The 576,716-nt window shown below is 43.4% G+C and overlaps 2 protein-coding genes across 3 annotated transcripts in view; both read left to right on the forward strand.

The window, feature by feature from the left end:
- The first annotated feature begins 5,307 nt into the window (after positions 1–5,307).
- GLI3 (GLI family zinc finger 3) lies at positions 5,308–330,445 on the forward strand. Its single transcript, XM_084857806.1, has 16 exons — positions 5,308–5,888; positions 33,579–33,741; positions 113,676–113,918; positions 135,287–135,319; positions 171,758–171,863; positions 204,887–205,092; positions 212,974–213,117; positions 223,503–223,704; positions 256,954–257,164; positions 258,871–258,987; positions 260,350–260,490; positions 312,411–312,560; positions 313,806–313,970; positions 317,641–317,931; positions 323,925–324,252; positions 327,122–330,445. The coding sequence occupies exons 2-16, from the start codon at positions 33,618–33,620 to the stop codon at positions 329,392–329,394; spliced, it is 4,734 nt and encodes a 1,577-aa protein (XP_084713932.1). The 5' UTR covers positions 5,308–5,888; positions 33,579–33,617; the 3' UTR covers positions 329,395–330,445.
- A 234,316-nt stretch (positions 330,446–564,761) lies between these two features.
- The window catches only part of INHBA (inhibin subunit beta A), a 20,413-nt gene continuing 8,458 nt past the window's right edge, over positions 564,762–576,716 (forward strand). Inside the window, exons 1-2 of one of the 2 annotated variants that reach the window (XM_084857809.1) lie at positions 564,762–564,867; positions 567,100–567,670. In XM_084857809.1, the coding sequence (XP_084713935.1) occupies positions 567,283–567,670 (388 nt within the window). In that variant the 5' untranslated portion in view covers positions 564,762–564,867; positions 567,100–567,282. Of the gene's footprint in view, positions 564,868–566,815; positions 567,671–576,716 lie in introns of those variants that run through there. The other variant, XM_084857808.1, reaches the window with a different exon arrangement.

Consider the following 576,716-nt stretch of genomic DNA (forward strand, 5'->3'; position numbering starts at 1 on the left):
CCAGGAGAGGCTGTAGCCAGTGAATGAGCCAAACCTAGTAAAAGGCACTTTGAGCCGCCATGGCCACTTGGGCCTCCAGTGACAGTGATGGATCTAGAAGTACCCCCAGACTATGAACTGATCTTTCAGAGAGAGTGCAACCCCGTGCAAAACAGACAATGAGCCTATCTCCTGGACCCAGGAACCATTCACCCGCAGGGCTTCCATCTTGTCAGGATTCCATTTCAGTTTATTGGCCCGCATCCAGCCCATGTTCTTATGTTCAAGCCAGCAGAGCGGTCAAAATTGGACAGAGAAGCGTGTGTGGTAAAGGAGGAGATATATACCAAATCCTATGCTCCCTCAGCTCCTGATCCTGCCCATAATTGCCATTGCATTATGATGACTTTGGAAACTGTGTAGGCAAACACCCAATGGAGTGCAAAGAACCACTGCCCTTTCTCCACCCAACCGAACCCACTGCAATGGAGCACAGGATTCAGATTAACTGCACCAAATCACAGTGCACCAACAGCAGTATAAAAACGTCTGACAGGGAGACTGTAACTCAAATGATAGAGTGTGCAGCATCAGGCTATATCTCTGTGGCCTCATGTCATGCCCAATTAGAGTGCACAAAGGGGAACGCTGGTGATAGGAGTCATAAAGGGTGCATCACACAAAAAGGGAAGAATGTGCACAAACAGCCTAATCCCTGAGCACACATAGGAAGAGAACTTTGCAAACACTTACCTTTTCAGAACCCTTACAGATACCCCCCTTGTGGAACAACAACCAGCAATACCCCACTCCACTGCTACAACTGGGGATTCAAGGACAATGCACCCAACACAGATAAGCAAGGGAAGGGGGAATCCATACTACACAGTATAAGTGTTGGCAAATGACTCCCATGTCTCCCTGCTTCCCTTTGCTATATGTGAAAATGGTGTTTTGCCTAAATTGATTTGCTGAAACAACCCTTCTTCCCCAACAGCTCGGAACAGTGTCTCTCATGCAAGAGACGCAAAGGCAAGCTCACACTCTTACATGTAAGTAAGGTTTCTTTGATGAATGCCGGAGCCCTGGTGGGGTAACTGGTTGGCAGCCCCATCCATGTGTTGTTCCTTTCAGAACCCAGTCTATCTATGCTGTGACAGGAAGAAAAGGGAAATCATCATTTGGAAAATAATTGATGATATTATTATTATTATTATTATTATTTCTTAGACACCTTTCTCAGAAAAAGACGCAAGGCATCTTACAATAAAATTTAAAACATACAAACATTTAAAACTGCTAAAACCAGTTAGCGATAAAATATCATGGTAGAACTATTCATTATGAATGAAACATGGGTTCCCAAACTCTGTGTTGCCCTTATCATGCTCACGAGCGGGTGGGGATATTTTCAGGGAAGAATTGCCAGATGGAAGCGGGATGCTTAACCCTTCAGCTGCTTGCCAGTCCTCTCACACACATTATTTTACAGTATGTTTTTCTCCAGCCAGGCCCATACCCAGAAACATGACAATATATTTTGCATTTTTATTCCTGATTTTAAAATGGGTGCAGAGGTCAAGCTGATGTTCACACCTGAAACATAAAATTGTGTCCTGAACATGTTTACCACATTTCATTCTGCTGTCTCTCAGTTTCATGACAGTTAGCAGAAGTATTACAAACACATGGAATTCTGCACAGGCCAAAGACTTCATTTCACTCAGCAAGTTACACCACCTTGGTTCTAAATCAGCATCAGGCATGAGGAAAAGGGAGAAGAGAAACTAATTTTGGAACAGACTCTGTGGAGTATTCTGTGAAATGCAGCTTTTATTTGTGATAGGCCAAATTAAAAAAAATAGAACATCCCCTAGCGCTGGGTGGGACAGCAAAGTTAGGAGGCAATAGTTAATCAGCTCTAGGTACGCTATTTTTTGATGATAAACTGTGTGTGTTTAAATTTTAAGTAATGGAAATAATGACATGAACTTTTTGGAACAGACATGAAAGATTCTTAGGAAGGTTTTTACTTCAACAGAGTTGCCTGTTTTCATTTGTTTTGCTGAAGGGCCTACAATGTTCTAAGCTTCTACTAAATATTCATTGTCAAGGTGATGAAACATTTATACTATGTTTTAGTTGGCAAAAGTCATTCTCTCTCCATTTGTGTGTGTGTGTGTGTGTGTGCGCTTATTGGCCTTACCTGTTCAGCCAGAAACCACCAGAAAGCCTTGTTTAGTTTCTTTTATCAAGATGTTCATATTTGTAATCTTGATCTGCCCAAGGTCTTTTCTTATTCTTGTCACTTAAATAAAAATCAAGTCTGATTCTACTAGATTCTGGTAGAATCTGGAGAAAGGCATACTTAAATTTCTCTAAAATAAAAAAATACAATAGCTAAACTATGGTAGAAACCACATGATAAAATATGCAGGAGTCCCCAACCTTTTTGGGTCAACTTGGAATTGTGAGAGTGTGTTCTGGATGCTCTTACAGAATGGCTGCCATAGAGGGATGCCCATTCATAAAATGGCTGTCATGATGGGTATAGCTGGTCACAAAACATTAATTTCCCAGAAGGCAAACTGGTGAGACTAAAAGAAAGTAACTTGCCCAAGACCTTAAGTACAAGGCGGGGTGTGTGTGTGTCTGAGTTCCAAAACTTAAATCACTCTTTCGAACCCAAATGAAAATGGCACTGGAGGGAAGCACTTTGCATTGCAGCATGCCAGCCTCCCAGTTTGTTTATATATGAAATAAAAATAAAAATCAGAAGGGGCAGGGAGCATAGCAGGTACCAAGAGAGGTGCCTACAGGCACATTGGTGCCCATGGGCACCACAATGGAGAGCCCATTGATGAGGCAACCCTGCTAAGGGGCACTGCCTCAGCCTGGGAATTCTAGGTATACTGTCTTGCGCTCCCTGGTGGAAAGCATTTATATGTTTACTGTGGTTTTGATTTTTGTCTTACCTACTGTACTTCAAGATCATAACTGAAATACAAACGAGATCTTGGCCAATTGAATGTGTGGCATATAGTTGCTTAAGCTGAAAGCAAGTTTGTTTTCAACGTTTGAATTTAATCAGCTGATTAGATTGGAAGTTAAAGCAGATTTGGTATGTAATATTTATTTAGATGCTGAAACTGTAAAAGAGTTCAATGGAGCTTTCCATAGACAAGAATATATTTTCATCTGTCAGTGCCTAGTGATATAGACAGTGGCTGTGCCTGACTTGAGAGGAGCCTGGGCAAAATGCACTCTAGGAACCCCTCATGCCATCATGTTTGCTTTCCAGCTGCTGCCCCACTTTCTCCCCCCACCCCCGGTGCTCCACTGCCCTCCCCCATTCCCTTGGCACCCTCATTACTCCACTCTCCTTCCTCCCAGCTTACAATGCAGCAGCAGGAAGTGCCCCCCTTTCCTTTTTAAACATTTACAGTGCAGTCCTAAGCATGTCTGCTTATACATAAACCCTGTTGTGTTCAAAGGGGCTTACTCCCAGGTAAGCGTGGACAGGATTGCAACCTTAGTCAGGCAAGCATGCTGTGCAGCAGAATGCCTACTGCCAAGGCTCTATCCATGTCTACCATCTTCATTTGCCCAGAGGCGCTCTGGGGAAATTAAGATGGTGGGTTTGTCTGGAACCTTGGGAGCAGCCACTTTGCTGTACAGCACACCTGCTTCAGAAAATGTTAAAAAAGAAATGGAAAAAAGGATGCTGTGTGGCATCAGGCATCAGCCCCAGCATGTGGCTGCCTATGCCAGATGCTGTGCTTGCTTCGGCCGCCGCTACCCCATATCATCTGCCAACCCCATCTCCTTTGGGGGTTGCATGGCCCTGGATCTGTGCCCCAAAGTTCAGCCCTACCAGAGCCCACTGGATACAGATTGTCACAATAATTATTTTTTCCCCTTCATTAATTGTTAAGTTGCAAAAATTTAATATTTTCATAGAGAAGTTGACTATCAGGGAGAAGACAAGGCTAGAGCTGTCCTTTTTACCATCTAGGACTTTAGCCTTATCCCTGACATGCTGCTTTTCTATGTGCAGGGGATTTGTTATATTCACATTAAATTGTGTCCCCCCTCCTCCACCTGTTGTGTCTGAAGTGACACAACCCAGAAACAGGTTTGACTCCTCCACTGCTGTTTGTGAGAACATCAGGGTTGCTGGGGAAGGATCATAGTTCAGTCGTTCATCCTTGCAACCCATACAGAAGGCCCAAGATTCAATCCCTGGCATCTCCAGTTAGAAGGATCAGGTAACAGGTGATGGATAAGACTTCTGCCTGAGGCGTTCGAGAACTACTGCCAGAGTACGCAATGCTGGGCTAGATGGGCTAATAGTTTGGCCTGGTAGAAGGCAGCTTCCTATGTGCTTTAACTTCGGCTGAAGCAGTACACAACCTGGCACATGAGTGCAGTACAGCTTGATATTTGGTGGGTGGGTAGCCCATTTGGGTGCATATAGGTGCGTGTTGCCTATGCCCTCTCCCTAAAATAGTGTTGCACATGCTATGCTGCCCAGGCCACACACACACAAAATTCTTGGTACAGCTTAGACCTATGGTTATTTCTGTGTGAAGAAGAAATAGTTCCAGAGTTCGCTGCTTGTACTGCCCTTGTCTTCTTACCTCCAGACCTTTCTTAAGTCATCAAAGTGCTATGGGAGATGAGAGCGCCAGACAGTGTCTTTTAAAAGTAACAGAAGAGGCTGCCTCAAGAGAACAGAAGAAGAGCCCTGCTGGATCAGACCAAGGGTCCATCTAGTCCAGCATTCTGCTCACACAGTGGCCAGCCAGCTGTCGACCAGGAACCCGCAAGCAGGGCATGGCTGAAAGTGCCAAACCCCAAACAGATCCCAAAGATTAAAAAGCGCAGCATTTTTAATTTGGCTACCTATATCATGAAAAAATGTCTGAAAGGACATGCGAAGGTGAAGCGAGAATGTCAAGCCGCACACCCACGATCTGTCTGAAACCACAGCCAGCTTGTTTTATGCGTGTTGTGTTTCCACATCTGGGGCTGACAGGCTTGAAAACAAGTGTGGTAGAGGGAAAAGTAGACCGATGAGCCACCTAAGTTATTTTAGGTGGCTCATCTGAACGAGCTTCGTGTGTGTGTGTGTGTGTGTGTGTGTGTGTGTGTGAAGTCTGTGAGAGACAAAGTTGGGGCAGCCTACAGTTACCCGAGGGAGAAGTTGGCGCCTGAGGGAAGGAAGAGGGGAACGTCTGAGAGGAGCACCTCGCGTCCCTCCCTGTTCCTCCCAACTATGGGAGTGGCTTCTTATGGAAGTCTTGGGCGGGGAGGAAAAGTGTGGAGGGAGAAAGAGAAGAGTGTCGGTGTGGGGGGAGCTGCAATAGCGAGCTGGTCCCAGCCCTTCCCTTCTCCCTCTTTTCATCCCTGGGGCGAGAACCCGCTGGAAGGCCCACATCGCCTATCACTTTCGGATTCCCGCCATTCCGCCCACATTCACCCTCCCGCCTCCCCCCGCCCCTTTAAATGAAAGTGCTCTCCAAGCGGCTAAAGGCGTGGGGTCTCCCTGCAAGCAGAGAGGAGGCTGTGAAGCAAGGCAGGAGATCGAGAAAAGTAACAGAGGGGGAGATATTCCTTTTTCTCTCCCCCCCATCTCTCTCCCCCCCCCCGCCGCACGTGGAGACGGGCACACACAGAATAAAGTTGAGCGAGCGACAACTCCAGCGGTGGGGTCGGGAGCAGCAAAATCGCGCTCTGCTTTTCTCCTGCCTGGTAGATCTTCTCCCCTCCCCTAAAGGCGAGAGGAGGAGGAAGAGAGGCGAGGAGGGTGGTGGAGGAGCAGGACAGCCCTGCAACATCTGTGAAACTTGGACGGGAGGCGGCGGAGGCGGCAAAGGAAGCAGCATAAGGGGCAACTTTTCGAACACGTGAGTAGGAGCGTTGAATGTTTTCTATGGATTGAAAGAGAGCCAGAGAAAGGAAAAAGGGATGAGAAAAAAAGAAAAAGAAAAAAAAAGCACGCCGACACAACCGCTCGGGGGATCCAGGAGGAGGAAGTGGTCGCAGTCGATTGTTTTTCTTGAGTGCAAGTTTTGATTTGCGAAATCAGCCTGGTCGTTTTCTTCCTTCCTTCCTTCGCTTTCTTGTTGTTGTTGAACCGAATCAGAGAAATGTCACTCAGGGCTAAGTGAGTCAGAAGGGATCGGATTACAGGATCCCTGGAACTGATGTAAGATCTTGGGGGAGAAAAGAGAGGAATCGACACACACACACACAGACAAAACGAGAGGGCGAGCGAGCGCTCTTTCTGTGTATGTGTGTGTGTGTAAGAAAGGCAGAAATATAAAACACCCCCCCCCCCAGACATACACACCCCGGGCCCTCCTGCTCCTGTCCCTCCCCCTGCCATCGCTCCCTCCCTCCCTCCCCTCTCGCCCTCCCTCCAAAACAGAAGCAAAATGCCCTCATTCATCCTCGGGGATCGGTGCTGTTAAGAGTTGGCCGCAGGGGAGCAAGCGACCGCATTGTGTGCAGCCACGGGCGTGCGGGTGGGGCCCCCGATCTTTTCCTATGGGAAGTTTGGGGCGCCTCCGGACCCCAGCAGAAGTGGCGGCTGCAGCAGCAGGTACGTAGTCCTGAGGGGTGTGCGTGTGTGTAAAAAGTTCTTTGTCTAACTTGCAGCACGCCGGCTTCCAAAAGAGCCAGAGTGGATTTGTTTTTGTTTTTGCGGGAGGGAGGGAGAGAGAAGAGCTTCTATTCTATGCTTGATCTCTCTCTTAGAGGATGGGGAGGCCAGGAGGGCGAAGAATTAAGGACCTCAAGTGGCTTGCAGCTCTTTTGGAAGTGAAATCTGAGGCTGCGATCCCGGCCACACTTACTCGGGAGTCAGTCCCATGCCCTTGAACTCAATGGAACTTACTTTTAAGTAAACATATTGGGCCAGATCGGGCTGCGGAAGGCAAAACGTGCGGGACATTTAACCACCTAGTCCAACTATTTCGCTCTCCCTCAACTTGCAGTGTCTGCTCAGCTACACTCCGAGAGGATTTGGAGGCTTAAAGTCTCACAGTTCAGTTGAACCGCACATTTTGCAGGCTTGCAGCAGCTGCTTGGCCTCTTCCATGGGAGGGAGGGGGGAGGAGAGAGGGGAAAATAGCGCTTATTTTCTTGCCAGCAGTTTCTGTGGTGGCTGGAAGTTTGCCACATCTGGAAGGGTGGAAGCAAGTGATCGGATGTGGTACTGTATACAACCTTTTGCTATTATTTGTAGTGGTAGGAAGGATGACTTGTCTCTTTTGAGTTGGATTCGTTTTCTTGAAAGATCTTGGGAAATGGAGTGAAGCTCCTAGGTCAAAATAGTGGAAGTTTTGTCTTTAACTTTAAAAACTTTCATGCCATTAACTGTTCCTGTTGCAATAGGAGGAAAGGTTCCTGTGGCAGCTTCATGGTTGGTTAGTTGATTTTGGCATGAACTTTTGTAGGCAGGAGCCTACTTCATCAGATGGTTGCATTTCTATTGTTAGCTGAAACTTTTGTATTATTCTGCCAAGGTGCAAACGAAAAGCTCCTTGGATTTGAGTGTTTTTCTGTTATCCAGATTTCTTTCTTTCCCTTGGTTTTTGGCTGTCTCTTCCAAACTTAATTCTCTGGATGGTGAGGACTACATGACTGGACAGCTATATGAATCGCACCCAACAGTTAACTTTCTCAAACTTGGGAAGAGGGGGAGAGGGAGCTTGGAAAAAGAGGCAGAGTAAATAGTTGCAGACAAAGCAATTTGGATTAGACTCTTGGGCAAGTAAGCGCATCAAAAGAACCTTAAAAGGCTTCAGGAAAGTATTTGTTTTGTTATGTTAGTGTAGCTCTTCAGAGTTTGGGTTGTTCACAGTTGCAGCTTTTCTAACTGAGAGGCTGCGAATTGGGCATTGTCCTTTGCAAACACCATGTGGGAAAAAAGGTAAAAAAAAGCCAACCCTCCTACCTCCAATTATTTGAATCCTCTGGTGTATCATGTTGATTCCATCCTTTGGGTCTGGTGTTTGTGGCCTTCTGCCAGTTTATATGTAGAGATATTTATGTAAAACATTTTCTAGCTGCTCTTTGCCAGCTGTTCCACATTTTCCAGCTGCCACTTCAGTTTGAAATGATGGGCCGTTTGCATCCCAGCCTAACGGAGCCTTTTTTGAAACCCAAGGTATAGGTGGCTATCCATTTTGGCAAGTCAACATGAAGAGCCCTATTAAACAAGTCAGCAGGGCCTAGTTTGGCATACCATGATAACTCACCTCTTTTTTCTGTGGATATTAAACTTTAAATAATAATAATTCAGGCCTTGTTCATCTTGATGTTTGAACCTGCAATTTGAATTTCATTTGCATGGGTCACAGGAAAACTCAGCTGTTTCCAAACCTTTTGAAATACATGGTTCATTAAATTACCATCTGTTTTTTTAAGAGCAAGGAATTCAGGGTCTCTTTTTCTGGTCCACATTATGCTAAAGCACCAACACAAGAACTTACTTGGATCCAGTGAACTCTAAAGAACAACCAACCTTATTTTTGAGGGGGTCAGAGTAGGAAGGAGAGAAAGAATTGTGTCCCCCCACCCCATTTAAAGGTTAAAATCCACCATAAGTAGCCTTTAACTGTTTGGAGTATTTATGTGGTTCTGTTCTTAATTTGGAAACGTGCCTTGGTGATTGATACCTATACTTGATTCCTTTAGGCTCTTTATTAAAAATTAATTGGGATCTGACAGTTTATTAGTTGCATATCTCAAGTATTATTTTGAGAGGAGAAGAATGCAACGTTTAAAATGTAAAATATTCTGAAGATTTGTGAAATACTTCCTTAACGCTTTACTCTAGCTGAGTTGAGCTTGTCTGCAAAAACTAACCACGAATGACTTCAACAGTGTAAACTCTATAAAGTATTTCAAGAATTTATTTATGAGATATTGGTTGCAACATACTAGTACATGACTTTTAGATGGTTATTTTGCAGCCTAATTTAAAATAAACATTTCTGTAACATTGAATTGACTGTTTGGAGGCTGCTACTTTTTTGTTAAATAATACAGCTTCCATTCTCTGCATGTTTGGTCAGAAGTAAGTCCTACTGAGATCAATGGGATTTACTACAGATGGAGCAAGTATGTGTGAAGATTACAGCTTATGTGATTATTAGAGTGTGTTCCTAAGACACACTTACCAGGAAATAAGTTCCAATGAAATTAGTGGAATAGGATTTTCTTTGGAATAAGTATGTTTTGGAGCAGGGTGATGGGAATCTAATGAGTAACACAAATATGATGGGTTAGTGGATGTAATTCTTAAAAGAAAAACAATTAAAGCTAGAGAGTAAGTAGCACTGTGTGTGTGTGTGTGTGTGTGCGCGCGTGCATGCATAATTTAAGTTGCATCACTGAACATGCTCATCAATATAACATAGTTTGCTAAAGCATTTATCTGTGTAAGAAATACTAAATCGAAGATGTCGCATGTAATCTTGACAAAAATTATTCAAAACTTGTATAATAGCCAAGAAGTCTGTAGAAAAGTCAAGTCTTTTGAAATGAAAATGGTTTATAGTTCTGTTCCATGCATCTTGTATTATTTTTAAAGGAATTGAATTTTTTGATCAAATGTATTTATAAAGAGGCAGAATTTTCTCTGTACAAAATATTGATCAAACTCAACTTCCATTGCAAGCAAAACAATCGAAGCACTTGCTTCAAATGCTAAAAAGTTTTAAATTTGTTTGGCTACTTTTCCATTGATTCTAGTGGAGCAAGGAGACTTTCTTTGCTTTACTTACTAATTATCTGTTAATGGCACTTTTAAGAGTACAAAAGTTGTTTTACAATTCTATTATTTCTCTTTTTCTTATTTCCAATCATTTGTACACATCACAGTCTTGTTCTGCACTCTGCAAGGGTGTTATTTGATATTAGAAGGTATTTCAGAAAACTTTCCTACGATTTCCCATCTGAGTAAACCATCTGATGCTTATTAAACATGGGGATCCTTTCTTGTAAGGGGGAGGCCTGAGAATTATGAAAGGAAACGGTTTAATGGCCATTGTTGCATGCACTCCAGCATGAGGAGACAGTAATGTTCTAAGAAGAAGCAGACTCGAAGCAAGAGTGAATCAATGAGTCATGAAATCCTCAGGAAGACCTTAGTAATGGAATGTTAATGCTTTTAGACTATAGTAGATTATCTCAAAAGTCAGAGTTTTCTACTATATGCAATTGTGGTAAATCCTGTGATCTAAAGATATACTTTGAAGAAGGCTTTCCTATGGCTGGCCCTTATATTCTGCAGTTTATTTGATTTGTTTTGAAGAAGTCAAGCCATATTTTGTCTGATCAGTTGCAGTAAGGAATTAAGATGCTAAAATCACCCTGGGAATCTTGTGGTGTTGTTTTTACAAAAGGCTCAGCTCTAATAATGATTTCAAGCAGCCTTTTAATAAAAGTATTTCTAAAGCACACACCTTCAACCTTTCTTCATTTACCTTCTCTGTTCTGCTGCCTTTCTACATCGTAATTTATTTGTTCTAGCTTTAAATAGCAAAAAACAAATAGAGACAGTATTAACAACAAAAAATGGGGGCACACTATAAAACTTTTTTCAAGTTCTTTCTGTGTATTTTCCTCATCTTTACTTTTATTTGATAGATCTGTGAAATAGAGCTGTAGACTGGCAAAGACTTTAAATGAAATTTCACACTTTGATGATTTTTTTCAACTTTGATATATTGACAGCAAAAGGAGCTGCAGAGCTTTTATATAACTTGAGCAGTAACGCCAAGCAGCAGTCAAACGTCTCTCTGCATTTGTGTTTAACTGCAGAAGAAAAACATGTCCATGGGCAGTTGAGGTTCTTATCAACTCCCTAATCCCAGATCCCAGCGAACCTTGAGGGCATGCCTCAGATCTTGCTGAAATCATTGTAGACTCTCTCACAGTTTGCAGATTAAATATGCTATGTGTTCCTGCCTCCAACAACAGTTTTATGAGCTTACTAAGCTTCCTGTTTTAAGATCTCCTTTTTTTCTGAAGTTTTTAGGAGCTGCTAAAGGCAATGCTGTCTGGTCTAAGTGGCTCTTGTTAATTTAGAGACACTTCAGATATTTTATTCTGTCTGTAAAAATAGCCCAAATTGTTATTTTTAAATTGGAAGGCTATTTACACTGAAGGAGTAGCAGCAAAAAAAAAAAAAAAAAAAAGCATTCCTTTAGAAGGGAGATACTGTTGTCCTTGGGCATTGATGGGGGTGGGGGTGCGCGCAGCATTGTAAAGTTCTTACATGGAACTTGATTTATTTGATAATGGTGAGTAGTCCATCTGAAAATGAAACTTCTTCTGTTGGAATTTCAGCAGTTAAGCAAAATCTCAGTACTTTGTTATTCACTGGTTGTTTAATGGGTCTTGAAAAATGTAAATCTTCTGCCCCTCCTTGCCAAAAAAGACTGGTTCACCACCAGGAGCAGAAAAAGTAAATTGTAATCGTTCACGCAGTTTGAAACTGAGGATATTTTTCCAACCCCCATCAGGAAGGAGCAATTTTGTCTGTCCTTTCAGTTTTGGATTTTTGTTTTCCCATAGCTGGTGAACAGTTAACTCCCAAATTTCATTCCTGCAATCGTGTTTATGTATTTAGCGCAAAAGTGGTTTGTTAAAAGAAGGAAAATACCTATATCATTGTTCAACAACATGTGTCAAGTTATTCCCAAGGGAAGTTGAGCCAATTTTGTGCTTAAAGGTTATTCAGTGAATGAAATTGTGAAAGCCCATTTGTCAAGGCACTGCATGGTTTCTCTAAGTTTTCAGCCCCCAAATTCATTGTCTTCCTGGCCCAGTCATTAGTCATCAGTGTATTAGTGATGCCTTCAGGCATTGCTGCCTAGCACTTCTTCTTCACACCACTATAGCTCTAAAAATGTACTCTGCCGACTTGTAGAATTACCGCTCTGATTTCCACTTGGCTAGGTTTTGAGGTAAGTCTCCTCCCTGCCTTCTAGCTCAATCTCTAAGCTCCTGTGTTCTTTCAAAGTCTGCCTTCTACAGAGATTGTAGAAGGATTGGAGGAGTGTGTGCACGCGTGTGGAGAGGCGGGAAGGGTTAGGGTTTTTCTTAAGGACTTTTTTGGCTTCATCCTGTGGGTTTGTTATGGTATGAACAATACATAATCATTTAACCAACCTTAAACTGCAAATAAATTGCTGAAATGAGGCATGCTATACCATTTTTAAAAAAAAGAGTTTTGTATTGTTAATATGTTATTCTGGTGTGATTGCTTGTGTTCAGAGTTAGCCTTGGTAGTAAAATAATATTAGTTTTTAATTAACCTACACAGTTTCTAAGTAAGTTTTCTCCAGTACTGTACGTGTTTACTCAAAAGTAAGTCACACTCGGTGCATGGAGACATCCTGAGACGTGTGCTTAAGACTGCAGCCCTTCTGTGCTCTTGCTTGGAAGTAAGTCTCATTGAAATCTGTGAGACTTAATTCAAAGTAAAAGGGTTTATTTAATCTGCAATATGATGCATCCTAACGTGGTCAGTAATTAACTTGGCCATGGTAGGTTAGTGTGGCCTGGGGTGACATTTTCCAATTTGTAAGATTCTCTGAAAATGTTTTATTCTTAGAATGAGGAGAGTTTTGTGATTCTTGAAGAATGGATTTGAAGATAATTTCTATTGCAGCAAAGCAGAGTAATTCTGTCACTTCTTCTTTTCTACTCCAACAATTCAAAAAGAAAACAACAATACCCGCCCTCCCCCCCCCCCCGTTGTAAAATGTTCTGATACCTGTTTTACAGCAAGACAAGTGTAAAGCCTGCAATGAAGTTACAGCGCTGGAAGGGAAGAACTTCATAAAGTGTATATTTTTACAATTGAAGTTATTCTTGGTGCATAAAGTTTGTAATGCTCTTTACTAGAAAGGTGAAAAACATCTGGCTTTGCTTAGAATGTGAAACCATGTTCCATCTTTAACCGAAGTACGTTGAGCAGGCAAGACGGAATTCCAGGAGTTGAACCCCATGACTCTGATGTGCTCTTCCAAGAAGTCTTTGCTTAACCGATGGATGGATAAAAGGTGGGGCACAGGAGTCTGTGATTTACATATGCTAAATCAGACTGAGGGGCCCATGCAAGCAGTAGTAATGTCGTGGCAGCATGCCAGAGACTATTGTATGTTAACTGTATTCTTCATTGAGCTCTGTTGCGTGACACTGATAGATTTAAATTTCAGTGTAATTGGAATTGATGCCATAAAGCAATACATCAGTGAGAATGGAAAATATGCCACAAGAAATACTTTGTGCCACTGGGATTCAGCACTTAGCAATACAAGGGAGTGGATCTCTGTGGCTGCTTAAAGGTATAGTGGCTCTTTGTTGGATGAACAAATGAAACCAGGATCCAAACCAAAAAACACTGCTGTTGTTTGTAGTTTATTTATTATTCTGTTGTGGTGAGAGAAAGGACCTCTCTTACCGCTACCCCTTTTTGTCCAAAAAACTCCCCACAAGCATTTCCAGCACTAATCACACTTCCGGCTGGGGAAGTTAAGGCTTGTTATCAGCACAAGAGATGCTGATTGTCCTCTTCTGGACATATTCTTATCCTTTTGAATGACCACAATTATTAAAGGGCTGTTTCTGCATTTCTCTTGGCACACGCTTGGCATGAGCTTATGTTTTATAAGGGGAATGTGAATGGTGATTTTTTAGAATTTAGAATGTACCTCATCCATGATTTTGCTCACTAAAATATAGGGTGGCTCTTTTCCTCCCTACATAAATGCTTATGGCAAATTTTTTCTTCTCTCCCCTTCTTTCTCCTCACATTATGGAATTTATAAACATAGCGAAACAGGATAGCTTTGGATGAGTTCTGTGCGATACTTCAGGTGGTATCTGATGATCTAGATGGGAGAAAAACAGGGTGGGTTTTTTTTTTTGCATGCTCTCATAACTAACAACACATGAGAGATCAGAAAAGTGAATATCTCCTCTCCTGCATCTTTGGTTAGATACAAAATTTATGAATACATGGACAGTTGTTCTGTGCTCTACTTGACTTGAATGTAATGAAAGGAAATATGGGGGTGGAAGAAGGAATTCAAAAGGAGCCCAGAGGATGTCTAATTCAAGTTTGGCATGGAATTCCTGAAGCTGATCTTGCTGTGCAATCTTCAATGATATTTTATGGACAGGACACTTCAGACTATGCAGATTGCACTCATACATCCAAATCTAAAAATACATTTTCAAGCAAGTAGTTTTAATGGCATGCCAGGATACCAAGCTCTCAAACAGCTTTTGAATTTTAGTTCCAGATGCTTACTACCTCACCTAATTTGCTGTGATACAAATGCTGATCCTGCATCTTTGTGAGCATGCTTGATTAGCTCAGTGGAAGCCATTTCTCTGTTTAACAAGAGAAATGATCCAAGCTGGGGATTTTTTTTCTTTCTAGATGTCATCTTCAGGTTCATAGGTGTTCTGATCAAATTCTCAGGCTTTGGTTATTCTCAGAATGTGAGACAACTGGATGACCAAATATCTGGGATTTGTCCAGCTCTGGAATTAGCACATTTTTTAAAAATTAAAATATTTATAAATCGCCTTTCTGCCCTATCTGGGTCCCCAGGTCTACATAACAAACATTAAAACAGCCTACAGTAAACAACCTGAACTATCTTTAAAACATTCCAGATATTTTTCAGTAATAATGATTGAGTTATTGGAGAAGATCCTTCAACCTTTACTACATATCTCTTAATGCTGGGTAACAACTGGGCAGATCTGGGTCTCCAATCGGAAGCTGCAATACCATTTTATTTTAGGGCAGTGTTTCAGCTCTTGAAATAATAGGACAAAATTCCCAGAATTAACTGGCTAATAATCAGTCTTTCAATTCTATTGCTGTGGAAGTAGAGCAAATACAGAAGTGTGGAGTAGACTATAAAATCAGACAAAGAGACTTCTCCAAAAGCAGATGCTGCTTTGAGCTGTCAAACTTCTAAACAGCCACTTCTCGGGTTGCCTGTGGTAAGATCTGCTACCAGGTGACCAAGTCAGGAAGATCTACAAAAGCACCTCTCCCCTTTGAGGCCATGAATGTGTACGTAGGCGTGCTAACACTTAAGAGCTTATTTGCAAAATAGCATTTGAGCATTCATTCATTGTAATTAGGTTGCAAATATCCAGGTAGATGATTCTATTCCTGGGGACGGGGAAGCTAGCCCCTTACACTTGATCAATTGTTCATGGTACTTCATTGAATATTTTCTTTTACTCCGGCTTCCTAATCTTGAGATTGATAGTTGTAATTGCTTTTCCTAATTGGCCTTGTTGGGAATCCTGTGTTGCCGCACCTAGATTTGCCCATTCTGGGTTTGCAAACTCACCACTAATCAAAATACATGACTTTGTTATCAGTTATTATTTATTTAATGGATATCCTATCTTTCTGCCAAAGAATGGCACTCAGTCACCTCATTGGTGGCATATTATAAACTGCATGAAAATGAACTGGTGAAAGAAGCAAAGTGGTTGAAAAGCTACCTACAATTTTATCATAAGAATTGCCTTGCGGATCAGGAAAGCCCATCTAGTACAGCATTTTCTTTGCCACTGTAGCCAGTGTTACCACATGCGCTCCTCTAGACAGGTGTACAAGCTTACACGTGTTCTCATGTGTAACATGTCACATTCATGACAACAGGGTGTCTTGGCAGAAGGAGACCCAATGACTGTCTCTGTCTGTCTGTCTGTCTGTCTGTCTCTCTCACACACGCACACACACACGTCTTCAATAATGGGGGAAGTTGTTAAGCACAATCAAGAATTTTAAGATATGTACTCATTAATTGGATGATCAAGGGTGCTTAGACAAGGTTTTCTTTAAATGACCACCTCCAATGTTGTCAGTGTAGTGCTTTGCAATCTCCACACCACTCTCAAAAAACCAGTGAGATAAGTAATTGTTATTCCCAGGGTAGTGAGAGAACCTAGAAAATGATTACTTGAACAAGGATACCCAGTTATTTTATATCTGAGCAGGGATTTGAACCTGCTGTTCAGTCTAGCTCTGGGGGCATTTCATACATTACATGGAGGCAAAGTCAGGCTTGTCACAGAATGTACACTCAGTAGGGAGATGCAGCCAGTTACAGCTCCCTTACTCCTGAACCTATATAATACCTATGTATATTGGTTGCATTAATTCTTTACAAGTTTAGGTAAATGCTTAAAAACCTTAAAAAATATATGTCTGCCCTAATGTAAGATTTTTCTTTTGTGGGAGTGTAGAAGAAAAATATACATTCCATGAAGGAATGTGTATGGAGAATGCTTTGTCAGAGGTAGAGTTTGGGGGAAAGATCCATCGACTGGAGTTGGCAGGAATCATTCCTGTGGGGGAAAAGTGTTAGGCTGGCATTATCCCTAGGGATCATTCATAAAATATGTTGGTCAACAAGGAAGGGGATTAGCAAAATTATGACAACTTGTGAAAACAAAGGACAAGAGCTGACATGTTGACATTCAGTTGACATGTGATGTCGTTCTCGAATGTGCTTTGTGAGGGCTTATAGCTCAGTGGCAGAATGCATGCTTTGCATGTATTCATTCATTTGCTACATTTTTGACCCATTGTTCCTCTAAGGATCTTAATGTAGCATATGTTCTGTCTCCACTCATTTTATCTTCACAACGACTCTGTGAGGTAGATCAGGCTGAGAGGTAGTGACTGGCCCAAGGTTAGCCAGTGAGGATTACACTGAGCAGGGGATTTGAACCCAGGTCTCCCTGACCCTAATCCAGCTGGCTCACTTTAGAAGGTTCCGAGTCCAATCCTCATCCTCTCTAGTTAAAGTATCTCAAGTTGTAGGGCTGGGAAAGAGCTCTACCTGGAACCCTGGAGAGTCACTGCAACTTCGAGTAGATAATATTGAACTAAATGGACCAGTGGTCTGACTGTGGCCTGGTTTGCATGTCACTATGACCAAGACTTTAAACAAATTCTGGGTTGTAATCATGGCAGTGTGCTGATGTGCAATGTTCAGTTGTTCCCGCTGCAAGCGAGAGTGGCTCAGCAAGCAAGCAATGCGCCGTCCCTGAGTAGTTTGCTATGACGTGCAAACCAGGAACTCTGGCTTGTCTCTCCCCCGACGTGCCAGAGTTCCTGGTCCCCCCATCATTGCAAATGGAGCATCCCTGGCTTGTTTAGCTGCTTCTGCTCACGGTGGGAGTGACTAAGCAGCACAAGCTGAGCATGCTTCCTCGTTCATGAAAACCCCAGGTTTAAGAAAAACCCCTAGGTTGTTGTTATGTGTGATCCAGACCACTGTAAGGCAGCTTCATACTTGTTTTCTTCTCTAGCATAAGGGGTTACTCGGTGTGTCAATCATTTTACTTTGATATATTTTGTTTTGTTTGTTTGACCTTCCATCTCTGCTATCCTTATGTCCTATTTTCTTTCTGTGTCTCTGCTTCTTTCTGTATTTGGATCCCCTTCCCCAGCACTCTACTTTCTGAATATAAATTACAACTGCCTCTCTCATTCGCTGGCTTGTATACACACAAACATATGCTTACCTCCATGGCCATACTGAGAAGAGTACAAAATCTAAAAAGGACGAATTGCTAAAGTCTGCTTTGGGGCAGTGTAAAAAATGTTTCTTGTTACTTATTTTCAATAAAACTTTATTCTTTCACCTGGTAAATAGAGTCATACTTGACTCACCTTTAAGTGTATATATGCTTGTGTGTGTGATATATCCAACATGTTTTCCTTGAAGAGAGGGGGAAAGTTTGTGCCTAAGTGGTAAATTGTGACTAGCAAGGTAGCAGAGAGTTAAAAAAAATGTTGTGTTTTATGAACAAGCCTTTGGCTCTTAGGAAATTTTGTCACTACAGATTTGCATGAATCATTATTAAACATTTCTGAGGGCTTTGGGTTTTAAACATACCCAACACAAGCTTGTATGAATCTAAATAAAATAGCTCTCATATTAAATTGTCTTGTGTATATCTTGAATGGATCTGACCAAGATGGAGCTTTCTTTATCCTTGAATATTCCCAAGGAATGGAGTAACACATTTTGATACGACTGATAAAAGGCCCTTTATGCTTGAAAGAAACTTTAAATTTCTGATTGTTCTACATGCTACCCCTTGTATTTTTTCACTTTTACACGGTTTTGCTCTGTTGAGACAGATCCCCAAAGATTGCCTCCAGTAGCGCAGATCAAAGCGGTGCATATGAACACCCTAAATACCCAGAGTCATTTCTGAAAAAATTAAACGTCCTGTGTTTGCTTGCACACTGATCAGGGCACTCTGGATGCTGATAGCAATCAGCATAAACTTTCCCTACTGCTGATGTAATGATGATGAATGCTGCTGCACTGTTACTTCAGACAGCTCTTCTCAGTGGATGCAAGCCACTTGTTAATGAATGGAATACAATTCCAGCAGCATCAAATAGAAACAGGAATAGGATTTTGAAAGAAAGCAATCAGTTAAAAGAGCAAAGACAATAAGCCAGCAGATGCAGAAAACCGTTTGTGTTTCAGAAGGAAAAAAATGACAGCATTTTGCACTTCGTACCTTGGAAACCTTATAGGTTCCCCAGGGGCTAGATTTGGTGTAGGCTTAGAGGTCACCCAGCGTGCTCACATTTTTGTGCACTCCAGATTTCAGAATACTTCGGGTCAGGCTCATCCTTGCTGGTCCACACAGCTGGTGGGAAGCAGCGTGGGCTGTACAGGCCACACAGTTCACTTTTCCTGTTCACTGAGGGTGTCAAGAAAAAGATAGTCGCCCTTCCTTGCACTCCTACTTGTGTTGTATAGTACTGTAGTGGGTGCACCAGAAGCCATGGTTTGAATGGAACTGACATGACTAGGAACGTTTGCATGCATTATTAGGACGTGCTGAAAAAGGACAGGGGGTTTCATGTACTTTCAAGCCAGGACCAGATGCTTGTATGTTGTTACTTTTAAATTAAAGCCTGGACACTCATGAGGCTGAATTTTGTGCCCAATACCAGTGTAACCATGGAATTACAGAATGTGCAGAATCCTATGTATAACATGCATCAGCTTGGATTGTGCCTTTGAGACAATAGCAAGACGCTGCAGATGATGGAAAACTGGTGTAATGTGCTCCTAATGGCCCACCCCAGCCAGGAACTCAGCTGTCTGTTACTGAAAACATCTGAACAGTCATCAAAGGGAGCCCCATGCGGAATGGATCTAGCCCTAAAATTACGAAGAGACAGCATCTGATATTTATATTAAAACATATGTGCTGCTTTTTAGTCTAAAAAGGCCCAGAAAGCAACTTATACAGGAGCAAAAATTAAATTTAAAAAACATCAACAAAAAACAAACAGCGTAAAAAGAGGCATACAATTTCAGGAATAAAACAGTTCAGTCAGTGGAACAGATCATCCAGTGTTCAAACCCCATCAAAACAGAATGGTCTTAACTGGCAGGAATCAGGCTAAATGGGCTTCCTGGGGAAGGGAGTTCCAACGTCTGGGTGCAAAAGCTGAAAATGCCCTGCCCCATGTTCCCACCATTCCCATCTCAGATGGAGATGTGATGCAGAACAGAGCCTTCTTTGTTGATTTTAATGGGTGGGCAGGGTCATGTGGGAGCAAACAGTCCTTTGGATAACCCAAGCCCAGACTGTTTAAAGCTGTGAAGGTGGTAACCAGTAATTTCAGTTGGGCTTGGAAACAAATTGGGAGGCAATGTAGATCGACTAATATCAGAATAAAATGTTTTGCGTGTCAGGCTCCTAACATCACCTTGGCAGGAGCATCCTGCACTAGCTATAGTTTCCAAGTACTCTACAAAGGCAGTCTGATGTACAACATATTGCAGTACTCTAACCTGAATGTGTGGCAGTGGTCAAACCTGCCTTCTCCGGGCAGCTGGTGCACCAGCCTGAGCTGTCTCAAAGCACTCCTGGCCACAGATGAAACCTGATCATCCAGGGGTAGAGTTGGGTTCAGAAGCACTCCTAAGTTGCAGTTACGATGCTTCAGATGGAATGCTACCCCATGCGGAACAGACTGAATAGCAAGTCCTGGATTGGCTTTTGTTACTGACCCAAAGCATCTCTGTCTTGTTTGAATTAAGTCCAGGGACTGCTGCCTCTCACCAGATAGACTTGGCTATAATACTGCTTGGTATTCCAGGTTAAGAACCAGTTCAGCTGTTACTGCAGGTGGTCATTCTCCACATATGTACAAGTCATGTGAGCATTATAATGTCAGAAGAGTTAACTCAAGTAAGATGGTTGCCCTCTTCTGTGAACACAAGGGAACTGTGACTTGCGGTTTCCCTTTTCCCAGAAGGGAAAGAGTTAGTCTGCATGAGTCAAGACTGCACTGGCTTTAAGATTCTGGTCCCAAGAAATGGAACTGACCTAGGTGCTTTGGTTTTTGTTTTGTGTATTTACTACATTTCTATACTGCCTCCAGCCAAAGAACCCAAGTTGGCTTACACTGTAATGTTTCAGACTGGTGAGGACTCCTGTCCTTCTCCAGAGTTCGGAGGTGGGTGGTACTGGCTTCTGACCTTGTGCTGAATTTTGGAGATAACATGGAAATCAGCAAAACACAATGTATCTGGGATAGTTCTGGGATGAGACTTCATCTCCCCTTCTTTATCTAGCCTGGAGCCAGGGAAGAGGAATGAGCTTACTCCCATGAGCAGCTCCAAGTGCCTCAGCAATGTCACAGACAGGACCCCGCCTCCCTCCATAGGGTCGAGGCAGTGGTGAGCACAGATTTTGGCTGGCTACCAAGGTCAGTGAACATTTGTGGACCCCGTAAAGTACAATTTATAGGTGCATGCAGAGGGAAAAGCCTCAGCAGAAGTTATTACTATACTAATGTAACAAAGAGTATTTTAGGGCACAATCCTATGCATGTTTAGACAGAAAAAAGTCCTACAATTCCCAGCATGCCCCAGCCAGCATGGCTGGCTGGAGAGATGCTGAGAGTTGTAGGACCTTTTTCTGTCTAAATATGCATAGGATTGCACCTTTAGAGTTATTTATTACCAATGTGTTCATTCAAATGAATCTTTTTACTTCCCTTCTTCAGTGAGTGTGCACCAACAACAACTTGTTCGTATCACCATTCCAATTTAACTGTAAATTGGTGCAAGCTTGCATTTTAATGTTTTGAAAAGCAGGGGTGCACCTGCAAGCAGGTTGCTGGCCTGGGAGGGATTAGCTTGAAAGTGAGGCTCAGATTAGTTTGTTGAATGGGCTCAAGCCTGCGGGAAAATTGCAAAAGAATCAGGCATAGTTGAATGGAAAAAGACCATGACTGTTTGCTTTCACAGAGGAATGTTTATCCCTGTATTTTACCTATGAAAGTTCAGGGCTGTGTGTTTTTTCTCTTGGCTGCGGTCATCATTCTTATGTATATGCAGGCAGGGGTAGTAACTTAAGAAACTAGCTTTCCAGTGTTTGAAAGCAAGGTTGAAATATGCACATGTGGCACTCACTGAAAGGAGATGCTTGGGAAGATACCACTGACCTAAATTTCAAATTAAAAGTGAAAACGTAAGCAGTGTAATCACCATCATCCTGCAAAACTTGTTACATTATGTATTAATGAGAATAAAAATAATCTTTGCTTTGGGTTCCTTAATTATAATTGCTGTTATGCAAATAATAATTGCATATAATTACAGAAGCTTAACAAAAACCAGAAGGGGATTACTACTACTGACATTTAAGGGAAGGATAGTTCAAAGTATGGTTTATTCCTGTGTGATCCAATGATTCTTATTTGCCATGGTCAGTTAGCTTTTCTGGTACCTGCCTTTGCTACACTGCCCCTCTTTTTGACCCTCTTTTGCCTTTTGGAAAGGTATTCAGGATTCCTGAATATTTTTTTGTTAGAGTGAGTTGCCTGCCTGCCCGCCCTCTGTTCCGCCTTGGGTTTCTAGAAGTTAGATCTCTGAGCTGGGTCTAGAGTAGGGATGGCGGAGAATTTCTCCACGAATCTCTGGGAGGCCGAATGCGAACGCATTCGGCCCCCCGAAATTGGCGGTGAAATTCTCCACCGGCCCCCCGCCCCCCCGGGATGGAACTTACCTCCTGCGAATGTCCCTCTTGGCGGGGGGTCCTGGCGGCATTTTGGCGGGGGCGGCGGCCGGTCTTCTGACTGGCTGCCGCCGCCACCATTGCAAAATAAAAAAGGAAAGTAAAAACAAAACAAAACACACCCGTGATAGGCTACGTAACAATTTACGTAGCCTATCACGGCTAGATTTCCAAAGTCAGCCATGATAGGCTACGTAAATCGTCACGTAGCCTATCACGGGTGACTTTGGGAAAAAAAAAACGCGTACGCAAATAGCGTTCCCTTATTTTCGCCGTAGTCTACGTAAATCTTTACGTAGACTAGATGTGCCAAACTAAGGAACGCAAATGGCGGCGCCCCATGGGCGCCGCCATTTGCGTACGCGCTTTTTTTTTTTTTTTCAAGGTCACCCGTGATAGGCTACGTGACGATTTACATAGCCTATCACGGCTGACTTTGGAAATCTAGCCGTGATAGGCTACGTAAATCGTTACGTAGCCTATCACGGGGGGGTGTGTGTGTTTTTTTACGTTACTTTTTTTTTCCGCGGCCGGGTAGACGGGGCGCTCCTCCCCGGCCTGAATTTCGGCGGCGGGGCGGGGCGCCTCCCCCCCCTCGCCTGAACTTCGGGGGGAGAAGTGAAGCGCCTCCCCCCCACTGCGAAGCAAGCTGCGGGACCAGGTAAGTCCCTTTCGTCCATCCCTAGTCTAGAGATGTAAAATTTGTGGAGATTTTTAAGCAATGGGGGAAATGTATTTTCTGCCATTTCGGGGGGAAAACCTGAACGGGTGAGAAAATGGTAAAATATGCAATAATTACATCCTTATTAAACATACTGCTTTAACTATATAAAAACACATAATTTATAACTTATCTGATAAAATTGTACTAGTTGACGTATTTGTAAAATATACAGAGCAATTTTATTTAATTTTTTTTGGGCTCCTTTTTGAGTAAAACCCCTCCAAAGCCAGCTTACATAAAAGAAACCTGTGCATATTTATTCAGAAGTAAGATCTACCCTGGTCAGTGGAGCTTACACCCAGGTGAGTATGCATCATATTGCAGCTTCAAAAGTATAAATTCCGTAGGCCTCAATCCTAAATACTCTTACTAGGGTGTATAACACTAACTGAATATATGTTTCTTAGTTTTTGCCATCTGGGAAGTAGGGGAAAAAGTTCCAAATAGAAACTGCAACGTTTGTAGTAAACACAAGAAAGTGTGTTATTTAGACAAAAATAGTCTCATACAGTAACAATATTAAGGACTAGCAGCATTTGGATATCGAGATAAACTTTATAACAACATTGAAAACCTTAAACTCTTCAATAGTGTATTATTCAGTGCTGTAGATTGTCTTACACAAACATTTGAATGAATAAAACCTTGTCTAAACAAGCATTTCACTGATTCCAAAAGAGAAAGTATTACATAGGAGGGCTTTTTTCAGCATTCCCCCAAATTTCCAATTTTCCCACTGAAAAAATTTCCTTAGGAAAAAATGGGAGAGGGTTTGTTTTTCCCCAAAGTTTTTGGTCCCCCCTCCCCATGCCTTCATATTTCTAGTTGGGAATAGAGGAGAGGGCAGATGCTTCCTGTCACTAGTGTATCTTAGTGCATGGTATCTTGGTTCTTGAGCACTACGTCTGCCAATGGAACTGGTGAAATTCATCTTGGTAACATATAATAGAATACTTAAGTTTGTGCAGTATGCCTTTGTTGAAAAGATACCCTCCCTCCCTGTTTTTCAAGTAGCATAAGAGAGGATCCTTCAGCATGTGTAAGAATGGACTGGGGCAGTGTTAAGGCAGCGACCATTGGTGTGAGAACAGATGTTAAAAGTAAATAAGAGAGTTCATCTTCTCAGCTATGACACATTGGGAGGATATGCATCCACTTGGCTTTAGGGTAAGAAAGCATATGGTTGCTGTGGTTGTTTAGCATCCGTGGCACTCTTGCATGGAACAGTGTCTGGCATTCATGCCTTAGAGGAAGTTTTTGGCAGAATACTCCATGAGACCCCTTTCCTTGGGAGTGGTCATGCTGGCTCGGTTCACATGATCACTGTGGTGTCATTTGCCTAGTTACCCATCTGGGTGCGGCTTGTGTCATCTGAAGCCAGGCGACATGGCTTGTTTGAGGGGGAAACAACTCTCCACTAACCCAACAACATGGCATGGGTTATTTGAGGGTTGTTTCCCCTCAAACAAGCCATGCCACCTGGGTTCGGACGATATGACAAGGCACAGCACACACTGGCACATGCTGCGGCTTAAACAAGCCACTGTGGCTTGTTTAAGCTTCAGTGACCATGTGAGTTGGGCCATTCTGTTTGCCTAAATGATTTCCAGAGTTGAGGCCAATATATACTGTTTTGGAAAATCAGTGGATCATCTGAGTAACCATGCATAGGATTGGGCTGATTGTGTAAATGGAATAAACAAAGTTTCCTTGGATTTTCCACCTTTTGTCCCCAAACCTTGGTTACATAAAGCTTTCAAAGTGTACAAAAGTGTACAAATGATACAACCCTCTCTGTATCATTTTCAGGGGCTGAAGGGGCTGTTGTGGGGAGGACGGGGCAGGGATGTCTTCTGCCTACCCAGTTGCACACGCATAAATCTGGATTCAACTTGATGTGTATATGAGACCTTTAAAACCTTACATTGCTCCCTAGCCTGCTCCTCATGCATATTCTTTACCCCTTTCTACCTTTGTCTTTATTCAGACTTTCTAAATTCTTTGAAGTCTAGAAATGAGCATCAGAATGTATTCAGCAATCCAAGTAACTTCATTGTATCTTTCCATAATTAATTCTGAACATAGAATTTGGGTTCCCTGCCTGAGTGCAAGGATGTCAAGCTGTGCATAGCCATTTCTCCCACCAGCACTTATGGTCCTCTCGACTGGTTGAAAAACACCTCCCTGCCATTTAGTTGGGTGAATAAAACAGCAGTAAAGCTGTGAATGAAAGAGAGGGATGTAGAGGTGGTATTTTGCTTGCCAGTTATCTCTAAAATTAATTTTTTTCTGAAAGGTGGTTTTTTTCCACGGGGCCTTAGCTCAGTGGTAGAGCACATGTTTTGCATGCAGACGGTCAGTTCAGTTTCTGACATCTCCAGATAAGGCTGGAAAGACTTCTGCCTGAAATCCCGAAGAGCTACTGCCAGTCAGTATTGCCAGTCCTGCGATAGATGAACCAGTGGGCTCACTCAGAATAAGGCAGCTTCTGATGTTCCTATGGTATGCAAGGCCCTTGTTTGAAAGATTGTGGTGACGAGAGCCAAATACACTGTGGGGCATGTCGTAAGTTGAACTAAAAATATCTAAAAATATGCTAAAAACTTAGCTTAATTTATCAAATCATTTAATGAAAAAATAATAAATTTAAAATAAGTGCCAGATGCTCAACTGATTGTCAATCATCCCAGTGCCTTTTTGCTTATTGGCAGAAATCTTGGAAGCCCGGAACAGCTTGACTTTGTGTTGAGGAACAGATTAAACTGTGATCTGCACGGTTCTCCATGTGCCTAATTATAATGGCTAGAGACTTTTTGTCTTCCAAAAGTAATGCTAAAAATTCAGGGAAACCACTGCAATACCTCAGGGTGAGGGAGCGGGGTGTCACCGTGGCTACATCCACGAGAATATATAACCTCTGAAACTCCAATAGTTAAAAGGATATCTGTTATTTTCTGCACTTTTTTGCTGTGTTAAAGTATCATATAGGCAAACTTACGGAAGTTGACAAAAGCTGGTGCCCTACAGAAGGATGCTGTTCTTAAAAGAGAAAATGAATGGTAATTAATAGCGGAATACATAGTGAGAACATTCATGTGATACAACCTTTGCGGGGCTGTGCCATTTCTGACTGTAGGTGGTGGAATCTCATGCATAAATGATCATGCTTTAAAAAAAAACACAACAAAAACAATTCCCTGCATAAACAAAATTAGCAGAAGACTAGGCTAAAACTTCTCCATTGGAAACAAACTTTGAATATACCGATTTCTTTTCATATGGGAGATTATTGAAATATACAATCTCTCACCTGCAGTCTGAAATGGTATGAAGCAGCAAAAGCTACATCATGAGACTGTTTTGGGTGTCAAGCAGGGGTGGAGAACTGGTGGCCCTCCAGATGTTTTGGCCTACAACTCCCATCAGCCCTAGTCAGTATAGCTAATGGTGAGGGGTCATGGGTGTTGTAGGTCAAAACTTCTGGAGAGCCTCAAGTTGCCCACCCTGCTCTAAGGTTTGAACTGTTCTCTTAGGCAAACTGAAAAAAGACACATACAAAAGAAAGTAGTTGAGAGATTCCAGCATTGGTCCTAACTCCAGTCTACACAATCCCTTCGAAAGGGTACTGCCTTGTACAATAGATAAGATAATATAAGAACGGACAGACTTTAAAAATTTCATACATCTCCACACATCGCTTCTTTTTAAGGGGAATATAGGTAAGCCATTTTATAAGGTAAACTTTCCAATTTCTTGATGCTCAAAAACTACATGCCGTGGAGGAGCTCCAGTCATAGAATTGGGTGGTTTGATGGTAGAGTCAGGTTTTGTCTATAATAGGCAACTGTCTACTTGCATCAGAAACTACTTGTAGCAAATCAGCTGCAAGATTACTGTTGGTGGTATCTTTCTAATATGGAAAAGGTGGCATAAGAGTCTGAGTGCATGTCTACATTAAAAATGTAAACCAGTTCATTCTCCGAACCAAACAGCCCTAGAAATTGTAGTTCTGTGAAAGGAATGGAAGTTACAAAAAACTTCACAATGCCATAGTGTCCATGATTTGGGGAAAACCATGACAGTTAAATCAGTTTCAAAGCAGTTTCTACCCACTTCAGATGTGGTCCTGTGCACACATCTTGCAAAGCTCATGGTACCACCTTTGGCTTCCAAGGGCCTCAAAACTGCCCTGACCATTCCCACATTATGCAGATGTGTGAAAGAAAAGGCCAGTCAGCAAACTGAAGAAGGGTGGCTGTAGAAACAGAGATGATCTGAGTCAACAAGCAGGAAAGGTTCCCAGCATGCAAAGTATCCAGTGCTGCTTCTTCGTGGTCTCTGTGCATCACACATATGGGCTCTGTGCCTGTGTAGAGCCTCGATTCAGGAAACTTCTAAAGCTGAGAAAGTTTTGGTGGGAACCCTCCCCCACCGTCCCATTGCACATGTCGGGATGGGTTCCCACCTATTCTCTCAGTTCTTCGACCGCCAACTGTGCTTCCTTGTCGGGAATTTTGTCCATTATAGGACTGTGTTGGATATTCTGCTGAGGTTTTTATTCTATCTGTATCTCTTCTTCCTGTGGTTATTTCACTCTATGAGTTTATTTTGTGTTGGATTCTGTTTTAATTTTCAAGAGGAGAGCGATCTTCGATCACGCATTGCTCACCTCAAGGCATATGGCCTTGAAGGCACCCTTTCAGAAGTGCTCGGAGTGTGGGAGTAAGTTGCTGCTCCCTTTGTCTTTTTTCCCTAGGAGAAGGACATGTGGTAGAGGTGTGCCCACTCTGACAGGGTTTCTCAAAGCAGGCCCACAGAAACCGAGCAGACAGACTTCGCGCAGAGCTTTGGAAAAGGGCGTTGGCTGCTGCTGAGGCCCTCAAAGCTCCAACGGCACAGGCACCTGCCTCTTCAAAAGATTGACGCGTGCCCCAAACTGAAGAGAGAGAGAGTCCAAATTGCCACTGCTGCATAGGGGAGACTGGTTTGCATCCATTGACCTCAAAGACACGTATTTCCATATAGCAATCAAAAAGTCAAGTCAATGTTACCTTCGCATCGCCATTGGAATGTGGGCGTACCAGTTTCGGGTTCTTCCATTCGTTCTCTCGACAGCACCAAGAGTCTTTACGAAGTGCATGGCAGTGGTATGCACTTAACCTCCGGCTGCAGGGAGTCGCTTTTTTTCCTTACATCGACACCTTGCTACTAGTGGTGCCAACGTGATGGAGCCTCCTTCGTTCAGTGTCACTTACCCACGATCTTCTGGATGCCCTCGGGCTCTACGTGAATGTCCAAAAAAACTTGCATGGCACCGACCCCAAACATCCTGGTTATAGGCACGCTTCTGGATTCACATCAAGGTCACACTTTCCTCCCATGGGATCGAGCAGATGCGCTGGCGACCTTAGTGAGCCAAACTCTTAACTTCAATACTGTTACCGCTTTCACGGTTCAGAGACTCTTAGGATTAATGGTGGCTATGACTGCGATGGTTCTGTTTGCCTGCCTTTGGATGAGGAACTTCTAATTATGGTTCACCAGAGTCTCAGACCCCACAGGGGATGTACGATGTACTTGCCTGAGGCTCCCTGAGAGGATAAGATAGTCTCTCGGTTGGTGGACGTCCCCACTTCACCTTCTTCCAGGAGTGCCTTTCCACTATCCGTCTCCTTCAAGATCAGTAACAACAGAAGAATCCCTAAGGAGGTGGGGAGCTCATTGTGGATCTCTCAAAGTACAGGGCCTCTGGATGGGATTGGAAAAGGGCAAGCACATAAACTTCCTTGAGTTGCTTGCGGTGCAGAAAGCACTGAGGGCTTTCGAACTAGAGGTCCGGGGCAGGTTCATACAAGTGGCATCCGACAGCACAACCGTTGTTTATTATTTGAACCAACAAGGGGGAACAAAGTTGGCTCTGTTGGTGAGGCTGACTCTGAACATATTTGAATGGTGTATTGCAGGGGAAAATTTCCCTTAACTAGTAGTTCATGTTGCTGGATCCAGCAACGTTATAGCAGATCAGCTAAGTTGGTCTTTTCGGGCTTCAAACGAGTGGCAGCTCCATCCCGAAGTTGTCCACAACCTGTTCAGCAGATGGGGAGTGCCTCTGGTAGACCTGTTTGCAACAGAGGAAACATTGCAAGAACAGAGGTATGCAAGAACTATTGCAGCAGAGCGGAAATAGTTATAGCCTCCTTGGGGGATGCCTTCCTCCTGAGCTGGAATGAAGGGTTGTACTTCCTCTTCCCACCATTTCCACAGTTAACTCGGGTGCTGTCAAATATATTGGACGTGAACACAGAGTGCATAATCATCACTGTGTGGTGGCCAAGGCAGGGGTGGACACCAGTAGCATTGACTCCCAGTGAGGCCAGATCTCTTGTCCCAGTGAGACGGACGCATTCGACATCCCTATCTCCAAACACTGCGCTTAATGGCATGGAGACTCTGAAGTCGCTAGGTGTGCTATAGGTCACAGAGCCACTTCGTGCAGTCTTAGAGGCAGCTAGGAAGCCAGTGACTAGACGTTCTTATGCCCTTAAATGGGCGAAGTTCTCTACCTTTGCAAATGCAATAGGGTAGACCCAGTTAACTGTTTGCTTCATCAGGTTCTGCAGTTTTTGTTGTCCTTATGTGACAAAAGACTTCTATTCTCATCTATAAAGGTTTATCTGGCAGCAATTTCAGCTTCGCTTGCTCCAGTAGGGTTTTTTACTGTTCTTTCACACCCTCATACTCAACAGTTTCTTCACAGAGTGAAGAATCTCCGACCACTGGTTAAACCGCCTCTAATGAGGTGGAGCTTATCAGTAAGTAGTCCTTCAGGCTCTAGCGGTTAAGCCTTTTGAACTCCTAGCAACAGTTGATTCTTGTTTATTGTCTTGGAAGGTGGGCCTTTTTAGTAGCGGTGATGTCTGCCCGTCGGGCTAGTGAGTTAGCAGCCCTTACTGTGTACAATCCTTATGTGGTCTTCCACAAGGATAAAGTTGTGCTTCGCCCAGATCTGCAGTTTTTACCAAAAGTGTTTCCTACTTTTCATGTTAACCAGGACATTATCTTGCCTGCATTTTTTCAGTCCCCCAAATCGGAGCTAGAATCTAGATTGAATGCCTTGGACATTCAGAGGGCATTGGATTTCTATAGGTCCAGGATTGACGTTTTTCGAAAGTCCCCTAGACTTTTTCTGTGCTATGGGGGCAACAAAAAGGGTCTACCGATACCATCCCAGAGACTAGCCTCTAGGGTGGTTCAAACAATTACCCTCGCTTATCAGCTTTCAAAGCTGGATTTCGGTAAGATGACACAAGCCATGATGATGTCGATGGCGTTTGAAAGGGGTGTCTCTATTCCGGAGTTATGCCGTGCTGTGACGTGGTCAACACTGTCAACGTTTGTGCGCTGTTATTGTCTAGATGTCAGGTCTCGAGCTCCTTTGGTCATGCTGTTCTATCTTCAATACTTCATTAGAACACCTACCCACCTTCCGGTAAGTGAGCTTGCTACTTGCCCATATGTGTGATGCACAGAGACCACGAAGAAAGAGGACAGGTTGCCTACCTGTAACTGTGGTTCTTTGAGTGGTCATCTGTGCATTCACACAACCCGCCCACCATCCGCACTTTGGTGTTCATGATATTATTTGTGTCTGATACCGAGGTGATTGTTCATTGTACTCGCTTTGTTTATGAGGCCACATTTGGCTCTCATTGAACTGAGGGAATAGGCGGGAACCCGTCCACCCATGTGCAATGGGATGGTGGGAGAGGGTTCCTGCCAAAGCTTTCTCAGCTTTAGAAGTTTCCCACATCAAGGCTCTGTGCAGGCGCAGAGCCCATATGTGTGAATGCTCAGATGACCACTCGAAGAACCACAGTTACAGGTAAGCAACCTGTCCATCCATCTTATTTGCTGTACAGTATGTGGAGGAGGAGGAAGTGACTTGCCTTGACCAAACCAAACCAATGATGCCGTTTGCTGACGGTATTTTTTAAAGGAGTAGCTGCTGTGGTGGTGGTGTGGGATGGGTAGGGTGTAATTTCCAGGTTTTTTTTTTCTTCAGGTGCCAAAAGGTTTATAGCCATCACTGACGTTAGTTTATATATATTACTGGTTACAAGCCCAGTAGATGCCAAGTCTTACTTAGATGTAGATTACTTGAATAGATTGTCATGTGTTGAGTTAGGTTATACACCAGAAATGTTTGTGTCTTTTCTTGGATCATTGTGCCATCAATACACAGCAGCACAGAGAATTCTACATGTGAGTCTCTTTGGGGGCACAATCCTAGCTGGCTGGGGTATGTTGGGAGTTGTAGGACTTTTTCTCTCTAAACATACATAGGATTGTGCCATTAGTTTATATAGTGCGGATGCAACAACTCTAGAAAGAAGGTGGAACAATGCAATGGTGCAATCCTATGCATGTTTAGACAGAAAAAAATTCCGGCAACTCCCAAAAAAGTCCTACAACTCCCACCATGCTCCAACCAGCATGGCTAGCTGTGGCATGCTGGGAGTTGTAGGACTTTTTTCTATCTAAACATGCATAGGATTGTGTCCTAAAAGAGATAAAATGGAAGAATGGTGAGTACTAACAACCCCAAAACTAGATGGTGAGACACAGGACAACGATTCCTGTTCCCTTTGGGGATTTCCATTTTAGGGTTGTTTAGAGAAAGAGATCCTACTGTTACTAGTGATCACTCCTCATTCCCACCCCTTTTCTCTCTAGTTTTTCACAGGTGTGATACTCTAATAACCCTTTCTTAGAATTACATTTATAAAACAAACAAAATGAACTGTTTACGTGATCAGCCTTGAAGATATAATTCATTGTGGTGTAGCTGGACTGATGTAAATGTCGAAGTTTAAATATTTGGATTTACAGTCAAATGGATGATCAGTTCAGCTTCAGCAATATAGTTCCAAGCTAGGGGGAGATGGGTGGAAAGGAAGAGCTGGTGTTTTGCTAGATGCCTTTTATATTATTCACAGTTGAGGGGGGGATAACCAAATTTCTTGTAAAAGCTTAAGTTCCTTCCATGCCACTTGGAAGTAGCTCCCTTTGATTTACGTTATTTGTTTCCATTTAATGCATTCAAAGATATCAGCCTTAGGAATTAGAGGAGACAAAGAGCTAGAGAGTCAGTGTAGCGTAGTGGATAGAGTGCTGGATTTGGGCTAGGGAGGTGGTGGGCTCTCCCACACTGGAGGCATTCAAGACGAGGCTGGACAGCCATATGTCAGGAATGCTCTGACATGGATTCCTGCTTTGAGCAGGGAGTTGGACTCGATGGTCTTGTGGGCTCCTTCCAACCCTACTGTTCTATGATTCTATGACATCTAGGTTTGAATCCTTGGCCAAACATCTTGTGGATTTTGTCTAGGCCAGGGCAACTTGTGGCCCTCCAGATTGGCTGATGGGAGTTGTAGGCCAAGGCATCTGGAGGGTCACAAGTTGCCCTGGTTAATGCCAGTAGTCTTTAACTGCTGGGTCACAGCGTGAGCTAAGATGGGTCATGACAGCAGCACTTCCACCATACAAATGTAGGGTGAAAAATTAAGAGCCCCCCCCATACATGTTTGGGTTAAAAGTGGGTCATGAGCCTGAAGAGGTTGAAGACTACTGGTTAGACCAGGGAAGGGGAACTTCTGGCCTGTGGAGCCTTCCAGTCCGGCCCTTTGAAAAATTGCCCCCCTGCTGTATTTAGGCATTGAAAATGTCTCCATTAGTGCCAGTAGAGGTTTTTTGAAAGCCTAATTGCAGTGTGGGAGGGAGAGAGGGTGTGTGTGTGAGACAGAGGGAGAGAGAACACACTGTTTATGTGTTTGAATGGTGTGAATGGTGTGTGTGTGTGTGTGTGTGTGTGTGTGTGTCTGGATAAGCATGTGGGGGCTGCATGCCAGTGGTGGGGGTGGCCCTGCCCCCTTCTGTCATGTAGTCCTCAGGCAAAAAAGGTTTCCCAACCCTGATCGTAAGGCAGGGGACAAACTGAGTAAGTAAAGGAGTGAAATAAATTAAGCTCACTTGGTGAAATAGTGCTAGTCCAGGGGTGCAGAACTTCAGGCCCAGTGGGCAAATCCAGCCCTCCTGAAGCCCCAATCTGGCCCTCAAGGATTCCCCAGATGGTCATGTCCCCTTTCCCGGTTTTTGTGTAGTGATTTCCCCATTCCAAAAGGTTAGAATGGGGAAAAACTGCTTAGTTACAGGCAGTAAGAGCTTTAGGGTGCAATCCTATGCATGTCTAGACAAAAAAAAGTCCCATAACTCCCAGGATTCCCCAGCCAGCATGGCTAGCTGGATCATGCTGGGAGTTCCACTAATTTTTCTGTCTAAACAGGCAGGGGACTGCACCCTTAAGCTAAAATACACTGGTATTTTGCCTGCTCCCCTTTGCCTTTGACCCCATCCATAACTGAAATGCGGCTCTCCAAGAGCTCCTCTGAAATGGAATTTGGCCCTCAGACTGAAAGAGGTTCTGCACTCCTGTGCTAATCTCATTCTCAGCCAAACTTCCCACACTGAGCGGTTGTCTTAAGGTCTTAGCAGGAAGGATGGGAGACAATAAATTTAAGTTGATTTGATGAGCTTTGTGAGATGGCCTAGAGATTGCTAGTGCCAATATGCACCATGCTCTTCTTTGGGTGAGAAGTGTGGTAGTGGTGTTGTCTGGACTTTTTTCTTGCCTTTTTGTGTGTCTCTGTGTGTGGAGGTTTTATGGGTCTATTGTTTTATTCAGGTATTAGTGTGAAGAGAGCTGAAGTAATGAGAAGTCATCATGGAAGCCCAGTCCCATAGCTCTACCACGGGTGAGAAGAAAAAAGTTGAGAATTCCATAGTGAAATCCTCCGCTCGGACAGATGTCAGTGAGAAAGCTGTTGCCTCCAGCACAACATCCAATGGTGAGTAACAGCAGGGATTTACTGGCAGCCAAACCTGCAGTAATTTAATGTGTGCGCATTCCATGTGAATTGAGCTTTTGCACCTGGATTCAGCGTTTGTTCTGAGGAAAAACTAAAGCTAGAAAGTAAGTAAGCAAGAAGTGGGGGGGGGGAAGAGAAGAGAGGAATGGGAGTGTGTGTGAGTGTGATATAATGAGCCCTGTTCTGGCATCAAACCTTGTCTTTTTCTTCCAAATTATCCAATTTGAGTTGTAAATAGTGATGTTATTTATTATGGGAAGTTCCTGTTGTGGCATTTTGGAAAATAATCGTGATTAGCCTGGAAAGTATTCAAAACACTTTGCATTTTACCATGGAAATTGCTTACCCTAGTTAGATAATTGGTTACTACAAAAGAGACAAAAGTAGCCTTGTCAAAAATTAATGACAGGGTTTTCTTTTCTTCTTTAAAAATAAACTTGTCCATTATAAACATCTTCTCTCCTGAATGGACTCCTCCTGGATTTCTTTAGCCATTCAAGACAAAACAGTTAGCTTACAAAGAGAACATGCTCATTTTAAGAAATGCAAACATGTAGTTTTTAGAAGTTGACTTGGTTCCCTCCAGAGTGCCTTTGCTTGCTTGGTAATTTGACATGCACACTGTCTAAGCTTCCACCTATTCGTTCCCCCCTTTCCGGCTTAATTTAGAAAGACTGAGGTAATTGTTCAAAGCCCCTGTTGTAGTCCATTGAACCACCTTTGTTTCACAAAATAGCCAAAAAATCTGAACCTATGATTTCTGTCTGAGGTAGTTTAAGATGTAGTTTTAGAAATAAATGTAGCAACTTTTTTTCTAAAGAAGATAAGAGGAAAGGTCACTCCCTGTTCTGTTGTCCTAGGGTTTTCCTGTGGGCTCCTATCAGATCTCTGCATTCTATTTAAATCCTTCAAAGATAAATTGGGTGTCTCCTGTCATTTGGAATATGCCATATTCTCCTCCTTCTATGTGGAGTCGTACAACAGTATATCTAACATTAAAGCTTGGATCAAGACTAAACCTGCAATCCGATACATACTTACCTGGGAATAAGTTCCATTGAACTCTGTTGGACTTACTTCCCAGTAAACCTGCATAGGATTGCAGTGTAAGTTAGTCATGCTTTAATCCCATTGAAATCGGTTGAACAAATTAGTCATTACTAATTTAAGTTCCATTGATTTCAATTGGGCTAAAGCATGACTAACTTAATCTGGATATAACCCTAACCAGTGTGGTGTAGTGGTGAGAGTGTTGGGCTGGGAGCCGGGAGATCCAGGTTCTAGTCCCCACTCGGCCATGGAAGCTCACTGGGTGACTTCGGGCCAGTCACAGACTCTCAGCCCAGCCTACCTCACAGGGTTGTTGTGAGGATTAAATGGAGAGGAGGAGGATCATGTAAGCTGCCTTGGGTTCCTTGCAAGAGGGAAAAAGGCGGGATTTAAATGCAACAAATAAATAATAAATAAATAACCAGGTGTTTCACTTACAACATCAATAGCAGCGTCATGGAACCTGGAAGACTAACATGTTTATTGTAGCATACTTTTATTGGCCAGGGCCAACAGTTGCAAATATAGTATCAAGGTGTGCAAGCAAGAGCGTGTTTCCTTCCACTGATAATTGTAAACGTCTACTCTTCTGGGCATATTTGCTTGAATTTCATTTACGTCAGATAAACTTTCTGGCAAATGGCTGCAGTCCAGGGACCTGTGCATGCAGTGGACAACCACTGACGCCAATTATAGAAGTGGCTCAATGCAAACGTATGGGTGTCTTTACAGCTGTGTGGGAGCCCTCTTGGATTGCCTTCCTTGATCACGCCTCCATGTGTTTAGGGATGAGAAGCCAGTTATGCTCCTTAGACATCCCACCTCTTACATTTTCCTTACATCTTCATGGCCACCAGAGGGGTAGCAGGTGTTTGTGGCTAATTCTTAACAATTCTTGGCATGTACACAGTGCTTTTTGAGTGTTCAAAGTACTTTATGTACATAATCTCCATAATCTTTATGATAACTCTGCAAGATAGGTCAGTTAGATATTACTGATAGGGATGGTGTTGTTACCTGAGACACATATTATGTTCGTGGTCGAAGTGAGATTTGAACCAGGGAGTCTTAGTTTCTACACCATGTTCACACAGTGTGTTAAGTCCATGTTCTAGTAGCCTGCAGTATCAGGTTGATATATTAGAGGCTGGTAAACGAGGATGGGGCATTTACTGCCAACCTTACAAATGGGTTTGCACAGTCAGAAATAAAGAGATTTGGCAGGTAGGCCCTTAAAACGAGGGCCAATTCACATGGTGCTTTTTATTTAAGGTAAAGTCATCATAGAAGGATTTTACCCTGTCCGTTTCATGCAATGAATATTTCTTAGGCATGCGCCCACATACAGAGACAGCTGGTGTTTATCATGTTGGAGATCCTGTTAGCTGTCAAGCCTTTCCCCAGTTCAGCCCGCCCACTTCTCAGGCATGTGGTCCCCATGTGTTTGCATACAGGAGTCCTCCTTTCAGACACCAAAGAAGAGGCAGGGTATATATCCTGTGATAATGGGGGGACCACTTTTTTCTGTAACATGTGAAACAGTCCCTAGTAATATGAGAAAGGTACCTGTCGGAGTGGGGAACAGAAGAACGGTTTCCAGATTGAGCCCTTTCATTCACCTTTCATACACATTCACAGTAAAATCCTATAGGTATCTCCTCAGAAGTAAGCCTCATTATGTTCAATGGGATTTCCCCCCCAGTAGGTGTGTAGAGGATTGCAGCTTTGAAATATGCATCTTAACTCCTTAGCAAGTGTAACTTAATAGTTATTTAAGTTGTTGGTTGGGATCCTAAGAAATGTCAAACTATTTTTAGGAGCCCAGTCTACATGGCAAACTGCTTTTGAAATGGAGGAAGTTTTACAATCAGTTTGTGATATAGCATGTCGGTTCTTAAAAGACAAAAGTAAAAGATACTGCAAGGGTTGTGCAAGACCTTTAGCCGGTCTTTGGATCTTGGCCAAATATACTTATTTTGATTTACAGAAACTAAAGTTTGGAGTTGCTGGTTATAAATTTCCCTTAGGAATATAATTTTGTACATATTGGCCAAAAATCTCATATAGCAGCATGCCTGAAGGCATACGTAAAGGTCCTAGTGGGTGTACTCAGCTCCAGTTATGTCAGACACCTGTGTAATCAGGAATGTGGTTAACAGCTATATTAATTACCTTTGGGGAGGTGTGAATTTAAATTCATTAATGCATATATAGTAGCCCCAGACTCTCAGAGGAAAAATGATTTATACAAGTAAAACACTAATATAAAAGTGTTGGAAACGTAATTTGAATTAACCCGCACAATGTGTACTCTTTTTCCTGCAGCAAGGCAGAAATGTCATGCCAGTTTTGGGACTTACCCCAGCTTCAAACAAATGAAGAAGTTAATCAGATGATAGTATTTGTAAATAAAAAAATATGTCAAAGTATTTATTTATTTATTATACTTCTTGGCTGCCTTTCAGGGCAGAAGCCCTCCGAAGGCGGCTTATAGCAATAAAATACATAGTTCTAGCAGCCAGCATTGCATTTTGAGGTGGGTGAAACAACCTCATTTTCCCCTGGTTCAGAATAGCGTTGAGCTGCACATATTTCTTATATGGGGGAGCAATTCCTACTGGCTGTGATTAGACTGGGCAGTCAGACACCTGGGATTATATAATGGCAGAGTGGGCCCCCCAAATATGTAGGTAGAACACAACCCAAAGTAAAGCACATACTTAAATCCCTTCCGCTGAAATCAAAGGGATCTAAAAGTGTTTTGCTGATGTGTGCCCATAGTTTGCTCCCCATAGTTGATGAATAGGGTAACAAGCTTTAATCGGTGGGCAGAACAATCCTAATGTGGTGTTGGTGTGGGGGGAAGAATCTGTAGTAGTTGCTTCTCCACATCCAGAGCCCTGCTGGCTTGCTGCATCCTGGGAGGGAAGTGTGCGCGTGTGTGTTGTGTAGGGGGGATGGCTTCTTTTTTCTTTTAACCTTTTTTTCCTCCTTCCTTTGACTCCAATGGGAGGGAAATTACTACCCCAACTTCAGGGGCATTTCTTGGTTCTGGGCCCAATTCTGGAGAATGTCAGGTGAGGAGGCTTAGGATCCTGCAGATCCATTGCCTCCCAGAGACACTCCTGGAATGCCCCCTTTCTAGCCTTGCTGGGTACAGCAACAGCAGTGGAACTTCCTGCTGTTGCACTGGGAAGGTTTCCGGCAGGCACAGATGGATGTCTGCAGCATCCTATGGCTTCTTGGATCTTGCCCCAGAGAACATAGGATTGCTCCCTTAATTTGTGGATAACTAAACGCTATAGTTGAACCCTGGGTACCTATTCTAACTGGTGGGACTTTGGGATGAGGGCATACCAGTTCATTTGTTTTTGATGTGTTACTCTATTGTTGTTGTTCAGTCGTTCAGTCATGTCCGACTCTTCGTGACCCCATGGACCATAGCACGCCAGGCCTTCCTGTCCTGCGCTCTCTCCCGGAGCGTGCTCAAAGATGGTTTTACTCTCTAACTGTGAGCACAGCTTTTGTTTATTAATTGTCCATCATCCCTTTGCATATATTGCAAAAAAAAAGATGTATATTGTGGTTTTGATTTTATGCACATTTATTTACATTTAATAAATTTGCAATCCTATTGTTCCCAGACAGTGTCTGGGGAGCCCTAGGATCCTGCCAATCTCTTTCTCCATGGCTGTAGACAGAGCTGCAGCTGCAGAGGAGGAGATCTGATCATGGATCTTCCCCTTTCAGCCACCGTGGAACTTTCTGTGATGGCTCATTTTCCAAGGTCACTGCTGCTGGTAGATCTGCTCTACCACTCCACGCTGGATTCCTTTGTTTTCCTCATATAGGATCCCGTAAGGTAGCCTTCCTCAACCTTGTGCCTTCCAGATGTTTTGGACTCCAACTCCCAGCTTTCCTTATCATTGGCTTTGCTGGCTTTGGCTGATGGGAGCTGAAGACCAAATCATCTGGATGTTGCCTTGTTGGGGAAGGCTGCTGTGCCATCAGAGTTTTGGTGTTTGGAAGCCAGAGTAGGACAGAGTGTTACCTTATGGGAACTGCTGTTACATGAACAAGGTCCCTCCTTTTATATTTTCACAATGCTCTGAAATGAAATTTCTGTCTTGCAGTGTGATTCTTTTCTGTAATATTGGCGTTGTTACTAATGGGTGATTTTTGCTAACTGATAAAATACACCTTATGCAAACGTATAGGGCTTTTTTGTGTTTTGTTCAAACAAACAAACAAACAAACAAATTGTAGCTATTTACTGGAAAGTAAATGTTGGTCACCCGAAATGTTTCTGATTTCTGTTTCATAGATTTAAAAAAAACAAAGAAACAAGGTAAGGTTGTTCTGAATGTGCTAAATAACTATTGGTGTGTTTGCCAAATAAGTCCCTGCATGCATCTTTCAGCCATACCTGCATCACCTCATAAACCTGTCTGGATTTTTAAACAGTGTTCTTCTTCTCTGGACAGAGCACATTCATTAGCAGAGTTTGCAGGGTAATATATTACTTGAGCGGCAGCTGTCCAATGGCTCCACTACTTTCTGAAAAGGCATGACTGGTGAAACAGGTTGAAATCCTCATAGGGTCTTATGCAGAACTTCTAACCATGCAGGGAAAATGTCCTCTTTTTTCAAAGGTAGCATTTCGAGCTATTTGAAGGGATGAGATGGCTGCTAGCTTAGATGGCATGAAAAAGGATTACACACATTTATGGAGGATTGGTGTATCAATGGCTATTAGCCATTACAGTTAAATGGAACCCCAGTGTTCAGAGGCACTATGACCCAAAGCACACATTACTGTTTTTCCAGAGGAAGTGCAGAGACCCAGATGGGGAACCTAGCGTGGGATTAGGGCATCTTTATATTGCACCTGCAATTTATATTAATGATCCATCCTTCCTTTGGCCAGAGCTCGCTGCTGGCACCCAGACCGAACTGCTGTCTGGCATTTCTCAACTTGTTCTGGGTTTGAATCTGGACACCAAACAGCTCCTGCACCAATCTCCCAAACAGCTCTTTAAATTCCCAAGAGGATCATCCTTAGGGATAACTGATAAGAGCATACCTCTCTGAAACATTTGAGAGCATGGGCAGCCCTCGAGATCGCAGCCAGTATGAGCAGTAGTCAGGTGAATGAGATTCTGTGAGTAATGAGTATCCTGAGTGTGTGCGTTTCTCATCCACATAAACCTTTTAATACCCTGGAGTTCCAGTTTCCCAAAAATCTGTGTACGCCAAATGTTATGCCCTTATAGAATATTGGCATTGCACTTGGCTAACCACAAACTAACCTCTAGGGTTAAAAAAGCACTGGAAGTGTTCAGAAGCTGCCAACATTTCCATTATAAAATCTTAATTTCAGCTCCTCAGCCATTAAAATCTGCTCCAGGCTGAAACTTGTATAAAAGAATGAATGCTGGCATTGGTTAGAAGTTTGAAAACACGCACACACAAATTTGTCATTTTTTCATTAAAAAATAATAATGAAAGCATGCTTACATTTTTTTTAAGTCACCCCTAGTGATAGTGGCAAGACATTAAAGCTCCCTTATTGAAATTTGAAAGAATGTTTGCAGATTAGTGTTCTTGCTCATGTTTACTTGTTTTTTGCTTTTTAATTTTAAAAATTTCCAGCTGGAAGAATGTTTGGGACTAGGGAGTGTCCCAAGAAAAATATTATTGGAGACTCCCATGAACACAAATCTTGTTGCTTTAAGTTAGATGGAGGGGAAAGTGTGCTTATTTTGAGATTTAATAGCCTGGTTTCTCAGACCTGTTTGCATGTATAGCAAGCTACGCACCTGGTACTAAGGGGCAAATATTGCCATGCTTGACAGATATCTTGATGGCATGGACACAGAGGTTGTCGACTGGTGAATGGGACTGATGTGAGAGAGGGGAGGAAGGGGCCAAGGAAAAGAAGGGTAGGGCATAGTCAGCTAGAAAGGAAAGTCAGGGCTGCCCTTTACTTGGGATGGGTCATAAATCCATTTGGTTTGCATTTCAGTGTGAACTTGCCAAATTTGCAGTTCCCAAAATTGTACATGAATCAGAATGCAGTTAGACATTGAAATACATACATTCGTGATGCTGTTTGAAAAAAGAAAGCATACAAAAATACATACCTTTTGAAAACAGTGTGTTTTCAATTTCAATTTACAATTTACAATTTCAAAATTGTATATATTTGGAAAAACATGTACAACAATGCTTTCTTCCATGGAAGAATCACTTGGAAAAATGCATATATTTGAAAATGTGTGCATAAAAATGTGTACATTAGAAAAAATGCATACAATGCATTGTGCATTTTGAAAAAGGGGCACAAAAACAAGTTTAATTTTTTGTGCAGACTAAAAACAAAATTGCAATTGGATGTGGAAAATGGACGGAATGAACTTAGCAGTGAGAAAGTGAGAACCTCAGTGAAGTAGAGCTTGATCATTTTACCCATTCCTTGTCTTCACCGTCTTTCCCCCTCCCCCTGCTTGGCTACAACCCATCTTTATTATCATGTTTTCCTACACATTGCTTTTTATGTAATCATATTTATTTTATCTGTGTTTTCATATTTATTGGTGCAACGTTTGGCCACAGGTTCAATGATCTGTTATGCCTATTTTCATAATACGCAAAGTACTCACTTTCCTTAATATTACCACAAATGGGAGCAAGGGTCACAGGCTTACAACCCCACTTTACAAACCGGAATTTTTAAAACATTTTTTCATAGTGAGAACCTTCCTTGTGACCCAGCAAAACTTTTTTTCATCATTGCTGTCATGATGAAATGATGTTTTTCTCATATCTATAGGGCAGAGCATGTGGCTCAGTGGTAGAGCACATGCTTTGCACGCAGAAGGCTCCAGGTTCAATCCCTGGCATCTCCAGGTAGGGCTGTAAAAATTCCTGCTTGAAATCCTGGATATAGTCAGTGTTTGACAATACAGGGCTTGATGGTCTGACACTGATACAATGATATTGACAATGACGTTGATATGAGGCAGCTTCCTGTGTCCCTACCTTCTTACCATTTTGTGCATTTTGCCGCAAAACTTACTAATTTAGACAAGATAGAGGTTGATAAACTAACACCACATTTACAGGGTTCTAGATGAACCATAACAGCACATCACCAGTGTGACATTTCCGGGGAATTAGCTAAGAAAAACCTGATTCTTGTTGGCACGTTGCACAAAAACAAATCAGAAATTTCACCAGCATTCCTTGCCCACCAGTCCAGACACGTGAACAGCAGCATTTGTGGGTTTCAAAACAATCTGACACTTGTTAGATATGAACCAAAGAAATGACCGTGATTCTTTTCTCTTCAGTGCATAAAGATGTAACAATCTCAGACAACAAATCCAAACCTGCAGTCATTCATTATTATAACAAGAGTAAAGCTGGCATAGAAACTGGTGACCAGATAGCCCTCGCATTTCCAAACACATTAATTATTATAAACATTCATATGCTGCCCCATAACAGAAAGTTATCTGAGCAGCTTACAGTAAATATAAAAGCAGACGATGGCTGATGGTGTTTTTTCAAATATAGCAAACATTGCTCTTTTAAATTAGTGAAAAGAAACAAATGCATCTGTGTAATCTCGGATGAGAATTCTCTTTTAATTCAAGATCTTGTTCTCTGTACATGCGTTTTTGCGCAATATCAAACTGCATTTGGGAGCTGTAATCTGGAATCTCATAATGCGTCATGACATCATGCGTCACCACATTATGTACCCTTCCTGATTGGTTATTTCCTTGTGGCCCTTCTATGTAATGTTTACTTGCCATTGTTGATCGGTATATGAAGGGGATCTCTCTCTCTCTCTCTCTCTCTCTCTCTCTCTCTCTCTCTCTCTGGAAGTGCATAAAACCTATGTGGCTGTTCCTTCAAATGTGATTGATCTGTACTAGAAAGAGTTCCAATGGCAACCTTTCCCTAAAGGGTTAAAGGGACACCATCACCTTGTAACAGTCTTTGTATGTTTCCCATGCATTGTGCTTCTTTGCCCAAGCATTGAAAGCTTTTAAAGAAAAATTAGCACAGCTGCACCCATATTCTCCAGTTCTGATTGGGGAAATGCTGCCTCTCTCCCCAGTTAAAATGTTGCAAACTCTAGGTATTATCTGAGAACCTCTTCAGTTGTTTGACAGACAAGTACTTCTTTTCATTTGGGTATGTTTTGTCTAGATTTTGACCCATGAACTCATTCTAGCGTAATCTGATATTCCTTATTATCCTATTATTCTGCCTTAAAGGAAGAAAAAAGAAAGAAAGAAGGATAATTATAAACATATGTAGGTTGTGGCCTTTGACTACCTTTATCGGAATCAGATAGTTATTGGGAACATATTTTAATGTGATAGAAAGCAGAAATTGCTATCTTAATGATGAAGTAATTTGAAACCAAGCCTGATAGATGAATAAAGGAGAGGAAGATCATTTGTACATTTTGGTCTTTTAAGTAGAGAAGCCATGTTGAGGGGTGGATGAAAACATTAGCAAAGCTTTGCTTCACAGAAAACACATTTCCTGTCCTTTGCTTATATTCTTACAATTCTTGCTTTTAAGCACACTGCAGGATAGGTATTAACCACATTACTCATTTTTGAGGGGCTCCTAGTTGAAGTAAGGTATTTGGTGGCCTGGTGAGATGTCAGAGTTCAAAGGAGGTTGCTAGTTATCAAATATTTTCCTGTGGTGTTGATGGGTCTAAATCAACTATAGTCCTGTAGTTACTAGGGCCCAGACCAGGCATTTGTCTGCATATGAACAGCCTACACGTAACAGTTTACATGTGGTGGACAAGGGGCTAGGCTTTAGCATCAGACTTGCATGCCACTGCACAGAGGAAGTCACATTGGGCATCGTGAATATGGATGTACATGCAGTCGATCCTTTTCCTCTCCAAAAGAAATGGCAGGAATGTGTAAATTAGGTGCATTTTGTCTGCATTTCCCTTGGTGCATGTATGCTCTTGGATTCCTGAGCAGGGGGTTGGACTCGATGGCCTTGTAGGCCCCTTCCAACCCTACTATTCTATGATTCTATCTATGATTCTATGGCTGCATCACACATTCTGTTTAGCGTAGGGGGTGTGTACACAATCTTGAGGCCTGCATCTTTGTCAGCATTGCTAATGTACGTATATTGACTTTCGGAACTTGAGGTGTTCTAGGCCTGAGCCAGACATGCATGAGGCTTTTGCTGAAAATGGCAGCAGCATGTCTAGTTCTCCCTCTGCATCTCACCTACCTCCTGACATCGTGCATTTGCTAGTAGCAGGCAGTGATGTGGAAAAACAAGCACTCTGGTGTCAGGATGCAGATAAGTTTGTACTAGATATTATTGATGTGGATGGAAGTACTAGGGGGTAGGGTTTTTTGGGGGTGGTAAGGCAACTATGTATATCATAACTTCTAGTTCTAGCCTTATTATCTGAGTGAGATAGTATGATGGTTCTCCCCCCCCCCCCCCAAGCATTCTGGATCATACGAATTGTATAATTTGTTTTAAAATTTTCCAGATTCTGTAGAGGTAGTTCATGCTTTGGACTTGCTCATTACCTTACTAGGCAACAGTGTTTCACTTAATATAATGTAATGTTCACTCTGTGAAATGGTCATAGTTATGGAGGAGACCAAGTAGAAGTTTGAGTGCATAGTACTTCAAATCTAGTGTGAGTATGGGTTGTCCTGCATCATTCAGGCTCTGACCTTCAGTATATAATGTAAAATGATACACATTCCTTGGCATTGGTGCAATTGTGATTGAAACTTGGAGGATGAGGCCCCTTTTACTTGCATGTGAGACAATGGGACATCTGCTTCATTCCCAAGAGGACACTGAGGAACCACTGAGTCACTCCTCATCCACTCAGCAAGCTATTCCTAAATTATTAGAATCCTTCTTCCTGGCCTTGAACAGCAAGTATTAAAGGGCATCACCCTCAAATATGGGAATATTTCCAGGAGTAGGAGTAGCTTAGTGGATATTGAAATAGCATATCCAAGCCAGCATATGCTAGCAGTAGGGTTGCCTCCATAACAGTGACTAAGAGCAGGCCTAGTAGAGAATGCTGCTGTGCAGATTTTGAGGAGAGCATTAGAGGCCCCTGGCAAAGCTGCAGCTGTTGTTTACAGTTTTGCTCTTTATGACAACCATAAACCAAGTTTGGAAATTCCAAGACTCCAAAATTCTGTGAGAATTTTGGCTTTTCTGTAACAAGGTTGTTGTCACCAACTGCAGTTCCAGTGACTTTGTAATGCTTTACCAACGGGATCGGCTTCCATTCAGCAATGATCCCAGGCGAAGCCAACTCAGAAGAGTGAGGATTTCTTAATGATCTTTCACCACTGCATCACCAAGATAGCAAAGCTTTATTTTGGCCTTGTTATAGGGAGTAATATGGCAATAATATAATTGTCAGTCGAATAGGCTGTTGCTGTTAAAAGCATCAGCGAGCTGAAAATTTAGCATTATGCATTCTCTCCTCTCACAAAGGTAGTTTGTAGCTGGCTGCTCATAGGAACATAAGCTCTTTGAACTGTTTGTGGGCCAAGTTCTGACAGCTTTTGGCTCTGTAATTGTACAGACTTGTTCAACAAGTTAATTGGTGAATACTTGTTAAACTGCTTAATGGTGCTATAACTGGCATGCAACTTTTATTAGTTGCTCTCTAATAAAAGATGTATTAGAGGTATTCTGTATTTTTTTTTCTGTTCAAGGCTATTTACAGAATTGTTCCATCATTTTGTATAATACCGGAAGGATGTAAATCAAGCATGACAAATTGTATTGCCCATAACCCATTCAAATCCATTGATTGGGCTTCAGCACTCTTGTCTCTATGCTGGGTTTTCAGCCATTGTGTTTTGATATCGGCAGTTCTGCCATGTAAGGTTAATCACTGTTCTGCTCACTTTACAAATGGGAAATTGGATCAGGGACTTGCTCAAGGCCACACTGAAACTGGCAGAATTAGGATCTGAACCCAGATACAGGTCAAGGTCTCTATCCACACATACTTATTGGCTGGATTCATACAGGATCCCACGCTAGCAACTGTCTGAACTGCTCTACATTTTAAGTAGCACCTTTGCCAGACATGCGGATTTACTTCTTAATCAAGTAGCCACTTCTGTGTAATTCTCCACTGTACCACTATCTAGACCTTTAAGAGAAGATGTGAAATTTGTCCACAGTAGAGTGGTGTGTGTGTGTGTGTGTGTATGTACGTGCACGCGTGACCAGAACAGAGGAGGCAATAAAGATAGACATATATAAGGTTAGTTCATTCATTATGCTGAGTAGCTTATTTAGTGCCTGGCTGTTATACTAAACAAACTTGGGGGCGCTCCCTTGTCACATGACAGTTGATTTAGTGGCAGTCTTCTCTGTTGTCAGGAAATGTGAGGAAATTACTAGACTACCCAGCATGTGTATCAGAATATCTGTATTCTCTCTGTGGGCAAGGGTTTTGAAAAAAAAGCAGGAGTTTGTCGTATGGCCTAGAGAGGCAAGCTGTGGATCCCCTGGCTAAGGTGGCTAAGGTGGTTTAAGACCTTTAGCTCCTTTAAGCCAGCATTGCAAGAGAGGGTGTGGTGCATACAAGCATACATGCAAATCAGAGTTGCTATGATGTTGGACCCAGATCCAGTCATTCTTAAAGTAGACTCACTGAAATTAACAGGACAAATAAGTAATGACTAACTTGGGTCCCATTGGTTTCAATGGATTGACTCTGTTGTTCAGTCGTTAAGTCGTGTCCGACTCTTCATGACCCCATGGACCATAGCACGGCAGGCCTTCCTGTCCTCCACTCTCTCCCAGAGTGTGCTCAAGTTCATATTCATTGCATCAGTGATGCTATCTAGCCATTTCATCCTCTGCCGTCCTCTTCTCCTTTTGCCTTCAATCTTTCCCAGCATCAGGGTCTTTTCCAGAGAGTTTTCTCTTCACATTAGGTGGCCAAAATATTGGAGCTTCAGCTTCAGTATCTGTCCTTCCAATGAGCAGTCAGGGTTGATTTCCTTTAGGATTGACTGATTTGACCTCCTTGCAGTCTTGAAGACTTGTAAGAGTCTTCTCCAGCACCACAGTTCAAAAGCATCGATTCTTCGGCGCTCAGCCTTCCTTATAGTCCAGCTCTCACAGCCATACGTTGCTACTGGGAAAACCATAGCTTTGATTAGACGGACCTTTGTCGGCAAGGTGATGTCTCTGCTTCTTACTATGCTGTCTAGGTTGGCCATAGCTTTCCTCCCAAGGAGCAAGCGTCTTTCAATTTCATGGCTACAGTCACCGTCTGCAGTGATTTTGGAGCCCAAGAAAATAAAATCTGTCACTGCTTCCATTTCTTCCCCTTCTATATGCCAGGAAGTGATGGGGCCAGATGCCATGATCTTAGTTTTTTTAATGTTGAGTTTCAGATTTAGTCATACCTAGAGTCGATCCCCCCTTCATGGATCACTGCCTTGTTGTGGTGAAGGGGCTTGTGTAACTCAGTGAAGCCATAAGCTATGCTGTGCAGGGCCACCCAAGATGGACAGGCCATGGTGGAGAGTTCTGACAAAATGTGGTCCACTGGAGAAGGAAATGGCAACCCACTCCAGTATTCTTGCCAAGAAAACCCCATGGAACGTATCACAAGGCTAAAAGATATGACGCCGGAAGATGAGCCTCTCAGGTCGGAAGTTGTCCAATATACTACTGGGGAAGAGCAGAGGGAGTTTCCAAGTAGCACCAGAAAGAGTGAAGCAGCTGGGCCAAAGCCGAAAGGACATTCAGCTGTGGATGTGTCTGGTGGTGAAAAGAAAATCCGATGCTGTAAAGAACAATAGGATCGACTCTAGGTATGACTAAATCTGGATCCAACCCGTGGTCTTGTCTCCCACAACTTACGTCTGGCTTCCTCCACTTTGGTATTGGTCAGATAATTTAACATTGATTCATTACTGTGTCTTAACCCCTTCCCCAGCTGAGTTATCTGCCCTTTTCGTTTTTTAAAAAAGAGTCAAAGGTACATTTGTTCAATTAAATGCACATTCTCCCCCTCCCCACCCCCTAAAAAATAAAAGCAGAATCAGTTTTAAAAAATGTTGAAAAACTGCTTCATGGAAAAAGAGGTTAGAAACCTGCTGGAAACATCAGCACAATTTACAGCCAGCTTGTGCTGTAAATACACAGAGAGCCAGTTTCCCCTGACCTCAACTGGGGAGTGAAGAGTGAACATCTAAAGGAATGTGGTGAATGCCCTTCTGTAGCAAGCTCACTGCTCAGGAGAGGGCTGATAGCTTCATGGTAGAGCACAGAAGGTCCCAAGTTCAATCCCTGGCATGTCACATAAAAAAAAAAGATCAAGGTGATGGAAAAGCCCTCTGCCTGAAAACCTGGAATAGAGCTGCCCCGGGGGGTGGGGTGGGGGCAGGTTGTCAACTGGGGCAGTTGATTTTGGCTCTGGCCCTGCCTCATTGCTCACCAGAATTCTTGGTATTTTATTCAATTTTTTCATTAAAAACTGCATTACAGTGTGAGATGATACTGAATTTCAACATGTAATTGTGATGTAATGTGACCCGTCTCAGACCACGATGAAGAAAGTATTTACATAGTTGTCTGTGGAACAGAATAGATACTCATTTGAGGCCGAAGTGGTTGTTTAAAGCATTAATGTGTATACAGTCTGGTAAAGAAATATATTATTTGTACATAACTGTGTGGATCCTTGTAGGGAGCAGCAATAGGGCCTCCAACGTTCATTCATTTCATTTCATTTCATTCCATTTCATTTCTATACCTCCCAATAGCCAAACATCACACCTGCCCCACAAACTCTCTTGGTGGCCTTGCCCTGAAGAGCCACTGTGAGGCAGAGTAGATAATACTGGAATAGGTGGATAAACAACCTGGCGCAGTATGATCCTGTGCTCAAATTATATAGTTCTGTAAGCACCCATAGAGTAGCAGAATATTTTCAGCGCAATCCGAAAACTATTTAGAAGCAGCTAGTCCTGCTGATTTCAGTGGGTCTTGCTTCTTTGAAACTATGCCTAGGTTTGCAGCCAAAATGTGTTGGACGAGGAATGATAAGCTTTTATTATCACTATACTTATTTTGACATCGGAGAGAAACTTACTTTTGTTTATACTCTGGTCAGAACTTTTGAAACATGACAACTCAGACCATGACCAAGATTTTACTTCACGTTTGTTATGTTTTGAAAACTTTACCCTTTACATATGGATAACATTTTCAAGACACACTCTTAGACAAGCATACATGAAAGCGTAGACTTTAAAAAGGATTGTATTGAGGGAGTTGTTTTTAAAAAAAATGGATGTGCATTGTGAGGGGTTGTGCAGGGTAGAAAAAATGTTGCAAATTGAATTGATTGACACCAGTGAAGTTTGCATTTTCCTTCCAGAGCAACCAGTGTAATTTTAACTTTGCAAGACCATGTGGCTATTCTAAAATTTCTCTCTTTCTCTTTTCCTTGCACGAAGTATTGTACAAAAGTGTGTGTCTCTGTCCACATGAGCCCTTCTGTTTTTCCCCCTTTCCTGTCCCTCTTCCTCCTTTCCTCTCATGTACATGCTTTCTCTCTCTCTCCCTCTCTCTCTTTGCAGAAAGTTGAGTTCCATCCCAATTATTAAATCTTTGGAGACCATTCCCACATGGTTCTGTAAATGGTAGCTTCATCCTGAGTTCTTTCATCTCTTTTCCTGCTCTCCTGGCTTGACAGTTGAAAAGGTCTGACTGCGCCACACAATGGTTTGATTGGTTTCTCTAGGGGAGGCTTTTCCCTGCCTCATCATTCGCCAGGCAGGTGGACCAGAAAGTCTCTTGATTCTTTTGTTGCCTCTCAAAGTCCGAGGTCTTTGACTGAATAAATCCTCCGTCATGGGATAATTTTCTAAAAGAAGACTGAAAGATGTGAGAAAAAAAGCCTCACTACTTGGGTGCTGAATTAATGAAATAACTGGCCCTTGGAGTTTGCAATTGAAAAATCACCAGGAATGCAATGGGTGGAGACAGACTTCAGAATGTGAGTCTGTTACTCCCCCCCCCCACCGCCAATAAAGTAGGAGAGCTTTAAGTGCTCTGACTAAATATGTTGGCTTGTCTAGCATCCTTTGGATTTATTTGCATTTGTCACCATGTTTTCATGGGAAACCAGGGCAGAATAAAAGTAGTTCTGGTGCAAGGCCTAGTTAGTCATTAGATTATAACAAGTGGATGGAAAAGGCTTCCATGTGACAGAACTAGGGTTGAGTTAACACAGGGTGAAAAGTAATTTACAGATAGGCTGTCCTCAGCCATCTTTGTAGCCTCTGATAAGGTTTCATTTCAGAATGGATAGGCGACATTTCCACTTACGGGCCCATTCTGCGACACCTGTGATAACAGCTTTTGGATCCTAATTGAAATTGGTTTCAAAATGGATTTTCACTTTTCTCTGTCTGTGGAAAATATTGAATGGATTCAGAGCTGCCACAGAGAATCCCAGACCTTGGAAAATGGAGCAGGAAGCTGGGATCATCTTTCATAACAGTGTCGATTAGATGACAGTCTTGTTATCTGTCTTATTAATGAAATCATTGATCACCTGATGAGGGAGATAATAAACGGCAGTTTGCTGCCATTCAAGAAACGCAATTAGATTCATTAAAAAATATTGGGGGTGGGTTGGTGGGTGAGTAGAGAAAGCCAGAGAATAAAGCTTAGAAGACTTGAGATCTATTTACATTCCCCCCCGCCCCCCCCGGTGAGGATAGTTTTGAAATCCTGACTCTTAGATTGTAAAATGTGCAGGCTGTCCTTAAAAGCTTTCAAAGCATAAAGTTGAGGTAAAGGTTTAAAAAAAAATAAAAATTAGAACTGTGTTGTAAATAATGCTGTATCACCACAGAGTAATAACGGATGGGGAAATCCGAGGCAAATCCTGGACAAGGTATCTTTCTGTCACTACAGTGGAAGTACAAACATTAATTGTCACCCTATGTTGAACTATAAGGATAGTTGTTGTTTGTGGTGAATCTAAATTAATGAGTACAATTCCTTTATAAGTGTTAGGCCTAGTTCTTACTGAGATGGTAAAGCTGTGTCTGGGCTGCAGGGGTTCTGACAATGCTTGGGGCTCACATGACTGAATGCTCCACTATACAAGAAAACTCCTGGCACATAGAAAACTAGAATACTAGCCTGCCAGTTCCTCTTCCTTCTTCCTGACATGCTAGTATTCCATGTGCAGGCTCATTATTTTTTTTGTATGGAAGATTATTCAGTCATACTAGCTCCATCCTGGAGTTTGAAATCATACAGTCCAGACACATGTTTATCTCCTCAGTGAGAACTAGGTTTTAGATCAGCCTTCTCTAACCTGACACGCTCCAGATGCATTGGACTACAAGTCCCATCACTGCGAGCCATTTGGCATGCTTACTGGGAATGATGAAAATTGTAGTCCAACATATCTGGAAGGCACCGGGGAAGACTGCTTTATATACTGACCTGTTTCGCAGTTCATGCGTAGCCACGGTGGGGTGTCACCATGAGTGGTTGCAGGTGCCATAGCATGACGTGGGCTTTTCTGTTGTGGGTTGTTTTTCACAAACAAGCCACCCCGAGAACCCAAGTAAGTAGGGTTGTTTAGGGTAGCTTGCTGTGATGTTCAAACCCAGCAGAGTTGCTTCGGTGTGGGTTGTTTAGAAGGGCAAGAGAGCTGCCTGGCCAGAGTGGTGAAAAGCCCTGCCAGCTGCTCCTCTCCATCTCACTAATGATATCCTTCTCTTGAAATGTTAGTAGTCAGTTTACTCCTCCACTTCATCACCTCCCTAGACAGCAACACCACCACCCCGCTTTGGGCGGATTTGTGCAAATTGAACATTATTTCCCCACCACCACCTTTGGGGAGATTTGCACAAATTGAATGTTTTTTTTTTCTTCCACCTTCGGAGAGATTTATTAAAATTTGTAATTTGTTCCTCACCTTCAGGGAGGTTATTTATTTTCATCTGCGGGGAGATTTGCGCATATTTAATGGTATTTTTTTCACCTTCTGGGAGATATGCGGAAATCTAACTTTTTAAACTTTTAGGGAGATTTGTGCACCGAAGGTAAAAAAAAGAAGAAGTTAAATATGCACAAATCTTCCTGAAGGTAAAAAAAAAAAATCTACAAAAAGACCTCTACTCTACTAATGAGTATGCACTCATTAGTGGAGTATGCTGCTGAGGTTGTGCTGCCCATGAGAAATGTGCTGGCAGCAGGCGGGAGGACTAAGGGGGAAACGAGCCATCTGTTGGGAGTAACTTGGGTTAGTGAGAGAATAACCAGCCCACCGTAGCTTATTTCTAGGGTGGCTTATTGTGATGGCCTACTGAAGGATAATGTTATTTATGTAAACAGAAGTGGGAATTTTGTGTTTTCAGTGATCCAGAGAGCCCCTATAGTGGCATATAGAAATTTATATATGTACACCAAACTTCTTGCTTCTCCCTCCAAAGCCGTTCCTTGCATTGTGTTAGATGATATTCTGAGTTTTACAGGAGGCTTGTCAGGAAAGGCAGATGCTGCCTTTGTAAGGAGAAGGCTCCTCTGGGGCCCTGCTGCATACACAAGGCTTGGTGCACAGCTCTTTACACCCACAATGCAATCCACTTTTGTAATACACAGGGTTCAAGCAGAGGGTTATCTCCAGTGTTGAACTAGTGGAAAAATGACAAGCATTGGTATTGTTCTGCTAGCAGTTGTACAACCACTAGCAGAACAACTAGGACAAGCAACACCGACCCTAATGAAGTCATAATGGGACAGTTTATGTGATCAAACAGCCCACCTTGGGTTGTTAAAGCCACAGTGTGTGCTGGTGTGTGCCGGCCAACATTTTCCATATTCAGCCCCCAACCTGGCCACCGTGGGTTATGTGAGGGTTGTTTAGCCCTCACATAACCCTACAACAGACCATGGGTTATGCGAGGGTTGTTTAACCCTCACATAACCCACTGAGGCTGGGTTCAGATGCAGCGACAACCACCGGCTGGGAGTTGAATACGCAAAATACCCACTGGCATATGCCATGGCTCACCATGGCTTAAACAATCCATGGTGGGCTGTTTCGATCGTGTGAATGGCTTGTGGAACAGCCTGTGCAATGCATTGCAGGGCTGTTTGCACAAGTGGAATCAACGTATTGGATTTGATACTTGCACACAGACGGAAGAGCGGTTTCTGCAAGTGGTAGAAGCTTTGTGCTAACAGAATGCCACCATTGGATAGAGAAAGATGGAAAGATGAATAGAAAGACAAAAGCACAGCAAACATCAAAGAGTGAATGTCAAATCCATCATTTAAAAAAAAAAGATAAAAGGATTCTAGAGTATTTAGGTAACAATATAGGGTATTTTGCATGCATATTCTTTAGGTTGAAATCTGTATGCTAGTGGGTGGGAACGTGTGGCCTTCAGATGTTGGTGGACTGCAACTCCCATCAGCTCTAGCCAGCACAACCAGTGGTGATGGATGATGAGAGTTGCAGTTCAGCAACATCTGGAGGGACATACATTCCTCATCCCTGTTGTATACCTTTTTGAAGCAGTAATATTACTTAATGACCACCTAGTGATGTCTTCTGTTTCACTATGAATTGAACCCTAGGAGGAGGAAATACACCTCACTGAAAGCATGGGTCAATTCATCTCTCATTCTGAGCTTGCAAGAGGAGATGTGATCAAAGGCTTTAATGATGTCACTGATTGACTGATTAGGAACAGAAGCTGATAATTTTACAAGCCTACCTTTTCCTTATCACCTCAAATCAATTAGGGTTTAGTTTTCAACCATTGTCTAAAACTGAATCAGCAATTGACTGAGGGATTTTAAAGAAATGTTTCCCATTGAACTATATAGATACCAATTAAAAAATGTGCGAAGTATAACTCTTTAGTTTTGGTCATTCTTGGAAGTATACCTAGAAGTACCAGTTGGCTGCTTTCAAACTCGCCTGACAGCTTTTGACTATACATCATTTTTTTCTTAAGTTCAGTGTCAATATTAAGTAATAAGCAGTTCCATATTTGCTCATATTTAAACATATGAAACATATGTTAATGTTATAAACATATGTGCTCATATCAACATATGAAAATAGATGGCTGTGTTGTTTGTCTGAGGGAAGGCAGCACCTACTTTCAGTTTAAAGTGTATGCCAGGATTTAAGGTTTATAAGGACAAGATGCTAAAACCTCCGGACCAGCCACTGTCCCACATTTATTTATGTATGTAATATATTTGTACCCCACTTCCCATCCAAGAGACTCTCACAAGGTATTTAACAATAAATTTAATCATAAAATTCATACAAGATAAAAACGGAAATATAAATTAACAGTATTTAAAACATTCCTTAAAGATACACACACAAACAGCAGAAGGCCAGGGACTTTCAACAACAGAGGGCCAAAAGACCTAAAATAAAGAGATTTTAATCTATTTCTGAGTAATCAGGAGGGAGCTAGCAACAGTGGTTTAACGTGTGTGTGGAGGTGGAGTTTCACAGCTCGGATTCCACTCCTAAAAAGACCCTGGACCTTGTAGATGTCAACTTTACCTCAGCTAGAGCAGGCTCTTGAAGCAGAGCCTTACTGGAAGATCTCAGTGCTGGAAGAGATTTGTAAAGGAGGAAATGCTCTCTAGGTCAACCTAATCCCAAGCCATGTAGGACTTTAAAGGTAAACACCTGGAAACAAATCGGCAGCGAGTGGAGTTCTCTTGATGATTGGCAACAGTAAACTCAAGTTGTGTTGTAGTACCATTATACTATGGTTGAGTTTGGGCATTTCTTCATAAGTGGATCATGGTTTTAAAATTGTATCTCCTCTTGGTTACAATGAGAGGGAATCTTCCTATTCCAGCTCTAGGCTGGCTTAGGAGAGGGGCCATCTTGCACCTGCCCTACCCCTCGGATGCCACATTTTGGGGTCTTGTGTTGCTGTCGTTGGTGGAAGAACCACAGTAGCTTTCTGCCCGTGGGCACACTGTGGGCCTCCGCTTTGGTGGAGGCTGGAGGAGGCCCACCTCAACCAAATCCTGACCCCCTTTGGAAATCAAGATGGTGTGGGGGTGAAGGCACTCCCAGTGATTGCAGCGACATGTCCTGCTCTCAGTCACTGTTTGTACATTGTGGACCACGGAGATCAGTCCAAAAAATTGGCTGTCATCTGATTAAAGAATATTAGTTGCTTAATCCTAGGAGTTTTAGTTGATTTAATCAATTGATCAAATGTGCATAAATTGTCGTAAGTGAAAGCAGTATTTCTGAAGTGAAAATCATAGTTCCTATGTTTCGAAATGATGTATGCATGTGTTGTAGCAGGCATTGCCTTGGAAGAGGCATTCCTTCCTGTGTTGAGGGAGAATGATTTTTTTTTAAGGTGGTGCTTGCTAACTGCAGTTTTTATAAGTACTTTTATTCAACATAATTTTTAAAAAAGCAAATTTGCTACCGGATTGACTGGAGCCCTTCTTTTCACTTAATCAAAACTTATTTTTTTTATCAATTCATCTAACCAATTAATAGATTAAAACTGCAATCCTGTGCATGTCTACTCAGAAGCAAGATCTGTTGAGTTCAATGGGATTTACTCTCATGGGCATGGGATTGTAGCCTAAAGGTAGCAGGCCTAGTAAAACAGATTAACTTTGTTGTGGTCCGCTAGAGACAAGACTAGAGCAATTTTTTAGTGTAGCTCATTGACATAAGAATAAAAATAAATTGCTCACTAATTTGGCTTGTCAGTGTTAAAACATTTATGTTGGTATAACATCCTGACAGTGCTTTTCCTGCAATTCCATTACAGATCTTTTATTTATTCATATGAAAAAATTATAAGCCAATTTCCCACCCCAAAAGGTCCTATAAGCAGTGTAGAAAAAAGCAATAAGAATAGAATAAAATTTAACAAAACACATATTAAGCAAGAAGCAAATTAGTTCATCTGATAAACTCCAGAATATCTCATTATTTGACATTATGTGCATGCAGTGTGATCTTAAGCATGTTTACCCAGAAGTAACTCCCACTGAGTTCAATGGGGATTTACTCCCACATAATTGTATTTAGGATTACAATGTTAGAAATGTTAATATTACTTGATTGGACTTCCCAGTACAATTGTGTATGTGCCCTATGGACATTTGATAGCACTCTTCTCTCCCCCACCCTGCTTGCTATGCTGTTTCCCTCTCTCTCTTTTTACTGTTGTACATTTCACACCAGGTGGTGACAAGTCTTGTGATTGCAGTAGAAGCCATTGAAAGAAAATAGTGGGGTTTTCCCCTCCCTCTTCCCTTTTAATGCTGGCCCATGAACAATTGGATTAGATGCACCTAGAGTTGGGATTGATTGCATCGTGAATGGGAAATTAGAACATCTGAAAGATTCCTTTTTAGATGGAACAGCAGCACAAGAAGGAAAAGTTGGAGGGAAACCAGAGAAGAACTATAAGTTGCTATTAAAGTTACTTCCTATGGTTTACCATTGGCTGTCAAAGAAAATTGCCCTGGGCTTGTTTATAGCTAATTCTCTCTGTAGAAAACTTCAATTTGTAGACTGGCCTCTGTGTGGGATTAATAACTCTGTTTATAGATAGGGATGAGTATGTAAAGATAACAGAAAATGCAAATAACACTCTTTTGTTAAACTTCTGAAGCAATTATGAATACAACGTGGCTGATTGATTGCAGAGAACTTTTTTGGGGTAGAATTTAGATCCCCCTTTTCATTATAAGTTTTAGTAGTATATTAAAGAGTCCCATAATAGAACAAAATAGATGGTACAGTTGATATAACTTACTTGCCCATCAGTTAAGTTCAGATTGTGAAAGAACAGTAAACCTCATGTGGAGGAAATGTTTAAATATGGTTCAGTAAAAAGTTTAAACAATGTACTCCAAACAAATACTAGTTCGATTAACACTGAATTTAAAATCCTTCAGATTCCCTCCACCTTCGAATTCTAAGTTAGTGCTACCTCAGATATTTCATTTTTAAAAGAGGTACACCTAAAAATATAAAGGATGAATTCAACAAAGCATGTGCTTGCAAACACATATATTGTACAGGCATGTTTCCTAGGGATGTTCAGGAAAAGCCATGGTTAACTGTTGAATGTACACTCTAGGAAAACCAGGTTTGTGAAATGGCCCTTAGAGAAATGGGAAATCTGCGTCTTCTGGAACTCGTTTGTAACTTCTGATGTGCACTAGATATAGTCCAGATATAGTTATTGTGAGTTATCATGAAACAGCAGCAACTTATATCCAAATAGATTAATGTGTTTAAAGTTGTTCCATTGATTTTACATTTTAATATTGTATCAAAAAAAGTAAATTTTAATGTACTGTTACAATGTTGTCATTCATCAGCCGTCATTCCAGTGCCTTTGCGCTCTTTAGGCAGAATACTTTACCTCTTACTGAGCAATTGGATAGAATACTTCCTGCATATTTGTCCTGATATCTCTGTTATGTAAAAGGGCCAGAGATGAATTTTTTGGGGGGAAATATGAATAGTATAAATACAGGGTGGGATCTGGAATATTCCTGGAAGCCTAAGTCTCTGTATGCCTCCCTGTGGCTATAGCCCTGGATGCATTTCGTGTTAGGCTACATGTGCTGAAGCAGGAGAAGAGGGAGGAGCATTGTGTATCCATCCCAGATGCTAACTATGCTTCCCTCCAACAGGATTTTGCCTGGGCATAGGGCAGGTCTGAAACAGACGTGTGCTGCCGTTCATACCTTGCTTTTCCTTTATCAGGCAGTTTATCTTTCATTGTGCATTGAAAACCAGTTCATGTAAAACAGGGACATTCAAAAAACAGCTTTTCTATGTGACCCCCTGTAAGTGCCCTTGGAGATTTGAGTTCTTTGGAGTATAATTAAATCCTGTTCTGGGACGGATCTTGGAGCAGAACTGCAGCAGGCAGTGGGGCAGGGGATAGAAGGGAATGTCTCCCATGTGGCTGTGATGAATTCTAGGAATTAGAGCTTAACATTCTGAGTAGATCGCATCCAAGCAGGGGAGATGCTGTACCTTCCTAACAGCAGTGTTCATTTGTCTTTTCACAGTCATCATTCGTTTTTCATTAACATAAAAGGGGATAGGAAATGACCAAATTAAAGTTCAAATATGAATGTGCACAAATTGTTTTATTTGTGGCATCTTACTGTGTTGTTTATGAATTGCTGTTGCATCTTGGTTTATAAGTAGCACATCTTCTCTATTGAAACAATATGTCTTATCCTCTGCAATTTGTGTCCCCCTTTTGCGATGATAATAAACAAGACTTCAAAAACATGCCTTCCCATTCCCCAGGGAGTAAGCAGGATTCCTAGTGAGTATTACTATGAAAACTGAAAAGCAGAAAGGAACCTGTTCCTTTTATTTACACCTTGATATTTAGATTTCCCAGAAAATCTAGTAAAGACAACTTGATATTTTCCTTGTATGAAAAGTGAGTTGAAAAATATAAGCCAGGGCTTTAAGAAGAGTGAGAACATGAGGGCATGAGGGCAAAAAGAAGATGGCCCATGTAACTTGAGACAGAAATGGAAATGTCGCTATTCAGATGAACTAGCGACATTGATTTAAACAAACAACTGCAGAATGAGAATTAGAAAAGCATTGCTGTTACTTTTGGATCCCCCCCCCCCCGTGTACCAGTATGACTACCTGCAAGATTTGATTATTTAAAACCCAAGCCTTTTAATTACAGGGTAAATGTGCCAGCCCCACCCCCACTGTATTCTTTGGGCTCAGGGCCCTAGATATGATCCATCCTGGGCTCAAAATAAAGAGATACAGCTATGTGTTGGCTCTGGTGACAAAAAGGTGGGACAAGCCCTCTGGTGGAACTGTAGAGAACCATTCTGGTAGTACGATACGATACTTTATTGCTTAAAGCCGTAGGCTCCACAATGTACATTAAAAAAAGAGAGAGAGGGAGAAAGAAAAAAGCAGTACAGTACAGTCACATATTCATAAATCCATACATCCAACAGAATCATCCTTAGTAGGCTGTTTGGGCTTTGGCAGGTATTTTCCTTGTTGCCAAGGCAAATTTTGCTACCTGGGCAGTGGTAAAAGCATCAGTGCCAGAAAGAAGGACACATATCTGTTCTAAAGGTGTTTTATTTAAGAGGCTATGGAAAATAATGGCAAGAAATGTTTGCCTAGGATGGCCATAGAGAGGGCATCTTAGTAAGTAATGAGAGACATCCTCAACCTCCCCAGACCCGCAGATACAGTGTCTCTGATGGACTGGGGTATTGTCAAATCTTCCCTCCAAGAAGGTAGAGGGCATGCATTGTAGACGCAATTCTGTAAATGATTTCTGTAAGTGAGGCACAGTCAGAGTTGTAAAGTAACTCTCCAGACAAAATGACGTCTTATATAATGGGTATAATAAGGCATTTGTGAGATTGTAACCAAATCCATCCACTTAGAATAAAGGTAATTTTTTTCTTTAAGCCTCTGCTTTACTCTGTCAGAAGCAAAAGAAGGAAAGGACTCAGTATCAATTCCATAAACTTGCAATATAGGTCTGGTCAGGTTTACCCAAGACTTTTGGGATGGGGTCTGAAGTTGCTCTTGAAAGCATTTTTTTGGAAGGCGGGAATCACTCATATGGGTCAGCCTGAGCCAATACAAAGTGAGAGCAGCGTGAATAGATGTTTTAACTGAAATGAATCCCACTTCTACCCTTAGAAGGGCCCCAGCTATACTCCGGGGGACAGTTAAGAGAGATCTCATAAAAGAGTTCTGAACCACCTCAAAAATAGAGGCATTCGTGTATCCCCATACCTCTGCCCCATACGTCAGTTGTAAAACTACCTTCTTCTGAAATATCTCAACTGCAGTGGCAACCAAGCTTCCCCCTTGTGATTTAGAGAACTGAAGGAGAGATTGAGTAGACTGGGATGATTTCAGCTTAATTACATCTAGATGTTGTCTCCACAAAAGTCGGGCATTGAAATTAAGACCCAAATACCTAAGTTGTTCATTTGTTCAATGGATTCATTGTTCAACTTCCACATATGTGTTTTCCTTTTCTTCCCAAATACTACAATTTTACTCTTAGCATAGTTAATAGACAAATACTCTCTTGTGCAAAACGTACTCAACTTTCTCAAGAGCCTTTGCGTACCAATTAATGTAGTGGAAATCATTGCGATGTCATCCGCATATAGGAGGACTGAGGGTTTAACATCCTGAATAGAAGCTGGGAAGCATTCCAAATCGCTCAGTTCTTGTACAATGCTATTAATATAGAAGTTAAAAAGAAAAGGGGCCAATAGACATCCCTGATGCACTCCTTTATCAGTTGGGATGCTTTCTGATCATTCAATCCATTCACCCCAAGCCTACTCTAAGTGTAATGTCAGAGTAGAGCATTTGGATTAAAAGGAACAGCCTTCTATCAATGTTTGTGGCAGATAGCTTTTGCCACAAACAATCTCTATCTACAAGGTCAAAGGCTGAACTAAAATCCACAAAAGTAACAAATAATTATTTTCTATCGTGCTGAGAATATTTCTGTATTAGGTGATGAAGAAGAAAACACTGGTCTGTTGTAGATTTCCGTGTTGCAGACCTGGCCTGTTCTTTAGCTAAAATCAAATTTTTGGCTGCCGATGACTCTAATTTGTGTAAAAGATATTTACTATATAATTTTGAAACAACATTAAGCAGACTGATTGGTTTAAAATTATTTGGGTCTGCTTTAGAGCCTCTCTTGTGAATAGGAACAACAATGCTCACTTCCCAGCCCTGCGGGATTTTTCCACATTGGTTTATATAAGTAAACATTTTAGCAAGAATTGGGCACCACCAAGTAGAATTAGATCTAAACAATTCACCAGGAAGCATATCCTCTCCAGGGGCCTTTTTAGGAGGCAGGGAGGCAATCAAATCATGCACTTCATCCCAGGCTACTGGTTCCCAATCAGGGCAGGAAGACAAAGTCAAAGAATCCCTGCCATGAAGGGGATCAGATGAAGTCCCAACAAAACATTGTCTATAACAAGGCTGAAAAGTGAGCTTGCCACTGTGAGGAAGTAATTTGATTATCAATAGAGCCATGATGTCTCCTTGTCCCTTTTGTCACTAACATCCAGAATCTGGTTGAAACTCTTTCTAGAATTGCCAGCCCTAGCTCCATCCAGGATTGTCGTAAATACTCGTTCTTTTTCTGGTGCAGGAGATTTTTATACTCTTTGCGCAAGCTGATGTAAAATTTTCTAAGGAGTCTTCTTGCCTCAATATCCTGATTGCTCCTGCCAACCTACGTTTCTGGGCAGTGCACCGTTTATCAAACCAGCCTTGACTAGTGTGCAGGCCTGGAAAAGGAGCTTTAGTAGTGACCACAAATGGTCTAAGTTCTTTTATTATTTTCCCATAAGTTCCTAGGGGGTCCAAGGAGGTAAAAAAATTCCTCTCTCAAAGATAACATCTTGGGGGTCACTAGAAATAAGTTTATTTCTGCAGCTTCCCATTCCAATGCAGCCTTTTTTCTCCCTGGGTTATTAGATTATTTGCAGAAGCAAAAACGGGGGGACTTTTCCAGTTGGTAATGAAAGAGACATGTGAATTGGCATGTGATCACTCTCTGGTCTAGTAAGGACTTTGAAATTGTTGAAGAAGAATAGAGCCGATTGTGAGAGGATCATAAAATCTATCACACTCCTGCCCCTTGGGGCAATATATGTATATAAGTTCGAGTCTGGGTCTGTCCCATTACATATATGTAAGTGAAACTTAACAAGAGCAAAGAGGAATTGACCAGCTATATTAAGCCCCAAATCCTTAGAATTTTTAGTAGGGAGAGAAGCCAGATCTTCTGAAGTAAGTCCCATTTTCTCACCCATTTTACAGTTGTTTTGTCCTATTCTAGCATTGATATCACCTGCTATCAAGATTTTTGGGTCAGTCTGTATTTCAAATAAGGTGGAGAGGGCCTGATCAAGTTAATTCCATATGGAGGTACCTTCATACTTTGAATTCTGTGGGGGAGAATATACATTTACTAAAAAAAATAATTAGACCTGGAGGCCAATCCACCTGAAGAATTAAGATGTTATTGCTATCGCTTACATCAAGCTGTAAAAAATTTGGGTTACTATCCACTGAAACCATAGTTGCTAGGCTGCCCCGGGCATGGCCTCTACTATCTGATTTGCTAGCTGATTGGGTATACACAAGGTATCCTGGAAAGGTGGGAACAGTCATAGTGGTAACCCAGGTTTCTTGAACAAAAAGAACTTCAAATTGAGTCGAAAATTTTTAAAATTCTCATCTACCGCTTGGAGGCCCATCCTGCAACATTCCAGGAAAGTAATGTAATAGAAATAGCAGTGCCAGCCTGTGAAGAGGAAGATAGTCAACATGGACCAGCCCGCTTAATGCTAACAGCGGCTTGTTTATGGAATCCTGTTCCTTCAGATGTAATTCCGCTATCCCTATCTCCACATGGCCTGTCTGGCTGGAGTCTGAGAGGGTGAAGTTGACCGCCATTCACATGCAAATTCTAGCCCTATGAAGTGTCCATCAGCTATACATAGGGATGGTGGAGAATTCTGCCACTGATCTCAGTGAGGCCGAATGCCAGTGCACTCGGCCCCCGAAACCCATGGCGGAACGAAGCCCTCCGCCCCCCCCATGAAAGGCACACGAAACGGAGCACTCACCTGCTGCCGTTCGCGCTGCTCTGTGAATGGCGTCTGCGTCTGCGGCCACCATTCGCTTCACCATTTTAGCTGTGATAGGCTACGTAAATACTTACGTAGCCTATCATGGCTAACGCAGGGACGCCATTTGCAAAAAAGGGAATGCAAATGGCGGCCGCCGTAGCTGCCGCCATTTGCGTTCCCCCCTTTTTTTTGCCGTGATAGGCTACGTAAATATTTACGTAGCCTATCATGGCAAAAAAAAGGGACGCAAATGGCGGTGGCTACGGCAGCCGCCATTTGTGACTCTGTGCAGCCCAGCAGCGGCCGGATGTCGCTGTGGGCTGTCCCGGCCGGCGGCTCCTCGGAGTTGCCGCGGAGTGGAGCCAGCCCTCAAGGATTTCAGGGGGAGAGACGGAGCGCCTCCCTCCCCACCACGGATGTATGAAAGGAAACAGGTAAGTCGTTTCGGTACATCCCTAGCTATACAGTTCTGTGCTTCATGGTGCATAGTTTGAAGGTGGGGAGGGACAGTGGCCCTATTTTTCAGAGGATGCGCAGGAAGATGGAGTACTAAATTTATTTCTGCTGTAACTTTTTGAAGTTTGGTTTGAAAGAATCCCAGCTCAGTTAAATTTGATTTTCCTAAAGAGGTGAACTTGAGAGGCTCGATAGCAGAAATTGGCAAGGAGGATGGTGTCAGGCAGTGCTGCAGTTTGCTCATCTGCAGCCTTTTTCTCCAAGGAGTTTAAATTAGATGGTTTCAGTGATCCTGTGTGGCTGATGTCATCTGATTATAGAGCTGGAACCTGAAGAGGCTTTTGTGAAGGGTCCAAAGCAGGGTGGCCTTCAGCTAATCTTTTCAACAGTACATGGAGCCTGGTAATGATTGACTGTTGTTCCGTTACTGCCGTCATAGAATGCATCAATTAAAGCTTCTTCAGGTATCACATAAATAAATGTTTGTTCAGTTGGAGGGAATTCTTCACCAGAGTCTATATCATATTGGCTCTTAGTCCAGTGGGCCATACAGAGAGGGTTACTACCATTCTGGTAGTAATTATGAAGCCCCTTGTTTTGGCTGGTTGTCCCTCTTCATGTATTACTCTCACAGAGGGCTCTCACATAGAGGACGTGGACCTTGGGGCTTGGGGCTAAAAGGTTTACCCATCCCTGTCCTAAAAGTTCCTGTGCTCTTTACGTTAATGTTCAGTAAGGTAAAATCCTTCTTCTATGTCAGGAAAGGACAGAGAGCCAACCTATATAGTAATAGTGAATTCATTCTCTGAGTATGGAACTTACGTAGCCAAAACAGCACCATTTTTGCACAAGAGGGAAGTGTCAGCAGAGTTGATGAAATCCCAAGGCTTGCAGAAGCACACACAAACACAAGATATTTATGAAAAAATCCCTAAGAGAATGGGGAGATCCAAAAACAGCTCAATGGACAGCATGCTCAGTGTCAGGGCCCAGCTTCGGTACTGCAGTGGGCCTTGTAGGTTATAGCCAGGATTTGATTAGAAGTAGCCTGGAAGGGCTTGGGCCTATTCAGTTTCTGGAATGTCCGAAACTTATCTCTGTCAGTGTTCTCAGAGCAGAGCCAGGGGGAGTCACCCAACTCCCTGTCCACCCGCTGGTGTGGCCTTGGCAGGCAGGGAGGTGGGAAGCTGTCCGTGAGAACATGACAGAGCTTAGGTGGGGTTTGCAGAAGGGTTGCCCAGGTTGAAGCATCACTGCTGGAGGGCTGAGCAGTGCCACCCTGTTTAGACAGGGGCCTTGCTGAAAGGCTAAAGGCCCGTGTCTGTCAAGGGATCTGGAGGGGGTGTCCTACAGTCATGCCTTCCCTTTTAAGCTTATGCAAAGGTGAAGAGCCTTTGCTAGGAACATCATTGTCTTCATTGCCCAAAGCCTTCTCAGTTTGGATCCATCATCTTTTGGAGGCACTCTGCACATGGACTCGAACTTTGAATTGTTAAGGACTTGCCATGAAAAGTACTGTGAGGCTTTTCATAGACTTGAACTCTCATTGCTGTGGATTGTGTGTCTGTGTTTGTAGTCAGCTCAGTGTATGGCAGGCTGGGTTTGATCTACAACTTTTGGACTTCCCTCTGCCAGAATCCATGCAGCGTGGAGTTGCCAGTGCGAAAGCGGTGGCCTGGTACTCCTTGCATGTGTGGGTATGCCCTTGTCTTGATCTTGATAGGCCTTGACCATGTAGCCTAGAGTTATCAACAAAAGATTCAGAGTTGGACTCTGTATGGGTGTGGGTTGTTAGGCCTTTCAAGAAGTTATCCACTGATTGCCTGATGGAGTCATTCCAGGAATCATTCCCTTTCCATGTTTGGGGTTGGAGCCCTGAGAAAGGATTGTCTGGGGGAGGTACCCAGGAATCCAGAGTCCCTTCCCTTGTGTTCTGAACCATGGAGATGGCAACGGAGAAACCATGTTGAGGATCAGTAGTAGTGTTTCGCTTTGGACTATACTGGAAGTACATAGAGCCTATAGCTACTGACCATCAGCTATATGATTTCTGAAGAGTGTAACCATTAAGCTTTTGCCGTGGGATTCCCTGCAATAAAGAAATCTCACTGATTTCGGTGTCCAGTGTCAGATTACCTGAGCGTCTGTGCTGGGGGGATTGGGAAACCTGACACTCAGTGGGCATGGAATACTGACTCACTGGGCCAGTTCACATGATCACCTCAGTCCACCTTGGTTTATTTAAGCCACGGTGGGTTGTGGTATATGCCGGTGGTCATTTTGAGTATTCAGCCCTTGACTGGGGGTTGCCATGGTTTGTCATGTTGTCTGAATTTGGGCAGCAGGGGTTGTTTGAGGGTTAAACAGCCATCAAATAACCCATAGCCTGTTGTAGGGTTATTTGAGGGTTGCTTAACCCTGAGACAAATCATGCCGCCTGGGTTCGGATGACGCAACAAAGCATGGCAACCTCGCGCCAGGGGCTGAATATTCAAAATGCCCGCCGGTGTCGGCTCCTGCCAGCTGACCACAGCTGGTGGCGATAAATTATTGGCTGATAACGGTAGTAAACCTGTCTGAGGCTGGGGGAGCAAAAAGTGGCTGTAGCAAGGAATATTTTACCCGTGCAGTGAATCCAAAGCATTGAGGGAAAGAGAAGTCCGTTGTCCAGTCCAAAACACCCAAGGGAACACGAGCAAGGCAGTGGGCCAGGTCTGAGGTTGGGGCTGAGGTCCGGCGTGCGATACAATGTTGCTCTTCAGCAGTCTTGCCTTCCACTTTTAGCGGCCATGACTTGAGGCAGCTGCATCCAATAAGTCCTCCTGCCTCTGAGAGCCCCTCTGTCTTAATCGGACAGAGGCTCACCTACGCTGCTCCCGGACATGCAGCTGCCTTTGCTCTGCGGGGGTCGGTGGCATTTCACCCTCCAAATCCTCTGGGGGGACTGCGGCTGGGCATGGAACATCCACAGGGGGCTTTGGGGCTTGGGTTCCTTCTGTACTGGTCCCTTCCCCTGGGTCCAGAGCCTTTCCATTCCCCTTCATCCTCAGAGGAGTCTGAGGGAGGCATGACAACTGGCATATGCCATGGTGGACTGCAGTAATCGTGAGAACCCAGTCACTGTTGGGAGGTGGGAATGGAATGAAATATCCTAGAAAGGACATGGTTGACTGGCTGGAATCTTGAACAGGAGCACTACACACTACAAAATTTTGTTGCAACTCCCGCTGGTTCAGTCTAATTCTACCTGGTGCTTTGCATGTTTACACAAATGAAAGTCCTTCTTACTTCATCTGGACTTACTCTCAGGTAAAGGTGTATAGGATTGCATACTGGTGTAGATTTTACTTGATCTTAAACTCTGAAAGATGCTTCTGCAGTTACCTCCGAGATACAAAGAACAAGCTCCATGTGATGTTTCTGCTGTTGGGGTGTAGCATTTCAACCGCAGATGTGGGTTCAAAGGTTTGAATGCTGTTGTCCTGCTTAAAGTGCTTAGTAACCAGCATGTAAAGGAAAAGGTAAGGCCAAGACCGCCTTAGGGGTGTTATACTCAAGGGATAAATGTCAAAGGCATAGGGGCTACAGTTTCATGAGCATCCTCAGAATGTTCTGACAAATTCTCCAGTGAGCCTCTGTGTGACAGTGCTATTAATTGAGGACCTATATGATAATGCCATAATACTTTCTTTAGCATCCTTAACCCCAAATCCCTCAGATGCTTAATAGTCAGCTTGAATATTTTCACGTTTGAGACTATATTGCTAATATTCCAAGCTACAAGACAACTGTCCTCAACGGAAATAGTCCTAGGGGCTTCACAGGGTCCTATGAAGGGCAGCATTATGTTTATCTTTTAAAATGCCTGTTAACCTAACTAAACTGCAGCAAATTCTGGTGCAGTCTGTTCAAGATGAAAATGGGTTGACTATCGGGATGAATACTTCCAGTGGTGCCATCAGGGCAGGACTTCGGGGTAGACATCCTTAGTCCCACGCAGCAGAATAAGCTGGGAGCCCCCCAAGCACAGTAGGGTTGGCTTACTGCATTCTGAAGTAAGTGGAGTAATATGTATTGCCATCTAAAGAGAGCCCCACTCCCCCATAAGACCATTAACTCCAGAGTCTAACATTTCCTAACTATACTACTAAATACACCAGCTAGTTTTTTATGTATTACTTTAGAGAGCTTCGGCTATTGGGAGGTATAGAAATGAAATAAATAAATGCTTTGAAGGAAACTTTAAATACCGACTGTGGTATTTTACACACACACACACACACACACACACACTCACACACACGAGAATGCGTTTGTTAGGAAGGAGCCAGGAATCTTTTCCCATCGCTGCTGCTTTTGACCCCAAAGTTCAGTCATTTTGGTGTACATCAGCTGCTGGACACCAGCTTCTTCATAGCCTCTCATGAGTGGCAGGGGCAATTGTGGGGTGAGAAGAAGGACAGGTGGGGATAATTTCATTCTGTCCTGTGAAATAATATTTGCTTTAGTCATTGTGAAAAGTATAGCATCTTTAAAAATGTTTATTTTGAAAAGTGCTGTGAATCTGCCTCTATGAAAAGAAGCTGGAATAACATAAGCCAGTTTTAGAAGAGCTTTCAAATGGCTTTTGGTCATGCATTCTCACAACACATCTCTAACAATTCCCAAGCGGTGTGCTGGATATTCCTCCTCTTCTTCTTAGCCATCAGTCCAGTAAGGCCACTGGTGTTAACTAACACTGGTGAATAGTGATAGTATTTTTCATGAGTTTGGATGAGCGGGTGGGGGAAACCTGTTTCAGATTAGATCCTGTTCGGGGATTTTTGTTATAAATTAATTGCTGTTGTTCACTCGAGAACTGCCATATATGTAAGTAGAAAAAGCAGAAGCGGCTTGCATGCTATGGTGCATGAATTGACTATTGCGACATCAGGAAGCCTTTTGACTGGTTAAAAATATTTTATGTATTCCATGTCATTTAGTCTGGATACTTCGGGTCCTTTGCTTTATAAATGGACCCAACTGTACAGTACTCGTGAAGTATTTATCACTTCATAATGCAAGTGGAGGGATTGCATGTTTTTGAATGTCCTCCATGTAAACAGCTCCCTGCATCTAGAAGACTATCCTATCGGGGAGAAGCCTATATTGGAACTTTTTATACTGACATTTGTTGTTGTTGTTCAGTCGTGTCCGACTCTTCGTGACCCCATGGACCATAGCACGCCAGGCCTTCCTGTCCTGCGCACTCTCCCGGAGTGTGCTCAGGGTCATATTCATTGCATCGGTGATGCTATCTAGCCATCTCATCCTCTGCCGTCCCCTTCTCGTTTTGCCTTCAGTCTTTCCCAGCATCAGGGTCATTTCCAGAGAGTTTTCTCTTCGCATTAGGTGGCCAAAATATTGGAGCTTCAGCTTCAGTATCTGTCCTTCCAATGAGCATTCAGAGTTGATTTCCTTTAGTATAGACTGATTTGACCTCCTTGCAGTCCAGGGGACTCGTAAGAGTCTTCTCTAGCACCACAGTTCGAAAGCATCAATTCTTCGGCGCTCAGCCTTTCTTATAGTCCAGCTCTCACAGCCATACATTACTACTGGGAAAACCATAGCTTTGATTAGATGGACCTTTGTTGGCAAGGTGATGTCTCTGCTTCTTACTATGCTGTCTAGGTTTGCCATAGCTTTCCTCCCAAGGAGCAAGCGTCTTTTAATTTCATGGCTACAGTCACCGTCTGCGGTGATCTTGGAGCCCAAGAAAGTAAAATCTGTCACTGCTTCCATTTCTTCCCCTTCTATATCCTGACATACCAGCTTCCCAAAGGAGGAGGCCACTTTGCAGTCACTTGCTTCTTTAAAATATTACATTCTCCATGGAACTGGAATGGAAAATAAGCCTTTTAATGGCAGATGGAAAACCTAACTCTTTATTTTAATTGCAGCTGAACGTGTTGATTGTCATTTTGGTGATATTGGGTTGTGTGTGTGTGTTTTTACAATGTTAATAAATATTATGAATGTTTGGCTTCATTTCAGTAATTTTTTCTGCAAATGCTTTGGAGTAGAGGAAAAGACTGTGGCTTCCAGTTTCGATACTTTTGTAGTCCACATGTACTAAGTACCATCTAAGAATCCTTTTGTGTTTAGTGATTGGAAAGTGTTGATTGTTATCTCAAGGGCTTGCCTTTATCTCCCCCTGATTATGCATGGGGTGAGAATTAGTAGCCTCTGGTGATGCATAATGGAGTGATTAGATAATTCAAACAATATGGCTTATTCAAACACTTTATAAACATAGAGAGGAGCCAATGATTTTTGTTTCCCTTGGCAGATTCCCCCCACCCACCCCAACCAGCCATTCTTTATCATTGTAATGGGGCTTTATTTGTGCTATTTGTGTAGCAGTATCTGAATACAGATTCTCCTCTCCAGGTTTGACACCAGGTGGAACTAATACACACACAGACACAAACCCTGGTTTGCTAGCGCATAAGTACTTAGGGTGGAATGCTGGCATCATGATGCTCAACCATTGGCCAAACTAAACATGCTAAATGTGTGTCTGGCTACTGCCAGAAACAATAACTGCATATTTAGCTCCTGCACATTTAGCATAAATTCTAGTTTGGCTCCATCCCCATATGGCAGCAACATTATGTTAGCGTTATAGATAGTCATCACATGCAGAGGAAAACTGGATTTCTGCATCTTTAACAGTTCTGTAAAAGAGTGAAAGCTTGGCAGGTGCAGCTTGATAAAACTTGATTTTTTTCCTGACTTCTACAGGGAAGTATTAAAGGTTATAGGAGCTCTCTTGTTTCTCTTTTGTGTCTTGTCGCCCACATCATAAAAAAAATACTCCAGTACAAATGTTTAGAATTTGGGTGCCAAATATACCTCTACTTTTCCATGGAGAAATATAATAACATGCTACAATGTAGGCTAAAGGAGTTTCTTAAAGACAACAATCAATCTGGTTTTCCTCTTTGATATAGTAAAACAATATATTTTCTTTAAATTTTGATGTAAAAAAGACAAGTTGATATAAACCAAACCACAAACCTACTCATTTATAGTGTACACTTATATTGGACATTTCCTCTAAGGAGCTTAGAGCAGTCTTCATCTGAGGACAGTCAGAACTCACAAGATCGTTATGACCCAACCTGAGGTCGATCTCACTCTGGGTACCAGCATGATTTTCTGTTTTCTTTCAAAAACGTGATGTGCACGTGTGTGTGTGTGTGTGTGTGTGTGAGAGAATGAGAGAGAGAGAGAGAGAGAAAAGGATTTGGTGCGGGGAGAGACAGGCATATATTCTATTTAAATGTAGAGTTTTAAGGCTCTTAATTAGGTGGGGTATCTTTTTCAATGGAATGTTAATAAGCTTTTGTATAACACCTTGGTTCCAAGATATATATTAATACTCTTGTGTATTGAACTCACTTCGGTGCCAGGGTTAAGGATTTCCTTTAACTCACTTCCCAAAGACTGGTTTGTTTTTACTAGTAGAAATAAGCTAATGTTCTTTAGATTACCTATATGCAGCTTATAGATGAATGCTGAACACACGTGGCTCTGTATGATTATAATATTTTATTTGTAAGATGAAAATATCTTTAGCAGCGCTTAGCAGACAACATATTTCTTCAAGCTGATGTTGACCATTCTGGATCTTTCACTTTGCTGTTTTGATAAAAGGTTAATTAAAGGTCATTATTAAAAACAATTTAATCCTCAGGATGGCTGATCATAGTTAACATCCAATACAAAATAGTAAAACAACTATCCAAACATAATAAAAACAATTAACAACTCTTCTTCACACAGTGCATAGTTAAACTATGGAATCCACTACCTCGAGATGTAGTGATGGCCACCAGTTTGGATGGCATTAAAAGGGGGTTAGATAAATACCTGAAGGAGAAGGCTATCAGTGGCTACTAGTCCTGATGGCTATGCGCTACCTCCAGACTCTAGTACCGGGGCAGTAAGCTTATGTACATCAGTTGCTGGGGAACATGGGCAGCAGGGTGCTCTTGCACTTGTGTCCTGCTTGTGGGTTCCTGGTCGACAGCTGGTTGGCCACTGTGTGACTGGAATGCTGGACTAGATGGACCCTTGGTCTGATCCAGCAGGGCTCTTCTTATGTTCTTAACACCTCAAAACATCAGAACTGTCAATACCAGTCAGAAATACAGAACAAAACCAGATTAATCACAGAGCCCCCAAACGATACCACTTTGGCCAACTGCCTAAAAGACAGGAGGGAAGGAGCAAAGGGCATATCCCTAGGGAGGGAGCTCCACATCTTTGGCACCACTGTTAAGAAGGTCTTATCTCATGTAGCAACCCACCATACTTCAGATGGAGAGGGCACATGGAGCAGAGCTTCCAAGAAATATCTTAATGCGCAAGGAAGTTTGTATGGGAGAAGGTAGCTCTTCATGTATCTCAGATCCAGACTGCTTAGGGCTTTAAAGGTCAGTATCAGCACTTTGAATTGTACCCAGGAGACAATTGGGAGGCAATGTAATTAATGTAAAGTTAATAAATGTGGCCAGTGGTGTAGTGGGAACCGGGGCTCACAGGGAAGCAGAGTTGGCACATTTTTATTAGCAGAGACAGTGTCATCTCTCTGTCTGTGTGTCTGTCTCCCCCCCGCCCCGATTTCCCTGTTCCCTCTGAGCTTAGCTTCAACCCTTACAGTAGGTGAGGCAGTGGGGAGGGGGAATCAATTTCCTCAGCAACAAAATATTGTCCCTTGTTGTAATGTAATGTATTTGGGGGTGGCTTGATCTTGAATGGGCAATTAAAATCCATGAGCTTTACAAAAGACCTGCACCTGGTGGAGATGAAAACTTCTAGAACTGGTTTGTTGATATGAATCGACACAGCAGCCTGCAGTTTTAGACTCTCCTTGGGAGAATGGTTATGGAGAGCGTCATGATGAGTGCCTGAACTTCAAACCTTTCCACTAGGCTACTGCTGGTGGCTACATTCTGTTCTAGTAGCACATTCGAAATGTAGAGTATGTTCAAATAGTTCAGTCTGGGTGTGAACAATCCTTGGGTTACTGTGACCAGCTTGTTCTTCTCCAGAAGTAGCCATAGCGTAAGCTCCTAAAATGCACTCTTGCCACCTGAGGAACAAGAAACTGCTCAGAATCCAAGAGTACACCAAAGCTGTAGGCCTGAGTCTTACGGGAGAGTGCAACATTCTTCATCCCTATTCTGTGGTGAGCCAAACACTCAATCGTCAAAACTAACATTTTGTCTGAATTAAATTTTAATTTGTTTGTCCCCGTTGGCCCTGTTTGGATGCAAGGACAACACAGGGATTTTTAAATCTTGGGTTGTCGGGAATGAGCCAGCATGCTGGCTCCCGCTGCCTGATTGCTCCCACTGGGACTAAAACCCCCAGGGATACAGTGTCCCTGGCTTGTTTAGCAATGACCCAGTTTGCATGATCAAAACAAGCCATGGTGGCTTGTTTTAATCCCCAGCACATGCCATGATGACTTGCTTTAATCCCTGGCACATGCCGGTGCGTTCCAGGTGCCATTTCCCATCGTGTTGTCTGAACTTGGGTGCCATGTCTTCTTTTAGGGGATTGGTAGCTTATTTGATAGTGTGAACTGACTCATTGTATGCAGATTGGAAACTCTGGGTTGTTGGGGGAGAGACAACCCAGAGTTGGAACCTGGGGCAAAGTGAGCAGCAAGAACACAGAAAGTTGGCAGCACAAGTGATGGCCTGGGGAGAATCTAGGAAGGAGAAAGGCCAAAGGAGGAATCAGAATTAGGAACGAACCAGAATAAAAGAAGCCACTGGAAAAACCACCTACACCACACCGAAGCAACAACTATCAAAGAGTGGAGGAGGCTAGTAGGCATGCCGTTTTTATGAAACTCGCAAATATTTACAATTCCTCCCTTAAAGCATTGGACAACCCGTAGTAAAACATACCCTATGATTAGAAAGTGGACCTGTCATTTAACTCCCCCCCCTTCATCAATGTTTAAGATAAATGAAACCAAAAGATGCTATTTGAAGACAGAGATCTGGTTCACACGTAATGCCAATTCATGGGTTGTTTAACCCATGAATTGGAGGGGGTGTGAACAAGGGAGCAAGTGTGCATCCTCCCATATATACTCATCCCTTCCATTTTCAACTAACTTCAGTCAACAACCCAGGACCATCCTACTCCTGGGTTATTTGATGTGATGTGCAAACCCAGGGCCCTGGGTTGTTGTAAAATTAAACAACCCATAATTTAACCCAACAACACAACATAGATGATTGGTGGGTTCAAGTCTGGCGTTCCTGGGTTGTTAATTAAAGCTGATTCAAAACGGAAGTGGCAAGCACGTGTGAATCAGCACACTCATTCTGGCCCCGACAAGTCATGGTTTAAACAACCCATAAGTTGTTGTTATGTGTGAACTGATCCATTATATCTGTGTTTAAGGAGATCTCATTTATATCTATGAGGAGACAAAAAGTCTCATGTGGGTCCAGCTTGGGTTTGGGTTGCTTTGGAGGGAAGTCCACTTTGCCTCAGGAACCACTAGAAATGGTCCGAAGGGGACCGATTCAGCTTGGCTTTGGCTGAATCTGATGCACATCCCTAATATATAGTGATTGATTTTCAACATGTATTGCTTGCTAATTATTTATAATTAAATTAATAATGTAATAATTTATTGATCTAAATTATATATAAGTGTCCCTTCTCCTCTTGTATAATAGAATTATACATAGCATGTATAATATATTTTGTATTATATTGGTTTTGACTTTGTTATAAATTCTTAAATTTCAAATAAAAAAACTGGGTTAATTAAAAAGAAAAGTAAAAAGGAAAGAAAAGAAAGAAATCTACTTTCCACCAAGAATCGTTGCTCCTGCACAACCAAGCTCCCGAATACCATCCTAGCAAAGCGATCCAGAAGTATACCATAGTTAGGCATATGAAAAGCTGTTGAGAGATCCAGGAGAACCAAAAAGAATGCAGAATCCCATCCACTTCCTGGCATAGGTCATCAACTAGGGTGACAAAGATAGCCTCCATCCTATAATGAGAGCAGAAGCTAGACTGAAAGTGATCTAGACAGCTTCATCCAGGAGCTTCTGGAGCTGTGAGACTGCTCTAAGAACGTCTCCAGATATGGAAGGTTGGAGACCAGTTGAAAATTGTCTAAAATTAGCTGGATCAAGTGATGATTCTTTAGAAGTACCCTCCCATGGCCTCCTTTAAGGGAGGTATTTGATTCTTTCCAGACGAAGGCATGTAATACCTCCATAACCACAACCAGTTAGGATAGAGATGTAAAATTGAATTTTTTTTTTCTGGATTTTTTTGGGGGGAGGGGGGATTGGAAATTTTGGAAAAATCGAAAACTAAGCAATACTTATTTTTGATAGTGGTCTTTACAGATCTAAAGTCACTTTGTTGCTTTAAGAGAGCCTTCCCCAACCACATGCCCTCCAGATATTTTGGACTTCAGCTCCTATCAGCCTCAGGTAGTATGGCCAATGGTCAGGAATACTGGGCACTGTAGTCCAAAACATCTGGAGGGCACCAGGTTGGGGAGGGCTGCTTTAAGAACATAATGCAGCCCCTCTGTTCCTAAAGTTATTTTATGTATGACTTAGATTGCTCACAAAATTATGATTATATTTTAAAACTTTTACAAGTACACTCAGTTAGTAAATTTGTAATTATCATTGGAATAGATGAGAAGTATATTAAATGACTGCTACAGCATCAGAAACGCAGGACTTGAACAAAATCTAAGCTTTCAAGAATGCACATTTACTGTCAAGAATGCACAATGGTGACTCTTCTCAAGTGTTGGGAAACGAAGATTAAATGTCTATCAGTAAAATATACTTTAGATCAATAATTTTAATAAGGAATTAAAGAACTAACTATGCTGGGAATCTTACAGAGAGGATTTAAAAATATTTTTCCTCATGGCTTCATTATTTCCAGACATTTTACATGTGTAGTCTTTCAATAAAAGTGTTCCTTTATAGAATATAGTTTTACATAGTTTTTAGAAATCATTTTGGGGGGAGTAAAGGCTGAGTAACTATATAAATACTTCCTCTTAAATTCTAAAAGAAAATATTTCATAATCCAAAGCTCTTCAATTTTTTCAATGTTTTGGGAAAAATGGACCCCCCCCCCATTTTTCCAGCTTTTTTTCTAGGCCTTCACACCTCTCTATCAGGGATCGAGGGAGCTAATGATAGGGCTTACTTTTGCAAAGATCTTGGCCCTATCTTCAGGTTTGTTTGTTTATTTTATAAATGTATAAACCACTTAAAGGAATTTACTGAAGTGGTGTACAACACAAAAACAGAGTTACAAGCATAATGAAATACAATGTAAAAGTAGTAATATGTCAATTTCAACATATACATATCTAAAAGAGCAGCATACTTGATCTCCCCCCCCCCCCCCCGCTTGAAAAGCTTGGGTGAAAAGAAACATTTTTAGTGTGGGCCTAAAGCTCATGATCATTGGCGCATGCCTTAATTCTAGAGACAGATTATTCCAGAGGGCAGGGGCTGCCAGATGAATACAGGGGGCCACCAAAAGGGCCTCCTCAAATGACTCAAGGGAGTGGGCAGGAGTGAAAGGGACAAGGCGGTCTCTCGAATAACCTGGTCCTAAGTTGTTTAGGACCTTGTACGCTAGTACAAGGAGCCGCTGTGGTGTAGTGGCTAAACTGCTGGACTGGGAGCTGGGAGATCTGGGTTCTAGTCCCCGCTTGGCCATGGAAGCTCACGGGGTGACTTTCGGCCAGTCACAGACTCCCAGCTCAACCTACCTCACAGGGTGGTTGTTGTGAGGATAAAATGGAGAGGAGGAGGATTATGTACCACGCCTTGAGTCCTTAAGGAAGAAAAAAGGTGGGATATAAATGTAAGAAATAATAATACTAACACCTTAAACTTGGCCCGGTAGCATATGGGCAGCCAGTGCAGCTCTTTCAGCAGAGATGTTAATATGTTGGTAATAGGTTCTTCTGCGCAGCAACTGGGCCACCACATTTTACACCAACTGCAGCTTCCGGACCAATCTCAGGGCAGCCCCACATAGAGCGTGTTACAATATTCCAATCTTGCATAAGATCTAATTGCCTTTTATTAAATGTAGCCTCTTTGGATGTCTATATACTTAATTTTTACCCCTAAAGTAAATTAGTTCCTTTCCTTGTTCCATTATTTTAAGATTAGGTTTTTTGGCTAAAATTTAAGGTACTCTTCCAATCTTAGGCCAGGAGTAGGGCCAAAGTAGATGGGACAGGGGGATCCATGATAGGGGCGCCAGCATTTTTTAAAACTTAAAGTCACTGTGGGGGATATATAGGGAGATCATGGTGCTGGAAGAAGTTTTTTTAAAGTTTTTTTTACCCATCACTGTTTTCCTGATCTAAATCCCCACTGCCTGCAGCTGTTTGAATTGTATCTTTATGTTTCCCCTCTGGGGCAAATGACAGCTTTGGCTGGGGAAGGGGATTATTATATTGGGAAAACTGTGTGTGTGTGTGTGTGTGTGTGTGTGTAAAAGTGTAAGGATTAATGTTGACCTAATTCTTCCCCTCCCCGTGGCTGCATTTAAACTTTGAAAAAGCTGTGGACGATCTGGTCATAGCCCTTTTGCCTAGTTTTGCCCTTGTAGCAGTAAAACCTGAAGGTAGCCGTTGATGCAGATATCGTCGTTACACTAAATTCCTGGTTAATGAGACCATCACCCTGATCCTCAGAAATAACTCAGAGGTCAGTCCATTGGGGACTTCCTTTCTGGCAAGTATGCTTAGGATTTCAGCTCACGTGCAAATATTCTGTAGCTGAATCAGTATTAAGGTTTGGTTCCTCAAACCACTCCGAGGATTGCCTGCTGATTTCACTGGTTCTGCTCCTGTGCCCTTAACAGCAATAGAGCAGGTGAAGCTTTTAGCAAAAAATAATCTCCACGGCAGGAAACACTTTAGATGCATGGCTAGTGTGTGTCAGGGTGTACGGTGGCCAGATGCAAAAGAGGACATTGTCATGCAAGCTACCTCTGCTGAAATTCCCTCCCCTCTTGTGCATCTGACTACCCTAGAATTATGCTGCTTTTTAGGCATTTGGCCCCTATCAGTTCTCTAGGGTACAGAGGCACAGCTGGTCCTGGCTGGGTGCTTGGCGAGTTTATGGCATTGCTTGCAGTTGGGAAAGGTGTTGGTTCTTGCCTTGCTGTGATAGGAAGGCAGAGGGCTGCGGAGTCACTGCAAGGCAAAATTTGACAGTGCCGTATTAGATTGATCAATACTCTGCCTCAGTATAAGGCAGCTTCTCAGCCTACAAGAGAAGCCAGTGTGCCAGTGTGGTGATCTGGTGTGGTGTAGTGGTTAGAATGTTGGACTGGTTCTTGAGAGATCCGGGTTCTAGTTCTCACTCAGCCATAAGCTCACTGGGTGACTTTGGGCCAGTCACTGACTTCTAGCCTAACCTGCTGAGGATCATGTAAGCCATCTTGGGTTCGTTTCAAGATGAAAAAAAGTTGGATTATAAATGTAATCATTAATAAATGAATAAATAAATGAATAATAAGTACAGTCATCTGCATGCAAAGTAGGTGCTCAGCCACTGAAATGGACTTTCTGACTTTCTGTGTACTCCCTTCCCCTCAGTACCCCCTTTGCTCTGCTCTGATTTCCGTAGCAGCATCCAGGCCCACACAGCTTTTCATAACGTAGCCGATTTGTCCCACTACAGTGTATGAATTTGTTTCATGATAGTGCTTGCCCAGAAGGGCTTTTTGTCTACTGATATGGAACATTGATGAAGATACCATAGGAAACTGCTGCTCTTTTAAATGTTTGGTGCCGTGGGGAGGAAAGCCAGGGCACTCTTCCAGCTTCCTCTGGTACTGCTGCATATTTCTCCTGCTGATGTTTAATAAGTTTGTGGTTAGCATACAAGGAAGTTTTGTTAAGACTGCCCTCAATAATTTACCTGGCCTGACCTCAAGAGTGGCTGGCTGAGCTATCACAGTCCTGCTTCTAATGGAGAATCTTGCAGTCGAAGGCCACAAACAAAACTCCAACCTCTGTAGCCAAATTCAGCTGGGGAAAGGAGGTTGGAAGTTGGGAAGAGATGGCCACTTTTCTGGGTTACAGACAGTATCTGTGGGAGCAGGACAGAAAAGGATATTAAAAATGCAACAAATTGGAAAAACCATGAAAACCCATGAAAGTATTACTTTCCTGTTCTCTATCTTTAAGAGAACAGGAAAGTAATACTTGGGACAGAGTACAAATGCACAAGAGTATTAGAAGAAAATTTGGGAGGGCCAAGCTATAAAAAATGAGACAAAAGAATAATCATTGGGACATAAATAAAGGAACGTTAGAAGTTGTATTAAAGAAGGTTGGCTATGTGATGGAATATAAAAAGAAACTAATATAATATGATTTGAAAAATATAGAAACATTAAGGGAAGTATTAGATTGTACAATTTATGTTTTAAAACGAATGATGGGATGTACTTAATTTTGATTTGGTTTGTATCTTTCTTTCCTTTTCTGGCAGCTGATTGATCCTTCCTTCCTTCCTTCTTCTTTTGTGGGTGGTGGAGGGGGAGGGATGTTTGTTCATGTGTTTGTTTTGTAAATTTATTATTATTATTTTTTTTTTTAAATCACAGCTGGGTGATGGGGAGCAAGAATCTAGACTGATTCTCCCAAGTTTCATTAGGTGCCCCTCTTCCTCAGAGGGACCTAGGGCAAAGCTTCTTCCCACTTTCCACAAGCCTTCCTTGTAAGCTGAACTGTCATGCTCAGGATGTGGCAGTGTGCTGAGTCATGAACATATACCTTGCTGGATTGGAGCAAAAATCTGTCTAGTCCAGTATTCTGTTTCCAACAGGGGGCAGCCAGATGCTTCTGGAAAACTTTCAAACAAGGCATGGTAACTGTCCTCTTGTTCGTCCTCAGCATCTGGTATTCAGAGACACACACTGCCTCTGATCATGTAAGTTCTGTTCAGCAAATAGCCATTGATAGATCTGTAAAAGCCATAACTGCATCTTGTGGCAATGATGTCGGATAGTTAATTGTTCACAACTTATTTTTTAATTTGTTTTCAGGAAGCAGATGAAAAGAACCAAACCTTTCTTCTGTCCGTCCTATATAACAGTGTTTTTAAAAAATCAAGTGACAATCCATGTTTCCCGCAATATCAACAATTATGCATAATGTGCTTATTTGGCATATTTTCAAATATGTATATTATTTTTGTCAAAGTTGATAACATAGTACACATGTTAACATAAACTTTTGTGTTTTGTGTGAAGAAGTGCTTTCTTGTATTGTCTCGAACTTACTGCCAATCAGCTTCTTTGGGTGACTAGTATTATGAAAGAGAGAGAAGAATTGCTCTCTGCTCTCTCCACCGCATTCGTAGTGCGATGAGCTGCTGCTGCTGCTTCAGCACTAAGTCTCACAAACTGGACTGGAGGTCCATTAAGTGTCCTCTCCTCAGAGGGTCTGTTGCAGCATTGCGTAGGGGTGACCCAGAAACAGTACAGATGGATTTAAAGCGGCTGATGTGGGAAAGACTAGAATGACTAGATGCAAAGGACTAGATGCAAAGGACACCTGTTTCTGTAATAGCTGTGTAGATCTGGGGATTTCAGCAGGTGCAGCTTTTCTGACCCTACATGACAAACTACAGCTCCCACAATTCTTCCACCGAAGTATTAGTACAGGAGGTAGGAAGTATGGAAGCTTAGAGCAAAGGTTTCTGGGAGTTTTGTGAACTTCACAGGCAGTAGCTATAGTTTCACCTCTTGTTCACTGAGCTGTGCCTGATTTTCTGTCTGGTTACCCTTGGAAAGATACAACCAGCATGTATGTAGATGGCTGGAATTCAACAAGGTACAGAAAAAAAGCTTTGCTCTGCAGAATACTGTAAGCTGCTAAGGAGAACTAGGTAGGTACTAGAGAGGAAAATATAAAGGATTCCATTTTGGATCTTCTCCTTAATTATTTACAGTTTCCACAGCCCTTAATAAGAGTAATCGGTATTGTTTGAAAGAAGATAAGATGATGAATGGATGCCTCAGCCTTCTTAGTTGAAAATAAATAACAGAATTATAAAAATGTCTTCGTGCTTAATGATCAACATACCTGTTGACACAGGTCTTCAAGACATGCCAATATACACAAACCACTCTAAGTCTGTTAATCGGAAAGGATCATTGCTTTAAACGATAGACACTACATGCCATAGCACATGGTATATGCGGATGTTTATAGGCTAAAGACTGTTATTCGTACAGCTCAAAATTCTGTTGAAAAAAATAGTAAACCTTGTATCCTAGATTTATAATTGCATATCTTGTTGCTCCAAAAAATCCCTTGCTCTCAGACAGAATGTTAAGATGTTTGTTTTCCATGCACAGCAAACTTCGTTTTTAATCCATGAAAGATTTGCTTGGTGATAGTGGGTTTCTGAAAACGGTTAACAGCATCTGTAAGTCTTTTTCTTAGTTTCTGTAAGTCTGATTATCAATCTCAAAATTTTGCCTAAAATAAAATATGTGATATATATGGTTTTTAAAAAAATAAAAATGGTTTTACTACACACTTGCTGGGAAGTCCTAAACAAATGATGTAAAATGTTCAGTCTTTGTGCGAGGTCAGATATTAAAGGAACTGCAGATATTAAAGGAACTGGTTGGTGTACATATTGTTGCATGCAGATTGCCTCCTAGAAGCGTGCTGCCAGAAAACCTCCCTCACCAACCCAAGATTTTCCAAAACACACGGAAGGGGAAGTCCCACGTGTGTGTGGTTTGGTCCATTTTCAAATAAACATTTTTGGTTGGGTCGGAACCCCCCCCCGCCCCATTTTCCAGTACGAGACGTGAATACGGAAGCAAACACTTTGTCTTGGGTGTGGTTTGGCTTGTTCTGTGTTGGTGTGCTAGTGTATTATGAAGAAACTTATGTCCTGAGTTTTGATTGTTATACATAAAAAATCCAATTTTCAGACTTTTCTTGCAATCAGGATGTCTTTGACTATGTGTGTACCAAATTACAATTTTCCAGCTGCTGCAGAAGTACCTTAAGAATGTTGATACTCTCATGTCAGAGTCAGCTAGTCCAAGCATCTTTATATAACTTACCGTATGCTCATAGTTATACAACGTACATGTTCACATATTCCATATATATATAAAATAGTAATGTATCTGATATAGAGATGTGAAGGCCTGGAAAAAAAACAGAAACAATTGAGGTGGGGGGAGAAAAAAACCCAATCTGTTTTTTCCCCATTTTTTGCCAGGGATTTTTGGAAAATATGGGGGGATTTCTTTTTCCTGAATTTTACTTTGTTTTCCCAGGCTATTTTCCCTCCAAGCCTTCACGTCTCTAATCTGGTACAATGTACTTTGTTTGTTAGTTTGTTTTATTATTCCAATTTATATCCCACCTCTCTCTACAATATCCACAACAATTTACCATCTTATAAATGCTTGCTTTGGAAAACTACTATACTTGCTTTATTTTCTCTTGGCAAGGAATTTACAAAGTTTCTGAAGATATGGAACACCAGCACAGATGTTAAATAAGAAGCAAAAGGCAAACCAATAAAGTTGTGTTGGGTTATAGCAGATATATTTCAAGCATTTCATGCAAACAGAGATTATTCTGAATGGTGCTGTCTTACCTTGCCGTATGTTAATAGCTACCATGAACCTGCTTATGTTCTTGCTGAAGAGGCATCTGAGTGCTGAGTAATCAACATGTACCAGATGTTTAACAGTCCAAACAAGTTGTATCAAAATGTATTAAGTAAACATTTGGGTTGGGATAAAGTAACGCTGTTGATTTGTTTAACAGTTGTGGAATAGCTGGCATAAATTGTTGATTGTTTTGACATCCTATTGATCCGCTGCACCGAGTTCAGTGAAATTAAGGAATCAAGAGGGGTTGGGCCATGTGATGACTGCTGATTTCAGTTAAAGATTTAGGCTGCAATTCGATACCCACCTGCCCGGGAGTAAGCCCCATTTAATTCAGTGGGCTTACTTCATTCATTTTCATTCATTTGTTATATTTCTATACCGCCCTGTAGCTGAAGCGTCTGAGTAGAAATACATAGGATTGCGCTGTTAAGCATATCTTGATCTCTCTCCCTTTGAAATCAGTTGGACTTAAATGTATTCACCTTTGGCTGGATCATGTCCAGTGTTTCTTGTAATATATTTAATGAGTTGTGTGGGGATAGAATAGCAATAGGGGTGGTAAAAGCCCTTAGTGCTTTTAGTAGGATTTCATTTTTATACCTTTAAAATAGGTCATGAAGTTTCGCTTGTTTGAGTACTATTGGTCAGGGAGTAAGGTGGAGTTTGCTAGCAAAAGTGAGTTTCAAGGCACATAATTTTATATGACACTGATTTCTGACAGAAAAAAAACCATTTACAGTGAAGAAGGAATGGAAAAAGTAACAAGCAGAAAATTAACGGAGTATATAACAGAGTGTATCAGAAGCAGATGTATGGGTGGAATTTATGAGACCGTGCATTCTGTTCAAACAAATTAAATACCTTTACAGTGGAGACCTATGCGTGTTTATTTAGACATCTTACTGTGTTCATTTGGATATTCCCAGGTAAGTGTGCTTAGAATTCCATTCTTAAAGTGCAATCGTACACGTGTCTACTCAAGAATTATCCCACTGATTTCAGTGAGGCTTACTCTCCAGGGAATTTTGTGCAAGAGCAGCATTTACAGTTTGGAGGTCCCCCCCTCCAAAGGGATGTGTTTATACCCTAATGCTTTTTGTGGGCAATTGGTATCAAAATGACATGCAGCATAGAGGTTACCATAGTTAAGAAACTTTTTCAGAAGGCTTAGTGCAGTGTTTCTTCTAGAAGGGGAGTGATTCATTCTCCATGCCCACCCACCCCTGCTATGGATTTTCTGGCAATTTGTATGACAATGGCATATGTCATAAGGGCATCCCTAGGCAAGAAACCTGCAAAATTTCAGAAGGATAGGTGCAAGGGCTAGGGAGTTATGATGAATGAACAACAGTTAATGACTTTTTTTTTTGTCTGCTCAATTGGAACCAAGGTCAGAGAAAGTGCAGTAGGATAGGGGTGGATGATGGATATGGAGTACACAGTGGCAGAAGAAGAAGGACTTGAGTATCCAGCATTTTTCAAGTGAGCACCCCGTGCTATACCCTCCCAGGACTCCACCAAGCCTCTTTTAACATTTCTGCTCCTGGGCGAAAGAACTAGCAAAAAGCACTTGAACAGTGGACCAGTCTTGCAATAGATTACTTCAACATACTTGCCCCAAAGCACTGGGATTGGAGAGTCCTGGTAAAACCATTCACTGTGATCAGAAGCTAGAGCTGCCAGTCAGAAAACAACACCCCCCTTTCCATCTCCCTCCTTAGGTGTTTTTCTTACATAGAGAACTTGGGGAGAAATGCATCAAGGTTTGGAGACACACTATTTCTCTGTGTCCCTCTCAATCTTGAATCTTCAGGAGTGTTCCGATTTAGATTTGGTCTGCTTCAGAGGAGCCCTGGTTTGATTCAGACACCTCCTGAATCTGTCCAAATCAGCCTGATTTGGTTCTGGATTCAGGATTTTGCCAAATCCAATGCACACCCTTAGTACCTATCTTGCTCTGGACCAGGACTTTAATAAACACCACAGACTTTATCAGAGATAAAAATAAAAAGTGCTGAAGTCAGTACTTATGACTTGTTAAAGTGGGGCTCTGATATGTGTGCATAGAGAGTTGGATCCAGAGTTGACCTTCCACAAGTGGAAGGAGTCTTTTGTCAGCTTTGTGTCCTTTGTCCCAAAGGAGTCTTTGTCCCATGAAATACATTGAATAGAATTCAGTTGGATTAAAAAGATGTCCTTCCACTTGTGCAAGAGTTTGCAATTGGATCTCCCTGGTATACTGTGCGTCTGTGTCTGGGGAACTTCTGTGTGCAATGGGGATACATAGCTCTCAGAGCTTTCCCCAACAGTGGTCCCTGCTGCTCTGTGCCACTCAGAATCCCCATGAGTCTCTCCAAGTGACTGGATCAGGTCTATTATGTGTAAGTAAGCTCCATAGGAGTCATTAGATCTTAATTCCAAGAAATCAGATTATGATCACAATATATGGCTGGGTTCACACACCACAACAATCCACACTCAAGGCTGAGTATGGGTTGAGTGTGGGTTGTCATTGAACTGTGGGTTGTTGTTGAAACGTGGGTTACTGTGTTGTGTGAACCCAGCTGTGCTAACAAACTATGGTTTATTAACCACAAATAACCCACGAAGAGAACCCATGGTTTGTTGTCGGGTTGTAAACTATATGGGATGTTCGTGGTTAGCAAATCATAGTTTACACAACACAGCTGGGTTCACACAACACAGTAACCCACAGTTCAGTGACACTCAATACTGAGTTTGGGTTGTTGTGTTGTGTGAACCCAGCCTATGTGTATTGTTCCCTCTTTGTAAGTTCTCATTGATCTATTCATTTTAAACTGACATTTGGAAAAATGGCTGTGTTTAGTGATTATGTGTTCTGAATGATGATGACCCATTTTTTCCCAATGGCATATATAAACAAACATGCAAAAGGAAGCACTGCTTAGGGAAAAAACAGATCATGTATACCCAGCCCTATAGAGAGAGCATTTATAATCTTATTTAAGTAGGGGCCTGCTCTGTGATTTCCCAGAAGAGCTTTCTTAACTGTCCCCTCATCTTCTCATCTTCGCCTTCCCCCACCCCTCATACCTCCAGAATCCTTAGTTGACATGAGTTTTGAAATTCTTCCGGCCTCGCTTATCAGTCCATGGCAAATAGAGTTTTCACAACATTTAAGATGGAGGATTCTGATAACATAAATTTAAAAATACATAAGCATTCTTGAGCTATAAATATCAAAGCCTGGACTGCTGGTTGTTTGCATCCTTATTTTTAAAAAAATGTATACTGTTGTTGCACCTTGCCATAATCCACTGTTAGAAAACTGAAACTGAATTGAGATGCAAATGTCTCCTCCTCCACTTTTTTCTTTTTCTTTTTTAAAAGAGAATCTAAAAATCAAACGTAGGTAGGTGGAATGTGGCAAGGAAAGCCAGTGATTTCAAAAAGAATCAAGAGTCAAGAATCAAATTGAATCTGTCTTGAAAAGCTTGGGGTCTTTTCACTTGCCTTTTATTTTGTGTTCAGCTTCTGGGTGCAAATTCAGAGTGGTAATGATCAGGACAATGTCTATTCTGCACTTTAAATATAATCTGCAAAGAGTTATGCAGGCACTGAGCTACCCCCCTGACTACTAGAAATTGTACGAAGAAATTGTTCGTCTTTTTTTTTTCTTTTTTAAAGAGGAAAGCTGAAATTCTGAACTTGCTGAATTTGGTGGCCAGTGTTGCATTACATGTTTGACTTAGTAGAGCCCATTTTCATGTAAAGGAGTTTAGAACTGTGACTTTAGGCTGCAATCCTAACAGCACTTGCCTGGGAGTAATCCCCACTGAACATAGTAGGACTTATTTCTGTGTAAGCATGCATGAGATTGATTGCATGAGATTGTGGTATAAGACTTTCAACTATTTTTTTGACCTGTTGTGGAGCAACAGCAAAATTGGTAAGCATTGACTGTTGCTGGAGAGCAAAGTTCTGCTGCCATTTTGTGTATCCCATTATGGGGTGCCTTGGCTCAAAAAGTTTAATTTTGTCTGGGAAAGTGAGCTAGAATAGGTCTACGTAACTAGGGAAAATCAAGCCTGAAAGTTTCCCACAGAAAACCACTATTGACATGGACAAGGGAGTGTCCCCTTCCACTATTCAGACAGTGTGGGACTTCCTGAGATTGTTAATGCCCCTCCTTCTTACTCCCTTTTCAATTGGCTATAGAGAGCACTGAGATTATATGTAGATTTCCCCAAACGTGCTTCCTTTTGTTAAACAATCATTTATTTTGGGTTCACATGGAAATGGCATTCCAGGGCTACCACACTTCTTTTTTGAGTCTTTTACCACCCTAGTCTATAACTGCCTTGGAACACCGGAATTCTCTGAGCATGCTTATCCCCTTGAATTCAGCAAGCCTCAGTTTCCCATTCCCAAAGTATGTGAATCCTTTTCCTCAGGTCTTGGCTGGGTGGCCATCCTTGCATCCATGGATCATGTACCCTTCCCCTTCAGACAGATCATAAGGAAGCGTTGCAGTTCCAACTACAGCCTCCCCCTTTCTCTCCCTCCGCAAGCCAAGTTAACAATTAATTTGCTTTATTGTTACACTTTTCCAATAAAAGTCCTATTTTCTGGGAAAGCTCTAATCTTCTCGCTGTTTCTCTGAGTAACTCACATGGGCACTCTGCTACCTTGACTAAATGATTCCAGTTATACACACTTGGTTCCTTGTGTTTTGGTTAGAGTGCTGGTTTCTAGGCCAGGAGCCTGTCCTCTGACAGGACAGAGCCAGAGTTGCAGTGGGAAACTGTCCCCTTAGCACATTTGAGCTGGAAGGGCTTTTTCCCTGAACATGGAAAAGTAGTCTGTAAAAGTGTTTAGAAATGGATGTTCTAACAAGTGACTTATTTTTACTACTGAGGAAAATTGCCTAGGAGTTAGCAGTACCATTTTCCCCTGGAAGTTGAATTAGCACCCAATATGTTCCAATTTAATGTTATTTTCCAAGTATTTGGAAGTGGGACAAATTCTAGGAGACAAAGTACTCTAGTCCAGATTTGTATATGCTGATTAGAAGTTTCATACTAACTGGTACTCTTAAATGTTCAGAATGTAAACAGGTAAGATATTGGTGTGAAGCTGAGAGCTGGCTCATGATTTCAGTGAGGCAATGAAAGAAGGAAGGGATTTAGCCTCTGCTTCTTTCCCCATTTTCCACATGAAATTACATGCAGGACACTCACATAAATCTCTCTCCACAGTGAAATCTGCGTGCTCCAGGAGCCACCTCACAGATCTTTCCTCAGAGGACATTTGTGATACCCAGAACCCCACTTTACAACAGAAGTCATTCTTTCTTTGACTGTTATTAAGCAGATCTTACTTCAGAGAGAAGTGAATACAGCATTTTGAAAGCTGAAGGCAAACGCCAATGTTTTAATGGTGCTTCAGATTGCACCGTTTTCACCTCTTTGGCCCTGCCAGGCTATGTAACATTGGGCAGGGGAACTAATAATAGAGTGTTTTCCCCTTTGCCCTGTATCTTTTTATTTATTTGGTACTGAGTGCTCTTGTACTCCCTGAGCATTGCAAAGCCCCCCCCCCCATATCTTCACAGTTGAGTGGCTAAGTTCACAGCTATCAGTGAAAGCTCTGCTCTGGAGAGCCTGAATATGTTGACACAAGCGTGTCATGGTTTTGGAGGGACGTTCACGTGTATATTTATCCCTTTTGCTAAACAGTGACTCTTCCAAGCCATGGCAAAAGATGAATGACGGACATGAGTGTGTTCATTTGCATCACTTTACCATTAGGATTCTGTGGCTAAGTTAATAGTGCTATGTTAGCATTGGTCTAATTTCATTAATGATACTACTGTCATTAAGCTGAAGCACGTGGAACTGAAATAATTACATCTTTCTTCCCTGTTTCCCTTGCCTCCCTCCCTCCTTTCCCCACTGTGAAACTTTAGATAGCAAGCTCCTTGGGGCAGGAACTTGTTGTCTTGTTACTCTGTAAAACACCATGCACATAGAGAGCACTATATAAATAAGAAACAATCATAATAATTGATAATGATTATAAATCACCAAAAATCGCTATTTGTGATTTAGGAAAATCAGGTAGTGTGATTAGTCGGGGATCAGAAGATATGCTCAAGTTGCACACTGTGAAGCAGTAGTTACTATCCTGCCACAAAGCAGTTGGAAACGACTCCACACTTGTTCATAAGAAGAACCCTGCTGGACCAGTCCTAAGGCATATCTGTGGTCAACCAGATGCATGTGGGAAGCCCAGAAGCAGGTCAAGAGCTCAACAGCACTCTCCCAGTCATGTTCTCCAGCAACGGATGTTTTAGCTATAGCCGTATATGACTTCAAGTACGAGAGGCAGTCTGCCTCTTCAGAATGCTCATTCAGCTGAAAGCAACTTCAGTGAGTCTGATCGGGAGAGGTCTAAGTGTTTGCTCTGCTTTGTAATTGATAGGAAGGTCTTCTCAGCTTCCTTTGCCCAGAATTTCCTTACCCTGCTGGGAAGCTCCACACTTTTGGCTGCAGCTGCACACTGCAACAAACACAGGGCCTCTTTAAGTAACTTTGATGACCAGAAAATGATTTAAGGGACTGTGGAAGAGTCAAAACGAATGAGGTACACATGTCACAATACCCAGATTTTTTTTTAATGTCAGATGGACAGAAATTAATTTGGTAAGATTTCATTGTATTTTGAGGAACTGGGAAGTTTTTATTCTTTACTTTCAGTCAAACACAGGGTTGCTGAAAGTGTTAGATTTTTTAGGGCACAATCCTATTGGATAGGCGGCTGCCTCCGAACTCGGAGGCGACCGCCTATCCAAAGCAAGGCAGGAGAAGCATGGGGGTGGGGGGAATCATTCCCTCCATGCCTCTCCTGCCCTGCTTTTTCTGCTAGACAGCCATTTTCAGCTGTCTAGCCGCGGGGGTGGGGGCGAGCGGGAGAGAGGCTGCTGTACAACACATAGGGTGTGTCATGCAGGCAGATCCACTCTCCCCGCCCCAGAACGCCCCCAGCCCCACCCCTTTTCAGCCCCTCTGCGCTCCTCTTCCGAGCACGGAGGATGAGGCTACTTTGCGCTGCTTCTGAGGCAGCGTGGACATGGGGGGAGGTCGGTTCTCCGGGACCCGACCTTGGAGTGCGGGCTCCGAAGTCAGTTCCTGGAAAATAGCATATCCTGTGGCCGTCTTGCTGCTGTCTAGTGGCCATAGGATTGCTCCCTTAAAGTATGGTTTCAGGAGGTCAGCATGGACTTGTGTTGCATTTTGCCCAGCGCTATAGAAGGTATAGTGCAGAAATGACAACAGAGAAGCCCCAAAGAAGATTTATGTTTTCTATGGGCTTCAAATAAAATTAAAGTAAATGTTGCTAGAAATGAAATAACCCAAAGTAATCACCAATTTCACTGAGAACAAACTTAAACCTCAGTAAGGTAGATGCCACTTTCCTTACAAAGCTGCAGAAGTAATTCATTCAGGTGAAAAACTGAGAAGCTGTATTCTTCAACAATTCCTTTCTGCCTATCTTCTAGACTTTGCTTTGCAATACAGGAAAGTAGCAAGAGACAAGCAGTTTAAAAAGCTGCCCTCAGGCGTTTTAAAGCCTGTGGTGGGATATAAATTGAATATAAATAAGTAGTTACAAAAACTGAAACCAAGAGAACTATGCAAGGCTCTGGTAAAACGTAATGATTAAGCGCTCTAAGGACCAAACTACAAGTTACATTAAATGTGTCTCCACGTTTGTGTGTGTGCACTTCTTGAAACAACAGCTGCAAAGTGCCCAGATTTCAGTTGAGAGTGTGTTGCAGGTGTTTTGTTTTGTTTTAAACCTCTTCCCCCCTGCACTACAATCCCAGCAAATAACCCTCTTCTCCCCCAGAGCAAATAGCTTCAGAGGGGATTTTCACTGGAACCCTGGTGTGGTGTATAGAGGACTCATTCTGTGCTCCTGATATGGATTGGAGGCCCCCTGAAGATGCACACATGCAAATGTGGAGATCCTTTTAATGTAACTTGTACTTTGACCCCAAAAGACAGACTTGCGAGGATCCGAGCAACCGAGCAAGCGTTGCAAGGTTTACAGCAGCCTTCTCAAACCTGGTGCCCTCCAGATGTTTTGGACGACAGCTCCCAGCATTCCTGACCATTGGCCATGTTGCCTGGAGCTGATGGAAGTTGAAATCCAAGACATCTGGAGGATACCAAGTTGGGGAAGGCTAGTTTACAGTGCAGCAGTGAAACAACTGGGTTGGGCTTACTGGTGATAATAAATACATATTGCAAAATGTAATGATAATGTGTTTATCAGTATAGTTTAAAAGCGTACATCAAAACAATAAGAGAGAATACAGTGTTGTTGTGCTGTAAAAGCCTAACCATAGCAAAGGTAACCAATGCCGAATAAACTTTCAAGACTACTATAGTTCCTTGCCATCCTCAAAAATAGTTGCTTATAGTGGAGCCTTTGGCCCCCTTGCAGTTTATTTACTGTCATAACATGTACTTATCTTGGCTGGTACATGTATCAGATGAGGTGTGGCAAGACCTATAAACTGGTGAGTTTTTAAAGGCCCAATCCTATTGGGATAGTGCTCAGAGGCGGGCGCCTATCCAATGCAGGGTGGGCGGAGCATGGAGGGGATCCTCTCCTCTGCTCTCCAGCTGCCCTGCATTTGTGGCTAAACAGCTGATTTTGGCTGTCTAGCTGGGGACTTCGGAGCAGGAGGGAGAGGCTGTGTGGCACACAAGAAGCATCATAACGACAATTCTGCGGTCTTCTGCCCTCCCTGCCCCTGGCTGTATTCTGTATATTGGCCATATACAAATGTTTGTTTATTTTTTGTCATACCTTTTATAAGCTAAGCTATATTTTATAAACTCCTTTGTACTAGATCACTGAGGAAGACTTCATGTCTAAATGCATTTCATTTATTTGGTATTGGTTACCTTTGGTATGGTTAGGCTTTTATAGCACAACAACACTGTATTCTCTCATAGTTTGATGTATACTTTTAAACTTTACTGATAAAAACTTTATCATTAGATTTTGTAGTCTATATTTATTATCACCAGTAAGCCCAACCCAGTTGTTTCACTGCTATATTACTTAAGGTTGAGGGATATTTCCTGTTTGTTTGGTCCGCTTTCTAGTTTTCAGTGCAGTCCTATTTTACTTGTAAATAAGTTCCAGAGGTAAATCTGCATAGAATAACAGCTTGCATAACATGGCAAAATTACCATTCAGGGCCAGTACTAGTAAAAGTACAGTCTTATTTCTATAAATTTTTCCATGGGTCCTCTGGAAAGCTATAATCTTACAAGTACTGCTGTTCCATGGCTAAAGAGATAGGAACAGAAGCTCAAGCTGGCACCAAATCAGAATAACAGGAATGGCTTAAGGGTTTTTTTTTTTTTGTCCAGAACCCAATAAAAGAAACAGAAAACATGTCATATATTGTCAAGTTTTGGTTGAAAGTTTAGTCGTTTGAGTAGTTTGATGCTCTGACTTGGATTCCTGCATTGAACAGGGAGTTGGACTCACTATTCTATGATTCTATGATTCTATGAGTATATCGTCAATCAGTACAGAGGCAGAAAAAATCTTATAATATTTTATGCAAAATTTCTCCTTGTCTCTTTTTTGGTGAATGTTAGGTCAAAGACAGCCTAATGTTGCCCCTTCCAAAAACTCCTTCCAAAAATGAATGAGAATGAGATCGCTCCCAAGTGCCCTCTCCTACTGAGCAGAGCCCATATGGCTCCTTGGTATACACCTGAGCTGAGAGTAGTGAGGGCAGTGGGAAGATGGCTGGCCCGCAGGTGCTGAGTCAGATCAAACATGAGTGAGAGTCCATTGTCGGGCCTACTCTGTGGTAGTGATGGAGGTGAAGAAACAGTTCTTCTCTGACATTGCATCCTCTCAGTGTCATCCCGCAGGGCTTTCCTGGTTGGGGTGGGTTGTTTGAAACCTGGCCTGGGGAGAGATGTAGTAGAAACCTGTATAGCATGCTGTGACACATTTACATAAGAACATAAGAAGAGCCATGCTGGATCGGACCAAGGGTCCATCTAGTCCAGCATTCCATTCACACTGTGGCCAACCAGCTGTCGCCCAGGAACCTACAAGCAGGACATGAGTGCAAGAATACCCTCTTGCCCATGTTCCTCAGCAACTGGTGTACATAAGCTCATTGATGATGATGGCACAGAGCCATCATCAGGACTAGTAGCCATTGATATCTTTCTCCTTTAGGTATTTATCTAACCCTCTTTTAAAGCCATCCAAATTGGTGGCCATCACAAGATCTTGAGGTAGCAATTTCCATAGTTTTAACTATGTGCTGTGTGAAGAGGTACTTCCTTTTATCTGTCCTGAATCTCCCACCAATCAACTTCATGGGATGACCCCAGGTTTTAGTATTTTGAGAGAGGAAGTCTCCCTGTCCACATTCTCCATACCATGCAAAATTTTGAACACCTCTATCATGTCTCCCATTACCCTTCTTTCGTCCAAGCTAAACAAGCCCAGCTGTTGTAACCTTCCCTCATAAGGGAGATGCTCCAACCCCCTGACCATTTTAGGGTGCAATCCTATGGGGATAGGCAGCCGCTTCCGAACTTGGAGGCGACCGCCTATCCAATGCAGGGCAGGAGAAGCATGGAGGGGATTGTCCCCTCCATGATTCAGCCGCCCTGCATTTGTGGCTAGACAGCCAATTTTGGCTGTCTAGCTGCGGGAAGGTGGAGCAGGGGAAGCAGCTACTGGACAACACATAGGATGTGTCGTACTGGCATTTCTGCCTTCCCTGCTCCAAAACGCCCCCCAGAATGCCCTGTTTTTGCTGCTCCATGCTCCCCTTCTGAGCGCAGAGTGTGGGGCCGTTCCGAGCTGCCTGCGATGCAGCCCGGGAGGGGAGGGAAGGTTGGTTCTCAGGGAACCGACCTCGGAGCGTGGGCTCCAAGGTCGGTTCCCAGAAACCAACATATCCTTTGGCCGTCTAGCCGCTGACTAGCGGCCATTGGATTGCTCCTTCCGTTGCCCTTTCCTGCACTTTTTCCATCTTGTAAGACACTTTCAGGGTGTTGCCCATATGTATCAGGATTTAGACTCCACAATTAGTCCAGTGTTCAGAAGAGTTGTCCAGAGCACCATCTCGTCCAGTTTTGTTGGATGAGTTTCATTATTGGAGTCTGAGCATGTGGACAAGGTTTATGGTTGAGTTTGGTCAACCACACTTAATACTCGACTTTTTTGGCTTGTTAAATCTATTTAATCCGTCTGGGAGGGTCCATCTGGGTCCAGGAGGTTTTAAATGCATCACTGAGAGAATAAGTTCTAACTTCTTTAAAAGAAAGTATGATTAGGCCAGAAGAAACCTAGACTGGCCCCAGTTGACATTAACAACCATAGGCCAGTGGCTAACATTATTATCCTGGGCAAAATGATGGAGAGTGGTAACCAGGCAACACCAGTCACTCTTGGATCAATTTGATTATCCAGATCCATTTCATTTGGTTTTCTTTTTTTTATAAATATATTTATTTATTTATTTTATCTTTATAAATTAAATAAACAATACCAAAAATACCAGCAACCTGATCAATACTACAGTTTCCCAGCAATACAATAATCTAACGAGGACACCACAATAACAAAAAGAAAAGGAAAAGGAAAAAAAAAAGGAAAAGGAAGTAGAGAAAAAGAAAATAAATTCCTTTCCCTTCCCTTCTCTTCCCTTCCCTCTCTCCCTCCCCTTTAAAGGATTAAACTTAAAAGATTAAGTATTAAACTCCAATACCCCCAGCCTCCGATGCCATTCTGTTTTAAAAAGTATATCTATTACCTTAACAATCTTACAGTTTAATAAACAACCTTACATTTCAATATTGTATCATCAATCATATATCAAAGAAACAGGTCTACAGTTCATTCCCAGTAGCCTATATTCTTCTTCTTCTTCTTCTTCATAATAATAATAATAATAATAATAATAATGAAGAAATATAGCGTTATCTTCTCTATATATAAAAGTCAAAAATTGTGTGTGGGTTTGTGTGTTTGTGGCTGGCTGCAGGGCCGTCTGTAACTCAGGGAATAAGGGGGAGCTGCCCTGGGCCTAACCACACTGCAGGGGCCACTGAAACCGCCATTTGGGCCCTACAGTTGCTGCCCTTTTTACTTCACATTCTCACTTGCCAGAGTGTATGACAGGAGTCGCTGCGTTAGATTATTACTTTGTTTATACTTTCCCTTACTAACAAGTACACGCTCTCAATCATGTTACAGGCCAGGTTTCTGATTTCAGCTACCAGTCATCCTATTGGCCATCTTTCATTCTATTGGTCTCTCTCCCATTCACTCTGACTTCCTTCACCTTGGATTGGCTGGGTGCCGTTTGTTCCCTCCCCTTTACTCATGGTTTCTTTTCTGACTGTGGAGAGCATTTAGTTTCTCTCCCCTGTCCCTGCAATACTGGCAACCAAGGAAGCCTCTGTTGAACATTTTAATAGTGGTTTGAGATTCAGTGTGGATTATATTGTAGTAGTGGTTACAGATTCAGTCTCTTGCATTTTTAGTAGTGTTTTTTATTCAATCTGCTCATTATAATTGTTGTACTTTTTTAATCAAGTCTGGTGGATTCAACATGACTCCAAAAAAACGGAAACACATTCGACAAGTTTCTCCGAAAGCAAAGATATCAAAACTACTTCCTAATATTTAACTTTAGGTCCATAGTTGTTGGCACCGTCGCCATCATGTCGCCCATCATGCTGCTCAGGAATCTCCATGTTCTTCCCACGTACAGTTATAACTTCCAGAATTAGTTTGTAACAATAAGCAAAAATTGTGTTGTGTCCTCTTTATAAGATTTTTAAAAAAATAATAAATAAACAAAAAATCTCAATTTTCCTTTTCACCTTTCTTATGGAGCCTTTCTGAGAAGCGTAAACTTACTTTAATGTGTTTCTAACAAATAGTACCTATGACAAAATTACATCCTGGGCAACGCTGGGTATATCAGCTACTATAATAATAAAACTTAAAATAAACCTTCATCAATCAGTAATGTATTTTATACTAGATATATAAATGCATATGAACAATACACCCGCAAACAATAAATTTAAATACAGCATATTGTATCTATTTTGAAATAAAAATTAAAAAAAAGTAAGAGCAAAAAGAAAAGCAAGACAAGAAGAAAGATAAAAGAGAATAAACAGATATATGTATTATCATTTATCTTCTGACCTGACCTGGATCATGTAGACTAAACACAAACGGTTAACAAAGCTTGTTTAAAGATTCCAGTTCATGGGGTTGCAACAGAAATCTCACTCATTTTTATGTTTGGCCATGCCTCCGCCATTTCATGATTTAGAAACTTCTTCATCTGACCTTCAGACACAATACACAGTGTAGCAGGATATTTTAAGTAATATTGTAAGTTCATTTGTTTTGCCATATTTTTTGCTTTGATAAATTGCCTTCTTTTATTCACCACCTCTTTGATGTAGTCTGGAAATAACATAACTCTATCTTGTTTTCAGGAATGGCTTCCACCCTGTCTTGCCCAACGCAGGATATATTCTTCATGGAGACTTTTGAAAATTCGACTATGATCATATAGTTAGTCCCTTTAGCATTTGGCACACGAAATGCCTGCTCAGTCTCAAGTAAATAATCAGATGGGATAGGGAGTATCTCATGCAAAAGTTTATCCACAAAAATAGGCAATTTTACATCATTAGACAGATTTTTAATCCCAATAATACATACATTGGATCTTCGTGTGAAGGCCTCCAGTTGAGAAATTCTGTCAGAGACATTTTTAAAACAAACTTGTGTCATAGTTTCATTCCCTGCCACTCGGTCTTCTAGCTCGTTAATTTTCGTCTCCATTTTTTGCCATGACACATTAATTAGATGCACAGCTCCTTGCATTTCATTTGGGTTTCAAGCCTGGTTTTGGGACAGTAACTGCCTTGATCGCCTTATGGGATGCCCTTTGTCAAGAGAAAGTCAGGGGGAGTGTGACACTGTTGATTCTCCTGGACTTCTCAGAGGCATCCACCACGGCATACTTATGGATAGGCTGTCTGGATTGGGTGTTTGAGGCACCACTTGGTGGTGTTTCAGTCCTACTGGAATGGCCATTTCTAGAAGGTGGTGCTGGGATTACTGCTTGACTTCTTGGTAGTTGTGCTTTGGGCTTCTGCAGGGTTGTATTCTTTCACCCATGCTGTTTAACATCTACATGAAACTTCTGAGAGAGGTAATCTGGAGATTTGGTCTGAAGTAGTACCAGCATGTGGACGTCACCCAGCTTTCTCTCTCATTTTCAACAGATACAGGTGAGGCTTAAGTGTAGCAATGGATTGGATGAGGGCAAACAACTGAAACTCCATCCAGACAAGACAGAGGTATTATTGGTTGGTAGTTTATCCACTTGGGTGAATGGTGCTCAGCCTGTTCTTGATGGGGTTGTATTCCCCCTAAAAGATCAGGTTTGCAGCTTGGGGGTGTTTATTGATATAGCTCTGTCCTTATAGCCTCAAGTGACCTCTGTGGTTTGAAGCACCCTTTATCAGCTTCGGTTGATATGCCAGTTGCAACTATACCTGGATGGAGATAGGTTGGCCACAATTACTCATGTAATCTCCTCTTCAGACATTGCACATGGAGCTGCCTTCAAAAATGGTTTGGACGTGCAGTCCAAAATAGGGCTGCTAGACTACTAACTGGGCAGTTTGACCATATTATGCATGTGCTTTGTTAGCTGCATTGGCTCCTAGTTTCTTTCTGGGCCCAATTTAAAGTGCTCATTTTAATCTTTAAAGCCCTAAACCACCTGGGATCAGGTTACCTGAAAGACTGTCTTCTCCCACGTGTATCTACCTGACTTCAAGATCTTCCTCAGAGGCCTGACTCTGAATGCTCCTGACAGATCAAGTAAAGTAGGTAACTACTAGGGCGAGGGCCTTTTTGGTAGAGGCACCACAGCTGTGGAACAGCTTTCCCAGAGAGGTTTGCCTGGCACCATCCCTGTGGTCTTTTCAACACCAGTTGAAGACTTTTGGTTCACCAAGGACTTTTAAAATAATTCATGTAGTCTGGGCCTCTCAGTTTTAAAATATGTATGTTAATTTTGGGGTGCTGTGATTTTTGTTATGTTGCTTTTGATTTTATCACTTTATGTTTTATTTTGTATTTACATTATTTTCTTGGGTAGTATCCAGTGGTGTCTCAGCTCTAGCACTAATGATGAGAGAGCTTTGGGTATTGGGTGGTATAGAAATGTAATAAATACATTACAATAAATCAATAAAAAAATGTTGCGCTAACATAAGCCATTTGCGCAATGTAACTAGAGCAATGGGAAAAAGCTGCAGTTTGCCACCAAAATTCTTAGAATGTTTACTTTGCTGCTCTAGGTCTTGTTCACTGTTTCAAGGCTTTCCCTGTCTTTTAAATTTGGTTCATAATTATATTTTATATTGTAAGCCCTTACATTTCAGTAAATGAAAACATGATTTGCATACAGAAGCATCCCCCCCCCCCCCAAATCAAAAAGCTTTATTACTGAATCATTCAAGTACTGTATACATCCAACTGAACATTAAGATTCTGGCTTGATGACCCCACAGGAAATATATTCAGACTGAAAGTTAAAGCTATAATTCAACTTCTTCAAAAACTTTTTCCTAGGAGATTACATGTTTTATCCCTAATTACAAGCTGTGTGTGTCAGCCCATTCATCCCCAGATGTGCATTGCATATAATTTTTTGTGACTCATAATACTCTGAAAGATTGATAGAACAACTTGAAATTACCTTTAATTAATAAACCATGACTATGATTAAAAATAAGTTCAAATGCCCATTATTATGTCTCCTGTTGCCTGAAATTTTTTGGGTTCTTTTTCACCCAGGACTAAAGCTGGGCTCTTTTATCAACATGTATTTTTGAAGGCATGGCTAAGAGTGGTGGATGGTTATGAGTCTGTAAAAGTCCATAGTGATCACCTGCATTCACTATGTTGGGCCAGGTTGGAGCCAAGTACCCTTTATTAAATCACAATTATTTTGGTATGGAACAAAGTAACATTAACTGCAGAAGAAAAACAATTCAATTTATCTAGGCTATTATTTTTCATATATTGTGGGTGTCTTCTAGATAAAACTGCACCACCTAATTTTTAGGGCTCATATATGTATTGACTATGATCTAGAGATGTGTGTGTTTGCTACATCTGTGTCTATACCTGAGTTTTCCCCATCAGGGTCCTTTTCATCAACTGTTGAACTAAATTCCAAAATTGCTTAATTCCCCCTAGGTTAATCAGTTTGAAGATTTGGTATGAGAGCTGTTTACAATCGAAATGATTAAACAAACAAACAAACACACACACACACACACACACACACCGCATTTCCAGGTGATTTGTGTCTGTCAAGAAAACCTAAGAAAATAGCAATATAAAAAAAACACATGTTTGATCTCTGATGCGTTTTAAGGGAAAGGTTTTTCAAAGGCATGTAAACTTTACAAATAAAACAGCTGGATTGTCTGAAACACTGCCTGATATCCACTCAAAGATGAGGGTTGCAGTAGTCTGAAAAGCTCTGGGGAAGTGGACTCAACCACCTCTCTTTTCCTGACATTTCACCTCTAAATCTTTAACTGTAACATGGTACAGTTTCTGTGTTGGAATGCTACATCCATATGGGTCTCTGCATTCATAAATATCTTCCTTAAGCTTGCCCTCAGCCCTCAGCTCAGATTTTGGTGCCCTTTAAATGATACGCTAGTGCCATGGGAGGCGTTTTTCTGCGCGTTAATTAGGGATGGCGGAGAATTTCTCCCCGAAACTTCGGGGGGCCGAGCGCCAACATGTTCGGCCCCCCGAACAAGTTTCAGGGAGAAATTCTCCGCCTCCCCGCCCTCCGCACCCCTCCCCCGGGACGGGACTTACCTTTGCCGAATGTCCCTCCCGGCGGCGGGTCCAGCCGGCAGTTCGGTGGGTGTTCGTGTGGGGCGGGAGCGGCAGCCGGTCTTTTGACCGGCTGCCGCCGCCGCTGCCATTGCAATAAAAAAAAAAAAAAACGCCCCCGTGATAGGCTACGTGACGATTAACATAGCCTATCACAGCTAGATCTGCAAAGTCAGCCGTGATAGGCTATGTAAATCGTCACGTAGCCTATCATGGGTGACTTAAAAAAAAAAAAAAGCGCGTACGGAAAATGGCGGCCCCCATAGGGAGCCGCCATTCCCGTTCCTTATTTGGTCGCCGTAGTCTACGTAAAGATTTACGTAGACTACAGCGACCAAATAAGGAACGCGAATGGCAGCTCCCTATGGGGGCCACCATTTGCGTACGCGCTTTTTTTTTTTTTAAAGTCACCCGTGATAGGCTACGTGACGATTAACGTAGCCTATCACGGCTGACTTTGCAGATCTAGCCGTGATAGGCTACGTTAATTGTCATGTAGCCTATCACGGGGGCGTTTTTTTTTTAATTTTGAGTTCGCGGCCGGGCGAGGCGAGGCACCTCCTCCCCGGCCTGAATTTCAACATTTAAAGGCCTGCAACCACATGGGCATGTTTGATCGCATGGATATTTTCCATGATACGCTATCGTTGTGAGCTGAACCTACAGAACAGGGCTTCTTGTGGATCTAGTGTAATGTTTAAAGGGCTCCTTTTCAGTAGTGACCCTTTTCCTCCCTCAGCCATGTCAACAATGGTTGTTGGTGTCTCCTTGGACTATTTCAGGTTGATACTGACCGAGTTCGCACAATATGCTATCCCACACTCAGTGGTGGAATGTGGGTTGTTGAACTGTGGGTTCGCATGTTGTCTGAACCCAGGACATTTTCCGCAGGGTGGCTTGTTACCCATGCAGCGTGGCTTATTTTTCTTGAAGAAGCCATCTTGAGGACCCATGGTTTGTTGAGAACCCATGTTTTGTGGTTGTTTTAATTGATTGCTGGAAGTAGTTAAAACTTTGATTAGTAATTTATTTAATGTGTAATTATTGACTTTGTTTATATTATTGTGTTGTATGTTTTGGGGTTAATTGGAATGCACTCTGGTATAGAGTGCAATATAAATTTTATTATTATTATTAACAAGCCACACTGCATGATTAACAAGCCATCCTGTGGAAAATGTCCTGAGTTCAGACAACAGGCTGACCCACATTCAACATCAACCCACACTCAGCCACTGAGTGTGGGTTAGCATGTTATGCGAACAGCCCTAATATATGATATATTATAACTGACATGCTCTCCAGCATGGTTAAAAATTATCATTATTTCTCATGTGGGTTTCATTCATTGCATTATGCACAAATGATGTAATGAAGTCATCAGCCCAATTCAGATAATAGCGGTTGTTCTCTGGGCATACAATAAACACATACAGCAGGTACTCTTCTGTAAACAGGTCTGTTGTATAATGGATTTACCGGGTCACAAAACAGCATGTGAATTATCCCTTAATTTGCTGGAGTGAGGAAGGAACTATAGTAGCACCCTATTTGTCAGAGGCATTTTGCTTCCTTGATCATAGCTATTACACTTAGCTACATGTTTTGAAGGAAACACAGGATTCCTAATCTTGTGCTTCCCTTGCATTGTCAGTGCAGGGCTGGAGGGACATTTACAAGGGAGAATTAGTGGGTGGGAAGGAGGACTTAACCCCACCCCACCCCCATCTGCTGATTCACCCTGCAAATGTTTTATATATTGTTGCTGTCACCCATGCTCCAAACCTGAAGATTAATCTGACTACGGAATAATCTTGGGTGGGTTTGCAAGGGAGAATTGGTAGGAAGCCTTAAGCCTCCCTCCTTCCTACATGCTGATTTCCCCTTCAAGTCCACCCCACTGCATTCATGCTGTATTGGCAAATGTGGGTTTGGGAATAAGTGTTGGCTAAGATATCAGATATGTTGTTTTGCCCTCAGAGTGGCGCTTAAGACTTAACAGCAACTCTGCTAGGGAGGTTTGGCTAAGAGATCATTATTTGCTCATGGCCATTTCGTGAGAGAGAGTTCTCTTCGCTTAACCCTGGATATTACGCAATGCTGTGGGGTCATAGCAAATTCCCACCTTCTGTTTTTGTTTTGTTTTTTGCATCCTTCAAAGTGTGTGTACAGATGCACTCATGTAATTGCTCATATGGAACATTATTAGACAACAAACACCTGAGCTCACAATCTTAAGAGATGAAAATAAATAGGCATAGAATAGTTGCAAATATTAGTATTGGAACAACCAAGGACAAATTGAAGTGTTGAGTAATATAGCAAAGTGCCCCAATACATAAATACCCCCACTTGGCATGTACTTTGTGTGCATTATATTTTGTTTTTACAATACTAGGTGATCCTCTTTGGTACTTTGAAAGCTATATTTTGTGGATGTCTTGGCACAACGGGACCACACCAGAGAAATCTGCTTTGCATTTTCTAAATGCAAAGTAAGCCTGTTACCCACAGATAGGCATAAACACAGTATTTAGATGGATGAGAAATTTTTAACTGACCTGGGAATTTATTGTAGCTCCTTTGATGTGACTTAATTAGCCCACGCAAAATAAGCAGTGACTAACTGTCTGACAACAGAAGGAACTCCATAACACATTTAGATTCTTAAATCACAATTTTAGCTTTCTTGCTGCTTTGTAGGAAACACTCTTTAAAAATATTTTGAGACAATGATCAGAAAGTATGTTTCCATTTTCCCCCACTGGTGAGCATACTTCTCCAGCTTTAGCTTAGTTGCCCTTTTGGGAGGAAGGGGTTAGGATATGAAGAGAGCTTACTATTTAGTGAAATAATAAGTTTAGGATTTTCCACACTGAACCCTGTACCAGAAACCTGGATACTAGTGTTTAGACTTTTTCTAGTACCATACCTTTCTAGAAACATTACTTTCAGAAACCCCACAGCTGTTTAGGGGGCAAAACGAGGCATGAAGGTATCAGCCCTGTCTAGTTGATCATCTTAAGTTTTCTGCCATCTTCCGTGGTCAGATTGTTGGGCATATTAGCTGAAGAGGGTTTTTTAGTGGTTCTTTTGGCAATGGGGTGGAAGTACCTTCAAGGATCCATAATGTATTGGGTGTCCTGTGCTAGACCTTTACAGGATGTATCATGACTAAGATTTAGTATTTAGTGTGGAATTTGGCAGCCTAAGAATCACTCTTTAATTTAAATGCATGCTCATGGCTGCAGAGAAAAGTTTGAAAGTGAGTTGTCTGTTGAAGTTTCAGGACCAAACAGATCATTTGAGCAGGGTTTCAGTGGCTGCAAGAGACCCTCTTATTAAATCTCTATGGCCTTCCTTCCTACACCCATTCCTTTCTTTCTTCTGCACTTCTAATCCGTACTCCAAAATATCATATGCTTAATCTTGGAAGCCAGTATATAGTTGCATAGATTTTTTCCCCAGTTTCAGAGAAAGGGCCATTTTGCACATTACATTTTTGACATGTAATATAAAGATAAGAAGTTCAGGTAAGAACAGAAGAGCTGTGCTGGGTCAAACCAAAGGGCTGTCTAGTCCAGCATTCTGTTCTCACAGTGGCCAAACAGATGCCTATGGGAAGCCCACAAGCAGGACATGATCACAATAGCTCATGTTCCCCAGCAACTGATCTTGAGAGGCATACCGCCTCTGATACTGAAGAAAATACATAGCCATAATGACTAGTAGCCATTGATACCTTTATCCTCCATGAAGTTGTCTAATCCTCTTTTAAAAGTATCCAAGTTAGTGGCCATCATTACATCTTGTAATAGAGAAATCCCGTAGTTTAATTATGTACTGTGTGACGAAGTACTTCCTCACCTGTCTTGAATCTCCCACTGTTCACCTTCATTGGATGATCCTAGATTCTGGTATTATGAGAAATGTTTCTCCAGACCATGTGTGGTTTTTATACATCATTATCATCCCCCCCACACCTTTACTCACCTTTTTTCTACATGAAAGAGCCCCAAACATTATAACCTTGCCACTTAGGGGAGTTGATCCAGCCCCTTGATCATTTGGGGTTCTCTTTTCTGCAATTTACCTGAGTCCCTCTTTAAACATTGGTGTTACTTTGGCCACTTTCCAGGACTCCGGTACAGAGGGCATTCTTAGGGTCATGTTTATTTTTTTGTTAGAAGGTCAGCAGTTTCACATTTGCGTTCTTTAAGAACTCTCAGGTAGATACTATCTGGACCTGGTGATTTCTTTGTTTTCAGTTTGTCAGTAAGGTCTAAGGGGCTCATCACACGAGGCTGAAATCCTGCATCTTACTGTGGCTTTCTGCTTCTGGATGCTTTGTGGGATTAAGCTTGGCTCCTTTACATGGGAGGACACGTGCTTTGAATCAAGGACTTCCTTTCTTGGGAAGTTCTATATGTTTCATTTTACAGCCACTAGATGGTGCTGTGATTATAGCGCAATTGCATCATTATTCACAGCCAATAGATCAAATTAACGGCCCTTATTGCGTTATCTCCAATCTTTGAAAAAGCTGGATAAAGGTCATAAACCCTGGAGGTTGACTTGCAAACTTTATCATGTAAAGGACTCTCAAACTTCCATGAGCAACCAATCCTGATTGCATGATAAAAGCCATGTAGAGAAGTTCTAAAACTTCATCTCTTGTCACCACTATTTGTCTCAGTTCCTTCCTGAAAATATCAGTTCAGGCATGGTTATCTGCCCTCCATGAAGACATGTCCAAATAATTCATTTAGCTTTTCCACAGTCTCCTTATCCTCCTTTGGTACTCCTTTAACTCCCTTGTTGTCCAATGGTACAGCCGCTTCCCTGTCTGCTTTTGATGTATTAAAAGAATTTTTATTGTTGGTCTTAATATTATTAGTGATAGATGCCTCGAAATCCTTTTTTGCATCCCTTATTGTCTGTTTGCACTTGTTTTGTGCAGCACTGTTTTTCATTTTGTTCTTATTTGGGCAACACTTCCATTTTCTGAAGGAAGTCTTATTTTCTCTAATAGCTTCCTTGATCCTGCTTGTTAACCATATTGGTGACCTCTTGGACTTGTATGTAAGGTGCTTGAAGTATACCTAACCAGTGTAAAATGTGAATGTGACAAACATGTATGTCATGCAGATACTCTCATCATGCAGCCATAATTGATGCGTCTTACTGATAATTGTACGTTCAGTGAGAAACCTAGATTTGCCTCTGTCTAATGTGTGAAATACCCCTTAGGGTTCCTTGCGGTTTGTGATGGTTATTTATACTAGCATTTACCCCCCCAAAGAAGAGGCTAAAAGTGAAACATGTCAGTGATCTTGGATTTTGAATCAAGGTCTGGTATTTGGTTTGCTCCTTCCTTCCTCTAATGCTACTTGAAACCAGAGTACCAAAGATGGTTAGTCTGCCTCAGCTGGTTAGACTCTCTCAATCTTTCTTTCTCTTTCTCTTTCTCTTTCTCTTTCTCTTTCTCTCTTTCTCTCTCTCTCTGTCTCTCACACACACACACACACACACACACACACACAGTGGCTATTGTGAAATGACTCAAACTCCAGATGGGTAACCTCAAGGTATAAAAGGGACAACTTTTTCTCTTCCACAGCCACCCTGGGCTGGATAAGAACAGGTCTAGATGCCCCTGTTCTTCTCAGCTGTTTTAGCTTTTTGTGAGCAAGAAAATAAGAAGGGTTGGACGAGGAGGTTGTCACAGCTGCATGCTGAACTGAGGCACAGTCCTTGTGCACTTGGCAGGAGGGCGGAGTATAGCTCTTACTTTCTTTGTAGGAGATGAGCATTCAGTGATTAGAATGTGAAACTTTTTCCACTATTGAAAATAACTATTTCTGTGCTTCCCAATATTATGAAGAGAAAACTTCACTGAGAAGGGTTTTTCCACAAGATATCTCTTTAAACTTCACCCCAATCCTAAATACAGTATCGAGAAGTTAATTCTGACTGAGTTGTTCAACTAAGTACGTCTAGCTTTGTAGCCTGAGGCCATCGATTAAAGGTAAAAGTTCTTCAGTAATCCAAACCTCATCAGGTTATGCCTTGGCATTTGCAGGGCTGGCACCAGATTTCACCCTTGGTGTGGCAGCGTGGGTGGGTCCCACTTCACCACCAAAGTTCTGGGCTCCCCCTCTGCCAGATGTCTGGCTGTCCTGCCACCAAAGTTCTGCCCCTTCTGCCCTGCTCACCTGCTGCCGCCAGAGTCTGCCCTCCTGGACTGCCAGTTATTGCTACTCCCTGTCAGTCGCAGATCTCACTCCAGCCAACCAGATGTATTTTTCTGAGTGAACGGCGGAGGTGCTTTTGAATGCTCACTATGTTTGATTATCTCAAGTTATTTTCAATAACTATCTCAAGTTTATCTCAAGTTAAGTGCCCAATGGTTCAGCATTGGAATTGGCTGAATCTAAAATGGCAGGTGGCTGCTGCAAGTCACAGCTGAAGACCAGCTCGGCTCCCATTCAAAAGCGCCACTGCTCTTGCCCGTTTGGGAAATATTGTCTGGTGTGCATGTGAGTTAAGTGGCTGTGGTTGAGTGGCTTCTTTTGAATAGAAGTTGATGTTGGGTTGGGCATTGCATTTGGGGTTATTTGAACATGATGGGCAGCTGCTGTGGATGAGCGTCGAGCGCTACTGTGGATGGGAGCCAAGCATCACCTCGGCTTGTATTCTTTTTTCTAATAGCTTCTAACACTGCTTGTTGACCATACTGATGACCTCTTGGACTTATAGTTAAGATGCTTGAAGTGTACCTGAAAAAGGTAAAATGTGAATGTGAGAAACATGTATATCATTCACATACACCCAGAATGGAAACTTGTCTGGCAAAGTCAGGGATGGGCCCTTCTGAGCTTCTGGACCCTTGGCAGCTGTCTGACGGTGCTGACTCTTGACATTGGCTGTGGGGCTGGCACAAGATGTTTTGGTAAGTGAGGTACCTTGTCTCACTGATTTACACAGGGCATGTATCTTGTCCAGCTCCTATTCATTTCAATGAGTCTTCCACAGGAAATCTCATCTTCTGCTCTGCTCGCGGATTGTCAGGCACTTTTCATTCCGTCATCCGCCTGTCAATGGAATCGGAGTTTTTTGTTTCTGAATTTGTGCAAATGAGTACATGTGAAAACGCGCAAATTCCCACAAAGTGTGCGTTTTCACACTTTAGCCTATGGGAGAAATGAGTATGTTTGGCCTTAGAAATTTTTTTGACATTTTTTTTATGACGAAATTTGTGCAAAATTCGGGAAAGTTAGAAAAATGGTCCGCAGGTCTGACAGGGGAGAAGCTGGTCCGCTACGGAATCCGCGGGTCGGATTCATGAAAATCTGAACTCATTTGCTTCCATTGTAGATTTCTCCAACATCCCTAGACAGGGCTGCCTTAGGGCACTTAGCTCTCAGGATATCATGGTTAAGCATAGAACTCAGAAGTCTTTAGGCTTGTATCTGCTACAATGATATGACCCTAAATTTAGAAATAGTTTGACCTGTGGATGTGCCTATGTATATATGAACATAAAAAATTAAATACCAGTAATTGTGTAACATAGTAATTGTGAGGTAATTGTAGTATTAGAGTTGTGAGTAATTGCAATATTACATTTGACCTGTGTTCTCCATGTAGAATTATGGGAAGACAGGACTTTGTAAAGCCAAGGAAACGTGGTAGGAAACCAAATGCCTGTTTACGCATATGGCAAACAGTATACTGAACATACAAGGAGGCACTGGGAGTACATCCCCCGCACCCACTGGCCCCTTCTATTTTCATGAGTTTGCCATAAATAGTATGCAAATTAGAAAATATATCATTTACAGTCACACACACACACACACACACACACGTCTATCTAACTTTCCCTATTAACTATTAAGTATTAAGATTTTTTTTAATGTCCCAGCAATGTACCTAGCATTGTGCAAACAGTACATCTGAAGTGAGTCTTGCCAAAAAGCGTCTGACAGCCTAGGTTTCGAGAAGGGAACCACAGAATGGAGGTTAAAGATACATTTATAATTGCAGTAAAACTCCTAAAGGGCTGGATAATCTTGGGAGAAAAGGAGCTTATGGAAAAGCTAAATGGAAAAAGATAGGCTTTAAAAAAAGATTTGAAGATAGAAATTGAGGAGGCGTTGCGGATGTGATCTGGAAAGGAGCTCCAATTGTAAGGAAGTCTTTCTGTCTCTTTGTACACTTGTGAAATGAAAAAAATGAGCATAACTAGAAATGTAATGTGTTCAGCACTAACAATTAAACATTAGGGAGATATATTTTACAATGAAACATTTTTGTCCCGGATTGGGGGCTTCTACTTTATGTTAACTTCCTTTCTGGCTTCTTTACTCAGTGGCCATGTTCCCATTCACTTCAGTGGGTTCAGGATCGTGAGCCACTGTGCCTGCAACTTATTCCTTAAAATTCAGTGCAAATATCCATCATACCTAATTCTTTGTGTAGCAGTTGGTATGAGGATCAGGTCCATTGCCTGAATGTCTTCCATTCTTTTCTTAAAACACATTTTCTGCATTTTCTTCTTTCACAACCACAACGATTTAGGAAGGTTTTGGGAAAGAAAAGCAAAATCTCCCATCCCAAAATGATCAAGGTGTGAAAATAAAAGATAGTGAAGGCATTGTGTATTTGCAATCCAAAGAGTGCAACAAAAAAGTATGAGAAATTGCTGATAAGTTGAAAATCCATTACAAAGAAGAATATATGTCTATACATTCTAATATTGTTAGGTTAGATCGTATAGACTAGCAGTAAAGCACAGAATGTTCGTACAATGCTCAAGCCCCACATATAAAGAAAATTCAGTGTTTGTTATCTAGCCCACTGTGATAATTTTGACTTATATGCTCATGATGGGCTGGGGATCTGGTCTGTGGATGCCTTCCCGTGTCTATGTTCCGCTTACTTTAAGAATAACTTCTTAAAAGTAAATATTTTCGACGCTAGAACAAAGAAGCTTCTTACAAACTTTCCTTCTTACAGTAAACTGAACTTTACACCCAGATCGTGTGCATGTTCAGTAGATCTTACTTTCAAATAAGTGTGTAAAAGACAGGGGGCACTAATCACTGCAGAATTTGTTTAGAGGCTGTATGGGTATATTTTGTAGCAGCAAGAAAAAAATGTAAGGGGGTGTAAGTGAACCCTTAGTATGGCCAAAGATGAATGATCAAGGTACATGAGAAGCCAGACAGGCAATGAGTGTGGTCATGGCTCTGTTACATAATTCAGAAGTGAAGTACCTGGTCTCCAAAATGTAGACCCCATCTTACATGTAGGAAATCTCTTCCTTATTAGTTACCTATCCTATTAAGGATTTTAGCATTAAATTTTTTTTGGGGGGAGGGGGGCACATCAGCCATAAGTGCTACATTGCTGGGAGAGACTGTTATTCTGCCTTCATTTTGGTAATTTAATGATGGTGAGTTTCCTTAGTAAACCAAATTTAGAGTCCTAGAATGCTTATCTTATATCCAGACCTTGAACATAAAAGGCATTTTATACCAGCAATTGTTCATTTAATGAGCAATTGCTGAGTGCAGGCCGGTTAAGGGATTGAGCTATATGCACCATTATTGAGAGAAGTATTCCGAAATACCAGAAATGGGACGTAAGCTCTGATCAGGGAGACTGTGAGCACAATTACCTTCTTTTCAAATCCTTCTGTGACACTGCGGGAGGAAAAAGGACTTTGAAACTTGAAAGGATAGAGCTTGCTTTCAACCTCAAAAGCTAGGAGGAAAGGGCTCTGAAATTTGCTCAGTATTCCCAATTCACCATTAGCCTGTTTCTTCCTTTAGCCTCAAGGCATTCTCCGCTTTTTGAAAAGATGTTAAGAAATTCAGTCACAATAGAGAGCCTAGTTTTGAACATGTTTCACTCGGTCCATTGAGGTTTGGTCTTCAGCCTTTGTGTGGGGTGAATTGAGCTGAGCAGCTAGCTGGTTGGGGAGAGGTGAATGAGCAGTCTCTACGCAAGTCACCAATTCTGGCAAAAGAAAAGATTACTCTTTGCTTAAAATGGAGAAGGAGAAGGAGAAGAAGGAGGAGAAGGAGAAATTTACAATATGCATTCTTGCACGAGCCTGCCGGAGGCAATCCGCGGAGCAGAGCTTGTGCTTAAGTCAATACGAAGCACTTTGGTTTATAGCAACTCTTGTTAAGTTTGCCTTGTAATTGAAGATGCTGTTGACCTTGCTCGAAGACCATTTGTAAAACCGTTTATTTAGCATAAACTGAAATAATAAACCCTCCTTCTCTTAGGGCCGATTGTGATAGGGTGACATTAGTTTGATTTAATGATTAGCCGCCTGACCCCTCAGCTTGAGAGAGCAGCGTGAATAGGGAGAGTTCACTACCAAGCGCACAGGAAGAATACTAATGAGCTTGTTAAATTTAGCATGGCACCAACCAATTTTAATTCCTCTAATGGGAGAAGCACTGCCTCTGAGAGAGAGGGTGGGAGACAGAGAGAGAGAGAGTGGCAAGGGGGAAGAACAAGAGAGGGAAAGTGAGAGAGTCTAAGAGAGGGATGCCCACACACTAGTAGCTAGAGCATTTCAGTCGAGACGAGAGGTTCCAGAGAGCAAGCCAAGATCCTTTCGATTGAGTTGTAAGTACCCTGTCTGTTTTTTTGTTTTTTGTTTTTAAATTAAGTTCCTTAATTGCTTGCAAGACCATACCGTTAATACAGATACAACCTCGCACTCTAAGGCTTAGGTGGCTTTTTCTTAGGACTTGAGCTTAACAGTGGTATTTGGGGGGCACTCCCCTCCCGACCAAACACCTTGAAACATATTTTCAACTTAAAAAAAAACAAATTTTGGAAATTAGGAAGCTGTCATCTTTGATGAACCTGAATTCTTCAGGACATTGGAAAGTGGAGAAAAGTTTGCTGGAGAAACCAAGTTTAGTGCATGAACATGGCAGTTCTGTGGATGTGCCTCCCTTCCCTTGTAAGTGGGATAAACAAAATGAATAGCTATAAAGATATGTTTGGGCAGGCAAAGAGTTTTGGTGACAAGCATCTGTGCTGTAAAATCTTCTTATCTTTGGTCTGTCTGTATGGTTGTGTATAATTCACGTACATAATTCAGTTCATGTATTACTGGAGAGGCTTCAGGCTGTGTGCTGGTGTGCTTCCATGTTTAGCTTCTAAGAAGGTACCTCAGTAGTTAAATTTGAAAAATTAGCAGTGCTAGTGCTCAAACCTGCCTGGAAGCTATACTCTCTGATGTGGAAACCCTGCCCCATGTTCAAGGACTTGGGGTTGGAAAAATGCTCTGCACGTGCTCAAAGGCACTTTTCTCTCCATCCAGTCTGCAAATGTAGGGGAAAAAAACACCCCTGTCAAATGTGTGGTATGGGATATATGATCCTTGGTATTAGAAACAGCTTCCAGGATTGAGCCCTGTCTCCGGTTAATCTCCACAAACAGAGAGGGAGAAAGAACATGAGGACTGATGGCAATTAGTATAAATGTGTAATCCACTCAGTATCCTTTCTCTTATTGTAGAATACAGCTGAAGAAATGCATGAAATAATAAAGCACCTTGTGGTTAATGAATATAAAACAACCATAATGGAAACTAATCTGGCTCTTTGACTTTCAGGTGGCATTTGGCCTGCTGCAACTTCTGTTTTTCTTTTTTTTTCTGGTGGGTGGAAGCAAAATAGACCTCTTCTTTTGATGGCAGCGTAGGTGACATCTTCAACACAGGCAAGCTGTAACAGTTTCGCATTTTTGGCTTTAAGACTCGATTGGCAGATGCTGCTGGAGAATGGCTTGTTTGCTTACGTTTTTGCTATAGACTTCCACTTGTTGCCATGGTGGACTGTCTGTTTCTGTCAATAATTTGGCCTGGCGCAGCTTGTCTGCACTGACTCTTAAATTTTATTGAGCAATTCAGCTGAAACAGAACAAGATTAGACAGCTTTCACCTTTTGGTTCGCTGAAGTGGTTTTACTGCGGTTATAAGTGCCGGTGGAATTATAGCACGAAAAGTTTTTCCTTTCAGTGCATAGAGAGTGCGATTTCAAACCACTTGGCTATTTGTATTCTGGAGTACATGTACTGTCAAGTTTTTCATCTGCCCTCTTTGAAAAGGAACTCTGCAGTGCAGGGCATGAAGTAAACTCTTTAACAAATGGTTTGTCCGTTGGAATTTCTCATTAATACAAAAATGCCACGGTACACAAAAAGAGGGGAGGGGGGAGGGAGGTGGTTTTGGCTGACAACAGTCTGTGCTTCACCAATAAGTGGCGTTGCTTTCATGAAAGAGAAGTATATTATTGGCAGAGGTCCCCCTCCCCTGTATCTTTCTTAAAACCAAACATACTTTACTTTTATTTCCAACTTAGCAGAGGCTTCAAGTTTCATGCAGACAGCTTATCTATAACAAATCTTTCAGTTAAGTTATCAGAATCTAACTCACCACATTCATATATTTTGAGGGACGGAACAAAATAGATGATACCCCCTCAGACACTTGTCCCCATCTTGTCTTTTGTGGTGGCACATTTAACGTGTAACATACCATCCCTAAGCAAATTAATTTCAAAATAAGTTCACTGCTGGAATTTACTTCTCAGTAAGTGTTAGGAACACAGCCTTACAGGTAGGATGAAATCAGTGCCAAGTTATGACCCAGTAAATTATATTGTTAAGCAAACAGTGTTGAATTTAATCATATCTGGTATATAAAAACCCTAACATTTCTTACGTTTGTAAATTAAACACACATATTGTTTATCTTAGTATAGTTTTCCAGCTTAAACCTGCCTGATTAAAGAGGCTGGAAGCATTCTGAACATAATATGGATCTCTCTCTCCAACAAATAGAGACCTCATCTTACCGGTAAAAATCTGCAGTAGACCAAAGAGAACAAAACTAAAACATTCTAACTGGAGAGAAAGTGTAAAAGTTTTCTGTTTTTACATGTAAGCGTTTCTAGATATTTTATTGCAATTGTACCATTCACAAAACTAATTTAATTGTAAAGTAGGTGAAAAAATTCAGTCAGCAATACGTAACTGTTTCATGCAGACTAAAGCAAAATGAGTGTGTGGGTGCGGGGGAGGAGGAACCTAGGATTTTTTTTTTTCTACTTTCCAGGGCTGGCTTTCCAAAGTGCTGCAAACTTTAGAGTTCAGAGAACTATACGGGAGGAAAATTAGTGCCTAGTATTTCCAGTCTCCATCAATGAATGGAATTTAAAAGAAACTTGCTTGTCTCTGGTGGGGAAATTATGGTTGTTTTCACATGCTTCTCCTCTTAATTGTATGCACACTTCAGATGTCCCATTTCCTAATTGGGCTTTAGCTGGGGTGCCCCCCCCCGCTCGACATACCAGTTCAAAACTATTCTGCTGTGAATCCTATGGGCAGGGCTGGTGACATGTTTTGGGGGGCTATAGGTACCTGAGTTGGGTACCTGATTTCATTCTGGAGAACACACTCCTTTATATCTGGAGTGGGTGGCTGTCTTTAGACAGCCACACAGGATGGTTTAGGGATTGGCTAGGTAAGCTTATTTGTATAGGCATAAAAGCAAAAACAGCTGTCCCAGCAGATTCCTTGGAGATATGGTTATGGGGTGTGTTTTGCACCGAGAAAATAGGTGGACTCTATAACCTTGTTTTATCGTTCAAGTCAACAGAGGGATCCCATCCCTTGTATATTTCTTTATTTTTTCATCTGAGTTTTATAGTATACATTTTTGGGGATGTGTGAAAACATTCAACTAAATGAGTTACATCGAAGAATAAGACATATCTGTCTTTTTTAAAACAGGAAACAAACTCAAACATGCTTCTGACGAAAACAGTTTGTAATGCATAAATATTTAAAACGCTCTATTAATGTTATATAGGAAAAGATCATAACCTACTTATAAGAAATAAAACAAACACTCAGGTAGTTAGGTTTATGTGGTACCAGTGAAATACATACGCTTCTCAAAGTCTGTGCAATGGCTCTTTCCCCTTCTTAATAAAGACTGCCATTCCTTCAAGGCCTGTCCTGCACAACATAGGAGAAGTTGCATTTGGTGTGCAGAGGTACAGTGGTTAGAGCTAAAGGTTAAAGAGATCTGTACACTTGTTGATGCTGTACTATGTTCTCTGTGCTGTGTGTGCGCATGCACACAAATCTATATAGTAGTTTACACTTTTAGCTCTGACTCTTTTATTTGTCTGCACCCATATGGTATAGCAGGTGGCCTCAGTTATGCTCAGTGTAATTACAACAGGCTTTATTAGGAGCCCTTCATTCCTTAATTTTAAAAACTGGTATCTCCTTTTAATGGCGAGGAGCTTTCCTCTTTTCAACAGTACATCTGTGGGGGCATGGAGGCACATGCTGGCCAATACAAAGCACCAGTGGGTGGCAAGGCTTGATTTAGTTTTTGTTAGCAGGGTTCATCTTCTCTGAGTTGTGACAAATTTTTTTTTTTCCTCCGGGTGAAGCAGCCCAAACTTCCAAGCCTTCTTGTCCCAGAGAAAAGAAAATAGCAAGCCGGTGTCCATTCCTGTGCGATTAATGGCCCCTCTGGTAAATGCACCAGTGACTGGGGTGATGAAGATCTACTGCACAACTGCCACTCACACTGAATGGCCTAGTGCCCCCCCCCCCCCCGCCTTCAGCTTGTTACCAGGAACAGACTTCATAAGCACACATGTACCTGCTCCTTTAAACTTCCGTTGCGGCTCAGTTCATGCTAAAAGACAGAGAAAACTTTTAAAGAAAACTTTGATTATTTGCTAGAGCTGAGCTAAAAGTTTCTCTTTCTCCTCTTCTCCCCTCCCAAATCTCTCTCTTTTCCTTCCTAGAGGATGAAAGTCCTGGACAGACCTATCACAGAGAGAGAAGAAACGCAATCACAATGCAGCCACAGGGTGGGCAAGGCCTCAGCAAAATCAGCGAAGAGCCTTCGACATCTAGTGAAGAAAGGGCCTCATTAATCAAGAAGGAGATCCATGGATCTATATCGCACCTTCCTGAGCCTTCCATACCTTACCGTGGGACAGTCTTTACCATGGACCCCAGGAATGGTTATATGGATCCTCCTTACCGTAAGTATTTGATGAACATTTATTTTTTGGAAGATAAAATTAGAATAATCTGTAAAATGTCACCTTCCAGAGCGCTTTAAGTTGGCATTTAGGATTTCTTCTTAGAAGGAGGATTGCATTTATAACAAGGTTTTAAAATATTCTTCAGAAACTGGGATGGGGGGAGAGAGAGAGAAAAAAAAAGAAACAGACTATTACATCATGCTATTAAAGTTAACAAAAACACAATTCCCAGAAACTTCTTCTGAATTAGTCCCATTGAAATGAATGGTGTTTTACCACATTGTGCTGTTATGGAACTCCCATGCATTCCCAAGAGGATGAATTGCACAGGAGGGGTTCCCCTGTGCCTCTGCAAAGGAGGGGCTAACTTTTGCTAGTTGCATTTGTGACAGATTTAGTAGCATGTTAGGGGTGAGGAGGGTGTGGGGTGGAAGAAATGTTACGAAAAGGAGGGTGATGAATTCTTTTACATCACTAGAAAAGTGTGTTTTTTACAGTGTGATTTTTAACAATAGTATCCCAGAATGCTGAAATTCAGGCACGATCACTTGCTCCTGACCACAATATATCGCTAGAGTGGGAGAACATGAGTGTTTTTCACGTTCGGAATTCCTGATCAGACATTAATAAAGAGTAAAAAATTAAGTGACACTTGGACACAGATGTGCAAATAGATTTCTCCACAGGCAAAGACTATGGGGGAGTTGAAAGCATTTTTTCATCTGTTTTTAGTTTTAAAAGGGGGAATCATTTAGTTGTATAGTAATGAAGGACATCTTGAGGTGTCAGTCTGTGCCTTTTGATTATAGATTTATCATGTAGTCAGGGTTTGTACTTGCCATTTAACCTTTCAGTCTCTCATACCAGATGATAGACTAAGACCCATGAAGAAAGTCTAGTCTGGGTCTTGTGTCTCACTCCTTTTTTCCTCTCTACCCCACTTTCCCCTTGCGAATTCATTCAGAAATGTTAGTGTTTTGAGGCAAAAGGTCGTTAGCCAGATGACTGATTAGTGAAGACAGCTGATTAGTGCATTTTTTTTTTGGTTAAGAGAGTGCTAGGGATAAAAGCTAATTTTATCCCTTCATTAGTTGGGTTCGCAGCAAAGGAGAATGTTCACTCATTGGAATGCAGATCAAAGTGTGTCTTGCATACAAACATTGAATCTCACCCGAACAGGCTCTCCTTAAAACAAAGTCTGACAATAAAAGATGGTAAGAAAAAGAGCATTAGCTTACTTTGGGATTCAAGGGAAAAGTTTAGGTGCCACAGCGTTTTTCACATTATTAACTCTGTCTCTGCTTTGACTACACACTGTAGTTTTGAACAGACGAGGGCTTTTCCATTGCTCTTGTGCTGCTCTCCCATGCTGAATGCTTTTAAAAATTCTCTCTATTTTAAAAGTTTCATCAAGGGGGTTCACTGTGAAAAACCTGCGAAAGAGCAGAAGACCTGAAAAACCCTCTGTGGTATTTTTTGTTTTTACTCATGAATCTGTAACTTTGCTAAGTCATAGCCATAACCTGCAATCTTGAGCCTAGTTATTTGCATGCAAACAACACTGATTTCACTGAGACTTGCACGTGTATAGAGAAGGATGGTTAAAGCCAAATGGCTTACACAGCCTGAATCCAACCCTCTAATCCTATGATCAAAACACTTCAACTTGGAAATAATCCTATGATCAAAACACTTCTACTTGGAAATAAACGCCATTGAATTAAATGGAAGTTACTTCTAAAGAAGTATGGAGATGACAACATTAATCAAGAGCGAGCTACAGCTCTGAAGCAGGTGAATTTCAAATAGTTCATGCCTACAGTTTCTATGATATCTCTCCAGCCTTATAGATCCTAGACGACTGGCCCGGAATTACTTGCTCTGTGGTAGTTTTCAGTGAGACTAATGAGGATTATTTAGCTCAAGTATTGTTTCCAGCATTATGAAACGTCAAAATGTGACTACAAAATCTGGCAGTAATTATTTCTTAACAATACAGCGATAGTATACGTAGAAATGAAACATTAATACATTTTTTAATGCGTATTGTAGACATGACAAATAGTACTTTGACACCTTGGCTTGTTGTTGTATCTTCTCCCAAGTCTGTCACCTGTATTACAGGAACCAGTCAAAACATAAACTTTGACATGTTGGGCATGTTCACAAATGGAGACTGAGGGCCATTTTACACAAGATTCTCAGTATGGGGAAAGAACTGATCTGTGTAGGGTTCCATGTAGCTTGGCATCTTGTTTAGCACACCAGCCTGTTGAGCATTAACATGCCATGACAGCTTCCCATTGGGCCATAGATCACTGCTGTGTGAATGTTGCATACACACACACACACACACACACACGGGCTGCCAGTGGATTAAGAACCTTTAAATGGCACACTGGGCCATTAGAACCTTTTTGCATGCCCCATATCCTATATAAACCAGCCCTTAATAGTTAGGTGGGTCTTACTTTATTTCCAAATTGTTGTGGCCTGTTCAACACCTGGATTATTTTCACTATCTCTCCCTGTTGCTACAAATTTGGACAACTAAACAGAAGAACTAATTTAGGGGGAGCCTCAAGACACTGGAAAAGTGTCCTATGTCTAAGCATAAATGTATATTACAAATATATTAATTTACTATAGAGTATTTTTCCTCACATTGTATTAAATCCCTCAATTATTACTTTCCAGTTAATAAAGATATAACCTGTTTTCAGCTAGAAGGAATATTAAATGAAAAAGTGTCCGGTTATGTTAACAGGAAAGAAGGAGAGACAAATTTAAAATGGAATTTTAGCTGCATAATCACTTTACATATGAAAAATGTCTTTTACACATAGTGGCAGCAGCCTCCCCTGTTGGACTTCCAACTCTGTGATTTTGTGTTATTTCCATGACAGTCTGGATATGTGTAAAGAGTTCTGCCAATGTGATTTGACTTCTTGGTGAGTTTATAAAACACACAAATGTCTGCCAGCGCCTTGGAAGGTCTGTTACATGCATGACTTCTAAATATTCCTGGAAGCTGAACTGCATGGGAAGAAGTCTATACATGTACCCAGATTAGCATGGGATTAACTGCAGGAACAGTAAACAAGAAAGGCTCATGAGGGGTTAAGGATAACCTTTTAACAAAACAGTGGTTATAATGAGCTTGATGCTTTCACAGGTAATTCATGTGAAGAATATTGAATTATGTAATTGCATGATGACCCTCCCGCAGCTACAGGTAGAGCATCAACTGGAGAAGTTTTCTCTTCTCCTGTTTAGTTTCTTACTAGTTTTGGTGAACTGTTGGACAGACAAGGCTGCATTCTGCACTCTAGCTGGGTATGTAATTCCTTCATTCTCTGTGGTTGGAAAATGTGGCCTTTTCAGGATGTCTAGTTTGTGCTTCTATATATACCCAGTTTGTACTTAAAAATGTGTAGGCTGCCTTCCTGGAACACGGGGTGGGGGAGAGCACACTCTTTCTTTCTTTCTTTCTTTCTTTCTTTCTTTCTTTCTTTCTCTCTCTCTCTCTCTCTCTCTCTCTCTCTCTCTCTCTCACACACACACACACACACACACACTCTCTCAGGCAGACATCTGTATATTTTTATTGCCCCCTAAAAGGAGCTTTTGAGTCAATTGTGTTTGGAATGCATGTCCGCTCTGGGAGTTACAATTGTTAGGAAGGGACTGAATTCTTTCCGTTTATACATGTAGGAATGTGGGTCTATGCCTACGATGGCTTCTTTTGTGTGGGTATTTGCTTTTTAAGTGAAAAGACTGATATGAGCGATCCCTTCCAGCCTATGGATCCAATAAACTTCAACAGTGAGGAGGAGGAGGAGGACAATATCCTGTCTCAAAGCAAGTAGCTGAGACGTAGGGTTGTATTTTGAGGGGATGTGATAATGAGGCAGTAATGCAGTGGGTGGGGGGGACCTCTTTCATCCTGAGGGCCAAATTCAATTCTGGAGACGCTCTTAGAGGCCACATTCCAGTGGTGGGTGGGGCAAAAGGCGTTGGGCCAAAAACACAAAAAATGCTACCATATTGTAGCTTCAAACTCTTACTGCCAGTAATTAAGCTTTACAAGAGGCATTTCAATCTTTTAGAATGGGAAAAATGGTGCCAAAGCCAAGGAACCACCAAACAATCAGTGGTTGGGTAAAGTGGGGTGTGGAATTGTGGACTTTCCCAGACATAGAAGCCTGGTTCTCATTGAGGAGATCATCCTGTACCTAGGCTGTATATCACCTCAGACTGCAGGTGGGGACTCACATGACTGAATGCTCTTCCATTCCCCATAAGATCCAGTGTGTTATAGTGGCTACAGTGTTGGACTGGGAGCTGGGAGATCTGGGTTTTAGTCCCCACTTGGCGATGGAAACTCACTGGGTGACTTTGGGCCCGTCACAGACTCTCAGCCCAACCTACCTCACAGGGTTATTGTTGTGAAGCTAAAATGGAGAGGAGGAGGATTATGTACACCGCCTTTGGTTCCTTAAGGAGGAAAAAGGCGAGATATAAATGTAATAGCTAAATACATACATACATACATATACGAAAGTAAACATCTGGGAGAAATGTTCTAACTTACCTGCCCCACTGACATGCTAATTTTCTGTGACTAGGAATTGTGTGTGTGTATGAAGGAGAGAGAGCTCAGTGTGATAGAGCACATGATTGGCAGAAGGTCCCAGGTTTGATCCCCGGCTTCTCTAGGTAGGGCAAGGAAAGACTCCTGCCTGAAACTCTGGAGAGCTGCTGATGGACAAATGGTCTGAGTCAGTATAAGGCAGCTTCCTATGTGAACCCTTACCTCCAGTCTGAAGTGGTATAGCTGTAGGCACAACTTCATCACCTCAGTGAGAACGAGTCCTTTTTCAAGTGGGATCTGCAGCACAGAGTTGCAGTCTGTCCCCCAAACCTAAGAGAAAAATGCTCCTGTTCAGAATCCCAGACAGTCTGGAACAGAAACTGTTTTGAAGAGCAGGGAAGAAATAGACCTTTCTCCTGCTGTGGTATATACTGCTAGAAACGCTGCTGGCCCCAAACCTGATCATTTTATAGTTATATAGCAAGGGGGTGGGCGGGCAGAGGAGCATGCAGTTTGGGAGACTGAACCATCCTTATATTGTGCAGGGGAGGAGAGTTTTGGCATCTCTGAGTGCATTTCTCCCAGCCATACCACCCTGGATATTTAGTATACGCTGTCAGAAGCTTCAACAGGCCATTTCCCTCTCGCACCATGTCCTCCGTGTCCCCTTTTGTGTGTGTATGTGGGTGGTGGTGGAGTTGTTTTCAACTGACAGTTTAACATTCCGTATCTCAACTCCTCTCAGCCGTAGACTTAATTAATCGACTCACACAGTCTGCCTGACTTCAAGTTTCTTTAGACGCCCCCCGCCCCCATCCCCAATCTGTAGGCTCAAGTATCATCAGTATTCTGTAAGCTCACAGGTTCTTGTCAGTCAGTTTCGTGTTTAAAGAAGACTCTTTTCTCTCTTAATTTACGAACTTCTATAATTCTCTATACCTAGGGAATACTCCCAAGTGTTTGAAAACCTCTACCTTATTTTGGGTGGCCCCATGTCACTTCCAAGCTGATCAGCTCTCGACTAACCAAGTATGCTAACTAGAGGGAATTACAGAAGATGTAGGCTTACAGTGACAGTGGACCACAGCAGGGCCAACAGAGAGATTTTGTGTGTGTGTGTGTGTGTGTGTGTGTGTGTGAGAGAGAGAGAGTTGAAGGGGAAAGAATGGGCAATTATTGTTAATTTCATCCTTCTTGTTCTACGCTTCAGTTCTATGCCCGTGTAATTCGCATTGAAATAATGGAATTCATTCATGCATAACTTTACACAGGACCAGAGCAATAGTTCTATTTTGGTTTGATTTTTTCTGATTTTAATTTAGAGTAGTTATTTAATAGTTATACCCCACTTTCCTATTAAAATAATAACTAAGTGGCTTGCAATAAAATAGTACAATATAATAAAAAAGCAAAACAATAAAGTTACATTGTCATTAAAACAAGAAGCATCTATATAAAACTTCAGCAAAAACGTCATAAAACAGCAGGTTACTGATTAAAACCTAATTTGAATTAAAACTTCTTTTAACCATCCATCAAAAGATGGAGGAGAGGAAGTCTGGCAAAACTCCATTGGGAGGGAGTTCCCCAATTATGGTGCTGCTGCTTAAAAGACACTGTTTTTTGTACCCACCGTCCTCATGTCATGCATTGAAGGGACCAAGGACCAGGGTGTAGGTCTGAGTTTTATTATTTGGCATAATTATCATGTATGTAATATGTCCTAGGAAATGGTCCGAAGGCACATGATAGTTGTATCAGCCTTGCTCAGGCTAAGCAGACCTGGGTCTCCTAATTTATTTACTATTTAAATATGTTATTCTTTGATTGGAGATAAAAGCAGGGATGTCAGCAGCGGGGGACTGAGCTGGTGCTGGGAGGATCAGCTGCTAATCCCAGTGCCAGCTCAGTGGCTTTGCGTGCTGCGCACCACCCCCAACTACTCGGGACTCGGCCAGCGTTGGAAGAGAGCTGGCTGAGTTTCTTACATGTGCTGCATGCTGCCCCTGTAAAGGTGGCACACACTGTGTGAAGCCACTTGGCCGGCTCTGGGAGGATGAACTCCACCATGTGTGCTGAACAGAGCAGTTAGTTTGGCCTTCTATCTGTCTCTTGGGACAGTGTGGTGGTGGTGGATAGAGTCTGCTTTAATCTTCTGCTTTTGGTTGTGAACCTTTTAAAATTATATTTGGAGGGAATAATTCTTTTTGTTAGCCTGTCTTCGGGTTTTAATTTTCCATGCAGTTTTATAGATGCGTTCAAGCTGCTTTGGTCTGTTGGAAAAAGTGAATCATTCCTAATATATACATTGTCATTTGAAACGTAAAGCTGGTATCCCTCTATGGTTTTTGCAGACCATGTGAAAGGACTGTTGGTACTTAGTAAGGCCTGAGGAATTAGTCTGCAAGAAAGGAAAGTAGGCAGTTAGTCTAGGTTTTCGAAATTTTTGGTGCATGGCTGTGCAGTGTTTCTGAATAACTCAGGTTGAATTTTTGTCTTTGAAACCCTACTGCTAGTCAATCACATTTCATGGTGGTGGTGTTATTTTTACCCCACCTTGTATGGATTTGTTTCTGTGAAGGATTGCGATTCATTAGACAAGTAGATTATTGCTAGATAATTCTTATAAAAGGGCCAGTCCTTTTATTGCGGAGGCAGATGCATTGGCAGATGTTCTTAGGTCAGTTCTCTTGGATTTCAGTGGATGTTATAGCATAAAGGATCACAACTTTAAAAGTTAGAGCAGGGCTGGATACCTGCTGGGGATTCATGGGCTGTATCCCCCACAGCTGCAATTGCCACCACCAAATTTGCTGCCGAAGTTTGGTGCCTCCCCATTTTTCCTTTAAAACAAGATTTTTAAAACAACATCTTGCTCCTCTGGGGTTTCCAGGAGCTTCTGGAAGTGCAATTTTGTGTTAAATAAGGCATGTGCTCCCCACATTTTGTTTTAAAGGGAAAATGTGGCAGGACCCCCCTGCATTAGAGGGATACCACAATAAATTTCATGTGCATGCCCAAATCTGCAGGTGTGCAGTTAGAATTTCCTTCCCAGATTCCTTTCAGCAGTCATCCTTTCTGCCAAACAATGGGGTTATGTAATATTCAGCACATATGGGATGCATGGGTGATCTCTGCCAATTTTGGTCCAGAAATAATTTAGATGTGCAGGGCTACCCCAGATTTTAGAACAGAACTTATGCAGGGAACTTTTTTGAATCCAAAAACTGTCAAGTAAGCCTTTAGCTACATAATCAGATTTTTTCTGGACCCATAATGGAGACTAGTTACTTCCCTTAAAGGACTTCCCCAAATCTGTGAGTAAGGACTTCTGGTTATTTCCAGTATTCCACTTCTTCAGTATGAAACTTTGTGACTTGCGGGATCTACTTATAAGCTGTATATAGTTGTTCTTCAGAATGCAGGAGGGTTAAATATGGCAACAGGGATGGGCCCACCCCAACATCCCTGTGCGCTCCAGGGCCTGCCTCTTCATTCCCTGATGTGGTGAAGTCTGAATAGAGATTCTACTCACATTCGATTGATCCTGTTTTATCTGGCTCCCTGATTATGCAGAACATTCTAGTAATGTTCACTGAATGTGAGTAGAACCTCCGTTCAGACCTCCTTGCTCAGTGCAAGGAGGCTGGGGAGTGAAGTGCTGGGCCCTGGTGTGGATGGGGATGTTGTATGCACAACAATCTTTGAGCAACAAGTTTTTAGATTGTGCTATTCATGGTGGCTCCATTGAGTCCACCTGTCTGTCATTTGGAATAACGAGGATCACCCCAGCAATCGCTACAGTCCCATGTGGATGTTGGATATGCTGATATCGAAAAGATCCTCCATCTGTGAGCATTCTTAGGAACAAAACAAGTAGGGACTTTTTAGGTCCCATATTATATTTACATTTTAAAACATCTTAATTAATCTTCAGACTTGTATTTGCTCCCATGGGGCCTCCTCTGTGTTGATTAGTGTGTTCCGATTTAACTTGATTTGTTTCCTTATGAATGGGATGTGACATTGCATGACTGTAGCGCTTAAAGCGGTAACCAATTAGAATATTTTACTTTGGTATGTTTATTTGGGGTTGTTTGGCCATTTTGTTTGTGAAACACATACGAAGATAGCGTTGGGATTTCATATTTGACTTTTTAAAAGTTATATTGGATCCAGTTGACTGGATTGCGTTGGATGAATGCAGGTTCTATGTGATTGCTGGGATAATTTTGGCTGTTGAAGTGTTTCAGTTATGAGAATTATTCATAACAAAAGCTTTTGTTTCTGTGGACCAAGGTTACCATTGGATTCGGGAGTCTTCTAGCCATTCTCTTCCCTTTTGTCTTATTTATCATTTATTACAATATTGGCTTCTGGCCAGCCACACAATTTGAATGGCTTTTGATTTGAAAGCGTTAAGATAGCATTTAGCCTCTCAAACCTCCCCAACTTGTGGTTTCAAGACTTTGGACTATGAGAACTCTGTTCAGTAGCATACATTGAATCATGGACTGAAATCACCTTAGCTTTGTTTGTTTCTTAACAACCTCTTTGTATATCCAAGTGCCAGAATTAAAGTTTGGAGATAAATGGGTGGAGCTCCTACCGAAGAACTAATGAACTTGTCTTAATGGACTCAACGGGAAGATCTCTCTCTCTCTCTCTGTCTGTCTCTTGTGTCTCAGGGCTGGCCCTAGGATAAATAGCACCCTGGCCTGGGTGAGGAGTTCCCTTGGTTTCCTCACCCCTTAGTCAGTTTTGCAGAGCCACCTAGAGGATTTATGGGGCCTGGGGCAGGTATAATGTCCATCGGGAAAGTTTCTTTTTCAGTTTCCACCTCGATGTCATTTTGCTGGGTAACAACCAGTGGAGCACAGCTTTACTTTGAGGCAATGTTACCAAGCCCTTAGTACTTCAAATACTGTAAACCTTACAAGCACTTTATAAATAATAATAAAATAAAGCTGTAAGCTGTAAGAGGTCATCTGGATCCTTTTCTAAAAATAACTTTATTATTTTTAAAAATGAAAATTACGGATATTGTAAAATAAAGAATGCTTACCAAAAGGTAGGAACTGCTACAAAACAAAAAATACTGTAAGCAAAACCTGAGATAGTTCTGTTGTCTTGCATAGTGTACTGCCACTGCTCAGAATGTGCTTTTCGAGTTTTGGCTTGTGCAAACTGTTGCACAGTGGCTGAGAGATCAAACAAATCTTACTGTTGCAAAACAAACACAAAACAGTAACATTTTACTGTTGCAAAACAAACAAAAAATGCAAGAGCGTGTCTGGACCAGCAGGCTTGATCCATATATCTTGATCAGATGTTATCTTTTTGTCAAGAAAACCCATAGGGATAATAGAGGATATGTATCTTGCACCTATTCCCTGCTCACCTTACTGTATGTATAATATAATATTTTACCTGAGCTGTACTACTTATTTAGGATCTCTCTGATTCTGCAATACTGTCCCCAGATCAAGAGGGGAGGGAATTGATTGTGGGGTCATAAAGATCCCATGAAGAGATCTTTATGATAGCACAGTCCTAGTTTTACATGCAGTAATGGGGTAGGAGAAGGATGTGCATGAACTTCAGGCATGCACCAACTGTTACCCTGGTGACTTCCTTGCTGGAATAATGCCTGAACAAGCCCCTAGGTTTTGCCACACAAAGTGACTGCTGCTGGGGAGGTTTCTTGGGGTTTTCTGCTACGCTGACCCAGTTCGCACATCATGACGGCAATACCTGGGGTGTTCAACCCAGGAATTGCGGGGATGAATGGAGTGCACAACCCCCATGTTTGTTGTTTCCACTTTCAATTAACAACCCAGGAATGCATGACATGAGAACCTGGGAGCTCTGGGTTGTTTAGGAGTTAAACAACCCAGAGTTAACCCAGCAATTGCTCATGGCTTGTTGTTGTGACGTCTGAACCGGAAAACTGGCAGTAAGTCCTAATCCAATACAGAAGCAGTGAGTCCTAATCCAATACAGAGTGGACAAGTTTTGGAACTGGGGACATAGCAGAAAATATGATTAATGTATATAAAATGAGGGGTTTGGAATCAGTGAATGGGGAACCGATACTTACCCTTTCACATAATGCTAGAACCAGATATCACCCGATGAAATGCATAGATACCATGTTTAAAACAAAGACAGTAATCTCGTGGGGACTTTTTTTTTTTTAACACAGCACTGGGTTGGCCTGTGGAAGATGTTTGACTTTAGCAATGTCAATAACCATTCGGTAGCAAGCCCAGGACATCTTTGTGAATGCCTAGGGCTTCTCACGTAATTTTAACTTAAAAATAAATCCCTTCCCCTATAAATTTTAAATAAAAGATTGGCACAAGCACTAAGAACATTTGCATGCAATGAAGGGGGGTTGTATAGAGTTCCTTTAATTATTTAATGATAGCCACGTGGCTTGTTGCTTCCTGGTTATTTTCCCCGCTAATATGATTCTTAATATATCTCTATATAGTATGAGTCTTTTTGTTTTTAAGTTATCTGTGACATGCTGCCTTCTCATCTTGGCTTCTAGCAATACTGAACCCCCTATTTTGAAGTCGTCTTCGTGTTAAAAGCCATCTAGTTATAACTCTCAAAAAATAAGAGGCTTGTCTCTGGAGGACAACTCCACATTGCAGATGGAATATAATCCTTAACATTGTTCCCCCCCCCCCCTTTCCTTCTTCTTTCAAATAGCTGGGGACAGTGAGTCAAGGAGTGAGAACTCCCTTTGTTTCATGTAGTGTGCATTGCAGGGAAAGAATGTAACAGAGCAGAAAATGAAGAAAGACATAAAAGAATCTCAGCTCAAGGAGGTCAGATCCATCACAGACTTAGCGTTGCCTTCAAAGATGCCTGGGAAAGGTGGCAGTTCAAGACAATTGGAGGAGAAGCATGGGCTAACACTGAGATAAGGAATTCTCACAGAATCCTGCTATCTGGTCCCAGTTTGCTTTGATGTAACTCTGCAAGAGAAGACTTCTGGGAGCAGGCTACTGCTACCCTCAGTGATAGGCTGCTGTTCGTGAGCCTTTAAAGGTCTCATTACAGTGGTCCTTGAGGATTAATCCTCTTTAAAGTTTACATGGGATGGTTTTGTTTGAAGGCCCAGCCAGGGGACCTTGGTACCACCTATACAAAATGTTTGTGCATCCTTTTTTTGGCCCTTCTCGTTCCTTTTCCATATTACCAGTATTTGACCAAAAGCTAAAACCCAGTCATCTAGATCTTTCTGCTTCCCTCTTTGGCTTTGCTGGGATTTTTGTTGTTGCTGAGCACAGCTTGAGTGGTCACCAAACCATTAGCAATAAATTGTCAGCTTCTGGTTACTGTAGTTACTTAGCCTGCTGCTTTTCTTCTCACTTTCTATCTTTCCATATCACTCCTGGGCAATTTAAGAAAGTGAAGCTGCAGCACAAAAATACGTTTTCTGTATGAGCCTGGTCATACAGGATTTAATAATAGAACAGGAGTAAGAGCGCACAGTAGTCCCAACCCAGAGATGGTTCATCTGTTACGTTCTGCCCTGTTAGCAGTCTAAGATAGTGGATGGAGATGTGCATTTACATCCACATTGCAAGATGGATGGGAAAACTGCACCCACACCTTGCAGTGCAGATGGGAATTGTATGGGATGTTTTACATTCAACTGTGCATCAAATTGTGGATGTGCACCTGCATCCAGTCTGCTTGTGTGGTTCCCTGCTCAGCAAGGGAATCGATGTGTGGAAACCTACTTCTGTATATGGATCTCCTTTGCTGGATCAGAGCAGTTATAACTTATTTCCTTATTCATTCTGAATGTGTAAGAGTATATACATGGAATATACACATAAGGCCTTACTGACTTTGGTAGAACTGCCGCATTTGTTCAGGGCAGAGAATAGCTTACTGACTTTGGTAGAACTATAGCATTTGTTCAGTGCTGGCTGGTTTATTTTGTGATCAGAAATATGAGCCTATGCTTTTACTACACGGGAACATCTTATAAATTAAATCTGGTGGAATATCTTGGTTTTAATTGTTACATCAGACCTGATCCTATACTGTGTTACACTACAAAGGTTGTCAGGATGGGGAATGAGGACTGCTCTATCTTGGAGGCAGTAGGACCCAAGGAGTTGTGGTTTAAGTAAACAGTTCTGTTACTGCTCTTTAGGAACAGTTACCACTGACAGATGCAAGAATGGTGTACACAAGCTAACAGAAGTTGGTGGTGGGTAGGTGAAATCGGAGCAGGACTAAGAATTACTCTCTTGCACACATTCCTAAAGGAATGTTGGCCATTGTGGAATAAGCTATATTGACATAAACTGATACATGCTGCTCTGAGGGCCTTAATGGGTGACGTGGAAGGATAGAAATGTAATCAGTAATATAGAGAATTAACGGGTCATAAAGCCAGTGTGGTAGGATGGATCTACTCCCATGCACAGAATGCTTCAGTAGCTATATTTGTGCAATCCATTCTATGTTTAGGATCAGATATGAAGAGGCAACCTGTTTCAATATTGCCAAGATTTTAAAAGCAAGGAAATTGGTAGTTAAGAACACCTTATGCCTTCAAAGCTCTCATAACATCCTAACTCATTAATAAGGCATAAAAATCATACGTCACCGCAGTGCAGCAAGTGTAATTGCAACTCTAAACAAACATAAAGACACTCAAAACAGAAGAAGGCCAAATAATACATTCCTCAAAAGAGCAATGTGGATTACATCAGGTGCAGGAAGAATATGTGAGTAACTCTCCCCCCATAAATCACCACTTTTGCATGTTTTTAAATAATTTAAAGCATTTCAGTTATCAAATAGATCAGAATAGTAATATTAGTTATATGTATTTTACTGAGACTTAAAGTCCTTTTGAGTAAATCAATTTCTACAAATCTATATTGCACTTGCCTATCGTGGCCAGGATCCAAAGGACTGCTTAGGATGCAAAAAGGGGTTTGAGTTAGCCCAGTGAAATGTCTGATGTCTTTCTTGTAAAACAGCTGATCCCTGTGCCATGTCACAAAATGCTTTTCAGTTTTCCCTACGTTTCACAAATAGGAGGGAGTACCTGCTAAAAAAAATAATAATCAGAGAAGAAAGCCTAAAGCCCTCTTGGTAATTAGTATCACAGTTCTTTGGGTCCAGGAACATGTGATTGGTGCCATATATCTGTCTCTTCATGTACTTGTTTGAAAATATTTTGTATTTGTAAATGTTTTAGTAAGTTCTTGTTTCTTACTGTTTAAACTGGATTTCAGATTAGTTTGCTATAAAACAGTCTCTAGTGCAGGGTTGGGGAACCTGTGGCCCATGGGCCAAATGTGAACCTCCAGAACTCTCAAAGCAGACCTCTGGACTCTCCCCAGGCCCCACGTCATTTCCTCATGCCATGACTCCCCAGCAACCCTGCTCCAAGTTATTCATATCATTTTCTCCACCCTGCACTGTCCCCTGTCTACATGAACGGAAACTTGCACGTGTTGGGAAAGGAAAATGTCTGGATGCAAATGCTGCCTCTCTCTCCTTTTCCCCACTTGCATACTGAACACAGGTAGGAGTCACATCTGTAACTCCACCCACTTTTGGCTCTGAACCAACCCACTTTGCTGCTGACTAGGGCCATTGCTGGAATGAAGACCTCAACAGGAAAAAGGTTCCCCACTCATGCTCTGAGTAGGGAAGGCTGTGTGCAGCAAAGCTGGCCACATCCCCGTCACTCCTGTTTAGGGGCAAAGGGACCTTGGCTGGCTCAGCTTCGCTGTGCATGGGGCTTCCCTGACCAGGAAAGCCCACGTGCAGCAGAGGTGCACAGGGAAAGGGGCGGGGCATATGTAGGGGGCAGGGTGTGGACTGCAAAGTGTGCAGAGGTGGTACCCTGCTCTATTATGATTTTGGACTTTTCAGGACTTCCCTGGTTCCCATATTATATTTCTGCCATCCCTCTTCACATTCTGTGCTTACAGAATAAGTATTTATCAGTCTTCTCTATGTTATCTACCCATGGTTCCTCTTGGTATCATCTGCTGATTGTCTATAACAGTTGCCTCTTATTATTATAATTGTAGATAACATATGAAAAACTGAACGCAAGTAAAGTCCCTTGGGCTGCAATCCTATATCCCAGGGGTGGGGAACCTTTTTCTGTTGAAGGTTGCATTTCCTCAGGGGTAATCCGTTGGGAGCTGCATGCTGCTGGTGGGCAAGGCTGAAGGGGCCTCAGTGGGCCGGGCTAGAGCCAAATGTGGCATGGCCACCCCCTTTTCTCTCTCTGTCACTCCTTCTCTCTTTCTCTTTCTGTTCTAACCCACCTTGTGAGCGGCTGCGGGAAGGACACATTGTTCTTGCCAGAGGTCTGAATTTCTTGCTTGTAGAGGGCTTTGAAATGAAGCCAGGGGCCACTTGCGACCCACCCCTTCTATACCTATTTACCTGGGAGTAAGCTGAATTGAACTCAGTGGGACTTACATCTGAGTAGACATACATAGGAGCATGCTGTTAGTAATCGTCAATAACCTGGTGGGGTTCATGGGCTTTTGTGACTGAGATATCACTTTGCGGACCAAGTTTTTTGCCCAAGGGGGAATAGTCTTAAAGTTTAGGAGTGAAGGTTCTGTAGGGGTGGAACCACCATACTTAACAGCCGTCACGTTCATGTAGCCCAATTTCTCTGCTGACAGTTTTTCACTAAAAGTTAACCAGAAGGGACAGCCTCAGTGCAAGATTTGTATATGAACGGGAAAAGGAACATCCTTTCCCCTCTTCTGCATGCTTTACTGTGAAAGAAAGGAGAATGGTATAAACCTGATATTGGGGAGTAAGAGCCCACATTACGCATATCTAACCAACCTAGATTCAGTGCTTAGTAAGTGGACTTTTGTGCCTGTTGTCCTAGCAAGTACTAGATGCTGTGTAACTAACCAAATTCCCTTATCCTTTTTGCCCTTTCACTGTTAAGAAATAAAGGATGCAGGCAAATGAGATTTCTTTATAATGCCCTGCATGAAGAACCTGGGAGATGGTAATGGGCAGCATCTTGCTGATGTGTTTTAATAAACATTAGTTTACAGCCTCTGACAGCAGTGGGCAAATACATGCATTTACTTCGACAATTTCTCGTATTTGTATAGGCATAACTCTCCTTAAATCTTCCCAGCTGGGAGTTAGGCTAGCCTTTCCTTGCAGTGGAATCTGGGCTTTGTTCTCATGTTCAGCTCAGCTCAGTCTGGAATAATTCAGAAACATATTAGATAGATTGCTACTCCCAAAAGGCCTAATGGAATAACCTTCACTCCCAGCCTTTGGGAAATAAGCTCACAATCAGGCGGATTTCTCGATTAAAGAAAGAACTAACTGTGCGCAAATTGCTCCATAACAATTTGCAAAGAGTCCACATTAGAAATTCCTTGCAGAGGGAAAACTGATACACCCCCCCACACATTTATAAACAGAGAAGCAGGCTTGTGAAAAGCAGAATGTCTTCAGTGTTTTTTCGTTGTTCCTAATCAGCATTTTTTAAAATGTGTTTTTACATTCATTTGGCAGCGAATGCTGGGAAGTCTTGCTGCTTATGAAAATCAGTGAAATGTGCTATCTAAACCATGTTCAAACACACACACACACACACACACACACACTAATGTACACTGTTGAGTCTAGCTGGAACAGATTGGTGAAACTTCTTGCAGTCAATTTTTATTTTGGTAATTTGTTTTGATTGTGCGCAAAAAAGGAATGGAAGTGATTTCATGTAATGTTGTTGGGACTACAGGTGTTTTCTGGTTAAATTATTCAATAAATCAATATCAGGCCTGTTGCTGTAGGTATTGTTTAGAATTGGATATTTAAAAGATTGTCAGTAACTTTCCTTTGATTGAACAAGACACTCACATCAGGCGAAAATGCTGTATTTTGATGAATGGCTGTGTTAGGCAGCCAGGTCTAGGGACATAATAGCGAGCAGTTCCTATTTTACTTACATTCATTTTTTAAAAAAAGTGAAAGCCTATATTGCATAAAGGAAACAATTCTTAGATATCCTTTCAAACTTCCAACTGCTTATCTGAAATTTTAGTTTTATAATGACATACAATCTCCCCTCTCCATTAAAGAATATATACAACTTGTGTTTGTTAGCCTGGAACTGGTTACCGCTTTAGTTAATTAGATAGTTCTCAGCCCAAAACTACCCTAACCACATATATTACTGTATTTTGTCCATAATGGTTGGGAATTTTAGGCTTCAGTATTCTTGGAAATGAAATGAAAGTGCAGACTATGAGCAGCTCCCTCATTTCTACTAGAAAGATCCTGCAGCCCTAATGCTTTCTAAAACCAGAAGAATTACATGGGAAGGAGGATTAGGCTTTCTAGGTTCTCAGCAGCATGTACACAAATGCATCTCCAAGGTCCTTTTCTCATGTTTTCATCTGGGGCCATCTTGGTTGAGCACACCAGAATGATGACAGGACCCTTTGGTCGCCATGGGCGCACATCTGAGCTTATCAAAGATTCTGTGCCTGTTTCCTCTTAAAGATGAAACTGAGGCCCAAACTAAATCTAATGGGAGATGTGAAGCTGCTGCTAAAAACTGCGACCCCACATCTCATTCTCCTCTCTTCTCTGTTGCTGCCTGATAATACAAAATGTGTTGTATGATATCACTGTGAGTTTACTTGTTCCTTCTTCACCACTGGCTGCTTCTTGAAAGGGCAGGGAAACTCACAGGCCGATGGTGTCACACACTGTGTGTTTTGTATTACTAGATATCACCAGAGGACAAGATACTGGGCTGTTCTTTTCAGCAGTAACCACACATTTCTCGTAAGTTTAGCACAAAGGGTCTGAGGAGGAGCTGATAGAGAAAAAAGAGAAGATAGATAATAGAGGAGCAAGACTCTGAAGACCTTTGAAAGTAAGTACAAGAAGTTTAAAGTGGAGACCAGAAGAGAGGGGAAGCCACTGAAGAAAACAGGACAAAGCAGTAATATGATCAGAATTGTATATTCAAAAACCTCTTGGATAAGAAGTAGTACAATTGCTTACCTTCTGGCATTAACTTACTAGGTGGTTCTCATAAGCAAGCCTCTATTCCTCAACCTCATCCCCCTGCCCATTCACAATATTTAAGGTGCAATCCTATGCATGTTTAGACAGAACAAAGTCCTACAACTCCCAGCATGGCTGGCTGGGGCATGCTGGGAGTTGTAGGACTTTTTTTTCTGTCTAAACATGCAGAAGATTGCACCCTTAATGAATTGTTTTTAAAATGTACATACTACTTTTCAATAGATTTCATAATGGTTTCACGCAAGTTTCAGAACCAACAGCTTAATATGGGAATAATAATACTGAACCACCTTGAAGGTTGCTGTGTATGTGAAACTCTTTGAATGTACTAAAGGACGATATGTTGCCATTACCACTAGTAAAATGGCCTTCATTCTGGTGTGTGTGTGGGGGTTGGGGTTGACGACATGACTTCTATATTGCAAGGAATTTTGCGGCCCTCTGCCCATACAGGAACATTGCATTGACTGTGGAATCCCTGTCAGTAGCGGCTGCACCTCTTAGTGCTAGAGGTCTGTAATGCAACCTTGTCCCCAAGTCTCTGAAATGTTGTCCTTACAATTTTCTTTGTTGCTGCTAATGTTTCTGAAGTCTCCAAATCTCTTGAAACCTGTTTTGTGTTAAGCCAAAGCGATGCAAGGCCGCTTATCAAAGGAAAGATCCTGCAGTATCAGATCCCAAGGTGTTTGTTGTTTACAGTAACCGGACATGGGGCTTTAATTAGCATATGAGTGATGTCACCTTTCTTCTCCAAGCAGTTACTTTAAATGCTTGATGCTAACATTGTAAAACTGCCTGTTGACTGAACAATTCTGTCATATAGTTCTGTGTATATCATTTGGATACTTTTGTAAGGCTGACATGAAAACCCCACATCTACAGCTGAAGTACGCAACTCTGTGTTTCGTTTAACCTTGTCTTAATATTGGGGCAGAACTGCAAGTATTTCATAGGACAGTACCCCAGATATGCTTTTTGTTTGAGGCCTGTTTTGTTCATTACATTTAAATTGTTTTGTTGTATTTCACCAGTCTGAAGTTCATATATAAAACCTATATTGATCTTTCAAGTCTCCCATACCCATGTTTTTTTTTTAAAGTAGAATAGGTAGCTAATGCTATGCATCCATGCATGCTATTCATATTTGATGGGATGCCCACAAATTTTGTATTTGAGTAAGCTTCCCCAAGTACAGAAACGAACAGTGAGCTCAGAACTCAAAAGCATCACTAAGTAAAACGTTTTGGGGAAGTGTCCTGTTGAATGTGATAACCAGGTCATAAAGGTGGAGAGGTAAGGCCTGTGGTAGTTATTGATGTCAACAGCCAGGCCTTAGGCAGAAGGCAGCTAGCTATTTCCAGGGTTTCAGTGGTCCTTGCCCATCCCCATGATTAGCAAAACCAGAATAAATTATGCAGAATAGTAAAAACTGCAGAATAAAATATGCAAAATAAAAATGATTATGCAAGTTTGCATAATTGAATCAGGCTGCAGAATCTAGCCTGCAGAAATTTAATCTCCTGTGTGATTGCTGGCAGCTGTACAAGCATCCGGTGCTGCTTCCAGGTTAACAGAAAGCACTCTGGGAGAATCAGTCATGGTAAGGCGAGAGGCTTTTACAAGGTGCATTTTGAATTGATTGAATGGGGACAAAACTGCAGGAGAGAGAGGCTGCTTCCTTCCTGTGCTAAGTATTATGATAAGCAGGTTACATACCGAAAAGGATAAGTGTCTTGGCTTTCATTAGTTTATGGCTTTTTCAGTTAACCTTCTTTATTGGAGAAAAGTAGGTTCATGGACCTAGGGTTCATGAATCTTTGGAAAGAGATTGGCATCAGCAAGGGAAAAGGGTTGAAAAGCCTTATTAGTAGTTTAGTATGAAATCTCTAAATAGCCCCAGCTGTTGTCAATTGGAACTTTCCTATTAATTTCAATCTGAGTAGCATTTCACCCTTACATAGATGTGAAGGCTACATTTACTGCTAATCAATTATTTTCAAGTAAGCACTATTATTCCTGTTTGTTTGCCTCTTCTGCAAAAGAGAACTGGGCTCCTTTACCATGAATAGTTGTCTAGAAGAGGAAATTTCAGCAGGTATAGCTTGTCATACAACTTGTTGTATAAGCAAATAGATAATTAACTCCACGGTCAGCAACCACATTTTAAAAATTGCCCTTATTAAGAAGGCTTTTCCTACCACAATATTCTGTACATGAATTTCCTAGTTCTTTTCTTATCCTTCATTGTAGATGACTTTTGTCCATGTATTGAATGCCCTCTGTGTGATAACTTCCACTATGTGATTTATTCCAGTGTAATAAATCAAAATGTTATTTTAACAAAGAAATGTTCAGATAGCCTTAATATTTTAGTTGTTTTGTTTTTATGAGAAAGTCAGCAATTTTTAACGTGCCTGGACTTAACCAACGGGTGAACTACATGCGACAAGTAATAAAACTATGATGGCTGTTTCTTGCAGGCAAAGCTTCTTGGGAAGGAGATTATTTTCACCAGGAAAGCAGAATGATATGTATGTGGATGTAGGTGTTTTCCTGCCTAGTCTTTTTCTGCTGCAACACCCCCTAAATGGCATTCCCTTACCAGATGAATCTTTGCAAGGTCTGGAAGACATGGCTACTCCAGGGCCACAATCCTATATAAAGCTAGGGACGCTTAAGATGATAGAAATCATTGGGCTTAAGTATATTTGTTTGGTGACGGCTCATGTTTTAACCACTAATATGTATGGATGCTACTATTCATAAAGGCCAATATCACCTTTTAAAAGCATCTGTGATAAAAGCCTTTTATAAGATTTGATCTAAACCTGTGGATTGGTTATATCGGATAGTCTTTGTATTACATACAAAAGCCATTAAGGGCATTTGTATTTTGTATCTAGACCAGGCTTCCCCAACCTGGTGCTCTCCAGATGTTCTGGACTGCAGCCTCAGCCAGCATGGCCGGGGTCAAGGATGATGGGAGTTGTAGGCTGATCGATCATTCAGTTGTAATTTGTTCAAGCATGTTTACCAATTCCTTTGTGTCATGTCAGTAGTCTGTCAATCTGAAATATGTAAGTAAGCACTCTGAAGGTGTAAAGATTCAGAATACAAAATTACTCCTCACTGGGAATTGGTGGAACAGGACTGGGAAGAAACCATATTATTCAGCTGCATGTTTAATTGGAAGTAAATTATCATTAGAAGGATTTGCAGTTAGTATCATTAAAAAGCAACAAACTGTTAATTATTTAGTTTTGTTATTATTTTTACACTATGGGGTAGGGGCAGCATTTGGATTTTCTGCCCAAAGCACCAAAGTATCTTGGGCCATTTCTGAACAAGTATGCATAAGATTGCAGACTAACATGGCTATTATAATGTGGCCAGGGCTATTTCTTGGACTTGCCATGGGAGAAAAGCTAAAGTTCCTGGTTTGCATGTAACACTAACCGAACCATGGATGGAAGGTCTTTGGGTTGTTTAGGAGCGATCGGGCACCAGCATGCTGCCTAATTCATGTTGTCGTGATATGTAAATTGGGCCACTGCCGATGTAGGCAACAACTGGCTGAAATCAGGGCATTCAAAAATCATGACACTTCTTTAATAATCTAGGTGCCTAATTTTTTAGGGATTTGTATTTTTTATATAATCACAGTATCCTGTATGTTTTGTTTCAGACTCGGCCCCTGCTTTGAATTCTATAAAGTACTGTAAGTAAACTTCTTTGTTGTACTCAATTTATTACTGTTAACATTCATTTGCAATGATATGTTGCTATGTTACATGTTTGTTTCCATTTAATGTGCCACATTTTCCAATTAAAAGGTACTGGAAATTTAAAAGCTATTGGAATCAGTGTTCTGATTCCACGTAAGGTAGCTTTGTAAGATTTATGACTTTACAAGTGACTCCCAGCGGCGGTCATCCTCTGGATTTATTTATGAACCTATGATGCTGCCTTATATCAGAACAGACCATAGATCCATATAGCCCAGTGTTATCTACTCTAACTGGCAGCAGGTTTCTAAGGTTTCAGGCAGAGGTCTTTCTGAGCCCTTTTATGGCTTGTGATTGTTTTAACTGGAGATGATGGGGATTGCACCAAGTGTGAAAGTATGAACTCTACCACTGAGCTATGGCCTCACCTCATGATAGAAGAAGACGGGACTAATGTTTAAGGCAAATGCAAGAAAGAAAATACCTGACGTAGCTAATTTCTAGAACTATTGCCTAGAGCAATCCAGGGACATCGTTCAATACATCCAATCCCTGCCTTGGTGTTTCCCAGTGAGAAGTGGATGATTTCTAGACTTTGATTTGTCCACATTTCTGTTCTTGATTTCCGTGTGTGTGTGTGTGTGTGTGATATTACATCATATCATATCATATCATATCATATATCATATCAAGGTGGCTTTACTTGTTGCATAATTACAGTAAATACAGAATTTGAACATGAAAACGTAACCTAAGGGTGTTTTTAGAAGTGATGAAAAAAGCACACCTTTAAAACTGGAATGTGCTGCTTGTGAATTACATGTAAGTGTAGGAGACTAAAGATAACATTTAAAAAACTGAATGCAGATCTAATCAATGAGCCTTGTCATTTGGTTCTAGGGATGTACGAAAGTCACTTACCGTTTCGCGGATCTGCTTCGCGGTGGGGGGGAGGCGCTCCGTCCCTCCCCCTGGAATCCTCGATGGGGGGGAGGCGCTCCATTCCTCCCCCCCGGAATCCTCAGCCGGCCGGCTGAGCTCTGCGGCGGCTCTGTGGAGCAGCTGGCCAGGCCCAGGTGAGAGCCGTCTGCAGCCGGATTTCCGGCCGCGGAGGGCTCTGGGTAAAAAAACACCAAAAAACCGTGTACGCAAATGGCGGCGGCTATGGCCCCTGCCATTTGCGTTCCTTATTTTTGGCCATCTTAGTCTAGGTAAATATTTACGTAGACTATTACGGCGGAAATAAAGGAGAACGCAAATAGTGCCTGCTACGCTATTTGCGTTCCTATTTATTTTGGCCGTATTAGTCTACGTAAATATTTACGTAGACTAAGATGGCCAAAAATAAGGCATGCAAATGGTGGCGGCCGTAGCCGCCGCCATTTGCGTACACATTTTTTTTTTAGCCTGCCGCTATAGGCTACGTAAATACTTACGTAGCCTATCACGGCCTCTGCAGGGATGCAAAAGGCGTCCCTGCGTTAGCCGTGATAGGCTACGTATGTATTTACGTAGCCTATCATGGCATGAAAGAGGAAGTGAAGGGCGGCTGCAGGGTGGCCGCCATTCGCAAGTCAGTGCCAACGAAAGCAGGTAAGTGCTCCATTTTGCGCTATTTTCGTGGGGTGGGGGCTTCGTGCCGCCCGACTTTTGTGGTTTGGGGGAGGCGGGAGCTTCGTTCCGCGATGGATTTCAGGGGGCCGAAAGCACTTGCATTCAGCCTCACCGAGATCCGTCGCAGAATTCTCTGACATCCCTATTTGGTTCACAAATGTGGAAATGACAAAAATTCTCAAGTGGAAATGACCTAAGGCATAGCCCCATTTCTTTTAAATATATAGGCATATATTATGGCCCAGTCTTAAGGCCTCCTGCACCAGCACTTTATAATGGTGTGTGCCAACGGCTACACCAGTGGCATCCCCCCAAATTATTATTTGTGCAGTGACACTATGCTAATGGTGTAGAGAGATAGTAGTACAAATATTTATGGAATGTCTTCAAGAGTGCCTTTTTGTTTTTCTAAAAGGGCCTATGAGAAAGAATAACAATTCTATGAATATGAGTGAAAATATGAAAAATGACCAAGTAACATATATGTCAAATTGTTTTCTTAATGTTCAACTTGTGGCTTTTCCCACTAGAAATCTGAGGAAGTGGTTATTATTACACACCCTCCCATTCACAAAAAGTATCCTGGCAGGCAGCCAACTTCCCTAGTTCTCTTTATCTGTGATTCAAGTGCCAATTTCTTTTCTGTCTTTGCTTTCCTCTCTCGTCACTCCCCTCTGTGCATTTGCTGCCTGTCAGATCTATAACCAGTTCAGCAACAAGTAGGGATCATAAGTTCTGTTCTTCACTCTATCATTTCCCCCCCATTGGCTCCACTGTGGTTCCTGCATGATTGCTGTAATCTGTTTTTTTATTTAATTGGTAATTTGTGATCATTTGTTTGCTCTAACTTCAGTCGGCACTTGATGTGACATGCATCTTCTGTCAGTTATAAGAGGTGCTCACATGTATAAATAATGGATTTCCCCTTGAAATTACATACTACCATTGACTGGGAAAAGATTGGGGCCCCACTCATATGTATTTTGATGGAAATGCCACAATTTATACCTGATATAATATGCTTGAATGTTGTAACGTGGAATCCTTTCTTTTGTACAAAACATATTCTATTGAAAAGGTATCATGTGCATCAAATCCCAGTGAGGTCTCTCTTTTGAAATGTTTTCTTGCTCTACCGATGCATTAATCTGGGTAAAAAAAATGTTTCCCATATTTCAGAATTTTGTTAGAAAGCAATTAAATGGTCAAGGTTTAAAATCAAATCAAATAGGAATTAAACATTAAACAAAAACTCAGGTGGGCGTAATCCCATTTCTTTTAAATATATAGGCATTTTATGGCCCAATCTTAAGGCCTCCGGCACCACCCTTGGCTTGTGCAAGTAGAAAGTGTTAAATGCAGTGTAGACTTTTCCTTCCTAAAACCCTATTTCCCACCTCACAATGAGGCCTGGCCTACAAAATTTCTATTGTTTCATGGAGCATCTGTCACACAGAGGCTGTTCCAGGCAGTATCATATGGCAGCCATATTTAGACCAGTGCTAAAGAAACAAACAATACTTGACATATATATGCACAGGCTTCCAGTTCATTTCCAGTCCCAATTCAAAGTGCTGGTATATGGCTTGGGCCCAGGTTATCTGATGGATTGCCTCTTCCTTTATTTACCTGCATGGAGGTAGTCATTGGAGTCTCATTTCTGAGTGCCACTTCCAAATGAGATTGGCAAGGTCTGTTTCCTGCCTCCCAGCTGAGCAGAGCAGAGCAAGCTGCTCCAGCTGGTCTAGGGACTACGAAGCAAGCAAGCTCCCAGAGAGCGAGCGATCAGAGCAAGTGAACAGGGGGAGCAAACAGAAGTTAGCCAGGGGAGGCCAAGGGGGAGGCCCCTAGCATTTTTTCTTTTTTAAAAACATTTTTTTTCATTTATTTGTCTTGTAACACATACTTCCATACCAGTGGGACTCTGTTTTTAACCTCCAGTGAGTAAGGGCAAGGCATAGGCTTCTCTAGAACAATCAGAAAGCTAGACACAAAAGGGAAAACAGACTATGGAAGGACAAGACTCTCCAGTGGTGGTGACCTGCAAGATGTGTGCCATGTTTGTTTTCTTGCCTGAGATCAACATGGCCTACACTTGCAACAAGAGCAAGTTGATCACACTGCTGGAAGAAAAAGTAAGAGACTGGAGCGGCGACTGTCGACCCTCCAGGGAATAAGGGAACATGAAGAGTTCTTGTTCGGTGGAACTACAGCAGCAAAGCGAAGTACAGGAGCTAGAAGAGCAACAGCAAGCTGAGGCGGAAGAAGAAAATGTTGAGGTGAGGAAAAATGTAGTAGAGGATACTCATTGGAAAATGGTGACAGTTAGGAACAGAAGAACTAGAAGCCACTCTGCATCAGTGGAGGCAGTGGAACTAGGGAACCGTTTCCAGGTACTTGAGGATGAGACTGGAGGACAGCCTGCAGAGGAAGAGTTACAGGGGAACCTGCATGAGAGCGAGCAAGAGGCTGAAGGTCAGTCAAGCAGAGGCGATGAAACCAAAGCCTACAACAAGAAGAAGAGAATAGTAGTAGTAGTGGGAGTTGTTTGGGAGCTCTTAATGACTTTTCAGATTGTTTGGAGCTGTCAGTGTTGATTTTATTGATTCATCTCTGCTGTGCTTTTCAAAGATTGTAATCATATAGTTATTGTTTGTTTTATTGTATTTTTATAATTTTTATGTATGCCACCCAGAGAACCTTAGTTATGAAGTGGCACAGGAATACTGGCTTGGATCCAGGATCTGCCTTCCACTGATAAAAGGGCTCCATAAACAGAAGATGCCTCTGCCTGCTTTTGGGGGGATTCCCCTCCGCTCCGTGCCACCGCTTACCCTATTCAGCAGGTTCTCCTGGCCCTCTGTGTAGCATTTTCAGGGGCTGCTGTAGGGAGGAGGGGGTGGGGAAGTCTGCTTCCATCAGCCCAACTACACATGCCTATATACAGTCAGGGCCAGAAATATTGGAACAAGGATAACTGTTTTGGCAGTTGGCCTCTGTACACCACCACATTGAAGCTGAAAGGAAACAGACCCAGATGGGAGCGAAGTCAGAATTTTCAGCTGTAATTCAAGGGGTGTGACAAAAGTGGGGCACTAACCATTCAGGAAGTACAGCCAGTGGCATACACACACACCCATCATTGGTGGCTCATAAGTAATGGAACAAATGGCTGACAAGCAGCTGCATGGCCAGGTGTGGCCTGTTTCCTGGGTGCCCCATGACCAGTCAAGCAGATAAAAAGGCCTGGAGGTGGTTCTGAGTGTTACATTTGCATTTGGTAGCTGTTCACTGGAACCTGCAACATGAGGTCCAAAGAGGTGTCCCTGCGAGTGAAGGAGGCCATCATTAGGCTGAGGAAACAAAATAAATCCATCAGAGAGATAGCAAAAACATTGGGAGTGGCCAATACAACAGTTTGGGACATCCTGAAAAAGAAGGAATTAACTGGCAAGCTCAGCAACAGCAAAAGGCCTGGAAGACCATGGAAGACAACTAAAGTAGATGACAGCAGAATTCTGCTCATGGTGAAGAGGAACCCTTTCACAACATCTAGCCAGGTCAAGAACGCTCTTGCGGAGGTAGGCATGTCATTGTCAACATCTACAGTCAAGAGACGGCTTTATGAATGTAAATACAGAGGCTTCACAACAAGGTGCAAACCACTGGTAACGCTCAAGAACAGACAGGTCAGATTAGCCTTTGCCAGCAAACACCTAAAAAAGCCTGCCCAGTTCTGAAATAAGATTCTTTGGACTGATGAAACCCAGATTAACTTGTACCAGAATGATGGGAAGAGAAAAGTATGGAGAAGGAAAGGAACAGGTCATGATCCAAAGCATACCACATCATCTGTCAAATGAGGTGGAGGCAGTGTTATGGCATGGGCATGTATGGCTGCCAATGGAACCGGGTCACTGGTGTTTATTGATGACCTGACTGCTGATAAAAGCAGCAGGATGAATTCTGAAGTGTATAGGGCTATAGTTTCTGCTCAGATTCAGCTGAATGCTGCCAAACCGATAGGACGCCGCTTCATATTTCAGATGGATAATGACCCAAAACATACAGCAAAAGCTACCTAAGAGTTTCTCAAGCCAAAGAAGTGGGATGTTCTTCAATGGCCAAGTCAGTCACCTGATCTCCGCCCAATAGAGCATGCTTTTCACTTACTGAAGACAAGACTGAAGGCAGAAAGACCCACAAACAAGCAGCAGCTGAAGACAGCTGCAGTAAAGGCCTGGCAAAGCATCTCGAGGGAGGAGGGATGTATGAAATTGGCCTTACCTGGCTCCGCTGGGTTCCAGTGGGGGGGGAGGTGCTCCGTCCCTCCCCCTGGAATCCTGGCCGGCGAGCTGTGCTCCATGGGGATTCCGCCGGCCAGCTCTGCCAGCAGCCGGACGTCCGGCCGCTGGCTAGCAGGGACGCAAATGGCGGCGGCCGTAGCCACCACCGTTTGCGACCCTGTAGTCAGCCGTGATAGGCTACGTAAATATTTTTTATTTAAATATTTACCTAGACTAAGACGGGCCAAAATAAGGAACGCAAATGGCGGCGGCCATAGCTGCCGCCATTTGCGTACGTGCATTGTAGTTTTTTTTAAAGTCAGACGTGATTGGCTAAGTAAAGATTTACGTAGCCTATCACGTCGTTTTTTTTTTTTTTAAACCTAGCCATGATAGGCTACGTAAATCTTTACGTAGCCTGTCACGTCTTTTTTTTTTTCCCCCAAGACTGGAAATGGCGGTGGCGGCAGCCGGTCAGAAGACCAGCCGCCGCTGCCTGGAAGATCCACCCCAGGTAAGTCTTGTCCTGGGGGGGATCTGCGGGGGGGCGGGGGGGTGGCAGGCCGTTCCGCCATGGATTTCGGGGGGCCGAATGCACTGGCATTTGGCCTCACCGAGATCCGTGGTGGAATTCTCTGCCATCCCTACGAGGGAGGAAACTCAGCATCATTTGGTCATGTCCATGGGTTCCAGTCTTCAGGCAGTCATTGACTGCAAAGGATTTTCATCCAGGTATTAAAGGCGATCCTTAAGTTTGAAATGATGTTGGTTTGTTCCATTACTTATGAGCCACCAACGATGGGTGTGTGTCCTGAATGGTTAGTGCCCTACTTTTGTCAAGCCCCTTGAATTACAGCTGAAAGTCTTGACTTCGTTCCCATCTGGGTGTGTTTCCTTTCAACTTCAGTGTGGTAGTGTACAGAGGCCAACTGCCAAAACAGTTATCCTTGTTCCAATATTTCTGGCCCTGACTGTAGATCCAACCCAAATTAAATAAAAAATAAAACAAAACATACAGTTTTTTGAATGGGCAGAATGCTGAATATACATTGTATCAGCAATCTATACAACATCCCGGTAAGGTAGATTAGTACTATTATCCCAGTATTGGATGACTGTGACTGAGAGCTTGGAAGGCTGTAGCTTGCCTTAGACTATCTGATGAGTTCTAGCCAGAGGGAAGATTTGCAGTGAGGGCTTTGTGATGCACAGCTCAAAATCTTAGCTATTGTGCTTCATTAGCTCTCAAGTGGCTGACCATGAAAACCTTACTATTGTAGCCTGTCTCTTCCTATAAACCATTAATTGTTCAGATTAAAGTATTAAGTATTGAATGCTTTGGAAATGTAGCAAATTTCTTTTCAGAGGCATGTGGGAAGGGAGCTTTAAAAGTATCTGCTGTTCCCAAAGGGCAGGTGTGGGCTACTTTGGATGGTCTGGTGGTCAATTTCCAACCCCCAGAACCCACCGAGGGCTGCATCCCCTCTGATGTTAAAATGGCTGCCGCTGCTGAATCGCTGAAATTCAAAGACAATTTGACGGCAGCAAAAAAGCTGCATTTTCACTTGAAAACTAGGTGCATGTGGAGCACATGTCCTGATGGCTATGTGCTACCTGCTACCTCCAGTACTAGAGGCAGTGAGCCTATGTACACCACTTGTTGGGGAACATGGATTGGAGGGTGCTGTTGCGCTCATGCCTTGTTTGAGCGTTCCTGGTTGACAGCTGGTTGGCCACTGTGTGAACAGAATGCTGGACTAGAAGGACCCTTGGTCTGATCCAGCATGGCTCTTCTTATGTTCTTATGCACATGGCTTGTTTTAATACAAAATTGCTGGTCCCAAAACCCCTGGTGAGCATGATTGTGCAATAAAACAAGCCATGCACTTGCTGTGCACCTTGTTTTAAAGTGAAAATGGGGCTTTCTTTACTGCTGCTGCTGTGCCACCAGAATTAGTTGGCAATTCAGTGGCAGTGGCGACTTGGGGGTAGTGGGGGCCACAAAAAGGGCAGGGTGAGTGGATGAGGTGTGCAGGCTGAATGTTGCACATACCTGCTAAATGGTCTGAGGAGACTTTGCCTGCAAATATCAGCTCCCTACTTTGTTCACTTGCATCCTAGCCCTTCTCTTAAGAGATCAGCGCAAGCAGTTAAGCCTTACAACAACCCTGTAAGATAGTCTAGGCAAAGAGAATGACATGTCTAAGGCTATCGAGTGAGCTTTATAACTAAGCATGGATTTGAACATGGTTTTCCAATATGCAAGCTAAACACTCTAATATGCTACCTTGTAAACTGCTAGAAGCGTGTAAAAATACCCTTTCTAGTTTCTGGTATTTTTCCTTTCAATCTCCTTGTTGAAAGAAACAAAAATGACTGCATTTACATGTCTGTTAAATGATTTCAAGGCCCCATGGGAAACATTTAGGGGCTGAGGAAGAGGTTATGGGGCCATCCCCTGCCGTCTCATCCTCTTGCGAGTGAACAGTACAATCCTATACATGAGACAAGTGAATCCCATTGAGTTCAGTGAGGAGTGGGCATAGGATTGCAGCTGTAGCCAGTCATTTTTCTCCAGCCTTGAGGCATCTCTCAGTAGCAGATTGGTTTGGGACAGATGAAACTCCTCTGAGATTTTTTGCCAGTCAAAATTGTTTTTTTTCCTTCTCGCAAAATTCCTTTGATGATTTGCCTGAATAGGAACCTACACTTTTGTTCTGAACATTTGCTCTAGGTTTAATTCAGGGAGAACTCCAGAGTTGGTGCAGTGTTTTCTTAACCCCTGGTTTGTTCATAAGCGCATCTGTGTCCTTCTCTTCACTTTCAACAGCTGATCAACAATTAACTTGTGCAGTTTTTTAAAAAAATTTTTGTGTATAGGGCACCTGGGACTTTAAAGTCTCTTGGGTGTGCTTAGCACCCTGGAAAAAGTAGAGCAGACTGTATTCTGGTAATATTCAACTGAATGTACAGGTCAAAAACAAGGGACCAGGTTCCTTCTTAAACAGGAATTGGCCCTGCTGCTCCCTTCCCACTTTAATTTAGGGCAAAATTTGAGGCAGGATTCACAGTGTTTCAACTCCAGAACCTGTTTTTAATATCAGGGCTTTAGTCTTGGTAAACTAAATAGGTAGAGTGTATTTCCCTCACCACTAAGTAGCCACAACCAGCTTTCAAACATTGAGGATTAGGTGGAAGATGAGAAAGTGTAGTCTTGAGCCTCAAGACTTGGCTCTTATAAATTAAGCACCTCTTTAACTTCTTTCTGAATGAGAAAATAGGCTAAAGAACATTAAGTATTAGTTAAACTGAGATAGCTTTTCATGTAAACATGGTTTGTGTTGAGTGGAGAAAAAAGGAAAGTAAGACCATCATTATTTGTTCTTGGTCAACATTCAAGTACAGCAAGGCTATGTTTATTGTGGAGGTCAGCTATCTAGTTAACTAATGACAATAAGAACATATACCTAAGGAAAACATTGAGCACATGCCGTTGTTGACTTTCCTTATTCACACGCTGCTATCGAGAAATAGATAATAGTAAAACTTGTGTAACTGAGTGACAGTTGACAAAGACCATGGCTTTGGACAGCAAATAAGACATTCTTGTTATAAAAGGAGTGTGAAGCCATGCTTTCCAAAGGAAAGTAGGCAAATGATAGCATGATTTTGTATTAGTAAAAGAAACAAGGGAGCAGTGGTATTTCTACCCTCTCTACCCCAGTTAATTATTTATGTCCTTTATACGTGATGGACAAAATTATATGAATGAGAGATTAAAACTAGGAAGAAGTAACAGTTTATTTTATTTTAGATTATTACTTCTACCCCACTTTTCTACCAAAGTATTCAAAGCAGCTTAGAAAACAGAAGATAGAATACATCACAGCCAAAAAACAAAACAAAACCAGAATAAAAAAATAAGCCCTGTAAATTACCTTGGATACAAAATCAGGCATTAGAACAGGCAGAACATTAACTCCGCCCCCAACAAACAAAAACCAGACAGCAGTAAACATTCAAAACCATTCAAAAGAAGAATGTCAGGAGGCAAAAGGATGTTGAATGGCTAGAGCAGTGCATTTCTTAGTTATTTCAGTGGGTTTTGCCAATGGCCGTAGAACATAAGGATTGCCTTGCTAGTTGGACTATATATATATTATATAGTTTGTCTGTGTCCAATGACCTGCAGCTTCTAAGGTGGGAATGATGGTGATGTCCATCTTTGATTATTTATCTCCAGCATCTTGTAAGTATAGATACACTGCTGTAGAATATGGTTCTACTTAGTTTCCATTTAGATATTATGATTATTAGCTATTGATGAGCATGTTCTTCATTCTCATTTGTTTGTGTTTGAGTACTGCCAGTCATTGGCTGAGCTGCTGTAATGTCATGGAATGTTCAAGAACATTCTAACTGCTCAGGTAGTATTTGTTAATTTGATAAATAATGCCGCATCTGAAACGTCAGTTTTGGTTGTGAAGGAATCACACGTGGCCATCATACAGGGGAACTATGCTAACTTATTAAGACCTAGACATCTGAAGGAACACCTATTCCACATCAATCTGCTAAATGGGAAGGAACAGAAAGTAGGTAGTGTTTGAGAAAAAATGAGAGGAGGAATAAGAGGGTAGACAAAGTGAACTGAGGAAGGGAGGACCCAAAGTCAAGTATATGGGAAAAGGTCTAGGGTAGGAGTCCATAACTGTTGTCTGGACTTAGTAACTAGCCAACATTTGTTGTCATCCGGATCCTGCCCCTCCCCCAATGGGGAAGAGAGGGGTCTTTGACATCACATTGAGTTTCAGTGGGCCTTGAACCATGTCCAACGTGCAGCACAACTGTGGAGATGATACTCTGTCCCTTCTCCCAAGCTTCAAGCTCTGGATGAGGACTGGAGCTCATCTATGTTATGCTGTGCTTCAAAGGTGCTCAGATGCCTCCAAAGCATAGAGTGATATGAATGAGCCATCCCTCCTCCTGAGTTTGGAGCAGGGTAGGGGGCAGAGATGGTCCCTGTAGTCATGCTGTGCTTCCAGGGTGATTGGACTGCATCCACAGCATAGCATAACATGGATGAGCCACAGTCCTTATCCTGAATTCAGGGCCTGGAATGAAGGCAGGGGATCATCCCCTGCACACTGTAGGCTCTCCAAGCACCTGAAAAGCGCAAGACAACTGCATAGGTGATACCCTGTCCCCTCTCCAGCTACTAGCTTGGGAGGATGCCTGGGATTTATCACATTTACCATAGGGGAAGAGATCTCCATGGTGAGCATTTTGAGTAGATTTGGAGATCCTTGGTCCAGGACTTAAAGGGATTGTATGCCGTTGGAACAAAGATAGCAGACAGGCTGGGGAACAACCAGCGTGTTGGTTGCGAGACTCAGGTAACCTTAGATTTCTACAGTTCTCAACATTTTGAACTGCAATTTATTGTTACATTCTTAATTTTCAAATATTTTGCTGGTAGGTATGCACCTGCAGACTGAATGCCCTCTGGCTAGTTTACCTCAGAATCAGAGGAATATTGAAGTCCATTTGTTTATGCTTTTGGTCTGTCTCTGAAGTATTTCTCTGTTTTAAGATAGGGGCAATGATTCTCTTCAGAGCAATACCATCTGATACTGTGAAAATGACCAGTTATGTCTACCAAACTGTCTTGTAGCATTTCTGATGCTGATTTTTTGATCAAAAATTTTCTCCATCTCTGACAGTAAGCAGTAGAAGCAGCAGGGAGTGACAGCAAATTCAGTCTTTTTGAAATGCTGTACTCTCTTAAGGGTGAATTCTCTTCTTGGTAAGCAAGTGGAACTCCCAAAAGTGTCAATAGGAGGTCTGCATGTCTGTTTAGGTGAAAATGGACCCTTTCTCCCTTTCTCCTGTTCCGTTCTCTTGTATTTTATAACTGAAATATGTGATTTAATTGTGTTTTAGCTTTTATTATTTTATATTGTATTTTAATGTTGTATTTATTTTGTGAGACATTCAAATAACTTACATTATGGGGTGGCTATGTAAATTCAGAAAATAAATAGATAAATAACATCAAATTAGGCTTCTTTTTTAATGCATTATAAATTCCTTTTAAGCTCTCCATTTTCATTTAATTCCAATGTACTTCCCCCACCCAGTTTGATAAAATCATTCAAAGTGGCAGGCTTATAGCTTCCCTTCCTTTGCCAGATTTTTACTTTTAAAAATCACTCCAACATTTTGCAGAATGTCTCTTTATTATGAACCATTTTAAAGTTATGGTCCCAAGACACAATTGTTTCTATCTTGTGTGTGGCTCTGTGTTCATGGAAGGGAGCCCCATAGCTATTTAGCTAAGCCCTGTGGTATATAAATGATGTGCTGCCAACCCTTTGGAGCACGTTACTCCTTTCTTAAATCGACTTCACTGATTGCAGGTCCGTTTCCAGGAAGAATTCACAGTGATGGTTATCGCCTTTAAAGCTGATAGATTAGATAAACAAACAAATAAAGAAATAAATAATTTGGGACCAGGATACTTAAAGGACTGTCTCCTCCCCTATGACCCTGCCCATCTACTGAGGTCAGTGGGAGAAGCCCTTTGTGTCCTGCCACCATCTGAAGTATGGTTGGTGGGAACACAGACAAGGACCTACTTTGTTGTGGCAGCCAGGATGTAGAACCCCTTGCCCTAGGAGATCCATTTAACCTCCTCTTCGCTGGTCTTCCACTGTTGGTTGAACCTCCTTTTGTTTTGGCAAGGCTTTGGCCTGATTTCAGTTTTACTTTTTTTTTTGCTCTCCAGTGGTTTTGTTGATTGATACTGTTTATTGTTGTGAGCTTAGTATTGGTTTTTTTATTACATAATATAAGTTTTCAGTCTGATGTAAGCCACCTTGAGCATTCTCAGAATGAAAAGGCAGGATGTATATTTTATAGGAAGAGAAATAAACTTGAAAATCAGTAACTGGGCCAAATCTATTTACTCACCCAATCCCAAGTTGCCAACCCAGAGGCAAAAAGAGGGTGTAGATCAGGGGTAGGCAACCTGGCACCCTCCAGATGTTTTGGACTACAACTCCCATAAGCCCCAGCCAGCAAGCCAGGGATTATGGGAATTGTCGTCCAAAACATCTGGAGGGCACCAAATTGCCTACCTCTGGTGTAGAGGCTTTGGCAAGAGGACTTGCTGTCAGGCTCACTTAGTACAGCGTGCCACAAAAACTCGGCTTTGAGCAGGGCCTTAAGATTAAAGAGCAGGAACTGATGTCCTTAATTCTACCTTTGCCTTTATATAAAATCTATACAATTCCTGTCCAACGCAACCCTTTCCATCTACTTGTGCTGCTGTAATGTCACTAATTGTATTGTTCCAAATCAGGCTAATATCTGGGAGTGAACTTTCAGATTTCCCTTTCTTAGCTCAAATAACAGCACTGATAATCAGCAGAGGATTTCAGCCCCTGCAGATAATCTCTTCAGGGTTATCACTTACTTAACAAATGGATGTGTGAAGTATTTGTAAAAAGGCTTTTTGAAATGAAGTTCCACATGGTTGCAGCTTAGAGCTGAAGACAAGGAAGTGTTTACACAGAGGCAGAGGGTTTTGTCTGCCCAGTGTGGTTCTTCTCAAGTGCTAGTATTCGAAGGCTAAACTGTTTGCCTTTCTAATGAAGTGAACTGTTTGTTTGAAATATGTGGTAGAAGGTATTTAAATAGGGCCTAAAGTAAACTGGAGCACTGTCCAAATGTGCCCCCTGCATATCTGCTTTGTGAAGGGAAGGAAAACAATTTGGCCATAGCTTACCTCAGGGAAGAGCAGTTAAGGGAACTGTTTAAATAATAAGCAGGGCTAAAACGGATATTGCCACAGTTCCTTACAGGCCTTCTGCGACAACCATTCCTCATACAAGGGAATCCTCAGGGCTCTGCCAGGAAGGGCAGGGCCACCACTAGAATTCTATGTCGTTTTTATGATTTAAAATAAGGGCTTTTTTCTCATTAGTTGTGGAAACATGAGCTACACCTAAAACAATCATTCCTAATATACTACAACCTTTTGGGAGAGCACATATGTTATTTGCTTTACAGGACACCCACCATTGTCTAAATTTAAAAATAAGTGTGTCCAAATATGTGGACATCTGTTTCCATCTAAAGCCAGATGGAAATAAAGAATGTAATGTCAACTGTTAATTCATACTGTGCAGTCTGAGGAAGATTGTAACAGGTTAGGCTGGCAGACTGAGACTGAAAGACTGATGTTACTAGCTGGTATAATGGATATAGCAAGGTTCCAGCAATAGGCAGAACACTTGCTATAGGGCTGATTCCCAGAGGCGTTTTCTTCAGTGTTTTTCCCCATGCAGACACTTCCGAGAATAGAGAGGGTGTGTACACAGCCTAGGAGGTGGGGCAAAGGAGAAAATAATTTTTTTGTGGGAGCCAAATGACACAGCATTCAAAATAACACAGCTGTACAGGAGAATAATACACCTAGCAATGCTATCATGGGCATCATTCAGCACTCTGCATGCTGTGATTTCCCTCAGAATTCTCTGCAGATGCCTTGATGGCTCACACTCAAAATCAGGGGTGAACAACTCAAATCAATATGAAAGTTAAGTGCTGCATGACTACATTAACATGGGGAAAGCATTTTGTCACATTCTGAATTCAGTTACCTTTAATCAAACATGCAATCTTAATGTACATATAGTACCTCACCTCAGAATTTTTATTTGCCTCTCAGATGTCCCCTCTGCTTTCCAGTTTCATAGTTCTATCTGTATTTTCCTGTTTCCAATCCCACAGTTCTCTCTGTATTCCCAGCTTTGTCTTTCCTTCCCCTTTATACTTCGCAGCACACTGTACACATGCCTCTGCAACTCCATCTTGCAGGTCCATTGAGGTGGTAAATGTATTTCTGGGCTGTGCTACTTTTGTGCCTGGGGGTCATCCTAATTGAACATTTGAATGCCCTCCATACAAAAAAATTATCTGCACGTAGAAAAATAGATATCAGGGAGAAGTCTAGACTAGAACCATTCTCTTCCTCATCTAGTTTCCTATGTGCAGGGATTTATTTATTTATTTATTTTTGGTACGGAGGAGCCTTCAAGTCGTATGGCTGTGATGCAAGTTGACCATTTCCCAGATGCCTCCTTTTTATCTCGTTTCCTCTGCCCCACATGCCCCTCTGTACCCCTGATGCCAACTTTTTTTCTGTATACACAAAGGTGTTCTCTCTCTTTCTCATACAAGTCTCCCTGAAATCCAGCCCCTTGGCTATCCTCTTTCTCCATTTCCCCTCCCCCCAAACATCATTTTGTTAGTCTCATTTTTGCTGTCTCCCCTACTTGCTTTCTGATCTTCCTTGTTGAACTCTGTAACAGCAACAACATACAAGTGTGTCACTTTGCCAGGCTTCTCCCCACAACTCACAAGCTAGATGTGATGATGGCAGATCTGAATGTTTTAAATGTGGACCTTCCTCAACCACATAGAAGGTGCTGAGGTCTGATTTTAAATCATATGTGCTGAGACCACTGCTTATCTCCATTCAGCTCAAAGTACTTTTCTCCCACCCAAGATCACTTCTGCTATCAGAGCTAAAAATCACTTGGAAGTTGGGTCAGACTGAGTGGAGGAAAGCCGTGGGCAGCAGGAGAGTTCGGTGCCTCTCACCTGCTTTGCTGTTCAAGCACTGGAAATGTGCAAATTCTTGCAGTGACACTATGTACCTCTGAATGCAGGAAGGGGTGGAGCAAAGCAGGCATAGTGACACAGACATTGTCCCATTTCCTCCCTCTCCATTGATTCGCTTGGGTAGGCTATAGATTGGTGGGGAACATATGGCCTTCCAGATGTTGCTAGACGACAACCCCCATCACCCCCTTTTATTGGTCATACTGGCTGGGGCAGATGGGAGTTGGAGTCCAGCAGCATCTGCATGGCCATGGGTTCTCCACCACTGCTGCAGATGGTCCTGCAAAGATCTGGGAAAGGGCCACAAAAAGTGGGTTCAGTTATGGAATGATCTCCCCAGTGAGGCTTGCCTGGGACCAACACTGTCATCTTTTTGGTGCCAGGTTAAGACCATCCTCTACTCTCAGGCATTTTGCAGCATATGATTAGATTTTTAATCAGGTCTTGGGATTTCTTATTGTTGATTTTGAAAATTGTGTGCGCGCGTGCGTGTGTGTGTTACCGTATGTCTCTCTCTCTCTCTGTTTGTTACATATATTTATATGTAAATGGTTTTTATATTATGTACAATATTGTATTTTTAATGTTTTTAATCTTTGTAAAGTGCCCAGAGAGCTTTGGCTATTGGGTGGCATAGAAATGTAATAAATGAAAAGAAATGATTCTGCAATTCAGTGGGCTGCAATTATTACTGAGGGGATTGCAATTGGTCGAGAGGTCTTTTGTTGTGCAGGGCCTGTTTAATACTGTCTTGACACAAGGTGGAGTGTCAGTTATATATAGAAAAAAGCTCACTATTCAGAGAACTTAATAATTCCTTTTGAATGATTTGATATACAGTACCTAAACTGATGCTATAGGCTAACTCTAAATTTTCTAATAACTCTACATCTGTGTTTGGTATGGAGTTGTAAAACAAACACAACAAAAAAGATTTTTAAAAATGCTCCCAGTGTGCAATAAACACACTAGAATTTCAGTGGGTTCCCCAAAAGCTACAATAGTGGCATTAAGAAAAAACATTTGCTTTGAAGTTACTGACCAAAAAGGGACTGCTGTCATCTTTGTCATGAGCATTTAAACTTTTAACCTCCAACCTTTGTGTCAAAGCGCTTTTCCATATGGATGTTAGCATACCTCTCAAGCTCCCCCTTCTCTCCCCCTTGTTTCCTTTTTGACTCAGTGGGGGATGAAATGCTGAAAATGGCGGGAAACCTTTGCCTCCCCAACCCCCAAGTTATCAGGCTTGAACATCCCTTGTTATAAAAATTCCTTGTGAAACGTCCCTTGTTATAAACTGCATAATCTGGGGGGTTGGGAGTGGGAGGTAGAACAATGAGTCCTATAATTTGTTTACAGATTTGTGCCTTGAAGTAGTGAGGCACTGCACAGTCTGTGCGTTTGTTGCAGAGCCCCAACTTAAGTGTTGTGGGCCACTGTAGGTGCATATAATTAACTATTAAGAAGTAACCACTTCTCCTTATTTTATGTGCGTGTAGTCGCCACGGGGGTGGGCAGGTTATTTGTGATATTTTGCATTTCGGTTATTCTCTGGCTTGTGTGTGTTTTCCATGAAAAAGAACCCTGGCAATTTGGGACAGGTGGCAAGGGCTTTTCCTCAGTTGCAACCCAATTTGAGCCAAGTGGCCTACCAAGAGATAATTCCTGAAGTTCAAAATCATGAGACTCCGCCTTATAGGCTTAAGATGAGGTCAGGAAATTGCAAAAGCTTGCTGTCGAAGCCTTTCGAGAATGTGTGATCCTCAACTACTTTCACAGTCTTTCAGGCATTCTGCCATTATGGTTTTAAGGTTTCTTTTGAGACTCTTATGATTTTGATCACTAATTTAGGTTATAAGCTGGAGTAGCAGAGGTGAGAGTCATATGAGCAAATAAGGACAGTGATGCACAGACCTCACCCACAATTAGCTACATACGATAGATTTTACTGCAGACTTGTGTGACAGGTATTCATACTTCATATGACTACTGCTAGTTAAGAAGAGGCATGCATGTTTCTTGTATCTGTTATCCCACCAAAAATGGAAAACCTGAATCAGCCTTCATCTGTCCATTTACCTCATAAAAACTGTCGAAAGGAGCTCATGTTGCTTACCCCTTTTCCCTAATTACACTTACTGAGAAGTGAAGTGTCATTTAAGTCAATGGGGCTTATTTCCAAGTATGTGTATTTACAACGAGACTCCTTGTCTCCTATTTTGGTTTTACCCTTTTCAGTAACAAAGCTCTTTGTCATTACATACAAGCTCAGATGAGAAACAACTTGAGGTATTACATATTTCAAAGGTACAATTGTTTTTCTTTGAATTTGTGGCTCTCAAATACTTAAAAATGGTATAAAATGGACATACGATATTTATTTCTGAGCATTGTCGTTTAAACGTATTGGAGACTGGAAAGGACTGGAAAAATGAACCCTCTAAAAGAAGTAAGGGGGATCCTGGCAAATACAGCCTGGCAGTAACATAAAATTATTAAGAGACTTTATCTGTAAAAATACACTTGCAAAGAGTAAGGAACAGGTCTAAAAAGAACAAACTAAATCACTCTTCAAAAAGAATTACAAAATTTGTGGGCAAAAGGAATGATGCAGAAGGAGTCAAGTATCTGGCACCAGCTCAGTGTTTGATATAGTACTGAAGACATTTTATCTGGAAAGGAAAAAAATGAGAATGATGGGAAGAGAAAATAGTCAGTCTTGTATTCAGAGGAGCACACGCACTGCTGAAAAAAGAAAGAACAGAAAAAGGATCTGTGGTTTTCTTGGATTTAATTTTCTTTAATGATCTGGCAGACAGTAAATTGTACATGGACAATTCTAAGGAGATGTCAGATTTGGAAGATGTGGGTTTACATCAACAATAATGGTTAAATAGCAAAAAAATCTGGGAGTTAGTTGCATAACAGGTAACACCAAAGGGCGGCATCCAAGTGTGCCTCAGTGCTGGTGCTAATGCCATAATTCTCGCTAGCACTGGGGCACAGTTGGATTCTAGCCACTAGCATAGTGGGAAGAAAAAGAAAGAGAATGAAATTAGCTACTTCCTCATGGTTCCTTATATTTATCCTGGGTAACCTGCAACATTTAAGCTGGTGCTGATAGGCCATCGTACTCACTACGTCAGAGCACAAATCTTATTGCCTTGGTCCCACTCTTTACTTCAGGGGTGGGGAATCTCTTTCAGCCCTAGGGCCGAATTCAGTTTTGCAGAAGCTCTCGGGGCCTGGGCCAAAGGACCTGGAGCCAAAGGACCTGGAGCCAAAACCATACACACACACACACACACACACACACCCTATTTTAGCTTGAAGCTTTTACTGCCAGTAAGTAGGCCTTAAGGGTGCAATCCTAAACATGTTTAGACAGAAAAAAGTCTTACAACTCCCACTATGTTCCAGGGACATGCTGAGAGCTGTAGGACTTTTTTTTTCTATCTAAACATGCATAGGATTCTCCCCTTAGAGAGTCATGTCAATCTTTTAGAATGAGGAAAAAACTGGTCAAGCCAGGAAATCACCATATGCTTGGTGGTCAGTGTAAAGGGGATTGGGCCATGGGAAGGGTGTACAGGCATCTGGGGAACCTTGGAGGGCCAGGTTTGGCCCACAGGCCTGAGGTTCCTGAGGGGTAGGGTTTTGATAGTGTTTCTGGAGCAAGCAAATTTGTATAGACATCATATTTTTGTGTAGAGACAATGCTGAAAATTCCTTCCTTTCCAGAGACTGCATGTTTTCCCCACAGGAGAGTTTCACTATTCTGTGTGCTGTTGGGAGGTGTTCAGTGGTGGTTGTTAAATGCAGAAGATGCTGGGGAACCCAGAGCCCAGTTTAGAGAAATTTATGCATACTTATGCCCTATCAATTTATTTGGGACTTTTCAGCGTCAGTTGCAGAATCGTGGATTTGTGTAATATATTTAGCTATGAATGCTGCAGTTTTGCATTTGCAGAGCAATAAGCTCGGGTGTGAAGACAATGGCTCTCTCCCATTGTTTGCTCTCTGTTGTCTGACCCTCAGCAGTAGAACTCAGAGGTGCCTCTTAAGTGCAAATTCCATTTAGCTAATTCAGACACTTTTGCTTTTGTTGATGGACCTATCTATGCTCAATGAATCTGTCTAGTCCCTTTAAAACCAGGACTTTAAAAGCCACCTAAACTAGTGTCCATCACCACTTCAGTTCTATTTCAATTATGGAAATGAATAATGAAGACAGAATACATTCGTATTTGTATACTTTTCCTAGGGTGTGTTAACTTTTGGCTTTGGACATGTTATGTCTATTTTTGCATATGTCTTCACATGCATAGCAAGCATATTTGCAAATGTTGTGTTTATACATACTGCGCTTTAGCTTACAGAAGTGAACATAGACAGAAGTGAAATGTGCTATAATAAACAAATGTGCAGCATTTCCTTCTCCCCACTGGCTGCAGGAGGTGCATTAGCCCCAGCTGTGAAAGCAAAAGTGTTTGAATACTATGTGACAGAATTTAGTTGAGGTCATGCTCTGTGATTTCAGCCTTAATAAGTCATCATCTGAATCAGGAACTCTAGTTTTTTAAAAATTCCATTTTCTCATTATTCTGAAAAGTTACTGATGCGTTTTGAGAGCTGAAAATATCTGCGCATTAGGACTGATTTATATGCAGTAGTATAAACTTTCCAGGTATTATGTATTTTATTGCTACCACCACAGAAGGAAAAGATGTGAATAGAGGAAGATATCATCAGCATGTGTCCAGTCAGGCAGGATTCCAGAGCAGCTGGATTAAAGCACGGGGTTGACTGGTTGGAAGTTGGACATGGAACTGTTGTTGTTCTCTTGGGTTTGCTTGTTTGCTTATGAGATTTAGCCATGGTGAACACACCAATGTGCAAGGAAGTCAGAGGAACAGCAAAGGCAGCCCAGAATGGCTGCTTGGGTGCGGGTGGTGGGAGAGATAAATGGGTTTTTCACTGCAGAGAGAGCAGAGGGAGGGGGTTCTTTTTGTCGGTTTTCTGGCAGAAACCAATTTGTCATTTTCTTGCAGAGAGCACGTTATTAAGTTTGTTAAAGAACACCACAAGGACCCAGAAGTTATGAGAAAAGGGCCTGTGGCAAAACAAGATCTCCACGCATTCCAAGGAAAGACCACACTTTCAAATAACAACATTGTTACACAGACAGAATGTTTCATTCGTTTCTGTTTTGTTTTCTTGAGTTTGTACAGATGTAGTTGTGATGTAGAACCGCAGATAATTTGAAAGGGATGTTATCGCATTTCCCAAGAGGGGAGCTTAACAGGGACCTGTACCCCATCTCTAGCAAATTTCTTCTCCTCTCCTATATAAATATGTACTGTATTCTGCCTCCCTACACTGTCTTATGAATGAATAGTATTTCTGAATACTGAAATTTTTGAATTGTTAAACATATACTATATTAAACAACTACAACGCACAATGGTTTTTTTTTCTTGTATTCAAGAAAAATAGCTTTTTAAGCATGCTACGGATGCATCTTTATTAAAGCACTTCGTGGTCAGAAAAAAAGTTTCCTTGTTTATCATTCTCTCTTCACCCATCTTTTGTACACAGTTGTAATGACCTAATGATGGGCCTGATGGTAATATAGAAAAAGGAATCTAGTGTGTGGAACCAGCCAATGACATTCTGGGACCATAAGGTCCCGGAAACTCACATATTTCCAGTCACATCAAACTAGCAATATGTTTTGTGTCATTTGACTTGCTGTTGTTTGGTCTCTGGCCATGGACTTAGCTTTTTGTTGCAAGATGTGTGCCCAAATAACATTGAGGAGGCTGGGCTGGGGGTGGCAGGGTAGGGAATGTTGCTTGCTTTCCTTTCCTGGCATGGCCTAGTCTGGCTCTTCATGGGGAAGATGGAGGCTGATCTATCTTGGAGAGTGAATGCACCCTCCTCCCAGTTCAGCTTGGCTTGTCACTTTGTGGGGGAACTTACCAGTGGAAGCAAATCGGGCATGAAAGGAGTCAGAGGAAACTGCGAGGTGACCCTGCATCTTACAATGCATCTTTCCAACTCTTGGACGTGCTTGGCTTGCAGTATGCATATGCTCCCTAGAGAACAGGAAGCCGCACTGTACTAGCCGACCAAGAAATGAAGTTGAGTATGGTTGTATTTATAAGATAGAGAAAATATGCTAATACTGTATTAGGGATGGTAAATGTCCAGGATTGGCGTAGATAATACAGGAATTGTCTTATCTCGCACTTGTCTAATATTCTTCTATATAATGTGCAAGGATACATTCAGTTGTACTGTTGTGACTACAACTGAGCATTAGACCTCTTGTTTCTTCCCTCCTTTTTAGACCTGATTTTGGAGTGCCATCTCCTTTTTCTCACTTGACCCATTTTCCCACACTTTGTCAGATGCTCAGCAGTGACCTGAAAAGGCTCTGATGGCTGGAAGGCTACGGTATGGTTAGAGAAGCCAACATTAATAAGTCATGTGATTCAACAGGAAAGTTTGTGCCTATCCTCGTATTATCAGTAATTGCCATATGGCTCCATCTTCCAAGCTGGAGTCCTGGAATTCCCCTGCCCCCTTTCATCCCTAAAGCCTCTATTGTAGTGGGAGTAGTTTTTGAAAATCTAGCTTTGTATATAAGAGTGTTTCTTACATCTTCGTGATTACCATCCTTAGCAACCAGCAGTGAATATAACTGCCTGATTATTTACATATTGTTGTTCCTCCAAATTCTCTTTCCTTATGGGTCCCATTCTTTTTGATTGTAAGCTGTAGCCAAAAAATCATCCTAAAGTTCAAGGCCAGTTCAGGGATATTTTTTTGCCTTGGGCAGGCAATCCAAACAGTACACTTTGCCTGTCACTGAGAAACATGGGGTACAATCCACTAGGAACTTTTCCTGCACACATTTCATGGAAATGAACCAGAGCTGTGCACTATTATGTTCTTGTACCATTCCTGTTCATTCAGTGGAGGTTGCACAGGAAAATGGCCCAGATCTGTCTACTACCTGAACCTGCCCATCTCTCCCTAAGTTTGTTGTACAGCTTAATTTTGGGTGATTACTAAAGTAATAATATTAAGTCCTGGAGGCTAACAGATATTTGCTTATATATTAACAGTTTATTTTAATGTAAGTTATTGTAAGCACAAGTCAGGTACTAAGCTTTAGAGCAGTATAGCCACCTTAAATCTGCACTCAGTGGAGTTGCGATGGCTGTGGAAAGCAATGAAGTACTCTAGTTGAAAGCCAGCCAGCAGCTATTTAGCCAATACCTGCAGCAAATCCAGCATGCTAAGGAGCTTTCAGAGCTTGCCAGTTGATGAAATCATTTCCAGTCACTTTTTGTTCCAACTCGGATAGCTACTTCTCTGAGCATTTGGCACCCAGATTGTTGGGGAGCCACTGAAAACAAATAAAGCATGTTCCCACAAGGTGTTTTGGTTTACATAAACACAAAGGTGGTAAAATAGACACCAAGTATATGTAATATTCAGTCCCGCTGCTTTTCCTTGCCAAGTTGGGAATTCCAGCTGGAACAATGTTCCACTTTCTGATGTTTGCTCTGGATCCCCTGTGTTAGCTTTTTATACAGTGTAAAGAAACAAGCTCTGGAAACTCACATAAGAGCCAAGTGAAGAAGTCTAATGAGTGAAGCAAAATGTGGCATTCTCCAGTATACTTCATCAAGCACAGTCCCAATTTTCTCCCCCCCCCTTTGTTTTAAATGGGTGTCCACCACTGGAGACATCTCTGTGATGCCGTAATCAGGGTTAGACATGGGCAACTGGTAGTTATACCCAAATAAAGACCTGGGGTTCTCCAGCCCAGGGTCTAGGAGTGCAGTGGCTGGAACCAAAATGCAGTCATCAGAAATGACTGTTTTGTTGACTAGGCAAGGGCAGAAGGTCAAGCTCTATCCTGGTATCTACACCAGGCCTGATGAGTTCAGATGAGTCATACTGCCTGTCACTTGCAGAGGCCAACATTGAGTACTGCAGCCTGGTGTTGGGGACACAGTACAGGTGGTAGCAAAATCTGTCCACACTGGGGTCTCTACTGTTATGAGAAGGGGGCAGGCCCCCAACCCCAATAATTTCCCCCAAACGCACTCGCTTTTCTTCCATACAAGTGAAAGGCTGCAGTTCACTTCATAGGAAAAAGTAAAGTGCTATTATGTGCACCCCGCTTCTGTGAGCACTGGGAAGTTCCAGGGGTATAGTGCTTACCAAGGTTTTGCTTCATTTACAAGGAGGTCACTAGAGGCTTATTGGTGTTTTATAATATTTGTGTTTATTTACAAATATAGGAGTTGAGCATAGGGGGAGACACATAGCTTAAACAGTCCCAACAGCCTACTAGAGTCGTCTACTACCGCATCAGATCTCCAGGGAGAGAACCAGCAGCTCAAAATGTTGCTAGCTTGCAGAATCAAAAATCCTCAGCTGTCTGTGTCTTCCACTGATGCAGTTTGCACATAACGGCAATTCCTGGGTTGTTTAACCCAGGAGTTGCTATGGGTGAGTGGTCTGTTTGGTTAACTCCAGGTTGTTTAATCCCTGAACAACCCAGAGTTCCTGGGTTCAGATGTCATGATAACAACTTAGGAACAGGGAAATCCTAGGTTATTGATTGAAAGCAGAAGTGATGAGTGTGTGGGAGGTAGTGTGCTCGCTCCCCCTTGGCCATGGCCTATCCATGGCCCTTGTGTGCGAACATGGTCCTTGTCTGCCTTAAACTGTAGTCTCTGTCTGACTCAAACTTCTTATCACATAGGCACCTTGATTATCTCATCCTTAGTTGGGAGGCAATAAGACAGACCTCCTGTTTTTCCAAGATGGCTCTTGCCTTCTAAAGGAGTCTCTAGCTATTCCTAAACCAGAAGAGAAAATATTCTCAGGTCCCTGAAAAAAAACCTTTTTATTATGCCCAACACATTTCAGAAAGGGTTTTCTTCCCTCATGGGCTACTTATCTGTCTCCAAATGTGTTGCAAAAGGAAAAAAAAATCTTTCCAGTGCTGCTTCTGTCTTAAAACTCTTAAAAACATTTTAGAATGTTAAGATAGAAGAAGCATTGGAAAAGCCCCCCCACACGCACACACACATACTTGGAAAAAGATAAGTTGTCCCTGAAGAAGGGAAGTCCTTAGTTTTTTTTTCAGGCACCTGAGAATATTTTCTTTTCTGTTTTGGGAGAGGCACAAGTGCTTTCTCCTCTAGCTATTCCTGGTCATTGAGGGCCATTTACCTAACAAAGGAGTTACTTGCCAACTTTGCCAGAACTTTTGAGGTAGTATCCTGGTTCCATTAACTGTCTCCTGTCCAAACCTGAAACTTACAGTAGTACTGTACTTTGAGGCACCATTGTGGTGGCAAAATCTTACCCTAACACTGGGCAGCCCATCCTCACTGAAAGGTACTGTACCCCTCCCCTCCCCTCCCCCCCAAGAGAGGTGGAGTATCAGCTGTCGCTCCCTTCATTTCATTTTCCTTCATGCTAGAATGAAAAATTAGAGGAGGTTGAAGCTAGCCAGCTGTTCCACAGCACCATACACATGGTTTAAAGTATCATGTGAATTTGCCAGAGAACTGTTAGCAAGGCAAAGTGATGGGTTGTTTTTCTTTGGATAGAGCACAGAGTTGTATGAGGCCTACATAAAGCAACATGTTCAGTTGTGCAATGATGGTGTGGATCTTCAATGTGTGCATATTAGGCATAAGATTACTTCAAAAGACAAAAATGACAGTTCAGGAATAAGTATATCACTGTCGTAACTGAGGCTCCACATTGATGTAAAACGTTGATTGCACTAATCCAGATGGATAGATATTAGCGTAGAAAGATAGTGGAAAACCCGGTATGTCTGTCAGGGGATTCCAACTGGTCTGAGTTAACCATGCCTTCGATTCAGCAAGCCTCCCAAGAAGATTGCATTTGGTTTGACATTTTTATAGAAAATGTTATTATCATTAAAGTTTCTTAGTAGGTTGTGTTTTATTCATTATGAAGGCAGGAGGAAAAGTCTTGCTTTCAAACCCAGGGGAAGTATCTTGTTTGAGGAAGAGAACAGATGCCTTTCACTTAAACAACATACACTCTAGCTCTCAACGCTGCCAGAGACAAAACCAAGATTGAGAAGAAAGGTGAGAGCTGAAAGAAAAGGATTCCAAGGCTAGGGTTTGGCTGTAGAGCGAAAGGTGTTGTTTTGAGGACTAGATGGCAGACTTAAATTTGGTTTCCTCATCTGCAGTAGTAGCTGAGTTCAAATTTCTTCATGATTCAGAGGCTCCTGGAAGGTGTGCCCATCACATTTCTCTTATGATCAGAGAATTCTGGATGAATTGTACCACTGCAGGAAGTGGCTTACATGACCTGAATGTTCCCCCATGTATAAAAAAATCCCTTCACATAGACCAGGTTCTCATGACACAGCTGGGTCATCGTGGGCTGTTTGACCCACAACAAGCCATGGAGCGTTCTGGGCATGTGCTGCTGCCATTTTGAATATGCAGCACCTGATTGGGAGTTGCTCTGTGTTGTGCGAACTCGGCAGCTTGGGTTATTTGAGGGTTAGGAACATAAGAAGAGTCATGGTGGGTCAGACCAAGGGTCCTCTAGTCCAGCATTCTGTTCACACAGTGTCCAACCAGCTGCTCACAGGCAGGCAGGCACAACCCACAAGAAGGACACAGGTGCAACAGCACCCTCCCATCCATGTTCATCAGCAACTGGTGTACATAGGTGTACTGCCTCTGATACAGGAGGTAGCATATAGCCATCAGGACTAGTAGCCATTGATAGCCTTATCCTCCATGCATTTGTCCAGTCCCCTTTTAAAGACATCCAAATTGGTGGCCGTCACCAGACCTTGTGGAAGTGAATTCCATAGTGCTGTGTGAAGGACTATTTCCTTTTACCTGTCCTGAATCTCCCACCAATCAGTTTCATGAGATGATCCCATTGGATTCTAATATCACAAGAGAGGGACAAAAATGTCTCCCTATCCACTTTCTCCACAAAATGCATAATTTTTTACATCTCTATCATGTCTCCTCTTACATGCCTTTTTTCTAAGCTAAATAATCCCAGCTGTTGTAACCTTTTAAGATTTTAACTGTTTTTATGTGTTTTATTGCTGTGAGCCGCCTTGGGAGGGCTTCTGCCCTGAAAGGCAGCCAAGAATTTTTAAAAATAAAATAAATAAAAACCTTCCCTCATAGTGAAGTTGCTCCAGCCCCTTGATCATTTTAGTTGCCCTATTCTGCACTTTCCCCAAGTCTGCAGTATCCCTTTTTAGGTGAGGTGACCAGAACTGTACACAGTATTCTAAGTGTGGTCACGCCAAAGATTTGTATAAGGGGAATATGGTCTTGGCAGTTTTATTCTCAATCCCCTTCCTAATTATGTCTAACATGGATTTTCCCTTTTTTACTCCCTTTTGTTTTCCTAAATTGAGCAAGATTTCCATTTTCTGAAGGAAGCTTTCTTTCCTCTGATAACTTCCTTAACACTGCTCATTAACCATGCTGGTGACCTCTTGGACTTGGTGCTACCTTTCCTAACCTGTGGTATACGTTTTATCTAAGCTTCTATTATTGTGGTTTTGAGTAACCTCCAAGCATTTTGAAGGGATGCTTGCCTCCCCCTTTCAACTTCCTTTTCACCAGTTCCCTCATTTTAGAAAAGTTTCCTCTTGTGAAGTCAAATGTGACTGTGTTGGACTTCCTTGGCAATTTTCTACTTAAATATATATTAAATCTGATAGCGCTGTTTCCAGTTGATTCAACAACACTCACAACAACACTTGTACTAGGTCCTGGGCGACACCATTTAGGATTAAATCTAGGGTTGCTTCCCCTCTGGTTGGTTCTATGACCAACTGTTCCAGGGCACAGTCATTTAGGACATTGAGAAATGTAACCTGTTTGTCGTGACTGGAACATGCATTTATCCAGTCAATGTGGGGGAAATTGGTGTCACCCATTATTACAACACTTCCTCATTTGGAGGCCTCCTTGATTTCATTTTCTGTCTCAAGATCATGCTGAGTATTATGGTCTGGGGGATGATAACATGTTCTTAGTACTATGCAACGGTTAAACAACCCTCATATAACCCTTGTTTGAGGGTTGTTTAACCCTCAAATAACTCATGATAGCCAGTTTCGCACAACACAGCACAACCTCCAATTGGGGGTTGCATATTCAAAATGGCAGCCGCACACACCCAGAACGTGCCACAGCTCATTATGGGTTAAATAACCCCAAATGAACTGGCTGGCCCACAGTGTATTTATTTCTTTATTTAATTTCTATACCACCCAATAGCCCAAGCTCTCTGGGTGGTTCACTAAGAATTTATCACTAAGAAGGGCCTAATGTCTATTACAGCTTTGAGCTCTACCCCGACCCTTTCTGAATAAACTTAAATTTGTGCTTCAGAATGGCCTGGGAGAACTCTTATTTATTGTCATTGTAGGAATTCAGAGAGATGGAAAATGTCTTTCCTACAGTTGGATGGCTGAGTAGATAGTGGCAATGGTACTACTGCTAGTCCCAATTCCTTGGACGTTCTTCCATATGTCTTCTGACCAGGTAAATGTTGCAGCAGCGATACTCCTAGGGCATTGGGTAAAGGCACCTGCCATTGTAACTTCCAGGTGGTAGCCTATATGAATGTGGCAACTCAGCTGTACACAACCCTGCATCAGAAAATCCAAGGTCGGCTGTGGGTTACTCCTATCATTCATGGGTTTCAAATTACATTTGTCATTCAAACTATTTAATAAAAACCTCTAATTCCCAGTGTCCCATATTGTCAGTAGCTTGATTATAGCTTAGCCACCAATTAAAAAAAAGAAAGTTCAGTATCTTTTGATGGGTTCCCACTCAATATTTCGCATCATTGTAACATTGACCATTAAGGGAAAGATTCTATCTCACTGTTGGGATATATTGGCTTCCATTTTCAAACCGATCCACTCCCATAGACACTATTCATTTTATTGTGTTCTCCCCCCACCCCCCCAATTTTCAGGTGTGTCAGGTGGTCTGTACGTGGTTTCTTCACTGGGAAAATATTAAGACTGAAACTAGATGGTGAGGTAGGTTTAAGGACTCATACTCCTTATTCTTCTGTTAAGATTATAAAAGGAAAATATTATATTAGGGAGAATGAGCCGACAGGAAACCCAGTTACGTATTTAACAGTGTTTTCAGTCTGGTCCAGGCTAGTCCTCTCAATAGGGGCTCTTTCAAATAGCTATTTAAAGAAGATTTCTGTACGAATATTCAAAGGTTTCATAGTCTGATTTTTTTTTTTTTGCACCCACAGGCATGTAGAATTTACTGCTTACCTGTGTGCTGGAGAGTTTTAATTCCCTCAGTAAAATTGATTCCACTGGTTTAGCACATTATTCTCCCTGTCTCCCATTTACCATGTTACTTTTCTGGCAGTAGAGTACACAACACTTAGCAGCTGGTTTGTGAAACCATCAGTCAGGAAATTGTATGATAAATAGGGGGTAGCCAAGTTTAGTGGCACTTTATTCTGCTTCAGCAGTTTTAGCTTCACTTTGGAAAAATCATCATGTGGTATTTTGTCAAAGGTTGCAACAGGAGATGGCTAGTGCACAGCAACTTATTACACATAATGCTTGAGTTATGATGTTCCACAGCTGTATTGTTCATGTGTAAATAATAAACTCAGAGCAGGATAATTATGGTGAATGCCAGTTATGTGGGTTTCTCCTCGTCATGCGGGGTGGACATAGACAGCTCTGTTACAATGATGGAATACTTTGCCTTTCTTTCCCCTGTCCCCTCCCCTCCTCTGAAAACTGCAAACAAGGTGCAACCAAGATTCACTGAGGAACTTAATGTAAGAGGGCTCTGAAAAGATGCTTTTAAAAGTGTTTGACAAAGTTTATTTCAGACAAAATTAGAATGTTTACATTGTATGTATTACCAAAACATGGTCTTAGAGTCGTATGACAACTTACGTTGGTTCATAGGCCACACTGTGAAAATCATTGTGAATCCTGGATGTAGATTATAACATGTAGTAATCCCATATGTTCCTGGCATATAGAAGGGGAAGAAATGGAAGCAGTGACAGATTTTATTTTCTTGGGCTCCAAGATCTTTCTAGATGGTGACTGTAGCCATGAAATTAAAAGATGCTTGCTGCTTGGGAGGAAAGCTATGGCAAACCTAGAGAGCATAGTAAGAAGCAGAGACATCACCTTGTCGACAAAGATTCGTATAATCAAAGCTATGGTTTTCCCAGTAGCAACGTATGGCTGTGAGAGCTGGACTATAAGGAAGGCTAAGCGCCGAAAAATTGATGTCTTCGAACTGTGGTGCTGGAGAAGACTCTTACGAGTCCTCTGGACTGCAAGGAGGTCCAATCAGTCCATCCTAAAGGAAATCAACCCTGACTGCTCATTGGAAGGACAGATACTGATGCTGAAGCTCCAATATTTTGGCCACCTAATGCAAAGAGAAAACTCCCGGAAAAGACCCTGGTGCTGGGAAAGATTGAAGGCAAAAGGAGAAGGGGACGGCAGAGGATGAGATGGCTAGATAGCATCACCAATGCAATGAATATGACCTTGAGCACACTCCAGGAGAGAGCGGAGGACAGGAAGGCCTGGCGTGCTATGGTCCATGGGGTCACGAAGAGTCGGACACGACTTAACGACTGAACAACAACAATCCCATATGTGGGGTGTTCATTCCATTTATATGCAGGGAGCCACCGAACCATGGCTTTGTAGCTGTGTATAGAAAACTAGTGATCCACAGGTCTGGTCATGGAAGTGCGTAGCCCTAATTCTTCTACACATGAGGAACATGCTATCATGACATGTGCTATTAGCATAGTTATGTGTCTGATTTTCAGAGAATTTTGTCTTTGTCATAAATATAACTGGAAAGCATCTTCAAGGACCTCCTCCTGCAGACTGTTTCCCTTGAAATGCCTGGTTTACTTGGTAGGGTATCTCCAAGGCTCCATTAAGGTATCTCTTAATGGGATAGTGTAGTGAGTACCAGCAGCAGACAGTTATTTTTTGTTGAGTTTAAGGTGTGTGTGTGATATCTGGGTCATGGATTTCCTTTCATTTTGTCAAGGGCTTTGCGTAATTATAACATGTTTCAGTATAGCATGATGTAAAATCAATATATTGACTGTAATCTATATTGGATTGGACATAACTGAGGAAGCTGAGGCATGATCCATGCAGTCTCTCATCAGAGTCCTGCTTGGTACCTGATTTTGGGGCAGTGGAGGTTTTAGACTCCAGCTTTGCAATTTGGATTCACAGGAGAGTTTCTCACAATGTTTACTAGTTTGGTTTTAGTGCTACAACAGAAGAACAGGGAGCAATAACCCAACCTGAATGAGAGAGACAAAATTACTCTGCATGGCCCATGGCCCACAGGCTGAACCCTTGTCTGCGGTGTGAGTGGGGCTTACTGTGGTTGAAGCACAGTTAACCATGTGATTTTTTGGGCAGCTGGATGCACTAAATTACTGCACTTAAGTACTGACAAAATAGATATGTGGTAAAATGTGTGAAGACTCTTATAAAATAGATAAATAAACAACCATAAGACACAGTCACAACTAATGTCGAGTTGCCACTTCTTTTTCATGGTCTCTAATGTGTGCGTAAGAGGCAAAAATCAGCAGGTGTACCATTTTCTGGCACAAAGATGCAGTGATGGGAAAAATTAATTGATTTCAACTCTGTATGTTAAAAGCACAGAGCTTCTATCAGTTAAAAAAAAAAAGATGGCGTCCCTTATTTTAATTTTAGCGTTGTATAAACTACAGAGGCCCATAGGAAACTGTCTTATTAGGTCAAGCTATTTATCCATCTAGCCCAGTATTGTCTGTTCTGACTGGCAGGAGCTCCCAGGGTCTCAGGCTGAGAGCTTTCCCACACCTGCTACTTCATCCTTCTATCTGGAGATGCCACGGATTAAATGTGGGATCTTCTCCATGCAAAATATGTGGTCCTACTGCTGAGCTCCTAACCATTGAGCTAATGGCACTCCCCATTTACTAGACTTAAATGGTTACATTTCTTAGTTTAGGGGTCGATTCTGTGCATGTTTAGACAGAAAAAAACCCTCCCAGCATTCCTCAGCCAGCATGGCTGATTGGGATGTAGGACTTTTTCAGTCTAAACATGCATAAGATTGCGCCCTTAGTAGTGTTTAATGGGGAGCCTGCATCTAGCATAGGCTTGGGTTTGTTGTAGTGAACCTCTAGTCAATGTTAACATTTTAGAGCCAGTGTGGTGTAGTGGCTATAGTGTGGGACTGGGAATCGGGAGATCTGGGTTCTAGTCCCCACTGAGCCGTGGAAGCTCACTGGGTGACTTTGGGCCAGTCACGGACTCTCAGCCCAACCCACACCACAGGGTTGTTGTTGTGAGGATAAAATGGAGGTGGAGGATTATGTGTACAACTTTAGGTTCCTTAAGGAGGAAAAAAGGCAGGATATAAATGTAATAAATAAATAAATACGTATTAGGATTTGGCCTTTGTGCCCCAGATGACTTTGGCCCTTGACATGTTCAGACTTGCTTCTAAAAAAAAAGGGAGTAGTATTAGGAACGTTATTTTAGAAAAACTGTAAAGGAATTGATCTCTCTTTTAGGATATCCTTGTTCCATAGCAACCAACACTGAACACTGTGTAATGTGACTATTTTAGAAATAAGATCTTGGCAGTATAGGTCTCAAGCAATGTGAAGGGATGTTTGTCTTGGAGGAGATGAATGCAAACAATATTTTATGAGGTATCAACAGCATTTATAGTCAGTACTGTCAAGTGTAGAATCCAAATCCAAATTCTTAAGTAAGACAAAGAAAGGTATCCACTCACTATATGGGTTCTTCTTTGTGGTTGAAATACAGACCCCTTCTTACTCTGGAGTATTCTTGGAATACCCCCTTCCTGGATTGATGGCACATCATCAAAAGTCTTCCAGATTAAATAGTTTTTGAATTGAAATCTCTCAGGTTTTTTTTAAAAAACCCTCCTTTCTACGTTCCGTCTTGATTTCAAACTGCCCGATGACCTCTGAGGCTAGTGATTAATGTAAAATGCTTGACATGTACTGAAATGTCTGTCAGCTATATGCTCTTGTGAGTCTCTATAATTCATGCTAAGCCTTGTAAAAGTTGGTGGGGGTTGGCACTGATGCAGAGAGCTTTCCCATATGGATCACATTGGGGGATCAAGGCCTAGATGTTTACGTTCAGGGGGAGGGCAAAAGCAAAGGCAGTAGGAATTATTATGGTAAGTGGTACTTTGTCATTTACCTTAGTAATCTGCTGCAATTCTCCAGGATGTAGGATTGAGTTATTGTCCATGAAGTGATATAAAAGGCATAATCTAAAGAAATAGCATTTAAAAACATCTTATGGCAACTATGGGTTGATTAGTATGTTATGAATCTGATCTGATGTATGTGAATTTACATGAGTGCTCTTACTCATGTAAACAGTACCTGAGAAGCTTGTTTATTATATTTGCACATATTGGGACTAATTCCTAATGTATGAATAGGCTGTCTGCTTTGCTTACAGTAAACATTATCTTTTGTAAATCTACAGAGTTCAAAAATAATATTTGACATCAGTGTTTTTAAAGCCTTGTATTGTAGACCACTATTCTGGTTTGTATGTTCTTTGTGGTGCACCAGATTTTTGCATGTTGTTGCTGCCATGAGGGAGGCTACTTGAAGGGCTTCCAAATAAAAATTCAGACCCTTCTACACTGCACTAATGCTGTCGTGAACATGTGGGGGAGAATGGAAAGGGGAAACGTTGTTAGGTTTTTATATGATTTGTGTCTCTGAGAATAATTTTTCGTTGAATACACTTAAGTATGGAATTGAAGGCCTAAGCCTAAGCAGACATTTACAGGAGATATGTGGGTACTGTTGACCTTCATCTTCCCCACACATCACCACAGTAACTTCCAGTAAAAGAAACACATGAAGCCACATCACTGAATTTAGTGTTTTCCCACCTCTTCTCCAATTTATTGACTGATGCTTGGGGGGGGGGGGCAGAGAAGCGCTAAACTCAATGATGTCACATCATGCATTTATTTAATGAAGCTCTACTTGGAAAACATGCACGCTACTGGCAGCCATGGGTCCTGTGTAACATCTAGTTAGGCCCATGGTTTTAACTAAGAAGTCGTCATTGTTTGCTTCAGAAAAGCGCTTCAGAATTTCCTTTTATTTTTTCGTCAGCTTAAGGGCTATTTGAAAGCTCACTGTAGCTCATCAGTGGTTTCTTGATGAAAGTATGAGAATCGCTGGCCTAGATTTAAACAGTTTTGACGTGGATAGCAGTGTGGTTTTAATAGACAATTTCAGCTTTTTCAAAACCATGGAGAAACATTCCCATAGAATTTAGTGACAATCCTCTCGGTCCAGGGCTTCCTGTATTGTTTTTTGCAGCTGGAGAGTTGAAGTAACATAAAAAAGAATTCCGGTATTTGCAAACTGTCACATGGCGTGCAACAGGCTAATTGTTTTTCCATATGACTTACGTAGGGAAAACATAAATGACTCATACATCTTACAAGCTTCTACAGTAACAGTAACTATTTTAACTTTTAAAAGTTAGTTCAGTTGTACTGTTCAATTAGTAGTACTTGACTGAAATGTATTTGATATTTACCCATCCCACAAACTTGCCAAGCATAGGATAATTCTTGACTCCTGCCTTTCCTTCTCCTCCACATCCATTGTGGTTGCCAAATCATGTCATCATCATCCATCTCTTCCTTCCTTCCCTCTCTATATTTGTGCTAAAAGCTTTGGCTGTGCTCTGGTCACTTCTCATCTAGGCTACCCCAAGGCTGGGATGAGAGTGTAGACTGCATGATCTTATTTTCAGCTTTATGGTTATACTGTCTTTGGTCAGCACAGTGACTAGGGAGTTCTGTGAGATGCTGTGCCTCCTTGAGGTATATACCCAGGGTCATGTACATTTTGTGATGGACTCAATATCCTGTAACTCACAGCTTTCATTAGAAAAAAAAAAGCAAAGCCCAGGTTTCTAACATGCATAGAGTTGCTGAGATAAATATGTGGGTAGTGCATGTTGAAATCCAGGAAGCCTGAAAGTCTGAGCTGGACTACCAGTGATTAAAAGTGGGCTCCAATGCTCTAAAACAGGGGTGGGCCCTAGAGATGTTTTGGCCTACAACTCCCGTTATCCCGTACCATTGGCTATGGTGTCTAGGGCAGATGGGAGTTGTTGGCCAAAACATCTGGGGGGGCCACAAGTTGCCCACTCCTGCTCTAAAGATTTCTTGCCCCACTCATATTTGTCTAATTTATATAATGTATTCAGGATACAAAATTTGGTTTTCATGGTACGCAATTTGGACTCATTCATTCATTCATTCATTCATTTTAGCACAGAATATACACAAACCTGTATAAATCTCCTTAGAAACTGAATAGATTTGTATTCCTCCAGGGTCTCTCTGTAGCAGTTCAAGTATTACTCTGCAATTTTGCTGTTTTGAATATGATGTACACTGTTACACTATATTTTTACTAGTATTTTATTAAGATTTCTTTCTTCTGTAACTTAAAAAAAGTTTTAATAAAAATAAATATCAGGGTGTGCTTATGAAAGGCAAGCCAATCCCTTTGATCTGACACTTCACATATGCGCACTGTAATTATTTATTAAAGACTTCTTTATGTAATTTTCCATTAAAGCGATGAAAAGAGAATATTAAAATTAAGACATGAATATTCATGCTTGCCAAGGCAAATTGGATGAGCCAAAGTCCGTCTCTTGTACACTTGGCTTGGACTCGGGTAAATGAAAGGTATATTGGATTCAGTGGAAGTGCTGTCCTTGTCATGCGCCTCTCCATCCTTATTGGCAGGGCTGTGTGTCTCCTGCAACTCTGCAGGGGTGCAGAAAAGTTCCAAAGTTGGTATGGGGATAGTAATGAACTTCCTGAGAATGTTAGCATTCTTTTCGTTTTTTAAGACCCTTGTGGCTTTGCTTGCAGAAGGCAAAAGATCCATTAGCAGATGATACAATCCTAGAGAGTCACCGCCAGTCAGAGTACACCAGGTCCCCAACTTCGTGCCCTCCACATACTTTGGACTTCAGCTCCCATCAGCCAAAAAGCAACATGGCTAATTGTCAGGAATTCTGGGAGTTGTCCAAAATGTCTGGAAGGTTGTGGAAGGTTGAAGTAGTAGACAGTACTTGGCTAGATGGACGGATTGCCTCATCTGGTATAAGGCCTTTTCTTCTGTTCTTAAGATAGGTTTGCCAGGGTATGGGCATTGCCTGCTGGAACTAGAAAAGCCGGCAGGATTGAATATGCTTCCTGGTAGCACAGAGCTCCTGTGCCCTGCATAGTTTCCTGTCCTTCCCAAAGTCAGAATTATGCAAAATAGTTTAAAGGTATAAAAGAGAAAATATACAAACGTGTGCAATTTGCATTATTCGTTATAGATATGGGGTAAAATCCAACATAAGTCCTACTTAGAGTAGACCCATTGAAATGAATGGGATTTAAGTTAGTCATGACTAACTTAAATCCCATTTATTTCAATGAGTCTACTCTAAGTAGGATTTATGTTGGAGTTTACCCACAGAGTTCAGCATTTGGACTACCTGAGTGCAGAAAGTTAATTTTTCTAACACAATATGCACACACAGACCTGCTTGTTGGATTATTTAAAAAACAAACAAACACCAATCATACTGCTAAGATTTATAACAACAATGAGATTTGGAAACCATGTTTCTTTTTTCAGATCCACCTCATCTTTTCCCAGCATTCCACCCTCCTGTACCAATTGACGCAAGACATCATGAGGGACGTTATCATTACGAACCGTCTCCCATTCCTCCGTTACATGTGTAAGTATGAACATTTGCAGCACTTGACAGCAGCTTGACGTATTAAAGACCACTAGAAGCAAAGTGAAGGTCCCTGGTACTGTACTGCTTGAGGCAACCTATGAAAATATGATACTTTGGTTTGGCAACAGACCCATTAACGGGATTTGCCAGCAGTTGTTGGGACTCTCACCGTTTGTAAGCTGTGTCCTCTCCATTCCAGATATATGTGGGTTGATTGTAATGAAGGAGAGGGGGGGACCCTGTGCATGTTCAGAGGTGCTCTTCTCCTGCTACCTTGCATGTGTAATGGAGAATAGCTTCAGGTGATGGACGATTCATGGTAACTGTCTGTGATCTTGGTTTATGCAACTGGAAGCATGGGGAGCATTGCTACAACAGCCGCACTACATTTCGCAGGGGCATGTCTTTTCAGTTGGCTTTCCAGCACAGCCCATATTGGCCCTGAAATTGTTAATCGACTGGAAATTTAAGATTTCCCTTCCTGTTCAAAAAGCTATGTAGTATATGGCCCAATATGGCCTAATTGCTGGTGTGCCATAACGTCTATACTTTTACTACCTTATCCACAATTGTATACATTTATTTACATAAATAAACTGCCTGCATGAATTCATATCCCACTTTACATGTTTTGGGCTTTGTGCTGAAAACTCTTTGAGATTTGTGCCAAAGCATAAGACAGTAATGACATTTTGGCCTGTTTGAGACAAACATTTGTGGCTTTGGAAGCCATGTGGTCTTCCTCCGCCTCTCCCCATGCCGTTGGTGTGGCGATTGCCGTTTGTTTTCAAACAGAGTTCTCTAATCTGTCCAAAACAGGGAACTCTGCTTTAATGTCTCTTAATTAACCAGGAGATTAAGACAGGATCTGATCAACTAGAGAACAGGCGAATGGACAAAAGTGGGTAGGCTTCAAGGCAAATTTAGGCTCAGGAATGTGACATGAAGAGGGCAAGGAAGAGGAGAAACATGAAAATAAAACAGGCAGGTTTGGGATTACAGATTACAGGAAGGCAAAACTAAGGAGCTTCTTTCTATAGCCTTTTGCATTGTTTCCTTAGAGGCTGGGGCCAATGAGAGCAGGGCTGCTAACTAGGTCTCAGCTGAACCTAACTCAGAGTCAGTAGGGCAGGACTGAGGCATAATTCCTGATACGCACATGCAAGGGTATAATTTCCAGCAACACACATTGGGATGCCATGCTTTTTGGTTGCAAGACTTTCTTATCTGTGCTGTTGCAAAGAAACAGGAAGTGCTTCACACGTATGCCTGTATGCATGATGAGAGGGGTGGCTTCCCACATATTAAAAAGCCATGCCTGTTTGTATGTAGGCACATGTGCAAATTGACTCTACAGGAACATGCAGCGAGCAAAAGTCATGTAAGCCTGTTTCCAAGAACACGTTCAGGTGATTAGCGAAGAGGTGGAAGATTTCCCACAGTTGTGTACACATGCTTGTCCTCTGGTTTTTGAATCTTTGCCCTAGTGCAGATGTGATGTGGAGTCCAGCTTTGACAATGTGCTCTCCCTTCCACCCCCATGAATCCCCCCCCCCGCTTTTCTCCTGTCTGCCTTAACCATGGCTTAGCATTACTTCTGCACTAATGGCAAGCACAGTTAACGCTAATCAGGTTCTCTTTTAGCCTGGGTTGCAAACCTACTTTAAACCTTCATTTCAAACTCTGGTTAAGAGAGGGAAACATGGTTAGTGTTATCCATGGCTAGCATTGGGGCAGAAAGAACAATTCCTCACGGTTACGGTAGGTAGGTTATGATAGGTAAGGGAAAGAACAAGGGAATATGTGCTGGAGAAGGAACGAAGGATGAAACACCCATGCCCGAAGTTGCCTCGCGATTTGCAAACTGCAGTGCTTAAAAGTTTTACTATACCTTTGAAAATGTTTTCTAGTACAACGAAAGGGCAAGATTTACTCTTGGAATGCCTGGAGTTTATCTGCCTGTGGGTTCGCTGAAGCAAAACGATGCCAGTGCCATAGCAGTGTACCTTATAATAGGTAGCTAGCAACTATAACCTATATATTTTGTTGACATTTATTCTGTGTGTTGTCATTCTATAAACACTAAATTAAAAAGTACCAAACCCTGTGAAATACCACTAGACAAACTAGGGCTGGTTTGTGTTGTGTCGCCCCCCCCACCCCCTGCCCTTCTTTCCCTTTTCTTTTTCATTTCCTGGATTAGATTTGGAATTTTTCACTGCTAAAAATATCCCAAAATGTCCAGTGTTTCACAAGTGACTGCTATGAAAAGTGATGCATTTTTTTGGTAGGTTTTCATAGTCCCAGACTGTTGCATGCGTGTACACCCAGTCTCTTGATTGACATTGTCACCCAAACAAAGTAGCAAATGTGACAGAGCACACAGTTTACACCAAGATAAAGAAAAATTCTAGTGATAGCATGTATTAGAAAAAGGAGGAAAAGCTTTATACAGAATTAAACATTGCCTTATTGCAGATGGAGAGAGGTATGTCAACATTATAGAAGGGGAAGAAAATATATTCCAATGTCTTGGGCTGTAAAATCCAGAAGAACTACTATAATCCATTAAAACCCAAATCCACAAAGCAGGTTCAGTCCTTTGCTAAAAGGCTTGATATATACATTTAATCATCTCTAATAATCACTCACTCACAGTGTGGAAATAAAAGAAGAAAAGCTCAAGCAATACTTTGAAGACTAATGCTAGTTGTTTAGATGGCAGATTGCTTCTCCATGGCTATTAGTTACAGCTGTGTAATTACATATATGCTGGAGAAAAAAAAATGAAGTTGTTTTAAAACAAGTCTTCCACTGTGAGCAGAATTAATTGATATTAACAATCCTAACTACATGCCCAAGTTACACACACAATATTTTACCAGCAGTTATTTTGGATCAGTCTCTTAGCCAAATTGTAATTTCAGAAGAAATTGGCCTGAAGGCTAGCAATAAATCTGTGTTGCAGTCTTCCATGGGCATTAAAGAAGAAAGAAAAAAACTGTATTTATAGTAGGGGAGGCAGAAGAGAAGAGGAGGCTTCCAGGAACTTGTGATTTATTTTTCCATTGAGGTTATTTGCATCTGTTATTATTTGGATTGTACTCAGTTGTGCAGTAAAATGCATTCGAATGGTCTGAATTAAACGGACTCAAAAGGTTGCTTTTTATTTTTAAAGACACCCAGTGCACTCATTTCTAAAGATGATCTGTGAACGCATCATGAGAATAATGGTATGCACAACTGGCTTGGAAAGAAGACTTGTGAATTGCTGTGCCTTTTTCTCAGCCTTACAGCATGAGCCTAACTGACCATGTTTACTTCAGAAATAAATCCTGTTGAATTCAATGGGACTTATTCCATAGTGAGTAGGACTGTAGCCTGATAGTTCCATGGTATATTTGCAGATGTCATCAGGCTTCAGTGTGACTTGCTAAATTGCATCCATGTCCGAGAAATTAATTGTCCAGTGATATTTAAGGGCTTTTGCTGGACTGCGCTATTTCAGACTGAAGGTGAGAAATAACTTGTTTTTAATATTGTTCCCATAAAAAAAAACCTTTCACAAAGCAAATTTAGTATCTCAAGGAGAAGGGTCCAGCCTTCTTCCTCACCCACTATCTTTCTATATGCAGGGTGTTTTATTTGGAGGAAGGGATGGGATGAAGGACATTGAAAGTGTCCCCCTCCCTGTAGCCTGAAGTGGTGCAATCCACATTTAATTCTGCAGAATGCAAAAGCTGAGGAGAAATGATGATCTTTTGAATAAACCCCTCTTTGACCCTAAAGAGGGGTTTATTCAAAATACCATCATTTCTCCTCAGTTTTCTTTTACTAGCTGTGAAAATCACAGTCTTGGTACCTCAGAAGTAAAAGGAAATCTTGTCAGTGGGTTCAGAAGGATCAGTATGTGGGCCCAATAAGCAAGTCACTTCGCATCCTGTGTCAAGGTCAAAACACACCAACTTCTGCCTATAGCATGCCTCCATGACTTGTGACCCACCAATGCAAACACAATGCAAACAACCTTTTATGATGGCCCACCAGGGTCTCAGTAATCTTCCTGTTTATTTTACCTGTCTGGGATATAAAAAAAATTGAGAGTTTTCAAACATTAAAGGTTGGATCCAACCCTCAGGCGACGGGACTTCCCTGTTCTCTCCTCCCCACAGCAGCCCCTTCTGCATGCCCCAAATCTGCTCCAGGGCAGATGGGGGGCTACAGTAGGGAAGAGGAAATCCGTTATGCCAGTGGGAAGAGGAAATCCGTTATGCCAGCGGTTACCTAATTCTGGTGGAGCAACATCATTGGATACAACCCCTAATACTTACTTTGATATTTCAGTCCACTACAGTGGCACCCACAGTTCTGTTTATTTATTTAAAGCGTTTATGCCCTTTATTCAGCTAGAAAGGCTCCTGTAGCAAGTTACAGATTAATTAATACAAGATGGTCCCTGTCCTCAGGCTTATCAACTAAAAAGACACAACACAGAAGGGATTAGGAAGGAGAAGAAAAGTAAGAAAATGCAGATACAAATTCTTAGTATTATATTTTAGAATGGCCAGCTATGTGAGAAAAGGGCTGCTTATAGTTAAAAAAGATAGGTCTCACTGGGCCTCCAGGAAGCAGCCTGGGAACCCACCCTTTTTCTAATGGCTGTAATGCAACTGCAAGTGGGGCCTTGGCCTTCTGGGGCCTTACTGAAATCTCCCGGCCTCTTGTCACTCCCACTACTGCAGGTAAGGCTCAGGAAGGCCAGATGATGAACCCCCACCACAGCAAATGGTCTTGCTTCTCTTCCTCAAAGAGCAGTTGGAACTGATAGCTTTTGTGAGTGGGAAGAGGGGTCCAACCCAGTTGGTTAAAGCTGCAGCGAGCAGAGATGGCAGGTCTTCGCTGTTTGTTGCAAGAAAACAAACTTTTTGCAGAGTGGAGTTTCTCTTTCAGCCCCTCAGCCATCTTATGTAATCCCCGATCTTGGTAGTCAGTCTTTACAACAACATCATGGTGTCCCCAGAATTACGTTGTCATGGGAAATTCCCCTTGTTCCTGGATCAGTACCATAGCATTAAAGTTGTATGGTGGGATCCCGAGAGCCACACAGGCAGCAAGGACTGTGAATCCATTTACATAGCTAACTGGTAAGCAGTCAGCTAGACCCACTTAAGAACTTGAGCAACTTCTGTGTGTCCTGAATAAAGAACAGTTGTGTTTGAGGCCCACTGATTCCTGCAGTCTTTCCAGCTATCAATACAATATTTTTAGGATACCATAGCATTCCTAAAAAATGCAAGTATGAAAAGTTGCAGGATAATGTCATGCCAAAATCATACATTGGGTCATGCAGCCACCCACACCTGTATTGCAGATGTACAGAAGACTTGCATAGCTCAGTGGCCGAGTGCACACTTTGGCTTGGTTCAGACACAATGGCACATCCTGGTTTCTCATTATGACTGAACAAAGTCTTTCAATGTGTAAGGTTCCAGGTTCAATTCCTGGTATCTCCAGTTAAAGGTCTCAGTATGCAAGGCTGGGATAGACCTCTGTGTGAAACCTTAGACATCTCACTAAAATTAAATAGCACTGGGCTAGATGGTCTGACTTTGTATAAAGCAGCTCTGTGTTGAAGACTCAGGCAGGGTGTATGAACTGAGTGGGGGAAGTTGCATTGAACGCTCACCCAGCTTGCAACCACAAGTCTCTATTTAGCTGATTCAGTCAGGGTCTTTGAACGTTATATAAGGTTGGATTTTGAACATGAAGTATAGTAAGTAGAGATGATTCCCAGAGACACAAAATGTAGCTTCAACTTTCATTTTCAGACTAAGCCTGTCTTTGCTGCTGTTGGCTTATGTTCACATTTTACTGAAGCACACTCTGCCTTGTATTTAGTTTTTGCTCTTATTGAATTGTAGGCAATCCTAGCAACCCAGGAGCTATCTTGAGCTCTGTAATCAATGTGGTCACATAATTAGACAATTTACAGATGAAGGGTGGGGAAGAGGAACCCGTTCTCATTGTAGGCATTAGAGACTGTCATGCCTTTATAGTTTTCAGGCGTTCAGGTTGTTTGGATTCAACTATGTTTCTTAGGGCTGTTATATTTTATGTAAATCCACCTTTAGAAACGTTTTCCTGGAAGACTTCAGTGGTTATCTTAGAGCCATAGCTTCAATAAACTAGTCGCTAGCTGAAAGTTATTTTGATCTCTTGATGACAGCAAAAACAGTAGAAAGTTCTTATACATTTCAGGTGTGTTTGCATCCTATAATATTCTCAGGATTATATGGTAGGCAAATCCATCATTTGATAGTTGCAGCATCAGGTGGTGACTTGCATATGACCACACAGATAGAACAATACTTTGCCAAAGAAGCAGTTCTCTTATTTCATCGAGGAATGTATATGTGAACTGGCCGTAGGGCAGAGAGAAGTGCATTGGCTCCAGTTGCTCCTGTCTATCTGATAGAGCTGAATGGCTTTTAGGAAAATAGAATAAGTGCTGGTTTACATTTTGATGCCTTCACCAATCTTATACTGAGAAAAGGAGAAAGGAAAATGGCAAGTATCAGCAGTGGGTGGAAGAAGTTGCCCATAGATAATGGGGCCGGAGTTTTGGGGGACTTGGCCTTTCTGTTGCTTGAGCTCTTTGACAGAGCAGGAGGTTAGGCAAACAAGGCTTGGTTGGTTGTTTTGCTGCTAACTCTTTTGTGTGTGCTTTATCCCCTTGTTGTCCCAGTCCCAAGTTAATTCTTTCTTAGCCGTCTGTCCATCTTCCTTCCTTCCTTCCTTCCTTCCTTCCTTCCTTCCTTCCTTCCTTATTTCAATGGAAGATAAGCATCCTTAACAGTGAAAGTGAAGAAACAAAGAATGCATAAAAAATCTCACAACTGCATTAGCACTTCTGGGGGATTCAAAACACCGTATGTGTGAAACAAAAGCTAAATACAACAAGGGGTATACTTTATAGATCTTTTCATTGAGAAAGATAAATGATATCTTAGAAAGTTGTTTTAATTACTTGAGGATGGAAATTCTATGTCCTGTTTTACTCTGGAGCAAAATTACATACATATGAGTCAGAAAGCCTTCAAAATAAAGGTTTCGCTTGATGATAGAATTGCTGTCAGATGTTGTAGTGTAGTCGAGGACAAGCAGTCACGGCTATAATTATGCTATCATATCCTATCATTAAAGATTCCATTGAAAAAAAAGGTTTATAAATTACTCCTCTTCTTAGATAAACCACCCCATATTAAGGCATCAACGATATGGCGCAGAATTAAATTAGAATCTCATAAAATGAAATATGTTCTGTATTAGCTGTTTGACACTTAATTTGCCTCCAAATGAGTAGAGGAAATCACAAATTAACCTGCCTTTGTTTTTCCAACCATAGCTTATTAGGTGTTAGAACAACTGCAATTACAGCCGGATAATAACCCCTCCTCCCCAGGCTTATGAATATGTACTGAAATGTGTCACTTTGAGTTAATGAAACCTGTTTGTTAGGACTTGTTTAGATTTCTTAGTATTCCTATTGTACATCTTCAGTTTACAGCATAGCACGGACAAGCATAAAATGTAAACTGTTTTTCAATAGCAGCATTTAAAGAGCATTAGGATTTGCATGTGTCTTGCTTTTAAATACAAGACACATTGCTGTTTTTAGGAGAGTACTCCTAAAATAGCTTGTTTTCTTAAGTCTTTTTAGAAACAACAACAACAACAACATTTATATCCTGCCTTTTTGTGTGCCCCTGGCAGCTTACAGTATGCAGTAGCTGGAAGAGCAACTATAAAAGAGAACAAAACAAAAATATAAAACCAGTAAAAGTAGCAGCACAAATAAACAAACATATGATTCCTCATCAATAAGATGGCAATAATTCATCAGCACGCCCAAACGTTGCAGCCCAAATGCCCTGCAAAATAAGGAGGCCTTAGTTTGGGGACAATCCAATCGCACCATGGATGCAGTGCTAACATTATTATGATATATTTTAATCTCTGACCCTGTAAACTGCTTAGAGATATCTTTTGATATGGTACGTGGTATATAAATTGATTGATTAATTAAATAAACATATGGAAGTTTTCCATAGGGGTCAAAATAGCACTGTTTCCCCCCTTCCTCCTGTGCACTGCTCAGAAGTAAGTCTCATTGTGTTAGTATGTATACATGGGTGCATATCCAGGCAGCCAATAGAGCATTATCGCAAATGAGAAGTCTTTGCATCCTTTTGCACATTCCCACCCTGCTTTCTCTCTTGTCTGGATACTCATGCTTGGAGGATGAGTAACTTGCACAGTACAGAGCAGATAGGATAAACCAGAAATACAAAAAGTGACACAGACTGCACATTCTCTGTAGTGGCTTGGTTTGTTGATTGTGCATACCTGAAGGGAACGGCCATAGTGTGGAGGTGTAGAGCACATGCTTTGCCTGCAGAAGGTTCACTCTGATGGGCTACATGGACCAGTGGTCTGAGTCCTTATAAGGCAGCTTCCTATGACATGAGAAAAGAAGAGCCCCATGCAAAACCTTCATGTGTGGCTACTGTGCCTGAGGTTTTTTTCTCTCCCCTAAAAACTAGGAACGTTCATTGTCCTCTTGATGGCCATTCCATTACCTTGGGTTGTTGTTGTTGTTCAGTCGTTCAGTCGTGTCCGACTCTTCGTGACCCCATGGACCATAGCACGCCAGGCCTTCCTGTCCTGCGCTCTCTCCCGGAGCGTGCTCAAGTTCATATTCATTGCATCCGTGATGCTATCTAGCCATCTCATCCTCTGCCGTCCCCTTCTCCTTTTGCCTTCAGTCTTTCCCAGCATCAGGGTCTTTTCCAGGGAGTTTTCTCTTCGCATTAGGTGGCCAAAATATTGGAGCTTCAGCTTCAGTATCTGTCCTTCCAATGAGCAGTCAGGGTTGATTTCCTTTAGGATGGACTGATTTGACCTCCTTGCAGTCCAGGGGACTCGTAAGAGTCTTCTCCAGCACCACAGTTCGAAAGCATCAATTCTTCGGCGCTCAGCCTTCCTTATAGTCCAGCTCTCACAGCCATACATTGCTACTGGGAAAACCATAGCTTTGATTAGACGGACCTTTGTCGGCAAGGTGATGTCTCTGCTTCTTACTATGCTGTCTAGGTTTGCCATAGCTTTCCTCCCAAGGAGCAAGCGTCTTTTAATTTCATGGCTACAGTCACCGTCTGCGGTGATCTTGGAGCCCAAGAAAGTAAAATCTGTCACTGCTTCCATTTCTTCCCCTTCTATATGCCAGGAAGTGATGGGGACAGATGCCATGATCTTCGTTTTTTTCATGTTGAGTTTCAAACCAGCTTTTGCACTCTCCTCTTTCACCCTCAACAAGAGGCTCTTGAGATCCTCTTCGCTTTCTGCCATTAGGGTGGTATCGTCTGCATATCGGAGGTTGTTGATAATTCTCCCGGCAATCTTAATTCTGATCTCTGATTCATCCAACCCGGCATTTCTCATGATGTACTCTGCATATAAGTTAAATAAGCAGGGTGACAATATGCAGCCTTGTCGTACTCCTTTCCCAATTTTGAACCAATCGGTTGTTCCATCTCTGGTTCTTACTGTTGCTTCTTGACCCTCGTACAGGTTTCTCAGGAGACACGTAAGGTGGTCTGGTACTCCCATCACTTTAAGACTTTGCCACAGTTTGTTGTGATCCACACAAAGGCTTTAGCGTAGTCAATGAAGCAGAAATAGACGTTTTTCTGGAATTCTCTTGCTTTCTCCATGATGCAGCGAATGTTCTGCCTCTTCTAAACCCAGCTTGTACTTCCGGTAGTTCTCGGTTCGCATACTGCTGAAGCCTAGCTTGTAGGATTTTGAGCATCACCTTGCTGGCATGTGAAATGAGCGCAATTGTGCGGTAGTTTGAACACTCTTTGGCGTTGCCCTTCTTTGGAATTGGAATGTAAACTGACCTTTTCCAGTCTTGTGGCCACTGTTGAGTGTTCCAGATTTGTTGGCATATTGAATGCAGCACTTTAACAGCATCATCTTTTAGGATTTTAAATAGCTCGGCTGGAATACTGTTATCTCCGCTAGCTTTGTTGTTACTAATGCTTCCTAAAGCCCACTTGACTTCACTCTCTAGGATGTCCGGCTCAAGTTCAGTGACCGCACTATCATGGCTATCAGGGACATTCAAATCTTTCCTGTATAGTTCTTCTGTGTATTCTTGCCACCTCTTCTTAATCTCATCTGCTTCTGTTAGGTCCCTGCCTTCTTTGTCCTTTATCATGCCCGTCTTTGCACAAAACGTTCCCTTGAGATCTCCCAATTTTCTTGAAGAGATCTCTAGTCTTTCCCATTCTGTTGTTTTCCTCGATTTCTTTGCATTGTTCATTTAAGAAGGCCTTCTTGTCTCTCCTTGCTATTCTCTGGAACTCTGCATTCAGTTGGGTATATCTTCCCCTTTCTCCCTTGCTTTTCGCTTCCCTTCTTTCGTGAGCTACTTGTAAAGCCTCATCAGACAGCCACTTGGCTTTCTTGCATTTCTTTTTCTTTGGGACAGATTTCGTTGCTGCCTCCTGAACAATGTTACGGACCTCCGTCCATAATTCCTCAGGCACTCTGTCTATCAGGTCTAATCCCTGAAATCTATTCCTCACCTCCACTGTATATTCATCAGGGATATGATTTAGGTCATACCTGAACGGTTTAGTGGTTTTCCCGACGTTCTTCAATTTAAGCCGAAATTTTGCAAGAAGCAGCTCATGATCTGAGCTACAGTCAGCTCCAGGTCTTGTTTTGACTGACTGTATGGAGCTTCTCCATCTTTGGCTGCAAAGGACATAATCAATCTGATTTTGATATTGACCATCTGGTGACGTCCATGTGTAGAGTCGCCTCTTGGGGCTACATTACCTTGGGGCTACATTGTAAATGCCCTGCTCTTTTTCTGTTGAAATAATGGCTTAGATTTAATTAGGATTAAATGTGGATGACCGATTCAGCGGGGTGGTGATGGAGAAAAATTAAGGAGTGTGTGTTTTTAAATTTTATTTTCATAGGCTTGTCACTCAGTTTTGGACTGGTGTATAACAGTAACATTGTTTAGTTCCTTCAGCCATCTTATTTCCTAATTTAGCCCTGTATAAACTCACCTTCTTCTGGTAGTATAAATAACAGTTGCTAACCAATGGATGTTTTAAGGTACATAAAACATTTGAATGCCTGAAATAAAATAGTAATATTTAAAGTTGCTATAGTTTTGGTTGCTTAGAAACAAACCATGCCCGTGTTATAGATTGCCCCTGGCAATAGACAATTTGTGTAAAATAGTTTTTCAGTAAAATGAATAAATTTAAAACAAAACACCTGTAACTACTGGTGCAGGGAATTTCATTCATTCATTCATTATAATCCTGCCTTCCACAATGAAATAGCTGTATGCAACCTAATATACATGGCTAGCTGTGAGCAATGGGATTGAATATTGGGACCGCAATGAATATCTAAACATTCCACACATAGGTACTTAACCATAACAATCATAAACCTTCCATGTTGTTAGCACTACATCAGTCATATAATGCATCTTTAGATTGCACTGTATACCGAGCATAGTACAGTTCTCAATATACAGACTACAGAGGATCTCAGGCTTCCTCATATTTCAACCCATACTGCATGTGTGATACAAGCTTTGTAGATATCTAAATCCTCTCCCTTCCCCCAGACCGGCAAAATACCTTGCTGGGTGAGTTAGGAGTTCAGTGTTGTCAGTCAATGAACTGGGACTAATATCTCATCTGTCCAGTAGACAAACAAACCCTATACACAGAACTGTTTTCTAATGGATGGTTTCAGAATGTTATTTACTGTCTTAAATATTTAAAACTCCACTTTCCATGAAGGTCTGTTGTGCCCCCTTTTTTCAGCCAAGGAAAATTGGTGCTGTATAATGGAATTCACACAGTACAGAAACATTCTTCCACAGATAAAAGTCCCGAGGTCCAAAGTAGTTGCTATGACTCTGTCATACATCATTAGGTACAGCACACTAGTTTTCTTTCTCTTACAGGATATATCTCTACTTAATTAACAATAAAATAATAATCACATTTACTTTGTATAACATTTGGCCCACATGGCCGTCAGCGTGTTGTGCCCATGCACTGATCAGCTCACAATGGGTTGAAGAATTAAATGCAGATATAACAACCTGCAAGAGTTAGTCCTGATACTTTAACATATTCCAATTTGACATAAACTACAGAGTTTGTTTCTCAAATACATAGAGTAATGAAGGCTAGAGAAGCAAGGGAGCCCTTACTTTGGACATCCCATGACGACATCGGAGCATCCTTGTGTTACATGGAAGGGCGTTCTCTCTGATAAAGTCTGCTTTAGCTGGGAATGGAACAAGAATGGTTTTAGTCCATATTAGGGAAAATCCTGTTGCTGATATTGATGCCTCCACCAGAGGCACTTAGAAGTATAATGGTACTAGCGTTGGGTAGGGAATGAAAAGGGCTCATTGGAAAGAGTTGGGTATCAGGTGTTGAGTGTAGCTTGCAAGGTACTATTATTGAATTTGATGTACACCATTGTGCTGACTGGGAGAAGAGCCAATGAACACTCAAGTCAGTTGAGCAAAATATCAAGGGTTGCACTTTATTGTAGGACTAAAGTTAGTTGCAAGTAGTTTTTCCACTAACTGGCCTCTTACGAACCAGCAAAGAGGAAGCCTAGACTGGAACTGTGGTCTCCTGCTTAGGTATGGAGTATTGCATCAATTAGAAAACTCAATGGGAGTTTTGTACAAGTTTAGTAACCTTTTCAACAGTGAATGTGGATCTTTCTAGTTGGAGTTCATAAATCCTCATTTGGAAGTAAACCTGCAAAATAGGCTAAAAATTAGATTGTGCTTATAAGAGGTAATGAGGGTTTTGTGTAAACCTTGGAAATAGCATAGTATTGCATGGTGTGTTCTTTTCATTAAGAGGGGATTTCCATGGATTTCATTTTCCTGAGGCAGAGAAGGGACAGCCTGATATGCAAGGACACAAGGAAGAGTCATAAAAAGGCAGATGTCATAATTTTATTTATTAAAAATAAATTAAAAAGGTGAGGGCCAAAGAATCCATTGGACTTGAAGTAAAAGCTTGCTTATTTAGATGTATCTCAACCTTCCTTCAAGTTGGTTAGGACAATAGACATGGGGTGATTCCAGACAAGGCTTTTAGTGTGCAATTGCTGTACCTCATTCACAGAATTTTGTGAGGGGGTTCAGAAAATATTGTCTTCCACAAGTAACCTGCCTGTGTTTTCCTACCACTTCTTCCATCTTATTTGCTTTCTACAAAAACATGCACAAAACACACACACACGTTAAGGAAGAAAAGAGCAAATAGCTGCACAAAATTGCATTTTGATTGGTAGCGTAGGAGCCTCCAAAATGGTTTGTTCTAATTTGTGGAGAAGGTAAGGCTGAGGGACAGTGACTTGTGCCAGGCCACTCAGTGAGCTTCATGCCTGGGTGGTCTTTTAACCCAGGACTTTCTATTCCCAGGTCCACCGCTGTACATACCTACTATGTCACAGCAGCTCTCTAGGTCAACTATCTAAGATGTCCTTTGAAAATATATATGGACTGTAGTTGCACAGTTTGCCGGATGAAATCCAGACACATGCTTAGAGAAAAGAAGGTCTGTGTAGGTGCGGGATTAGACACATTTTAGAATTTGTGATAGGACACATTTTTCCCCATGTTTGTGCAAAGACTACAGAATTTACGGTGTGGTCCTAGTGTCTGCGAAAACGTTGAAAACTGAAGGAGAGATGGATGCACTTTTTGAATGACATACTCTCATTTAGAAAATTAAAATAACTTTCACTAACTTTGTTTCAATATTTATAGTATTGTTGAAAATCTACAATATCAGTCTCTGATCTGTTGCAAAGAATGCACACTCCAAACATACTGTGCTTTTGGAGGCTCTGAGCTGTGGCTTCTTGGACAAAATTCCTATGTTCTTCTTTGTGCTGTAGTCAGCATTATTAAGCAGTGAGCAGTTATCGACTGAGGTATTCAAATTCAGTGAACCGGAAGCAAGCCAGCTCTATAGAGGCTGCTGTCAAACCTGTTGCAGTGGCCTGTGAGGTAGTGGAGTGTGACAGACTTCTCCCCCCCGCCTTTAAGTACAATACTTCCACTCATGTTAAGTCTTGCTTCAAAGAGAACTAAAATTTACAGCCTTCACTTTTTATTGTTTTTAAAGAGCACTAACATTTGGACTTCAATCCTGTACAGACTTACCCCAGGAGTAAGTCCCATTGAACTGAGTAAGACTTACTTCTGAATAGACATGCATAGTAGAGCTGTGCGCCAATGTCCTCTTGAAACTCTCCACCTTACTTGTGGGCAGAGAAATTTGGGAGACAATTCTCAATGGTTTCTCCCAGGCAGGGCTCCCTGTTGGCAGGGCTTGTAGCACAGCTTCTTTCTTTTTTTTTTAGTAAGGGGTTTGGGGTTTTTCGTGTTGCAACAGCATCAGCTGTCTCGGCAGGCTGTCCCCCAGTTTGCATCCACTGCAGTGCAGGTGGGGGCAGTGTTGTGTCCAGCTCCAGGGATGAGGTGGAGTTATGCTCTGCCTGTCCTCCAATTTCCAGAAAGTTTTCTCCCCCTATTGCTTCCATTGTTCTGCCTCATTCAGGACGTTTTATAATTTATGTTTGTGGTGTTTTTGAGCTTCCCTAATCACAGCTAGCCTCCCAGGCTGCCTGCACATCCTGATCTGAAAAAGCCCCATGGGAGGAATTACCTCTTGGAGCCTTAAACTGGTCTTTAATGGAAGTATAGGAAGCTGAGGAGGCCACAGGCGGGCAGAGAGATTATTGTACAGTGACAGACAGGACACTCATGCACACTCCTCGGCCACTTCATAAGTAAGGTATAAGGACAAGAAACCGAAATCCAGCCCATGAGAATTTCTCTGAAATTTCTTCACCATTGAATTTCTTTTCAAATGCCATTTCCAGTCTATCAAATTGAATGAGAATGGTCGAAAAAATGTGGGAGAAATTTTCAGCACAGCACTAATGCATAGGATTACAACTGTTAAGAGTCTTACTTTTTAATGTGTGTTCAAGGCTGCTAGTGAAATGTCTCTTGTATGAGAATGGTCTGTGACAAAATAAAAATAACTACCGCTTTGTGGAAATGCACTAATGCATATAGTCTGTAAAATGAAGAAAATGTCTTCTTTCATCATTCTTCAATGCAATTCTCAACCATTTTTGTTAATGTAGGTCACCTCTCTTCCTAAAAAAGTTATTTCCTAAATTCACATTAGTGGTGTGAGTGAGGCTGGACTCAGGCTCGTAAAGTTGCTTCAGGTGCTTTGCAATGCTCACCTCAAAGGAAAGGCCAGATTAGAAGCCCCTGAATTCTACTCCAGTTTGATTAAAGTCAGAGCTGGAAAAGACTTCTTAGCTAAAACTCTGATCAGGACACTAAGGCTGCAGAGAAAGTTCCATCACCCTGGGGGAAGTTTTTAGTCCAAGTTCCCCCCTTGAAGGAGTGGTTTTCCTCCCCGTCACCCAGTGGCAGTACTTCAAAGCAGCCCTCTAGCAAACCATGGAGAAATTACAGGAGTCCCCTGTAGGAGATGGAGACTTGTCTATACCCTCAGTTTCCCCAAGGACAACCCCTCCAAACAGCCACCTAGCAAACCCACAGGAATGTTTCTCCATGGTTTGCTAGGGGACCTCTTTGAAGAAATGTACCCATGGAAAACAGGGTGTGTGCCAAATACCTACCCACACAGGGAACCCTCTTGCCCCAAAGATTCCCTGCAGTGGCTGGTCTTTTTCTGGGGCAGGTCTTCAAAGTAGCTTCCTAGCAAAGCAAAGGAGGCATTTCTCAGTAGCTTTGTCATTGGCCTGCTTCTGCCTCTGGGAGAAAATGGGGGGAGGATCTAAAGCACACACACCACAGGGGACTATATTGCCTCGAGGGACACCAGCCTCCAGTTTTCTGGGGATGGCTCTTCAAAGCAGCCCCCTAGTAAAACTACAGAGACATGTCTGTTTGTTTGTAGTGGCTGCTTTGAAGAGTTGCCCAGATTGTTTCAGCATTTAATCGAGCTATTTACAGATTTAGGGTAAACAGTTTATTTCCAATCCAATCTAGTGGGACCTGAGAGACGTTCTCCTGTCTCTGTTGGACTACTGTAACGTGCTCTATGTGGGCCTGCCTTTGCAACCTGTTCAGACACTTCAGCTGGTTCAGATTGCTGTGGCCAGACTGTTGACTGGGACAGGTTACAGGGAGCACATGACTCCTTCATTACAACTGCTTCACTGGCTACCAGTCTGTTTCCATGCAGAATTCAAAATGCTGGTTATGAGCTATATAGCCCTATACGGCTTGGGACCAGGCTGCCTGAAAGATCGCCTTCTCCCTTACGAGCCTGTCTGGTTCTTAAGAACTTCTGTAGAGGCCCTTCTTTTGAGACCAACACCTTCAGAGGTGCATTTGGTGGTGACCCAAGAGAGGGCCTTTTTGGTGGCCACTCCCTGACTGTGGAACTCCCTGCCAAGGGAAGCTAGGTTTACTCCCTTGTTGTTATCCAGCTGCCGTCAGGCAAAGACCACTTTATTGAAGCAGGCATTTGGTGTGTAAGCGGGTCTGCTGGCTGTAGGCTGTTTTTACTCTGTTACTGTTGTTTTAAATTGTTTTAAATTGTGTTTAATGAACTTGTTTTATTATTGTTCTTATCAGGTTTTATTAGTGATGGTAAGCCTCCTTGAGTGCCATTTTTGGTAGAATGGTGGGGTACAAGTGGAATACATAAATAAAGCAAACTTTTCCTCAGAGGAAAGCAAAAATTAGACCCAGTGCTTTTGGCATGCACTTATGAATGTTTCTTTACACAGACAATACACTCATTTGTATGTATTATACCACTTGTGGGGAAAAAAGAGATGGGGGTCAGAAATCGCCCACAGTGAAGAATTGCTCTCCATCATTGTCCCAATCCAGAAGTGAATATGTGGGTGGATGCTGATGTTTAGCCAAGTAACTTTTAAGTTCTGCCTCTGCAATGCGTCCATCAGTGCAGAGCCAGAGTGAATTATATTCATTTTTCTTTTCTACATGGATTGTATGTGTTGATGCCCTTACAGATGTTTACAAATCAAAATACTTTTGTTGTTGTTTAAAAGGATATGATGTAAGTCTACAAGCTCAATAAAAATCCCATGTTTCAAATACTTGAGTAATGTGACTAGACTGAACAGGAGTAGGTACTGAGGTTTGGAAGATCACACATACAGTGAGTGGTGTGATGGACCTGCACCTCGAGTATGATTTTCTAAGGGATCTCTCCACAGGTGATCTCTCAGCCTTGCATCAGGAAATAGCCCTCTGGGATCTGGTAGCAATGAAGGAACGCTGTGGCAAATCCCAGTGGGTATTTTAGTTAGGAACTCAGGCAGCTGCCGTATACTGAGTCAGACCGTTGGTCCATCTTGCCAAGTATTGTCAACACTGAGTAGCAGCAGATCTCCAGCGTTTTGGCAGGATCCTTTTTAGGCTTACCTGGAGATACCGGGGATCGAACGTGGGATCTTCTGCATGCGAAGCATGTGCTCTTCCACTGAGCTATAATCCCTCCTAACCTACAGTTCCTCCCTATTACGACTTGCAAGGGCAATTTTTTGGTACTGTTTATTTCACTTTTATAAAGTTAAAATAAATAAAAATATATTCCAAAAAAAACAAACAAACTTGCAAGGGCCTCTATAAAGTGGGGTGGTCAAACTCCCTCTAGTGAATGGATTCCTGACACTGATGCGGTCTGACTTTATGATGCGTGAAGGTACACACAAAGGTTTGAACTGAAAGGTCGTGGCTTGTGTCACCGTTGACCTTAAATCACATTTTACATACATTTTGTGTCTACATCACAATCAACGCACTTTCTAATCATGTAGCATGGTAGCACATGTTAGTTCTAGATTTCCAGCAGTGCAGAAATGAACAGTGTGCAAGATAATGAACATTGCAAGCCGTTATTAAGGACAGTGATTAACTTTTCAATAATATTTTGAACAGCGTTCTTCACACTCATAGAATTTTAGTTGCAAACCTACAATCGTTGATACATTTAGTATTTCAAGAAATGAACTTGGCTTAAAAATGTACGGGCACTCTCTCCCATTTATTTTCTTTTAATTCACAGGCTCACGTTACAGCATGTAAAATTGTAATTAAAACAGAAGTCCCAGAGGGCTGTTGCTTAATATTGCGAACATGACTTATTTTAGGTGTTTGAAATGGAATGGATTAAAAAAAATGATTGAAAATATGTTAGAATCACAAAGCAGACATTGAGGACTGTGTGCGTGCAGCGTAACCTGAGAGCCTTTGTAGGCAGCCAGCCAGGATAAAGAATGCCTTCACTGCTAGTAGGAATATGTAAGGCAAGCAGAGAGGCTCAAACTTGTTGAAATAATAATAGGTTTGGCATTCTCAAGGTTTAGCTAATGCTGCTTCATAATTATGCATGATACAGAGATGGAAGGGGGGAAGGATGCTTTTCCTTGTTAACCTTTCAAAAAATAACCCACAGAAAGTCAGGTTGCTTACCTGTAACTGTAGTTCTTTGAGTGGTCATCTGAATTATTTATTAATAAACCTGACAATACTTGTATTTCTTTAAAAGATTGGAGTGCAGTCCTCATCCCATTGAAGTCAATGCTAAAACTCATTAGTATTTCATGCAAATGATATATTTATTTCTGTTCATTTTTTTCATATTTACATCCCATCATTTTCTTCCAACAAAACAAACTAACCAACAGACTCAAGGCAGTTACAGAAAACTATAAAATACAAATGGGTATTTGTATTTTTAAAAAGGAAGATGAATGGGAGGAGTTTACAGTCTATTTCCTGTGAAGCTAATATACTAACATCTGTGGACATAAGCCAGGAGTCTTTGTTAACTTTTCTTGTATTCACTTGTCTGTCATTGTAATAGATCACCTAAGGAATTGTTATTAAGCTGGTTTTAGTGTTTTATTCTTCTCTTAATAGGTCAATCTGGCCATCCAACCCGACCTAAAACATCCTGAACAAACAATAAGAGGGGCAAAATCTGATATCCTTTCTTTGTGTGTTGTAGAATTATGTTAAATACCATCAGGATTTTGCCTGAGGGACTTTGGATTGAGTCTAAAGTTGCTATAACTAATATATATTCTTTTTGCCTTGTGGCATGTAGTCAGGAGTGGCTGCCTTCCTACACATGCCTCTTGTCATTTTTGTACAATGTATGAAGGACAGAAAAAAGAAAAACCGTAAATAAGGATCAGGACGTAACTCAAACTCTCTTCACAGCATAACAATGGCCTGTTGTTGGGTTATCAGTGCTCCATCTGGCTCTTGTGCACCCAGAATTAAAATACGCACCCCCCCCAAGCCTTACACAAAAATACCTTGAGGAATTTTTGTGGCTATTTTTTGACCTAGTACACCATTTTGACCGTGTATTTGCTTGCAAAGAGGCCTGCCTTTGATGAGGTTTTTGTCACTCACGGGCACCCTCTGAAGTTTCAGTGTACTCTAGCCCTGGAAAAGCCCTTATTCCAGAGGCTTTGTTTTCTTTGTTGGGCTGTTTATTTTGTTTTCTTCCCACGCGGTTCCCTAGCCTCACTCTGTCAACTGCTTTTCCTCATGAATTGCATTCCTCAGGGGCCGCAAGTCTCCTAATTCTTCCAGTCGATTTGGTTCCTGCCTGCATGATTAGGCCACCACAGCTCCAACTCGCTATCAGTCTGTGCCAAGGAAGCAAGCTGCTTGTTAAGTGTCTTAAACATGAAGGCCAAAGTACATTTTTTAACTTCATTAGCGCATGGGGCTCTGCTTTACTCCATTTTAATAGCACGTGCATTACTTGAACCTTCATTTGCTGTAGGAACTGGTTGTGGGCTGATTTGCACATTTTGTTTTCCACCTTAACAAGACTTTAGGCCATTGTCTGTAACTCCGCCAGTGAGGGATGCTGTAGAAATTCAAGACAGACTAAAATGAGCTCAGATTTCTAAGAATCTGACCTGTGGAATCTGCTGCCGAGTGACCCCCCCCCAGGCCAGGCAGAGTCCATGGGCTTTCGAATGTTTCTTTACTTTCCTGAAATTTCTTGCATATTTATTTGTAGAAAAATATGCAAATTTCTCCTGAGGAAAAGTTGAATAGAATGGGGGACAATACACTGAGTGTTATGTACTAAGGTAAATTATGTAAATTGTTACGAAACCTCTTATGTAATTATTTGTGTATTTTTCCGCATGTTGAAAACCCCCCCAATTCGCATCCATCTGTGAGCGGACGACAGAACAAAAGGTTCCTGATAATCTGCGAAACACATATGGAGCGGATTTTACAGTCCTTACATCCCTACCACCAGGTGCACGTTGGCAGAGCACCAGAGTGTGTGGCATGAGCCTATCTGCAAGATCGCATCCCACATCTACTTAGGGTTCTACTGGTTTTCCCATCTAAAAACCCCCAAATACATGGATTAAAACAGCCTTCTCCAACCTTGTGCGATCCAGATGTTTTGGACCACAATTCTCAGCACTCCTGACCCTTGGCCATGCAGGCTGGGGCTGATGGGAGGTGAAGACCAAAACATCTGGAGGGCACCTGGTTGGGGAAGACTGGATTAAAAATTGAAACACCAGACTTCTGCAGCACTTGATTGTGGACTAAATCATTTAAGGGTGCAATCCTATGCATATTTAGAGAGAAAAAGTCCTACAACTTGGACTTTGTAGTTGTAGGACTTCTTTCTGTCTAAACAATCATAGGATTGTTCTCTAAGGGAGAAATCCTATGGCCTCTAGTCAGCAGCTAGATGGCCATAGGATATGTGGTTTTCTGGGAACTGACCTCGGAGCCTGTGCTCCGAGGTCGATTCTCAGAGAACTGACCTTCCCCCTCCTTCCGTGCTGCCTTGCAAGCAGCGCAGAACAGCCCCATGCTCTGCTCTCAGAAGAGGAGAGCGGAGTGGCCAAAATGGGGTGTTCTGGGGGGCATTCCAGGGCTGGGAAGGTGGAAATGTCAGTATGACACATCCTATGTGTTGTCCGGCAGCCTCTTCCCCCACTCCACCTTCCCATAGCTAGACAGCTGAAATCGGCTATCTAGCTGCAAATGCAGGACAGGAGAAGTGTGGAGGGTTGAACGATCCCCTCCTTGCTTCTCCTACCCTGCATTGGATAGGCGGTTGCCTCTGAGTTCGGAGGCGGCTGCCTATCCCCATAGGATTGCACCCTAAATTGATGTTCAGATTGTTGATTCTGACTTAGCCCTACTAAAATCAACGGAGTTACTCCAAGAGAAAGAAACTGGGAGGGAGGACTGCTGTTTGCAAGCTGTTCCTGTTGGATCATAATGCCATTCTGAGGTAATGGCACAGCAGTTTAAAAAAAAAAAAAATTATATTGGTGCCAAGCCTGTTAGAATTGAAACCTAATGCAAACTTACATATAAGGTAATACAATCAAATTTATTTTAAGTTGTAATAAAAATGCCAAGCTGAGGAAATTAATTGGCCTCAAAAGACAATTTCATTGGAGAACATTGGTGAAAGTAAGGATGCCGCGAATATCCACGATATTTCCTGCTTTGGCTGTGAAAACCGCATAAATAATTGCTGTTGCAGATAAGTGTCCTGAGTATGTAGCAGGGTGGAGATTATTTTTGTGAGGTCTGCAAAGTGGTGGAGGCAGGGAAAGGAGAAAATGGATTTGCTAGCTGATGTGCAGTTAAGCCAATTGCAATTAATAATGTGTACATGATATGCAACAATGATTTAGCTCTTCATCATACCCATCAGAGAGCTGTGCTTATTTTCGATTGGAGAACATGATGATCAATTCAGTTGTCTGCAAAGGATAATACACGCATGGGGTTGGATCCAGGATCTTCCTTCCACGAGAGGAAGGGCTCCTCTCGCAGAAGGCCCTTCTGCTCAGTTTCAAGGGATTCCCCTCCCCCACACAGCTCACCCCATTCAGCAGGGTCTCTTGGCTCTCTGTGTTGCATTTTCAGGGGGCTGGGGGGCTGTGTGGGAAGGAGAGGGTGAGGAAGTCCACTTCCGCCAATGCGGTTGATCCAACTTAAATCTGGATCCAACCCACAATGTGCACATATGAGTTAGGCCTCCATTGCGCATATATATACATTTGCAGATTAATATCTTAAACATATGGATGTCAGCATGTGGGAAGGTAGAAATATACACTGAAATAAAGGCAGTAGTATGCAGATTCCTTAAGAAAATAAGGGGGAAAGAGCAAGTGGTTGCATGCAACTTGCAACAGTGTATTTGTGCAGATGCCTAGCATAGCCACTCTTGAGTGTGAGACTTCATGATTAATGGTGTTTATTCTTGACAGAAGCCTCCTTTATTTATCTCCAATACAGTTTAGTGATTTTATCAGTCACCTGAATGAAAAATATTCAGTCATACCAATATTGCAGTGTAAATTGAGTAGAGTCACTTTTTATTATATCTTTCAGCCTTATCATCTGCACAGTAATTTTCTAGCAAGGGGTTTTGATATAGAAAGGCAGGATTTAGCTGTACTTGACAGAAAGCCTCTTCAATTCCCCCTAAAAGTTCAGGCTGCTCTTAGAAATGTATGTATTAAAAAAAAGCCTCCACTCTTATCCAAGCAATTTCAGGATTTGAAAGAATAAAGAAGATAAAATGCAGAGACCTGGATGTGAGAAATTTTGTTAATTTGGAAACATCTAATGGTTGTGAAGTCAATGTGAAAGGTTCTTTAGTGTTTAAATATGTGGCTTAGTACAGGAGTGTTCCCTCACCTTTTCTTTTGTGTTTGCATGGCTACATAGTCCTGCTTTCTTCTAATCGATCACCATCCACCTCCAATCAACATCCAGGCAAACCCTATCATTCTTCCGGGGGTGTAATTTCAGAGTTGAAGACTCTAATGACCACATGCAGCACATCAGTTGCTCAGATAATGGCCAGTGCGTCTCCCAAAAATTGTTGGGGTGGAATTTTTGTCTTTATCCCAGTGCATTAGTGAAATTGAAGGACATCTTAAACAAATGCCTATTAAATTAGCATAGGTTAGAAGCATTAAATGAGAAGGTTGGTGACATTTCTTTGACCCTCACTTTTTTGGGGGCAGGGGCCGGGATGGTATTATATGTCTGTATACTAATGTCGTCTTGACAGGCTGTTTAAACACTTCAAGAGGCTTCTAGGGGATAAAACAATGCACTAGCATATTGATAAAGAAAAGCCATTGCACACGCAAGCTAATTTCAATATATATCCTGTCATATAACAATATACAGTTCTCAAAGTCTGGTTAACCAAGAGGCTTTTCAGCCCTGTTGATTGAGTCATGGTGAATTGTGTAAATAGTGTAACATTCTAACCCACTGGAAGAGGCAAGTGTGAATTGTGCCAATTCTTCTGAGCTCAGTGCACAAAACATTTGAGCCTGTGATATAATCTAATTTTAGGCTGAGTTTTGGGGGGGGGGGAACCCTAGTAGATACAAACTGCTCATTTGCATTTTTTTTTTTTTAAAGTCATATCTCGATCCAGGGCGCTCAGAATACTTTACATGTAGTTTCCAGGTTGTCTCTTTTCCAGGCAGCTTATAGCATTAGACCTGTTTAGCTTCATTATTAGAAACGTGTCACATGCCTTCAGACCATAGCTTGGAAATCAGAAGAATCAGAGATATAATTTGCTGGAACAATCTTCCTGGAACTAAAGTGAGAAAGAAACAAAGGTTCAAAATGGAGTTTGCTACATTGATAAAGACCTGATCTCCCCACATTTAATCACTGTTAAACCACACTGATTTTAATAGGATGCGTTTAAACCTCTCCCATGGAAGTCAATGGGACTCAAAAGTGCTGCTTTTGGTTGGATCATATCCCTTGTGGTTTTACGGTTGCTGCCTTATTTGTGGCCTATTAGGATTCAAAAAAGTGTTTTTCCCCTCTCTCACTTTGGTTTCTTTAACCCTTTATTCAGGACATCATATGCTTGTGTCATGTAAACACACTGTCAGGATGAACCACATGGGTAGAATCCTTCACCCGTATTTGGATGGAGCAGTGACTGAAGAACATGCAGGCATAGATGTATATGTAAATCGGTCTCTGACACAGAAAGATGAGTGGCATAAGTTTGCATCTAACCTGGCTTCTCCTGGGAAGATATGGTAGATGAGTTCTGATCATGCTAAATGTCTGTCTGACTGCTGTATTTGGTGTTGCATACAGAATTTTCTCTCCAGATCATATTGGCTTGGGTATCCTAGTTTTGTTGTATTGCTCTGCAGCTCGGTTCACTTACTTGAATTATTAGGATCTTTTTCCTCAGCAAAAAAACTGTTTGCGTGAACATCAGGAAAACCTTCCTAATGGTCAGAGGAATCAGGCAGTGGAACCAAGTGCCTAGGGAGGTGGTGGGGTCTCCATCACTGGAGGTATTCAGTGTATTCAGTGCCCAGACTGGAGAGCCATCTGTAAGAGGTGCTTTAAACTTAAGTCCTACATTGAGCAGGGGGTTGGACTTGATGACCTAATGGCCCCTTCCAGCTCTATGATTCTGTGATTCTATTCATGCATTTCTGTTTAGACATAGTGGTCCAAATTGCTTAGGCTGATATGGAGCACTGTTGGAGAGCCAAAGTGTGTAAATAGATTGCTTTTGTATTCTATCCTATGCTGTGATGCAATTAAAAAGAGAGTACAGTTTGGTAGGATATTAAAGGGCTTGGCTTCCCAGTAATGAACCCTTAACCAGAGAGTGGACATCAGGGCCCTGCCTGCGTTACCAGGGGAAAAAAGAACTGAGTTCTTCTAAAATCTTGCTTCAGTGATGGCAGTAGTAGATATTCTCCTATTGATTGATTGATTGATTGATTGAATTTCTTAATCGCTCATCTGGCCAGTCACCTGGCCACTCTGGGCGATATATAGAAATACAACAGTTTTAAAACAATAAAATTCTACTTTAAAACATCATATTTCTAAAAATACCCTAACCCACCCGAAATGCCTGCCTGAACAACCATGTTTTTAATGTGTGGTGGAAGCTCATTAAAGAGGGGGCATGGTGGAGTTCCCTAGGGAGGGAGTTCCACAGAATGGGGGCCACCACAGAGAAGGCCCTCTCCTTCATCCACACCAGCCTAGCTGTCCTGGCTGATGGGACAGAGAGAAGGCCATCCAAGGCTGATCTTGTTGAGCGGCCTGTCTGGTGTTGCTGGAGGCGCTCCTTAAGATAGGCTGGGCTGGAACCATATAGGGTTTTAAAGGTGAAAACCAACACCTTGAATTTGGCCCAGAAAACAACTGGTAACCGGTGATGTGATCAGTCGGTGGCTGCCTTTAATCAGGTGAGCTGCCGCGTTCTGCACCAGCTGCAGCTTCCGAACCATCTTCAAGGGTAACCCCACGTAGAGCGCATTACAGTAGTCTAGATGAGAGGAGACCAGGGCATGTACTACCAATGGGAGCAGATGGTCAGGAAGGTAGGGGCGCAACCGCCATATCAGATGGAGTTGGTACAGCGCTGTCCGGCTGACACCTGAACCTCCATGGACAGCTGGGAGTCTAAAATGACCCCCAGGCTGCGGACCTGGTCTTTCAAGGGTAGCCATACCCCATTCAATACCAGGTCGACATCCCCCAACCTCCCCTTGTCTCCCACCAAAAGTACCTTGGTTTTGTCAGGGTTCAGCTTCAGCTTATTCCTCCCCATCCAGCCACTCACTGTCTCCAGACATTTGGACAGGGATTCTACGGCCAACCTTGGTGAAGATTTAAATGAGAGGTAGAGCTGCGTGTCATCCACATATTGATGACACCGCACCCCAGACCTCCAGATGATAGCCCCCAGCGGCTTCACATAGATGTTAAATAGCATCGGGGAGAGGATGGAACCCTGTGGCAACCCACAGGTGAGTGTCCACGGGTCCAAAACCTCCTCTCCCAGTGCTACCCTTTGGAACCTGCTGGAGAGGAAGGACTGGAACCACCGTAATACGGTGTTTCCAATGCCCAACCCCTCCAGGTGGTCCAGGAGGATATCCAGAAGGTCAACGGTATCAAAAGCCGCTGAGAGGTTGAGGAGAACAAGGAAGGAGCATTCACCCCTATCCAAAGCCCTCCTCATATCATCCACCATGGCGACCAAGGCCATTTCTGTCCCATGCCCAGGTCTGAAGCCCGATTGAAATGGATCTAGATAATTGGCTTCTTCCAAGTGTGCCTTCAACTGCATCGCCACCACCCGCTCAGCCACCTTGCCCCAAAATGGCAGATTCGAAACTGGGCAAAAGTTGTTCAAAACTTGGGGATCCAAGGAGGGCTTCTTTAAGAGTGATCTTATCACTGCCTCCTTGAGAGCTGATGGCATCACTTCCTCCTCAAAGGAGGCGTTCACCACCACCCTGATCCCCTCACAGCCTCTCTCTGCAGCTCATAATGAGCCAAGATGGGCAAGGATCAAGTAAGCAGGTGGTCGGCTTTACAGATAAGAGCACCTTGTCCACTTCATCAGAAGGAAGAAGCTGGAACCGATCCCACAAAACCGGTTTGCCACAGACCGCCTCTTGCTCGCTAACTGTATCCACGGTGCATGGAATAACACTCCTAATCTGATCAATTTTATCTGCAAAGTGCCTTGCCAAGGCCTCACAGGAGGCCTTAGAATGTTCCAGCGGTTCTGGAGTAACCAGGCTCCGGACCACTTGGAACAGCCTCCTGGGACAGCACTCTGCAGACGCGATAGAGGCAGCATAATATTCCTTTTTTGCTGCCTTCACCGCCACATGATAGGCTGAAGATACAGCTCTAGCCTGTGTCTGATCGTTTTTGGAGCGAGACTTCCGCCACCGGCGCTCTAGCCATCTCACCTCCTGTTTCAGAGCTCGTAACCGCGGATTGAACCATGGTGCAGTCTGAGCCCTGTTCAGGGGGAGAGGGCGGTTTGGAGCCACCCGATCTAATGCCCCAGTGATTGCGGCATTCCACCCACCACCAGGGTCTCGACCGAGTGGCTGTTTGTGTGCTCCAGAGAATTCCCAAGCGCGTTCAGGAATCCATTCAGATCCACAAGACGCCTGGGGCGGTCCATTTTAATGGGTCCTCCACCCCTGTGGAGGGGTTGTAGAACCGAGAAGTCCAACGCCACCAGATAGTGATCTGACCATGACAAGGGGGTGGTGGATATACCCCCGACTTCCAGATCACTCCCCGCTTCTCCAGAAACAAACACAAGGTCTAACGCATGACCGGCTACATGGGTGGGCCCAGTTGGAATAGGGTGCAGCTCCCAGGAAGCCATGGTCTTCATGAAGTCCCGAGGTTCCCCCATGAGGACGGCCTCTGAATGTACATTGAAGTCCCCCAACACCAATAAGTTAGGGGACTGTACACGCACATCAGAGACCTCCTCAAGCACCTTGGCCAGGGAGTCAGACGTGCAGCGGGGGGGGGGGGGAGGTGGTACACAAGCAGAATCCCCAGACTGCCCTTCGGGCCCAACCTCCAGTACATGCACTCAGCAACCTTGGTCTCCCGGAGAGGGGGTCTGGTGAAGATCAAGGACTCCTGGTAGATAACAGCCACTCCCCGATCCCCAGCCCTCCACTGCTGTGCATATGAAAATCCAGCTGGGCACATGGCCACCGGAGTTGGAGCAGCGGCCTCAGCCAGCCAGGTCTCTGTAATACATGCCAGGTCTGCACCCTCATCCCGGATCATGTCATGGATGAGGGAGGTTTTCTGGGTAACAGACCTGGCATTGCAGAGCAGCAGATGAAGGCCAGAAGGTGGAGTTGCACCTCCCCCAGCCATCCTTTGGATTTGGACAGGCCCAGAACAGGGGACAGATATTACACATCTCTCCCTTGTTCCCTTTACCTAGCCTGGCCTGCCCCTAGTGCTCCACCAGTGCCTGCCACCCAGCCTCTGTATATTCTGGCCCCCAACACTCCCCCCTCTGCCTCCGTCAGGTGGACACATGCCCCCTCGCTCCTGCCTATCAGGCAGGCTACCCACCCCTAAAAACACAACAGAATCCCCCCAACCCCCCCCAACAATTAAACAAACAAAAAAAATCATGCAGCCTACATGCATGAACTAGTACTGTCCTGAAAACCTGTCATTGCACCACTGTTCAGTTCTTATAAAAGTCTCCTCATGGAGAGGAGTGCGGATATGGGCTTGCCCCCTCCACCCCTGACTTTCCTGTATTGACAGGGAAGGTTTGAACAATCCGCTCAGTTGGGGTTCCCGATCATGCAGAACATGTAAAATAACCATGTATAGTCGAACACGGCTACTGTTCTTCAGACCTTCCAGTTCAACCCAGGAAGATCGGGGTGGAGGGGGCAAGGCCAGTCCACCCGTCCTCACTCCCCTCCATGAGTAGATTTTAATAGCACCTAAACTGGGAAGCATCAAATGACTTTGGACTAGTTTAGGCTAGTTTATATATTCAGCAGAAAATCAAGAAGTAAAGCTTCTCTGTGTTGGGCTGCAGGTGTATATGAAGGTTGTTGAATAAACTTCAGTCCAGAATTGTTTGTAGCAGTGTATCAGATGGTATTTCACAGCCTACATTTTCTGTAGCATTTCTTCTTTGCATTGCTAATTGTCCTCTGCCACGAAAATCTCAGGACCTAAGTCCCAAGCCAAAGCCTTGAGGCTTAAGCCACTTGCTGGTGTTCCTATTTGCCTTTTATATATACCATCCAGTATGGTTCTGCTCTTTCCACCCACCAAATCCACATTCTGTAACCAGTACCAATTTATCTTTGCTGTAAACTTAATTCTGCTTCCAGTCATCGAAAATGTAGCAATTTTTTTGTTAAGTGTTGAAGTACTGCACTAAAAAATAACTAGTAATCATGGGAGGGAAGAATATGAGTTGGGAAAAACTGAACAGTAGCTGTGGGAGAGAAAAAGAATACAGAGGTTTGTTGTAGGAAAGTGCAAACTCTGCCCAGGCGGTTCTCTTTTGGGAAACTTGATTAGACATGTTTGACCTAAAAGACTGACATATCACATCGTTGTTAATACTACAACAGTTAAAGTTTTATATAGCACCAGGAATGTGCAAATGGATGTTGAATCAACAAAAGCCCTCTTTGGAGGTTATCCCCTCACAGGGCCGGTTCGTATGTCACAGTAAGCAACCATGGGTTAATTAGCCATTTTTAATATGCAAGCCGCAATGGGGCTGTGCTGTGGCTTGTCTTGTCATGCAAACCTGGATGTCTTGAGTTATTTGAGGGTTAAACAACCCTCAAATAACCCTGGAACTGGGCTTACCCAGTTGCTGCCTTACCCTCCGCTTTCCCTCTGGGCTGGTCGTACTCTCCGCTTTTCCTATGTTGTGGGGAGGGGAGGTCTGAAGGGTTTATGCATTTAGGCTCCCCCATCCATGATCCTGATCCCTGATTGCTCAGAATTTTACATCATGTGGGGAGCTTGCACAAATAGAGCAAGTTCTTTAAATCTTCCCCTCCAACGTGTGGATGGCCAGGGGCACCAGGCACAGATCCACTCTCTGACTCACACAATTATAATCACATGAGGAGATAAAACCAGAATAGGGTCATTAATATAGCTAACAGTGTGGTGTAGTTCTAGTCCCCATTCAGCCATGAAGCTCACTGGGTGACTTTGGGCCAGTCACTGACTCTCAGCCTAACCTATCTCACAGGGTTGTAGTGAGGATAAAATGGAGAGGAGGAGGATCATATAGGCCATCTTGGGTTAGAGGAAAAAAGGTGGGATATAAATGTAACGATAAATAAATAAGTAGACGCTAGTTATAAAGTCTAATTCTTAACCATTCTGTTCCAACCTTTAAATTTGTAAATATATATTATTCACAAACATTAACATAAAAACATTGATACTTTCTCCTCTGAAGGAAGCAGACCATGATATCAGTTAGTCGTACAAAGTTCCTGCTTGATCATCTCATCGAGTTTACAAATGAAATGCTTCTCTGTCAGGTCTCCTGGAAATAATTCTAACTCACCACTGGTGACCAGGTGAATGGCTGTTTAGAAGCCTGGGTTATGAACAAATCGACTTTAATTTTGCCCTGTCCAGATATTACTGGACTGTAAATCTTCAGAGAGGACTTGCCATATTTTACATAGACACCCACTTAGCTTCATTAGAGCCATAATAATGAATATCATGACAATGAATATAATTGTTTTTTTTCTAAATGGAGTAAAATGGAACCCATCTTTAATACACTCTCTTTGCCTTATTAGGGGCAAGAAGCCCACCATGGGACTCTTTGCTTTCTTTTTAAACATGTACATATTTTCTCCCCCTCCCTCAAAACCCCTTAAAATAATTCTTAAAGTCAGCAACATCAAAAGAATTTGCTGCCCTTCGTGGTTCTCTCAGTTGCTGCCTGTGACTTTACTGGGTCTATGCTAAATTAATTGGAGAAAACAGGGCCAAAAAGCATTTAGTTGAGGTCAGCCAGTTGGGGTACTGCATGTTCATGACAGGCTTAATCACTGCCTTTGCCAAAGAGCGAACGCATTGGCCGAGACAGACAGTCTAACTTTTCCTGATGAGAATGGTTTCTCTGCTCAAGTTTGCAGTGTTGATGCTGCAAACGGTGTTGTCATCCAAAAAGTATCACACCATTGAAGTGTGGTGACAAAGGCCATTGGCAGACAAATTATTTCCTTTCTGAAAAGTTCTTCAACATGCTGGGCCAACACCTGGGTTTAGGTCTTCTCATGTATTTTCTTACCATTTCACAGTTTGATATAAAAAATAATGGCCCTTCTCACTTGGCAAGTGGTGTGGCTAATTACTGGATTCTTGATCTGGCTCCACGTGGGTTGCTTTGCCCTGCTGAAAAACAAACATATGGAAAATCTTTGATCCATTGTCAGCTAGTTGTGAAATTGCCCAATCAAAGAAGCATCTACTAAAGCTGTCTTGTAGTAGTTAGCAAACTCAGGATCAGCTGGCTACAATTTGTTTCTAATTGAAGCAGAACAGTTACAATGAGGGTGAGCTAGCAAGTCAAGGAAAGATGTGAAATATTTTAATTATTATATTATTATTTTACTTAAAAGCATTTTTACTCCACTCTGCAGCTGAAAGGTCTCCCAGAGAGGTTTACATAAGATTCATAAAACCAAGACAGCCCCTGCCCACAGATTTATGGTTTAAAAGAAAGGGGGGAAAGGATGAGAAGGAAAGGGGAAAACAAGCAGATTCAGGCACCAATTCTTAAAGTTACATAGTAGTACTTATGGTGGCCATCTTGAATGGAAACAGCTCAGGGAGAGGAGGAGCCAAATGGAGCTGGTCTCTCTGCAGAGCTGATGGAATGGCCCTGTTTCTCATCTCTCTCATGGCTGCAGCCCTGATGGATTAGCATATGCATTATCAGTGGGTCTATACTGCAGCTCAAGTCAATCAAGCATGAGTTATATAAATTATTTAATTCTTAATTTATAATCACAAAGAAATAAAGAATTGACAGATTCTGCACCTCTTGTTAGAAATTCATGATTACCAGAGTTAAGGAAACCAAAAAAGCATAAATAAAGGAGAAGACAACTGAAGAGAAAAGTTATGTCCTAAATATTGAAAGTGGAAGCTGGGAAAGGTGGTGACCAGCACAGTACTGCCACTGGGGTATGAAAAAGGTCCCAGCTTCAATCACTGGCATCTCCAGGTAGAACTGGGAAAGACTCTGGTCTGACACCCTGGAGAGGCACTGCTAGTCAGTGTGTACCAGCCTTCCGCAACCTGGTGCTCTCCAGATGTTTTGGATTACAACTCCCAGCATTCCTGACCATTGGCCATGCTTGCTGGGGATGATGGAGTCAAAGTCCAAAACATCTGGAGGGCATCAGGCTAAGGAAGGCTGGTGTAGACAGTACTGAGCTAGATAGACAAATGGTCTGACTTGGTATACGGAGAGCTTTCTAAGTTCCTATGTTATGTAACTTGGTGCAAGTTTTATGTATTAATAGTAATTGATGTGTGTAGTACAGAATATATATTTCATAGCCTGGATTGGTTGGATTTGGGGCTCCAAGCTGGGGATGGGAAGAGGGTTTTTTTATTTAGAAGTGTTGGTGATGTTTGTTAACAATTTGAAGGGAGAAAACATACTACTTTTTGTTTTCTGTCGGTGCAGTGGAAATAGAGCAAACAGTAGCTTTCTTGCTACACGTCATATTCAAGGAAAATATGGTTTGGATCCAGGCTAACTTAGTTGAACTTAATTCCCATTGAAGTCAGTGCGGCTAGTTAGTCATGACTTAAGTTCTATTGATTTCAGTGGAAACTAAGTTCAACTAACTTAGCCTGGATCCAGCTCTAGATATAGGTATTTGCATTAATATTTTTCTTTCTTTCTAACAGTTTGGTCATCATTATAGATAATGATTAAGAGGGCTAGACTGTGTTTACTTGGAAAGGCAAATGAATTGCCTGCTCATCAGGGCCTGCTCCAGTTGGACTCCCCCCTCCCTCCCCAGGGCTAACTGACAACCATGGCCCTGTGGAGAAGAAGAAGGAGCAAGACAGCAGGCAAAGGGAACATCAGGGCCTGCTTCAGTTGGACTGCCCCTCCTTTGGGAGATGAGAGGGGGGAACAGGGCCATCCCACCAGCCTTGCTGACAGTCTACCTAATTCTTTTTTCTCTTCTCTTCTCTTCTCTTCTCTTCTCTTCTCTTCCCTCCCCTTTTCCTTTTCCTTTTCCTTTTCCTTTTCCTTTTCCTTGTGTGTCGTGTCTTTTTTAGATTGTAAGCCTGTGGGCAGGGGCTGTCTTCTTTGTTCATTGATTGTAAGCCGCTCTGGGAGCCTTTTTTGGCTGAGGAGCAGGATAAAAATACAATAAATAAATAAATACAAATTCTATGTATCTATTTTTTTTTTCTGTTCTAGGCCTTCTGCTCTATCAAGTAGTCCAACGTATCCGGACTTGCCATTCATCAGAATATCCCCGCACAGGAATCCTGCTGCAGCATCAGAGTCTCCCTTTAGCCCACCTCATCCATACATTAACCCTTACGTGGACTATATACGATCACTACACAGCAGCCCTTCTCTGTCCATGATCTCAGCAGCTCGGGGACTGAGCCCTACAGATGGTGAGTGTCAGACTGGCTTCCTGTTTGCTGTCATCTTGGCAACAGTTCCATAAATCTTGTCCAAGGCTCTCTTGCAGTCCTCCCAATCAGCTGCAGCAGAACTGTCACACATTTATTATGTCATAAATGTTTCAATACTTCATCAGCCTATAGCTGGTCATTTGTACATTTCACTGAAACATCAACCAAAGGTACTGTCTTATTCAAAATTTAAAAACTGAACTATATTTATTGCTTCTAACACCTGCTATTGTAGACCAGAACTCTACTGTTCCTTTCATCCTGTCTACATGAGTGTAAATGAGAAATTCCTGAAGTTAGCAAGACGAGAGCAGTTTATGGCATACAGTCATGGTCTTTAAAAATGAGACAGACGTTTTATCTTCCCTCCATAGTAATTTGGGATACTGTGGTTCTGTTTTATTTAGTTTGGGAATATATAATGTCTGGCAAATTGAGATGTTAAATTCCCCTGGATTTAAATTTAAGAAACTGGAGTATTGTTCCTTTATGTTAGAATTTAGAAAACATTAATCAATCTGATACAGATATATTTTAATTATCATTTTATTTATGCTGTTTCTACATTGCTTTTCTGAAGCCAATCAAGGCAGTTGACAAAAACAATAATCAAATAAAAACATAGTAAAACATGAAAACAACTTTAAAAAACCATAAGAACAATCTGAAAAGCCAAGTTAAAAAGATGTGTCTCGAACTCCTTCCTGAATGCAGAGATAGTGAGGACCAGTCGCAGCTTCGAAGGGAATGTGTTCCAGACTTTGGGAGCAACACAGGAGAAAGTTCTTTCCCGCATGCTCAACAAGTGGGCCTCTGCAAGTGGGGGTGTTTTCAGAAGGGCCTTTCCTGCTAACTTTAGTAACCTAGCAGGTTGCGACCAAGATAGACAGGCCCTAAGCTGTTTAGTGCTTTAAAAGTTAAAACCAAAACCTTCAATTGAGCCTGGAAAGCAGTTGGCAACCAGTGGAGGTCTTTCAGTATTGAGGTGATATGAACAAGATACTGTGCACCGATGAGCAGCCTAGCTTCCACATTTTGCACCAGTTGAAGCTTCCAGACACTCTTCAAAAGTAGTCCCATTTAGAGCACATTGCAATAGTCTAACCGTGATGTAACCAAGGCATGGATAACTGGTGCAGTTCAAAATGACTCAGTAATGGTAGCAGCTGGCACACTAAATGTAGCTGTGCAAACACTCCTCACCACTGGAACACTTCCAAGCTATGAATCAGATTTTTCAGGGGTTGAATCCAGAACAGGCTGTATCCCAGTCCCTAAGCCAGGCTTTCTATTGACCAACACCACTGCCGCCTTCACTGTATTTAATCTCAGCTTATTTGCCTCATCCAGCCCATTATTAATCTTAGGCAATGTTCAAGACTGTCAACTGCTTCCTTGGAGTCTCAGGTAGCAAAGAACAGTAGAGTCGAGTGTCATCAGCATATTGCTAGCATCTCACTCCAAAGCTCCAGATGGCCTCTCCCAGTGGTTTCATGTAGATGTTAAATAACATAGAGGACAAGATAGGATCCTGTGAGACACAATAGGCCAGTGGATGCGGTGCCAAACAATACTCCTCCAAAACTGCCTTATAGACATGACCTGACGGGAAGGGCTAGAACCACTGCAATACCGTGCCCTCAAGACCCAGTCCTGCCAGGCAGTCCAGAAGATACCATGGCAGATAGTATCAAAAACTGCTGCGAGGTCCAGGAGAACTAATAGGGTCTCACTCACCCCATCCAGTTCCCAGTGTACGTCATTCATCAAGGTGACCAAAGCAGTCTCGGCCCTATATCCTGTCCAAAAGCACAATTGGGCTTAATATCACAATCCCCCCCATGTTGATGGCTGGAGGGGGTTAAAAAAGGTAAAGGTAAAGGTGTCCCCAACCAGTCGTGTCCGACTCTAGGGTGCGGTGCTCATCTCCGTTTCTAAGCCGAAGAGCCAGCGCTGTCTGAAGACGCTTCCGTGGTCATGTGGCCGGCATGACTGAACACCGAGGTGCACGGAACGCTGTTACCTTTCCCACCAAGGTGGTACCTATTTATCTACTTGCAATTTCTTACTTTCGAACTGCTAGGTTGTCAGAAGCTGGGACTGAAGACGGGAGCTCACTCCGTCACGCAGCACTTGGGTCTCGAACTGCTGACCTGCTGACCTTTCAGTCTGCAGTTCAGCGTCTTAGCCACTAAGCCACCATGGCCCCCTAAGGAGGGGGTTAGGACTGTGCATTGTTGGCTCTCCGCTGGTGGAGAGGAGCACTCCCTGAGGGCCCTCCATTACAGTTGATGCCCCTACTGTGCACCGGGAGGCGGGAAGCAGCTACTGGCAGGAGCCAGTGGAAAGTACCAAAACAGAGCATTCCATGAGTAAGCATGGGGAGGAGCTGATTTTGGATCCAGCTCCATTCCCATAGACAAGCCCAATCTGTGTCCATCAGCTATGTCAGCCCTGGAGCTGGTGTTGCTCCCCCCCATTGCTGTCAATGGGAGGTGTGTGAATGCACAGATCCACCAGGCTGAAAAGCCTGACACCCCCCCCCACACACACACACCCCTTTCTGCCCTGGCCAGCACAAGCCAGAGGGAGATCCACCATTCACTTTCTTCCTGGCCCCACTTAGAATTGCTCTGCCTGTCACAACTAACTTAAGCTAGAGAGGCTCTGCATTATTGGTGCCATCTTACTTATCTGAACTGAATGGACGCTTTTTCCAGGGTTCCCCCCTCCCCATTATAAGTTGACTGTTTTTCACTCTACCAACCCATGGTTGGATATGAATATGGGAACACAATCTTGTAAATGCTTCTACGCATATGCAGAATGATGAAAAAGGCAAGACCAGTGGGTGTAAGAACGATTGTATTGCCAGCCTGATTTGCAAATTTCACATGTTCTGAGCATATATATTCTTCCTTAGGGGTGACTAAAAATGACAGAAAGATAACATATTCCAGGATCATACTGAATATATTTATATAGAATTTAATATACACAACATACACAACCACTATTATCCTCTATTGTTCTGCTGTTTGGTGCAATACTTCTTCTAGTTTCAGTGCCATGTATATTCAGACCGTGGATTTTCATGTTCACTTAACCATGGATGGTTCATGATTGAGATATGTTCTGAACCATTCATAAGACCAGGAAATCTTGAATATGCAAAATGATGACTGAAAATTTTGACTCAGGTTGAGAAAAAACCCTAAAAATAAATAGAAAAGTGTGTGAATCTGCACAAAGTTAAAAGTTAGTACAAAGTAAATGAATATACCCCACTGAAAGAAAAGAAAACTGACATTGACTTTAGTAGGAATTTCATCTCAATGGGTAACAACAAAAAAGTGCATATTCTGGCTCTGTTAACTGTACAGAAATAAAACTGTAATTTCAGTTTTCAAAATGGTAATTGCTGCTAAATTGAGCTATAATGGGTCAAATTAGCTAGCTAGCGTGTATGGAAGACAATTAAAATACAATTTTAATTAAGGAAAAAAGTCCTTCCCACCACACATGAAAATGGCAGATTTACAAAACAGACAATCTGCCTTTAGCTGAATTTGAAAAATGAGCTGTACTCACTGCCCTAATGGATAATACCGTAACTAATTAATCCTCACATATAAGAACATATACCTTTACAGATGATCCATTACTTATGGGTTCTTGTTCTTATGAGAATAAATTTTAATGACCTGTTGTCAATCAGAGCTTATATTACACATGGAGGGCATTTGCAATAGTGATAAAGAAAGTTTAGCTATTGCCTAAAACATTTGTTAATGCCCCCAAAACTATATATTTAGGACTCCATAAATAATGTAATGGCAATACCTTGGTAATTGTTCAAAAATCCTTTTTAGATAACAGTTATATTAACTATGGATGTTACATGGTCTGTAGGATCTCTCATAATTTGCAGCTTCATATTTACATAAAATTTATATAATTTATATAACTTACGATTCACTAGCTTAGGTTGCAGTATAGACCTACTGCTAGGCAACCATAAAACTATACCTCTTCTGTGTACAGGGAGCAAAACCAAGGAAAGAAATTGATAATACAAATTTAAGCTTTCCAAATAATTACGCATTGGTCTCTTTTTCCTGGTCATTCATTTTTAGGATACTCATTGTAGGCTAATGCAAGATGATAATGTAAGTCATCAAGATTTTCCCAATGAGTAGAAGGCAGAAACTTGATTTTGAAGGGGGAGAAAATCCTGATTAATGTGCAGACCGTGAGGTTTAAACTCCTGGACGAATTGGGCGCAGCTTTGGATGTAGGTGGCATTGCTACATCCATGTAGTTGTTGTGTATGTGGCTATTGTAATTTTGGTGTTGGCAGCAACCCCCAAAGTGTAATCACATAGGTTATGTCCAACATTACACTAGCAGGAAGATTACAAGAGCCGCCGTTGTTCCACTAGTGGTTAGCTGGACAACTAGCATAAGCAACCCCTAACTTAATAAAGTCATAATGAGTTGTGAAACGCCTTGTGGAATAGTTCGCAAAACAGTTTGCACTACACTTTGTGCAATGGGTTGCAGAACGGCTTGCACAACAGCTTACATGAGAGGAATCAAAGTACTGGATTTGACACTTGCACAAGGATGAAGATGGGGTTTCTGCAAGCCATAGAAGGGAGTAGGATGACACCATTGAGTACAACCCATTGAGATTGCCATGATTTGGCAACCATGTTGCTAAGAGGTTTTGTGGCCATGATTACAAGCACCTGTAAACAGATGTGCATGTACTCCCCTCTGGTTTCTTTGCACCAAGAGCGCAGTTTCTGAAGGAGAACTTGTGCAGAGGAGGATGAGCAGGCTTCAGGTGCATATACAGTTTCTGCTTCCCCCTCTCAAGCAAGTTCCCCTTCAGACGTTACAATGCAAGCCTAAAAGGCCGAAACTCATGGCCCTTGCACAGCTACACCTGCTAATGCCTGGAGCTACATTCGTATTTCAAGGAAAAATATTCTAAATCTCAACCAGTGCCACTGAAATTGTGCTGCCAAATCATAATTAACAAATCATTGTCTTATTCAAACTTCCTTACATTTGTACAAGTTTGCTTAATTGTGCGTATAATTCTGGACTGCTATATTTTAAATGAACCATACCAAGAACCATAGTGATGGCAAGAAAAAGTTACTAGTAAGTGAGAGGGCGTGTGGTAAAGGTACATCCAATAGAGATCTGTGAGCAAAGAAACACAAATGGAGGCTATGAACTATACAAGTTGTGGAGGCGCCACCTCTGGAATGGTGTGAAAGCCAGTATGGTAGTAGTTAGAGCAGCGTTCCCCAACCTGGTACCATCCAAATGTTTTGAACTACAACTCCCAGAATTCCTGACTATTTGCCATGCTGGATGGGGGCTGGTGGGAGTTGCAGTCCAAAACATGTGGAGAGCACCAGGTTGGGGAAGGCTGGGCTAGAGTGTTGGGACATAAACAAGGCAGGCCTAATTTCTTATCCCCACTCATCCATGGCTATGACTTGGGAAACCTTGGGCTAGTCATGATCTCTAAGCTAACGCATAGGGTTGTTGTGGAGATAAAAGTAGGGCAGGTGGGGGAGAGAACCATGCATGCCACCATGAGCTGCTTGGAGGAAGGATGAAATGAAATAATGAAATAATTAACAATGGAGTGTTCTGCCATTGTTACATATACATTTTAATATTTATTTCTCTTATACAAGAGAGAAAATTTGTATGTAAGAAAACACAGAGCTGAGATTCTCAGAAATCCAAATTCTGTGTTGCACTGCACCAGTGGTTTACACAGTTTCTACCCTGAGGGAACCTTTTCACATAGACTTGTCTGCTGAGGGACCACGGCATCTCTGCCAGAGAACCTTATTGATTGTTGTGGAGAACTTTGGGGAATGTTCTTCCACCATGCACATAAGGTGCCAGTCAGGCCTGTTTGGCCTCATTTCATCCTGCATGACCTGAGTGCAGGTCCTAGAATACTCCTGACATTTCCACAAGTTGGTGAGGTGCAGGGGAAGTTTTTCATCCCCCCTCACACCATTCCTCCTCTTTCAGGAAGTTTGTCTGCCCTTATTGAGGAACTGAGAAATCCCAGGAATCATTGGTCTAGTGTGGATTATTATTTGAAGCTTCATAAACCATGGTTTATGACACCAGGAATAAGTGCCCCTTCCCTCCTCTGGTCATACACCACCTTCAACACAAAGATCCTGACTTGCATTAAACCAGAGATCCCTGTTACATCCAAACTGGGGAACTCTGTCGTAATGTCTGTTAACAAGCAAGAAAAATAAGGCAGGATGGGTTATTTTCCTGGTTTCTTAACTGACATTAAGCCAGAGTTCCCCAGTTCGGGAATAACAAGGAACTTGGGCTTAATACAAGCCAGGATCTTTGCACCAAAGCTGCTGCTGAATGGGATGAGGAAGAGGAGGGATGAGAGAGATTTTTTCACACCTTCATAAACCACGGTTTGTGAAGCCTTGAATGACAGTCCAAACCAGGCCAGTGTTTGAAAACTTGTTCACTATGGAAAACAGCTAGCTCTTATAGTAATTCCACTATGTACACATCACAGTAAAACTAGCTCCTTACCAGCACACCCCTGTTTGGCTCTATTCTTTTTGCTAGAAAGGAAAGTGAAGGCTTTCCGTCCTTTCAGAAGCTCATGCGCTTTTCAGGGAAAAGAACGCTGTAGTGTAATTTATCTTTATATGCTCACTTCATGCTCTTGCAGGTTCTCCAGACTTGCCTTTTAAAGTTTTCAGTTAATGTTATTGTTAGTTAACCCAGACACTTATGTCAGAAAGCTCAGGAAGTGTTTTAAGTGTGTCTGGAAAGATACTGTGGTTGTCTTATACTGTAAAATTTTAACATCAGTGATTTCCTGTAAGGATTTTTGCCCCAATGTTTCTCCTTACCATTTTATGGATGGTGAAGTGGTACGAAGAAGGTTTTATGCTGAAAACCACGTAGCAATTTTAAAAGTACATTAAGTGTTCTTAGTTCACTTTTCATTCTTAAGAAATATAATGTGCTTTTGTTTCCTAGCCAGTTTTGAACACTGGATTTTGAATGGTTAAACTTTTCATATATGCTATAAAGCATAATTTGACAATGATATAGACTGGGATCTGAAGAAGGGTTATGTTTGGAGGGGCACTGTGGAAGCAGCCAGAACTTCGCTTGTGATTTTTGCTGAACCAGTTTACAACTCCTAAAGGGAGAAGTCACATTTCAGACTGATTAAGGCTTGCTTCTTTGGCCTTTGGTCAGAAGCTGTTGCATGTTTAGTGTGTAATATAAGTTCCCACTTTCCAACAGTCTTTTTTTTTTTTTTAAATAGCATCCATTTTAGCATCCTTCGAATCTTATGTGTGCCGCTAAGCTTTTAGATAACAAACTAAAGCACATTTCTTCCCATTTCTACTCATTTATCTCATTGAAAGGCCTTTACCAATACATATAGCAAATCAAATCACTGGATTGGATCCAGAGCAAGTTAGCTGCATTTAGGTCCCATCAAAATCAATGAGTCATAAATTAGCCATGACTAACTTTAGATGCTGATTTCAGTGGGTGCTAAATGTGACTCACCTGCCGGGGAATTAAGTCACTGTCTGCCATTTTGGTTGTTACAGATATGGATGGTCTATGCATTATCACTTCATAGGCTGCTTTGCAAGCGAACAACATATTAGCACATCTTGCATGATATATTTTTTTAAAATATAAAAGAATACAAACCACCAGTGTGGTAGGGAAGAGGTGGAAGAAAAACAATAAAAAGTTGCTTCCTGTTTACTGTATGTTGTTTAATTGTGCTTTTCTATGTCCTATATTTAGCTCCACATGCTGGAGTTAGTCCAGCTGAATATTACCATCAGATGGCTCTACTGGCAGGTCAACGCAGCCCATATGCTGACATCATTCCTTCAGCTGCCACAGGAGCTGGTGCCCTTCATATGGAATATCTCCATGCTATGGATAGTAAGTGATAAATGTTGTAACCTAAGAGGTTAATGCATGATCCTGAATTTGTTGGAAAAAACTCTTGTTGGCAAAAAATATGCAATGTGTCCAGAGACTTAAAGCATTTGACTTGAAGGCCAATTCATATATTTAGTTTGAGGCATTATCCCCACTTGGGGATGATGATGATGATTTAGCAGTAGTAGCAATGTTATGCTGCAATGCTAAACACACTTAGCAGGGAGTAAGTCCAATCTTCCTTTCCCATCTGTGTTTCCCTCCACTGTTCTTTCCCTCAGGCCCTTTATCTACAGAACTGTTAGTAATGTTACAGTAATGTATATGGCATTTTACAAAGCTTCATGAGGAAAGGGCGGGGGGAGGTGAAGTCCCTCTCCTCAAAGGACTTGAATTTTAAATGTTTGCAGTGTGAAAGACAACAGAGGTGGTGGGAGGGGGCTGACACAGATATGACTAGTATATATTTTCATGTGTGGAGGTGTTTTGTCTTTAACAGCCACTACTGTACCCTCACAGACATGAAAATCTCCCAACTTGTCCTGTCAGAGAGAGCAAAGGGTTTTCTCACTTTCTCATGTGAAAATGTTCACTGCATGTAGAGTTTTACCATCTTAAAAGTAAATGTAGACTCTACCCTCATTTAAGAACTAACAGAGCAGTTTGCGGAGTGAGCCTTGAAAAGAGGGTCAAAGAAAGGAAATTGTGGAAAAATGAATGGCTGCATGAATCAATGAGAAGTCATTTTTATTTGCAGCTTGAATGGAAAGTTTAAAACAATCTTCAATTTATTGTTTGTCATACTCAGTTTTTTTTTCTGATTCAAAGTGAATCTTCACAAAAACCAGTGTCGTAGTATTCAAAGATTTATGACTAATTAGTGTTACTGTTGGTTTATTTTGTTGTTCAGCATGAGGTTTAAAGTTCTGAAGGGCCATTTTAAACATTACATGGATGCTAACTCAGATATGTAACTCTCAGTGGAGAGTTATAGCCAATTCTCCTATTGGAAGAGTGTTTTCAAGTATTTGCTTGTTGCAGTCAAACTTTACATTTTTATATGTAGATTTAAAACATCTTATATATATCTCAACTGTATTTTTATTCATTTATGTATTTTTATTTATTTCATTTCTATACTGCCCAATAGCCGAAGCTCTCTGGGTGGTAATGTGTGAAGTAGCCCTTAGTCATTGCTTGGTTGGTCATTATGATGAAAATGAAGCAATGACCAACTAAATATCATATAATGAACAATCAAATAACTAACTAGGGGATGCCCAATTGGCCAGTTGTCCAATTTGATGGATTTTACAAAATACAAATTTGAATAATTGTGAAACTCATAAGCTTCGAACTAGAGAAGTTTGCTTCCTTTCTGTGCTCATTTTTAATACTCTTTTATGATATTACTCTTGGTGGGTCCCCTTATTACAACCTTTGGAAAAAAAATCTTTATTCTAAGTTAGGAAATCTCATAGCCTGAACAAGTTTCTCATGCTGACCACCACTTTCTTGGTAATTCACCTGGATAGAACATTGTTGGAAGCTAATCACTGGTATCTTAACCAGCTGAAATGGCATCCCTCTGAAATTACACAGAGCACCCACTGAGTGAGTTATGTTGAGAAACACATTCACTTCTTTCTGACTTGGGAAATTAAGGAATAGGTTTAAGACTCAACTCTTGATGCCTGTCCAGGGCACGGCCGCAATAGTGCGGCCCATGGTCTTGTCTTTTTAATTCTTTGCCATGCTGTGGTTTCTTTTGGTGTAGATCTCATTATTGGACTTGTGCCACTACTACTGATTCCTAAGGAGTTAATGCAGAATGTGGAAGATGTGATACTCATCCATAGGAAAATATGAACATGTGAAAAAGGCATCATTGCAAAGAGCAGTACTGAGGAGCAGAGTACATGCTTTGCACACACAGGGTCCTGGGTTCAATCCCTAGCATCGCAAATTAGAAGGACCTCAAGAATGCAGAGATCTTTCCCAACCCTGCCAAGACCTTGGAGAGCTTTGCCAGTAAGACAAGACAGTACTGGGTTAGATAGCAAACTAGGCTACAGAATGCTGTCATCAGCAGGTTCAGTGGGGATGAGGCCATGCAATCCTTGGGTAAAATCCAACAGAAGTCCATTGAAATGAATGAGAGTTAAGTTAGTCATGACTAACTTAAGTCCCACTCATTTCAATGGGTCTACCCTAAGTAGGACTTGCGTTGTATGTTACCAAGGACTCTAAGAACTGGTTTACATGTAACAACAATCCATAAGTTTAAAAACAGATGGGTTGCTGTGTACAAGTGGGGGTGAGCGGGCACCTCTTATGCTTTTAACCCCAAACCCATAATCAGCTTCTTTGTCACACATCACGCTCCACAACCTAGGAAATTGCTGGTTGTGGGGTAAAAGTGGAAGAGGAGGGCACACTACAGGCAGCATGCCCATTCTTTCCCACTCATGTACGACAACCTATTGATGGGTTGTCGTTACATGTGAACAGACCCTAATTCTAGCTGGGCATGGCTGCATCATGGGCTGTTGAAATGTACATAGTCTGGGAGGCCCCAATATAAGTACTTTCAGCCCCTGGAGCTGGAAATGGCTGAGAAGCACTGTGATCATGAGATCTAGCACTGGTTCAGACTTTTGTATCCATTGTTTCCTCCTTGGAGTTGTAGCTGGAGACTGACTGGCTATTACAGAAACAGTGACAAAGATAAATTAAGATAGGCAAGGATGAGAGATGGTTTCAGAACTGAAAAGTTCCCTAAGTTTCAGTCCATGGAGGAAATCCAGCTATAATTCTATCTGTTGATATTTAGATATAATTGCTTTGCTGCCTAATGGCTGATGATGAATACTACCCTTAATCCTATTATGAAGGAGCTGACGTTAGGCAAGTTCATACAACGATAAACCAGCTATAATAGATGGCTCTTGCTGAGCTTCACAGAGCACCACTTTGCAGGATTTGGGAGAAGATGGGGGAGTGTGCAATATATATCCATATACATTGCAGATGATTGTGGACAAGTTGGTATCATGTGAAAATTCAGCGCCTCCCACACCTTCCAAGGGGCTACTACTTAAAGACGTGTGTGCGCTGAAGAGAAGGAAAGAGAGGAGAAGCAGAGAAAAGGGAGCTCATCATCAGCTAATAATCGTCTGTTCCTAATGATTATTCTCGTTATATTTGATAGAATTTGAAAATCTTGCTTCAATTTCATACAAACTGCTTTGAGCTTAGGAAAGTGGCATAGATAAATAAATATGGAGGGATTAATTAGATTATTTTGGGTTTGAATATAATGCAAATTTACTAGATTACTTTCATCAGTGGCTGCTGGACAACTAGTTTGTCCTGGAGTTTGATTTGGTCCATTAGGCCCCGCATGTGTCAGTGACAGCTGGGGTGGCCCAGGCTACTGAGTGCTGCCACCTGGGTGAATCCAGAGGGACAGCAGGAAAGTCCCAAGCTGTGCCATGCAGCAGACCACAGAAGGCGCAGAGTGCCTATAAGTCCCTTGGGGCACCAGTGATATAACTAGTGAACAGCAGAACCTAAGGAATTCTGAGCAGGCTTAGTGTAAAAAAGCACATTAAAAAAGGGGTCATTTTAGACCCAAAGGGCAGTATCCAATGTGACACTACTGCTAACGTAAACTATGTTGTGCTAGTGTAAATGGCCTCTAGTGCAATGCCAAGAACTCTTGTTGGAGTGAAGGGTTTCCCCTTCACTGGGAAACCCATCACTGGGAAAACCCATTGTGCTAGCAAGTGCTGTTGCCAGTTCACTAGAGGTCACTTACACTAGCGCAACATAATTTATGTTAGCAGTAGTGTCACAATGGATACTGCCCAGAGGGAGATCCCTGCAGAACTTGGTGAGTATTCCTGTATTCTGTAACATACAGAATGTATTCTGCAACATACAGAATGTATTCTGCCCAAGTCAGGACCCCAGATCTGCTGTGAAATGCTGGGGTTTTTCTAGATGAGAAGGGATCTGTGCAAGAAGCAGGGATCTTCATTTTCGGGTAAGTAAACAGAGATAGAGTCTCTTGTGCTTATGGAGTTCATCATGCATAGCTGTCATTAGAAACCCATGCAATCCATGCAAGATTTGATGTTGTTTATTCGTTCAGTTGCTTCCGACTCTTCGAGTCCGTCACCTCCAGAATATCATCCATCCATCTTGCCCTTGGTCGGCCCCTCTTCTTTTTGCCTTCCACTTTCCCTAGCATCAGCATCTTCTCCAGGGTATCCTGTCTTCTCATTATGTGGCCAAAGTACTTCAGTTTTGCCTTTAATATCTCTTGACATCTCCCCAATAACCACATCCAATTTGCCCTGGCTCGTAGATCTTACATTCCAGGTTCCTATGGTGTGTTGATCTTTAGAACATCGGATTCGTCGTTCACCACCAGCACCATCGGCCACTAGCCGTCGTTTCAGCTTTGAGCTAGCTGCATCATCACATCTGAGGCTAGTTGTACTTATCCTTTGTTCCTCCCCAGTAGCATTTTGACCATCTTCCGACCTGGGAGTCACATCTTCTGATGGTATACCGACATATCTCTGATTGTACTGATCTATTTAGTTTTCATGGCAAGAATACTGGGGTGGGTTGCTGTTACCTTCCCCAGGGATCGTATTTAGTCTGACCTCTCCACCATGACCTTCCCATCTTGGGTGTCCCTTCACGGTTTAGCTCATGGCATCATTGAGGTGCTCAAGCTCCAGCATCATGACAAGGTCGTGGTGCTGGAGCTCCTTTGCTGAAGCCATGCAAGATAGGGAGTCTAATTTCAACACCCACATGTAGCTCCCTCTTTATTAGTTTCATCCATTTCCACTGACCTGTTCAATCCTTCTCTGCTATAATAAATGAGCATTTAAGAAAATGTGCGTGTAGAATTATGCTAACGTACCAACCTCAAGGTAATACGTTACAGCAGTGCAAATGCCTTAGTTCTTAAGAACTCAGCTGGTGGATCTTCGGTACATCCAGGGCGCTAGGGATGTGTTCAAAAAAGCCTGTGTAAGGAAGGGCAGTCCTTTGGCTTCTGTATCTCCAGCCTCTATGGGTGTACGATTTGCAGTTCCATAGAGATAATGCTAAATATAATGTTAAGGAGCATTTCTTATAACTGGGCTTGGCAATACATGTATGTGCCTGTACATACATACAAGCATACATACCATATGTACATGCATACATATAACTCAAGGTGACCAGCAAAAGAAATATTAAAAAAAATGCACAAAAGCAAGCTAGTGGAAGGGGCATCACTGTTTCTGCCCCCTTCTTCACAGAGTGGCTGGCTACTGCCTGAGGACCCAGTGGTGGAAGTTGGCCTGGCAGGCCATTGTAAATTGCTTTGCTTCCCCCTTCCCCTCTCCTTTTGCTGTGCTGCACAATGACTAGCCATTGACAGAGTCTGGAGAGAGAAGGGGCCAGGTGGCACCTGGACCAGGGAAGCTGGTGGAAAGGACTGAGCTCTCTCTCCCTGTCCTTCTCCTGAACTGAACAGAGACTTCTATGTGGGAGTTTTCTTAAGTTGAGAGCACACACATCTGAGCTTCATTACAGCAGCAACTTTTCAATTAAGGACGGTTTCCTGTATTTAAAACGCACACAAATGTGCAGTGGTATTATGCAAATTGCTTGTTTTTAAACACTAAATGGAGAATTTAAACTAAGAGTGAATTGTAGGGAGGTCACATAGTCTCACCTTCTCTGTTTGATGAGAATTTGTTTAGTCAGGCAATACTGCTTTTATCTAAATAGAGGATGAAGCTAGCCTTTTACTTTGTAAAAACTAATTAAAGCTATCTTAACTTGCATTGGTGTACAGTAAATTAATTGTCATTAAGTAGGAATCTGAATGTCCTACCCATTCATCATGCTGAGGAAGCCCCTTTCTTCTTTGTCAGAATTTTAGATGAGAAAACGAAAAACAAAGCAATTAGCAGGAAGCCAATATTAAGATGCTAAAAACAACAACAACAACAATCCCCTTACTTGCATTTCATAGCTAAGTGCTATAATCAGTATTGTACTGTGTTAAAAGTCAGGTGCTTTCTGCCTCACTCACTTCAGAAAAATGACATTTGATAGTTTTTCTTAATAACCTTTTTCAGATTACTCAGAGGGCCAAAACAGACATTACCTTAAAGGCATAGTTGCTAGCTATGTCTTTCTTTCATTTTTACTCTAGAATAAGTGTCAGGCCCCTGATCTGGATCAGGGCCTTAGTGGAGGGTGTAGGTGGCCTGATCTGGATCAGGGCCCACCGCACGTACAATGTCTGTTGCAAAATAGTAACCCACCACAAATTTCTATGGATCGTAATGATCCATTTTGCAATAGGAATTGCAGGTGCAGAGGTCCTGATCTGGATCTGACCCATAGCTGGGGGAAAGGGTTAAAGCCCCCCCAATCCCCACATTAGGGTTTCAATCCAGATTAGGGCCCCTGTGCCTACTCTAGAGTGAAAAATGAAAGAAAGACATAGGACTTCATCACACCACCCTTTTTATTCCGCAATTTACCGGGGTTCTGGTTCTGGTTTCTATGCGGGATTAAAGGTCAGCTCCTTACACAAGCTGCAAATTCTCCGCAGCCTTGGGGCAGTGAGCATGAAAACGAGCCACGAATCAGTGGGTCTCTTGGCAGATCCAAGTATCTCTTGCACGCTCTCTCTCTGCAAAGTGGCATGGGGCTTGGTTGCTGTCAGTTGTTTACGGGGGGGGGGGTCACCGCCTTCTTTTCCCCACACCAGCTCTGCACTTGCTTTGAGCTTCTCCTAGCCCAGCGAAGAAAACTCTTCTCCCAGCCTAGTTCAACAAGCAGACATGCTGGAAGAGCGGGGGGGCGGGGGAGAAGAAGGGCAGTTGTGATTTTCCTGCTCCAGCCCAATGGCTTCTTCTTCCCAGGCTGTGGTTATAGTGGAACCGCACAATTACACACGGCCATTAAAGAGGATTTATATTTAAATAGTGCATTATCTCTTTTAAAAAGCAGGATAAAGTTCAAAAACTGCTGGTTGTGCCCTGGTTGACGACGTTGTGAAAAGGACCTGCAAACTTCCACGAGTGACCCACCGTGAGTGCATGATAAAAGCCTCATGTGAAGGAGCCCATAGCTAGCAGCTGTGTCTTTAAACTAATGTCTCTTTTTGCCCTCAGACAACCTCTTGGACACCCTCTGCTGTAAGTGCCCTTTTAATCATGCAAATGCTTCATAGGATTGTAAGCTCCTCATGGCAGGGACTTGTCTCTTTTTGCTGAGGGTGATACATTAATAATAATGTTCCATATGCCTGTAACTAAATCTGTCTGTCCTCCATATTGCTCCTGAGGCACTTCAGCTCTGTGGTCAGGAAAGAAACCTATGAGGGCCAGGAAGGTGATAACTGTGTTTGGGGAATCTGTGCAATGTATCAGGGAAAGTCCCCCCCACACACAATGCCCCCACCTGGAACACCAATAAGAAACAAGCTAACATTAATACATTGAATTTGCAACATCACCAGCCAGTATTCTAGTCAGCTTCCACTACCCGCTTTCTTCTTGGCATGCTGAATAATTCTGAGCCCTATCTGTTAGGAAAAAGCAGCAGCCATTACAGTTCCTACTGTAGCAAGAAGGTAAAAAAGACACAAGAGATCTGCAAGAAAAAGGTACAACGTTAGAAAAAAAATGGGTATAAAAAGAATCAACATGGGGCAAAGCCCAGTGAGGACACAGGATTAAGTCCGGCATCACACAAATGGACTTCTGCTTGTGCAGTGAGACTTCCTCTTGTGCTCCCTCCTGTAGCTCCCCTATGCCCCCAAATCTGCTCCAGAGGATCCCTGGAGCACATTTGTGGGGTGCAGGGAGAGCTGCAGGGAGAGGGGAAATCCATTCTGCCAGAGATTTCCATTCCATTGGCAGACGACCAGCGTTGGATACAACCCATAGAACAGAAATGTTGGTTGGCACTAACCCACACAGCGAACTACAGCCACATACCTTTGTACATTCTCACTCCGGCTAACGTGAGTAGAGGGATGGGCTACGGCTAAATAAGAAAAGGAAAGGAAGGAAGCATAGGCCTGAGGTAAGGGGGCAGATTAGTCAGTGAACAGAGGCAAGGGTTTGAAGGGACAGAGAAAGATGGATGCAGAGGCCAAGAGAGAGAAAGGGGGAGGGAAACCCAGCTGGCTAGGGAAAATAGGGCTGATCCACTCATTCAGCTACAGCTCCTCTTTTTAGCCACATTTCTATAGACATTCCCAAGATTTGGAGGGCATCTAAAATGGGTGCTTCTGTTCAGGGCTCCAGACTTGTTCAGACCTTATGGAATGGGGAGGAGTTTCAGAAGGGAGAAAGGACCTCCCAGGTAATATGTATAGGATTGCAGCCTTAGTGTCACTTGTGAAAACGTCCTTCCACTGCTCAATAGAGTGGAATCAAATGTGATTGAGCATCATCATACTGCGCCAGCACCACTGGGTGGCAGGCACCATCTCAGAGGGGATGATGATGGAGAGCCAGGAATCGACATCTTCTTTACTTTGTTGTGTAATTAGGAAGAAACTATTTAAGCATAGCTTCTGATTTTGTCACTTCTGCATGGATCATTCTTTTCCTTCGTAATTAACTAACCTTTTCTGTGTAAGCTTTGATAATAGTTTGTACTCTAAGGCAAGCAAAAGACATCACCATTCTCAAGTATCAAAGCATTGCGTTGAATGAAGTAGCAGACAGCCACACAGTAACTGGCAGGCCCATAAAAGAGAGATAAAAGGGTCAAATTATAAGGATGAGAAACAAAAAATTATTTGCATTCACTTTTAAATGGTGACTAGTCAACACTGTATCTGGAGCGAGATTGGAACAACATGGGTGCGTGCTGGTTACGGAGATGTAGAAGAAGGGAGAAGGGAACCACAAGCCAGATGCCAAAGATAACTGACACTCTTGTTGGCAGTCTTATCTATGGGGTTATGGCCAAAGAGAGTTCCAAAATGAAGCACAGATGGGAACGTAACTAGAGACCAGATCATGTACTGATAGAAGCAATAAAGCAAGGATTCAAATACCAGATAGAAGACTTTGAGCAAATACACAGCAGGAGGAGATCAGGAGACTTGGTACTTTATTGGTGCCCTGCCCTGTTTGTACTTTTTTCCCCAAGGACCATGATCCAGGCATTGTTAGGGACCACATACTGGGCTGGGTGGATTATGCATTTTATCCAATAGGACTGTTCTTTTCTTGGTGTAAGAAGAAGAGCAGTAATGAAGGGTGGGGCGGGGGGGAAGAGTAGACATTGAACATTAAGGTCTTTAATCACATGGTTGGAATTGATTGCCAGGATGTTTGTTGGAACAGATATCCTACATTGGGCACATCAACCAAAATTAAGCACAGACCCCTGGACTTCAGTGGGGAGGTTAAGCTTGCACTTAAATCTTTCCCCTTGAATCCAACTTAAAAGTGCTTAACTTTTAACAGGTATATGACCTTCATTGATAGCATTTCTTAGCTGAAAGGGGATTCCAGAGTTGTTACTCTGAAAGCTTCCAACCTTTGATTAAAAAAACCCCAAAACATTTCTACATATCCAAACCCAGAAGCACTTGCAAAATGTGTAATAAAATCTTACAGCTGCTTAGCCCAGTTGTATGAGTAAAGAGCTGTTCACATAATACAGTGAGGAGCCACTGCAATAACATTTATAGAATTGGGTTAAATCACTCTTTCTCAGCCTAACCTACCTCACAGGATTGTTGAGAATTTTTAAAACTACCCTGAGCTCCTGGGAGGACAGGTGAGATATAAATACCATAAATATTTTCAAATGGGTATTATTTTATTCATACTTATCCCAGGTGCAGCATTTTTCCAAATAGAAATTACGAACAAAAGAAAAATAGGATCTCAGTTTCCATGTTGTGCGTTAGAAGCCCTTGTTGGCTCTTTTCATTAATGTGGTAGGGCTTTGGGTTCGCCGGTAGCTCTGACTTGAACCACTCCGTCTCCTTGCTTCTAGTGAATTAATGATGTGAATGTCTAAGCAGCCATCAGATTCATAAATCACCAGAAATGAGAGGGATAACACATAAAAGTCTTTTGCTTTTGTTTAGCCATTTATCATTTTGCTTGCACATTAATAAACAGAGCTCCCCTGAGGTAAGCAATGGAAAGATAAATTTTTCTTCCTAATTTTCCTCAATCGTAGCCAGTAGATCATAAGTGGAAAGAGTGGGCTTGTCAAAAGTGTGTCGTACTGTTGTGGTGACTCTTTCTATCCATTGCCAGTAGTAATAAATAAAGAGGGCTGGGCACTTGGGTAGATAATTGTTTTTGTTTACATAACAGGCGCCAGGTTTCCAAGTCCGAGGCTGCCAACAAGACCAAGCCGAAAGCGAACACTGTCCTTATCACCTCTGTCTGATCATAGCTTTGACCTTCAGACCATGATCCGGACATCTCCAAACTCCTTGGTCACAATCCTCAACAATTCCCGTAGCAGTTCTTCAGCAAGTGGGTCCTACGGCCATTTATCTGCAAGTGCAATAAGGTAAGGGGCTGGAAAAATAACAGGAATCTTGGGTGTATATAAATTTTATAAGATGGAAACACCAAATACTTTGATTAACCACTAGTTGTAACCTTTGGTCCAAAGGACTGCACCTGTAATCAGGAAATTAAATTAGAATACCTTCCTAGAGGATGTTGCAGTGTTTTGATGCCCATTTCTGAGACTCATTTAGTATAGCACACCTTTTCAGCCAAAAACAGAAGTCCAGCAAGCAAAGGCATTTGGATGGAATGCATTAGGCACAAGTTTAGGAGCATATGTTAAACCTTATGCAACTTTAGGAGAACATAATTTAAAATGTAGCACTATTCTAAGCAGGTTTACTCATAAGAATGTAAGAAGAGCCGTGCTGGATCAGACCAAATCTAGTCCAGCATCCTCTCTCCCACAGTGGCCAACTAAATGTCTCTGGGAAGAACATGGGGGACACTAGTCCCCTTCCACTGTTATTTCCCAGCAACTGGTACTGAAAGGCAGACTGCCTTTGATTCTGGAGGTACAGTAACATATAGCCTTGAGGTGCAATCCGATGCATGTTTAGACAAAAAAAAGTTCTACAACTCCCAGCATGGCCTAGCCAGCCATTCTGACTGGGACATTCTGGGAGTTGTTGGACTTTTTTCTGCCTAAACATGCATGGGATTATGCCCTTTTTTAAATTAATTTTTTATTGTGAAATTTCAACAAAACCAAACCATAAAAGGGGAAAACATCATTGCTGCATAGATTTGAATGTATCAGTTTCAATACCTGCATATGTTCAAAGTGTGCTCTTGTTGAGGCCTCAGTCCAGTGCTTTATAGGAAGTGAGCATTTATCCTTCCAATGTTGTAATATAAATCTTCTAGCTGTCAAAAGGGCACAGAGAATACATTTGCACTGGTCGTAAGTTAACTTCCAGGAAGCAGGTAGATAATTAAAGAGAACATGGATATCAGTAAATATTAAAGAGTGTTCCAATGCAAAGTTTATCCATATAATAATCTCCTCCCCAAAAGAGGCAACTATTGGGCATTGCCAAAACATGTAGTTATTAGCTGTGTTACACCAGCAATTAGTCAACTTAGACAAACCCTTATTATGAGATTGTGCCCTTAATTACTAGTAGCCATTGATAGCCTTATCCATGAATTCATTCAATCCTCTTTTTAAAACAAACTAAGTTAGTGGCTATCATAATGTCTTGTGAAATCAAGTTCCATAATGTATGTGTTGTGTGCAGAAGTACTTCCTTTTGTCTGTCCTGCATCTCCCAGTATTCAACCTCATTGGTTGACTCCATGCTTTTGTACATAGGGGACAGCAGCTTTAGGGAAATATAAGGATACTGAAAGGCTGCTGGGTTTAGAAGACTTCTCATGGGCCTGATCTGAAAAATATACCCAATCACCTCTCACACTACCTCCATGCTTCTTCATCTTCTTCCTTTTTTGTCTGATTGTTAGGAGTTGTAATCAGTTAAGGGTGCAATCCTATTTATGTTTAGACAGAAAAAAGTCCTACAACTCCCAGCATTCCCCAGCCAACCATGCTGGAAGAGCTGGGAGTTGTAGGATTTTTTTTCTGTCTAAACATGCATAGAATTGCACCCTAAAGAATGTTTTGGGGCACAGTCCTATCAGATCCACTCTGGGTACTTTTAACAGTCCGAACCTGGAGGCCTACAAGTATCCAAAGCAGAGATGCTCTGCAATTTAGCAAGACAGGCGTTCTGTCCCATGTAGCTGAGGCATCGGAGAGGGGAAGGGAAGGAGGCTGGGAAGGGCTGGGGATATGGTGTAAGCTGTCCCTCTCCGCCCACTGGCACACCTCCTTTCCCTCCTCTCTGAGCTCACATTTGCAAGTTCATAGAGGCAGCTGGTGCAGTTCTCTCCGTGCCAGCTGTGAGAGGGCGGGATGCTCCGACTCCTGAGTCTGAGGTTGGAGCTGTCTGTGGCCTTGGATCCAGGAACCTGAAAAACCCTGTGGCCCCCAGAGTCTGTCTAAGGGCCATTGAATGCCTCCCTTAGTTGCTTAATTGTTAGTTTATTTGCTTATTAAGTAATTGATAGAGCTTAAATACCATTTACAGGTGCCATTGTAGGTACCTTTTGCAATATTGGAACTGTGAGAATGTATAACAGCTATCATTCCTTGTTAGAAGGAAAGGCCATCAGTTTTTTATTTGACACTATCCACTACAGCTACACACCAGCAAAGATAAACAACTCTGTCTTTCAATTGTAAACACACACATTAAACTGATGAACGTTAGCAGTCTTATTGTTTAATGATTGGCTCATTAAAATAAAATGTGACATCTAGCAGCACTATGAATAGCCAAAGAACAGTTTCCATTAGTGCAACCAGAAGATTCTGGTGATATCTATTATGACTTGGTGCACAAGTGGCACAGACGGTAAGGATTTGTGACACACCTGGGCAGGAACAAGAGGCCCAATCAAGTCTCCATTCCTGCCTACTTCTTCCTTGGTTCTACTGCTTTCTCCCCAGCTCAGTAGATGAGAGAGCTACATATGTGTTGCTGGGGGAACTGTATTGACACCCTCTCAAGCTTTGGACTTGAATTACAGCACACTTGCCAAAGAGGCTTGCTGTCACTTTATTTCTTCTTTAACTTGCTCCATTGCACTATGCCAGCAGTTCACCACTGAACCATTTCGTGGATAAGATCAAATAAAAACAGGTGGAAAATAAAACAAGTTACTATTTTCAGCATTTTAGCGGTTTAATTTTTCTCTGGGAAAATTCTAAAAATGCTCCAAAAATTCACACAATAACAGTTTCTTCCACACTAAGTTCCGATTTGAAAACTGTCCTGGAAATAGGAACTGCAGAATTTGGTTAATGTGGATTCCATAACCATCCCTTGTTAATATTAATCTAGATAAGGCTTTCGATGCCCATTTAATGTTGTGAGGTTGCAATCTTTTTGCTTGACTTTCATAGTGCTGGATTGTTCTTATTTATTGTTTTGTTTAAACAAATAGTTTCAAGCTTATCCTATAGGACAGATTTGTATGCACAGAACTCTGACAGAGGATGCGCAAATGATTTATGATCTTCATGCTTCCTGTCTGAGAAGTGAAGCGGCAATTTCCATGCAGTTATGGCACACGTGTATCTCAGTGCAAAAGCTCCTTGCATGGGAGCCAGTTCAGTAGTTCATTAATCCAGTGCAAGGGGGATGCCCAAATTCCCTCTTCACCTAGTACACAGGAAATGTGAGCAGAGATTTGCACAAGTCACAGATGTCCTGTTGGTTTTTTTGAGTAACATCCTAAGTCACTCTCAGGGTGAAGACATATGTGACATTTTTAGAGTAATGGGGCCAGATTGGGACCACCCTCACTGCATTTATTTCAAGTGTACCCTTCCTCTCTAGGACTGAGGTCTGAAAATACCAGAAGCTGGTTATGTATGGCACTGATTGGCTGGTGCTGTGGTGTCACAAAGCTCCCTTACCTCCTGATCTCTAGAGAAATTAAATTGTTTTAATTTGCTTTAAAACAAAGAATTTAAATGAATGAGGATTTAAATGCTCATTCATTTACAAATGAGGATTTAAGTGAATACACACGGCACTAAAACAAGAATAGACAGCCCAGCTAAAGTTCAAGAGAGGAGAAAGACTGATGAATGAACCAGTGTTCAATTTGCTGGTATGCATGTCTGTCATTTCAATTATGAGCCTGGGAGGAAGCCAGGCTTACACCATGGCTAAGGGACCCACTGTGAGTCCTCTTTTAATGTCATGCCTGCCTTTGCAGGGGGGAAAATGCAAAACGCCTGCATAACCTTTTTCCTTCAAGAAACCCCAAACATGGCAGAAATTGGCAATATTGCGTTCTGTGAAGTAAAATGTCCTCTGAGGGTTCTTTCAGAGTTTGAAAGCATAGGAGTTTTTCTTTTCCTCCAATATCTGACCCTCTCTGTTTCTCATTTGCACAGGCTACCTGAGCAGAAACATGAAATTAACAAGGTCTTGTTAATTACAGACAGATTTTTGCAATATTTTGTTACTTTCACCTTGTTGCTTGGCTGAGATTAAGCTAAACAAAGTTGGAAAGAGATTAAGCAGTTGGGGGCCCAAGAGGTTGAGGCAAGTTTAAACAGCAGGAGGAAGAACTGGAACAGCCAAGGGTGAAAGAATTGGATGCAGGCAAAGTAAAATCAGCTTGGTTACCTAAAGTCAGCTTTCCTTCCCTACACAGCTGTTTTGCAGGAGGGAAATTGGCTACATTTGACTTGTGATACTGAGAGAGACTTGCTTTACTTGGGAGAAGCTATAGGATCATTCCTTTTGGAACAGTATCATGCAGAAAGGCAGTTTCCCACTCGTGGTTCCTTGTGATTATGGTCTTTGCTAATTTCATACTATTTTTAGAAGTGCCAAAGCTCTGTTGAACAAGCAGTAGGTCCCATGAGCGCATGAGCACAAGCGGATACTACCCAGTATATTTTCCAGTTTCTGCCTTAAATGAGTAATCTGTAATTCTGAGCAGTCTGTGAACACACACACGCGTATATGCATGCACACCCACAGAAGAATGTATATGTGCTGCATGAGCCCAAGTATGCTATACTAAAGGCGCAGCCCTGTCCAGATAATTGAGAGCCTCCGAACTTGGACGCCGCGGAGTATCCAATGTAGGGCGGGAGGGCAACAGTGGCTCTGCACTCCAGCTGCCCTGCATTTCTGCTATTTGGGCAATTTTGGCCGTCTAGCAGCTGTGCCTCAGAGGGGGAGAGAAGGAGGCTGGGGCGGCCATAGAAAACAGTGTAATGCACCTGCCCCAGTCTCCTCCCCTCCCTGCCCCCAGGAACACCCCATTTTCCCCATCTCTGCACTCCATTTTCCGAGCGCATAGAGGTAGTCGTCATGGTTCTCTCAGTGCTGGCTACAATGGGGAGGGGGTGGAGAGCGCAGTTTCATGGCTCAGCAGAGTCAGGAAGCTGAATTATCCTATGCTGCCCCCCAGATGCTGTCTGGTGGGCAAAGGATTGCTCTCCCCAGGTCTTTTTCCTGATTCTTCTTTTTTTTCTGTTTTAGGTTGAAATGTTGCTAAGCCCAAGTAATCTGTTTTGCTTTGCTTTCACTATTATAAAATGATGATGATGATGATGATGATGATGATGTGCTTTAGAGTGTCCCCAAGTCCTGGATACCAGCCAGAGTTGTGCAAAGGCCCCCAAAGGCCGGCATTTAAGGCTTCTGAAAGCTCAGATCTTTGAGTTAGCCAACAAGCCACCGTCAGAAATGCTCCCGAGTCTTGGGGGTGTAAGAGCTGTACAATTTAGTTTTGTCTGATTTGTTTCTTTTTCAACAAAACATTCTCCCCTAACAAACATGCAAAATTCAACACAAAAATCGAAACAGATTTGTTTCAGTCTATGTATTTAGTCATCTTTTGGGGCTAGAAATAAGGAATTAAAGATATAAAATAAACAGAAGGGCTGGCTTACATTATTGTAGTCATTTAAAAAACTTAAAGAGCACAAAAAAAGAACCAGATGTCTCTTGGCGTCAGATCCCTTTCTTTCTGCAAAGCTTTAAATTATGCCATAACAACCCATTGTTTTTCTTCATTTGAAGATTTCAGATTCCACAGATACTCAAAGCTATACTTCATGGGCTGAATTCTGTCTCTAGTTTAACCTGCATATCCTTCTTGATTCATTCATGTTCAAACATCAGAATAACTTTGTTGGTGCATATCTTTGTAAGAGGAAGAAACTGCTCACTTAACATGTGCCCATTATTCCTTGGTTTGTATCATTTGTTTTTAAAATAAGAAACACAGGGATATGTTGCTGCAGGTCAGAAATACAATATTTGCACTTATTTGCCAATGCCATAGAGTAAAAGCTTGTCTAAATGAGAAGAAAGATGGCAAATGCTACTTTGAAAAATGTTCCCCAATGTAAATCCCTATGTGGATTTATGTACAAAAAGGGAATGTCACCTATATAATGATCCAAAATATTCCATTGCCACTAATAATGCCCCTCCCTCTAAAAATAATCTGGAATCCAAGTACTTTGTCTTAACAGGATTCTTTGATTCAAGTGGTTAGACATTAGGGAAATGTAATAGTCTAAACTTTGTTTCCTATTAGTGTTCTGTTACACTTGCTGGGAGCCCAACTGTCATATGCAGGTCCTCTCTGAACCCCCAGGTTAGAGGTGCAGCCCCTTCCCCGGGTCTTGAGAGCCTTCCTGAGTTCAGCCCATAAGGCAGGAGTGGGCAACGCTGGAGTGTCCAGGGGCCAGTCCATACTTGCCAGTCCAGGTTTTTGGAAGAGGATGTTCATTCATTTGCTCTATGTTTTAAAAGATTTCTATGTCACCTTTCTGCCATAAAGAATTCTTACATAATTTATTAGAACATCAAATATTATTAAAAAGAAAAATATCAGGCGGAATAAAAGAGTACACCAACAGCAATTAAATGTGTCAGCAAGCAATTATATGTTATTAGAATACTAATATGCTACTTAATATATAAAAATCCCTAAGCAATTCACAATAAAATTGCGCGTGCGCACACACACACACACACACACACTTGCACACATTCATATATATACACATACCAGATCAGGCAGGCACCCTAACCCTAACCAAACACTACAGTGTAATAAAACCACCAGAGCTAACCATTCAACACTCAAGTAAACAGGACAGGATTTGCCAGTCTCCAAGCAGATGTTGTTTACTAGGAAAACACAAAGTGTTTTCAAAATGTTTTCAGTTCCCAAACTGGTCTGGAAGCCAGATTGAAATAGGTCCAAATAATCAACTTCAAGAATGCCTATAGTTGGGCAGCCACCACTCCCCCCTGATCCAGATTAGCAATAGAGAAATCTGATGGGTCCAATGAAGGCTTCTTTAGGAGTGGCTTCACAAGGAGGCAGACAGACCTAATGGCTGAGCATCTTCCTTTTCCACATGATAACTTCTAAAACTCTCACTTTAATAAAGTGTTTAGAGGTTACAGTTTGGAAATGACAGATGCTCAGCTGTCTTCAGTACATCTCCAACAATCCATGCTAATCAATACTTTACCTATAATAATGCTGGTTATTTTCACCAAGAGAATGTCTGTTTGCTATAAAAAATAAAATAAACTTGGGTAATGGGTGAACACTGGTAGAAATTGTAAAGAAAGGGTAACCTTAATGCCTTTTTAAAAGTCTGTGTTCAGGGAAAACCCAAAGAAAGGAAACATTTAAATATATAAAGTCAAAAAACAGCAACATCGTCTGATGAACACCGTCAAAATGATACCTAAGACTCCAGAAGTGAAATATATGCTAGGTATTAAATACAGGGATATGTTCTGGCAAGCAAGATTAGATGAGTCCAGATTGCACAATTTTAATAAATGGTTTAACACAGATAAGGGCAACCTGCGGCCACAGGAAGGAAAAAGCAATCTGACTCAGGATCACTGGGGCAGGGAGACACTTTGACCTGCACCCCTGCCCAGTGATCCTGATGTACAGATCTTGTTCAGTCGTTAAGTCGTGTCTGACTCTTCGTGACCCCATGGACCATAGCACGCCAGGCCTTCCTGTCCTCCGCTCTCTCCCAGAGTGTGCTCAAGTTCACATTCATTGCATCGGTGATGCTATCTAGCCATCTCATCCTCTGCCATCCCCTTCTCCTTTTGCCTTCAATCTTTCCCAGCATCAGGGTCTTTTCCAGGGAGTTTTCTCTTTGCATTAGGTGGCCAAAATATTTGAGCTTCAGCTTCAGTATCTGTCCTTCCAATGAGCAGTCAGGGTTGATTTCCTTTAGGATTGACCGATTGGACCTCCTTGCAGTCCAGGGGACTCGTAAGAGTCTTCTCCAGCACCACAGTTCGAAAGCATCAATTCTTCGGCACTCAGCCTTCCTTATAGTCCAGCTCTCACAGCCATACGTTGCTATTGGGAAAACCATAGCTTTGATTGTACGGACCTTTGTTGGCAAGGTGATGTCTCTGCTTCTTACTATGCTGTCTAGGTGTGCCATAGCTTTCCTCCCATGGAGCAAGCGTCTTTTAATTTCATGGCTACAGTCACTGTCTCCAGTGATCTTGGAGCCCAAGAAAATAAAATCTGTCACTGCTTCCATTTCTTCCCCTTCTATATGCCAGGAAGTGATGGGGCCAGATGCCATGATCTTCGTTTTTTTCATGTTGAGTTTCAAACCAGCTTTTGCACTCTCCTCTTTCACCCTCAACAAGAGGCTCTTTAGATTAGGGTTGGCCGTGAATTTCTCCACGAATCTTGGGGAGGCTGAATGCCAGCGCATTAGGCCCCCCGAAATTGTTGGTGAAATTCTCCGCCCCCCCCCCCCCCCCGGGATGGGACTTACCTCCCTCGAATGTCCCTCTCGGTGGCGGGTCCCGGCGGCGTTTCGGCAGCGTTTCGGCGGGGCCGGGGGCGGCGGCCGGTCTTCCGACCAGCTGCCGCTGCCGCCATTACAAGGTGAATGAAAGAAAAAAACAACACACCCATGATAGGCTACGTAACGATTAACGTAGCCTATCACGGCTAGATTTCCAAAGTCAGCTGTGATAGGCTACGTTAATCATTACGTAGCCTATCACGGGTGTTTTTTTTTTTTCATTCACTTTTTTATTTCGCGGCCGGGGAGACGGGGCGCTTCTCCCCCCCCGGCCTGAATTTCAGCCGGGCGAGGCGGGGCGCCTCCCCCCCCGGCCTGAACTTCGGGGGGAGAACCGAAGCGCCTCCCCCCCACCGCGAAGCAAGCTGCGGGACCAGGTAAGTGACTTTCGTACATCACTACTTTAGATCCTCTTCGCTTTCTGCCATTAGGGTGTTATCATCTGCATATCTGAGGTTGTTGATAATTCTCCTGGCAATCTTAATTCCAACCTGTGATTCATCCAACCTGGCGTTTCTCATGATGTACTCTGCATATAAGTTAAATAAGCAGGGCAACAATATGCAGCCTTGTCGTACTTCTTTCCCAATTTTGAACTAATCAGTTGTTCCATGTCTGGTTCTTACTGTTGCTTCTTGTCCCTTGTACAGGTTTCTCAGGAGACAGATAAGATGGTCTGGTACTCCCATCTCTTTAAGAATTTGCCACAGTTTGTTGTGATCCACACAATCAAAGGCTTTAGCGTAGTCAATGAAGCAGAAATAGACGTCTTTCTGGAATTCTCTTGCTTTCTCCATGATCCAGCGAACGTTGGCGATTTGATCTCTAGTTCCTCTGCCTCTTCGAAACCCAGCTTGTACTTCCGGTAGTTCTTGGTTCACATACTGCTGAAGCCTAGCTTGTAGGATTTTGAGCATCACCTTGCTGGCATGTGAAATGAGCGCAGTTGTACGGTAGTTTGAACACTCTTTGGCGTTGCCCTTTTTTGGAATTGGAATGTAAACTGACCTTTTCCAGTCTTGTAGCCACTGTTGAGTGTTCCAAATTTGTTGGCATGTTGAGTGCAGCACTTTAACAGCATCATCTTTTAGGATTTTAAATAGCTCAGCTGGAATACTGTCATCTCTGCTAGCTTTGTTGTTACTAATGCTTCCTAAGGGCCACTTGACTTCACTCTCGAGGATGTCCGGCTCAAGTTCAGTTGACCACACTATCAGGGCTATCAGGGACATTCAGATTTTTCCTGTATAGTTCTTCTGTGTATTCTTTCCACCTCTTCTTAATCTCCTCTGCTTCTGTTAGGTCCCTGCCTTTTTTGTCCTTTATCATGCCCGTCTTTGCACAAAACGTTCCCTTGATATCTCCGATTTTCTTGAAGAGATCTCTAGTCTTTCCCATTCTGTTGTTTTCCTCGATTTCTTTGCATTGTTCATTTAAGAAGGCCTTCTTGTCTCTCCTTGCTGTTCTCTGAAACTCTGCATTCAGTTGGATATATCTTCCCCTTTCTCCCTTGCTTTTTGCTTCCCTTCTTTCCTCAGCTACTTGTAAAGTCTCATCAGACAGCCACTTTGCTTTCTTGAATTTAGATTGCATTTGGATGGATTGAGTTGCTGCCTCCTGAACAATGTTACGGACCTCTGTCCATAGCTCCTCAGGTGCTCTGTCTATCAGGTCTAATCCCTTAAATTTATTTATTTAATTTTTTAATTATTAAATTTATTAATCGCCCATCTGGCTGGTCACCCAGCCACTCTGGGCGATGTACAACATACAATAAAAACAGTTTAAAACAATAAAATTCTACAATAAAAACATTTTCTAAAATACCCTAACCCACCCCAAATGCCTGCCTGAACAACAACGTTTTTAATGCACGACGGAAGCTCATTAAAGAGGGGGCATGACGGAGTTCCCTAGGGAGGGAGTTCCACAGAGTGGGGGCCGCCACAGAAAAGGCCCTCTCCCTCGTCCCCACCAGTCTAGCTGTCCTGGCTGATGGGACAGAGAGAAGGCCATCCGAGGCTGATCTTGTTAAGCGGCCTGTCTCGTGCTGCTGGAGGCGCTCCTTAAGATAGGCTGGGCCGGAACCATATAGGGTTTTAAAGGTGAAAACCAACACCTTGAATTTGGCCCGGAAAACAACTGGTAACCAGTGCAATTCCTTCAGCACTGGAGTGATGTGATCTCGCCGGTGGCTGCCTTTAATCAGGCAAGCCGCCGCGTTCTGTACCAGCTGCAGCTTCCAAACCGTCTTCAAGGGTAACCCCACGTAGAGCGCATTACAGTAGTCTAAACGAGAGGAGACCAGGGCATGTACTACCGATGGGAGCAGATGGTCGGGAAGGAAGGGGCGCAGCCGCCGTATCAGATGGAGTTGATACAGCGCTGTCCGGCTCACAGCTGATACCTGAGCCTCCATGGACAGCTGGGAGTCCAAAATGACCCCCAGGCTGCGGACCTGGTCTTTCAAGGGTAGCCGTACCCCTTTCAACACCAGGTCAACATCCCCCAGCCTCCTCTTGTCTCCCACCAAAAGTACCTCGGTCTTGTCAGGGTTCAGCTTCGGCCTATTCCTCCCCATCCAGCCACTCATTGTCTCCAGACATTTGGACATGGATTCTACGGCCAACCTTGGTGAAGATTTGAACGAGAGGTAGAGCTGCGTGTCAGCCGCATATTGATGACACTGCACCCCAAACCTCCTGATGATAGCCCCCAGCGTCTTCACATAGATGTTAAATAGCATCGGGGGGAGGATGGAACCCTGTGGCACCCCACAAGTAAGTGGCCACAGGTCCGAAACCTCCTCTCCCAGTGCTACCCTCTGGTACCTGCCGGAGAGGAAGGACTGGAACCACTGCAATACGGTGTCCCCAGTGCCCAACCCCTCCAGGCGGTCCAGGAGGATACCGTGGTCAATGGTATCAAAAGCCGCTGAGAGGTCGAGGAGAACAAGGAAGGAGCATTCACCCTATCCAGAACCCTCCTCATATCATCCACCAAGGCGACCAAGGCCGTTTCTGTCCCATGCCCAGGCCTGAAGCCTGACTGAAATGGGTCTAGATAATCAGTTTCTTCCAAGTGTGCCTTCAACTGCACCGCCACCACCCGCTCAATCACCTTGCCCCAAAATGGCAGATTTGAGACTGGGCGAAAGTTGTTCAAAACTTGAGGATCCAAGGAGGGCTTCTTTAAGAGCAGTCTTATCACTGCCTCCTTGAGGGCTGATGGCATCACTCCCTCCTCAAGGGAGGCGTTCACCACCGCCTTGATCCCCTCACCCAGTCTCTCCCTGCAGCTCATAATGAGCCAAGATGGGCAAGGATAAAGTAAGCAGGTGGTCGGCCATACCGATGAAAGCACCTTGTTGACTTCATCAGGATAAAGAAGCTGGAACCCATCCCACAAAACTGGTTTGCCACAGGCCGCCTCTCGCTCACTAACTGTATCCACAGCGTGCAGAGTAACACACCTAATCTGATCAATTTTATCTGCAAAGTGCCTTGCCAAGGCCTCACAGGAGGCCTTAGAATGCTCCAGTGGTTCCGGAGCCACAGGACCGACCAGGCTCCGGACCACTTGGAACAGCCTCCTGGGACAGCACTCTGCAGATGCGATGGAGGCAGCATAATATTCCTTTTTTGCTGCCTTCACCGCCACGTGATAGGCTGAAGATACAGCTCTAGCCCGTGTCTGATCGTCTTTGGAGCGAGACTTCTGCCACCGGCGCTCTAGCCGTCTCACCTCCTGTTTCAGACCTCGTAACCGCAGATTGAACCATGGTGCAGTCCGAGCCCTGTTCAGGGGGAGAGGGCGTTTCGGAGCCACCTGATCTAATGCCCCAGTGATTGCGGCATTCCAGCCACCCACCAGGGTCTCGACCGAGTGGCCGCTGGCATGCCCCAGAGAATCCCCAAGCGCATTCAGGAATCCATTTGGATCCATAAGACGCCTGGGGTGGACCATTTTAATGGGTCCTCCACCCCTGCGGAGGGGTTGTGGAACCGAGAAGTCCAACGTCACCATATAGTGATCTGACCATGACAAGGGGGTGGTGGATATATCCCCGACTTCCAGATCACTCCCCACTTCTCCAGAAACAAACACAAGGTCTAACGCATGACCGGCTACATGGGTGGGCCCAGTTAGAATATGGTGCAGCTCTCAGGAGGCCATGGTCTCCATGAAGTCCCGAGGTGCTCCTGTGAGGATGGCCTCCGAATGTACGTTGAAGTCCCCCAACACCAGTATGTTACGGGGACGGTACACGCACATCAGAGACCACCTCAAGCAGCTCGGCCAGGGAGTCAGTCGTGCAGCAGGGTGGATGGTACACGAGCAGAATCCCCAGGCTGCCCTTCGGGCCCAACCTCCAGTACATGCACTCAGCAACCTTGGTCTCCCGGAGAGGGGGTCTGGTGAAGACCAAGGACTCTCGGTAGATAACAGCCACTCCCCCTCCCCGATCCCCAGCCCTCGGCTGCTGTGCATACGAAAATCCAGCTGGACACATGGTGCAAGGGTTGGAGCAGCAGCCTCGGCCAGCCAGGTCTCCGTAATACATGCCAGGTCTGCATCCTCATCCGGGATCATGTCATGGATGAGGGAGGTTTTCTGGGTAACAGACCTGGCATTGCAGAGCAGCAAACGAAGGCCAGAAGATGGGGTCACGCCTCCCCCAGCCATCCTTTGGCTCTGGACAGGCCCGGAGCAGGGGACAGCTACTACACATCTCTCCCTTGTTCCCCTTACCTGGCATGGCCTGCTCCTAGCTCTCCGCCAGCGCCTGCCGCCCAGCCTCGGTATCTTCTGGCCCCCAACACTCCCCCCACTGCCTCCATGAGGTGGACACATGCCCCCTCGCTCCCGCCTATCAGGCAGGCTACCCACCCCTAAAACCACAACAAAATCCCCCAGGAAACACACACACACACACACACACACACACACACACACACAACAATTAAAAATCCCCTTAAAAATAATGCCAGGCCGGAGTCCACAGGGAAGGCCAGGTGGTGGTGGCGGCGGCGGAGGCGGCAGCAGCAGCAGCAGGCCCAGCAACAGCAGGCCCAGCAGCAGCAGGCCCGCCTCTTCCCCAGTGGTGGTGGTGGCCTCTCCTGCAGGCCCTGGCTCTCCCAGGCCACCTCAGCCAGCCAGCTTATGTAGCCCCTCCAGGGAGGGCAGAATAAATCTATTCGTCACCTCCACTTTATATTCATCAGGGATATGATTTAGGTCATACCTGAATGGTTTAGTGGTTTTCCCTGCGTTCTTCAATTTAAACCGAAATTTAAATTTAAAGTAAGAAGCTCATGATCTGAGCCACAGTCAGCTCCAGGTCTTGTTTTGACTGACTGTATAGAGCTTCTCCATCTTTGGCTGCAAAGGACATAATCAATCTGATTTCGATATTGACCATCTGGATGTAGAGATGACTGATATGCTAATAGCAGCAAGGAAAGAGGGCTTTTACCTCACTCCCCCTCCCAGTGATTTGGCTCAGAATCGCTGTGGGAGGAGAGGCTTTAGGAACATAGGAAGCTGCCTTATCCTGAGTCAGACCGTTGGTCCATCTAGCCCAGTGTTGTCAACCCTGACTGGCAGAGCTCTCCAGGGCAGGAGGCAGGAGTTTTTGCAGCCTTACTTGGAGGTGCTGGGGATTGGACCTGGGACCCCCTGTGTGCAAAGCAGATGCTCTGCCACTGATCCACGGTCCACCCCAGTGATCCCACACCCTGATCTTAGCAGCCAGGATGGGGAGGTGCTGAGATGTGAGTGGGCAGTAAAATGTGTGCATCTGTGTGCGTGTGCATGCGCATGTGTAACCCCAAACCACTACCTGGTACTTCATGCAGCTCTCGGGTCCAAAAATATTGCCCACCCCTAGTTTAACGGGAGACCGTCAGCGTAAAAACTGTGTATATACAACAAAAATGCACAGTAATTTATAAAATATAATAGCGTTTTGCTGAATGCCGCTAAATCCATTTGTTGAAACAAAACAAGTTTTCCCAACCAAACTGCAGAGTTTGGTAGGTATCTGTCAAACTAAGTAGCTGAATAAAATAAAGCACCTAGCTCAAGAAAACAAAAAAATAAAAATGGATCCAGCTAGAAGTTTTGCTGGGCTGATGCTATCGTATGGCCACCTCAGAGATTATTAGACCAGAATTTAGCAGGAAACGCAAGTGAAATAAAACCTTATGATACTGATCCAACTCCAGTGCTTTGTTTCATGTGACTAGAGAGTATCTGCGTCAAACACATCCCTGAAGTTGAATGGGAGTTGGATGAGCATCATGAAGCACCTCCAGATCAACATCGTCCCTGTCAGCTCCATAGCAGATCTCCCTTGCTAAAACAGTGCTACTGTTTGCAATTCAACAGAGTCAGCCCACAAGGAGCACAGGTTTCCTGGAGGAAAGGGAAAGTGCCCCCTAGCTTCAGAGTTGTGTTTGACAGCTCCCCCCTCCCCGCATGTAGGGATGTACGAAAGTCACTTACCTTTCGCGGATTATGTTGATGGGGGGGGGAGGCGCTCTGTCCCTCCCCCCGGAATCCTGGACGGGGGGGAGGCGCTCCATTCCTCCCCCCCCCCCGGAATCCTGGCCCACTGGCTGTGCTCCGCAGGGATTCTGCGGCGCCGCCGGCCGGCTCCGCCAGCAGCCGGACATCCAGCCACTGGCTAGCAGGGACGCAAATGGCGGCGGCCGTAGCCGCCGCCGTTTGTGTCCCTGCAGTCAGCCGTGATAGGCTACGTAAATGTTTACGTAGCCTATCATGTTTTTTTTTAAAACCTAGCCGTGATAGGCTACATAAATCTTTACGTAGCCTATCACATCTTTTTTTTTTTTTAACTGGAAATGGCGGTGGCGGCAGCCGGTCGGAAGACCAGCCGCCCCCGAACCGCTGCCAGAGCCACCAGCGGAGCCGCCACTGCCTGGAAGATCCGCCCCAGGTAAGTCTCGTCCCGGGGGAGTGGCAGACTGTTCCGCCACCGATTTCGGGGGGCCGAATGCGCTGGCATTCGGCCTCCCCAAGATCCGTGGTGGAATTCTCTGACATCCCTCTACCTGCATGCTATATGGAAAACTTCTTCTGAAACTTGTGTGTGTGCGTGTGTGTGTGTGTGTGTGTGTGTGTGAGTCCTGTTCAAAAGGAGAGGAAAAGTAAAAGATTATCACAGCACAGGCAAGCCCTTGGATATACGTTGTGTATAGGGTGGCCACTTACGAATAGGGATGGACAATCTTGCCCCTGTCTGCGCTGCATGCTGCTTGCCAGACCGCCGCTGGCTGCTCTACCATTTACACCTGTAACATTGTGTAAATGGGCCTCTTTATGGCCGCCATTTACGTAAAATCGGCCGAGCCGCTATTTTGTGCAGAATGGCAGCTCGACGGAGCAGCGGGGGCCATTGTGCTTGCCTCACTCGGCACATGCTGAGTCAGGCGAGTGGCTTAGCTGGCGGTAATCCACCGAGCACAAGCCCCCAACCAGACTCCGTCGTCATCCCTACTTATGCATAGCCCAAAAAGAGGAAAGGTATCACCAAAAAAGAGGACACAAGAGAACACCAATTTGCACAAAATTTGCATATGCTGATTTATATGTAAAATGCAAATTTAGAAATTATTATAATGTAAAGAGAAATACAGTATATCTCACCTCAGCATGGAAGACTGTGACCAGGTGATCTGTGTGCCTTGCTCAGTCTGCTGTCTAGGCGCTGTTGATGGGCAACTTCAAGGCCGAACTCATCCTTCTGATGGTTCTTTATCTTTAAACCGGAACTGAACTGGACAGCCCTTCAAACAGAGGATGCTTTCGAAATAGAGGACAGACCTCTGGCAGCCCTTCAGACAAAGGACTGTGCTTTGTAAAAGAGGACACATGACTACCCTATATTGTATAGTTTTTTTAGAGCCTCACTTACAATTCCATTAAAATCAGAAGGACTTACAACTATATAATGGTGGCTTGCCACCTAAATGTTAAGATAAATGTGAGCTAAATAAATTAAAACTTGTCAAAGAAAATTTTTCAAAGAAGCCCACTGAAAATGTGAATGTTCATCAAAGGATATGAAAATGCCAGGATTGCAGAGTGAAAAAGAACTCCATATCAGGAAACATGCCTGCCAAACACTACTATGCTATAGAAATTGTGTGGAATGAGAGTCAGAGAGAGGTTTTCTTTTCTAGTAAAAACCTGCAGATAAGCCTCATGACTTTACATGCATAAGCTTCCTGGACTTGAGGAAAACAGCCAATTTTTTTCGGCCTGATTTTATGGAGGGTTTTTTGGGTGCCCTTATAGTCTTCTGAAAACTGGGGCTTTTATGGAATATCTTGACAAATGCTCACAAAAGGGAATATAACGTAACATTTAACAACAGCTGTTCTGAGGTAAATTCCACAAGTGTGACCGGCAGCTAAGCGACCTGTTTCGGAGGACAGCCACAAAGTAGCCACAATGTTTGGTTTTGATTATAAGGCCTGCTTTTTTTCTTCTTGAAGTAGGTTCCATAAAATATGATGCCCTCATGTAATTGAAATGTAATTTGCTGACCTGTTTTACCCCCAGTTTTAAAATTTTAGAGAATGGGGATTAGAGTTGGAGAAGGTCGCAGTCATAGAAGCCCAGAGTTCATGGGGAAATTTTAAAAGATAGCAGTCTGTGCTGGCATGTTTCTTCTGAGATCTGTTACAATATTGAAAATGAATATAACATTATTGTTTAATGTTAAGTATCTTATTTTATTTAATGCATTTCTTAGCTACCTTTCAAGACTATATTCTTCCCTAGGCAGCTTACAGTATAAAACACAGAATTCTGTATCAATAACAAATTCATAAAAATAATAAATTAACTTAAAAACCTATTTAAAATCAACCAGTAGCAAAAGCATCATCTATAATAAAAGCCTTCACCTGAAAGCTACAGAAAACAAATAAGTCTTAAAAACAACAGATGAAGCCAGAGATATATCTCTTGGGAGGGAGTTCCACAGAGCAGGGGCCACCACTGGAAGGCCCTACCTTTAGTGCCTACCAATCTTACAGATCTTAATGGTGGGCCAGGAAGTAGGGCCTCCAATGTTTTATAAGTGTGGCCAGATTATAGGTGGTCCTTCAAGTAACTGAACCCAACCCATTTAAGGCTTTAAAGGATAAAACCTTTAAACTAGGCCCAGAAATGCACCAGCAACCAGTCCAGCTGGTACAGAATTGGAGGAATACGATCTGACCATCTAGCCCCAACAAGGATTCGAGCAGCCATGTTCTGCACCAGCTGAAGTTTTTGAACGTTCTTCAAAGGCAGCCCCACATAGAGTGCAGTACAGTGCTCCAGTCTGGATGTAACTAGGGCATGAATAACTGAGTTCAGGGCTGGCCATACCATTAGACAGGATGAGGCAGCTGCCTGAGGCGGTGGATGTTGGGAGTGGGGGTGAGTGGACAGCAGTGTGGTGTTAGAGGACAGAGCTGTGGGAGCTTCAGAGCCTCTGTCCTGCACCATGTAATTTAGTTTGCGGTCTTCAAGTGTCTCAGAGGACGCTACCTCATCAACAGTGATTCAACTGTCACTCTTGTTGGCTTCTGTAATGGGAAGGGAATGTCATTTTATCCTTTGCCTCAGGCAACAAAATGTCTTGGGCCAGCCCTGAGTGAGCTTTCTTCTCCTTGCCCACAAATAAATTCATGGCTTCCCCCCCTTGCTTTTTAAAGACATAAGTATTTTTCTTCCTCTTGCAGAGTTTTAGAAATACATGTTAACATCTGAAACCAAAATAAAAATTAATCAGGGAGTAAGTATTTATCTTCCTGGTTATTCTTTAAGTAGAAAAAGGCCTTGGCTACACCCCAGCAAAGAGTTAAGTGTGCTTAAGGCCACTGAAATCAATAGCCTTAAGTGCACTCCACCACACACAACATAACTTATGAGACAGAGCCTCCATGCCCATTTATGCGGAGGCTCCATTCCTGCCAAACATCCATTTTCACATGGCCCCCTTTTTGAGGGGAAAATGGTGTGAAGAAAATCTGGCATTTGTGTAGACATTTCGGCTCACATATGACTTCATCTTCGTGGTGGAGGGGGAGGAGGATGCAGCACACAAACATATGTAACGTATGAAATAGGGCTTTGTGTTTGCTTGTGGCTCTCGTGCCTCAGAAATAAAAAGTAATTTGTGAAAATGGATGTTTTCTTTATTGTAATCAAGAGGGAGTTCATGGTTGCTAATGTCATCTGTGAAGCCACAGCTTTTGGTGATGCAACTAGTGCATTTCTTGCACCTGATTTTTTTTTTTTTTTGGTAAGGCACCTGTGCATCCTTTAAAAGTCAGATCCACTCAAAGCCTCTCTTGCACCCTACATTCCACCTCTAATTTTTAGTCATCAGTCAAATCCACACAATAGTTTTCTGTTTGAAAATGTGCATTTACACTAATGCACATTTGTGCAAATCATCATCATCATCATCTTATATTTGTATGCCGCTTTTCCATAAAATTGTGCCCAAAGCGGCTCACAACATAACAAATGAACAAAAATGAATATAGTTTACAAGCTATCAAACAGCAAAAAATATAACAAGTATTCAAAGAATACAATAGAAACAATTACAAATCCCCCCAAAGTAACAAAATGGTCCGCAAGTCCATGTAACTTGGGAAAAGCTGGACCTCTGTGGATTTCAGAGGTCTGGTTTATAGAAATCTGAACTCATTTGATTACTTCAGATCACAGGTAGGAGCTAACATGATGGAATATTCCCTCAAAATAAGATTCTCCCACTCCAACTACATTGAAAACCTTTCTTCCTAACCTACTAGATTTCTATGTTAAAAGATTTGGGTTTTTTTTTTGTAAAAGGAACCATTCACTCGTGAGAACTACAGGCTCCTTGACTCAGCAAGAACTAACATAATTTAGTTAGCATTAACCATTCCTAACTGATGTATTGGTACTTACGTGGATGTCCATTTTGCTTGTGGCCATCTGTTCAGCCATCTCATTGATGCCATTCTTTTACTTTGGAACTTGGGACATTTAACCTAATTTGCTTAATCCAGTCATTTCTGAGTTTTGCCCAGATTTGCCGGATATGAATATTCACTATGAATATTCAAAAAAGCTTTTAAATCTGAGATACATTAGTGAGCATACTTTTGTCCAAAATTATGTTAGGAGAAATGTTCAGTGGACATGTTGCCATTAGAATCTGAAGAACCGTTGAGGATTTCAACTCCACACTCTTTCAATGACCTATGTGACATTCAACCTGACCATACAAGAGAAATCTATGCACTCAAATAAAATTCATGATGTGCACCTAGATTAGGGATGGCACAGGTGCCTGATTCAGTCCAGGAATCTGGCAGACCTGCTCCTGCCTGCACCCCTGAGCCCCGCTCACCCTGCCCCTGCTTGCCCCCTGCCTGAACTCGGCGAATCGCCTGCACTCACCCCGGCAGCCTTGTCGAGCTTTGCGCTTGCCATTTTCTGAGAAATAAAATGGCCATCATGAAAATGTGCAAATTTGCACACAAGTGAAAATGCACATTTTTGTGAATGTGCATATTTGCGTATGCACAAAATGCATATTTTACGAAAACTGCACATTTTCGCACACACACTAATGTGTGCCTTCACAAAATGCACATTTCACACATGAGAATATGCGCATTTGCACGCATACAGAAGCATGCACAGTTTTGCAATTGCCATTTTATTTTTTTTAGAAATGGCGACCGTGGAGCTTGACGAGGCAACTAGGGTGATTGCGGGCCACTCACCGAGAATGGGAGGGGCTTGAACACTGTCTGGGGACTGGCGAGCGGGGGCAGGGGCTGGGCAGGAGTCGGGAGAACCCGGACGGGGGTGAGTTTTCACATCCCTAGCCTAGATACAATGCCCATCTGCATTTTGTTGCTCATTTTGGTTCATTAAACTAGTCAGATGTGTCTTTTGGATAGGGCCACCCAACAGCAGGCCACAAGTTGTTACCCAAACCTAGGTGATAGGCTTAACCCTCATGAATAAGATGTGCCTTATGTTGTTTCATTGTGGATTGCCTGTCATATTTGTCTGTTTTTGTCCCAATTTTCACGTACCAAGTAAAGTCAGTAGATTTGGTTGCTGTGTTGGATTTTGGAGCCCCACCCTTACCCCCTGCATTCTCATTCATTTTTATCAATTTTTGCCTGGTTAGACTCCCCCCCCCCGATTGATTTCTGAAAGGCTGCCAATTTTTTGCCTTCTCTGTTTCTTCTTTCTCATTCCTAACATTACTTTTCATCTTTTTTGCTTCCATCCCACTCTTTTCTAAATCATAAAGCTGGCCCCAATCTTCTGGATGATCGTATCTTGTGTAAAAGTGACTCTTAATTGCAGCCAGGTAATTTTTCCTGTAAAATGGTCTTTAGAAGCTGTTGGGAAGACTTGTTCTCAGGCGGGGCCCCACACTAGTAAAGATGTCCTGTTGGCTCTGCACAAGTTGCCATTTATGTGAGTGTTCCTACTCAGACCATCTCTCATCAATTGATGCTCTTTTTTAAGCCGGTTCTTTGTTTCAACCTGAGGTGTGTGTTTAACCTGGCGACTGGTAGAGGTGGGATCTATATTCTTAGCTTTAGGAGAATTTCCAAGAATCCCAGCTATTCCAGCAGGAATCTGAGCATCAGTGAGGAAACACAGAGAGAAGGACTATGGGTCTCTTCCTTACTGTGACTTTTTGCTTGCACTGCTGCTTATGATATTGCTCCTTTTATTCATACATTGCTGACTCTAGGAGACTAATAATTCCTCTTTGTCTTCTGTACAGCAAGCTGTTTGCTGGGATACAAGTTGGACAACTCAAATGCCAAGTGTAGGGATATTGCTTTGTAGGTGTAAGTCAGAGATTGATCACTGCCATTTGAAGGAAGTATGGATAAAGCGAACCTGATAGGGCAAAATGGTGGCCATTGTAAGTCATTTGTATTGGTATTTTACACTGGCAAGGGGACAGAGAATAAATTCTGCTCTTGAATTTATAGCTAAAAGAGTTATTTAAAAAAAGAGAGGGGGAGAAAGAAAAGTGGAGGGAAACAAACTATGGAAGCCAATGTTAATGATTTCCATTAATTCACTATGCCTTTGGTTGGAATATTTTACTAATCCTCAGATAGTTTATCCTCATGAGTTCTCTTACCTGTAGATGTTTACAGATGTAGGTTATTTTAGCACTGAGCCCCCTATGGAAGCACACTCTATGCATGTTTACTTGGAAGTAAGTTCTGGTGCAGCTCTATGCATGTTTACTTGGAAGTAAGTTCTGCCGTTTTTCAATGGGGCTTTCTTCCAAGTCAGTGTGCATAGGATTGCAGGCTCAGTGTGTTCTGAGCACACATACAAATGTCTCCCCTGGATCAAGTTCAGGGGATGAACCTCTTCACAGCACTTATGGGCCAGCCCTTGTGTCAAACACGAAGCCACTTCCCCACTTCGTGGAGCAGTATGACAAGTGTAAAAAAAAAAGTAGAAAAAGTAAAAATAAAGCACCAATCAAGCATATGTGGGGTAGGGGGCAGAAAGCTTGCCTGAAGCATAGGGGAGGGATGAAGAGGAAGAGACTATCAGTACATGTTTCTTTAGAGGAGCAAATGGCAGTGGGGAGCCAAGTTCACCCTGAAGCTGAAAAACTCACACTTGGTCCTGTTTGTAGGAACATCTGAATTCTGCCTAAGTGACAAATTCCAGAAGCATAGCTATGTTAATCTACAGTAACACAAATGAGAATAAATTTTATGACATCTTAGCATGACATAAACTTTCATAATACTAACTTCATCAGATAGTATTGAGTGGAAAACACATTTTGCACCTTAGTCAGCCATTGTTGACTTTTTGATTTGAAAACTGCATGGATGAGCCTGATGTTTCAAATTCATCTGTGTTATAAATATTAACTGCTCTAATTCTCACCATTTTCTCCCAAGGAACTTTGGGAATTATAGTTGTGGGAGATGGTGTAGCGATCTTGAATGAAATACTTCTCTAGCTAATCAGGCTTTCTGGGTCAGGAATTGACAACTCTAATGCCTACCACCTTCTCCACTGTACGGGTAGAAACGGTTTTTACTTCTGGTATAGAACCCTGTCATAGTTACTAGTCATACATCATTTTATGTGGGGCTAGTATGCAATTTGGTGGTGGTGGCTGTAGGAGCCACAGCTAAGCAGTTTAGTTCTGCACTTCTCACCCACGGGCCCTGTTTGCGCCTTACATTGGACACCCACACAAATCCCTTCTACATGAGAGTGGCAAATTTGATTTTAAACCCACAGATTTGCTGCCATATATCTAGTTTGGACCGAAGGCTGCAGTCCTAGCTAGTCCCATTGATCTCAGTGGGATTTACTTCTGAGTAAATGTGCTTCAGATCACGCTGCTCATTGTTTTATTATGTTTTATGTACAGAGAAATCTCTGCCCTACCATTATGAATACGAATATTTTCACTATATTTCAAGTTGATTCAAACTTCCACAAAACTAAAGTGAATATACAATAAGAACAATGGTTTGCCAACCATTTCCCAAGAATACACTGAAACCTGCCTGAACTAAAATTCAGAAAAACTGTAAGAAAACGCAAACTGTTCAATAACAGTATTTATTGCAATAACAAACTTTAGATAAAGAAAAAGAATGGGTGACATGGTGTTTTACAGTACTTTTATTGATAATGTTGCTGTGTTATGTTCCTCTGTGTGAAGCAATTTCTTTAATCTTGGCTCATGGTCCACTCTTTCATATGTCTCTAGATCTTATTACAAGGGGGAGAGAAAATCAATTGGTTAAATGTGTTTTGAACACCATGCTTGTCATATCACTCATTTGTTTGCAAAGATGGAAAGCTCAGACCATCCAGAATGTCACCTAAAGAATTTCCATCAGTGCTGTTTGGTTGCAGAAACTGATGGATTAACCTCTTCCCCCTCTGAATTTAGTGATCAATGAACCTCAATGTAGAAATATTCCAATGGGAAAGCGTCTGCTCCCCCTTCCAGTTAAACAACAATAAATGTCTATTAAAGCCCATTATGCATGCTAATACCTATCATCACTTCATTACATTGCTGTATTTCCCAGAGCACACTCCAGCCTAAAGAGCTACGCTACGACAAAATGGTACTGGAAAACCATTCCCTGTGACATATAATACAGAAACAAATTGTTTGGAATCAAACCCCTCAGAAATATAATAGGCTTTTGCCAGTAGCTTAGGTTCAAAATTAAAATATAGTCATGTGTGTTTTTTAAAAAATCTACTAAATAACTGTAATTTTTTAAAAATTGCCTATAAAATGTGCGTATTATCTTTGAAGAAATCAAAGTGCATTAAAATGGCAGTGGTAGGCCTAATGCAAATCCAGAATCTGCCATCATAATTACGGCTATGGTTTGGCGTATTAGCTGAAAACATTACTCTGAAATGGGATGAAAGAATCTGAATCATTTTAAAAGAACAATTCTAGCTCTTTACTATACATTTTGTCAGTTTGACTACAGTCCATAAAGAGGGGGGTGGGGTGTCAATGTGATTAAGTCACTATTATTTCTGGGAAGATCTCTGTATTGCAATAGTTTGCCCATTTAAGAATACCAGGGAGAATTTTACAAGTCTGTGAGAAACTCCCTTTTCATTCTACACTGTATCCTTTTAATAAAGGGCAGCAGGAACGTCCCCAAAACAGTAATTGTTCGCAGCAAGAGTTAGAGGGAAATTGGTAATAATATTCAGTTATTGCAGCCCCTTAGTCCTTGCCCGTGTTCCCTGTAAGCAACCATGAATGATTACTGCACGACTTAGCTAAGGTAGCCTCTATGGATGATTGATAGGACATTAATCAAAAGATGCATATCAGCTTCAGAATTTGTTCACAAGCTTTCTTCTAATAGCTGATTTCATGTTCACTGAGCTCTATGCCAGTTTGTTCAATTTATTCTTCAGTGTACAAGCCATTCATCATGGAACACAATGATCTCTCTCTCTCTCTCTCTCCCCCTTTCAGGAGCCAGAGATTGGAGTGGGTATAACTACTCTCTTTGATTCATTAAAATACTCTACAAACTCATGCATGCCTACTATATTCTTTTATCATTTTAAGCCACCTACGCTTGTAAAAAGCACTTTACTAACCTCACATAAGGGTCAAATAGATCCCAATTAAGTCATAGGTAAAAACACAAAACAACAATTTAATTACATTTTTATCCTGCCTTTCCTCCCAAGTTGTTCAGGGTGGCATACAGGGTACTTCCCCTGCCTCTTGTATTCACAACAACACAATAAAGAGGATCAAAAGACAGCTGTAAAAAAAGCCAGGAACAAAATAAGATGGCAGCACCAATATAATTAATTCCCGACGTCTTTCGAGGAAATACTTGATAGAGGGAAATCTAATGCTCCATAACAAAACTGCTTAGGACACATTTTCTCTTCCAGCTCACCTATTGATGAAAAGTTGTCCCACGCAGTTTTACTATGAAGAATTACATTTTCCTTGGTAAAGAGTTTTCTCAAACTGTGTTGGGAATCAGTTCTATTACTGCAGCTGTCTTGCTTGGCTCCTAAAATCACAAGAGTCCTGTGAGGGATGAAGCAGACATATGTCTTTTGTAATTTTTTATTCTAAAGCAAGCACAGTGGGGGTGGGGTGGGGATTCAGATTTATCCCGCCCCCCCCCATGGTTTCAATTCACATGGTCCCCCTCTGCTTGCAATTTACAGTGCAGGGGTGCAGGACCTCAGGACCGGCCTGGGGTCCCAATCTGACCCTCTGGGGTTTCTGAAAGGGCCATGGACCCTTTCCCCTGACCACCTATTGTTTGGTGGTTTCCTGGCTTTTGTGCAGTTTTTTCCCCCATTCTAAAAAGTTGAAATGCCTCTCCTAAGGCTAGGTTAATGGCAGTAAGAGTTGCAAGCTAAACTATGCTAGCATTTTGGCTCCACCCCCTTTTGGCTTTGGCCCAGCCCACTACTGGAATGTGGCTCCCAAGAATGAAATGGAATTTGGGCCTCAGGGTGAAAGAGGTTCAATGCCCCTGCTATAGTACAAAACACTAGCCCATTTAGTTTAATATAAATTGTAGGTGTGGCTCTCCCGATTTGGATTGGGATCACAGTGTGTGTGTGTGTATGGGGGGGGGAGGGTTAAATACGATCCCTGGGGAAGGAAACGGCAACCCACCCCAGTATTCTTGCCATGAAAACTAAATGGATCAGTACAACCAGAGATATGTCGGTATACCATCGGAAGATGGGACTCCCAGGTCGGAAGATGGTCAAAATGCTACTGGGGAGGAACAGAGGATAAGTTCAACTAGCCCCAGATGTGATGACGCAGCTAGCTCAAAGCTGAAAGGATGGCTAGCAGCCGATGGTGCTGGTGGTGAACGACGAATCCGATGTTCTAAAGATCAACACACCATAGGAACCTGGAATGTAAGATCTATGAGCCAGGGCAAATTGGATGTGGTTACTGGGGAGATGTCAAGATTAAATATAGACATGTTGGGTGTCAGTGAACTGAAATGGGCTGGAATGGGCCACTTCACATCAAATGACCACCAGATCTACTACTGTGGACAAGAGGACCACAGAAGAAATGGAGTAGCCTTCATAATTAATAATAAAGTGGCTAAAGCAGTGCTTGGATACAATCCAAAAAATGACAGAATGATCTCAATTCGAATTCAGGGTAAGCCATTTAACATCACAGTGATCCAAATATATGCCCCAACCACAGATGCTGAAGAAGCAGAAGTAGATCAGTTCTATGAGGATCTGCAGCACCTACTGGATAGTACTCCAAACAAAGATGTTATTTTCATTACAGGAGACTGGAATGCTAAGGTGGGTAGTCAAACGACACCTGGAATTACAGGCAAGCATGGTCTGGGAGAACAAAATGAAACAGGACATAGGCTGATAGAATTTTGCCAAGACAACTCACTGTGCATAACAAACACTCTCTTCCAACAACCTAAGAGACGACTTTATACATGGACTTCACCAGACAGTCGACACCAAAATCAGATTGACTACATCCTTTGTAGCCAAAGGTGGCGGACGTCTATGCAGTCGGTAAAAACAAGACCTGGAGCTGATTGTAGTTCAGATCACGAACTTCTTATTGCACCATTTAGAATCAGACTAAAGAGAATAGGGAAGACCCACAGATCAGTTAGATATGAGCTCACGAATATTCCTCATGAATATGCAGTGGAGGTGAAGAATAGATTTAAGGGACTAGATTTAGTAGATAGGGTCCCGGAAGAACTATGGACAGAAGTTCGCAACATTGTTCAGGAGGCGGCAACAAAAAACGTCCCAAAGAAAAAGAAAATCAAGAAGGCAAGATGGCTGTCTGCTGAGACACTGGAAGCAGCCCAAGAAAGAAGGAAAGCAAAAGGCAACAGTGATCGGGGGACATATGCCCAATTAAATGCAAAATTCCAAGAGGTTAGCCAGAAGAGATAAGGAATTATTTTTAACAAGCAATGTGCAGAAGCGGAAGAAGATAATAGAATAGGAAGGACAAGAGACCTCTTCCAGAAAATTAGAAACATCGGCGGTAAATTCCAGGCAAAAATGGGTATGATCAAAAACAAAGATGGCAGGGACCTAACAGAAGCAGAAGAGATCAAGAAAAGATGGCAAGAATATACAGAAGATCTGTATAGGAAGGATAATAATATTGGGGATAGATTTGACGGTGGTTAGTGAGCTAGAGCTCTTCATTCTGAAGAGTGAAGTTGGATGGGCCTTAAGAAGCATTGCTAAGAACAAGGCAGCAGGAGATGACAGTATCCCAGCTGAACTGTTTAAAATCTTGCAAGATGATGCTGTCAAGGTGATGCATGCCATATGCCAGCAAATTTGGAAAACACAAGAATGGCCAACAGATTGGAAAAGATCAACTTATATCTCCATACCAAAAAAGGGAAGCACCAAAGAATGTTCCAACTATCGAACAGTGGCACTTATTTCACATGCCAGTAAGGTAATGCTCAAGATCTTGCAAGGTAGACTCCAGCAATTCATGGAACGAGAACTGCCAGATGTACAGGCTGGGTTTCGAAAAGGCAGAGGAACTAGAGACCAAATTGCCAATATCCGCTGGATAATGGAGAAAGCCAGGGAGTTTCAGAAAAACATCTATTTCTGTTTTATTGACTATTCTAAAGCCTTTGACTATGTGGATCATAACAAATTGTGGCAAGTTCTTGGTGGTATGGGGATACCAAGTCATCTTGTCTGCCTCCTGAGGAATCTGTATAACGACCAAGTAGCAACGGTAAGAACAGACTATGGAACAACGGAGTGGTTTAAGATTGGGAAAGGAGTACGGCAGGGTTGTATACTCTCACCCTACCTATTCAACCTGTATGCAGAACACATCATGCGACGTGCTGGGCTTGATGAAGCCAAGGCTGGAGTTAAAATCACTGGAAGAAACATTAACAATCTCAGATATGCAGATGATAACACTTTGATGGCTGAAAGGGAGAAGGAGCTGAGGAACCTCATGATGAAGGTGAAAGAAGAAAGTGCAAAAGCTGGGTTGCAGTTAAATCTCAAAAAAAACCAAGATTATGGCAACCAGCTTGATTGATAACCGGCAAATAGAGGGAGAAAACGTGGAGGCAGTGACAGACTTTGTCTTTCTAGGCACAAAGATTACTGCAGATGCTGACTGCAGCCAGGAAATCAGAAGACGTTTACTTCTTGGGAGGAGAGCAATGACAAATCTTGATAAAATAGTGAAGAGCAGAGACATCACACTGACAACAAAGGTCCGCATAGTGAAAGCAATGGTATTCCCCGTAGTAACCTATGGCTGCGAGAGCTGGACCATAAGGAAAGCTGAGCGAAGGAAAATAGATGCTTTTGAACTGTGGTGCTGGAGGAATATTCTGAGAGTGCCTTGGATTGCAAGAAGATCAAACCAGTCCATACTCCAGGAAATAAAGCCAGACTGCTCACTTGAGGGAAGGATATTAAAGGCAAAACTGAAGTACTTTGGCCACATAATGAGAAGACAGGATACCCTGGAGAAGATGCTGATGCTAGGGAAAGTGGAAGGCCAAAGGAAGAGGGGCCGACCAAGGGCAAGATGGATGGATGATATTCTGGAGGTGACGGACTCGACCTTGGGGGAGCTGGGGGTGGCGACGGCCGACAGGAAGCTCTGGCGTCGGCTGGTCCATGAAGTCACGAAGAGTCGGAAGCGACTGATCGAATAAACAACAAAAACTACTGGAATGTGGCTCCCAAGAACGAAATGGAATTTGGGCCTCAGGCTGAAAGAGGTTCAATGCCCCTGCTATAGTACAAAACACTAGCCCATTTAGTTTAATATAAATTGTAGGTGTGGCTCTCCCGATTTTGATTGGGATCACAGTGTGTGTGTGTGTGTGTGTGTGTGTATGGGGGGGGAAGGGTTATAGCGCCCTACCCCTACCCTAGGTCCCTGATCGGCTCCCCTGGGCTTACATTAGAGTAAAGAACAAAAGACGTAGCTGCTTGCTACATTTTTAAAGTAATGTCTGCTTTCACCCTTAATTAGGCCTGGTTAGTCTTTGGCTCTCAGTTAAGCATAGTTAGGCTGAAAGATGGGGACTGGCCCAAGATTATCTAGTGAGCTTCATAGCTGAGTGAGGATTTGAACCCAGGTCTCCCCAGTTCCAGTCTGATACTGTAACCACTATACCACACTGACTCTCAGTGGGATGTATTTGACATCCAATTTGATGTAAAAATATGAACTCTATTAAGGATCATTGTTTATAATACAGGAATATGGCCATGCAGAGATGGTATCTGAAGCCTGTAATTACCCCCAGCATTAATTACTATAGCACCTCTTAGATACTTATATATTACTCTTGGGCTCTTTTCTTCAGTTGAACCTTGTGGAAGTATGTATTTAAAGAAATCCTGCAAGGTTGACACCTTTATATCTTAACTCCTGCATCAATATCAAACAGCTGTTTGGCTATTAAATGAGAGTTTTCACTAAGTTGGTGCTGAGAGGCTTGTAGCATCAACAGACACTGTTGGTGCTACAGGCCTCTAAGGACTACTACTACTACTACTACTACTTCTTCTTCTTCCTCCTCCTCAAGCCCAATTCCCTAAACCTCCACCCCAACCAAATTCACTTGCAACCAGGTCCAGCTCTTGGGTAGAAACTTCCTATGATACCAAAGCTCCTCCTGTTGTAGTTCTGGCTGCTTGGGCAGTTTATCTGGGTTTTTAGTGCCTGCTTGTTTAACCTTCTTCTGGCAAGAACTTACAGCACCCTCCTGGCATAGCCACCTTGCTCCCTATACCTGATCTTCACCAGCCACATACAGTATACTTATCCCACAGAGAAGGAATAGCTTAACATCGAGGCCTTAGCTATTCACGTTTCCCTCAGCTTTCTCCTAAGTCTTCTAAAACACCACACACCAGCCAGCAGACCTTTCCCTTACTCTACACAGACTGACTCCCAGCTGTCATACTTTAACTGTCATTTCCCAACCTCTTTTCCACCTAGCGAGAATACCTAGCCATCAGAATTGAACTTACCTTATCCACGTCCCATCTAACAATATTCAAAGCAATTCTCTCTCTCTCTCTCTCTCTCTCTCCTATTTCAGAATATCACTGAGCAACTACTACATAGGCCTTCGACAGTAACAAAAAAAGGCCTCAGGCCTACTCAGATACATCGCCTCTCAGAGGCCACTCAAATTAAACATTACATAACCACAACAGTTATATACAGGACATTTCTTCACATCCTCCCCCCCGCACGTTTTATAAACAAGCAGAACACAGACTTTCACCCTAGGATACTGCGTGCAGTGTTCCAATAGTCAAAGTGTGAGATAATACATCTGCTATTACATTCTGTTTATCTGGCATATGTTCTACCTTATACCTAAACTTTTTCAGAATCTATGACCATCTCAAAACAGAATCTGTTTGTACTACCAACTCTTGTCCCCACACATAGGATTTGCAGTTCCCATGCAATTGCTCCCAATCTGAAAAACATATTCGACGGTGTTGCTGAATGCACAGTGTTCCCTATTGAAACCAATGTAACTGCTTCAGGATACCTGGCCATATGATTAAGAAAGGTCAGTGCAATTTTTTTCCTTTCCTCCTACGTTTAGAGGAAGAACCAACCTTGCTTCTACTCATTGGATGAACTTGTTGATCCATTTTTTTTCCATTGGATCCTTTCCTTTCTGACCAAACTTCACCTTTAATACCTTTTCCTTATTTTATCACCAACCTGAACCATTCGTTTGGCAAGTTAAGGATGCAGTTTTTCAAACTTTTGCTTATCACATACAGGACCCAATTGAAGAAGTGTACACACACCCTTGTTAAACAAAACATAGGACTCATCACTTTCTTTTAGCATACTTTTGTACACCTTGCATGACTGGAAATATGCTGGTTTATGACGTACCATCCTGACCAGTTAAACTGACTGTTTACCCTTTTCCTTGTTTTGTTCATTCCCCAATGCCCTGCACAAGGAATATCATAAACTAGTTCCAAAATGTGTTCTCCGTACCTATTTGGAACACCCACTTCTTTTAAGGGTTCCTATTTCAGGTCCCTATTTTTAGGCCACCACATCCTTTACAGTAAACCATGTTTCCAGGTCAGTCTTTCTCTGTTTTCATTGGAACCTGAAGTTTCCAGCTGTCTAACAACTTCTCTGAGACTAGCAACCTCTGTGAGACTCTGTACACTAGAGTCATTCAGTTACTCTTCTGTAAACTTTTTCTCATTTTGAAACTTAAACTCTGCATCCATTTCCATGTTCTGAGATACTTCTGGGTCACCTACCTTGATCTGAACTTACACCATCCTCACCATCTTGTATGTTCTGATCATCTTCTCCTTCATCCTCCTCAACCCAGGCAGTATTATGGTTGCTTACCTGAAGATTTCTAGTTTGACTGCAAGGGTTTACATTAATACTAATGTCAAAATCCATGATGTCTCTTCCTAGAATCAGTGGGACAAACTGATCCACTCCAACCTCTCCATCCTCTCCATTCCAGAGATAACCTAGCTACTGAGATATCAAATAGAATGTTTCCCAAACTTATTACCTAAAATAGCTTTCCAGGTACTATATCATGTTTGGTTACAAAGTCAGCTCTTATTAGTGATACAAATGCTCCTGCATACAACATTCCCAAAACACTTCTATCCTTTACCTGGATAGTTTATTTGCACATGCAGTTTACCTGCTCAGCATTTATTATCACAAAGCCACACCTTTTGTATCACCTCTTCTCCAGTCTTGTTTACCTTGTTTACACTCTGTATTTGTTTACCTCCAGGGGTCCCTTTTTGTTCTGGACAGTTTCTGGCCACAACCATAGCAACTTTTCCCTCCACTGGGGGTATCAGTTTTTTTGTAAGGTGTTACTTTTTCACCAGGATAAAAACTATTTTCCTTTTTTCACAGGAAATTACTACCATACCCCTCATGAGTGAGAATTAGCAAGTCTGCAATATCTGCAGTCTCCATTTGGGTCTCTGGTACCCTGATCTTTATTTCTCTAGGGATCCAAAAATAAAACTGATCCAGGCCCACCAACTCAACCATTTTCTCCAAAGTATCCACCTTGGACCCTTTAACCCATTTCCACAACAGATCTTTCAGTTTAACTGCAAACTCCACCATAGACCTAGATCCCCCCAGGTTTTAAACCTGTTTAAAACCTTTCCTAAAGTATTAAAGTCCTAACTGGTACCTTTTATAAACCATTTCCTTAAAATCACAACCCCTTTTGTTCTCTTTTTAAACCAGAACTTAAAATCCCTTTTTACTCTTCTCTCTGTCTCAGTGTAGTTCCGATAACTTCAATCTCACTACTAGTGCCACCACATATGGGGGAATCTCCTCACCTATGGGGAAACTGCTCCACTGGGCAATCCCAGTGTTTGCCCACTGGGCAATCCCAGTATGGTGTTTCTTATTTATGGCAAATGCTTATTTTTCAGGGCCGAATGATCTCTTCACAGGAGGACTGAATCCATGAAATCATACCATGCTTCAAAAAATGGACAAGAATCCTAAGATAGATGTCCATTTGGATCAATAGAATCAAAAAGTTGCTAAAGAACACAACAAGTGTTCTAGGACTTGAGGGATTCTCTAGACATAATGTTTCACCTCCTCCTAACTTCTGTTAAAAGATATTTTCTAGCTTCCACAGCATTTATTTATTGATTTGAATTGATTTGTACCCCGCCTTTTTACCAAAAAATGGCACTCAAGGTAGCTTACAGGCATAATTAAAATTGATTAAAATAATAAAATATGATAAAAACATAACAATTACAGAATAAAAAATAAAAAACAGCACCCAATCCAACAGACCCACTTATAGGCCAAAGGCTTTCATGAATAAAGCAGTCCTTGCCTGTCAGTGGAAGGACAACTGAGAGGGAGCGAACATAGCTTTCCTTGGGAGGGAGTTTCACAGCCTGGGAGTGGCAACTGAAAAGGCCCTCTCTCGGGTTGCACCAAAGGTGTTGGACCATAAGTTCTGTTCATAATGTCTTGTTCTTAAAAACAAAGGATATCATGGTATCATAAGTCCTTGTGCTTTGAGACACTTACAACTATAGAAGTAGAGATGTCTTTATTGTCCTTATTTTGAAGATGCTAATATCTCACCACTCTTTGCTTGATTCTGTGATTGGTCTTACTTATCTCCATCCCCCATCCCCCTCATATTGCAGCCCAGCTCTGAGTTTCACATATCCTCCAACACCAGTATCCCTCCAGCAGATGCAAATCATTAGTCGTCAACAAAGTTTGGGCTCAGCCTTTGGACACAGTCCTCCACTCATCCATCCTGCTCCAACCTTTCCTACCCAGAGGCCTATTCCAGGCATCCCCAGTGTCTTGAATCCTGGCCAGGTCAGTTCGGGTCCATCGGAGTCCACACAGGTAAGGTATCATAAGAGAAAGCTTCAAACTGTGTTAATTTATTTCTTAAAAGCAACCACATTGTCATGTTAGCGATTAATCACCACAGCCACAGAGCAGATTGGCTAACAAGTACCTTGGGGCTGCAGTATATGCAATCTTTTGTTATAAATTACCTAGAGTGTATCAAGGTTTGGGATTGATAGAGTGTTTTCCATCCTTTATAAATATTTCAGTTATCATTCCAAACTCTGTGCTTTGGATCTAACCATTTGAGAATGCTCAATTAAAGGGCATAGGAAGCAGTAACATGCTAAAGTAAAGGAGTGCAATTCATATCCCAATGAAGTGAGTGGCAACCCCCCACTGATTTTACTGGCCTGGATTGCACCCAAAGGCTGTGATCCAAAGAGGCCCATGCAAAATGTGCAAAGCATTGTCATTGCAAGCAGGAGGAGACAAAATTTTCCCTTTTGGTTCCATACCCTTGTGCCACATTGAATGCTTTTCCGGATGGTCCTCAACTTTCAGGAACAGTTTTTTTGAGGGTACAGTAGGAAGGGGAGCAGCTGAAAAGCCCCAGTGTGTGCCAGAATACTATATGCAGCCCCTCTGAATCGCTGTCGTATTTGGTGAGTTCTGTTTCCCAGATCAGTATACATGGCATTTTGTTTCATACGGAAGCACAAATTAAAGTTCACATCACTGAGAATTGTAGGCTTGTACTGCCTTGAGCAAATCTAATTCCAAGATGCTATTTTGGTACTGTGGGTTCACTGTAACGTAGCTGAGTGATAAATCATACCCACCACAAAATTAGGGGATGGTAACAGTACTAAGTATAGTGATGTAGGCATGACATATACATATTTCCAGTCTTCTGTTGTGGGCTGGTCCATCAGTCTACTTAGAAAAGTTGTAGTCTTGAGCTCAGTTAGGAACACAGGAAACTGCCTTATTATGACCTGGTTCACACAACATGGCATGGCTATTCATGGATTATTTGACCCACGATGAATTGTGACACCTGTTGGCACCACTTTGCATATCCAACCCCCACTTGGGGGTTGTGGTGTCGTGTGAACCCAGTGAGCGTAGGTTATGTGAGAGTTAAACAACCCTTGCATAACCCACGCTCCCTGGGTTTGCATGACACAACAATCCCTGAGTGGGGGATTGGATATTCAAAATGATGACCTCATGCTTGGCTTAATAACCCACAGTGGGCTTCCAGACCATCGATCCATCTAGCCCAGTATTGTCGACACTCTCCAGGGTTTCAAGCAGGAATTTTTCCAGCCCTACCTGAAGATACCAGGCATTGAATTTGAGACCTTCTGCCATGCAGAGCATGTGCTCTACCTCTCCTGTTGAAGCAAAAGCTAACCTAAAGTTCAGTCCAGAGCTGGTTTATCAAAGGTAGAGGCATTAAAAGGGCAGTTTGTCATACAATTTATACCAAGGCAAATGCACAGTTCATCTCATTGGTTCACATCGATTCATCTTGCATGCACATTTTACAATTTCTATAATAAAGAGAGAATGTCAAAAAGACTTCCTCAGTCCTAGAAAGCTCAATTCAGATGTTGAACTGCAGAGCAGTTGTACACTGGGTATAACTAACTGGCCAATTAAAGTTGCTCAGAAGGATCTGCATATAGCTATGTCTGAAGGTGTGTATCTGGGTCTCAGCCTAATTGTGTCTTTTGGGCTACAAATATGTGCAGCAGAGCAAACCCACGAGTGAATCAGCGGTGAGCAGTACAGGGGACCCGATGCATAACAAGCGTTCGAAGATCAAACCAGACGATGACCTCCCCAGCCCAGGTGCAGGAAGCATGCAGGTACTCCACAGATAACTCCTTTTTGTCTTGGCTTGTGATCCAGAGATGGGCAACTTTTCACCCCGCCTGGGCTGCACTCCATGCCTGATTTTTATTTGTTTTTAAATTACCGTGCAAGTGCTATGGAGCACCAAACTGGTCAAATTTAGCTTGTTTTGAAGCCAAATGTGACCCTTTTAGCACTCCGTAGCGCAGACACAGCCAGTTTAGAAAAAAATGTTTTGTTTTGTTTTGCTGCTGCTGCTGAATTCAGCGGCCCAGTGGAGGTGAGTTATTGGCACATTTTGGTTCTCTGGCCTTTCTGTGGCTTTGGTCTCAATGCACATTCTGTGCACCTACCCCTAATCCTGCTAGACCATGCATATAATTTATCAAAGGGAGTTAGTCTTTGCTTGGCCATGAGCAGCTGAGTCCTGCAATTTTGACCCTAATGAGCAGCAGTCCATAACAGTATCGTGGTCTAAAATGCCTGATGTATATGTGTGTGTGTGTGTGTGCACACGCGCGCGCGCGCACACACACACACGTGCAAATCTTGAGCCACTCCAATAAGGCTTCTTTTCTGTTTTTCACTCTGGGATACTCAGGGCTAAACTTTTTATAGATAACGAAATTCCAGAGGTAGTAAAGCAGCCTTTCCCAGCCTAGTGTCCTCCAGATGTTTTGGACCAACTCCCATCAGCCCCTGCCACCATGGCCAGTGGTCAGGAAAGCTGGGAATTGTAGACCAAAACAACTGGATAGCACCAGGTTGGGGACGGCTGAGTCATGGAAATATGAGCACCTGCTAAGAGCAGACCGCAGCTCCCTGGTTTCTGGGATGCCATTTCCATTTCTGATCAGCCTCCTGAGCACCATGCTGCCTGGCCAACACTTACAGTCAGCTGATAATTGTTGATCGCAGTTCTTCTGGCACAGAGACACCTGTGCCCAAGATGACTGTCCTGTTAGCATAGATGCTTAGATTTATAGCCTGCCCTATAAATTGGGCTTAGACTAGGTCACAGCATTTTCCAGACAATTCTGTAAAGGGCTTTTGTCATCCTCATTTCAAAAGTTGGGAACTGAGGCTTGCACCCACAGCTGAGCTAGCATCTAGAATTGAAAGTCCAAGCAGGACAACTAAGGCATTTATCTTCAGGTTTTCTCAAAAGGGTTAAGGAGCTTATGGAGACACCCGTACAAATACTATCCACCTCCCAGTCTTTGGTCTTCTTTCCATTCGTTGAGCTTTTGGATTGTACCCACAGCTCATTGACTGAGCTGATAAAACCTATATGAGGTTTATTCCCCCCATTTTCTGTTAGTTTTGAAGCTGGGAAATTTATTTTCATGTTTCTCCCCTTTCCCCTCCCCCCCAAGGAACCACCTGAAGGAATGACCTTAGTGAAAGAGGAAGGGGACAAAGATGAAAGCAAGCAAGAGCCTGAAGTGGTTTATGAGACAAACTGCCATTGGGAAGGCTGCTCACGAGAGTTTGACACGCAGGAACAGCTAGTGCATGTAAGTTAATGGCATTCAGGAACCGGGTTTGAAAACGATGTGACCTTTTCTTCAGGGTCAGGTTCTCTGACCCTTTGCTGAGTCAAGTTTCTTTGCGAACAGCATTGCCGACTGGAGAGGGGCTTATGAGTTTCTGCGAATAAAGCAAAACTCTGAGCTATAGTGTTTGACCTGTTCAGTCAGCTAAAGCTTAGTGTAAAATTCAATAAAGTCTTCAATAGAGAGTGTAATGGCTCTGATCCTATAAGCCACAAAATACTATTTTGAATCAGAGGCTTTGATAGTTATTGAGTAATAGTAAGCTGGACATGAGTTATTATTAACCTCTTGCCAAGTTTGATTCCTCCACCCCTTTCAAATGGGGACTGTAACAATAGAAAAGGGAGATGGAGAAATTTCCCCCTGCAACCCTAAAGGTTTGTGGTGCATTTTATGTATCAATTTTCTGTTCTGTGTGTAAGCTGAAGTGGATTACTTGGGAGAATGAGAGTACATTGTGTTACTGCAATTCCCATGAATGGAGGCAAAACTGGATAGCATTACTGGTGGGAGAGAAAATTCTAGCAATTTAAACTAAAATAGATACTAATTATGCTTATGGTTCCCACTTCCCTACCATCCTGCGTAATATATGTGTTGCATGTAAGGTGTAGTTTGCCCCTCAGTATAACTTGGCTAACTTCTGGGACGATAAATAGCAACAGCCCCAGGTGTACCACCTTGAGATCCTTGGACAAAGGGCAGCTTACAAATGTGATAATAAATCCAAGTGAAAATCCGTACATGGCTATAAATCTCAGTGGGTGGCTTTGGGCACCTACCCTCAAAGGATTGTTGTGAAACTAAGATGCTATTCTCAGTGGAGAGATGCCAATATAACAAAAAACAATACATTCTAGCAAGTCAGTAAAACAAATGTTGGGGGGAGGGGTTGGATAAAAACTTATATGCGCTGTAAAATTCTAGCACCACTGAAGCTTTTGATGAATTAAGTAAATAAAATTAATTAATAAATCCAGATGAATCCAGTACAGTCCGATGCATGTCTACTCAGGAGTAGACCCCCCAGGGTGCAGTGGGGTTTTATTCCCAGATAAATGTGGATAGAACTGCATCCTTAATTTAGTTTTAGGCAGCTCTTACCTGGAAACTCACATTGTAATATGCAGGTTACAGTGAAAGTTGACATTCACATGAGAAAGCTGACTAACAGGATACATTTTGTGATTGTTGAAATGTAACTTCCCCACTTTTGGGACATATGTGAGTGAATACTGATAGGCCCCCAGTCTCCTTTCACTGCTATGTCACTGAGATTCTGGGCATTCACCAAATTTGCCAGGAATTGTAAACATTTGCATGTGCATATCAGCATCCATCTACTTTGCCAGGAATTGTAAACATTTCCATGTGCATATCAACATCCACCTGATTTGGCAAACTCCCCAATGGGCCAGTTCACACAGAACGACAGGGGGGTTATTTAACCCGTGGGCTGTTGGGGTTGAGCAGGAGAGAATGGGCATGCTGCCTGCGGCGTGCCCGCCTCTTCTGCTCTTACTCAGCAGCCCAGGAGTGGCTGTTTCGTAGGTTGCTGAGAGTAACGTGTAAATCTGGGTCACTGGGTTGTTCAGGGGCTAAACAATCCAGCGGTTAACCCAACAACAAACCCCTGGGCAGTGCACCCACTCTCTCCCACTTGTGCACAACATGGGTTGTTTAACTCATGGGCTGTCACTGCATGAGAATCAGGTCATTCTGTGCAAGCTGTAATGGCATTTTAAAAAATAAATAAAAGCAAGGTAGCTTTGGGAGAGGAGAATTTAGAGTGGAGAAATGGGGCTTTTAACCCTTCCCCCACCTGCTCTTTCTCTACTCCATGTCTTCCTTTCCAGCAGCTTCCTCTTTCCCCCCTCTGGCATGGTTCTTAATATGTGTTTGCCTTCACTCCCTTTCTTCACCATTTCTTCACTTTCAGTCACCCCCATCCAAAGCAGCTTTTCATTAAGGGGGCTGGGGGCATGTCGTGGGCTACCGGAACATGCATTTTCATGTAATGCATAGTTTGGCCCTCAATGACTTCAGCAGGAGCCTGCTCAGTATTTGCCTTAATAACATAAAGTGCTGTACAGTCTTTATAATAATTGAAGGCGTACTATACTTTTAGTATGTTATTAATTGCCTTGAAAATGCTTCTGGTAGTAAAGAACAGTACATAAATATCGTAAATAAAAAATCAATAAATGGTGAGTGATTAGATTAAGTCCAACTGGGAAGGCCTTGGCTGAAGCAAAACTGGACCATGTAGGCCCAGATCTCTCAGCATCCAAGCTTCCTTGGTAAAGCAAAGACATTTAAGAGGCAAGTCATACCGCCTACCCTAGTGCAGGCCTATGAAAGTCAATGGACAGTATCCAGCGCTGCACTACCACTTACTATCCCTAGTGCAATGCCAATAGCGCTTACTGGTGCAATGGGTTTTCCTGGAAAACTCGGCACACCAGGAAGCGTTACTGGCCTTGTGCCAAGGATAGTTTATGCTAACACAATGTCATTTATGTTAACAGTAGCGCAGAGTTGGTAAGACAATACCCAATGGTGCTAGAGCATATTATCTGTTTAGTGAAACACTAGCTGATCCTAGAGCAGTGGTTTTTCAAGCTGTGTTCCATGGAAGCTCATAAGGGATTCTTTGATAGGAAGCATAATAATGACAGATAAGCTGCCTGCCATCACTGTTCTTTGGGGGCACGTTCTCAGTGGTGCGTGGATGGGCCATGTGAAAACTGAACGTGCACTCCTGAATCCACTCCAGTGCAGAAGGGTTCTTTGGCAGGTGACCCAGTATGTGAAAGGTTCCCCAAGGGTAAAAAGTTAGAAAAGTGTTGTTTTAAAGTTTGCTGTATCAGTAAATAAGCAAGGTGTGCCAGCTGCCATGCCAGTAACATAGGTGATGATGTTTTTTCTGCCATTGCCAGGGCATGTCAATAGCACTTCTAGTAATTCCATAGTTCAGCTACTGAAGATCAGACCACTGGCACTGATCATCCTAGATGGAAGTGGATGGTATTTTCATTCATTGCTTTCCCATGACTCGTGGCTCTTTAAACAGTGTGCAAAAATGCAGGATGGAACCAGCAGTTATCAGCTCATCCTCAGTAGATTTCCAGCCTGTCCCTTCCTGTGAATGGATAAACAAAATAAACGTGCAGACCCAAACAAGAAGGATCAACCCACCAAGGTAGCTTTTGACGCTGTAGCATTTTTCTGCTGTTGGTGCTTATTTTCAAGCGCTGCGTGCCATTGAGAAACTTGGCTCAGTTAAAATGTTCACGATGCATGCTCTAAGAGGCAATGTGTTAAACTATTCAGATGGTCTGCCTTATTTATAGCACCTATCCGTCCTTTTCCCTCTACCCCCACCCCCACCCCTGCCACCAGTCTCCCTCTCCTTTACAGTTAATAGAAAGATTCATGATTCTTCATGGTTGTCTATCTAGTGTCTGACAGCGCTGACTCCCCTTGCTAAAGCAACTCACTATCTATAATTGATATCCTTCTAAGGAATGGGGTGCTGACTGCAATTGAAGGGCTTTGCTGAAAGCTCTTAAATCCTGACAAGTTCTGCCCTTGTTCTGGTTCAGTCGCTGAGCTACACTGCTGGAATTCCAGGGTTATTTGAACTTTGTGCAAAAGGGATGCATGTGTTTCACATTAGCAAATCACAAAGTTGGAGAGCAGAACTATGACCTGGACTGCTGGGTTTCCTGCCAGTCTCATTTACAATGCACGGATCTCCTAAAAAGATTACCTACTTAACATTACCAATTGAAAATCTATCTATCTATCTATCTTTCTTTCTTTCTTTCTTTCTTTCTTTCTTTCTGTACCCCCCCCCCCCCCCGCAAACCTTATTTATTTTTCAGACTTCATTTGCTGCTGGGCCCTTTATCATTCTGCTCTTTAATTAATTTCTCTGCCCAGAAGATATTATAATTGGACCGAGCAATGTGCAAGTTTGTTTTAAATATGTGATAAATTTACTCCTGCACCCAGAAACTAATAAGATACTGCATATTCCACCCCTTCTCTTAAGTCTTTTTTTCATTGAACCTCAGCCTTTTTCCCCCAGCTGTCTGTTAAATTTCAAGGAAGACAAAAAGTACTAGAGAGAAGGGAGGTTAGACATCAAGAGAAATGGTTGTTTAGGAAAATCATCCCCAGAAGGTAAAAAAGACTAAAGTTATTGTTAAGTGTGAGTACAATGGAAGTCAGAAAACTGAAATAGTGCCTTATTTCTTTGCTCTTGCTGTGTAGGTTTTGTGATAACCATTATTTATTTTAAAAAATACCCTTGAATATGCATTATTCAAAGAGACTCTAAATTTATTTTTGTTGGGGTTTTTGATATTGATTTTATGGCAGAAAATTCCTGTCTTTGATGAGGGCTGGATTGCATTGTAGCTAAGACCAGAAGAGCAATAATTACATGACAAAACTACAGATTTGAAGGCTTTATCTTTCTGAGGTGTCTTCAACAGAGAGATTAAGTGGCCCTTACCCAGCTCTAATTGTGCTTTTTTGCCTGAAACTAGTGATTCTGGATGACGATGCACATTTCTATCCACATCAGACACATCCATGACATTCAATGGGGACTGGATAAGCACTTACTGTGCATTCGTATTGACTGTGCCTACAGATGTTGCTTGCTGGATGATTGAGGCCAGATTGGTGTCAACTTCCATTTTTTCATGTATTTCTATTAGAGCTGTAACTCATTTAAAGAAATTTTAGTTAATTGATTGTATGAGTTTTAGTAGATTGCTCAATTAGTCAATTGATTACATTTATATTTGGGTAAAAACAACAGTCCTGAAATAAGAAGCATTTTTTTTTTTCTTTAGACAATGCCTGCGTGTCCTGTAACATAGGGGTCCCCAACCCCCGGGCTGTGGACTGGTACCGGTCCGTGGCCTGTCAGCAATCAGGCCACAGGGGTGTGCAAAACCCCCTCACCTTGGGTCCGCAGGGGTCTGCGGGGGGTGGGAGGAGGCGATCCGGCCCTGCCCCCCCCCCCCGAGTCCTTGCCAGCCCTGTCCGGCTCCGCTCCGCGGCAAGTCCGCAGAGCTGCTGGCTGGCTCCGGCCGCTGGTGGACTTCTGGCCTCTGGGATGCAAATGGCGTCCCTGTTCTACAAGTAATAGGCTACGTAAATCTTTATGTAGCCGATTACTGCAAATAATAGGGACACAAATGACATCCGCTATGCCATTTGTGTCCCAGTGGCCGGAAGTCTGCCAGCAGAAATGCCCCCCCCCCCCCCGGTCTGTGGGAAAATTGGACTGTTCCCTGGCACCAAAAAGGTTGGGGACCACTGCTGTAACAGACAGGATCTTAGAAAGAGGCTCCTGTGTGAGGAAGAGGTGGGAATGCCTCTCTTAAGATGGTGCTTGCCATCTGCAGTTTTTATGAGTAATTGCATTATAAGTTATATCGATATCAATATCTATCTGCTGCCAGATTAATCAAGGGCATCTTTTTAGTTTGTTATTTTTTAAACTTATTAATCAAGATCGTATCTCTTTTTTTTAGTGAGTAATCACCAGTGAAATATTCTAAATGTTAGTAGCTGGAATGTTTTTTAAAAAATGATTCTCAGGCACTGAAACTTGATTTGCACAAAGCCAAAATCCAACACGGTGTTCAGCTGGGTGTGGAGTCATTTTTTGTAAGTCAAAACACAAAGCAATCATTTCCATCTACTACTGTATACTGTCTTAGATTGTGGTTACCATTTGCTTGGCAATAGACCTGAGATTGGTGCTGTGTTATGCCAAACTCTGACAGGTTGATATAGCCATGAAAAAGTACGTTAGGACTGGCTGATTGTGTCTGTGATGAACATATACCAAAGCAAGTTGCTTGCTTTGATGGTAAAAAAGAAAAGGAGGAGTTACCTTAGTGAATGTCTTTTAGAGTAAAAAAAGAAAAGAACAGTGGTTCAAGGCTTTCCCTAAGTAGCTAAAGCAGACTTCCAGGAGCCTAAGGCCAAACTAGATAATATATGAAATATTCACATATCTGGAAAAAAATATGGTGGTGTCGGAGGGCAATCTGAATTGGGAACATCATGCACAGGGAGCGGGAAGTAACTCCCCCCCCCAATTACAAGCCTCCCTACACGCACACCCCAAGCTGCTATTTGTGCTGGGAGGGAAGCTCCCACTGCGCTTCTCCTCCCCCTCTTTGTGGCTTCACACCTAGAACACTCCCTACACTGTTGGTCTGGCATTGTGGAGGAGGTGGCGCTCCTCTCCTTAGGTGAATCAAATTTGAAAGAAGGTGTCTGTGAGGGTCCTGCTGGCCTGCAGTTTCAGGGCCTTCAGCCTCAGTTTCATTATGAGGAACCTGGTAGTGTTCCTCAGCTGGCTGTGCAGCAGCCCCAGACTTGACTAACCCATCCTCTACTTTCTGTGAGCCAGAGGCTGGAGCCACGACATGACCTTGGCCCTGATCCTTATCAGGCTCCCCTAATGCTTCTATTGAATTTCTTAAAAATGTAACAAGACAGATAACATGAAATGCATTCATGTTGTTTACCTTGGCCCTCAGAATACTGATTTTCATCCTGCAGGCAGGCAGAGAGACACATTACAGGATCTTGTGAGGCCTCCACATGCATTGGAGTTCAACAGGGAGAACATTGCAATAGCTGGCCTTCCACCTTCCAATACCCCATCAGTGTATTGTTATGAATGATATTTACCTGGTTATATTGCAAGCTCTTCAGAGCACATAGAATTCTGTTGTACTAAGCCAGGACTTTTCAAGCCTCCTTTCGACATTGATTCGTATTCTAACGACTTTGCACATTTGCCACAGAAACCCAGTCCACTGAAGAGAATTCTCAGGCATATTCTAACGTTCACACTCAGTTCAAGTGGAGCACTGGCCAGGCCATTTAGGTTTTAATATTGACCCCCTTTGAATTGAGTTGAACTAACATTTGGTTTTTAAAACAAGAGTGTGATCTGGAGCACACTCTGTCCTCACTAACAGCTGCCCATGCACAAGAAGGCCAGTAATGGTGAGCAAACTGTTTTTTCAGGGAAACATGTTAGCCATTAGTGATCTTCTCCTTGCGGGACTCCTGATAACCTTTCAAGGAACACCAGGAACACAAACTAGTGCACAGTTTGAAACCCACTGTACTTAGGAATATTTTAGTTCATAGTTCATACAATAATGGCCATGAACACAAGTAGGCTAAAGAAGATACATTAATGGCAGATAGCAAAGGCAAGCCTCCACATGCTTATAATCCCTAAACTAGAAACACAGGGCAGCTTTAGGGATTATACTACTCCTACAGTCTAGAGCAGGGGTAGGCAAAGGTTTGGGGCCCATGGTTATATTTTGTAATTTGAGAAGCTGTCCTGGGCACCACCTCAAAACAGGTGTGCTGCAGATGAAAGCATTGGCTTGCAGCTGCCCACCATCTTCATTCCCTAAAAATGTCTCTAACTCCTACATGTGTCCCAGAGTCATTTTTGCGAAAAGAAGATGGGAGCAGCTAGAGAACTTCACTTTGCTTTGAAGTGATCCCAGCTGCCAGTAAGAAATTTTGTTATTAAAAAAAAAAAAATGTGTAGGTTATCTTGGCGAGTTCCAAGAAAGATGTCCAAGGGCACACTGGTGCCCACAGGTCTAACATGGCCTACCCCTGGTCTAGAATATCCCTTCCAACCGTTCTATTCTATGATTCTATGCATGAAAGTCATTGTTACAGGATGAGCCTGTGGCCACACACTTACTTTTTCTGCCCATTGTATCATGCTAAATTAATAAGTGCTGGTGGTAATATCAACCAGACAAGGTCAACTTATAGAGAACCCAATCAGCCAGCTCCCAGCACAATGCTTCCCCTCCACCCACCCTGTCTACCTACCACCGTGAAAGTTGTGCCTATACTCTCAGACACTTGGGAGCAGCTGTTTCCAGAGTGCTTAGTAGGATTCTGCTTGGCCCCCTACAGGACCGAGGGCTCAATCTACTATATGGATTATTTTTTTCACATTTTCTAAATTTGGGATATATAGGAAGAATGGATGTTACAAAAGCATAAGTCACAGGTGGAGAGTAGGGCAGGAGGAAATACCTTCTGAAGATTTGGAAGCACAAATGAGGGGGGTGTCGGGGGCAGAGGGACATTTCCATTTCCCATTCAGGGTTTTGTGGTCATCCCTCTAACTTTAGGCAGCAACAGTATTGAAAGGAGGCACAGATCCTTGTCTCAGTTTTGGACAGGAGAAGGTAGAAATTCTTAGATTTTAAATTCACCTTGATTGATGCATAAATATAGCTAAAATTAACAAACTCTTGGGATCAGTTAAAAAAATACACCAAGCACCAGGCTTGCCAAGCCTACAAGTGTAGCATAATCATGTGTTGTTGCTATGGTTTGTAGAGAGCAAAAGGGCAAATCCTGACCCCCAAGTGCCTCCTTTTTGGTCTGTCTCCCTCTCGTCCTCCTTTCCACACACTGAGCTATAATGTGGAATGTTTTTGTTAAAATATATACAAGAAAATTACATCCCAGACCTCTAACCCTCATCAAAAGTAACTGCATAAGTGTTCTTGGTCTCAAGGGTAAGTAATTCCAGACGCACCTCATGGTTACTTTGCAGCTGCTTTGCACGTTTAGCCTGCAGTGCCAGTAACCTCCTGGCACTTTCCCTGTCCCCTTTCAGACTGCATCTTTTCTCATCAAGGCGAATATGTTTGCAGTGAATATGCCTTTCATGGCCTTGAGAGATATTTACATAACCACTGCTGAATTACACTGCTCACTGAGGAGGTAATGTAAAAAGAGAATAGTGAGGTCTACAGAAACCCTGCTATTGATACTGTAAAAACCCCCCTTCCTGGTTTTGTGTCTTTTCTCCTTAAGGTGTTTTTCATGCTTTGTTTCATTTTAGGGCTCCTGTACTGGAAGCAACATCCATTACTTAAGTATAGACAAATCTGCCCATTTTGGTACTTCTCAGTTTCTCATTTTCCCAATCTAGTTCGTTCTCACCAAACTTTGAGAATTTTTTTAAAATTTACTTGAAAATGTGTAGGTGTTTTTGTGCGCATTTCTCCTAATACATGTATTTTTGTACACAATTTTTCCTAATATATACACTTTTTTTTCGAGCACTTTTCCTCATGCATTTAAAATGTTATTTTCATGAATGTGTGCATTTTTGTGTGCACTTTTCCCTAACATACATATTTTTGTATGCCTTTTTTGTTTGGAAAGTTCCTTGCAAAATTCAGAAAAGTACAAATTTTGAAGGATAATTGAGTTTCAGATTGTGTATTGGTTTGAAATTTAGTGTGAAATTAGGTATATCCACATTAAAATGTGATGGATAAAATGACATAAAAGGAAGTACGTATTGACACAGCGCATAGTTAAACTATGTAATTCACTACCACATGATGTAGTGACGGCCACCAATTTGGATGGCTTTAAAAGGGAACTAGACAAATTCCTGGAGGAGAAGGATATCAATGGCTATTAGGCTTGAGGGCTATGTGCTGCGTCCAGTACCAGAGGCAGTGCGCCTATGTACACCTGTTGCTGAGGAACATGGGTGGGAGGGTGCTGTTGCACTAGTGGTCCTGCTTGTGATTTTCCTGGTCGACAGCTGGTTGGCTGCTGTGTGAACAGAATGCTAGGCTAGATGGACCCTTGGTCTGAACCAGCATGGCTGTTCTTATGTTCTTAAAATGTGAACCGAACAAACTTCTCCCAATCCTTTTTGTTGTTTATTCGTTCAGTCGCTTCCGACTCTTCGTGACTTCATGGACCAGCCCATGCCAGAGCTTCCTGTTGGCCGTCACCACCCCCAGCTCCCCCAAGGTCGAGTCTGTCACCTCCAGAATATCATCCATCCATCTTGCCCTTGGTTGGCCCCTCTTCTTTTGCCTTCCACTTTCCCTAGCATCAGCATCTTCTCCAGGGTATCCTGTCTTCTCATTATGTGGCCAAAGTACTTCAGTTTAAAGTACTTCAAAGTACTTCAGTACTTTCAGTTTCAGGCCAAAGTACTTCAGTTAACTCCAGCCTTGGCTTCATCAGGCCCAGCACGTCACATGATGTGTTGGGTATATTTTGTCTGGTTCTGCTCTAGTGTTAGAGATGAAGTAGGCTTAGCCTACTTAGGGATAGTTGTTGATACGTCTTCTTTTGATTTTTGATTTGACAAATTCCACTCTCTATGGAATCTACCTTTGGCAAAGTATGTAGTAATTAGGGATGAATTTACAAGCAAGAAGCTTGTCCACGTTTGTGGACTGGGTTTTTAAAAAATTTGCCATTGTTTCAGGAGTTGGTTGTTGTTTTTTTAACTCTGCAGTTGGCAACTCAGAGTATTTTCAGGTGTCCACTCAAAAGCTGACAGCTCAGGTCAAAAATTGGCTACGTGACTGCCCAATGCTTCCCTTCAGACTGAAGAATTTCAGACATCATGCAGTTTCTCAGCATAATCAGAGGCCCAGTTTAGAAGTGATGCTGGAAATATTTTTTTTAAATGTACCCGTTCAGGACTACATACAGCTGCTGTCATATTCAAACAAAGTCACCATTCCTATGCAGTGTTAGAATGCCAGGAATCATGCCATACTGATATACTGATGCTTCACATGTAGACCCCAAGAACCCAGTTTAAATGTGATGTGGCCAAATGCAACCTTACACATGTAAGTGTGTTTTACACATCTAACATCACTTTGAGTGTTATTCTAGTGTCCCTATATAGAAGAGGTCTAACTATAAAAATGATGTGTGAAGAAGACACTGAACCAAATAGGACATTTCTAAGTTTGGGGTGGCAGTGGGTGAAACCCTTAAAAATCACTTCTTCTCACAGGTAGAAACATCCAAATGAAGTGCAAATAAAGCCATGTATTTGCAAATCTGCATGTAATTTTTTTCTATTACAGTCGTTTTAGTTTCTTTATTAAAATTAGTATTGGCACCTCAGTGACGTAAGAATTGGACCGCTATAATTAATTAGAAGAACAAAAAACACACAACTAGTTCAGCATTATAATATTTTACTCCTTTTTTTAAAGAAAGAGTACCCCATCATAATTTTTAAAAGGAGCCATATATGCCCAAAATAGTGAGGGAAACTCCATTTAATCAAGGAGCTCAGAATCCATAGTAAACCATAGTGAATTCCCACTGGGAATAATGAGGATTTCTCTGTGATATGAGGGTCCAATAATAACCTTGGCATTCCCATTGAAGCATTACACAGAGAAAAGATTTTCAGCTGAACCGGGATGCCAGATTATATCTATTTATTACAACATTTATATACCACCCACCTTTATTGAGGCAAGCCTGAACCCAAAGTGGTTTAAGATGACAACTGACCCGGCCAAAAGCATATTTCATCTAGTAATATTTAAAAATGGTGTGTGTGTTTTTTAAATGTAATATTTGCCGTTGGCCAAATTACTTTTCAGTTGAATCCATCGGATACTGTAAGAAATTGTCTCCCCGCACATATACCATCTTGAAGAGAAAGCTTATTGTTTACGTTCTAGTTGCTTTTAACTAAAAGTATCATCACCGATTGCAGAATGGAATTAGCAAAATGTCTGGATAAACTATGTAAGTGCTCCTTTTTGTTATGAAGGGTTGCTCTTTTGTGGGTTAAAGTTAACTCCGTTTTTCTTTGAATTTGCAAGATGTAAACAACCTCTAATAATGTTCTACATGGAAGGACCAAATTGCAACCATTGCTGTTAAAAAACTTGAATTGATATATAAACATAGAAATTCAGTATTTCATATGTACAAGTGCTTGGTCACTTCATACGTCACTGAAGTATTAGTTTTGCTTAAGTAAATAAAGACTTAGGGCACAATCTGCTTGCAAATCCTATGCAAGACCCACTGAATTGAATAGGAGCAGTGCAAGAAGTTCCAGTCATTTCAATGTGGTTTGCACAGGCTTTCTTTTAATAGTCTGTTCTGCGCATATTTCTCACACAGTGTGGTACTGTTGCACTGGGGAAGAGCAGAGGGCATTTCCAAGTAGTGCCAGAAAGAGTGAAGCGGCTGGGCCAAAGCTGAAAGGACACTGAGCTGTGGATGTGTCTGGTGGTGAAAAGAAAGTCTGATGCTGTAAAGAACAATATTGTTTAGGAACTGGAATGTAAGATCAATGAATCAAGGTAAGCTGAAGTTGGTCAAACATGAGATGGCAAGATTGAACATCAACATCTTGGGCATCAGCGAACTAAAATGGACAAGCATGGGCGAATTTAATTTAGGTAATTTAATATCTACTACTGTGGGCAAGAATCCCTTAGAAGAAATGGAGTAGCACTCATAGTCAGCAAAAGGGTAGGAAAAGCAGTATTGGGGTACAATCTCAAAAACGATAGAATGATCTCAGTACGAATCCAAGGCAAACCATTCAACATCACAGTAATTCAAGTCTATGCCCCAACCACTGAGACCGAAGAAGCTGAGGTTGATCGGTTCTTTGAAGACCTACAACACCTTCTAGAACTAACACCAAAAAAAAGATGTCCTCTTCATCATAGGGGATTGGAATGCTAAAGTAGGAAGTCAAGAAATCACTGGGATAACAGGCAAGCATGGCCTTGGTGTACAAAATGAAGCAGGACAAAGGCCAATAGAGTTTTACCAAGAGAACACGCTGATCATAGCAAACACTCTTTTCCAACAGCACAAGAGGCGACTCTTGTCATGGACATCATGGACACATGGACATCACCAGATGGTCAGTATCGAAATCAGATTGAAGATGTACTTTGCAGCCAAAGATGGAGAAGCTCTATACAGTCAGTAAAAACAAAACCTGGAGCTGACTGCGGCTCAGATCATGAGCTTCGTATTGCAAAATTTCAGCTTAAATTGAAGAACGTAGGGAAAACCACTAAACCATTCAGGTATGACCTAAATCATATCCCTTATGACTATACAGTGGAGGTGACGAATAGATTTAAGGGACTAGACCTGATAGACAAAGTGCCTGAGGAACTATGGACGGAGGTCCGTAACATTGTTCAGGAGGCAGCAACTCAATCCATCCCAAAGAAAAAGAAATGCAAGAAAGCCAAGTGGCTGTCTAATGAGGCTTTACAAGTAGCTGAGGAAAGAAGGGAAGCGAAAAACAAGGGAGAAAGGGGAAGATATATCCAACTGAATGCAGAGTTCCAGAGAAGAGCAAGGAGAGACAAGAAGGCCTTCTTAAATGAACAGTTCAAAGAAATCGAGGAAAACAATAGAATGGGAAAGACTAGAGATCTTTTCAAGAAAATCGGAGATCTCAAGGGAACATTTTGTGCAAAGACGGGCATGATAAAGCACAAAGAAGGCAGGGACCTAACAGAAGCAGATGAGATTAAGAAAAGGTGAAAAGAATACACAGAAGAACTATACAGGAAAGATCTTAATGTCCCTGATAGTGTGGTCACTGAACTTGAGCCAGACATCCTGGAGAGTGAAGTCAAGTGGGCCTTAGGAAGCATTACTAACAACAAAGCTAGCGGAAATGACAGTATTCCAGCTGAGCTATTTAAAATCCTAAAATTTGATGCTGTTAAAGTGCTGCACTCAATATGCCAACAAATTTGAAACACTCAACAGTGGCCACAAGACTGGAAAAGGTCAGTTTACATTCCAATTCCAAAGAAGGGCAACGCCAAAGAGTGTTCAAACTACCGCACAATTGCGCTCATTTCACATGCCAGCAAGGTTATGCTCAAAATCCTACAAGCTAGGCTTCAGCACCATGTGAACCGAGAACTACAGGAAGTACAAGTGGGGTTTCGAAGCGGCAGAGGATCTAGAGATCAAATTGCCAACATTTGCTGGATCATGGAGAAAGCAAGAGAATTCCCAAATAACATCTATTTCTGCTTCATTGACTAGGCTAAAGCCTTTGATTGTGTGGATCATAACAAACTGTGGCAAATTCTTAAAGTGATGGGAGTACCAGACCACCTTACCTGTCTCCTGAGAAAACTGTACGAGGGTCAAGAAGCAACAGTAAGAACCGGACATGGAACAATTGATTGGTTCAAAATTGGGAAAGGAGTACGACAAGGCTGTATATTGTTGCCCTGCTTATTTATATGCAGAGTACATCATGAGAAATGCCAGGTTGGATGAATCACAGGTCGGAATTAAGATTGCCGGGAGAATTATCAACAACCTCAGATACGCAGATGATACCACCCTAATGGCAGAAAGCGAAGAGGCTTTTGTTGAAAAAGAAAAAGAGCCTCTTGTTGAGGGTGAAAGTGGAGAGTGCAAAAGCTGGTTTGAAGCTCAACATTAAAAAAACGAAGATCATGGCATCTGTCCCCATCACTTCCTGGCATATAGAAGGGGAAGAAATGGAAGCAGTGACAGATTTTACTTTCTTGGGCTCCAAGATCACTGCAGACGGTGACTGTAGCCATGAAATTAAAAGATGCTTGCTCCTTGGGAGGAAAGCTATGGCAAGCCTAGACAGCATAGTAAGAAGCAGAGACATCACCTTGCCAACAAAGGTCCGTATAATCAAAGCTATGGTTTTCCCAGTAGTAATGTATGGCTGTGAGAGCTGGATTATAAGGAAGGCTGAGCGCTGAAGAATTGATGCTTTCGAACTGTGGTGCTGGAGAAGACTCTCACGAGTCCCCTGGACTGCAAGGAGGTCAAATCAGTCCATCCTAAAGGAAATCAACCCTGAGTGCTCATTGGAAGGACAGATACTGAAGCTGAAGCTCCAATATTTTGGCCACCTAATGCGAAGAGAAAACTCCCTGGAAAAGACCCTGATGCTGGGAAAGATTGAAGCAAAAGGAGAAGGGGACGGCAGAGGATGAGATGGCTAGATAGCATCACCGATGCAATGAATATGAACTTGAGCACACTCTGGGAGAGAGCGGAGGACAGGATAGCCTGGCGTGTTATGGTCCATGGGGTCACGAAGAGTCAGACACGACTGAACGACTGAACAACAACAACAAAAAGGTTCAGCACAGGCAAAGAAAGTATTCCTTAAGATGGCTTAAACATAGATGCACCAAATTAATAGATGATAGGTATATAAAGGATTATTAACCACAACTACACAGGTTCAGAGGCAAGAGATCCTTAGGACAGACGAAGGGAGACGATTATTGTCTTCTTGCTCCACTTTTACATTTCCCAGAAGTATCTATTTCTTGTTGGAAACAGAATACTGGGTTAGATGGACCTTTGGTTTGATTCGGTAGTGGTCTTTTTTGTTTTTAATATTCTGCACTGTGCAAGTTTATTTCAAATGCAAGTTTATTTCAAATGACTTAGGTACTAGGTACAGTACATTTGACTCTGAAGTTTGCATCATGCTTCAGGGAGGGGTGATGCTGTTTGAGTTTTTGGGTGGGGGGTTCTTTTGTTTGTTTTGCTATGCCCTTTGTTTGTACAGCCTCTTAATAGAAGGACGCATCTGATCCTTTTATCACGGTGTAATAAATCCAGCACTTTTCGTTTTTGGAAACTCGCATGTTGCTGTGACTTTTCTTCAAGGTGTCGGGTGTCTAATCTTGAAAATGAATGGGTGGTGTCTTTGTCAGGAGTGGGTAGCTGTGGTGGCTTGTAGTGTAGGTATGAGGTCTGCGTATACCATTCTTGTGGTATCGCCAGGGCTGAGATGCTGCAGTTCTTAGAGCGAGATAAAGTAGTCAAGCTGAAAATGAAACAAAGCTTTAACTGTATTCCTCCTTGTGTTTAGCAGAGATAAACTTCAGTGGAGTCTCAATGCTGCCCCGCTTGGCTTCTGGCAGCAGCTTTAATTGGTAAAATGCAGATTTTTTTTTGATCAAGAGAGGATTATTCTTGTTATCAGTCTGGAGCATCTTATTTCAAGATGAAAAGGCTTTGCTGAATTACAGATGCCAACATTTTTACAAAGGGCTTTGGCGATTGACATCTCAAAGAGAAAGTATGATTTATTAGCCTATAATGGTACTGAGCACTGGGATAGGTCCCACTGATTTGTGAAATTGCTTAATATGAATTGCCTTTTTGTGTAATTCAGCCCCAGGTTCCTCAAAATATATTTTTGTGTATAAAGTATGAAGCATTATGTACCTGAAAAACAGCAGCGCTTTGAAGTGGGGGTGAGGGAGAGAAGAGAAAAAAACACAGCTTCTAAATCCATCTTGGTGGTTGCTTTTACAGTAGTTTGGCTGATAAGCTGGCAGGGTAAAGATTAATAACGAGCCCTGTTGTTATCAGTACCTGCTTGTCGATCCTCTGTAACAGGCCTGTCTGTTCAGCATGGAAATTATTGATTAAATAAAAATTGCTATTAGATTGTGATGTGATCCATAATCGCAAACAATGGCGGACGTTCCACTTTCAGATCCTGAGCCATGCATCAACTTTTCCCTTCGCAGTAATTTATATTGTGCTGACACCCACACTCATTAGCTTTTACCCTTTCCTACATGTGTCAAGAAAGTAGTAAAAGATAGAACAGTAGTGGGAAATGAAGTGGCAGGTAAGAAAACGCTAAATTTTCAGATGGAAGGAGAAGATTAACCAGCTGAGCTATGTCCATCCATTCATTAGCCTCCCCCCCAACCCTGCCCCTGCTAAACTTTTCAGTAGGCATGAGACCCCATACTTTTTTCCTCCATCTGGAATGGGGTACAATGTTTTAATGTTGAGGAGGGACTGTGTAGGGGAGGGACCATGGCTCAGTGGCAGAGTACATGCTTTGCATGCAGAAGGTCCAGGTTCAATCCCTTGTATCGCCAGGTACGGCTAGGAAAAATTCCTGTTTCAGACTCCGGAGAGCTGCTGTCATTCAGCGTTGACAATACAGGGCTAGATGGACCAAGGGTCTGGCTCAGTATAAGGCAGCTCCCCATGTTCCTTCAGCCCTGATCCTACCTGCACATATCCTTAACAGATGGGGAACTGTGTGCACAATTAGATACAGAATTCAACTCCAGTTGAACAGCTGGGACTGGGTTTGTGGAGCCCATTTTTTTAAATTAAGATCCTAGTGATCAGCTGTTTGGAAGTGAGGAGCTCACTTCAGTCACACACACCATTCCCCATCCACGCCAAACTGCTGATCAATGGGATTTTAGTTTTGTTTTTTTAAAAGGATACCATGTGTGCCATTCTGGGTGATCAACACATGCTTCATTGGGTCAGGGCATGTATCTGCTATACTGGGTGGGGTGGGGGGTGCAGAACTACTTTCAGCTTGAGGGTGGAATTCCATTCTGGAGAAGCTCTTGGGGGCTGCATTCCAGGGTGGGTGGTCCTGAAGGCCAAGTGGCCAAAGACAAAGGGGCGGGGCCAAAAAGACCAGCATATTGTAGCTTAATGTTTTTCAGGTCAGTAACTTAGCCTTGGGGGAGGCATTTCAACTTTTGAGAATGGGGAAGAAATGACAGGAAAGCCAGGAAACCACCAGATGGTCGGTGGTTGGGGGAAAAGTTCGGGGCTAGCAGAAGGGGGCATGGTTGTTGGGGGAACTCGGGAGGGCTGGATTTGGCCCCCGGGCCTGAGGTTCTACACCCCTATGCTATAATATAAACTACCCAAAAGAGCTGATTTCTCTTTTGATGCCAATACTTCTTAAGCAACAAAACTTACAGATGTTTGCTTTGTGCTTTTGTTGTGCTTATGAGAGTGCTTCACTGCTTGTGTGTATACAGCTGTAGGAGATGAAGAAAATTGTCACCACTTCCCAGTGGTGTAGTGGTTCCAGAGCTTGCAGGAACGTTGATGTGTCATCTACCACCCCCTTCGGACTTCCCTATTCCCTCTGAGTTTAGCTGCAATCCTCATAGTACCTGGGGGAAATGAGCTTTCCCAGCAACAATGTAGTGTTCCCTGTTGTAATGTAAAGTATTTTGGGGTGTCTTGAATGGGCAATAGAGACCCATCAGCTTTATGAAAGACCTGGTCCTAGAGGAGATGGAAATTGCTAGAGTTGGTTTGTTGCTATGGCTGCTTGAATTTTTGGACTCTTCTTGGGGGTATGGCTTCGGGGACTGTCACGATGAGCTCCTGCACTTCAAAATTTACCACTACACCACTGCCCCCTTACCCTTGAAGAATTTAGAGAGCTGATAGGAGCCCTGGGCAGAGGTGATCAGATCACTGCACCAAGTGAACAGATACGTGAAACCTGCCACAGTAATGGTCCATCTTGAGCAGTACTGTCTATTTTGGCTGGCTGTGTCTTTCAGTGGTCAGGAAGAGCTTTCTCTGGCTCTGCTGCTTCCTACTTAACAGCAGATTCTGAAGGCTGAACCTGGGGTGCTTTGAGACAAAGCTTTTATTGCACCATTGCCCTGCTTCCTTCACAGAATTTTAGGGGGTGGGGGAGAGTTCAGTCAACAGTGTTGTCCATTCATAACTCTCCCTTGATGTCCCACCAATTCTTCCGTCATGGAAGAATAGTCTGAATAGCTGCACAGTGCCTTGTGATTGTTAGCACTAGGACCTTTCCATTTGGAAGTTTCCCTGGGAGTTGGGCGTGAATGCATGTGTTCTCCTGTTTATAATTTTCCCACTCATAGTCCCGTAGAACATGATGGACGCCCTTTATTTAAAACACCACAAATTCAGACTGTCCCTTATTTGTGAACAGTTTGACCTGGCTGCACTAGTGCACATGCAACCCTTTTGGTTCTTCTGGATCTCTCAGCGGTTTTCGGTTCCATCGACTATGGTACTTCTGGATCATTTATCTGGACTGGGCTTGGGAGGCACAGTTTTAAAGTGGTTCTGGTCCTTCTTGGAGGAGTAGTCTCAGAAGGTGGTGCTAGGGGGCTTCGGTTCCACCCCCATGGCCATTAGCCTGTGGGGCGCCACAAGGTTCTATCTTGTCCCCCATGCTTTTTAATATCTGCATGAAACTGCTGGGGGAAGTCATCATGATGTTTGGGCTGAAATGTCATCAGTATGCAGATGATACTCAGCTCCACGTCTCATTTCCATGTGCACATCCCAGGGATGCTGTGGAACTCTTGAACCAGTGTCTGGAGGCTGTTTTGGGATGGATGAGTGTGAACAAGCTGAAATGTAATCCAGACAAGACGGAGGTACTGTGGGTTGGGAAACTAACTATTTCGGATGGAGGTTTACAACTGGTCTTAGATGGCGTTGCACTCCCCCTGAAAGAGCAAGTGCGCAGTTTGGGAGTCCTCCTGGACTCTGAGCTAACTGGGGAAGCCCAAGGTGGCTGTGGTGTCTAGGAGTGCTTTTTACCAACTTAGGCTGGTACGCCAGCTGTGGCCCTATCTGGAGAGGATGGACCTTGCCTCAGTTATCCACACACTAGTCACATCCAGACTGGACTACTGTAATGCGCTATACGTGGGGCTGCCTTTGAAGACGGTTCAGAAACTCCAGCTTGTGCAGAATGCGGCCGCTGAGTGTTGGTGGGGACGAGGCGATTCGATCATATAACGCCTATACTGTGCCAGCTGCACTGGTTACCGGTGCGTTTCCGAGCCCAATTCAAAGTGCTGGTTTTGTCCTTTAAAGCCTTAAATGGTTTGGGACCAAGTTACTTGAAGGACCGCCTTCACCCATATCAGCCTGCCCACACTTTAAGATCAGAAAGAGAGGCCCTTCTCATTTGCCCACCTGTGAGAGTAGTCATGTGAGTGATCACACGTGAGAGGGCTTTCTCTGCAGTGGCCCCACACCTTTGGAACAAGCTTCCATGCTCCATCATTTTCAAGGCCTTTTAAGAAGGCCTTGAAAACATATTATTTTACCATGGCCTTCTCTTGATATGACTGCTATTGTTGCTGTTACTGCTGTTAACATTGTTGCTGGTTTTATTGTTGGATTTTATTGTTGCTTTTATTGCTTTTATGTTTTTATTACTTTAAATATCTTAACTATTTTTATGTATTTTATTGCTGTAAGCCACCTTGGGAAGGCTTCTGCCCTGAAAGGAGGCTAAGAAATATTTTAAATGAATAAAATTAATAATAATACATAATATACTTGGCGGCAGGGATGGCACCAAGGGTAGGCATGGTTGGGCTGCTCCCACTGGCCAGAGTTCCCTGGAGTTCTTCCTCTTTACCATTGCAATCTGCCTGTTCACCTGCCTTTCGCCCTGGTCTGGGCAATGGTGGTGGGGAAGAGGAGGAGCAGTAGTTTCCTCTGCCTACTTGCTCCCTGGCTTCCTGCCTGTCAAGCAAGCAAGTGGTAGCAATGTTGAGAAAGAGGATGAGAAGCATTAGCAGTGGGTGACAACAGTGGTGAGAAGGTACACTCAGGTTGGCCTATTGAGGGTAGCTTCCCCAAGGGCCCTCGAAAACCTGGAACCGATGCTGCTGGGGCAGGGGGGGGGGGATACACTTCCTAGTTAGTATCAGGTTGGTCGTCTTCTCCATTTTATTTGCTATTTTGTGCTATCCTGAGCTTAATCAGCACAAATGTTTTATGAAGGAAACACACATTTTACTAAGCCACGTGGATGTTGATTTGGATGAATGGGGGAGTTTGGAACATTTCAAATTCTTATTAAAATGCAGTGCTCCATTGCCATGCTTTGTTCCAGCAAACTACAATGTTTCTCAGATTTATATGTTGGCTCATGGGATTAAGTAGTTTGTCTATTCTAATATAAAACAATGTAAAGCTGCTGGAATGTATAGTTCCATTTTAATTCGGAGAGCCTGTTGGTAGAAACCTTACTTGTGTGCTGTATCCAAAATCTAGCATTGAACTGCAGTGCACGTATTTTAAAAGTTCTCTGTTTTTTACTGTTTAAACACTGCAGTTCAGGTGCTTTTGTGTATTTCCATGAATACCACAACCCTTCTGCCACACACCCCTTGCCACACACACACTCCTACTTCACGGCTGCAGTTTATTTGTACATTAGTACATAGCAGAGCAATTGAATTTATATTGTGAAATTCAAGCAGCAGAAATCTGTTTTATTTTTAGCGAGCATGCTCTAGCTATTCAGAGGTAAACATGAAATACTAATTTTACCGATAGAGAGGAAATCCTAACCCTGAACATCCTCTGATTGCATTGCTCCATGTGGTTGTGGCAGCATACATAGCTTGGCAAGTGTGGTAGAACTAGCTGGCTCTCTTCCCTGTCAATCAGAAGGCATTTTGCTCCCCGAGGCAAAGAACAAGATGGTGCCCCCTTCCATTCCATGTACAAAAGCTGACTGGACTAGCAGTTGAATCTGTTTACAACACTGGTGATGAGACAGTCGCCTCTACCACACCTGAAGGAAGCATCCTAGTTTGGGGATGCAGAGCAGGCTGCATGGCACACAACACCTTACTGCCGCCTCCGAGCATCAGCCGCCTGAGGCAGTTGCCTCACTCTGCCTAATGGTAGGGCCAGCCCTGCTGTCAGTGCTGCTCTCATTCAGTCACGTTGCGTCTGAAATAGGTGCACAGTATTGCACTAACACAACTGTCTCCATCAAGCTGAAAAGACCTTTGTGAGGAATGCAGCACAGGCAGATTAGAAAAGGCCCTGTCCCATCCCTCCCCTTCTCTGCCCTGGTCATACCTTGCTCATTACGGCGTTACAAAACTGCTCTCGGATATTGGGACTGACTCCTGCTCTGCACTTAGTTCATGCATGCGTGTTCAGTCACTTGGCAACTGAACCTTAAATGACGACTTGGGCCACCACTGATAAATCACAGCATACAGAACTCTACAGCAACCCATCTTGCCTCCCAACACAATGCTTTTTTCACTGAATACATGTGTATACATGAACCAGCCCTCAGAGTATTGTCAGTGGATGATGGAAGGAACTATTCATTTCGTTGTGGGTACAGTGATCCATAGGATCATGTCACATGCGAGGATTGAAATGTCTCCTCACCACATGGAGACTGTGAAAAAATGAAAACAGCAGTATCTTTTAGCAAGGGCAGCCATTGATTTTATTTTGTATTTAGGAACCAAATATTGATTTCAAGCTGTTATGGATTGGGGGGGGGAGGGGGGAGATTTCTCCACTGACAGATCCTTTTCTTTGCAATGATTCCCAGCCAAAAGAATTAGAATAGGCTGCCTCCACCTGGGTTAAAGCTCCTGACATACTCTAGTGACTAGGGCCTAGTCTGTGCAGCTGGGGGAGTTCTAATCCTTATTGGCAAGGTCCTGTCTCTTCAACTCAGCTCTAGAAAAAATTCAAAGGGGGGCGCTTTGGATTTATTTTCCCCAAAGCCCAGATGACACAGGAATTAACACAACTTTGTGAAATATCCTAAGAACATAAGGGGTCACTTAGCAACTGTGCAATCTTGCATGTGGGAAAGGTTTTCTTGAGAGATTCCCTTTTAAAACAATGCAGCCAAATGTCCAAATATTTTAAAAGTGTAGTGGGGCGGGGAGGAGGGAGTACATGGGAAGGCAACAATCACACATACAGAATTTCATATTAAAACACCAATAAAGTCAATCTAATTTAGCTAGTACATTTTGCCTGCTTGAGTAGAATCTTGGGTTTCAGAACATGTGCAGAGTTCTTTGCAGAGAAGAGAGCTTCTTTAAACTCCTGGTTAGGCATTACCAGGAAGACACACTGAGGATGAAATCTCACATATTTATGAGAATGTGAGACAAGTAAAAGGTAGCCTCTTAGTGGAGATAGAGTTGTCTGTTGTGGGGAAGTCCATCCCTTTTGGGGCCCGATGGATCCCCGTGATGCTGGTAAGTTCCTGAAATCCGGGAACTTATTTTTATTTGCAGAAATAGCCAAATTTGCAAGTTGCACAAACTACACCATTTATGGCCACAATTTTGTGCAAATTGCGCTATTTACATCCATGTTTTTGTGAAAATGGCTATTTGTGCACCAAGTTGGACCAGGTCGCGGAAGACAGAATGGAGTCTGGGGGGCAAGCAGACAAATGTTCATTGAGCACTGCCACCCAAACAGATTCCTCTGACATCCCTAAGTGGAGATGAGCTGTTGTTTTGTCCACTTGTGAGATAAGCCCCATTTCTGATGCAAGTGGTCTAGTTAGTCAGTCAGTCAGAACATTATTTAGTTTATAGGCCAGTTGCCTTTTGTGAAAAAGAGCTTAACTTCTGAATGTTTATACAGAAACAGAGCAACAGGCTTCACTGTGGGGGGTGCAAAATTGCATGTGGCATTATTGAGATACGTCAGAATGTAGGGGTCCATCACATGGGCTCTGGCACAAAAACGAGCCCCCAATTCTCCCTTTTGCTGTATTTTCTGGTAATCTTCTGTTCATTGGTGGTTAAGCCTCAGCATTTGTATCACCACAAGGATGGCAGCAAAATATCACTAATGTCACAAGTGGACATCTGCGATTATTAAGAACTTAGAGGACCTGACTACAAAGACAGTCTCAAGTGAACAAGGACAGGGAGGGGGAAAACGGGAAGGGAGGGGGAACTATTGCATGAGTTAACTGTGATTCAGACATGTTTTGTCATTTTGTAACCCCATAACAATGCACAACTTCTTCAGCCAGTTACCAGCTTCTACTCAGAAGCCAAGATCCGAATTAAATTGGATCTCATTGGATCCTCAGTAGAGAGTGTGGCAGGGTCCTACCTCAGTGCCCCTCCCCTAATGACCTCCTGGGAGCTTTTGAACCCCCTCCAACCAATCAGCCTCCAACCCCCATCCCTCCCCAACGACTCACTTTTTGCTGCTGTGGTTCTGGTGGAGAAAGGGAAGGGGGTTTCTAGTCCTGATGCACCATTGAGCCTGGGGCACTGGGCATTCTTCAGAATTCTTGTTACTGTATCCTGAGATGTCAGGACAGGGGGAAAGACCTCCCTCCCTTCCTCCCTCCCTCCCTCCCTGAAACGAGAGTTGCAGCAAGGTATACAGGTAGGGGTAGGAGATAGAGTTATGTTAGCAGGAGAAAGGGAGTGGAGGCGGGCGGGAGGTGAAGAAGGAGTGAAAATTCCAACCAGAGAAGAATCAGAGTCATAATGAGGTGAGGATTATACATTGTTGTGGTTTATATTGGGGCCAAGGAATTATGAAGCCTGGCAACATGTCAATGCTAGGTGTACCTAACTTTATCTGAAAGGTATCCCTTGAACAAAGAACACCCTCTCAGCCCCCTCATGTGATGGAAATGCTGACATCGTCCTTTGGCCCAGTCATTTTCTGTTAAATAAAAACTTGAATCTCAGGAAGGTTGTCAAGTCTCAGCTATCCTAGCAGAACTTGTGAAAATGTCAGCTTCCTCGGTTAACCTCCATGTTAGTAATAAAGCAATATAACATCCTTCCTTGAGGATGAGATTATGTCATGTAGAGGTGATTTAGGGAGAGGGGAACAAAGCCAGTTACTGGCGCTTGAGTTGTGGTTTGGGGCCTCAAGCACAGCGGGCAGGGGATTCTGCTCTGTTGACCCATCATTGGCAAAAAGCCACACTCTTAGTATTTAAACATGGCCTGCCTGGCCAGTCCAGAGGTCTCATGGTGCCTGAAAGTCACGCAAGCCAATATGGAACAGCCACATCCCCTCCATTATCTAAAGAGAATGATGGGCCTGAGCATGCACAATCATCCTAACTAGCTGACTTCATTAGATCCTGGCCTTAGACCATAAGGCTTCCTGGTTCAGGCCCTGTATCTTGTGACAATCACTGCTTTTGCTGGGCTGCTTTTTTGCTGTCTGCAGTCTTTGTGTACTCTGTACATATGTATCTCAGAGTAACCAATAACAAAAGCCCTATTCAGGTGTTTTCCTTGCATGTAAGCTCTGCTTGCGAGGAGGGAGAGTGGGGACAAGCACGCTAGCTCCACCCCCTCTCTTGCCATTCTCATCACCCTCTACATGTGGATGGTGACTGTTTGCATAGGAAAGCCTCTTCTGTCTCTGATAGCTGTCCCTGAGATTTTGGAAACCTGATTTTCCAGGTTTCTGAAATCTCAGGGAGAGCCTCCATGGATAGAGAAGACTCTCCTCTGCAGGCAGTCGCCCTCCATGTGTAGAGGGCGGCAAAAGGTGAGAGAGGGGTGGAGCTAGTGTGCTCATCCCTGCTTTCTCCTCTTCACGTATAGAGCATATACACAGTGATAATGCCTGAATAGGTCTAAAATGCCTGAATAGGTCTAAAATCTCCTTCATGGATCACTGCCTCGTTGTGGCGAAGGGGCCTACATAACTCAGTGAAGCCATAAGCTATGCCGTGCAGGGCCACCCAAGACAGACAGGTCATGGTGGAGAGTTCTGACAAAATGTGGTCCACTGGAGAAGGAAATGGCAACCCACTCCAGTATTCTTGCCAAGAAAACCCCATGGAACGTCTCACAAGGCTAAAAGATATGATGCCAGAAGATGAGCCCCTCAGGTCGGAAGGTGTCCAATATACTACTGGGGAAGAGCAGAGGGTATTTCCAAGTAGCGCCAGAAAGAGTGAAGTGGCTGGGCCAAAGCCGAAAGGACACTCAGCTGTGGATGTGTCTGGTGGTGAAAAGAAAATCCGATGCTGTAAAGAACAATATGGTTTAGGAACCTGGAATATAAGATCAGTGAATCAATGTAAGCTGGAGGTGGTCAAACATGAGATGGCAAGATTGAACATCGACATCTTGGGCATCAGCGAACTAAAATGGACAGGCATGGGTGAATTTAATTCAGGTGACCATTATATCTACTACTGTGGGCAAGAATCCCTTAGAAGAAATGGAGTAGCACTCATAGTCAACAAAAGGGTGGGAAAAGCAGTATTGGGGTAAAATCTCAAAAATGATAGAATGATCTCAGTACGAATCCTAGGCAAACCATTCAACATCACAGTAATTCAAGTCTATGCCCCAGCCACTGAGGCCGAAGAAGCCGAGGTTGATCGGTTCTGTGAAGACCTACAAGACCTTCTAGAACTAACAAGAACAAAAGATATCCTCTTCATCACAGGGGATTGGAATGCTAAAGTAGGAAGTCAAGAAATCACTGGGATAACAGGCAAGCACGGCCTTGGTGTACAAAATGAAGCAGGACAAAGGCTAATAGAGTTTTGCCAAGAGAACACGCTGATCATAGCAAACACTCTTTTCCAACAGCACAAGAGGCGACTCTACACATGGACATCACCAGATAGTCAATATCGAAATCACATTGATGATGTCCTTTGCAGCCAAAGATGGAGAAGCTGTATACAGTCAGTCAAAACAAGACCTGGAGCAGACTGTGGTTGAGATCATGAGCTTCTTACTGCAAAATTTCGGCTTAAATTGAAGAACGTAGGGAAAACCACTAAACCATTCAGGTATGACCTAAATCATATCCCTGATGAATATACAGTGGAAGTGAGGAATAGATTTACGGGATTAGACCTGATAGACAGAGCACCTGAGGAACTATGGACAGAGGTCTGTAACATTGTTCAGGAGGCAGCAACTCAATCCATCCCAAAGAAAAAGAAATGCAAGAAAGCGAAGTGGCTGTCTGATGAGGCTTTACAAGTAGCTGAGGAAAGAAGGGAAGCAAAAAGCAAGGGAGAAAGGGGAAGATATATCCAACTGAATGCAGAGTTCCAGAGAAGAGCAAGGAGAGACAAGAAGGCCTTCTTAAATGAACAATGCAAAGAAATCGAGGAAAACAACAGAATGGGAAAGACTAGAGATCTTTTCAAGAAAATCGGAGATCTCAAGGGAACGTTTTGTGCAAAGACGGGCATGATAAAGGACAAAGAAGGCAGGGACCTAACAGAAGCAGATGAGATTAAGAAGAGGTGGAAAGAATACACAGAAGAACTATACAGGAAAGATCTTAATGTCCCTGATAGCCAGGATAGTGCGGTGACTGAACTTGAGCCAGACATCCTGGAGAGTGAAGTCAAGTGGGCCTTAGGAAGCGTTACTAGCGGAGATGACAGTATCCCAGCTGAGCTATTTAAAATCCTAAAAGATGATGCTGTTAAAGTGCTGAACTCAATATGCCAACAAATTTGGAACACTCAACAGTGGCCACAAGACTGGAAAAGGTCAGTTTACATTCCAATTCCAAAGAAGGGCAATGCCAAAGAGTGTTCAAACTACCGCACAATTGCGCTCATTTCACATGCCAGCAAGGTGATGCTCAGAATCCTACAAGCTAGGCTTCAGCACCATGTGAACCGAGAACTACCGGAAGTACAAGCGAGGTTTCGAAGAGGCAGAGGAACTAGAGATCAAATCGCCAACATTCGCTGGATCATGGAGAAAGCAAGAGAATTCCCGAAAAATGTCTATTTCTGCTTCATTGACTAGGCTAAAGCCTTTGATTGTGTGGATCACAACAAACTGTGGCAAATTCTTAAAGAGATGGGAGTACCAGACCACCTTACCTGTCTCCTGAGAACGAGGATCAAGAAGCAAGAGTAAGAACCGGACATGGAATAACCGCTTGGTTCAAAATTGGGAAAGGAGTACGACAAGGCTGTATATTGTCACCCTGCTTATTTAATTAAAATGCAGAGTACATCATGAGAAACGCTGGGTTGGATGAATCACAGGTCAGAATTAAGATTGCCAGGAGAATTATCAACAACCTCAGATACGCAGACGATACCACCCTAATGGCAGAAAGCGAAGAGGATCTAAAGAACCTCTTGTTGAGGGTGAAAGTGGAGAGTGCAAAAGCTGGTTTGAAACTCAACATGAAAAAAATGAAGATCATGGCATCTGTCCCCATCACTTCCTGGCATATAGAAGGGGAAGAAATGGAAGCAGTGACAGATTTTATTTTCTTGGGCTCCAAGATCACCGCAGACGGTGACTGTAGCCATGAAATTAAAAGACGCTTGCTCCTTGGGAGGAAAGCTATGGCAAACCTAGACAGCATAGTAAGAAGCAGAGACATCACCTTGCCAACAAAGGTCCGTATAATCAAAGCTATGGTTTTCCCAGTAGCAACGTATGGCTGTGAGAGCTGGACTATAAGGAAGGCCGAGCGCCGAAGAATTGATGCCTTTGAACTGTGGTGCTGGAGAAGACTCTTACGAGTCCCCTGGACTGCACGGAGGTCAAATCAGTCCATCCTAAAGGAAATCAACCCTGACTGCTCATTGGAAGGACAGATACTGAAGCTGAAGCTCCAATATTTTGGCCACCTAATGCGAAGAGAAAACTCCCTGGAAATGACCCTGATGCTGGGAAAGATTGCAGGCAAAAGGAGAAGGGGATGGCAGAGGATGAGATGGCTAGATAGCATCACCGATGCAACGAATATGAATTTGAGCACACTCTGGGAGAGAGCGGAGGACAGGAATGCCTGGCGTGCTATGGTCCATGGGGTCACGAAGAGTCGGACACGACTTAACAACTGAACAACAACAACAAGGTCAAAAATGCCTAAATAGGTCTAAAATGTGGTCTTATTTGAATTAAATCCTTCCAGCATTTCATTACTCAACCATCAAGCTCTCAAGTCTGCACAAACAACCAGAGACTTAGAATCTGGTTACAGGAATCCCCTTTCAGGCTCAGCCAGCAAAATGCATTTATTTTCCATGTATAAATACTGTATATAATTTATCAGTGATTAAAGGGAAGGTCATGCTGCATTATGAACGGCTGTCTTTATTTTTAAGATTAGATGACTTCCTCTCTGCAGCTCTCCCAGTGGATTGAGTGTATGTCCTCAGGGTAGGTCCTTTCTCTTGGGTCAGGAATGTAATAAGTCCGGTTTTCCTCTCTCCAGGATATTGTGTCTGCCTCACTGTGTTTAAATTGCTGCAGAAAGCTCTTCAGCAAAGAACACAGTGTTTTCTTTGTACAGTGGCCAACAATTGATGCATCCTTGGGGACATTTCTGTCTTTAGTATTTAAACGTATATGGTGGTCATGGTTAACCTATTGATGGGTGATGAAAACACCAATAGGTTTGATTAATAGGCATTGAAAGGGTGGGGGAAGCCTTACATTTGAGTTAGCAATAGTAGCAGTGTGTTAAGCAAAGATTTTAAAATAATGTAAGATATGTGAAGAAAAATAATTGCTCTGTACGAGCACTGAGGCAAAAGGAAGACTGATCACTGCTGATGTGTCCATTAGCATGTTCCTATTTAATGAAATATGCATACGGGGACAAAGACCTTCAGTGGCACCATATAAGAAAGCATCTTAACTCAGCTTTCTCCAACCTGGTGCCCTCTAGAAGTTTTGGACTACAACTCTGTCTTTACAACTACAATTCCTGGCCATTGACCATGCTGCCTGGGACTGATGGGATTTGAAATCAAAACATCTGGAGGGCACCAGGTTGGAGAAGGTGCTTTCTTATATGGTACCACTGAAGGTCTTGATGGCTGACTCAAGTGGCAGTTTGGAATAATTTTGTTTATTCTTTATTTAACTACAAAAAGTTTCCACTCTGTCCAAAACCTATATAAATTATGACATACTTAGGGTTGTATCCCATGTCAGTCCTACTTAGAGTAGACCCATTAAAATGAGTGGAAGTTAGGTCAGACTAACATTGGATACAGCCTTTAACACGCAACTTACCTAGCAAATTAAAGGTAAGGTATACTATACTCTATTCCATAAGAAAATTGTTGCACATTGAGTTCTGTGTAAGATTTCTGCATGGACTAATTGGGACCTCTTCAGAGCACATCAGTGGTACCCCTTTTCTTTCTCCCCCCCCCCCCCCCGTGTACAGAGCTGCCATCAAAATTCACCTAAGGCAAAAGTCAAAGCTAATTTGGCAATTCCTGCTAAGGTGAAACATCTGAGAAATTTCCCCAGGAAGTGCAAAAGAAACATCTGTGGAATTCCGAGGGAAGCCGAAAGTGTTTCAATAAGAGTAGCAAAAAATTATCAAGAGGATTTTGCCTATCGCTACCCAGATCCTTCAAAAGGGAATCTTGGAAGCAGATAATCTGCCTCACTGCCTCCATTTTCCCCTAAGAGGGGCAGCAGGGAGAGGCTGAACATGGCCAGGGTGAATGCTACCTAAAACTTCAACAAACTTTAGGAGCCCTATCTAGAAAAAATCCCCCATGTGGATCTGCTTTTTTTCTCCAGGCGATTGCTGGGGAATCAAAACAAAGTGTCTTCTGATTGTGTGAAGATCCGTGCATCTCAGCAAGTGCTGCTCGTAATACATATGCCACCTCCACCTCTCAGTTTGCCCTCTTTACTGAGGGCAGGAGTTTCAGCTGAGGCTGGTGTTTTGAAAGTGGCTTCCCAGACTGCTGCTGTATCCCATCCCCTGCTCAATAAGACCTACTGAGTCCTGCCACTTGCAAGATCTTCAAATATATTGGATGGAGAATTAGAGGGGAGGGCAGCCAGTAAGAGGAGAATTGAATAAGCTGAGGAAGTGCTGGATTTAGAGCTACATGAGTCATGTAGGCTGGCGGTGAAGCCAGTGACCAGGTTGCATGATCAAAAGAAACCACTATGGTTTAAATAATGACAGTGGCTTGTTTAAGTCCATGGCCTGTTGTAGGGTTATTTGAGGGTTGCTTCCCCCTCAAACAAGTCATGATGCCTGGGTTCAGATAACATGACAAGCTTCACCCAGGCAGGTAATTAGGGAAATGGTAGTGACCAGCACATGCCAGGGATTAAACCAAGCCATGGTGGCTGGTTTGTTCATGTGAACTGGCCCAAAGTTTGGGAGTAAGAAAGGGCAGGGGCATAAACCTTTGGGCTGAAAGGGGGTTGTCAGGAGCAAGAGGGCTTTGTGCTGTGTTGTATCCCTGATGAAGGAACAGTAATTTAACTTACATCTATAGTAGCTTTACCCCAGCCTTCCCCAACCTGGTGCCCTCCAGATATTTTGTATTACAACTCCCATGATCCTTGACCATTGGCTATGTAGGTGAGGGGTGATGGGAATTATAATATGAAACATCTGCTGGTCACCATGTTGGGGAATGCTAACAATGGGTTGTAGCCCATTGTGTATGTATGCGCTTTCTTTTTCTTGCTAGTAGTAAATAACCCACTATCCAAATTTCTGTTATTAAAATGGCCCAAATTTCAGAATTCACTGTGTCTTCCATGTTAGCTAGCATCCATCATTGTAAATGTATCTGACTTATGCTCCTTTTTGTCTAAGAGCCAGACACAGAAATATCATGTTGGACAGCTGTATTCCTTCAGACTGCATATGAGTGATTTCATGTTTGAGTATTTCCCCACTTAAAAAGTTTCTTTCTGCACATAGAACATGAACTTAAGAAGAGTCATGATGGATCAGATCAAGGGACCATCTAGTCCAGCATTGTGTTCATACAGTGGCCAACCAGCTGCCTGTGGGAAAGCCACAAGCAGAATATGAGTGCAATAGCACCTTCCTGCTCATGTTCCCAAGCAACTGGTGTATGTAGCCATACTGCCTCTGACACTGGAGGTAGCATAAGCCATCAGGATTAGTAGCCATTGATGGCTTTATCCTCCAGGCATTTGTCCCTTTTAAAGCCATCCAAATTGGTGGCCATCACTACATCTTCATAGAATCATAGAATCATAGAATAGTAGGGTTGGAAGGGGCCTACAAGGCCATCGAGTCCAACCCCCTGCTCAGTGCAGGAATCTAAGTCAGAGCATCCCTGACAGATGGCTGTCCAGCCTCGTCTTGAATGCCTCCAGTGTGGGAGAGCCCACCACCTCCCCAGGTAATTGGTTCCATTGTCGTATTGCTCTAACAGTCAGGAAGTTTTTCCTGATGTTCAGCCGGAATCTGGCTTCCTGTAACTTGAGCCCATTATTCCGTGTCCTGCACTCTGGGATGATCAAGAAGAGATCCTGGCCTTCTTCTCTGTGACAACCTTTCAAGTCCTTGAAGAGCGCTATCATATCTCCCCTCAGTCTTCTCTTCTCAAGGCTAAACATGCCCAGTTCTTTCAGTCTCTCTTCATAGGGCTTTGTTTCCAGTCCCCTGATCATCTTTGTTGCCCTCCTCTGAACCCTCTCCAGTTTGTCTGCATCCTTCTGAAAGTGTGGTGCCCAGAACTGGACACAGTACTCCAGATGAGGCCTAACCAGTGCCGAGTAGAGGGGAACTAGTACTTCTCGGGATTTGGAAGCTATGCTTCTATTAATGCAGACCAAAATAGCATTTGCCTTTTTTGCAACCACATCACATTGCTGGCTCATATTCAGCTTGTGATCGACAACAATTCCAAGATCTTTCTCGCTTGTGGTGTTGTTGAGCCACGTATCCCGCATCTTGTAACTGTGCATTTGGTTTCTTTTTCCTAGGTGCAGAACTTGGCATTTATGCCTATTAAATGTCATTCTGTTGTTTTCTGCCCAGCGCTCCAATCTATCCAGATCACTTTGAATGTTGTTTCTGTCTTCCAAAGTATTAGCTATCCCGCCCAATTTTGTGTCATCTGCAAATTTGATCAGCATTCCCTGCACCTCCTCCTCCAAGTCATTAATAAAAATGTTGAAGAGCACTGGGCCCAGGACTGAGCCCTGCGGTACCCCACTCGTTACCTCTCCCCACTTTGAGAAGGTCCCATTGATAAGCACTCTTTGAGTACGATTCTGTAGCCAACTGTGGATCCACCGGATTGTTGTTTCATCTAGACCACTTTGAGCTAGTTTGCTCATCAGGATATCATGGGGCACTTTGTCGAAAGCTTTGCTGAAGTCGAGGTATATGATGTCTACAGCATTCCCAAGGTCTACAAGGGAGGTTACTTGATCAAAAAAATGAGATCAGATTAGTCTGGCAGGACCTGTTTTTGACAAATCCATGTTGGCTTCGAGTAATCACAGCATTGTTTTCAAGGTGCTTCCAGATGGATTGCTTTATCATGTGCACCAGAATTTTCCCAGGGATTGATGTCAGACTGACTGGTCTGTAGTTCCCAGGTTCCTCCTTTTTACCCTTTTTGAAGATAGGGACAACATTAGCCCTCCTCCAGTCATCTGGCACTTCCCCCGTCCTCCATGATTTCTCAAAGAGAATAGACAGCGGTTCTGAGAGTTCTTCTGCCAGTTCCTTTATTACCCTAGGATGCAGTTCATCTGGCCCTGGAGATCTGAACTCATTCAAAGTAATTAGGTGTTCCTTGACCATCTGCCTATCGATCTCAAGCTGCAATCCTGCCCCTTCAGCCTGTACTTCGCCTTTGCCAGGGGGGTCATAGACCCTCTTTTGGGAGAAGACTGAGCCAAAGTAGGAAATGAGCACCTCTGCCTTTTCTTTGTCATCTGTTACCGTTTTGCCATCCTTATTTAATAGCTGAACAGCCATTTTTTTCCTCTGTCTTTTACTATGCACGCAGCTGAAGAAAGCCTTTTTGTTGTTTTTAGCATCCCTCGCTAACCTCAGCTCGTTCTCAGCTTTAGCCTTCCTGATGCCATCCCTGCAATTCTGTGCTACCTGCCTGTACTCTTCCTTTGTTACTTGGCCTTCTTTCCACTTCCTATATGTGTCCTTTTTTGTTTTCAGGTCATCTGTAAGCTTTTTGTGAAGCCACATTGGCTTCTTCTGCTGTCTTCCACCTTTTCTTCTTGTTGGAATTGCTTGTGATTGTGCCTTGAGAATTTCCTTTTTTAAAAGCTCCCACCCATCTTGGACTCCTTTTCTCATTAGCGTCGCTTGCCATGGTACCTTACTGATCATTGTTCTGAGTTTATTAAAATCAGCTTTCCTAAAATCCAGGGTACACGTTTGACTACACTCAGCTTTTGCTTCCCTTAGAACCAAGAACTCAAGTACAACGTGGTCGCTTTCCCCCAGAGTTCCTGTAACTGCTACTTTATCTATTAAGTCATCTCTGTTGGTTAGGATCAAGTCCAGGATAGCCGATCCTCTAGTTCCTTCCTCTATTTTCTGTAGGAGGAAGTTATCCGCCACACAAGTCAGGAATTTCCTGGAGGGGCCATGTTTTGCAGAATTTGTCTCCCAACAAATATCGGGGAAATTGAAGTCCCCCATTACTACTACATCTTGTGATATCTCAGATCCCATCAGTTTACATGTAAAGCTGCCCCAACATGCGTCACTTTACACTTGCTTATATGGAACCACATTTGCCATTTTGATGCCCATAGAAAATGAGCATGTCAGGGGAAATATTAGCTAGAACCCTTTCCATGGGAAAATAGCTTCCTGCAGGTAATGAGTTTTTGATGTGAGGGAGTATTCAAGCATACAGTTGGATTACTCACTTACAGACTGAAGTGGTACATTCCCAAGACATTTGTACGGTGTGGTTTGTTTGATCATGTAGATCAGCCCTATACTTGTGACAATCCGGAGATTTCAACTACTTCCTAGGCGTTTGAATGAATCACGCAGCTTTTGCATCTTATTATATGGAGAACTGTCCACACCATTCATGGACATCATATAATTATGATTTATACATACAGTGTGAGAAAGAGCAGCAGAGGAGATTGAACTTCTGTGTAAGCATGGAGATATGGAGTGTTAACTTTTCAACATGTGGTAATAAATAGGCCCTATTTATCCCTCAGCATTTAAAGGAGCTTAAGATCTTATGCCACCTTAAGGATTTGTAGAGACTGATGCCTCATAAGAGCCTGGAATGGCTTAAATTCTTATGCCTCATATTCTTTCTTTCTTTCTTTCTTTCTTTCTTTCTTTCTTTCTTTCTTTCTCTCTCTCTCTCTCTCTCTCTCTCTCTCTCTCTCTCTCTCCTTTTAAACTGACCAATAACTGAAGTTCTCTGAGCAGAATACAATACATTAAAAACATAAAATAATTCAGTGTTCCATCCTCCCACCCCACCCCAAATCTTCATGCACAATGGAAGTAATAGCAGTGCATTTTTATTGGATGGGGCATAGAGGGATTTGCCCACTCCTGAGTTTGGGACTAATAACACAATCCTATACATGTGTACCCTGAAAAAAGTGTCATTAAGTTGGATGGGGCTTCCAGGTAAGTGCAGCCTAAATGTAGTGGTCAATATTTGTGATGAAGTTTACAGTTTTCTGATTATAACCTCAGTTTGTCTCATGATTGCATGTTTGTGTGAGGACACTATCATACATGTGTGATCACATCAGTTCATCATAACATTGCTGAGGCAGGGTGAGATTAGAAAAGAATGGTCTCTGTTAAAGATTTGCCATAGCAGTTTTACATGAAGGAGAAATTACACATCTGCTGTTTACCATACAGAAAACTGTCTGCCATGTTCACTGAGTGTGTGAATTCGCCTTCTGGTGATACATAGACTTACTCTTTCCTGGAAATCTCAAAACACTTCTTTAGATATTGGTTCTTGTGTCCTCCCTAAAGGAAGCCAAGGTGTACAATCTGCACTTTGTGCATTTGTCCACAGGGACTATCCAGACTTTGTGACCTCCACATGCAGAAAGACACGACCACCTGAAACTTAGACTGAGCACTACTTGCTTTACAAACCATGTAGCATATAGCACTAGTCTGTTGTGCAATATCATTTTTGACGTCGATTTTTGTCGGGTTTTGCTGAATAACGTACGAATTGCCTTGTTAGACTGGGACAAACCTCTATCTAGACCAGGGGTGTTGAACCTCTTTCAGCCTGAGGACCGTTCAATTTCAGAGAAGCTCTCAGTGGTGGGCAGGGCCAATGGCAAAAGGGGAGGTACAAAATACAAAAAACAAGCACCTATATTACTTGAAGCTCTTACTGCCAGTAAGCAAGCCTTAGGAGAGTCATTTTAACCTTTTAGAACGGTGAAAAAATGAACAAAAACTAGAAAACCACCAAATGATCGGTGGTCAAGGGAAAGGGCATGGAGCCAGGGGAAGGTGTGTGGCCATCTGGAGAAACCTGGATGGCCTGATTGGAACCCCAGCCAGACCATATTTGGCCCACATGCCTCGGGTTTAACAGCTCTGATCTACACCAATATTCTGTTTCTAATAAGGACCCGCTAGATACTTCAGGAAACTCACTAACCAGGCACATAGGCGATGGCCATCCCTTCTTGTTTGTCCCCAGCCTAAGAATAGCCCTGCTAGATCATACCAAGGTTCCATCCAGTCCAGCATTCTGTTCACACAGTGGCCAACCAGCTGTCAACCAGGAACCCACAAGCAGGGTATGAGTGCAACAACACCCTCCCACCCATGTTCCCTAGCAACTGGTGTACATAGGCTCACTGCCTCTGGTACTGGAGGTAGCACATAGCTATCAAGACTAGTAGCCATTGATAGCCTTTTCCTCCAGAAATTTGTCCAACCCCCTTTTAAGGCCATCCAAATTGGTGGCCATCACTACATCCTGTGGTAGTGAATTCCATAGTTTAACTATGCGCTGTGTGAAGACATCTTGTGTTCAGAGGTTGCTTCTTCTTCATATGGAGATTTCATATAAAAATCATGGTTAATAGTCATAATTAAACCTATACTCTGTGAATGTGCCAAATCCTTTTCAAAAGGATTTTTAATAGTAACATTAAAGTCCATATGTTTGGCATTACGTTAAGAAACACTTCCTTTGGACTTTCCTGAACCTAGTACCAGTCAGCTTCCTTGGGTGTTTCATTTTGCCCAAAGGAGGAACCAATGAACATGATGCGGTATATAATGAGTACAAAAGAAATAGATAACTACTCCCCCCCCCCCCCAATCATAAGATGCAAGGTTTGCTACATCAGTATTCAATTTTGTTAGGAAGGAAAAGAAATCCTTCTGATCTAGTCCCTGGAATGTGACATTTCATGGGTGTAATAAGGTTAAAAACATTATAAATTGAAACTCTCTAAATCCTTATTATGCTCTGTACTAAAGCTTCTGTTTTACATAATACTCTTATTTCAGAAGGTTCTTTGTTTTGCAGACTAAAATCTAGCCATTCTCTCCCATAGCGGAGACCATGGGAGTCAAAAGCACTATGAAAAATCCAAAGGTAATTATCAGTATAAAAGAACCTGGAAGTAAATCACAGACTTTGGAACATTTTCAAGGGAATTCTGTTGCAAGTTTTATGTTGTTTGAAACATTGCATATTACTTGTGGCAACTTCACTCTTTTTTACATCCTCTTTCCAGAGGATAAATAAATCTCAAATTGTAATGGTGGATAGAAAAGCAGATAGTATAATAGATAAGCGTACAGACAAAACAGAAAGTCCAGTGTAAGTGCACCTACAGGACTGAATCCCATTATGTCATTCCACTAATGGAAGCATTTCCGTCAGTGGAGCCAGGCAGAGGTGAATTCCCCCCCACCATCACACATACACATTTCCCCATGCACCCTCAAAATCTGCCCTGGACAGCTGGGAAACCCTCTGGAGCAGATTTTCAGGTGGCACAGAGGGCTGCAGTGGGGAGGGGAGAGGGAAAGGGAGAAAGTTCTATCGTGTTAGCGTGACATTTGATTTATCCCCGAATCTCTCTAGGTCCATGTGTAGTGAAGGAGATGAAGGCTGTCCAAAGGAAATATCAGAGGATGCTAAGGAAAATGTTTCCTAGCTGCTACCTACCAGCTTTTGTGTGTGTCCAAATTATCATTGGTGACCTTGGCCTCATTGAAACAGCTGGGCCTGAAGTAATGCATTTTGTGTGGTAGGGACTATGGCCAGTTCTTAGGAGTCTGTATGTCTAGCATACAAATGACATCTAAGAACTGGGCAATCACATATACAATCAAATGCCCAATATGTACGAATCTCCCCAAGGGAGTGAAAATATCCCACTTATCAAGTGAATTGCGCAAATAGTTCAATGCATAATTGCTCACCTACACATGCTGTTATTCACATGGGGCAGTATCTAACAGGGCACTGATGCCCCCACTGATTCTTTTGCACCCTGCTGATTCCCTTCCACAAGCAGTGGGTCCCGTCGATTCTGTTGCACAAGCAAGATCTACTGCTTATACAATGAAGTTTTTGTGTTTCCTAGAGGACGCCCTGAAATGATTGGAAACGCTTGTTGCTGGATCGGGACAGGTCACTGGAGCTCCCTTATGCAAGTTCTGCTGACCTGCCCTGTTCCAGAAACTAGCATTTCTGCTTGTTTCGGGTTGCCCCTGGAAACACTAAACTTTCATTCCACAAATGATGGGCAATGCTTGCAGAAGGGAATTGGCGAAGGCACAAAAGAATTGGCAGGGTTGTAAGCGTCCCATTGGATATTGCCCATAGTTACATCAATTCCCAATGCCTGGTTGTTGCACACCCTATGCAAAAGACTTTACTGCAGACCCAAGTGTTTAAAGTAGGCCACATCTTGCATACCTGCATAATATTGCAGGTAAATGACATTAAGATGTGTGACTTGCCTGCATATACCTGTGTCTCACCAGCTTGCTTGAGTCTTCAAGCTATTCCCTGATTTTTGCTCCTTTTATAGAGCATGGCCAATGCCAGGGCTGTGGTATAATTATCCTTGGAGATTTGGGGCAGTGGAGCAATTGCCTGCACCTTTTAACTGCAGGTGCCAGGAACTGAATCTGGGACCTTCTGCATGCAAGTGTGTGCTCTACCACCTAGCGCTCTACCACCAGTGGAAGAGGGAAGAGAAGGGATGGGGTATTTTTTTGCCCCCAAGGGCTGCATGTGCTGATGAACAGTCTTCCCATGACTCACAAACGTATGCACAGCCTTCCCCCACTCTGAAATGCACACTTTCTGCACATACACAGATACGCTCAGTCTCCCCCCCCCCCCATTTCAGGGCCAAACTACATGATCTAGCATGTGCCTGATAGTTTAAATTAGTGTAACCATGCACAGTCTTGATTTGGATCAGGGCCAGCTTCCACCAAAAGGGGAGGATTAAATCTTACCCTACCTGTTTTTCCTGACATTCCACCCCACTCCCATTTTAAAAAAAATCTCCATTGGAGTCAATGGAGGCCTTCCCCTCCCCTTTTAAACCATCCCCACCACCCCCCATGGGGAAAAAACAGGTGGGGGAAGGTTTAATGCTCCCCTCCTGGTGTGTGCTGGTCCCAACCCAATCAGGATCATGTGCATTTACACTAAAGTAAATTAAACAGGGTCAGCTACGTTAATCTATGTTAATGTGTAGTTTGGTCTTTAGCATGCATGAGGCTTAAACTTCCTTCCTTGTACACTGGGATCCCTTTTTTAGGGAAGGCCACCTCATTGAGAAGAGGGGTGTGTATGTGTGTACTAGAGAGATCAAACTACAGTTCCTAGTCCTGCATTGGAATTTGCTTCTGGGGTCTTCTCCACACGGGGCTTATATCATGCGAGCAAGATTGTTTACTCATGGAAGTTTGCAAGTCCTTTACATGATGTCGTCAACCTCCAGGGCCCCTCCCATGGGTTATGACCTTTATCCCTTGATTGTAAAGTACAGGGAAAGTCCGATTTTTCTCTAGGAAGCACTTTACTTTCTGTGTTCTTCTGTAATGGTGCTATAATAGCAGCGCCATCAAGTGGCTCTAAAATGAAACATATAGAACTTGTCAAGAAAGACAAAACAGCCCGTGTCAGCCCGTGTAAGGAGCTGATCTTAATCCCGCAAAGAACCTTGAAGCAGAAGGCCCAGTAAGTAGCGGGATAAAAGGGTGGTGAAGCCCTGAGATTCCCTGAGCTCTAGGAATGACTGATGGTACAGGGGACTGTACTTGGAAAAGGGGCCTCAGAAGCTCCAGTACCTTGAAGGAGCTTGCTCTGTAGCCTTGTGGATCTCAGCCTACAGCTGTATGTTACTCAAACATGCGGGTGAATTAGTGGCACTGATAGCGATGTCATATACAATCCAAGCTGAATAGAATCTGAAATGCAGGTTTCAAGGCTTGGGCTGGATATGTATGCTTAATTCATTATGTGTGTTTAATACTTGAAGCTTCTGTAGGCTGCCTGTGGAGTTAGCCGCAGTTAGTTCATCCCTTTTTGGCAATTGCTCATGGGACAATCTTACAAAAGGGATTTAAATGAAGCCTTGCATATTATTTGTGGCAACTTTGCGCAACTCTTTTAATTGTGTAGGGAAAGAAAGCTGCAGATCTGACTGCAGTCATCAGAATACTGATTTTGTGTGTGTGTGTGTGTGTGTGTGTGTGTGTGTGAAGGTTCAGCAAGTGGTTTTAATTAAAGAGAAGAATAAACTAGCCAAGCGGAATAAGATAAAAACAACACAAAATACAAAAATACAAACAAAAAATGAAGCTAGAACTGTGCTCTACACACACACACACACACACATACCAAACATTGCTATTTCTTTGTGATGGATTTTATTATTTTAAACTTCTTTGAGACCAGTGTTGGCTAAAAAGTAGGGTATACATGTAATATACATATAATGTATGCTAATATAACATATAATACACACATAATATATAAAAGGAGGGTATACATATAATAATTTTTATTTTGGTTTCATACTGTATTTTTAAACTTTTACACTTTTATCATGTTGTGTTTTATGGTTTTAATTGTGAACCACCCAGAGAGCTTCGGCTATTAGGCAGCATAGAAATGTAATAGATAGATAGATAGATAGATAGATAGATAGAATAATAAATAAACTTCATGCTTATAAATATAGTTACTTTTAAATGTGGATGCTATGTAGGATACAATTGCAAGATATATTGGACTATGCAAGATGATAGAAAGGTGTGGGAACAGACGAGTGTACAGCAGCAGGATTCACTACCCAAAACGAGGACAGAAAAGCAGGAAGGAAGGGAAGTGTGTGCAGGCACGTTGATGTTAACCTTGCAAAAAAACCCAACAACCCAGAAAATGGAAGCTCTTCAAAGACATTACAATAAAGTGCATTCATTGGGCAAGGAGGTGAGTTGTACAGACTGGTTTTGTGGATGCTGGGAAAATTGTTAAGGTGAGAAAGAAATAAGTTAAGTTTTCATGCACCCAGAAATGGCAAATTTTGCAGTGAGAATCAAACATCATGAAAATGCAACAGAGAACCTCTACCCCGCACCCTGAAATCCTTTCCAGCTGAAGAGCTGGGTATAAATGCTTTAAATAAACAAATAGGATGACTAGGCACATAATTTAATTACTCGTAAACTCCTTTATGCTTTAAAGAACCTTTTTCTAATCATGTGAGGGTAATAAAAAGATGGATTTTTGCACTCTTTCTGGGCATTTTTCTTCATTTTTGGAAATCGTCTGTAGTTTTGAATATGAATTCTACACTGATTTGTATGAACACAGAACCAAGGGGTGACAGTTAATTTGAGTTCATTAATCCAGAAATTAAAAGATGTGGTTCTCTGTATATACCTTTTGACGACAATCCTCATACCACTTACTTTATATAGGGACACTAAAATAATGTTTTTATTAGGATCAATCGGTGTTCGCAACGCAGTATGCCAGTTTTTGAATTTTACAAAATGCTTCCTCAGGCTGAATGTTAAAAAGAAAATAAGTGGAAGAAATTAGTGTGGGTATGGTATCACTCCCTCATCTGTAAGCTGAGATCTCTGGAAGACAAGAAGCTTTCCAAATATCTCTGCTGGTATTGGGAAGATTGCACCCAAGTTGTGGGGAATAAGCAGGACACCTAGAGGATTGTGGATTACAAAATGAAAAAGGATGTTCTTGTACTTGAACAAAACCCCATAGTGACTGAATTGTGCAAGTCAACTAATTTTAAACTTGTATATAATTATTATTTTTTTCTTCCTTTGTTTTCTTTTGGTCGGGCCTGCCATTTCTTTTTCTTTTTACAAGAATTCAGAAAGATGTTTGAAGATGTTCATTTAATAGATTGATTTTTCTGCAGTTGCTTCTTTTTCTTTCTGGAAATGGGAGCACACATAATCCTCGCCATACTGCCCTGATTCGCTTTCGAAATACTGCCATCTGTGTACACTCTCCGCGCAGGCCCATGTAATATGATTGGACTACAGTATGCACTCGAAACATAAACTCTTAAAGAGGACATGCTGTACATAGTTCAGCACATCTGTTCGGTTCATATGCTGTGTGTGCTGCCATAACTTAAAAAACAACAACCAGCAATAAAAATCCCCTAAAGTTATCTTTGATAAGCAACTTGCATCTGTTTGCCACAGGGATGCTGTATAATTGCGAACATAAGCAGGTTTATTTGGTTGGCTATCTGTTTGTGGTCCAATATGAACTACTGACTTCCTGCACATCTAACTTTTCCATGCGCTACTTATGTAGAAGGTATTTGGTGAGCTTTTCCCTCCCAGTTGTTTGTGACCAGCACATGAAACCTGAACTGGGCTGCCACCTAGAGGCTTTGTTGTGGTAGGGTTCTTGTTTGTTTGTTTATTTCTGTGAATATTTATTTGCTACACTGGCAGGAGTGCTTTACAAAACACAAGAAAACAACCCCAAACTGTCCTCCCCTACCTCGCAAACAATCTGTAAAGCAGAAATCATAGGGAAAGGATAAACAATAAAACACCCTTATAAAAATTCCAGTTAAAAAGCCATGCAGACATTTAAATCGGCACAGATATATCCAAAGGAAATGCTTCCATGGGGATAAAACCCAACCCTTTTACCTGGCAACTGCCCACTAAAAAGAGCATTCCAAAATAAGGGTGCCACTGCAGAAAAGGTTTGGCCCTGCTCCCTCCCACTCTTGAATGCTTGAATGGATAGCTGAGTGCCTCCTACAAATCTAAAGGGAGGAGGTGCTCCCTAATATAGGCTGCCCTAAACTCAGTAACTTGCTGTTACTGAGCTTGTCATTTGGGCCAGCTGGGATGAAGAATACTCTGAACTATCATAACAATAAAATAAGAGAGGCCCATGTAAACTAGTGTTGCGGAGTGTCTAAGTTAGTTACATGTTGCATTACATGGATTGTCTGAGGCAATGTCAGTTTTTAAAGAAAATTGAGATCAAATACAGGGTAATGTGGATCAGGACCGCAGCTCATAGGTGAGTGTGTGTGTGTGTGTGTGTGTGAACCCTTCCTTCCCCAGCTGGAATCCTGAACCACCACCACCCAAGTATGGCAAATAGCAATAGCAAAAAAAACCCAACACCCTCCCATTGGTGCCAGTATGTTTTTTGTATGTTTTAATAATTTTGTTGTAAGTTCCCTTGGGTCTTTTTAAAGAGAAGAGTGACTAAGAAATTCTAATGACAACAACAATAACAACATAATAATAATAATTTTCCCGTCACTACTTGGCATGGGTGGGGGACTGGTTTTCAGTGTTACAGTGGGGGAGGGAAGGGTTAAACCTCCCCTCTCCACAGACTGTTGTCCCAGTCAGGATCACCCCTCCCCATGCTTGTTTTTAATTTTTAGAAAACTCTGAGGGTTCCTCAAGTGACACATTCAAACTTACATGTAGTTAGTTTGTAAGAGACTGTGCGATGAACCAGAAGTCTCCAATCCAATCTTGCCTCTGCCATAAACTCACTTAGCCAGTCAGCTTTGCCCTTGCCCTGCCATCTGCAATATAGGGATATTATTGGCCTGCCTTGTAAGGTAGTTGTAAGCGTTATGAGATTGTTAGCTGGTTTGCACAATCAAAATAGCCCACCCTATCTTATTAATTTAAGCCATGGTTGGCTGCAGTGCATGCTGGCAGGTGCTGGGTGAGGTCTGAATATTCAGCGCCCAGATGCAGCTTGTCATAAGCGAATCCAGGTAGCAGGGCCTGTGTGAGGGTTAAACAACCCTTAGATAATCCCTGGTTTGTTGCTGGGTTATGCAAGGGTTGTTTAACCCTTGCACAACTCCCATTGCCCAGGTTTGCATGATCTGAGAAGCTGTGGCCGAGCACTGAATATTCAAATCCCACCTAGCATGCAGCATAAATAACCCAAGGGGTGCTGGTTCATCATGCTAACCAGGTCAATATATGTGAAAAGCTTTGAATATTCTGAAGCTGGGGCAGGGAACCTGCAGCCCATGGGCTGCATGCAGCCTTTGGCCTAATTCCTTTGCACGGCCTATGGTACCCACTTGACTCTTCTGGTGGATCAATAGCCCTTCCATAGGAAAAAGGTTCGCATCCCTGTTCTAAAGGATTACGTAAATGGTTAACACTACCTCGTATTGATATATGTTCCCATTTTGCTCTTTTCTCTTTGAATGTTAGATCTCAGGGCCAATTTACATTAATAGACTGGTTATCGTCTGTTGACAAATGTGTCATCCACATAATAAGAATTTATATAGAAGAAAGTTGTTTCACACAGTTGGGCTATCATGTGATAACCACAATCATTACATGGATACACGGTAGTGTGAATGTAAACTTTTCCTTAAAATTTAGTGGGCTGATCTGGAAATATTTGAAACATCATACCTAGAAAATCCTATGGCTCTGATCTGGCCAACCAGCTCATATTGAATGCAGTTTATTCAGGTGAAATTCTATGTGGATTACTTAAATGGAACTGAAGACATATGCCACAGTTGGTGATATCGCAATAAATAGCTGAGGATAATTGGAAAAATTATATGAAATTAGGTGAGAACATTAAGTAAAAGTCAAATAGTAAAGGGGCTATATGTGACGGTTTCCTAAGTTTTGTCACTTTGTCACACCCTTAACTGTGTCATGCCACAGCTTGATAAAAGAAACAAGTTGGGGAACTGGCCTTAGAGAAGAGAGGAGGGAGGCAATACATTGGTACCTCCTTCCCCCGTTCTCAAAGCTACTTCTTGGTTTGGAGATGTCACTCTTCACTCCCATGGAAAAAGGTAAGCGCTGCCCTCGGCACAGTGTTGTAATAGGTTAAAACCAATATCCTTCAAATCTGCTCACTATTCATGTTGCAGAACTCAGAGTCAGAGAGACCACGGAGTGAAGGAAAAAGAGTTTTACTTTATTTAGCGCGCGGGCTTAAGGCTGGAATCATTTCCAAAGAGCCAGAAGCCCCGAAATACATCAGCACATTGTTTTTATAGACATTGTGACACATATGAAACGGCTCCTCCTCCCCCTCCCATGTGGGGTTGCAGTCCTCAACATTTCTTCTCCTAGCACCACTGTTTATAATACAAGAACTGGGTTATAGGGTAGCCATGATAAGGAGAGAACAGAAGAGAACAGCAGAGAACAAGATATACAGTTGTATGACCTTTGACAAGATAAGGAATTCCTGTGTCTCGTCAGCTTACAACAATATATTTAAGGGAGAAAGAGCTCAGCAAGAACATGAAGCATGAGACTGCATGAGGCTACTTAGTCTGACCCCCGATATGGCTGCTACATTCCCCCCTTAAATGCATAATTTCATTACAATTATAGCATTTCATTACACAAATAGACATTCTGGTTTGTGAAGCATAACACAGGACTCTTATAGCAACCCTCTTACTTAATATCTTGTTGAGCTATTAGAGCGTAGAGAGCGGCAGTTTTATTAGCCAAGACATAAAACAGATTGGTTAAAAAGCGCATAAGACAAGGAATGCAAAGGCATAACAGTATCTCTATGAACAACACTGGTAGAATTAGGATGAACAATGCCCTAAGCCAGCTAAGATCTGGAAGCCAAGGGGTTAACCAATTTAGCCAATTGTTTTCTTATTGTTATGTCAGCCACTATATTATGCATGCAGATTATTGATTTGAACATTTATAGCATTACTATTATTAGTCAAATTAAAACAACAGAGCTTTTGGTGTGTCTCACAACTTAAATGATGAAGAAGGAAGAGGTAATCTATACTAGCTCTATTTTCTAGAACTGCACCTCTTAGATCACGCAACTTTTTATTTAACAATGACAATGCCCGGGAGGTGGCATTTATGCTTTTGGCTAAGCTGCAAGCTAACCGGTTGATCTCCAGACCATCAGCCAAGGCTAAACCTGGAACCCCAACCAGTGACATTGCTAAGGCCAATTTTTCTGAGTTAGAATATAACTGCACATGACTATTACAATTTTTAGTTAGTTGGAGTGCTCGAGGCTGCCGTCGACGGATTTTCTCGGGCCACGGGGGAAGAATTGGCCCCAGGTGGTTATCAGACAAGTTGGCAGGAATGAATGACTAAGTGCGGGAACCACATGTCTAAAACCATCCATGAGGCAAAAGTATGTGGGCATCATTAAAAGATATGTTTTGTATTTTTATTACAGTGGAAGGGGGCCAGGGATAGCTTTATATTTTCTGGAAAATTTTTGACAATTAAACATTCATGCACACGTAGCATTTGTTTCAGCAACGATGGGGGTGCGTAAAGTAAATTCTGTAGGGGGTAGGATCTTTGCAACTATGCCCCAATCAGCATTTTGGGAATAAGTCAAGCCTATACTATAATTGCGTAACATGGTATTTTTTTGAATTTTCTCAGGATGTCTACAGACAGGTATTAGACAAGAGCTAATAAGCCTGTTTGCAGGTATATCTTTTGGTAAACAAAAATGTTTTGTTCCCGTGATGTTAGCTAGGTGAAGCCAGTAATTATTAGCGAATCGCTGGGACAGACTTTCCCTTTTAGGGGCTGGCCTCCTTTTTTCGCACTTTATTAAGGAAACACAATGCAACACTACTAACACTACAACACGCATGTTTGATTTTCTTTGGGATCTGACCGTACGCCGGGCAGCTATTCACCTGGCTAGCTGCAGTAGGGTCTAGTCCCTCTCTTCAATTCTCCAGCTGCAGGTCTGACCGTACGCAGGGGGGACAGTCTCCCGGTGTGCACAGTAAGGTCTAGCCTGAGTCTTCTTACTGCTTTTTCAGAATGATTTTTAAAGGATTTTCAGGATTTCTGTTTACAGTCTACTCTCCCCCTCTCGCTCTCTTGACTCGTGTCCAATGTATCCAGGGTTTAACTCTAGCTGCTTTCATAGCTGCGGGGGTGGAAAGTATGACAGTTTTCAGTCTTCTCCATCTGGGAGTCAAAGGGTTATTTTTCCCTCTTTAACTTATACTTTAACTCTTGGTTGGAAAGGATGAACTTCTGTGATGGGAATGGCTTATTTTCTAAGACAAAGCAACGCTGGGCTTGAAGAACTTTGCCTAGTGTTTGGACTTTTTGTTTAAGGCTAACGTTCGCGTGCTGTTGATGCCACTCTAGTGTCAATCATGAAGTCAATGTCACGGCTCTTTATAAGCTGTCTTTTCTTTTGCCTGTTCTGGCTCCTTTGGTTTTCTCTTTTGTGTATTTGATTCATTTTATTTGGGCATTCATGCCACCAATGTCTATCTTGTCCACACTGGGCACACTGTGCCTTTGCCTCTGCTGGGTCTTCTTCTATTTCCTCGTCCACGTCTTCTTGGGCCTCTGGGTCGAGGGTATACTGGCGATAGGCATCTAAAAGACGCTCCAAGTACGCTCTGGGGCCTTGGTGGCACATTGCAGCACTTTAGACACTTTGGTCATATTAACTGACTTTTTCATACCTGCTTTCATGGCTTCTAACAGCAGGGTTTGATACTGGGTGAGGTGCTCTAGCCCCGCTTGTGTTTTGGGATTCCAGCAGGGGGGGGTTACTTACAAGGAGACTTTATTGGGTAACTTACAGCACACAGGCGTACCTAATGGTTGGATTAGACAGCTTCTCTGAACCACGAGCTATTGGGCTAAATGGGTTTTATACCATACATGTTACGCATGAGGCAGCACAACACTAGCAAGCATTTTTAGCATAGGCTAGAAGTGTTTGGTTCTCAGGCACAGCTTTCTGTAAACAACTTCGCTTCCCAGCAAAGTGCTTGATAACACTTTTATTTATTAGTATGGGAAGACAAATCTCTCTCTTTTTCTTGCTGATCTGCCTGTATTGCAGATCATGTTTCAAACTTTTTATATAAAACTTTCTGCTCCATGCACCAGCCTTGTCTCTTTATTTGTCTTTTTCAAGTTAAACTCACTTACTTAAACCTTTCTGCCTTACACTAGTCCCAATGACATACATTTGGGATAGGCTCTTCTTCTCGTTCTAGTTACATTTTTTTATCTTAAAGAACTATTACATTATTGTGGCTACTTTACCCCAGGTAATAAGCTCTAGGCACAATCAGCTGCTTTTAATTTACCCTGGGGGCAACTATGGCCACGCTTCTTCTTTATAAATGTTCTTTCTCTTTGTTTCTTGCCTCTTCTTTTTTCTTTTTTTTCTTTCTCTATTTGTCTGCTACTTTCTCTATTCCCTCTTTTCTACTTGCCTCTGTCTTTTTCAACTTGCCTTTTGTCTTTTTTTCTGGTCATCCATTGGGAACCACACTTAGTATCATTTGGAGTTGCAACTAACACTAATCTGCAAATATCACATATATTTTATGATATCTAAGAAATCATAAAATATACACAACAAACTTTTTCTGCAATTTAACACAATGAATGGAAAGCACTTCTAGCATGGTAAGGCATGATGGAGCAGATCCAGCAATTAGGGGGGAAAGCTCTCAGGGCTATCTATCACTAGGCAAGCTAGCCAGGGATTTACAATATCACACACACACACACTTCTCTTCCCCTTCAACTTGGTACACGAAAGCAAAGTGCCGAAACTCAGGACGCTGGGGGGTGATGGGCATCGCCTTATACTTGCATTTTTCAGGCAGCCATTAATCTTCTTCGGGGAGGCGGTGGGGTGATTTGCAGAATTTCAAAGGCAAGCTTCTCAGTTTGTTTGTATTTGTAAATCCCAAGCTTAAAACAGGACACGATGAGGTACAGGGCAGCCAAATCTTTGCTTTGGCACGGGCAACAAATAACTCAGGTCAGCTTTCTTTGCTGGGGTCTCAAACAGGAAAACAGTCTTAATTTAAAGTTGTAACATCACTGACAGCGTCAGCCAGCCAGCTACACAGATTTCACTGTTTTTTAAGACAGTTGCTCCAATATCTTTTTTTCTTTTCAATCAGGTTGGGTCTTCCAGCTTACACAGTTTATTGCAGCTTCCAGGAGCATGGTAGTAGCGTGATTTTGGCTTGGCCAGGAACATGCTGTCTGGTTTCTCGGTCTCTTTAGCACACACACTCAGGCAGTGTAACACTGGACACTTAAATCAGTGAGATTTCTTCATTCCAGGGAATCCCACGGCAAAAGCTTAACAGTTACGCTCTTCAGAAATCATATAGCTGATGGTCAGTAGCTACAGGCTCTATGCAATTCTAACACAGTTCAAAGCTAAACACGGTTACCTTGACAGAGATCTTCAACGTGGTCTCTCCACTTCATTCTGCCTTGGGACCATCCTATGGCACACTTTCCACTCGAAGAGGGGTCTAGCTTGTGCTCTGGGGGCTGACTCTTCACTTTTATTTTCTGTTTTGCGCCTTCATCTTCTGGGTCTTCATTTTCAGTTTTCATTTCTTAGGGATTTCATCTCAATTAGGCGAGGTGATGATGTTGCACAACTCAGAACATTGTGGGCAATTTTCCTGCCCCCCCTCTCGGCGCGCTAGGCTACTTCTTCAGCCTTACACTCTCATGCTCACACGCTTTGTTAAAAGCCAGGCTGTCCTGCAACATTTCTCTAATTAACAGCCTCAGATCTTGTTCTTTTTTTTCTCTCAGCTAGGCCTTGAGCTTTTTGCTGTTTTCTCTCTCTATTCTGAATCTTTTTTTAAAAAAACCTTTTTCCTTCTTTGTTTGACATACATCTCAAGGGGGTGCAAGTCTTGAGCAGTAGACGAGCTCGCCTCCTCTTTTTTGTGAGAACACATCTTTTTAAGGGTCACCGCCGATTTTATTAAATCTTTTGCCCCACACTTCAATTCTTCAGTTTCTTTTATTAATGCTGATTGAGGTGTAAGAGGGGAACCTCCCGATCCTGTAGAGATGAAAGTCTCGGCAGGCAATATCTGGGAGTTGAGGACCGTAGTTGAACTCGGTGAATTACTGCTGGTGGGGCTTGAAACTGATGGCGACAGTTCTAAGTCGAAGCGAGGGGCAATGCCTCTGCAGGGGGGATGGCAGGGGCTCAGGAGCCACCGGATCTGGATCTCGACGGGGCGGTCTTACAGTAACATGGGCCCGTGGTGGAAGCAGGGCATAAGCAGGTGGAAACGCCATTAGCTCTGCCAGATTTTCACACGGGGCTTCTAACACTGGTTGTAATTTCTTGGCCAATTTTTCTTTTCTGAGCACCAAAACTTTTGCCTGAGATTCTAGGCATTTCTTTAGCCATGGAGGAGAAGCGCGGACTATGGAATCTCACGAGTTTGTGTAGGGAAATTGGTCGGGGTGCCCAGGTCTCCTAACCACAATGGCATGTACACGGCTGATTTTGCTGGGCTCCAAAGAGCCTTTAGTAGGCCATCCTACACCAAAAGACGGCCACTCTATTTCATACAAAGCCCGCAACCGTTGAGGATTCATGGGGGGATCCCCATAATCTCTACTAAAACCTTTCTTAAAATTTGCTAGCATACATCCCAAGGGGGTGCAAGGTTTGCTTCCCCCACCACCCATAGCCTCCCTCCTAAATTGAAGACAGACACAATTAGGGAAGGGGAATTGGTCAGTGAGTAAGGGGTCTCACTGGCCGACACAACAGGATTTTACACACCACGGACTTTGCTACTGGCCTGGGCACCCGGACGGTCAATGATATGCGTCAGAAACCGCAGTAGCCACTCACACAATTATCAATCTCTCCACTGCATCCATATGTCCCTGCCACCCACTTTTCCCACTTTTTACCAGAGCGGAAAGCGGCTTCCCCAGCTTCCTACTGAGTACTGGCTGTGCTGAGTACTGGCGCCCGCTCGGGGGTGTGATCAGGCCCCCCTTCTACCCGCAAGGAGTAGGTTCTTTTCGTATACGTATACTAACACTGACCTTCTTCATAAGGCGGGGCCCTCTTTTTTTCTGCCCAGTGGCCTTTCTCCCTAAAGGCAGGGCCCTCTTTTTCCCATATACTTGCCTTTCTCCTGAAGGCTTCCAATGTGGGTTTCAACTCAATTGTAGCTGCAATACAGGCAGGGCTCAAGTTCCTTCCTCCGCTTCCCAAGGTTCTCTTGCCGCTCGCTGCCGTTCAGGCGATCCCAGGGCAGGCTTTCTCCCGTTCACCCAACAACCCAACAAAAAGTTCGGTGGCGCCAAGAAAGGGAGGCATGCACTGAGCTCATCTTCCCAGTGCGGCGATTAAGAGCAGGCAACTGCCACCTCTCTGTCTCAGAGCCTGCCACATCCGAGTCACGGCACCATTTATGTTGCAGAACTCAGAGTCAGAGAGACCACGGAGTGAAGGAAAAAGAGTTTTACTTTATTTAACGCGCGGGCTTAAGGCTGGAATCATTTCCAAAGAGCCAGAAGCCCCAAAATACATCAGCACATTGTTTTTATAGACATTGTGACACATATGAAACGGCTCCTCCTCCCCCTCCCGTGTGGGGTTGCAGTCCTCAACATTTCTTCTCCTAGCACCATTGTTTATAATACAAGAACTGGGTTATAGGGTAGCCATGATAGGGAGAGAACAGAAGAGAACTGCAGAGAACAAGGTATACAATTGTATGACCTTTGACAAGATAAGGAATTCCTGTGTCTCATCAGCTTACAACAATATATTTAAGGGAGAAAGAGCTCAGCAAGAACATGAAGCATGAGACTGAATGAGGCTACTTAATCTGACCCCCGATATGGCTGCTACATTCATCCTTTACCAACAGGGACTTCATTGCGTCTAGATGGGCAGAGTGTACAGCAACTCATTGCACACTCCCCTCCTTTCCTCCATGATGGTCATTTTTCATTTTGTTATATTAAAACCCAAACCATTTCACAAGCCAGCCAATGGGATTATCAAGCTAAAAATAGGTACATCCCATCACTTAGAAGGTTGTCCAAGTTAATAGATTCCCAGGTGTCCCATTGCTTATGCAAAACAGTTGGCATTCCTCAAAACCCATAGGCTTAGATAAGCAGGTATAACATATTTGTTAATATGAAAAAGAGCCCTAGTCCAGTATTCAGTGTCAAAATTATCATTGTGTTTTGAATTCTGAAATGGTCATCATAGGCCAAAGAGACCTGGCCATTGTGGTGGTTAAGCCTACATGAAAGACCAGTGGTACTGAACTTTGTTTATCTCCATACAGCATATAAACAATGACCACATACATGGGGAGAAGAAAGAATTTGTATGTCGATGGCTGGATTGTTCTCGAGAGCAGAAGCCATTCAAAGCTCAGTACATGCTGGTTGTACACATGAGGAGGCACACAGGAGAAAAGCCACACAAATGCACTGTGAGTAGACTGCACTAAATCAGTCCAGTGGGCCCAACTGTCTGTTTCCTTCTCCTTTTTGCACATATGCAATTTGGGCATAATGAAATGCTGTGTCATATCTAATAGAATATTCCTGTATAGAAGGTCGCCATTGGCACAGTAGTGGACTCTGTGCTGGGACCAGTGGTATTTAACCTATTCGTAAATAATGTAAAGACCATGGTGGACAGTGGCATAGCCATAGTTGATTATAACATCACATTATTTGGGATGGAGAGCAGAGTGTGAAGAATACCCAGAAGATCTTTCCAAACTGAGTGCAACAAAAAGGCAGATGAGATTAGGTTGCAAATAAAACAGTAAGTATCATAATGCCATTATCAAAATCCACAGGACACCTATATGCAGTACTGGTTGCCCTATCACTAAAAAATTATATGAGAGTTGGAGAACATTGAAGAAAATGAAGCATTTTCCCTGTGAATTATGATTTCAGATTCAAATCTGAATGCTGTCCATTTGATTGCATTTTACAAACATATTGAAGACATGCATAAATCTTAGTTCATAAAAATAATAGGAAGGGAGTACAAGGCTCTATCTAGTTCAACATGCTTTTCCCAGTAGCCATCAGCCAGTAGTTTTGGGAAGTCATCTCATATTCAGAGGCATACTTCCCCTGAACAAGGCAGTTCCACCTACTTCTTATGATTGATAGACTTGGTAGAGTTATCTTCCATTGATTTGTCCAGTCTCTATTAAAAAAAACCAAACCCCTGTGTGGGTTAGTAACCATCACAACATCTGGTGACAGTGAATTTCATAAGAAAGTTCACTTTCTAGATAGGTCCATCAGTCCCTTTTTAGATCAATTATTCCATCTGGATGTTTTGGCTGACAAGCAAAAAATGAATGAATACTGACAGCCTGATCCTATGCATGTTTACTGAGAAGTAAATCTCACTGTATACATTGGAGCATGCGTAGGACTGCAACCTCAGAATTGCATTACAGTGTCAAAGCAGCCATTCCCTATACACTGATACAAGCTAGGATTTTATATTGTATACTTTTATCTGAGGATTATGATAGGCTCAACCAAAGAAAAGAAAGGAATCTTGAACATGTTGCTATTATGGCTAGATCTTGGAACTGCTTTCCTTTTGATGTGGTATTATTTCATTGGCTTATCCCCCAACCTGAGCCTATATTTTCTGTAATTCCATGTGTTTAGAATAATCCAAATTTACATCTTGTCTGTAGTTTGAAGGTTGTACAAAGGCCTACTCCAGGCTAGAAAACTTGAAAACCCACTTGAGATCTCACACTGGAGAGAAACCATACGTCTGCGAACATGAGGGCTGCAACAAAGCATTCTCGAATGCGTCTGATCGTGCCAAGCACCAAAACAGAACTCATTCCAATGAGGTAAAAGGAAGCACATGGGCAGTGAAATCCCCCAACTGTGCATAGACGTAATGCTGTCGAAAGCATTTATTGTTAAAATACATACCAAAAAAACCTGAATACATGAAACTGTATGTTTATATATGTGTGTGTGTGTGTGAGAGAGAGAAAGAGAGAGAGAGAGAGAGAGAAAATAATTGTAGCATATCTATATCTATGTATCGGCTCAAAAAATCCAAAAGAGATTACTTGAAAAAAAATCTCCTTGATTTCTGTTCAGCACTCTGCCTCATCTATAGATATATCCTGTGCTTGGATAATGGGACAGAACCAGTCTGTGCATCCCCTAACACTGAACTGTCTGCTGTAAGGAAAGTTGTGTGTAGGTTCTGTCAGCTTTCTTTGAGCCACAGCTAGCTCAGCCTTGTTTCCTGTGCCTTTTGTGGCATCAAAGGTGACGCCAAGAATACATCAGAGTAAACTTCCATAACTGGCACACAAGCACAGGTTGCTTAGAAGGCTAGGCCTTGTTTCATTGTAATTCTGTGCCAGTTCATTTTTAAATTATGCAACAAGGGAAGCCAGCTCAAAAAAGAAGAGTAAAGCAAACACAAATGATTACAAAACTGTTATAAAAAGTTATTGAACTTATTCTTAATCACATCATGTTAAAATAATATGCATTCCTCTTCGATTCAGATTTCCCTGAGATAAATAATTGCCCATATATTTGCCCATCTGACATATATGTGTTCCATGATGGTTTATTTAGCCCATAATGGCTTAGCATGTCATCTGTGAGCTCTTTCCCCACCCACTGTGGGTTGTTCCCCCTAAATAAGCCACCGTAGGAACCCAAGATCTCCAGTAAGGGTTATTTTACCTATGGTGGGCTAGCGCGTTGTCTGTCGTGCCAGCATGGGTTATGGAGATCACCTAGAGAGCCGCTTGGCAATAGCAGCCGAAAACACTGTTGCTGCTCTGCTCCTTTCAGGTGATCCCTGAGGAAACTTGTTTTCCTGTCACGTTTATCTGTGGCTCCGACTCCAAATAAGTCCCACCCCGTGTGTGCAGTTCCCAAGTGGTTTCATGTGTGGATAAATCCTCACTTTTCTATGAAAATGCAAAGTCCTGCATTTATCCAGTAGTGCACGTGGTGGCTCCCATAAGGGGAGCCTGTATATTCAGTTTTGTTCCATTTCTGCAAACTTTCAAGGAGTTAGAGGCCCCCCCCTTTTTTGTTGCACACGGGTGGAGAAAGGAGACCTGGCAAAAGCTTGAAAATCCACAAAGGAAGTTGGGATACGTGCCCAGCCAGGCGGGAGGACTGCAAGGGGACTGCAAGTAAGCTACACTGTGTGTCTTATTTGTCTGATCATCTGTTGGGGCACAGTAGGTTATTTGCAAAATAAGCTATGGTGCATAGCTTTTAAGCCACCATGGGTTAACATAACGTGTGAACAGGCCCCCTCTTTCTTGTTGCTCTTTGGAGACAGACTCTTTCATGTAATCTAGAAGACAAACATAGACTGTAATTCTAAACCAAAGAGAACTTTCCTCCCACTGCAAATATTCTGATTAGGACCATAGCAGGGGCAAAACATTAAAGTCCCCAGCCCCCATGCCATGGTCCCAATCTGCTCCCACCGCCATCCCAGTGATTTGTTTTGCAAAAATCAGCTATGCAGCGCAAAACTACATGGCAAACATCACATCTAGCTTCTCCCAAAGACTACCTTGACATTGCAGCAAAAGCAACATTTACCATCATTGACACTCAGTGTTGCACAAGAAGATTTCTGCTCACACAACAGAATTTTTCCTTCTTCCTCCCCCCGCAGCCATCTGCCCCCCCCCTGCGCCCTCCAATCAGCTTTGGAGGGATTCCCAACCCTCCAGAGAAGATTTGGAGGGGGGCATCTGTTCTGTTGATAGATGCCATTCTGCTGGCACATGGACATCCTTAGGCATGACTCATTATGTCTATAAATCTTACAAATTTACAGCGTAATAGACCTTTCTGTACCAGTAAAGTAGTACATAGGATTGGGTCATAACACCAGGTTGATAATCTAATTGAAGTATGGGCTGGGATCAACTTAAAGACATGCTTTAGCCCAGTGGAATTGTTGACTTTTTATCTTTCAACAGTTGATCCCAATGCCACTTCACAAGCTTGTTTTGAAACTCCCCTCAGTTTCACTGAAAGGCATAGAAGGAGACTTACTCAAGAAACACAATTCCCCTTAGGCTCATGGAACTACTTCCATAATTCTTTGGAACCTAGCTGTGGTGTGTAATCAGTGCAAGATCTGGGCTGATATCCAATGCTAATTATTTAATGCTTCAAGGTTAGAGGATATTCTATTACCCCAAAGGGCTACTTCACATGTAACATTCGTCCTACGTGTAATAATATTCCTGTCGGGGGTAAAAGAATTTGTACATTGTTTTGTGTGAAGCTGGAATACCATCTTCCCAACCTGTACCTTCAGAGCAAATAAACATCTTCACATAAAATGGTATACATGTTATTTCCTACACAGAAACCTAACTAAGAAAAAATGTAATGTGGGAAAGAGGCCTAAAGAAAAAGAAATTGTGCTACTAGTGACACCTGCTGGCCAGTCCATGACAGTGTTAACTAGGGCTAAGACAGTGTTGGAATCCTTTGGGAGTATACTCTTATGAGTTGTTGTAACTACTGAATTTACTTCTATGGAGAAGAAAATCAGAGTAAAGAATGGGGGCTTTGCAGATGTGGTAACTGTGAAGTAATGACTTCCCCAGTATATTCCAGCACTTCATTTCCCTTTTCTGTTCTTTGGTTCTTATGGATCAAAGTATCATTTGAGAAGATTCTCTACTCTGGCTGTAATAATCCCTCTCGTCCCAGAAATCCTCCAGGGAGGCATCAGGGGACACACGTAGCAAGCACATCTTTCTTTGGGAATATTCAGCCAAAAGAACCACAGAATTAGCAGACTCTTCCAACAGAGTTACTGTACCTGCCTTTCCCCTCTTCTCTTTAATGTACAACTGACCCAAGTACCAATGGCAACAAAGTCAGTGGGACCTGATTACATAGGAAAGCACATTGAGATATCTATACCAGTGAAGGTTGGACAACTTGGATTTTAGCCAATTTAAATCTGCTTTGTCCCTATGGGACTAAGCCTAGAATCCTGTCCACACTTAACTAGGAAGTGGTGGTGGTGGTGTGGGGGGACAGATATTACTTTCTTTCATTTTTACTCTAGAGTAGGTGCAGGGTCCCCAATCTGGAGTGGGACCCTAGGGTAGGGGGCTTTAACCCTTTCTCCCACTCCCCAACAGGCAGCCCAATCATTTGCTTTATGGATCACTAATTTGCAATAAAATTTGCAGGCGTGTCCCCCCCAATCTAGATTGGGCCCATAGCAGTGGGAAAGGGTTACCCAATGCTAGGGTTCTGGTCCAAATTGGGCCCCCTGCACCTACTCTAGAGTAGAAATGAAAGATAGATGTAGCTAGCAGTTAGGTCTTTAAAGTAATGTCTCTTTTGGCCCCAAGTGACATCAGAGTGAATCAGCTATTTGATGAAAGAGAACATTCACAGCCAGTGGTTTTTTTACCATGCCAGTAATATAGCATTGATAATTGCCCCATGGAAGAACTTCAAACCAGTATTAGCATTTTTCCCCACTTACAGAAACCCTATGTCTGCAAGATACCAGGCTGCACAAAGCGGTACACAGACCCTAGTTCTCTCCGAAAGCATGTAAAGACTGTGCACGGTCCTGAGGCGCATGTCACGAAGAAGCAGCGGGGAGACATCCATCCAAGGCATCCCCCACCAAGAGACCAAGGCAGCCACTCTCAAACCAGGTCCCCAGGCCATCTGACTCAGGGTGCAATTGGTGAGCAAAAAGACCTCAGCAACACTACCTCAAAGCGTGAAGAATGCCTCCAAGTTAAGGCTGTCAAGTCGGAGAAGCCAATGGTATGCAACGTCGTGAGCGGTTTTGTTTTGTTTTGTTTTGCTCCTCCTGTAAAAGATCATGGATTGTTCATGAATTCTTTATCAAATACTGGAACTCTAACCCTTGAGGTTCTTCTCTTCAAAACAAACCCTTATAAAATATAAGAACTTGTATCTGGCATGTCATTTCATTCATTTATTATATTTCTATACCACCCCATAGCCAAAGCTCTCTGGGTAGTTCACAAATATTAGCTCTCTGGGCTGTTCAGAAATATAAGCTTTCTTGTGCAGTTCTCATTCTGTTTCAGTGGGAATTGCACAGCAGAATATCTCCCAGGATTGTGTCCTTAATTAATAGTAACCTGGTTTAAATTTAATTCCTTCAAATTAATTAATAAATATTTGGAGAAAATTATAAACATTTAGTTGATTGCTAATATATGGGTTACAATGTTTATAAATGTTTGATTAAATATTATAAATTTCAAAGAAATCTTATTTCAAATTCATAAATGTCAGGTAATGTTGAGTTGACAGGTCAACATGGAGACGGCCTTCCCCAGCCTGGTACCCTCCAGATGTTCAGGACTTCAACTCCCAGCAGCCCCAGCAGCATGGCCAGTGGTCAGGAATCCTGGGAGTTAAAGTCCAAAATATCTGGAAAGCACCAGACTGGGGAAGGCTGCAGTAAGGCCCACTTCTCACAGAGGTGGTAAACTTGATTGCCATTGGGGCCTTGCATGATTGAATGTTCCCCTGCAAAAGATCTTTTAAAGATCCTGCACATAGAAGACCAGTGTGAAAGAGATGTGGTTAACCCAGAACCCTTCTCCCTGACATCTAATTTCCTGTGTGGAAGGATTTTTTTATTTTATTTTAGGGAGCATTGAATCATGGGATCTGGCCACCTACAGTCTGAAGTGGTACAGTACAGTCATACGTTTACCACTTCAGTGCAACTTATGCCAGAATTTCACATTTGAGATTGCAGATTGTGAGAAATATGTCTAATATGACTTCCTATAATGTTTGCCATGTTGATTTGCCCTATTTGAGAAATCTGTGTGCACTTAGATGCATTCACTAATATCCTGCCTGTAAGGATTCCCCATTCTTTTCAATGGAGTTAACAGACCTGCCTATGCCTATGCAAAGGATCATCCCCCTCCATTGAAATGAATGGAAATTCCATCTCATGTTGGAGGCTATACTTGCTACTAGGATCAGAAATTGGATCCAAGTGATTGCATTTGTTTGTTCTGTTTCAGGTGCATTTGAAAATATTTTCTAGTGGATGTAAGATTTCAGTAGTGCGGTTGTTTTGAGAGACTTTGAAAAAAAAGCGGGAGCAAAGATCTTGGAATCATGTAGAAAATAAAATTAACGTATAACATTAAATATTGCACAATCCAAAATAAGTTCCAAAAATAGTTGATTAAGTTGTGACTTAATTGCGTGTTTCTCTTTGTGTTGTATGACTTAACATTTCGTTTTTGTTATTGTACTAATCCAATGTTTCTTCTGTCTAATGTTCTTTAATGCCTTGTTCTAACTTCCTAAGGACAGTGGGTAATAAGGTGAGGGGATTTTAACTTCTCCACATTTTTTCACCACAATTTTTTTTAAAAACCATTTGCTTGCTATTTGGGAACGTTCCATCAAATGCATTCACAACTGTCATAAACTGGGCATTTTATAACAAATGGCATGTGGTACAACCAGATTGAAGGTCAGTCACACATAGGTATTTGCATATTCACATACACATCCGTGATCATTCTCTGTTTTGTGACTGCTGTGAACAATTTGCCAGCTGCAAGAACAGGCTTCTGACCCTAACATTACTTTGCTCATCTAGCATGAAACTGTAGCTGCCTTAACAGCATTTCACTGTGAACTAATTGATTTCAATACTGCCACTTAGGTTTCCAGCTGGATGCTCATAAAACAGTGCTAATAGTATGGCAAAAACCTACACTCTTTTTGTTGTTCTTCACAGTGATCCTGAGAGCACTTGCATGCTTGCCTCACTTAATGGAAAATCTTTTTATGATGATTTTGTTAAAATCTTAGAGATTTTTTATTTCATTTCTTTTTAAAAAAATCATTTAATTAGCCCATAACAAGAGTATTCATGCAGATCAAAAGTAAATTGTAAGAGAATATTAAGGAGGCTGTTCTTGAGAGCAAAATGATTCTGCATGTCTTAATCAGGGTTGTGTGTATACTGTATCTCTGCTGGAGCACAGAAATTATGACAAAGGTGGCACTGGGCACAGAATTCAGCTTTCATTTTCTAACAATAATGTGAATTAACTTTAAAGCTGCAATTATAGACCTACAAATGGGGGGGGGGGCAGAATTAATCTGAACACTTCCTGGAAATTTTTCCAGTGCCCTAAATTTATTAGGATCTAATTTACTATGCAAAGTAAGTTCCATTGAGATCAGTGAGGCTTAACTCCTAGATAAATGGGCATAAGATTGCAGCCTTAGTGTATTTATCTGACTTATTTTAGTAAACATTTTTTAAACTATGCCATGTTAATGTTACATGCTATATACATATCTCTAAAGTTTTTCCAGTGACCTAAAATAAATATATAACGAGCAAACCTTTTTCCAACAGCCAAAGTTATTTGAACCTAAATATTTGTTTAGAGGAAAAAATCAGTAACGCATACTTCTTGTGGCTAAAATGTTATATTCAAAGTAATTCAAAGCTTTACTTGGAAAGTCGTCGTCATCATCATCATCATCATCATCTTTATTTATTCATTAAATTTATTAATCGCCCATCTGGCTGGTCACCCAGCCACTCTGGGCGATGTACAATAATAGAAACAGTTTAAAACAATAAAATTCTGCATTAAAAACATCATATTTCTAAAAATACCCTAACCTACCCTAAGTGCCTGCCTGAACAACCACATTTTTAATGCGTGGCGGAAGCTCATTAAAGAGGGGGCATGGCGGAGTTCCCTAAGGAGGGAGTTCCACAGAGTGGGGGCCACCACAGAGAAGGCCCTCTCTCTTGTCCTCACCAGCCTAGCTGTCCTGGCTGATGGGACAGAGAGAAGGCCATCCAAGGCTGATTTTGTTAAGCGGCCTGTCTGATGTTGCTGGAGGCGCTCCTTAAGATAGACTGGGCTGGAACCATATAGGGTTTTAAAGGTGAAAAACAACACCTTGAATTTGGCCCAGAAAACAACTGGTAACCAGTGCAACGCCTTCAGCACTAGAGTGATGTGATCTTGCCAGCAGCTGCCTTTAATCAGGCAAGCTGCTGCATTCTGTACCAGCTGCAGCTTCTGAACCGTCTTCAAGGGTAACCCCACATAGAGCGCATTACAGTAGTCTAAACGAGAGGAGACCAGGACATGTGCTACCAATGGGAACAGATGGTCAGGAAGGTAGGGGTGCAGCTGCCGTATCAGATGGAGTTGGTACAGCACAGTCTGGCTCACAGCTGACACCTGAGCCTCCATGGACAGCTGGGAGTCTAAAATGACCCCCAGGCTGTGGATCTGGTCTTTCAAGGGTAGCCGTACCCCATTCAACACCAGGTCAACATCCCCCAACCTCCTCTTGTCTCCCACCAAAAGTACCTCGGTCTTGTGAGGGTTCAACTTCAGCTAATTCCTCCCCATCCAGCCATTCACCGTCTCCAGACATCTGGACAGGGATTCTACGGCCAACCTTGGTGAAGATTTGAATGAGAGGTAGAGCTGCGTGTCATCCACATATTGTTGACACCACACCCCAGACCTCCTGATGATAGCCCCCAGCGGCTTCACATAGATGTTAAATAGCACCAGAGAGAGGATGAAACCCTGTGGCACCCCACAAGTGAGCGGCCACGGGTCCGAAACCTCCTCTCCCAGTGCTACCCTCTATGACCTGATGGAGAGGAAGGACGGGAACCACCGTAATACGGTGTCTCCAATGCCCAACCCCTCCAAGCGGTCCAGGAGGATACCATGGTCAATGGTATCAAAAGCTGCTGAGAGGTCGAGGAAAACAAGGAAGGAGCATTCGCCCCTATCCAGAGCCCTCCTCATATCATCCACCAAGGCGACCAAGGCCGTTTCTGTCCCATGCTCAGGTCTGAAGCTTGACTGAAATGGATCTAGATAATCGACTTCTTCCAAGTGTGCCTTCAAATGCATCGCCACCACCTGCTCAGTCACCGTGCCTCAAAATGGCAGATTCAAGACTGGGCGAAAGTTGTTCAGAACTTGGGGATCCAAGGAGGGCTTCTTTAAGAGTGGTCTTATCACTGCCTCCTTGAGGGCTGATGGCATCACTCCCTCCTCAAGGGAGGCATTTACCACTGCCCTGATCCCCTCACCCAATCTCTCTCTGCAGCCCATAATGAGCCAAGATGGGCAAGGATCAAGTAAGCAGGTGGTTGGTCTGCTTTTATGATTATTAGTGGAATATTTGTAAATATTTAAGGCATGATAACTCAATAGCAGTCACTCCCCTTACATTGTTTAAATTGTAATAAAGTAAATGAAACACTGAAAACTATCAACTTACTAATATTAGCACACGTAAAGAGCTGTGCATTCCATATAAAGATATTTTCTGGGTATGAGCTCTTTTTCTCATGCTCCAACCATGCATTCAGTCAGTGCATGCAGATGAAGTGAGATTGCACCCACCGGCTATGCCACAAACCTCCACATGTCCAGTGGAATGTGGGGCCACAGCTGCAGTGGAATGTGGGGCCACAGCTGCACTCACTCCTTGAAACCCCAGTCACACCAGGGTTCCTGGTCAACTTTATGTATGGACAAGTTGTTCTCACCTTGCGCTGAATGCACAGAGGTCCAGCCACTGCAGCCCCACTCCGTCCCCATGCACTTTTGGAATGTGTGGCTAGAGCATGATAAGAGGGCTACAGGTCTTGGAAAATGGGAAGTCTTCAAGAAAATGGTTGTCATGGGTAAAACTATAGCTGCAAGCTGGTGTTGCTGTTATCTTATGCTTGTCTTTTGGGTGAAATGTTTCTGATAGTACAATGAAGGCTTTTAATTAGAAATCTGCATTTGACAGTAGCACTGTTTTATTCCAACTGCAGTGCCCAATGCATCACAGGACATAAAGCTTCGAATCTCTTAGGGTGCAATCCTATGGATGTGTAGATAGAAAATGTCCTACAACTCCCAGCATTCCCCAGCTAGCATGGCTGGCTGGGAATGCTGGGAGTTGTAAGTTTTTTTTCTGTCTAAACATGCATAGGATTGTGCCCCTAATATCTAGCTTGGTCTACTGTCTGTACAGGTTGGGATGCAACATTGAGATGAGAACAGATGATTCTTCTGAATATTCATTTTATAACACTAGCAGCTGTCTACTCCATGGAGATATTATATATATATATATATATGTGTGTGTGTGTGTGTGTGTGTGTGTGTGTGTTAATCAGCTGTAGCTGAACTTATTGGCCAGCATCTGAAGAGCTACTTTTGGCATGCCCAAGGTTTTGAGCATTCATGGAGAGACGTTTTCCTTTGAAAAGCAGACTTGTCTGCCATATCAAAGACAGCTTTTGAACTCCTATCATTATCAGAAGAGGTTTTCCAGTTGTTATTGGGAGTGGGAGAAAGTGTTACACCAGACATGCCAGTCCAACTCATCTTGGGGACTGTGGAACTAATCGCACTTAGATTCTCTTGCACAAGATGTGCAAGACCTTCAATTCGGAAGCTTAAAGTGATTGGATGAGGTAGGAACACTTTGCTCCTACCATGTGTAATTGTATAATTTCCTTGTATTGGCCTCTCTCAGCAGTTGTATACTGGGCTAGATGGACCATGAGTCTGACCAAGTAAGGGTTCCCTTAATTGTGAATTGTGTTTATTTCTCAACCATGTTGCCAGATATCTCATTCATTCATTCATTCATTCATTCAGATTCTACCCCACCTTTCCCGCAATATAATTGATCCAAGGTGTATTCTGCTTCTAATCAGATATTTTCTATATCTTTTTTCCTCCAAACAGACATCTCAGCCAAGCCCTGGTGGTCAGTCTACATGCAGCAGCGAACAGTCCCCCATCAGCAACTATTCCAACAATGGGATCGAGCTTAATATGACCAGTAGAGGTAGTGTAGGAGACCTCAGTGTTATAGATGAAACCCCTATCATGGACTCTACCATTTCCACAGCAACCACAGCTCTTGGCTTACAGGCCAGGAAGAATATGTCAGAGACCAAATGGATGGAACAAGTCAAGCTAGAAAGGTTGAAACAAATCAATGGAGTGCTTCCAAGACTGAACCCCATGCCACCTTCCAAAGCCCCAGCCTTGCCACCTCTCATAGGAAATGGTGAGATGTGTTCATTTAATATCATCTTATTTCAGAGTTCACTGCCATAACTTCTGATCTTTATATTTTTAGAGGCGAAATTAAGAATAATCTAAAGTAGAATAAAAAGTCCTCCAAACTTTAAACCTAATCATGAAAGATTCTTAGGCCCTTCCTTTGACAAAGGCAGAGCTGAGCAATATGATCAGCATAGTCATGTGATGCAACTCTGGCTGGACTGCACCACTTCAAACTGCAGGTGGAGATCAGTTGTTTGAATGTTCCTCCGTGCAAGTTATGGACCCCTCTAGTGGTGAAATACTTAATTAAACAATTAACTAGGTTAACTGATATTTTAAAAAGGTTGTCAACTAAAAAGGTGTCCCAATTAATCAGAGAGCAACTTTTAAGAGATATTGTTACATATAAAAACTGCAGATGGCAAATACCACCTTAAAAGAGGCATTCCTCCTTTCTCTCACACAGGAAGGAGTGACATGTGTTCTAAGATGATGTGTGTTAGGACACGTGCATTCCATCACCTAAAAACAAAGTATGCTTCTTGCTCAAGAACTGTTGTTTTACCCATATGCACATGTATTTAAAGTTAATTGATAAAAAATTGAGCAATTACCTAAGGCTGCAACCTCTACAGTCTTACCTGGGTGTGAGCCTCATTGAAATTGGGACTTACATCTGAGTAGACATGTATAGAATTGCTCTATAAAACTTGTAAGATTAATGGATTCAAGATTTCTTATTTCATGTGAAAGCCTTAGTCCCTGCATATAGCATAATATCAGGGCAGGGAGAAAACTAATCTACAGTTATTTTGATCATGAGAAAATATGGAACGTTTCTGGAGTTTGGCCAAGTAAGTTTATGTGTTGGTGGCAAATAGAAATGGACTTAGGAAACAAAACACACCCAGAACATATTCAGCCCTGGTAGTCTCATCACCATTTTGTAGCAGGAGGATTTTGATTTTGTCCAAATATTTTTCCTCCCGACGTTGTTGCATAACATATTCAACTGTAGCCATCCATACAAAATATCTGTGGTATTTCTTGCATCTGGCTTAAGTTCATTCCAGTAAAGGGAACTACAGAAATGTAAAATAATAATAATAATAACAACAACAACAACAACGGTTCTTGTTGTTGTTGTTGTTGTTGTTTTGGTTTTTATGAAGGCAAAGCAATTGTGTCGCTTTCAATACTGTGCAAATCATATTTAGATTGGTTTTTAAATTACCCCAAATAATTTCCAGAATTGTGTATTTTGCCACCTTGGCTAGTGTTTCTCAAAGTCTGGTTTGATTTAGATCATAATTTACTAAAAGTCATGAATAAAAACAGACTACATATGTTCATGGGTTCAATCAGTGGAATTAGAACAAGAGACAATTAGGCCAATTTTATAGATGTAGTTCTCACCGAAGTAGTATATATGTATCTTGGCTGCAGACTACTGGTGGGTGTTCACTCCTCCATTAAAAATATTCCCTCCATGTATTTTTTAAATTTTATTTTGAAAATTTATACGACATAATACAAACTCATCACATAAAAAATATAAATGCAATGCACACTCACAGAAAATAATCATATTTCAGCTTTGGAGCTTGACCTCCATGTAGAACAGTAGATGTCAGGGAGAAGGGTTCTAGTCTAGCTTCTCCTTAATATGATAGTTTTCTATGTGAAGAGAATCCTTTTGTATAAAAGAGTATTGTAGTATTCAGTCATGTGAGTTCTCACCTGAATTCGGAAGTAGAACAACCCAGCCACAAGTTTATACCACAGTGAGAACTAAGCCAACAAGTGACCACAGCATAACACAGAGTTGTGTGCACTTCATTCTGTGTTGCATTATGATGACCAGTGTCTGAATCCAGAGCAATACACTGGCATTCATCTGGCATTCTGGAAACATTATTCTTGAATCTGTGTGCACGTTTCCAAAAATGTTTTTGGCCCTATGATTCTTCTAACAGTACATCCTAGAAATAGAAGGGCATTTTCTTGAAATGCCTGTAACACATTGGCCTTGTTTGCACATAATGGTAAAACATGGTGAGGTTTGTTGAAGTCTGGCTTGCCATTATGTCTGAAGCCCATCTCTGCAAACAAACCATGGTTTGTTAACTAGCTATAAACCACAAATAGAACCCATGGACCTGGTTCACATGATCACCACAGCTCATCGTGGCTTGTTTAAGCCACGGTGGGCTGAGGGGCATGCCAGGCAGTCTTTGAATATTCAAGCCACGGCTTTGTTGTGTGACTAACCCTGGGTAGTGCAGGTTGCACAAGGGTTAAGCAACCTTCACATAACCCTAGAACAGGCCATGGGTTGTGTGAGGGTTGTTTAACTCTCACACAACCCTTGCTGCCCAGGTTCAGATGACATGACCAGCCTTGGCTTCAGTATTTACAATGGCCACCCGCACATGCCGGCATGCACCTCCACTGTGGCTTCAATAAGCCATGATGGCTTATTCGATCATGTGAACCAGCCATGGTTTGCTGTTGGCTTACAAAGTCTGGCTTGTTTAAACCATGGCTTGTCATGATGTCTGAACCCAGAACTGTGGCTTATCCCTGGCTTGTTTGTGCTGCTGTCTGCCCTGAAAAAGAGGTGCCCAGCAAGAGCAGCTTGAAAATGAAACCACTCTGAAGGCTGGCAAAATGTGAGAGAAACAAGCCAGAAATAGGGAAAGCAATCCATGTTTTATTTGCTCATAGGCAAGACAATTCATGGCTAAATCAACAAACAATGGTTAGCATACATTATGTACAAACGCAGCTGCTCCATGCCGTTTCTGTATTTTTCCTGATCAACTTTTAATTTGGTGTATTTGCTTTTTTTCTTGGAATATATTTTCCAGGTACTCAGTCAAACAACAGCTGCAGCATAGGAGGAAACATGACTATCCTAACCAACAAAAATGAACTCACAAACATGGACATTACTGTGCTAAACATGCTGAACAGAAGGGACAGCAATACCAGCACAATTAGCTCAGCCTACATGAGCAGCCGCAGGTCCTCTGGGATTTCACCTTGTTTCTCCAGTCGGAGATCCAGTGATGCTTCCCAGGGTGAGGGAAGGCTCCAGAATGTCAGTGTTGCTGACTCCTATGATCCCATTTCGACTGATGCCTCCAGGCGGTCCAGCGAAGTCAGCCAGTGTGATGGCTTGCCAGGTCTTCTCAGCCTTACGCCTGCCCAGCAATACAGGCTGAAAGCAAAATATGCAGCAGCTACTGGTGGACCTCCACCAACACCACTGCCTAATATGGAGAGGATGAGCTTGAAAACAAGAATGGCACTGTTGGGTGATTGTAGGGAGTCTGGAATGTCACCACTGTCCCCAGTGAATTCTCCTCGAAGATGTAGTGATGGTGGGACAAATGGTTACAACAGGAGGCACTTACTGTCTCATGATGTGTTGGGGAATGGCACAAGGAGAGCCAGTGATCCCGTGAGACCAGTCTCTGATAGCCTGTCTTTTCCCAGAGTGCAGCGTTTCAGCAGTCTCAATAGCTTTAACCCTCCAGCTTTGCCTCCATCCATGGAAAAGCGGAACTTCATCCTTCAGAACTACAACCGCTCTGATGGCGGCTTGTTCCGCAACTTCTGTTCCCCTTGTCCCCCGAGTATCTCTGAGAATGTGGCTATGGAGGCTGCTACCATGGAAGGAGATGGCAGTCTAAATGATGAGGATCTCCTACCAGATGACGTGGTCCAGTATTTGAATTCCCAGAATCAGGGTATGTACAACCAGCTGCCCAGTGGTGGACTAGACAGCATGAAAGGACATCACAGTTCAGCAATGGGGAACAACAACAACTTTGACCAGTCCCCTCCGCCAAACAACTCTGAGGCCAATAAAAATGAGCTGCCAATTCAGTGGAATGAAGTAAGCTCAGGAAGTTCTGACTTGTCTCCATCAAAATTAAAATGTGGGCAACGGTCCCTGATTCACCAAACTCAAACTTTAGGCCTCTATAACAACATGGTGGTCCAACAGCAACACCATGGGATGGAGAGTAATGGTGTGACCCAACAAAATGGCTACCAGCATCTTCTAGACAATAACAGCTCTTGCAGTTTTCAGCAGAACATGATCATGAACAACAGCGACACCAGTCATTCTTACCACCTGCAGTCAAATAAGGCACAACTATATGGTGAAAGTATTGGCAGACAACCAGTAGACAATACCTGTGACATGGTGATTCAAGGACAAAAGCTGAGAAACAATTTCATGCTAGCTAATGGGAGCCAGCAAAATTTTGGCTACCCTGTGGTGTCAGATGAGCAATCTGCCAATGTAATTAACAGGATGCAGAGCAGAAACATGGTTGTCCAGGAGTACCTTCATAATCAGTCAGTAGACGAAGTCAGTCACTATCAAGAAATACATCATTCCAGTAAAATGACGATAGAGCAAGTTGCAGCTCCCTCACAATCCAGCCTTTATCAAGGGCTACAGAGTTGCCTGCCACCGTGTCAAAATGTTGGGATTCAGCCATCCGGTTTGGTGATGGCCAAAGGCTACCAGCCCTGTGCCAGCTACTGTGGTGGCCGATGGCAAAACACATTAAGGAATAGCTTGGGGCGGCCACAAGGACATGTACGGGATGCCAACCTGCCACACAGGGTCAATGGCATTAAGGTAGAGTCTCAAGGTCAGTCGCAACAGTTCTGCTCTAATATGCAGAATTACTCTGGTCAGTTGTATGACCAAACCACAGGGTTTAGCCAGCCAGCTCTGAAAACCGGTGCTTTCCCCCTTTCAGAAGCCAACTGCCTGCTGCAAGGGACTGGTGATGCAAATTCATCGGAGCTTCTCTCCCCAGGGGCCAACCAGGTGACTAGCACAGTAGACAGCATTGACACCAGCAGCCTTGAAGGGGTGCAGATTGATTTTGATGCTATCATAGATGATGGTGACCATGCCAGCTTAATTTCAGGAGCCCTCAGTCCCAGCATCATTCAGAATCTCTCTCGCAATTCCTCCCGTCTCACCACTCCCCGAGCATCTCTTACATTCCCAGCTATGCCCATAAGCACAACCAACATGGCTATTGGGGACATGAATTCTTTGTTGACCTCACTTGCAGAAGAAAGCAAGTTTCTTGCTGTTATGCAATAGACCTAAACAACTTAGGAGATGAAAGATTTAAAAAGTAATTCATTTTTTTAGTTGTTTTAAGTACTTCAGCAGTCTCATCTCACCTAAATGGGATGTGTTTCAAGTATATTCCTTTTGTGGAATAAGGACTCTGAAAAACCCTAAAGTGTTCTAGGGAGAAACTGTCTTCCGTTTCAATTTTGAATCAGTATTGTTACACCCACAATTCCCTTCTTTATTTTTTAATGTTTTGTACGACTCTTCTTTTTGTTTTATTTTTTGTAATTGTAAACCAATGTAAATGTGTGATGTGCATGTTGGTTTATTTTTGAGGAAGGTCTGATGAATTGATGTCACAACTTCCTGCTTCTCAAAAGGAAATGCAGTCTTGCATGGTTGTTGCCCAAGTTCTTATACAGCCAGTTTTTAACGTGTAGGCACAGCATTGCTGAGCATAGAACTTGAGTTGACAGTTTGGGTTCCATCCTCTTAGCACTATTCCCATGCAAATCCTCTTGACAAAAATGGTTTGAAGCAAGATGAACGTTCAGCTATGAGATGTCATTTCTGTTGCTCTACACCAGTGGCTTTCAGACTTCCTACCTTCAAATAACTCTTTCCAGATCAGTTTGTCCATTGCATTTTCTAAGCAGTGTTGTAGGGCAGCTTCCCCCCAACCTGGTGCCCTCTAGATATGTTGGAGTACAACTCCCAGTGGGCAGGAAATGATGGGAGTTGTAGTCCAACTCATCTGGAGGGCACACGGTTGGGGAAGGCTGTTCTAGGGTGCACAGCCAGTTCATGCTGGCCTGGCCTGTTGGGATTCATCATTGTCCTGTGTGAACTGTGGATGTGCCTGATGCCACATCTGCTTCATATTACAGGGGAAGATCAGTGATAATGAACAAGCTGCCTTTCCGGGAACCCTCTGTGTCATTATGAATGTTCTACTGAGGTTCCTGTGCGTGAACATCCAAGGAACTCCAGATTCTCTGGGACACAGGTTGGAAACCACTGCTCTAGGCTAAGGGAAGAACATATATTTTATAAATAAATAGATCTGGAGCATATCCCTAGGAAAAAAAAGAAAGTTCTAAGGAAAGTAATTACAAAACAGCTGGCTGCTCTTCCTTATGTCAAACATTGGCTTGGCTTTCCAAGACGCCATAGGAATAATAATAAGCCTCACATTGTGTTGTTATTGCAAAGCAGGGATTAACTTGAACATTTAAGTGTATAAGTACAAACATATAATGATTCCAGTTTCATTATAAGCGTCCCTGTCTGAAACTTAAATTTAAACACAAGTTGCACTTTTAAATAAGGTTTAGTTCAAATTGTTGCTGTTGTCTTCAGTAAAATGTGCATGGATCTCAGTGTTTAGGAGCTCATACTGTCTATTGCTCAAAATGTTCAGCTCATTATAAGCACAGGTTTTCCAGAATCCCATAAGGTTCAGTAGGTATTAGACTTGAGCTCTGGAGCCGTGGACCATAGTCTCACAATAATCCGCATCAATCTCCCCTGTCAGTAATTTCAAGATCTGTCAAAGCTCCATTCATGGAGACCTTGAAAGAGGCAAGAATGTCACCAGTTCCAGCTCCGTATCCCAAAACAACAGCCTCCACTTATCAGCCTTCTGCTGCTTAATCCAGGGGTAGGCAGAAGGTAGATATCAAGACGTTTTGGAACGTCTCCCAGAATTCCTGACCTTGCTGGCAGGAGCTTCTGGGATTTGGAAGTCTAAAACATCTGGAAATCTACCTTTTGCCCACCCCTGGCTTAACCAGCTTCACCAGCATGCTTCAGGCCTAAGAACAGAAATGAACCGTACTCAGACATTTTCAGAGCAGACAGGCATGATAAAAGGGAAGACAATTGCAGAGGCCCTAGCCTGTGCTGACAGCACCAAGTCCACAAACAAAATGTGGAGAATATCACATGGATTATATGTGATATATTTTGTGATTTCTTTAAAAATTAGGTGTTTCCTTTTGGGGTAGGGGATTTGCCACTAAATTCAGTACACCAGCAGCAATACAATAACACCAACACTAATTTCCACCAGTGGCAGGTCTATCCCAGTTAGAAAAGATGCTATTTACTCTATTAGGCTTTGCATAGGGTTTATAATGTCTTTGTGTCTTGCCTGTGTCCTATTCTGAATGTTCTGTGTTGAGATCCAATAGCTTGAATTGGCCTAGGATCTAGGGATCAATTGACTTGTCCCCCACTTCCACATTTTTCACTGTCATCTTGTTTCTTTCTCCAGCCCTATTGCACAATCCACCACAAAAATAAGCACCATTAAATCCATTTATTTCAATGGGCTCAAACCCTCTAGTGCTGGTGGACTTCAAACGGCAGACTTTGCTAGAGTTAAACAGCTACATTATTTCTTCAGCCATCAGCCATAACACAATTACAATAAGTGCCATCATTCCTGCACCAGATTTCTTATGTTCAGGACTCAGAAGATGTTACTGTACTGTGTTTGAACCTCCTGATTGTGTCCTGTCAGATGAGATAGTTAGGATATTTTCACGTGGTTGTTTCTTTTCCAATAAGGCCTGAACTGTTGAATTGTGATTCAGCCAGCCCACACCCAATGAGGCCACCAAAACACATTTGTGTTTGAAGTCACTTCACCATGTGGATTCCCCTCGATGTGTGGGGAATGCAAAGGACAGTGGCACACGTTCCTGGCAGGCACTAGTGGGGAGATTTTCCATGGAGCTGGGAGCATCCCTCTAATATGTTGTATTTATTATTAATGTTAATAATATTAATGGGTTGGGTCCAGACTTAGAACAGACTCACTGAAACCAATGGGACATTAATGGATCTACTCAAAGTATGAGCAAGTCTGGATCTAGGTCAATATATTTAATACTGTATTGCTTTCTGAGTTCAAAGCAACCATCAACGCAAGCATCATATAAAACAAAACACAATTTATGGTAATGTGTTCAACCATTGCAGCCCCTGTGTGGAGTAATGTTTGCTTACGGAAGGTACGTTGAGTATTAAGTTATAGCAGCTGATGGGAGAATTATTTTTTCCTACTGTTCCGGTGCTGCCTTCAGGTCATGGGACCTACTGCAGTGTATGAATCACTCTTCGTCAGTGAGGTTAACATTGGGATAAATAGGTACAAGACCATAGCCTAAGTTTTAGCTCCATGTTCTTTGTCCTCAGTGTAGATACCCTATTCAACTTGGGCCCATACTGTCAGCAGACCCGAGTGAAAAATCAGCCATCTTTATTTGTATGACCTCCTCATTACCGTCAAAAATATTGCTCATTATGGTACTTCGCAGTAGCAAAAGTAGAAGAGTGAATTTCTGAATCATTATCAATCCAACCTTGCACATGTCTTGCAAAACACTTCACCAAGCCACATCATGGCCCATGTGGATCAAGACTGGAAGTGGAGGAGTATATGGTAAGTATCTCTGTGCACACTGGGTTGTTTTGTTTTTAATTGCAACTCCTCACACCCTGCCCAAAGCCTAAACTCTAAATTCCCCCAAATGTAGCTTGGACAAAGTTGGGGGTGGGGGGCAGTTGGCACTTGCTGCAATCCCCACTAGATCCCAGTCAATAGGTTGGATCCAGGATCTGCCTTCTGCAAGAGGAAGGGATGTTCCATGAGAGTTCGGGCTCCTCTTGCAGAAGGTCTATCCACCCAATTTTGGGGGATCCTGCCTTCCCCTTCCCATACACAACAGCTCACCCCATTCAGCAGGGTCTCTTGATTCTCTGTGTAGCATTTTTAGGGGGCTGGAGGGGCTACCATTGGAAAGAAGAGATGGAGAAGTCCACTTCCATCAGCATAAATCTGGATCCAATCCATTGTCATGCCAACTATGACATCACTATAGCCCCACAGTTACAGGAATTTTCTCCTTCCAGAGACACAGACATTAAACTTGGGAATCTTCCCCAAGCCTCCCATGTGAGCCGAGTCCCAAGAGCCAGAGTTTTGCTAGTTAAGCTGCCCGAGGTATTAATGTTGCTACAACACTTTCTGTTCATTTTACAGTCTATTTTGCCTGCCCTACACCTTCAGAGTGGGTTAGGCTACAAATTGAAAAAGGAAAGAACCCAGCAAAATTCAGTTGCATGACTCATGCAGTGCACCACCAAGTGATCCAGGTTTGTGCTGGGTGAAGTATACCTAAATGATAAACACCACTTGTCCTGCTGGCTATTATGGCTATGTGAGCATGTACCCAGTGAGATGAAGTGGGCAAACCTGCTCATGAGGTTTTTTTAACATCAGCAACCTTAACTTGGACAGGTGAACATTGCTATAAACTAGCCTTCCTCAGGCTGGCGGCTGTAGTCCCCAAACGTCTGGAGATTATCGGGTTGGAGAAGGCTCCTTCAGGTCATGCTGTGTGGGAATGATGGAAGTTGTAGTCCAACACAGGAGGGTGCCAGGTTGGGGAAGGTTGCTACAAACCTTTCCACTGCTGAAGCCTGATCTTCAGGAACACGAGGGGAATGATGGCTATTGTTTACGCTTAAAGGTGTCATTCTGTTAACCTCAACCTGAGATGTTCCTACACACCACATTTTAACTTCAGTGGAACTTCTCTTCCCTCCCTACTTCTCAGCAGCATTATCCTCTTGTGTTGTCAATTGCATACCAGCAGGTACAGTTGAATGTACAAAAGGGATGTCAGGGTGTGCCTAATCTTGCAATCCTAAGCATACTAGGAAGTAAGCCCTATCGAGATCACTGAGGTTTACTTTTGAGTAGATATGGCTAGTTAGTAAGGAGCATTCCAGAATGGATCGGAATCCAATACTATGGACTTGTACATCAATACTGCAGCTTAGACTTCTGTTCCTGCTAAAAGGATGCCTTGATACGGTACTATGTATTGAATATTGGTTTCTGAGCTTTGGTTATTTCTGTCTCAAATGTGATTTCCTTTTCAGTCCTAAGAGGAGATTGGATAAGTCTAGTCCTACCATCTATACACTTTGGCCTGTCTTATTAAACAACAGTGTTTCTATTCCTGCAATGGATGTGCCTTATTTTGAATTGATCTGGTTAAAAAAAAAAAGGGGGGGGGGACAAGAAATAGTGCCAAAATTTAGCTAGGAGGCTATGCTTACCATAATAATAGCACGTACCACTGTTAATAAAGACTTTCTGATTACTGTCTTGTAAATCTTGGACATTACCATCTCATTGTCCATGTAGGAATTGGATGTTCTCTTTGGGAAACTTAACTGTTGTCAAGTCTGCAGATGTGTAAGATAAAAACACATGTTATTTTTTTTTTTCACCTCAGCGGGTTGTTTTTTTTGTTTTTGTTTTTTACTTTTATAAGAAGTGTAATCTTTTTTAAAAAAATGTAAATACATTTACATGCAGTAGGAATAGTGTTCGGATGTGATAGACCTTTAGTGGTCTTCATTTGATAAACCTGCATTTATGATCTGATGTTCTCCAAGCCTTAGATCAGCCTGAAGGGTCAGTAGCACTGTGTACATATCAACTGTACTTAGGCTCTCAGAACCACTTAGCCCTTTTGTAATGAGGAATACAATGTTTCTTACAAATGTCAATAAAAACATCCTTTGTACTTAAGTTCTCAAGTGTAATCTTCTAAAAAAAAATGTGTAGAAGGGAAAGTTAGAAGTTTCATTGTAAATAATCATTGCCAAGTTTCAAGCCCTTGTGATTGTGGGATTATGCCCAAAAGGGTGCAGAGGGCTGTCCCCATCTAGAACCCCACATGAGTTCTGATGCATGCAGGGAGCTCCTGCATTTGTAGGCTGCCCACACACACTGGCGGGGGGAGGGCAGTTTTGTATAAGTAGAGGTGTCTGGCCCAAAACAATAGAATGGACTCATGTGGACCAGCCATTGCAGATAGGGGAGCTGTACGGATGTGTCAGACTGAGATCCAGAGTTGATTGGATCGAGGTGAGTATCTGAAAAACGCCAGTGCTTGGGTGGCAGAGCATCCATGTCATATATAACTAACCAGCGTGACTTTCAACAGAGGACAGATTGGGTCATATATGCTTCAGAAGCCCCCAAGTCTGGCTTGATCATGGGTCTGAGCGACAAGTGGGACTTTGCTGCGTTCCGTCTGATACAGCAGTCCAACATAGCCTGTTTCCACCTACTCGGCCTAATGACAAGAACGGAAACAGGTTCAATCCCTGGTATCTCCAGGTAGGGTTGGAAAAATCTCTGCCTGAAACCCTGGAGAGCCTGTGCCAGTCGGTGCCAACAATACTGGGCTAGATGGACCAATGGTCCAATTCGGTATAAGGCAGCTTCCTGCATTCCTATGTTTCCAACATGACTTAAAACCAGAGCAGTGTAGGAAGGATTTATAGCTGAGTAAACCTGGGAATTTTTTCCCTCTTCTGGTCCACATTTGTAGCACGAATTTGCAGGTTTCCTAGTGTGATTTAAAATATGTGAATTTTTAAAAGTATGCTTAGAATTGGCCACTTCAGAAAAACAGCCATGGAGAGCTTTTCCTGATCCAGCCTGGAAGACTTATGTGGGGGCTGGGGGGCTAACTTCCCCCCATGCCATTTTCCCACCAAAAATAGCCCCCACCCTCAAACCCCTCTTTGTCCCAATTATGGTGCTATTTGCTACCATAAGAACATAAGGGCCCTGCTGGATCAGACCAAGGGTCCAGCTAGTCCAGCATTCTGTTCACACAGTGGCCAACCAGCTGTCGACCAGGAACCCACAAGCAGGGCATGAGCACAACAGCACCTCCCTACTCATGTTCCCCAAGAACTGGTGTACATCGGCTCACTGCCTCTGGTACTGAAGCCATCGATAGTCTTCTCCAGGAATTTGTCCAGGCCCCTTTTAAAGCCATCCAAATTGGTGGCTATCACTACTTCCTGTGGTAGCAAATTCCATAGTTTTAACTATGTGCTGCTGTGTGAAGAAGGACTTCCTTTTATCTGTCCTGAATCCCCACCAATCAGCTTCATGGGATGACCCCAGCTTCTAGTGTTTTGAGAGAGGGAGAAAAATGTCTCCCTATCCACATTCTCCACACTATGTATAATTTTAGATCTCTATCATGTCTCCCCTTACCCTCTTTCCCCCCCCCCAAGCTAAACAATCCCAGCTATTGTAACCTACTCTCACAGGGGAGATGTTCCAGCCCCTTCATCATTTTAGCTGCCCTTTTCTGCACTTTTTCTAGCTCTACGATATCCTTTTTTAGTTGTGGTGACCAGAACTATACACAGTATTCCAAGTGTGGTTGCACCATAGATTTGTATAGGGTCAGTATGATATTGGCAGTTTTATTCTCAGTTCCTTTTCTAGTCATGCCTAACATGGAGTTTGCCTTTTTTTTTTTTTTACAGCAGCCGCACACTGGGTTGACATCTTCATTGAGCTGTCCACAACAACCCCAAGATCTCTTTCCAGGTCGTTCACCACTAGCTCAGATCCCATCAGGCTATACGTGAAGTTGGGAAATGTGACCCCAACGTACATCACTTTACACTTGCTTACACTGAACCACATTTGCCATTTACCAGCACTGGCCAATACAATAGTTGGTTGTGGCAGGGGAGATTTTCAGGAGGAAAATGGCAGGGAGGGGAAGCTAACACCTCTGCTTCAGGCTGCGGTCCCAGTCAAAACTTGGGCTCCTCACAGCTGCTGTTTCTGAAGAAGCGTTCTAAGAATGCTTTTTTTAAAAAATATAAGTTTACTGTAAGAGGGGTGGGCAACTTGTGGCCTCCAGATGTTTTGGCCTTTATCTCCCATCATCCTTCACCACTGGCTGGCTATGCTGGCTAGGGCTGGTGGGACTTGTAGGCCAAAACATCTGGAGGACCACAAGTTGCCCACCCCGATATAAGATATAGTCTGGCCCTATGATGCATTGCATCAGCAAATGTATTAGGGTGGGATATACCAACTGCTGCATCAATTTATAACCTATCAAATATCTTCTACAATAACGCTCGGTATGTCCACAGGTGTGTGAATCTGTGTCCCTTCTCCTGATCTTCTCTGATGGTGCAAGCACAAGAGGGAGTGCTGAGAAAAGCTGCAAAGGAGAAGCGAATAGGCTTTCTTTGGGGAATGTGACTTACCTGGGGCAGATCCCCCAAAATGCCTCTTCCCCAAAGAAATTGGATAGGGCAGGTGTGGGCAACTTATGGCCCTCCAGATGTTTTGGCCTTCAGCTCCCATGTTCCTTCACCATTGGCTATGCTGGCTAGGGCTGATGGGATTTATAATCCAACAACATCTGGAGAGCCGCAAGTTGTCCACCCCTGATACAGGAGACCACTTCAAAGCAATCTGAAAAGAGAACTTCCAGTCCCTTTGTGACAGCACTGGCCAATACACCAATCCCATCCTCCTACTCTCTTCTATTGTCACAATTCTACCCCATAGCACTGGCATTGTTCTACAGGGTCTGATCAAAAGGGCCCATGTACTACAGGGCCTACTTGTATGTGCTGTGAGGAAAGGCCTTTGAGGAGAGTTCTGTGACGTGCTCTGGCATGGGGAACAAATCAAATTACTCAGCGATCCACCTGAACTTCCCAGGAGCACACTGCCCACCCAGGGGTAAGCACTGCTTAAGCACTCAGAAGAACAGTGCGATGAGCGCACAGTGAAAGTTCAAGAGGACCAAGAAAAAGGGGAGTAACCAACTCTGCTTGGAGGGCCCTGGCTAGAGGCAAATGATCACCGTGTGTACCAGACATGGGGAACATCCATCCTAGTAAATAAAACCCATTATTTGCCCTTTTAGCTTGTGGGGCTGTTCAGTGTTCCCAAAGGGACTCCTTCAGTAGGCTTCTTATGAGCACCAATTTTATTCAAGTCCCTGCCTATTACTGTCATAGGGGACTGTCTCACTCTGCTTTGGTGGTATCCTTACCTGGATGGCCATTCGCAGAAGATGGTGCTAGAAGACTAATGGTTTGCCCATGGATGTTCATACTATGGTGTTCTGCTGGGTTCTGTTTTGTCCCCCATGGTATTTACCATCTACATGAAACGGCTGAGTGAGGCCATCTGGGGATTTGGAGGTGAGGTGTCCTCACTATACTGATGACACGTAGCTCTGTTCAGTGGAGGCTAGTGGCCCCGATTTCGGTGGGGCTGTGAAACCATTCTGGGTTTCAGACAGAAACAGCCAGGACACAACACTAAAGGAGTTGTCCAAGGTGCTGAACCTATTTTGGGGATAGGGTTCAGCCCTGGATAGCCCCTTTAGAGTTCTGGCTGGTCCTGACTGAAGCCCAGAATGGATTTGCAGCCCCACCAAAATCAGAGCTGCCAACCTCCCCCAGTTCTGGTTCTCCTTCTTATAAAACACAGACAGTGTTATAAGCCTTCTTATAAAACACTGTGGTAATGCCAAGCTACTCTCTGGAACAGGTAATGGCCTGGATGGCTGAGGGCCAATAAAGTGAAGCTCAGGTGAGGCGAGACAGAGGTGTTGTTGATTTGTTAGTATGACACGGCAGGTGGTATTCAGCCTGTTCTAGATGGAGTTGCATTCCTCCTAAAACGGGTGCAGATGCCCCAGCTGCAGCCTCCACAGATCAAGCCTCCACAGATCAAGCCTCCCCAGCTCCCCCACTGATCCTGCTACTGTTTGCTCTGTTCCCACTGCTGCTAGCAGTGAGGAAAAAGGAATCTACGTATATCCAGAAAGGTCTAGTGTGCGCGCGTGCGCATGGTGAGTGTGTGTGTGCATGCAGCCCCCAACCCTCTAGCGAGCATCACATGTGGCCCTTGATGCAACTACTGTTCTAAAAGATAAAGGTAACCATCTGAGGGGGTTTTGAGGTCCAGCTTTGTCCTTTGAGACCCACATGGCCTCTGGCACAAAGTGCCTTTCACCAGCTGTGACTTCTCTTGGACTGTGAAATCTTGGCCACAGTGATCCGTGCTCTGGTAATATCTCATTTGGATTAGTGCAATGCATTGTCCATGTAAGCTGCCTTTTGAAAACCATTTGGAACATACCGTTGGCACAAAATACAGTGGCTGGATTGCTCACTGGGACCAGGCACGTGGAGCACATCTCACTAGCTTTGAAAGAGCTGCCCTGGCTTGTTTCTGAGCACAATTCAAATTATTATTATTATTATTATTATTATTATTATTAAATTTATTAATCGCCCATCTGGCTGGTCACCCAGCCACTCTGGGCGATGTACAGCATATAATAAAACAGTTTAAAACAATAAAATTCTACAATAAAAACATTTTCTAAAATACCTAACCCACCCCAAATGCCTGCCTGAACAACCACATTTTTAATGCACGACGGAAGCTCATTAAAGAGGGAGCATGGCGGAGTTCCCTAGGGAGGGAGTTCCACAGAGTGGGGGCCACCACAGAAAAGGCCCTCTCCCTCGTCCCCACTAGTCTACCTGTTCTGGCTGATGGGACAGAGAGAAGGCCATCTGAGGCTGATCTTGTTAAGCGGCCTGTCTGGTGTTGCTGGAGGCGATCCTTAAGATAGGCTGGGCCGGAACCATATAGAGTTTTAAAAGTGAAAACCAACACCTTGAATTTGGCCCGGAAAACAACTGGTAACCAGTGCAACTCCTTCAGCACTGGAGTGATATGATCTCGCCGGTGGCTGCCTTTAATCAGGCAAGCCGCCGCGTTCTGTACCAGCTGCAGCTTCCAAACCGTCTTCAAGGGTAACCCCACATAGAGCGCATTACAGTAGTCTAAATGAGAGGAGACCAGGGCATGGTCTACTGATGGAACACATGGTCGGGAAGGTAGGGGCGCAGCCAACCAAGATGGAGTTGGTACAGCGCTGTCCGGCTCACAGCTGACACCTGAGCCTCCATGGACAGCTGGGAGTCTAAAATGACCCCCAGGCTGTGGATCTGGTCTTTCAAGGGTAGCCGTACCCCATTCAACACCAGGTCAACATCCCCTAGCCTCCTCTTGTCTCCCACCAAAAGTACCTCGGTCTTGTCAGGGTTCATCTTCAGCTTATTCCTCCCCATCCAGCCACTCACCGTCTCCAGAAATTTGGAAAGAGATTCTACAGCCAACCTTGGTGAAGATTTGAACGAGAGGTAGAGCTGCGTGCCATCCGCATATTGATGACACCGCACCCCAAACCTCCTGATGATAGCCCCCAGCGGCTTCACATAGATGTTAAATAGCACTAGGGAGAGGATGAAACCCTGTGGCACCCCACAAGTGAGTGGCCACGGGTCCGAAACCTCCTCTCCCAGTGCTACCCTCTGGGACCTGCCGGAGAGGAAGGACGGGAACCACTGCAATATGGTGTCTCCAATGCCCAACCCCCCCAGGCGGTCCAGGAGGATACCATGGTCAACAGTATCAAAAGCTGCTGAGAGGTCAAGGAGAACAAGGAAGGAGCATTCACCCCTATCCAGAGCCCTCCTCATATCATCCACCAAGGCGACCAAGGCCGTTTCTGTCCCATGCCCAAGCCTGAAGCCCGACTGAAATGGGTCTAGATAATCAGTTTCTTCTAAGTGTGCCTTCAACTGCATCGCCACCACCCGCTCAATCACCTTGCCAAAAAATGGCAGATTTGAGACTGGGCGAAAGTTGTTCAGAACTTGAGGATCCAAGGACGGCTTCTTTAAGAGCGGTCTTATCACTGCCTCCTTGAGGGCTGATGGGATCACTCCCTCCTCAAGGGAGGCATTCACCACCGTCCTGATCCCCTCACCCAGTCTCTCTCTGCAGCCCATAATGAGCCAAGATGGGCAAGGATCAAGTAAACAGGTGGTCGGCCTTACAGATGAAAGCACCTTGTCCATTTCATCAGGAGGAAGAAGCTGGAACTAATCCCACAAAACCGGTTTGCCACAGGCCGCCTCTTGCTCACTAACTGTATCCACAGCAAGCGGAGTAACACTCCTAATCTGATCAATTTTATCCGCAAAGTGCCTTGCCAAGGCCATACAGGAGGCTTTAGAATGCTCCAGTGGTTCAGGAGCCACAGGACCGACCAGGCTCCGGACCACTTGGAACAGCCTCCTGGGACAGCACTCTGCAGACGCGATAGAGGCAGCATAATATTCCTTTTTTGCTGCTTTCACCGCCACGTGATAGGCTGAAGATACAGCTCTAGCCCGTGTCTGATCATCTTTGGAGCAAGACTTCCGCCACCGGTGGTCTAGCCGTCTCACCTCCTGTTTCAGAGCTCGTAACCGCAGATTGAACCATGGTGCAGTCCGAGCCCTGTTCAGGGGGAGAGGGCGTTTCGGAGCCACCTGATCTAATGCCCCAGTGATTGTGGCATTCCAGCCACCCACCAGCGTCTCGACCGAGTGGCCGTTGACGTGCCCCAGAGAATCCCCAAGCGCATTCAGGAATCCATTCGGATCCATAAGATGCCTGGGGCGGTCCATTTTAATGGGTCCTCCACCCCTGCGGAGGGGTTGTGGAACCGAGAAGTCCAACGTCACCAGATAGTGATTTGACCATGACAAGGGAGTGGTGGATATATCCCTGACTTCCAGATCACTCCCCGCTTCTCCAGAAACAAACACAAGGTCTAACGCATGACCGGCTACATGGGTGGGCCCAGTTAGAATATGGTGCAGCTCCCAGGAAGCCATGGTCTCCATGAAGTCCCGAGGTGCTCCTGTGAGGATGGCCTCTGAATGTATGTTGAAGTCCCCCAACACCAATAAGTTAGGGGACTGTACACGCACATCAGAGACCACCTCAAGCACCTCGGCCAGGGAGTCAGTCGTGCAGTGGGGTGGATGGTACATGAGCAGAATCCCCAGGCTGCCCTTCGGGCCCAACCTCCAGTACATGCACTCAGCAACCTTGGTCTCCCGGAGAGGGGGTCTGGTGAAGACCAAGGACTCTCGGTAGATAACAGCCACTCCCCCTCCCCGATCCCCAGCCCTCGGCTGCTGTGCATACGAAAATGCGGCTGGACACATGGCTGCAAGGGTTGGAGCAGCAGCCTCGGCCAGCCAGGTCTCCGTAATACATGCCAGGTCTGCACCCTCATCCCGGATCATGTCATGGATGAGGGAGGTTTTCTGGGTAACAGACCTGGCATTGCAGAGCAGCAAACGAAGGCCAGAAGATGGAGTCACGCCTCCCCCAGCCATCCTTTGGCTCTGGACAGGCCCGGAGCAGGGGGCAGATATTTTATTTATTTATTTATTTATTATTTATTATTAAATTTATTAATCGCCCATCTGGCTGGTCACCCAGCCACTCTGGGCGATGTACAACATACCATAAAACAATTTAAAACAATAAACAGATACTACACATCTCTCCCTTGTTCCCCTTACCTGGCATGGCCTGCCCCTAGCACTCCGCCAGCTCCTGCCCCCCAGCCTCGGTATGTTCTGGCCCCCAATAGTCCCCCCACTACCTCCATCAGGTGGACACATGACACATGCCATCAGCACAATTCAAAGTGCTGATGTTATCCTTTAGTGCCCTAAATGGGTCCATGCAGGATCAATTCCTCCTGTATGAGCCTGCCCAGTTATGCAGGTTGTCCCTAGAGGCCCTTCTTCAAATCCTCCCCGCATCAGAAGAAAGGGCCTCTAGGGCTGGTGGTGACCAGAGTTAGAGGGTTCTCAGTTATGATGCCCTGTGGCTGGAATTCCCTCCCCAGGGTGGTCCAGTTGGCACCATCTTGTGATTTCCTTTTGGGGCTGGGTGAAAATCTTTTTCTAGATGATGGATTAGTTAGTTTTAATTGGATTCCTACACTGGAAATTATATCTACTCACTTCTTTTGTTGTATTTTAGTGCCATTTTTGGCACTTATTTATTTTTAAATTTATTTTAAAGTTCTCTTGTATAAAGCAGTCTCGAAGCTCTGGCTGAAGAGCAGCTAATACATTACAATGAAGGGTGCAATCCTATGCCTGTTTAGGCAGAAAAGAGTCCTACTACTCTCAGCATGCCCCAGCCAGCATGGCTGGCTGGAGCATGCTGGGAATTGTAGGACCTTTTGCTGCCTAAACAGGCATAGGATTGCACCCTAAATAACACAAATCGTAGCAAGCTGGGACAATCCCAGTCATGTGCCTCTTCCAGCCTAGCAAGTCCTCCACAGCACCCAACACACCCTTATCCAGACCAAAAGGCACTCATGGGTAAGGCCATGGGAGAGCACGAGCAGGTGAACTGAAATGTTCAAGCTCTTGAGCTGCTCTCGTCCATCCATCCATCATGGGAGGCCATGTCTGGCATTCAGACTGGAATGTGGACTTTTCTAGCCCAGTCTGCCACTGAAAGAGAACAAGAGAAGCCTGGCCTTGAATCTGTTGACAGGTCTTGCATGGACACTTCATGGAAGCATTGATGGCCATGAAAGGGGTGGAACTAAGTCATGGCAGTGAATGCAGCACAACAGGGTTTTGGATGGCAGGCAAAGGAGAGCAGACTAGAGACGTACAAATCCCTTGCCTGGCTCAGCAGAGCTGCCGGCCGGCTCCGGCCGCCCGCAGCCGGACATCTGGCTGCTGGGTAGCCCTGCAGGGACGCAAATGGCGGCTGTCGTAGCCACCGCCATTTGCGTCCCTGCGGAGGCCGTGATAGGCTACGTAAGTATTTATGTGGCCTATCACAGCAGGGGGGGGAGAACCCCAGCGTATGCAAATGGTGGCGGCTACTGCCATTTGCGTACACTGGGTTTTTCCCCCCCTGCCGTGATAGGCTACGTAAGCATTTATGTAGCCTATCACGGCGGGGGGGGGGGGGAACCAGCGTATGCAAATGGTGGTAGCTGTCGCCATTTGCGTATGTTGGGGTTTCCCCCCCCCGCTGCCATGATAGGCCACGTAAATACTTACGTAGCCTATCATGGCCTCCGCAGGGTCACAAATGGCGTCACTGCGTTAGCCGTGATAGGCTACGTAAGCATTTACGTAGCCTATCATGGCTAGGAAGAGGAGGAAGCGAATGGTGGCCAGGATGGCCGCCATTCGCAAAGCAGCGCAGATGGGAGCAGATAAGTGCTCCGTTTTGTGCGCCTTTCGTGGGGTGGGGGCGGCGGGGACTTCATCCCGCGCGCCTTTCGTGGGGTGGGGGGGCGGGGGCTTCGTTTTGCGACGGATTTCGGGGGGCCGAATGCACTGGCATTCGGCCTCACCGAGATCCGTCGCGGAATTCTCTGACATCCCTAGAGCAGACACTTTGACAGAGGAGAATGGACGATGCTTAGCGAGCTGAAATTGCTCAGCGAGGACTCCCTTCTCATCCGAGCTATTGGCAGCCAGGAAAGGGCATATTCAGACACCGTCTTCGAATCAGGGAAAGGAAGGTTTGGGTCCACAATGCCAACTCACATTGACGCATGGCCAGCAGGGGTGTAATGGCAAATCCTGAGGTGCAGGCGCTCATCAGGACAGTCCATATAGCCACGCCACAAAGGGGAGTCCGAAAATGCAGGCAGCTGTGTTGATCCCTCTTATCAACAAAGCAGCCCTAGCAGTTTTCATCTCCACCAGGTGGAGGTCTTTTGTAAACCTAATGGGTCTTATTTCCCCATTTAAGAATCAGCCACCTCAAAAGACTTTGTATTACAACAGGGAAATCTCAGAACAGTGGAGGCTGGAGACTCCGATGACAGTGGGGTGATGAATCTGCTCCAGTTGAATGACTCTGCTTCAGTCAGAACCAGTAAGAGCTCTAAAGGAGCTATCCAACCTGCTTGGATAGCTCCTCTAGAGCACCTTGGATCACTTCTTTAGAGTTCGGACTGGTTGTGACTGAAACCCGGAGTGGAGTCACCACCCCGTTGACATCGGAGCCACCAGCCTCCACTGTCTCAGAACTATGTATTGCTGCTGGGAAATCCACCCTGCCCTGTAAGGACTGCAGCTAAGCTCAGAGGGAGCAGCGAATTCTGAGGGGTGAGGGGCAGATGACATCATAGTCCCTGATAATTGAAAAGTCAACTCTACAGGCCCTGGCTCTATTCCACCACTGTTGGTCAGTGCAGGGGGCTGCCCTTCTGATATGTACGGCCTTGATCTTAGGGAGGGAGGGCTTCGTATTGATCTTCTCTGCCACTTTTCCCTTCAAGAGACTGCTTCCCTGGTGTTCTGGACACACACACCCCTCTCCCGTACACTGCGATTTGTGTTTACACTTGGATCTCTCTGCTTAGTACCATTGACACTGGCCCAGGCTCTTAGTTAAAACTGGACAGTCTAGTTGTGTGTGTGTGTGTGTGCACACGTGCGCACGTACATGCTAAACTATGCCATGGACACACAATATACATTCATGTAAACATTTTTGTAAACAACCATAGGAACGCAGTTGTTTCACCAGTATTATTGCAATCTCTTATCAAAAGTGTTTATCGGACCATGTGTCACAGACATGCATAAGAATGCTTCCCCCACAGAGAGAAAGTGAAGGAGGTGTGACTGTCATTTGGGGCAGGGGACATTTAAGGAGAATGAGGGGAGGCATTCCCCTGCCCCCTGCATTTCAGGCCATGTGATTATTTCTCACGAGCACCTGTAGTTTTGCCAGTTCTTTGGTTCTACACACTGAACGACTATTGATTGGGCCGTGTGTACTAGCTATACATGCCAAACGCAGAAAATGCTTTGCTCTGAAAATGGGTGATGGTTTAACATTGCTGTAGTTCTCATGAGGTATTGAGAAAAGTAACCACAACAAGGCTCTTAAAATGCAGTGCTTTGGGGCAATTTAATCTTGATTATGTCAAAGAGAAGCCTTTGCACTTGCTGAGAATCTTCCCTTCTCTCCTAAAATGATGATCTCTTCACCCACCCACTGAAACGAGACCCCAGGGTGCATTTCGGTCAACCGACCAAGTATAACACTTAGTGCTGTTAATTTGTTCTCACTCTGTGGAACTCCCTCCCTAGGGAACTCCGCCATGCCCCCTCCTTAATGAGCTTCCGCCGTGCATTAAAAACGTGGTTGTTCAGACAGGCATTTGGGGTGGGTTAGGGTATTTTAGAAAATGGTTTTATTGTAGAATTTTATTGTTTTAAACTCTTTTATTGTATGCTGTACATCGCCCAGAGTGGCTGGGTGACCAGCCAGGTGGGCGATTAATAAATGTAATAATAAAATAATAAATAATAAATTTGTTCTTGACATAGCCCCTGGAAGAGGAAAATACTCAAGTATGTCCTGATTTGAGCCTCCACTGGGTCTTGACTTGGTGACCTTAGGAAGGCCAGGTGGGGATGCAGCCTAGGGGCTACTACCCAGCTCTGGCCAAAAGAGGGAGCTGGAGGAAAACCAGCCAAGGGAGCCTCCAATCCATGGGCCAGAAAATGATCTATTGGAGACTTTAGCTTGGGCTGGAGAAGAAATTTCCCCCCACATGCAGTAACCTGGTTGACCCTGCATTTCCTGTCTGGTGAATCTAGTTTACCCCTGATCTCTGTAAATCAGGAACCAGCAGCTAGCAGTCTGGGGCCCAGTCTGACCTCTGGGGGCTTCCTATTTGGTTCCCCTCATGGCCCCACATTCCACGGAATCCTCTGTTATCCACCTCAGCTGCTTTCTGGCTGAGCATAAACACAGGCATATGGCTCTTTGATTACCTCGTAGTCTGAACAGCAACAGAGGCTCTCCTCACAGATCTTCCTTTACATGTGCCCTACAAATGTATTGGATTGCAGCTCCCATCATTCTCAGCGAGCATGGCCACTGGAAAATGGGAGTGGGCAGCTGAGGTTCAGAAGGTGCAGTTCCAGCTTCAGGTTTTGGGGGCCCGTGAGCAAGTCACCCTCAGTGGGCCCCCTCCCTCGGTGAGTCTTCCTTCTCACCGCCATTGCCCCCAGCTGCTATCGCTCCTCCCCTTCTTTCACATCATGGCTACCATTTGCTTGCTTGACAGGCAAAGAGCCAGTGAGCAAGTAGGCAGGGGCATCTACTGCTCCTCCTTCTCACCGCCACCGTTGTCTGGGCTGGAGAGAGAGAGGCAGGTGAATGAGCAGGTTGCAGTGGTGAAAAGGAGGAGCAACTCCGGGGGCTGTTGTCAGTGCCCTCTGCTGGGGTGTGGGTCTTTGGCAAGTGCCCAATTATGCCTACCGTTGACACCGGTCATGAGAAGGTGAACGTGTGCCAAAGGTCCTCTTGTTTTTCAGACTGGCTGTGTAAAGGAGTACAAGGGCTCCTTTAAAAGTATGGCCCTTCTGGAAAATGTGATATTAATCAGGGCTGTACGCATATTATAGCCCTAACGATACAAATATTCTCTCAGCAATGTTTTTGAATGGCGGTGTCTACATGGGTGCAGAGGGAGAAGGCCTTTCAATCTTACTGCCTTCTGTGAAACTTTCCCTGGAACAGGACTCTTGAAGGAAGGTTTTTAACACGGTGAAATGAAAATTTGTTTAGTAGTGCCATCTAATGGTCCTAAAGCAGTATGGCACTGGATATTGCTTTTTCTGGCATATATTTTGTAGGTTTCTCAGCCTATTTTTATCAGTTGTATTTCTCTCACATAGTGGACTTGTAGGTGACTTTCTGCCACAGACAAATGCTGGGGTTGGGGGGGATTTGATTATTGATCTATTAACTACGTGCTTTTACATTTTCTACAAGCAGCAGTATACAGTTTAGAATAGAGCTTAATGTGGGGATAAAATACAGCCATGCCCAGAGAGCCAATGTGATGTAGTGGTTAGAGTGCTGGACTTGGGAGATCCAGGTTCAAGTCCCCCACTCGGCTGTGAAGCTAACTGGGTGACTTTGGCCCGGTCAATGACTCCTAACCCCCCTCATAGGGCTGTTGTGATGATAAAACAGTGAGGAGGAGGATTATGTCGCCTTGGGCTCCTTGGAGGAAAAGGCAGGATATAAATGAAACAAACAAGTTTGCCTCAAACTATCCACACCTGCCTACATCCCAAGAGGTAGGTTTGGCCTTTCCCAGACTGCTTACTTGTAGCAAATGCTGTTGTCCGCTTGTTCCCTTTCCAGTGTCTGCGCCTTATGGAGCACCCTGGTGTTATAATAGACTCAGTGAAGGTTCGCTTTGCAGCATCAATGTGAGGGAGAGTTCCCAGTGTGAATAATAACAGGCCAACAACATGGCCACCAGAGCCTTCTCCGACAGGGCCCCATGGAACAAAACGGAACAACTGTGTCTCGCTTGGTGAAGCTAAAGCAATGAGAGGAGGTCTCTGCCCCTGAAGTGACCAAGATTCCTGAGTGAGAACAACTCTTGAGGGATGAGTGAGAACAACTCTCGAGGGATGAAAAACAGGGAGGGGACACTCCAAGAAACAAACCAAACAAGAAAAGCAAGCAAAGGGGAGGGGGGAAAAAACCTTGATTAAAGCTGTGGTAGAGAGAGGCCATCAGAAGTGTTTACCATTAATGGTATGTATGTATGTATGTTTCTTGTTGGAGTGCTCCTAGCACTAACAATCAGAAAGCATTATGCAACTGTTCCAGCTTTTCTTTCTTAACAGATTTTCTTTTCGGCCTTATAGAGAGCTTTGGCTATTGGGCAGTATAGAAATGTAATAAATAAATATGACAGAAGCTATAGATTTTTTTTAAAAAATCTGTCTAAAGGCTTGAAGGAATGTTGTTTGTGAGGCCTTTCCGCAACTTGAAGGCTGTAAAGGCTGTGACCCTTGTCAAAAGTGTCCCGCAATGAAGGAACCTGACGCCGGGCCCTAGTAGAAGATCTCAACAGATGGGTGGTACTCATGTGGAGAGAAGCATTGTGTAAGGTATGTTAGTATCAAGCTTTTAAATGTCAGAACTGTGGTAAAAGTCCCAGCACCTTTAACTGGGCTTAGAAATAAACTGGTAAGCACTGCAGGTGCTGCAAGACTGGGTGAATGTGCTCCCACCTCCCCTGCCCATCAGGAGGAGGGCCAGACCATTCTTCACCAGCTGACATTCAAGGACATCCTGATTGCCTTCTGTCTCTTTAAGAGGCAAGCCAGAAGGCCCAGCACAAGCCGGCCATGTGAGTGATCTGGAAGAAACAGTGTCACTTTTGGAGCAGAAGCCTGAATGAGTGGCTGGGCCTGCATCTGCTCCAACTTAGATGCCATGGTTGTAGCAGATCCCAGGGCTGTGCCTTTGGTGCCTGCTTGTCTGATTGTGATGGATATGTTTCAGCTTGTGCAGCCTGAGGATGTGGACAATATCATTGGTAGTGTGAGGCCATCAAGATGCATTGTTGAAGTGTCATCTGTAGCTTATTGGGAGAGAGAAGCAGACAGGACTGGGGTGATTGGGGGTTGTGCTCTGTCACGTAAAACTGGCCAGCATGGGTTATTCAAGGGTTAAACAGCCCTCGCATAACTCTCGATTAGTAGTAGGGTTATGTGAGGGTTGTTTAACCCTTGAATAACATACTATGGCCTGGTTCACATGACATGGCACAGCCCCCGATCCAAAATGCATATTTAAAATGGCAGCTGCACGCCCCCAGCATGCACCATGGCTCATCCTAGGCTAAATAACCCATGATGAGCTGGCGTGTCCTGCAAACAGGCCTAATATTAGGCAAGCTTGTCTATTTCAAAGTTGTAATTTACACTTTTCAGAAATATGTGAGGATACATATATGTCACTGATTTATGGGCAGGGACTGGAGGAATAAAAACAAACAGGAATGGCTATGTATTGTACTGATTTTTAATTATTGTACAAGCTGTAATAGATAAATAGTTGTCAGCATATCAAAATGTATCCGTGTGTCAACAGTTTGCAATACTTTTTTGTTTTGTTTTTTCCTAAATTTAAGTTACGTAAGGGAAGTACGCCACGCCTCCCATGGTAGCCATTTTGTGGTGGTGCCCAGGACAGTTTCTCAAATGTCAAAATGTGCCCATGGTCCCAAAAAGGTGGCCTACCCCTGCTGTAGCCTGTTCTGGGGCCTGCAAGATCTGCCATGGGGAAGATGGGCGGGGACGACTGCTTCCACCAGCCCAGACGCACATGCCTAAACCTGGCTCTAATGCTTGGAGGGCACCAGATTGCGGAAGGCTGTTGGAAGCCATATAAGGAATAGATGTGCACACGCAACAGGTGCGCGTACCATCATGGGGAAGCAGGCCCAGCAGTTGCTGGCCAAAGAGCCTGAACATATTTCATGCTTGCTGGAACCATTCACTCCAAGTTGCCTGACTGGGCATAGTGAGGTAGCTTGAAATAAGGCAGCATTCCTCTCTGAGGCAGAAGAAGGGCAAGTTCAAGAGTTGAGCAGAGTCAGCACACTGAGGCAGTGCGTTATCTGGAAGGAAAGGGGAAGATTAAATGAAGCAAAAATGCAGGGCACATGCAAAAAAGGCAAGTGCTCTGCCAAGGATTATGAAGGGCACTCAAGAGACATGAACCCTTGCCCGCAACGCATGAGGAAGAACAAGGAGCCCTGGCGAAAAATAAACAAACGGAGCACTTCCCTGGAAAGTCAAATCCCTCTTTCTCTCTCCTCGGTGTTTATACCTAGAGTACTTGGAGTTGCACAGTAGGAATGAAGCCGCCTCATCTGAGTGGGTTTTACCTCATTAGACTGGCTACATTTATTTTATTTATTTATTTATTAAATTTATTAATCGCCCATCTGACTGGTCACCCATACATAGTTTGTCTATTGCAATAAGAGGTTTCTAGGGGTGTTTAGGAAGTGCCATATACCATCCTTCAAAGCCTGCCCTTGGCCTGAGATATACCACACGCACCCGCATCCATACCTGCATACGTGCCAGGGCCAGCCCAAGATGTTTTGCTGGCTGAGATGCAGCAGCAAATGGTGCTCTCCTCACAAGAGAAGGTGCATAGCACCAACGGCCAGTCAAGATATTCTGGCAGCTCAGGCAGAAAATCCCACAAACACCTCTCCCTGCTCAGGCACTAAAAATACAGCAACAATAAGCTTCCTAACGGACAATTTTCTACCTTTTCATGACACTTAAAGTTGGCTGCCTGAGATTGCCACCTCACTCTGTCTAATGGTTGGGCCACTGCCTGCCCCTCCACCCACATAGACACGCACACTCACACACTTTGTTCTGGGCTCTTCCACCATAATATTTCTCCCTGTTGTCAATGCACTGATGACACCCAGGTCAGCCCTGGTTAGTGCTTGGATGGGAGGCCGCCTGGGAATCAGGCTTCCTGCATTGAGCAGGGGGTTGGACTTGATGGTCTTGTAGGCCCCTTCCAATTCTATGATTCAATGGTTTGGTTCTCACCCTGTCAGACAAAACACAGAAGGAAAGCACCCAAACAAGGCAGAATGCCAAAAAGACAGCACATTTTCAAAGGTGCCAATGATTTTTTTAAAAAATGAATAAACTCAACACATTTTGAAATGAAGGGCTCCTTTGTCAGGAACAATCTACAGAAAATAACAAATTTAGAATTAACCCAGTAAACAAAGTTTTATGTGAAAATTCAAATGAATAAACCATCTAAAACATGAGAACTTAGAAGAGAAATACCATCATTTTAAATACTTTTAAAAATACACACATTGGTACCCAACGAAGGGGGAACTACCATTATAAACTACTACTATAAACTTAACTATATTAAAATTAATACTATACAAACCCAAATTCTAAGAACAGTATAAGCCAGCTACTAAAGATACTGGCTATCTCTCTTATACCATCAGAGCAACTATATGGAAAAAAAAGAGTCTTCCTTAAATGGCTTCCAATAAGCATCTTCTCTTCAAGAAGCCAGAGAGAAGAAAGTTGGACAAGAACATTTAGGAGACCAATGCTGCAAAACCACCAAATCAGAAATCAATATTGTATTTAATGAATGCCACTGCTCTGTTTGAACAGAGAGATGCCATGGTTTTGTGTGGCCAAAGCAAAAAACAAGCAAATGTGTGATATTCCCTGTAGGTCGGGAAAGAGGAGTTGATAAGTAACTAATAACTCACCTGTAACAACTGGATAACTGATAATAACAACAGGCCTCAGGCTGCACTGAGCTCCTGCCCAGTGGCTGGAGGGGGTCCATCGAGTGGCATGTGTGGTGGACCTGGCTGAGTTCGCCCATCCCTATCTGTATTTGCCTTGTAATATTAAAATGTGTGCATCTGGGGGAGACATTTATGGGGTTGGGGGGGGGAGAAATAGCAGCTGGGAAGGATGCTTAACATTCCTCCTCACTTTTTCTCCCCCGGCAATGCTTCTCCAGCTCTTCTTAAACCCACAACCTTCCCATCCAGGTTCCAAGATTAGAAATAATCCCAACTGGGGAAGGATGAAGTTCCCCCCTGCTTCCCACTTTCCCCTACAAATACTCTCCATCCCCACATTACCTCAGCAAACATGAATTTGGGGATTTGATCTTGATAGACTGGAGCGCTGGGCAGAAAACAACAGAATGACATTTAACAGGGATAAATGCCAAGTTCTGCACCTAGGAAAAAGAAAACAAATGCACAGTTACAAGATGGGGGATATGTGGCTCAACAACACTACAAGCGAGAAGGATCTTGGAATTGTTGTCGATCACAAGCTGAATAGGAGCCAACAATGTGATGTGGCTGCAAAAAAGGCAAATGCTATTTTGGTCTGCATTAATAGAAGCATAGCTTTCAAATCCCAGGAAGTACTAGTTCCCCTCTACTCAGCACTGGTTGGGCCTCATCTGGAGTACTGTGTCCAGTTCTGGGCACCACACTTTCAGAAGGATGCAGACAAACTGGAGAGGGTTCAGAGGAGGGCAACAAAGATGATCAGGGGACTGGAAACAAAGCCCTATGAAGAGAAACTGAAAGACCTGGGCATGTTTAGCCTTGAGAAGAGAAGACTGAGGGGAGATATGATAGCGCTCTTCAAGTCCTTGAAAGGTTGTCACAGAGAAGAAGGCCAGGATCTCTTCTCGATCATCCCAGAGTGCAAGACATGGAATAATGGGCTCAAGTTACAGGAAGCCAGATTCCAGATGAACATCAGGAAAAACTTCCTGACTGTTAGAGCAATACGACAATGGAACCAATGACCTAGGGAGGTGGTGGGCTCTCCCACACTGGAGGCGTTCAAGACGAGGCTGGACAGCCATCTGTCAGGGATGCTCTGACTTGGATTCCTGCATTGAGCAGAGGGTTGGACTCGATGGCCTTGTAGGCCCCTTCCAACCCTACTATTCTATGATTCTATGATTCTATAAGGATGGTGGTTGGGCTGAGGCAATGCGTAGTTCCCATCTGCCTTTGATTTCACACAGGGCTCCTGCTGCTGCCTGTTTATTTAGCCTCTGATCTTAATTTCCATTAAATCACTGCTAATATGGGCTTAAAACCTCCTAAGAAGTATGAGACCACACTTGGAATGCTGTGCACAGTTCTGGTTACTGCACCTCACAAAGGACGCTGTGGAGCTGGAGAAGATGCAGAAAATGGCAACCAAAATGGAGGGGCTGGAGCAACTCCCTTATAAGGAAAGGGTACAAGCTTTGGAACTTTTTAGTTCAGAAAAAAGCCAAGTAAGGGGAGACATGGCAGAGGTGCATACAATTATGCATGGTGTGAAGAAAGTGGACACTAGAACCCAGGGTCATCGCATGAAGCTGAGTGGTGGGAGATTCAGGACAGAGAAAAGGAAGGACCTCTTCACACAGCGCATAGTTAAATTATGACATTTGCTACCACAAGATGTAGTGATGTCCACCAGTTTGGATGGCTTTAAAAGGGAATTAGACAAATTCATGGAGGATAAGGCTATCAGTGGCTTCTGGTCCTGATACCTATGTATTATCTCCAATATCAGGGGTAGTATGCCAGTTGCTAGGGGATACAAGTGGGAGGAAGCTGTTGCAGACATGTCCTACTTATGGTCTTCTTCTGTGCATCTGTGTGGCTGCTGTGTGAATAGAATGCTGGACTAGATAGGCCTTTGTTCTGATCCAGTATGGCTCTTCATATGTTCTTAGCCCATAGGGGCATGCCCTCACTTTTTCAGACGCACATACACAAACTGCCCCTGCTGTTGTTACTCTCACCATATCTCCATCGGCGTGTGTGTGCAAACCAGCTCCCTCATGTAGGCAATGTTCACACTCTACTGGATCAAACATGACTGTGGTGAGCTTAGCTGCAGAGTTGCCAGATGGGAATTGTAGTCGACTGAGCTTGGAGAACTGCCTGCTTAGAGTTGTCCCCTCAGTTCAACAATCAGACAACAAGAAAGTCAAAAGGGAAAAGCCAACCTTTTGGAACCAGCAAAAGGTTAACAGGCTCATTCAAATATGCTACAGGACCTGAGTGAGGACGACCCAAAGTCCACAGGGCTCTGCGTAATGGACAACAGTCTCTTCTGGAGTCCCAATAGCAGATGTGGGAGGAGAAGGAACAGCCCAGAGGTGACACGCTATATCCAGGAAACCCTCAAAAGCACACAGAACAACAACTTGTAATAAGGAAGTCCTAAGCCTAACATTGCTGGTCTCTTAATGTGCTCCAAAGTAGAAAAGAATCCTGTTGTGTTGTGAAAATTTTGGCCAACTTGGCATCGCAGTGGAGCAAGCCAAACAACTGTGCTGCTAAATTATTAACAGACTGCTTGGAAACAAATCTTAGGTTAGCCATGACAAACATATGGTCTCTTTCTTGGGGTTCATGGAACTCTAAGGGTGGCTAGTGAGTTGGCTACAGCCCAGAACAAAGAAACACATCCTCCCTTGCTTCCCACCTTACCCTTGCCTTCCTTTCCCTCTGCTCTGCTTCCTGCTTAGTCCTCTGATCCTGGTCCCCTTGTGTATACACTTTTAGCAGAAATTTCCTTGCACCTGCTTAAGACGTGATGTAACTGTAGTAATAACTCACCCAAGGCAAATATTGGCTGAAAATTTACAGTTTGTTCTTAGTTTCTATTTAACTTTTAGAGACTCTACTTAAGGGCCTGATCCAGAACTCTACTCAGCAGCTTAGCTTAAAGCACACAAATGAACTCAAGTACACCTGGGCATTTACTTTCTTTTTTCTACACAATTGAAGGAAGGAAGGGGGCATTAACAGATATCACATAATGACGGAACATTTTTACCATAAAACACAAAAGTAATAGAAGAACCAGTGTGATCATGGTTGGTAGTATGTAGGAATATATGAATCGGCAAAATTCGAGCTTGTTGGCGTTTTCTGAATTCTACTTTGAAGCTTGTTCTGACTTGTGCCCATATTAGATGGCAAACTTTTTTTTTCTTTACACATAAAAATTCGTGCATATTTTCATGCCCATTTCCCCAAATATATACATCAATTGTGCACATTTTTAAAAATGTACATGTTTTCTCTCATTGATTAAAGCGTGTCAGTGTGCACTTTTGAAAAGCATGCATTATTTCATACACTTTTTTCAAAAGCATGCATTTTTCAAACACATTTCTTTGTTCTGCGGATTGCATCGCAAGTGTGGAACTGTACAGACTTCAACCGCATATAGTGTTTGGATCTGCGTTTGGTTACAGGAGATGCAAACTGCATACATTCCAGTCAAAAGTGAACAGAACTTAATTTCTTTCCCCCCCCAATACTTTTTATTCCACTTTTATCTTTATAAATGAACCAAAGAACACCAACAACATAATAATCTTCTACAGTTTCCAACATTACAGTATTCTTAAGAGGACCCATCAATAATGAAATAGAAAGAAAAAAAAGAGAGAAGGAAAGGAGATAATATAAAAAGGAGAGAGAAGGGAAAAGGGGAAAGAAACAGAAAAAAAGAAGAAAAACACAAAAACAGAGGAAAACAAAGCAAAATATAAACAGAAGATTACATAACAAACTTACATTTAAACTACATAAATTTCAAATATCACTCTACTTAAAAATTATTCCAATCTTACAAATCAATACAGCATAAGTAATCCATTTCAATATTGTATCTTCAGGCTTACAACAAAGAAGCAAGCTTACAATTCATTTCCATTGGCCATATCAGGCATTTTAGCTACTATATAATGATAAAGCTTAAGATCAACCAGCCAGAAATATAACAGAACGTAATTTCTCATATATCCCCAGTAGTATGTTGGACCCGGTCTCAAAGCACTGCTCTGATACAAGCTCTCTCAGTGGCCTAGAATAAATTGTTCTGAGAATAACCCACTCAAAGTTAAAACACAGTTAAGTCCCATTAATGTCAATGTACAAAACTCTTTCCCACTGAAATCAATGGGACGTTACATCCATGCGCAACAGCAACACACACACACACACTTAGGGATACTATGTTGATTTAAGCATTCATTAAATAATTCCACCATATAAGAATATAGTATGACATTTAAAAAAAAAAGTATTCTGCACTAAAGCTAGCTAAGTTATGTTCTTAGTTTCCTTTTGGGTGATTTATTGCAGGAAAGTTTTTCTGAGTAAAGATTAGAACACTCAAAACCTCTCTGCCTTCTTCAAGGTCTACTAATCATTTTCATATGTGAATATTGCCTGTAATTTCATCTTATTGGAGATAATCGTGTAAAATCCAGTTGTGAAAAGCTATTAATAAAAATATTCAACATAATCCCTATCCTCCTGTGTGCACAGAGCTGTCCCTGTTTTGGTGTATGTGTTGCGGCTCCCCATAGTGTCTCCACTGACTACTTCACCCCACCCTGGTTCTCAGTCAGGTGTACGTTCAGCCAGGAAAAGGGCAACATGCCCAGATACGATCATGAACACAAGGTACTTCCGCATCTATCGTAGAGATCAATGTTCCTCTGTTCCTCTGCCGGGCTCTGACATACAGGCCATTCTCACAAAGAACCTGAGCATCCTGCACATGCAGAGCATGGAGAGAAGTAGGCCATTAGATACATCTGTGAGAGGCATAGAAGGGACTCATGGTGACAGTAAGATGTGGGCACATGGCAGCGCAGCCAGCATGATGCAGACCTGAATAAGGGCCAAAAGATCAGGTGGAGTGGGAGTGGTTCAGTATGTTCTCAGTAGGGTTCATCTTCTGTGTATATTGTGGGATGTATTGTGCCATTAGTTGTTGCTTTTCTTGTGGTTTTAAGCTTAACTGCTAATTTTGGAATATCTGTTAAGAAAGTGTTGTGCACTGGATCTATTGGTTGATCATTTTTGTGATGAAGAGTCTTACAATGCTTACTAGCATCAATTGCATGCTTGGGCCTGGGAGTAAGTCCTCTTGAACTGGATGGGGCTTACTGAGTAGATGTGCCTAGGACTGCACTGTAAAAGGAGAGCATTAAAAAAGAAAAACAAAGTAGAAGCGAATAGTTGATACTACTCTGAGGGGTGGTGAAAGACTTGTTGCATTCTGGAAGCTGGCACAGAGTGAGTGGATCATGTGGTTACAGCAGAAGAGAAAGCGGACAAGTTCTTGAGAGGTGAGACACAGGACTGTGCCAGACCCATTCTGGTGCCTTGAGATAGGCAGGCCATGTTGGTGCAACCATGAACCCAATGCTTGGCTCTCCTTGACAGACAATGAGATAGAGCTCCAGCTCAGATGACCTCCCCTAGTCCCAGCAGAACCACACAGGAGGTGAGCTTCATGTGGTGGCTGGTGCTCATTGAGGCTGGGGGGTGGGAGTGGAGGACAAGGCAGCTACTCAATATTCTACTGAGATAGTTGGAGGCAGGCAGAAGAAGGTCCTGCGTGGCAATCAGCAGCTGCATGTCATCCATTGGAGCAAATGTACCTGGTTTTGGGGGGATTACTCTGCCACAGGTGGGTGGGGGAGAGGCAGAGGATTGCCACCCCAGTCGCCCCAAATATAGAGCCACCTTTGCCAAGAAGGAACCCTATGCAAACTTCTCATACATATCGGCGGAGCAAGGGAAAGGTTGGTCTGCGTCAATTTATTTATTTATTTATTTATTTATTTATTTATTACATTTCTATACCCCCCAATAGCCAAAGCTCTCTGGGCAGTTTACAAAGATTAAAAACATAAAAAATACAGTATATAGAGATTAAAAGCCATTTACATTAAAAACACATAAACAGACAATATACACAAGAAAACATATATCTAAAACAACTTCGAACAAGCGATCTCAAAACAAACAACCAAAGCCATAAGCCCTTCCAGGATCAATTAAAACTTATCATATGCTACCAAATGCCTGGGAGAAGAGAAAGGGCTTAACCTGGCGCTGAAAAGATAACAATGATGGTGTCAGGTGGGCTGGCTTTGAAGATGTGAAGCTTTGAATCTTCAAAGATCATGCCTGAATTAGAAAAAAAAACACATCGTGGAGAAGCCACGATTCTTCGAAGATAATGCCTTAATTAAAAAAAAAAATCCATAGTGGGGGATAGGAGGGGGTAAAACTTAGCCTCATTTGAAGTGATAGAACAGCCCCCTGCTCAGTGCAGGAAGCCTGATTCCCAGGTGGTCGCCCATCCAACTACTGACCAGGGCCGACTCTGCTTTGCTTCCAAGATCAGGCAAGCATGCACAGGAAAACAGCAGGAAAACAGCACAGCGCTCGAGTGTGAACCGAGCTCACGCATTCGATGAAGCACTGCAACGGGGAAAATGGGTGAGTGTGGATAATCATGTTTAATGCGAGAGCATTTAACCCGACAGGACACCGAATTCATTGTAATGGCAGGCACAATATAGATTGGCCTCTAGTCCCTTCCTTCTTTTTACTGGATCAGTGCTTTAAAGGACATTGGGTTACATGCATGCATCCTTTCCTCATGCATGTTGTCTCCAACCCACTGATCAACAACTTCCTGCATGGATCCCAGAATGCTGCAGGAAGCAACATATAAAATTCCCTGCACCCATATAGCTGCTCTTCTGACCAATGATGAAGATGTCCTGGCCCAGCATCAGGTTAGGAGACATATGAAGTATAGCAGCTGAGGCTGGACTCAGTAGAACAAGCTGATGGCCAGTCTGGATATTGCTTCTATTTCTGGCACAAAGGTTGCTTTCAAAAAGGGATGGCATGGGTGCCCGATTCAGTCTGGGAATCTGGCGGACCTGCTCCTGCTTGCACCCCTGAGTTCTGTTCACTGAGCCCCTGCCCCTGCTTGCCCCCTGCCCATGCTTGGCGAATGGCCTGCACTCACCCTGGCAGCCTTGTCAAGTTTCGTGTTCACCATTTTCTGAGATATAAAATGGCAATCGCAAAAATGCGCAAATCTGTGCACATGCGAGAATTAGGGATGGACGAAAGGGACTTACCTGGTCCCGCAGCTTGCTTCGCGGTGGGGGGGAGGCGCTTCAGTTCTCCCACTGAAGTTCAGGCTGGGGGGGAGGCACCCCATCCCTCGCCACCGAAATTCAGGCCGGGGAGGAGCGCCTGGCTGCGAAAAAAAAAAAGTAACGTAAAAAACACACACACACCTGTGATAGGCTACGTAACGATTTACGTAGCCTATCACGGCTAGATTTCCAAAGTCAGCCGTGATAGGCTATGTAAATCGTCACGTAGCCTATCACGGGTGACTCTGAAAAAAAAAAAAAAGCATGTACGCAAATGGCGGCACCCATGGGGCGCTGCCATTTGCATTCCTTAGTTTGGCACGTCTAGTCTATGTAAAGATTTACGTAGACTACGGTGAAAATAAGGGAATGCTATTTGCGTTATTTTCGCCATAGTCTACGTAAATCTTTACGTAGACTAGACGTGCCAAACTAAGGAACGCAAATGGCGGCGCCCCATGGGCGCCGCCATTTGTGTATGCGCTTTTTTTTTTTCAGAGTCACCCGTGATAGGCTACGTGACGATTTACGTAGCCTATCATGGCTGACGTTGGAAATCTAGCCGTGATAGGCTACATAAATCGTTACGTAGCCTATCACGGGTGTGTGTTGTTGTTTTTTTACTTTCCTTTTTTATTTTGCAATAAATAGCAAAGAGCAGGCACACAGGTGGTGGACAGCCCGGTGAAGATGTCGACCCACCGTGCGGCTGCTGTAAAGAAGGCAAACTCCATGTTAGGCATAATTAGGAAAGGAACTGAGAATAAAACTGCCAACATCATACTACCCTTATATAAATCTATGGTGCGACCACAGTTAGAATCCTGGTCACTGCAGCTAAAAAAAGTGATTGTAGAGCTGGAAAAAGTGCATAAAAGGGCAACAAAAATGATCAACAGGCTGGAACATCTCCCCTATGAGGGAAGGTTACAACAGCTGGGATTGTTTCGCTTGGAAAAAAGGAGGGTAAGGGGAGACATGGTAGAGGTGTACAAAGTTATGCATGGTGTTGGGAAAGTGGATAGGGAGACACTTTTCTCCCTCTCTCATAATACTAGAACCCGGGGTCATTCCATGAAGGTGATTGGTGGGAGACTCTGGACAGATAAAAGGAAGGACTTCTTCACACAGCACATAGTCAGACTATGGAATTCACTACTACAAGACAGTAGTGATGGCCACCAATTTGGATGGCTTTAAAAGGAGGTTAAGACAAATTCCTGGAGGAGAAGGCTATCAATGGCTACTAGTCAGGTGTCAGGAAGGCTAAAGCTGAGAACGAGCTGAGGTTAGCAAGGGATGCTAAAAGCTTTCTTCAGCTACATGCATAGTAAAAGACAGAGGAAAGAAATGGTAGTTCAGCTATGAAATAAGGATGGCAAAATGAGAACAGATTACAAAGAAAAGGCAGAGGTGCTCAATTCCTACTTTGGCTCAGTCTTTTCCCAAAAGAGGATCTATGACCCCCCTGGCAAAGGTGAAGTACAGGCTGAAGGGGCAGGATTGCAGCTTGAGATCAATAGGCATATGGTCAAGGAACACCTAATTACTTTGAATGAGTTCAGATCTCCAGGGCCAGATGAACTGCATCCTAGAGTAATAAAGGAACTGGCAGAAGAACTCTCAGAACCGCTGTCTATTCTCTTTGAGAAATCATGGAGGACGGGGGAAGTGTCAGATGACTGGAGGAGGGCTAATGTTGTCCCTATCTTCATAAAGGGCAAAATGGAGGAACCTGGGAACTACAGACCAGTCAGTCTGACATCAATCCCTGGGAAAATTCTGGAGCAGGTAATAAAGCCATCCATCTGTAAGCACCTTGAAAACAATGCAGTGATTACTCCAAGCCAACATGGATTTGTCAAAAACAGGTCCTGCCTGACAAATCTGATCTCAGTTTTTGATCAAGTCACCTCCCTTGTGGACTGTGGGAATGCTGTGGACATATACATTGACTTCAGCAAAGCTTTCGACAAAGTGCCCCATGATAGATATCCTGATGAGCAAACTAGCTGAAAGTGGGCTAGATGAAACAGGTGGATCCACAGTTGGCTACAGAATTGGACTCAAAGACTGCTTCTCAATGGGACCTTCTCAAACTGGGGAGAGGTAACGAGCGGGGTACCGCAGGGCTCAGTCCTGGGCCCAGTGCTCTTCAACATTTTTATTAATGACTTGGAGGAGAAGGTGCAGAGAATGCTGATCAAATTTGCAGATGACACAAAATTGGGTGGGATAGCTAATACTTTGGAAGACAGAAACAAAATTCAAAGTGATCTTGATAGACTGGAGCGATGGGCAGAAAACAACAGAATGAAATTAAATAGGGGTAAATGCCAAGTTCTGCACCTAGGAAACAGAAACCAAATGCACAGTTACAAGATGGGGGATACGTGGCTCAACAACACTACAAGCGAGAAAGATCTTGGAATTGTTGTCGATCACAAGCTGAATAGGAGCCAACAATGTGATGTGGCTGCAAAAAAGGCAAATGCTATTTTGGTCTGCATTAATAGAAGCATAGCTTCCAAATCCCGGGAAGTACTAGTTCTCCTCTACTTAGCACTGGTTAGGCCTTATCTGGAGTACTGTGTCCAGTTCTGGGCACCGCACTTTAAGAAGGATGCAGACAAGCTGGAGCAGGTTCAGAGGAGGGCAACAAGGATGATAAGGGGATTGGAAACAAAGCCCTATGAAGAGAGACTGAAAGAACTGGGCATGTTTGGCCTTGAGAAGAGAAGACTGAGGGGAGATAGGATAGCGCTCTTCAAGTCCTTGAAAGGTTGTCACAGAGAGGAAGGCCAGGATCTCTTCTCCATCATCCCAGAGTGCAGGACAAGGAATAATGGGCTCAAGTTACAGGAAGCCAGATTCCGGCTGAACATCAGGAGAAACTTCCTGACTGTTAGAGCAATATGATGATGGAACCAATTACCCAGGGAGGTGGTGGGCTCTCCCACACTGGAGGCATTCAAGACGAGGCTGGACAGCCATCTGCTGGGGATGCTCTGACTTGGATTCCTGCACTGAGCAGGGGGTTGGACTTGATGGTCCTGTAGGCCCCTTCCCACCCTACTATTCTATGATTCTATTATTGTAGTCCTGATGCCTCTATGCTACCTCCAGTATCAGAGGCTGTAAGCCTACGTACACCATTTGCTGGGGAACATGGGCAAGAGGGTGCTATTGGACTCATGTCCTGCTTGTGGGTTTCCTGTTGATAGCTGGTCAGTCACTGTGTGAACAGAATGCTGGACTAGATGGATCCTTGGTCTGACCCACCGTGGCTCTTCTTATGTTCTATGTCACTTGGCCACAATCTTCACTTTGGTGAGATGGCCTGTATTTCCATTTAAATTGTGTTAATTCTTTTCAAATCTATGCCTATGAATTAGGATATGCAAATTTTATGCAAACAGTGTCCTCTTTTATCCTCTCTTTTGGCAATGTGTAAGTGGCCACCATGCCTATAAAGAACTTGCAGAGCCCTTATGGTCTTGCTCTCAGTGGTTTGTGCAGGTTTGGCGACATCAGACGCAGCATGCTCTCTCTTTCTCTGACTTAGGTGGAATTTAGCTGAACTGAGAACATGGTTTGGTTCAGACAGAGCAGGGCCCATGCATAGGTGAGGGAAGAAGAGTACACCTTACCACAGCCCAGAGACCCAAGAGGGCCCAGCAACCCTAATTCCATGAAGAAAACAATTGAGGCTAAACTGTAGATGATGTTTGAGGATGTTTATGGATAATTCTTGCCCTGTATCTATAGGCCTGTTGTCTAGATCTTGTGAGATTTGCTTGAGCCAATCAGAAGTGGTGTTAGAGAAGAACAAGCAATATTCTGAACAGCGAGTTGCTGGCTTTCTCTAGAGCAGAGCGAGTGTGCTTGTGTAGTTAAATGAGAACTTGTAGTTCAAGAGCAAGAGAGAGGCCCTGTTCAAACATAATGTTAAGTCACCGTGGTTAGTGTTATTAAGTAAACCACGGTGGCTTAGCATGTCGTGTGGGGGAAAAAAATCCTGACAACAATGGTTAGTAAACCGCCCTGGGTAACCACCCTCCTGCAGTAGGGTTAAGGGCCCCCGGGGTGGTTTACCATTATGTGAGGTGGGCGGTGGTTAAAATAGGCTCCAGGTGGTTTTTAGGCTGCGACCATAGAGATGGCGACCATAGAGATGGCATCCTAGAGTGTCCCGCACTTCCAGCAATGCTCTAGGCATTGCGGCCGGACTCTATGATAGGGATGGGGGAGAAATCCTCCACGGACCCCAGTGAGGCCGGATTCAAAAGAATCCGGCCCCCTGGAGTCCGTGGAGGATCGGAGGACTTACCTCCACCTCCTGGAGAAATCCTCACCGGCTGGTTCCTCTCTGCCGGCTGGCTCCGGAGCGCCAGCGATACAGTTGCCATTGCTGTATTGCTGGCTGGGCGGATTAACTGCGGCCTCAAATGGCATCCTGGATGCCATTTGCGGCCGTAAGGCCTTAGTTTAAGTTTAGTTTAAACTAAGGCCTTTACGGCCGCAAATGGAGTCCTGGATGCCATTTGCGGCTGCAGTCAATCCTGCCCACCAGCGATACGGCAATGGTGGCCGTATTGCTGGCACTTTGGAGCTGGTTGGCAGCTCTGCGGACTTGCCGCGGAGCAGAGCCGGCCAGCAAGGATTCCGGGGGGGAGGGACGGATTGCCTCCCCCCCACAGACCCTTGCGGAGTTCAGGTAAGGGGGTTTCATACACCCCTACTCTATGGTCTCTGTCACCTGGCAACAGATGTAGTGGCCAGCACATGTGTTTTCCTGGTGTGACAGCCACTGGGATCACCAGCAGTGGCAGGAGGCCAGGAACTAACCACTCTGCAGGGGTAGGTAAGTAAACTACAGCACACCACACAGTTCCCAGTTGCATGGCAGGTGTGCAGTCATGGTTTTCCTATCTCCCCTCATTGTACTTCCCTTAACCACCCTTCCCCAAATCCTGTCTGAACAGGGCCAGAGAGATTTGTGTTTGCCTCTGCGACATGTTCTGTCAAGAACTACCAGCCCCAGTATTTCTTGTGCATAGGCAGAAGAGAGGGACAGACCACCTGAGGGACATTGTTCTCAGGGGCAGTGGAAGCCAGTGCTGCTGGCAGGATGCATAGAATGCTTAAGCCACCTAGTTATTTTGTAACTTGAGTGTAAACTTACAAAAGAAATTGATTTTGTGGAGTGCCTCTTCCCATGCTCGTGTCTTGAGATCTCCTGAAGCTCTTCTCCCAATGCTCTTATCGGAACTGTAACAACAAGAAAGAAGAGGCTACATTGCATTCTATTCAGTGCCAGGTTAAGACAGATTATAACTTTTTCCCCAGGCATTATTATTTGAGAAGCACAGCTCCCTGCTTACCACGGAGCTGAAATTTGTGGGGTGTGCGAGTCTGGCTTCTGGGGAGAAAGGAGGTGTTGCTTTCCAATGGCACCAGTGCTTTCCGGGGTGGTGAGGGGGCCTGCGGAGCCATTTGGGGCTCTGATTGGTTTGGCGAAGGGCAGGGCTACAAGGCTGACCAGAGTGCAACCCTTCTCTCTTGAGCCCACCCAAGGCCTATATAAGGAGGTCTATGCCACCCCTTTGGCATTGCCGTCACCAACTTCCCAACCCACCCACTCTTGGCACCAAGAGGCCTTGCAGTGGGCACACATTAGTTGCCAGTTAACAGGACTGGGAAGGAATATTACTTGCATTCCAATTGGCAACATGCTGCAGAGTTTTCGCCTTCTCTAATGCAGGATTATTTTTTCTGTTGTAAATAGTTTGAGCAGTACTGTAGATAAAATCTTTGTGAATGCTTCAGTTGATAATGTTGACGTCACAACTATGTTAGCACGATAGGCACTGGGCTTGATCCATTGTTTGGAGGAGCGGGATTGGGCTTCCAGTTCCCCCATGGTGGGGATCCCCTTAAGGGAGCTTGGGGATGTGGCACCAAGACCAGCCCAGAGGGGGCTGCCAGTTTGTCACATCCAGGGTGGTGAAAAAGGGGTTCACGTAAGTGGTCTGTGCCATGGTGAGCCCCCTATCTCTCCCGACCATCACCAATGCTCCTGGTAGGCAGGCCAGGAAGGAGGAATCAGACAGCAGGCAAGCTGCCTGATGCGATGACAGGATCCAAGCCTGATGCCTCCAGCATTCCTATCCAAGCTAGAACCTATACAAGTTGTGGCCAGTTTTATTAACCCACCTAAGTCTCTGAGTCAATGTTTCCCACCCTTCCCTTCCCTTCCCTTCCCTTCCCTTCCCTTCCCTTCCCTTCCCTTCCCTTCCTGACTGGACCCAACTGGGCTCTGCCTCACACAATGTTTGTAGGTACTGACTCGTGTTATTATTAATGTTATTATGTTATTGTACGTTTTAATGTTTTAGGCTATATTTGCTGTTCATCACCCTGGAATGTATTGGATGAAGGGTACACACATGTAAATCAATCAGTCAATCAATCAATCATGATTCGAAATGAAAAGGGCCAGAAAAAATAAAGCTTTCAAATTAATGGGTCTGTCTGTGGCCATGTTGGACCATTAGAATAAAAACATCAAATCACTGAGAGGATAATACTTTAATTAGGACCAACCAAGCAAGTTTAGGAGGACTCTTTTTCAGGCTTGATGTTATATTAAACTAAAACAGCAATGGGGGTGGTGTTCTGGGCCGGCAAGGAAAAGCTCCGTTATAGGCTTTTCTCTAGTATAATTTCCGAAATGTAGAAAATGTAGAATTAAAATAGAAATGTTTCTTTTGTGACTCATGATATTGTATGTATGGGGTAGGACTGTGGTGTTTGTGTGTTTGGGCAGGAGTGAGGGGCTGTGTTACAAGTTTGGACTGGGACCTCCACACCTTTCTTGCTTGCTTGCTTGCTTGCTTTCTTCATATATATATATATATATATATATATATATATATATATATATATAGTGTAATTTGGGGGCAATGACATCTCCTCAGGTTTAGTGGGCAGTGGCCAAGTTGTCAGCCCAAGGCTAATTTTATTACTTTCTGAAAGACAGGAGTAGAATGGAAAAACACCCTGAAACAGTAGCTGTGGGGATGGCCCCTGCCCTGCCTAGCTGAATAATGGGAAAATGCCCCTCCAGAGATACATTTTAAAAATGGGGGATGGGATGGGACAGGACTGGAGAACCTCCCCATCAGCTTTTGAAAACCCTCTTACAAAACACCAGTATTCATGCCGTTGGGCAAGGATGAAATGTTCCTCATGAGAACCGCACACTGGTTTAACTCTTTACTAAGTATCCGTCTTAAAACGGCCTGCATGATTTTGAATACCCCCTAGAAATCTGGCAGGGTCACCCATCAATATTACTGGAGCCTCTTTGCTTACAGAGCTTCAGAAACAAAAGAGCCTGACTTCCTTTGATAGGCAGAAAGTGGGGCAATACAGTCACACCATTAAAGGCTCCTCATTAGCCTCTGGCTAACCTGGAACGTTTTGTATTTCTCTCCAGCTCTCCCACAAATTGCCTTTATGGAGATCCTTTTCATGCTCCCAAGACACAAGGATTAACCATGTGACTCACTTTTCTTCTTTTTAGCCATTCTTTCATAGGCACAAGACATTCTTGTATGCCGCCGTAGTCCCAGCGAGAGGGAATTTACTGGGGAAGAAGGCACCTGCAGCCTTATTAATAACTGTGTTATTTTTATTTTACGTTGTGCTCTTTCTTTCTTTCTTTCTTTCTTTCTTTCTTTCTTTCTTTCTTTCTTTCAAATGCCAGTTTTATAATTGGATGGTTGGTCTTGCAAAAGCCCTCTCTCAATGTGCCAAACATTTGATTTTTACAAGGGGCTCAGTAATACGTTCACCAGTGGCGGCCAGCTGTCTTGTTATATAAGCTCCAAGCAACTTCACACATCACAGGAAGCAGGGTAAGAGGAGCAGTGAGTGACCCATGCTTCTTTTATCACTTCCACATGCACATGTGGGTTCGTGACATGTTGCCACGGGTTCTGTGTGCAAAGAGGACTCCAGCAGGTAAAGGTCAGCAGCCCAAATTGAGGGAGTAAGCCTGATGATGGCAGAAAATGTTTTCCCTTTCCTAGACAGTAAAGCTATCTGGATGAGTGCTTTGTAGATTTCACTTTTTCGTCTCTGCTTCTGAGGACGGCTAACCATAGCTGCATGTTGTGCAACTGTGCCGCAGACTCGTCGTCTTGCATGAGAACAATGTGGATTTGGGTCCAGATGGTTTGGGAGCTGCATGTCTACAGAATGAACAAATTTGTGGCTGTATACATCTAGCTACCACAATCCCCTGCGCTGCCGCAGAGCTGAAAAATCAGCAAGAGCACGTTACTCACAAATATCATGGCTTGAACCCTAAAGGGATTTCTGTAAACATTTATAAAAGTCTCTCTGTAAGCATGCCATTGGTTTGGAAGGCAAATAGCAGACATATGAACAGTTCTATTTCAATCCATCACAGGGCAATAGTGCAAATGAGTATCCAGTGATAAATGCTAAGAGGCCTCTGATTGTATATCTGTTTCCTATCTATCTCTATCTATCTATCTCTATCTATCTATCTATCTATCTATCTATCTATCTATCTATCTATCTGCCATCCATCTGTATATGTGTGTGTCCATGAAAGCTCATGCCAGAACAAATTTGTTGGAGCCCATGAAGATGTAAGATGTGCTGAGTGACCCACTGCTGCCATATGCTGTCATTTAAACCGCAATAACAAATTGAGTTGCTGGTTACATGTTTATCCTGCCCTTCCTCCAAGAAGCTCAGGGCAGCATCTATGGGCTCTCCACCCCCCTGCCATCATTGTAGCCTCACAACAACCATATCAGGTAAATTAGGCAAGTGGCCTGAAAGGCAAGCAGCCCAAAGCTGCTTCATGACTGACCGGGGGTCTGAACATGGGTCGCCCCAGACTAAACCCAGCATTCTCTCTGAAGCAAACTGTGTTGCCTAATGTGTGAAATAGCTAGTGGCATGTGCAGTCTAACCCTATGCATGATTACCCAGAAGCATGTCCCACTGAGTTCAATGGGACTTACTCCCAGGTAAGTGTGTATAGGATTGTAGCCTTAACGTTCAATGAAATAAAACCTTAACTTCAGTTTCATCAGGTTTGTTTGATTGACTGATAGATAAGAGAAGGCAATTACTTGCTTTTCTAATTGTTGGGCATAGGTGGTGGGGATTCCCATTTAAACTAATAAACATTTTAAGGGGCAAACAACTTATGTTAAAATCCTTGGGGAGGCAGAAATTTTTATTTACACTAGCTGTATGGGAAATAAGGAACAATGAAGTTGATATTATTAGAAGATATAAGCGCTTTTTCCTTTATTTGCCAACTTTATTACTTTATCTCTCAACTTTATTGGGCACAATCCTATGCAGATAGGCATCCGCCTCCGAGCTCGGAGGCAACCAGCTATCCAATGCAGGGCAGGAGAAGCATGGAGGAGATTGCTCCCTCCGCGCTTCTCCTGCCCTGCATTTTTGGCTAGACAGCTGATTGCAGCTGTCTAGCTGTGGGAGGGCTGAGTGAGGGAGGAGGCTGCCGTATGACACATTGGATGTGTCATACCGGCATTTCTGCCCTCCCTGCCCTGGAATGCCCCTCCCCCAGGAACACCCCATTTGGGCTGCTCCATGCTCTTTTTGCGGACGCGGAGCACGGGGCTTTTCCACGCTGCCTGCGAGGCAGCGCGGAAGTGGGAGAGGTCAGTTCCTGGAAAACCAGATATCCTATGGCCGTCTAGCCACTTACTAGTGGCCATAGGATTGCTCCCTAAGAGTGTTAACAGATTCATTGTATTTTTTATTTAAAGATTATAAAACTGGATTTATTATGGGTTTTCTAGTATGGAATTTTAACAAGAAGACTCTTCATTACTTTAATGTTAGTTTTCTAAAGCTTCAATGTTATCGAATTCAGTGTGTGGTCCTACTGTAACTTACAGACGATGTGACCCCGTGTAGTCTGTGTCTGTATACCTGTTTATCTGATTAGCTGAATCTTTTTAGTGGTCCCAAGGCCTTTCCGATAGTGAAACAGTACTGTAGTAGATTACCCAGAAGGAATAAATAAAGATATGGAATCTAATTCATGAGGATGAGACAGAACATCTAAATTTTTGGATGAAGGAGGCATTTTAGCTCTCAGATGATGAAGATGGATAGGGATTAGAATTTCATAGCTGATACTTAGTGGGTTGGCTGTATCTTAGATCCAATCTCTGCAAATTTGAAACATCCTTCTGGATCTAATCATTTTTTGCTTTCAGTCTCTCTCCTAACTTGTGGTTATCATAGAAGTAAAACATAATAATTAAAAGATGGATTTAGAGCCAGAGTTTACATGATTCTGGGTTGTTGTTTTTGTTTTAAAAAATCCTCATGCCCTCCTGCTTTTGATGTTCCCATTATGTAGTAAAACCAATAAATCAACTGGTATATTACAAAATGTCACTTAACTTGATAGTGAATTTTGCCTGTAATCGCTTCCAAACAGTAGTCATAGTCAGTTGCATCCAATATCAGTCCTACTTAGAGTAGATCCATCGAAATGAATGGGACTTAAGTTAGACTAACATTGGATACAGCACACAGTTTCTAAAATTCTCCTTAACCAGTGAGTAGTCCCAGAGAATAGTCCAAGAAGACATGTGGCTGTTCAATTGTTTTTAAAAGCCAAGCAGGTCTCAGGCTGGATAATGCTTTGATGCTGCTCTGAGCTTCCCAGAGGAAGAGCATAATATAAGTGAACTATAAGAGGGCCGACCCTACCATTAGGCAGAGTGAGGTGGTTGCCTCAGGCAGCAGCTGCTGAGTGGTGTGAAGGGGGACAGCAATCGGAGCTCCCTGGCTGTTCCCCCTGTTGAAGCTGTGTGTTCCAGGCAACCTGCCCTGCTCTTCCTAAGCTAGCCTGTTGTCCTCAGGTGAGGTGGAGGATGCTGTCCCATTGCCAGTGTTGAATTAAGATCCAGTCCAGTTGGCTTCTGCAGGTGGAATGGGAGGGGAGCATCATCTTGTCCTTCCCATCAGGCAGCAAAATGTCTTTGGCCAGCCCTGAAACAACAACAACAACAGCAACAACAGCAACAACAACATTAATAACAACATAAATAATAATAATAATAATAAACAGAAGTAGACAAGTGTTACATTGCCCACTTCTCCATGTTGCATTTCCTATTTACTTTCTAATATACCATCATGTCAGGTATGAGACTTGATTTGCCTTGCTCAGTTCAGCCTAGCTCTGATATCCATAAAGACTAGGAAACTTTTGGAAATGATCAGAAATAAATGCCAAACCACCAAGTTAGTAAACTGTTCAGTACAGTCCTGGCCAACAAAGACACAGACCCAAAGGATAGGTCCCTTTTGAAAGCCATCAGATACCAAAGTGCATGAGCTTGAACAATTTACCACCTCTAGTAAGTAGTATACGTGCTATTTATGCTATCCAGTGCCCATACAGAAAAATGTTTATAGGGCAAACTAATAGAATTCAGACAACATTAGCTTAAGGTAGAATTAATAGACAATGAAGTAGCATCTCTATTTTAAAAAAGAAAATGCCCCCTTGGTTTTGCTGAAGGATTTCCACAGGGACGAACCTGGTCCTAACATGTCCTATCTTGGGCATCAGAGCATGTGACTTTGAGACATTCCGCCATGGAGAAAGGGCACTACTTAAGAAAAGGTACATATTTGTGAGCCTCCATTCCTTAGAACCTGAAGGACTTAATTAGGAGATACAGAGATCCTCCCAGTTGTGATTAATGTAATCCAGTCTGAGTATTTAGGATTGGGTTGAGGGCAAACATCTTTTAAAAGTTGTACATCCCCAGAAAGATGTGCATTCAGATCTCCAAGACAACACTGTTCTCGGTCTTAGTGCAGGAATTCCACCATCTGTATTCTGCAATGTGCATGTCATCACAAGCCCCAAACTTTAAAGGTGTGTGTGTGTGTATTTTTGGCTTCAACATTTGGTACCCAGATTGTGCTTATTCCCCTGAATAAATTATTGTCTTACACCCCAACCACTTTAATAGTTTAACCTAATATGACATCCTCTCTGCTGAAGGGCTCAATTTCCTGTAGTGCAGTTGCGCTAAGCCACAGCGTATTAATTATCTCCCATGTTGAGCTATTTGCTTTCGACCACATGCTGGGCTTTGGCCTCCTACTCATACCAATTTTACAGTGCTGTCAGCACCACCAACTTCACTCAAGTGGCTCGTGATTTACAACTAGTGGGAGGGAAGGATCAACACCACAATAGCTTGGACTACTGATATCGCTTTGAGGATAATTATAATTTTGGAGGCTGGGTTTGCTCATTTCACCTCCTCCTCCAGCCCCAAATTAGGGGCTCCATTCTTTGCTCCATTCATCCTTTGTTGCTCCATTGCAAAAACAATTTTGCAACCAAGTTGTGGAGAAGCAGCAGTTGAGCGGAAACAACAGATAGGGTGGCCATGTGCCCTCTTTTTTATAGAGAGCTGTTCTCTGTTTGAAGGCATTCGTCTTCTTCCTTTTTTTTTTTTGGAGGGCTGCCCTGTCCCATTCTGGATTAAAGATAAAGAACCATCAGAACTGTTGCGCATCAACTGTTAGCACCTGAACAGCAGTCTGGACAGGCAGACACAAAAGTCTCCTGGTCACAGTCTTTTGCTCTGTGGTGAGATGTACTGTATTTATCATTAAATTATAATAATGATTTCTAAAATTGCATATTTACATATAAATTAGCATATGCCAATTTTATGCAAATCACAGCTCACTTTTTTCAGGGGTGATGCATTTCCTCTTATTGGGCAATTCAGAAGTGTCCACCCTACTGATAAACCAAGCATAGGGGAGAGATCAGGCCCACTCAAAAAATGTTGACTAGCAAGGTACAGAGGCATCCCCCCTTTTCAGAGTATGATAGAAATTGCAACTGAATTCTTTGACTCCCCCATTGGGCATGGAAAAGGAAAGTGAACAAGCCCAGCCCCTGCTGTTCAGCCTCTCCTAGCTTTGCCTCCCTTTGACAAGACAGCTTCCTGTGTGCAGAGACTCTGGCTGGATCTACACTTACCACCTTTTTTCGCTTCCAATGAGGTTTCACCGCCTGCCTTTCACACTATGCAGTACCCGCCTCGAATTGGAACCGGAATTTCCCACTTCTGTGCTCCCACTTTCAATACCCTAATACCCTGGTATTTCCCCTTAATGTGCTCTGATTTTCCGCCTTCGAAGATCATGCCTGAATTAGAAAAAAAAACATTGCCAAGAAGCCCCGATTCTGCGAGGATAACACCTTAATTAAAAAAAAAACATCCTGAGCGGGGGATAGGAGGGGGTAAAACTTAGTCTCATTTGAACGGATAGAACAACCCCCTGCTCAATGCAGGAAGCCTGATTCCCAGGTAGGACGCCCATCCAACTACTGACCAGGGCCGACCCCACTTAGCATCCGAGATCAGACAAGCGCGCGCAGGAAAACAGCAGGAAAACAGCACAGCGGTTGAGTGTGAACCAAGCTTGCACATTCGATGAAGCACCGCAATGGGGAAAATAGGTGAGTGTGAATAATCACGTTTTAATGCAAGGGCGTTTAACCCGACGGGACACCGAATTCATTGCGATGGTGGGTGCAATGTAGATCTGCCCTCTGAAGATGTCAGAAGGAGCACACATGGTGGCCCACTTCTGAAGCAGACAGGCGTTTCCAAAATAGTTCGTGATATGGCATGGAAGCCTATTTGGGCTGAAAAGCCTGAAACTCAGTGGGTTGGATCCAGATTTAAGCTGGATCAGTTTCACTGGAGGAAGTAGCTTCTCCACTCCTCTTTCAGCCCCTCCAATCCCCTGAAAACGCTACACAGAGTCAGGGGACCCTGCTGAATGGGGTGAGCTGTGGTGTCGGGGGAGGAGGAAGGGATCCCGCACAATCAGGCAGAGGGACTTAATCAAAATCCCACTAGGTGCTCTTAAGTGCTAAAGCAGTTTTTTTTTTTTTTAATCCTAACCAGTATATTTAAACAAAATACAGACCAGAAAAATGTGGCTTCTAAGAAGACAATACAAGGATCACTTGCAGCAATAACTCATTGGCTTTAATGGAGCTATGCAAGTGTACCACGGAGTTGCTGAATTTTGATCAAAAGAGAGATTGCACTCACATACTTAGAGCAAAACCTCTTTTCTCATAGGAGGAGACATGAAAGATAATGGACAGATGGAACCGATTATGGGTAAATAAATATTTCATTATGATTTCAAACAATAATAAAATCAATAGGATAATCTCTGTCTGACTAGCTAGTAGAGCACACACACACACACATTCGGGAATTATCTGTAACCTTGTAAAGTTTCTTGTGTTGCAAAAACAATCATGAATTGATTCCTTCAGGCAAGTGGGGTCTTTACAGTAATTAGATGTGTGTGGGGGACATTAAGAGATGTGGCTGGTTGAAAGGCCATGGGGAGTGCTGGGAATTTTTAATTGAGTATTCATGCTAGGAAACCCAATATCAGTGTGGGGCTGGTATTTTGACCTCCAGCTGAAAAAAAATCATTTACTTTTCCAAGATAAGCTCCTCGACTTGATCAGTGAAGCATATTTTAAACTCTGAGAATTCAAGTTCTGTAAAGCAAGATGAGGATTTGGCTTGAGATGTTCACAAGCTTAAAATCCTCTTGAACCGATTTCTAGGGACCAAGTTATTCTGTAGACAGTACTTGCCAAAATGGAAATAGAGGAGAATGGGTTCTGGGGGCCATACTGCAATTCAAACCCAGAGCTGCTTTATATTCCAAGCATTTTTTTCATCCAGGTGAAACATCCAATGAAAACTGGTTGGGTATGTTTGACCCCTATGTGGCTTTATCTCCATATTAAATGAACAGAGCAGAAGTGAATCTTTTAGGAAAGCATTGTCGGGAGGTCGCCTCTGCTGCCTTCTGAGATCCTCAGGTAGCCAGAATCAACACGCAGACAATAGGGCTCTTTTCCAAGGCTTTATTTCTATTCAGCCTAATGATGCTTACAGATGCTAATTGCTTGATCCTATGAGCAGCCTACTCGGGGGTTCTAACCTTAGGAATCAGTTGATCTCCATTTGGAGGGGAAGGCGGGAAACCTCTGAACTTATGGGCTAGGAGGAGAGAGTCCACCCCTTTCCCATGGAGCATCGGGGCACCACTGTTGCCGTTGCACCAAGCAGGCTGAGCGCCTCCTCTCAGCGCCCGCCATTTCCCGCTTGACGCTGTGCTGGTGCCTAGCATCCAGAAACTGCTGTTACGCCTCCCTCTCCCTGCCAGGGTCACTATCACTCTTAGGAATGTGTACTAGGAGGGGCTCTCCCCCTGGCTGTTCCTCTGAACAGCGCGCAGGTTCCTCTCCCGCAGTTTCTATCTTGCTTTGGGGCTCTCTGGGCTCCGATCCAACCCTGACAAGCTTCATATAACGATGCCCTCCTTTTTTAGCCCATGCAAAGCCCAAGTTTGGAATACAAGGTTATCTTGAGATCTGACCACTGTCAAGATTCTATTGCTCCATGACATTATAGTAGAATAACATTTTCCATCTCCATGGAGTTGGAGCCCATATAGAAGATGACTTTACTGTACATCTGCACCTGAGGTCTGGCAAAATGTTTCTTAACATATGGCGGTATGATACTGTTGACCAAACTACCCTAGTATGAGAGAGCTCAATGTGGGGTAGTTTGGCCACTTCTATGGTGCTACCATGCCTGCTCAGGGACATATCTATGTGACATACATTTTAACCTGATTTGGTGTCCTGAGAATTCTTCCCTTGGGAATAATGGTTAGCCAAATTAACAGGAGCTAGTGTGTATAACTTAGGACCTTTGGTCTAAATCAGGGGTGGGCAGCTTCAGGTGGTCCAGGGGCCAATTACCCACTCCAGATCCACCCTGGACCACACTCTCCCTACCACTGCCTCTGCACCACAGACAAAAGGGGAAAACCAGCTAAATTTGTCCATCCTAAGCCGCCGTAGCCCTTAGCTGCTAGCCGTTGCTGGCACTAAACAGACAAAATGGTGGCATAAAGACAAAATGGAAGCACTCTGGTAACAATGGGCTTTCTCTCTGATTGAAACCAGTGACAATGACAGCAGACTTTGAGCTAATTCTACTCTGGCATTCAAATGTTTCCATTGCTTCTAAGAAGAGAGAATGAATAGCACTGGAATATATATATATATATATATATAGTTTACAAAATGCTGAATTCACTTTTGCTGAATAACCCAAACTGATGTCAAGAACAACACAAAGCAGACAAAAAGCTTAGAGTCTGGCAGAAGCAAAGGACAGATGAGAGCTAAGGCTATAAAATGGCCCTCCAGTGGCCATATGATTCTACAATGTATGGAATCACTTACCAATTGATAACACAGGACAGCATTGTCATCCAGTGGAGGTTATTACACTGGAATAGGAAATGGCCATCCAACTGCAGCCGCACACTTTCATATTACTAACCTTTGTTTTCAGGCATCAGTGGACAGAGTTTGAGTAGAGTGATGTCTTGGATATGCCCATCTTGGGTTGATTTAGGGCTCATATTTAAACTTTTGTAGTTGTTGGTGAACAGTGGAATAAAACAGTTAAATTGTGATGCTAAGCATGCTTTCTTGGAAGTAAATCCCATTGAATCCAAAGTATTCTCTAGTAGACTAGATTGCAGACTTAAGCATTGAAACCAGAAGGGCTTAAGTACTTAATTTTGATTAATTGTGACTGCTGTGATTCTTGTCACACTTCTAAAGAGATTGGTCTTGTATTCTGGCATAAATAAGCTGCCTACATGCTTTCTTTCTCTTTTGCTATTCCTCTTTGAGCAGTGAAAAAAATCTGGAGAAAAAAACTCCAGATAAAAAGCGCATGTTCCTTTGACAAATGCAAGACCTGGAGACCACCCTCTGTTTTAAAGCAAAATTAGTTTATCTTGCCTTTTTAAAAGTTACTAAATATTGCCCATATTTTGTGTGTGGCCTGAATTAGATTCTCAGTCATTTTGTTAAGTTATTTCTTTGAGAAGCTTTACAAGGAAATACATTGTTCTTAATTATTCTTATCTCAACAGCTGCATAATGCTTCCTCTTGATTTTTAAAAAACTCCTTTATGAAGGAGGAAGTTAATGATGGATCAAAGTTAATGATGGATCCAAACCAAATTACAAAGAACAGCAGCCTCCAAGTCTGAACTCTGAGAACATTCAGATCTAGATCCAAACTTGTGACTTGTTTCAACTGAAAATTGTGGCTTGTCTTTAAAAGAGAAAAAGAAAGAAATACCATATTTATTTGAAATTGTCATCTTTTTATCCACCCTTTCTGTAAAGAAAGCTATACTGTCCTTTGCATCTGTACCATGAAACTGGGTGAGATTGGAGCTGGAAACTAATACCAATGTGATCGAAAAGCAGACTAGTTTTTAAAATGGGTTGAATACAGCTATATATTTAAGGCACAAACTTGCCAAAATTAGGCACTTTTAAGTCCTACTGAATGATTTAGCGTGTATTTTGCTCTCCTACTGAAATCAGTGGAGCATGGCTGGATTGTGCCCTTGGTTGTAGAGAAAGGGGTACATTTCTGAAATTCTTTGCTATTTAATGAAGGATTCTAACAAACTTTGGGAGAAACCCCAAAGTCATCTAAAGGCCAGTGTAGGGGCCCCTTGGAAGCAGCATAAGTGCCATTCCTCAGGCAGAGAGGGAGGCCTGCTGGTGAGAGGGCATATACACCTTTAGAGGCTGCACAAAACACCTGTGGAAAGCTCAGCGATGTTCCACTGGTGGTGGTTGGCTGGCTGGCACTGGGGGACAAAACAGGGTGTTTCAGGCAGGGGTGTAGTGGTGGTGGGGTCTCACAGGGACAAAGACCCGGGACTTTTTTAAGAGCCAGGTCTCAGCCAGGTTCCTCCCACTCCCAGCCTACCACTGTGGGCCAGGCTCTTCCAGCCATCTCCTCCCCTTCCCTGCCACTGAGTGAGGGTGAAGCTTCCATAGAGTATCATATTTTGAAAACCTAAAATGTTTGTGTTTGAGTGAGTGAGTGAGTGAGTGAGTGAAAAAGATTTTAACACCCCTGCATTTTTTTCTCAGACGTCCAATTGAAATACCCCTGCCTTACTCTCAGCTGCACTGTTTTTGGATCCCAGTTGAAGGCTGTATATCTTACAAGGTTGTGTAATCTTAGAAGGGGGCGTGGCTGTGAGGGGGCGTGGCTGTGACTGTCATGAAGGGGCCCTGCACTTCTGAATTTGCCAGTACACTACTGGTTTCAGGGGCATGTGGGGGCAGCCCAAATCCACCGGACCCTAAGCCTCACGATTCCCCTGACCACCTCCCCAAGTCTCCTAAACTACATGAGCCCTGGAGCTGGCTAGATAATACCCCCCACCCCATAATGCAATGGAAGGGAAAACAGAATCAAGAAACACCATCCTCTCAAAGAGGAAGAAAGCTACCAAGTAAGCCAGCAGGTTTTTGTTTGTGGTGGTTGCTGTACCTCAGACCTTCACTCCTGCCAGTGGAAGCTGGTGGCTAGTTAGATAGCTGGTTCATAGCTCCTTTAAAGTTCTGACTGGTTCTGATTGAAACCTGGAGCAGATTCACTTGCCCCACTGACATTGGAGCCACCAGCCTCCACAGACTCTTGCCAATAGGATTGTTCTGTTACATCGTTACATTGGTATAGACAAAGTAAACTTTAGTACAGCTACCAGCAGCCCCTTACACTGAAATCGAATGCCAATTTGGGAAATTAGAACACATGCTGTCTAACAGCCACAGTGGTTAGAGGTGAGGTGGGGAAGTATGCTCACAATCCATTACACTGCAGATATTGATCCTAACTGATCCAGTGCTTCCTCCCAACTCAAAAGTAGTTTGAATAATTTGTGAGCACCCATTGACCCAGTTCATATGTCATGGGTTGTTTAAAAACTGGGTAGTGGTGAACAATCAGAAGCAAGTGAGTGTCTGAACTTGGAATTGTGGGTTACAACTCTGGGTTGCCTCTCCCCACAATTCTGGGTTCGGACATGTCCCTGAATTGTTTAGCTCATTTCCCACTCGTTCATGACCACTCCAGATTTAAGTAAACTCTGGGTAGTCATGACGTGCAAACCAGCACACTGACTGTAAACCGGCTAGCATTTGGGCTTGTAGAACCAGAATGTTCTTCTAACTTAAGAAGATAAGTTGGATAAGACCAAAGGCCAATCCAGTCCAGCATTCAATCCTACTCTTGCTGCTGTTACTGCCATTATCGTTGTTGTTTTTATTGTTTTTATCACTTTTAATATTTTAACTGTTTTTATGTATTTTATTACTGTAATCTGGCTTGGGAGGGCTTCTGACTAACAGGCGGCCAAGAAATGTTTTTAGGGATGTACGAAAGTCACTTACCTTTTTGAAGGGTGACATTTGCGGTGGTGGGGAGGCGCTCCATCCCTCCCCCCGAAATTCTCTCTGGCTGGCTCCGCTCTGCGGAGATTCCGCAGAGCTGCTGGCCGGGGCCGCCCGCAGCCGGACATCTGGCTGCTGGGCAGCCTGCAGGGACACAAATGGTGGCTGCCGTAGCTGCCGCCATTTGCATCCCTGTATTTTGCCGTGAAAGGCTACGTAAATATTTACGTAGCCTATCATGGCAAAAAACCCAAACAAAGAGCGAACGCAAATGGCGGCGGTTACGGCGGCCACCATTTGCGTTCCCTTTTCTTCCCGCCGTTTTAGCCTATGTAAATATTTACGTAGGCTATTACAGCAAAAAAAAAAAAAGGAACGCACATGGCGGCTCCAGTAGCCGCTGCCATTTGCGTTCCCTTACTTTTGCTATGATGGGCTACGTAAATACTTACGTAGCCTATCACGGCTTCCTCAGGGATGCAAATGGCGTCCCTGCGTTAGCCGTGATAGGCTACATAAGTATTTACATAGCCTATCATGGCTACATGGATGAAACAAATGGCGGCCGCAGATGCGGCCGCCATTCACAAGTCAGCGCGGACGGCAGCAGGTAGATGCTCCATTCCGGGACCATTTCGCGGGGTGGGGGGCAGGGGGGCTTTGTTCTGCCATGGATTTCGGGAGGCCGAATGCACTGGCATTCAGCCTCACCGAGATCTGTGGCGGAATTCTCTGACATCCCTAGTTTTAAATAAATAAATAAAACAATGTTCTCACAATGGCCAACCAAATGCCTATGGGAAGCCCAAAAGCAGAACATGAGAACAGTTTAACACCCTCCCGGCTCCTGCCTAGGTTCCCCAGCAACTGGTGTTGAAAGGCACACTGCCTCTGATACTGGAGGCAGTATATAGCCATCACAGCTATTAGCCATTGATAGCCTTATCCTCCATGAATTTGTTTAATCCCCTTTAAAGGTATCCAAGCTTGTGGCCATCACTACATCTCATGGAAGTGAATTCCACAGTTTAAATACAATATATGCTGTGTGAAGAAGCACTTCCTTTTATCTGCCCTGAATCTCCCACCATTTAGCTTCATGGGATGGCTCCAGGTATTCTGAGAGTCGGAGAAAAATGTCTCCCTCTCCACTTTCTCCACACAATGCATAATTTTATATCTCTCTATCATGTCCCCCTGCCCTTTGTACTCACCTTTTTTTTTTAGCTAAAGGATCGAAACCTTTCCATATAGAGGACTCACTCCATCCACTTGAATCGTAATGCTGCTTCGAACAGCTTGAATGAAGCCTGTTCTGTATAGCAGTAGATGGTGGTTAGCAATGCCCAGTTCCCTCCCTCCTCATAGATGTCCCACATCACTCTTGGTTGTACATTTCCTTGGCATGGATTCATCTTCCTTGGTGAAATCCACCATATATTGGGAGGTGGTGTGCAAGGCTGAGCCAAGTTTCCTATAAAGGCCGCATGAAGTGGTGGAAAACAGTGTACAAAAGTGAAACGAAGCCGTGTTTTAGGGCTCAACTGAGGAACATTGTGCTATTTTTGTTTTACTAAGGTCAGTAAAATGCTCTTAATGTGCTTGTATAAAGCAAGGACCTCATGCCACGAGCAATGAAAGGAGCTATTCCTTCAGCGGCAGCAAACACTAGAGCATGGTATAAGGTGCTCCCATGAAAAGCAGAGCAATTATCACCCTTCACTCTTGACAAGTTTGATTATCTCACCAGCTTGGCCTCTTAAAAATGGTGATGTAATTTAGTTCTTGGTAAGGTGAGGAATTTCAGGGTAATGCCATGATTTCCCACCACTATGTCTCAGCCATGGCCTGCAGTAACCCAGCTGTTTCTGGTCTTGGGAACCATTTTCTCATGATTTCCCACCCCTTTTCTTTAAAACAGTATTTTATATGCCTCTCAACATCTCCAGCATCATCATAGCTTAGATGGGCAAATCAGAAACATTAAGTGGTGAACTTGAGCCGGACATCCTAGAGAGTGAAGTCAAGTGGGCCTTAGAAAGCATTACTAACAACAAAGCTAGCGGAGATGACAGTATCCCAGCTGAGCTATTTAAAATCCTAAAAGATGATGCTGTTAAAGTGCTGCACTCAAAATGCCAACAAATTTGGAAAACTCAACAGTGGCCACAAGACTGGAAAAGGTCAGTTTACATTCCAATTCCAAAGAAGGGCAATGCCAAAGAGTGTTCAGACTACCGTACAATTGCGCTCATTTCACATGCCAGCAAGGTAAGGTGAAGGTATGCTCAAAATCCTACAAGCTAGGCTTCAGCAGCGTGTGAACCGAGAACTACTGGAAATACAAGCGGGGTTTCGAAGAGGCAGAGGAACTAGAGATCAAATCACCAACATTCGCTGGATCATGGAGAAAGCAAGAGAATTCCAGAAAAACAACTATTTCTGCTTCATTGACTGTGCTAAAGCCCTTGATTGTGTGGATCACAACAAACTGTGGCAAATTCTTAAAGAGATGGGAGTACCAGATCACCTTACCTGTCTCCTGAGAAACCTGTACGAGGGACAAGAAGCAACAGTAAGAACCGGTCATGGAACATCCAATTGGATCAAAATTGGGAAAGGAGTACAACAAGGCTGTATATTGTCGCTCTGCTTATTTAACTTATATGCAGAGTACATCATGAGAAACGCCGGGTTGGATGAATCACAGGTCGGAATTAAGATTGCCGGGAGAATTATCAACAACCTCAGATATGCAGACGATACCACCCTAATGGCAGAAAGCGAAGAGCCTAAAGAGCCTAAAGAGCCTCTTGTTGAGGGTGAAAGTGGAGAGTGCAAAAGCTGGTTTGAAACTCAACATGAAAAAAACGAAGATCATGGCATCTGGCCCCATCACTTCCTGGCATATGGAAGGGGAAGAAATGGAAGCAGTGACAGATTTTATTTTCTTGGGCTCCAAGATCACCACAGACAGTGACTGTAGCCATGACATTAAAAGACACTTGCTCCTTGGGAGGAAAGCTATGGCAAACCTAGACAGCATAGTAAGAAGCAGAGACATCACTTGCCAACAAAGATTTGTATAATCAAAGCTATGGTTTTCCCAGTAGCAATGTACGGCTGTGAGAGCTGGACTATAAGGAAGGCTGAGAGCCGAAGAACTGATGCCTTTGAACTGTGGTGCTGGAGAAGACTCTTACGAGTCCCCTGGAGGTCCAATCAGTCAATCCTAAAGGAAATCAACCCTGAGTGCTCATTGGAAGGACAGATACTGAAGCTGAAGCTCAAATATTTTGGCCACCTAATGCAAAGAGAAAACTCTCTGGAAAAGACCCTGATGCTGGGAAAGATTGCAGGCAAAAGGAGAAGGGGACAGCAGAGGATGAGATGGCTAGATAGCATCACCGATGCAATGAATATGAATTTGAGCACACTCCGGGAGAGAGTGGAGGACAGGATAGCCTGGCGTGCTATGTTCCATGGGGTCACGAAGAGTTGGACATGACTTAACGACTGAACAACAAGCACACTATATTCCAAATACAGGGTAGGAAAATGTCAAATTTTATGGGAATTGTTGGGTCAATACAACAGTTTCTATGGGACACTTCAGATGGATTTGTTTCATTCCATGTGTGATTGCTTACAGGAGCATGTGGGGTTGTGGTGGGCTCACATCTCAGCCAGAAAGTGTCATTTTTATGAAACAGAAACTCCACTGATTCAGAGGATGACAACGATGACTTTATTCATGTGCATGTCCGTTTGAAGGATGTGGATTCTGCGTTTAGAAATACATGTTCAAGACAGCGAACATCAGCTAGAACAGTCACACAATTACAATAGTCAATGCCATATAATCATTCCATAGCAGCAGATAAGCCTTTAAAAAGTTAGGATGCCTGGGAAATAAATGTAAGAGCCTGATCAAATTTTTATCCCAGAAACCTGTCAGAAAGAAAAGGTCTTTATGCAGTGATGGAAGGCCATCAGAGAGGGGGTGAGGTGAGGCAAGCCTCCCTAGGGGAAATCCATTTCTTTTTTGGCTTGACAGATTTCTGCAGCATACCCGACTCAGTTTGCATTTGTGGGCGGAGTTGTGGGTTTCCCCTCGAACTCTGGGAACTTTTTGCATATGGTGGTGGTGGGGGGGGGAGCCGTAATTTGCACAAATTTCCATAATGTGTGCAAATTGCAGCAGAAATTTGTGCAAATTATGCATACGTGTGCAAAAACAAGCTGTCACGTGTGCAAATTAAAAAATCCGTGACTGGCCTGACTGGCTGCAGACCGAATTGGGCTCCACAGTGGTAAATGGACTGAAGTCTGGGGTGGCTGAACCTAGGAAAGCTCATCGAGCTCCACCCCACCACATGGATTCCTCTGACATCCCTACCCCAGGTAGGGAGCTCTAGAACCTTGGAGCCAAGGGTTGGCGTTATCAGGCACCTGCTAAGATCCATCTTAACCCATGGAGCCCCCAGACTTTGCTGTCACTGACTGTTCACTGCCCTGTCTGAGTGAGTGAACAGGGACAGGAGTGAGGAAAGGAACAGCAGCCTTTGCTTACCTGGCCCTCTCCTTCTGGGCAGCTGTGGAGATGGCAACCAGAAGGAAGAAGGCAAGCAAATCGGCTTTGTGACAGAAGCAAGGAGAAGGTGGACCCACTCAGGGAATAGGGCCCCCCTGAGAGTATCCTACCCAGTGACCTCAAAACCTGGAATGAGCACTGCCTGGGGTGGCCACAGAGAACGCCCTCTCATGCAGACCCCGCCACCCCAGTGCAACTCAGATCTTCATGGTACGCATAAGAAAGCCTCTCTTGAACATCATAATGACCAGGCAGGCTCATGTGGGAGAAGTGGGTCCATTGGGTATCCTGGTCCCAAACCACATAGGGATGGCTTTATAGATCATCACCATCACTTTCAATTGGGCCTGGAAACGGACCAGAAGCCAGTGCAGTTGTTGCAACAGGGGGAGTCACATGCTCCCAATAATCAGCTCCAGTCAGTGTCTGAGCTGCTGCATTCTGGACCAGCTGAAATATCTGGACATTTTTCAAAGGCAGCCTCACATAGTGCATTCCAGGAGTCCAGACATGATGTCATGAAGGCCTGCACCAGCATGGCTAGATCTGCCTTCTCCAGGACTGGGCTCAGCCGGCACATCAGGCTAAGCTGGGCAAAGGCACCTGTGTGACTCAGGTGCAGGGACACATACCCCTAGATGCAGAGCCTGGGTTTTCAGGGCAGGGCTAGACTCTTCAATACAGGTTGAACTTCTGTTCCCAGCTCAGCAGTCCTACTGACTGGTAGCACCTTGTCTTGCTTCTAAGTAGTGATGGGTGAACCAGATTACATAATTAGTGCTGAACTCTCCAGTGGGGGATCTTCACAGCTACATTGGGGTATTATCCGATTTTGCATGGAAACGGCTTTGGTCCTTGGGGACACACGAAGCAAGAAAAGCCAAGTGTACCTTTAAATTTATTTTATTTTATTTATTTATTGCATTTATATCCTGCCTTTTTTCCTCCAAGGAACTCAAGGCAACATACATGATCCTCCTCCTTCCTCCATTTTATCCTCACAACAACAACCCTGTGAGGTAGGTTGGGCTGTGACTGGCCCAAAGTCACCCAGTGAGCTTCCATGGCCGAGTGGGGACTAGAACCCAGATCTCCCGACTCCCAGTCCAGCACTCTAGCCACTACACCACACTGGCTCTTTAAACACTGAGGTTTAAAGCCTTTAAAATCTGGTTGTCAGGGGTCACACAGCACTCAAAAGAAATATACTTCCAGGTGGGGTGGGGGGAGTAGAACTGAACATCATCAAACTGGCAGGGGCTGGTCAACCAATGAGAGAGGCTTGTTTCTTGTGCCTGTCCAGGCTCCCCCCTGCTACTACATTATTATGAATGGAGACCAACTGATTTCCTAGGGATGTCAGAGAATTCTGCCACGGATCTCAGTGAGGCCGACTGCCAGTGCATTTGGCCCCCCGAAATCCATGGCAGAACAAAGCCCCCTCCCCCCCAACCCACGAAAGGCGCGCGAAATGGAGCACTTACCTGCTGCCGTCCGTGCTGACTTGCGAATGGCGGCTGCCGTGCGGCGCCATTTGCTTCTTCATCATAGCTGTGATAGGCTACATAGGTATTTACGTAACCTACCATGGCAAGCCCCCCCCCCCAAACAGCGTACGCAAATGGCGGTGGCTACGGTGGCCGCCATTTGCGTTCCCTATTTTCCACCGTTTTAGCCTACATAAATATTTACGTAAGCTATTATGGTGAAAAAAAAAGGAACGCAAATGGCACCCACTACGCTATTTGCGTTCCCCGCTGTAATAGCCTACGTAAATATTTACGTAGGCTAAAACAGCGAAAAAAAGGGAACGCAAATGGCAGCCGCCGTAGCTGCCGCCATTTGCGTACGCTGTTTTGTTTTTGTTTTTTGTTTTTTTGGCTTGCCGTGATAGACTACATAAATACTTACGTAGCCTATCATGGCAGCTTCGCTGGAGGCAAATGGCGGCCGCTATGGCGGCCGCCATTTGCATCCACAGCAGCCTGTCCGCGGCCTGAACTCTGGCTGTGGATGGCCCTGGCCAGCGGCTCTGCAGAGCCACCGTGGAGCGAAGCTGGCCCAGGGAAGATTCCAGGGGGAGGGATGGAGTGCCTTGCCCCCACCGCGAATCCAAGCTGAGAAACAATAAGTGGCTTTCGTACATCCCTATAATTTCCCTCCTATGTGTGCAGTTTTCCCCGAAAAAGCCAAAATCCCTAGTTCTCTAGTGGAGCATCTGCAGGCTCCCCCTGAAAGCATCCCACCCCTCCAATTTTGCCACATTCCAGCTATCTGCTGTGGAGTTATTGCTTCAACCCCACCCCTAGTTCTCCCTCTCTCCTTCTCCCTGCTCACAATGAGAAGATCCCGTAAACCTAAAGGATTGTTACTGTAATAAATGACTTTACATAATAACAGAGAAACTATTTTATATCAGAGAAACTACAGAACATCAAAGAAGTACAGCATCAAAATAGCGATTTAAGAGGGCATAGGAAAAGTGAAACAACACTTTATGGCAGGTGTTGGAAAGGCAGGCGAGTTACTAAAGTTAGCCTTTAACCCTTCAATGCTTTAGTGCTTTAGCAAAATATCATGGCTCTGAATGCATAGCGATATGTTAAAGATTGGAAACTGCCTTGGTCACCCTGTGGGATGACTTCTGCTGGGAGAGGGACAGGGGGAGTGCGACCCTATTGATTCTTCTGGACCTCTCAGTGGCTTTCGATACCATCAACCATGGTATCCTTCTGGATAGGTTGTCTGGGTTGGGAGGTGGAGGCACTGCACTGCAGTGGTTCCTTTCCTACTTGGATGGTTGATTCCAGAAGGTGGTACTGGGGGCATATTGCTTTGTGCCTTGGCAACTATGCCTTAGGGTTCCACAGGGCTCTATTTTATCCCCCATGCTGCTTAACATCTACATGAAACTGGTGGGGGAGGTTATCTGGAGGTGTGGGCTGAGGTACCATCAATATGCAGATGACACCCAGCTCTTCCCCTCTTTCTCATCAAACCCAGGTGAGGCGGTGGCTGTTCTGAATCAGGGCCTGGGCACAGTAATGGACTGGATGAGGGCCAATAAACTGAAACTCAATCCAGACAAGACGGAGGTACTGTTAGTGGGTGGTTCGTCTGCCCGGCTAGGTGATATTCAACCTGTTCTGGAGGGGGTTGCACTCCCCCTAAAGGATCAGGTTCGTAGTTTGGGGGCGCTGTTGGGCCCAGAACTGTCACGTGAGGCACAGGTGAACTCAGTGGCATGGAGCACTTTTTATCAGCTTAGGCTGGTATACCAACTACGCCCTTATCTGGACAGAGATAGCTTAGCTACAGTTATCCATGCTCTGATAACCTCTCATCTGGATTACTGCAATGCGTTATATGTGGGGCTGCCTTTGAAAATGGTCCAGAAATTTCAGCTAGTCCAAAATAGGACAGCAAGATTGCTAACAGGGACTGGTCAACGAGATCACATTATGCCAGTACTTTTCCAGCTGCACTGGCTGCCAGTCCATTTCTGGGCCTGATTCAAAGTGCTGGTATTAACATTCCAAGTCCTTAACAGCTTGGGACCAGGTTATCTGAAGGATTGCATCCTCCCATATGTGCCTGCCCAGACCCTAAGATCATCCTCAGCAGTCCTTCTCCATGAGCCCCTGCCAAAGGAATTGAGGCAGGTGGCTACTAGGAGGAGGGCCTTTTCTGCTGTGGCATCCCGGCTGTGGAATGAGCTTCCAAAAGAGGTTTGCCTGTCACCTACGCTGCATTCCTTCCAGTGCCAGGTTAAGACCTTTTTATTCTCCCAGTATTTTAGCATTTTAGCTTCCTAGTCTTTTAGCTCTGGTGTTTTAAATCTGTATTTTAAATCTCTGCATTGCTGCTGCATTTCATTCTGGTTGTACTGTTATGTTATGGTTTTAAGCTTTTAAATTTTTTATTGTTTTATGCTGCACTTTGTGGTTTTAATTTTTGTGAACCACCCAGAGAGCTTCAGCTATTGGGTGGTATACAAACAAACAAACAAACAAAGATTCACTGCAGGGGGGTGAGTAAACTTCTGAGTAAACATGCACTGGTGGGGGGAACTTTACAGAGGCTCTCATCCAGCGTTGGAATATGCTAAAGATTCACTGCAGGGGAGCGAGATGTATTTCTTACTTATGAGTAAACATGCACAGAAGGGGGGGTATGTTGAAGATTAAAAGCAGGCTATCTGAGGTGACTGAAACGTCCCCACTACTGCGGTAATGTGAGGGGTCACTGCTGTGCTTCTGGGGATTTTCTCAATGGGAAAAACTACTTCCATTGGGGAAACAAGAGGAAATGGAATGGGGCATCCCACCCTCTTGACCACGTCACTGCCAGGCACTGAGGCATGCCCAGGATTTAATGTGATTTAATGTAAATAGGATTTAATGAGAGCCAGTGTGGTGTAGTGGCAAGAGTGTTGGACTGGGAGCTGGGAGATCCAGGTTCTAGTCCCCACTCAGCCATGGAAGCTCATTGGATGACTTTGGGCCAGTCACACACTCTCAGCCCAACCTACCTCACAGGGTTGTTGTTGTGAGGATAAAATGGAGAAGAGGAGGATAATGTAAGCCGCCTTGGGTTCCTTGCAAGAGGAAAAAAGGCGGGATATAAATGCAATAATAATAATAATAATAATAATAATAATAATAATAATAATAATGATGATGATGTGGGGGTGGGGTGGGTGGGCATGGCACACTGCGCTAAAAATGCCACGGAGCTGCTTTCAGTTAAAAAAAAAGTCGGCGTAAAAGGAGTTTCAGAAAATGCGGCCTTTCAGGAGGGAAGCTGCTGGTTGGCAGCGGATTGGTGGTGACGTCATCTGTCACAAAGGAGCTCAGACTGCTCTACCATTGCACCAAATTGCTTGTGAAGAGAGCCCCCAGGACTGGTTGCAGAAATGTTGTGGAAGCAGAAGACACCCCCCCCACACACACACACAGTTTTCTTCGGCAAGGATGGGAGACACATATACATATTGGAAACACTGTGGATATCCAATTTCATCTATGGAGTTCCAGTGGCTATCCAACATCTTACAGTAGAAAACAGCAGAAAACACAGGAGAAGGCCAATCTAAAGACCTGAAAAGAGGAGTAATATGATCATATGGACAAATGGAATAGATCTGTCATTGCAAAGGATATAATGTAGAATATAATTTACTTAATTCATTCCGTGCTGGGATCTGAAACACAGCCTGATGCTGTTTACAATATCATGTTCAAAAAGGAACTTGCATGGGGAACAAGCTTGTGCAACTTGTGTATCTGTCTCCCACAAGTTCTGTTTCCAGCATCACAGCAGAAGTGATCCTTTCTTGCCATTGTAGAATTTCTGAAGCCACCCAAAGTCAAAAAATCCTCTCCCAGAATGGTTTCATTCTGTAAGTATCCACTTCTCCTAAACTACAGTTGGTCCTAAACTACATCTAAAGTTTTGTAAGTGTCATGCAAACTAAATGGCCAAAATCAAATGGTGGAATTAACTAACGGGGAGAGCAATCCTATGGCCGCTAGACAGCCATAGGATTTTTTGGTTTCTGGGAACCGAGGTCAGAGCCAGGGTCCAGAAACCGTGCTCCCTGCCTGCTCCCCCGCCCCTTTGTAGGCGGCACGGTTCTTCCTCATAAATGCAGCATGGAGCAGGCGAAAAGGGGGTGTTCCTGGGGGCAGGAAGGGGAGGAGACCACAGAAGCATAGTTACAATGCTTCCTATGTGCCATGCGGCTTCCCCCCCTCCTGCTCTGAAGTCCCCAACTAGACAGTCAAAATCGGCTAGAGCACAGAGGAGAGGATAGTCGGCTGCCTCTGACTTCAGAGATTATATGCTTAAGGGCACAATCCTATGCATGTTTAGACAGAAAAAAGCCCTACCACTACAACTTCCAGGTACAGCTTTTTTTCAGTTTTTTAGATTGCAGCCTAAATCTCTCCCACTGAAATTAATAGTACTTAAAAATGCCTAACTTTGATTATTGTTTGACAGCTTCACTTCAAACCTGCACTTCTATTTGCAGCACAAATATTTCTAGCATGTAACTGTACCAATTATTATAAAAACGATTCTTTTGCAGAATTCAGATTGCCTTGGCAGAGAATTCTAATTTGATATAATGCAGAGTATGCGCAACCCTGGGTCTTATGCTTGAGAATGACATTGTTTTGGGGGCAGGGGGTGGAACAATGTATGTATGTATTTATTTCATTTCTATACCACCCAATAGCCGAAGCTCTCTGGGATGTTAACAAAATGTACTCCACATCGAAGTGGAGATCCCAGGTCTTCCTGTCTCTACCTTTGCTTAATTCTCTGATTTGTTAGGCCCCAGCAAGGCCCCTTCCATCAGTACCCCTATTTACCTAGACACATCAACCATTTGCGTAGTGTATAGGTCTCAAAGGGGTGCTTCTACTCACCCATCCATGCCTCTCCCTCCCACTGCCTTCTCTTTGATCTGCCTATGCCTTCTTTGCCTTCTTCTACTTTGTGGCCTTCTGAATTTTCATCACCTACTACTGAACAGCAGCAGGAGGGACAACTCCACCATCAGGCAGAGTGATGCGGTTGCCTCAGACAGCTGATTTGGGGCCTCATGAAAGGGCAACAAAATGCTAGCCACTGAATGTATTCTTGTTGTATTATTTTACTCCCAGGGAAAGATGCTTATGGGATTTTCTGCCTTAGATGCCACAATAACTTGGCTAGAGCTTCAGCTATTGGGCTGTATAGAAATGAAATAAAGAAATATTATATCCTTGACTTCTGTGGGACAGGAGGGTGGAGAGGCATTCCTCTTTCTGCCTGGGCTGGCCCAGGACAGTGCAGCTGTTTCCTGGGATACCAGGAACAGAATTCCCCCCAGCTCAGCTAGCTGAGAGCCTTAGGGCTTCTTCACACAGAGCTTTTATCCTGCTATTGAGATTGCTCACTCATGAAAGTTCATGGGCCATTTAGATGATGACATCAACCTCCAGGGTGTCTCCTGCACTAAATGACCTTTATTCCATTTTTAAATAGATCTGAGATAATGAGCTATCAAATTACCCCGCTTGAGTTCCACCTGAGTTCCCTCCATGAAAAAAGGAAAAACCGCAAGAAGAGGGGCTAGACCAGTGAAACATATGCAAGACTCAGATAAGCCCGTGTAAAGGGAGTCCGTTGTGATCCTGCATTTAAAATGGAAGCAGAAAGACCCCTTTTAAATGCGGGATTTTAGGCCGATGAGGAGATGCTCTTCGTCAGAGACGCCAGAGTTTGCATCTGGACTTTTATTCAGAAAGCAGGAACTTCAGCACTGAAATACAGAATACAATATGGTGCCCTAGGCAGCCACCTAGAGTGACTTAGTGCAGTTGTTTTTAAACTGTGGGGTGGGCCCCTCTCAAGAGATATAAGATACCTGAAGGAGAGGTCTCTGCTCTGACATGGAATCTGCCTGGTGAGGATGAGGGAGAGGGCCTTCTCTGTGGTGGCCTCCACTCTGTGGAACTCCCTCCCTAGGGAACTTCGCCATGCCCCCTATTTAATGACCTTCCGCCGTGCATTAAAAACGTGGTTGTTCAGGCAGGCATTTGGGGTGGGCTGGGGTATTTTTTATAATGTTTTTAATGTAGAATTTTATTGTTTTAACTGTTTTGTTGTTGTACATCGCCCAGAGTGGCTGTGTGGCCAGCCAGATGGGCGATTAATAAATTTAATAAATAAATGAATGAATGAATGAATAAATAAATAAATAAATAAATAAATTTGCAATGGCTCCTGGCAGAGGCCCAACATTGGTTGATACTGGGTTTATGAAGGTAAGTGCATCCCTGCTGCCTCCATCATCCCAATCTGATTTTGGAGAGAAGGAACCTAATCAAACAATTTAGTGGGGTGGGAGGATCTTCTAATATCAAAGTTGGATTGCTACCCCAACCCACCGAACCTAGTATTCAGCAGCAGGGTGCATAGAGCTGCATATGATAGTCTCTACACATTCACCCATGGCATTGGTCTAGGAGATACCACAAAGTAAATAAAGTTCAGAACTGGGGGTGGGAGTGGAGGTTTCATATCTTGGAGAAACACTGACCTGATGGTTTGGCTGGCCCTAGCTAACCTTAATTCAAGAGGAGTGTATGGCTGAAGGTTGCAGTCCCGTGCCAAATTATGCACATGCACATCCAACATCTGTCTATGGAACATTTGGACACATAAATAATGGGGCAGAAGATTCCACTATGAGCTTGAAGATGTAGGAAGCAACACATTCAGAACCAGCCATGCAACTCTGGGAGCATCAGCTATACGTAAGGGCAACAAAGTTTGACAAGACAAATATAGCAGTTCATTAAACATCCTTGCCCCAGCAGCCTGCACTCAACTTTTTCAGTTTCTGATCTTAATTTGTGTTCATTAGGCACACCACACAATTTGCCGTAATTGCCAAGTTACCAATCCCTTTGAATTAGTTCAGTTTGAAAACACGAATGCATCATCTGCAAGCATGCAGAAGAAAGCTAAAAATAAACAAAACAAGTCTCAGAGTGAGCGCCTCTAAAAAACCAAGACTCCAACCCTGATCTAAACCAGACTTTCTCTCCTCCCTCCCTCTCCCTCCCTCTCTCCCTCTCCCTCCCTCTCTCTCCTTCTCTTGTCCTTGCACTTATTTTAAGAGAATTGGAAAGGAAAAGGCTTTCATCAGACTGAAACACTGCAATCCTCCCACCCTAATCTCCTGTGGAAGACTTAAAGAGGAACCCGTCTGGAATAAAACCTGAAAAAAAGTTCTGAAAAATGACTAGCGGCTTAATGCTGTCACTGTCCCATGTTTATTTTTCTTGCTTTGATGTCTTGATGTCAAAGAGAAAATAATGTCATCTGTTGGAAACTCAAGCATGTTTGCATTTTGAGGTAATTAGAATTAATGTTGAAGGGGCAACACTAACACCAAACAATTCCATTCGTTCCCATGTGAGGAAAACATTCGGTAATGACTTACACTTAATCTGGGACTTGGCAGCCAGTCAGGAGCAACACAGATCCGTGCGACAGGGTAATAATTCAAAAATATATTTTTAATTATTCGCAGGTTTAAAAATGATGGTAAGTGCTTGCTTCTTCCTGGTATCTTGTGTGGGTGCCATTTCACTGAAATCAACACAATTACACTGCTGTGGTCCCTTAAGGGGTCCATAGCCATATTTTTCTGAATGAGGATGTCACCAATGTGGCCACATTTTCAAAATCACTTAGAAAGCTCCTGTTGTGTGTGATCCTCCTGGGAAAGTTTTCAGAATCCGACATACTGAATTCTTTTGAAAAACTGGCTGCTAGTTTTGAGGTCTAAATAGGAGACAAGGCTCTTTGAAACATCTAACCACAAATATTTACTGTGATGCATACTTGACTGTCTTTTGCTAATAACTGTTGTCAACAGCTGTTTATTGGGATAACAGACTTGAAGTGGCAAATCTATCTGCATTGTCAACTAGGTTTGTTTGCACACAAGCTTTACCTCAACTTTAAACAATTGCAACTTCTTGTCCTGCTTTACATTCTGCCGGAAGGACCCACTTTATTGAAAGTTTGAAACATCCATTTTCCTCCATTCCCAGAAGTTGGATCCAGTAAAAGGAACCATGTACTTCCTTTCTTAAATCCTTTCTCATGGTTAGTCCCAAACTTCAGAAGGCGAAACGCAAGCTTTTTCATTGCCATTGACAAGGGCAATAAAGCTGAGGGTTAAATATTAGGAAAATACTTTTAAAAAATCTAACTTAATGTGTTATACAAAACTGTAAAGTGACAAATATATAGGCTCATAAACATTATGTCAACTTTAAAAGATAGTATATCAGTATTATTGCTCATTCCAGCATCCAACAAAATAAGGCAATCTTTCCACAATATTATTGCCCATTTGTCTTCCTTCCCTTTCCTTAGTGAGTTTTATCATCACTGCAATTTCCCAAATACTGAGATACCAATCATATATGACAGGAACATGCAGTTTCTGTCCAATATGAGGCTATGCTCATTTTAGCAGGAGTCAATAAAAACAAAGTCAGTTCTATATCTACTGTTTCAATGACTGTTTTCGGAGAACCCAGAAGGATAACCACAGGGTATCGTGGCAGAAGAATAAGTAGGTATTCCTTGAATTTTCCTCATTATTTTTCCCTTTTATGAAGAGGCATGTCCACTACTTATTAGGAGAATCTAGATAATATTTCTTCAGCAGAACAAAACATACATGGAATTCCATTCCTTGGATTTTCCCTCACTGAACGTATTCAAAGGCTTTCTGGATAGACACATGCCCTAACCCTGGTGCCAGCTTATCTGGCAAAGGGGGGGGGGTCATTGCAGGCAGTGGGGTGAGAAGAGGTGAATGGTGCCTATTGGTCACCCCCTGGCACCACCAGGCAGGGGAGGGGCCGACGGAGCCCTCTTAAGCTCTGCGCCCCCTCCCAGACCAGCTCTCTCACAGCTCTCTCCCACCCTTCCTTAAGCAGTGTAGGTTTATACCGGTTGCCCCTTTTGGAAGCCATGTAGGCTCACAGTTCAATTGGCCTTTACTGTGTGTCTTTTTGCCTACGTCACACTGTTATTGGGGCTAGGGTGCATCCAGTAGGCGAATTTGGTACAATCTCTCTTAGGTCACTTTTCAGTTTGCGGCTAGGACGGGCAAAAGCAGAAAGGGATTAGGAATGGTGTGCATGCAGAGGCACCTTATGGTGACAGGTGATGCCTGAGGCCCTCCGAATGGGTTGTGCGGCTTGGCGGGGGGATAAGGGTTGCCTGGGAGACCAACCCTCCTCACTCGCCCAGGTGTTTGGCGGCACCGGGAGGGGGTGACAGGGGAAGGTCTACCTTCCCCACAAGGGGCAGTCTGGAGGGGTGGCGAGATCAACGCCACCCCTCAGGCTGGGTGTGTTTTCGCCCATGAAGTGCCAGCTAGTCAGCTGCCCATCCTAGGTACCCCTTTGCAGATATTTTCAATAAAATGTGGCCCAATTTTCAACCCAAGCCTTTTTGTTTGACTCTTCTTTGACCCATCTCTGCTTGCAACTGTCAGTTATGTTGTGGATGAGTGTACTTTGCCAGAATTTAGGACAGTGTTGGGGAACCTGCGGCTTTCCAGATGATGTTGGACTACATATCCCATACTCCTGACCATTCACCATACTGGCTGGGGCTGATGGGTGCTGGAGCACGGCAGGTCCTCCTCCTGCTATTTAGGCACTTGCCCTTTCTGCTTTGTTACACTGTGCTTTGTGTTTCCCTCACTGGAAACCTTCAACTGTCAAAAGAATATATCTATTTTTCTGGCTTTGCTGGATTTTGGCTCTGCAGTTCAATGCATCACATTCAGATGACCCATGAGATGAGTAAAATGTAAGCTCCAGCTTTCAGTTCATCACATCCACAAAGTGTTTCCAAGTAAGAGAGGCAAAACTATATATGCTCAGTGAATATCGGCCTCCCGAAGCGCTCCCTAAGCACCTCCATGGACTTCTTTGGTATCATCAGAATCACCGAACCTCTTGATGGAAAGGAAATATAACTACATTGCCCAGTTGATGAAGGGAGTGGCTGGCTCACTCCCTAGTTGCCTTGACAGTATCTCAGTCCTTCAATTGGTAAAAAAACCAAAAAAACGGATGAGGATTTTTCAATTACAAAAACAAGCAATATATTAACCAACGTATCTGTCATCAATATGACACTGAGAATTTATTTCAAACATAACCACACAGTTTCATTTACGTATTCTCTTTCCAGAGTCACTACAAATCATATTCCATACATGAAAAATCTATCAAGGGTCAGCAACATGGCACCCACGAGTGCACTGGCACCTGCCAAGACCCCCAACTGTGCACACCAGGCCCCCTCTCACTCCTCTCCTCATTTGGGATTCCCCTCTTCTGCAGCCTACTTCCATAACACCCCACAATGCTCACCTCAGCAGTGCAGAAGCTCTAACCAGGAAGCAGGAAGTTGACCATTCAGGAGAGGTCCTCTGCTCTTCTCCTGATCTGCTTCCTCATTAGGGCTTCAGCACTGCTGAAGTGAGCATTATGGAGGTAAGCAGCAGGGGTGTGTGGGGGGGAATCCCATGCAAGGTCTATGGAAGGTGAGCAGTGGGAGAGAATAGAGAGAAGACAGAGCGGAGAAAGTGGGGGGGGGGTGTCCAGAAAATTGAGAATCCATAGAAGGGGGAAGAAAAATGAGAACCCAAAGAAGGAGGGCAAGAATCCAGAGTGGGTGGGTGCTCTCAACATTTTACCCCCCCAGGGCAATTTGTGATGATGCCCAAGGCACTTTTCCAAAATATTAAATATGTGTATGGGCCCAAAACGTTTGCCTACTTCTGATCTTTGTTTATATAAGGATCAAGTTTAGCAAGCCTTTTACACATCCCATTTTTAGGGTCAGCAGAAACCAGAAACAGTAATCATTTCCCCAAGAAATCATCTTTGAAGTTAGGGTACAAATCACAGATACTAGAACATAAGAACCTGCTTTCAGAGGTGCCATCAAGGGATGCAATAGAAGCAGTCACTCTGGACTCCTTCACACGGAGCTTTTATTCTGCTATTGAGATGGTTCAGTCATGGAAGTTTGTGAGCTCTTTAGAGGACGCTGTGATCCTCCAAGGTGTCTCCTGCACTAAATGCCCTTTGTTATGTTTTTAAATAGATCACAGATAATGAGCTATCAAATTACCCCGTTGTGTTCTGCTTAGGTTTCCTCCATGAAAAGAGGGAAAGCGGCAAGAAGAGGAGCGAGATCAATGAAAGATCATGGAAGACTCAGATACAGGGAGAAGGAGGGGGAAAGGGGAGGGGGAAAAGGAAGCGGGTGAAAAAGGGAGTTGTTGCAATCCTACATTTAAAACAGAAGCAGAAAGCCCTGTTTTAAATGCAGGATTTTAGGCTGGAGCAGAGGTGCCCTCTCTGTAAATCATATGTGTGTTTCAGATCACAAGTAATTATCTCTCAAGAACAAGTATATTTTTCATTACCGTGGGGTATCAAAAGTAACCACAACAACTGATCCTAAAATACACTTATGTTTGACCATTTATTCTTGAGTATATCCAAGCATGGGCCTTTGAACCTTATTGTACATCCTGCACTGCCCCATGGAAATCTCTTTCTCCCCTCACCCCAACTGAAACCTGAAATGATGCCTCTGCCTGCTTCCCCCTTTGCTGCGACCTTAACTAATCTGCAGTGTTGACATATTTGAGCAAGCACTAGCCTACAAGTATTGCACATGGCTGGAGATTTCATAAACTCTTGGACCCTGACATATGGCTGCATTTAGTAATATCTATTCTAAACATTCATGTTTTCATGAGAAGCTCTTGTAAAATGAGAGGACAAGGTGCTTCCTTCTAGACTTTAATTGATACCGGGGACTGGGAGAAATTTTCCCTGATTCCAAACTTAATCCGGGGCAGATGCATTAACTGCTATTGAACTGAAGAATATTTTCCTGATAACCCTTCCCCAGAGGGACACCCATGTTTATCTGTTGTGGCAAAACCACAGAAGAGACTTGTGGTATCTTAAGACTAATACAGTTATTATGGCAGCCCTGCATAATTCCTGACGGCATCTCATGCTCAACGTCAAGGAATTGTACGAATTTTCTACTGCAGAAGTCCACACAAATGTGATCAAAGCCCATTTAGATACACCTTTGCTAAAATAAGAATAGCAAAATAAGTCACACTTTTGGGAGATAATATGAAAAGGTGGTTATTAATTGGCTGAAATTCGCTTCCATATGCCTGGGCAGAAATTAAACACATAAGAAACAGACATATCTCTATTTCCAGTATGCTTCAGGGCTGTATATCTTTTACTTTCCTTATCAAAACATCAGTTCCTCTAATTCCTTGGCTTGTGGAGAGCGACATCTGTAACAATCAATGCTATGCCCACAAAAAATTATAGAGTCTGTCTGACTTAGATCAACCTCACAATCTGCTTTTCCACACTGCAAAAGCAATATTAATTATTGCAGTAATTCTCCCTCCTGTTATGTAGTACTTTTCTCTGAACCCAATACAGAAAATGAAACAAAGCGCCGTCATTCCCTTCAAACAACCCTCAAACGTATTGTTTGCAAAATCAAAATGGCATGATTAAGAAGCTGAGACAAGACAGAAATATGCAGACAGGAACAGGCTGTTGTTTGCATCAAGTGCTATTAGATCTGCATTGTATGCTGGCATTCAAAATTCTGCTCAGGTGTAGGTCATCCATCCATGACCCTTTTAGCAAACTATGTCTCAAACTACATGCAATATAGAATTTTGTGATTCTTTCGTCTGCGTTTTGTTTTGTTCTAAGACAAAGCAGCCTGGCCCGGCTGTGTGAGGTACGAGAAGTGCAGGAGGGAAAAAGCTGCTGAACTCATTCTTCGGCTTATCCTTGTCCGCCCCAACCTGCTTTGTCACCCTCAGGAGGGAAGATATGGGAAGGCCAGGCTGCTTTGTATTACAAACAAGCAAGCAAGCAAGCAAACAAAACCTCAGAGGAAAGCAATCTAACATTCTGCATAACATTTAGCTTATCATACTATCCCTCTTATGGGGGGTGTTCCCATGACAACAGAAGGAGAAGCGAATGGAGGAGTACCGGATTTTTTTTAAAGGAATCTGCTGCACTTTGGTCCATGCAGGGCTCCACGAGCAGGTTCTCCTCACCAGTGAAAAATCACTTCATAGAACATACTTCCATGTGGGGCTGGGGGTTGGAGTGAATGACATCTGACTGGCAGGGGCTGCTCAACCAATAAGAAGGGCTCCCCCCTGCTCTTCCCCCCCTTTCTTCTTTCTCCTGAAGCTCCAGATGCACCTGCTTTTCAAGAGCAAGCCTCATTGAGCACAATGGGAGTTACTTCGGAGCAGACAGACATATGCTTGTGCTGGGAACGGGGACACACACACACAGGGATGAGAAATCAGCCCCCTTTCTAGCCTGATGCTGCAGATCTCTATAATGAAGGTGAAAAGTAGTTACTTCCTAAGGCAATAAACCAAACAACTGAGAACTGGATCCTCGAGATTGCACTTTAGAGCATTTAGGGCGCAATCCTATGGGGATAGACGGCTGCCTCCAAACTCAGAGGAGACTGCCTATCCAATGCAGAGCGGGAGAAACACAGAGGGGATCATTCCCTCCACATTTCTCCTGCCCTGCATTTGTGGCTAGACAGTCAATTTCGGCTGTCTAGCCGCGGGAAGGCAGAGCGGGGGAGGAGGTTGTCGGATGACACATAGGATGTGTTGTATCGGCATTTCTGCCTTCCCCGCCCCGGAATGCCCCATTTTGGCCACTCCATGCTCCTCTTCCAAGTGTGGAGCTCGGGGCCATTCTGTGCTGCCTGTGCGGGAGAAGGTCAGTTCCCGGAAGCTCACATATCCTATGGCCATCTAGCCGCTGACTAGCAGCCATAGGATTGTTCCCTCCAGGACTTTGTGCCTTAAACTGTGCCATTTCAATTGAAGGGGATCTCTGTAAATGCTAGTGTGCACAAGCCTCACTGAGCACAATGGGAGTTACTTCTGAGGAGACGCTACTAGGTTTGTGCAGGGACAGGAAACATACGGGAAACATCCCTTGACCAGGGTCACGGTGAAAGGCATGCCCCTGGGCAGGGCTAGCATACCTGAGGTAAATGCAGGGGTTGGGGCACACAGCAACTATACCAGGGAGAACCCGACTTGAGGAAAAGAATTGGACTTTAAGCAGTCTCAGGAAATCTGTTTTTTCTCTAATAAGCTCTGGGGTGGTTGCTGGATGGCCAGGACATCATGTATGCCTAACGACCTCAAAATGCAGCCAGCTTGGAGTAAGTTGCTCATGGAGACTCCCCAATAGTGGCTTAATTTGAGCCAAGCTGCACCCTAAGCACAGCGCTTTTTACCCTCAGGGCTGGTGTTGTCATAGAAATGCCTCCCATATATACCTGCCAGGCTCCTCATATCACCTTCAGAGGCCCTCCTCCTCAGGTGCTCCCACCAAAGGAGTGAGGTGTCACCCAGAAAGTTTCAACTATTGGGCAGTAGAGAAATATAATAAATACGTTCTTCCAAAGTGAGGTATTTTGGTCAAATGCACTTGTGCCATTAATGAAGCCCAAGGTTGGCTCAAGTAAGCAAAATGCTTACAGGTTGCCCCCCCCCCCTTCTATGTGAGTGGATTTATTTGGTAGTGGTGTCTGTGTCAGCAGTGCACTGGTAAAGACTGGATGGCCATTTTAAAATGACAAGCCACCATTTAAATCTCCCACAGTGCCCTTCACATAGTATTACACCAAGGCATTGTGGGAAATAAAATGGCAGCCTCCATTGGAGATTACTTGTTACTACACCAGTATAATATGTTTGTAATAGTATATTTTATCACTTGTTACTGGGTGAACCAGGATCACATATACATTTTTAGCTATAAAATAGTTAATAGCAGTTACTTGTGTATGTTTGTAGTGGCAATTTGGACTGGGACCATTGCTGTGGAAAGGGGGGAAAAAACCTTTCCCGTGCACTGTTTTCCTAGTTAAAATCACCCCACCTGCTTTTTGCCTGGTATGGTAAGAAACAAATGTATCATTGGGTCTCTGTATGTTTTCCTCACAGGGCAAATAAAAGTTTGGATCCAGATGAAACAACTGAAACAACTGCACTGATTAAAGTGGACTTCCTTGCTTCTCATGACAGCCCCCTGAATATACTACACACTACACATAATGCCAGGAGACCCTATTGAATGGGGTGATTTTTGGATCCCCAAATATTGGATGGAGTGACCTTCAGAGAGCAGAGCCCTTCCTCTCAAGGAAGGCATTTTCTTGATCCAACCCAACAACTTTGGGAGACATTTTGAAAAGCAAAAGGTAAAACCATCCCCCACCGGTGCCTTGGTCCTGATCTGAATCTTCACCATCCACAGCTATTAATACTTTACAGAATTGTGGGAAAATTCTTCTCATGACCAAGGCAAGATACAGCCAACAGTACACACATTTTAGTCCTACTCGTCATTTCAATGGGAGAGGTGGTGCTAGTGCAGCGTGAACCTAAGTAATTATCCCAAAAACAATTCCCACTGAGTTCAATGGGGTTTACTCCCTAGTAAGCATGTTTAGGATTGAAGTATCAGCTTAAGCATGTACCAGCCTCTTTTCCATGGAAATGAATGTCACCTAAAAGTGATTACCAACCTCTGAGTGCATCATGCCCATATTGTTAATTGTTTCCTAAGATGTCTCATACAGCAAGATAGTTGATAAAACATTTATTCTAAAAATGCTTAATGAAAATCTGAGTGAATGCTTATATATTTAGAGGAGGCTCATCCATCTACTATAACGACTTTTCTCAAATATTTTTCACAGTACCGAAAGGCATGACTTTTCCATATAGACTAGAGTCTGTGTGGGTTTGGCCCTTAAAGCTATAAATTCTGCAAATGTTGTAGCGGTTTAACATTAATTTGATTCACAGCAGCTTTTTTCAGTTCTGAAGGGAGGTTTCCTGGTTTGAGGTGATGGTTGCCAGGATGTTCCTTGGATTCTTTATTAAAAATAAGCACTTGGTGGGCAGACTTGAAAATCTCCAGGAATAACAGCTATATTTAAGGACATTTAATACTTTTTTTTCAGTCCCTCAGCTACTTCACACTTAATTTCTCTCACATCCCTCCAGTGAAGGCTCTCTGGCCCTGATGATTTAGTGGATGTGAATTTCTCAAGTTGCTTTTTAACTTCCCCTTTCAAGATTTCAGTCCTAGCTAAGGCTGTTCTTTTAATTTACCTTGAAAACAGCCTTTGAAGCAGGTTAACAGGAATTCTTCAACTTAATGAAGATTGAAATGGTCATTCTACGTGTTTTCTGGCATTATCTATGTATTTCTCTGTAAAATGTATAGACAGTTTTTCTAATAAAAATCCCTGGTTGGATCCAGGGACTGCTTTCCACAAGAGGTAGGAACCTTCCACAAGTGAAATGGCTCCAAATGCAGAAAGTTCCTCCAACCAGTTTTGGGGAACCACAGAGCACCCTATTCAGCAGCATCTCCTGATTCTCTGAGTAGCATTTTCAGGGGGGTGGAGGAGCTGCCATTGGAAGGAGAGGGGGGAGAAGTCCACTTCTGCTAGTTGATCCACTGTAAATCTGGATCCACCTTACTAAGTGGCATATATATATAGAATAGAATCATAGGGTTGGAAGGGGCCTATGAGACCATCAAGTCCAACCCCCTGTTCAGTGCAGGAAGCCTGATTCCCAGGCCGTCTCCCATCCAAGTACTAACCAGGGCTGACCCTACTTAGCTTACGAGATCAGATGAAACATGTGTGTGTATATATATATATATATATATATATTCCAAAGGAAGATTCAAACAAACAACAAAAATCAAGTAGTAATTCACATAACCCAGTTTTAAGAGTCTTGTCAATAACTTCCTGGAAAAGCTTGGCAGAATAGGAAGAGCTTTTCTACTTTCCTAACAGCGCAATCCTATTCCTGTCTACTTGGAAGTAAGCCCACAGTGTTCAATGGCCTTACTCCAGTGTGCAGACAACCCATTGAACTCAATGGGCTTGCTTCTGCATAGACATGTATAGGAATGCATGGTAAATCTTATTAGAGATTTAGCCTGGTAGGCTTCTATAGCAATGCATCCCACAATTCTGGCGCCATATAAATATTGCATATAAATAAATAAATAAAAGCATTTCAGAAAATATTTATTTATTTATTTCATTTCTATACCGCCCAATAGCCGGAGCTCTCTGGGCGGTTCTCAAAAAAAAATGGAACCCTTGCTCCAGAAACACACAGATTGCATCTTGTGTGAGTCTGGACCCCTTTGCAAAACCTTGTGGCGAGCTTAATTTGTAGTGTGCCAGATAATTATGGTCCTGCTCTTCATAGGATGTCTGCAAATTTATTTATTTATTTATTTAGTTAGTTAGTCATTTCATTTCATTTCCATACTAGCCAATTGCTGAAGCTCTCTGGGCGGTTCACAAAAATTAAAACCAGACAGCACACAATAAAATAATATAAAACATATAGAACATTAAAACCACAGTATAACAATACAACCAGAATAAAACCTAGCAGCAGTGCAGGGATTTAAAATACAGATTTAAAATAGCAAAGCTAAAAGTCTAGAAAGCTAAAAGTCTAAAATGTCTTTTAATAAAATGAAGGTCTTCATCTGGTGCCGGAAAGAATACAGCGTAGGTGACAGGCGAACCTCACTAGGGAGCTCATTCCACAGCCGGGGTGCCACAGCAGAAAAAGCCCTTTTTCCAGTACCCACCCATCTCACTTCCTTTGGCAGGGGCTCACAGAGAAGGACTGCTGAGGATGATCTTAAGGTCCGGGCAGGTACATATGGGAGGAGGCAATCCTTCAGATAACCTGGCCCCAAGCTGTTAAGGGCTTTGAATGTTAATACCAGCACTTTGAATTGGGCCCGGAAGTGGAGTGGCAGCCAGTGCAGCTGGAAAAGTACTGGTGTAATATGAGCTCGAAGGCCAGTCCCTGTTAACGATCTTGCTGCCCTATTTTGGACCAGCTGAAGTTTTCGGACCATTTTCAAAGGCAGCCCCACATATAACGCATTGCAGTAATCGAGGAGAAGTTATCAGAGCATGGATAACTGTAGCTAAGCTATCTCTGTCCAGATAAAGGCATAGTTGGTATACCAGCCGAAGATGATAAAAACTGCTCTATGCCACTGAGTACACCTGTGCCTCAAGTGACAGTTCTGGATCTAAGAGCACCCCCAAACTACAAACCTGATCCTTTAGGGGGAGTGTAACCCCCTCCAGAACAGTTTGAATATCACCTAGCTGGGCAGACGAACCACCCACTAACAGTACCTCCGTCTTGTCTGGATTGAGTTTCAGTTTATTGGCCCTCATCCAGTCCATTACCATGCCCAGGCCCTGATTCAGAACAGCCACCGCCTCACCTGGGTTTGATGAGAAAGAGGGGAAGAGCTGGGTGTCATCCGCATATTGATGGCACCTCAGCCCACACCTCCGGATAACCTCCCCCACCAGTTTCATGTAGATGTTAAGCAGCATGGGGGATAAAATAGAGCCCTGTGGGACCCAAGGGCACAATTGCCATGGCACAGAGCAATAATCCCCCAGCCCCACCTTCTGGAGTTGGCCATCCAAGTAGGAGTGGAACCACTGCAGTGCAGTGCCTCCAACTCCCAACCCAGACAACCTATCCAGAAGGATACCATGGCCGATGGTATCGAAAGCCGCTGAGAGGTCCAGGAGAATCAACAGTGTCGCACTCCCCCTGCCCCTCTCCTGGCAGAGGTCATCCCACAGGGCGACCAAGGCAGTTTCCGTTCCAAAACCAGGCCTGAAGCCCGATTGAAATGGGACTTTCTTAACACCAAGTGTCATGTTTCTTCTGTTAGAGACCCTCTCCCTAAATCACCCTCTCTGCATGTGGTGGAGGCTGGAAAATGCTCAATGTTTTTTTTTTAATGTGAAATGTTGTAGGACGTAAACCTATGGACTGCGCCCTCACTGCTCAGAAGCCCCTCAACCCGGAGGCTTCCAAGATTCCTATGCCCTGCTGGCTGAAGTAAGCAGGCAGGAGGAGTGATAGATGCCTCCCCATCCTCCACTATTCCATACTTTGTCTAGAAAGGCTTTTCATCCCATCTAGTGAGGGCCCTTTGGACAGGGAGGGAAGGAAGCTGGAGGAGGCTCAGGATAAATTGTATTCTGGCCTCTCCGTCTCCCCCCTCCCTGCCTGCCAGAATGCCCCCTTTCCCCTCTCCAAGGTTGATTTTCTGACCTCAGAGAGGCAGCTGGCATGGTTCTCTGTGTGCCAGCTGCAAAGGGCCAGGGGAAGGATGGATCTCCAGCTCCCCCTTCCGAGGTCAGAGCGCTGTCTCTGACCTTGGAAGGGGTTTTCCAAGCCATCTTATGGCCTCTGGGATGCTCACCCAAGATTGTTCTCTCCACTTAAAAAAAATGGAAATATTTTAAAATATAAGATCAAAGTTGAAATCCTATAACACTTTCCTGGGAGTAAGCACCATTGAACACAGCTGGATTGGCATGCAAGGAAGCATGCATAGGATTGTGCGATCATGGCACTAAACCGCCCCCGCTGCTCATTATTGTCAAAATATGAAAGCCTTACATATTTATTGGCCAATAGCTGTGCTCAGTATTGAACTCAGGAGGGAAGCAAGCTTTGTGTTTTTTCTTATTAAACCTTCCTGCAGACTGGTTGTTACTTCTCTTCTGCTTAAGTTTCCGTTCACAGGTTTCCAGAGTTGAAAGAGTCGCAGAGTTAAGTACATGAGATATTCAGTGATTTGCAAACCATGTCTAGATAAAGGACCCAATTTACTGGGAAGTCCTCTTGCTAAGGCCCACTAAAATGGGCCTTGCAAAGGAGAGCTTCTTGGTGGCCTGTACCTATTCACATCTGTTTAAGAACATGCCACATTTTCCTTGCAAAGTGAAGCTCCCATGTTCACACATTATACATTACATCTTGCTCTTTTACATAAGTCTGGGTCTTCCCTATAAAAACCTAAAATAAGTTGCCTTTAAATAAGCCATTTTTCATGGTATTCAGCAGCTGTTTCTCAAAATCATCCCAGATGTGCTATTTGACCATTTAATGTTGGTTTCATTACAATCACCCACTGTTATTATTGTACCAACAGATTTTGCAGCTTCCTTGATTTATTTCAATACATCTTGAGCCAAGACCTTTCATACTGTTCAGGACTATGTTAGTTCTACTGTGCGAGATATACCATATGTACAGAACATTTTGTCCTGGTGAAAGAGGTGACTGGAAACAATGGCTACTAACAACCATATGGTCTGGCCATTAAGCATGGAGCTAGTATTATTAAGATGTTCTGCTGAGTCCTATGTAGAGCCACTCCAACTGTTTTCCTTGCCATACGTGGAAGAGCAGGGATTAAGTTAGTGCTAAGAACTACGGTGACAGAGAAGGGAGGAACGTAGTTCCTATACCTTTGGAGAAAATAGAGAACAGCAATTTCCCTCTTCTTCCCTTGTAAGAAGAGACACTGTGTTTAATAAATCTCCTCTCTTTAGAGGAGACAGTTCTCTATCCAGGTGTTCCAAATGAATGGAAACTTTCTCCTCTTTAAGACTCCTGGCTAGTTTTCAACTGTATGAAAAGTTCAAGTCGATGTCTACCCTATAGCCTTTACAGTGATGTTTCACTTCAGAAAGAGAGACTTAGCCTGTATCTGGTCATCCTTTGTTAATACTACAAGTGAGGTCCTGCAACAAAATATTGCAGTGTTCAGGGTTCTGTTCCATTCCCTCCCATCCCCTGGTGTTTCCCCCTCCAACTCCCCAACAATCAGTTAGCGTTCCATGCCCACTGAGCGTGCTCAGTCCTCATTGTCCTGTTCCCCCATTCCTCCATTTTGGTTGGGGGGGGAGTTGGGCTGTGGTGGACACACTTTTGCCCAATCCAAGCTATATTCAATTATTTGGTTTCTCCATTTATATCTATGGGCAGCTCTCTGTTCCATCCCTTGGGACAGTTTCTCACCATGAACCAGGAAGTGACCTAAAATATGAAAATTTTAAAATCCTTTTTTTGTATCTCTGTCTCTGTCATAGGAAAACAGACTATGGAAGGACAAGACTCTCCAGTGGTGGTGACCTGCAAGGTGTGTGCAATATTTGTTTTCTTGCCTGAGATCAACATGGCCTACACTTGCAACAAGTGCAAGTGGATCACACTGCTGGAAGAAAAAGTAAGAGGACTGGAGTAGGGATGTACGAATCCCTTACCTGACTCCATTCAGGGGCATCCACGGTGGGGAGGAGGCGCTCCGTCCCTGGGACGGAATCCTCCCTGGCTGGCTCTGCTCCATGGCAACTCCGCGGAGATGCCAGCCGGGACCATCCGCAGCCGGATTCCGGCCACTGCCGGGCTGCTGCGGCCGCAAATGGTGGCCACTACACCGGCCACCATTTGCGCCCCTGCTCTTTGCCGTGGTAGGCTACGTAAGTATTTACGTAGCCTATCACGGCCTAATGCAGCCACACAAATGGCGGCTGCTACGACGGCAGCGGCCGGAAGATGAGCTGGAGCCGCTGCCGCATCCGATGCTGCATCCGCCGCCTCTGCCACATCCGCCATCAGGTAGGCTCCATCCTGGGGGGATTCCATGGGGTGGTGGTGGGGATTGCTCCATTCCGCCATGGACTCCGGGGGACTGGATTCTAAAGAATCCAGCCTCACTGGAGTCTGTGGCGGAATTCTCCAACATCCCTAGACTGGAGCGGTGACTGTTGACCCTCCAGGGAATAAGAGAACACGAAGAGTTCTTGGACAGAATGGTGGAATTACAGCAGCAAAGCGAAGTACAGGAGCTAGAAGAGCAACAGCAAGCTGAGGCAGAAGAGGAAAATGCTGAGATGAGGAAAAATGAAGTAGAGGATACTCCTTGGAAAAGGGTGACAGTTAGGAGCAGAAGAACTAGAAACCATTCTGCACCAGTGGAGGCAGTGGAACTACGGAACCGTTTCCAGGTACTTGAGGATGAGACTGGAGGACAGCCTGCAGAGGAAGAGTAACGGGGGAACCTGCATGAGAGTGAGCAAGAGGCTGAAGGTCAGTCAAGTGGAGGTGATGAAACCAAGGCCTACAACAAGAAGAAGGGAAGAGTAGTAGTAGTGGGAGACTCATGCACCACAATGGAAAGAACAGCTCTAAAAGCGCCCAATAATAGTAGGGATGGTGGGGAATTCCACCATGGATTTCAGTGAGGCCGAATGCACTGGCATTTGGCCCCCCGAAATCCGTGGCAGAATGGCCTGCCACCCCCCCACAGATCCCCCCCGGGACGAGACTTACCTGGGGCGGATGTTCCAGATGGCGGTGGCTCCAGCGGCGGCTTCAGCAGCGGCTGGTCTTTCGACCGGCTGCCACAGCTGCCATTTGCATTCTGGCCTTTGCCGTGATAGACTACATAAGTGTTGATGTAGCCTATCACGGCAAGCCAATAAAACAACAACAACAATGGCATACGCAAATGGCGGCTATGGCCACCACCATTTGCGTTCCTTATTTTTCGCTGTTTTAGTCTACGTAAATATTTATATAGGTTAAAACAGCGAATAAAAAAGGAACGCAAATAGCGCCCACTACGCTATTTGCGTTCCCCTTTTTTTCGCCGTAATAGTCTACGTAAATATTTATGTAGACTAAAACGGCAAAAAATAAGGAACGCAAATGGTGGCAGCCATAGTTTTTTTTTTTTTTTTTAACCCAGACGTGATAGGCTACGTAAAGACTTACATAGCCTATCACGGCTCCCTGGCTGGATGCAAATGGCGGCCGCTATGGAAATCCGGCTGTGGATGGCCCTGGCCTGGCCGGCTGCTCTGTGGAGCTGCCGTGGAGCAGAGCCGGCCGTCGAGGATTCCGGGGGGGAGGACCGGATCGCCTCCCCCACGTCAAGGATTCCGGGGGGGAGGACTGGATTGCCTCCCCCCATCAAGGATTCCGGGGGGAGGGATGGAGCGCCTCCCCCCCATGAACACAATCTGCAAAAAGGTAAGTGACTTTCATACATCCCTAAATAATAGTATTCACAAACATGTAGGAAGAAAGCCTGACTATGAAGCACATGGTCTTCGATGTCTATATACTAATGCCCGGAGTATGGGAAACAAAGAGAACGAACTTGAACTCTTAATACAGGAGGGAAATTATGACTTGATAGGTGTAACTGAGACTTGGTGGGATGACTCTCATGACTGGAATACAGCAATTGAAGGATATAACTTGTTCAGAAAGAACAGGAGGAACAGAAAGGGAGGTGGGGTTGCACTGTATGTGAAAAATACATATCTCTGCACAGAAATACAGGAGGATGAGCTTGGTAGCCCCATTGAGAGCATCTGGGTTAAAATAAATGGAGCAAAGAATAAAAGGAACCTGGTGGTCGGAGTCTACTACCGGCCACCCAATCAAGGAGAAGACGAGGATGACACTTTTGAAAAGCAAATAGCCAATGTTTCAAGGAAGCATGATATATGTAGTAGTAATGGGGGACTTCAATTTCCCTGATATTTGTTGGGAGACAAATTCTGCAAAACATGGCCCCTCCAGGAAATTCCTGAGTTGTGTGGCGGATAACTTCCTCCTATAGAAAAGTAGAGGAAGGAACTAGAGGATTGGCTATCCTTGACTTGATCCTAACCAACAGAGATGACTTAGTGGATAAAGTTGCAGTTACAGGAACTCTAGGGGAAAGCGACCATGTTATACTTGAGTTCTTGGTTCTAAAGGAGCAAAAGCCGAGTGTAGCCAAACGTGTACCCTGGATTTTAGGAAAGCTGATTTTAATAAACTCAAACAATGATCAGTAAGGTCCCATGGCAAGCAACTCTAATGAGAAAAGGAATCCAAAATGGGTGGGAGTTTTTTAAAAAAGGAAATTCTCAAGGCACAATTACAAATAATTCCAACAAGCAAATAAGGGGGAAGACAACAGAAGAAGCCAATGTGGCTTCACAAAAAGCTTACAGATGACCTGAAAACAAAAAAGTACACATATAGGAAGTGGAGAGAAGGCCAAGCAACAAAGGAAGAGTACAGGCAGGTAGCACAGAATTGCAGGGATGGCGTCAGGAAGGCTAAAGCTGAGAACGAGCTGAGTTTAGCGAGGGAGCTAAAAGCAACAACAAAGCTTTCTTCAGCTACATGCATAATAAAAGACAGAGGAAAGAAATGGTGGTTCAGCTATGAAATAAGGATGGCAAAATGAGAACAGATGAGAAAGAAAAGGCAGAAGTGCTCAATTCCTACTTTGGCTCAGTCTTCTCCCAAAAGAGGGTCGAGTCCGTTACTACTATCATAGTAAACATTAACACAATTTTGTCAAAATTAGAACTTGTTTGCTGCAAAATGGGAAAATGTGGTTTGTTCCAAACCATGAATGGAAGCTTTCAATCTCCTCTCCTTAAAAAAGTGGGAGGGAAGAAGATGTGAGCCTTAGTTCACTATGGGACATTCTTATCACACCAAAGGTGATGCCTGAATTGATCCAGCATAAATCTGGATCCAGACTTTGATGTTTTAAGGAAAGTTTTGACATTTTGAGCACACTATACTAGAATGCAGGCTAGAGTGAGTGTACATACATACTCCAACACAATTCATGGACCATTCAGGAAGCATAGCCTTTGCCATCAAAAATGAAGTCTGCCAAGTTACTATCTAAACACTCACTCTGCCCACCTTCTTTATATATAACCCAGTGAGTGAGTGAGTGTTGAGATATATTGTCATACTGTGATGTTAATATGGCAGAGCTCATTGCTTGATGATAAAATATCTCAGTCCCAGTGGCAAAACATCAAGGTAAATAGAAGTTAAACACACACAAGTTAATCACCGGTGTGAGTTTAGCAACAGGGTTAGCAACCCTTCCCTGCTTCCTACTAGTAAATAACTTAGTTTTACAGGTAAACCAACCCTATTAATTATATTATTAGTATTTAATAATAATAACAACAGCTATAAAGGTAGAAAGCCAGCAGGAGTGTGGGTCCCCTGTACACCCATTTGATCCTTGAAGTCATCTGGTGATGTTACATACTTCTGAAGTCTGCTCCATAGTTGTTCAGAGCACAGCATTTAGTGTAGTAGTGCCCACTTTGTGGAATAATCTTCCCTCTGAGATTAGACAAGCAGCAGTACTTTTTAATTTTTAGGTGGATGTCAAAGACCCATCAGTTTCATCTCATGTAGATATGATATATTCTATGTATTGGTCTTTATTTTTATGTTTTTACTATTTGTATACACTGCTTTGAAATCTTTAGATGTAAGTGATTTATAAATACTTGCAAATATCCAGAGTACTGCACAGAGTGCTATGTTTAACTATCTGCCTGCTGGACAGATGCTGTTGGTATGTGCTTATTGTAATGAGCTCCTGGCCCTCAGGTATTGAGTTTATTCTGTTGATGCCAAGAGTGCTGACCTGGAGAAGCTGAAAGAGGCAGAGAGGTTTGTGGACCAGGTCCTCAGAATAGTGATAGCAGTATCCCACTTCCAGCCAGGGTCCCAGCGCCTCTGCTGTCACAGAGAATGAAGGTCTCAGGAAAGGAACGCATCAGGCCAAGGAAGAGGCTATTGCAGAACTGGAAAACGTGCAGAAAAGGACAATCAAAATGATTAAGGGGCTGCAGCAACTCCCCTATGGGGAAAGGTCACAATGTTTTGGGGCTCTTTAGCTTAGGAAAAAGGTGAGTAGGGGTGACATGACTGAAGTGTATAAAATTATGTATGGTGTGGAGAAAGTGGAGAGATTTTTCTCCCTCTCATAATATGAGAACCTGGGGTCATCCAATAATGCTGAGTGGGGAGAGATTCAGGGCAGATAAGAAGAAGTACTTACTCACACAGTGCATGATTAAACTATGGAATTTGCTACTACAAGAAGCAGTGATGGCCAACAACTTTAAAAGGGAATTGGATAAATGTATAGGTGGATTAGATAAATTAATGGAAAATAAGGCTATCAATGGCTACTAGTCATGGTGGCTAAGTATCTTCTCCAGTATTAGAGGCAGTGTTGCTGGTGTTCGAACATGAGGGTGCTATTGCACATGTCTGCTTCTGGTCTTCCTATAGGCACAGGGAAGCTGCCTTATACTGAGTCAGATCATTGGCCCACCTAGACTATGGTTGTTAACACTGATTGGTAGCAGCTCTCCAGGGTTGCAGGCAGGGGTTTTTCCTGTCCTACCTGGAGATGCTGGGGATTGAACCTGGGACCTTCTGTGTGCCACGCATGTGCTCTACCACTGAGCTATGGCCCTTCCCCAAAGTATCTGGCTTACCGCTATGGGAACATAATGCTTGGCTTGAGAGGCCTTTGATCTGATGCAGCATAGCCCTTCATATGTTCTTACGGCAAAAACTGTTCCTGAACGACCCATGGATTTTATAGGATATTGGCAAGGTGTTTGGAGGATTCACACTTGCTCTGACTGATTTCTAATGCATTGTTTAGGATGGCAATTAAAGATGGCACAATTTTTAACATGAAAAAGCCCAGCTGTACTCAGTCATGTAGGAGTCGAGTTTACTTGTTTGAGTCAAATGTACTTTTGTGGTAAAATATTTCACACTACAGGTAACTGGGGATTGCCCCCCCCCCTTACTCTTGCTTAGAAATGTCAGATTTGTACACTTTCGATGCTCTGGAGCTAATTTGCATGGAATCACATTCCAAGTTTAGTTTCAGTGATCTCATTGAAACCTCTGGAAATGCAATGTGCAGGGGCACTGATTGATTGATTGATTGATTTCATTGCTATAGCACCCATTAGCTGAAACTCTCTGGGTGGTTTATAAGACAAAGCTTAAAACCATGAAATACAATCACATAGTAAAACATAACATAAAACTTGTTTAAAATAAAATTAAACCAAAGTAGTAATCCAAATAAAAGCCAGCAGCAGAGCAAAGATCTAAAAAACCACTAACACATTTTTTTAAACTGAAGGGCTCAAAAGCCTGGGAAAATAAAAAGGTTTTCACCTGGAGCCCCAAAGACCACAATGTAGGCACAATGTGAGCGTCTATGGAGAGGTCATCCCATGACTGGGGTGCCACCACTGGAAAGGCCCTTGCTTAGTAGCCAGCTGCCTCATTTCATTTGACATTCAGAGAAGGGCCTCTGAGGATGATCTTAGGATCTGGGCAGGGAGATACAGAAGGAGATGATCCTTTGGGCAACCTGGCCCTCAGCCATTTAGGGCGTTGAAAGTTAATACCAGGACTTTGGGCTGGAAATATAGACTGGGATCCAGTGCAGATAAAGCACTGGCATAATATAATCATATTGACCAGTTCTCATTAACTATCTCGCTGCCCTATTCTGGACCAGCTGAAGTTTTGGGACTGTTTTCAAAGGCATCCACATGTATAACGCATTACAGTAATCGATGCTTCAAGGTCTCCTGCTAATGGCTAGGGGTGTACGAACCCCACTTACCTGGGTCCGCTGGGGGGGGCAATCCAGTCCTCCCCCCAGAATGCTCCCTGGCCAGCTCCGCTCTGCAGCATGTCCGCAGAGCCGCCGGCCAGGGCCGGCCACTGCCGGTTGTCTGGCCGTGGCCGGTCTTCATCTGCAAATGGCGTCCGGCGTAGCGGACGCCATTTGCGTCCCTGCACTTTACCGTGATAGGCTACATAAAGATTTATATAACCTATCACGTTAAAGAGCAGGGACGCAAATGGCATAGCGGACGCCATTTGCGTCCGCAGTCTGGCGATATGGCCATGGCGGCTGTATCGCTGGGTCTTCGGAGCTGGCGGCAGGGAGGATCCGCCGGCGAGGACTTCACACTGGAAGACAAGATAGGAGATCCGATCCTCCACGGACTTCATTGGGGTCCGTGGAGGATTTCTCCAACATCTCTACTAATGGCAGTGAGAGACTACCCATTTTAATTACAGTAGGAACTAGAACAGGAAGGAAAGTAATGTCCTACTTGTTGAGATCTTGCAACGTGAGATTTTAACCTGTCTGGAATTTCTGGCATCAAATCACATGGGCATGTGCAACCCATGTCATCACAACATGTGTTAAGATGCACTATTTCCTCCAGAGAATTTCTTGTTGTGAGGTATAATTTTATTTACCCATAGAATTTAAAAATTAGATTTTTGTAGCATACACTCCATTGAGACAGGGACTATATATATTGACATTAATTTGAAAATAATTATTTCAGTGATACCCAAGATTAATAACTATACATTTCCATTAGGATAAGAATACACACTTGTTGCTCAAGTTGTTGGGGTAGTCCTTTCCAAATTTTTATTTAATTCTGTGTAAATTAGCCATACTCTAAAGTTACGAAGCAACTCTCATTCTTTACCCCTGGTTCCTCTGGTTAAGTGACAGTATGTTATTTAAAAGCCAAATGAAAATAGAATACTTTCATTGGAATAAATTATGAAGCCCAAACACTTGCATGGTCACTCAGAAGTAAGTCCTGCAAAGTTCAGTGGGGCTTATTTGCAGGTGAAAGTGCAAAAGCTACTTAAGTCTAGGGATGGGTGAACAAGTGATTTTTGTGATCGCTCAGATTCTCCCAAAACCAATGTGAAGCTCGTCTTGCCTTGTTTCCCATATTCGTTTGTTCACTTTTTTTAATTTTGTCCAGCAGCAAAAGTGCACATTTTGAATGGGAAAATTTGCATTTTTAAAAGAGCATACCAAAAACATCCATTTCCCCACATAGAGTAAAGCATAAAAATGTGCACTTTTAAAAGTGCACAGTTTTGAAAATGCATGTTTTTTGAGCATGAACTCAAGTTCAGGAATTTGCGAACATTTTCAGAGAACAGGTTCTATTCGCATTTGTGTCTGGGGTTGTGTTCATGGCATGTTCATATGATTTGTGGACATTAACAAAATACTTGAACATCCCTACTTTACTCGAGCCATCAGATGCCAGCCCAACTGTACAGATCTCCTATTGCTTCTGAAAGACAAAATGATTAGGTCTCCAAATAACCTCTAGTACACAGCCATTCAAAATATACTGAGTTATTAATATACAGTTATGACATCTATAGATTTATGCTTTCTAGTGAAACCCATTTCCATGTGCTTGAATGCTAGTGATAATGTTTCTTAATTCAGTGTTAATCCTGTCCTTCTTGGAGCTGAAATCAAGCTGGCTCACAAATAATACACATCAATACATAAAAGTTAAAGACAGGCTCACAATAGGAACAGTTAAACACCAAAAACAGTGTTTAAAAGTTTAAAAATTGCCTGCAAGGCTGTCTACATTAAAAAAGAATGCTTTGAATCGCCTCTGGAGGGATAAATTGTTGACTGAACATCAGCAGTTTTATTCTGGAAGAGAGGTCCACAGAAGAGAAGTTAGAAGCAGTCACAAGGCCCCCAAAATCAAATTTGGGCTGAGGTAGAGGATGTTACTTCTTTCCTGTGATGGGGAGTTTAACGTTTATATTGTTATTCTAACTATAAGTGTCACTAACTGGTTTGGGTGACATGGCATAGCTCATTGTGTGTTATCTAACCCATGATGAGCTCAGGTGCCCACAGGTGCCAACTTGCATATTTAACCCCCACTTGGGGGTTCTCGTGTTGTGTGAACCCAGTGAGCATGGGTTATGTGAGGGTTAAACAACCCTCACATAACCCTAAAACAGACCATGGGTTATGCGAGGGCTGTTTAACCCTCGCACAACCCACAATTACTGGGTTTGCATGACATGACAATGTCCAAGCAAGGACTGCATATTCAAAATGGTGGCTCTGTATGTCCCGCACATGCTGCAGCCTCACCATGGGTTAAATAAGGGGCTGCGGAATGTAAACAAACAGAAAGGAGTTCTTACCAAGTGAAAAGAGCTTAATGTTGACATGGCTTTCTTACAAGAAACTCACTTGATGGCTGCAGATTGGCACATGTTGCTTGCAAAAGGATTGGGTTGGGCAGGTCTATGTTACAGACGCTTCAACACATAGCTGTAAAGGGGTTGCGATTCTAATTCATAAGTGACTTTCTATCTCAGTTCAACAGGTGATTTTTGATACTGAGAGGCATTTTTTGATCTTGGTAGGAAGGTATATGGGCAAATTAATTGTTATGATCAATGCATATGGGCCAAATATTGATTCTCTAGCTATGTTTCATGATTGTTTTGCTGAACTGGTTGATATTACCTATGATTATTTGATTGTGGGTGGGGACTTTAATGAGGTCTTAGATCATAGAATCATAGAATAGTAGGGTTGGAAGGGGCCTACAAGGCCATCGAGTCCAACCCCCTGCTCAATGCAGGAATCTAAGTCAGAGCATCCCCAACAGATGGCTGTCCAGCCTCGTCTTGAATGCCTCCAGTGTGGGAGAGCCCACTACCTCCCTAGGTCATTGGTTCCACTGTCGTATTGCTCTAACGGTCAGGAAGTTTCTCCTGATGTTCAGCCGGAACCTGGCTTTCTGTAACTTGAGCCCATTATTCCGTGTCCTGCACTCTGGGATGATCGAGAAGAGATCCTGGCCTTCCTCTCTGTGACAAACTTTCAAGTACTTCAAGAGCGCTATCCTATCTCCCCTCAAAGATCCTTTGTTAGAGAGGAGTACACCTTCTCCCAAGGCTCAATCTGCAGTGAGACTGGCACTTCAGGCTTATATGATGGAATATGGCTTAACTGATGGTTTAACTGATGATACTACATTGGTAGTATCAGATCATACCCCAGTATGTTTGGAACTGCAATTTTCTGATACTCCTAGGACCCCCATTCTTAATGATGAGAAGTTTAAAACCTAGATGTTAGCTGAACTAACAAAGTATTTTAATATCAATGAGGGTACAGCAGGTTTATGCTCCATTGAATGAGAGGCTAGTAAAGCTTTTATAAGGGGCTGAATTATCTCTTATGCTACTGATCAAAAAAAGTTTTAAAAAATTCAACAGACACACTTAAATAAGAAGCTGAAATCTCTCATAACTCAGTTTGCCACTTCCCCCACAGCACAACTTTATCAAGAGCTGCAGAATACTAAGTATGAATTGAATAATATCCTTTCACAAAAGATGGAATTTGCTCAGACTTGTCTTGTCTATGACAGAAATATTCGGAAAATGGTGAACGTCCTAGTAAGATTCTTGCACATCGTCTTAAACAGCACTAACATCAAAATGTTATTTCAGCTACTAAAGATGAGAGTGGCAAAGTATATACTTCTCTTACAGATATAAACTTATTAAACTCACAATTTTTAAAGTTTTATTCTGATCTGTATAGTACCGGTAATAAGATATCAGTGCAAGATATGGACACTTTTTTTTCTCAGATTAATCTTCCGCGTTTAGATTCTACACAGTTCCTTTTAGCTCCTCTGTGTTTAGAGGAAATTATGAGTACAATAATGAAAATGAATACTGGGAAATCACCCAGACTGAATGGATTCCCTATTGAATGATATAAAACATTTTCTAGTTTTTTAACCCCAAAGTTGTATCTCCTCTATAACCATATCTTTGAAGTGGGCTCCCTTTCTTCATTGTTAAATGATGCTTATATTACTGTGATTCCTAAGCCAGGCAAGGACCATACCTGTTGCGAAAACTATCAACCCATATCATAATTAATGTAGATATCAAAATATTAACAGCAACCTTTAAAGTTGAGTTTATGGGGTAAGGTGAATACACTTAAGATGGATACCATACCCCAAACTATTTATCTTATATGTGGGATCCCTATACTTATACCTGGCAAATATTTCCCAAACCTCAATGCTTTGTTTTATAAATTCTTTTGGGGTTCCTCTCCACCAAGAATATCTTTAAAAAGGATGCAACTTTCAATTAATGAAGGCGGGTTTGGTTTTCCAGATCTAGCTATGTACCATCGGGCCTATTTGCTGACTTCTACCAAATTTTGGTCTTTTCCACTCAAATTAGATTTTCCTCCGTGGTCAGTATTGGAATCTCCTTGTCTGGAGCCTCTTTTTAAATGGGTGGCATTGGGTTCTTGGCATATTAAGGTAGACAGAGCTCCTCCCACAATTTTGGCAGTTAGGGAAGTCTGGCATATAATGTCACATCAATTACAGTTTGATCCATTTTCCCATGCTAAATTGACTGTATGGGGAAATCCAGATTTAAGAATTTGCAAGAAAATGTTTTTATGGTGGACCTGGACAGATAAGATGATCTTTACTTTAGATCATAGTGGGGGTTGATGATGAGTTTTTGGTATTTTCAACTTTGTGAGATCAATTTGATCTCCCAGCTTCAGTGGAATTGAAACATTTGTTGGTATCTAGTTTTGGTCGTGCTGCTTTTACTGCCTTGGAGTCTACTTCGCTATTGGAAATACTTATTGAAACTGATCAGATGTATTGACCTACAATTCATGTTTATAAACATTTATTATCAATGAATAAATATGACACAAGTGGTTTACAGCAGGAATAGAACAGGGAATTGGAACGTCCTATTTTGCTTAATCAATGGACTGTCATTTTGGCATCTGTATAGGACATTTCAGTGGATCTTTGGTTACGCCTTATTCAGCAAAAACTCTTGTTTCAGGTCTATTGGATGCCACAATGGCTTTTTAGTAAAGGCTTGTCAAATTCGGCTAATTGTTGGAGGTGTAATGCAGTCAAAGCTTCTTTTATTCATATGTTTTGGAAATGCCCAATGGCCGCCTCCTTTTGGGAGGAAGTTACTGTATGGATAAATGTTGTATTGGAAAGCTCCTTCATATTTACTAATGTAAATGTTATTTTAAACTACTTACCTGCTTCTTGGAATGTAACACATGGTCAGCGTAAATGGATTTTTCATGCCCTTATGGTGGCTAAGACTGACACTACGATATTGGAAGGATAAAAGCTCACCGCCTATAATGCAATGGGCTGAAGACTGAACAACACTAGCAACATTTGCAAGAGTGGTATATAGGCGTAACTTGCAAATGGACTTATATGAGGATATTTGGTCTGCTTTTACTGACATTTATGTGTAACCCTTTCCCCCCTTTTTTTCTCCCCCCCTCAAATATTGTAATGTTAGAAACTCAGGATTTCTGAACATGTTGTTGTATTTTTATTTTGTTCTTTTTTTTTTTAGGTTTTGTAATGTTTTCAGTTTGTTTTGTTTTGTAAAAATTCCCAATAAAAGATTAATTAAAAAAAATTAGGAAAGCATAAAAATTATAAAATGAGATCTGTTATCTTTTATCTGTTGAAAAGCTGAACAGTTCTTTCAAGGAGTAAGGAAGACAAACATTGGATTTAACCCATGGCTTTAGAAACAAGTCTAGTCAAAATTCCCCTTGCAATGGAAGCATTTCTGTAATGATTTACAGTTAAAATGGGAACTGGCAATCTGTTATGACCAGTGACCCAAATCCAAGCCATAGGGTAATAGTTCAGAAACAATTAAAGCAACACAAATAATCACATGAATTGCATTATTTTGCAAACTATGCAATCCTTGGCAATTTGTGGTTTTGATTTTCAGTGCTAAAATCATGCTGGGCCTTTAATCATGCTAATTACACGGAGCCCCTGAAGGTCACAAAGGGTTCAAGCTTTGCCTGTTTTGTGAAGAAAAAGAAACTCCAAATAAACATCACTTGGAACTATTAGAAGATTATTTGCTGCACGCACACTTACTGCACGCTATCAGACACTAGGTTTCCATTTCTACCCGGTTTCTACTAATATGTATTTTTGATATGTTTATTATGTAAAGTCATATGCAGTCCTATACATGTCTACTCACATGTCAGTCCCATTGAATTTAACTTACTCTCTGGTAAGTGTGTATAGATAGGATTGCAGCACAATAACTCTTTTAAGTTATCATGTGATTGGAGATGCATGTTTTCAAGCCCCTTATTAAGGCTACAAATACATATTTTCCTCATGAAAAATATGATTTTGATTCTGGAAGCTTTTAGCTATTTGATAAAAGAGAAAAACCTGAGTATGCAATCTAGCCTGGTTTGCTTAGCAGTCCAAAAAAAATAATCAAGCCCACTTTTTCGCCTTCATACATTGATATAGAAATAAGCCTTCCATCACCATCTCTTATAAAAACATTACACTATTCTTACAACGTTTATTTATTTTTAGCTACACGTCATAAAAAGAGTGTCCTTCTTTAGAAATTACCCCTCCCTGCGAATTGGATTATGTTGTAATCCTTTCTGGCTCCACCTCAAGCCTGTTTGCCTTCTGAGGTAAAATGACAACCTTCTGGAAGGTCCAGAAACTGAGCTTGTAGGGCAATCACCAGGAGACTATGATACAGTACAGGTTTTACAGTCATAAGGAAAAAACCTGTAAATAGAGCTGGCTTTATACAGCTGCAAAACACATGGTGGTCCAGGTTCCCTCCTCCCATGAGGTAATGTTAGGCCATTGTGCAGAAAACTGTGAAACTTTCAAGCACACAGGGAGAGCATAGAAGCATCAGCCCAATTTGGGACAGGTTTTTGTTGCTGTTGTTTGTTTTAAACCCATTACTAATGACAATAAACCTTGGGGTGCCGTGAACAGCAAGCTTTTTGTGGAGTGAACAGGCTAAACAAATAATGAGGTGGTTTTGTGACATACTTTCTTTGTTGGATTAGATTAACATAAAAAAACCCCAGATATCACAAGGGATGCATTCTGAGGGCCCAAACAGACATTACTTTAAATGTGGGTCTAGCAGCTACATCCTTCCCCCATTTTTACTCTAGAGAAGGCACAGGGCCCCTAATCTGGATCAGGACCATAATGTGGGTGGTAAGGGGTCTTTTAAGATCCAGATCAGTCCCTTGAATGTCTACGCTAGAGTAAAAAATGAAAGGAAGACATAGCTGGCAGAGGTGGGCAACTCGTGGCCTTCCAGATGTTTTGGCCTACAACTCCCATCAGTCCTAGCTAGCATAACCAATGCTCAGGGATCATGGGAGTTGTAGGCCAAAACATCTAGAGGGCCACAAGTAATGTCTGTTTTGGCCTGATAGGCATGTCTAAGAGTTCCCTGGTAGACCTGGGATGCCTTGAAGGCGTCTATAATAGTGTTCTTCCAGAGCCATTGTACTTTCAGCAAGCTACAAAACTCTAGCTTTCCAAAACCAGTTGGGGTCCTTTAAACAGCCTGTTTTCTAGGGGGTGGGAGGTGGGGATCCTGGTTTGTGCTGATTGCAGTTCCAAACGTGTGCATCAAGATTTTAAGGGGAAAAAATCTGCCTGGTTATATATGCACAGTCAAGTACTACTGGTAGTATTTTTGTATGGTCATGATAATACTGAAAACAACAAGAGGAGACTTTGTCAGTAGGTATGGCTCATAGTGGTCATGTTCATATTGCGACATCCATCATTTGTGATAGCCACTGCTTCCGCAGAGGTTGACGTGAAAGATGTCTCTGAGGCAAAACATGGAAAAATAGCCTGCGTGGTGTTTGTTTCCATGTAGATTTTACCAGAGCAAATGTACTGAACAGAATACCACAACTGGAGCAATTAGAGAGAAACTGGTCAGGTAGATGACCTCAGGAAAGCCATCTCTACCCAAAGCATCTCTTGTGTGGGATGCTTCTGCAGTATTGTATTTCCGGCATCATTAGGTTGTGTCTCATTGGCTCCCTCAGTCCCGTGCAATTTATTTTTGGACTTCCTTGTTCAATTCTCATTGCTCCTTCCTGTCTTATTTTTTATCTCCCAGGATATTTAGCTTCCCATTTCTCTGACCAGTATCTATTTTTGTCCTTTGATAGATAGGTTGAGGCAGACAGCACTAAGGATTGATGGGGCTCTGGAATCCTAAATGTGAAACTACTGCTGTGATACTTACCATCACCTTGTATGTGGTTTGAACTGACAGCAAGCTGGAGGAACTTCAGACAGCTGAAATGATTAAAGGACTGGTGAAGGGAAGAAGAAAAATGGAGAGAATGGATTGCATATTGCTTGGCGGGGGAAAGCAAAAAGTGGGATGTGGCAATTCCCTCTGAGCATTAGATAGAAACAAACACCTAAGAGCAAAAGGAATAGTTTAAGGTGACCCCAGAGAAGGGAAACAGGGTGAAAGCATGATCAGAGGGAAGAAACTACAAAAAGAAATATGTAGGCATTTAGGGAAACATTTTCTCATAGTCTGATGACCTATTATAATGGAGTTGCATTTTAGTGGTTTGGTGGAAGATCCACCTGTCCATTAAAACTGGATAAAACACACTGTAGGGAGCAGCTCAACATTGACAAAGGTGCAGAAGATGGTCAGAGTCTGCCTTAAATGTAATAAAAGGAGGGAAGTGCTTAAATCAAAATAATCTCCCTTATGCATAGAATGAGAACTTTGCTTTGGCTTATTATGGCAGCTTACACACACACACACACACACACACACACACACAGATATCTATGTATATATGCACACATACAGAATCCACACACTTGCGTAACATCTACACACACACACACATTGAGTGCATCTTATGTTTTCTACTAGGAATGTAACGTCGCAGCTATTACAACTTATGGCTATTAAGTCATGGCGTTGGAAGGATCATCTAATGCAGCCCCTATCCAAAGTCTGACTTATTGGCCTATAGATGGAGAGAGGCTGCATTCTTGTGGAATACATACCTTAATGGCTTTCACCTACATGTCTCAAATTTTCCCCCCAACGTTCACCTTGTTAAATCTGTTCCATCTGTGTTTTGCTGATTGTTAAGCATCTTTCGTTCTATCATCCACACATTGATGAAATCAGATTTTTTTTTACTAGAATTTCATTCTACTTGCACTAATTTATATTAGTGCTAACGCGAATTGGTGCTAATGTGCATTAAGTAATGTGGATCAGTGCAGTTGTGCAAGTTCACATTTGCACTAATGCGAATTAGCACAAATCCCCCACAGAATTGAAAACTGGTCCACAAGTCCATGGAATCCATGTGACTTGGAAAAAGCCAGTCTGCTGTGGAATCTGAAGGTTGGATTCATAGAAATCTGAACTCATTTTAATTCATTGTGGATTTCTCCAACATCCCTGTGTTCACCCTATCTAAGATCAGTAAGATGTCCAGCAAGACGGGGGCAAACATAAGTTGTCATAGTCTATCTTGAATATAACTGCAGCATGAGTATGTGAAGCCAGATCCAAATGGCAGTCACTTTCATTCTTGCATTTCCCGAGACGGAGCTACTTATAAGGCAAAGAGAGATGGGCCAGCTGGCCAGGACTAGTGATTTTTTTTTAATTTTTTGTGTTAAAATATTAGCATTTCAAAAATACACACAGCTGAGTGAAGCAACAAGCAAATAGTTTCATGTATTATAGCAGGGATGGGGAGTGTGTGGCCCTCCGGATGTTTTGGCCTACAACTCCCAGCATTCCTCACTATTGGCTATGCTGGCTAGGGCCAAGGAGAGTTGCAGTCCAATAACGTCTGGAGGGCGACATGTCCCCCACCCCTGTATTATAGTGTCACTGAATCCCATAATTACACAATCTGGACTATGGATTTGTACCACTTATTTATTTATTATTTATTTATTATTAAATTTATTAATCGCCCATCTGGTTGGTCACCCAGCCACTCTGGGCGATGTACAACATACAATAAAAGCAGTTTAAAATAATAAAATTCTACAATAAAAACATTTTCTAAAATACCCTAACCCACCCCAAATGCCTGCCTGAACAACAATGTTTTTAATGCACGACGGAAGCTCATTAAAGAGGGGGCATGACGGAGTTCCCTAGGGAGGGAGTTCCACAGAGTGGGGGCCACCACAGAAAAGGCCCTCTCCCTTGTCCCCACCAGTCTAGCTGTCCTGGCTGATGGGACAGAGAGAAGGCCATCTGAGGCTGATCTTGTTAAGCGGCCTGTCTGGTGCTGCTGGAGGCGCTCGTTAAGACAGGCTGGGCCAGAACCATATAGGGTTTTAAAGGTGAAAACCAACACCTTGAATTTGGCCCGGAAAACAACTGGTAACCAGTGCAACTCCTTCAGCACTGGAGTGATGTGATCTCGCTGGCGGCTGCCTTTAATCAGGCGAGCCGCCGCGTTCTGTACCAGCTGCAGTTTCCGAACCGTCTTCAAGGGTAACCCCACGTAGAGCGCATTACAGTAGTCTAAACGCCCACTTATAATGTGTGGGCAATTTTTGAATGAAACACCCCTTTCCTACTGCATCCTCCAACAGCCCCCAAATGGTTACTGGGTTGGTGCAGTTGCTGTCAAAGCTATGCACAATTGGCCTTTCAAAATTGTCCACCCTATTTGTGAGTAGAGAAACTGGGGAAACCATCTCGCTGAATTTCTCCAGAGAAAAGAGAAATTCTCCCAACAGTTTCTTGGGGGTGGGGCTCACCTTAGTAGTCCTTCGTTCTTTTCCCCTGTTTGTTTGTTTTTAGGAGGTCAGAGCAATAGGATCAACTGTATTGGCAGCCAGACCACAATTTTGCATCCTCCAGCATGCCCTGAAACTAGTTGGATATTTAGGCATGTGAAATTGGGCTGGCAGAAGAGGACTTCCTCCCTTTTTCCCATGGCAGCCCACCCCCCACCCCTCATGGTATGAAGAAGGTTAGAAGGGCCTGCTGAATGGGGTAGGCTGTGATGTGTGGGAAATTGAGCAGAATCATCTTCCTTTAGTGTAGCTCCACTCACGGAAGGTGCAATTTGGAGGCATCCCTCCTTCAATCTCAGCCCCCAGTATCACAATCTACCCCATTCAGCAGGGCCTTCTGTATAGTTTTATGAGGGGTGGTGGTGGTGGAGGGATTGCTATGGGGAGGATGGGGCAGGGAATTCTGCTTCTGCTGGCCCAGCTGCACACACTTAAATTTGGATCCAACCCAATCTGTACTAATGGTTAAATGAAGTTATCTTCTGTATGCCATTCCCTATTCAAAACTGTCTGTCTGAAATGTGCATGTGCTTGAATGATTGCTATAAAGTAATGAATTTGGGGGGACCTTAGGCAGTTTAAAAAGACATCACTTTTAACTTTCATGACACTACTCTGCTATCCAACTCTGAAACAGTGACCATGCTGTGATGGATCCTTTTCTGGACTCTCTCTTATTGGACATTATCCTATCTATCAGGGGAAGGAGACTGACCAACAATGCCTCACCAAAAAACATTTCTAGTATCTTTTCTATGAGGGCTGCTTCTCCTCCTGAGCTTTGTTTTGTAAGCATGTTACATATTACTCCTGAGCCATTCCTAACCCTTCTCTCATCACTAATGAATTTTTTTGCCCCTTTCTTTGCCCTTTTCTTTGATGCTGGCAGCAACCCTAGACTAAATTAATTCCTGCTGTAGCTCCTGTGATTTTAGCAGACTCAAAGCAGGCTTCTAATTTCTTCTAACATTTCTCTACAGCTGCCTGATCATCACCAGAAGTAATTATGTAGTGGTCAAATGAGCAGACCAGGAAGAATGGATTATAAGTGGAGCTGAGTGCTAACTCATGGCTCTACATTCTGAGTAAAAGTATTTGGAGGCCACAGTCCATTAGGAAATTTCTTTTGTGCAAGTTCCATTGAAAGGAATGAGGGCTGTGCAAAACAAAGGCCACCATGGGTAAAATCCCCTGCAGGGCTTCTCATTGTGGCATCCACCACCATTTTGAATATTTGGGGCATGGCGGGGGGGCACTGTAGCTTCTTATTATGTCTGAACCCAGTGAAGGTGGGTTGTTGGGGTGGACAGCCCATGGATTCTGGGTGGGTTGTCAACCACCCCAACAACCTACCCTTGACGGGTTCGCAATCACACGTAAGGCTGTGGTGATGGTGCAAACCAGGTCAAAGAGTACTGCTCTTCTTTTCAATATTTACACAAAGTGCACTATTGCTTGTTATACTGAATTAATTCAAGCCTATTCATTTCAATGGGGCTTGTGCCAAAGAAGTTCTCAGTGGATTGTGCCATTGCCTTTTTTTGTATCTGTGCGTGCGTGTGTGTGTGTGTGGTTTTAAATACTGACCTTTTCATATTCCTTTATTTTGAAGGGAAAACAGGCTTAAATCTCAGCTATTTCTCTAGGTAAGAAATGAAGCCCGTATTGGAAGAAGAGTTGAGTTCGAAATCTCTGGGGCCTGTCCCATCACAGTGAGATTGGTAGCATGAACCTCATAGCAAGAAGCAAGCAAATAGCCACCCTGAAAGGAAATGATGCTTTAGCACTCACTGACACACACATCCATTCCCTGTTACTCTTGTACTTGAAAGTTACTTCCTCTCCTTATCTCCCTCTCCCCCCCCCCACGATGTCCAAATTTAGACAGAATTTGTAGCCTTCTTGGGGCAGGGGATGTCTTTTTTGTTTATTACTCTGTAAAGTGGCATGTACACATCAATAGCACTACAGAAATTAATAACTAATAAGATACTGGTTATACCCAATCCACTTTCAGCAAGCCAATAGAAATAATGTAAACAGGCCTGCCTATTTCACAAAGCCCTTGAAATACACTGAAGGCTTATCCATATGGACTTACTAACTTCGGACTTCTCTCTGTAGCTCAAATTTAAAGCGTATAAATAACCAGAGTGAAAACTGGAACAGAGAAGGATTTATATTACCAATATTTTGGTTTTATATTTTCTGATGGGAAAATTGAGAATAAGGGTAGAGGCTTAATATAGAACTTTTTTTCCTGTGTTATGTTTTCTGTCAAATCCTATACCATAGAGACCTAACAAACTTTATTTGGCCAAACACCAAACCAAATACAACTTGGTGTAAGTTCCTAATAATGGAAAGAAAGTTGTGGTGGGAAAGTATCTTGAGCTGGTTTCCTAGACAGAAGGTCCCTGAATTGGCTACAAAAACAATGTCTTTTTCAGAATGTCTTCTTCATTTTGAAATATATAAATGGCTTTAATTAAAGCTCTGGAACTCTATTGCTACATTTAGAGAAAATACAGTTGCAAATGGTTAGGTTAGACGGGGCACCATACAACCCACTGGTTCTACCCAGACTAAGTTAGTCACAATTTATCCTAACTGAAATAAATGGGACTCGAATTAGTCACAACTAACTTATCCCGTATATATCTTATCCCAGAAGTAAAGCATGACTAACTTAGTCTGGATCCAGCCCAGTGGGTTGTATTCAGTGGTAGGTTTGTCTTAGCAGAAGGCACTTCCACTCACACAAAGTGCAGCACCCAATTTTCGCCAATCCCTCTTGCCCACTGAAGCCCCCACTGAAAGCTGCTCCTGAGACTTGGGAGACCCTCTGGACTAGTACTGGATATGTATTGGATAGTATTGGAGGGCTGCAGTAGGTAGGGGGGAATTGTCAAAAATTGGCTTACACAAGCAAGCAGAAGCAGTTTCTGCTAAGGCAAACCTACCAACTCAGTGACTCTAGGTTTTCTGTATACAATACATTTTTCTTGTACTGCCTGTATATTTTGCCTAAGTGTAAGGTGCAGCTTTGGGTGTTAGGTGTAGCCTAAGACGACAAATATATGGATATATACATAATTAAAATGAGAAACTTGTGTCAACAACATTGTTTACGCCATGGGTGTGGTTTTCTTTTGTTTTTCATTTTTATTTTCAAAGCCATTCATTTAGTTCTACCCTTTTTAATGACATTTGTATAATTTTACCCTCATTTTAAATACATTTGCTTTCACTTACCTTTGTTTTGATTTTCCCATTGATATCAGTAGAGACCACCCTGCCTTCTATTGCCTGTAACTTTGGTGTTTTCCATTCAAGTGGCATTACAGGTATTCTGTTACCTTCACAGGCCTGCCAAATTTCAGCATGATAGATAAAGCATCCCCATTTTAGAGGCAATAAAAAGCAGGGCATCCTATAACTTCCTGTTACTCTCATTGGAAGACCTAGCTGGTGTTCTCCTGCTTGTACCTTTAACATTTTCCATTCAATTACATGGAATTTGCACACTTTGTACCACTCTATCAGGGCAAAGCATCAGCCAAAGGAAAGGAGCAAATGTACATTGATTTTTCACATTGGTTTTTATATTTTATTTACATTAAAATAAACGTATATTTGTTTTGTATTTGTTTTACATTTCCCATTTATTTTTTAAAATTAATACAAACATCTAATGGTCTCTTGAGCTTGTCAAAAGTAAAAATTCCAGCTTGGGTGGAACTCAACAGGATCCCTGCTTATCCCACCTGGAGCACCATTGTAAGCCTGATCTACATGTGTTTAGTAATTAATCGTCATGAGAATTGTGTGGCACTTTAGGAGTAACTGCAGTTGTCAAGGATGTACTCAAAACATTTAACTTCCAGACTGCTCATGGCCTCTTTCACTGCTGTAGGTAGACAGTTTTTACTTTATGGCATCTTTCTAGGGAGTTCTCCTAATTTCCTTTACATTCTGTGGTAGGCATGAAGTATGTATTCCAAATGTACTTTCTATGTATTACATGTGTGTTTTGAGAAATATCTTCACAACGGAACTGTGCCTCCATTTTTTGGAGTCAAGAAAAAAAAGGCTGATATGACGAAGCTAGGCTAACAGCCCTTCACCTGACATTTAAACCCTGTTCAGATGTCACATTAAGCCATGATGGTTAGGAGTTTTGAGCTACCCATGACAGCTTAGTGTGACATCTGAACAGGGGTCTGACCCAACCATGGTGGTTTATTAACCATGGACTAACCATGCTCACTAACCACTTGCTGCAAGATGGCTTAGGGTGATGTCTGAACAGCCTCTGTGGTTAATTTGCAGCTCACATAGTGCTCCATGGCAAGAGCGGTCAAAGAAGGAGTAACCACTCTAGCCTGAGTGGCAGAGATCTATGGTTGAGATCTGCCTAGCAACACATGACGTGGCCGCTGTCATCACCAAGCAGCCAAATAGCCACCGTCAGTGACAAGCACCAAAATGGCCGCCACCACTGTTGAGCACCAAAATAGTTGCCGCCAGTGCAAAGGCTGCTGGGATGCCTGGCATCCCATGTGGAGGACTATGGGTTTCTGTGGGAGGGAGAGTGGTTAGAGAATAGTAAGTCTAACCACGTTGCAGAACATGGTTAGCTGCATGTGTGGCAGTGGCACTCGCAGTGGTTAGTGGTAACCACCGTCCACCATGGTTAGCCTAACCATGCTTCTTCACTGTGCGTCCTAGACAGGGTCTTAGTTTTCCATGTGGGGTGTGTGTGTGTGTGTGTGTGTGTGTGGCATTCACTCATGTTAGGCCCAAACTAGTTGTTCTTCGAATCATTCATAGCATAGCAAAATGCCAGGATGAAAATGGTGGGGATGATAAAGCTTAAATCCCCCCTCCCAAAGCACCACAGTCCCAGTCTGAATTGGGTCCTTCTGCATTTATACTGAGGTAAAGAAGTTGAAGAACATCTAGTTTGGCCCTTACTCCCTCCCACCACTGCCTTCCCAACTGGCATAGACAGAAGTTTACTACCTCATTGTGAACTAGTCTTGTGAGACAGTGATTATTTTTCCTTTGCTATTCAGCAAGTTCTCATGTCTGATTTGGGCCAAGATCTTCTATGTCCAAACTGAACACTTTAGTTGCTGTAGTTCATGAATGCTTAATAAAAAAAGACATTGTATTATCGTAGGCAAAACACAAGTTTGCCACTTTAGTAAGTGCTAGACCTCAGCCAAACCGACTTCACAGGTTTGTTCTGAGGATAACATGAGGACACATTGTAATCAGGGATGTGCAGAATCTCTCTGTGAAATTCTACTAGTCTTATCAAAAAAAATTTTCCCCACATACCTCAGTATTATTCCTGAGAAATGCCACTGCAGAGAAATTCACCCCAGAATTTTGTTGTAGGAGAAATGGTGTTGCCCACCCATCCCCATCCCTGAAAAGCTTCACTAGTCTAATTCAAACTCATTTTGCTTTTCTCAAATATCTTCAGATATTTTGCCTGAGTCAGAATCACCAATTTCACATTAGGTGAACATTTGTAATTTTAATCTGCCTAAGTCTTTGCTCAAAGAAATGAAATAGATATTGAGAAATACACTGAAAAGGTTATGAGCTGGATGGAGTTCGCAGCGGGTAATGGGGATTTCCAGTAGATTTAGTTGGAAAGCAGTTCTTTTACATTTTCCTCTTAGGAATACAACAGCCATCCCAAATTCGTGCCAATGAAAACATTATAATACACCATTGCATATTCCTTGTTTACAGGAGAGTCTGTCCTTTCCAGTGGGGCCAAGCAAACTGAAGTCAACATCCTATCCTATAAATTAACTTCTGTAAAACATTTCTTTTCTATCCAGTGGCATTTAATTCCCATATTCCTGTCAATATGCATTTCTTCCTCTTCTGCAGACAGTTCATTGTTTACATGACAAATGTTTTCTCCGTGTTCTTCTTCATGATTTCTATTGCACAAGCACAATGGCTGCAGCCTACTTCACTTCCTTCCCAGCCCCTGGAAATTTCCTTGACGACAGCACTTGGTGACCACAAAGGGCATATTGCAATACAGAGGATTTCCCCCCCGTGTCAGTGATGCATGATGTTCATATTTTTCCATCTGGGCTTCTCATTCCTTGAAAAATGCTGGAAAAAAAAAGCTTACTGTGGAAGTAGAAAACCAAGAAATGGGGTCAATCTGCTCCATGTAGAGAAATTATCTCGATCAGTGGATAAACATCCCAATCACATGCTAAACTTATGCAATACTCCTGCACGTCCTCACGTGATGTCAACATGGCAATAATACAGATATGATAAATATGCCAAGTCTATAGAAATTGTGACCCACCAAGCTGAATGTAGCCCACTATCATAAAAGGGAATTTTTATGAGGAGTCTCCCAGCACGGGAGAGAAAGAGCGCAGAGGGATGAAATAAAGTCAAATTGGCAACAACGAGCATTTGCGGTATTGAACCAAAGATTGTATAACATTGAAAGACAAAATCTACTATCTCTGGCAAATAGAATATGTTCACCCATGGCTCATGGAATCTTACCTGATTTCCCCTAAGAAAACACAAGCACAGCATTCATACTTGCAGGGTTTAGGCTGTCATCCTTTACACACTTTTGTGGGTGTAAGTCCCATTGAACTGTGTAGGGAAGCATAGCCTTGCTGGTATTCACAGTTTATTATTCTTTAAAGGTTAGATGAGCACTCCCCTGTTAAAGAGAAGCAGCAAAGAAGTGCTCAGCCTCTGAAGCATTACAAAGTGAAACAAAGTTTAGGATGTTACAAAGTGGTATGAGCACCAGCATTAAGCCTCTCTGATTGATTGATTGATTGATTACATTTCTATACTGCCTTTCTGCCAAGGCACCCAAGGTAGTCCGCAATTTTTAAATGCTGAAACAACCCCCCCCCCCCCGAATATCATTCTCTCTGGCCCATTGAAGGTCTCTTCCAGAACTGATGGCCCAAGCTCCGTGACCTGTGCTTTTCTTCTGCCATTCCTTAAAGTGCACAGGTCTTAAGAAGCCTCAAGGTAGTTCGGGGAGGGGTTGCCTCAACAGTCCTCTCAGGCCGTTGATGGTCTGTCCAGGAGCTAATGGCACAGGCTTCCTGGCCTGGGCTTCCCTTCCTCAATTATTCCGTCACATGATGGCACTTTGAATATATGCCTGAGACATTCATGCAACTGCCATCCACATAATTGCAATGGGGTGTGCTTGATTGTATTTGATTCCCAGCTCTTCTACTTATGTCTATGGGTTGTATCCAACACTAGTCTAATTTAAGTCCCATTCATTTCAATGGGTCTATTCTAAGTAGGCCTAACATTGGATCCAACTCATTGTCTCCCTTAATTCCCATTCAAGATGGAGTCAAAAGACTTGAAGTCACAGGGAAGCAATTTAAAAGCGTACTGTGTGGCATCTGTAACCACATGAGCAGCCTCCAAATATTCAGTGAGGTCCAACGTCCCTATGTAGCTGATTGGAAATTCAGGGGAAGAGTGATAAAACTGTGTTGTGAAAGGCTCCTGATGACACCTTCCTCATATAACTAAATGTGCTGCATATTAAGCTTTGAAATGGTTCCCACATGGCTTCTAGTCATTTGACTCCTTCCTGAATGTTCAGGGCTAGATCTACACTGCTGCTTTATAGTGGTATTGAAGTGCACTGATAACTGTCGGGCACATTACACATTCTATATACCACTATCATAGTGTTATTTCGTGCTTTGTATTCCACATTACCCAAAATACTGCAACAAATGTCATTGTGCGTCCTACGAGGTGTAAATGCCCAAGAGGGATATAATAATATGTCACAAGGTGTAGATCAGGCCCAGATAATTAAGAGAGAGACAATGATAATGCCTAGGTAAGAAATGGTTATTGGACAACCAAGTCTGGATAGTGTTTTGTTTTGTTTTTTAATTGTTTGGTTCATATTCCTGATATGAACCAAATCTCAGGAATATACTGAGATTCCAAGCATGGTCTATTGTTAGGCCTAGTAAATGTTCTTTGGCTTATTTATTACTTAAGTGTATCTTTGTGATTTGACGGGGTGGGGGAAGAGAGTTTTAGTGGTTTTTCTTTTCTTTTCTTTTGTTATACTACTTGATTTGTATATCTAATACTATATTCTCTTTGGATTGGATCCAGGATCTGTGTTTCATGAGAGGAAGGCCTTCACTCACAAGAGGTCGCTCCATCCAATTTTAGGGGACCCCCTGCCCCCATACCACAGATAACCCCATTCAGCAGGGACTCCTGACTGCTTCTGTAGCATTTTTGGGGGGCTGGAGGGACTGCCCTGCGAAGGAAGGGGCAGGGAAGTCCACTTCCATCAGTGCAGTTGATTCAGTGTAAAACTGGGTCCAGCCTTTTATATTTTCTTTTTTGTGATTTAATGCCCCTTGTCTAGCTATCTATTACATTTCCTGACATTGTCATGATGTTTTCCTACTTTGATTTTTCTTATTTCTTACTTGACAAATCGAAAACCAATCACTTAAAAATGATTGGTGAGGAAGCTGTCAGAGAAAGAGCTGAAAATCAAAACCTCATCAATGAAATATTCTCGGGAGACAAATGAGTTTAAGAAAGCAAACATTTATATTTCTTATCTTAAAGGTCAAACTAAGGATGATGTGAATGCTGCTGATGACTCCCTTTCCCCCTCAAAAAAGTAGCTTTTTTTTGGACTGGAGGTGTGGTGTGGGCGGGAGACAACTCTAAAGTTTAAGCCTTTGCTCCCACGCTGTGCCCCCCAGCCCAAATCATCCCCAAACTGCTATTAGCTGTAGAGGGGAAACTTTACAGTCTGAAGCACATAAGCTTGCAAATTTTCCCTGTGTGGCTAATGGACCTTTGGTGAGTGAGTGTGTGTGTGTGTGTGATTTAAATCAAGAAATCAGTGCAGGGGCAAAGGGGTAGATCCTGATCGAAATTGGGTGATCCAAAGATTGAATTTCTGTTATCACATTTAGTTTGACCTTTGGAAGGGCAGTGGTTCAGGTGATGAAAAGTGCAAATTAGGACACCCCCCCCCCCAACTGATATATTTTAACATACTGTCTAAAGCAATGTTTCAGGTAGATAAGGCTCCAAGACATATTCACTTTGGCTTTAGTAGATGTTTTGTTTCTTTAAATAAATAACATAAAACCTGATACAACAGAAAACACTGATTTTAAATGATACAGAGGGAAGCCCTAAGGGAGATCCTCAGCTGTCTGACACCACTGAGATATTTCTTCTATGGCCTAGTTCTTCTATACCCTACTTACACATACATCTCAAATTCTCGAAATCTGGTAAATGAGTCAAAGTTCATAAAACCATAGAGTTAGAAAGGACATGATCTAGTCCAACCCCCTTCTCAGCACAGGCTCTACAATGCAGGATGCAGTGGGCTTCTTCACATGGAGCTTTTATCCTGCTATTGAGATTGCTCACTTATGGATGTTTGCAGGTCCATTTCATGATGTCATCAACCTCCAGGGCACATCCAGAGGTATTTCCTGGTTATTCCATCTCAAAAAGATCCGGAAATAATGAACTATCTTTTAAAGTTGGATTGTTATGTTATTAAAACAGCCACTAGATGGCGATGTTTCATTGATCTCTAAGGAAACTTGGAAATTAAAAGCTTCCCCTCTCAGCAATCACGTGGTTGCTGTTTGGGAGCCCACTGTAAATGCAGAAGGGCTCCACAATGGGAGACTGCAGGTTTTTTCTTTACTGTAAAGGCAGCCAGTGACAGCATCCCTGACAGATGGCTATCAAGCCTCTGGTTAAAAACCTCCAGTGAAGGAGAACCCACCACCTCTACACGCAGTCTGTTGTTTCACTGCAGAACAGCTCTCACTGTTAGGGGGTTTCTCCTAACATTTAGCCGAAATCTGCTTCCCTTAAATTTCCAACCATTGTTCTTCTAGTCCTGTCCCTGGAGCAACAGCAAACAACTCTGCCCCATCTTCTGCATGACATTATTTCACATATTTGCAAAGCATTCTCATGTCTCCTTTTAATCTTCAGTTCTCCAGGCCAAATTTATCCAGCTTTTTCAAGCATTCCTCATAGGACATGGTTTCCAGACTCTTCACCATCCTGGTCACTCTTTTCTGGACATGCTCCAGTTTGCCAATGTCCTTCTTAAGATGTGGTGTCCGCAGCTGGACACAATGCTCCAAATGTGGTCAGACTAAAACAGAAAAGAGCACAGTTATTACTTTCTGTGACTTGGATACTATGCTTCTTTTAATGCAGCCTAAGACTGCTTTCGCTTTTTTATCAGCTGCATTGCACAGTTGGCTCATATTCACCTTGTGATCTACTAAGACACCTAGATCCTTTTCACATGCACTGTTGCCAGGCCCCGTTTCCCCAATCCTATATTTGTGATTTTTGTGTGTGTGCCTCAATTCAAGACTTTACATTTATCTCTTGAAATTCATCTTGTAGTTTCAGCCTAGTGTTCTAGCCTGTTAAAGTTCTTTTGGTTCTTGATTCTGTCTTTTATTGTGTTGACTATCCCTCCTAGGGATGGGTGGGGGGATTCATTTGGTTCGCATGTCAATGCAGACTTACCTTATTGTGCACCTTCAAACCAATATGCGAACTAAAAGTCACCTATTCTTCAAATTCACACTTCCTGAATTGTGCAATGGAGTTCCCCAATAATAATAATAAAATGCATACAAAAATGTGCATATCAGGACAAAGTGCAGACAAAATGCATATATTCATGAAAATAACATTAAAATGTATTGTATTCAGAAAATTGCTAGCAAAAATGTGTATATTATGAAAAATTACATACAAAATGCCTATATTGGCATTTTATACATTATACTATAATGGCATTTTATACATTTTATACATCTCCTAATAAACATTAGGAGATGTATAAAATGTATAAAATATGTCTGTATTTTTTGTATATTTCTCCTAATATACATTAGGAGAAATGTACAAAAAAATACAGACATATTTTCATGTGATTTTTTTAAAAAAATCTGACAGTTCAGATTTAAGTTAAGAATTTTAAGATTGGAAAAATTCTCAAAGTTCAGGACAAAACAAATTTAAGATCAGAAAAAATTAGAAGCTGATAGAAACCAGAATTAACAGATTTGTCCATTCCTAATCTATCCTAGCTTTGTGTTAGCTGTAAATTTGATAGGCAACCTCTGATGCTGAACAGCACAGTGCCTAGGACAAAGCCCTGTGGCACTCCATTCAAGAAGATATCCCTCCAAGAGGATGCAAAGCCATTCATGACCACTCATTGAGTTTGCTTGCTCAACCAGCTGCTGAGCCACCTAACAGTAGAAGCATCCAACCCACATTTTTCTATCTTTTCAATAAGAATATGATGATTCATGACGAACTGCAGTGTGCTTTCGAATTATCTGAGATGTCATGAGAGAAAGAGAAGACAAATGAAAGCCTTTCCCAGAGCAAGTAGTGATGAATGTTGAATACAAACTCCAGTTTTTCTGCACTGTGATAGAGCTATACTAGGTGCACTGGGGGAAAGGAAAGGAGAACCATTGTGCCTTAAGGTGCTAGGTTTGTGCATTCCCCCATGACACTGATACATTTTCATTTGTGAAAACTTTTAAGCAGCTCTCCTCTGAGTGGCCATAATGGAACAAAATAATGTAGTCTGCAAAGAAGTAATAGTAGCCCACAATACAATTAATGTTTGCTGATCCATATAACTTAGGGCGCAATCCTGTTCAGATAGGCGGCCACCTCCGAACCCAGAGGCGACTGCCTATCCAATGCAGGGCAGGAGAAGCACAGAGGGGATCATTCCCTCCACGCTTCTCCTGCCCTGCATTTTCGGCTAGACAGCCAATTGCTGCTCTCTAGCTGCAGGAGGGCAGAGCGGGGGAGGAGGCTGCTGCACGACACATTGGATATGTCGTACAGGTATTTCCACCCTCCCCGCCTCGTAACACCCTCGGGGAATTCCCCTTTTCAGCCGCTCCACACTCCTCTTACGAGCGTGGAGCACAGGGTTGTTCTACACTGCCTCTGAGGTGGCACAGAAGTAGGGGGAGGTCGGTTCTCCAGGAACCAACCTTGGAGCGCAGGCTCTGAGGTCGGTTCCCGGAAAACCAGATATCCTATGGCCGTCTAGCCACAGTCTAGCAGCCATAGGATTGCTCCCTCAATGACTTATCACTTGATGATTTGCAGCTGAATGGGTGAACTACCTCAGTTTAAATACAGCATGTGATGTCAAGTGAGATGGAGTGACACGAAAGTTCTGCCTTGATGGCTGTTTTATATGTGCCACTTGACAGTGCAGTCATGAAGTGTCACATACGCATGCGTGTACTGATTATATTGTTAAAAGGGTGATGTCCTTTAATCTTACAAGATTATAATAGGTCATAAGGGAGAAGTGTGCGTGTCTCCTCTATATTAGCTCCAGTATAGTGCTGTATCCCCTTCATGGATCACTGCCTTGTTGTGGCGAAGGGGCTTGCGTAACTCAGTGAAGTCATAAGCTATGCCGTGCAGGGCCACCCAAGATGGACAGGTCATGGTGGAGGGTTCTGACAAAATGTGGTCCACTGGAGAAGGAAATGGCAACCCACTCCAGTATTCCTGCCAAGAAAACCCCCTGGAACGTATCACAAGGCTAAAAGAGATGACGCCGGAAGATGAGCCCCTCAGGTCGGAAGGTGTCCAGTATACTACTGGGGAAGAGCAGAGGGAATTTCCAAGTAGCACCAGAAAGAGTGAAGCGGCTGGGCCAAAGCCGAAAGGACACTCAGCTGTGGATGTGTCTGGTGGTGAAAAGAAAATCTGATGCTGTAAAGAACAATATTGTTTAGGAACCTGAAATGTCAGATCAATTAATCAAGGTAAGCTGGAAGTGGTCAAACATGAGATGGCAAGATTGAACATTGACATCTTGGGCATCAGTGAACTAACATGGACAAGCATGGGTGAATTTAATTCAGGTGACCATTATATCTACTACTGTGGGCAAGAATCCCTTAGAAGAAATGGAGTAGCACTCATAGTCAACGGAAGGGTGGCAAAAGCAGTACTGGGGTACAATCTCAAAAACGATAGAATGATCTCAGTACGAATCCAAGGCAAACCATTCAACATCACAGTAATTCAAGTCTATGACCCAACCACTGATGCTGAAGAAGCTGAGGTTGATCGGTTCTATGAAGACCTACAACACCTTCTAGAACTAACACCAAAAAAAGATGTCCTCTTCATCATAGGGGATTGGAATGCTAAAGTAGGAAGTCAAGAAATCACCGGGATAACAGGCAAGCATGGCCTTGGTGTACAAAATGAAGCAGGACAAAGGCTAATAGAGTTTTGCCAAGAGAACACGCTGATCATAGCAAATACTCTTTTCCAACAGCACAAGAGGCGACTCTACACATGGACATCACCAGATGGTCAATATTGAAATCAGATTGATTATGTCCTTTGCAGCCAAAGATGGTCTCCATCCGCTCTATACAGTCAGTCAAAACAAGATCTGGAGCAGACTGTGGCTGAGATCATGAGCTTCTTATTGCAAAATTTCAGTTTAAATTGAAGAACATAGGGAAAACCACTAAACCATTCAGGTATGACCTAAATCATATCCCTGATGAATATACAGTGGAGGTGAGGAATAGATTTAAGGGACTAGACCTGATAGACAGAGCACCTGAGGAACTATGGACAGAGGTCCATAACATTGTTCAGGAGGCAGCAACTCAATCCATCCCCAAGAAAAAGAAATGCAAGAAAGCCAAGTGGCTGTCTGATGAGGCTTTACAATTAGCTGAGGAAAGAAGGGAAGCGAAAAGCAAGGGAGAAAGGGGAAGATATATCCAACTGAATGCAGAGTTCCAGAGAAGAGCAAGGAGAGACAAGAAGGCCTTCTTAAATGAACAATGCAAAGAAATCGAGGAAAACAACAGAATGGGAAAGACTAGAGATCTTTTCAAGAAAATCGGAGATATCAAGGGAACGTTTTGTGCAAAGGCGGGCATGATAAAGGACAAAGAAGGCAGGGACCTAACAGAAGCAGAGGAGATTAAGAAGAGGTGGCAAGAATACACAGAAGAACTATACAGGAAAGATCTGAATGTCCCTGATAGCCATGATAGTGCAGTCACTGAACTTGAGCCGGACATCCTAGAGAGTGAAGTCAAGTGGGCCTTACCAAGCATTACTAACAACAAAGCTAGCAGAGATGACAGTATTCCAGCTGAGCTATTTAAGATCCTAAAAGATTATGCTGTTAAAGTGCTGCACTCAATATGCCAACAAATTTGGAACACTCAACAGTGGCCACAAGACTGGAAAAGGTTAGTTTACATTCCAATTCCAAAGAAGGGCAATGCCAAAGAGTGTTCAAACTACCACACAATTGCGCTCATTTCACATGCCAGCAAGCTTATGCTCAAAATCCTACAAGCTAGGCCTCAGCAGTATGTGAAACAAGAACTACCGGAAGTACAAGCAGGGTTTCGAAGAGGCAGAGGAACTAGAGATCAAATCACCAACATTCGCTGGATCATGGAGAAAGCAAGAGAATTCCAGAAAAACGTCTATTTCTGCTTCATTGACTAGGCTAAAGCCTTTGATTGTGTGGATCACAACAAACTGTGGCAAATTCTTAAAGAGATGGGAGTACCAGACCACCTTACCTGTCTCCTGAGAAACCTGTACGAGGGTCAAGAAGCAACAGTAAGAACCAGACATGGAACAACCTATTGGTTCAAAATTGGGAAAGGAGTACAACAAGGCTGTATATTGTCGCCCTGCTTATTTAATTTATATGCAGAGTACATCATGAGAAACGCCAGGTTGGATGAATCACAGGTCGGAATTAAGATTGCCGGGAGAATTATCAACAACCTCAGATATGCAGACGATACCACCCTAATGGCAGAAAGCGAAGAGGATCTAAAGAGCCTCTTGTTGAGGGTGAAAGTGGAGAGTGCAAAAGCTGGTTTGAAACCCAACATTAACAAAACTAAGATCATGGCATCTGTCCCCATCACTTCCTGGAATCTAGAAGGGGAAGAAATGGAAGCAGTGACAGATTTTATTTTCTTGGGCTCCAAGATCACTGCAGACGGTGACTGTAGCCATGAAATTAAAAGACGCTTGCTCCTTGGGAGGAAAGCTATGGCACACCTAGACAGCACAGTAAGAAGCAGAGATATCACCTTGCCGACAAAGGTCCGTATAATCAAAGCTATGGTTTTCCCAGTAGTAATGTATGGCTGTGAGAGCTGGAGTATAAGGAAGGCTGAGTGCTGAAGAATTGATGCTTTCAAACTGTGGTGCTGGAGAAGACTCTTACAAGTCCCTTGGACTGCAAGGAGGTCAAATCAGTCCATCCTAAAGGAAATCAACCCTGACTGCTCATTGGAAGGACAGATACTGAAGCTAAAGCTCAAATATTTTGGCCACCTCATGCGAAGAGAAAACTTCCTGGAAAAGACCCTGATGCTGGGAAAGATTGAAGGCAAAAGGAGAAGGGGATGGCAGATGATGAGATGGCTAGATAGCATCACTGATGCAAAGAATATGAACTTGAGCATGCTTCGGGAGAGAGTGGAGGACAGGAAGGCCTGGCATGCTATGGTTCATGGGGTCACGAAGAGTCGGACATGACTTAACGACTGAACAACATAGTGCTGTATGGCATTGTGCCCTTTCTGTTTATTTCATTTAACTTGAATGTTTTGCAGTTTTCATTTAGTACCATCGCATTTTGGCACCTGGTCTGGAAAATATAGATTTTCTTTAGAAAGAAAAACCTGCTGATTAATTTATATTGGGGGGAGGGGAGGGTACCAGACCTTTTGACTCCTCCCTGCTTTGTTCCTCCTCTCTTCTTTCTTTCTTTCTTTCTTTCTTCAAAGTGCAGGAAGTTTTTAAGAGATTTTTGGTGGACTATGTGTTATGAAACACTAACATAAGAACATCAGTGAAAGTGTTACAATACCTTTCCTTTTGGTTTTCATACAGATAAATCAGCCCAGGGATCGCAAAGCACAAACCTGCAATAACCATCACCAATATTTAATAAACTTTGGATGGTCTCAGAAACCTGGTCAAACACTTGGTACCACCCACAAAAGCATTTGTAATAAATCGTGATGTAATAAAAATCATGTAACACCTAATTACTGGCATTCCAGTTAGTATTCTTCTGCTTTCTATTTGTTTTTGTTTTTGTAGGATGATAAAATTGGTTTAAAAGAAGGGAATATTTTAATGTCATTTCCCAATTTAGTTTGTTAGGCTATATATTTTTTGTAATAATTTTGCAGAAGTAGAAATTGAATAATGCATAGCAAGCTAGAAGTCTACATGAATCATGACTGGTCAGGATGGCATTTCTTTCCACCTGGGTCAGACTGCTCCATGTACAGTGGGCATGCCAGGATTTGGTTTTGTTTCTGTATGGGAGACGAGGATGGAAAAATCTTACAGAGGTGCTGGGTTCGAAAGGGAGCTATTAGGTCCCAGCAGATTCCAAATTTCATAGCAGAAGGCAGAGTTCAGTTCCTTTCATGCTTTTGTAGCTAGAAGGTGCAAATTTGTAGACCATTGCGATGTTCCATGTTAGTACTTGAGCCATAATAAATTTCTGCTTTCATGAACTGTGGTCCAAGGTGGCCTTTGCCTATGAGCTTAGATGGGTTTGGATGATGCAGAAATAAGCCAATTTTATGGCTTCCTCATTGTAGACTTGGAGGAGGAAAGAGGAAGAAGAAAAGGAATATTTGTGGTAGAAGGAAAAGAATGTTTTCAGATGACAGCACTCATAACTACTGAGGTTCAAAGACAGGAGATGGAGTAGTGGTGGTAAAGAAGACCACCCTGTCTCCCAGTTTCATAGAACCATATGTTGGCCAATCATCTAACCCAGACTCTGCATAGAGAAAGAACATCCCATGTCTAATTCCCTAACAGACTAGATAGTGTCACTCTGACTAAATTTGGATTGGAACCTCAAACACATGTAGAACTTGCTAACTATCCATGGTTCTCTAATTAACCTCCCCCCCGCACACACACACTAATACTAGTGCACACAGAAAACTGTGTGTGAGTGAGCACTAGCTTTAATTTCATTCACAGCGAGGTGTAACATCGGTGGAAATGGTTTAGTTTAGTTCTGACAGAAGGTGCAACATTAAAAACTCAGACAAATTAGTTCTATATAGTGGCTCCACCCTATAGAATGGTGGTTCAGTCTGGAAGTGAAAACCCCAGCAGAAGTGGGATGGAAGGAAGGAGTGATGTCTTTTTCTCTTGCCCAATGGCAGATGAAACACTGCTATGGCTGTGAGCCAGCCACCAGAGTGTTGGGAAATGTAGTTTTCCCAGCATTGCTGAGAGATGCCATTTGTCAGTGAAAATTACATTTCCCAATGCTCCTTTTCTTTTGTTTGCAGCTGCAGCAGGATGCCAAACACCAGAGGGTGGTGTGGGGAGAAAAGTCATCTCTCCTTTCATCTAAAGTGGGGCCATATGGGAGGGATTGGGTTTAGAGGTGGGTGAGTAGACAACTGGGAGAGATGACTGGATAACTTCTTCAGCTTGGGTTGAAATCTGAGCTACAGAAGGATTTTGAGTGCCATAACGTACTTGAGGTGAGCACTGAGGCACCGTGGTATTGAGAATCTAATTTCTGAGTTGCAAAATACATCACTAGTTGGGGAAAATGCTCTGGGAAATTTCCCCTCAAACTAGTGATTACTACACATGTCCCAGTCATATGCTTGAGGGTGAGTTTTTCCGTGTATCTATGAAACATGCAAAATAACCATTAGGCTATGAGATGGGGAACAGGAACAGGAAGCTTTAATTAATGGGGGCTTCAAAAATGATTCACAAGAAGTAGTACTGAAGAATGACTCTCTGCAGCAATGAAAGGATACTTGAAATAGTTAATTGTGGTAAATATTTATTTTTATTGTATTTATTACATTTATATCCCACCTTTCTTCCATTGTAGAACTCAAGGTGGCTACATGTGGTTCCCAGGTGGTCTCTCCTCCAAACACTGACCAGACCCAGACCTGCTTAGCTTCAGCAAGGTGGCTGCCTCATGTGCCTTCAGACTATACCCTGGGACCCAGAAAATAGTTAAATAGTGATTTGACATGTTTGTTACTTGAAAAGTGGCTTCAATTTACACTATTTCTGCATGGAGTGTTAAAGATTAAAGGCAGGAGAACTTCACACTAGATTTTGCCATTATGACCCTTATCCACCTGTAATGTAACTAAAAATATTTGCAGTAATTAAGAACCTCCTCTATAGATTCTTGCTTCTGTCTCTCCTTCCCACCCTCTTCATCATTCTGCTAGACAACACAGTTAACTGGAAAGCTGACATACTATTCTAACCACAGGAGCAAGATTGTAAAAACTACCCCCTCGCTTGTCTCTTGAACCATCCTCAAGATTCCTTGAAGATGGGAATTTAAAGAATTGTTTATGTTTCTCCACTTTGAACGGTAGTATATATGAATCAGCTTTTCCAGTAGCATCAGCAGCTGCACTAGAAAGGCTGAGTTCAACCGATATATTATTTCATGCAGCATTTCCCCATTGTTAATGTGTACTAATGCAACTGTGAATCATTTCCGCACACAGTCACAGGATTAAACAAACAATCAGTTCTTACAGTCAGGGTTGGCCAGCTTTCCTGATAATTTACTCAGCCTAAGAGCTCTTCCATTACAAGGAAACAATTCTGTGCAAAGAAATGCACAGGTAATAACTGGTAATTGTGTCCCCATCTAGAAGAGGCAGGACACTTGCACTGGCTGCATCTTTATTTAACTTATTTCAAGAAGATCTGCAGTAAGGCCAACTAACTGTGCAGGAATTAACTAAGGCAGAGCTCACCATGCAGCCCCTTCATCACAGGCAAGCCAACCCTGCCACAGGCACAAGGAGAATATGCCCTGCTTACATCCAGCCTGCCTCTTTTTGGTTGAGGGAGGCCCTCCCAACTCCTCATACACCCAAATGCCATGAGTGTCATGGAGCAAGCCTTTCTTCATCCCCAAGTCCCACAGCATGAAAGAACAAGTCCAAGGAAGGATTTCTTCACACAGAGCATAGTTAAACTATGGAATTTGCTACACAGGATGTAGTGATGGCTACCAACTTGGATGGCTTTAAAAGGGGGTTGGACAAGTTCCTGGAGGAAAGGTTATCAATGGCTACTAGTCCTGATGGCTATGTGCTACCTCCAGTACCAGAGGCAGTGGGCCTGTATACATCAGTTGCTGGGGAACATGGGTGGGAGGGTGCTGTTGTGCTCATGCCCTGCTTGTGGGTTCCTGGTCAGCAGCTGGTTGGCCACTGTGTGAACAGAATGCTGGACTAGATGGACCCTTGGTCTGATCCAGCATGGCTCTTCTTATGTTCTTAATCCCCTTTCTCCTTAAAGGTGCTTTGGGGTGCCCACCAATGAATGCTGATCCCTTTCCCATAGGCCCTGCTATGGTAAAGGAACAAGCCTCAGTTTAGCTCCTTTCCTCCACTGGGCCTCACAAGAAAAGCCTGAAGGCCCTGCTGCAGATCACTTAAGAACATCTCACTATTCAGATAGGTGAGCCCTGCCCATCCCATACAACTCCTCCCTGTTGTACCTGATCTCCAGGTGGGAGGTAAGCACCCCACATACCTCTAGCTGTGACAATATAAAACTCCTGATTCATCTTCCTTCTAGCCCTGCCCAGGCATTTGGGGTCATCCCCCCCCCCCGGCCCAGATTTATTTATTTATTTCATTTCTATACCGCCCAATAGCCGAAGCTCTCTAATGTTCCAGATTTGTCTGGAAAGCAGTCTTGACCATATAATGAACATGCCCAGCTAGCACTGCTGGATCTCTGTGAGGTCCACTATGGCTTGTATGGCTAGGGATTTGCCCTTCAATACCACCCAGGTGGACCAGCACCAGCTGTGGCATGGGCCAGTGAATTTTTGAATGATGGCAGGGAGCAGTTGGTAAGAAAACAACAAAGTCAATAGAACCTGTAACAGGTGAGTAAAGTGAATATTATTACTATAATAAAATGACAGTACAATGTATTACAAGGATTGGGCAGGTGCAAGTGGTGGTCCCACATGGGTCAGAGTTCCATTTGGAAACCATCAGGAGTAGGGCCTTTACTGTGTTGGCTCCCACACTTTGATTTTGGCATTTGCTTTAGACTTTTCTTTTCAGGTAAGCATTTCCTGACTAATGACTAAATTCCAGCCACAGTATTATTGATCTTTCCACTGTTATCATACATTTTTTTGGTATTTTGTATTTTAATGTGTTAACGAATATGTAGGCAATGCAATGCGCATGGCACAACACTTCAAAACTAACAACCAACAATAGCACATCCAGTTTATATGTTCATAGATTTAAAAAGATATAAACAGAATATATATATATATACACTCACACATACAGTGACTGAAGCTGGTGTTTTATACTGAAACATTTCACATTTTAAAATCTGTTCATATTTTTTTAAAAATCTATAAATGTATAAAGTGGATGCACTATTGTTGGTCATTAGTTTTTGTTTGTTTGTTTTAATTTGTTGTACACGATACCTCTCTCAATGCGGAACAGTTTATAAATTTTGCAATAAATATGTACATTCATAAAAATACATAAAACACACAGTTGGTACCAGTGCATACACTGGCTACCCATCCATTAGATGAGGGTGCACTTGCTCAGGCCCTGATGTGTACCAAAGGAGGCAACATGTGCCCAATGACCTGCCCAAAATACTATGCTGTAACCACAGGTAATGACACACACTACCCTCACTGTGCCCCCAAGCCAGTAAAAGATAAACTCTTAAATACAAAATGCAACAATGGAACTATTTAACACTCTGACTCACTGTTGTGTACAAAAGGCCAGACATAACATTTAAATGCTTTACATTGCCACCTCACTATTACCTGAGGTGCAAGTGGTAAGCGTATCATACTTTCAGCCTCATCCCTCCAAGAATCCACAATTGGCATTACCTCTGCCTTGTCCCTGGCTATGGAGACAAGATGGTGGAACTTCTCCCTCTGGTTATGACTGAGGCAAGGCATCCACAAGGGTTGATTCACTTGGAGGGAGAACAGAAAGTTGAGCCACAAACCTTTCAACAACCTATTTTTCTCCCTCATCCCCCACCACAATCTCCTTTGCATCCCTCTTTTCCTCCTGTGTTTGATCTTCTTCTTTGTCCTTGTCCCACCTTCTCCAGAACATTAGCCACACAAGGAGTACAGCAAAATCAGGCCCATCCTCCTCCTTCAAGGATGAAGATGATGATGATGATGAAATAACTGGGTGTGAGCTTTTTTGTTTCTTGGCAGACTGATGAGCCTTTCCTTTGCCCTAGTCCTCTTTAGGGCCATCACTGCTCCCTTCAGAGGGCCCTGAATCCCCCCGCCCCTGCATTATGCGATAGGGGAGGAGTGAGGATGGGACATGGGGGGTATTATTCATCCAGTATCAACCACCTCCCTTTATCTGGTCATGGCTCCAAACTCCACCCAGGTACCTGATACGATCCTGCCCCTTACCACACCACCTCCCTTTCCCCATTTGCTTTTTCTTCCACCTCCCCCAAAGAAAACAAAACAAGATTGTGTGTGTGTGTGTGTGTGTGTGAAGGACAGATGGATGGAGGAGGAGATTGCTACCCTGCTTACCCCCAGACCAAGCCCTAGTCCAGACCCATCCACACCCTCCCACTCCTGCATTCTAGGCCAGCACTGTCAGCTATGTGGACCCTGAGCCTGCCCAGCAAACCACCAGACCATGTGTCTGCAGCCACTCTCCATGCTCCTGCACTGCTTTGCAACCACCTGTGCCACAGAAACATGAACAGGTACTCTTCATGCCTCTCTTCCGGGCACTGCCCTGCCTGGCATGATGGCCATAAGCTATCTCCATAAGCTATCTCCAGGTGGCAATGTAAAACATTTAAATGTTTTTAAATGGTTTACATTGCCACCTGGACTGCCCACACAACACTGGCCTGCTTCAGTGTGCTGCCTAACACCAAGCAGGATGCAGAGAGGGCCAGTGCTGTGTGGGCAGTCCTTTATTGACCAATGCACTGCCATGCACTGGCCAGCATGTGGGTGTTCGGGCGCATCCATGAACATGCCCGTCCATCCTGCTTCACTCTTGGGTGGGCACAAAGCCATTCCTAGCCTCATTCGCCCAGGTCGGGGTGAAGAAATGCCATAACTTCAAAAACCTGTTGGCCTTGCACCACCACTCCTGGTAAAGTGACATTTAAGCATATACATACAGAATCATAAAAAAAGAAAAGGAAACTCTAACTGGCAAAGGAGGATCTTATGTCAAACTTTTTCAGATCCATATTAGAATCAAAACTCCAGACGTGCGCCAGGCGTATTCTCAAGATCTTTTAATGCAGAGCTAGCCATCTTTAACAAACTATTGATCTTATCACACATGTTTGTTCAAACTCAGTCAGGGTTATTGGAAATGAAGTTTGGAATTTCATGCTTTGTAATGGATGATTATGGAAGTATTCCCTCATTCCTATGAATGATCCAAAATAATCAGTTGCTGTGTGCTCACCCCTTCAGGAAGTGGTGAGAAGTTCAAGGGTAGGAGTAATGTTACATGACTATCAGTGACTCTTTGTGGGTTTTGAGAGGAGTCTTTCCCAGCCTTACGTGGAGTTACCACAGATTGAACCTGGGACCTTTTGCATGTAAAGCGTGCACTCTACCACTGAGCACAGCCTCTCCTCTTAAATGTTAATGGCAAAACCCATAATCACTTGTTCGGGTACAGGATGTAAAACCCAATTCTAAAACATCACAAATGTCACAGTACTTAAATCAGCAATTCACACAACTCATAACCCCTAGGTAAATAGTTTGATTTAATGTATAACCAAACTGCCCATAAGGTAGGTGCATGGACATGTTTGTGTGTGGGGGGGGGGGAGGCAGAGAGCTGTATTTATATGTTTGCAAATACTCACATGCCAACTACAGTGCTACATTACTGTAATAACTTAAGAACATAAGAAGAGCCCTGCTGGATCAGACCAAGGGTCCATCTAGTCCAGCATTCTGTTCACACAGTGGCCAACTAGCTGATATGGAAAACTCACAAGTAGGACATGAGTGAAACAGCACCCTCCTGCCCATGTTCCCCAGCAACTGGTGTACAAAGGCATACTGCCTCTAATACTGGAGATAGCTTATGGCCATCATGACTAGTGGCCATTGATAGCCTTCTCCTCCAGGAATTTGTCTAACCCACTTTAAAGCCATCCAAATTGGTGGCCATCACTATGTCCTGTGTTAGCAAATTCCATAGTTTAACTATGCATTGTGTGAACTTCCATTGTTGCTAACCAAATCAAGTGTCACATCCAATATCCACATTTCTCTCAACCTTTCATAAGATGCAGTGAGTTCCAGGGATGGATTAGCAACAGAGCCAAGAATATCCAAGCCTGGACAGCAGTGGGACTGGGTGCTGAACAGAGTTCATTCAGATCTACCCCTAAGAATGAGGTTTTATTAAATTTCATATGAGAAGTGCAGGCAAATGCACGCTCCTGATTTATAATATGTGTTCATGTATCATTATGTAGATAATGTTATTTGTTGTATATGTTCATTGGACGCATCCTTTGGGTTCAGTGTACCAGATATTGTTTATCCCACACTGCTGGGTCAATAATGCTGAGGAATCATACAGTATTTAAGAACGTTCAAAGGGCTTAACACCTTGATTTAATTATTTGTTTGATCTCTATTGATATCCCATCTTTTTGCCAAAGTTCTCAAAGAGGTTTGTAATTTAAAACAGAAAGGAGGAAGGGACAAGGAGGGAAGAGGGATTCTCTCAATAATTCTTACAACTACCCAGCAAGGTAGATTGATATTAAAAACCACCATGTTACAGATGAGGCCTGAAGCTAAGAGACACAGCCACAGAGTGAGTTCGTGGCTGAAGTCAGATTTGAGCTGAGGAATTCCTGGTTCACAGCTCACACTCTTCACTGCTAAGAGCATGATTTCCTCAAGTGTGGAAATCTCTCAGCAAAAGTAGTTGGGGAACTTCTGGCCTAAATGACAGCACCTCAACCCACAGCACTGAAGTATTTCATTTGAAGCTACCTTCAATATCTCCATTTAACAATTTTTAGCCAATTTAATCATTGTTCTCCTTCCAAAAACAACTTCACCAGAAAAAGTCCATCCTTTTCCACAGTAGCCCTGCACAGATGTTCCAGAGACGAAAACAATTTTCCACAGTGTATTGTGCATCCAACACATATACCACGGTAGCAGTAGGAAACAATATGGAAAAATTGGGTCACTCCTCCCAACCACTCTTTTGAAGATGTTTTTTCCATGTAAGTGAACAGCTGAATGCAACTGTTGGTCTGCTACAATGAAAACAACGTAACATGTGTGAGGGAGAGAATCCTGGTATGTTAATTGGCACTGTAGCTGGTGAATGTACTGTCTGCTGCAGAGCTTCTTCTCTACCACTCTCTGGAAAAGGCAAATCAAGTGAAAAGTAGGCCCATAACTTAGACTGGCTTCTGGCGTTATCTTGCTGAGCTGTAAAAGGATGTGCAAGTCCCCACACTTCCTCTTCACTTGCAACATTGCCGGAAATGTGGCCTTTGAACCTCTCTGCAAATGAGATGCATAAACTCTAAGTGGGAGAGACATTTAGGGCTGCATTTCAGATGCGATATCGTTATTTCCAGAACAAAATTGGTTGGATCTGGTTTCCATAGGAAGGCAATGTCCAAAGGCACTCTCAGATCAATGGAATAGCTCAGTGGCTGGTTCTTATGCGGGATGCACATAACAGACATTGCTACCTCAATGTGCCAAGAAGCCTTTGACATTCTGTTGCCTCCCCTTAATTTTTTTTATTTTTTTTAAGCACACCAGCCAATGCATTACTCCATTGTTCTTATAACTGGCCCCAGGCTGACTTGGGGCATTTTCATATGTGAGGCTTAAATTGCCTGTTACCCTCTTTATGTTAATATCTGATCACTGATGATGTGGAAGGGGAATATGAAGGGAAGGCATTTATCACAAATGAGGGTTCAGGCCAATGTTGGTGTTAACCACACTAGAAACCTGATTGAAACAAGCCAACTTGTGGCCCTCCAGATGTTTTGGCCTACAACTTCCATCATCCCTCACCATTGCTTATGCTGGTTAGAGCTGATGGGAGTTGTAGGCCAAAACATCTGGAGGGCCACAAGTTGCTCACCCCTGCTTTAAGCATTGCCTGTGAAAACATCTGTAGGTCATAATGCTGGCTGAAGCATACTGGGAGTTGTAGGACTTCTTTTTTTTTCTGTCTGAACATACACAGGATTTGCATCCTTAATCACACATACCACTACAGCCAACATGCCAGAACAGGAATCTATGTTTCTTACACACACACACACACACACACACACACACAGAGTAGTAACATTATGATCCTTTTTCAATCACAACCAGAACTTCCTGATGTCCTGCTAGACTCTGACTTATTCTGCCAGCCTTTGGCATAGAGATCTCGAAGTTCTCCGGGTGTCTTTGGGTGTCTTCCTGGCTAGATCTACACTGCTGCTTTATAGTGGTATTGAAGTGCACTGATAACTGCTGGGCACATCCCACATTTGATATACTGCTTTTGTAGTGTTATTTCCTACTTTTTATTCCACAGTAACCAAAATACCGCAACAAATGTCATTGTGTGTTCTACGAGATGTAAATGCCCAAGAGGGATAAAGCGTTACCATGATGGGATAGTAATGATATGATATGACATAAAGTGTAGATCTGGCCTTCTTGTTTTCAATCTGTTATTCACAGGAGTGTGTGTGTGTGTGTGTGTGTGTGTATTCCTCATGCTGGATCAAACCACCAGGCCATTTAGGCCAATTTTCTCTACTCTGAAAGGCAGCAACATTTGAAAGTCTCAGGGAAAGGAGGTGCTCTTACTACTAAACCTAAAGCCCTGTTCAGGAACAAAGATGTACCCTGGAGTCATGTACCTGCAACAGCTTCCACCACCCTTGCTCTCACCCTCCTCCTCCTCGCCCACCTGGGAAGCGCCATGGTTGAGCATGTAGGCCCCACTTTAAAAGATTTTTTTTACTTACATTTTGAATAGCAGCAATTTGAACCACTCAGATGCTGCCTTGGGGGGAGGGGAGCATAGCCAATGAGGGCGCAGAGCAATCTTTATGTAATTCCTGTGATCCCAAAGCCAGCATCTGATTGGTTCAGACTGTGGGCCGATCTACATTGCACCCACCATCGCAATGAATTCAGTGTCCTGTTGGATTAAATGCTCTTGCATTAAAATGTGATTATCCACACTCACCCATTTTCCCCATTGCGGTGCTTCATCGAATTCGTGAGCTCGGTTCACACTCGAGTGCTGTGCTGTTTTCCTGCTCTTAAAGACGGAGGCTCTCATTGGAGGATCAGAAACTCTTCCTGATTCTTCTGATTCCACGCCCACCACGCTCACAGCTGTCAACGGCCCCATGTCGTCTTCCGGCTACTGATTGCATAGCTTCCTCAGCACTCAATGTTTCCTCAGCAACAAGCAAAGGGCTGGATGTGCACACGCTTGTCTGATCTCGGAAGCTAAGCAGGGCTGGCCCCGGTCAGTAGTTGGATGGGCGACCCCCTGGGAATCAGGCTTCCTGCATTGAGCAGGGGGTTGTTCTATCCCTTCAAATGAGACTAAGTTTTACCTCCTCCTATCCCCTGCTTCGGATTTTTTTTTTAAAAATTAAGGCGTTATCTTCGAAGAATTGTGGCTTCTCCGCAATGTTTTTTTTTTTTTCTAATTTAGGCATGATCTTTGAAGATTTGAAAATTCAAAGATTTGAAGCTTCAAATCTTTGAATTTTCAAATCTTCAAAGATCATCCCTGAATTAGGGGGGGGGGGAATTGTGGAGAAGCCATGATTCTTTGAAGATAATGCCTTAATTTTTTTAAAAAAAATCCAAAGCAGAGGATAGGAGGGGGTAAAACTTAGTCTCATTTGAAGGGATAGAACAACCCCCTGCTCAATGCAGGAAGCCTGATTCCCAGGTGGTAGCCCATCCAACTACTGACTGGGGCCGACCCTGCTTAGCTTCCGAGATCAGACAAGCACATGCACCTCCAGACCTTTGCTTGTTGCTGAGGAAACATTGAGTGCTGAGGAAGCTATGCGATCAGTAGCTGGAAGACGACATGGGGCCGTCAAGAGTTGTGATTAGACAGGAGGGAAATACAAACACCGCCGTATATGGACAGGGGACTATGACCAGATACAGTAGCGAAGGCAGAAAATCAGAGCATATTAAGGGGAAATACCGAGATATCAGGGTATTGAAAGTGGGAGCACAGAAGAGGGAAATTCCAATTCGAGGCAGGTACTGCGTAGTGTGAAAGACGGTCAGTGAAACCTCATTGGAAGCGAAAAAACCCATAAGTGTAGATCGGCCCTGCTGCTACTCAAAAGGCGAGAAAAAACAAACTTTTGAAATTGCATGTGAGACCTGCGCTTGGTTGGCCAGGTGCTGCAGCACTTTGCCAGGGGCTGGCCCAGTGAGGAGAAGGAGGAGCTGGAGCCACCGACACACCAGGTAACCTCCCCAGAAGGGAATGGAGTGGGGGGGGGGTTGGGACTTTACCGGCTGGTTGGCAGCTTGGGCAGGGGTGGTGGTGGCTTTGAGAGGTAGGGAGCTTGGCTGGCTGGTCAGCAGACAGGCGGGAGACTTGGGCAGCGGTGGGTGGGCTTTGAAGGGAGTGGGGGCTTGGCTGGCAGGCAGGTGGGGGGCTTCAGCAGGGGTGGTGGATGGTGGTGGTGATCAGAAGATGGCTGCAATGGGGCTTGAGTGGAGGGGCTGGGGCTTCGGTGGTGATGGTGGTGGGTGTGGGAGTTTAGTGTCAGTGGGGGCCCATTGGCAGCACTATGCTGAGGGCATACTGGAGTCCGACACTGGCCCTGTATAGAGACTCTCCATGGAATCAAGATCCTGCTTTTTGCAGGGGTCCCTACTGTGCATACAAAGCTTACGTGGTCTTACAAGTGGCACGCTTGTACACACTGTCCAGAGGTTCAGCTGAATGCCTGGAGGCCAGGGCCTGCTGTGGTTCTGCTCCCATGCATTTAGTGTATCCTCTCGCTGTAACAGGGCGTATGTCCTCCCATTTCTGATTCTGTAAATAAATGACACTGTGTTTTAGGGATCACAGTTCATCTGGAAAAATCCCATTGTGTCTGTCTTGTCTTTCCCATGGTAGCAAGCTCAGTATCAAGGGGAAAAAATCCATCCTGAAACTGTGCGCCATTTCTCTAGGGATGTCAGAGAATTCTGCCATGGATCTTGGTGAGGCCGAATGCCAGTACATTCGGCTTCCCAAAATCCATGGCAGAACGAAGCCCCCGCCCCCCCACGAAAAGCGTGTGAAACAGAGCACTTACCTGCTGTCATCCACACTGACTTGCGAATGGCAGCCACGCTGTGGCCGCCATTCGCTTCCTCATCATAGCTGTGATAGGCTACATAAATAATTATGTAGCCTATCATGGCTAATGCAGGAATGCCATTTGCGTCCCTGCGGAGGCCAGATAGGCTATGTAAGTATTTACGTAGCCTATCACGGCAAGCTAAAAACAATAACAACAGCGTACGCAAATGGCAGCGGCTCCGGTGGCCGCCATTTGCATTCCCTTTTTTTCGCTGTTTTAGCCTACATAAATATTTACGTAAGCTATTACGGCAAGAAAAAGGGGAACGCAAATAGCGTAGTGGGCCCTATTTGTGTTCCTTTTTTTCTCGCCATAATAGCTTACGTAAATATTTACGTAGGCTAAAACAGTGAAAAAAAGGGAATGCAAATGGCGGCCACTGTAGCTGCCACCATTTGCGTACGCTGTTTTTTTTTTTGCCTGCAGGCTGCCCAGCGGCCGGATGTCCGGCTGCGGGTGGCCCCGGCCGGCGGCTCCGTGGAATCTCCACGGAGAGGAGCCAGCCGGGTTAGGATTTCAGGGGGAGGTGTGGAGCGCCTCCCTCCCACCGTGAATCACCCCGTCGAAAAGGTAAGTGACTTTCATACATCCCTACATTTCTCCACTTACATCAATCCCACTTATATTATGATCAGTGTGCAATTGTGGATCAGGGATATGGAATGAGTTTATAGTGGAGATGGACATTTAGGAGGCAGTATAGGAAACCTAAGAGGCTACCTAGGACTCTGTCCAGGAATAATACACACCTCAAGTGTCAGGCTGAAAGCTCAAGGCAGCTTTTAAAGTCATGAAAATATATTTTCTCTTCCTAGAGAGTTCAAGGGGCATTAAAAAACACACACAACACTTTGCTAAGGCAATGTACCATATAAGTACATGCAATTAACATTTAAGCAGCAATCACTTAATAAATGACACTTTTCAACTTTGTTAATTGTAGACCAAACCCTTTCTAGACAAATCCATGTTATCATGTAAAGTAGAATTAAAGTTGCAATATTAAAATCACTCAGTCCAGATTACGGTCACTGGGATCATTCTGGTTTAAGTGGTTTGTGGACCGGAGGTAGGTAAGTACAGAGAAAACATTAGACTAATCAGTGATGGTAACAACCAGTTTTCCAGGTTATGCTTCTCCTAAACACAATCAAGCCTTCTATGTTGTATTTCCCACCCTCGGAAATTATTATTAATAACTGAAATCCTACAAGGTCAAATGAAAACATTCAAAGACAAGTTTAGAAACGTTTGGGGGGTACAAACAGGAATTGTTTTACAGCAAATTGTAGTATTATACATTTTACATTTGAACAGCATAAATAAAATTATTTTTAAAATGTCATTTGTTTAATCAGGTAATCAAACAGTTGTGGCATAGTCACACCCATCCAAGGAAGATGGTGATGAAGTATACACAGAGTGAGCTACCAGCTACAGAGGAGTTGGCCAGTGACTTCTTCATTATAGATTGTGACTTCTTTTTGTAACATTCTCATGTGATGGTATTTAATAACATGAATAGTGGCTCTCACATACCCTTTCTTGAACTTACAGCCACCTTAGTTAAAAACCACTCGATGTGCTAACCTTATGATCCATGTTGGGAAAGGTGGAATGGTGGCATCTAGACAGTCCCAAGGTTAAGGCAAGGTGAGAGCTTTTCAGGGTTGCTCTTCTCTAGCATGCGTCATGATGTCATCACATCTTGACACATTTTGAAGGCAGAGCTTGCCATACAAGCACACCACCCTCAGTAACCAAACTGCCAAGTGCAAACTGTTCAGAAGGACATGTCTTACTTTAAAATATAAAGAGTTATATAAAAATAAAAAGAGTTTTCTCTTATTTGAGAACCATAGAATTTAACTCCCACACAGCAGGTGTGGGGAACGTTTCCCTAGGGATGGACGAAACAACTCACCTGTTTCGTTTCATGACATCCACGGTGGGGGGAGGTGCTCCGTCCCTCCCCCCGAAATCCTCGCCAGCCAGGTCTGCTCCGCAGTGACTCTGTGGAGCCGCCGTCTGGGGCCACCCACAGCAACATCCGGCTGCTGCCGGGCTGCGCAGGGAGTGGGACACAAATGGCAGCAGCTGTAGCCACCATTTACATTCCCTTTTTTCCCCTGTGATGGGCTATGTAAATATTTACATAGCCTATCATGGCCTCTGCAGGGATGCAAATGGCATCCCTGCATTAGCCGTGATAGGCTACGTAACTATTTACATAGCCTATCATGGGAAAAATCATGAAGCGAATGGCGGCTGCAGACATGGCCACCATTCGCAAAGCAGTGCGAACGGCACCAGGTAGGTGCTCCATTTCACGCGCCTTTCGCAGGGTGGTGGGCTTCATTCCGCCACAGATTTTGGAGGGCCAAATGCACTGGCATTCGGCCTCACTGAGATCCCTGGCGGAATTCTCCACCATCCCTACGTTTCCCACCCTGAAGGCTGCATTCCCTTCCAGAGAACCTTCTGGGGGCCACATGCCAGAGCCAGGCAGACAACTACAAAAAGTGGTTACAGTGGCCTGCCCACACACACTTTCCCTCACAGTCTCTCTCATCCACACATACAACACAAACGTTTTCATGCACACGCCCCCACTCACACATCTGTTTTCACACATAGCACACACACACATTCACTCTCACACACCCATTCCCACCCACACACCCGCTCACATATCACACACACACACACACACACACACACACACACACAGGGCAGGGCTAGAACCAAGGGGTGGAAATTGCAGGGACACAGATTTTGGGTGATCATTTGGAGAAGCTTCCTAATAGTGAGAGGTGTTCATCAGTGGAACAGATTGCCACAGGAGGTGGTGGGGTCCCTTTTGCTGTATGTATTTCATCAGAGGCTGCAGCTGCTCCCTGCAGTGCAGAGCCCGCGTTCAGCAGGGGCCTGGACTACACAGTCTCCAAGCGCCCTTCCAGCTCTATGATTGTATTATTCTATGATTCATACACACACATGCACATACAAATGCATGCAGTGGAGGCTGGTGGCTCTGACTGTGGTGGGGCGACCCCACTCTGGGCTTCAGCCACAACCAGCCAGAGCTGTAAAGGAGCTATCCAAGGCACTGAACCTTTCCCCCCCCAGGAAGATAGGGTTCTGCACCTTGGCTAGCTCCTTTAGAGCTCTGGCTGGTTCTGGCTGAAACCCAGAATGGATGCATAGCCCCAGCAAAATCAGAGCTACCAGCTTCTACTGCACATATGTGCGTGCACACACACACACACACACACACACACGAAGATCCCCACCCCTACCCCACACTGCAATCAGTTTTGGAAAAAGCTTTCTGTTAAAGCTAATTTGTAGCATGGGCCAATTTTTTTGTGGGGGGGAGCAGCTGGGGAGGATGAAGCCTTCCCACCTAAGCTGCACCCACTCCCCACCAAATCACCCTCTTGCATTGCAGTTAGGCTTTTCTCAGGTTGGATTGCTGGAGGAGGGATGGAGAGGCTCCATGAGCGGCATCTGTCCTGTGAGCCAGAGGTTCCCCTTCAGCCATGGAACAGAGTGTTGCCCAAAATGTAGAATATATTGAATATCATTAACTCATAAATAAACAAACCAACAAACCAATAAATAAATACAATGCTATCAGCATCAGTTCCAGATGTGGTCCACTGGAATGTAACCCGCCCAAGTTTTCAGACAATGGAAATGACTTCTCAAATATTTTTAACTTGAATAATTTCCCTGTTAATAGGTCAAAACAAAGCCAATGACAGTGTAAGTAGTCAGGTATACCCTTGAATATATATTTCTATATTCTAGCTGGCAGGTAATTTTATTTATTTAACAATATTTGTATATCTATTTTCAACCACAATGGCTCCCACAGCAGTTCACAATAATCAAACCAGAATCATGGGTGGATGAGATTGCCACCACAATGATGGATCCCATTAAAGTGTATCCAAGAACTGCGCGGAGATACTTTCCGAATATTGTTCTGCTGGTGAAAAAGAATCCCTGGGGCACCAAAAATGAGCCTCTTCTTTAAGGTGTCTTTGGAATATGAACTGGTTTTGATAGGATCAGACAAAACTGGGCTGATGTCCAAGTTTCCACTAAATAGCCATTGGATTGGATCCAGAAGGGCCAGCATCAAAGGTAGGCATGACTGGGGATCTGCCAAGGGCCCACACCCCAGTAGAAGACCACTGACAAGAGCCCCCTGGACTTGCTATTGTTCTTCAATACAAGAACAATATTGAACACATGGTCTTCGATGTCTATATACTAATGCCCAGAGTATGGGAAACAAACAGAACGAACTTGAACTCTTAATACAAGAGGGAAATGATGACTTGATAGGTATAACTGAGACTTGGTGGGATGACTCTTATGACTGGAATACAGCAATTGAAGGATATAATTTGTCCAAAAAGAACAGGAGGAACAGAAAGGGAGGTGGGGTTGCACTGTATGTGAAAAATACATATCTCTGCACAGAAATACAGGAGGATGAGCTTGGTAGCCCCATCGAGAACATCTGGATCAAAATAAATGGAGCAAAGAATAAAAGGAACCTGGTGGTCGGAGTCTACTACCGGCCACCCAACCAAGGAGAAGACGAGGATGACACTTTTGAAAAGCAAATAGCCAACGTTTTAAGGAAGCATGATGTAGTAGTAATGGGGGACTTCAATTTCCCCGATATTTGTTGGAAGACAAATTCTGCAAAACATTGCCCCTCCAGGAAATTCCTGACTTGTGTGGTGGATAACTTCCTCCTACAGAAAGTAGAGGAAGGAACTAGAGGATCGGCTATCCTTGACTTGATCCTAACCAACAGAGATGACTTAGTGGATAAAGTAGCAGTTACAGGAACTCTGGGGGAAAGTGACCATGTTGTACTTGAGTTCTTGGTTCTAAGGGAAGCAAAAGCTGAGTGTAGTCAAACGCGTCCCCTGGATTTTAGGAAAGCTGATTTTAATAAACTCAGAACAATGATCATTAAGGTCCCATGGCAAGCAACGCTAATGAGAAAAGGGTGGGACACAAGATGGGTGGGAGCTTTGAAAAAGGAAATTCTCAAGGCACAATTACAAACAATTCCAACAAGAAGAAAAGGTGGAAGACAACAGAAGAAGCCAATGTGGCTTCACAAAAAGCTTAGGGATGACCTGAAAACAAAAAAGGACACATATAGGAAGTGGAAAGAAGGCCAAGTAACAAAGGAAGAGTACAGGCAGGTAGCACAGAATTGCAGGGATGGCATCAGGAAGGCTAAAGCTGAGAAAGAGCTGAGGTTAGCGAGGGATGCTACAAATAACAAAAAGGCTTTCTTCAGCAATGTGCATAGTAAAAGACAGAGGAAAAAATGGTTGTTCAGCTATTAAATAAGGATGGCAAAATGATAACGGATGACAAAGAAAAGGCAGAGGTGTTCAATTCCTACTTTGGCTCAGTCTTCTCCCAAAAGAGGGTCTATGACCCCCCTGGCAAAGGCGAAGTACAGGCTGAAGGGGCAGGATTGCAGCTTGAGATTGATAGGCATATGGTCAAGGAACACTTAATTACTTTGAATGAGTTCAAATCTCCAGGGCCAGATGAACTGCATCCTAGAGTAATAAAGGAACTGGCAGAAGAACTCTCAGAACCGCTGTCTATTCTCTTTGAGAACTCATGGAGGACGGGGGAAGTTCCAGATGACTGGAGGAGGGCTAATGTTGTCCCTATCTTCAAAAAGGGTAAAAAGGAGGAACCTGGGAACTACAGACCAGTCAGTCTGACATCAATCCCTGGGAAAATTCTGGAGCAGATGATAAAGCAATCCATCTGGAAGCACCTTGAAAACAATGCTGTGATTACTCGAAGCCAACATGGATGTCAAAAACAAGTCCTGCCAGACGAATCTGATCTCATTTTTTGATCAAGTAACCTCCCTTGTAGACCGTGGGAATGCTGTAGACACCATATACCTTGACTTCAGCAAAGCTTTCAACAAAGTGCCCCATGATATCCTGATGAGCAAACTAGCTGAAAGTGGGCTAGATGAAACAACGATCCGGTGGATCCACAGTTGGCTACAGAATTGGACTCAAAGAGTACTTATCAATGAGACCTTCTCAAACTGGGGAGAAGTAATGAGTGGGGTACCGCAGGGCTCAGTCCTGGGCCCAGTGCTCTTCAACATTTTTTTTAATGACTTGGAGGAGGAGGTGCAGGGAATGCTGATCACATTTGCAGATGACACAAAATTGGGTAGTATAGCTAATACTTTGGAAGACAGAAACAAAATTCAAAGTGATCTTGATAGACTGGAGCACTGGGCAGAAAACAATAGAATGACATTTAATAGGCATAAATGCCAAGTTCTGCACCTAGGAAACAGAAACCAAATGCACAGTTACAAGATGGGGGATATGTGGCTCAACAACACTACAAGCGAGAAGGATCTTGGAATTGTTGTCGATCGCAAGCTGAATATGAGCCAACAATGTGATGTGGCTGCAAAAAAGGCAAATGCTATTTTGGGCTGCATTAATAGAAGCATAGCTTCCAAATCCTGGGAAGTACTCGTTCCCCTCTACTCAGCACTGGTTAGGCCTCATCTGGAGTACTGTGTTCAGTTCTGGGCACCACACTTTAAGAAGGATGCAGACAAACTGGAGAGGATTCAGAGGAGGGCAACAAAGATGATCAGGGGACTGGAAACAAAGCCCTATGCAGAGAGACTGAAAGAACTGGGCAAGTTTAGCCTTGAGAAGAGAAGACTGAGGGGAGATATGATAGCGCTCTTCAAGGACTTGAAAGGTTGTCACAGAGAGGAAGGCCAGGATCTCTTCTTGATCATCCCAGAGTGCAGGACACAGAATAATGGGCTCAAGTTACAGGAAGCCAGACTCCGGCTGAACATCAGGAGAAACTCCCTGACTGTTAGAGCAATATGACACTGGAACCAATTACCTGGGGAGGTGGTGGGCTCTCCCACACTGGAAGCATTCAAGACGAGGCTGGACAGCCATCTGTCAGGGATGCTCTGACCTGGATTCCTGCATTGAGCAGAGGGTTGGACTCGATGGCCTTGTAGGCCCCTTCCAACCCTACTATTCTATGATTCACCACTGCAGTCTAACAAGTCTACAAGTCTACTTGTTCACCTACCCCTCACTCTGGGCTGGTGGTGGTGAGAAGTAGTAGCAAATGCTACTTCCTACTTTTGCGCTTTGCTCTCAAGCAAGCTAGTGGTTGCAGTGATGAGGAAGAGAATGAGGAATGATAGCAGCTGGTGGCAATGGCAGTGAGAAGGTAGGCATAGCGAAGGAGGAGACTCACTGAATGTGTCTTGTTGGGATGTACGAATCCCTTACCTTGCTCTGCTGAGGGGCATCCACAGTGGGGGGGAGGTGCTCCGTCCCTCACCCTGGAATCCTCCCTGGCCAGCTCCACTCCGCGGTGACTCTGCGGAGCTGCCGGCTGGGGCTGCCCGCAGCCAGACTTCCATCCGCTGCTGGGCTGCGCTGGCCACTACGCCATTTGTGTCCCTGCCTTTTGCAGGGCTACGTAGATACTTATGTAACCTATCACGGCCTCCGCAAGGATGCAAATTTGCGGCCGCAGCCCAGCAGTGGCCGGAAGACAACCTGGAGCTGCCGCCAGAGCTGCTGCCGGAGCTGCCGCCGCCGCCAGGTAGGCTCCATCCCAGGGGGATTCTGCGGGGTGGCGGGGGGGATTGCCCAGTTCCACTTCTTTAGAATCTGGCCTCACTGGACTCCATGGAGGAATTTTCCAACATCCCTAGTGTCTTACTCAAGGGCCCTCCAAAACCTGGAGCTGGCATGGATCCAGACCTATTTATACTTAGAGTAAACCCACTGAAATCAATGGGATGTGAGTTAGTCATGATTAACTTAAATCCTATTGGTTTCAATGGATTTACTCCAAGTATGACTAAGTCTGGATCTAACCCTGAGTTTTTAACTATGTGCCTAACATTCTGAAAAGTGGAAATATATTAGAAATGGCTTTTAAAGTTATCACTTCTCATTCCCATATTTGAAAATGCATCATTTACAGTTTATATTTAAAAGACTCTAAGCTATTATCTCCTGTGGGTTTATTCTGTTCCTACACACAGATATACACACACACCCATTCACACAGACACCACCCCATTCACCCACCCGCCCCAGTTACAGGGATGTATGAGAATTTTGTTTTTCCTCACAAAACATGTAAGCATCCCCCATTCGAAGCTCCAAACATTTTGGCCTGTGTCCGCCCCAAATATTTACAACTTGTCGAATGTTCGTCTCATTCCCAATTCCCAGTTTGATTTGTGCAAATTTGCTATAGTCTATGGAGGAAATATGTGCTAATTAGGACATTTGTACACATTTGAGCAGATGTGTGCAAATTTGAGATTTGTGCAAATCTCCCATTCGATCACAGCTTGATTTGCTCATGTTTCCCATTCGCGCAGAGGGAGCAGTGATCACAAGCGCGAACGGGAATTGGGCATGAGATGAGCGAGGAGATGATGCTTGGAGAATCCTAGGGATCTCGAATATTGCTTGTTCGCCCATATCTGATTCATACACACTCACTGAGGCAGCTTTACTTTCCAGTGGGAAAGGTGAGGGGTGACTGAAGACTTAGGGAGCTGCTTCTACAAGGCACCGAGAGTACCTTGAAGCAGTGACTCCTGAATGAGCTGGCTTTGCTCACCCCTTGCCTCTCTCAACAAGAAAAGGGGGAACAAAGCGAACTGAGCTGCTGCCTTAGGGAGTCCTCTTTGAGGTTGTAGCTCACTTGGGATGCAGCTTCACTCACTCCTTGCCTTTCCCAATGGGGGCGAGGGAAGCTGATGGAGCCACAACCTCAGGAGCTGTCCTGGTTGAAGTGGCAGCTCAGTCGCCTCTCCCTTCTCTGAGGGGTTGGGGGGGGGTTGGGGATGGGTCTCTCTGGAGGCCTTCACAGGCTGGATGGGAAGGTCTGGCAGGCCAAATCTGGCCCATAGGCCCGAGGTTCCTCCTTTCTTTACTACATGGATTAGCTATGCCTTAACTGTTGAGGGATTCTGGGTGTACACTCTTACCTCATACATTTAAAAGAGATTGGTGGGCCACAGGATTCTAGATATCGAAAAGGAGGCTCTGCAAGAGGGGTCAATCTTCACCTGCTGTCGGCCATTAAGAAGGAAAAATTGCTGCCTGACTAAAGAATTTAAGCGTCAATCGTTAAACCACGCAGTCCCACTGATTTGAAAAGGGCTACATGATTTGCTTAAATGCAAGTGTTTCAACCAAAGATTCTTTCACACGGCACCAAAACTGCAGTATTAGGGTTTGTACCAATGCAGTGCTACGCTCATAAATGGATACTGGCTACAATTTATGTTCCTACTGAGTCAGAAGCCTACTCAAACTAATACAGTTTGATGAACCAGCCTTATTCTTTGCTATAATTTCCAAGACTGTTTTCCTGAAGAATGCCAGAGAAAAGGAAAGGTAAATGAAATAAAATTGCTATAAAATCTCAGTCCCTCTGAAATCAATGAGAATCTTGTCTATTTGTTTTAATGGAGTCATGACTTCATCTCTTATCAGCCCTGTCTAGCCATGCCGATCCTTTAGGAAAGTTCATTTTTCTCCTATCTCTTTTGAAGCTGGAAGACTACAAGTTTGGGCAAATATTTGATAATAAGAGCACTGAAACATTTCCCATTTGGCTTCAGGAATCACATGAGTAGCACACCGTGTGCATATATCACTGTCCAGAAAAAACAAATCGTAATTCTTATATGTTTTCCAAGTCTTATGCACATATATTTATTTATTTCACTGATAGCTCTCACTCGCCACAAGAGCCATCAGTGAAATAAATCAATGTATCTGTATAAGACTGAGAGAGTATAGAGCCAAACCACATATTAAGTGATAATTATTAGGGATAAGCAAACATTGTAGCTGTTTGAGGTTTTGCAGCCAGCTCAGGCATCTTAAGGGTTTTTAAAAGTTTCACACAGTGCAAAAGATTCTACTTATAAAAATACATTACAGTGGTTTGAAGAACGTATTAGTTCGGCTTTGCTTCCACCCTACTGTTTTTGTCGGAGTTGGGTTGCTAGTGGTAACCACAATTCTTGAGGGAGAGATATGCAAGTAATAATATATCCACTGCAGACTGCAAGACAAATGAAGAACTTCTGAAAAATGAGATGGATAACTGGTTGGGCACTGGGCACAGAAAACATTTAGTATTTATTCCTATCTCAAATTCAGATTTATCATTATAACAAGGACAAGAAATTATTATTTTTGGTTCTGATTCAGCACTAATTTCAGAAACTAGAGGTCTGCTCTCTCTTCTGATGGTTGTTTATCTTTAAATAAGACTGGGACAGGACAGCCCTTCAAACAGAGGACTGTCCTCTGATAGCCCTTCAAATGGAGGGCTGTCGTCTGTAAAATGGGACATATGGCCACCCTAAATGAAGATCATCTTTGGAGGCCATTGTTGATGCCCTCACTGAATAAGCTGAGGCAGGTGGGTAGTAAAGAGAGGTTCTTTTCTGTGATGGCGCCCTGGTTGTGGAACTACCTACCAAGAGAGGCTCCCCTGGTGCCTACATTGTGGTCTTTTTTGTGCTAGGTGAAGACGTTTTTATTTTCTCAGGCTTTTTAGTCCTTCAGTTTTAAAACTTGTGTTAATGCACTTTTAGATCTTTGCCTTGCTGCTGGCTTTTATTTGGTTTTTACTTTGGTTTTCTTCTTGGTTTTCTTCTTTGGTTTTTAAGTTTAAACTTAAGTTTTTTCATATTATGTTTTACTATGATTTATTTTATGCTTTTACATTTGGTTTTGTAAACTGCCTAGAGAGCTTTGCAATGGAATGCAATCACTCATGAGTAACTCAGAATTTCCTCAAGAGTATCAGGGACTTTCCTTTCATTCTTTTGCTTTCAGCCTGAATTTCCACTCTTCTGATGAAGTCTGATCTGGTTGCCTTATAGGATAATTGCATCTCAGGCAACGATCAGCAGCTGAGGACCAGCAGGTACAATACATACATTTCTTCAAAACAAATCTTTATAGCCTTTCATGTGAAAAGCTAATATAGTGCAAAGTTTCAAAAGTTAATAATTCAACTGAGAGCCAGTGTGGTGTAGTGGCTAGGGTACTGGACTGGGAGCTGGGAGATCTGGGTTCTTCTAGTCTTCACTCCACCATGGGAGCTCACTGGGTGACTTTGGGCCAGTCACTGCCTCTCACCCCAACCTTACTCACAGGGTTGTTGTTGTGAGGATAAAATGGAGAGGAGGAGGATTATGTACGCTTCCTTGGGTTTCTTAAAAAGGAAAAATGGTGGGATATAAATCTAATAAACAAACAAACAAACAAACTTGGACTTGTCAGGATAGGCAGCTATGTAGATCCCAAGTATGCGATTGTTCATAATGTGATAAAGGAAGTTAGCCATGCTAAAGTAAGATGGCAATGGAAGTGACCTGTCTAAAATATACATGTAAAACCAGTGTGTGTGTATGTGTGTGTATGTCTGTATGTGTTAGGGATGACAGAGAATTCTGCCACGGATCTTGGTGAGGCCGAATGCCAGTGCATTCGGCCCCCCGAAATCTGTGGTGGAATGGCCTGCCCCCCCGCCCCGCCGCGGATCCCCCTTGGGACGAGACTTACCTGGGGTGGATCTTCCGGGCGGCGGCGGCAGCTCCGGCGGTGGCTTCAGCGGCGGCGGCGGCTGGTCTTCCGACCGGCTGCCGTCGCCGCCATTTCCAGGCTTGGCAAAAAAAAAAAAAAAGACGTGATAGGCTACGTAAAGATTTACGTAGCCTATCATGGCTGGGTGGGTTAAAAAACAACAACACCCGCGTATGCAAATGGTGGCGGCTATGGCCGCCGCCATTTGCATTCCTTCTTTTTGGCCGTCTTAGTCTATGTAAATATTTACGTAGACTATGACGGTGAAAATCAAGGGGAACGCAAATAGCGTAGTGGATGTTTTTTGCGTCCCCTTTTGATTTGCTGTTTTAGCCTACGTAAATATTTACGTAGACTAAGACGGCGAAAAAGAAGGAACACAAATGGCGGCGGCCATAGCTGCCACCATTTGCGTACGTGGTTTTTTTTTTAAAAAAACCAAACAAACCACCCAGCCATGATAGGCTACGTAAATCTTTACGTAGCCTATCACGTTTTTTTTTTACCAAGCCTGGAAATGGCGTTTCCAGGCTTAAATATTTTTTAATATTGACGTAAATATACGTAATATTACATATATTATACTTATATAATAAGTATTATATTATATAATATGTAATACATAATATTTTAATATTCACGTAAATATTTACGTAGGCTAAAACGGCGAATCAAAAGGGGATGCAAATAGCGCCCACTACGCTATTTGCGTTCCCCTTGATTTTTGCCGTCATAGTCTACGTAAATATTTATGTAGACTAAGACAGCCAAAAAGAAGGAACGCAAATGGCGGTGGCCATAGCTGCCGCCATTTGCGTACGCGGGTTTTTTTGGTTTTTTTTACCCAGAGCCCTCCGCGGCTGGAAATCCGGCTGCGGACGGCTCTGGCCTGGCCGGGCCTGGCCAGCTGCTCCGCGGAGCTGCTGCAGAGTACAGCTGGCTGTTCGAGGATTCCGGGGGGAGGAACGGAGCGCCTCCCCCCCACCATAAACATAATCCGTGAACAGGTACGTCACTTTCGTACATCCCTAGTATGTGTACACACACACACACACACACACACACACACGGCTTTGGATTCTGAGGGTGGGAGTGGGTAAGACTTCTTCAGTTGGCTTCAAGGGTAACTTGAATTGTGACTGCTGTCTTAGAGAAAAACATTGAAAATGGCTTCTGCTGAATTGGGTTCACCATGGAAACATAATGCTGAAGGTCAAAAACAAAAACAAAAAACCCACCTCTCTGGAACGTATGGACAGAAAGCTCCTCTCCTTTGGGTCTTTGGTTTCCTTTTCATTAAAAAGGGCAGTAAATGTTTCAGCCTTTTATTGGGCGATGTCATACAAATGCTCACAAAGTAAAACAGTTCCAGAAATAAGAACTGAAATTTGCAGTCCTAAAAAGTATTTCATTCATGTGAGGTCTCATTGAACTATCACTCTAACATAAGTGATTGCAGGATCTCAAGCCTAAATATATTCATTTGCACCTTTTGTTGGAATATTCCCGAACCCTGCAAATTGGGTCCTACTTCTTGCTGTGTGGTAAAATTAGCACCATGGCATACTCGCCTTGGTGGCTCTAAATCCAGAACATGATACTATTGCCTCATCATATATGACGCATGTATTTTGGAGACATTTTTGATATATGTCATCAGAGTAGCTTGAGGAATAGGCTGGGTATGCTCTCAGCATTTTAACAGATTTCAGATGTCATGTGAGTATCAAGAAACCCGTCTCCTGTGTGTCTTGGAGTAAGCTTCAGAACATATACCCTAATACTCCAAAAGACAATATAGATAGTTGCACACTTACTGATAACACCTCTATTCTCACACCAAATTATTTCCTGAGCATTAGCATCCATTCATATTGTATTCATTTACTCACATTACTGTGTCTTCCATGGGCTTCTACAGCAAAGTGTGGCAAAACTGGGATAGTGATGTATCAGGAACAGGGGACAGAGTATAGGAGCTGCCTCTGTTAACAGTGACAACTGGAATGTAAAGGATGTGGCTCACCACAGGGCTTTAATTTCTTCTATTTGTTGCTCATTCTGCTAAATATAGCCAGTATAACCAGTGCCGTGGTTGTACCTTGGATAGCTCCTTTAGAGTTCTGACTGGTTCTGAGTGAAACCTGGAGGAGATTCATCACACCACAGACATTGAAGCCCCCAACCTCCACTGAATATAGCTATCTCACAGGAATGGTAATGTTGACATAGTTCCATCTTTTCAAGTGGTGCTCAGCTCTCGCCATTGTACTTTGCTCAGACAGCTAGTACACTTAGCATAGAAAATGTGGACATAGAAAGAGGTTTATGGATTTTGATTTTGGTGCCACTTTACACAAACTGTTGAAGAAGTAGTCAGCAAGAGAAGTTTATTATTACTTGATAAGTTTGCCTCATTCATTTGTAATATGCACACATGACAGTCGATCTGTGATGATCTTTTGACAAAACTAACCTGTCGTGTATAAGCTGGAGTTAACACATGATAAACCCAGAGATGGGAATTGGACTGTACTCAGTCATATCAATACCACACATTACAGGGAATGGTTAAATAGAATATACTTGCATGTTCTGAAAGTAACTAAATCCAAAAAGGGTTAAACCTTCTATAGAGTTGAATCAAAAGCAGAAACCTGAATGGTTTCCATGTATCCAGATAAAAGGTATCTTAACATCTTTGGACATATTTCAGAGAGCAAACTCTAAAAAGGCTTTTCATTTAATCATTTGACTCTATACTTGACCCTATCCCAAACACTCAGAAGGGGCAAAAGCATATTTATAGGTCCTCTGTTCCTCATTTTTCTCTAAGACAATCCTGTGAGATTGGTAACTATTGTTCTTTTCTTTTTCTTTTTACAAAAGGTCCTGATATGCAAACAAACAGAGGCTGTGAAGGGTCAAATCTGAACAATAATGGATTTCCATAATAAGCATATCATCTAATAAATACCTTAGCTATTTTTCAATTATATATTAAAAGAAACTGATATGAAACCTCTCTCCAGATTAGCACGGGGAGGCTTGGATACCAAGTTATTGATCTTCATCCTATCATGTCAAGTCAAAGGCACCACCAAAATTGTCTTAAAACATTCTAAATCCCAAAGCTCTTTAAAACGTCTCCGTTCTGGTTTGGTGTCCTTGTTTTTTTAGGCAGCCAAATTATGTTTGTATCTGTATCAACAGTCAAGAAGCAGCAAGTCTGCTGAATCCGTAACGTGAAATCAGACTTCCTCACAGATAGAGATATTTCTAGACTTTTGTTTGCATGGCTTTCTCTGGAACATTCCTAGTCTTGATACTAAGGAAAGAAAGAAAAACATATTTTTAGCCCGTATTGTGCTACTAAAGAGATAGTCTAAAATGTACTCCCAATTCTATCCCATAAATCATGTAATTAATGGAGTGCCAACATTCCAGTCAGATGTTGCCACATACTATTGTAGAGAGATTAGCAGTATCTAGGACTTTAAAAAATGTCCAGTTCAGCCAGACAACTTCAAAGGCATGCTGAATGGGTAAATATATATTCTTTTGGAGTGAGACCCTCCTCTTCTTGATCAAAGCCACATGGTAATATTGTGCTGCCAAATTTCTGTAACTCAGGAATATACCACCCAGAGTTTTAGAAGGTGTATGTCCAACATCCCAGAAGACTGTTATAATTATCATTGACTACTTTTGTATGCAAAAGAGTGTAGACACTACATTTTAATCAGATTGTCAGACTGGCCCCCTCTCTGTGTCAGTAGTAATGTTAACTAGGAGCCGGGCGGTAGGTGGCACCTCTCCTGATTGCAATCTGAACAGGGGTGCAAAATTGGCAACAAAGGTCATATCATAGGGTGGCCATCTGTCCTTTTTCTTTTTAACAGAGAACAGTCCTCTATTTGAAGGGCTGTCTAGTCCAAGTCCAGTTTAAAGATAAAGAACCCTCAGAAGGATGAGTTTGGCCTTGAAGATGCCCATCAGTAGCTCCTGGACAGCAGACTGAGCTAGGCACACAGCTCACCTGGTCACAGTCTTCCATGCTATGGTGAAATGTACTGTATTCATTGCTCTTTAAATTATAATAATTCTTTCTAATTCTGCATTTATGCATATAAATTAGCATATGAAAAGTTTATGCAAATTGGTGTCCTCTTTTTTTGCAGTACCAAAAGAGAGATGCCGGGGCTTCAGTCTGCCTGAAAGACCTGGTCCTTATACTCAGGTGTGCAAGGATGGGCTGTGATTAATGAGTAGTAAAGGAAATGCACTCTGTCATGCTCAGAAGCATCCTCTTCATTATGTTATCTTTGTCTCATGTATTAAGCTAATAAGTGTTTATTTTTTTTAAAAAATCCAGTCTCCAAACAACCTTTTCCTCTGAAATGCAGCCATTCTCTGACAGAGCAAGTCTGAGGTGAAGCCTAGCAGTTTTTGTTGGGCCCAGGATACATAGACCAACTAAATGAAAGACAGGGGGATGGACTTCTGCCTTGCTTTTTTGGCAACTGCCTCCAAAGCAGCCCTACCTATATCTATATAGACCATTTTCCCTTTGTTGCCTGGCAATTTAAAATGTGCTGTGCTGGAGGCTGTAGCTGAGCTGAGGGAGGCTGGAGACAATTGTTTGTTTATTTCAATTTAGTTCCCCTTTGCCATAGTGCTTCTTCCTTCACCTCTTTTATTTATTTGATATATGTCCCATTTTCTGGCAAAAAATGGCACTAAAGGCAGCTAACAATAAAATACAGATTAAAAACAAGATCTTAAGTAAAAAAAAACCCCATACAAACAAATAAATTAAAAGCATAATTAAAAACACAACAGTGAAAGAAATGTACACCATCCAACCAATTAAAAAACCCCTCAGCAACAGACCAGTTTATATGCCAAAGGCCTGCCTGAATAAAACACAGCTGTTTGCTGGCAGAAGAATAACAGAGATCAGGCCAACCTAGTTTCCCTTAGCAGGGAGTTCCAGAGCCTGCGAGTGGCCACTGTGAATGAAAGCCCTTTCTTGTGTCCCACCAAACATGTTTCTTCTATTTGTCTCCCCCATACGTAGTCCTATACATGCTGCTCCCCTCAACATCACAGAAGATTGTTCCCAGGAGCATCACTTCAGCTCTCAAGGTGTGAAAGAAAGATTCACAGCAAGGTTGAAAGGCCTGATCTTGGTTATTTTCAAGATTCATTTGCAAAAGCACAAAAGAAAAACAATGTGAATTTTAATAGACTTGCCACATTTTTCCTCCCAAGCAGGGCTCTTTTTTCTTTTTAAAAGCTGCACGATTGGCAGAAAGATAACGGCTGCATCTTTTCCCAGTACAAGGATGCAATGATAGGAAAGGGTGCATGACAAGGGGAGAGGTAACAGGTGCAGCATTTCTTATCACTGCATCCATACTGAGAAAAGATAAAGCTGCTCCTTGTCTGTCTTAAAGACATGGGCACGCTTCCAGAAGAGAGGAAAATAAAGGTGGCAAACCCTAACATTTTATGGGCTTGCTTGTTGAAGTTTTTTTTAAGACAGGCTTTCCCAATCTGGTACCCTCCAGATGTGTTGGACTACAGCTTCCATTATCCCCCAGCCTGGGGCTGATAGAGCTTGTAGTCCAACACACCTAGAAGGTGCAAGTTTGGGGAAAGCTGTTTTAGACAGAAGGTAAGCAAAGAAGGCCCCTTCATGGATCACTGCCTTGTTGTGGTGAAGGGGCTTGCGTAACTCAGTGAAGCCATAAGCTATGCCGTGCAGGGCCACCCAAGACGGACAGGTCATGGCAGAGAGTTCTGACAAAATGTGGTCCACTGGAGAAGGAAATGGCAACCCACTCCAGTATTCTTGCCAAGAAAACCCCATGGAACGTATCACAAGGCTAAAAGAGATGACGCCGGAAGATGAGCCCCTCAGGTCGGAAGGTGTCCAATATGCTACTGGGGAAGAGCAGAGGGTATTTCCAAGTAGCGCCAGAAAGAGTGAAGCGGCTGGGCCAAACCCGAAAGGACCCTCAGCTGTGGATGTGTCTGGTGGTGAAAAGAAAATCCGATGCTGTAAAGAACAATATTGTTTAGGAACCTGGAATGTCAGATCAATGAATCAAGGTAAGCTGGAGGTGGTCAAACACGAGATGGCAAGATTGAACATCGACATCTTGGGAATCAGCGAACTAAAATGGACAGGCATGGGCGAATTTAATTCAGGTGACCATCATATCTACTATTGTGGGCAAGAATCCCTTAGAAGAAATGGAGTAGCACTCATAGTCAAGAGAAGGGTGGGAAAAGCAGTACTGGGGTACAATCTTAAAAATGATAGAATGATCTCAGTACGAATCCAAGGCAAACCATTCAACATCACAGTAATTCAAGTCTATGCCCCAACCACTGAGGCCGAAGAAGCTGAGGTTGATGGGTTCTATGAAGACCTACAACACCTTCTAGAACTAACACCAAAAAAAGATGTCCTCTTCATCATAGGGGATTGGAATGCTAAAGTAGGAAGTCAAGAAATCACCGGGATAACAGGCAGGCATGGCCTTGGTGTACAAAATGAAGCAGGACAAAAGCTAATAGAGTTTTGCCAAGAGAACATGCTGATCATAGCAAACACTCTTTTCCAACAGCACAAGAGGCGACTCTACACATGGACGTCACCAGATGGTCAATATCGAAATCAGATTGATTATGTCCTTTGCAGCCAAAGATGGAGAAGCTCCATACAGTCAGTAAAAACAAGACCTGGAGCTGACTGTGGCTCAGATCATGAGCTGCTTCTTGCAAAATTTCGGCTTAAATTGAAGAACGTCGGGAAAACCACTAAACCATTCAGGTATGACCTAAATCATATCCCTGATGAATATACAGTGGAGGTGAGGAATAGATTTCAGGGATTAGACCTGATAGACAGAGTGCCTGAGGAACTATGGACGGAGGTCCGTAACATTGTTCAGGAGGCAGCAACGAAATCCATCCCAAAGAAAAAGAAATGCAAGAAAGCCAAGTGGCTGTCTGATGAGGCTTTACAAGTAGCTGAGGAAAGAAGGGAAGCGAAAAGCAAGGGAGAAAGGGGAAGATCTATCCAACTGAATGCAGAGTTCCAGAGAATAGCAAGGAGAGACAAGAAGGCCTTCTTAAGTGAACAATGCAAAGAAATCGAGGAAAACAACAGAATGGGAAAGACTAGAGATCTCTTCAAGAAAATTGGAGATCTCAAGGGAACGTTTTGTGCAAAGACGGGCATGATAAAGGACAAAGAAGGCAGGGACCTCACAGAAGCAGATGAGATTAAGAAGAGGTGGAAAGAATACACAGAAGAACTATACAGGAAAGATCTGAATGTCCTTGATAGCCATGATAGTAATGTCCCTGATAGCCATGATAGTGCGGTCACTGAACTTGAGCCGGACATCCTCGAGAGTGAAGTCAAGTGGGCCTTAGGAAGCATTAGTAACAATAAAGCTAGCGGAGATGACAGTATTCCAGCCGAGCTATTTAAAATCCTAAAAGATGATGCTGTTAAAGTGCTGCATTCAATATGCCAACAAATCTGGAACACTCAACAGTGGCCACAAGACTGGAAAAGGTCAGTTTACATTCCAATTCCAAAGAAGGGCAACGCCAAAGAGTGTTCAAACTACCGCACCATTGCGCTCATTTCACATGCCAGCAAGGTGATGCTCAAAATCCTACAAGCTAGGCTTCAGCAGTATGCGAACCGAGAACTACCGGAAGTACAAGCTGGGTTTCGAAGAGGCAGAGGAACTAGAGATCAAATCGCCAACATTCGCTGCATCATGGAGAAAGCAAGAGAATTCCAGAAAAATGTCTATTTCTGCTTCATTGACTACGCTAAAGCCTTTGATTGTGTGGATCACAACAAACTGTGGCAAATTCTTAAAGTGATGGGAGTACCAGACCACCTTACCTGTCTCCTGAGAAACCTGTACGAGGGTCAAGAAGCAACAGTAAGAACCAGACATGGAACAACCGATTGGTTCAAAATTGGGAAAGGAGTACGACAAGGCTGCATATTGTCACCTTGCTTATTTAACTTATATGCAGAGTACATCATGAGAAATGCCGGGTTGGATGAATCACAGGTCGGAATTACGATTGCTGGGAGAATTATCAACAACCTCCGATATGCAGACGATACCACCCTAATGGCAGAAAGCGAAGAGGATCTCAAGAGCCTCTTGTTGAGGGTGAAAGAGGAGAGTGCAAAAGCTGGTTTGAAACTCAACATTAAAAAAACTAAGATCATGGCATCTGGCCCCATCACTTCCTGGCATATAGAAGGGGAAGAAATGGAAGCAGTAACAGATTTTACTTTCTTGGGCTCCAAGATCACCGCAGACGGTGACTGTAGCCATGAAATTAAAAGACGCTTGCTCCTTGGGAGGAAAGCTATGGCCAACCTAGACAGCATAGTAAGAAGCAGAGACATCACCTTGCCGACAAAGGTCCGTCTAATCAAAGCTATGGTTTTCCCAGTAGTAATGTATGGCTGTGAGAGCTGGACTATAAGGAAGGCTGAGCGCCGAAGAATTGATGCTTTCGAACTGTGGTGCTGGAGAAGACTCTTACGAGTCCCCTGGACTGCAAGGAGGTCAAATCAGTCCATCCTAAAGGAAATCAACCCTGACTGCTCATTGGAAGGACAGATAATGAAGCTGAAGCTCCAATATTTTGGCCACCTAATGCGAAGAGAAAACTCCCTGGAAAAGACCCTGATGCTGGGAAAGACTGAAGGCAAAAGGAGAAGGGGACGGCAGAGGATGAGGTGGCTAGATAGCATCACCGATGCAATGAATATGAACTTGAGCACGCTCCGGGAGAGAGCGCAGGACAGGAAGGCCTGGCGTGCTATGGTCCATGGGGTCACGAAGAGTCGGACACGACTGAACGACTGAACAACAACAAGTTTATAAGATACAACCATCAATGAATATCTATCATTCTTATTGTTGCTTCTTATTGTTGCTTCTTGACCCTTGTACAGGTTTCTCAGGAGACAGGTAAGGTGGTCTGGTACTCCCATCACTTTCAGAATTTGCCACAGTTTGTTGTGATCCACACAATCAAAGGCTTTAGCGTAGTCAATGAAGCAGAAATAGACGTTTTTCTGGAATTCTCTTGCTTTCTCCATGATGCAGCGAATGTTGGCGATTTGATCTCTAGTTCCTCTGCCTCTTCGAAACCCAGCTTGTACTTCCGGTAGTTCTCGGTTCGCATACTGCTGAAGCCTAGCTTGTAGGATTTTGAGCATCACCTTGCTGGCATGTGAAATGAGCGCAATGGTGCGGTAGTTTGAACACTCTTTGGCGTTGCCCTTCTTTGGAATTGGAATGTAAACTGACCTTTTCCAGTCTTGTGGCCACTGTTGAGTGTTCCAGATTTGTTGGCATATTGAATGCAGCACTTTAACAGCATCATCTTTTAGGATTTTAAATAGCTCGGCTGGAATACTGTCATCTCCGCTAGCTTTGTTGTTACTAATGCTTCCTAAGGCCCACTTGACTTCACTCTCTAGGATGTCCGGCTCAAGTTCAGTGACCACACTATCATGGCTATCAGGGACATTCAGATCTTTCCTGTATAGTTCTTCTGTGTATTCTTGCCACCTCTTCTTAATCTCATCTGCTTCTGTTAGGTCCCTGCCTTCTTTGTCCTTTATCATGCCCGTCTTTGCACAAAACGTTCCCTTGAGATCTCCAATTTTCTTGAAGAGATCTCTAGTCTTTCCCATTCTGTTGTTTTCCTCGATTTCTTTGCATTGTTCATTTAAGAAGGCCTTCTTGTCTCTCCTTGCTATTCTCTGGAACTCTGCATTCAGTTGGGTATATCTTCCCCTTTCTCCCTTGCTTTTCGCTTCCCTTCTTTCCTCAGCTACTTGTAAAGCCTCATCAGACAGCCACTTTGCTTTCTTGCATTTCTTTTTCTTTGGGATGGATTTCGTTGCTGCCTCCTGAACAATGTTACAGACCTCCGTCCATAGTTCCTCAGGCACTCTGTCTATCAGGTCTAATCCCTGAAATCTATTCCTCACCTCCACTGTATATTCATCAGGGATATGATTTAGGTCATACCTGAACGGTTTAGTGGTTTTCCCGACGTTCTTCAATTTCAGCCGAAATTTTGCAAGAAGCAGCTCATGATCTGAGCCACAGTCAGCTCCAGGTCTTGTTTTTACTGACTGTATGGAGCTTCTCCATCTTTGGCTGCAAAGGACATAATCAATCTGATTTCGATATTGACCATCTGGTGATGTCCATGTGTAGAGTCGCCTCTTGTGCTGTTGGAAAAGAGTGTTTGCTATGATCAGCATGTTCTCTTGGCAAAACTCTATTAGCTTTTGTCCTGCTTCATTTTGTACACCAAGGCCATGCCTGCCTGTTATCCCGGTGATTTCTTGACTTCCTACTTTAGCATTCCAATCCCCTATGATGAAGAGGACATCTTTTTTTGGTGTTAGTTCTAGAAGGTGTTGTAGGTCTTCATAGAACCGATCAACCTCAGCTTCTTCGGCCTCAGTGGTTGGGGCATAGACTTGAATTACTGTGATGTTGAATGGTTTGCCTTGGATTCGTACTGAGATCATTCTATCATTTTTAAGATTGTACCCCAGTACTGCTTTTCCCACCCTTTTGTTGACTATGAGTGCTACTCCATTTCTTCTAAGGGATTCTTGCCCACAATAGTAGATATGATAGTCACCTGAATTAAATTCGCCCATGCCTGTCCATTTTAGTTCGCTGATTCCCAAGATGTCGATGTTCAATCTTGCCATCTCATGTTTGACCACCTCCAGCTTACCTTGATTCATTGATCTGACATTCCAGGTTCCTAAACAATATTGTTCTTTACAGCATCGGATTTTCTTTTCACCACCATACACATCCACAGCTGAGTGTCCTTTCGGGTTTGGCCCAGCCGCTTCACTCTTTCTGGCGCTACTTGGAAATACCCTCTGCTCTTCCCCAGTAGCATATTGGACACCTTCCGACCTGAGGGGCTCATCTTCCGGCGTCATCTCTTTTAGCCTTGTGATACGTTCCATGGGGTTTTCTTGGCAAGAATACTGGAGTGGGTTGCCATTTCCTTCTCCAGTGGACCACATTTTGTCAGAACTCTCTGCCATGACCTGTCCGTCTTGGGTGGCCCTGCACGGCATAGCTTATGGCTTCACTGAGTTACGCAAGCCCCTTCACCACAACAAGGCAGTGATCCATGAAGGGGATCTTATAAACTACCATGAGGCAAAAGTCTGAACATAGTGTTTTTCTCATCAACCCCAGCTGACCTGGGTTGAGTTTCAGAACAACTTTTTAATGCCAAAAAAAGCAACCTTACGTGTGCAAAGTTCCATATTCTTATCAGTGGGTAATCAAAACAAACCATCACATATCTGGAATTGGGGAACAGCTTTTTGGGAAAAGCAGGAAATCAGGAAAAAGTCTCTCTTATTTCAGAAATTTAGCACTGAACTTAATTTCAGTGCTTAATGGTATTTGACCTAACTCTGTACTGTCAGTGTCATGAGCTAGTAAAAGGTCCAGAGATCTATGTACACTAGGTGGTCTGCAGAATTTGTGGTCCACTAGGGGGAACGCAGTCCAGTAGCCATGTATGGCAACAGGAGCTCAAAAAATTATTATTTATTTATTATTATTTATTTATTATTAAATTTATTAATCACCCATCTGGCTGGTCACCCAGCCACTCTGGGCGATGTACAACATACAATAAAACAGTTTAAAACAATAAAATTCTACAATAAAAACATTTTGTAAAATACCCTAACTCACCCCCCAAAATTCCTTACTTTGGCTACCAACCAAGGACTGGAAACACAGGGAAGGGATTGCAAAAACACCTGAGTGTTGGGCTGTATTCAGCTTGGTGGATATCAAATTGGGCAGTTCTAATGTAAAGTTTTCATTAATGGTCATAGAAAAGGTACATAGATGACAAAATGAAATGATGATTTAAAAATTAAAATAACTATTCTTTTTAATCTCTTCACCCATTCTACACATTTAACATGAATGAGTTATTCCTTATATTTACATTCTGCAGAATTTGATTACATGTCAAGACTACCATAGTGGCCAGTGATGGTAGGAATTACCCTATAGTTTCTTTCTCTTGCTTTTTAGGATTAAAGCTGTCCTACATATATGCCTTCATTTTGCACTGCATGGAGCTTTTTGGCAGTGAAACACATTCATGACATAGCAAGCTATTTCCAGGGGTTGCATGTTATTCGACAGGAAGAATTATCCTGAACTGGAACATGTTGTCACTGTCAATCACTGCCATTCGTTCATTTCTTCTGTTCACATTTCCTTCCAGTTCCCCACAAGGAACCTCCTTTTTTAACTGGCCTTTGTAGAAAATTCCCCTTAGGACACACTTCCTCCATGCCAATGTCTATACCCTCCCCATTTTAAATATATGTTTTCCAGACGCACATCTAAATAGGTTTTAACTCTTTTTGACATTGGTCACTTTGATACTGTATGCATTTTAAAAAAATAATAACTCATTTTATACAAGCAATACAAATTATTAAAACAATATATTAAAAAACATACATCGCTCAATGTGAATCACATCTCTGTGTTGCTGTTTTTGTTGTTGTTTATTCGTTCAGTCACTTCTGACTCTTCGTGACTTCATGGACCAGCCCATGCCAGAGCTTCCTGTCAGCTGTCACCACCCCCAGCTCCCCCAAGGTCGAATCCGTCACCTCCAGAATATCATCCATCCATCTTGCCCTTGGTCGGCCCCTCTTCCTTTTGCCCTTCACTTTCCCTAGCTTCAGCATCTTCTCCAGGGTATCCTGTCTTCTCATTATGTGGCCAAAGTACTTCAGTTTTGCCTTTAATATCATTCCCTCAAGTGAGCAGTCTGGCTTTATTTCCTGGAGTATGAACTGGTTTGATCTTCTTGCAGTCCAAGGCACTCTCAACATTTTCCTCCAACACCACAGTTCAAAAGCATCTATCTTCCTTCACTTAGCCTTCCTTATGGTCCAGCTCTCGCAGCCACAGGTTACTACAGGGAATACCATTGCTTCAGCTATGCGGACCTTCGTTGTCAGTGTGATGTCTCTGCTCTTAACTATTTTATCAAGATTTTTCATTGTTCTCCTCCCAAGAAGTAAACATCTTCTGATTTCCTGGCTGCAGTCAGCGTCTGCAGTAATCTTTGTGCCTAGAAAGACAAAGTCTGTCACTGCCTCCACGTTTTCTCCCTCTATTTGCCAGTTATCAATCAAGCTGGTTGCCATAATCTTGGTTTTTTTGAGGTTTAACTGCAACCCAGCTTTTGCACTTTCTTCTTTCACCATCATAAGGTTCCTCAGCTCCTCCTCGCTTTCAGCCATCAGAGTGGTATTATCTGCATATCTGAGATTGTTAATGTTTCTTCCAGCGATTTTAACTCCAGCCTTGGATTCATCAAGCCCAGCACGTCTCATGATGTAATACGCCAAAAAGAGATGTTATTTTCATTACAGGAGACTGGAATGCTAAGGTGGGTAGTCAAACGACACCTGGAATTACAGGCAAGCACGGTCTGGGAGAACAAAATGAAGCAGGACATAGGCTGATAGAATTTTGCCAAGACAACTCACTGTGCATAACAAACATTCTCTTCCAACAACCTAAAAGATGCGTTGCTGTAGCACTTCTAAACACTCTGATGTTGGGGACATTAACTGTTACCACCTGATGGTCTATATTCCTGTCTCTCTGTTTATAGACAGAGTTGGGCTGCAATCCTATACACATTTACTTGAGAGTAAGTCCCATAGGACTTACTTCTGCATAGACATGCATAGGACTGCACTGTTAGATGTTTAACACTCCTAAGCATGCATGGGAGTTGTGAGTATAAGACTCCATGTCTTCCAATGAAATATACTCCATGAAAAATCTAATTTCTATTTTTCTGCATGTGTGCCATAAAAGTTGAAAGAAGTGCAAATTTTAGCCAGGAGGGAACTTTTATGTCTGAGTTATAAATCTGTGCAAAAAGCAGTTTGCACTTGAAACTCTGACAGCCCTTAAAGTAGATTAGCGTGAGCAGGCATGCCAGGAACAAATCCAACCCCACTTGTAAAGGCAATGCCAATATCCTTGGCATCCAAAGGGAACCACCATTTAGAAACAAGAGGGGTCATTTTTAAATTACTGTCTCCTTCAGAAGCCTGCCGCAAAGCCGGAGTAGTTCATTTTGCAGCTAGAATATTGTGGCTCATATGTGTGAATGGAAAAGCTGCCAAAGAGAAAACAACATCGTCGGTGCAGTCCTCAACACAGTACACTGACAAAGGTGCCCCTAAAATATAGAGGGCTTGTTCCTGTGGAGTATTTTGAGGATTTCAGCTGCTCTCACATATGCAAGCCACAGTTGCTGCCTCTCCCACAGAGACAAAATCTCTCCAAACCCAAAACAACTATTCAGTTGCCAGTTTTGAGTCTTTTAAATTGTGAAATTTCTGATTTCTTACCATTCAAGCTGTGTGGCAAAATCCACATGTTGGTTTGATGTAATAGTTATTACATGGAAGGCCCAAATGCACAATGGATTAGCTACGCAGACAGTTGGATGTGAACATACTCATTTGACAAAGGAAAATCATAGATGGTGGTGTTGTGGCACAAAATAGGTAAGATGACTGGAACAATTTCAGTTTGCAGTTTCCAACCATCAAACATATTTATTTCATTTCTTTCACTCCCTAATCCAAAACTTCATGTCTGTATTACCAGATTTTCCTCACTAGCTCTGATTAAGTGTTGGTCAGATCACAGTTATTTACTCTTTTCGTCCTAGCTGCAAAACAATGTAACTAATAAAATAGATGAACACCATGGATTTTTACCTTAAATATGTATAATTCATTATCGCACTAGATTGTCTCATTTAACCAACTACTCTGAATTCAATAGACTTCCTTTCCGTATTTACCCCTCCTGGTCAAACTACTTGGGAGACAGAACAGGGTTTCTTTGCCTCCAGCTCTACTGGTGGAATTATCCATTTCTTAGTGCTCATATTTGTTAAACTGTATCTGGTTTATTTTTTCACTATAGATTGAATAGTAGCACTTTTGCCTCATCTGCTTGCCAATCATAATTATAACTACTGGCTATATCACATTTTGCTTTTTTAAGTGAAATAAAATGTTTGCCTTGGGACCTTGCCAAGAATGGGGTCATTCCCAAACTTGTAATAACATATCCTTAGCTGATGTTTCTTAGTAACACATATAAATAGGAAAAAACAGCTGCACTGTCGGGGTTTGGCTTGGCCATATGTTACTTCAGTACAAGAATATGGGAAGAAAATCAGTGGTCCTTCTATGACCAGAACTCAGATTTGCTAGCGAGTGTCTCACATTGACAGGTAGACCTGGAGACAGTCAGAAAAGTAATGGAGACAAACACTTTCCCTGCATGATGTCAGACAAGCACGCAACCAAGTCAGTGAAATAATCCACAGCGGCTTGTAACATTTAGTACTGCGAACTTTATAAAATTGTATGCACAGATACTGGAGAATGGAATGAAGGAAATGTATTCTTTATGCTGGTTTTATATAATATAAAAATGGCCGCTGTTCAGAATTACTGTTTCCCCAGATTGCTCTCTCCTCCATCAGAAGCACCCAGATTCCTGCTTGATATTGCTAGATCTATGAAGTTTGTGTTGCATACCTGCAAAAGAATGTCTGTGTGGGTCCACCTGACCAGCCTCCTGAACCCATGGTACTGGAATGAGGAGGCAGCTTTAAGATTATAGCTGTTGCCTTTCTCCAACACTAAAAAAGGGCTATCTCCATATTTCCCCCCCCACTTTCCAATTGTATAATATAAATTAAGCAAATATGTTTCCATCACAATGATTCCCTTGGCAAGTTTCCCAAGTCATACTTGCATTCTTAGCTGGAACTTAGAAATGTATCTATGTATATAGGCGTGTGTGTGTGTGTGTGTGTGTGTATGTGTACCCCTGTTTGTTTACAGGTTTACCAAATGTATTTATTTCTATAAACCATGATCAAATAAAAGATTCATATATGGTTTTCATTGAGTGGTGGTTATTAAAGATGGTATGTTATCTGCTTCTGTCTCTCTTTACTCAATGGTGTTTTCATCTGTTTGAAATAAGTAAGTCCTACAGTATGAAAATTCTCCGTGTTTCCCTAAAGTGTACAGGTGTTATTTGCTTAGCCCTGCTCCATGAGATTTAATAGGGGACTTAAACATTTTTACATTATTACTAGGCTTACTAGATGACCTTTATCCATTGAAATATTTCTTATGTGTTCCCCAGTGCAATGATGTTTCATAAAGCCTGGTCATTACACCACATATCAAGATGTTCATTTCATTATGTTGTTTGGTGACTACAGCAGGGTGTTGGGTGTCAGGATACCTGGGAACAGATTATTCTCTTATGTATATAGTGTGATGGAGAGCAGATGTGGCCATTTCAAGGCCAATCAGGTACACAGAAAAAGAAGAAAAGGAGAGACAGAAGTTTATGATGGCATTAATTATGAAATGGGAGTTAAAAGGGTAAAATAGGGTTAGATTAATGCTCTCATTCTTCATTGCCTTTTGTAGTATAGCATTCACCATCTCATTATCTTTGATATGGATTAAAAAAACAAATGAGCAAACAAAAAATGTGGAGAACAACATGTATTCTGAATCACTTTCTTCCAATGCTTTATAATGCTTTTGTATTATGGCATGCCAGAAGTATGCAGTGAATATGGACATCACCATATACTTCCTAAACTCAGTTGATCAGATCCAACTTGTTGCACCCTAATTTTAGTAGTCTGCTTGGCTAGGGTGGCCATGTGTCATATTTTATAGAGGACAGTCCTCTATTTGAGAGGCTGTTGGAAGGCAGTCCTCTTTTTGAAGATGTTCTTTATTTGGAGGGCTGTCCAAGTCTGGTTTAAAAGACAAAGAACCATAAGAAAGGAGAGCAGGGGCCTTGAAATTTCTCATCAACAGTTTGCACCTGCAGAGTTAAATTAATTAATTAATTATAGTTCTATACTGTCTCATAGTCAAAGCTGTCTGGGTGGTCCAAAACAATTAAAACCAAAAAACCCAACAGGCTAAAACATAATATAAAAGTTTGAAATTTTAAAACTGTATAAAATCACAACCAAAACCACCCCCCCAACCCCCAAAACCAACCAAGCAGCAGGTAGATTTAAAACACAGTAACAGATGTAAAATTACAGAAACTGAAAGACTAAAATGTATGGTAAAATAATAAGAAGGTCTTCACCTGGTGCCAAAAAGACCACAATGGAGGTACCACGCAATAATAGTGAGATGCATTGTGTTTCTATTTAAATTATAGTAATTATGTCCAAATTTGCATGTATAAATTACCATACGCAAATGTTATGGAGATCTGTGGTACAAAAGCAGTCAACAGTGACCACCCTGTTCACCTCTTCAACTTGTGATACACAGTGCAAGCATCCGTGTAAGCTGTATCTGTCTGCAGTGGCATCATTATTGCCACAAGAAAGGCAGTGATGGGCATGCTGCTGTTTGGAATGCAAGAATTGCTTGCCGTATTTCCTTGCTCCTATTATGCGGAATGTTCTGACACCAACATCAAGGCCTCCACTGTCATTCCTGCTGCACTTTCTGATGGATTTTTCAGCCCAGATGCTGGCCTGCAAGTGCCACTGAGCCTGACTAAATCTCCTACAGAACAGCCCTAATGCTCCATGCAGCTCCAGTCCCAATCGTGTTGAGACTCATCCTCCTGCGCCTTACCTGCTTGGCTGTGCATTGTCTGGTCTGGATAGTCCTCAGCTCCTGCCATTAATTCATGCTCTCCAGACCTCAGAGCGCTACAAGCAAAGAGCAGGTGTATTTATTATTGTACAAGATTTACCTCCTGCCTTTCCACTTCAACACAGTGCCGAATGAGACTGGCAATATAATAAAAGCAATATAAAAATATAATATAAAAATTATAATTGAGGGCATAATCCTATGCATGTTCAGACAGAAAAAGGTCCTACAACTCCCAGCATTCCCTAGCTAGCATGGCTGGCTGGAGAATGCTGGGAGTTGTAGGACTTTATTCGGCCTAAATATGCCCTAGGTTTGTGCCCTAAATGACAGCATAAAAAGAAGCAGTACAGCTGGGAGGCTAAATGTCCTCTGACAGGAGGCAAGCCACATGGTCACCAGAAAAGAAAAGAAAAGAAAAGAAAAGAAGAAGCAGAAAATAAAAAGAGATCAGATAAAATGTATCTCATGTGAAGGGAGTTCCACAGTCTAGGTGCCACTACAGAGAAGACCCTTTTTTTTGTTCCACAGATCCTGAGAAAATTTTTCCAGATGACTAACCCAGGATTGCTGAGGAGGAAAAAATCAGGGAAAACCAGTGTGTGTGTTGGGGGAGGGGGGAATCCATGCAGCCAGGATACAAAAATTCCTTCCCCAAATCAAATATGGTGATTAGCCCACATGTTAGTCCCATTCAGTGGATTACTTAAGATGGAATTTGAATTTGATCAATATACTTGTAGGGCTAAAAGAATTAGCTCTAAAAATAAGCAAGCACATTCTCAAAATATGCTGAATAAAAATGCTAGACTTATTTTTGCTAGAAGCACTACTTGGACCACGTCACAATCTCACTCTTCCAGATGCCGTCGGGGAATCTTGAATATGCTAAGAAGCTTCCATTACTCTCAGGCACCTCTAGCCTTGGCCATAAGTTTGTTTTCTTTGAGACAGGGTTTTATATTTGGCATAGGCCAATTTCAGAAAGACCTTAGAACTAGTTCTGCCTGGGACACAGTACAATTTCCCCAGTCTTTTCTTGGAGTAGAATACCTAACTTATAATGTCAGTTATAGCCCACTCTGTCTATACTAGCAGAAAGAGGTGCAGGTCTTGCTGAACTATACTGCTTCAGACTTCACTCAGAGGACTGTATCTTTGAATGCTCTCCCCTGTTTCAAATGCCTCCTTGCACTTTGGAATCTAGCAAGGTAGTCTCAAGGTTGGATTATAGGCAGACCACACAGATGATGACCTGGGGTGCTGGGCTTTTGTGTGGGAGGTTCTAGACTCAGGTAAGCACATGTCATAGGCTGTCCACTTAACTACCCAAATATTATAAACAGGCCAGCACTGCATTAACGCTAGGCTTTAAAAAAAAAATTGCAGGAAAATGTGCAGCTTTAGTGTCCATTCAGAAATGGTGCGTGTGTGTGTGAGTTTACAGTGATCATATCCATGTGTGCAAGTATTATCAACTTATACAACAAGGATAAATCATGCATGCAAATTGTGCATCAAAATTGTGAGCTGGGCTACAAATGCGATAAATAATAAGGTATTCAAAAGCTGGATAAATGGAGGAGCCAGCTGCTAACCACCCTTTTAATTTCCCAGAATGCATTGCCCTGAGGCATTGTGGGAAATCAAAAGGATGGCTAGATCCAGCTATCCAGCTCTGCTTCCACAGCCAGGTAACCCTGCCAGGACCCTTCCAGGGGACATTTTGCCCAGGGCTCCCCTTAAACCTGGAGCCAATCCTGAACTAGAGCTTCAGATGAAGTAAAAATATTACCTTTTAAATCACCAGCACGGAACTAGAACACTAAAATAGCCAGACAATATACAAGACAATTTCCAGACAACATACAAGAAGAAAGAAAGATCTTTCCAAAAAAGCAAAATATGTCAATGAAGATCTTTGTCTGAACAAACCAGGGTTTGGTACTACTTCAGTGAAGAAAATGGTTTTCTTGGCATTGATAATAACAGTGGACAGATGACGAGATGAAATGAATACAAGAGCAGGCAAGTTGATTAATACAAGTTGGATCCAGATTTACACTGGATCAATTGTGCTGCCCCCTCCTTCCCATGGCAGTCCCTCCAGCCCCCAGAAAATATTACACAGTGAGTCAGGACACCCTGCTGAATGGGGTGAGCTATGGCATGTGTGAGGATCACCAAACATTGCGTGGAGGGACTTCCTTGTGGAAGGCAGATTCTGGAACCAACCTTGCATTTTTTCTAGGTACTGCCATGGTTTTCAGCTGCATCTACATGAGGTTGTGGAAGACCAGTAGTAGTGGGTAAGCTGTCTTTCAGGAAAACTTGCTTCCCTTTATTTCTCTTCTTGTTTAAAAATCCCTTTATACAAGTTTCTGAAGAGCCCCATGCTCCCCAGAACACAGTGTAAGAATGTCTCAGCCACAGCATGCTTTCTGCAGGATGAATGTATTCCAAGGCTATTTAGCAGGTGCCACAAACAGAGAGGTTTGTAACTGTAACTTTGGAAAATGATTATGTACATGAAATGGTTGCCTTGCTGCATTCCTCAATAGTCAGGATGTTCAAGGGCACTATTCTGTCGTCCCTTTGTCCAGCATCCCACTGCTGGTAGAGGTGGCATGGATTACTCGCACGTAAACCCATTTTCTTTCTTCATCCCATTTTAGTATATGGGAGCAGTTGCACAAAACAGCTCTCTATCTACAGATGTCACATGAGAACTACAGATGTCACATGAGATCAGGGGAGTGGTGAACACATCATTGCATGATGGGGCGATCCCTACTGTCTTGAAGGAGGCAGTTGTGTGGCCAGTCCTGGAAAAAAAACCCTCCTTTGATCCAGAGATCTATGGTAACTATCGTCTGGTCGCAAATACCCCCTTCTTGAGTAAGGTGCTTGAGAGAGTGGTGGCATCTCAGCTTCAGGTGCTCTTGAATGAACCTAATTATCTGGATCAATTCCAGTCTGGATTCAGGCCTGGTTTGGGGATGGAATCGGCCTTGGTCGCCCTGATGGATGACCTTCTTCAGGAGAGGGACAGGGGAAGTGCAGCCCCATTACTTCTTCTTGATCTCTCAGTGGCTTTTGATACCGTTGACCATGGTATCCTCCTGGACTGCCTCCATGAGTTGGGAGTTGGAGGCACTGTTCTACAGTGGTTCAACCCATACTGGCAGGGTCGGTTCCAGAGAATAGCATTGGGTGACTGCACCTCAGCCCCATGGCAGCTGAACTGTGGGATACCACAGGGCACCATCTTGTCCCCAATGTTATTTAATATCTATACAAAGCTGTTTGGAGAGCAGTTATCAGGAGATTTGGGGCAAGGTGTCACCAGTATGCTGATGATACCCAGCTCTATTTCTCTGTGACATCTCAATCAGGAGAGGCCGTGCATGTTCTGAACCAGTGCCTGGATGCAGTTATGGCTTGGATGAGCACCAATTAAAGGAAGCTGAATCCCAATAAGACAGAGACCCTATGGGCTGGCAGTTCCCAGGTCCAGGAATTGGGGTGTTCGCCTGTTCTGGATGGGATTGCAGTCCCTCTGAAGGAGCAGGTCCATAGTTTGGGGGTGTTCCTGGATCCATCTTTGTCACTGGAAGCCCAGGTGGCCTCAGTGGCCTGGAGTGCTCATTACCAACTCTGATTGGTATGCCATCTATGCCCATTCCTGGATAGGGATAGCCTAACCATGGTGATCCATGCACTGGTAACCTCACGGATAGACTACTACAATGCACTCTATGTGGGGATACCTTCGTGCATGGTTCAGAAGCTGCAGCTAGTGCAGAATGCAGCAGCTATGGTGCTCACTGGGACACCTAGCTATGCGCACATAAACACCTGTGCTAAAAGAACTGCACTGGCTGCCTATTAGCTACCGAGTCACATGCAAGGTCATGTTATTATCATATAAAGCCCTAAACAACTTGGGACCAGGATACTTAGCAGACCACCTTCCCTTATATATATCCAGGCGACATTTAACATCATCAGAGGAGGCCTTGCTGGTCAGTCCAAAATGAGAGGAATTTCACCATGAAGAACCCCGACGGTGGGCCTTCTCTGTAGCGGAACCCACCCTCTGGAAAACCCTCCCCCGTGCAGTTTTGGAGGCAGAAAATGTGACATCTTTTACACACCTCCTGAAAGTACACCTTTTCACCCAGGCTGTCGGGGTTTACTTTGGTTTTACATGCAGCTTTTAATCTTTTAAAGTCTTGTATTAGGTTTTATTGTGTTGTATTTTATGGTTTTAATTGTTATGAACTGCCCAGAGAGCCTTGGCTGCTGGGCAGTATATAAATGTAATACATACATACATACATACATACATAAATAAATAAATAAACAAAACTTTACAATGTAGGTCAAGAAAATAATGCAACACTACCATGCTTTGTTTTGCCTCATTTTTTCCAGAGGTAATCACACTTGGTTCTAATTCCAACTCAGCAATGAAACTCACTAGGTAATCCTAAGCAAGTCCCTCCCTGTCAGCTTAACCAACTTCACAGAGTTGTGGACCGGGAGTACATTGGGATATTTCTTTATTCGCTCCCACTCTTCCTCCAAGGAGTTCAGGATGATGTACATGACCCCTTTTCATTTTATCCCCATAATAACCCAGTGAGGTACGCTAGGCTAAGAAATTGTGGCTCGTCCAAGATCATCTAATGAGCTTCATAGATGAGCAGGGAATCTGGATCAGTTCCCCCAATCCAAGTCCAAGACTAAGCACTGCAACATACTGAACTCTGTATGTATTCCTCTGTACCCCATCCTGAGCTGCTGGGACACATAGTGGGAAAAACAGCATAATAAATAAATAGATGATTCCCAGATGGATTTACAAGGGAGTGACTGGCTAAAATGGTGCTGAGTCATAAAAACATAACTATCCACATCTGTTAAAAAGGCATATCAGACTTGGCCTCTTCTCTGTGATCTTTTACTTAGGCTTTAAAGCTACAGCAGTTCTAGAAGTGGAAGCCCAGTCATTGAAACAGGGATAGAACCAGCATGGTGTTTTGCAGCCTGGGCGGTCTAGTCACATGCTACACTAAACGTCAAAAAAGCTCTTTATCTTGTCCTCTTGGATTTTAGAAATACTACACTGAAACAATTTTCCTTGGCGTTGATACTAATGGACAATTGAAGAAGAGGTTTTACTGTGCACAAGACTCTATTCCACTCAGCACAAATGTGTAGCCCCTGCAATAATGTAGATTTGATCTCTGCAGATAGCCATGTGAAGAAATAAAAGCAACAATTATGCATGTCAGAATAATCACAGACAATAAACCACTCATACTAGGGAGCATATCCATAACAAATCTTGTTTCAAATCCACGACAACCATATTTGTAATTTGTCAAATCAGACCCTGTTTCTGTTAGCTTTTACTTGTGCAATATACAAACGTCTGGGCCTGGAAGCAGGACCTTTACTGCTGTGGCTCTGAGACTGTAGAACTAGCTCTCCCATGAACTGAGGAACTGTTAGTTTTTGCCTTCTCTCTGTTGTTGTATGCATCTTTGAAGCACACTGGAGAAATGGAATATAACATATTTAAAAATCAACAACCATTTTCCAAAATAGCTGAGGCATCTGACCTTGTGAGGCAGGGTCACTGAACTTCTTTTAGCCCAAGGGCCAAATTCCATTTTGGAAAAGCTCTTTGGAACCATATTCTCACCTGTAATCTTGCATAAATGGCTGCTTTATAGCCGCCATTTATGTAAAATGTCTTTTACATAAAACAACGATGCACCAACTATTTTTAAGCAAAATGGCGGCTTTCTGAGGAGTTGGGTGGCTGGGTGCAGGGCGCCTGCAGACTGTCAGCCGGCTTGACCAGGGAGCCAAACACAGGCAGGTAGGTGGTGGGGGTCCAGTGAATGGCACGCAAGGTGGGTGCGGGGTGGTTCACTCATCCCTAATCTGAGGTTTATCATAATGTGAGAGAGAGCTTTTACACCTCCTTTAGGCAACCCATTTAAAAGTAATTAGAAGTATACACCTCCATGAAATTTTGTTGTCGGAAAAAGTTTTTTCTCTTAATATTCCCACAAGTCTTTTGTCTGGGAAGAGTCCTCCAAATCACCTTCAATTTTTGTTTGGATCGAATTCAGTGACTGGTTAAAAATCCAGAAGAAACAGTCATGGAATCCCTTTTTAAAGTAGGAGCAAGCAACAAAGATGTCACAAAGTAGTGAGCAAGCTTTGGAGTTCTCCAGATCTCTTGTTTAGGCTAGATGATCAGTAAAACAAAAGGAAAACAAAAGGAAAGGGGGAAAGAAAGGAAAGGCTGTGTCAGGACATGATGGGAAAGCCCCCCATGATTATTTATTTATTTATTTATTTATTATGCATTTCTATCCTGCCTTTTTTCCTCTTGCAAGGAACCCAAGGAGGCTTACATTATCCTCCTCCTCTCCATTTTATTCTCACAACAACAACCCTGTGAGGTAGGTTGGGTGGAGAGTCTGTGACGGGCCCAAAGTCACCCAGTGAGCTTCCATGGCCGAGTGGGGACTAGAACCCAGATCTCCCAGCTCCCAGTCCAACACTCTTGCCACTACACCACACTGGCACACTAGACATACTGATGGCATGTGTGGGCCCTGAAAGCATCTTAAAGGATCCTGCCCTACCCCATTTTTGGCTGTGTTTCATCACAACCGAAACATTCTTAAAAGCAGTAGAATGTGCATGGATATGACAACTACTTTACTACTTGTATTCTTTGCAGATAATCCCTTAATAGGAAAGGAAGAGAGAGAGAAACCAGGGATTAAATCCAATCTTGCACTAGCAAGATTGCACTAGTAGGATTTTCTCCCTCTTTCCTCTGTACTATAGCCTCCTATGTCACCTGAAAATCTGCTCCAGAGAGTTTCCCTGCACTCTGGAGCAGCTTTTGAGGGTACACAGGGCAGGGGCTGCAGTGGGGAGGGGGAAATCGTCGCCTTCCCAGTTCTTCTGGTGGAGCTGCTTCCGTTAGCAGAACACTCCCATTGGATGCTATCCAGGCTTGTATTATAAGCCTATTTTGCTGTATGCTTTTTCCACCACGGTAATAACTCCCCACTAAGCACTCTGTTTTCAAAAAGAGCTAGCATTTTCAGAAGGCCATTGCAAGATGAGTTTTGCATCACTGAGATGCCATTCTCTCTTGTATAAAGTGCAAATACCTTTTTTATCTATCAACTCTTCATCATTGACAGGCCCAGAGACATTTTGAAGTGGGGATGTACGGACTGTGTAAAATCCACTCCGTCTGTGTTTTGCAAATTGTTGGGTGCCTTTTGTTCCATTGTCCGCTCAAAGATGGATGTAGGGATGTCAGAGAATTCTGCCACGGATCTCAGTGAGGCTGAATGACAGTGCATTCGGCCCCCCGAACTCCGTGGAGGAATGGCCTGCCACCCCCCCGCCCCCTGCGGATCCCCCCCGGGACGAGACTTACCTGGGGCGGATTTTCCGGACAGCGGCGGCTTCGGCAGTGGTGGTGGCGGCGGCTGGTCTTCCGACCGGCTGCCGCCACCGCCGCCACCATTTGCAGTCTTCCCCCCCCATTTGTGATAGGCTACGTAAAGACTTACATAGCCTATCTCGTCTGGGTAAAAAAAACCCCAAAAACGCATACGCAAATGGCGGTGGCTACAGCCGCCGCCATTTGTGTTCCCTATTTTTGGTTGTTTTAGTCTACGTAAATATTTACGTAGACTAAGACAGTGAAAATAAAGGGGAATGCAAATAGTGTCCACTACGCTATTTGCGTTCCCCCTTAGTTTCGCCATCTTAGTCTACGTAAATATTTACGTAGACTAAGACAATCAAAAATAGGGAATGCAAATGGCGGCGGCCGTAGCCACTGCCATTTGCGTACACTTTTTTTTTCCCCCAGACGTGATAGGCTACGTAAGTCTTTACATAGCCTATCATGGCTGAATACAGGGACGCAAACGGCGATGGCTATGGCCGCCGCCATTTGCGTCCCTGCTAGCCAGTGGCTGGATTCAGCTACGCGGAATCCCTGCGGAGCTGAGCCGGCCGGCCAGGATTCCTGGTGAGGATTCCGGGGGGAGGGACAGAGCGCCTCCCCCCCCTGCGGAACCCAGCGGAGCCAGGTAAGGGGGGTTTCATACATCCCTAGATGGATGCGAATTTTTTTTCGTAATGCAGAAAATATGCAAATAATTACGTAAGAGATTTCATAAGAATTTACATAATTTCCCTTAGTACATAACATTTAGCATATTGACCCCCATTCCATTCAGTGTTTCCTCAGTACAAACTTATGTATTTATAACCTACGAATTTATATATGTAAATTTCAGGAAAGTAAAAAAAGAATTCATCTGAAAGTCCACGGACTCCACGCGGCCTGAAGAGGTCGCTCCACAGTGGATTTTGCAGGTTGGATTCATAGAATTCCAAGCTTATTTTAGTCCATCTCAAATTGCTCCAGCATCCCTACTTTCAAGTACCAAAATGACCAGTGAGAAATATATTACAGGTACTGCATGCACCTGATGATCATAGTAGCTTATGGACATGGACTTCACTGCATCTGCCTGCTGCAATCCTATATACACACTTACCTGGGAATAGGTCCCATTGTAGTTCATAAGACTTTTTAGCTCACAAGCATAGGATCGCACTGCATGTGGGAGGAGTGTAAAGGTTGCAGGATGTAGGTATGAACCTTGGGTTCTTGTGCCCACACACCTACAGTATTTAGAATGTCACATGTGATGGGTACTGTACTTTCCTAGACAAATCTTCACGATTCCATCATTGCACGGGGTGCATACATGTGTGCACATGGACAGCATAGCAATCACTGGCAAAGTATATGCAGTTTATAGATGTAGGAGTATTTGAAGCCAACCTCATCTGAATGCCCTTCTTTAAGATGGGGAGGTTTTGCATCAGGTTCCTTATTTGTGTGTTGTAAAGTGTTGTGGGGCTTACAGTAGGGATGGGAGAACCAGGGATGTTTGAGCTTGCTGAAACTCTCTGAACTTCACTTCAAAGCTAGACTGGGCTTTTTTTGGCAGCCATTTTTGTTTACGACCTGTTTTTCGGTTCATTCGAATGACAAAAAACATGCATTTCGAACAGGAAAACTGTGCATTACTGTGCACATTTTTCAAAAGTGTTCACTTTCCCCCCATTGGCTAAAATGTGAAAATGCATATTTCTTTTTGAATGCAATTTCAAAGTGCACTTTTTTTTAAAAAAGCATTTTTGAATGCGATCGCAAGTTCAGAACTGTGCAAACATTTCCTGAAAGAATGCGCTCCCATCACATTCAGATGGTTTGTGAAATAAAACCAAATCGTCATACATCCATAGCTTAGAGCAGGTTTCTCTCAGTGGTAGGCCTGCAGCTTTGGTTACTGCAACTCAGGGAGGCCTGTCAGTCCACCACAATAATGAAGTTTAGGCACAGAGTGAATTTTGAGTTTGTGCATGTAGGCCTATCCTTTCAGGAATTTTAAACAGGAAAAGAATAAATTTGCCTTTGCCTTTTTATTAGCTGCTGCTTTTATCATTGTAGTTTCCCTATCCTTGCAAAGTTTTGTATATTACCTGGGGTACCTTCTTAGGCAGAAAGGCCATTAAGGGTGCAATCCTAGGTAGGGACACTGGAGAAATTCGAGACAAGACTAAAATGAGGTCAGATTTTTAAGAATCCGACCTGTGGAATCCAGAGCGCCCCCCTCGGGCTGCGTCTAGTCTATAGACTTTCAGATGTTTTTGTTACTTTCCCAAAATATACACATATTTGTTGTAAAATATGCAAGTTTCTGCTGAATAAAAGTTGGATGGAATGGGGGACAATATGGTAAATGTTACTTACTAAGGTAAACTATGTAAATTGTTATGAAACTTCTAACGTAATTATTTGCATATTTTTCCACAAGACAAAAAACACAAACAATTCGCATCCGTCTGTGAGCAGACGATAGAACAAAAGGCACCTGACAATCCGTGAAACACAGATGGAGCGGTTTTTACACAGTCTGTACATCCGTAATCCTAGGCAGAACCCCCCCCTACAACTCCTACCATCTCTCCAGCCACCCATGCTGGCTGGGGCATGCTGGGAATTGTAGGACTTCTTTCTGTCTCAACATGCACAGGGTTGTGCCCTAATACATTAAATAAACGAATAAGTTAATAAGATAGTCTGAACGCAGCCTAGATGTGGGGTGGGTGGCACAAAGCCAAGATTTGCTCCTGCACCTCATTCTGTGTGCATGCTGGGAAGGATTCTGAACCAGCCCATAAAAAGCAGAAATTGGATAGGTAACTTCGATGTAGCTCATTGTCTTTGGTTCTGCTTTGTAATGCCCCTGACAGAAGGGGATAGGCAGGAAGAAGCTGTTGGATGGTAACCAAGTATTTAGGTCCTAGGCCACTGTGCTAGCATAACTGTGCCAGCATGACAAGTTGCTATCCCTCCTTGTTATAACTTAATAAGGCAAAGAGATGTTGGGAGGGAAGATGTAACCGTGGAACACGTACACTTGCATATCCATCAAACAGTTCCAGGCAATTGTAGAATTCCTGGGCGGTAGCAGCCAGCTTGGAAGGAATGCCATACAAATTTGCCTCCTCCAGCCTCAGGACAGAACAGTTCAACAGGGAATATCCAACCCAATCGAGCTTTTTAAAAGAGGGCTGGCTGGCTAGTACGCATTCATTTGTTTATTTGTTCATCCTCCCTCTCTCTCTTTTAGAACGCCCTCTATCTTACCACAATGAGTTTCTAGTATTCATGAAGTGTCAGTTATATGGGACAGCAAAAGCATGTATTAGGGTGGCCTGGTCCTCTATTTTGGAGAGCTGGCAGAGGATGGTCCTCTATGTGAAGGTGTCCTCTGTTTGATGGGCTGTCCAGTCCAAGTCTGGTTCAAAGTCAAAGAATTATAAGAGCGTGCAGGCAGTGGCCTTGAAGTTGCCCATCCATACTTAGCATCTGGAAAACAGACTGAGCAGGCCCGCAGGTCACTTTTGTATTTCTTTTTCTTTTCTTTTATGTATGTATTTATTTCTATACCGCCCAATAGTCGAAGCCCTCTGGGTGGTTCACAAAAATTAAAACCAAAAAGCACACAGTAAAACTATTTCTATTTAAACAATAGTAATTATTTAATTATTAATTATTTCCAGACTTGCGCCTCTACATATAAATTTGCACATGCACATGTTATGCAAATTAGTGCCCTCTTTTTGTGTGATGCATTTCCTCTTTTTTTTGGTGATGTGTAAATGGCTGCCCTATATGTGGCCAATTTTGCGCTTGCCTGTGTTTTTAGCCCTGATACGTGTGTGTGTGTGTGTGTGTTTAGCTTAACAAGAATGGAAAACTTTGGATTTGTGGTTATATAATTGAACTGATGTATTTATATGAGCAACAGAGCTGGGGTTATACAGCAGCCAAAGTCTTGGCCTGGGTGAGGTAGGTTCAAATCCATCACATGCTCTATATTTGCTGGTTTGATTTAGGGAAGTCACTCCCCTTTAGTTCATCATGTATGCAATACATAGTCATTTGTAAATTACAACATAGATATTACAAAGCACCTTGCATATTAAAAGTGCCTTATCATCATGCAGAGACTGTACAGAGTCCAGGAATTAGCAGCCATCAGAGCCAAAGCTTGTGGTAAGTGAGGGCCATGAACTAATATCAAAAATACTTCCCAGCACCACCACCATCTCCAGCAGCTGAGGGCCAAAAGAGACATGACCTTAAATCTGTGTCTAGCAGCGATGTCTTTTGTTCATGTCACCCTAGAGTAAGTTCATGGGACCTGATCCAGGCCTTAAAAGCTCCACTGACCACCATACCAGGATCCTAATCATAATCAGAGGCCATGTGCTTACTCTAGAGTAAAAAAAGGTAAAGGTAAAGGTGTCCCCAACCAGTCGTGTCCAACTCTAGGGTGTGGTGCTCATCCCCGTTTCTAAGCCGAAGAGCCAGCGCTGTCTGAAGACGCTTCCGCATGACTGAACACCGAGGTGCACGGAACGCTGTTACCTTTCCCACCGAAGCGGTACCTATTTATCTACTTGCAATTTCTTGCTTTTGAACTGCTAGGTTGGCAGAAGCTGGGACTGAAGAAGGGAGCTCACTCCGTCATGCAGCACTCGGGTCTCGAACTGCTGTCCTGCTGACCTTCCGGTCTGCAGTTCAGCGTCTTAACCACTAAGCCACCGCGGCCCCATGACTCTAGAGTAAACATGGAAACAAAAATAGCATAGGTGCTAGACACAGATTTAAGGTCATGTCCGTTTTGGCCCTGACAGCACCAGCACCTCAACTTCCACCAATCCAGCCTGGAGCCCTCCAAGTGCTTTGGACTACAACTTCTAGCATTCTTGCCTGTTGGCTATGCTGGCTGGGGCTGATGGGACCTGTAGTCCAAAACATCTAGAGAGACCCAGGTGAAGGAAGGCTGCATCAGGCTCTAATAGTGCTGTAGTATTTTATTTATTATTACATGTATATTATTTATTATTACATTTATATCCCACCTTTCTTCCATCATGGAACTCGAGGTGGCTACAGGTGGTTCCCAGGTGGTCTCCCCTCAAGCACTGACCAGATCCAGACCTGCTTAGCTTCAGCAAGGTGGCTGCCTCATGTGCCTTCAGGCTATGCCCTGGGACGAAAGTTGGCAAAAATTATTGCCTTGTGTGGGAAAAACCCCGCTGCAGCCGTCAGAGTACCAACTGTGCATTTTACGAAGGCTTGGCCATCAGCTTGAATGAAAACAGAAGGAATAAACTATGGATTCAGGAATCATTTTAAGATTTAGAGGCTTTCGGTCATAATCCCACAGATGGCAGCTTTGCCCCAGTGGATGCTCAGCCGAGCACATGCACCAAATGACCTATTGCATGTATTTCCTTTATGGGAGCTTTAAATGGAATGCAGGCCTTTAAATCAGAAGTGTAGGTTTGAAGTTGAAAAGGCTAGATGGCTTTGAAAGTTGAGATAATGAACAGTAGATATCACATGAGCTGGTTCACTCCCTCCCTTATATATTTTGGAACTGACCCCATGCATACCTGATATGGGGATGATTAGAGACTGGGAATGCCTGCCGGCTTGCCCCTTGCTGCCCCTGGCTCATACTGAACAGGAGAGGGCTGCTTGGCTTGGCCCAGGCCACTATGAATGCCTCCTTACAAGACAGGACAGTCCTGACCACTTTTAAGGAGCCTGTCCTGAAGCCACTCCTGAAAAACAATTTGCTATTGGTTTTGGTTATGGATATTTCTGGTTAGGGTTTTTGCTTGTATTGTGAACTGCTCTGGAGACCAAAGCAGACATTACTTTAAATCTGTGCCTAGCTGCTATGTCTTCTTCTTCTTCTTCTTCTTCTTCTTCTTCTTCTTCTTCTTCTTCTTCTTCTTCTTCTTCTCCTTCTCCTTCTCCTTCTCCTTCTCCTTCTCCTTCTTTCATTTTTACTCTAGAGTGGGTGCAGGGCTGCTGACCCTGATGCTAGGGTTCTGATCTGGATTGGGGGCCATGCACCTACTCTAGAGTAAAGAAGAAAAAGAAAAGTCAAAGTGGCTGGTCACACATTTAAAGTAATGTCTGTTTTGGCCCTGGGAAGCATGGGGTATCAACATGTTTAAAATAAATAAACTCTGACTTAGTAAAGACTTGTTAGTTATCTTTGGAGTAAGAGGTTGATCATTCATTTGTTGTTGCTGCTTTTTGTTTGTTTGTTTGTTAAAACACACGTTTCAAGACATGTTAGAAATTATAATAGCTTGGATCCTAAAATAAATTAATTTAAGGAAGTTTACAGAAGGATAATTTCCCCTCCTTTTCTCTCCCTGCACCACCTACAGCCTATGGAAAGTTTCTCTACAGGTGTGTGTGTGTGTGTGTGTAGTCCTGAACAGTGTGGGATGGGGGCAGTGCTGGCTCCAGATTTTGGGGGGCCCTTGGGCAAGACTCTCTCAGTGGCCCCCTCCCTCAGTGGGTCTGCCTTCTCATCATGGTTATCTCCGGCTGCTATTGCTCCTCCTCCTCTCTCCCATCATTGCTACCACTTGCTTGCTTGACAGGCTGAGGGACAGGGAGCAAACAGGCTGTGGTATCTCCTGCTCCTCCTTCACACCACCACCATTGTCTGGGCCAGAGTGAGAGGCAGATGACCATGCAAGTCGCGAGGGTAAAGAGGAGGGGCAACTCTAGCTGTTCTTGTCAGTGGGATCGTGCTGTGGTGTGAGCCCTCAACAGGTTCCCAACCCACTGTGCTGACCCTGGGTGAGGGGGCTGAGGGGAAACTTTTTTTGCCTTAAGTTAACTTGTTTTATGATCCAAACCCAATTTGGGTGATTTTCCCTTCTTGCAGTGCCCCCCTGTGTCCCACTCTAACGTTGTATAGGAGACCCCCCTTTTTTGCTTGCAGGGGGTGGGGGGTTGCTAGTGGCTGCAAGGCTGAGGAGGGGACAGGAAACTTTGCCTCTGTGAATTTCCTTAACTGCAATAGTCCATACGGATTTCCTGAAGATAAAGTCCCATCAAACTCAATGGGGCTTATGTCTGAGTAGCCAATGTCGTGCATAAAATTGCACTGTAAGTCACTGTTAATTTATCTTAGGAGCCGTGCCCTGGTATATAATTGGAGCTATATCTATTTATACCTGTAGGTCTGTAATGTATCACTTGTAGTTAAAGCTACATTTATTCAGGGGACAGAGACCTTGATAAGTTGAAGGCTGTTGCTTAAGAAGGTTTTTTTTTTTTTTGCTTTATGTGGCTGAGACTATTTTGCTCTGTAAAGTTATTTTGCTGTGTTAGAGTAATTTTTTTGCAAGAGATGTGCTTCATCCAGGGAGATATGTGTGTGCGCGTGTGCGCACACCATCTTTAAGCCACTGAAGAGGATCTTTGCGATTGAAAAAAGTATTTACGTCGTCTGTCACGGCTATAGTGATGAAGCGAATGGCGGCCGCGGCATTTGCGTTCCTTTTTTTCCCCACCATAATAGCTTACGTAAATATTTATGTAGGCTAAAACAGCGGAAAATAGGGAACGCAAATGGCGGCCACCGTAGCCACCGCCATTTGCGTACGCTGTTTTGGGGGGGCTTGCCGTGGTTGGCTACGTAAATACTTACGTAGCCTATCACAGCTATGATGAAGAAGCGAATGGCGCCGCAGGGCAGCCGCCATTCGCAAGTCAGCGCGGATGGCAGCAGGTAAGTGCTCCGTTTCGCGCGCCTTTCGTGGGGCGGGGGGGCCGGGGGGCTTCGTTCCGCCATGGATTTCAGGGGGCTGAATGTACTGGCATTCAGCCTAGGGGTTTATGAAAGTCCCTTATCTTTGACGAAAGTTGATTCGCGGTGGGGGGGAGGTGCTCTGTCCCTCCCCCTGAAATTCTGGCCGGGGGGTAGGTGCCCCATCCCTCTCCCCTGAAATTCTGGCTGGGGGGGAGGTGCCCCATCCCTCCTCCCCGAAATTCTGGCCGGGGGGGGAGGCGCCCCGACCCTCCCGCCGCGAATCCTGTTCTGCCGGGACTGCAAATGGAGGCGGCCATAGCCGCCGCCGTTTGCGTCCCTGCAGTCAGCTGTGATAGGCTATGTAAATGTTTATGTAGCCTATCACAGCTGAGTGAAAAAAACCAAAAACCGCATGTATGAAAATGGCAGCGCCCATGGGCGCCGCCATTTGCATTCCTTATTTTGGCACATGTAGTCTACATAAACATTTACGTAGACTACCGCGAAAATAAGGGGAATGCTATTTTTTTTTTTAACTCAGCCGTGATAGGCTACGTAAACATTTACATAGCCTATCACAGCTAGATTTAAAAAAAAATACCATGATAGGCTACGTAAACATTTACGTAGCCTATCATGGTATTTTTTTTTAAATCTAGCTGTGATAGGCTACGTAAATGTTTACGTAGCCTATCACTTTTTTTTTTTTAAACTGGAAATGGCGGTGGCGGCAGCCGGTCGGAAGACTGGCTGCCGCAGCCACCGCCGCCACCAAACCGCCACCGAACTGCCACTGAACCGCCGCCGGAGCCGCCGCTGCCAGGGACATTCGCACAAGGTAAGTACCGTCCCGGGGGGGGGGGCGCGGCAGACCGTTTCGCCACTGATTTCGGGGGCCCGAATGCACTGGCATTTGGCCTCCCTGAGATTCGTGGCGGAATTCTCTGACATCCCTAATTTGGCTTCACCGAGTTCCGTGGCGGAATTCTCTGACATTCCTAGCAGCAACCAGGAAGAGGCAGAAACCCTCCTTGGAGTTCAACTCAAGGACATGCTGAATGCACCACAAGCCACCATACAAAGCTGTACAATCTTTAATTTCTGAAGTGAGAGTTGATTGGCTAGAAGCATGCCTAGAAATAGGGATGTTGGAGAAATCCAAAATGGAACCAAATGAGTTCGGATTTTCATGAATCTGACCCGTGGATTCTACAGCGGGACTGGCTTTTCCCCTGTCAGGCGGATTCCATGGACATGTGGACCGGCTTCCTAACTTTCCTGAATTTCATCATAGAAAAATACGCAAAATAAATAAACCCCAGCCAAAAATGTGCATTTCCCCCATAGGCTAAAGGATGAAAATGCGCACCTGGGGGGGGGAATTTGTGCATTTTCACATGCGCAAAATTGCATATATGTGCATTTGTGCAAATTCACATTTGCGCATATTCAGAAACAAAAAAGATCCGATTCCGTTGATGGGCGGAAGATGGAACGAAAGGCACTTGACAATCCGCAAAACACAGAATTTGTTTCATACAGTTGGCACATCCCTACCTAGAAATCCTGCTTCTTAAGCCTAGATAGCTTGGAGGAGCGCCATTACTCAGGGTGAGGGAAATGCCCTCTTCACATAGCCAGCAGTGAGCCTACTCCTCTTTACTATGATGGCATAAAGTGGGACCTGCAATAAATGTTACAGTGTGAAGTGCTCCTGCTCAGGATTTCAGCCACCAGCCAACCAGGCCGTTTCCTCAGATACTCCATTCCATCTCCCTGGTTTTCTGTTCCCTCAAATCAGTCAGCATTCTGTGCTCACTGAACATACTGCATCCTCTGTTTTTGGTTACTCACTCTTGGGTTTTGTTTCCTAGGGGGAAGCGGCTCCACTCACCCCTCCACCTGCTCTGCTGGTGTGTTGGTCTGCCTCACAATAGGGCTGGCCCTGCATATAGGAGAACACGTTCCTTCAGTTTACTGCTCCTGTCACCTTTCCAAGAAGGGTTTGGCCATATGTTCCACCTGGATGAGGGCAGAATATGTAGGCATGTGTGCAGATGTATGCAGTGACCACCAATGCCTGCCAGGGGGCCAAAGCCCACAGGGCTATATATGCCCATGCCACCCCTACCCCCACCCAGCCATCTTTTGCAGTGAGCCCAGTGCCCATCAACTGAGTCGCATCCTTATGGTCCAACTAGGAATTTGTTTTCCCCTCAGGCAGCAAGACAGCTTGAGTTGGGTCTGCCCATATGTGCCCATATGTGACTTCCAGTCAGGTGAGGGGGCCCTGTTTTGTGTGTCCCAGCTGTCTGAGGTTCATCAGGTGATCTTTAGGGCTTCATTGATGATATGAAACTCCCTAGTTAAGCAGGTACATCAGATCAGCTCTAGCCCAGCCTATATGTAAAACTTTCAGAAGAGCTTTTGCTGGGCCATGAGAAGACTCTGAATAATTTTCTGCTCTTTGCTATTCCACGTCGTCGCTGTGCTGTGGCTGCAATTCTAAACAAGCCGAGTAAACCCCAGTGAATGTAGTGGGACTTCCATCCAAATACAAATGCAGTGGATTGCACCACATATCATTGACCTGCCACTGCTGTTGTTATTTTACTGGATTTGTTGCACTTAATTTGATTTCAGTTGTGTTTTAAATATAGAAGCCGCTTTGAGGGCCCAGGGCTTTAAAACAGTATTTAAAAGAAAGAAAGAAAGAAAAAAAGAAAGAAAGAAAGAGAAACACAACACACACACACAGAGTATAATACCATTAAATCAGTTTCCAGAGAATTCTTTACTTATGATAAGATAATACTGATCAACAAAACTGACTTTCCTTTTTCGAGTCTAATTTCTGAAGCTGGACAATTCTAGACCAGAAACAAGAGAGCTCTTAGTTTTACACATTCTTTCAACACTTCCCTGCACAGACTGTCCAAATGTCCAGTAATAATCCATCAAGCTGTTAGGCTAACTTCCACAAGTAGACTTCTCCCAGTTGGGTTCTCCCAGACTTTAAATACATCAGTGGAAGCCCTCTGGCTTCCTTCCCTCAGGGATCATTCACTGTGACCCAAGGAGTAGTTTGCCTGCCTGCCTCATCCTTACTCCTTTGCTCCCAAGCCATCCAACCTTCTGGAGATCTATAACTCTTGCCAAGTCCTGCATTTATGCACAGTTGGGTCCAATGGTCTCCTCCAGCTCTGGCTGACTCCATATTGTCAGTGGTGTCTTTATAAAACAGAGGTTGATTGGCTGGCCAGCCAGCAGCAGGACAGTTGAGGGCTTCTCTCATGTAAAATGTGAGTTTAGCCAGCTACAAAGCTCTCATTTCATAGCTTTAAGGCTGTGGTCCAAAACACACTCCTTTTGGGGTAAGCCCCACTGAACACATTGGGACTTATTTCCAGTGGAGGCCGGTGGCTCTGATTTCGGTGGGGCTGTGAAGCCATTCTGGGTTTCAGTCAGAACAAGCCAGAACTCTACAGGAGCTATACAAGGTGCTGAACCCTTCCCTAAAATAGGATCAGCACTTCGGATAGCTCCTTTAGAGTTCTGGGTGGTTCTGACTGAAACCCAGAGTGGATTTACAGCCCCACCAAAATCAGAGCCACCAGCCTCCACTGCTTACTTCCAAGTACCTTTTCATTGGTAGCATAGGGCTGAGTTGCACCACTGGATTCCTAAGCACACTTACTACAGAGAAAGTCCTATACAACTCACTAGGATGTAACTTTTGAGTAAACATCCATAGACTGTATGTAGGCTGTAAGTGGTCCATGTTACAAATGGCTGTTAAAAAAAAATCATAAAGAGAAAATTCAAACAACCAACATTTTGCATCTTGGTTGTGATGCTGTGCAGATGTGATAAACTGTTTGTTGTTGTTGTTTTTACTATGGCTACTAGTCCTGATGGCTATGTGCTCCCTCCAGTACCAGAGGCAGTATGCCTATGTGCACCAGTTGCTGGGGAACATGGGCAGGAGGTGCTGTTGCACTCATGCCCTGCTTGTGGGTTCCTGGTCAACAGCTGGTTGGCCACTGTGTGAACAGAATGAATACTGGACTCGATGGACCCTTGGGCTGATCCAGCAGGGCTCATACTACAACTTGTTGCTTGGGATGCTTTTTATTCTAAAATGGTGTTCTGTACTCCAGATTACACCTTCCCTCGAGAGCACAGTAGATTGCTACATCCCACAGACTGGATTTAGATGACCCCTTTCCCCATCCTGTGACGGCTTTTGCATTTGCTCTGGTATAACATCCAGGTGGCATGTATGGGTTCGCTAAAGGACAAAACCTTGCAAGGAGCCCCTGGTCAGGCTCATGTGGAGGCGCCGTTTGTGCGAACCGGCCCTTCCATGTCATTTGCCCATGTGTAGCAACCAAGCTCCCATGACGGCAAGTGCCACCTGCATCACAGGCTCAGCAGCGGAACCCCCGCTTTGCATGCAGAAGGTCCCAGATTTGATCCCCAGCATCTCCAGGTAGGGCTGGAAAATTCCTGCCTGAAACCCCAGAGAACCACTGCCGGTCAGTGCCAACACTACTGGGCTAGATGGACCAATGGCCTGACCCAGTATATATGGCAGCTTCCTATGTCCCTAGGCAAAAAACGGTGTTTTAAATGGTGGTTCCAGGCAAGGTCAACAATACTGGGCTAGCTGGACCAGTCCATCTACTGGGCTAGATGTGTGAACAATACTGGGGTAGATGGACCAATGGCCGACTCAGTATATATGGCAGCTTCCTATGTCCCTAGGCAAAAAACGGTGTTTTAAATGGTGGTTCCAGGCAAGGTCAACAATACTGGGCTAGCTGGACCAGTCCATCTACTGGGCTAGATGTGTGAACAATACTGGGGTAGATGGACCAATGGCCGACTCAGTATATATGGCAGCTTCCTATGTCCCTAGGCAAAAAACGGTGTTTTAAATGGTGGTTCCAGGCAAGGTCAACAATACTGGGCTAGCTGGACCAGTCCATCTACTGGGCTAGATGTGTGAACAATACTGGGGTAGATGGACCAATGGCCGACTCAGTATATATGGCAGCTTCCTATGTTCCTAGGCAAAGGAAGACTTTCAGATGATGGCTGTAGGCAAGGTGGAACTAGCCAGGAACAGTCCCAGGGTGATCACATGGTGGCTGTCATATAGTTGAACTAACCCCATGATGCAATTTCCATCCTCAATAGAGCAAATAAAACATTGCACCTTTATACCACAAAGGACTGATTCACACATAATGTATCTTACAGTAACAGCAAAAGACATGCTCGTGCTGAACTTCACAAGCAACAGAGTACGGGTGGTTCCCCTCCTGCCCGCCTACATGGAGATAACCTCCAGCCTTAAGTGGCTGTTGACTTATTCGTAAATGAACATTTCATTTTTCTGATTCACTCCGGCTTCAAGGTGGAGTGGAACACAGATGCACACCAGAGAGGAAATGAACGCTGCACAGAGCTTCTTGTGACCACTGGGTCTTTCGATCTTGTCCAGTAGAGGGAGCTCAAACATTAAGTTACATTAGCTGTTTTTATATTTAATCAGCATTTCTTTTTTAATTAAAGTATTTGCTTTGGATGAAAAAAAAAGTTCATCACTTTGTGGAGATTAACTACCCTTTCTCAAATATGAATGGTAAAAAACAAACAAATTTTTAGTAATTATAAAATTCAAAATCCCCCCCCATCGCCCCCAGACATCACATGTCAGATTCTTCCCCAGATTTAATGCTCTCTCAAGGAAACATTTTAGAGTGCTCTTACAAGAGCAGAAATGGTTATTTAAAGCTGTCTATATCTCCATATAAAGATGCCACAATAAGTAAGAGCTCTGACCTGAAAGTTGGGGGGGGGGTGTTGGAAGGGGCTTAAATGAAGAGGACAATCTAGCCAAGATTAAGCACTTTTACAATTAAAAAGAAAATCCTATATGTATCTACTCAGGAGTAAACCCCATTGAGTTCCAGGCAACTTACTCCCAGTTAAGTGTGTTTAATATTGCATCCACATTTAGAATACTTATACGTTGCCCTTCACCAGATTTGATTTTAGGGAGGATCACAATGTTTAAAATATTAACATTCAAAATATAAGAAACCACGTAGTAAAGGAACAACCAGGTAGATAAAACACAGAGCTGTGTGGAAGCTTTTAATTGTTTAAAATACTTCGAAGGCTTGGGAGAATTTCACCTGGTGAAAGCCACAATTGATTGATTTCAATGGGAGAGTTAAGCACATTGTCTAATTTCTCCCACTGAACCCAATGGAACTTATATTGAATAGATTGTGCCCTAACATTCTTAGGAGCATTGTAAGTAAGATAAAAAAAAGTGTGCTTTCCTTTGTATATGGTTTTATTTCTTTATTTATTTTATAGAAGGGCAAATTTAGTCTTAAGACTTTACATCTTTATGGAAATAAGTAGTAAGTTTATATATGGATAAAATGAATAACAGCAGCAACAGTGGTGATATAGAAATAGTAATAGCAGCAGTAGGTAGGAAAATACCACTGGGGAAAGTTTCCAACTCATTTTTGTTTACAGAATGCTACCCTTCTATACCGGAAGAATTCAGTGCACAATAATCTCTGGTCAAGTTTTGATCTTAAACCACCAATGTTTGATATACTAGTTTTGACTTACATTCTTATAATACATATATAAAGTTCATTGACAATGTTCATTTATGAGACTAACACGCCAGTGTGGTATAGTGGTGAGAGTGTTGGACTGGGAGCTGGGAGATCCGGGTTCTAGTCCCCACTCAGCCATGGAAGCTCACTGGGTGACTTTGGGCCAGTCACAGACTCTCAGCCCAACCTACCTCACAGGGTTGTTGTGAGGCTAAAATGGAGAGGAGGATTATGTACGCTGCCTTGGGTTCCTCAAAGAGGAAAATTTTAAAAAATAAAAACACTTGCATTCATGGGACAGTAATGGAATGATAAGGACAGAAAATAATAATAATAATAATAATAATAATAATAATAATACATCTTACTATCTGATTTTAAACACAGCTTTTCTTGGTCAAATTAGCAACATGTCATTACTCCTGCTTCCATTTCTTTCCCAAAGTGACTGTAAAAAGATGTTTGTGTGAAAGTCTTAATTCCAAGCTAACATTCTAATATAGTGCTCCCTACAGTAAATGGCTAAGCCCAACCAATGTTTGAAATAAGAATTAAGGGAAAGGTGGAAAATTCACATTAAATGAATGTCAAGCTTCTTTTAAAAAATTTAAATCTTATGACACAAAGAACATACAATATTTCCATCTTCCTGAACTCTGGCATAGCATATTATGAACATGTTTTGGTCATAGTGAATACGTGGTTTTTTCCCAGTGATTTTAACATTTCTAAAATGGTGGCATATCACATGCACTATTGGTTTGATCATTCCCCATTCAAAATCATACTCTTTCTAAGAAGTCAAACAATTGGTGTGCACATTGTTATACATAACCTGTGCCTTTGACTTAAATGTGTAACAACTTACACAGTTAATGCCATTTTTCTCAAAAATCTGCAGCCAGGTCTGTCCCAAACATGAGGCATTGAAACAGGGAGTCATTAAAAGGTCTACCATTTGCTTTTCACAGCAGCCAGCTCACTAGATGCCACTGGATACTGCCAAAGAGGGAGGTTATCTGCCTTCTGTTTGTCTCCAACATCTGGGACTCAGTGGCATGCTGCTTCTGAACAGGAGACTAGATTTAGCAGTCCTTTGTGTGGCCACTCATTGCTAAAAAAAAGAGGAAATGCATCACCTAAATAGAAGAGAAAAGATTTGCATAGCGTTTGCATGTACCAGTTTGTATTGTAGATGCAAATTTAGACATAATTACTGTAAGCCTCACCATAGCGGGAAAGACCCTGACCAGGTGACCTGTGTGCCTCCTGTCCATGTGTGAACACTTGGTGGGCAACTTCAAGGTCCCCTTTTCTCCTTTCTTATGGTTCTGGGACTAGACAGCCTTTCAGACAGAGGATGCCTTCAAATAGAGGAGTACCCTCTGTAAAGTCGGACACATGGCCATCTTATCTGTCATGGCTAGTTGTCATGGCTAGGCCTATCCACCATAGTGTGGTAGTGCTTTCCATTTTAAACTGATCTGAGTGTTAGATCTACAAGATAAATGCTGCTTTTCAATTATTTCAGTAACACGAAAATCCCCCCAAAATACAAGCAAGCTACCACCAGGGCTCTGAAATAATTAAGATCATCCTTGCATTCAGAACGAGCCAAGTAAAAGGGGTGGGGGTGTAAAACACATTTGCCAAGGTCACTGTAACCATCTAGCTGTTTGAGGATAAGAAGTTATGCCAAGGGAAGGAAATATGTGAAGCCGTGTACAAAAGAAAGCTGCAAGATGCCAAATTCCCCCGGCTTCAAATCAAAGGGCAGTGAAATGATACCTTGATTTAGCTGTAAGAAAAAGCTTTGTAGTCCCAAACCCAGATAGAGGAAGGCAAAGAAGTATTTAGACTTAGCTGATAGAAATTTGCTCCATTTTGGAGCCCTATTGGGCTCCACTGGAGAGATGAACTGGGTCCAGGGTGTTAATTATTAAGAAAAATAAGTCATATTTGCCTTGATGGTGCAATGTTTTGTGCATCGTTGAAGTGTGAGAGGGCAGCTGTCTTTCTGTTTAGCCTGTTTCCCTTACTTTAGCTCCTAGACGCTGGCCTGATTTGTAGCCGCAGCTGATAAATTACAAGGTTAACTCTAGCACTGGCTAGAGATTTGTCTTCTTCGAAGCATGGCAAGCAGGAGTTTCTGTTTTCAAATGCCACACCAACAGCAAATCTCCAACCTGAGAAACACATCTGGATCTAGCAAGAAGGCCATCTTGGCCTGTATTTGCCTAGGGGTGTCCTGCTCTTGTGTCTTTAACTCAGCAGGTAATACATGGAAATTATGTAGGCAAAGCTTTCCCCATGGCTTTATCTCTCTGTTAGCAAGATGTAGATAGGAAAAGAAAAGAGTTATGCAAAGCCCTTGCTCCTGGTTTCCATTTTAAGTAACACCAGCACATTTCAGAGGAAGAAAAACAGGGATGACACAAGCATAATGCAAAATGGGGAGGATACTGGGTAGTATCCAGTGTTAGTCCTACATAGAGTATACCCTCTGAAACAAATGATACTTAAGTTAGTTGTGACTAATGTAAGACTCATTCATTTTAATGGGCCTACTCTACTTAGGACTAATATTGGATACTACCTGCTGTACCCTCAAATCTCGATGGTACCTTAGCATTGGCTGCTCTGCACATTCACCACAGGAAACCAGACATATCACCATCATTCATTTCTCAGTACTGGCCCCTTGTCACATCTTATTTGCATAACCTGACGCTTTTCTACTCAGGAGTAAGTCCCACTGAATTCAACGGGGCTTAATTCCCAGGTAAGTGTGTATAGAATGGCAGCCTAAGTAAAAAGTAGGGCTGTGCAGGGATCCCCCAATCTGACTCGGAAGCCGCTTTGGAGGCAGGCCCAATTCAGTTTGGCTAATTCGGGTGGCCCACAACCTGACTCGGCCCTGAACCCGAAGCAGAACTCCAGTTATAGTCATTGTCCTGGGGAGAGTTCCCTTTAAGGATTCACAAGCATCCCATTTGACTCCAAAAGGGTTGAGGTTTTGAAAGTGCCCGATCTGAGCAGTCACAAAGGGTAAGACTCTGCCCCCCTTTCATGAGGTCCTAGAGCTTCCCTTTGGGTCCAGGGAAGAGGAAGGTGGAAGCTAGGGTGGCCACTTATGCATCAGCATAAAAGAGGACAAAAGAGGGCTCAGATTTGGATAACATTTGCATATGCTAATTTGTATGAATAGATGCAAATTTAGACATAATTACTATAATTTAAATAGAAATTCAATACATTGCACCGTATTGGGGAAGGCTGTGAACAGGGGACTTGTGTCTGCTCTCCAGATGCTAACTGTTGGTGGGCAACTTCAAGGCCCCTTGCTCACTCTTCCTTCTTATGGTTCTTTATCTTTAAACCAGACTTCGACTGGGCAGCCCTTCATACAGAGTAGGGGTGGGCAGAAAGTCGATCTCAGCTGTTTTGGACTTCAACTTCCAGCATTCCTGGCCATTGGCTATGCTGGCAGGGGCTTCTGGAAGTTGAAGTCCAAATAATCTGGAGATCTACCTTCTGCCCACCCCTGATGTAGAGGACACCTTCAAACAGAGGATTGTCCTCTTGTTGTTGTTGTTGTTTTTCAGTCGTTCAGTTGTGTCCGACTCATCGTGACCCCATGGACCATAGCACGCCAGGCCTTCCTGTCCTGCGCTCTCTCCTGGAGCGTGCTCAAGTTCATATTCATTGCATCGGTGATACTATCTAGCCATCTCATCCTCTGCCGTCCCCTTCTCCTTTTGCCCTCAGTCTTTCCCAGCATCAGGGTCTTTTCCAGAGAGTTTTCTCTTTGATCTTAATGTCCCTGGCTATCAGGGACATTAAGATCTTTCCTGTATAGTTCTTCTGTGTATTCTTTCCACCTCTTCTCCACCTCTTCTTCATCTCATCTGCATCTGTTAGGTCCCTGCCTTCTTTGTCCTTTATCATGCCCATCTTTGCACAAAACATTCCCTTGAGATCTCCGATTTTCTTGAAGAGATCTGTAGTCTTTCCCATTCTGTTGTTTTCCTCGATTTCTTTGTATTGTTCATTTAAGAAGGCCTTCTTGTCTCTCCTTGCTCTTCTCTGGAACTCTGCATTCAGTTGGATATATCTTCCCCTTTCTCCCTTGCTTTTCACTTCCCTTCTTTCGTCAGCTACTTGTAAAGCCTCATCAGACAGCCATTTGGCTTTCTTGCATTTCTTTTTCTTTGGGATGGATTTTGTTGCTGCCTCCTGAACAATGTTACGGACCTCCGTCCATAGTTCCTCAGGCACTCTGTCTATCAGGTCTAATCCCTGAAATCTATTCCTCACCTCCACTGTATATTCATTCATTCATTCATTCATTCATTCATTCATTCATTTCTATACCGCCCAATAGTCGAAGCTCTCTGGGCGGTTCACAAAAATTAAAACCAAACAACACACAATAAAACAATTTAAAATATATAGAACATTTATGATTTTTGTTGTTGTTCAGTCGTTCAGTCGTGTCTGACTCTTCGTGACCCCATGGACCATAGCACGTCAGGCCTTCCTGTCCTGCGCTCTCTCCCGGAGCGTGCTCAAGTTCATATTCATTGCATCCGTGATGCTATCTAGCCATCTCATCCTCTGCCGTCCCCTTCTCCTTTTGCCTTCAGTCTTTCCCAGCATCAGGGTCTTTTCCAGGGAGTTTTCTCTTCGCATTAGGTGGCCAAAATATTGGAGCTTCAGCTTCATTATCTGTCCTTCCAATGAGCACTCAGGGTTGATTTCCTTTAGGATGGACTGATTTGACCTCCTTGCAGTCCAGGGGACTCATAAGAGTCTTCTCCAGCACCACAGTTCGAAAGCATCAATTCTTCGGCGCTCAGCCTTCCTTATAGTCCAGCTCTCACAGCCATACATTACTACTGGGAAAACCATAGCTTTGATTAGACGGACCTTTGTCGGCAAGGTGATGTCTCTGCTTCTTACTATGCTGTCTAGGTTGGCCATAGCTTTCCTCCCCAGGAGCAAGCGTCTTTTAATGTCATGGCTACAGTCACCGTCTGTGGTGATCTTGGAGCCCAAGAAAGTAAAATCTGTCACTGCTTCCATTTCTTCCCCTTCTATATGCCAGGAAGTGATGGGGCCAGATGCCATGATCTTAGTTTTTTTAATGTTGAGTTTCAAACCAGCTTTTGCACTCTCCTCTTTCACCCTCAACAAGAGGCTCTTGAGATCCTCTTCGCTTTCTGCCATTAGGGTGGTATCGTCTGCATATCGGAGGTTGTTGATAATTCTCCCAGCAATCTTAATTCCGACCTCTGATTCATCCAACCCAGCATTTCTCATGATGTACTCTGCATATAAGTTAAATAAGCAGGGTGACAATATGCAGCCTTGTCGTACTCCTTTCCCAATTTTGAACCAATCGGTTGTTCCATGTCTGGTTCTTACTGTTGCTTCTTGACCCTCATACAGGTTTCTCAGGAGACAGGTAAGGTGGTCTGGTACTCCCATCTCTTTAAGAATTTGCCACAGTTTGTTGTGATCCACACAATCAAAGGCTTTAGCGTAGTCAATGAAGCAGAAATAGACGTTTTTCTGGAATTCTCTTGCTTTCTCCATGATGCAGCGAATGTTGGCGATTTGATCTCTAGTTCCTCTGCCTCTTCGAAACCCAGCTTGTACTTCCGGTAGTTCTCGGTTCGCATACTGCTGAAGCCTAGCTTGTAGGATTTTGAGCATCACCTTGCTGGCATGTGAAATGAGCGCAATGGTGCGGTGGTTTGAACACTCTTTGGCGTTGCCCTTCTTTGGAATTGGAATGTAAACTGACCTTTTCCAGTCTTGTGGCCACTGTTGAGTGTTCCAGATTTGTTGACATATTGAATGCAGCACTTTAACAGCATCATCTTTTAGGATTTTAAATAGTTCGGCTGGAATACTGTCATCTCCGCTAGCTTTGTTGTTACTAATGCTTCCTAAGGCCCACTTGACTTCACTCTCTAGGATGTCCGGCTCAAGTTCAGTGACCGCACTATCATGGCTATCAGGGACATTCAGATCTTTCCTGTATAGTTCTTCTGTGTATTCTTGCCACCTCTTCTTAATCTCCTCTGCTTCTGTTAGGTCCCTGCCTTCTTTGTCCTTTATCATGCCCGTCTTTGCACAAAACGTTCGCTTGAGAGCTCCAATTTTCTTGAAGAGATCTCTAGTCTTTCCCATTCTGTTGTTTTCCTCGATTTCTTTGCATTGTTCATTTAAGAAGGCCTTCTTGTCTCTCCTTGCTATTCTCTGGAACTCTGCGTTCAGTTGGGTATATCTTCCCCTTTCTCCCTTGCTTTTCGCTTCCCTTCTTTTGTGAGCTACTTGTAAAGCCTCATCAGACAGCCACTTTGCTTTCTTGCATTTCTTTTTCTTTGGGATGGATTGAGTTGCTGCCTCCTGAACAATGTTACGGACCTCCGTCCATAGTTCCTCAGGCACTCTGTCTATCAGGTCTAATCCCTGAAATCTATTCCTCACCTCCACTGTATATTCATCAGGGATATGATTTAGGTCATACCTGAACGGTTTAGTGGTTTTCCCGACGTTCTTCAATTTAAGACAAAACTTTGCAAGAAGCAGCTCATGATCTGAGCCACAGTCAGCTCCAGGTCTTGTTTTTACTGACTGTATGGAGCTTCTCCATCTTTGGCTGCAAAGGACATAATCAATCTGATTTCGATATTGACCATCTGGTGACGTCCATGTGTAGAGTCGCCTCTTGTGCTGTTGGAAAAGAGTGTTTGCTATGATCAGCATGTTCTCTTGGCAAAACTCTATTAGCTTTTGTCCTGCTTCATTTTGTACACCAAGGCCATGCCTGCCTGTTATCCTGGTGATTTCTTGATTTCCTACTTTAGCATTCCAATCCCCTATGATGAAGAGGACATCTTTTTTTGGTGTTAGTTCTAGAAGGTGTTGTAGGTCTTCATAGAACCGATCAACCTCAGCTTCTTCGGCATCAGTGGTTGGGGCATAGACTTGAATTACTGTGATGTTGAATGGTTTGCCTTGGATTCGTACTGAGATCATTCTATCATTTTTAAGATTGTACCCCAGTTTCCCACCCTTCTGTTGACTATGAGTGCTACTCCATTTCTTCTAAGGGATTCTTGCCCACAATAGTAGATATGATGGTCACCTGAATTAAATTCACCCATGCCTGTCCATTTTAGTTCACTGATTCCCAAGATGTCAATGTTCAATCTTGCCATCTCGTGTTTGACCACCTCCAGCTTACCTTGATTCATTGATCTGACATTCCAGGTTCCTAAACAATATTGTTCTTTACAGCATCGGATTTTCTTTTCACCACCAGACACATCCACAGCTGAGTGTCCTTTCGGCTTTGGCCCAGCCGCTTCACTCTTTCTGGTGCTACTTGGAAATTCCCTCTTCTCTTCCCCAGTAGTATATTGGACACCTTCCGACCTGAGGGGCTCATCTTCCGGCGTCATCTCTTTTAGCCTTGTGATACGTTCCATGGGGTTTTCTTGGCAAGAATACTGGAGTGGGTTGCCATTTCCTTCTCCATTGGACCACATTTTGTCAGAACTCTCTGCCATGACCTGTCCATCTTGGGTGGCCCTGCACGGCATAGTTTATGGCTTCACTGAGTTACGCAAGCCCCTTCGCCACAACAAGGCAGTGATCCCATGAAGGGGATCTTGTCCTCTTGAGGGCCCCACAAATAGAGGACTGTCCTCTATAAAATAGGGCATATGACCACCCTAGGGGTGGTCTCAGGGCCCTGGCAGTCCATCTTTTTCCACCGAAGATCAGACTGGGACTCCTACTCCTAGAATCCTTTTTTGGGAAAATGACACTATTTGTGTCATTTCTGTCAGGGGTTCTGGGACTGCTTGTCTGAGTCCCAGCAGAGAAAGATGCTCTGCTATGGCTTTTGGAGCACCAGCCACTGCAGCTGTCTGCCTCCTTCCCATGAGCTTTTGGGCCAGGGGGACACAGTGGTGGTGATGGTGCTCACAAGATCCTGGCTAGCAGGACCATCCCTGCTGGCCTTGATCCTGCTGATGTGCACTTGTGAATGTTCCTATTTGAATGCTCATGACATCCCTGTTTCCTTTCGACTGAGCCCAGACATTCAAATAGATACTTGGAACAGAGAAGGAATTTGAGACTAAGAGCAGGAGACACTTTGTTGATGGAAAATGTATGCAGAGCCTCAATAGCATATTTCAGGGCCTGCGCCATAAAGTGTTTCTACCCGTTTTAATTTCGGCAGCCACTAAATAACAAGCCAAATAAAGAGATGTGAGTGGAAGTGTGGTGGGGAGAAAGGTATCTGCAGTCGCGGGTCCCTTTTCTGTGATCCTACTTGTGTTAGTTAAAACAGCAAAACAGAGCAAAACCAAAGCAGCCATTGCAAATGGAAGGTATTCCATAATCCGGCATCTTGACTGAGCCATTTATCAAACCTGACAGGGATATACACATGAAGGCTTTTACTGATTATTTTTTTAAGGCCATCCACTTATCTAAGAATTCCGATTTCAGCAAGTGTTCAGGGGAAGGTTAAGTCATCAGTTTATATTGTTTACAGCATGAACTTTCAAAAAAGAGAGCGAGGGAGTGAGGGAGGAAAGGAGAGTGTTCATCAGTACCAGGTCAACTACATGAGGACAGGCATTCTCCTTCAAACAATAGAAAAGAGTTTCATCTGATCTGTCTTTGTTTTTCTGTTTTAAAGTCTGGAAGGGTTTTCATCTTGAGTCTTCTGCATTTATCGGAGGCATCAAAGAGTGGAAGAACTCAAGGAAAGATGTTGGATGGACTCACATGGCCAGCAGCACAAAACATTTTGCTGCCCGAGACAGAGCAGCAAATGGTGCCCTCACCCAATCACCCTCAAAGTCAACACTAGTCGCATGATTTTGGCACCTGAGGCAGAAAATCCCACATGCACCTCACTTTGGGAGTAAAAATACAAACACGATAAATGAAATACCTAGCAATTGGCTGCCCTTTTATGACACCCAAAGTCAGCTACTGAGTTACTCACTGTACTCTGCCAAAGGGTATGGCAGGCCTTGGCTAGCTCGCAATATCATTTATCACTTGGTATCACTTCAGGTAGGGCTGGAAAAAAAACCCTCTATGAATTATGGTGAACATTAATCATATATTCTGTGAATGTTCAAATATTTGCTGAACATTTGCAGAATTTTGGGGAGTTGTGGCCTCCGGATTATGTAACTCCTTGTCCTGGGAGGCTCATCTCGCCATCTTTCTAATAAGTTTCACTTTTGCTGGCTGCTTATCCATCAACCAAAAAGAGGAAATGCATCATCAAAAGCAAGGTCAAAAAAGAGGACACAGATTTACGTAACATTTGCCTATGCCAATTGGTAAGTACAGATTCAAAATCAGAAATAATTACTGTAATTTACTAAACCCACAGTGGGGAAGACTGTGACCAGGTAACCTGTGTGCCTTCCTGCTCAATTTGCTGTCCTGGAGCTAACTGTTGATGGGCAACTTCAAACTTCAAAGAGAGCCAGTGTGGTGTAGTGGCAAGAGTGTTGGACTAGGAGCTGGGAGATCCAGGTTCTAGTCCCCACTCAGTCATGGAAGCTCACTGGGTGACTTTGGGCTAGTCACAGACTCTCAGCCCAACCCACCTCACAGGGTTGTTGTTGTGAGGATAAAATGGAGAGGAGGAGGATAATGTAAGCCGCCTTGGGTTCCTTGCAAGAGGAAAAAAGGCGGGGTATAAATGCAATAAATAATAATAATAATAATAATAATAATAATAATAATAATAATAATAAAGCTCCTGTTGCTCTCCTTTTTGATGGTTCTTTAAACCACCCTTGGACTGGACAGCCCTTCAAATTGAGGACACTTTCCAATAGAGGACAGCCTTCTGACATCTCTTCAAGTAGAGGATAGTCCTCTGTACAGTAGGACACCTGGCCACCCTACCAGTGATGGAACAGGGACAACCAGTCCCAGAATCTCTGGCAGGAAACTGATGCTATGCACATCTTTTCTGTTGTGGTCAAGGACTGGGGGATACCCATTGCTACCACCGGGGCCCTTGGGGAAGGGAAGGCAGTGGCAATGCTTGCAAAACTGAGGTAGGCAGGATGCTGCCCACTTCTATGAGCATTCAAATGCTTGTGACATCCCTTGAGTGTATGGCTAAAAATGTAAAGTATGAATGTGACAACCATATGTATCATACAGGTACACCTGGCAGGGAGCCACTCAGTGGCAAACTGATTTGCTGAGGGGGTGGGGAGAATATTGGTGTCTGGTGCGAGTATTGTGGAGGAACACTCTTAGCACTGTATTTTTTTAACTTGATGGGCAGTATCCAATGCAACACTACCACTAACACAAACTGTGTTGTGCGAGTATAAATGACCCCTAGCGCAAGGCCAATAGTGCTTGCTGGCATGACGGGTTTCTCTGAAAGACTTGTCACACTAGCAAGCACTATTGGAGTTGTGGTAGAAGCACTATTGGAGTTGTGGTAGAAGCACTATTGGTAGTCTCGCATTGGATACTGCTGGATATGTTTTATTGACTGTGTATGTATATTGTATATTGTATATTGTATGATCATATTATATTGATTACTAACACATGGACCCAGCTTCACGCTGGTGGAAATAGCCCTTATGTTGAAAAGTTTGCTCCAGGCTAACCTACACAGTTGTCTGAGTTGGACATATTGTGCACCCAGAGTCAAGCCATGGGGTGCTCCTGTAGCCTCCTGAGGGAGAGGTCTTCCCACTCCATTCCCTCAAGGAGGGGCTGCCCCACAGCATGGGGAGGAAGCAGGCATATAACTGTATGATAGAATCATAGAATAGTAGGGTTGGAAGGGGCCTACGAGGCCATCGAGTCCAACCCCCTATCTCGGCCTACTAAATAGTTTGATTCAGTGAAGCCTTCAAGCCAACCAACACAGCTGTCAGAGAGCTGGACACATTGTATCTGCTCCATCGGAGCAAAGCCATGCTCTCTGGCACTTGTGTAGCCCCTTAAGGAAGGGATCCTTCTACTCCATTCTTGGGGGGGGGGCAGCTTCCCCACAGTAGTAGAGAGTGGACAGGTGTATGACTGTGTCTCTCAGCCTACTAATCTCCCCTGGCTACAAACTGTATTAAGTACAAAATTATGTCCAGGTTAGGGAAGCCTGCTCCTAGTGACTGAAAAACGTTGCCAGGATCATAAGACAATTAGAACATAAGAAGAGCTATGCTGGATCAGACCAAAGGTCCATCTAGTCCAGCATTCTGTTTACACAGTGGCCAACTAGCTGCCCATGGGAAACCCACAAGTAGGACATGAGTGCAATACCACCTAGGGATGTCCAGTGCTGTGGAATCTGGCCCTTTTTGGGCTCAAAGGACTCCTGGTGAGCCTCTGACTTGTCTCACATTTGTAGGATGAGCTGCAGGGCTTTTCCTCAAATCAGGGAACTTTTTCTGAGTTCTTTTTTAAAATTACATAAATAAAAATGTGCAGAAATTGGGGGCCACAATTTGCATGACTTACGCAATTTTTGGCTGCAATTGTGCAATTTACGTAAATTTCAGCCACGAATTGGAGCTTCAATTTGCAAATTATGGCTGAAATTTGTGTAAATCACATAAATATGTGCCCCACAATTTGCATATATTTCTATTTATGAAAATTTTTAAAACCCCAGAAAAATCTGCAAACTGGCCAGTTTGAGTCAGGCCAGCTCATGGGGAAAAGAGCCGAAGTCCAGGGGGCTGAGCTGATGAACACTTGGCATGTTCTACCCCTGGATGGATTCTTCTGGTATCCCTAATAGCACCCTCCCACCCATGTTCCCCAGCAACTGTTGCACATACACATGCTGCCTTTGACAATGGAGGTAGCATATAGCCATCAGGACTAGAAGCCATTGATAGCCTTATTCTCCACGAATTTGTCCAGTCCCCTTTTCAAGCCATCCAAATTGGTGGCCCTGAATCTCTGCACTCCATTCCCATGAAGGGGGACAGGTAGGCATATAACTCAGCCTACTAATCTCCCCTGGCTTCAAACTGTATGGATTGCAAAGCTATGTGCTGGTTAGGGAAGTCTGCTCTGAGTGGCTAAATGTGTTACTGTGGGCTTCAACCACATGGCCACATTTAAATTAATTAAAATTAATTAATGCATTTTAAAAACAAAACAACCCTGAGGTGCACACCCCTATGGCACCCTTAGTGCACATGCCAAGTTTTAGGTGTCTAGGTGTCATGGTCTTGGCACTGTGGTGGTGACGGACAGATAGACAGACACGTTGTCTTTTGTTATGATAGATGGATTCTGTACTGACATTAGTATGATTTAGTTATATTGATTGTGGATTGTTTGTATTTTTCTGTTGTGTAAGATGCTTTGAGACTTCCTTGGCACTGGGAAGTGACACATAAATTGAATGAATGGATGAAGTAAGGAAGGGAGGAAGGAAGGAAATAAATTGGGTTTGCCTCTGGGTGATGTGAGAGAAATGGCCTGTGGCCATTACCACTTCTGTGTGGAATGCCACCATAGGGAAGAGCTGTTTAGTGGCACCCATTGGAAGGTGATAATGTTTGGATCAATCTCCTGAGATTCTGGAATATACTCTGAGTTTGACAACTAACATTGACCAAATGTGAAAGAACCACCTTTGTAAAGGAGCTTGTCCTTTCTGACCAGAGATGACTGTTCACTACAGTGTTTTACTGATTTGCAAAGCCCTGGTGAATATCTGAATAGAAGCAAAGGAATTTTTAAACTGAGAAGCAGAAGAAAGGCAAACAAGTGGTGCTGTTAGGGCTATATCATTAAAGCTGCGGTCTGAAACACAATTAATGGGCATTTCTTCCCAGGATCATGGTGCATCAGATTTATTTTCCAGGAGGTCTGGGTGAGATGCTTTGATTTACTGTCCTGTGTAAACAATATATAATTAGTGACTTTAAGTACACCGAACACTTAGCACAACTGAGCTTCTGTACAATGTTATGGTACCTGCAATAAAACAAAGAACATTTTAAATGTCAATCTGAGTTTCACATAAGCATTGCCTCTGCAGGACAGGAGGAGAAATTAAACAGATAAGTGCTGCTGGAGCACAAAAGGAGAAATTAAACGGACAAGTGCTTCAAATGTGGGTATTGAACTAGGTTAAAGCAATGCTTGGTTAGACGGATTCACTGTAGAATGGCTACTGTGAATTAGGGATGTACAAAAATTTTGTTTCTGTTTGCGGATTGTGTGAACATGTCTCATTCACAATCTCAAACATGAGCAGGAGTGGGTTTTTTTGAGAAATGTCACCAATTCCCAAATTTCCAGTCACTGCATTAAAAAAAAAACAACATGAATTTTTTTTAAAAAATGTGAATTTTTTTAAAAATATGCAGTTTCAAACTTTAGTCAATGGGGACTACACTTTTGTGCACTTTTCCTTGTAGAAATGCACACTTTCCCCATTTGAATAAGCTTAAACGCAGGTCAAAAAGAAAAACGGGAGTGAGCCCAAATGCACTTCAAAGCAGTTTTAGGAAAATGTAGGTGAGTTCAAAAATCACTGGTTCTACCATACCTACTGTGAATGACAAAAGCATTGTACTATCATACTGGTTCCCATTAAGTTCTATGGGAGATAGAACTGCTCCGCTGGATGCACTGGCCCCAGGGATATGGGGTATGGAAGGATTAGGATTCTCCATCATTCCTCTTCCCCGAACTATCAAACATGATATTATTTTAGCTAGAAGTAATACTCCTAATCACAATAATACTGACTTTTGTTGAATCATAATATGTGCAACTATGAATCTGAGTATGTACCATCATGAATAAACCACTAGGTAAGACTGCTGGTTGGGTAGGGAGGGATGAGCAATTCATTTGGTTCATATTTTAATGTAAACTTACCAGATTCACACTTCTTGAACTTAAACACAAACTGGAATGCAGCATGCCATTGGAATTCATACATTTCTGAAGTTCTAAGAATAATGTTACCTCTCCCCAGCTTGAGAAGGTCCCATTGATAAGCACTCTTTGAGTCCGATTCTGTAGCCAACTGTGGATCATGTGGATCCACAGTTGGCTACAGAATCGGACTCAAAGAGTGCTTATCAATGGGACCTTCTCAAGCTGGGGAGAGGTAACGAGCGGGGTACCGCAGGGCTCAGTCCTGGGCCCAGTGCTCTTCAACATTTTTATTAATGACTTGGAGGAGGAGGTGCAGGGAATGCTGATCAAATTTGCAGATGACACAAAATTGGGAGGGATAGCTAATACTTTGGAAGACAGAAACAAAATTCAAAGTGATCTGGATAGACTGGAGTGCTGGGCAGAAAACAACAGAATGGCATTTAATAGGGACAAATGCCAAGTTCTGCACCTAGGAAAAAGAAACCAAATGCACAGTTACAAGATGGGGGATACGTGGCTCAACCACACTACGAGCGAGAAGGATCTTGGAATTGTCGTCGATCACAAGCTGAATATGAGCCAACAATGTGATGTGGCTGCAAAAAAGGCAAATGCTATTTTGGGCTGCATTCATAGAAGCATCGCTTCCAAATCCCGGGAAGTACTAGTTCCCCTCTACTCAGCACTGGTTAGGCCTCATCTGGAGTACTGTGTCCAGTTCTGGGCACCACACTTTAAGAAGGATGCAGACAAGCTGGAGAGGGTTCAAAGGAGGGCAACAAAGATGATCAGGGGACTGGAAACAAAGCCCTATGAAGAGAGACTGAAAGAACTGGGCATGTTTAGCCTTGAGAAGAGAAGACTGAGGGGAGATATGATAGCACTCTTCAAGTACTTGAAAGGTTGTCACAGAGAAGAAGGCCAGGATCTCTTCTTGATCATCCCAGAGTGCAGGACACGGAATAATGGGCTCAAGTTACAGGAAGCCAGATTCCGGCTGAACATCAGGAAAAACTTCCTGAGTGTCAGAGCAATACGGCAATGGAACCAATTACCTGGGGAGGTGGTGGGCTCTCCCACACTGGAGGCCTTTAAGACGAGGCTGGACAGCCATTTGTCAGGGATGCTCTGACTTGGATTCCTGCATTGAGCAGGGGGTTGGACTCGATGGCCTTGTAGGCCCCTTCCAACCCTACTATTCTATGATTCTATGATTCTATGTGCACCAAAAATGTGTATATTTTTAAAAATGCACACAAAAGATGCATACATTTCAACAAGATATGCACAAAATGCGGTAACAATTGGAAAATCACATTAAAAATTTATTCATTTGGGAAAGTGTACACAAAAATTAGCCCATGTGTCATGATCCTGCTGGAGGAATCCTGAGGACCTAGAGCTCCAAGAGACAGACAACATTGAGGAGCAGCCCAAATCAAGAGACCAGGAGGAACATGGGCCCTCAGAGAAGATGGCTGCATCTCCATCCCAGCAAGAAGGGGGGGAGGGAATTCCACCTCTGAGACAGAGGCTGAGCAGCCATCTAGCCCCAAGAGCATTGTTCTCTCAAGAGGTAGGCCAGTAGGACCTTTAAGAGAAGGACTGCTTGGTTGCAAATGAGGGCTCCTTGTGAGCAAAGGATTCCTTGTGAGTAGGACCATCCTCATGAGGAGGACTTCTAGAAGCCTCTGACATGCTGCAGCTGGGTCCTGGGTGAGGCTCAGGAGGCTCCAACGTATAAGCCTTCAGTTTAGGTCTGCTAGCTGCTGGAATAATACTTTGCCTTGGGTTTAAGGATTGTGAAATCTTGCTGTTCTTTGGACTGATATCTCCTGCTGCTGATTCTTGGACCCCCGTAAGTCTGGACAGCCTTTGACTATCCTTTGACTATCCAGGCCCCAAGCAGCCCAAATTGCCCCACAGTGGACCTCCCCCCTGGACCAGACAGTGGAGGTTTATATATCCCCAATTGTAATACTGAGATGTTGAATTCCATTTTGGAGAAGCTCTTAGGGGCTGCCTTCCAACTAGGGGTGGACGAAAGTCACTTACCTGTCCTCGAAGCTTGTTAGCGGTGGGGGGGAGGTGCTTCGCTGCTCCCCCCGCGAAGTTCAGGCTGGGGGGGGGGAGGCTTCCCGCCTCGCCCAGCCGAAATTCAGGCCGGGGAGGAGGCGCCTCGCCTCGCCCGGCCGCGAACTCAAAAGTTTTTTTTTTTTTAAACGCCCCCGTGATAGGCTACATGACGACTAACGTAGCCTATCACGGCTAGATCTGCAAAGTCAGCCGTGATAGGCTACGTTAATCATCACATAGCCTATCACAGGTGACTTAAAAAAAAAAAAATTGCGTATGCAAATGGCGGCCCCCATAGGGAGCCGCCATTCCCGTTCCTTATTTGGTCGCTGTACTCTACATAAAGATTTACGTAGACTACGGCGAAAATAAGGGCAACGCAAATAGCGTTGCCCTTATTTTCGCCGTAGTCTACGTAAATCTTTACGTAGACTACAGCGACCAAATAAGGAACGGGAATGGCGGCTCCCTATGGGGGCTGCCATTATCCGTACACGCTTTTTTTTTTTTAAAGTCACCCGTGATAGGCTATGTGACAATTTACGTAGCCTATCACGGCTGACTTTGCAGATCTAGCCGTGATAGGCTACGTTAATCGTCACGTAGCCTATCACGGGGGCGTTTTTTTTTTCTTTTATTGCAATTGTGGCGGCGGCAGCTGGTCGAAAGACCGGCTGCCACTCCCGCCCAGGACGAACACCTGCCGAACCGCTGCCCGGACCCGCCACCGGGAGGGACATTCGGCAAAGGTAAGTCCCATCCCGGGGGGGTGGGGGGGTGCGGAGAATTTCTCCCCGAAACATGTTCGGGGGGCCGAACACATTGGCGCTTGGCCCCCTGAAGTTTCGGGGAGAAATTCTCCGCCACCCCTACTTCCAACGATGAGCAGGGCCACAGGCAAAAGAGGCAAGGCCAAAACACCAAAAATGGCAGCATATTTTAGCTTCAAGCTCTTCGTGCCAGTAACTAGGCCTTAGGACAGGCATTTCTATCTCTTAGAATGGGGGTGGGGACTGTACAAAAGCCAGGAAGCCACCATGCAATCAGTGGTCAGGGGGGAAGAGGGTAGGGGCCAGGGGAAGGGGAAGGGGAAGGGTCATCTGAGGAACCCCAGAGGGCAGGATTGGGACCCCAGGGGGGCTGAATTTGGGCCACAGGCCGGAGGTTCTGCACTCCCTGTTCTAAGAGAATCGTAGAGTGGTAGCCAACCTTTTGAGTAAGCATGCCATTGTTAATGTCCAAAGTCTGTCTTCCCTCTCTGTTCTGTTGACACCTTACGTATGTCTTTACCTTCAAAGCCCCGCATAGCCTTGCCCGCTTTTAGTCTCTGCTCTCATATCCCAAATACATCCCTTCCTCTGGTCTGACTCCTCCAGCTCCACCATGTTGCAGGCTGGTCACCCACAGGATGGCAGTAGGAAAGTGACGATATCTCCATGTCCATATTATTGGGGTCATGACTTTCTTTGTTTTATATCTTTTCTTTCTTTCTTTCTTTCTTTCTTTCTTTCTTTCTTTCTTTCTTTCTTTCTTTCTTTCATTTCTATCCCACCTTTCTTCCATTGTGGAACTCAAGGTGGCTACATGTGGTTCCCAGGTGGCCTCCCCTCCAAGCATTGACCAGACCCAGACCTGCTTAGCTTCAGCACAGTGGCTGCCTCATGTGTCTTCAGACTACGCCCCATGCCTTATTCATCAGCTGCCTTTCCAAGCAGAAATTAAAAAGAATTGCAAAGGAAACATACCAATAATAGACAGTCTTCTACTACAGACTGGCAGAGGTTAGTTAGAAGCAGTTTCTGTTAAAAGCCGATTCAGATAACCAGATCTTAATGCCCCATTAAAAGCAGCCGGTGAGGGAGTCCGCTGCACTTCCTGAGGGAGTTTCACAATGATGAGGCCACCTATGACCATATCTTCTGTTTCTTCTTTTTGGCCAACTCTGAAAAATAGAAAAAAATGCTGCTGATTTTAATAAGATACTATATTCTTCAGAGATTTTACCAATTTTATTCAACTAAGATTATATTTAAATTAGAAAGGTTAATTCTCCCCCCACTCAACCCAGGCTGCCCCCCCGCCCCCCCACAAATGTCATAGGGAGATGTCACTCCTTTGACAGTTGAAAACCTGGTTCTGATCATTAACTTGAATTTATGGATGTGGTTATATCCATATGCTCTTCTACCCATGTTCTTTAATCTAAGATTTAAGCCTGATGTAATCCCTTTGATATATTTGCAAGACTTGGCCAAAATGGGCCAAATCAACTCTTAACCTCATAAGTTTGGTTCTAAAATCCTTTGATCACTCTAGAATTTCCTTTTCATGCCTCATACCACTGAGATGAATTCATACTGTGGGACAAAATAAAATCTACAGTTCCAGACTTCCTTATTATTCTCCCTGGGAAAATTTCATCCATTTAGTATTATAATTATGCTTGTATATTTTGCAGTATATCAGGATATAAATCAGGGAAGAAGAACAGAGAGACTCAAAAATCTGGAAGGAATTAAAAAAAGGATGAGGTACTAGATGGCCATGAAGAAAGAAAATATAGTTCTAGACTAAGGCCACAATCCTATACCCACTTACCCAGGAGTAAGTCCCACTGAACTCAATGGGACTTATTTCTGAGTAGACATGGACTGTAGAGGCAGCCAGGGTGCCAGAGCAGAAAAGGCCGTCTTCCCGGTAGTCACCCCTTTCACTTCCTTTGGTGGGAGCCCCCAGAGAAGGGCCCCTGAGGATGATCCTAGGGTCTGGGCAGGCTCATATGGGAGGAGGCGATCCTTCGGATAACCTGACCCCATATATATATATATATATATATATATATAGATATAATCTATCTATAATATAGTACAGTATGGCTGTGCACAGACACCCCCCCCCCCCGAGCTGCTTCAGATGCTGCTTCAGATCCTCTGCCGTGACCCCCTATCTGCCTTGAATTGATTAGGGCCCCCCTCCTCTTCGACTCGGATCCTAATCCAAAGCGAGAGTCGGATATCCAGATCACCTGTTTTGGGTGTTTTCCCTTTGACTTGCATGGGGAAACACAAATGGTCATAACTTTTTTAGTTTTTATGATACAGGCATGGAATTTGGGGACCTCTCCAACCCCTGGAGAGGGGGCCACCTCCAAAATTTCAGACAGTTTGGCCCAGTGGTTTTTGTGCTAGGCAGAGTTAAAATCGGACATTTTCCACATAAGCTCTCAGAGCAAAGAACTGTAACTTCTCCCTGTTTCCATGCACACATGTGAAACCTGGGCCCCTCCCAGCCCCCCTTGAGTGCATCCACCCACCAAAGTCCAGGCAGTTTAGCCTACTGGCTTGTGTGCAAGGCGCGGGTTGACTCTGATATTCCTGGAAACTCAGACCAAACTCAGAAGGTAAAGTGTGTTGATGCAGAGGTCGCTCTCCCTAATCTCTGCTGCAGGTTTCTTTGAAGTGCAAAACAACCCTTATTCAGACGAATCATTGGCTCAGCCTCTCTATGGCTGAATACACACATTACCTGGCAGGCAGGCTGGAAGAGGTTATTTTTTTATCTGCTTTTGTTTATTTCTAGCAAACACCAAATGAGTATTTTGAGTGTATCTTGAATGAACACGGTCAGTGCCTAGCCCAGAAGGGCCACTAATTTTTGAATGCCAGAAACCTCCACCTGGTGGACCCATACTTCCCCTGCCCATCTCCTCCATGGTGGCCTGCCTACACTGAGGGATGGGTGGATTCCCTTCCTGCTGGTCCGTGGGGAATCTTCCTGCGGGGGGAGGCAATCCGTTCCTCTCCCCAGGATCCTTGTGAACTGGCTTCTCTCAGCGGGGATTCCGTGGAGTCGCAGGCCGGCAGCTGGCTGTTTATCGCTGGCCTGGCGAATGGATACAGCTGCAAGTGGCGTAGTGGATGCCACTTGTGGCCATAAAGCCCCTTAGTTTAACCTAAATGCAGCCGTAAATGGTGTCCACTACGCCATTTGTGTCTGTGTTTTTCCCCGCAATAGGCTATCCTATCACTGGTAGGCCCACTACACCACTGGCAGCTGTATCCATTTGCCAGGCCAGCGATATGGAGCCGGCCTGCGGCTCCGCAGAATCACCACAGAGAGAGGCCAGCTCTGTAGGATTCCAGAGGGAGGCGGAGGTGAGTGGTGCTGCTCTGCCGCGGACTTCGGAGGCCAGATTCCTTTGAATCCAGCCTCACTGGTGTCCGCAGCAGATTTCTCCACCATCTCTACCTAAGCCTCTTGGGGGTGAGAGATGGAGAACTTGCAGGAGTTCCAGAGGCACAACCAGCCTTCTGCTTGCCCCTGCTGCCGGCCTGCTGGGACATGGGGGCCTTTTCCCCGAGCAAGACCTATTGGTGCTGCCTCCTTAAGTACAGGCCCTGTCTGTTTCCCCCTGCTCAGAGACATCCTCTTCCAACTCAAAGTGGTCCCACACAATGCTGCCCTGATGTTTTGGGGGAGGAGGAGACGCAGACTGCCTGCCTTGAGTCTGGGGGCGCACCACACGAGCAGGGGAACAATGGAAGTGAGGTCGGGTGCTGGAGCCTCTGCCTGCTGCTCCTCCTCCAACATACCCTGGGGGATATCCTCTTCTTCGCCTTCCACCACACTGAGGACATCAGACACCTCTGAACTAACGTCCATCAGCGGGCTCCCCTCTTCCACTACAGAAGGAGATGCTGCTCTGCCTTGGGCAAGAGTGCGACGACTGCACCTGCCCACGCCAGCCTCCTCAAACAGTGACCTCCAAGCACTGCAACTGGCCTCCTCACTCTGCTGCCCTACTGCACCAGGATGCACCATCTGGACTAGGGGACAGAGAGCTGGCCCAACGGTGCCATTAGTGAAAGCAGCACCTTGCCCACCTCTGCCCCGGCCAACACCCTGAAGATGCCTCCTATTGCACTGGATTGCTTTGCCACACAGTGGAGTGTTATTGGAATAAGAAGGTAATTAATCTAAATACTATGTATCTCGTGCTTTTTCCACACTGTCTTGAGATTTGGATGTATAGTGTTGGTGGAACAACAGCCTAGCACAGATGGACACACAAGAGCTAAAGAAAAGCAGAACTACCTAAGCAAATGATGGGTGTCTTTAGTTTATTGTTTTATATTTCATGTTCTTTTCAGGGTAACTTCAAGAAATACAGGACAACAGTGCAGGCGATAAGAGCCAAATCAAACAATAATCATAAAAAAACACCTTCTTTAATTTCTGTTTTGGGAGGATCAATATAGAGAGAAGACACAAGATCATTCACTTTAGCACAGGGGGGATGGGAACCAAACACTGCACATATAGGCTGCTATAATATGCCTTTCTTTAAGAATGTAGGAAGGAAGAAAATACGAAATGCTTGAAGAAGACTTAAAAAGGGTTGGGGAGGAGAAACATGCCCAGAAGTCTATGTTTGCTTTTAAAAATTGAAATAGGACTGTTTTGTTTGTTTTTTTAAATCTAAAGAAGACAGAATTGACTGACAAAAATGACAAGGAAATAGAATGGAGAAAGCAGAAGTGAGGGTCAACCTTAAACAACATACACAGCCTTTCCTGGAGTCCACAAGTGACATAAACAAACAAACACAGGAATGGCAGGGGAGGGGGAGCGTAGCAGCAATGAGCGAGGAAAAGCTATGTTAGTTTGAAAAAATATGGAAAGGAGAAATGACTCTCATCAAATACAAATAAAAAATGAGTTGGAGGTAGAAAGAAATATGAGAAGGGGGCTAGAAGAGGTGCTGCAAAAGACACTGTCCGGAATGGGATGGACAAGCAAGGAGCAAGGGAAGGTTCCCACTACAACCAAGCTGTTTCTTTTTAATTTAAATTTTGAGGAAAGCCTAATAGTGATCAAAATCGAATAAATTGAAGGAGCAACTCCTATGAATGCACATGCGCACACACACATAAACATCTACCCACACCAGCCCTCTCGCAAAGACACAGCTAGTGCAATAACCAAATGCAGCCTTTCGCTGAAGTATATATACCCCCTTCCTCCACCACTCTCTCTGATTGGAGACTGTTGGCATCGGTTCTGGCTGAGAGTTCTTATTTACCAAAGCACACTCCCTCCTCCTCCTGTGCTCGCTAGGGATGGCGGAGAATTTCTCCCCGAAACTTCGGGGGGCCAAGCGCCAACGTGTTCGGCCCCCCGAACAAGTTTCGGGGAGAAATCCTCCGCCCCCCCCGCCCCCCCCGGGACGGGACTTACCTTCCCTGAATGTCCCTCCCGGCGGCAGGTCCGGCTGGCGGTTCGTCGGGTGTTCGAGCGGGGCGGGAGCGGCAGCCGGTCTTTCGACCGGCTGCCGCCCCCGCCATTGCAATCAAAGAAAAAAAAAAACACGTCCCCTGATAGGCTACGTGACGATTCACGTAGCCTATCACGGCTAGATTTGCAAAGTCAGCCGTGATAGGCTACGTGAATCGTCACGTAGCCTATCACGGGTGACTTTAAAAAAAAAAAAGTGTGTACGGATAATGGCGGCCCCCATAGGGAGCCGCCATTCCCGTTCCTTATTTGGTGGCTGTAGTCTCCGTAAACATTTACGTAGACTACAGCAACTAAATAAGGAACGTGAATGGCGGCTCCCTATGGGGGCCGCCATTCGTGTACGCGCTTTTTTTTTTTAAATCACCCGTGATAGGCTACGTGACGATTCACGTAGCCTATCATGGCTGACTTTGCAGATCTAGCCATGATAGGCTACGTGAATCGTCACGTAGCCTATCAGGGGACTTTTTTTTTTTTTACTTTCGTATTCGCGGCCGGGCGAGGCGGGAAGCCTCCTCCCCAGCCTGAATTTCGGCCGGGCGAGGCGGGAAGCCTCCCCCCCCGGCCTGAACTTCACGGGGGGAGCAGCGAAGCGCTCCCCCCCACCGCGAACAAGCTGCGAGAAAAGGTAAGTGACTTTCGTCCACCCCTAGTGCTCGCCTCCCCACCTCCCCCTGCCTTCCCACATCCGCTCGCCTTCCACCTCTCTCCCTCCCTCCCTCCTCCTCCTCATGCCCCGCTGCGTGAGCTTTCCAAAGTTGATACATGTTGGAGACAGCCTGTCTGGACTGCTTAGGCATTAAGTAGAGCTCTGAATATACAAGGCGGAGGAGGTGCTCCGTGGTGGTGGTGGGGGCGCTTCGCCTTGGGGCGCCTTGGTACTGCTCTGACCCACTTCATATCATGAGAATTGTGCTCCGAATAAGCCTGCTTTGCCTCATTATTTAGGCTTTGTAACAAGATGGTGCACAGCCTATAGTATAGTATACTATACTATATAGTATAGTATAGTATAGTATCCCCTTCATGGATCACTGCCTTGTTGTGGCGAAGGGGCTTGCGTAACTCAGTGAAGCCATAAGCTATGCCGTGCAGGGCCACCCAAGACGGACAGGTCATGGCAGAGAGTTCTGACAAAATGTGGTCCACTGGAGAAGGAAATGGCAACCCACTCCAGTATTCTTGCCAAGAAAACCCCATGGAATGTATCGCAAGGCTAAAAGAGATGACGCCGGAAGATGAGCCCCTCAGGTCGGAAGGTGTCCAATATGCTACTGGGGAAGAGCAGAGGGTATTTCCAAGTAGCGCCAGAAAGAGTGAAGCGGCTGGGCCAAACCCGAAAGGACACTCAGCTGTGGATGTGTCTGGTGGTGAAAAGAAAATCCGATGCTGTAAAGAACAATATTGTTTAGGAACCTGGAATGTCAGATCAATGAATCAAGGTAAGCTGGAGGTGGTCAAACATGAGATGGCAAGATTGAACATCGACATCTTGGGAATCAGCGAACTAAAATGGACAGGCATGGGCGAATTTAATTCAGGTGACCATCATATCTACTATTGTGGGCAAGAATCCCTTAGAAGAAATGGAGTAGCACTCATAGTCAACAAAAGGGTGGGAAAAGCAGTACTGGGGTACAATCTTAAAAATGATAGAATGATCTCAGTATGAATCCAAGGCAAACCATTCAACATCACAGTAATTCAAGTCTATGCCCCAACCACTGAGGCCGAAGAAGCTGAGGTTGATTGGTTCTATGAAGACCTACAACACCTTCTAGAACTAACACCAAAAAAAGATGTCCTCTTCATCATAGGGGATTGGAATGCTAAAGTAGGAAGTCAAGAAATCACCAGGATAACAGGCAGGCATGGCCTTGGTGTACAAAATGAAGCAGGACAAAAGCTAATAGAGTTTTGCCAAGAGAACATGCTGATCATAGCAAACACTCTTTTCCAACAGCACAAGAGGCGACTCTACACATGGACCTCACCAGATGGTCAATTTCGAAATCAGATTGATTATGTCCTTTGCAGCCAAAGATGGAGAAGCTCCATACAGTCAGTAAAAACAAGACCTGGAGCTGACTGTGGCTCAGATCATGAGCTGCTTCTTGCAAAATTTCATCTTAAATTGAAGAACGTAGGGAAAACCACTAAACCGTTCAGGTATGACCTAAATCATATCCCTGATGAATATACAGTGGAGGTGAGGAATAGATTTCAGGGATTAGACCTGATAGACAGAGTGCCTGAGGAACTATGGACGGAGATCCATAACATTGTTCAGGAGGCAGCAACGAAATCCATCCCCAAGATAAAGAAATGCAAGAAAGCAAAGTGGCTGTCTGAGGAGGCTTTACAAGTAGCTGAGGAAAGAAGGGAAGCGAAAAGCAAGGGAGAAATGGGAAGATATACCCAACTGAATGCAGAGTTCCAGAGAATAGCAAGGAGAGACAAGAAGGCCTTCTTAAATGAACAATGCAAAGAAATCGAGGAAAACAACAGAATGGGAAAGACTAGAGATCTCTTCAAGAAAATTGGAGATCTCAAGGGAACGTTTTGTGCAAAGACGGGCATGCTAAAGGACAAAGAAGGCAGGGACCTAACAGAAGCAGATGAGATTAAGAAGAGGTGGCAAGAATACACAGAAGAACTATACAGGAAAGATCTTAATGTCCCCGATAGCCATGATAGTACGGTCACTGAACTTGAGCCGGACATCCTAGAGAGTGAAGTCAAGTGGGCCTTAGGAAGCATTAGTAACAACAAAGCTAGCGGAGATGACAGTATTCCAGCCGAGCTGTTTAAAATCCTAAAAGATGATGCTGTTAAAGTGCTGCATTCAATATGTCAACAAATCTGGAACACTCAACAGTGGCCACAAGACTGGAAAAGGTCAGTTTACATTCCAATTCCAAAGAAGGGCAACGCCAAAGAGTGTTCAAACTACCGCACAATTGCGCTCATTTCACATGCCAGCAAGGTGATGCTCAAAATCCTACAAGCTAGGCTTCAGCAGTATGTGAACTGAGAACTACCGGAAGTACAAGCTGGGTTTAGAAGAGGCAGAGGAACTAGAGATCAAATCGCCAACATTCGCTGCATCATGGAGAAAGCAAGAGAATTCCAGAAAAACGTCTATTTCTGCTTCATTGACTACGCTAAAGCCTTTGATTGTGTGGATCACAACAAACTGTGGCAAATTCTGAAAGTGATGGGAGTACCAGACCACCTTACCTGTCTCCTGAGAAACCTGTATGAGGGTCAAGAAGCAACAGTAAGAACCAGACATGGAACAACCGATTGGTTCAAAATTGGGAAAGGAGTACGACAAGGCTGCATATTGTCACCCTGCTTATTTAACTTATATGCAGAGTACATCATGAGAAATGCCGGGTTGGATGAATCACAGGTCGGAATTAAGATTGCTGGGAGAATTATCAACAACCTCCGATATGCAGATGATACCACCCTAATGGCAGAAAGCGAAGAGGATCTAAAGAGCCTCTTGTTGAGGGTGAAAGAGGAGAGTGCAAAAGCTGGTTTGAAACTCAGCATGAAAAAAACGAAGATCATGGCATCTGTCCCCATCACTTCCTGGCATATAGAAGGGGAAGAAATGAAAGCAGTGACAGATTTTACTTTCTTGGGCTCCAAGATCACCACAGACGGTGACTGTAGCCATGAAATTAAAAGACGCTTGCTCCTGGGGAGGAAAGCTATGGCCAACCTAGACAGCATAGTAAGAAGCAGAGACATCACCTTGCCGACAAAGGTCCGTCTAATCAAAGCTATGGTTTTCCCAGTAGTAATGTATGGCTGTGAGAGCTGGACTATAAGGAAGGCTGAGCGCCGAAGAATTGATGCTTTCGAATTGTGGTGCTGGAGAAGACTCTTACGAGTCCCCTGGACTGCAAGGAGGTCAAATCAGTCCATCCTAAAGGAAATCAACCCTGAGTGCTCATTGGAAGGACAGATAATGAAGCTGAAGCTCCAATATTTTGGCCACCTAATGCGAAGAGAAAACTCTCTGGAAAAGACCCTGATGCTGGGAAAGACTGAAGGCAAAAGGAGAAGGGGACGGCAGAGGATGAGATGGCTAGATAGCATCACGGATGCAATGAATATGAACTTGAGCACGCTCCGGGAGAGAGCGCAGGACAGGAAGGACACGACTGAACGACTGAACAACAACAACATAGTATAGTATAGATATTATATATGCTATATATAATATATAGATATAATTCTTCCAGGAAAAAGTAACTCAACTAGCCAGTTTATTCTAAAATTGCATTTTCTTTTTTCAAGGCTAACCAGAAGCTCATCCTTCTTTGGCTCCTGCAGTAGGTATGGGTCTCTTTCTGCCTCCATTCTATTTCTTGTTACATTCCCAGGAAGAGCAAAATGCTTGTTAATAGTCCCTGGATGTATGCCCTTTATGTTCAAAGCTAAGTTCTCTTTTCATCATAACATGAGTGAGATATATAAACTTATTTTCTCATGAACTGGACTAGGAACTACATAGAAAGATATTGTACTGCAGTATACATTTAAAGCCCCAGTCTCACCTCAGCTATGAACTCACCAGGCCCAATTTAGACCTAATGCTCGATGCCCTAAGCAAGCGTTGGTGATTAGAGGTGTTCCATGGGCTTGTGCACTCTTCCCTCCTTCACATACAGCAGAGGTGCAGAACCTGAAGCCCGGAGGTCCCCAGAAGGCCATATGCTTTTCCATGACCCCACACCACTTTCCCCCAAACATCAATCATTTTATGGTTTCCTGGCTTTTGTACAGTTTATCCCCATTCTAAAAGGTCGATATGCCTCTCTTAAGGCTTTGTTACTTGCAGTAAGAGCTTTATACTAAAATATGTGGGCATTTTCACCCACCCCCTTTCCCTCAGCCCCTGCCTTTGGTCCTGCTCACTGCTGGAATGCAGCCCCTGACAACTTCTCCAAAATAGAATTTGGCCCTCAGGCTAACACAGGGTCTATACCCTTGTCATATGGGCATTCCCTCTCATGTTTAGCATCATAGTTAACTATGGGCCAAACTTCACATGATATAAACAAAAAAGTACCTGGGTGGATGCATGCTCACACATGCAGGCCTCTGAATTAGAAATAAATACCTTTCGGTTATCACCCCCAAAATATGTCCATTTATCTTGCTTAGGGATGTTGCACATGCTTGAGGGGAGATGGAGTCCGATGGACTCCACCCTCCTGCTCTGCCTCCCAAACCATATCTGCTGAGAAGTCACTCCCACTTGCTGAGTCTCAGGAGCCCCCAGCACATACCGGACCTGTCCGTAAGTGCCCAGTGCCATTCGCTCCTTCAGCAAGTCACCGTTTATGAAAAAATGGTGACTTATTCTTTTCTGTGAATTGAATCTTATGCAAATGGTGGCTGTAAAAGAGCCATTTCCACAACATTACAGGCATAAATGGACCACTTACACCTGTAATGTTGCTTTATGGCCGCCATTTGTATAAGATTAGATTTACGGAAAAGAACGAGTCACCATTTGTTTCATAAAAAGGTGACTTGCTGAGAGAGTGAAAGTTGCTGGACCCACTCTCGGTCTCGGGGAGTGCAGCTGCTCAGCAAGTTGACGCAGGTGAGTGTGGGGGCTCGTTATTGGGTCCAGGGAGAGCAAGCAGGGGTGACGACTGGGCGAGCACTAGAAGAACCTGGATGGAGGTGAGTCCATCAGTCCCTAATTCTTTCTACCCCTTCTTAGGGATGTCAGAGAATTCTGCCATGGAGTGAAATGGGATCAAATTCCCTTCAGTCTGTGCCACGGAATCCTCTGCGGAACGGCACCACGAGGTCCTGCGGAGCCAGCAGTCATGTAGCTTTTTTTTTGGTCATCCACACAGAGTCGCGAAATTTTCGTAAATAAAAACGCAAGGTAGTATATTTCGATAATAAAGACGTAAGTTTTTTTTTTTTAAAAAAATGAATTGTGCTCACCGTAGGGATGTACGAAAGGGACTTACCTTGTCCCGCAGCTTGCTTCGCGGTGAGGAGCAGGCTCTTCGGTTCTCCCCCCGAAGTTCAGGCGGGGGGAGAGGTGCCCCATCCCTCGCTGGCGAAATTCAGGCTGGGGAGGAGTGCCCTGTCTCCCCGGCTGCGAAAAAAAAGTAAAAAAAAAACAAAAAACACACACCCGTGATAGGCTACGTAACGATTTGCGTAGCCTATCAGAGCTAGATTTCCAAAGTCAGCCGTGATAGGCTACGGAAATCGTCACGTAGCCTATCACGGGTGACTTTGGAAAAAAAAAAAGTGCATATGCAAATGGCGGCGCCCCATGGGCGCCGCCATTTCTATTCCTTATTTTGGCACGTCTAGTCTACGTAAAGATTTACGTAGACTACGGTGAAAATAAGGGCAACGCAAATAGCGTTCCCTTATTTTCACCGTAGTCTACGTAAATCTTTACGTAGACTACCCCTATCCAAATAAGGAACGCAAATGGTGGCGCCGCCCATGGGGCGCCGCCATTTGCGTACACGCTTTTTTTTTTCCAAAGTCACCCGTGATAGGCTACGTGACGATTTACGTAGCCTATCACGGCTGACTTTGGAAATCTAGCTGTGATAGGCTACGTAAATCATCACGTAGCCTATCATGGGTGTGTGTGTGTTTTTTTTACTGTACTTTTTTATTTTGTAATGGCGGCGGCGGCAGCCGGTTGGGAGACCGGCCGCCGCCCCCACCCCCGCCGAAACGCCGCCGGGACCCGCCGCCAAGAGGGACAATCGCTGAAGGGAAGTCCCATCCCGGGGGGGGGGCGGGGGGCCGGCGGAGAATTTCCCCAACACTTTCGGGGGGCCGAATGTGTCGGCACTCGGCTTCCCGAAGATTCGTGGAGAAATTCTCCGCCATCCCTAGCTCACCGCCTTGTTTGTGGGTGTTCTTTTTCAATTGAAATCCTCTGTCTCCGTTTACTTTCAGCCAAAACACTTCCTCCTCCTTGGGGCTTCCCAAAACAAGGCTGCCCCAGGTGTGCCTGAGCGATGCACTCTTTGTTTAAAGCAACGCTGTTTGAAAGAAAGAAAGAAAAAACATTTTAAAATGAGCATGCCGGTCTTGAGCCCTGCACGAGTATTATTCTCCCTGCTAGGCTTTCTGTTTCCACATTCAGCCTTGTTGGTGACATTGTGAGGCTAAAATGGAGAGGAGAACCAACTCTGTGCATGTCTACTCAGAAGTAAGTCTTACTGAGTTTAATGAAACTTACTCCTACACATGTCAGCACCCCACTTGCCCCCAGCTCAGCTTTGTATTTCCACATCCAGCTCATGATCAAACCTCCTGTTATCTCACTGGGTGACTTTGGGCTGGACTCTAACCACTAGATCATACTTCTGTTATGAAACTCATGAAGAAAAAGAGACAGTATAATGGAAAGTTCTTTCTGAAGCAGTCACACTTCAGTTGTACAAATGCAGCATGAAGGGAAAGATCAGCAACCTTCTCTTTGTTTGAATAAAAAGCACACTCTGCACATGCTCAGGGAGTGGACAAAATGAGGAATAAACATACCAGGGAATATGAAGATCTATATTCTTCCATTATGTGTGTGTGTGTGTGTGTGTGTGTGTGTGGGGAATCTCCCTCAGTCCAGCTGTTCTCTGGAAAACCCCCGCCCCCATTCACCCAAGGGTCTTCTGAGATAACTAACAGGAAGTCTGATAATGAGCTGGATGCTGCAGCCGCCATTTCCAAGTTAAAACAAAAACAAAAACATGATAGGCTACGTAAAGATTTACGTAGCCTATAATGGCTAGATTTTTAAAAAACACCGTGATAGGCTACGTAAATGTTTACGTAGCCTATCACGGCTGAGTGGAAAAAAACTCAAAAAACCGCGCGTACGCAAATGGCTGCGCCCATGGGTGCCACCATTTGCGTTCCTTATTTTGGCATGTGTAGTCTACATAAACATTTACATAGACTATGGTGAAAATAAGGGGAATGCTATTTGCGTTCCCCTTATTTTCGCCGTAGTCTACGTAAATGTTTACGTAGACTACACGTGCCAAAATAAGGAACGCAAATGGCGGTGCCCATGGGCGCCGCCATTTGCTTACACGCATTTTTTTTGTTTTTTTTTCACTCAGCCGTGATAGGCTACGTAAACATTTACGTAGCCTATCATGGCTGACTGCAGGGACGCAAACGGCGGCAGCTACGGCCGCCCTCATTTGCGTCCCGGCCAGCCAGGATTTGTGGTGGGAGGGACGGGGAGCCTCCCCCCTGGCCAGAATTTTGGGGGGGAGGGACGGGGCGCCTCCCCCCCGGCCAGAATTTCGGGGAGCGGGTAGGAGCGCCTCCCCCCCACCGCGAATCAAGTTTCGGGTTCAGGTAAGGGACTTTCGTACATCCCTAGTTCAAAGCTGTGACTGGAGGCCAAGGTGGCCTGAGGGGCAATGGGTGCTTATGGCCAGCTATAGCTGATTTGCTGGGTCCGGACATTCCTGGAATAGGATAACCTGGCAACAGTGGTCCATGCTCTGGTAACCTCTTGACTGGACTGTTCCAATGCTCTTTATGAGGGGCTTCCTTTGAAAATGGTCTGGAAGCTGTTGCTGGTGCATAGTGCCACTGCCTACATGCTGACTTGGGCATATTACACCAGTTTTGAAATCCCTGCATTGGTTGCCAGAGAGCTACTGGGCCCAATTCATGATGTTAGTACTGGTGTATCAGGCCCTAAATAGACAGAAAAAAGTCCTACAACTCCCAATATGCCTTAGCCAGCATTGCTGGGGAATGCAGGGTTTTGAAGGGCTTCTTTCTGACTAATCATGTATGACATTGCATCCTAATTCAATAAAAAATAATAATACATCAACTTCAAAACCAAGTGCTCTGGTTTTCTGAACTGCACATTCCATTGCATCCACCCACTCCAATCCACTTGACTATTCTTGAGTCTCTTGTGTCACCTTCCTTGTGCTTTTGTGTGCAAAGTCATTTGTGATATCCTGTCTACCTTCCAGTCTCTCCATCAGCTTCCTTTTCTCATTACTGATGAATCACTTCCTTAATATCTCATCTTCTAGCCCTTTTGTCCTATATGTCCCCTGTCCCACTAAAGATACTGCAAGTTAAGGCCTGGCTGTGTGGCTTGCCTATGACCCTCTATGAGTACATCACAAAAATGTATTCTTCAAGAAGCAAAGCAATTACAATTTGAAAGTGTGGAAGCTTTCATAGAAATGGGACTGAAAATTCTTCTGGAGTGTTGTCATCATCTTTCTGATTTTTTTCTGGTGGGATTGAGGGGCAGGGGGAATATCCAAGAAGCTTAAAAGATCATCAGTCTCCCCTAAAGAAATTGTTATAACAAAAATAGCCCACATAACTACTGGGGTTTCACAGTCATACACACAGCTAGGTTGTCAAAATCCCATCAAAGCCAATGGGATCTAAATAGCAAAATTGTGTGATCGACTTATCTGGAGAGACTCAGAGGGGCGATTTTATGACACAGATGGAAAAGCAGGGCAAGATGGCAATCAAATGAAGGGTATTCTTCCATTTTACAGATTGGAACTATCAGAATTATTTCCCTGTCTTAAAGCAACTTTAAAGGAACAATGACTCCATACAGGCCTATGCAACCAGTAAGCCAACAAGCTAAACTCGGACCACCAATAAGCAATAATCCAGGGTTGAAAGAACATTCTGCTTTTCTCCACCTTCCTGGGATGGCAAAATGTTGTTGGCCAGTGTGTGTGTGTACGTGTGTCTGTGTGAGCAAGAGAGAGAGAAAAGCACCTAGCAGGTGACAATATAGGTGGGCAATGTTGGACTTGAAAGGTCACAAGTTGTGCAGTCCCTGACTTTAACAGAATAGTAATCTCATGATTCATTTTTGGATTTCAACCCCATAAGGCAATCCAGCCCCCTCCAGATGTTTTGGACTACAACACCCATTTCCCCTGCCAGCATGGCCAATGAGCAGGAATTATGGGAGTTGTAGTCCATAACATCTGGAGGGCACTGGGTTGTCTACCCTTGATAATTCATGTAATGAAGAGATATTTGGCAGAAAACACCAATACTGAGCACAGTGAAAAAAGGAATATGTATGTATGACAGTCAAATTAGTTTTAGGGATGTCATGAGTAATTGGAGTGCTCATAAAAATGTGTGCCCCTGCTCAATTATTCATGAGGCAGTGTGGTTCAAGCAAAGCTCTCCTTATATCCTATTGTGAGCAGGCTACAAGTCAAGCCTGCTTAATCCACACTGCAATTGCCCACTGCTGCCTTTTCAGACTCCTCAGCTTCCCCTGTCCCCAAGGGCCCACCAAACCTACCTGGGCATGAGAAGGGGTAAGCAGCATCAGCAGAGGCAGTGTGGACACTCCAACTTCTTGGTGGAGTATCCTTTCCCACTGAGGATGGGACTGAGATTATAAGGGCTCCTCCACATAGGGCTTTTATCCTGCTATTGAGATTGGTTACTCATGGAAGTTTGCGGGTCCTTTACATGACGTCCTCAACCTCTCCCAGGCTTTCCAACCATTTCTGTGGCTCTATTTGAAATGGAGATAATGAGGTAATTTTAAAAAAAAGAATTGAATTTGTCCATGTAAAGCGGGAGTTGTGCTATAACAGCAGCACCATCTAGTGGCTGTATAATGAAACTTATAGAACTTGCAGTCCCTGGGAAAAAAAAAAGAGGACATGTGTATGAAGGAGCCAATCTTAATCCCGCAAAGAATCTGGAAGCAGAAGCCCTGGTAAAGTTGCGGAATAAAAAGCCCAGTGTGGAGAAGCTCTAAGTCTTAGCATCCCTAGTGGAAATGTAATGCTATTTGCATCTATTTCTACCTAGGAGGGTGTTTGCTGCTTCCCCCTTCTCCTGCCCTAGGTAAGTTTGGTGGGAGGGAAGTGGGGCTGGTGAAAGTGGCAGCAGCTATTTTGAACACCTGGGATGCTTTGTGCATGTTCACTTGGGTGAGGTGGTGGAAGATGCCCCATTGCCTGAGGTGGGAGGACATGTGCCACCCTTTCCACTGCCACACCCCATTCCACGACCTCCTCCCCCCTCTGCCTCTTCCTTTCCCCCTCAATGTGTCACTCTGAGGGATCCTTTTTCAGAGCAAGGGATTGTGGGTGACATCGCCATGTAGACCGCCTGTGCTGCTGGGGCAGGCAGTGATGGTTGGCCTTCCCAGTGAGGTCGGGGGAGAGAGACAATTTGCCACCCCTTCCACTATGCTGCCTGAGGCGGGGGATTCCCCTGCCTCATGGGTAGGCCGGCTCTGTCACTTGAAGTGCACACAAAGGATTGAGCCCCTGTAGGGCAAGCACAGGGATGTTCAGGCTTCCCTAATAAACTTAAATAATTGCTCTATAATCATGCGTAGAAACTGAATTTTCACTAGTGTTTCCTGAAAATAAATCCTTTACCATAAGAGGACTATGCTGGACTTCATTGCTGTCAGTTAAAGGGCCTCTGTCATGACTTGAACAAGCCAGCCCTCTGATGTGAACTTGACCCAGGGGGCAACTGGAAGGTCTGTGTTTGGTCAGACCATCCGAGTGAGGACTAGTAATCACTTTCATATGACACATGAGACATGTTTTCACAAAGCGACTACAGTCGGTTAGCCAATCCTCTTGAATAATGATGTCACCCATTTCTGCTTCCTTCAAGTCATTATTAATAAAATCGGGGATTATTTCAGGAACTTACCCTTAGTGGGCAAGAGTGACATCAACAGCAGCTGAGCAAACTGACTGAGTTTGGTCTTGTATATGTGTGTGGGGTTTTTCTTTTCCTTGAGTGATGACTAGCAAAATGCTAACACCATTTGATGAAAAATGGGTCCTTTGGAACTGGGAGGACCTTGTTTTAAATAGGAACCACCATTTTAATTCTGCGTGATTATACAGTCAAATGATGGTTTTGGCTGGTCAAGGCAAGGGATGTTCCTGGTCTCTCCCCTGCCCCTCCTTAATTCCAAATACAGCTCAAAAATTACCTTGCATCCTCCTCTGACATGTGATTGGGTTTGCCTCTTAATCCCTTCTCATTTGCTTATATATATGTATATCCCCCCGTCCGTTGCTAATTCATTCATTTCTTTCTTTCCTACATTTATATCCTGCCTTTTTTCCTCCTTAAGGAACCCAAGGTGGTGTACATAATCCTCCCCCTCCTCTCCATTTTATCCTCACAACAACAACCCTGTGAGATAGGTTGGGCTGAGAGTCTGTGACTGGCCCAAAGTCACCCAGCGAGCTTCCATGGCCGAGTGGGAACTAGAACCCGGATCTCCTGACTCCCAGTCCAACAATCTGGCAACTACCCCACACTGGCTCTCTAGTTCCTTTACTAGAGGAACTGAATGTATCTTTGGAGCATGGATTATTATAACAACGCTAAAAAAAGAAGAAGTTAAACACCAGCGTGCAGAATGCCTCCAAGTTAATCTCCAGAAGAATGCTGGTTTTAATTACATTTTCTTTTCCCAAACTGATAGAGCCTTATAGAAATCCTGCCTGCTATTTAACCTTTGCAAACTTGACCTGGCCACCTGGAAATATTTACCAATTGAACTAAAATGCAATTCTGGAAGCCCTGCAAGTTGGACTCTTTAGCCCCCGTTGAGAAACAGGACTTCTATTGTGGCCCCAAACTTAACTCTGAGGTGTCTCACAGGTCTTTGGATGCTTGCTATCATGTTAATGCTTGCACAAGAGACAGGCAGCAGCTACAGTGATAACAAAAAGACCCACAGCGTTGCCCCTGACTAAAACCCTCTGCTTGTTTCCATCTCTCTGTGAGGCAGTGAGGCATAATTCTCCCAGGCAGTTGTGAGAATGCAACAGTGCTTTAGGAAGTGATTCCCAGGCCAAAGACAATTTTATAGGAATTTCTTCTCATGATCATGAACAACCAAATAAGGCACTTGCATTCTGAACCCTCAACATACTGGGAACTTAAAGAAATGCAACAATTCCTGTTAAAACTGTGATATTTTGTGCAGGTCCCCAGACTAAATCAGCTGTTACCGGTCCAGAGGGAACTCTGACAGAAGCAGAAAGATGAAGAGTGCTACTGAAAACAATAGTATTTTATTTATTTATTTGCTTACTCTAGTTTTATGCCAGCCTTTACCAAATGATCAATAAGACTTTTTAAACAACTTCTTGGTGCTGGCCGGCATTTGGAAATTCAAGCTGAGGTATCTCACATGGGTTGAAGATGGCATGTTTAGCTCAAGGACGACTGACTGATGTAGGTTTTCATTCTCTCCCATTTCCTCCCTCATTTCCCAGGGTTACTGAAGGTCTGGGCAATTTCTGCTCAGTGCTCTGAAAGCATGCAAGTAGCCATATTTAGCACTGTCAACAGGGATCTGATATCAAAATAAGTCTGATCTGAAACATCTACTTTGATCTGATGAGTTTTGTGAACAAAAATCAATAATTAGATATTTTACTGGGGAAATCATTGGATGGATGATCAATATGCCACAATTTTCTTTGAAACAAATCAAGGAATACAGTTTAGAAATAAAGGATCAAGAAGAATACAGTGGGAAGAAGTACCCTCCCACCGTGTCCAGATTGCCTGGCCACGGGAGGGATTTTGCGGGTGGGGGCAGGGAAGCAAGGATGAGGAGAATGCCATTGGCGTTCAGGTGGTGTCAGCAGGAAGGGGAGGCACTTGCTGGCTGCCTTTGGCTGTGGGGCTCCTCCCTCCTTCCTCTTCGCTTCGCAGCTCCTTCCCTCCTGCCCTGTATGCAGTGTGGGGTTTACTGGTCGTCCTTTTGGGGGCCGAGTAGGAATTTTTGGCTCATAGTCTAATTGGCCTTGGCTATGTGACTTTTTGCCTACTTCACACTGTTAAATTGGGTATGAGAGTTAATGTAAGTTGTTTTGGTGCGATTTGATCACTCAGGTTGATTTGGTCACATTGCTAAAGAGGCGGTTATGTGTGGGCACTTTTGGTGGGGTATAGGTCTGGTGAGCATTCCAACGCACTATTTCAGGTGACTGGTAAGGCCTGAGGCTTTCAGCTAGGGATGGCAGAGAATTCTGCCACGGATCTCGGGGAGGCCGAATGCCAGTGCATTTGGCCCCCCGAAATCTGTGGCGGAACGGCCTGCCCCCCGCCCCCCCGTGGATCCCCCCAGGACGAGACTTACCTGGGGTGGATCTTCCGACTGGCTGCCGCCGCCACCTTTTGCAGGTTTTTTTTCCCCCCACCAACGTGATAGGCTATGTAAGTTTTTATGTAGCCTAAAACGTCTGGGTTAAAAAAAAAAAAAAAAAAAGGCATACGCAAATGGCGGCGGCTACAGTAGGGATGTCAGAGAATTTCTCCACGAATCTCCGGGAGGCCGAATGCCAACGCATTCAGCCCCCCAAAATTGGTGGAGAAACGGTCCGCCCCCGCCCCCCCCGGGATGGGGCTTACCTTGTGCGAATGTCCCTTGCGGCAGCGGCTTCCGGCGGTGGTTCGATGGCGGTGCGGCGGCGGCTGGTCTTCCGACTGGCTGCCGCCCCCGCCGTTTCCAAGTAAAAAACAAAAACAACAACAAACGTGATAGGCTACGTAAAGATTTATGTAGCTTATCAGGGCTAGATTTTCAAAAAACACCGTGATAGGCTACGTAAACATTTACGTAGTCTACGTAAATATTTACATAGACTAACTGTGCCAAAATAAGGAACGCAAAGGGCGGTGCCCATGGGCACCGCCATTTGCGTACATGCTTCCCCCCCCCCAAGTCAGCTGTGATAGGCTACGTAAACATTTATGTAGCCTATCACGGCTGACTGCAGGCCAGGGACGCAAATGGCGGCAGCTACGGCCTCCGCCATTTGCATCCCGGCAGGAGCAGAACTTTTGCGGCCGGAGAGGTGGGGCGCTCCCCCCCAGCCAGAATTTCAGTGGGGAGGGATGGGGCACCTCCCCCCCACCCAGAATTTCGGGGGGAGAAACGGAGCGCCTCCCCCCCACCGCGAAGCAAGCTTCGGGATCAGTTAAGTGACTTTCGTCCATCCCTAGGCTACGGCTGCCGCCATTTGCGTTCCTTATTTTGGGCCGTCTTAGTCTACGTAAATAATTACATAGACTAAGATGGCGAAAATAAGGGGAACGCAAATAGCGTTCACTACACTATTTGCGTTCCCCTTATTTTCGCCGTCTTAGTCTACGTAAATATTTACGTAGATTAAGACGTCAAAAATAAGGAACGCAAATGGTGGCTGCTGTAGCTGCCACCATTTGCGTAGGCAGTGTTCCCCCCCCCAGAGCCCTCTGTGCCTGGAAATCCGGCTGCGGGTGGCTCTGGCCTGGCTGGGCCTGGCCGTCTGCTCAGCCGGCCAAGGAGGATTCCGGTTGGGGGGAGGAATAGAGCACCTCCCCCCGTCCAGGATTCCAGGGGGAGGGACGGAGCGCCTCCCCCCCCACCATCAGCATAATCCGCGAACAGGTAAGTGATTTTCGTACATCCCTACTTTCAGCCCAGGGTTATGCAGCCCGAGTTGGAAGTTATGGATTACCTTTGAGGCCGACTCTCCACACCCACTCAGAGTTTTGTGGCCTGAGGGGTGTGTGTGACAGGGGAAGGCTGCCTGTCCGCAAAATTTGGGCAGTTCTGAGGGGCGGTGATCAAGGACACCACTCCACAGGCATCGAAAGTCTCTCCCAATTCAAGGCCAGACTAGTCCGGCGTAGTGAAGTGCCCGCATAAGTTTCCCTTCACAGATTGAACCAATTGTTAATAAATGTGGCCCAATGTTTTACACCAACTACTTTTGTCTCATCTCTTTATTTCCCCCCCTCCTTTCTCCCGCAATGCCAGTCTCAAGACTACATTATCATATAAAGTTCTAACCATCAGGCTGTAGCAGAGAGGGTGAAGGGAAGCAGGGCCATGATCAGCTCTGTTGAGAAGCCACCATCAGGCTCCTCCCACCATCAGGCTCCTCCCTCAGCTATCACCTGGCAGCAGCCATGCCATTCTATAGGCTCTGCTGAGAGACCAGTGACATCTGGTTCCACCTGTCTTGATCTGTATCATTAGATCCAGCTGGTCATTATAAGAACTTTGTAACTAGGAACTAGTGCCTGTGCTTGCTTTTTACCTCCTTTTCCCGAGCCCTTTTCCTTTTGTATCGTATCTTTTATGTTGAAAGCCGGAGGGCAGGGACTGTCTCATTATTTGTCTTTGTAAGCTGCTCTGGGAGCCTTTCGTGGCTGAAGAGTGGGGTAAAAGACTTTCCAATCAATGCATGCGTAAATACATAAACCAAAAAGTAAATAAACAAACAAATTGGATACAAAAGATATTCATTTATTTTATGAATATGTAAAATGAATGAATGCATAAAATTATTTTTTGGGAAAAAAACCTTTCTAGGAAAGCTGTGCTTTCTCCCTGAATGTCATACCATCAGTACAAAGGAAGTGAAAAGGTACAGTAAGTTTCTTCCTGTCCTCTGATATTAGTGTTTACCTGAATAAAGCAGTCTTTCTGTAATACTACATGATACACATTTTGTAAGGATGTTATTTGAGCCCTGCATGTTCCCTAAATAGACATGCACCACATCATTCTTACTAAATGTTACATAATTGTTCTAGGGCGCAATCCTATGAGAATAGGCAGCCACCTCCGGAATTGGAGCCGACCCCCTATCCAATGCAGGTCAGGAGAAGCATGGAGGGGATCGTTCCCTCTGTGCTTCTCCTGCCCTGCATTTGCGGCTAGACAGCTGATTTCTGTCTAGCCACGGGAAGGCGGAGTGGGGGAGGCGGCGGCTGCTGGACGACACATAGGATGTTGTGTCATACCGGTATTTCCACCTTCCCCACCCCGGAACACCCCCTGGAATGCTCTGTTTTGGCTACTTTGTGCTCCTCTTCCGAGCTCAGAGCATGGTGCTATTCTGCACTGCCTCTGAGGCAGTGTGGAAGGGGGGAAGGTCAGTTCTCCGGGAACCGATCTCGGAGGCTCTGAGATCAGTTTCCAGAAACCACATATCCTTTGGCCGTATAAACGTTGACTAGTGCCCATAGGATTGCTCCCCCCCTTTGTTTATAGTTTTGATTTGCTTTTTCTTTTGTATTTATAATGGTGCATCTGTTCTGTGAGCTTCCTAGAGAACTTCTGTTATGGGGCAGTTATATAAACATAGTTAACATGCAAACAAGCAAAACTGATTCGTTTTCACATATCCTGCTATTCCAGCAGGCTCTTTAAGGCAGGTGACATAAAAATCCACCCCAAACAAGATGCATACATTAGATCAAAAGAGGCAGCAAAAGTCAGATGGCTAAAAGCAAGCAGATCAGCTGATTCCTCAAAGTCCTTTGCATAAGCATAAAAGAGGGCACCTATGGGGAAGATGGTCCTAAAAAGTACTCGGTACGTTTTAGTATTCAGTGTGCCCTGTAGACCTTATTTCCAGGGCTGGCCCAAGACATTTTGCTGCCTCAGACAAAGAACAAGATGGCGCCCCCTTCAGTTGCGTGTACACAGCATGACTGGACTGGCAGATGAATCTGTTTATTGGGACAGCATCCTCCACGGCTCCTGGAGGTGGCAGGCTAGCTCAGTGGGTACGGAGCAGGCCTGGTGCACATAGGTCTCTCCTCCAAAACCTTGCTACCACTTCCCAGACCTGCCACGTGAGGGCCTGCTTCACTCTGCGTAATAGTAGGACCAGGTCTGATTACTTCAGCAACCCTTACAACAAGCCTTTAACTGAGGCCGGTATGATTACTGCTACAGTTCAGAATTGGCGGTTGTGGTGGAGAGTTAGTGGCATGTGTATGGCTACGTACTAGTGCAGTTCTGGCTGAGGAGAGAGGTTTGAAGCAGGGGCTTTGTGTCTCACAGGCTATTATGCTCTTCGCTACTACGCTACAGCATGCAACAGCAACACTTCCAGCGTACGTCTTTCAACTCCAGCCACCATTCCAAACACGTAAGGCTAATGCCAGCTTCTTTCCAGAATACAAGGGCAAAACTACATGTAGCTCCATCCTTTGGTGCAGGGTTGGGGGTGGCTAAACAAATAGCCAGCCCTGATCTGGATTGGGGCTCTAGTGTGGCAGGTGAGGGGTGGGGGTTAATCCTTTGCCCCCCACTGTGAGCCTGATCTGGATTGTGGCTCTAGTGTGGCAGGTGAGGGGGGGGTTAATCCTTTGCCCCCCACTGTGAGCCTGATCTGGATTGGGCCTTCTGTGCTATTTGTCAACCCCCCTGCTTTTAAGGATGGAGCTACATGACTAAGATGTAGCTCCAGACAGGCCGCTTAACAAGATCAGCCTCGGACGGCCTTCTCTCTGTCCCATCAGCCAGGACAGCTAGACTGGTGGGGATGAGGGAGAGGGCCTTTTCTGTGGTGGCCCCCACTCTGTGGAACTCCCTCCCTATGGAACTCCATCATGCCCCCTCTTTAATGAGCTTCCGTCGTGCATTAAAAACATTGTTGTTCAGGCAGGCATTTGGGGTGGGTTAGGGTATTTTAGAAAATGTTTTTATTGTAGAATTTTATTGTTTTAAATTGTTTTTATTGTATGTTGTACATCGCCCAGAGTGGCTGGGTGACCAGCCAGATGGGCGATTAATAAATTTAATAATAAATAAATAAAATAAGATCATGTGTAATTTAGCCCCAATGCAAACACCATATAGTGGGTTGGATTCAGATTTATATATACTTAAAGTAGGCACATTAAAATCACTGGGTCTTAAGTTAGGTATGACTGACTTCAGTCCCATTGATTTCAATGGGTCTCATCTGACTAAATCTGGATTCTACCCAATGCCCAGAAGAGCAATGACTAGGATCCCTCCATATCTGAACTTTAGCAATCTGAAATTGCCCTGCTGGATGAGCCAGTTCTCTGATACTATGAGAAAACAGTCTCAAAGACAAGAGAAATGTTTTCTTAACTTTTCATCTGAACTGGGGCTTGATGTCATTTTTTTTTTTGGGAAGGGGGAGAGAGAGAAATAGTTAATGGTTGAGGAACTGTCTCTACTTTTCTGTGATCAAAGCTAACCAGTACTACTACTACTACTACTACTCAGCACTTAACAAAGCTGTTTAATCTTCAAAGCATTAACTAAGAATGACTGGCCAGCTGGGGAGATTAGTAATGAGGTCCTGTGCTATGAAACTTTGCCTCATCGAGATCAACAGTTCAACTCCAACTAGGGTCAAGAGTGACTAAAGTGATACATCCATGAGAATGTATTAGGGTTAGGGACGGTTTTGCTAACTGACTCACTGTTCAGCTAGCAATTAGCAGGTATCCAAATCATAAAGCCATAAGTGGCAACTCTGCTGATTGGCTCAGGAAAAAAAAAATCAACCAAGTGTGGAAAAAAAAAAGTTAACCTCTCCTTCATCACTCAAAAATAAATAAATGGGGAAGTGGAGCCAACCTGATGTCCATTTAACTTTGACTTCTTTGTGAATTGGTAGATAATGTTCATTGACACGGTGATGGCATTTGTCACCAATCCTATAAGAGGGAAGCAAAAGTCCCAAACAAAATAATGAAGGCAAATCTGTTTTGTGAAGAATCTCTGAGCATGGCTTTGTTGATTTTTATTCCATGCAAGAGATACTGTACTTCCTCAATCCTTGATCACTGGCCCTGCATGGGCAGTTTCAAAGCAGCAATTAAAAGACATGTGCATGGACAGACTGATGAGTCCTGTTCACACACAAAAACTTTATTCTGAGCTACCTTATCTCACCCCTCTTAGCAGGCCACTGGAGGAGTCATCATGAGGGCATGACACAAATAAATGGACAATGAATAATGAATAGCTGTTCGTAAGTTCATGGCTGGAGCATTTATTGAAGAGGACCTGATATACTATGCAAGTGACTGAGGTGACTACCCAGCCACCATCTCTTTATGTAGGCAGGGGTCCCAGTTGAGCCTTTCTGGGTTCCCCAGAAGTCCATGCCTCTTCCCCTGGCTCCACCCCCTTTCCACCAAACACCGATTGCTTGTTGGTTCCTCAGCTTTTGTGCGGTTTCCCCTTCCCATTCTAAAAGGTCGAAATGCCTCTCCTAAGGCTTAGTTACTGGCAGTAAGGGCTTTAAGCTGAAACATGCTGGTGTTTTTGATGCCACCACCCACCACTGGAATGTGGTCCCTGGGAGCTTCTTCGAAATGGCATTTGGCCCTCTGGCTGAAAGAGATTCTGCACCCCAGATCTAGGGAAACCTTGAAGCCCAGTAATTTTGAAAAGTCTTGTATGCCTCTCAATCAGACACATGTGTCTTTTGTACCAGCAAAGAAGTGGCACACGCCATTTTTGTTGCATGCAAGTGAGCATTTTGAAATAACAACAACAACATCAGTTTTGAAGTGCAAAGTTATGCCCAGGAGCCAAAGGAAATTGCGGTATTTACTTTCAACAGCTTCCCTGGATTTCAGATCAGGTAGCATTTTCACCAGCAACAAAGATAAGCAGGAGTAACATGACACCCACAATATAGAGAGTTCCTTCAGAAAATCATTGCAGAGATGGACACTTGCCAAATCCTGTAGCCAAACATCTTTGGTCTTTGGGAAAGTTCATATGCTGTAGATCTGGATATGAACTTTCCAGCTGTCCCCTCTATCTCTAATGGGCAGTGCAAAACACCTGGGTCTAAACATTCCTGAACTTTAGAGGAATTTGCATCTACATTCAGATCTGCAGCTCACAAGTCCTCTCTAGTTCCTGCTAATGAGGCTGCAGGGACACACAGCACAGAAATAGATTTTGATTAACATTTTCAGATACTTTTCCCTTTCCTAGAAATCCTCTTAGCATTCCTTGCTTCACTGAGCAAAGTCCGTTGTGTGTATTCAGTAATATTGGACTGTTTGGGCCAAAATGAGAATTCCAAAGCCAGATGCTCATCTGAGTTACTGTACGCTGTAAATCCACCAAGTTTGATGAAGCTTCTCTGGATTCAAACTTTTGCAATGGTGACTGGAAGCCAAAGCAGTTTAATGATTACAAAAAATAACTTTGGGGGGTTTGGTTTTAGTTTGGTGGAGATAATAATACAAAAATTAATAATCTAGGAGTACTTTGTTTTCATGGGATTAATGCCTCCAGCCTTTTTAAAAAAAATTGATTGAATACATGGAGGGGAATCAGAATCGCATCTGCTGTTCCTTCTTCTGATGTCCACACATTCATCTGAAGGTATGAACAGAACATAAATACATACATGCTCTAGAAACATGATTGGGGACCCTGCCTTTTCTAGCTTCTCAGCTGTGTGAAGATAATTTATGTACATACACTTGAATGTGCATATGCTCTATTCAGACCTTCAGTTAAACGTAGGCTGACCATACATACTGTTTTAAATGGGACAGTACCATTTTTTTTCATATTTCCCGACTGTCCTGTTGTTTTAATATAAATGTCAATTTTGTCCCGTTTTTAATTTTTTGTAAAAAACTGAACGCGTTTATCATAAGGCTCTATACTAATCAATGTGTGCAGTAAAACTACTAGTGTGATGGAAGAGGAAGGTCCATTTACTTTATCCAGCCAGGGCCAGTCTTCTTGAGCTAGCGACGATCAGACGCCACCCCCTTGCTTGTCTGCAGTGGCGGGGAATTCAAGAGGCGGTCGCTAAGCCCCATTCAGCGTGTGGGAGCCAGGAGGGTGAGTCTTACTGTTATTTCTACCATCATTCCGCCCATCGAGATTCTTTCTGCCCTACATTCAGTTTGATTCGGACTTTTCAGAGTCATATTTTGGTTCAAAAGGCTGTTAGCTATTTTTTTTATTACAGCAGAACTCTCTGCTGTAATAAAAACCCCGTCCCGTTTTTGTCATCCCAGTATCCCTTTTTTGTCTCAAGGAAATATGGTCAGCCTAGTTAAATGCGAGGCAGTTGGGGGAGTAGGGATGGTAGATGGATGCAATACTGATTCCCACCCCATGCATGCATTCCTGGAACACCTGAAAAGAGCTCATGCTTCCGCTGAATCTGTTAGAGTCCAGCTAAAGTTTAGCATTTCACCAGTATTAGAAGCAGGGGATGAGGAGAGTTTGGGGTCAAGCTCTACATGCCTGGAGAATGTCCTGATGGAATTGACCTAGAAAACCAACTATCAAAGATGGTGAGAGCCCCCTTTGAGAAGGAAGCTTGAGGCAGAGTACATTTACAACACAGAAACTAAGAGAGACAGGAAAAAATTGTGGAAGTCTTCAGGTGAGGGTGTACCTAAGGATGTCAGAGAATTTCGCCACGAATCTCGGGGAGGCCAAATGCAAGCACATTCGGCCCCCCGAAATTGGTGGCAAAACAGTCTGCCCCCCCCTGCCCCCCCGGGATGGGACTTACCTTGTGCGAATGTCCCTGGCGGCGGCGGCTCCGGCAGCAGTTCGGCGGCGGTTCGGCGGCGGTGGCTGCAGCGGCCGGTCTTCCGACCGGCTGCCGCCACTGCCATTTCCAAGTTAAAAAAAAAAAAAAGTGATAGGCTACATAAAGATTTATGTAGCCTATCATGGCTAGATTTTTAAAAAATACTGTGATAGGCTATGTAAATGTTTACGTAGCCTATCACGGCTGAGTGAAAAAAAAAACCCGCGCGTACGCAAATGGCGGCGCCCATGGGTGCCGCCATTTGCGTTCCTTATTTTGGCACGTTATTTTCGCCGTAGTCTACGTAAATGTTTACATAGACTACACGTGCCAAAATAAGGAATGCAAATGGCGGCGCCCATGGGCACTGTCATTTGCGTATGCGCGTGTTTTTTTTTCCCCACTCAGCCGTGATAGGCTACGTAAACATTTACGTAGCCTATCACGGCTGACTGCAGGGACGCAAACGGCAGCAGCTACGGCTGCCACCATTTGCGTCCCGGCCGGCCAGGATTCGCAGCGGGAGGGACGGGGCGCCTCCCCCCCGGCCAGAATTTCGGGGGGAGGGACAGAGTGCCTCCCCCCACCGCGAAGCAAGTTTCGGTTCAGGTAAAGGACTTTCGTACATCCCTAGGTGTACCTCAGTTTAGTGGTAGCCAGATGAAATTCTGGTTGGGGACCTTTGTTTATTTATCACTTGTATCCTGCTCTTCCTCCAAAATGTATAGGAAGTTTTATGTTTTCATGTTACCCTAGCCAAACAAGTATCTAGAATAAAACCTAGTCTCCCTGGCTAATTAGGTTTCAGGCCTTGGCAGGGCTGCCAGTGTTTTGCCTATTGCCGCTCCTGTGCTTCTTAGTGGCAGTATTAAAATTCATCAGCAAAATCTTTTCACGGCATGGAGCTACAATGATAGGGGAAGCTTCCTTGACTAGTTTGTAACCTGTTCTGAACGTGTTAATGGTACAAGAATTCAAAAGGAAATGTGTGTGGATAGGCTCCCTCCCCTGAAGTGAAGAGGAAGTCACCCATCAGAGAAGCGCTGTGCTTGCCTCAAAGCATTCCCCCCCTCGCAAGTCTGGAGGGTCAGGTCAAATGCATCAGCACTGTACAAAGGCTTTTTAACATTATTGAGAGATACCTGAGAGAGCGCCTTCTCCCTCAACAACCTGCCCCATCACTGAGGTCATCAGAGATCATGCTTCTGGTGGCTCCACTCTGGACCTATGGCCCAACTGGAGTCGACTCGGAGAAGAGCCTTCACTCCCTTCCTATGGAAATCCCTGTCTCTGGAGGTCAGGCAGGTGCCAACACAGGGTTATTTTTGGTGTCTCCTGAAAAAAAGCTCTTTTTCAGGAAGACTTCCTTGGTTTACCAGCCTTGATTTTACTGGCACTCGGTTTTTTAAAGAATAATTTAATATAATTTCATAATATTAAGAATATTTCATTCTTTTTATCTTTTGTTCATTTTATCTCTTGTTGTTCACCACTCTAGAACCTGTTTAAATGTGGAACAGTATGCACATATTGTAAATAAATAATTATTGTTCCAGCATGAATCAACAGCAAGCTATGAGCTGGTGCCGCACAGGAAAATCTGTTTTTGACAAACAGGGTACAAATCTATGCACACTTACCAGGGAGTAAGCCCCATTAAATACAGCCAGATTTACTTCTGAGTAAACATACATAAGATTGAGCTACTAATAAACAAATACATAGCAATTATTGTGTGTGTTTATGTGTATATGTATGTGTACATATGGAAAGACTCGTGTGTAAACAGAAATTATATTTAGACATTTATGATCTAAGGTGCTTTCAATCTCTAATAATGAACTTTCACTGAATTTGCAACTATCAGGAACTGTAAGATAAGTCTCCCAAGAAATAGGCAAATTTCACCGATTCAGCGTGACCAGTCATGGTCTCTGGGCATTTTTGAAGTAAAATGTTAATTTGATCATTTTTTATTCTCTGATAGGTTTTCAAGGAAAAAGAACAAGCAGAGTACTGTAATTTGTTTTCCTTTGATGACAACAAAACACTTAATATGAACACCTTAAGTTCTTTACATTATACCCATGATTCAAGTACAATTCTGTACCCTGTAGAAACTAAGGAAAACCTCACAAATCTCTTTGTAAATAAGTTTCAAACCTCCCCCTTGGGACATTTTAAGCACTGTGGCTGCAAACTGCATTTGTGTCATTCTGTTTAAATAGAATGCCATTTTCTGTGTCACCTGCTTTATGTATTCATATCTCCTACCTTTTCTTTTTCTGTGAAAAGAAAACTACGTATGGAGGCCAAGATAGAGAAAATAATATTTTCTCTGTATAGCATGTGTTCAATAAGAACCCGTGTGCTGAACCTGGATGCAGAAGATTCAGGTTCAGATCCCTGTTCTGCCATGAAGTTGGCCAGTCACCCTGGACCAGTTACTATTTCTTAGCCTAGCCTACCTCACAGGGCTGTTCTGAGGATAAAGTATGGAAATCCTAGGAACACAGGAAGCTGTGCTATACCGAGTCAGACCACGTAGCCCAATATTTTCAACACTGACCAGCAGTATCCTTCCAGGGTTTCAGGCAGGAGCCTTTCTCTACCTGGAGATACTGGGGATTGAACCGGGGAGCCTCTGGGTGCAAAGCAGGTGCTCTACCGCTGAGCTAGTCCCTCCCCTTCCACGATGCTGCCTTAAGCTCTTTGGAGGACGTATAGGATAAAGATACCCATTTGTAGCAGAGAAAAGATTGAAACAGAGATTATCCTTTTTTACAGATCAAAAAGGTATGCCCTAACCCTGGCGCCAGCTTGTCTGGCTGAAAGGGGGGGGCATTGCGGGTCGGTGGGGTGAGAGGACATAGGGGCCCCTCACTAGTGCATCCCAGTGGCACCACCATGCAAGGAGGGGTGGGCTGAGTTGCCTTAAACTCAGCCCCCCTCCCACTCTCAGCTCTCTGGCTCAACGCAGCTAGAGAGATCCTCCTGGAAGCGACGAGGGACACCTGCCTGCTAGGGATGTACGAAAGTCACTTACCTTTCACGGATCATGTTGATGGGGGGGAGAGGCGTTCCGTCCCTCCCCCCGGAATCCTCCACGGCCAGCTGTGCTCCGCGGCAGCTCTGCGGAGCAGCCGGCCAGGCCCAGCCAGGCCAGAGCCGTCCGCAGCCGGATTTCCGGCCGCGGAGGGCTCTGGGTAAAAAAACCAACAACAACCGCGTAGGGATGGACAAAAGTCCCTTACCTGTCCTCGAAGCTTGCTTCGTGGTGGGGGGGAGGCGCTTCGCTTCTCCCCCCGAAGTTCATGCGAGGGGGGGGGAGGCGCCCCGCCTCGCCCGGCTGAAATTCAGGCCGGGCGGGAGGCGCCCCATCCCTCGCTGGCGAAATTCAGGCCGGGTAGAAGCGCCCTGTCTACCCGGCCGTGAAAAAACACACACACAAAAACCCCACCCCCGTGATAGGCTACGTAACGATTAACGTAGCCTATCATGGCTAGATTTCCAAAGTGATTAGGGGTGCACGAAACCCACTTACCTGGTCTCGCAGCTTTTCGTGGTGGGGGGGAGGCGCTTCGCTGCTCTCCCCCCGAAGTTCAGGCTGGGGGGGGAGGCTTCCCGCCTCGCCCGGCCGAAATTCAGGCCGGGGGGGAGGCGCCTCGCCTCGCCTGGCCACGAAATTAAAAGTTAAAAAAAAAAACGCCCCTGTGATAGGCTACGTGACGATTAACGTAGCCTATCATGGCTAGATCTGCAAAGTCAGCCGTGATAGGCTACGTAAATCGTCACGTAGCCTATCACGGGTGACTTAAAAAAAAAAAAAGCGCGTACGCAAATGGCGGCCCCCATAGGGAGCCGCCATTCGCGTTCCTTATTTGGTCGCTGTAGTCTACGTAATCTTTACGTAGTTTTATTGGAATGGTGGCGGTGGCAGCCGGTCGAAAGATCGGCTGCCGCCCCCGCCCCTGACGAAGACCCGACGAACCGCCGCCGGGACCCGCCGCCGGGAGGGACATTCGGGAAAGGTAAGTCCCGTCCTGGGGGTGTGTGCGGGGGGCAGGGGGTGCGGAGAATTTCTCCCCAAAACTTGTTCGGGGGGCCGAACACGTTGGCACTCGGCCCCCCGAAGTTTTGGGGAGAAATTCTCTGCCAACCCTAGGCATGATGTAGCAGAGGTGAGTTAGGGGTTGGCGCTCGCCACCAGATGAGTTTGGCACAGCAATAGAAAATGAAGAAGCAAGGACCAGGATCCCTGGTCCCAGTCCAACACTCAAGCCACTACACAGGCCAGCCCCAGAGAAGGAAATGTAGCAGGGGTCGGAACCCACTGCAGGAGGTTCCCATGAGGGCTACTCTACTGGGCCCCCGGGGCAACAGAGGCAGCACCTCCAGCCCTCAAGATCTGTGGGCCAGAGGTTCAAGGCTGAGGCAGAGTGAGCACACACTCCCTGGGCAGATACGCTCCGGGGAGCAGCGGGCCGCCAGCAATCAGTGAAAGAGGAAGGTGCTGTGTCGCCTGCTGGGATCGCTGCTGCTACCGCGAACAGCAGGGCCGCCCGCCCGGCCGTCAGTGATCCGAGGGGTGAGGAGCAGGGCAGGGGGTGCGCACGCCACCGCCTCAAGCACCAGCGCCCCCAGAGTGCGCGCTGGTGCCCGAGTGCGTGCACCTCCACCGCGAGCGCCTGCAGCCCCGGAGCCGCGGCAGGTGCAGGTGGAAGAGGAGCCGGGGCAAGGAGCACAGGCGCCACAGAAGCCAGCGGGAAGCCAACAGATTGGGCGCGCTGGCTGCACGCTGAATCCAGGCGGCTGGGAGCGACGAAGCCGGTCTCCAGCAGGCAGGTAGGGATGGCAGAGAATTCCGCCATGGATCTCGGTGAGGCCGAATGCCAGTGCATTCGGCCCCCCGAAATCTGTGGCGGAACGGCCTGCCACCCCCCCCGTGGATCCACCCCGGGACGAGACTTACCTGGGGCGGATCTTCCGGGCAGTGGCAGCTGCAGCGGCGCCAGCAGCAGCGGCTGGTCTTCTGACCGGCTGCCACTGCCGCCGCCATTTGTCTTGTAAACCCCCCCCCCACAAAAAAGACACGATAGGCTACATAAATCTTTACGTAGCCTATCACGTCATTTTTTTTGGTTTTTTTACTGGGTTAAAAAAAAAAACGCGTACGCAAATGGCGGCGGCTATGGCCACCGCCATTTGCGTTCCTTATTTTTGCCGTCTTAATATACATAAATATTTACATAAGACTATGACAGCGAAAATAAAGGGGAACGCAAATAGCACCCGCTACGCTATTTGCGTTCCCCTTTATTTTCGCCATCATAGTCTATGTAAATATGTAGATTAAGAGGGCAAAAATAAGGAATGCAAATGGCGGCGGCCATAGCCGCCGCCATTTGCGTACACGGTTATAGGGATGGGGGAGAATTTCTCCCCGAAACTTCAGGGGGCCGAGTGCCAACGCATTTGGCCCCCCGAAATCGGCGGTGAAATTCTCCGCCACCCCCCCAGGATGGGACTTACCTTTCACGAATGTCCCTCCCGTTGGCGGGTCCCGGCGGTGGTTCGTCGGGTCTTCGTCAGGGGCGGGGGCAGCAGCCGGTCTTTCGACCAGCTGCTGCCCCCGCCATTACAAGTGCAGTAAAAAAAAAAATCCTGTGATAGGCTACGTAACGATTAATGTACCCTATCACGGCTATATCTCCAAAGTCAGCTGTGATAGGCTACGTTAAAAAAAAAAAAGCGCGTACACAAATGGCGGCAATCGTCACGTAGCCTATCACGGGTGACTTTAAAAAAAAAAAAAGCACGTACGCAAATGGTGGCCCCGATAGGGAGCCGCCATTCCCGTTCCTTATTTGATCGCTGTAGTCTATGTAAAGATTTACGTAGACTACAGGGACCAAATAAGGAACGCGAATGGTGGCTCCCTATGGGGGCCGCCATTTGCGTACACGCTTTTTTTCCCTTTTTTTTTAAAGTCAGCCATGATAGGCTACGTGACGATTTACGTAGCCTACCATGGCTGACTTTGCAGATCTAGCCGTGATAGGCTACGTTAATCGTCACGTAGCCTATCACGGGGGCGTTTTTTTTTTTAACTTTTAATTTCGCGGCCGGGCGAGGTGAGGCGCCTCCTCCCCGGCCTGAATTTCGGCCAGGCGAGGCAGGAAGCCTCCCCCCCGGCCTGAATTTCGGCCGGGCGAGGCAGGAAGCCTCCCCCCCGGCCTGAACTTCGGGGGGAGAGCAGCGAAGCGCCTCCCCCCCAACACGAAAAGCTGCGAGACCAGGTAAGTGGGTTTCGTGCACCCCTAATCATGCCCTCCAAGAAGGGCCAGGATGGAAAGAAAGGGAAGGGTAGGGCCCCGCCTCCCCTCCCCAAGAGGCCGCTACCAAGGCCCGATTCCGAGTCTGAGGGGGAAGTAGGCCCAGTACTGGCATCAATCCTTGCTCGCCTTGAAGCTGCTGATCGTTCTTCTGGGATCCCTCCCCCTCCCCCATCCAGGCCTAGGAAAACCACCGCGGTCCAACCCAAACGAACGCGACAGCAGACCCAACACTCGCTACTACTTTTTATTTCAGCTCGGCTTGATGCCATTGAAGCTTCCACCTCCTCTTCGCCGGCTCTTCTTGATAGCACACCGCTCCCAGAGGAGCTCCTCCCTACCACGGCCTCCTCTTCCCCGAGGACACAAGCAACAACATCCGCTTTTCTGGTCGGGGATCAGAACACGGCCACACTGGGTTCAGATGAGACTGCCTTGGCACCTCAATTCACCTGGCCGGGCATGGGGCATGTCAGCCCCTGGGGTTGGATGCCTTGGTTTACCCCTCATGGCTGGCCATTCCCCCGTCTCCCACTGCCTCCAGTCACTCCAGCCCTCGCAGCCGGTACTCCTCAGCCCATCACTCCAGTCTCAATTCCCAGTTCAACTGCACAAGTAGCCAACCCCCCTATTTCAATGGGGCTTGCTGCCTCGTCCCCCTTGCTGGCATCTGCGGGAGATGCCTCCCTTACAACCACGCTGCCACTCCAGTCCCAGCCACTTAACTTCGCTTGTGCCAGCATTTGGCAGGGTCCTGCCGGATCGGTTCAGGACCCCTTGTCCCCCCTGCCACCCCCCCTACCACCCCCCCTACCAACACCACAGATGCCCTTGGCTGATCCATGTGCTAACCTTGGAAGGGGGACCATGCCCACGGGTGCTACTTCTTCCCCTATTGGCTTCCACCTCACCGTTGCCACCAGGGAAAAGATTTTGCAGGGAGAATTTATAGATGTCTTCTCCCTGCTCTTTCGGGAGCCTGAGGCCAATGTCAAGGATAAGAACCATGACAGGGAACCTGATCGGAGTAAGGGTTGTAAGGTGCTGCGCACCTGGGCAAACTGGTTACCAGGTTTCTTAATTTACACTGGCATCCTCCAACAGAGATTCCCTGAGAGGGGTTGGGTCCTCACCAAGTATCTGGACATAATATACAGGGCTTACACTGAATATGAAGGGAGCGCATGGCTGGCCTATGATGAGGCCTTCCGCCGAAGGGCTGCCATTGATCCTTTCATGCGTGGGGATCTGAAGGACCAGGACCTTTGGCTCCAATTTATGACCCCTTCCAGGCCAGGCTTCAGCAACAGATCCGACAGCAGCCACATTCTCACCAAGCTGTTGCCCGCAATGGCCTCCAGGCCTATTGTGGGTCCAGGGGTTCAACACCACTGGCTGTGCTGGGAGTTCAGCTCCAAGGGTTCCTGCTCCCCAAACCTGTGCCGCTTCTGTCACGAATGCTCCCTGTGCGGTGGTTAGCACTCCTGCACCTCCTGCCCAAGGGCCAGAGGTTGGATGGGTCCTTCAAAGGAAGGCCATGGTGGCAGAAAATAGTGGGCATCATCCCCCTCCCAAAGGGCCCCAGCCCAGTTAAGTTCCTTCCACTCCTCCAACTTTTAGGGCGTTACCCGAACCGGAGGGACACGATCTACTTGGAACGCGGCTTCACACTGGGTTTTAGGATCCTCTTCAAGGGTCCACGTAGGCCATGTTTGACCGGTAATCACCGGTCTGTCCTCATCATGCAGCGCTTGGTTCAAGATAAAATCAACAAGGAAGTTCTTGTGGGATGAGTCATCGGCCCCTTTTCCACGCCCCCAATACCCAACCTTCGGATTTCCCCTTTGGGAATAGTCCCCAAGAAATCTCCCGGAGAGTTCAGGTTAATTCACGACCTCTCCTTCCCCAAGGGCTGGTCTGTTAATGATGAGATCCCAGATTATCTATGTTCTGTGCGTTACACCTCCTTTGATAAGGTGGTGGCCATGATATGGGATCTTGGCCACGGGGCATTGATGGGCAAGTGTGATATCAAATCCGCCTTCCTCATTTTGCCTATCAATCCCATGGACTTTGATTTGTTGGGATTCTGCTTCCAGGACAAATTTTACATTAACCGCACCCTCGCCATGGGATGCTCCATCTCTTGCACCATGTTTGAGATGTTCAGTGCCTTTCTGGAATGGGCCTTAAGGGATAGGACAGGCTCTGGAAATGTGATTCATTATTTAGATGACTTCCTGTTTGCTGGACCTGGGGGCAGCAGTCAATGCTCTGACTTAATCAGTGCATTCGTATCCCTTTCCTTGGACTTAGGCGTCCCTTTGGCGCACGAGAAGACAGAGGACTCATCTGTTACTTTGACATTCTTAGGGATTGAACTCGATACCCTCACACAGTGTTCTCACATCCCTTACGATAAACTGCTGGTCCTTAGGGGTAAGCTCCAAACCATCCTGCAACTTCGTAAAGTTTCCCTCAGAGTGCTGCAAGAAGTAGTGGGGCATTTGAACTTCGCTTGTAGGGTGGTGGCCCCCAGCCGCGCCTTCCTGTGATGGCTCTGCTGGGCAATGCGGGGTCTTCAACTCCTGCATCATCGCACCAGAGTCACCTCCGTGATGCGCATGGACCTGCAGGTATGGCTTAAATTCCTGAGGGAATTTAATGGCGTCTCCTTCTGGAGGCGCAAGTTGCTTCTTCGAGCTGACCTGCAGATTCATTCAGACGCTGCCGGCACCTTCGGTTTCGGTCTAATATGGCAGGACCGGTGGTGCCTTGGCCAATGGCCAGAAAGCTGGGCTGCCACTAGGGATGTGGAGAATTCCGCCACGGATTCCAGTGAATCTGTGAATCTGTGTCGGAACAGCCTCCCTCCCCCCCACCCCCCCGTGGAATCCCCCCAGTGGAATCCCCCCAGGACGGCACTTACCTGGGGTGGATGCAGCGGCTCTGGCGGCAGTGGCGGCTCTGGCGGTTCCAGCGGCTGGTCTTCTAGCCGGCCAGAGCAGGGTTGCTGCCGCCGCCATTGCCATCCTTGGACCATGATAGGCTACGTAAGAATTAAAAAAAACAAACCCGCAGCGTACGCAAATGGCAGCGGCTATGGCAGCCACCATTTGCGTTCCCTATTTTTCACCGATTTATCTTACATAAATATTTACATAAGATAAAATGGCGAAAAAAAAGGGGAACGCAAGTAGCGTAGTGGACGCTATTTGCGTTCCTTTATTTTTCGCTGTTCTAGCCTACGTAAATAGCCTACATAAATAAAGGAACGCAAATAGTGTCCACTATGCTATTTGCGTTCCCCTTTTATTTCACCGTTTTATCTTACGTAAATATTTACGTAAAATAAATTGGTGAAAAATAGGGAACGCAAATGGTGGCCGCTGTAGCCGCCATTTGTGTATGCTGCGTTTTGGGTTTTTTTGAGGTTAGCCATGATAGTCTACATAAATTCTTACGTAGCCTATCACGGCTGTCTGGGTGGATGCGAATGGTGGCCGCTACGGCGGCAACCATTTGCATCCGCACCAAGCTGTCCGCGGCCGAAAATCCAGCTGCGGACAGCCCTGGCTGGCTGCTCCGTGGCCTGGCCGCAGAGCAGAGCCAGCCATCGAGGATTCCGGGGGAAGGACCGGATCGCCTCCCCCCCCTTCGAGGATTCCAGGGGGAGGGACAGAGCAAAGGTAAGTGAGTTTCGTACATCCCTAGCTGCCGCCGGTATTTGTCAGGACCTCACCTTCCTGAAATTCTTCCCCATTTACGTGGCAGTGCACATTTGGGTGGATTTGATGGCCAATTCCGTCACCCTCTTTTGGTGCGACAACATGGCCGTAGTGCATGTCATTAATACATTGTCCTCCAGAAACCAGAGGGTCATGGTTTTGGTTAGGTCCTTGTAAGTCATCACGTAAACATCACTCGCCACAGGATCAGGAAGGCAAGCTCTAATTGGTCAATTTACATAAAAGTGAAGACACAACTTCTGACGTTAAGTTCTTGGCGCATCTTTTTCATGCCAATTATGGTCAAAAATGCAGTACAATGGCTCAATGTTCCAAAGGATGCACAGTGCAATGCCTGCCAATGTATTTTCTAGTGGCCGCTCTTTGCAGCAAAAGCTGAGAGATGCACACACATTTATGCGCCTCGTCCTTTTTGATCCAGGGTTTCTGAAACTGTCAGCAAATTGTACAACCCCTCCTGGGTGATAAGCAAGTGGCAACACATCATGCTGTCATTGACATGAAGGCTTCAAATGGTCTATCCATTAATGGGAGGCCAATCGTTGGCATATCCCCAGTGCTATTTTGTGAGCATATCTGCTAAAGAACAGGGATATGCCTGGGGGAGAAACATACAGTTTTGGGTCCCTCCAGCTACAGGTTTCAGTGCTTGGACAACAGTGTTTGGATTACAAACATCTCAACTCTGTTAAATGAGCAGTGATTCTCTGGATTCCCAGGCTGCCAAGCAAACAGCTATCATCAATCAGGTCACCTTTTCTGGCAGGAAGAAGTAAAAATAGAGGCAGCTCATTGATATGGCTTGGCAGAGCTTAATGGCAGCTGGCATGGAGGCTTCTTTAAATGGGTCCTTCCGGCACATTGCCAGTAGGTGCTGCTGTAGGTACAGGAGAAGAAGACAATGAAATCCACCAGGGAAAGATGACGAGGGAAGGACGGGGGTGGAGGGGGGGGGGATCTGGAGAGAGAGATTGTGAACATGAAAAAAATTAGTCATCAGATTTAGCACTCATTAGGCATTTGGAAAAGCTGCATTCCAGCTCCCTGAGGGAATAAAGAGCATGCTTTGAAATAAATAACAGTGCTCTTCCCCACTATTTATCTCCCTCCCCATGCCATCATATGTCTTGTTCCTGGGATTGCCTTGAAATAACAGGATCAAAAAATGACAGTGCTGGGAGCGATCCCAAGCCCACATGGCCTGATCCCCTGGCATAAGGCAGTCCATCCATGTGGCCCACAAACAGAGCCATGCAATCCAGACCACAGGATGCCATAAGCCAGGAGCAGGTGTGTGACAGAGGTAACTGGCTCAGCAAAGTGAGGCCTTGGGTTTGTTCAGCTTTCTATTTGTCTGTTTGTGACACAGTTAGGCCATTGATTTCATTCTTCTATCTCATTCTTCTTGGACATTGATTTCATTCTTCTATCTCAGCTTTCCCCAACCTGGTGCCCTCCAGATGTCCCGGACCGCAACTTGATCATTCCCAGGCAGCATGGCCAATAATGGGAGTTGCAGTCCAGCACATCCAGGCAGGCACCACCAGCTTGGGGAAAGTGAGGTAAAAGAATGAAATTTGGTACACACATCCAGGGCACAACTCTCCATTTCACGTTTGACTAGCAGCTTGGCTGCTATACCTCTTTTCAAAGGAAAATGAAAAGAGGAAAACGCAAAACAAAACTCTTGCTATCTTCCTTGAATGTGGAAATGTTAGAACTGAACTTGCTCTCAACATTCAGGACCCCTGTTCAATTCCCTCAGCCTCACAGGAAGTTGTAAAACAAAGTACGGAGTAGTATCTGCTGTGGAGTTTTGGATATATCACAGTGAAACATTGTAGGTATATTTATGTTATGATAGGATTCCCAGTTTGAAGTTTGAACACTGACTTGAGTCCCACACCTCAAGTTCCACACCTCAAGGAAATTTGAATATTGTGAAATGAAAAATATGTTGTAAAATTATATGGGCCTTAGAGACTGAGAATATGATGTCCATATTCAGGACACAGTTCTACATTTCATGTTCAAATTCAAGCTCAAGTCCTCACAAGAGGGCCAGAAGTGAGTGAAACACATCAAGCACTGTGCTTTAAGGGTGTGTGTGTAGCACAGTGCTTGATGTGTTTGATATATATAGTGTAATACTATGCATGTGTATTCAGAAGTAGTGATGAGTGAATCTGTGAAGCTCAATTTCACTCATGTTCTCATTTTTCCAATGGTAAGTTTGTTGATCCCCAATTCTGTATTAGATTGTGATTTTTTTTTTAGTACCCACAGCAATGTATATGAATTTTTGTGCACATTTTTAAGAAGTCTTTAAAATGTATGCATTTCGCACTGACTTTTCCATTGAAAAAAGCATTTCATGTGCATTTGTTTTGAAGTATATGCATTTTTGTGCATATTGTTTCAAATGTGTGCATTTTTGTGTATGCATTTCTCTTTTTTGGTGAACTGTATCACAGGCCTCAGAGATGTATGGATTTCAATGGCAAACCATGTTCCAGTTCATGTTTTGGTACAGTATGAATTGGGTAAGTTCGCATTGAAATGTCAACCAAACTAAGTTCTCACACATCCCTACTCAGAAATGAATCCCAGTTTTCAGTGCATAGGCTTGGAATGTAGGTGTAGCACATTTTCATAAATGCTTCACATACATTGTCAATGTAATCCTTACAACCCCTCCTGAAAGGTATAACACTATCATTATTTCCATATTACTGGCAAGGGGTTGTGGCTGAGAAACTATGGCTTGCCTAAGTTCATGACTGAGGTAAGGTTTGAATTAGGAACTTCCCAGCTCATTGCCTCAACCTCTCTGCTACACAAAATCACCACCACACTGTTACCTCACCATTGCCTGCCTAGCAAATAGCTCTAGATCAGGGGTAGGCAGCATGGTGCCCATGTGCACCAGTGCACCCTTGGACACCTTCCTCGGTATCCACAGAGGTCCCCTCCCCCTCCCCCTTTAAAAAAAACACTTTTTTTACCGGCAGTTTGGATTGCTTCAAAGCAAAGTGAGGGACTCCAGCCAGTGCCATCTTCATTTCCCATGAATGCCTCTGGGCCACATGTGGGTGGCTGGAAGCCGAGGCTTTCTGTGCAGTGCATTCAGCCAGCCACCAAGAAAGTGGCGCTCAGGGCAGTGTCTCAAATTGCCAAATATGCTCACGGGCCCAAAAAAATTGCTGACCCTTGCTCTAGATGGCTGATAACTCTAGTGAGTGAAGCGATCCACACACTACAGCAGAAAGCAAAAGAGAGCTGAACCAGCCTTTTAAAACCCCTCTTGGAAATCATAAAACACATGTGTATCCTCAGTTGTGATGATTCATGACCGGGGATAGAAGGGTTCAAGATATGCACTCTTATATGAAGGGTCACAGCAGATGGGGAACCCTATAAGCTCCTTCTCCCATCATCACCATCATCATCATTTAATTTCAACAGATGCCGTCCTTCCATGGCCTATAAGATAGTGCTACATGGAAGATGTTGGGAGTACACTTTGTGCCAAAGGTAGACAGCCATGGTGCTCTAAGTAATTAATTTACTATTGCGGTGAACTTTTGGAGGGAATACCTTTGGTTAATGGTTTCCAAAGTCTCTTCCAAGGGTCCCTTGAATACATATTGGGGGTTCCTCAATGAAAAGATTAACAAAAGCCAACAAGCTTGCCCACCATTGCTGATCTTCCCCTGCATGGCACAGGCAGTGTTGTCACATATGCTACACTGTAGGCTATATACTCTATGATTTGGGGGGGGGTATTTTTGGCCCCACCTCTTTTGCCTTCAGCCCCACCCTCTTTGGCCCTGCCCACCACAGGAATGTGGCCCCCAAGATCTTCTTTGAAATTGAATTCAACCCTTAGGCTGAAAGAAGTTCCCTACCCCTGTGCTATAGGGCACACTCTTCAGTTCACTCAGAACAACTGGGAAGCTCATCTGGGCAGTTCTGTGTGAGCTTTGTGTGATCTGCAATGCTGCCCAGAATCCTCTGCAACACAAGGGGCTATGTGGCCAGTGTGCAGATAACTCAATGTGCAAAGGAACTCCCTGAAGCTAAAAAGCTTGAAAACCACCACCTTTGGGTATTAGAAATGCACAACTCCCAAACCTGCATGCTCTCTGGAAGGAAAACAAAAGATCTGTAAAGGGAGAGTTCTCTTGTTGTCTTTTAGAGGTTAAGGATTTGTCTTGAGACCTCATCTTTCCCAGTCTTCTTCAAGTAAAAAAGGGGAAAACTTCCCTCTTCTAAATTGTTGTTTTAAATGATACAAAGAATCCTCTGAATCCTACTTCAAGATACTTAGTTCTCCTGTATAAACTGCATGGGCTCCTGAGACGCTTGTTCTATGCATATTAAACCTTGAGAAAAGACAACCTACCTGGTCATATGTTCCCCATTAGTTTTCAACTTTTCCTCATGTTACCATTCTACCACACTTGTCATGAGAACGTGTCTCATGATTCATCTCACCCCTCCTCACCCCACCACTACTATGCTCTACTTCAGATAGGAGTCTATGATGACATAAGCATTCCTTTGCATCAATGCAAAATGGATTTTTTTCCCGTATTTTTTTCAAATCTTTCCTGTTGTAAAAATAATTCTTAAGCCCATCAAAAAATGGATAATCTGCAAAGAGTTCAAGCTGGAAGCCTGGGAACCATACCTCCCCTTGAAATCAATGGACATCGCACATGAAAATGGATGGCAGGGTTTGGCCCTTTGTCAAAAGTAGCGTTTCCCTGTAAGCCAAGGCATATCTGGTCCCAGCTCAAATAAATTATCCATTTCACTTTGAGGCTTTCTTCTTTCTCTATTTATGTATATTCATCCTGTCCTATTCCTTAAGGTGGTTTGTTAACAACAACAACAGGAGCAACAACACTGCACAGCAATAAACTCTTAAAACAATTCTAAAATAGCAGATCATAAAATGATTGATTCAAGTTGCAATCCTATGCACCCTTATTTGGGGTTAAGAGTGCAGTCCTATATATGGGCTTTTCTACATGAGGCATTTATTGCGCACTCATCATTCCTTACTCATGGTTGTTTATAGTTTCTTTAGATGACATCATGACCCTCCGGTTTTGCTTCTGTGTCTCAAGAGTGCTTTCAGTGAGTTCTTTTAAAAAGGAAAAATGCAGTATTTAATTGTAAAAGTGAAAGAAACCACTTTTTTTACGTGTGTAGTTGCGCTATGCTGCTATACCACAGTGCCACCTAGAGGTTATGTAGCACAAAAGCAGGAAAGGAAACACTCCATGTAGTGCTCAGATCTCAATGCTGTGATGAAACTGAAACTAGAAAAGCTCTATGTTTATTCAGGAGTAGGCCCCATTGATTTCAATGGAACTTACTCTCAGAGTGTATACAGCATTGCAACCTAAACCACATTGAATTTAGTGGCACTTCTGAGTCCACATGAAGAGGATCGGCCTGCACATGAAATGAATTGATGACTTCACTTCACCAAAGTTACTGCTGAACTTTGCTACTTTAAACCAATCCCTTTTTATATCAGAAAATGAGGTTTTAAGTAGTCAACAGCTTTTAGAAACACTGATGCTGCCAACATAATCCGATAATGAGTGAAATACATCAAATCGTTCTTCTATACAGCCACCTTTCTTTTCACTACTTCTGTTTCCAACTGGGTTTAAAAAAAAAGTCTGATGATGCTACAAAATAAAGTCAGATCAAGTACAATGATGAATTGACAAACAGCTAATTATTATTGTTGTTTTTAAAAGAAATTCTGTATTAGGTACAGACATACAAACTCATTGATCTGTCTCTTCATATCTGTATCTCTATAACTCATACAGAATTCTTGAAAACCAGCTCTTTGCCAATTCATGATTGCTTTTGATGTCACTGATCCCCCTTCCCCCCGCCCTGCCACACACAATGTTTTCTTTGAAGGAATGAAGGATGTGCAACCCTGTGCATTTTTGCTAAGAAAGTCCTGCACAGTCCAATAGCACTTACACTTGAGTAAACTTGCCTAGTATTGCAGCCTTCGATGAATAAACATAGTTTTGTCTCATTCAGGGCAAATAACTTTCCATTAGATAATTCTCAAAAAGAATGTCTCACACAGGAAAACACTCATATAGTGATGTAATATAGGACTAGCCAATGCTCCATCCCACAGCAGTGATGTGTCATGAGTGTGTAAGTAAATGCAATACAGTATAAAGCTTCGGATTCCACTAAGAACTTGAAGTGTTCTTAAGGTTCAATGAGAAAGACCTCTGTGGAGATTTAAGCTCAGAAAGGTAAAATCTAAGTTTTCTGTTCTCTGTTTTACAACTTTAAAAGCTTCCTTTGGAAAGTTCATATATAGTATGTTGCTTATCCTTGAAGTCATGTGAAATGTTCTATTATTATTCCATTTAAAGTGGATTTTAAAATTTAAATATTTGTTAATGCTAATGTTAGGTGAATTATGCAAGCACTGTCCATTCTATTCACAAATATAAAAAGACTCCGTGTTATATCAGAAGTTTTCCATGAATAACATATCTGTATTAGAGCTTACATGCTTGTTCAAACTTTGAACTCCAAATGTTACTGCAGTCTATGTTGAAGTTCATGAACTCAGACTTTTACTCTTATGCCAGGCTCAGTTTTAACACATGCAGAAATTAATACTAATTTAAGCTATTGATGAAAGTCAAGATGTTCACCAGTAGTATAGTGAAGCTAGTGTTGCAAATATATGCACTTAAGTGATGCAACCAGACCTACTAAAGGAAACAAAGCTTCTTAAGCTATACTTTCTAAGTACAGCAGCAGCAGAATTTAGGAGGTGAGATCCATGAGGATCTAAAAAGCATATGTAAATGAGAGGAAAGCCGCTTTTTTGCTTTCAGTGTCAGAAAGCATCCATTGCACAAACAGGGAAAAGAAAAGAAAGGATAGGACACAACTTTTCTGGCTTGTTCAACTCATTCATATACAGAAACATGTCTTTGGGTTATTATTTTTTCATCAACTTCTCCAGTTGACATGAAAATGCATAGCATCTATTCAATGTTTACATTAATTTACCATGCTTCCAGTAAATTGAGATACTTGGCAGTCTTGGCATATAAGAAACTGTAGAGGATATCATCCGTAATGGGGTAGATCTATGTGTGTTTATGACTGAATGAACTAAAAACTCAAATTAATACAACATGAATTAAATGGAAGATAAAAACAAAAACAAAAAATGTCTGAGGCTCCAAATCCAGTTTCTTATTTGAGCAAAGCATGACAAAGATTTTGGAATACCAGACAAGAGTCTCAGCCTCTTTAAATAAACATACAGCTACAGAAATTAATGGAAACCCATTTTCTCTAGGGGAGAATCTGGCCCTTAACAATATTTCTTTTACTATATCACAGTCTTGCAATAAGTGCTACTGAAAAAATACCTTCCATGAAACCAAGGGCCACTCTGGAAGTTGACAGGCTGAGCTTGGACTAAATTGTTGAGGTTTGTGACCTTAGTTGTCTTTTACTCAGCTGTTACTGAGGCAAAATTCCCTGTAGCAAAACTCATGGATTTGCTTTAAGTTGTTACGACTGAGAAAGGACTTTCTGGTTTGGCAGTAGCCCATTGATTTGGCAATGCTGCCTAATTCTCAATGTATTTCTTGGCAACTTTTGCAAAGAACTGGAGCTCAGAACTTGAGAATACAACACAATTAGGTGCTGCTTGGGCCATTCAGTCCCTTTCAGTTTCCTGCGGCTTGGAAACACAGAGTATATTAGATGACCCTAAACAAAAGTTTTGTTTCACCTTCATTATTGATAACCCACAGCATCTTAAAAAAGAAAGAAAGAAAGATGGGACCAAGTGGGACCTTTCCTCTACTTCACTCAGAATACAAAAAATATATTTCCCTTCATGTTCTCCACTTGTCCAGGTCATACATTATTATGTAGCACTTCCTCAGAGTCTATTTGGCATAGTCCACAACCCACAAGAAGGTGTTCTAAAACTCTGTCTTTTCCTTTCCTTTCATTCTCACCCAGTTCTGTTAACCTGAGGTACTTTGAAGAAGCTAGGAACAGAAAGAAAGCAGAGATGTTGAAGCTGCAAAAAAAAGGGGGGGCTGTGGGGGAGGGAAGCACAGCACAAACATTAGAAAAGAAAAGAGATTTAAAAGCAGAGGTGGGTAGGGCAGAAAACATGAGTGGCGAGATATAAACGAGAGGTGTGTGCTAGAGTGCAGTGAGCATAAGGAAGGCAGCCTGTCAGAATATGGGCTGTTCCTCCCCCTTCCTAATCATAGCTTTTACTCACAGACAAAACTCCCTCCCTCTCTCATTCACTCACTCACTTTAGGCCAATCCGTCCTCCTCCTCCTCTCTCTCTCCTTTTCTCAGTGTGTGTTTCTCCCACTCTGAGACAGAGTCAGAACTCCTCTCACTGACAGTCACAGACATCTATAGCACTTACTGAATTCAGAGAAGGATCCTCCAAACAAAACTTCACAGAAAACTTTTTGTTCTTCCAGAGAATTTACTGAAGAGGAAGCGAGGAAGGAGAAGAAGGAGAAGGAGAAGGAGAAGGAGAAGAAGAAGAAGAAGAAGAAGAAGAAGGGGGGGGCACCAAACCAAACAAACTGTGTGTGAAGTGGTGTTGGGAGAAGAAAAGCAGTGCCTTTTCAAAGGGAAACGCAACAACTTTTGCTGCCAGGATGCCTTTGCTTCTGAAGAGAGGATTTTTGTTGGTGCTTTGCTGGATTATAGTGAGGAGCTCCCCGACCCCAGGATCTGAGGGGCATAGTTCAGTCACCGATTGTCCATCATGTGCCCTTGTCACGCTCTCAAAGGATGTGCCCAGCTCCCAGCCCGAGATGGTAGAAGCAGTAAAGAAGCACATTCTGAACATGTTGCACTTGAGGGACAGACCTAACATCACTCAGCCGGTGCCCAAAGCTGCACTTTTCAATGCCATCAAGAAACTGCATGTAGGAAAAGTGAGAGAGGATGGCTATGTGGAAATAGAGGATGACATTGGAAGAAGAACAGAAATGAATGAACTTGTGGAGCAAACTTCAGAGATCATCACGTTTGCAGAATCAGGTGGGTGCTATTGCTGAGGTGGGGGTGGGGAAACTCTATTTGGTCTCTGTCAGAACTGCAATGAACTTTCCTTTTCTTTGCAACAATAATACTCTCTGTGAGGTTACAGGTTGAGAGAAAGGAGAGAATGAAAGCATGAAGGAATCTGGGTCTCTAGAATTTAACCTTTGCTACAGATGAGTTGCTTACACTTACTGAGCCCAGCCAGCCAACGGGTGGAGCGAGATAAAGCTATCTTGGGGTGAAATGTTGAGTAAGTGGGTTCTTCTTCTTACTTTGTGAAAAGATTAATGCTAAATCACTGAGGGTGATGATTCAAAATGAAAGACAGAGCTAGGGAGGGCTCTTTGAAATAAAAATTAGCTAAGATAAATTTCTGAACCAACACACTGTAAAACCTGTCAAGTTGAGAGTCTATATTTTTAAAATAATTGTGACTCAATTCACAGCAAATATTCAGGGCGGTAAAAGTGTTAACAGCTACTGTCAGAAATCCTCAGTAGTAACTGGGACAAATAGTTGTAGGCAATCCAAATTGTAATGCTGACTTTTGCACACAGAAAAGAAAAGAAAGATGGTGTTCCCAAGAGTTCCTTGCCAAAGAATGCAACCTTGATAGGGTGTGTTTTGAATTATTCAATTATTATTAAAAAATAAAAGACATTGTCATATAGATTTACATTCAGTAACTGCTCACATCTATGCCATGATGCTCAGAGAATTATTTAGTTTGCCAGTATCTAATAAGGGTAGACTCAAAATTTGGTACGTGCATTATGTTTAATATTAAGCCCTGGTATTTGGGCGCATGTGTATATGTACACACACATTCAGGTTTACCTGTCTATATACCAATAACTATGTAATCCGCATAGATTCCAAACTGATACTGGAAACTTTCGACAAATTAGTTGTGTTGCTGAGTTAAAGCATTTTTTTCTGTTGCCAAGACAGCTTGCGAAGAATGTCGTTGTTTTGCTCAGCACAGCATATGGTAGGCAAAGTATGCACAGGCACACTGAGCATTTTTGTTTAAAAGTTTGCTGCAGCAATATAAACAATTAAGGGAACTCTCAGAGTTTCCAATCCTGAAAACCTGTTGACTCAGATGTTCTGTTTGCAGAGAAAGACATGCAGAGAAGCGTGTACAGTTTAAGAGCAGACATTCCTGCTGCTAACTGCATGGGTTCCAACACTGTACAAGACATCCTGGTGGTGGTCAGTGTCTGTGTCAATGTAGCCCTTATCAAATCAGTTATTTTGCTGGGGAGGGGGTCATTCCAATTTTTTTTTTTAAAGCACCCTCTCCATTTCAAATGATGGGTAGAATGTCTCAGGGCCTATTATCATCAAAAGCACTTGTAGTTCAACTCATTTAAGGAAGGAGCATTCAGAAGCAAAGACATGGCAAGACATCTGATGGGCAGACGTTGAATCTAGTTTACCGCACCACTCTCTCTAAGCTGAGGGAAAACACACATGGAATGAACTGTGGTTTTGAGACACTGTGTGAGTTCCAGCAGTGTGTACTGTTTCTGCTTAAAGCAGGCTCCAAAGGCAACTGTGACACTCTTTCCAATTGGCTTAGAGAGTCACATGATTAATATTAGCTGTGCCATTGCCCAGAAAGTGGCCAATAGTCCAACTACTCATTTTTTTCAGCTACAAGCTACCACATATCCACACCATCTCAGCTTGTATTTTGTAGATACATTGGTATTGATGACAACTATATCATTGTCACCACTGGGGATCATTGTATTTATGTCATTACTGCCCTCCCCGCCCCCTGACATACCTTCAACCCTCAAGCAAACCCCCTTTTCAGAGTAAATCACAATGCAACTAAATTTTAATTTCCCTTCTCCTCTGTCACCTCCCTCTCCATTGCAATACCTTCTAAATTTGAAAGTCAAAGAAAGTTAATATATAAACATATAAACTATACCATTTAGTTTAGACATGCAATGGCTTTTATGGACCAGTCATTTCAGGTTATGATTGCTGGTTGTGTTAATCCCATAGTTATTATTCTATAGCAGCCTTCTCCAATTTGGCACCCTACAATTGTTGGACTGTATACCCCATGTTCCTCAGCCAGCATGGCCAAGGCCCATGTTGCCTGGGCATGATGGGAATTGAAGTCCAATATATCTAGAGGACACCAGGTTGGGGAAGGGTATTCTATACTGTCTTATTCTATAAGCTAAAACATTCAGTCTTTTCTTCACCCCCATTCACAGTTCTTACGTTGCTTGCTCTAATCTTAACCCTCTTAGGGTGCAATCCTGTGAATGTTCAGACAGAAAAAAGGCCTACAACTCCCAGCATGCCCCAGCCATGCTGGGAGTTGTAGGTCTTTTTTTCTGTCTAAAGATGCATAGGGTTGCAGCTTTAAGTACTTTTGATCTGTAAAGGTGGATGTCAGATTTACTTCCTTGGTAACGGTGGATGTCAGATTCTAAAATAGTATTTGTGTCTTTTCATCACTTTTACTGAAGTGACAGGAAGTCTAGCACATTGTCTAAGGCCAAGGAGTAAGTCTATAGAAGAGCAGAGCTCCATGGAGGTTCATGAGTGGCCAAAACCAACTCTAGGATATGTTCCAAGTCTATTTGAGTAAAACAATATGGTATGGGAAATATTTTTCTCCTGAAGATGTTCACACTGCTGTTCCTCAAAGCAGCCATCATCTAAAAGGGAGGCAGTAGAGAATCAATGAAAATGAATGGAAACATGCTCTCAAGTTTTGTCAGCTGGATAGGATACTGATGAAAATAGAAGCCATCTATTCCCCCTCACCCCTGAGGAGGGGCTTGATCTCATGTAATGATCTCGTAGTTCTCCAGAATTAGGGAGCTATTGTAGGTGCTAAAAGTAGAAGAAAATCTCATCTTTCATACTGAGATGCCTTCTGATCGATCGATCGATAGATAGATGAATGACACAGATCTGATAAATGGCAAGCATGTGTGTGCAGGTCTCTATTTTGTGTTTGGACTAAGATGGATTAAAATGGGGTGGGGGAACTAAATTGCAGCATTCTGAAAGATATAGGGAGGAGACAGTGGGAACAAGGCTTGAAGGTTTATATACCAAATTCATCCCAAAACACAGGTGTTCTCAGACCCAGGAGATCTTGTGAAATTCTTGGCAGGTGCTATTAAAATTCCAGGCAGACCTTTGTGAAACTAATAACTTTCAATATGGATAAGAGATTTGTCATGTCAGGGAAAGTGGGATTCTAACAAGCCATTAGAATTACACCATTTATAATAAAACTATTAGCAAAATGTAGTTGACAAATATTTATGACATTTCACTAGTAAGGGAACATAACATATTTAGATCAGTTTTTCAGTGAGCACAAGACTGCCAGAACTCTTGTACTTAAGTGGCCTTTGGGGAGAAAGAAGGAATACTACTTTTCAAGAATAACGAATAATTGATTATTGCTACAACAGCCAATGATGAATTGTGTTGGCCACAATACATTGGATTCGGTTTTCATCATCCTTAATGTAGATCTACTGAAATTGATGGGATTAAAGATACTCATGACTAACTTAAGTCCCAGTGATTTCAATGGGTCAGCTGTAAGTATGACTATATCTGGATCCAACCTTACTTCTTTAATGGCTAGAGAACCCATTAGCCAATGACAGCAGTCCATTGGTCACTTAAATTTGTCAACAGGACCATTAATGGATACCAAACTGCCTCCTCTGGACATTGTTGGGTCTGTAGTGAGCTACTGGCAACTCAATGAGCAATAAAAAGGGCTGTAAATGACAGTGAACAGAAATGAGTAAGGAGGAGGTTGTATTGACATTCCAGTGATTATGATCAGTGGTTAGTCAAGAATGAGTGGAAATTGTGATCCAAGCACATATCAGCTGCAACCTGACCCTAAGCAGGTTTGCTCAGAAATAAATAAGTCCCATTGATTTCAGTGGGACTTGCAGCCAAGTAAGTGGGTGCAAGATATCTCTTCTGCTTCATTAAGTCTTGCCGGCAAATAGAAAAGACAACTAGATAATCTTTTAAATGATTAAAATTTAAATCACAATTTAGAATTCACAGTAAAGTATTGAAAGGGGCCAAAGAGAATAATTACTTTAAGTATTTGGAATGGTGATTTCATCCATTCTTTGAAAAGATCTGCCGTGTGTTTCCAGGGGTTCAGCTTTCTATACTGAATATAAAAGCAAAATGCCACAAGAGGGCATACTCCAAAGGATTTCCCCCCTCGACTTCATGCAAGTTAACCTTGCTACACAAGACGAGTTTCTTTTTTACCCAACTGGCCCTGAAGCACAAAGATTGAAGTGCTTATCTGTTGCTTCTTCAACTATTGAATTTCCCTCATCTAGCATAACTGGCAGAAATTCATCAAAGTGGTGGGCTGCAGGAAGAATGTGATATAAAGAAAGAAAAAGAAAGAGAGAGAGAGAGAGAGAGAAGCAAAAGGAGAGTGAGAAAAGATAAAGTGTATAGACCCAGAGGCTAAAAGACTAGACATTTATTAAGGTCAAAGTGGTGGAGTGTTCTTTATCTTCTTCTTTTTTAAGGCTCTGGGAAATCTGCCTGTGGTTTATAGACTGGGCTGACTGGATTTTTGTGTTCTTTTTACAAAATGATCCTCCTTAGCTTTTGAAAAAAAAGCAGTGAAGTTTTTTCTAATTTAGTTGCAAGGCAATAATAATAATAATAATAATAATATCATCATCCTGCTTCATGAAGCCACTGTACTGAAATATAATTTGAACCTGCTTGCTTTTAATTTGAAACCGGTTTCCTTTTAAATCTGACAACAAGAGAGACAAGGTACAAAAGGCATTGGAGAATGGCGTGAGAGAGTAACATACAAGTCCTATGGAAGGACCTGTGGAAGGATATTTGCCTGCATGTGCAGTTGGGTGTACGTGCATACTTGTCTGTCCATATGTATGTGGGTATGCCAGTCGAGGTATAGCTGTGCACAGTGATAGATGCTTGGAACTGCATAGGAGGCCAAGAACATTTTCTCTTGGGGAGGCCGTGTTGATGAGTTTTGCTTCACCCTTGGCAATGACCTGATCACTACATATAGACTGGGAGGGTGTTTTCCCTCCAGTGAACTTGGCTTATGACTCTGAAGGATTCCCCCCAACCCCACCTTTTAAAAAAGAGACAATTCCTTCATGCACCTCTTGGAAGTGACAATCTGTTCTCATTAATTATTAGCTTAAGAGACACAGTGCAATTATTATGCTGACTAGAGTTTGAAAGCCATCATTTGGCTGTCTGAGTCTCCTGTAGCCCTGAGGGAGAGAGAGGCGAGGCCTGAGCCTGGGTCACTCCTTGCATCTCCCACCATCGTTGGTTGGTCTCTCCAAAGGCAAAACAAACAGCTGAGGCTTTCTGAGCAGTTCACAACAATTAAAACTGTAAAATGCAACATGATAAACATAATATAAGACTTCAACAGTTTAGCATCTAAAACCAAAGTAAAAGCCAACAGCAGTTACAGCCCAGGGAAAGCCTGCGTGAAAGGAAGTGCTTGAAAGATGCCTGATTTTCTGCCTCCCTAAGTATGCGGTGGAGGGTTTTCCAGAGAGTGGATGACACTAGAGAGAAGGCCCTGCCAATCAGGGTTTTTCATGACGACATTCCTTTTGTTTTGGAATGAACAGCAAGGCCTCCTCTGATGAACTTAGATCTCGCCTGGGTTACTGATGTTCATTTTTCATTTAAGTATTTTTACTTAAAATATATATATTATCCTTTTCTACAGCAAAGTGGTGCTTTTCCCCAAGTAAATGTTGTTTCACATTGGGGCAGCAGAAGCAAACTCCATTTTCTTCCTGTAGCCATGATAGCACCATGATTTAAATGAGTTTAAAATGTGAAACTGCACATGCTCATAGTATTATTATTATTATTATTATTATTATTATATCAAGATTAGCAAACAGACTTTCTCTCTCTTTCGCTCTCAGTATATCATGATGAATGTAGAAGTGCCTGGAATGGTGGGGTTGAGGCTGGAGAAGAGAAATGTTAGTTATGTCCTATACAACTTAATATATGACTGTCTAAAGGGTGGGGTCATGAGACCATTACATCTAGGGTCTAAAATTGCCTAGCTGTACCACTGCAGAAAGTGATGAGTGAGGCAGTAGCTGCCATGGGAGGCAGTAGAAAAATGGGAAGATAATAGCAGTGTGAGAGAATGGGAAAGAGGTAGCAGAAGGCTAGGTACCCACAGACCACCTGTGAGAAGAAACAGGGCTCTAAATAAAGGCATGAACACATGCATGATGGTGTGTGTGAATGTTGTGTATTAATGCTGATGTGTCTGTCTGTCTGTCTGTCTATCTATCTATCTATCTATCTATCTATCTATCTATATCTATTTTTGCACACAAAAATTTGTAATTGTTCTTATTCTGGATGTGTGTCTATATCTTAAAAGGGAAGATGGGTGGTTCTCCAGCATACAAATGGAGATCTCTATCATACAGGTTGGAGCTAAATCCAAGAGTTAAAAATAATTTTAACTCTTTCAGTTCACTGCAGTGAGCTCAAGGTTTGAGTCTAATAAACTTGAAAATGCATTGGAAACAATGTCCAGTTGTGTGGTTGAGTGACTTCTAAACTTAGGATGTTTTACCAGGGGATTTCCAATCACTCTGATTTAGGGGAGGGATGTGAATTACATAAAACTGTGTCTCTGCTCTTCCATTTCTCAGGTGCTAACTTGTTCTGTAGCAAGCTAAGTAGGAAGTCAGAGGTTTGGTGTTGGATTGGGGTGGCTTCAAATTCTGTTCATGATTTTAAAATCATCCTTTTTCTTTCTTAAATTTTAATTAAATTTTCTTAAATTAAATTTTCTTTCTTAAGAACTTTCTTAACTCAGTTCTTCTCTGAGAAGTTTTTGTACAGTGAAAAATTGCCACTGTGCCTCACTATTTTTTTTAAAAAGGCTCAGACTACTTTTCAGTCCTCATAACTTCCTATACCCTGCACCTATACTTCTGAAAGATTTCCTGCCTGGGGACACCTCTACCTTGTGTGCCATTTTCATAAGAATTGCCTAAAAAAGCATGGGGGAAGGAAGGGGAAGTGAATCACCCCCCTCCCAATTTGAGGACTCCCATTCCCCATAAACTGCTGTACCTATCCTTCTGTCAATTTGCAGGTTTTTAACATACAGTCACCTGTAGGCTGTCTGTCATTTTCAGAACAATGGTCCACAAGGAACATAGTGGCATAAGCACATCCTTCCTCTTTTGGATACTGCCAAAATAAAAAGGCTGTTCTTGCACAAAACTCCCTGAGCCTATTCATCTCAAAGTTGACGTGCCCAATTCCCTCAGAAGTGGCAATTATCTCTGCACATTTCATACAATTCTACCACAAAATAAAAATGTTATTGGAAGGTCCCTTAAAAAACAACAACCATAAAATACATGTAGCATAAACCACCCTGCACCTATTTTTTCCCTGAAATTTGGAAGGCATAATCCACTCCTAAGGGAAACTAACCTTGAAAATGCAATCCACTTCTGCCAAGGGGGTGGGTGGGGTGGAGTTACCACTTCTTTTTTTTAATTTCCCGAGGTAGTCAGTGGGATACATCATGCCTCTTCCCCCCCCCCCCACAACTGATGTTTGGTGGTTTCCTGGCTTTTCCACAGTTTTTTTTTCCACTATTCTAAAAAGTTGAAATGCCTCTCCTAAAGTTTAGGTACTGGCAGTAAGATCTTTAAGCTAAAATATGCTGGGATTTTTGGTTTTTTTGGCCCTGACCATTTTGACTTCAGCCCTGGTTTGAGATCCTGCGCCCCTGCCTGGGTTGGGGGAAATTATCGTGCACTTGGGGAAGTTATGGCAGAAACAAAACCAGCCCCTCTGACACTAGTGTGTGTGTGTGAGAGAGAGAGAGCGAGCGAGCGAGCGAGAGAGAGCTCTACTGAGAGAAATACAGCATCCTTAGGGGACATTGCAAAGACTATGCAGGGAAGTTTTAGTTTGTGGGATCGATAATCAAATAAGGACCAGTACATGGCAAGTGTTCTGAATGGTCATATCTCAATAATCACTATTCCATTATATGAAACTGTATTAATCACACATTTTTCATTATCTTTTGAGAATGAGATGAAAACCTAAGGGAAGGACACTTTTGAATGTAGTTGCACTATTTATATAGTGTGTATAGACGCCCAAACATAGCCAAAAAGTGAGCTGCTGTAAAACCAATAGATTGCCTTATAGGGGGAAAAATCATTCACTTACAGTGCAAAATAGAACAACTTAAAAATAAACAGGAGTGAATAATGGAAATTTGAAGTAACAGGGCTCTCTTAGACTGAATAGTTTCTCCCTCTCCAAATGTAATATACGTAGAGTGCAATCCTGTATGTGACTACTCAGAAGTAAGCCCCACTGAGTTCAGTGGGACTTTCCCCCAGGTAAGTAAGTATAGGATTGTAGCCATATATAAAGAGTAAACTCTATTATGGTATTAGAAAACAGAATAGCTTCCATTTGGGAAAAAGGGACTGTCACAATGTATTAACTCTTGGATTATATTTAAATATATCAGATATTCTTTCATAGTTTTAGAATTCACACCTTACAATGGCTCAAGATTTTTTTTGAAATTACAGCCAAACCCAAAAGAGAATCAAATTTGAGATTAAAGGTTTCCATAGAAAAATTACACAAATGCAACAACACAGGAAGAAAGTGGAGCTGAGCTGAAATTTGTCAGAAGACATATTTTCTGAGAAAATTTCCAAGATTTCTTTTCCCCACAGCCCTAGAAAAAAGGCTACTTTGCAATTTTTTCTCCAAATATTATCCACCATTTTTTGTGGCAGCCACCACTCCCCTCCCTGCAATGACCTGGAATGATGTCAGGTCCAGGGCACTGTGAAGAATGCAAAATGGCTGCCAATACAGTTGCTGCTACCGCCATTTACACTCGCAGTGCAAAAAACCTTAGGAAAGAAGCTGTGCTATTGCCTCTGCTAATGGTGAGCTTCACCTCCAAGAG

This window comes from Heloderma suspectum, chromosome 5 (assembly GCF_057233095.1).
Source record: "Heloderma suspectum isolate Gila_16-S chromosome 5, 16-S_ref, whole genome shotgun sequence".
Lineage (NCBI taxonomy): Eukaryota > Metazoa > Chordata > Lepidosauria > Squamata > Helodermatidae > Heloderma > Heloderma suspectum.

Coding starts and splice junctions, on each gene's coding strand:
- GLI3 (XM_084857806.1), top strand. CDS start 33,618: ATGGAAGCCCAGTCCCATAGCTCTACCACGGGTGAGAAGAAAAAAGTT. Junction 205,093..212,973: donor GGGACTGAGCCCTACAGATG/GTGAGTGTCAGA, acceptor TCCTATATTTAG/CTCCACATGCTGGAGTTAGT. Junction 257,165..258,870: donor GTCCATCGGAGTCCACACAG/GTAAGGTATCAT, acceptor AAATATGTGCAG/CAGAGCAAACCCACGAGTGA.